At 40.9% G+C, this 576,716-nt stretch overlaps 3 protein-coding genes and 3 pseudogenes across 8 annotated transcripts in view; 2 read left to right on the forward strand and 4 right to left on the reverse strand.

Moving 5' to 3' along the window:
• The first annotated feature begins 7,864 nt into the window (after positions 1-7,864).
• Positions 7,865-476,501, forward strand: ZC3H12B (zinc finger CCCH-type containing 12B). Of its 3 annotated transcripts, XM_070066354.1 has the most exons (9): positions 7,939-8,361; positions 70,433-70,497; positions 256,705-256,771; positions 439,582-439,722; positions 458,936-459,696; positions 466,819-466,958; positions 468,560-468,794; positions 469,461-469,567; positions 470,733-476,501. In XM_070066354.1, exons 5-9 carry the CDS (start codon positions 459,092-459,094, stop codon positions 472,151-472,153), a joined length of 2,508 nt encoding a protein of 835 aa, XP_069922455.1. In that variant the 5' UTR covers positions 7,939-8,361; positions 70,433-70,497; positions 256,705-256,771; positions 439,582-439,722; positions 458,936-459,091; the 3' UTR covers positions 472,154-476,501. The 3 variants fall into 3 exon arrangements, with proteins under 3 accessions (XP_008270940.1, XP_069922455.1, XP_051683702.1); XM_051827742.2 differs by lacking the exon at positions 256,705-256,771; XM_008272718.4 differs by lacking the exons at positions 256,705-256,771; positions 439,582-439,722 and having other exon boundaries at positions 7,865-8,361.
• On the reverse strand, positions 8,221-47,724 carry LOC108178687 (GTP-binding protein 4-like; annotated as a pseudogene).
• On the reverse strand, positions 47,771-48,408 carry LOC138843064 (GTP-binding protein 4 pseudogene; annotated as a pseudogene).
• Positions 476,502-480,731: 4,230 nt separating the features above from the next.
• On the reverse strand, positions 480,732-500,671 carry LAS1L (LAS1 like ribosome biogenesis factor). Of its 4 annotated transcripts, XR_011385315.1 has the most exons (14): positions 500,214-500,553; positions 499,375-499,500; positions 498,332-498,401; positions 497,466-497,547; positions 496,169-496,441; positions 495,879-495,925; positions 494,913-495,022; positions 493,045-493,130; positions 492,190-492,396; positions 491,717-491,864; positions 488,974-489,089; positions 486,470-487,014; positions 482,999-483,149; positions 480,732-481,075 (listed from the first exon to the last, which is right to left on the reverse strand). XR_011385315.1 is itself a non-coding variant. In XM_070066355.1 (13 exons), exons 1-13 carry the CDS (start codon positions 500,402-500,404, stop codon positions 480,958-480,960), a joined length of 2,154 nt encoding a protein of 717 aa, XP_069922456.1. In that variant the 5' UTR covers positions 500,405-500,553; the 3' UTR covers positions 480,732-480,957. The 4 variants fall into 4 exon arrangements, 3 of the variants coding, with proteins under 3 accessions (XP_069922456.1, XP_051683707.1, XP_069922457.1); XM_070066355.1 differs by lacking the exon at positions 488,974-489,089; XM_051827747.2 differs by lacking the exons at positions 488,974-489,089; positions 499,375-499,500; positions 500,214-500,553 and adding an exon at positions 500,621-500,671.
• An 11,197-nt stretch (positions 500,672-511,868) lies between these two features.
• LOC100359167 (zinc finger and BTB domain-containing protein 18-like) lies at positions 511,869-513,782 on the reverse strand (annotated as a pseudogene).
• Positions 513,783-574,072: 60,290 nt separating this feature from the next.
• Positions 574,073-576,716, forward strand: part of LOC100338015 (voltage-gated potassium channel KCNC3) — a 4,480-nt gene continuing 1,836 nt past the window's right edge. The window contains exons 1-4 of the mRNA XM_002720058.5: positions 574,073-574,607; positions 574,889-575,040; positions 575,680-576,213; positions 576,370-576,716. The exon at positions 576,370-576,716 is cut by the window's right edge and continues 1,836 nt beyond it. Of these exons, the coding sequence (XP_002720104.2) occupies positions 574,460-574,607; positions 574,889-575,040; positions 575,680-576,213; positions 576,370-576,716 (1,181 nt within the window). The 5' untranslated portion in view covers positions 574,073-574,459. The remainder of the gene's footprint in view (positions 574,608-574,888; positions 575,041-575,679; positions 576,214-576,369) is intronic.

The following is a 576,716-nucleotide window of genomic DNA, read 5'->3' on the forward strand; positions in this document are numbered from 1 at the left end:
TCTAAGCTTAGTTTGTTCTCTTATCCTGTTTAGTGACAATGGCCCTATTCAATCTCTCCCAAATCAGTTATAGCTCCCCCAACATCATACACATTTTGTCCAAAAATAGGGTTAAAGAAAGGAGAGATGCAATACAATTTTTGGAGTAAGGGGATGGGAGGTGCTTTGTAATGGCTTATGTTTCAAGATATCAATAAAAATTGCCTTACCAGTCTCATCAGAAATCTTGGCATAGATGACCTGCCTCATTCCAGTTCTCTTAGAGTACACTGAACTTCTGTGTTCCTCCAAAGGAGTGCTCCAACCTTTGCATGCTGTTGTAATTTTTGGGCCTTTGCCGTTTGCTGAATAAGTGGTTGTGATGTGGGCTAGGCAGGAATTCAGTGAGGGACAAGGAGTTTAGGACTGCCAGTACCCAAACCATGAGCATTGTCCAGATACCATCACCTCTCTTGACAATTTTACATGGCTGAAGATTCGGTACACTCGGTCCTTACCATGCAGCTAAACTTCATTTATAATCATGCACCAGATGCCATGATACCTTCTTGAAGATCATGACATGTGCTTTGGTCCCTTTTCCTTTGAATATTTCATTGCTCTTGCCCATTTCCTCAGATCCTTGCTGAGTCACCAATTGTTTTGGAAAAACCTGGTGTATGAGAACTGTCAGAATGCGCTGTGAGACCAAAGAAAGGGAACAATCCAAGATTACATAGTGGGTAATTTATCTGGGGGGACATACAGATAGAAGCATCATCTTAGGTGGCTGGAAGACAATGGATCCCCATATCAGGAAGTAGAAGAGAAAAGATTTTATAGCCTAGGGTGGCCTATGGTTAATCAGAATGTTCCTGGAATTTTTCAAGAAATATTAATCTTCATAAGAGACAGTCCAGTTGTCAGATGGGAACATCAGATAAAACTGATAGGATATCTTAACTTTGTTTACCTTAGCACAGGGCTTGGGATGACCTTTAAGGTTACCTATAAGGCAAGATGGCAGCTAATATCTAAAATGGCAAAATTCATGTAAAGTTGAATACCTGCAGCACCAATTAACTGTTCCAAGAGGGAGATGAAATGCTTTTATATCCCTCCTTCATTTTTCTTTACTTTTTGTGGGCAGACATATGGATGACATGCAATCATAATTTCCTTTCAGATACAGAAAGAATATATTTCTCCCTTAATCTACTGATATCTACCTATGTGCTATAATCGACTAGAATTCTCAAATGAAGGATCTTTAAGCACAGGATATATAGATTCATTTAGTCAGCAGAGATTTACTGTAAACCTATTATGTGTAAAGTACTATTCTAAGCATTAGAGATATAGCAAAGCAGGAAAGAACACCTGTCCTCATGAAGCTTCCTTTCTAAAGACATAACTTATTCTTTCATGCTGCATAGCTGCAGTCTATTTGTCAGGAAAATGTGCAGAAGTCTTGGCTTAACTAATAAAATGGTCAAAATCTAGTCAGCTTTATGATAAGGAAAATTATGTGATGATCCTAGGATCTCCCTTTAGGGAGTTTTCTTTTTCTTTCTTTCTTTCTTTCTTTTTTTTTTTTTTGACTAAATTTCAGTCAGGTTCCTCCTAGCCCACTTCTCAACTAGGCTCTGAGATTGGGCTCTGCCCTTGACTTACTTAGTCCAGTTTTAGCAAGAAGCCTGCTGAGTCAGCTTAATGAAAATTCCTTCAGTTAAGTGTCTTATCATCCTGCATATCTGATCAGATTTCTCATCCCCACCCTCAATATCTTATCACATTGGTCTGCTTTAGCAAGAATCCTCCTAGCCTTGATGTTTCCTCTTAATAATTTTCCATCCACTGACTCCCACTCTGCTTCTTAATGGAGTCAGAGTTGAGCCTGGTCTCTCTCCTACTGCAAAACTCCATTGTAGTAGACCCTCTTGAGTAAAGTCTTCTGTATCATCTTTAACTAGTATTAAGAAAAATTTTTCTTTAACATCATATTTAGTCATCAGATACAGCCCTTTTTCAAACTCTTTGGCAATAGTATAAAAGTCGTTTCATAATTTGTCCCATCTACTTTTCTATACTCAATTCCATTACATCCTTATGCTGCCCAGTTCCTAAATACAGATACAAATTGTATAAGTCAAACTATTCTACTTTAACTGAACATAACATTCACTCACATTTTCCAGGTTTATTTATTTATTTAATTTTATTTAAGGTATACAAGTTTCATGCACTTCATATATACATATTTAGGAACATAGTGATACTTCTCATCCTAACCTCCCTCCAGTCCACACTGTAACCCTTCTGCCCTCTCCCTCTCTTATTCCCATTCTTACTTTTTACAAAGATCTATTTTCAGTTTACTTTACACCGAATAAGATTAAACTTTCACTAAGTAAATAGTATGAAGAAAAAACATCGTTCCTCAATAGTAGCAACAAGGGCTGTAAACAATCATCAAATCTCAAAATGGCTATCTCACTCCAATACATTTACATTTTAGGTACTCTATTAGTTACCCCAGATCAAGGAAAACATATGGTATCTTTTTGGGGGGACTGACTTATTTCACCAAGTGTAATGATTTCCAGCTGCTTCCATTTTGTTGCAAAAGGCAACGTACTTTTTTCCTTTGCATGCAATATTTTTTAAACAAGATTTATTAATTTATTTGAAAGACAAAGTTACAGTGAGAGAGGGGAGAGATCTTTTATCTGCTGATTCACTCTCCAAATGCCTACAACAACTGGGGCTGGGCCAGGCCACCTCCAGAAGCTTCCTCTGGGTCTTCTACATGGGTGCAGGGACCTGTGCACTTGGGCCATCTTCCACTGCTTTCCCAGGCAGGGAGATAAATCGGAAGTGGGGCAACTGGTACTTAAACCGGCGCCCAGGTAGGAAGCCGGCATCCTGCATGTGATGTTCTTTTTTTTTTTTAAGATTTTATTTATTTATTTGAGAGGAAGAGTTACAGACAATGAGAGGGAGAGAGAGAGAGAGAGGTCTTCCTTCCGTTGGTTCACTCCCCAGGTGGCCGCAACAGCCGGAGCTGCGCTGATCCGAAGCCAGGAGCCAGGTGCTTCTTCCCAGTCTTCCACGCCGGTACAGGAGCCCAAGGACTTGGGCCATCTTCTGCTTCTTTCCCAGGCCATAGCAGAGAGCTGGATTGGGAAAGGGGCAGCCGGGACTAGAACTGGCGCCCATATGGGATGCCGGCGCCACAGACACAGGATTAACCTACTGTGCCACAGTGCTGGGCCCCTGCATGTAATATTCTTTTTTTTTCCATTTCTTTAAACTTTTATTTAATGAATATAAATTTCCAAAGTACAGTTTATGGATTACAATGCCCCCCCCCATAACTTCCCTCCCACCCGCAACCCTCCCCTCTGCCGCTCCCTCTCCCCTTGCATTCACATCAAGATTCGTTTTCAATTCTCTTTATATACAGAAGATCAATTTAGTATATATTAAGTAAAGATGTCAACAGTTTGCACACACATAGAAACACAAAGTGAAAAATACTGTTTGAGTACTAGTTATAGCATTAAATCACAATGTACAGCACATTAAGGACAGAGATCCTACATGAGGAGTAAGGGCACAGTGACTCGTGTTGTTGACTTAACAAATTGACACTCTTGTTTATGGTGTCAGTAATCACCCTAGGCTCTTGTCATGAGTTGCCAAGGCTATGGAATCCTTTTGAGTTCACTGACTCTGATCATATTTAGACAAGGTCGTAGTCAAAGTGGAAGTTCTCTCCTCCCTTCAGAGAAAGGTACCTCCTTCTTTGATGACCTGTTCTTTCTACTAGGATCTCACTCGCAGAGATCTTTCATTTAGGTTTTTTTTTATTTTATTTATTTATTTATTTATTTATTTATTTTTTTGCCAGAGTGTCTTGGCTTTCCATGCCTGAAATACTCTCATGGGCTTTTCAGCTGGATCCGCATGCCTTAAGGGCTGATTCTGAGGCCAGAGTGCTGTTTAGGACATCTGCCATTCTATGAGTCTGCTGTGTATCCCGCTTCCCATGTTGGATCGTTCTCTCCTTTTTTTTTTATTCTATCCGTTAGTATTTTCAGACACTAGTCTTGTTTATGTGATCCCTTTGACTCTTAGTCCTATCATGATCAGTTGTGAACAGCAATTGATCACTTTGGCTAGTGAGATAGCATTGGTACATGCCACCTTGATGGGATTGAATTGGAATCCCCTGGTATATTTCTAACTCTACCATTTGGGGCAATTCCGATTGAGCATGTCCCAAATTGTTCATCTCTTCCCTCTCTTATTCCCACTCTTACATTTAACAGGGATCACTTTTCAGTTAAATTTAAACACCTAAGAATAACTGTGTATTAATTACAGAGTTCAACCAATAGTATTAAGTAGAAAAACAAAAAAAATACTAAAAGGGATAAAGTATTAAGTTGTTCATCAACAGTCAGGGCAAGGGCTGATCAGGTCACCATTTCTCATAGTGTCCATTTCACTTCAACAAGTTTCCTTTTTGGTGCTCAGTTAGTTATCCCTTCTGGTAAACTCCTATTCATATGTCAAACCCAGAGCAATGCCACCTGTTCTATAACCTTGGGATTGCCTCTCAATCTACTAGGCATATTCAGTGTACCAGCACAGAATTCTGTTTTTGAAGGGCTCATTCACTTATAATCACAAAGGTTAATCCTGAGCTTATTGTTCCTTGGGGGATACTAGGTTTTATCCTTTTTCCATCTTTTGGAATGCAGATAAAACTCTCCATGGATTAGAAAGTCCTAGTCTCCAGATTTACACTGTGCATGTTTCCAAGGTCATGAGTCAAATTCTCTTTGAAATGTAAACACATACTTTAAAAACTTGATGTAAGTGCCTATTTCAAGGTGTAACTCTTTGTTTTTCAGGAAGACTTAAAGTGTTTTTCAGAAAGTAAGTTTTCTTATTCTTTTAGAAAAAGACAAATAAACAAATAGCTACCTCAATTCCCAAGTGAACTTTGTATAGGCTTTAGAATGTAAAACACATGAAATTTTATCCTGAATTTGTAGGCTCCTGAGAGATACCTCAATGCACGTACTCTGTTGTGCTTACCCAATAATAAATCAGCTTCCTTTCTTGTTTTCTTTCTATAATTATGTGAATAGGTCTCTTTGTAGGGATTTTTACTTTGCCAACATAGTAGAGGCAGATTCATTGTTGAGGGCAAAGTAGTTCAGATCTTATGGTGAAACCCTAGGAAAAATGTGGAAGGAGTTAAAATACAGGAGTGACACAGTTCTGTATGGAGAAAGGAACATAGGAGAATTAAAGACATCTAGCAGCAGTTTACATATGTATACCTCTATTTCACTGTAAAGGTAATAAATACATACTACAGAATGCCAGGGGTTCAACAAGTGAACAGAGAGTACAGGTTGTATGTGACTACAGGTTCCACAAGATAGAAAATTCAGTCAAAAGCTGTCAAAAATATATTCACTGGAAAAGGCTGAACACTACTGAGTTTTCTTTTGAACCTGAAAGGCATGTGTGCACCAAAAGAAAGGAAAGGTATGAGCTACATGAGAACTCCATCCAGGGTCATAGTCACAGTTGTAATAATTTATTCCCTATGTTATGGTGTTCCTCACTGATTACAGTTTTTGGTTATTTGTATCTGAAACTTCTATTTAATTAAGCCTAGAGTGATTCACTCTCTCTGACCTTTCCAATGTTTCTCCTTGTTCAATATTTTCTGGCTGGCTGATGCTTGTAAAGTTTCATTTTAGTCTTGTAGCCCATTTGATCTCTCCATTGTTTCATTAGCATTGCTTCTAGATCTTCTCAGGATTCTAGAAAGAACTTCTTATTTTATACTTCCTAAAACGTTTAAATATTTTATTAAATGAGCATCCAGCTTGGCACATTTTGCAAATATGTTTATGTATTGTATTAAGTTCAAAATTTGTGACATTTTATTATTACACATTACAGAAACTGCAAACCTAATTTCAAAAATGTCAAGTAAATAAGCCTCCAGAAAATAACACAAAAATTTTATATAGTTACTGCCTACATGTCAATTATCAGTGTCAACATTTTAAAATTAAGTTGTGTAGTCTGGGGACGATTACTGGATACTCACCATTCATTAACTGGAATGCTCACATAGATTTCTTACCCAGCACTTTACAGATTTAGATGTTTCTTAGAAACTGCAAGGAATAGTCTGTAGCTGGGTGTTTAACAGGGAAGTAGAAGGAGCCAGGGCTAGAAAAATGGAGGTAAGATCTTAGAAGACATTGAATGTTAAACTAGGGAGTTTGTGCTTTTTTCTTTATTACAGGCAATGAAGATCTGCTGAAAAAAATCTCTAATTTTTAATGAATGCTTACTTTGTTTTTTTTTTTAACTTTTATTTAATGAATATAAATTTCCAAAGTACAGTTTATGGATTACAATGGCTTCCCCCCCATAACTTCCCTCCCACCTGCAACCCTCCCATCTCCTGCTCCCTCTCCCCTTCCATTCACATCAAGATTCGTTTTCAATTCTCTTTATATACAGAAGATCAGTTTAGCATATATTAAGTAAAGATGTCAACAGTTTGCACACACATAGAAACACAAAGTGAAAAATACTGTTTGAGTACTAGTTATAGCATTAAATCACAATGTACAGCACATTAAGGACAGAGATCCTACATGAGGAGTAAGGGCACAGTGACTCGTGTTGTTGACTTAACAAATTGACACTCTTGTTTATGGTGTCAGTAATCACCCTAGGCTCTTGTCATGAGTTGCCAAGGCTATGGAATCCTTTTGAGTTCACTGACTCTGATCATATTTAGACAAGGTCGTAGTCAAAGTGGAAGTTCTCGCCTCCCATCTTTCTTTGATGACCTGTTCTTTCCACTGGGATCTCACTCACGGAGATCTTTCATTCTTTCATTTAGTGTTTGTTTTTTTTTTTTTTTTTTTTTTTTTTTTGCCAGAGTGTCTTGGCTTTCCATGCCTGAAATTCTCTCATAGGCTTTTCAGCTGGATCCGCATGCCTTAAGGGCTGATTCTGAGGCCAGAGTGCTGTTTAGGACATCTGCCAATGAATGCTTACTTTGTGACAGAGTAAGTTTTATGTATATATATATATATATATATACATACCTATATATATATATATATATCAAGTACTTTACATGCACTTTCTTATTTAATCCCCATAACATAGGCACTATAATTTTCTTTGTTTTACAGCTGAGGAAAACAATTCAGAGGGGCTAAGCATTCTAGCTCAAGGAAACATAGCTACTTGGTGGTAGGGAAGAAATTCAAACATGGCTCTGATGCCAAAGTCCATTTTCTAAATCAGAGCCATGTGTGTTTTACAAAAATCACTCTGGTAGAAGTATGAGAATGGATTTCAGGAAGATTAAGTTTAAAGGCAGTGAGACCTGAGAGGATGCTGTTTCAGTGATCAAGAACGGTTAAGTCCATTAAGGGGGCTGTCCCTTAATCATTGGAGTTATGCAGTGGCATGGTCAGAGAAGTTATTTTGAAAATTCCTTTGGCAGATCTTGTGAAGGATGAATTGGAGGAGGTAAGACAGAGAAGTAACTAGGGACTTACGGGAACTGTCAATGTCAATCACCGGGGTGCCTGTTGAGGGGCTGGGAGAAGGTCATATCCCAAGTCCCTGGGGCCTCTTTAAGATTGCAGAACATCTTAGACCTCTCTCTCAACCCACCTTTACCTTGACGTCGCTCCATCTAGGCCCTAGAAAGCGGGTTTTTTTGCGCACTTTCCAAGGTCCAGGACCCTCTGTTCTGAGCTCAGACAGCGGCGCCAGCGGCGGCGGCGATTGCCGGCGGGGGTGGGGCGCATGCGCGCGGTTGCTAGGCAACGGCGGTCAGGGCGCCGCGGCGGTAACGGCGCCTGGGCTGTGTGTGTAGGCAGCGGCGCCAGAGGAGGAGGAGCACGAGGATGCAGCTGCGACCGCGGCCCCAAGAGGGAGCCGCCGCTGCTCCGTGGCCGCGGGGGCTGAGGGACAGGAATCAGGCCTGGGGGTCGCTTTGCTGAGGGGGTCGGGGGCGGCGATCCCGCCAGAGGCTCCGGCCTAGTATCTTAGGAGGGTCCGGGCCGCTGGGCGAGGGCCTGCCCACCGTTGCCTCATCTTGTCCATCCACGTCCATGGTGGTGAAGTTGGCGGCGCCACGGAACACAAGGCACCAGTCTGTGTCCCAGCTCCTCACTGGCTCCAGCTCTTGGAGTCCTGCGCCGCCGCCTCCTCTCGCCCGCCGAGCCCACTCCCGGCGGCGGGCGGGGGAGGGGCTCCCCCCAACAGGGGCTGCGTGGAGCGGAGAGACGACGGGATCCTAGGAGAGTAGGGGTGAGTAGTGGCACCGCACTCGCTCGGTGCTGGAGCGCCTTTTCGGCCTCCGGCCCCGGGAGGCGAGCGAAGCATTGCTTTCTTCTGCAGAAGCTTCTGACGCCGTACCTACATCTGTTCAGCGCTCTCTATTCCCTTCGAGATAGTTTTCCTTTACAGAGTCACACCACTTTCTGGTTTCAACCCGGGCGTCCAGGAGCATGGGGTCAGTGTTTAAGGCCTGGCTTTGCTTCTTAGATGTCATAGGTGCCGGTAATTCTTCGTATAGTCACGGAGCTTGCTCCCCAATTCAGAGACAGGCTCCCAATGCCGTACTCGCCCTTTTCCCCTAGCTGTGGCTCTCGCTCTTGAGAGGCTCACGCTGCTCTCAGGCTTCTCTTGAGCCCATTCTTCGGGCTGCTGTCGCGCCTTGCATCAAGGCTTGAACAGATAGCTGGAGTGGCCCCTTACTTTTCAGTGTTCTTACTAGTTGTGTGATGAGAGTTTCTGAACGCCTGGTGCTTGGATTCTGACTCCTGATGAGTAAGAGTTAGGAAGGTAGTACTTGCATGATAATAATAATATGATCTAATAATTAAAAAAAAAACACATACTGCACTTGACTTCCAAACTGCCATCAAACTTGAAGAGAAGTAGTCGTCAAGGAGTGGCTGACTGATAAGAGGGAAAGCATGTTTAACGAACTAACTACTCTTCATCGAGAATGGCATACTTGTTTTTCTTACAAATATGATGATGGAACCTAAAATGCCCCTAATAAAAGTTGGGATCTATCTGTTCTGCCTGAAGTACCTGCAGTTGAATTTAGTTGTTTCCCATAAACATTGACATGAGGCAGTTGAAAGGATGTTGTAGACAAGGTGATTTGATGAGGATCTAAAATTGTGTCATGCTTTTTGAAAAATAGCAGTATTATCTTTGAGGAGTGAGGTTGTTTCTTAAAAGCAATGGTTGATACAAATTGTTGTTCACAGTTGACCCCTTTCATAAGTGGACTGAATTTAAATTAAATAGTAATTTTGATTGTAAGGTACTTTTGTGAACAGACAATAAAAGATAGGTTCCTTTTCTTTGGCTCTCTTCCCTCTCGACTGGGTTTTAAGCCATTTCAGGTTTCTTTGAGTAGCAGTGAAAAAGAAATGCAGTAATGGAAAGGCTAAATTTAGTTTTTGGTAAACCCTTTTAAGCTAAGTTTGTAAAAAAGAATGTAGATGTCATTTGTAATTAGATAACTTTATCTACTGAATCTGCCAAGACTGCCAACTCCCTGATAGTTTTGGTTAACATGCTTTGCCTTGGCATCTTTCTTGTTATTTGAGGTCCTCTTGGTTGTGATTTAAAGCACAATATAATTCTGGTACCACTGCAAAATAATCTTGTACTGAAGTGTGTATTTTTTGTTTGTGCACTGGCAAACTGACATACTTCTAATTGCTAGATTGCAAAGTTAAAAATGTTTTCATTTTGGAATATCTCGTGATGAATTCAAGCCTGAATTATTTGAAATAATGAGTACCTGCTGTGTACCTTTACATACTTTCAGGACTGGCCAATTACTTGCATCAAATTTAGAGTTCTACTGTAATGAGTATGGTTTTGAAGGTGCTGCATGCTCAAGAGCATCTCATAACCATATTATGAGATAATATTGATAACTCATTTTGCAAGTGCTATCAAGGTACTTGACCAGTGAACATTGGAATGAGTTTTTTTTAAGTGGCTTTCAACAAGCTTTTATTTTATAGCTTCTATGGAGTGTCCACTTACTGTACAGGGTATTGTGGAGGATAGAAAAGAAACAGGTCCCAGGAATTAAATTGGTTACCCACTGGGGACACAGAATACATATATGAGACATCATGGTCAACAATTGGAACAGAGTAGTACATAATAAATACTAAAGAATTAAGAGTAAAGAGAGATCAGTGGAGACTGGGGTTTGTCTGGGAAGGCCTTATGGAGAAAATCAGATTTGATTTGTTTCTTAATTGAAGTATAGGTTTTGTTGGCAGGGGGAGGAGTTCACCATAGTATGAGCTAAAGTACTCACTTTTCTAATCTAAAAGTGGAGGAGACTGTCAGTGGCAATGAGATCATTTGCAGTGGGCATAATTTTCTATGATGAATTACATGCTATATTAATAAATGGTAAATAATATTTAATCTTTTACTTTATTTGCTCTTTTAAGAACGTATTTTAACATACGTTATAATCAAAGAAATATAAATAATTTTAGAACTGTACATGCCAGACTTAAATGAATCATCCTATTTCATGGGGCAAGTGAGAATATTTTATAAGCAGATATAGATACAGACTTAATTTTACATTTTTATAACCTGTACTTTTTTACTGTTTACCAAAATACAGCTATAATCTTTGCACAAGACTGGTGGTATTAGTACAACCTTAGATTATTAATATGCTCCAAATACTGTTTCTTGCTAAGGTAAATTAGGAACATTTTTATATAAAGAAAGTTAATTATGGTTCATTAAAATATATGGTCACTTAGTTTTTAATATTACAATTTAGTATTTTTATTTCTTATTGTTTTCTGAAAGAAAATGGAGGGAATATTAGCAGAGTCCTACAAATTTGTGTCTGTCAAAGTTCGGATGCTATTAATAATGGATTTATTAGCAATTGACAGCTAACGTCAATGTTTAAAGTACAGTTATAAACCTCTCTAAAACTTCTTCTAGGGCATTTCTAACAACTTTCGTTTTTAAGGATTTAGTTATTTATTCGAAAGGCAGAATTTCAGAGAGGCAGAGAGAGAGAGAAAGAGATCTTCCATCCACTGTTTCACTCCCCAAAAGGCCACAATGGCTGAAACGGAGCTGGTCCAAAGCCAGGAGCCAGGAGATTCTTCCGGGAGGCAGAGGCAGAGAGAGAAAGAAAGAGAGATTTTCCATTCACTGTTTCACTCCCCAGATGGCCACAATGGCTGAAACAGAGCTGGTCCAAAGCCTGGAGCCAGGAGCTTCTTCTGGGTCTCCCACGTGGGTGCAGGGGCCCGAGCACTTGGGACATCTTCTACTGCTTTCCAAGGCGCATTAGCAGGAAGCTGGATTGAAAGTAGAACAGCTAGGACTTAAACCAGTGCCCATATGGAATGCCGGCACTGCAGGTGGCAGTTTTACCAGCTATGCCACAGTGTGCTCTAACAACTTTCTAATGTTTTGAGAATTGGTTACAAGAGTAATGGCCTCTTGAGTTTTAGGAAACCATTGTAAGTTGATGTTTATATTACAGAAATATAACAACAAAACATATTGTAATCATAGGTGGTCCCTGTCATGATTTTTCAGCTTCATAACAGTAGGAAAGTGATTTACATTCAGTTGAAACTATATTTTTATTATTTTAAACATTTAATCTCAAATAGTTTTAAATTTATAAAACAAAAATTGTAAGGTAGCAATACAAAGAGTTTCCATATACTCCTCACCCTCATTTTTCTTGTTAACATCTCGTAACATGTCATGATTAATGAATGATGACTAATTTCTACTTTTTAAAATCCAAAAACCTTTTTTCCCCTCTCATCCCTCCCAGCCTCTAGTAATCAACATTCTGTGGTCAGATGGATTTTTTTTTTAAATTTTATTTCACACATATAAGGGAGAACATGCAGTATTTGTTTTTTTGGTGTCTGGTTTTTTGATCTTTTCCTGGACTAGTAACATGTACTTACTTCTAGTGATGCTGGGCAGCATAATGAGATGCAGCTCTCACTCAGCCATGTGATCAAGGGAGAAAACAACTGGTACTGTACAGTGTGTTGTGTTGTTAAACTATGATATTTGGTAGGTTAGATGTATTAAGTGCATTTTCAAGTTATGGTGGGTTTATACAAATGTAATCCTACTGTAAGTCAAGGAGTATATCTATTACATCGAGAGATGTCTCCCAACAGAAATTCACATATTAGAATACCAAGTACAGAGGTTTATTCTAAGGAAAGGTATACCCAAATTGAAATTTTTGAAGCATCTTCACACCATATTGGTATCTTTTTCATTTGGTATCTTTTGCTGGCACAGAGATGGGACTTGAGCAGAGGTTAATAGTTTCTAAGCTTAACAAATATAATTATTATTTTGAATGTCTTCTGCTTAGAATGTCAGCTATTAGTTAAATAAGTAAAATTTTAGATAACAGGATCACCCACACAGACACAGGAAAGAAATATGTGATTATTGTTTGAAATTACTCAGTTAACAGAAAAATATATTTAGAAGGCATTTGGGTAAATTTCCTTTGCTAAGCAAGTGTTGTGAATTTCTCATCATAGTTGCTTATGCTGGTATCAAAGGGAAGATCTTCAGAAAGAGAACTGGTGAATTTTAATGATGGAAAAATTGCTGAGTAAATGAAAATTACCTTATATGCTAAGTTCTAAGTACTATTATGATTTAAGGCAGGTACATTTATGAGTAAATTACTTAACTTGTCTTGGCAGCATGTGCAATAGGGTAAGGAGTGCTCAATTTCTGTTACGTTAAGAGGGGTCACTCAGTATTTTTACCTAATTCCTTAATCTGGAGGCAGAACAGCATTACACTGATTACCAATGAGGTATCTGTGAGCTCTGATTTTCCTTAAATATTTTAGTCACCCTATTTTAATATATGATTTTATTATGTCAGTGGGCCAAAAATTTTTCTGCCTGAGCTCATCTCTAGATTTTTTCCTGATGGAAGCTTATGGAAAAAAAAAAAAAAAAACTTTTACCCAACAATTCTTTGTGGAACAAATTGTCCTGGCACATAACCATTTTCACTAAGTAAAAGATACTTGTAGCAAATTCACTATAGGAAGAGAAGTAGAAAGTAGAATTCCTTCTTCAAGGGATGAAGATGGCACCTACAATCAAAATAAAAGAGAGCTTTATATACAAGTTGTGAACTAACATTCACAGAAACTGTCTCACAGAGTTATTATTCTCTTAATATCGTATCTTAGGATGATGAACTCTCCTTGGGCTTATTGGCATCCAAAAGTTCCCATATAGTCTGATTTATTCTTATTTTCCTGGTGACAAGTGTATAAGATTAATATTTTGGCTGGTGCTGTGGTGCAGCAGCTTAAACTGCCACCTGTGACACTGACAACTCATATCGGAGCTCCAGCTCCCTGCTAATGTGCCTGAGAAAGGAGCAGAAGATGGCTCAATTGCTTGGCCCTTTCCACCGATGTGGGAGACCAGGATGGATTTCCTTGCTGCTGATTTCAGTCTGGCCGGGCACCAGTTGGTGCAGCCATTTGAAGAGTGAACCAGCACTTAGAAGTGCTTGCTTGCTCTCTCTCTCTCTCTCTTTCTCTCTCTCATTGTGCCTTTCAAATAAATATTTTTTAAAAAGAAGACTAATTTGGTCACTGATAGTATTCTGTAATGGAAGTTATTTGTAACAATTTTTAAAATGCAATAAATAGTAAGTGAAACCTGAAATTACATTTTGTGATTTTTAAAAATTTATTTTTTATATATATTTTTAATTTTACATTTATTTTATATATTTGGAAGGCAGAGACAGAGGTTAGGGATATTGAGAAATCAGTATCTTCCATCTGATTGTTCCAGGGGACTGGAACTCACTCCAGGTCTCCCACGTGGGTGGCATGGACTCAAATACTTGAGTCATAATCTGCTGCCTTCCAGAGTGCACATTAGCAGGAAGCTGGAATTAGAAGTGGAGATGGGATTTGAATTCAGTCCACTAACATGGGATGCAGGCATCCCAAGTGGCAGCTTAACCTATTTTAATGAGAACAATGGATGTTTTCTAACAATCTTCATTTAAGATCATTATATAGTAAATATTGGTATTTCTGTAACCTTTCGTAGACATGTAGCTGTATGCAGGTAGCTCCTCATTAGGGTCACTTTCTGTACCTTACTTCCACTTTTCCTAACTACTGTGGATATAAGTTCTCACTGTCACTCCTGAGCTACTTCTGCACCCCCTTAATGAACTTTGTAAGAAACATTTATTTTTTAAATCTATTTAGGAAAGATTTTCTGTGATAGTCTGGAAGGCTGGACCATTACCCAATGCATTTGAAACTAAATAATTTGACTGGAACTAGCACCAAGGAGAATAATTACCCAGGTTCTTTTATAATACTGGCTCTAACTTAAGTAATTTTTGAATCATTAGATTCTTACTTCAAAAATAATTTATTTTACTTATTGTAGTATGTACAAAGTTGGGTATTTACTGCTTCTGGAATTAAAGTAGGGGTCCTTTCATCCTGATTGGTTCAGAGTTCATCATTATATTTTTACCTTTTTACCCTTATATAAGTGTACTTAGGGTCTTTTTCACTTTAGAATAAAAAGGAACATCTTCTCTGTCTTATTCTTTTTTATTGCTGCTACTTTTCCTTTTCTCATATGTCTTTTAACAGAAATTCAGAGAATTCCTTTTACAATTTGTGATATTTCTTAACTACCCAGAACTACTTTTTGCTTTCAAATTGATTACTAGTTAACAAATGAAGTGTGACATAGGTAATAAGCTTGATTGTACAAGATATATATAAGCTATATGTAATAATACATGTAATAGTTCTTGCTAAATTAAATCTCTAAATGTGCACATAGATCCTTATATTCTGTTTCTCTTCCTATATGCTTTCAAGGTTTTCATTATTAGCTGGGTTGTTTTTGCTCATCACCAATAGATATAATTTTCATAGAAAATATTTTATTGGTCCATAGAAACAGAAAAAGTAAGGATATATGAAAATGAGTTTCATGGCCGGCACCGCGGCTCACTAGGCTAATCCTCCGCCTAGCGGCGCCGGCACACCGGGTTCTAGTCCCGGTCGGGGCGCCGGATTCTGTCCCGGTTGCCCCTCTTCCAGGCCAGCTCTCTGCTGTGGCCAGGGAGTGCAGTGGAGGATGGCCGAAGTGCTTGGGCCCTGCACCCCATGGGAGACCAGGAAAAGCACCTGGCTCCTGGCTCCTGGCTCCTGCCATCGGATCAGCACGGTGCGCCGGCTGCAGCGCACCAGCCGCGGCGGCCATTGGAGGGTGAACCAACGGCAAAGGAAGACCTTTTTCTCTGTTTCTCTCTCTCACTGTCCACTCTGCCTGTCAAAAAAAAAAAAAAAAAAAAAAGAAAGAAAATGAGTTTCATGTTTCAAATTATTCTTTATTTGCAATAGTTTGAGGAGAATAATTCCTAGATTGTTGAAGTTTTGAATTTTGAATTTTGGAATTGTTTTATGAATTGTACTTTTTGTGGCTTCCTTGTACCTATACTAACAAGAACTAGATTAACAAATATTTCCTTTAGGAATCTTGCCTTAATAAAGAGGTGAGAATGATTTGTAGTTAATCTATCAGTGTATTACTTGTAAAAAGTTATTTTAAAGTACTTAAAGGTACTTTTCAGTAGTTTTAAAATCTTCTCTAGTTTATTAATTAATCAATTTAGCAACTTCTTTAAGCAAAGATCATCTTCAAGTCAGTTTAATCACACACACACCCACACATACATTTTTAAGATTAATTTATTTATTTGAAAGGCAGAGTTATACATACACACACACATACACACACAGAGAGATGCTTCATCCACTGGTTTACTCCCCAAATGGCTTCTGCCAGGAGTGGGCCAGGCTGAAAGCCAGGAGCCAGGAGCTTTTTCAGGGATTCCCAGGAGGGTGCAGGGGCTCAAGCACTTGGGCCATCCTCCACTGCTTTTCCAGGTGCATTAGCAGGGAGCTGGATTGAAAGTGGAGCAGCCAGGACACAAACTGTCACCCATATGCTTTACCAATTATGGCCACAGTGCCGGCCCCATCCCTTTCTTTTAAAAAACAAGTTTTATTTTAGAAAGAGAGAAAGAGAACTCCGTTCTGCTGGCTCATTCCTCAAATGCTCAAAATAGCCAGGGCTGGGCTGGGCCGGGCCAAAGCTGAGGGCTAGGATTTCAATCCAGGGCTCCCAAATGGGTAGTGGAAACCCAATTACTTTAGCCATCACTGCTGCCTCTAAGGTCTGCATTAACAAGAATCTGGAGTCAAAGCTGAGTATCGAACCCAGGCATGAGAAGTGGGCGTCTAACTGGTGTCTTCACTGATAGAACAGATTTCTACCTCCATAGCCCATTTGTGACTTACCACAAATTCTGAATCATTGGGGTCCAAATTACAGTACAACAAAACTTTATTAATTCAGGCCTCATATATTAAGAGTTTGTGAAAGCCTGGAGATATATATATATATATATATATATATATATATATATATGCTAAAACTGGTTTGTTTCTCTTTTTTTGCTGAGTACCAACCTCATGCTTGTGATTGTAATGTATAGGAGAAGCACTCAGAGTCCTACACAAAGGTTACAAGGTATTGGAGCTTCTTTGCTGAGTATCAGAATACTCATACTGAACTCAGTAAGTACCAAGAGGCATAAAGGTTAGTTACATCTAGTTTTCCAGTATTTAAAAATATCTTTTATGTAGTCTCTTACTAGCTAGGACATTATTTTGAACATCAGTTAATTCAGATCAGGTATCTCTTATCTGAAGTGCTTAAGACCAGAAGTGTTTCAGATTTTGCAGTGTTTTAAATTTTGAGATATTTGCATAGACTTTACTGGTTGGTCATCCCTAATCTGAAAATCTGAAATTTGAAATGTTTTAAGTTTTTAAAAATTAAATTTTTTTGAAAGACAGGGAGACAGAAATAAAGCTGGTTCAGTGCCCAAATGACTGCTACAGCAAGGGCTGGGTTAGGCAGAAGCCTGGAGCTCAGAACTCAATCTGTGTGTCCCATGTGGGTAGCAGGAACTGAACTACTTGAGCCATTACCTGCTGCCTCCCAGAGTATACATTAGCAGGAAGTTGGATCAGAAGGAGAGGAGCCAGGACTTACCCAGGGACTCCTATATATAATGCAGGCATCCCAAGGGGCATCACAACCTCTTTGCCAGTTGCCTGCCCCCTCCAGAAATTTTTGAGCATCAACATGACACTTAAAAACTTCGAATTTCAGAGCATTTTGGATCTTGGATTTTCAAATTAGGTATGATCAACCTGTAGTGTAAGTAGTGTTGAAGCAATAGTAATGGTAAACTGATCACAGATGTCTTAAAAAGTGCAGTGGCAGGCCGACGCCGTGGCTCACTTGGCTAATCCTCCGCCTGCGGCGCCAGAATCCCATATGGGCGCCGGGTTCTAGTCCCGGTTGCTCCTCTTCCATTCCAGCTCTCTGCTGTGGCCCGGGAAGGCAGTGGAGGATGGCCCAAGTGCACTCGCATGGAAGACTAGGAGGAGGCGCCTGGCTCCTGGCTTCAGATCGGCGCAGTGCGCTGGCCGTAGCGGCCATTTGGGGGGTGAACCAATGGAAGGAAGACCTTTCTCTCTGTCTCTCCCTCTCGCCGTCTGTAACTCTACCTGTCAAATAAATAAATAAAAAAATCTTTAAAAAAAAGTGCAGTGGCAATATAATTTGCATGTAAATTCTATGCACTTACAAATTCTTTATTCTTCAGAGTAAGTAAAATGTGCAGTTAAAGTTACAACCAGGGATGGGCTTTTGGCACAGCACTTTGGATGCCTGCATTCCCATATTAGAGTGCTGGGCTTGAGTCCTAGACCTGCTCCTGAAGCCAGCTTCTTGCTAATGCATACCTGGAATTCCTGGCTGAATCAGCCCTAGCTGCATCTGGGGAGTGACTCCAATTCAATCCCATCAAGGTGGCATGTACCAATGCCATCTCACTATTCCAAGTGATCAATTTCAGTTCACAATTGATCATAATGAAAGGACTAAGAGTCAAAGGGAGCACATAAACAAGTCTAGTACCTGTTAACACTAACCGATAGAATAAATAAAGGGGAGAGTGATCCAACATGGGAAGTGAGATACTCAGCAGACTCATAGAATGGCAGATGTCCTAAATAGCACTCTGGCCTCAGAATCAGCCCTAAAGGCATTCGGTTCTGGCTGAAAAGCTCATGAGAGTATTTCAGGCATGGAAAGCCAAGACACTGGCATAAGATCTCTGTGAGTGAGATCCCAGTGGAAAGAACAGGTCTTCAAAGAAGGAGGTACCTTTCTCTGAAGGGAGGAGAGAACCTCCACTTTGACTATGACCTTGTCTAAACAAGATAAGAGTCGGAGAACTCAGAGGGCTTCCATAGCCTTGGAAACTCATGACTGGAGCATAGGGAGATTACTGATGCCATAGACAGGAGTGTCAATTGGTAAAGTCAACAACAGGAGTCACTGTGCACTTACTCCTCATGTAGGATCTCTGTCCTTAATGTGCTGTGCATTGAGATTTAATGCTATAACGAGTACTCAAACAGTATATTTCACTTTGTGTTTCTATGGGGGTGCAAACTGTTGAAATCTTTACTTAATGCATACTAAACTGATCTTCTGTAAAAAAAAAAAAAGAAATTATCAATTCCCAACTTGACTCTCACTGGGATTAAACATGACAATAGGTCTGATCTGATTTCATCATCATTAAAAAAATCATCTATTAAAAAAAAGGAAAAGGGAGCTTTAGCTTTCTGTCTGTCACTGTCTCTCTGCCTCTCAAATACATTAAATAAATAAATTAAAAAATAAGCTTAAGCAGTTTTAATGATGTTGCGGCAGCTCTGGAAGTACCAGAACTTCAGGACCTTCTTCTTCCTGTCTGAGATAATAATCATGTAATCATGCATACTGATACTTATTTGTTCTATTTAAATTATTATTCAATAAACTCTAAAAGAAATGGGAGGTGGATAGTGAGGACTGTTGGGATACTAGTAATGGTTTGCCCTTAATTTAGGTGTTGGTTATGAGTGTGATCAGATGTCAAACTCATTTACCTGTACACTTATGTGCATTTCCTGATATGTATACTGTATTTCAATAAACTGTTTAAAAGAACAGCATTTCTGATACCCTGGGATGAAATTCTTCTGACAAGAAACTGTAACTTCCAGTGTGGTTAAGTTTTAGAAGCTAACTAGAACAAAGCACAGCTACACCTAAAAACAGAGCTGCTATAGGTTTGTTATTTACTATAGGTGCTCTTTTAAGAGTGTGGAAGAAGCTAGGTTGGTTGGTTGGTTTGTTTCTTGCCTTTTACAGTATTGATAATTTTCTGTATAATTCATTGGTATTTACTTACAAATCACAATGTTTGTTGAGTCAACCAAAATAAAAATTTAGCTCATTGGATTTTTTCAACTAATTAGAATTCTCGCCATCTCCCATTCCTTTTGTCATTCCTGTGATGTGTGATAAAACTTTGTTGTTTGTCTATTTATGAATGAGGAGAGGCTCAGTGTTCATGTAACACTTTTCTCATGGCTAAACACTGAATACAGAGTAGGAATTAGTGAAATCTATGTAATTCTTTGTAGTCTGCAGAAAAGGAGAGTACACTCAGAAAAAAAATTAAGATGATTTGATTTTGGAAGGTAAATTTGTAATTGTATTTGAATATGAATATTTCTAATCTACATAGACCTGGATATTTAGCTAAATAAAGGCCATGGAATATATATTGGTTAATGAATTTTCAATTAACTAAGGATTAATCCAAGTATGTAATGAAATTAGGGAAGGAATACTTTGCATAAGATGTCCAGAGCTTTAAGTTGTTTGTAATTTCTTTATTGAACACCAGCCCAACTGTATATGTCTCAATTAAAGATTTTTGATCACAAATAGTAAAGATGTACTTATAATCAGCTTACAGGAAAATGTAATTTGTGTGAGGAATATGAGAGATTTTTATAGAATCCAAGGGCAGAAAGTGAAGCTTAGGCACAAATGGGACCTGAAGATGGATGAAAAGCTGTCATTAGCTAAGGGAACTTTACTCCCCCTTTCTCTTCTACCTCCTTGGGGCCATAGATTCTTTTGTTTATTTGTGTTTCTTTCATTTTATCTACTTCATTCTTCTCACTCCTTCAGCATGTAGCCTACTTTGCTCACTGAAGAGTTCCTAAGTTTACATAAATTCTGGTATTCAGAAGATATTTATTCGTCTCTCTGAATCCCGATTCTTCAACCTAGTTTGGACCAGATATACAGCCAGGATCTGTTTATCTATGGCTGAAGGGCCAATATCATGTTGTATAAATACGGATTTTAGGTCCCATCTTCAAGTTAGGGGATATACATTTCCATAGAAGGGAAGATTAGAGGTTGACCAGAATCTCAATTGATGTATACCATGGAGTATAAACTGTAGTGCGTGGAATACACTATGTAAAGACTATGTATAAAATATGTTTCTAAAAAAGAAATGGAGCACTTTTACTGTATGCTTACCTTCAGTCATAGGACAAGAATAACTGTCAGAGATTGTATTATCTACCCTTCTCATTTTAAAGAGTAGGAAACTGATTCCCAGAGGCAATTAAAAAAATCTTTTCCAAGATCACACAAGGTAGTAAAAAAAAGCTATGACTAGAATAGAAATCTTGAGGTTTCTAGTTTCTTCTAGATATTAGCACCCAGAGTAACCAGAATATATGATAAAAGAAGCCTTATAAAATATACAGATAATTTATTTATTTATTTATTTTAACAGGCAGAGTGGACAGTGAGAGACAGAGACAGAGAGAGAAAGCTCTTCCTTTGCCGTTGGTTCACCCTCCAATGGCCGCCGCGGCCGGCGCACCACGCTGATCCGATGGCAGGAGCCAGGTACTTATCCTGGTCTCCCATGGGGTGCAGGGCCCAAGCACTTGGGCCATCCTCCATTGCACTCCCTGGCCACAGCAGAGAGCTGGCCTGGAAGAGGGGCAACCGGGACAGAATCTGGCGCCCCGACCGGGACTAGAACCCAGTGTGCAGGCGCTGCAAGGCGGAGGATTAGCCTAGTGAGCTGTGGCGCCGGCCTGATAATTTTTGATGTATATTTTTTTCTAAGCAAAATAAATAGAAAAAAACAAAAAAATTAAGATGAAGCAGAATATAGCAGACATTCTTGTGTAATTTTTTAAAAGATAAAATTGTAAATATATTAAAAAAAACCATTATGCTTAGTGAAATACTCTAATCCCAAAAGAACAAATATCATATGTTTTCTCTGATGTGTGGCAATTAATATGAAATAAAATAATGTATAGGGATGAAACAGACATCTTATGATTTGATTAGGTTTTTTTTTTTTTTTTAGCCCTTGTTTATATACCTATGGAACTATGGTCTTCCTACTTTTTACTTGTTGAATATTATGGTTCGTGGTGCATTAAGCCTGTGATTATGGAGTGGATTTAAATCGTGTTTTTGCAAAAATTGAAGAAAAAACAAAGAAAGGAAAGAGAGGGATTTAGGGAGGGTGGGAGAAAAGGAGAGAGAGAAGTATCATTATCTTCTTAGAATTATGCCTATGAAATACATGAAATCTGGGGCTGGTGCTGTGGTGAGGCAGGTTAAGCCGCCATCTGCAGTGCTGGCATCCCCTAAGGGTGCTGGTTCCAGTCCCAGCTGTTCTTTCCATCTGCCTCCCTGCTAATGTGCCTGGAAAAACCTCAGAAGATGACCCAGGTTCTTGGGCCCCTGCACCCACATGGGAGACCCAGAAGAATTTCCTAGCTCCTGGCTTGGCTTCTGTCTTCCACCTGACCCAGCCCCAGCCTTTGCAGCCATTTGGGGAGTGAACCAGTGGATGGAAGATTCTCTCTCTCTCTCTCTCTCTCTCTCTCTCTCTCTCTGTGTGTGTCTCCCTCCTTCTCTCTCTCTCTCTGTAACTCTGCCTTTTAAGTAAATACATTTCTTAAAAAAAATAAAAAGAGGAGGCTGGCACTGTGGCGTAGCAAGTGAAGCTGCCACCTGTAGTGCCGGCATCTCATGGGCACCGGTTTGAGTCCCTGCTACTCCACTTCTGATCTAGCTCCCTGTTATGGTCTGGGAAAGCAGTAGAAGATGGCCCGAGTCCTTGGGCCCCTGCACCCACGTGGGAGACCTGGAGGAAGCTCCTGGCTCCTGGCTTCAGATTGGCACAGCTCAAGCCATTGAGGCCCACTGGGGAGTGAACCAGCAGATAGAAGAACCCCCCCCCCCCCATACACACACCTTTCCTCTCTCTGTGTAACTCTGACTTTCAAATAAATTAAAAAAAAATTAAAAAAAAAGAAAAAAGAAATACATGAAATCTGTTCTATTAATAAAAGTTTTTTAAAAGAAAAAAATTGTAAAATGTATATAAAAACAATGAGTGATTCCAAAGAATAGATAAATATTTGGACTATATAGTATAATGTTGCTAGGCTTAAAGAAGCAGTGATGTAAATATTATATCTTGGCTACTGGGAAACCTAAATTATAAACTAAATTGATTTTTCCCCTTTTGACCTATGTGTTCGTTCATTCAACATTTATTTATTGTCTACTACATAGCCATCCCTATTTTAGGCACCAGGGATACAGTGGTGATGAGACTAAAGTTCCTGTACTCATAGGGGATGACACAGGTAGTAAATGACCAATATATAATATATAATGTCATATAGTGATAAGGACTTTGCTATTGTAAATCAAGATAAGACAATTAGGAACAATAGATGGTACCATTTTTGATACAGTGATCAAGAAAAGTGTCTCTGATGAGATGCTACTGAGCAGAGAGCTGAAAGAAACGGGAGTGTGACATGTGAATATCTGGAGGAAGAGTGTTACAGAAGAGATAATAGGATGTTCAAAGGCCCTGAGTTGGAAACTTGTTTGGTATGTTCAAGAATAGCAAGGAGGGCATATGTGTCTAGAACACTGAGAGTTAGATAGTGGTAGAAATCAAGGTCAGAGATATATTTAGACATCAAATAATGTAGGCCTTTATAGAAAAAAAAATGGAGTTTTGGATTTTACTCTGCATTGAGAAAGCACTGGGAGGTTAAGAGTGACGTGATTTGATTTATATATAAAGAGAATATTCTGGGACTCTAAGAAAAAGTCAGGAGAAGAAGCAGGGAGATCAGTTAGGAGGGTGTTATAGTAGTCCAGATGAGAGCACATGGTTGGACTAGGGTAGTAGTAGTCATGGGAAAAGCCAAAAGTGGTCAGATTCTGAATGTATACACACAGACATCTGTGTAGATGTATACATATACATATACATAATTTCTATTTTTGAAATAAATTCATAGTAAATAACAATAAATGTTCAGGGATATCCTTTTCACACTTCCTCCAGTGTTGTTTTATAACAATAGTACAGTAGAAAAGAAACAGAAAACTGATGGTGATCTTACTCAAATTTCCCACTTTCATAAGCATTGTATGTGTGTGTAGCTCTGAAATTTTTGCATGTGTAACTGCATGTAATAATCATCACATCAAAATATTTAATTTTCCCATCACAAGGCTCTCTCATTCTAAGTCTTTATTAAACCACATCCACCTTCTTTACCTTCTTCCCAAACCCTTGACCTCCAATCAGTTTAATCACTGTAATTATGTTATTTCATGAATATTATGTAATGCTCCTCTTTCTCCCTAGTAATTTTCTTTGCTATGAGGTCGAGTTTAACTGATAGTAGTGTACCTACTGGTGCTTTTAAAGAAATTTATGTTTCAAGGTGAGTGTTTGGCATAGTAGTCCAGATGCCACTTGGGATGCCTGCATCCAATATCAGATTCCCTGGGGTTGAGTCCTTACTGGCTCCACTTCCTATTCAAGCTTCCTGCTTTATAATATGCATAATTAGAGGCTGCAGGTGATGGCTCAAGTAATTGTGTCCTTACCACCCATGTGAGAGACTTGGCCTAGTCCTGGTTGTTGTAGGCATTTTAGGAGTAGACCAGTGGGTGGATGACGTCTCTGTCTCTCTGCCTTTTAAATCAAATCAAGTCAATAAAATACAATAAAATAAATTTATATTTCAATGGCACATCTTTTTTTTCCATTCATCTACTTTCAACCTACCCAGGTTGTTAATATTAATTTCTTGTGGATAGCGTATTGTTGGGCCATATTTAAAAAAGATTTATTTATTTATTTGAATGAGTTACAGAGATAGAGGGAGAGACACGGAGAGAGATCTTCCATTCATTGGTTCACTCTCCAGATGGCTGCAACAGCCAGAGCTGGGCCAGACTGAAGCCAGGAGCCTCGTCCAGGTCTCCCACATGGGTTCAAGCCATCTTCCGTTGTGGTCTCAGGTGCATTAGCAGGGAGCTGGATTGAAAGTGGAGCAGCTGGGGCGAGAACTGGTGCTCATATGGGATGCTGGTGTTACAGGCAGCAGCTTTACTTGCTGCACTGCATCTCCAGCCCTGGTAATCATAGGAGTGCAGATGCCTCTTGAACAGATTGATTTCATTTCCCTTGGATATATACCCAGAAGTGGGATTGCTTGATCATATGGGAGTTCTATTTTTAGTTTTTGAGAAACCTCCATACTGTTTTCCACAATGACTACACTAATATACATTCCTAGCAATTGTATACAAGGGTTCCCTTTTTCCACATGCTTGCCAATTCCTGTTATCTTTTGTCTGTTTGATAATAGATTATAATCTCATTATGCTTTTTATTTACCTTTCCCTGATGATTAGTGATGTTGAGCATTTTTTCATGTACCTGTTGGACATTTATATGTATTCCTTTAAGAAATGTCTATTTAGCTATGTTGCCCATTTTTAAATTTGATATTTTTAATGTTTTGCTATTGAGCTGTTGGTTTCTCTATATTAACCCTTTGTCTAGCTATATTGCCCATTTTTAAATTTGATATTTTTAATGTTTTGCTATTGAGCTGTTGGTTTCTCTATATTAACCCTTTGTCAGAAGTTAGCTTGCAAATATTTTCTCTCATTCTGTAATTGCCTCTTTACTCTGTTGATTGTTTCCTATGCTGTACAAAAGCTCTTTATTTTGATAAACTTCCCTTTATCTATTTTTGCTTTTGTTTCCTGTGCTTTGTGGGTGTGATACAGAAAATTATTGCCCATCCAGTGTCCTGAAATATTTTTTTATGTTTTCATCTACATTTTTTAAAAAGATTTATTTGTTTATTTGAAAATCAGAGTTACACAGATAGAGAAGGAGAGGCAGAGAGAGAAAGAGAGGTCTTCCATCTGCTGGTTCACTCTCCAGTTAGTCACAATGGCCAGAGCTGCACCAATCTGAAGGCAGGAGCCAAGAGCTTCTTCTGGGTCTCCCACGTGGGTGCAGGGGCCCAAGGACTTGGGCCATCTTCTGCTGCTTTCCCAGGCCATAGCAGAGAGCTGGATCTGAATAGAGCAGCTGGGACTTGAACCACTGCCCAGATGGGATGCCAGCACTGCAGGCGATGGCTTTACCCACCATGCCACAGCACCACCCCCCACCGTGTTTTCATCTAATAGTCTCAAAGTTTCAGGTCTCACATTTAGGGCTTTAATCCATTTTGAGCTGATTTTTGTAAATGAGACATAGAATTCTAGTTTCATTGCTCTGTATATGGAGATCCAAATTTCCCACCACTATTTGATAAAAAGACTGTATTTGTTCAAATGCATGCCCTTAGCATCTACAGTTGGCTGTAGATATGTGGTTTTACTTCTAGGGTCTCTTTCTTTGGTCTGTGAATCTGTTTTTGTGCCAATACCATGCTGCTTTAATTACTGTAGCCTTGTGATGTCTTAAAGTCAGTGTAATGCTTCCTTACTTGTTCTTTTTTCCTGAAGGTCACTTTGGCTAACTGGAGTAATTTGTACTTCTATATAAATTTTAGTAGTTTTTTTCCTGGTTCTGTGAAAAATATCGTTGGGATTTTGATAGGGATTGTATTGGATCTATAAGTTGCTTTGGGTAGTTATGCACATGTTAATTATATTGATTTTTAATCCATAAACATGAGATGTTTTTCCATATCATATTGTCATATTCAATATCTTTCATCAGTGATTTACAATTTTCATTGTAGAGATCTTTCATTTCTTCAGTTAAATTTATTTTTTGTAGCTATTGGAAATGAAATTGCTTTTTGGATTTCTTTTTCAGCTGATTTCACTACTGGTGTATAATAACAGTACTGCTTTTGGTACATTGCCTTTGTATCCTATAATTTTTTTGAATTTGTTTATTAGTTCTGATGCCCTCTTGGTAGAGTCCTTGGGGTTTTCTTATTTTTAAGATTTATTTGTCTATCTGAAGCCAGGAGCCAGGAGCCTCTTCTAGGTCTCCCATGCAGGTGCGACCGTCTTCTACTGCTTTACCAGAGCATAGGAGAGAGCTGGATTGGAAGTAGAGCAGCTGGGACTTGAACCGGTGCCCATATGGAATGCTGGCACTGCAGGCAGTGGCTTTACCCGCTACACCATGGCAATGACCCCGGAGCTTTCTATATATAAGATCATGACATCTGAAAAATTTTTCCCTAAAGAAACCATTTATTTAATGAGTACAAATTTCATAAGTACAACTTTAAGAATATAGTGATTCTTCCCATCTGAAAATTGTGGCAGATTGACTTCTTCCTTTCCAACTTGGATACTCTTTATTTCTCTTATGTAATTGCTTTACACTTGATTTTAGCCAAAAGGCCGAGAAGTGATGTGTAATTGCTTTAGCTAGGGCCTCCAGTATTATGTTGACTAAAAGTGAAAGTGACCACCCTTTGCCTTGTTTCAGATTTTAAAAGAAAAATCGTTTATTTTTTTCTCAACCAATATGATGTTAGTTGGTTCCTTGTTATATATGACCTTTTTTATGTGGAAGTGTACCTAATTTGGCCAGAGTTTTATCATGAAACAAAGTTAAAGTTTATCAGATTCTTTTTCTGTATCTGCTGAGATGATCACATTAGTTTTGTCCTTTCTGTTGATGTGATGTATCATATTTATCTATGTTGAGCCATCCCTGCATCCCTGGGATGAATCCGGTTTGATCCTGGTGAATGATCTTTTTAATGTGCTGTTGGATCCTACTTGCTAGTGTTTTTTTTTTTTTTTTGAGGATTATTGCACTGATGTTCATCAAGGATATTGGCCTGTAGCTTTCTTTTTTGTTATTGTAGTATCCTTGTCGGGATTTGGTATCAAGGTAATGCTGGCCTCATAGAATGATTTGGGAAGAACTACTACTCTCACATTTTTGAAATAATTTAAGGAGGATTTATATTAATACCAAAGCTTCTTTAAAAGTTTGATAGAATTTAGCAGTGAAGACATCAGATACTGGGCTTTTCTTTGATGGGAGAGTTTTTATTACTGACTCAGTCTCACTATTTGAAATGAATTACATTTCTTTATGATTCATTCTGAGTAAGGTGTATGTGTCAAAAAGTTTATCCATTTCTACTAGGTTAACAAATTTGCTTCCATATAGTTGGTTTTTTTAAAAAGATTTTTATGTATTTATTTGACAGGTAGAGTTACAGACAGTGAGAGAGAGACAGAAAGGTCTTCCTTCCGTTGGTTCACTCCCCAAATGCCCACCACGGCCGGCCTTGTGCCGATCCGAAGCCAGGAGCCAGGTGCTTCCTCCTGGTCTCCCGTGCGGGTGCAGGGGCCCAAGCACTTGGGCCATCCTCCACTGCCCTCCCGGGCCACAGCAGAGAGCTGGACTGGAAGAGGAGCAACCAGGACTAGAACCTGGCGCCCATATGGGATGCTGGCGCCGCAGGCAGAGGATTAACCAAGTGAACCATGGCACCGGCCCCTCCATATAGTTGCTTTTAATAAACTCTGACAACCCTGTGTATTCTTGTAGTGTAAGTTGTAATGTTTCTATTTCCATCTGATTTTCTGTATATGAAGCTTCTCTTTTTTGCTTGCATAATCAGCTAATGGTTTATCAGTTTTGCTTATCTTTTTAAAGAATGAGCTTCTTGTTTCACTAAGTTTTTGTACTGTTTAAGTTTCTGTGTCATTTGTGCTCTGAGTATTATTGTTTCTTTCCTTTTACCATTTTTGGATTGGATTTGTCCTTTTTCTGGTTCCTTGAGATGCAGTGCTAAATTGCTTGAGATCTTTCTGTTTATTTATTTATTATTATTATTCGGGCCTTAATTGCTATAAACTTCTTTTTAGCACTGCTTTTGCTGTCTTGCATAGGATTTGTTTTGTTTTTAATATAAAGATAACAGATTTCATGTATTTTCTTAGGTACAGTTCTAAGAAGATAATTATGCTTCCCTCCTCCCTCTCTCCTCCGATACCCCTCCTTCCCTCCTCTCTTTTCTTTTTAAAGACATAATTTTAATTCACTTTATAATCCCAGGCTTAAATGTGCCCATTGTCATTCATATCAAGACATTTTTAACTTCCTCCTTGATTTCTTCCTTGATCTGTTGGTTCTTCAGAAATAAGTTTAATTTCCATGCATGTGTAATTGTTTCCATTTTTCTCATTGATTTCTAGTTTTATTGCATTGTGGTTAGAAAAGAAACTCAATATGATTTCTATTATTTTAAATTTGTTGAGTCTTGTTTTAGGGCCTAGTAAATGCTCTATCATGAAAAATGTTCCATGTAGTGTTGAGAAGAATATATATATTCTACATTTGTTGGATAGGAAGTTCTGTAGTTATCTGTTAGGTCCAGTTAATCTAAGGTACTATTGAATTCTGCTATTTCCCTGTTGATTTTATTTCTAGAATAGATGAACAGTTCGTTTCTGAAAGAGTTGTGTTAAAGTCCCATACTATTGTTTTGGAGTCTTATCTCTCCTTTTATGTTTACTTAATATTTGCCTTACATATTTATGTGTTCCAACATTGGGTGCATATATATTTAAAAGTATTATTTCTTCTTGCTGGGTTGAACCCTTTGTCATTATATCATGACCATCCTGGGATATTTTTACTGCTTTAGATTTAAAATCTATTTTATTGTAGAGCTGGCATTGTGCCACAGTGGGTTAGGCTGCCACTTGTGGCACCAACATTCCATATGGGAATGTCTATTCCAGTCCTGGTTCCCTGCTTCTGATCCAACTTCTTGGTACTGTGTCTTGGAAGGTAGCGGAAGATGGCTCAAGTACAAGTACTCCGCCCATCTGGGAGATCAGAATAGTGTTCCTGACTCCTGGCTTCCTCCTGGCCCAACTCTGGCTGTTGAAGAAATTTGGGGGTGAACCAGCAGATAAAAGATCTCTCCCTCTGTCTCTTCTCCCTGACATTCTGCCTTTCAAATAAATAAATAAATATTTTAAAATATTTCTATCTGATATAATTATGGCTACTCCTGCTTTCTTTTGGGTTCCATTTGCATGTGATATCTTGTTTAAACCTTTCATTTTTCAGTCTAAATGTATCCTTGGAGGTGAAGTGGTTTCTTTTCTTTAAATATTTATTTATTTGAAATTCTGAGTTTCACAGAGAGAGACAGACAGACAGACAGAGAGAGAAAGAAAGAGAGAAAGGTCTTCCATCTACTGGTTCACTCCCCAATTGGCTGCAAAGGCTCAAGGTGTGCCGATCTGAAGGCAGGAGCCAAGAGCTTATTCTGGGTCTCCCACGCGGGTGTAGGAGCCCAAGGTCTTGGGCCATCTTCTACTGATTTCCCAGGCCACAGCAGAGAGCTGGATCAGAAGAGCAGCCGGGACTCAAACCGGTGCCCATCTGGGATGCCGGCACTGCAGGCAGTGGCTTTACACCATAGTGCCACAGCGCCGGCCCTGTGAAATGGTTTCTTGTAAGCAAAATGTATTTGGGTACTGTTTTTAATCCATTTGGTCACTCTAGGGCTTTTTCTTCTTTTTTATTTTTCATATTTTCTTTTTTTAAATTTTAATTAGTTTTTAACAGATTCAATCTGCTTTGTAGATACAATTCTAAGAACATAATGATATTCCCTTCCTCCCACCCTATTTCCTTCTCCCTTTTTTTCTTTTTTTGAGATAACATTTTAAATTTGTATTACAGTAAAAAGGCTTAATTCTTCACCAAATAAAAGTTTAACAAGTAAAAAGCAAAAAGACCCTAGTTTAGTGGGAACACAGACAAGGACCATAATAATAGTTGAATGGAAAAATGACCATTTAACTCATACACAGTAAATTTTAAAGTAATCAAAGATCATGAAAACTATGGTAGTATAACATTCTTAACCATTGGTTTCACAAAGTTAAAAACATTTTACAGAACTATATTTGCAGCAATATTGATACACACAAACATTTCTTTCTGTTTTCTTTCTTTTTATTTGTTTTTTTGAATTTTAACTTACCCATGTAAGGGAGAACATGCAATATTTGTCTTTCTGGGTCCAGACATCAACATGATGTCTTCCAGTTGCATTCATTTTGCTGCAAGTGATATAATTTTGTTCTTTTTTATATAGCTGAATAATATTCCATTGTGTATATACCCCACATTTTCTTTATCCATTCATTCATCTTCTGATGGACACCTTGGTTGGTTCCAAATATTGGCTATTGTGAACATTGCTGCCATGAACATGGTGGTGCAGCTATCTCTTTGATACATCGTATTTAAGTGTTTTGGGTATATGCCCAGTAGTGGGATTGCTGAATCATATGGCACTTCTATTTCTGGTTTTTTTAAGAAATCTGCACACTGTTTTCCACAGTGGCTGCACTAATTTACATTCCCACCAACAGTGTACAAAGTGTTCCCCTTTGACCACATCCTCACCAGCATTTATTACTCTGTGTTTTGGATTTTAGCCATTCTGACAGGGGTGAGGTGATATCTCACTGTGGTTTTGATTTTCATTTCCCTGATGGCTAGTGATGTTGAGTATTTTTTCATATATTTGTTGGCCATTTGTGTGTCTTCTTTTGAGAACTGTCTGTTGAAGCCCTTTGCCCATTTCTCAACTTGATTGATGGTTTTATGTTGTTGTTGAGTTTTTTAAGTTGTTAATATTTTTATTTATTTGAAAGATAACGTTACAGAGAGAGAGAGAGAGAGAGAGAGAGAGAGAGACGGAGAGACAGAGGGAGAGATCTTTCATCTGCTGGTTCATTTGCCAAGTGACCACAATGGCCAGGACTGGGCCAGGCTGAAGCCAGGAGCCTGAATGCCATCTTGATCTCCCACGTGGTTGGCAGGGGACAAAGTATATGGGCCATCTTCAGCTGCTTTCCTAGGTACATTAGCAGGGAGCTGGATTGAAAGTGGAGCATCTGGGACTCTAACCAGTGCTCTTACAGGATGCCAGCATTGCAGGGTGGCTTAACCTAATGTGTCACAACACCAGCCCCAACTCTGTCTTTTAATGTGAGAATTTAGTCCATTGACATTAAGGTAATTATTGATAGGTCAGATTTTCCTATTGCCATTTTGATACTTGTTTTGCGTTTTGTTTTATCTGTCCCCAAATTACAATCTTCATTTGTGGTTAAGTGATTTACTCTAGTGGTATATTCTGATTTCTTGCTAATTATTTTTGGAAACTCTGTATTTGTGCTTTGTTTTGTGGCTACCTTGAGGCTTAAAAAAGAAACTTCTTTTGGTTATAACAAGCTATATGTAAGTGATAATTTAAAATTGGTTATAAAAATAGGAAAAGAGGGGGCGGAGCCAAGATGGCGGAATAGTGAGGGCGCGCACCGATAGTCCGGGAAAATTTAGTTTAATAAAAGGGGAGTTACGGTAGCCTCAGAAAAAAAGAACCAGGAAAATATTGCAGACAAAACTCTTCTGGATCCAGTGGGCGTGAATCGGAGGACCTACTGGGAGAACAAGGTCGCCCACCGCGCGCGAAAGCCGAGCCGCAGGACTGAGCCGCGGGACTGAGCCGTGGAAACCGAGCCGCGGGACTGAGCTGCGCAAGCTGCAGGGTCTGCGCGCAAGTGCTCGAAGGGGAGTGCAACAGCGGGGAGACTTGGGACGTCCAGGGCTCCGAGTCCACACATCGGCGCTGGAAGGGGAGCAGACCTGCGTGGAGAGCGTGGGAGCCCACAGTTCGGGACACCAGCGGCAGACTCAACACACCAGCGCTGGAACGCGAGGTGAGCCGAACCTCAATAACCCGAGACACCGGCAGGCAAGCGGAGAGAGGAGACTAGAGGGAACGACCCCCGGGGCGGGGGGGACTTCACCAAGCTAACTGGAAGAGAGAGAGAGGGAAAAAAAAAAAGGTGACTGGTACGGACACGGGTTTCTCTCTCTCCGCTCACCTCTCAAGGGCGAGCAAGACAAAGAGCAGGCGCCATCTTGGACATACGTCATAAGCAGAGCGACCTCAGGTCTGCACCGGCCCTGAGCCTAGCAGTAAAACCTGACTCTGGGTGGGGCGAATTAACAGGAGATTAGGACCTAGTAAATTTATGGTGCTACTGAACTGAGACTGTGAAAAAAGAGACGGTGGGGGAGAGAACTCACGGAATTCACGTGAGCACTCTCCAGAGACGCTACAATTCCGTAACTTTGGCAACCCAGTGGGAGACTGAAGGAGAATTTGAGCCCACTCTAAGGGCCGAACAGATTCCCTGTGTGGTCCTTGGGAAAGAGCTTCTGATCTCTGGCTCCTGTGGGTATATCATTTGCCTGCTAACTACCTCCAACTTCGTTCAGCTGTGCAGAATAACTTCCCTTTTGAATCAAAAAAAAAAGAGAGAGAGAGAGAGAGAGAGAGGTTTACCACGCCTAACCTGGGAGTGTCACCTTTGGCACACCAAACAGAGCTCTCAGGCCACACCCATCTCAAGCCCTAAGGCTCCATCAAAAACAGATAGTCCACTTAATCTAGAGTCATAGTATAACAAGAAAAAGCACCACAGTGAAGAAATCAAATATCTCCAATATGACAAATAACAAACGCAAAAACCAAGGTAATAAAAACAAGGAAGTCACCATGAAGCCCTCAAATGAAAAAGACACCCCAATTCAAGATTATGAGGATGATGACATAGAAGAAATGCAAGAAGCAGATCTCAAAAAATTGATAAGAACATTAAGAAGTTCTCAAAAACAAATTCTTGAACTACAGAAATCCTTAATGGACAAGATAGAAAATCTCTCTCGTGAAAATGAAATATTAAGGAGGAATCAAAATGAAACGAAACAACTAGTACAACAGGAAACTGGGATAGTGACTGAAGTGAAGAATTCAATAGATCAAATGAAAAACACAATAGAGAGCCTTACAAACAGAATGGGAGAAGCAGAAGAGAGAATATCGGACTTAGAAGACAGAGAACAGGAAAGGATACAGTCAGACCAAAGAAAAGACGAGGAAATTAGAAATCTAAAACATATTGTCGGGAATCTTCAGGATACTATTAAAAAACCCAACATTCGGGTTCTAGGAGTTCCTGAAGGCATGGAGAGGGAGAAAGGATTAGAAGGCCTTTTTAGTGAGATATTAGCAGAAAATTTCCCAGGTTTGGAGAAGGACAGAGAAATCCTAGTACAGGAAGCTCACAGAACCCCTAATAAACACGACCAAAAGAGACCCTCACCACGACACGTTGTAATTAAACTCTCCACAGTGAAACATAAAGAAAAGATCCTAAAATGTGCAAGAGAGAAACGTCAGATTACTCTCAGAGGATCTCCAATCAGACTCACAGCTGACTTCTCATCAGAAACTCTACAAGCTAGGAGGGAATGGCGAGATATAGCCCAGGTACTAAGAGAGAACAACTGCCAGCCCAGAATATTATATCCTGCAAAGCTATCATTTGTGAATGAAGGTGAAATAAAGACTTTTCATAACAAACAGAAATTGAAAGAATTTGTTGCCACTCGTCCAGCCCTGCAAAAGATGCTTAAAGATGTGTTACACACAGAAACAAAGAAACACGGTCATCAATATGAAAGAAGGTAAAGGAAGGAAACCAAGGAAGGAAAGCTCACAGCAAAAGATCACAGGGAATTCAAAGCATATATTAGAACTTATCTTTGGCAAATGGCAGGGCAAAGTTACCACTTATCATTAGTCACATTGAACGTGAATGGCCTGAACTGTCCAGTTAAAAGACACCGTTTGGCTGATTGGGTTAAAAAACAAAACCCATCTATTTGCTGCTTACAAGAAACACATCTTTCCAACAAAGATCCATACAGACTGAAAGTGAAAGGCTGGAAAAAGATATACCATGCCAACAGAAATGAAAAAAGAGCAGGCGTAGCCATCTTAATATCAGACACCATAAACTTTACCACAAAAACCGTTAAGAGAGACAAAGAGGGACACTACATAATGATTAAGGGATCAATTCAACAGGAAGATATAACAATTATCAATGTATATGCACCTAACTACAGGGCACCAGTTTATCTAAAAGATTTGTTAATGGACTTAAAGGGAGACTTAGACCCCAATACAATAGTACTGGGGGACTTCAATACTCCACTCTCAGAAATAGACAGATCAATAGGACAGAAGATCAACAAGGATACAGTAGATTTAAACGACACTATAGCCCAAATGGATCTAACAGATATATACAGAACTTTCAATCCTACAGCTAAAGATTTTACATTCTTCTCAGCAGTACATGGAACCTTCTCTAGGATTGACCACATACTAGGCCATAAAGCAAGTCTCAGCAAATTCAAAAGAATTAGAATCATACCATGCAGCTTCTCAGACCATAAAGGAATGAAGTTGGAAATGAACAACTCAGGAATCCCTAGAGCATACGCAAACACATGGAGATTGAACAACATGCTCCTGAATGAACAATGGGTCATAGAAGAAATCAAAAGAGAAATCAAAAACTTTCTGGAAGTAAATGAGGATAACAGCACAACATACCAAAACTTATGGGACGCAGCAAAAGCAGTGTTAAGAGGAAAGTTTATATCAATAGGTGCCTACATCAAGAAATTGGAAAGGCACCAAATAGATGAGCTTTCTATTCACCTCAAGGATCTAGAAAACCTACAGCAAACCAGACCCAAATCTAGTAGGAGAAGAGAAATAATTAAAATCAGAGAAGAAATCAACAGGATTGAATCAAGAAAAACATTACAAAAAATCAGCCAAACGAGGAGCTGGTTTTTTGAAAAAATAAACAAAATTGACACCCCATTGGCCCAACTAACTAAAAAAAGAAGAGAAAAGACCCAAATCAATAAAATCAGAGATGAAAAAGGAAATGTAACAACAGACACCACAGAAATAAAAAGAATCATCAGAAATTACTACAAGGACTTGTATGTCAGCAAACAGGGAAACCTATCAGAAATGGATAGATTCCTGGACACATGCAACCTACCTAAATTGAACCAGGAAGACATCGAAAACCTAAACAGACCCATAACTGAGACAGAAATTGAAACAGTAATAAAGGCCCTCCCAACAAAGAAAAGCCCAGGACCAGAGGGATTCACTGCTGAATTCTACCAGACATTTAAAGAAGAACTAACTCCAATTCTTCTCAAACTATTCAGAACAATTGAAGAAGAGGGAATCCTCCCAAATTCTTTCTATGAAGCCAGCATCACCTTAATTCCTAAGCCGGGAAAAGATGCAGCACTGAAAGAGAATTACAGACCAATATCCCTGATGAACATAGATGCAAAAATCCTCAATAAAATTCTCGCCAATAGAATGCAACAACACATCAGAAAGATCATCCACCCAGACCAAGTGGGATTTATCCCTGGTATGCAGGGATGGTTTAATGTGCGCAAGACAATCAATGTGATACACCACATTAACAGACTGCAGAAGAAAAACCATATGATTCTCTCAATAGATGCCGAGAAAGCATTTGATAAAATACAACACCCGTTCATGATGAAAACTCTAAGCAAACTGGGTTTGGAAGGAACATTCCTCAATACAATCAAAGCAATCTATGAAAAACCCACAGCCAACATCCTATTGAATGGGGAAAAGTTGGAAGCATTTCCACTGAGATCTGGGACCAGACAGGGATGTCCACTCTCACCACTGCTATTCAATATAGTTCTGGAGGTTCTAGCCAGAGCTATTAGGCAAGAAAAAGAAATTAAAGGGATACAAATTGGGAAGGAAGAACTCAAACTATCCCTCTTTGCAGATGACATGATTCTTTATTTAGGGGACCCAAAGAACTCTACCAAGAGACTATTGGAACTCATAGAAGATTTTGGCAAAGTAGCAGGGTATAAAATCAATGCACAAAAATCAACAGCCTTTGTATACACAGACAATGCCATGGCTGAGGAAGAACTTCTAAGATCAATCCCATTCACAATAGCTACAAAAACAATCAAATACCTTGGAATAAACTTAACCAAGGACGTTAAAGATCTCTACGATGAAAATTACAAAACCTTAAAGAAAGAAATAGAAGAGGATACCAAGAAATGGAAAAATCTTCCATGCTCATGGATTGGAAGAATCAATATCATCAAAATGTCCATTCTCCCAAAAGCAATTTATAGATTCAATGCAATACCAATCAAGATACCGAAGACCTTCTTCTCAGATCTGGAAAAATTGGTGCTGAAATTTATATGGAGGCACAAGAGACCTCGAATAGCTAAAGCAATCTTGTACAACAAAAACAAAGCCGGAGGCATCACAATACCAGATTTCAGGACATACTACAGGGCAGTTGTAATCAAAACAGCATGGTACTGGTACAGAAACAGATGGATAGACCAATGGAACAGAATTGAAATACCAGAAATCAACCCAAACATCTACAGCCAACTTATATTTGATCAAGGATCTAAAACTAATTCCTTGAGCAAGGACAGTCTATTCAATAAATGGTGCTGGGAAAATTGGATTTCCACGTGCAGAATCATGAAGCAAGACCCCTACCTTACACCTTACACAAAAATCCACTCAACATGGATTAAAGACCTAAATCTACGACCTGACACCATCAAGTTACTAGAGAACATTGGAGAAACCCTTCAAGATATTGGCACAGGCAAAGAGTTTCTGGAAAAGACCCGGGAGGCACAGGCAGTCAAAGCCAAAATTAACTATTGGGATTGCATCAAATTGAGAAGTTTCTGTACTGCAAAAGAAACAGTCAGGAGAGTGAAGAGACAACCGTCAGAATGGGAAAAAATATTTGCAAACTATGCAACAGATAAAGGGTTAATAACCAGAATCTACAAAGAGATCAAGAAACTCCACAAAAACAAAACCAACAACCCAATTAAGAGATGGGCCAAGGACCTCAATAGACATTTTTCAAAAGAGGAAATCCAAATGGCCAACAGGCACATGAAAAAATGTTCAAGGTCATTAGCAATCAGAGAAATGCAAATCAAAACCACAATGAGGTTCCACCTCACCCCGGTTAGAATGGCTCACATTCAGAAATCTACCAACAACAGATGCTGGCGAGGATGTGGGGAAAAAGGGACACTAACCCACTGTTGGTGGGAATGCAAACTGGTCAAGCCACTATGGAAGTCAGTCTGGAGATTCCTCAGAAACCTGAAGATAACCCTACCGTTCGACCCAGCCATCCCACTCCTTGGAATTTACCCAAAGGAATTTAAATTGGCAAACAAAAAAGCGGTCTGCACCCTAATGTTTATTGCAGCTCAATTCACAATAGCTAAGACCTGGAACCAACCTAAATGCCCATCAACGGTAGACTGGATAAAGAAATTATGGGATATGTACTCTTTAGAATACTATACCGCAGTAAGAAACAACGAAATCCAGTCATTTGCAACAAAATGGAGGAATCTGGAACACATCATGCTGAGTGAAATAAGCCAGTCCCAAAGGGACAAATACCATATGTTCTCCCTGATCGGTGACAACTGACTGAACACCAAAAAGGAAACCTGTTGAAGTGGAATGGACACTATGGGAAACGGTGACTTGATCAGCATAGCCCTGACTGTTAATGAACAACTTAATACATTATCCCTCTTAGTAGTTTTTTTGTCTGTTCTACTTAATATGACTGGTTTAATTCTGTAATTAATACACAGTTATTCTTAAGTGTTGAAATTTAACTGAAATGTGATCCCTGTTAAACATAAGAGTAGGAATAAGAGAGGGAAGAGATATATAATTTGGGACATGCTCAAGCTGACTTGCCCCAAATGGTAGAGTTAGAAACATACCAGGGGACTCCAATTTAATCCCATCAAGGTGGCATGTACCAATGCCATCTCACTAGTCCAAGTGATCAATTTCAGTTCGCAGTTGATCATAATGAAAGGACTAAGAGTCAAAGGGAGCACATAAGCAAGTCTAGTACCTGCTAACACTAACCGATAGAATAAATAAAGGGGAGAGTGATCCAACATGGGAAGTGAGATACTCAGCAGACTCATAGAATGGCAGATGCCCTAAATAGCACTCTGGCCTCAGAATCAGCCCTAAAGGCATTCAGATCTGGCTGAAAAGCCCATGAGAGTATTTCAGGCATGGAAAGCCAAGACACTCTGGCAAAAGATCTCTGTGAGTGAGATCTCAGTGGAAAGAACAGGTCTTCAAAGAAGGAGGTACCTTTCTCTGAAGGGAGGAGAGAACCTTCACTTTGACTATGACCTTGTCTAAACAAGATAAGAGTCGGAGAACTCAAGGGGCTTCCATAGCCCTGGAAACTCATGACTGGAGCATAGGGAGATTACTGATGCCATAGACAGGAGTGTCAATTGGTAAAGTCAACAACAGGAGTCACTGTGCACTTACTCCTCATGTAGGATCTCTGTCCTTAATGTGCTGTGCATTGAGATTTAATGCTATAACGAGTACTCAAATAATATATTTCACTCTGTGTTTCTATGGGGGTGCAAACTGTTGAAATCTTTACTTAATGCATACTAAACTGATCCTCTGTAAAAAAAAAAAAAAGAAAAGAAAAGAAAAGAAACTATCAACTCCCAACTTGACTCTCACTGGGATTAAACATGACAATAGGTCTGATCTGATTTCATCATCATTAAAAAAAATCATCTATTATTTTTCACTTTATGTTTCTGTGTGGGAGCAAACTGTTGAAATCCTTACTTAATGTATACTAAGCTGATCTTCTGTATATTAAGATAATCGAAAATGAATCTTGATGTGAATGGAAGGGGAGAGGGAGTGGGAAAGGGGAGGGTTGTGGGTGGGAGGGACGGTATGGGGGGGAAGCCATAGTAATCCATTATTCGTACTTTGGAAACGTATATTCATTAAATAAAAGTTAAAAAAAAAAAAAAAAAAAATAGGAAAAGAGACAAACAAAAACCAGAGAGACAAGAAATCCTAATAAATTTGCCTATATTTGTGCTCCATATTCATGTTTTTACTTTTTAAAATATTTATTTATTTATTTGAAAAGCAGAGAGAGAGAGAGAGAGAGAGACACTGACCAACTGACCAACCAACTGGTCAGCCCTGACATGGTCTGGGCCAGGCTGAAGCCAGGAGCCAGGAACACATTTCCAGTCTCCCACAGGGAGTACTTGGACCATCTTCTACTGGTTTCCCAGGCACATTAGCAGGGAACTGGATTGGAAGCAGAGCAGCTGGTACTCAAGCTGGCACTCTGATATGGAATGCCAGCATTGTAAGCCATGGTTTAACCTACTACACCATAACACTGGTTCAGCATATTTTTTTGAAAGATTTCTTTATTTATTTGAAAGTCAGACCTACAGAAAGAGAGGGACAGAAAGACACAGAAAGATCTTCAATCTGCTGGTTCACTTCCCAGATGGCTGCAACAGCCAGGGCAGGATCAGGCCAAAGCTAGGAGCCTGGAGCTTCATCCAGGTCTTCCACATGAGTGGTGGAGGCCCAAACACTTGGACCCTCTTCTGTTGCTTTTCCCAGGCTGTTAACATGGATATGGATCTGAAGTAGAGTTGCCAGGATATGAACTGGTGCCATATATGTGATGCCAGCAGTTGCAGGCAGCAGCTTTACCTGCTATGCCACAACAATGGGACCCTGCCCCAGCATTTTGATTTTCTGATATTACATTGTACCTCTTCCATATTGCCTGTCTCTTTATATGGTACTGTAGTAATTACATGTTTTTAGCCTTCACAGTAAAGATTTAAATGATTTATTTACCATGTTTACAATATTAGAACATTCTGAATTCATTGGTATAGTAGCTCTTACCTGGTGAGTTTTCAACCTCATATTTTCTTCTTACTTGTTAGGATTTCTTTCTTTCAGTTTGAAAAACTCCTTTTAACATTTCTTACAACACAGGTCTGATGGTGTTTAATTTTCTCAGCTTTTGTTGATCTGGGAATGTCTCTACCTCTCCATCATATCTGAAGGATAACTTTGCTAAATATAGCACCTTGGCTGGCAATTTTTTTTTCAGTAGTGAAAGTCTCATGCCATTCCCTCCTGGTCTGCAAGGTTTCTATTGAGAAATCTGAGGTCAGGTGAATTGGGACCTCTTTATGTGCTATTTACTCCTTTTCTCTTACAGCTTTGAGAATCCTCTCATTATCTTTAAACTTGGGGAGCTTGTTTGTAAATGTTTTGGGGCAGACTTGATTGGATTGAATATGCCTAGTCACCTTTGGCTTTTGTGTACCTGTGTAGTTGGATTTTTATCTAGATTTGGAAAGTTTTCTGTTTGAATTTGGTCTCTACTCCTTTGGCACAATCCAGTCCTTATTGAATCCCAATAACTTTGAATATTTGCCTTTTTTAAATGCCATCTCATGTTTCCTTTGCGCTTTTTTAAACTTTTATTTAATGAATATAAATTTCCAAAGTACAGCTTATGGATTACATTGCCTCCCCCCCCATAACTTCCCGCCCACCCGCAACCCTTCCCTTTCCCGCTCCCTCTCCCCTTCCCTTCACATCAAGATTAATTTTCAATTCTCTTTATATACAGAAGATCAGTTTAGCATATATTAAGTAAAGATGTCAACAGTTTGCACACACATAGAAACACAAAGTGAAAAATACTGTTTGAGTACTAGTTATGGCATTAAATCACAATGTACAGCACATTAAGGACAGAGATCCTACATGAGGAGTAAGTGCACAGTGACTCGTGTTGTTGACTTAACAAATTGACACTCTTGTTTATGGCCTCAGTAATCACCCTAGGCTCTTGTCATGAGTTGCCAAGGCCCTTTGTGCTTTTTTAAAAATTTGTCTTGATGCCCTTATTCTTTTCTCTCCATTTGTGTATTTTCAAATAGTGTTTGAGCTCACTGATTCTTTCTTTGACTTATTATGCTATTGATGATTTCTATTGTTTGTAATTTCACGTATATTTTTCAGTTTAAGGATTTCTTCTTGATTTAGTTTAATTACTTATCAAATTTATCTGTTAGAATATTGAATCATTTCTCTGTGTTCTTTTGAATTTCATTAATCTTCCTTAAAACAACTCTTTTGACATCTTCATCAGAGTATCTGGAAATATCAGTTACTGTGTAGTTGGTTTCTGGCACCATATTTTGCTCTTTAGGAGAGGGCGTGTTTGCCTGGAAGTTCCTGATGCTTGTTGGAGTTTGACATCATCTGTGCACTGAGGGATCAATTTTAGTAATTTTGTTTCATTTATTGCTGTCCTTCTAGAAATTATAAGTAGTCTTTTCTGTTGCTGAAATGGTCCTACTTCCCAATGATGTACCTATCAACCACTGGTGATGCTTGCTAGAGTGTAAGACTGCTGAACCAGGACCACGAAACTCTCCTGGCACTGAAAAGTTCAGAGGTTGTGTCTGTGGGAACCGGACTGGGGACATGGGCTATTGGAATATTCTCAGTGCTGGGTTTTATCAGTCTGGCACAAAGTACAAAACAGTCCTTTGATTCCTTGCTATCTGCCCTAGGTTGTAGGAGGCATGAAAGAGGCAGTTCCTCAGCTGCTCAGCCAGTCTCTGATGGTTCACACTTGAGTTGCACAATCACAATCACCAGATCCTGTGCAATCATGTTGAATCATCCATGTATACCAAGGATATATCCCATGTGGTCTGGGTGAATGATTTTCTGATGTGTTGTTGTATTCTATTAGCTAGTATTTTGTTGAGGACTTTTGCCATCTATGTTCATCAGAGATATTGGTCTATAGTTCTCTTTCTTTTTGTATCATTTTCTGGTTTTTAAATTAAGATGTGCTGGCCTCAAGGAGTTTGGGAAGATTCCCTCCCTTTCAGTTGTTGTGAATAGTTTATTAATTTTGGGTTTAGTTTTTCTTTAAAAGTGTGATAGAATTCAGCATTGAAACCATCCAGTCCTGGAATTTTCTTTGTTGCGAGGTTCTTTATTACTAACTCAATCTCCATCTTGGTTATTGTTTATTTTTAAAGTATATATAACATGATGTCATGAGGTACATATATGTAGTTCATGACAGTAGCTAAACATGAACTAAATTAACATATACACAATATCAAATTGCTAGCCATTTTTTCCATCTCTGCCAAGAGCAGTTATAACCTACTCATTTAACAGAAATCCTAAATACATTACACTGTTATTAAACTATAGTCATTGCATTAGTCAGCTCTTTGTTATTTTGACTAAAATACCAGACCAGAGTTTCTTAGGAAGGACAAGTTTATTTGGGCTTGTATTTTGGGGGTTTACAGTGCAATACTGGACAGCTCCATTAGTCTTGTATCTGTTGGAGGCTGGCAATGGTGGAATAATCACATGGTGAATCAGGAAGCAAAGAGAGAAAGGAGGATAAACCCAGGTTAAATGTCCAACTTTCTCATGAGAACCACCTTTTGATAGCAAGCCTCCAGTGACCTAAAGATCGACTCTTCACCCTTAGTCCATCAGCATTTTTTGAAAGATTTATTTATTTATTTGAAAGGCAGAATTACAGAGAGGCAGAGGCAGAGGGAGAGCGAGAGTAAGAGCGAGAGCAAGAATGAGAGTGAGAGAAAGTCTACCATCCACTAGTTCACTCCCCAAATGGTGGTAACAGCCAGAGCTGGACCGATCAGAAGCCAGGAGCCAGAAGCTTCTTCCAGGTCTCCCATGTGGATGCAGGGGCCCAAGCCCTTGGGCCATCTTCCACTGCTTTCCCAGGCCATATCAGGGAGCTGGATCCAGGATTTGAACCGGCACCCATATGGGATGCTGGCACTGCAGGTGGTGGCTTTACCTACTATGCCACAGCGCTAGCACCCCCATCAGCTGTTAACATAAGACTTCACAGTTTAAACATCAGCATGAGTTTGGGATGCCATATCCTGTTCAATGCGAAACAGTCCTAATGTAAGATCTAATGTGCAATACTTGTTTCTGATTTTGTTATTTGGAAGGCAGAGTGAGAGAGAAAATGGAGGCAGGCAGAGAGAGAGAGAGAGAGAGAGAGAGAGAGAAAGGATCTTGCATCCATTAGTTCATTCCCCACATGGTCACAACACCTGGGTCTGGACCAGGCTGAAGGCAAGAACCAGGAACTCCATCCAGGTCTCCCAAGTGGGTGTCAGGGGTCCAAGTATCTTTGCCGTCTTCCGCTTTCCCAGGTGCATTAGCAGGGAGCTATGTTGCCAGCAGAGCAGTGCAGCCAGGACTTGAACTGACACTCCAGTATGGGATGCCAGCATCACAGGTGGCTACTTAACCATTTTAATAATGGTCACCTTAGGAAATATGATGTGGCAATTCATTGTGGTTTTGATTTGCTTTTCTCTGATAATGTCAGAATATTTTTCATCTACTTTTTGCCCATTTGTATGTCTTCTTTAGAAAAATGTCTAACCATATCTTTTGCCCATTATTGTAATAAAGTTATATTTTTTGCTATTGAATTGTATGGATCCCTTATATATTTTGGATATTAAGTTCTTATCAGATGCATAGGTTTGCAAATATTTCCTCTCATTCTGGAGGTTGCCTTTTTTAAAAAAAAGATTTATTTATTTATTTGAAAGTCAGAGTTACACAGAGAGAGAAGGAAAGGCAGAGAGAGATAAAGAGGTCTTCCATCTGCTGGTGGAGCTGCACCAATCTGAAGCCAGGAGCCTCTTCTGGGTCTCCCACGCGGGTGCAGGGGCCCAAGGGCTTAGACCATCCTCCACTGCCTTCCCAGCCATAGCAGAGAGCTGGATTGGAAGTGGAGCAGCCGGGACTTGAACCAGCACCCATATGGGATGCCTGCACTGCAGGCATGGCTTTATCCACTATGCCACAGCGTTGGCCCCATGGAGGTTGCCTTTTAACTTCTATTGCTGGGTTTCCTTTCCTGTGGAGAAGAATTCACTTTGACTTAATACCATTTATATCTTTTTTTGCTTTTGTTGCCTGTACTTTTGGTGTCATATCCAAAAAAATCATTGTCAAAACCCATGTTATGAAGTTTTCCCCTATGTTTTCTCAGAGGAGTTTTATAGTTTCAGGTCTTAGATTGAAATATTTGATCCATTTTGAGTTTATTTTTCTGTATGGTATGACATAAGGGGCCAATTTCTTTCTTTTGTATGAATGTAGTTTTCCTAGTAGCAAGTAATGATAAGACTGTCCTTTTGTAATGTTTAAATCCTTGTCAGGGATCATTGGACTGCATATGTATGCACTTATTTATGAGCTTGGTCCCCCCACAATTGGCCCATCAGTGCACCTTTATGATAGCTTTAATTACTGTAACTTTGTAATATGTTTCAAAATCAGGGAGAGTAAGTTCTCCAGGTTTTTTTTCCAAATATTGTTTTGGCTGTTGAATGTCTTTTGTGGATCCATATGAATTTTATAAATGTTATTTACATTTTTTATAAAAATGTTATTGGGATTTTGATGAGGATTGTGTCAAATCTGTAGATCATGTTGGATAGTGAAGACTTTTTTCTTAAAAACAGATATTTATTTGAAAGGCAGATTTGTAGAGAGAGAGAGGGATAGAGGTGAGAGGGGAGAAGGGAGAGGAAGAAGGAGAGGGAAAGGGAAAAAGGGAAAGGGAAGGTAGGAGAAGAGAGAAGGAGAGAGGAAGAGAAGAGAAAAGGAGGGAGGTGGAGAGATCTTCCATCCAATGGTTCACTCCTGGAAGCCAGAAGCCCGGAACTCTATTTGAGTTTCCCACATGGGTGTCAGGGGCCCAAGCTCTTGGGTCATCTTCTGTTGCTTTTTCAGGCATATTATCAGGGAACTGGATTCGAAGTCCTGGAGCAGCCAGGACTCGAACTGGCACCCATATGGGATTGCAGGAGGCGGTTTAACTGGCTCTCATAACATGGACCCTGATAGTGAGGACATTTTAATATCATTAAGTCTTCCAATCCATTAATACAGGATGCATTTAAATTTATTTGTGTCTTCTTTAATTTCTTTCATTAGGAATTGAACCCAGATAATGCAAATAAGGGACAGGTGTGTCTTAGCTGCTTGTCTAAAAACTCACTCCCTATTCTTCAATTTGTTAATGTGGCATATCACATTAATTGATTTTTTTCTTACTGTCTTCTGGAGTTTATTTTGGATAAAGGGATTGAAGGAAGATTACAATGAAACATTGTGCAAAAATATTAGAGAATGATTTAAAGGTGTATTTTAAGCACTGAGGTCTGACACATGTAAGCATGTTTGCTCCCAAGCTTGCAGGGTAGGACTGGTAACCTTCTGACTACATCTACAAGTAGTGATGCTTTCTTTACAAAATAGGGCTATTCATATATGATGAATTAAAATTCCTTCTTGCAGAAGAAAAAGATAGGATTTTCTCCATCAAAAACAGAACAGTGATACTAATAAATCTTTTCAATTCTGTAAATCTGAAGTAATCAATGCCTTATTGAATGCAGAAACCTTGTCTATTCAAAATATTTGATTATGCAATGACAAAAATAGGGGTTAACCACAGTGTTTAGTGAAGCAACAAATGCTTTAATTACTTTCATTTTCATTTTTAGGTTGTAGATCATGATTTCAGTTTTATGAAAATGTACCATACCAAACCAAGAAATGAACAGCAGTATAGCCAACCATGGCAAGTGAAAAACATATCTCCTGTGCTTCTTATCAGCTTTTCCTTTTTCCAGAGATGAGGTGCTTAGGTTTCATATAACAGAAATGTCTATCTGCCTCCCCTTTCATCCTCAAACAGGTTCATCTTATTCTGAAAATTATACACCATAATCTTTCTTCACTATCTTGGTATCCCAAAGTCCGGAAACATCATGTGGAAATTTTGAGAGAAACTCTGATTCTGGGCTACGGAGGGAGTGAAACAGAGTTTTTCTTACTTACCTTTCCTCTGAGATCTTGTTGCTTGGATTGTGTAGTGACTGTTGTCTTCATCATTCATGGCAACACCTAGACTGCATCTCACACTCCAGAACTGTCCATGTATTCTTCTGAGCAGTTCAAGACATCCTGGATCAGGGCTGATGTGGCACAGGGGGTTAATCTGTGGCTCACAACGCTGGAATCTCATATCAGATTGCTCATATCAGAGTCCCAGTTGCTCTACTTCCAATCCAGATCCCTGCTAATGGACCTGAAAAGCCAGTGGGATTATGGCTCAACAACTTGGGGCCCTGCTACCTATATGAGAGACCAGAGTGGTGATCCAGGTTCCTGACTCCAGCCTGGCCCAGCCCTGGTTGTTGTGGCCATTTGGAGAGTGAACCAGCAGATAGAAGATCTCCCTCTCTCTCCCATTCCCTCCCTCCATCCCTCTCCCTTTCCTTCTGTCTGTCACTCTGCCTATTAGATATGTAGATAGATAGATAGATACTTTTAAAAATATATCCTGGGTCTCTGTATTCTTTGGGTTGCAGACTTTTCAAGTTATTTTTTCTAGCTATTGGATTTTTACCAGTTCCTCATATTCACGTTTAAATTCATACTTGTCAGGAACTGTTTTTTTAAGATTTGTTTTATTTATTTAAAATTGAGAGTTACAGAGAGAGGGATGGAGGGGGAGGGGAGAGAGAGAGAGAGAGAGAGAGAGAGAGAGAATATAATTGGCTATATTATAGCCTCCCATATCTCTGTAATTTTATATTTTTCAGACAAAGTCATTAAATACCAGTACTTCTGAAGGTCTAAAATATGACCACCTCCCAATTCTATATCAAGCTCTCACTCCCTTTTCTTCTTGGGATTTCCATTTTCCATTCTCTTTCTGCATGTCACCACTCCTTTGGAGATGAAAGGGGGCCTTTCCTTATCTCTCTTGTTTGGGAAAGCTAAGTATAATCTGTTCAGCATATCATTTACTTTATTTCCCTTATTTTCGGTTTCCACTTGCTGAGCCAGAAGCTATTGCAAGCCTCTGTTCTAACTTTGATAATTCCTTCCTCAAGCACAGTACTGTTTTCTGTTATAGGGAATCCTTCAGCCTGCAAAGTTTGAAACATTTTCTGATCATATTCAGAAAATTCAGTTAGTCTCTTCACATCACATTTGTTTGCTACAACTATAAGAGGCTTGTTGATAAAGAGAGGTATATCCTAGAAGAGTTTGATCTGCTCTTTTAACACATATCTGCATTGCTCAGACAAACCCATTGCATACAAAAAAGTGCAGAGGTGACCCAGGGTTATAATGGCTTGCATTCTGGTGGTGTTCAAATCTTCCAAAGGGTGACAGGATTTTTAAATTTCTGTAGTGTCTACTACCTGCCAAGGTAAATACTAAATATTTATAATACCTAGAGTATCTATTATCTATAACCTGTCAAAATAGGTACTTATAATCAGCTCAAGTGTAAAACACAGAGTAGGTTATAAATGCATAGGTCTGGAATCCACATCTGCTCTCACCACCTTATTGATGAATCTGGGTTTCCAGGCATTTGGGCACCCACATAACAGCAGAGTTCTCATATATGTGTCAACTGTTGTTAAATGAGATAAATACTGATTCACTTGTTCAAAATATTCCAAACCCTTCTGCTATGTCTTGATAATAGTGCACATTCACCTGAGGGCAGTATGCTTCAACCACTTAAAGCTATAAGAGAGACTCACCATATTTCATAAGCTACACATAATCTTTAGCAAAATTGTCAGTTAAATTTTGGACAATATTTATTTGTCTAAGGAATCAGCTTGTAATGATCCTTGTCAGGGAGATATTCACAAAACCAGTAAAATGGATCAATATCATCCAATTTGAAGAAATCCACTAGAATCTATCATGGTAATACTGTTAAATAAATTTGACTTTTATGTTGTTAAAATATCTCCTGATGAATTTGGTAATGTATACAAATAACTGTTGGAATGTTTTGTTGAGTCTTTCTTAACGTTAGTTCAAAAAAGTCTTTGGCAGATGGCACCCATGGTAAACTTCTTGAAGTTGTAGTGCACCATGTTCATGGTGGAGTGCCACATTAATGTGTTCATTTTTTTTGTATCCTGGCCTTCCATAGAAAAACCTTTCATGGTGTATAATCCATTTAACGAGCTATTGAATTTGGTTTCCTAGCATTTTTTTGAGGATTTTTGCCTCTGTTCACAGTTATTGGTTATTTTTCTTTCTTTTTTTTTTTTTTTTTGGTGGGGGTGATATCTTTGTACCGCTTTCTTATTAGGGTAATAGTGTCTTTGTAAAATGAGTTCAGAAGTGTGTATTCCCCTTCAATATTTTTGGACAATTTTAAAGAAAGATTTATTTATTGATTTGAAAGGCAGAGTTACTGAGAGGCAGGAAGAGACAGATAGAGATCTTCCATCTGCTTGTTCGTTCCTCAAATGGCCACGGCAGCCAGGGCTGGGCCATGCAGAAGCTGGGACCCTGGATCTCCATCTGGGTCTCCCATGTGAGTGGCAGGAGCCCAGTCACTTGAGCCATCTTCTGCTACTTTCTCAAGTGCATTAATAGGGAGCTGGATTGGATGTGGAGCAGCTGGGACTCAAACTGATGCCCATATATGGTATGTCAGTGCCACAGGCAGTGGTTTAACCCATTGCACCACAATGCTAGCCTCAATTTTTTAGAAGATTTTGGGAAAGACTGGCATTAACACTTTAAATTTTAGTGGGATTCACTGGTGAAATTATTCAGTCCTGGCTATGTTTTGTTGGTGTCGCTCCCCCTCTTCGTGGAGGAACGACACAGGACCCTGCGCTGTTCTTTCGTCTGCTCGGCCCTCCCCGGGTTTGCTGCTGGTTCTTCCCGGGTTGGCTGCTGTCCCTTCCACCTCCGTGGAAGGGCAGTTCCCCCTGGCCACATTCCCCACTTCCGCAGGGGAGCGGCACTCCGCTGGCCGGCTCTCTGGGGGCTGCACAGGTGTTCCCTTAGATGTTCCCCTTAGATGTTCCTGGTGCAGGCCATCTCTCTCCTCCTTTATAGTCCTCCTCTGCCAATCCTAACTCGGCTGCCCACACGCCGAGTACGCTGCTCTCCTCCAATCAGGAGCAAGTCCTACAGTTTATTAGCTGAACTGGAGGCAGCTGTGTAGAAGCTGTTTACTTCTCTCCCAGCGCCATATTGTGGGAGAGCAGATGCATAGAATAAGTCTTAATTCCAGTAACTCAGTCCAGTCCGGGCTGCTCCCCACAAATCCCCCTTTCTTTTTATTTTTGGCGTTGATAAGCGCCTGTCTTCGGTGTCCCGCGGCACACACTCTGCTCTACTTGCTAGAGTTGCCACAGGTTCTTACAAGTCCTATCAATCAGGCAAACCGAATCTGGGTCCTCTCTTCGCCATGTTGTGAGGAGGTTTTTAGGCGCTGATGCGTGCCTGTGTTCGGTGACCTGCGGCTCACACTCTGGTCGAGCCGCCTGCTGGCGCTTACCGCCTTAATCAGGCAGACCGAATCCAAGCCTCCTAATTGCTGTATTGTGGGGAGGCCTTACTGATGTTAATTCGTGCCTGTCTTCGGTGACCTGCGGCGCATAAGTTGCTAGCCGCCGCAGGTGCTCATCGCCTCACTAATCGGGCAGACCGAATCTAAGCTTTCTCATTGCCATGTTGAGGGGAGGCCTTTCTATTTCTCTATTTCTCTATCTCCGGGCATTCCTATTTCTCCCATTTTACTTCTGTCTGCCAACATTCCCATTTCTCTCATTTTACTTCTAAACTTCTGTTTCTCTTATCCCTGCGGCTTTCCTGCGCCCGCCCCGAGGCTGCTTCTTGGCGGCTTTCCGGCTCTGAGCCGCTTCAGCCCGCGCCTCTCTCATCTGCGCGGCTTCTCGGCTCTGCGCGGCTCGGCTTTGCGCGCACACTCCGCGGTCTCGCACTAGCCCTTTCGCGTCTGAACCACGGCCTCGCGCCAGCCCCGCATTCCCTATCTATTCACGCCCCGTGCTCTCTCTGCACGCGGCGGCTTCCGCGAGTCACACAGCGTAGCTTGCGTCTCCACCGCTAGCATTCAATCCAAGTTCCCCGGGCTAGCCTGGCGAATTCAACCCAGCTTACGTCTCCGCCCCACGGTTTGGCTTCCCGTCCTTTGCTCCCCGGGCTAATCAGACGGATCCCAACCAGGCTTACGTTTCCGCTTCTGGTTTTAACTTTTCGCCCCCTATTCCCGGGCTAACTTGAGAATCCCAAAGTGGCTTTCGTCTCCGCCTTGGCCTGCCCCCCGCGGCTTCAATTTCCCTAACATTTTTCTCTACCCGGTATGTTTCCCCAAGCTTTCCTCCAACAATACTCCTCCCTCATTTCTCCTGGCCTCTCCCCACAGTCCGCATCCGAGTCTGTTTGTTCTAGCTTTCACTTTCACTTTCGACCTTAGAGATTTCTCCCAGCTTCCCCCCGTAGTCCGTATCTGAGTCTATGCCTAGGCTTTCAATAGCTTCTTCCGGCACCTTTTTCGTCCGGCTTTTCCCTAGGCTGTTTGCTAGTCTCTCTCTCTCCGGTATTTTCCACTTCTTCCCGTTTCTTCCCTCCTAAGTTTCATATCTGTCCTAGGTTTCCTATCCGAGTCACGGCACCATTATGTCGCTCCCCCTCTTCATGGAGGAACGACACTAAACCCTGCCTAGGCTTCATATCCGAGTCACGGCACCATTATGTCGCTCCCCCTCTTCGTGGAGGAACGACACAGGACCCTGCGCTGTTCTTTCATCTGCTCGGCCCTCCCCGGGTTTGCTGCTGGTTCTTCCCGGGTTGGCTGCTGTCCCTTCCACCTCCGTGGAAGGGCAGTTCCCCCTGCCACATTCCTCACTTCCGCGGGGGAGCGGCACACCGCTGGCCGGCTCTCTCGGGGGCTGCACAGGTGTTCCCTCAGATGTTCCCCTTAGATGTTCCTGGTGCATGCTGTCTCTCTCCTCCTTTATAGTCCTCCTCTGCCAATCCTAACTTGGCTGCCCACACGCCGAGTACGCTGCTCTCCTCCAATCAGGAGCAAGTCCTACAGTTTATTAGCTGAACTGGAGGCAGCTGTGTAGAAGCTGTTTACTTCTCTCCCAGCGCCATATTGTGGGAGAGCAGATGCATAGAATAAGTCTTAATTCCAGTAACTCAGTCCAGTCCGGGCTGCTCCCCACAGTTGGGAGTATTTTGATTACTCATTCAATATCCTTACTAGTCATAGGTATATTCAGATTTTTTTATATCCTTATGATTCAGTCTTGATAGGTTGAGTCTTTCTAAGAATTTTTCGATTTCTTTTAGATTATTCATTTGTTGACATATGATTGTTTTAGTTTCTTATAATCCCGTTAATTTCTGTGACATCAGTTGTAATGTCCCTTTTTACATTTCTGATTTTATTTGCTCCTTTTTCTTAGTCTAGATGAAGGTTTGTCAATTTAGTTTATCTTTTCAAGAAGACAACTTTTGTTTAGCTTTTCTATTGTTTTTCTGGTATCTATTTCATTTATTTCTATGGTGACATTTGCTATTTCCTTCCTTCTAATAGATTTGGATTTATTTTTTTCTTCTATTTCTAGTTCCTTGAGATATAAAGTTAGGTTATTAAGTAAGATGTTTATCTTTTGATTTAGGTATGTATCTCTATGAACTTCTCTCAGTATTACTTTTGCTGCTACATACTGTAATTTTGATATGGGTATTTTTGTTTTCATCTGTTGCAAGATACATTTCTCTTTGTGATTTCTTATTGCATTTATTAGTTGATTAAAGTTTATTGTTTAATCTATATGTTTGACATTTCCAATTTTCCTTCAGCTGTTGACTTAGAGTATAATTCTTCTGTGGTTTGAAAAGATACTTGGCACAATTTTGGTCTTCTTGAATTTGTTAAGGAAGATTGGTATTATTGTGTTAAATTTTGGTAGAATTCACCAGTGAAGTCACCCAGGTTGGAGACTTTTAAATATTGATTCAATATCCTTAATAGTCATAGATATGTTCAGATTTTAGTATATTTATATAAACATAAACAAAATATATGGCATATTTATTTATATCTTGTTTTGTGAACTAATGTGATTTATTCTGGAGAATGTTACATGTGTATTTGAGAAAAATGTGTATTCTACTCTTGGATGTGGTGTTCTATTAATATGAGAGTACTCCAGAAAGTCTCTATGCCTTTCAAATATAATGATGATAAGAATTAAAATTTTTAAAAATAGCTTATTTTGGTTCAGAAATTTCTGTAATCCATGAGTATGAGAAGTTCATGAGTGATTTTTTAAATTAAAATCAACTTGCTTCTTTATTCTGTTCTTCCACTAATCTTTTTGTGATTCAGTCTGTAGTGTTGAGTCCTCCATTTCCGTTTTGATATTTCTATGTGATTTATCGATCCCTATTTGAAAGTGGGATTCTGAAATATCCTACTATTATTTAATACTATTTCTCCTTTCAGTTCTGTCAGTTGTTATTTCACGTATTTGTGTACTCTACTGTTTGTTGCATATGATGTTACTTGAAAAAGTGTACAGGGGTCAGCATGGTGGGTAAAGCTGCCGCCTGCAATGCAAGCATCCATATGGGTGCTAGTTCCTGACTCAGTGGCTCAACTTCATTTATTTTATTTTATTTTATTTTATTTTATTTATTTATTTAATAGAGTTACAGAGAGAGAGGGAGGGGAGGGAAGGAGGAAAGAAGAGAGCGAGAGCGAGCGAGCAAGTGACAGAGAGAAGCTTCCATCCGCTGGTTCAGTCCTCAGATGACTCCAATGGCCAGTGCTGAGCCAGGACGAAGCCAGGAGCCAGCAGCTTCTTCCAAGTCTCCCATGTAGGGGAATGGGCCCAAGCATTTGGACCATCTTCTGCTGCATTCCCAGGCATATAAGCAGGGAGCTGGACTGGAAATGGAACAGCTAGGACTTGAATCAACCACCATAGAGGATGCCAGCCCTGCAGACTGGGGCTTAACCTGCTGCTGCAGCACTGACCCCTGTTCCAGTTCTGATCCAGCTCCCTGCTAATGGCCTGGGAAAAGCAGCAGAAGATAGTCCAAATGCTTGGGCCCCTGAATCCATGTGGGAGAGCTGGAGGGAGCTTCTGGTTCCTGGCTTTGGCCTGGCTCAGCCCTGGCCATTGCAACCATCTGGGGAGTGAACCAGTGAATGGAAGAGCTCCCCCCCATAACTTTCCTCTATGACTTTCAAATAAATAAATATTTTTATTAATTTATTAAAAAATTTTTAAAAAAATTTTTTTAACTTTTATTTAATGAATATAAATTTCCAAAGTACGATTTATGGATTACAATGGCTTCCCCCCCATACCGTCCCTCCCACCCACAACCCTCCCCTTTCCCACTCCCTCTCCCCTTCCATTCACATCAAGATTCATTTTCGATTCTCTTAATATACAGAAGATCAGCTTAGTATACATTAAGTAAGGATTTCAACAGTTTGCTCCCACACAGAAACATAAAGTGAAAAATAATAGATGATTTTTTTAAATGATGATGAAATCAGATCAGACCTATTGTCATGTTTAATCCCAGTGAGAGTCAAGTTGGGAGTTGATAATTTCTTTTTTTTTTTTTAACAGAGGATCAGTTTAGTATACATTAAGTAAAGATTTCAACAGTTTGCACCCCATAGAAACACAAAGTGAAATATATTGTTTGAGTACTCGTTATAGCATTAAATCTCAATGCACAGCACATTAAGGACAGAGATCCTACATGAGGAGTAAGTGCACAGTGACTCCTGTTGTTGACTTTACCAATTGACACTCCTGTTTATGGCATCAGTAATCTCCCCATGCTCCAGTCATGAGTTTCCAAGGCTATGGAAGCCCTCTGAGTTCTCCGACTCTTATCTTGTTTAGACAAGGTCATAGTCAAAGTGGAGGTTCTCTCCTCCCTTCAGAGAAAGGTACCTCCTTCTTTGAAGACCTGTTCTTTCCACTGGGATCTCACTCACAGAGATCTTTTGCCAGAGTGTCTTGGCTTTCCATGCCTGAAATACTCTCATGGGCTTTTCAGCCAGATCCAAATGCCTTTAGGGCTGATTCTGAGGCCAGAGCGCTATTTAGGACATCTGCCATTCTATGAGTCTGCTGAGTGTCCCACTTCCCATGTTGGATCACTCTCCCCTTTATTTATTCTATCGGTTAGTGTTAGCAGGTACTAGACTTGTTTATGTGCTCCCTTTGACTCTTAGTCCTTTCATTATGATCAATTGTGAACTGAAATTGATCACTTGGAATAGTGAGATGGCATTGGTACATGCCACCTTGATGGGATTGAATTGGAATCCCCTGGTATGTTTCTAACTCTACCATTTGGGGCAAGTCAGCTTGAGCATGTCCCAAATTATACATCTCTTCCCTCTCTTATTCCCACTCTTATGTTTAACAGGGATCACATTTCAGTTAATTTTCAACACTTAAGAATAACTGTGTATTAATTACAGAATTAAACCAGTCATATTAAGTAGAACAGACAAAAAAACTACTAAGAGGGATAATGTATTAAGTTGTTCATTAACAGTCAGGGCTATGCTGATCAAGTCACCGTTTCCCATAGTGTCCGTTTCACTTCAGGAGGTTTCCTTTTTGGTGTTCAGTCAGTTGTCACCGATCAGGGAGAACATATGGTATTTGTCCCTTTGGGACTGGCTTATTTCACTCAGCATGATGTGTTCCAGATTCCTCCATTTTGTTGCAAATGACTGGATTTCGTTGTTTCTTACTGCGGTATAGTATTCTAAAGAGTACATATCCCATAATTTCTTTATCCAGTCTACCGTTGATGGGCATTTAGGTTGGTTCCAGGTCTTAGCTATTGTGAATTGAGCTGCAATAAACATTAGGCTGCAGACCGCTTTTTTGTTTGCCAATTTAAATTCCTTTGGGTAAATTCTAAGGAGTGGGTAAAATAATATCATGTATTTTGTATACAGATTTAGGGATATAATGATACTTCCCACTCTAACCTCACTCCTACCCATGTTCCCACCCTTCTTTCTCCTTCCTCTCCTAGTCCCTCTCTTAATTTTTACAGTGATCTACTTTCAGTTTACTATACACTCGTAAGATTAACCCTACTCTAAGAGTTCAACAAATAATAAAAAAAAACCACTATTTTTCAATGGTAGAGACAAGGGTTGTAATCAATAAATGAATCTCAAAATGTCAATTTCACTCCTACACTTTACATTTTTTGGTTTTCTATTACCTATCACAGATCAAAGAAAACATATGATGTTTGTCTTTTGGTGACTGGCTTATTTCACTAAGTATGGTTTCCAGTGGCATTCATTCTGTTGCAAAGGACAGGATTTAATTCTTTTTTTTTATGACAGAGTGGTATTCAAGAGTGCGTATATGACACAATTTCTTTATCCAGTCATCAGTTGGTGGACATCTGGGTTAATTCCATATCTTAGCTATTGTGAATTGAGCTCCAATATACATGGGGTACAGGTCATTCTTTCATTTGATTTCATTTCTTTTTAAAAATATTTATTTATTTATGTGATAGAGTTACACAGAGAGAGAGAAGGAGAGGCAGAGAGAGAGAGAGGAGGGTGTCCTCCATCCTCTGGTTCACTCCCCAATTGGCTGTGGCTGAGCTGATCTGAAGCCAGGAACCAGGAGCTTCTTCTGGGTCTCCCAAGTGGTTACAGGGGCCCAAGGACTTGGACCATCTTCCACTGCTTTCCCAGGCCATAGCAGAGAGCTGGATTGGAAGTGGAGCAGCTGGGACTTGAACCAGTACCCATATGGGATGCCAGCACTGCAGGCAGCGCCTTTATTTGGTATGCCATAGCGCCGGCAGTGATTTCCTTTTTTTTTTTTTTTTGAGATTTTTAAATTTATTTTTATTTTTTATTTAGTAAATATAAATTTCCAAAGTACAGTTTATGGATTACATTGCTATCCCCCCCCCAATAAATTACCTCACACTTGCACCCCTCCCATCTCCTGCTCCCTCTCCCATTCCATTCACATCAACATTCATTTTCAATTCTCTTTATATACAGAAGATCAATTTAGTATATATTAAGTAAAGATTTCAACAGTTTGCACCCACACAGAAACACAAAGTGTAAAAATTCTGTTAAAGTACTAGTTATAGCATTACTTCACATTGGACAACAGATTAAGGACAGATCCCACATGAGAAGTAAGTACAAAGTGGCTCCTGTTGTTGACTTAACAATTTGACACTCTTGTTTATGGCGTCAGTAATCCCCCTAGGCTCTTGTCATGAGTTGCCAAGGCTATGGAAGCCTTTTAGGTTCGCACCATTTATTGAATAGACTGTCCTTACTCCAGGGATTGGTTTTGGATCCTTGGTCAAATATAAGTAGGCTGTAGATGTTTGGATTGATTTCTGGTGTTTCAATTCTGTTCCATTGGTCTATCCATCTGTTTCTGTACCAGTACCATGCTGTTTTGATTACAACTGCCCTGTAGTATGTCCTGAAATCTGGTATTGTGATGCCTCTGGCTTTGTTTTTGTTGTACAAGATTGCTTTAGCTATTCGAGGTCTCCTGTGTCTCCATATGAATTTCAGCATCATTTTTTCCAGATCTCAGAAGAATGTCTTCGGTATCTTGATTGGTATTGCATTGAATCTGTAAAGTGCTTTTGGGAGAATGGACATTTTGATGATATTGATTCTTCCAATCCATGAGCATGGAAGATTTTTCCATTTTTTGGTATCCTCTTCTATTTCTTTCTTTAAGGTTTTGTAATTTTCATCGTAAAGATCTTTAACGTCCTTGGATAAGTTGATTCCAAGGTATTTGATTGTTTTTGTAGCTATTGTGAATGGGCCTGTGTATACAAAGCCTGTTGATTTTTGTGCGTTGATTTTACATCCTGCTACTTTGCCAAACTCTTCTATGAGTTCCAATAGTCTCTTAGTAGAGTTCTTTGGGTCCCCTAAGTAAAGAATCATATCATCTGCAAAGAGGGATAGTTTGAGTTCTTCCTTCCCAATTTGTATCCCTTTAATTTCTTTTTCTAGCCTAATGGCTCTGGCTAGAACTTCCAGAACTATATTGAATAGCAGTGGTGAGAGTGGGCATCCCTGTCTGGTACCAGATCTCAGTGGAAATGGTTCCAACTTTTCCCCATTCTTTTTTTTTTTTTTTTTTTTTAAAGGCAGAGTGGACTGTGAGAGAGAGAGACAGAGAGAAAGGTCTTCCTTTCGCCGCTGGTTCACCCTCTAATGGCTGCCACAGGCTGCGCGCTGTGGCCAGCGCACCGCGCTGATCCGATGGCAGGAGCCAGGTCCTTCTCCTGGTCTCCCATGGGGTGCAGGGCCCAAGTACTTGGGCCATCCTCCACTGCACTCCCGGGCCACAGCAGAGAGTTGGCCTGGAAGAGGGGCAACCGGGACAGAATCCGGCACCCCGACCGGGACTAGAACCTGGTGTGGCGGCATCGCAAGGCGGAGGATTAGCCTAGAGAGCCGCGGCGCTGGCCACTTTTCCCCATTTAATAGGATGTTGGCCGTGGGTTTTTCATAAATTGCTTTGATTGTATTGAGGAATGTTCCTTCCATACCCAACTTGCTTGGATATTTCATCATGAAATGGTGTTGTATTTTATCAAATGCTTTCTCTGCGTCTATTGAGATAATCATATGGTTTTTCTTCTGCAGTCTGTTAATGTGGTGAATCACATTGATTGTTTTGCGAACATTGAACGATCCCTGCATACCAGGGTTAAATCCCACTTGGTCTGGGTGGATGATCTTTCTGATGTGTTGTTGCATTCTATTGGCCAGAATTTTATTGAGAATTTTTGCATCTATATTCATCAGAGATATTGGTCTGTATTTCTCTTTCAATGCTGCATGTTTTTCCGGCTTAGGAATTAAGGTGATGCTGGCTGCATAGAAAGAATTTGGGAGGATTTCCTCTCTTTCGATTGTTCTGAATAGTTTGAGAAGAATTGGAGTCAGTTCTTCTTTAAATGTCTGGTAGAATTCAGCAGTGAATCCATCTGGTCCTGGGCTTTTCTTTGTTGGGAGGGCCTTTATTACTGATTCAATTTCTGTCTCAGTTATGGGTCTGTTTAGGTTTTCTGTGTCTTCCTGGTTCAATTTAGGTAGGTTGCATGTGTCTAGTTATCTATCCTATTCTGAAAGGTTTCCCTGTTTGCTGGCATACAAGTCCTTGTAGTAATTTCTGATAATTCTTTTTATTTCTGTGGTGTCTGTTGTTACATTTCCTTTTTTCATCTCTGATTTTATTTATTTGGGTCTTTTCTTTTTTTAGTTAGTTGGGACAGTGGTATGTCAATTTTGTTTATTTTTTCAAAAAACCAGCTCCTCGTTTGGCTGATTTTTATAATTTTTTTTGGATTCAATCCTGTTGATTTCTTCTCTGATTTTAATTATTTCTCTTCTCCTACTAGATTTGGGTCTGGTTTGCTGCAGATTTTCTAGATCCTTGAGACAAATTGAAAGCTCATCTATTTGATGTCTTTCCAATTTCTTGATGTAGGCACCTATTGATATAAACTTTCCTCTTAACACTGCTTTTGCTGTATCCCAAAAGTTTTGGTATGTTGTGCTGTTATCCTCAATTTATTTTTCCTTTCAAACTTTTATTTAATGAATATAAATTTCCAGAGTACAGCTTATGGATTACAATGGCTTCCCCCTCATAACGTCCCTCCTACCCGCAACCCTCCCCTTTCCCACTCCCTCTCCCCTTCCATTCACATCAAGATTCATTTTCAATTCTCTTTATATACAGAAGATCAGTTTAGCATACATTAAGTAAAGATTTCAACAGTTTGCTGCCACACAGAAATATAAAGTGAAAAATACTGTTTGAGTACCAGTTATAGCATTAAATCACAATGTACAGCACACTAAGGACAAAGATCCTACATGAGGAGTAAGTGCACAGTGACTCCTGTTGTTGACTTTAACAAATTGACACTCTTGTTTATGCCCCCATTAATCACCCAAGGCTCTTGTCATGAGCTGCCAAGGCTATGGAAGCCCCCTGAATTCACCGACTCTGATCATATTTAGACAAGGCCATGGTCAAAGTGGAAGTTCTCGCTCCCTTCAGAGAAAGGTACCTCCTTCTTTGATGACCCATTCTTTCCAGTGGGATCTCACTCGCAGAGATCTTTCATTTAGTTTTTGTTTTTTCCAGAGTGTCTTGGCTTTCCATACCTGAAATAGTCTCATGGGCATTTCAGCCAGATCCGCATGCCTTAAGGGCTGATTCTGAGGCCAGGGTGCTGTTTAGGACATCTGCCATTTTATGGGTCTGCTGTGTATCTCACTTCCCATGTTGGATCATTCTCTCCCTTTTTTATTCTATCAGCTAATATTTGCAGACACTATTCTTGTTTATGTGATCCCTTTGGTTCTTAGTCCTATCATTATGATCAATTGTGAGCTGAAATTGATCACTGGGACTAGTGAGATGGCATTGGTGCATGCCACCTTGATGGGATTGAATTGGAATCCCCTGGTATGTTTCTAACTCTACCGTTTGAGGTAAGTCAGCTTGAGCATGTCCTGAATTGCACATCTCTTCCCTCTCTTATTCCCACTCTTACGTTTAACAGCGATCATTTTTCAGTTAAGTTTCAGAACTTAAGAAGAATTGTGTATTGATTACAGTATTCAACCAAAAGTATTAAGTAGAACAAACAAAAAAAATACTAAGAGGGATAACATATCAAGTTGCTCATCAACAGTCAGGGTGAGGGCTGATCAAGTCACCGTTTCTCATATTGTTCATTTCACTTTAACAGGTTTCCTTTTTGGTGCTCAGTTAGTTGTCACCTATCAAGGAGAACAAGTGGTATTTGTCCCTTTGGGATTGGCTTATTACACTCAGCATAATGTTTTCCAAATTCGTAAGAGGGATCACTTTTCAGTTAAAATTTAAACACCTAAGAATAATTGTGTGTTAATTACAGAGTTCAACCAATGGTACTAGAACAAAAAAATACTAAAATGGATAAAATATTACATTTGATTTTTCTTTCAATTTCTTCTGTGTTCTCCCAGGAGCATGTTGTTCAGTCTCCATGTGCTTGCATATGTTCTCGGTATTCCTGAGCTGCTAACTTCCAACTTCATTCCACTGTGGTCTGAGAAGATGCATGATATGATTTCGATTGTTTTGTAAATCTACTTTCTCCTTGTTGATCTTCTGTCCTGTTGATCTGTCTATTTCTGAGAGTGGGGTATTGAAGACCCCCAGTAGTATTGTATTGGGGTCTAAGTCTCCCTTTAAGTCCCTTAAGAAATCTTTTAAATAAACTGGTGCCTTGTGATTAGGTGCATATTCATTGATAATCGTTATATCTTCCTGTTGAATTGATCCCTTAATCGTTATATAGTGCCCCTCTTTATCTCTCCGAACAGTTTTTCTGGTAAAGTTTATGTTGTCCGCTATTAAGATGGCTACACCCGCTCTTTTTTCATTTCTTTTGGCTGGGTTTATCTTTTTCCAGCTTTTCACTTTCAGTCTGTATGGATCTTTATTGGAAAGATGTGTTTCTTGTAAGCAGCAAAAAGATGAGTTTTGTTCCTTAAGCCAATCAGCCAATCTGTGTCTTTTAACTAGACAGTTCAGGCCATTAACATTCAATGTGACTTGATAAGTAGTAACTTTGCCCTGCCATTTGCCAAAGATATTTTCTAATATATGTTTTGAACTTCCTGTGATATTTTGCTGTGATGTTTCCTTCATTTACCTTCTTTCATATTGATGACCGTGTTTCTGTGTTTCTGTGTGCAGCACATCTTTAAGCATCTTTTACAGGGCTGTATGAGTGGTGACAAATTCTTTCAATTTCTGTTTGCTGTGAAAGGTCTTTATTTTACCTTCATTCACAAATGATAGCTTTGCAGGATATAATATTCTGGGCTGGCAGTTTTTCTCTCTTAGTACCTGGGCTATATCTCGCCATTCCCTCCTAGCTTGTAGGGTTTCTGATGAGAAGTCAGCTGTGAGTCTGATTGGAGATCCTCTGAGAGTAATCTGTTTTTCTCTTGCACATTTTAGGATCTTTTCTTTATGTTTCACTGTGGTGAGTTTAATTACAATATGTCATGTTGAGGATCTCTTTTGGTCATGTGCATTAGGGGTTCTATGAGCTTCCTGTACTTGGATGTCTCTGTTCTGCTCTAAACCTGGGAAATTTTCTGCTAATATCTCACTAAAAAGGCCTTCTAATCCTTTCTCCCTCTCCATGCCTTCAAGAACTCCTAGAACTGGAATATTGGGTTTTTTAATAGTATCCTGAAGATTCCCGACAATATGTTTTAGCTTTCTAATTTTCTCTTCTTTTCTTTGGTTTGAGTGTATCCTTTCCTGTGCTCTGTCTTCTAAGTCCGATATTCTCTCTTCTGCTTCACCCATTCTGTTTTTAAGGCTCTCTAATGTGTTTGTCATTTAATCTATTGAATTCTTCACTTCATTATGATTTCTCATCACTATCACAGTTTCATGTTCTACTAGTTGTTTCATTTCATTTTGATTCCTCCTTAATATTTCATTTTCGTGAGAGAGATTTTCAATCCTGTGCAGTTAGGATTTCTGAAGTTCAAGAATTTGTTTTTGAGAACTTCTTAATGTTCTTATCAATTTTTTGAGATCTGCTTCTTGCATTTCTTCTATCTCATCCTCTTCATAATCTTGAATTGGGGTGTCTTTTTCATTTGAGGGCATCATAGTGTCTTCCTTGTTCTTGTTACCTCTGTTTCTGCGTTTGTTTGACATTGTGGAGATGTTCTTTGTTTTCTTCTCTGTGGTGCTCTTTCTTGTTATACTATGACTCTAGATTAAGAGGACTGTCTGCTTTTGATGGATCCTTAGAGGCTGTGATGGGTGAGGCCAGAGAGCTCTGTTTGGTTCTTCAGGGTTAAGGGTGTGCCAAAGGTGACTCACTCTGATTGTTCTCTTGCTCTCTCTCTCTCTCTCTCTCTCTCTCTCTTTTTTTGACTCAGTTGGGAAGTACTTCTGCACAGCTGAGTGGAACTGAGGGTAGTTGATGTATGAAATCTGGCCCCTGTGGGTGTTCGTCTGCTCTACCCCTGGGACCACACAAAGAGTTTATGCAGCCCTCAGTGTGGTCTCAAATTTCTCTGCAGTCTCTCACCGGGTTGCCAAGGTTACCGAGTTTGTTTACTCGGTGAATTCTCTAGCTCCCCCTCAGATTTTCACAGTCTCAGTTCGTTATCTCCACACTTTTACTAGGTCCTATCCTCCTGTTATTTCTCCCTACCAGATTCAGGTTTTTCTGCTTGGCTAATGGCGGGCGCCGCTTCACATACGTAAAATGGCGCCTGCTCGTTTTCTTTCTTTTTTTTTCAATCTATACATGTTCAAGTTTTATTACAAAGTATGATGGGCAGAAAATACGGTACTTCTTAAACAGGAGGCTGAAACAGAATGATAGGGTGAAAGTTAGGTCTACTGCACTTCGGAAACAAGAAACAAAGTCATAGAAACTGTAACACTCCACGTTCAGGTGCCTTTGAAGCAGCTTTCAATGGAGATTTCCATCGTGGTTTCACAGCACAGTGTTAAAATGTATTACAAGCCCTGTGTACAGTCCTGAAATAATGTTTATATAAGGAAAATGACTACAGTTCAGTTCTGCAAAGAGACACTTCCTCTCCACCTGACCACGGGATGCCACAAAGCCTATAGCATAGAGGGAAAGTTTCAATATACCACAAGAAAGTTCATCCAGACACACTAGGCTAAAGGGCACAGAAATGAACTGGTTAGAGGTTAACATTTCAGAGAGCAGGAAATCTCCATTTTCTACATAGAGCTTTAGACAATCATGCTACAAATTCAGAGTCAGGAGGAGGAAGTCACTGACAGAGGGGTCATAAAATGCACAGCAATCAAAGTGGATGATTCACACTCGACTAAAGCGAGTCACAGCCTCAGCTCAACAATCCCCATAACACACTGTGTGCCACAATCAACCCAAGGTGAGGACATTCATTTGAAATCACAGATATCCCAAGTTCATGTTCACCGGGTTGTCCCAAAGGAGGGGGAGGTGCTTGTAAGTTCTCCAGCTCTTACACAGACTGTCAACACCTTTCTTCGTGAGTTCAAACTCTCTTTCACTTACTTGTTTCTGGTCTAATCTATTAGTCCAAGCCTTTTTGCGAAGGCATCTTTGTGTTTCCATATTTTAAAAACAACATCCAGAAAGTACCTGGAGAGGATCTAGTCCATATCTGACTTTGACCATCAGCAGCAATGACAACTGTGTGAGGAGGAGAGGGGCAGGCAAGGCTCTGCAACATGAGAACCTCAGCTGCCCGGCGGGGGCAGAGAGGACCACCGTCAGAGAGCCTGGGCCAGGGTTCGCTGGGCTTTTGCTCAGCTCAGCTCTTTTCCTGCCCAGCCTAAGTGCCAAGCATGACCCTCTTTCCTCGTCCTGGACTGTAGACAGCAAGGAGAGAAGTGAATTTTCAGGCTTCTTCTACTTCAGTGGCCTGTCCTACCTAAGAGAGCTGAAGGAGGCACAGTCCCGTGCTTCCCTCCTATGCCTGGTAAACCCGCGCTCCTGCACGTCCTTGCTGTCCAGGAACTCAGGGCCAGACCTGCAACAAGAAAGGGCTATGGTGGAGAGGAGAGAGAAGAGGGAGAAAGCCTGCATGCCTGTTTACAACTTCCGCTTCTTGCTGCTCTAAACAGCAACCAAGAGTCACAGTCCAGAACAGTCACAGGGCTTCCACGGCGCACAGACTGGGACCACCAAACATCACCTCTGGCTGCTCTGCTGTTGAGAGGAGAGCCCTCTGACCCGCTCGGTCATCCTGTCAGCGCAGTTCACCAGCATCAGATACCTGATTTACGGCCCAGGAAGGCCAACTTGGGCGAGGGCGTGGTCTCATTCCACACCCAGCTCAGACCCTCACTGCCCTTGCAAGTTGCCTGTCTGATCACACACACACCATCGACTTTCTCCAGGGTCTTAAATCTTCTAAAACTTCAGCCACAATGATCACCAAAATCTTGCCGGATTTCATTTTTTTTTCCTTTCCTGTTTCTTCCTGGATCTTAGCCAATTCTCTGAGAGCTGATTCTGGGTCTGCAAAGAAAATTCTCACCGAGTTACCACGTGCCTCTGCTCTTCAAGTCCTCACCTTGCAGGCTGGTTCTTCCCTGGGGAGGGTTCTGACTCCCCTGGATATAAACATGCAAGTCCTGGCCGGGCGTGGACCCACTCCCCAGCCCTCTGGTGGCAGAGACCTGAGGCCTGCTCTTTCCAGCAGCTTCCCCTTCCTCAGAGCAGGTGGGAGGGCACAGGTAGCTGCGGAGAGCTAGACACAGGGCCACGGCGAGCTGTGCCGGCGCTCAGAGCTGCCTGCTTCCTAGTGAGGCCCCGGGGCTGAGAACAGGTCCTCAGCCTCCCACCGGGCCAGCTGCCTGTCAATCTGAGGAGCTGAACAAATGAAGCGGAGCCTTGCTTCCGAAACCACCACAGATCTGTGCTTCCCAGAGGACCCAGAGGCTTTCCAAATCCCGAGAACCTGCTCGTTTTCTTGCTCAGCTTTGTAAGGTGAATGGAGAGAGAGGCTAGTGTCCGTGCCAGTTCCCCTTATCGCCGGCACCAATTTCATTTCATTTTGGGTAAATTCCCAGGTGTGGGATTGCTGGGTCATATGGTAGATCTATTTTCCCCTTTCTGAGGTATCTCCATACTGTCTTTCACAATGTTGTTATTAGTTTATATTCCCACCAACAGTGGAGTTGGGTAACTTTTCCCCCACATCCTCACCAACATTTATTGATTGATTCGTTGATTTCTGTATGAGAGCCATTCTGACTGGGATAAGGTGAAACCTCATTGTGGTTTTGATTTTCATTTCCCTCATGGCTAGTGATCTGAGCATTTTTTCATGTATCTGTTGCCCATTTGGATTTCTTCTTTTGAAAACTACATTTTCAAATGCTTTGCCTATTTCTTAACTGGATTTTTTTTGTTTTGTTGTTATTGAGTTTCTTCAGCCCTTTATAGATTCTGGGTATAAATCCTTAATCAGTTGCATAATTTGCGAATATTTTCTCTCATTCTGACAGTTGCCTCTTATCTTTGTTAAGTATTTCCTTTGCAGTGCAGAAGCATCTCAGCTTGATGTAATCCCATTTGTCTATTTTGAGTATTATCGCCTGTGCTTCTGGGGTCTTTTTAAAGATGTCTTTGCCTATGCCAGTGTCTCGCAGTTTCCTCAAAGTTCTCTTGTAGTAATTTGATGATATCAAATCGTAGATTTGGGTCCTCTATCAATTTAGAGTTGATTTTTGTATAAGATGTAAGGTAGGATGTCTTGTTTCAGACTTCTTCATGCGGAGATCCAATTTTCCCAACACCATTTGTCGAAGAGACTGCCCTTTCTCCAGGGATTGATGTTAACACCTTTGTCAAAGATTAGTTAGTTGTAGATGTGTGGATTGATTGCTGGAGTTTATGTTGTGTTCCGTTGTCTACTTGTCTATTTTTGTGCAGTAAAGGCTGCTTTGATTATAACTGCCCTGTAGTATGTCTTGAAATCTGGTGTTGTGATGCTTCTGGCTTTGTTTTGTTGTTTAAAATTGTTTTAGCTATTCAAGGTCTGTTGTGTTTGCATATGAATTTTTAACATCGTTTTTTCTAGATCTGAGAAGAATGCCATTGGTAAATTGGTTGGGATCACATTGAATCCGTAAATTGTTTTTGATAGTATGGACATTTTGATGATATTAATTCTTCCAATCCACCAACATAGAAGATTATTCCATTTTTGGTGTCTTCTGTTTCTTTCTTTAATATTTTTAAATTTTCATTGTAAAGTTCTTTTCATCTCCTTGGTTAAATTTATTTCAATGTATCTAATTATTTTGTAGCTATTATGAATAGGATTGATTTTACAAGTTCTTTTTCAGCCATGGCACTGTATGTATCTACAAAGGCTGTTGATTTTTGTGTGATAATTTTATATTCTGCCACTTTACCAAACTCTTTTATGAGTTTCAATAGTCTCTTGGTGGAGTCTTTTGGTTCCCCTATATATAATATCATGTCTTCTGCAAATAGGAATAGTTTGACATCCTCCTTCCCAATTTGTATCCCTTTGATTCATTTTTCTTGCCTAATGGCTCTGTCTAAAACTTCCAGGACTATATTGAATAGCAATGGAGAAAGTAGGCATCCTTTTCTGGTTCCAGATCTTAGTGAAAATGCTTCCAACTTTTCCACATTCAATACTATACTGGCTGTGAGTTTGTCATAAATTACCTTGATTGCGTTCAAGAATGTTCCTTCTATACTCAATCTGCTTAATGTTTTTATCATGAAAGGATGCTGTATTTTATCAGATGCTTTCTCTGCATCTCTTGAGATAACCATATGGTTTTTGTTCTTCAGTTTGTTAATGTGATGTATCACATTGATTGGTTTGTGAATGTTGAACCATCCCTGAATATCAGGAATACATCCCACTTGTTCTGGGTAAATGATCTTTCTGATGTGTTGTTGGATTCAATTAGCTAATATTTTGTTGAGGATTTTTTTTTTGACAGGCAGAGTTAGACTGTGTGAGAGAGAGAGAGAGAAGAGAGAGAGAGAGAGAGCAAGGTCTTCCTTCCGTTGGTTCACCCCCAATGGCCGCTACAGCCGGTGCGCTGCGCTGATCCGAAGCCAGGAGCCAGGTGCTTCCTCCTGGTCTCCCACGCGGGTGCAGGGCCCAAGCACTTGGGCCATCCTCCACTGCCTTCCCAGTCCACAGCAGAGAGCAGGACTGGAAGAGGAGCAAACGGGACAGAATCCGGTGCCCCAACTGGGACTAGAACCCAGGGTGCCTGCACCACAAGCGGAAGATTAGCCAAGTGAGCCGCGGCACCAGCATTGTTGAGCATTATTTTTGCATCTATGTTCATCAGTGATTTTGGTTTATAGTTCTTTTTTTTTTCTGGTTTGGAAATAAGATGATGCTGGCCTCATAAAAGGAGTTTGGGAGGATTCCCTCCCTTTCAGTTGTTTTGAATTTCTTGGGAAAATTGAAATTAGTTGTTTAAAATTGTGGTAGAATTCAGCATTGAAGTCATCCATGCCTGTGCTTTCCTTTGTTAGGATGATCTTTATTACTGATTGAATCTCTGTCTTGCTTATTGGTCTGTTTAGATATTCCATGTTTTCATTACTCAATTTTGGTAGAGTGTATGTATCCCAGTATCTATCTGTTTCTTATGGATTATCAGATTTGCTGGTATATTTCTGTTTGTAGTAATTCCTGATGATGCTTTTTATTTGTGTCCTATCAGTTATTGCATTTCCTTTTCCATCACTGATTTTATTAATTTGGGTCTTCTCCCTCTTTTGTTGATTAATTGGGGCAATGGTGTATCTACTTTTTTATTTTTTAAGATTTTTTTTATTTGAAAGGCAGAGTTACAAAGAGGCAGATGCAGAGAGAGAGCGAGAGAGAGTGAGAGAGAGAAACAGAGGTCTTCCTTCCAGTGGTTCACTCTCCACGCGGCCACAATAGTTGGAGCTGCACCGATCTGAAGCCAGGAGCCAGGCACTTCTTCCTTGTCTCCCATGTGGGTTCAGGGGCCCAAGGACTTGGGCCATCTTTCACTACTTTCCTAGACCATAGCAAATTGCTGTTTCAGAAGTCGAGAAGCAGGAACTCAAACTGTGTCCATATGTGATGCTGGCACTGCAGGCAGCGGCTTTATCCACTATACTGCAGCACTGGTCCCTTATTAATTTTTTCAAGTATTCATTTCACTGATCATGTGTATGTTTTTGTTTTAATTTTGTGTATTTTTTCTCTAATTTTAATTATTTCTTTCCTTCTACAAATTTTGGGTTTCATTTTTTGTTTTTTATAGATCCTTGGGATGTATTGATAGTTCATTTATTTGGTGCCTTTCCAATTTGTTAATGTAGGCACCAATTACTATAAACGTTCCAATAACACTGTTTTTGCTGTATCCTGTACGTTTTCATATGTTGTATTTACATCTTCATTCATTTCCAGGATTTTTTAAAATTCCTTTTTGATTTCTTCTATGACATACTGTTCATTCAGTCATATGTTGTTCAGTCTGCATATGTTTGCACATTTTCTAGAGGTTCTTGAATTGTTGATTTCCACCTTCGTTCCACTGTGGTCTGAAAAGATGCATTGTATGATTTCAGTTTTTTTTTTTTAATTTGATGAGACTTGCTTTATGTTCTAGCATATGGGCTATCCTAGGGGAAGTTCCATGTAATGATGAAAAGAATCTGTATTCTGCCAACTGTGGGATGAAAGGTTTTGTAGTTATGAGATAAGTCCATTTGGTCCATCATGTAGATTAGCTTTGATTTTTTTTTGTTGAATTTCTGTCTAGTTGATCTGTCCATTGATGTAAGTAGGGTGAAGACCCCATTACTATTGTATTGGAATCTGTCTCCATTTAGATCCACTAATATTTGTTTAAATTGCCAGGGGTGCTGGCGTTGTTTGCATATACATTTTTATTGTCATATCTTCCTGTTGAATTTATCCCTTAATCAGTATATAATACCCTTCTTTGTCTATTTTAATACTTTTGTGTTAAAGTATACTTTCTCTGATATTAGGATGGCTACACCTGCTCATTTTTGCTTTCTGTTATGGAATATCTTTTCCCATGCTTTTACTTTCAGTCTGCTTGCATGTTTGTTGGTGTGGTGTGTTTTGTGTAGACAGCAAATAGATTATCTTGTTTTTTAATACATTCACCCAGTCTTTATCTTTTAATTAAATAATTAATGGTTTTACATTTAAGGTTACTGTTGATAAGTAACAAATTGGCCCTTCCAATTTTTTCATAAATATTCTTATTGTTTGCTTGGGTTTCCTTTGTGATTTTACTGGTAGATTTTCTGCCTTCATATTCTTTCATAATGATGACTATCTTTCTGTGTGTAGCACATCCTTAAGCTGCGCCGATCTGAAGCCAGGAGCCAGGAGCTTCTTCCAGGTCTCCCACGTGGGTGCAGGGGCCCAAGGACTTGGGCCATCCTCTACTGTTTCCCAGGCCATAGCAGAGAGCTGGATAGGAAGTGGAGCAGCCAGGACTCAAAAGAGCATGCGTAAGGGATGCCGGCACTGCAGGTGGCTACTTTACCCACTAAGTCACAGCACCTGCCCCTAGGATTCTTAATTACTTTAAAACCATGATGATTACCACTGTTCTAGATCTTTACTGTCTTTATGTAGGTAAAGAACTTGAGCAATTAGCCTGGTAGAGATTCCTAGAGGCTCTCAGAACTTCCCTATGAATGTTTTTCTCTGGACTTGTGTTTATAAGTTGTTGAAAGTATTTGCTACTGTGTTTTCTTACAGGAGTTCCAGAATATTTTTCTTCCTCTTATATGTGTCTGCTGTAATGCAGTTCTCTGGAGCTACTGTGGGCTGCCTATCTCCCTTTAGTTCGTTCTTTCCCCTAAGCTTCTGTAGTATTCTGGGTCGCATCAGGGCTTTGAATCTGGCAACAGAGAAACTGATATTTTGGGCAGCCCTTTAAAAAGCTAGATAAGACATTCACTCTGCTTTTCTCATCACCTGTCCTTCCCCTGAGGGAGAGGACAATGAGCTGTATTTACATTTGTCAACTTTGTAACATGTACTGTGGAGCAGAAGCAAAGTCACCACATATCTTTTGGTGTTAGTTGGCCTCCAGACATATAGATATGCTGGGTCCTCTCAGCCTTCTGAGACAGATGAGAAAGAAACCAGTTCCTCAGGCAGCCAATGTAAAGCTCATCATGTTGGACATAGTACTCAATTTTTGTCTTCCCCAGGTAGAAGCTGAGAGTTGGCAATTTTTGCTCTCTTATAACATGCTGAGCTGGGGGAAAAGACTATGTTGACTGAGTGTGTTCTAATACTAATCTTTGCCTTATTCTCAGTAGCCCCCAACCTAGCCCTCTTTTCCACCTAGATTCAAGCAAGACAGAAGCCAATTCCTAAGCCTTCCCCACCAAAAGTTTGCATATTGGATATATATTTCAGTCTTCTTTTTCTCTCCCTAGGAGGAAGCCAAGAAGTTAGAGTTTTCTCCTGATCATGCTGTGCTGAGCTGGGCAGAGAGACCATGGTAAGTACCATGAATTTTCCTGCTGGTGCCAGTGTGGCTGATTTTGTGTCTGCTTGGGATGCAGATGCCTCTTTTCTAGTTTCTGGATTTCTCTTGAAGGAAAAGGGCTATGAATTGTCAAATTAATGTCTCCATTGGAGAAAGAAGATCTCAGGCTTTCTGTTCTGCAATTGTGTTGACATCAGTCTCCCTTTTACTAGTTTTTTGTTCCCTCTGTTTCTGCTTGCTTTTTTTCAGATCCACATTCTTTCTCATTTTGTTCTGGAACTCTGATGGTTCAGACAGAAGTCAGAACTTTTGTTATTGTTATGCAGATCCCTTGAATTCTGTTATTTTTACTGTTTTCAAGCTAATTTCTCTTACTTCGGATTGAGTATATTCCATTGTTCTGTCTTCAATTTCATGCACTCTTTTTTAAAACTTTTATTTAATGAATATAAATTTCCAAAGTACAGCTTTTGGAAGACAGTGGCTTTTTCCCCCTATAACTTCCCTCCCACCCACAAACCTCCCATCTCCTGCTCCCTCTCCCATTCCATTCACATTAAGAATCATTTTCATTTAACTTTATATACAGAAGATCAATTTAGTATATATTAAGTAAAGATTTCAACAGTTTGCTGCCACACAGAAACACAAAGTATAAAGTACTGTTTGGGTACTAGTTATAGCATTAATTCACATTGTACAACACATTAAGGACAGAGACACTACATGAGGAGTAAGTGCATAGTGACTCCTGTTGTTGATTTAACAATTGACACTCTTGTTTATGGCGTCAGTAATCTCCCTAGGCTCTTGTCATGAGCTGCCAAGGCTATGGAAGCCTCTTGAGTTCGCCAACTCCGATGTGATTTAGACAAGGTTGTAGTCAAAGTGGAAGTTCTCTCCTCCCTTCATAGAAAGGTACCTCCTTCTTTGATGGCCCATTCTTTCTGCTAGGATCTCACTCACAGAGATCTTTCATTTAGGTCATTCATTTTTTTTCCCAGAGTGTCTTGGCTTTCCATGCCTGAAATACTCTCATGGGCTCTTCAGCCAGATCTGAATGCCTTAAGGGCTGATTCTGAGGCCAGAGTGCTGTTTAGGACATCTTCCATTCTATGAGTCTGCTGTGTATCCTGCTTCCCATGTTGGATTATTCTCTCCTTTTTAATTCTATCAGTATTAGCAAACACTAAGTCTTGTTTATGTGATTCCATTGACTCTTAATCCTATCATCATGATCAGTGCTGAACTGAAACTGATAACTTTGGCTAGTGAGATGGCATTGGTACTTGCCACCTTGATGGGATTGATTTGGAATCCCCCTGGCACATTTCTAACTCTACCATTTGGGGCAAGTCTGATTCAGCATGTGCTGAACTGTACATCTCCTCCCTCTCTTATTCCCACTCTTATATTTAACAGGGATCACTTTTCAGTTAAATTTAAATACCTAAGAATAATTGTGTGTTAATGAAAGAGTTCAACCAAATATATTAAGTAGAACAAAAAAATACTAAAAGGGATAAAGTATTAAGTTGTTCCTCGACTGTCAGGACAAGGGCTGATCAAGTCACGGTTTCTCATGGTGTCCATTTAACTACAACAGGTTTCCCCTTTTGTGCTCAGTTAGTTGTCACCGATCAGGGAGAACATATCATATTTGTCCCTTTGGGACTGGCTTATTTCACTCAGCATGATGTTTTCTAGATTCCTCCATCTTGTTGCAAATGAACGGATTTCATTGTTTTTTTTTTTTTAACTACTGTATATTATTCTATAGGGTACATATCCCATAATTTCTTTATCTAGGCTACTGCTGATGGGCATTTAGTCATGCACTCTGTTTTTTTCTCATCTGTAGCAATTTATAAAATTATGGCTATTGTATTTTTTCAGTTCTGTAATTTCCATGTGGTTCTTTTCTTTTCTCGTTTGTTTTTAACTTTTATTTAATGAATATAAATTTCCAAAGTACAGCTTATGGATTACAATGGTTTCACCACCCTACAACTTCTGTCCAACCTGCAACCCTCGCCTTTCCCTCTCCCTCCCCCCTTCCCTTCACATCAAGATTCATTTTCAATTCTCTTTATATACAGAAGATCAGTTTAGCATATATTAAGTAAAGATTTCAACAGTTTGCACCCACATAGAAACACAAAGTGAAAAATACTGTTTGAGTACTAGTTATAGCATTAAATCACAATGTACAGCACATTAAGGACAGAGATCCTACATGAGGAGTAAGTGCACAGTGACTCGTGTTGTTGACTTAACAAATTGACACTCTTGTTTATGGCCTCAGTAATCACCCTAGGCTCTTGTCATGAGCTACCAAGGCTATGGAAGCCTTTTGAGTTCATCAAATCTGATCATATTTAGACAAGGTTGTAGTCAAAGTGGAAGTTCTCTCCTCCCTTCAGAGAAAGGTACCCCCTTCTTTGATGACCTGTTCTTTCTACTGGGATCTCACTCGCGGAGATCTTTCATGTAGGTGGTTGGTTTTTTTTTTTTTTTTTTTTTTTGCTGGAGTGTTTTGGCTTTCCATGCCTGAAATACTCTCATGGGCTTTTCAGCCAGATCTGAATGCCTTAAGGGCTGATTCTGAGGCCAGAATGCTGTTTAGGACATCTGCCATTCTATGGGTTTGATGTGTATCACGCTTCCCATGTTGGATCATTCTCTCCCTTTTTATTCTATCAGCTAGTATTTGCAGACACTATTCTTGTTTATGTGATCCCTTTGGCTCTTAGTCCTATCATTATGATCAATTATGAACAGAAATTGATCACTTGGAGTAGTGAGATGGCATTGGTGCATGCCACCTTGAAGGGATTGAATTGGAATCCCCTGGTATGTTTCTAACTCTACCGTTTGAGGTAAGTCAGCTTGAGCATGTCTCGAATTGCACATCTCTTCCCTCTCTTTTTTTTTTTTTGACAGGCAGAGTGGACAGTGAGAGAGAGAGACAGAGAGAGAAAGGTCTTCCTTTTGCCGTTGGTTCACCCTCCAATGGCCGCCGCTGCAGCCGGTGCACCGTGCTGATCCGATGGCAGGAGCCAGGAGCCAGGTGCTTTTCCTGGTCTCCCATGGGGTGCAGGGCCCAAGCACCTGGGCCATCCTCCACTGCACTCCCTGGCCATAGCAGAGAGCTGGCCTGGAAGAGGCGCAACCGGGACAGAATCCGGCACCCCGACCGGGACTAGAACCCGGTGTGCTGGCGCCGCAAGGTGGAGGATTAGCCTATTGAGCTACGGCGCCGGCCAACCTCTTCCCTCTCTTAACTCCCACTCTTATATTTAACTGTGATCACTTTTCAGTTAAATTTCAACACTTGAGAATAACTGTGCATTGATTACAGTATTCAACCAAAAGTATTAAGTAGAACAACTAAACAAAAAAAAAATACTAAGAGGGATAACGTATTAAGTTGTTCATCAACAGTCAGGGCTGATCAAGTCACTGTTTCTCATAGTGTTCATTTCACTTTAACAGGTTTTCTTTTTGGTGCTCAGTTAGTTGTCACCCATCAGGGAGAACATATGGTATTTGTCCCTTTGGGACTGGCTTATTTCACTCAGCATAATGCTTTCCAGATTCCTAACAGGGATCACTTTTCAGTTAAAATTTAAACACCTAAGAATAATTGTGTGTTAATTACAGAGTTCAACCAATAGTACTAGAACAAAAGTACTGAAATGGATAAAGTATTAAATTGTACATCAACAGTCAGGACAAGAGCTGATCAAGTCACTCTTTCTCATAGTGTCCATTTCACTTCAACAGGTTTCCCCTTTGGTGCTCAGTTAGTTGTTGCCGATCAGCGAGAACATATGATATTTGTCCCTTTGGGACTGGCTTAATTCTTTTTTTTTATCTTTTATTTAATGAATATAAATTTCCAAAGTACGACTCATGGGTTACAATGGCTTCCCCCCCCATACCGTCCCTCCCACCCACAACCCTCCCCTTTCCCACTCCCTCTCCCCTTCCATTCACATCAAGATTCATTTTTGATTATCTTAATATACAGAAGATCAGCTTAGTATGCCTTAAGTAAGGATTTCAACAGTTTGCTCCCACACAGAAACATAAAGTGAAAAATAATAGATGATTTTTTTTTAATGATGATGAAATCAGATCAGACCTATTGTCATGTTTAATCCCAGTGAGAGTCAAGTTGGGAATTGATAATTTCTTTTTGCTTTTCTTTTTTTTTTTTTTTTTACAGAAGATCAGTTTAGTGTACATTAAGTAAAGATTTCAATCGTTTGCACCCCCATAGAAACACAAAGTGAAATATACTGTTTGAGTACTCATTATAGCATTAAGCCTCAGTGTACAGCACATTAAGGACAGAGATCCTACATGAGGAGTAAGTGCACAGTGACTCCTGTTGTTGACTTTACAAATTGACACTCCTGTTTATGGCATCAGTAATCTCCCTATGCACCAGTCATGAGTTTCCAAGGCTATGGAAGCCCCTTGAGTTCTCCGACTCTTATCTTGTTTAGACACAGTCATAGTCAAAGTGGAGGTTCTCTCCTCCCTTCAGAGAAAGGCACCTCCCTCTTTGAAGACCTGTTCTTTCCACTAGGATCTCACTCACAGAGATCTTTTTGCGAGAGTGTCTTGGCTTTCCATGCCTGAAATACTCTCATGGGCTTTTCAGCCAGATGGGACTGGCTTAATTCACTCAGCATGATGTTTTCCAGATTCCTCCATCTTGTTGCAAATGACCTGGTTTAATTGTTTTTGACTGCTGTATACTATTCTATAGAGTTCATATCACATAATTTCTTTATCCAGTCTACTGTTGATGGGCATTTGGGTTGATTGCAGGTCTTAGCTATTGTGAATTGAGCTGCAATAAACATTAATGTGCAGACAGCTTTTTTGTTTGCCAATTTAAATTCCTTTGGGCAAATTCCAAGGAGTGGGATGGCTGGGTTGAATGGTAGGGTTATATTCAGGTTTCTGAGGAATCTCCAGACTGACTTCCATAGTGGCTTTACCAGTTTGCATTCCCACCAACAGTGGGTTAGTGTCCCTTTTTCCCCCACATCCTCTCCAGCATCTATTGTTGGTAGATTTCTGAATGTGAGCCATTCAAACCGGGGTTAGGTGAAACCTCATTGTGGTTTTGATTTGCATTTCCCTGATTGCTAGTGATCTTGAACATTTTTTTATGTGTCTGTTGGCCCTTTGGATTTCCTCTTTTGAAAAATGTCTATTGAGGTCCTTGGCCCATCTCTTAAGTGGGTTGTTTGTTTTGTTGTTGTGGAGTTTCTTGATTTCTTTGTAGATTCTGGTTATCAACCCTTTATCTGTTGCACATTTTGCAAATATTTTTTCCCATTCTGTCAGTTGTCTCTTCCCTTTCCTGACTGTTTCTTTTGCAGTACAGAAACTTCTCAATTTGATGCAATCCCAAATGTTAATTTTGGTTTCGACAGCCTGTGCTTCTGGGGTATTTTCCAAGAAGTCTTTGCTAGTACCTATATCTTGCAGTGTTTTTCCAATGCTCTCTACTAAATTGATGGTGTCGGGTCATAGATTTAAGCCTTTAATCCATGTTGAGTGAATTTTTGTGTAAGGTGAAAGGTAGGGGTCTTGCTTCATGATTCTGCCCATGGAAATCCAATTTTCCCAGCACCATTTATTGAATAGACTGTCCTTACTCCAGGGATTGGTTTTGGATCCTTGGTCAAATATAAGTAGGCTGTAGATGTTTGGATTGATTTCTGGTGTTTCAATTCTGTTCCATTGTTCTATCCATCTGCTTCTGTACCAGTACCATGCTGTTTTGATTACAACTGCCCTGTAGTATGTCCTGAAATCTGGTATTGTGATGCTTCTGGCTTTGTTTTTGTTGTACAAGATTGCTTTTGCTATTCGAGGTCTCCTGTGTCTCCATATGAATTTCAGCATCATTTTTTCCAGATCTCAGAAGAATGTCTTCGGTATCTTAATTGGTATTGCATTGAATCTGTAAAGTGCTTTTGGGAGAATGGACATTTTGATGATATTGATTCTTCCAATCCATGAGCATGGAAGATTTTTCCATTTTTTGGTATCCTCTTCTATTTCTTTCTTTAAGGTTTTGTAATTTTCATCGTAAAGATCTTTAACGTCCTTGGTTAAGTTGATTCCAAGGTATTTCATTGTTTTTGTGGCTATTGTGAATGGGATTGATCTTAGAAGTTCTTCCTCAGCCATGGCATTGTCTGTGTATACAAAGGCTGTTGATTTTTGTGCATCTTTGCAGGCCTGGACTAGTGGTGACAAATTATTTCAATTTCTGTTTGTTGTGAAAGGTCTTTATTTCACCTTCATTCACAGATGAGAGCTTAGCAGGATATAATATTCTGGGCTGGCAGTTTTTCTCTCTTTGTACCTGGGCTATATTTCACCATTCCCTCCTAGCTTGTAGGGTTTCTGATGAGAAGTCAGCTGTGAGTCTGATTGGAGATCCTCTGAGAGTAATCTGACGTTTTTCTCTTGCACATTTCAGAATCTTTCTGTTTCACTGCGGTGAGTTTAATTACAACGTGTCGTGGTGAGGATCTCTTTTGGTCATGTTTATTAGGGGTTCTATGAGCTTCCTGTACTAGGATGTCTCTGTTCTGCTCTAAACCTGGGAAATTTTCTGCTAATATCTCACTAAAAAGGCCTTCTAATTCTTTCTCCCTCTCCATGCCTTCAGGAACTCCTAGAACTCGAATGTTGGGTTTTTTAATAGTATCCTGTAGATTCCCCACAATATTCTTTAGATTTCTAATTTCCTCTTCTTTTCTTTGGTCTGACTGTATCCTTTCCTGTGCTCTGTCTTCTAAGTCTGATACTCTCTCTTCTGCTTCACCCATTTTGTTTTTAAGGCTCTCTAATGTGTTTGTCATTTGATCTATTGAATTCTTCACTTCATTATTATTTCTCGTCACTATCACAGTTTCCTGTTGTACTAGTTGTTTCGTTTCATTTTGATTCCTCCTTAATATTTCATTTTCACAAGAGAGATTTTCTATCTTGTCCATTAAGGATTTCTGTAGTTCAAGAATTTGTTTTTGAGAACTTCTTAATGTTCTTATCAATTTTTTGAGATCTGCTTCTTGCATTTCTTCTATCTCATCATTTTCATAATCTTGAATTGGGGTGTCTATTTCATTTGGGGGCGTCATAGTGTCTTCCTTGTTCTTGTTACCTCGGCTTTTGCGTTTGTTTGTCATATTGGAGATGTTCTTTGTTTTTTTCTCATTATACCGTGACTCTAGATTAAGAGGACTGTCTGGTTTTGATGGATCCTTAGAGGCTGTGATGGGTGTGGCCAGAGAGCTCTGGTTCTGCAGGGTTAAGGGTGTGCCAAAGGTGATTCACCCTGATTGTTCTCTTGCTTGCTCTTGCTCTCTCTCTCTCTTTTTTTTTTTTTTTTTGACTCAGTTGGGAAGTAATTACACACAGCTGAGTGGAATTGAGAGTAGTTGATGTATGAAATCTGGCCCCTGTGGGTATTCGTTTGCTTACCAGAGTCAGGTTTTTCTGCTTGGCTAATGAGAGACACCCGCTTTACATATGCAAAATGGCTCACACTGCTTTACTTATGTAAAATGGTGCCTGCCCTTTGTCTTGCTTGTCTGTAAGGTGAGTGGAGAGAGAGGCTAAATGTCAGTGCTGTTTCCCCTTATTTATTCGATTTTTTCTCTCCTCCAGCCAGCCTGGTGAACTTTCCCCAATGGGGTTTCAGGCCTGTTTCTCTGCAGGCTTTTTCTGCCTTTCCCCTCCAATGTCTCAGGTTACCGAGAGGTTTTTAGCTCAGCTCCCCTTCCAGCACTGGCGCGCAGACTCTGTGGCTCCGGCGGGTCTGGCAGGTCCGTTGGGTCCGGCTGCTCCGGCGTGTCTGACGGGTCTGTAGGCCCTGGCGGCTCCCGCGGCTCAGCTTTTCCATGTGGTTCTTTTTAAAAATAACATTTATTTCCTTAGATTTTCCAAAGTTTTCAGAGAATTTTTAATTGCCTGTTAAAGCATTTTTTTTATGACAGTGGCTTTAATCTTGATATTAGAGCCATTTAATTGTCTCTTCTCTTTCATTCGTGGTTTTCCTCATTCTTGGAATGAGGTATGATTTTCTATTGCATCTTGTACATTTTGGTTACTATTTTAGAATTCCTTTGATTCTATTTAAATCTACTGTTTTCAACAATCATCCCTTTTAGGTTTAGAATATGAACCCACTTTTGTGGTTCTTAGATTCATTGATAATTTAGTTTTCAGATCCATTTCAATACTATTTAGATCTTTTTATTCTTCTGACACTGCTGTAGCTCTTGCTCATTCCCTATTGGCATCACCTGCTGAGTTACAAAGTAGTTTCCTGGACCACCTGCTATCTTGCGGGATGTGGGTCAGAAGCCATCAGCACTGGGTCTTCTTATACCACTGGATGGAGGACTAGTAGGTCGTCGGGTCCTGGCTGTGAAATGGAAATTGTGTAGGTCCAGCACTTTGCTATTTCCAGTGCAGGTGCACCAACCTGAAAGGACCATAGCTGTTGAGCCAAGATTGGGTTGGCTTTCTGGAGCGTCACTGTTGCTCCCTTGCGCTGCCAGTGTCTTGATTGTGGATCTAAAATTAGGATAGCACACTGAAGTTGTGAATCTATTTTTGTGGGTAGATAAGCCCACGTGCTGGTGTCTTGTTTGTGGAGTAGAAGTTTTCTAGGGACTTTGCATCTATTTGTTGGGGCAAAGCAATTTATTAGTTGCCTTGGTTATAGAAGAGGTTTTGGGGTTCTTAAGAATGTCTCTGTTGGGCTTTAATTTTTCAAGTATATAGGAAAGAGAAAGCAGGTTTTACTTTTTTGCTTTTGTTTGGGTCTGCTGGTGATTCTGAATTGTAGCCTCCACAGTGCCCAGTCTAAAATATTTAGAGATGAAAAGAAAACTCAGGAAACTCATAGCTTTGTTGTTCCTTAAATCTTGAGTTCCCTAACATATCCATCTTCATTCTGTATTTCAGGTTTACTTTATTTTGTGTTTTAAATTATTTCCAGAGTATTTAATTATGTTTAGAGTGGAGGAATCAAGAAAAATAGATATATATCATTTTGTTATGGTGATTCTGGATATATATTGAAAGGTCAAACTAATAAGATTTGCTGATGACTGCATTTTTGGTGTGAGAGAAAGAAATTGAAGGGTTGTTTCAAAGATTTTTGTTTGAGCAAGAAAGTGCTTAGTGGCACTCTCTATCACAAGGGAGACATTAGGGGAGAACCAAGTTTGATAGGACTGGGACTATAAATCAAGCATTATGTTGTTTATGTGTTAGGTTTGAGATATTTGAATGAAGATGGCTAGTACACATTTATTTGCAAATTCGGATTTCAGGGATTTAGTATAAATTTGGGGGCCATAAGGTTATAGGTGATATTTATAACTATGAAACTCAAGAAAATTATTTGAGAATGTATGTAGATAGAAAAGAAGTCAGCTAAAAGGCCAATCTTCTAAAGCACATTCCAATTTTTAGAGTTACAGAAGTGAGGAATATAATAAAAGAGACTGAGGGAGCTAGCATTGTGGCATAGTAGGTTAAGCCTCCACCTGTGGCTCCAGCTACCCAGTGGTTACTGGTTCGAGTCCTGGCTGCCCCTGTTCCAGTTCATCTCTCTGCTTATGAACTTGGAAGAAAGAAATTATCAATTCCCAACTTGACTCTCACTGGGATTAAACATGACAATAGGTCTGATCTGATTTCATCATCATTTAAAAAAAATCATCTATTATTTTTCACTTTATGTTTCTGTGTGGGAGCAAACTGTTGAAATCCTTACTTAAGGTATACTAAGCTGATCTTCTGTATATTAAGATAATCGAAAATGAATCTTGATGTGAATGGAAGGGGAGAGGGAGTGGGAAAGGGGAGGGTTGTGGGTGGGAGGGACGGTATGGGGGGGAAGCCATTGTAACACATGAGTCGTACTTTGGAAATTTATATTCATTAAATAAAAGATTAAAAAAAAAAAAAAGAAAGCAGGGGAAGATGGTCCAGGTACTTGGGCTCATGCACCCACTTGGGAGACCAAGAAGAATCTCCTGGATTCTGCCTTTGGTTCAGTCCAGCTCTGGTCATTGCAGCCATTTGAGGACTGAATCAGTGGATGGAAGACATTTCTTCTGTCTCTCCTCTCTCTTGTCTGTAACTCTGCCTCTCAAATAAATAAATAAATCTTAAAAAAATAAAGAGACTGAGAATCTGCAGCAAGTAAGGCAGGGGAAAATAAAAACAGTTTATTGGGGCCAGCGTTGTGGCATAGTGTGTTGAGCTGCCACCTGCAATGCTTGCATCCCATGTGAGCACTGGTTCCAGTCCTGGCTCCTCCACTTCTGGTTCAGCTCCCTACTAATGCACCTAGGAAGGCAATGGAGGATGGCCCAAGTCCTTGGGTGCCTGTACCACGTGGGAGGCCCAAATGAAGCTCCTGGCTCCTGGCTTCCGGCTCTGGACTGGCCCAAACCAAGCCATCGTGGCCATTTCGGTGTGTGTGTGGTGGGGTGTGAAACAACGAATGGAAGGTCTCTCTGTCTCCCCGCCGTTGGTTCACCCCTCAATAGCTGCTGTGGCTGGTGTGCAGTGGCCGGTGCACCGCGCTGATCCGAAGCCAGGAGCCAGGTGCTTCTCCTGGTCTCCCATGCGGGTGCAGGGCCCAAGGACTTGGGCCATCCTCCATTTCACTCCCAGGGCATAACAGAGAGCTGGACAGGAAGAGGAGCGACTGGGACAGAATCCGGTGCCCCAACCGGGACTAGAACCCAGTGTGCCGGCACCGCAGGTGGAGAATTAGCCTATTGAGCCGCGGTGCCGGCCTAAAATTTTTTTTAAGATTTATTTGTTTTACTTGAAAGTCACAGTTACACAGAGAGAGGAGGAGGAGGGGGAGAGGGAGAGAGAAAGAGAGAGAGAGAGAGAGAGAGAGAGAGAGAGAGAGAAGTCTTCCATCTGCTGGTTCACTCCCCAGATGGCCTCAATGGCTGGAGCTGCACCAATTCAAAGCCAGGAGCCAGGAGCTTCTTCCAGGTCTCCCATGTGGATGCAGGGGCCCAAGGACTTGGGCCATCCTCTACTGCTTTCCCAGGGCATAGCAGAGAGCTGTATTGGAAGTGGAGCAGCTGGGTCTCAAACTGTTGCCCATATGGGATGCCAGCACCACAGGTGGCAGCTTCACCCACTACGGCACAGCGCCAGCACCGAGTTTTTAAATTTTTTTTTAATGGGAGATAGTACAGTATGTTTGTATGCTGATGGGAATAATTATCTAGTAAAGAGGAAGAATATTTAACATGTAAGAGCAAGAAGAATGAGATCTAGTGTGTAAATGAAGGAGTTCATCTTCGGAGCAGGAGTGATATCCACTGTAACGTGTGGGGAGACAGAAAAGATCAGTATAGGTAGGATAGGGTATTTTGAGATAATGAGGAAGTTCTCTTTTGGTAGTTTTTGTTTTCTGTAAAACTGGAAGCAAGGTCACCTGTTGCCGTTGATTTTTCAAAAATGTTGTAGTGGATTCATTTCTGAGAGGAGGAGCGTGGTGGGGGCAAGAGGCGCAGAGTCACCACAGACCCCTGGAGTCGGATGAAAGCGGGCTTGAGGCAAGCAAGCCACAGACTCGTTTATTTCAGTTAGTACAATAGTTTATATAGCCAAGAACAGCCAAGAACAGCCGATCCGGTCAAGGGGCGGTCTATGCCCCAACCAATCACAGCCTGTTGCCAGGCAGTTTCCCAAGCCATCCAATCACAGCCTGTTGCCAGGCAGGCTCCATTGCCAGGTGGGTTTCAAAGCCATTCCTGAGTAACTGACGCTCGCTTGCCAGCGGCCATCTTGGCATGGCCTTCTCATTCCACCACAGTCACCAACAGAAGGTAAGAAAGTGGATAAGGTTTTAAAGATTTGAAGATTTTGTGAGAGAGGAGATGTGAAATAGCAATTTCAAGAAGTGGGAAAATGAACCAACTAGTGAAATAGAGTAGGACTGTTGGGCAACATTGATTACCCACTTTAGGCTTATGATTATAAGTTTAAAGTGAAACCAAATCGCTCTGTTTTTGTGAGATTTTATTTTCATTAGAAAACATTTTTAAAACTTTTTAAAATTTATTTTGTTTATTTGAAATACGTAAAGATAAGAGGGGGAGAGAGATACAGAGAGAGAGAGAGAGAGAGAGAGAGGGAAAGAGATAAATTTTCCCATCTGTTGGTTTACTACCCAAATACCCATAGCAGTTGGGGCTGAGTTAGGATGAAACCAGGAGTAAGGAACTCAATTCTGGCCTCCCACGTGGGTGGCAATAACTCAAGTACTTAAGCCATCACCTGCTGCCTCTCAGGGTACTCTTTAGCCAGAAGCTGGAGTTGTGATCAGAGCTGGGACTTGAATCCAGGTATTCTCATATAGGATGTGGGTATCCCAAGCAGTTTCTTAACCACTGTATCAAATGCCCACCTGTCATTCTTAAAAATTTTAGTCACAAATTTAGGGAGCAGTTGGATGTATAGTACAAAGAACTTTTAAAACTATCATTTGAAAGTAAGTTGCTAACCCAGTGCACTATCAATACTGAATACTTCAATGTATATTTCCTATAAACAACAGCATTCTCCTATATGACTACAAAGCATCTAGCAAAATAAAAAAAAGTGATACAACACTCTAATTCTTAGATCCTATTCATATTCCACCAATTATCTCAATATTGTTCTTTATGGAAAAAAAGATTGTTTCAGATAATGTGTTACATTTATCTATCATATCTTTTTAAAAATATTTATTTACTTATTTGAGAGGCAAAGTTATATATATATAGAGAGAGACAGAGAGAGAGAGGTCTTCCATTTGCTGGTTCACTCCCCAAATGGCCACAATGGCAGGAGCTGGGGCTATCTGAAGCCAGGAGCCAGAAGCTTCTTCCAGTCTCCAGTATGGGTGCAGGGTCCCAAGCATTTGGGCCATCTTCCCCTGCTTTCGCAGGCCATTACCAGGGAGCTGGATCAGAAGTAGAGCAGCTGGGACTTGAACCTGCATCCATATGAAATGCTGGCACTGCAGGCAGAGGATTAACCTACTATGCCACGACTCTGGCCCCTATCATATCTCTTTAGCTTCCTTCACTCTGAAACACCTCCCTTCGCTTTCCTTAACTTTTATGACCTTGGCACTTATGAATATTACACACACAGTTATTTACACCTATATTTATTTCTATATCTATAAATATTAGAAACCATGAATTCTCAATCCAGTCCAATATCAAAGAATTGATTCCCATTTTGTTCCTTTTTGTGTAACGGTAAGAAATCTGTCTTCCATTGTCTTTGATGTATATACTTATTTGAGAAATCTCCTGGTAACCAATTTCCCATTTCTTCCATATCCCCATAGAATTATTCCTAATCTTGTTCAGGAAGGAATGTACTGTCTGTTCCAGGGTACCCTCCTCACCTGGATGCCATCATAACTGCTATGGCCTGAATGTTAAATGAAACCTAATTACCAATGTTAGCTTGTTAGGGAATGAGATCTTTGAGAAGTGGTTATGTGGGTGAAGCCATCAGGCATTATACTGATACCAATATGAAAGAAACTAAAGGAAGTTTCTTTGCCCCTTTTGCCTTGTTCAATTATAGGTAAAAGGGCATATGATCCAGGAAGTGGGCCATTAGTAGATACCAAATCTGTTGGTGTCTTAATCTTGGATTTGTCAGCTTTTAGAACTGTGAGAAATAAATTTATGTTGTGTATAAGCTACCCAGTTTATGGTATTTTGTTATACTGTCCTGAACAGATAAGACCCATACCCTGACTTGTTTTGACACTCCATGTCAGGTTGTCCCTTCCACAAAGATACTATCCTAACCTTGCTTGGACTCTGACACCCAGTGTACTGCCCTTCTGCATGGACACCCACTTTAGTTTGCTTAGACTCTAACACCCCATGCCAGAACCCTCCTCCCTATCAGTGGATATCTCTTTTATACTTCGACTATGATGCTGTGGCCACCCCCATGAGAATACTTTCCTCTACACACCCAGTCTGTTTGCTCTAAGGCTCCTCTCCGAGTCTATTGGATTCCCTGTTTATCTGTGCTTTGGTCCTTATTCCCTATAATATGAGCCTTTCTTCTATCATGGATGCCTTCCTCATCTGCCTTGGGCTCTGACACACACAAGAAGGCCCTCTTCTCTATGTTGAGGCACTGAATCTTTATGCCAAGCCACTATAGTTAATACCTCTACTGTGGACACTTTACCTGCTTTTGCTTATTCCACCTAATGACTTTATCTGAGATAGGAGAAGGGTTAATTGATTTAGGTTGGGGTGTCGATTTGCTAAGGAAAAATGAAAAATGGAGAAAATGGTAAAGGAGTTGAGGACATATACAGGGGATGATTATGATTCTGGACAGTGGAATCTAAGTTGCATAAAGACATGAGATGACATAGGGGCACAAGGAAGAATCAAAAGTGGTGAACAGATTGGACATGCAATCAAATATTTTCAGAAGTGGTCATATTCTAGAGAGTCAGTAAAGATAAGGGTGATGGTCAGAAAGTATTATGTGTGAAAATGAGTTTGGTGGTTTATAATATTATAGATAAAGATCTGGAATCTGACTGTGGGACTGTGTAGCTGAAATAAGGCAAAGAAAAAGATCACTGTAGTTCATAAGTCAGTCAGGGTTCTGAAGGGACAGGTGTTTGACACAGCACTAAGATTCCCCTTGGGATGCCTGCCTCCCATATTGGAATGCTTGGATTTAAGTCCTGGTTCTGCTTTGGTTAGAGCATCCTGCTAATGTGTACCCAGTGGAGCAACATATGATGCCTATAGTAACTGGGTTCCTGCCATCCATGTGGGAGACCTGGATTGATTTCCTGGTTTCTGGCTTAATCCTGGCCTAGCCCAATTGTGGATATCTTTGAAATGAACCTGTGGGTTGGGGATTTTTCTCTTTTTATCTGTTTCTCTCTGCCTCTGAAATAAACTTTTTAAAAATCAGGGAACAAAGAATATAGAAAACTACAGAAGTACTTGAGAAAGAACAAATAAATGCTACTCTTAGCTAAAAGTATTTATACTGTAAGTTGAAAACCATTGGTGACATCATGAAATATATTTTATGAATTATGATCAACAATGTTTTAAAAAGATGAATTTATTTAATTATTTGAAAGGCAGAGTGACAAAGGGAGAGATATATCTTCCATCCACTGGTTCACTCCTCATGCCCACAACAGCCATGCTTGGCCAGGCCAACACCAGGAAAAAGCTAGGAGCCAAGAAGTCCACATGTTACCATGTGGATGGTAGAACCCCAAGTACCTGGGCCATCATCTTCTGAGTCCCTGGTGTACTAGTAGGAATTAGGACCTGAAACATAGTAGCCAGGACTTGAACCAGCACTCTGATATGGAATGTTGGAGTCCCAAGTGGAGGCTTGACTAGCTATGCCACAATACCTTCCCCTGATCAGCAATTTTTAAAAGATGAAATGGACAAGGTGAAAATATTAGCATGAATTACACATAATAATGATAAGTATTTTTTGTGAAACACTATTTCACTTAGTAATGATATAAAGTATATTTGTAGCCGGCGCCATGGCTCACTAGGCTAATCCTCTGCCTGCGGCACTGGCACTCCAGGTTCTCGTCCCTGCTGGGGCGCCAGATTCTGTCCCGGTTGCTCTTCTTCCAGTCCAGCTCTCTGCTGTGGCCTGGGAGGGCCGTGGAGGATGGCCCAAGTGCTTGGGCCCTGCACTCGCATGGGAGACCAGGAGGAAGCACTTGGCTCCTGGCTTTGGATCGGTGCAGCGTGCCAGCCACAGTGGCCATTTGGGGGGTGAACCAACAGAAGGAAGACCTTTCCCTCTGTCTTTCTCTCTAACTCTGCCTGTAAAAGAAAAAAAAAGTATATTTGCTATTGTGGATCATGGTTAAAAATGTTTGGAGACCATTGTCTTAATGTAATCTCCAGCTGCCAGATATATTGTTAGCATAGTGATGGTGGTAAGGTTTGGGATTCATGTATGGAACGTTCCTAGACAGCTGGATAAAATTAACATTTATAAAATATTTCAGTGTTATTACTGAATCTTATAATGTCTCTTTGGAAATCATGTATGATAATGATTCTCAAGAAGAAGATAAGGTAGAGTGAATCCAAGATGGTGGAATAGGGAGTGAGCTCACTGATAGTCCAGGAAAAGATAGTTTAATAAAAGTGGAGATAGTGAAGTCTCAGGGAAGAGTTAGGGAAAAAACTGCAGAGGGAACTCTTCCAGAATTAGAGGGACATAGTGGATCTATGTGGAGGACACGGGCGCCCACGGCTTGGGAGCCCAGCTACCGAGAATCTTCTCCCCTGCACCAGCGCTGGAAAGGGAGGTGAGGCGAAACTGCAGTAGCCCGAGACACTGGCAGAAAAGCAGCAGGAAGAGCCTAGAGGAAACAAGGCTTGAAGCCCCGAGGGGGAAAGTACACCAGCCTAACTAGAGGAGAGAAAAACAAAAGAGACAGTATAGACACAATTCTCTCTCTCCACACACCTTACAAAGGTGTGTGAGACAATAGAGCAGGCGCCATTTTGGACATATGTAACAGCTGAGCCAGCTCGGGGCTGCACCCACCCTCAGCCAAACAGAAAAACTTGACTCTGGTTGGGAGAAATAACAGGAGACTAAGACCTAGTGAATGTGTGGAGCTTATGAACAGGACTGTGAAAAAAAATTGAGGGTGTGCGGGAGAACTCACAGTGTGGTTGAGATGTGAGTAGTCTCGGGTGAGACGCCACAAACTCGGTAGCCTTGGCTATGTGGTGAGAATCATTGCAGGGGAATCTGAGCTTACACTGAGGACTGAACAGAGCCTTTGTGTGGTCCTTGGGACAGAGCATATGAACATTTTTTTTTTTTAGTCTATATTTTTTTTGCTGTCTTTTTTTTTATCTTTTATTTAATGAATATAAATTTCCAAAGTACGACTCATGGGTTACAATGGCTTCCCCCCCCATACCGTCCCTCCCACCCACAACCCTCCCCTTTCCCACTCCCTCTCCCCTTCCATTCACATCAAGATTCATTTTCGATTATCTTAATATAGAGAAGATCAGCTTAGTATACCTTAAGTAAGGATTTCAACAGTTTGCTCCCACACAGAAACATAAAGTGAAAAATAATAGATGATTTTTTTTTAAATGATGATGAGATCAGATCAGACCTATTGTCATGTTTAATCCCAGTGAGAGTCAAGTTGAGAATTGATAATTTCTTTTTTTTTTTCTTACAGAAGATCAGTTTAGTGTACATTAAGTAAAGATTTCAATCGTTTGCACCCCATAGAAACACAAAGTGAAATATACTGTTTGAGTACTCGTTATAGCATTAAGCCTCAGTGTATAGCACATTAAGGACAGAGATCCTACATGAGGAGTAAGTGCACAGTGACTCCTGTTGTTGACTTTACAAATTGACACTCCTGTTTATGGCATCAGTAATCTCCCTATGCACCAGTCATGAGTTTCCAAGGCTATGGAAGCCCCTTGAGTTCTCTGACTCTTATCTTGTTTAGACACAGTCATAGTCAAAGTGGAGGTTCTCTCCTCCCTTCAGAGAAAGGCACCTCCCTCTTTGAAGACCTGTTCTTTCCACTGGGATCTCACTCACAGAGATCTTTTTGCCAGAGTGTCTTGGCTTTCCATGCCTGAAATACTCTCATGGGCTTTTCAGCCAGATCCGAGTGCCTTTAGGGCTGATTCTGAGGCCAGAGTGCTATTTAGGACATCCGCCATTCTATGAGTCTGCTGAGTATCTCACTTCCCATGTTGGATCACTCTCCCCTTTATTTATTCTATCGGTTAGTGTTAGCAGATACTAGACTTGTTTATGAGAGCAGATGAACATTATACCCACTGGGACTAGCACTCAGGCACTGATTGCCAGCAAGGAGAAGAGCTCAGCTGAGTGGAATTACTTCTCTTCTGGATAAAAAAAAAAAAGAGGGAGAGAAGATTTACCATACCAAACCTGGGTGTGTCAAAGGTGACACACCCTTAACCCTGAAGAACTGAATAGAACTCTCTGGACACACCCACCACAAGCCTCTAGAGATTCACCAAAAGCAGACAGTCCACTTAATCTAGAGTCATAGTATAATGAGAAAAGCTACCACAGTAAAAAAAAAAAAAAAAAAGGAAGAAGAAGAAACCAAAGACTATCTCCACAATGCCAAACAACAAATGCAGAAACCGAGGAAACAAGAACAAGGAAGACATCATGATGCTCCCAAATGAACATGACACTCCAATACAAGATTATGAAGATGATGAGATAGAAGAAAGGCAAGATACGGAATTCAAAAAATTTATGATAAGAACATTTAGAAGTTATCAAAAACAAATGCTTGAACTACAGAAATCCATACAGGATGGGACAGAAAATCACTCTTGTGAAAGTGAAATCTTAAGGAGGAATAAAAATGAAATGAGGAATTTATCATAACATGAAATTGAGATATTGAGAGAAATCAAAATGAAATGAAGCATTCAATAGAACAAATGACAAACGAATTTGAGAGCCTTAAAAACAGAATCAATGAGATAGAAGAGAGAATATCAGACTTAGAAGACAGAGCACAGGAAATTATACAGTCAATCCAAAGAAAAGAAGAGGAAATTAGAAATCTAAAAAATATTGTTCGGAATCTACAGGATACTATTAAAAAACGCAACATTCGGGTTCTAGGACTTCCTGAAGGCATGGAGAGAGAGAAAGGATTAGAAGGCCTATTTAGTGAGATACTAGCAGAAAACTTCCCGGATTTGGAGAAGGAAAGAGACATCCAAGTATAGGTAGCACATAGAACCCCCAATAAAAATGAAAAAAGAGATCCTCACCACAACACGTTGTAATCAAACTCACCACAGTGAAACATAAAAAAAGATTCTGAAATGTGCAAGAGAAAAACGTCAGATTAGTCTCAGAGGATCTCCAATTAGACTCACAGCGGACTTCTCATCAGAAACCCTACAAGCTAGAAGTAAATGGCAAGATATAGCCCAAGTACTAAGAGAAAAATACTGCCATCCCAGAATATTATACCCTGCAAAGCTATCATTTGTGAATGAAGGTGAAATAAAGACCTTTCACAGCAAACAGAAATTGAAAGAATTTGTCTCCACTCATCCAGCCCTGCAAAAGATGCTTAAAGATGTGTTACACAGAGAAGCAAAGAAACATGGCCATCAATATGAAAGAAGGTAAAGGAAGCAAATCTCTCAGTAAAAGATCACGGGAAGTTCAAAGCATGTATTAGAAAAATCTTTCGGAAAATGGCAGGGCAATGAAGAACCCCCTCATCATAGAAGAGTTTGGCAAAGTAGCAGGATATAAAATCAGTGCACAAAAGTCAACATCCTTTGTATACACAGGCAATTCCTCAGCTGAAAAGAACTACTAAGATGAATCCCATTCACAATAGCTACAAAAACAATCAAATACCTTGGAATAAACTTAATCAAGAACTCTAAGAAGAGAATTACAAAATCTTAAAGCTGAAATAGAAGAAGACACCAAAAAATGGAAAAATCTTCCATGCTCATGGATTGGAAGAATCACTATCATCAAAATGTCCATTCTCCCAAAGGCAATTTATAGATTCAATGCAATACCAATCAAAATTCCAAGGCATTCTTCTGAGATATAGAAAAAATGATGCTGAAGTTCATATGGAGGCACTGGATACCTCGAATAGCTAAAGCAATCTTGTACAACAAAAACAAAGCCGAGGCATCACAATACCAGATTTCAGGTCATACTACGAGGCAGTTGTAATCAAATCAGAATGGTACTGGTACAGAAACAGATGGATAGACCAATGGAACAGAAGAGAAACACCAGAAATGAATCCAAACACCTACAGCCAACTTATATTTGATCAAGGACTTAAAACCAACTCCTGGAGCAAGGACAGTCTATTCAATACATGGTGCTGGGAAAACTGGATTTCCACATGCAGAAGCATGAAGCAAGACCCTTACTTTTCACCTTACACAAAAATCCACTCAACATGGATTAAAGATCTAAATCTATGACCCAACACCATGAAATTATTAGAGAGCATTGGAAAAACCTGCAAGATATAGGCACAGGCAAAGACTTCTTGGAAAAGACCCCAGAGGCACAGTCAGTCAAAGCCAAAATTAACAATTGGGATTACATCAAATTGAGAAGTTTCTGTACGGCAAAAGAGACAGTCAGGAAAATGAAGAGGCAACCGACAGAATGGGAAAAAATATTTGCAAACTATGCAACAGATAAAGGATTAATAACCAGAATCTACAAAGAGATCAAGAAACTCCACAACAACTAAACAAACAACCCACTTAAGATACGGGCCAAGGACCTCAATAGACATTTTTCAAAAGAGGAAATCCAAATGGCCAATAGACACATGAAAAAATGTTCAGGATCACTAGCCATCAGGGAAATGCAAATCAAAACCACAATGAGGTTTCACCTCACCCCGGTGAGAATGGCTTACATACAGTAATCTACCAACAACAGATGCAGGAGAGGATGTGGGGAAAAAGGGACACTAACCCACTATTGGTGGGAATGCAAACCGGTCAAGCCACTATGGAAGTCAGTCTGGAGATTCCTCAGAAACCTGAATATAACCCTACCATTCAACCCAGGCATCCCACTCCTTGGAATTCACCCAAAGAAAATTAAATTGGCAAGTAAAAGAGCCGTCTGCACCTTAATGTTTATTGCAGCTTAATTAACAATAGCTAAGACCTGGAACCAACCAAATGCCCATCAACAGTAGACTGGATAAAGAAATTATGTGATATGTACTCTATAGAATACTATAGAGCAGTGGCCGGCGCCACGGCTCAATAGGCTAATCCTCCGCCTTGCAGCGCCGGCACACTGGGTTCTAGTCCCGGTTGGGGCACCGGATTCTGTCCCGACTGCCCGTCTTCCAGGCCATCTCTCTGCTGTGGCCAGGGAGTGCAGTGGAGGATGGCCCAGGTGCTTGGGCCCTGCACCCCATGGGAGACCAGGAGAAGCACCTGGCTCCTGCCTTCGGATCAGCGCGGTGTGCCGGCTGTCACGCGCCGGCTGCGGCGGCCATTGGAGAGTAACCAACGGCAAAGGAAGACCTTTCTCTCTGTCTCTCTCCCACTGTCCACTCTGCCTGTCAAAAAAAAAAAAAAAAGAATATAGCAGTAAAAACTTGAAATCTGGTCATTTGCAACAAAATTGAGGAATCTGAAAAACATCATGCTGAGTGAAATAAGCCAGTCCCAAATGGCCAAATATCATATGTTTTCCCAGATCATTGACAACTAACTGAGCTTGTAAAAGGAAACCTGTTGAAGTGAAATGGACACTATGAGAAACCATGACTTTATCAGCCCTTGTCCTACTGTTGAGGAACAGCTTACTATTTTATTCTTTTTAATATTTTTTTTCTATTTATTACCATTGGTTGGACTCTTTAATTAACACAGAATTATTCTTAGGTGTTTAAATTTAATTGAAAAGTGATCCCTGTTAAATATAAGTGTGTGAATAGGAGAGGGAGATGTAGTTTGGCACGTGCTCACCCTGGACTTACCCCTAATAGTAGAGCTAGAAACATGCCAGGAGATTCCAATTCAATCCCATCAAGGTGTCATGTACCAATGCCATCTCACTAGTCCCAGTGATCAATTTCTGTTCACAATTGATCATAATGATAGGACTAAGAACCAAAGGGATCACACAAACAAGACTAGTGTCTGCTAATACTGATAGAACTAAAAGAGAATGATCCAACATGGTTAGCAGGGTACACAGCAGACTTATAGAATGACAGATGTCCTAAAGAGTACTCTGGCCTCAGAATTAGCCCTTAAGGCATTCAGATCTGGCTAAAGAGCCCATGAGAGTATTTTAGGCATGGAAAGCCAAGACAGTCTGGAAAAAAAATGACCTAAATGAAAGATTTCTGTGAGTGAGATCCCAGCGGAAAGAACTGACCATATAAAAGGAGGTACCATATAAAAAGGAGGTACCTTTTTCTGAAGGGAGGAGAAATCTTCCACTTTGACTATGACCTTGTCTAAATAAGATCGGAGTTGGCAAACTCAAGAGGCTTCCATAGCCTTGGCAGCTCATGACTAGAGCCTCGGGTGATTACTGATGTCATAAATAAGAGTGTCAATTGTTAAATCAACAACAGGATTCACTGTGCACTTACTCCTCATGTAGGACCTCTGTCCTTCATGTGTTGTACTATGTGAATTAATGGTATAACTAGTACCCAAACAGTACTTTAGACTTTGTGTTTCTGTGTGGGTGCAAACTGTTGTAATCTGTACCTAGTATATACTAAATTGATCTTCTGTATAGAAAGATAATCGAGAATGAATCTTGATGAAAAATGGGATGGGAGAGGGAGTAGGAGATGGGATGGTTGTGGGTGGTAGGATGGTTATTGGGGGGGAAAAGCCGCTATAATCCAAAAATTGTACTTTTGAAATTTATGTTTATTAAATAGAAGTTTAAAATAAAAGAAGAACATAAGACTGTCCTTGAAGTCATTGTGGAAGAGTTCCCTTAGGGGGCTTTTGTAAACTGCGCATGCTGCTTTTCCACTATGATTGTAGTTATGAGTTCTTCTTAGAGTGCTCTCAGTAATTTGTAGTTCTCAGTTCTCCATCTGGATTGCAAAAAATGTGAAGACTTGTTTGTTTAAGTTTCTGCTTAATCATTTCCATTGATAGGAAAGTCATAGTTTCACAAAGCAGATTTGGTATGACCTAATGAATTTCAAATGCTGTGGTTTACAGTACTCAGTATTGGTCTTGCTTTCTATGACAATATAGGCTAAGTCTAATTCCTCTTATACCTAAATCATACTTTAATACTTTAATAATTTAAGCTTAGTTTTTCTCACATCCTGAATGATTCTTCCATTCCCTGGTACCTTATAAAGGCAATATAGTGTAGTGGCTAAACTGTGGTTTCCAGATCCAGATTACTTGGGTTTGAATCTGACCTTGCAGTTTACTAGCATATGATAGTCTGAGCAAGTTAAGTAGTTCTACACATGGAAAATGTGGGCAATTAATACATATTATCTACCTCATAGAGTTGTTTAAAGGATTAAATAAATTAATGCATGTAGTGTATTTAGAACAGAGCCTGGCATATTTACAATGGATATTAACTATTTTTTATGGAACAGACATTTCAGTTATTTCATCATTCTAGTTATTTTCCTCTGTATAGGCAGCAGGTTTTCATTGTTTCTTTTAAGACTGGGGAAATAAATTTTAATATTTCAAGTGTTATCCGTCTAGGCTTATTGTTCTTCATCATTTTGAACCTTCTACTTTTTTCATCTATACAGTAGGGTTTTTTTTTTGTATCCAAGTAACAGTGATGATCACATTGATTCTATTAACTAATCTTATTTTTGAATAAGCTACTGTTGAGCCAGGTTTGTTCCCTACCTTAAATTAAAAAAAATGACTTAGTGAACATAGATGCAGACTTTACAGTAATATCTTGTGATAGGCTCAGTAAGGCTCCCAACATCATCCAGTGCTGATGCATAGAAAATGTAAATGTTTCCTTATGTAGCAAAAAGTACCATGCAAGTTTGATTCTTTTTTTTTTCTTTTATTTTTATTTATTTATTTTTTTGACAGGCAAAGTGGACAGTGAGAGAGAGAGACAGAGAGGAAGGTCTTCCTTTGCCATTGGTTCACTCTCCCAATGGCCGCCTTGGCCGGCGCACCGCACTGATCCGAAGGCAGGAGCCAGGTACTTATCCTGGCCTCCCATGGGGTGCAGGGCCCAAGCACTTGGGCCATCCTCCACTGCCCTCCCTGGCCACAGCAGAGAGCTGGCCTGGAAGAGGGGCAACCGGGACAGAATCCGGCGCCCAGACCAGGACTAGAACCCAGTGTGCCGGCACTGCAAGGCAGAGTATTAGCCTAGTGAGCCATGGCGACGGCCGCAAGTTTGATTCAATTAAAGATTCTGAGATGGAGAGATTATGCTAGGTTGTCTCTGTGAGTCATAATGGCATCGAAAGTGTCTTTATATAAGGGAAGTAGAAGTAGAAGTGACCAGAGAAGAAACAAGCAATGGGATAACTGAAACATGGTGTTACATTGATGGCTGTTAAGATTGAAGAACTGGCCTGAAGCAGTCTGGCTGGGCTCTGGCCTTGCTGATGCATTGATTTTTGCCAAGTGAAATTGTTTTTTTTATTTATATTTTATTTTATTTAATGAACATAAATTTCCAAAGTACAGCTGATGGATTACAATAGCTTACCCCCCCATAACTTCCCTCCCACCCACAACACTCCCCTCTCCCACTCCCTCTCCCCTTCCATTCACATCAAGATTAATTTTCAATTATCTTTATATACAGAAGATCAATTTAGCATATATTAAGTAAAGATTTCAACAGTTTGCACTCACACAGAAACACAAAGTGTAGAATACTATTTTAGTTCTAGTTATAGCATTAATTAAACACCTAAGAGTAATTGTGTATTAATTACAGAGTTCAACCAATAGTTTTACATAGAACATAAAAATACTAAAAGGGTAAAGTATTAAATTCTTTTTTTTTTCTTTTTCTTTTTTTTTGTTTGTTATATAGTTATTTTTTTATTTAATAAATGTGAATTTACAAAGTGCAACTTTTGTATTGTGGCTTCCCCCCACCCCAACCTTCCTCCCTCCTGTGGCCTTCCCCCTCTCCTACTCCTTCTCCCATCCTGCCCTTCATTGAGTTTCATTTTCAATTACCTTCATATACTGAAGATCAACTTAGTATATACTGAGCAAGGATTTCAACAGGCTGCACTCACACAACCGCACAAGGTATAGGGTATTGTTCGACTGGTAGTGTTTTTTAAGTTTCATAGTAGAACACATTAAGGACAGAGATCCTACGTGGGGAGCATATACCCAGTGACTCCCATTGTTGATTTAACAATTGGCACTCTTATGACATCAGCAATCACCCGAGACTCTTCCTATGAGCTGTCTAGGCTATGGAAGCCCCTTGAGTTCACCGACTCTGAACTTGTTTAGTCAAGGCTGTATCACAGTGGAGGTTCCTTCCTCCATTCAGAGAAAAGCGCCAAGTGAAATTGTTCAATTTTTTAAAACATTCATTTATTTATTTGAAAGGCAATGAGAGAGAGAGAGAAAGAGAGAGAGAGATCTTTTATCTGCTGGCTCACTCTCCAAATGGCCACAATGGTTGCAGCTGGGCTGATCCGAAGCCAGAAGCCAGGACCTTCTTCCAGGTCTCCCATGTGGGTGCATGGGATCAATTACTTGAGCCATCTTCTGCTGATTTCCCAGGCACATTAACAGGCAGCTGGATTAGAAGTAGAGCAGCTGGGACTAGAACCAGTGCCCATATGGGATGCTGGCACCACAAGCTTTACATGCTGCGCCATAGTGCCGGCCCTGGTTTTTAATTTCTAATCTCTACAATAGTTAAAGAATATAATCTTTTGTTGTTCTAAGCTACCAAGCTTGTGGTAATTTATTTCAGCAACCATAAGAAATTAATATATACTGGTGATGTTTCTTGTAATTGCCCATTATTCTAGCATGTTAAATCATTTTACTTTTTTAAATAAAAGTTTCATCTTTTTCCGTGTTGAATACTATGTAACAGATATGCAGGATAATGTCACTATGAGTATCTCTACTCATCTTGATAACACTTTATATAAATACTACTTATCCCTTTTTATAGCTAACAGGCTTAATGTAAATGATGTAAGATCATACAGTGAGCATCTGAACATTATTACAGTAATGCATTGCTTTATGGTGGGATATGTTTTTAGCAATGTATTGTTATATAATATTTTCATTGTGTGAACTATGCAAACCTAGATGGTATAGTCAAGTACTTGACATAGCCTCTTGTAATATTTTTATTTATTTATTTGAGAGGTAGAGTTACAGACAGTGAGAGGGAGAGACAGAGAGAAAGGTCTTCTGTCTGTTAATTCACTCCCCAGGTGGCCACAACGGCTGGAGCTGTGCTGATCCGAAGCCAGGAGCCAGCTGCTTCTTCCTGGTCTCCCACGCGGGTGCAGGGGCCCAAGCACTTGGGCCATCTTCTACTGCTTTTCAAGGCCACAGCAGAGAACTGGATTGGAAGAGGGGCAGCCGGGACTAGAACTGGTGCCCATATGGGATGCCAGCACCCTAGGTGGAGGATTAACCTACTGCACCACGGCGCTGGCCCCGACATGGCCTTTTGATGTAATCATGAGACAGGTACTAGATGTATGAGCTTACTGCTAGTATGACGTGGCATACTGTTTTACCATAATCTTTTTTTCCGTAAGTAGAAGTAGTACACTCTAAAATAACAATAAAATAAAGTAAAAATAAAACAAAATAACAATACAAAGTATATTATAGCAATACATAAAACAGTAACATAATCATAGTAATTATTATTAAGTATTACTTGCTGATCATAATTGTATTGCTATACCTTTATACCACTGGCAGCACAGTAAGTTTGTTTATGCCACTATCATCACAAATATGTGAGTAATGCACTGTCCTATGACCTTATGACAATTCTCATGTCATTAGACAATAGGAGTTATTCAGCTCCATTATAATCTTATGGGACCAGCTCTGTGTATGCAGTGCATCATTGAGCCAAATGTCATATGCAGTACATTACTGTATAGGTTTGTTGTGGATGTGTAGAGATAGGAAGTATGTGGGAACTCTTTATACTGTCTTCTCAATTCTTCTCTGAATGTAAAACTGTTCTAAAAATAAACTTTATTAATTTAAAAATAGAGAAGGGGAAATCAAAGAAAAATTAAGCAGGTTTGTCCAACTGCAAAGTCTGTGGAGGAAGAAATGTTTGACTGCAAGTCTGTATGATTATGAAACCCATTATTCTTTGCATTATATCAATGGTTGTCAGAGTATGACCCATGGACCCCTATGAACCATGAGAAACTTTGAGGGGGTCCATGAAGTCAAACTTATTTTTACCATAATGCTTGGTAAGATTTTATTTTTGAATTTTTTTTTTTGACAGGCAGAGTGGACAGTGAGAGAGAGAGACAGAGAGAAAGGTCTTCCTTTGCCGTTGGTTCACCCTCCAATGGCCGCCGCGGCCGGCGTGCTGCGGCCGGTGCACCGCGCTGATCCGATGGCAGGAGCCAGGAGCCAGGTGCTTTTCCTGGTCTCCCATGGGGTGCAGGGCCCAAGCACCTGGGCCATCCTCCACTGCACTCCCTGGCCACAGCAGAGGGCTGGCCTGGAAGAGGGGAAACCGGGACAGAATCCGGCGCCCCAACCGGGACTAGAACCCGGTGTGCCGGCGCCGCTAGGCGGAGGATTAGCCTAGTGAGCCGCGGCGCCGGCCTGATTCTAATTCTTTTGAATTTGCTGAGACTTGCTTTATGGCCTAGTATGTGGTCAATCCTAGAGAAGGTTCCATGTACTGCTGAGAAGAATTTAAATGCTTTGTGTGTAGGATGAAAAGTTCTGTAGATATCTGTTAGATCCATTTGTACAATAGTGTCATTAAAATCTCCTGTCTCCTTGTTGATCTTCTGTCCTGTTGATCTGTCTATTTCTGAGAGTAGAGTATTGAAGTCCCCCAGTACTATTGTATTGGGGTCTAAGTCTCCCTTTAAGTCTCTTAACAAATCTTTTGGATAAACTGGTGCCCTGTAGTTAGGTGCATATACATTGATAATTGTTATATCTTCCTGTTCAATTGAAATTAATCATTATATAGTGAGTGCCCCTCTTTGTCTCTCTTAACAGTTTTTGTGTTTTTTTTTTTTATTTTTGAATTTTAAAAAAAGATTTATTTATTTGAAAGGCAAAGTTACAGAGATAGACACACACACACTCATACACACAGAAAGAGAGAGAGAGAGCAAACGAGATTGAGATTTTTTTCCATTTGCTGACTCACTCCCCAAATGAGTACAATGGCCAGGGCTGGGCCAGGCTGAATCCAGTAGCCAGGAACTCCATCTGGGTCTCCCAGGTGGGTTGCAGGGGCCCAAGTGCCTTGACCATATTTTGCCACTTTCTCAGGTGCATTAGCTGGGAGTTGGATAGGAAGTGGAGCACTGGAACTTGAACCAGTGCCCATATGGGATACTGGCATGGAAGGCAGCAGCTTAACCTCCCGTGCTACAATGTTGGTCCCATGGAATTTCTTCCTTCCTCCCTTCCTTCCACTCTCCTCCCTCCCTCCCTCATTCCCTCCCTCCTTCCCTCTCTCCCTCCCTCCCTCCCTCCCTCCCTCCTACACTCCCTTCCTCCTTGAGATAATTGGTGATACTAAATTAAGTGATTTTATGCCATATGATGAATTGGTTCAACATCTGGAAGATTTGCGTAACTCAATGAATCTATACAAATGATCAAACATGATGCTACAGAATTATGCATGGATAAATAGATGAATTCAGTGTGAAATACAGGGACTTCTAGTTTCTGGGTTGGCATGTAAGGAACTTAGAAGTTGTAATTCCATTCTAAAAACAGGTAAAAATCTAAACAAACTGAAAATCAACAACCTTATTAAATCTGTCACCGAAGCAAGGTCCTGGAGCAAACTGCTGGCTCCAAAGGAGGAACTGTACCCGGTTTTTATAATTAAGGTCAGAGAACAATCCCCTTGTGGTCTGTCAGTGGGAGGAGAAATAACCTTTCTGAAATTTGTCAGAGCATTCTGTTTTTAACAGTGCCTGTCCTCAGGAGAAACCATTTTAGCAGAGTCTAACCTGATGGACTTTCATCAAAGTTTAGTCAACCAAACTGAAGGGAAGTACCCAAGTCCAGCTGGTTCTAGCCATCCTGTCACAACTAAGAGAAGGATAAAACTGATCTGCACTTGTAAAGTCACAGTACAAGAGCACTTATTCATTAAAAGACTGAAATCTAATCACAGGAATACAGAACGCTTCCCCGAACATCATGATGTGGTAAGCCACATTACCAAAGGACTGTTGACTGAAGTTTCTTTTATCCAGTACATCATAATCGTCTTTCAAGAGAAAGTAAGACATACTAAACGTAAAAAAAATTGGTTTTAAAAGAGCAGGTGCTGAATCTGTGGCACAGCAGGTAAAGTTGCCCCCTGCAGCACCAGCATCCCATTCAGGAGGCAACTCAAGTCCAAGCTGCTCTATTTCCAATCCAGCTCCCTGCTCATGTGCCTGGGAAAGCAGCAGAGGATGTCCAAAATGCTTGGGCCCCTGCACTCATGTGTGAGACCCGGACGAAGCTCCTGGCTCCTGGCTCCTGGCTCCTGAATTCAGCCTGGCCCAATCCTGGCTGTTGCTTCCATTTGGGAAGTGAATCAGCGTATGGAAAACCTCTCTCTGTCTCTCCCTCTCTCTCTCTCTCTAACTCTGAATTTCAAATTAATAAATAAATCTTTAAAAAAGAAAATAGAGCAAACATTAGGACCATAGTCAGATATGGCAGGAATTGGTATTCAGTAAAAAAATAAAAATAATAAAAAAATAAAATAATAAACTGCTACTCGACAGTCAAGACAAGGGCTGTACAAGTCATTGCTTCTCATAGTGTCAATTTCACTTCTACAGGTTTCCTTTTAGGTACTCTGTTAGTTATCATAGATCAGGGAGAACATACAGAATTTGTCCCTTTTGGACTGGCTTATTTCATTAAGTATGATGTTTTTCAGTTTCATCCATTTTGTTGCAAATGACTGGATTTCAGGTTTTTTTAACCACTGTGTAGTATTCCATGGTGTACATATCCCATAATTTCTTTATCCAGTCTTCAGTTGATGGGCATTTGGGTTGATTCCGTGTTTTTGCTATTGTGAATTGAGCTGTGATAAACATGGAGAGAGACAGATTGAAAGTAAAGGCATGAAGAAAAATGTATCATGTTATCACCAAAAGAAAGCAAGATTTGCTATTTTAGTTTTAGATAGAACAAAGTTAAGAGCCAAGAAAATTACCAGAGATAAATTATGGGAATTAAATAGTGATAAAGGAATCAATTTTCCAAGAATATTTAACAACCCATAATGTGTGTGAGCCTAACGATGGAGAATCACAATACACAAGGCAAAGTGTAAGTCAGATCAACAAGTTTTAATGTAATAAAAAACCGTTAAAATGGTTTTAGATTCCACATTGCAACTACCTTAAAGAAACTATTACTTGTTGAATTTTCATGTAACACAAAGAATATCCACAATTGAAAAGTCTATGAATATCATCTATCTTTTTCCAATTATGTATCCGTGTGAGACTGGAATTTCTTCATAAATTGCAACCAAAATCATATTTTGCAACAGAACTGAATGCAAAAACAAATATGATAATCCAGATCTTATTAAGCCTGACATTGAAGATATTTGCAAGTATAAAACAGTGCCATTTCTCTTACTAATTTTTTTGTTTTGTAAAAGCAATTATCTTTATCAAAATATTATTTATATTGACATGTAACAGTTCCATTATTCAAAATATATTAACAGTGGCCAAGACTGAGCCAGGCTGAAATTGGGAAATTATCAGTTCTTACATGGTTACTATTGATAGACTCTATACAAGCAAAAGTTCTCTGGGGACCTGTAAAATTTTCAAAAGGATGAAGGTTTTGAGACCCCTCCCCCCAAAAAAAAGATTGAGAGTGATTGTCTTATACTATATTGCCTTATGCATCCTACTGGACATTCAGATCAGATTTTATGAGCATGATTTCTTTTTTTTTTTAAAGATTTATTTATTTATTTGAAAGTCAGAATTAAAAAGCAAGAGGAAGAGAGAGAGAGAGAGACAGACAGATCGTCCATCTGCTGGTTCACTCTCCAGATGGCCACAATGGCCAGGGCAAAGCCAGGCTGAAGCTGGGAGCTAGGAGTTTTATCTGAGTGTCCTGGGTAGATGGCAGGGGCCCAAGCACTTGGACCATCTCCTATGCTTTTCTCAGGTGCCATTAGCAGGGAGCTGGATTAGAAGTGGAGCAGCTGGAACACAAACTGGCACCCACATGAAATTCCTGGGTCACAGTTGGCGACTTTATCCTGTTTGTCACAATGTCAGCCCTGGTAAGCATAATTTCTAACAGAGGGGAAAAGGCCAAGATAAGCTCTTATGTTGTATTCCTGCTTTCCCCAAATTGATATGAATTTGTTAATCCTATTCTTTCTTTGTATTCTGCCAGTTGTAAATCTATCCAACTGCTGTATCTTGGGGGTATCATAAGAAAGATTTCAAGGATTTAACTGAATTTGCTCTTTCAGGCTAATTAACCAAAAGTGTTTGACATTGCTAATTTAATTAGAATCATTTTGGGTACTGCTAAACATAATTTCCTTTCTAGGTTATTCATGAGCCACCTATGCAGTGATTCATTCTAGAATTTTTCTGGGCTTTCATATTACTTTCACCATTCTATAGTTTGTATAGTCTTTTGGTTTTTCCCTTCTTTCTTCTCAGAAAACCAGAAAACCTTATATTCAGTGTTTGGGCATCTCTCCCATTTTCAAACTTGCGGCAATTTTTTGTGTCCCAGTTGATAATGTATCTGGTTCTGGAAATTTTTATCATTTTAGAATGGCTAGATGTTCTATTACTCTCTCCTTACTTATCATAATGTACTTCAGTTCTTTCATAACCATGTTTGTTCTTTCCTTGCTTGTTTGATGATCACACTTTGAACAGAAAATGAAGCAAAATAGAAGTTGAGTAAATCTGCTTTCTTGTCTGATAATATACCATATGCTGAAAAGGGTGAACCCATTGTTCACCCATGCTTTTGTATTCTGATCCTACCTTTAACAAGTCATTTGTATTGCTATTTGAAATTTGTGTGTACGTGGAGTCTTCATTCTTCACAAAATGGAAAATGAATATTATAAAAATCCACACAGGGATTACAAATTTTTTTGCACCAGAATAAACTAATCTTGTAATTTCATTTTCCAGACTTTTTGAAGTTCTGTATTATTCTTTCTTTTGTTGTTGTAATTCATGTTTCACTCTGAGCTTAGCCTTTCTAATACAATTATTAGAGTTGTTGTGCTATGATTTTTACATTTTCATCCTTTTCCAGATGTTTCCTTTTCTATCTTTATATTTGTATTTATTTATTTGAGGAGACAGAGATATACACACAGGGATATCTATCTATTTCTATTACACACAGGGACTCTGTCTGTCTGTCTGTCTCTCTCTCTCGTGCTTTCATCCTCAAATGCTTGCAGTGACCGGGATGGGGCTGAGCTGAAGCTGGGAGCCAAAAACTTAATCTGGGTTTCTTGTCAGAAGCTCATTTATTTAAGGTGTAATTGCTACCTCCCAGAATTTACATTAGCAGGAAGCTGGAGTCAGGAGTTGGAGCTAGGTAATGAATCAAAATACTCTGATATGGTTCATGGGTATCCTAACTACTAGGCTAAACATCCACCCCTTTTTCATTTTTATATTATAAATACATATTATATATTTATTAAATATAATAAATAATATCTAATATATTAAATATAATATATTTATAATAATATATTTTATATTATATATATTTCTTTTTTTTAATTTGAGAGGCAGAGACAGACAGAAAGATAGAACATCCACTGGTTAATTCCCCAAGTGTCTGCAACATCTGGGGTTGGACCAGAACCAAAGCCTGGAGCCAAAAATTCAAATTGCCCAAGGGGGTGGCAGAGTACAAGTTACTTGAGATATCACCTGCTGCTTCCCAGGATCTGCATTAGTTGGAAACTAGAATTGGGAGCTAGATCTGGGAATTCAACCAAGGCACTCCAGTGTAGGACATGGGCATCTTAACAGTGTCTTAACAGCTAGGCCAAATGCTTGCCCTATTATATATTTTCATTTTAGAGTGACTGCTTTAAGAAGCTACTAAAGTACCCTTTGATGAGTCAGTAGCTTGTTTAAGCATACTTTTCATTATATCAGTATTCTTTTAAATTACTTTGTCAAAAATTTGCTTTCTAAGAAATGCCTGTCTTTTTAAATTTGCTTTTGGAACTTGCATTTATTTCATTCATTAAGTTCCCATTATGCATGAGGTAGAAAATTCAAACTTTTTAAACTGTGACTCAGTGAGAAATTAATTTTACAATCATGGTCTAGCACACACACACACACACACACACACAACTAAACCAGAAGTTTTGTAAAACAGTATATATCAATTGTGCCAGTCAAATTTCAATTAAGAGACAGAAATAACAAGGCAATTTGAAAAGGGAATGTTAGTTAAAGAATGATAGGTCTAAGAGTCAAAGAGATCATGTAAACAAGACTAGTGTCTGCTAAACTATCTGATAGAATTAAGAAGGAGAGAATGATCCAGCATGGGAAGTGGGATACACAGCAGACTCATAGAATGACAGATGCCCTAAACAGCACTCTGGCCTCAGAATTAGCCCTTAAGGCATTCAGATCTGGCTGAAGAGCCCATGAGAGTATTTTAGGCATGGAAAGCCAAGACACTCTGGCAAAAAATAAAAAAACACCTAAATGAAGGATCTCTGTAAGTGAAATCCCAGTGGAAAGAACGAGCCATCAAAGAAGGAGGTTCCTTTCTCTGAAGGGAGGAGAGAACTTCCACTTTGACTATGACCTCGTTTAAATAAGATCAGAGTCGGTGAACTCAAAAGGCTTCCATAGCCTTGGCAGCTCAGGACAAGAGCCTAGGGTGATTACTGATGCCATAAACAAGAGTGTCAATTGTTAAGTCAACAACAGGAGTCACTGTGCACTTACTCCTCATGTAGGATCTCTGTCCTTAATGTGTTGTCCAATGTGAATTAATGCTATAACTAGTACTCAATCAGTATTTTACACTTTGTGTTTCTGTGTGGGTGCAAACTGTTGAAATCTTTACTTAATATATACTAAATTGATCTTCTGTATATAAAGATAATTGAAAATGAATCTTGATGCAAATGGAATGAGAGAGGGAGTGGGAGATGGGAGGGTTGCGGGTGGGAGGGAAGTTATGGGGTGAAAAAGCCACTGTAATCTATAAGCTGTACATTGGAAATTTATATTTATTAAATAAACGTTAAAAAATAAATCCAGCGGGAATCTAAATGTCAGCAATGGTGAGTCGGCAAAATTGCTGTGAGTCCTGGGCTATCCACACATCGGAATCTCATGTAACAATTAGAAATGACGACGTCACTGCACATCGCTATTTTTAAAGAAATATTTCCCGACATATTGCTAAGTAAGAAAGGTCACTTAACAGTATACACTGTATAACTCAATTTTAATAAAAAGCATATATTCATGCATAAAATTATGGGTAGGCTAAAGCACAGCATGTTAATGATGTTATGTCTAGGCAGGGGGATTAGAAATATATATATTTTATTTAAAAAAGAATTATTAAGTATAAAAAGATATTGGAATGGTGGATGATTAACTAGTAAGGGATAAAGGAAGTCTAAAGAATACAGAAATAACAGATATAAAGAGCAGCTACTTTCCTTAGAGCTGAGATAGAGCACATAGAGAAAGAACAAATCCATATGACCCTCTCTTCACCTGCCCCAAGACTGAGATCCAGACTTTGTTGGAAAGGCATGGTTGTTACTCATTAGGTGGTTGTGAATTTAGCCAAGATGCCACATTGGAGTGACTCTCAGGGAATTTGAAGAAACCATTCTGTGGAGTGTCAGGGGAAGTGACTTATAAGTAGATGTCATGCATTGGAACTCATTGTAAAGCTGCCTGAAGTGACTAGAGGAAGCTATAAATGTCAGCATTATGGGCTGGGATTTAGGCACAGCAGTTAAGCCGCTACCTGCGATACTGTTATCCCATATCAGAATGCTGATTCAGGTCCTGGATGACCACTTCTGATCCAGCTCCCTGCTAAAGGCACCCTGGGAAAGCAGTGGAAGATGACTTAAGTATTTGGGCACCTACTATCCACGTGGAAGACCTGGATGGAATTGTTGGCTCCTGGCTTTGGCTTGGCCTAGTTCTGGATACTGCAACCATTTGGGAGGTGAACCAGTACATAGAAGATATTCATAATCTCTCTCTCCCACCCCCATCACTCTGCCTTTCAAATAAAATAAATCTTTACAAAAATGTTAGCAATACTTACTGGGAAACTACTTGGGTTGTATATTAGCTTTTTATTTATTATTTTAACTAAAATACCTTAGAGGAGCTAACTTGTGAAAGAAGAGGTTTTACTTAAGTTCAGGATTTTGGCAGTTCACACTCCAAGATGTAGCAGCCCCCCATTAGTCTGGTATCTGATCAGGGTGGTTGGTGGGGAAACTGGTAAGGGATCACATCGTGAACCAGAAATCAAAGAGAGAATGGCTGTGTCTAACTTGGCTTATGTACTAACTGTCTCACAAGAACTATCTTTCAAAGCCATGCCCAAAATGATCCACAGACTTCCTACCTCCAAAGTACCATAATTGGATCAAACACTTTGATGCATGAGCCTTTGGGGGGCATCCAAACTATTATCCAAGCCATAATCAGGGGGCAGAGGATGACAGGGAAGCCTTTTATGGGAAGGAGTCACACTGGTGGCATACCACATCAGAGGAGATGCCAAGAAGAAAGTTCTCATAGGGAGATGATGCATGCTACCGGTCACCACACACTAGGGAGCTCACCAAGAAGGGTCCTTAGAGTTGAAGGCAACAGATCGATAATTGGTACTTTTACTATGTGTAAAATTCTTTGCTACTCATTATTTCATTTTTAAAAAATTCTGGTTGTGACCCACTAGATTGATTCCATTTCATTGTTTGTGACCTTTTTAGAAAATAGTAAGGTAAAAGATATAAAGATATAAGCTATGATTCTTGATTTTGAGTAGCATAAAACCCAATTGAGGTAAGATGATTTTTTCATAAAGAAATTAAATGCAAGATATTACAGACTGAGGGCTGCACTAATGCTATGATACATCTCATAGGTATTCAGTAATCACTAATATCTAACAGATAGAATTAGATAAGGATATATGTTAATAAACTAGATGTTGTTATATTAATAAACTGGATAGGTAGAGGGCTGTGTGGTGATCTTTGGCCTTGGACTTAAGGTAAATCTATAATGGATTGCCATTTGCAGAATTGTAAATATGGAAATGACCTGGTCAAATTTTCATTTTATTTGTTTTAATTTGCCCTTTATATTGCTCTCATGGTAGTTTAAAATATGATCTGAAGAGGACAACACAAAAGGAAAGGAGACTATGTAGAGGCTATTATATACTTCTTATAAGAGATGAAGCCTGGAATTCTGGCATGTTTTGCTGTGCTCCTGTACTGGACTCAGATTGTTGTTTATTTTCCTGGCTGGAGTTCAAGGTTAGAGGTAGACATGTCTAGTCCTGGAAAGCAAGGTGGCAAATGTAAGCATCGGCCAAGTGCTGCTCTTCCCACACAGGCCTGCATTTCTTGGTGGGTGGAGTGCACAGACTGCTGCCCAAAAGTAACTAAGCACAGGATGATGAAGTACCTAACAGCGGAGATCCTGGAGCTGGCTGGCAACATTGTGATCACAAGATGTGGATAATCCCTCACCATGTGCAGATCACCATCACAAAGTTGAGGAGCTGAACAAGCTTCTGGGATGTGGGGAGCAACCCGGACTAGACTAAGTTACTGGAATTAAGACTTATTCTATGCATCTGCTCTCCCACAATATGGCGCTGAGAAGGGAGAAACAGCTTCTACGGAGCTGCCTCCAGTTCAACCAATAAACTGTAGGACCTGCTCCTGATTGGAGGAGAGCAGCGTACTCGGCTTGTGGGTAGCAGATTTGGGATTGGTGGAAGAGGACTATAAAGGAGGAGAGAGACAACATGCACGGAGGAACATCTAAGGGGAACATCTATCTGAAGGAACACCTGAGCAGCCCCCGAGAGAGCCGGCCGGCGGTGTGCCGCTCCCCCGCGGAAGTGGGGAATGTGGCAGGGGGAACCGCCCTTCCACAGAGGTGGAAGGGTCGGTAGCCAACCCGGGAAGAACCAGCAGCAAACCCGGGGAGGGCCGAGCAGACAAAAGAACAGCGCAGGGTCCTGTGTCGTTCCTCCACGAAGAGGGGGAGCGACACTGGGGAAAGTGACCATCACTCATGGCAGCATTCTTCCCAGCATCCAGGCTCATACTGCTGACTAAGAAGACAGAGTCAGAAAGCAAAGAGCAAGTGACCCTGCAATGCCACCTGTCAGCTTTCTTCCCTGCAAAGCCACTTTACATGGCTTTCCTTGACTATGCTGGGTGTCATGGAGTGCTGGTGTCATCCAGCGGGGAGACAGGTGGCCAGGGGCCCACCGCAGTCTGGAGTCAGTAAAGTTGGTGGAAATTGTGGGAAAAAAATGAAACAAATGAAAGGCTGAAATAGTTTAGGTAATAGGGATGACAACGAAGAAGATGAAACTAAGGATAATAAGAATAAAACCATTGGGTCTTGGTTCTTGATTTATATGTATTAAGAGGATAGGAAAGAAAGTTAAAACTCCATTTGGGTTTTTGTTTTTTGACAGGCAGAGTTAGACAGTGAGAGAGAGAGAGAGACAGAGAGAAAGGTCTTCCTTTCCATTGGTTCACCACCCAAATGGCCGCTGTGGCCGGCATGCTGCACTGATCTGAAGCCAGGAGCCAGATGCTTGCTCCTGGTCTCCCATGCAGGTGCAGGGCCCAGGCACTTGGGCCATTCTCCACTGCCTTCCCGGGCCACAGCAGAGAGAGCTGGCCTAGAAGCAGAGCAACCGGGACAGAATCCAGTGCCCCAACAGGAACTAGAACCTGGTGTGCCGGCGCCGCAGGCGGAGGATTAGCCAAGTGAGCCACAGCACCAGCCCCACATTTGGGTTTGTAAGTGACTGGCTGGATTATGGGCAACAAACTTATTAAGACCAAGTTATAGTCCATACAGCAGATTCATAGAATTACAATCACTTTCAGTAGCATCCCGATCTCAGAATCAGCCCTTAAGACACTCTGGCCAGGCTGGAAAGCTCAGGGCGAGCATATTAGGCATGAAAAGACAAGTAACTCCGGCAAAAGACATCCTACATAAAGGACTCCTGTGAGTGAGATCCCAGTGGAAAGAAGGGGCCACCAAAGAAAGATGTACTTTTCTCTGAAGGGAGGAGAGGATTTCCACTTCGTTATGGCCTTGTTGAGCTAGAGCATCTAAAAGGCTTCCATAGCAAGGCAGATCATTCCCAGAGCTGTGGGCTATTACTGATGCCATACATAAGAGTGTTATTTGTTAAATAAACAACAAGAGTCATGTGCACTAACTCCCCACGCAGGACCTCTGTCCCCAAAGAGTTGTACCATAAAACTCAATAGTAAAACTTGTTCTCACGAATTGCTTCCTTTTATTATATTGAAAGGAGGATATTAGTATGTCTCATAAGTTATAGTTAAGCCTAAGGGCCCACAAAAGATGCATCACCCTTTCGGTTCTTCTTTAAAGACAATTGAGTTTCTAAATGGAAAGAAGGAGGAGGAAGGAAGGGAAAAGAGGAAGGAGGAGAGAAAAAAGAAGCAAAAAAGAAAAAAATGTGAAATCACCTTTGAGAAGCAGTAACATAGATCAGCCCTTGTGTAGACTGTTGAGGAACACTTCTCAGTTTTTTTACTCCATTTTTCCTTTTTTTTTCTTTATATTTCTCTTTCTCAGATAAAACAGGAGAGAGAGAGCAAGAAGGGGGAGAGAATGGGTGGCAGGGCGGGTACAGTGGGAAGAATTTCTATGTACATAATGTATTTATAAGACACATACCAATTAAAAATTAATTAATTAAAAAAGACCAAGCTATACAGGAAGATGATAGATTCTCCTTGGTGAATGGTGCTAATTATAAGTTGAACTACTATTTATTGAATACTTACCATGCAGCAAGCATTGTCCTAAGCAATTTAACATGTATTAATTTAATACTAACAACTCTATGAGGTGGGTACAATTATTCCCATTTTCAGATAAGATTATATAACTTTGCTAAGGTCACAAAGATAGCAGTGGTTGAAGTTGACAGTCTCATTCTAGAGCCTGCAGTTTGCTTATGGAAGACCTTCAAGTGCAGATAGGTACTGATTCTCAGAATGTAGGCTGATATTCGAGGTTTAGACATGAATAACATTAGTAAATTAGTTGATTTTTTTAAAAAGAGTGAATTAGATTAGAGAGTGCAAAAAGCTAGGAGGTGGCCAATTAAGGAAGGACCTTTAAAGTTAAGTTTGAATGTTAGAACATTGGTTCTTTTTTTAATTTTTTTATTTGATAGGTAGAGTTATAGACAGTGAGAGAGAGAGAGACAGAGAGAAAGTCCTTCCTTCTGTTGGTTCCCTCCCCAAATGGCCACTACAGCCAGCGCTGCACCGATCTGAAGCCAGGAGCCAGGTGCTTCCTCCTGGTCTCCCATGCAGATGCAGGGCCCAAGCACTTGAGCCATCCTTCACTGCCCTCCCGGGCCACAGCAGAGAGTTGGAATGGAAGAGGAGCAACCGGGACTAGAACCTGGCACCCATATGGGATGCTGGCACCACAGGCGGAGGATTAGCCAAGTGAGCCACGGTGCCGGCCCCTAGAACATTGGTTCTTTAAAAAATATTTATTTTATTTATTTGAAGGGCAGAGAGAGGAGAGAGAGAGAGAGAGAGAGAGACTGTACTTCCATCTGCTGGTTCACTCTATAAATAGCTGCAACAGCCAGGGCTGAGACAGGCCAAAACCAGGATCCTGGAAGTCCCACGTGGGTGTCAGGGGCTCAAATTTTAGGTTATCCTTATTTCTTTTCCCAGGTGCATTAGCAGGGAGCTGGATTCAAAGTGGGGCAGCCAGGACTTGAAGTAGCATTTCATATGGGATGTGGGCATTGCATTTAGGGACTTGATCTGCTGTACCACAACTTCAGCACCTCCACAAAATTTTGAAGTTCCCAAGTACATATAAACCAAACACACACACACATATGTATATGTGTATTTGTGTGTATATAATGACAGTTTACTGATGTCATCATTTTGCCAATTCTAGTGAAGTGTATAAATCTTACTAACTTGTATGTTACTTAACCCTCCTACATTTATAGTTTTCTTAAATATTTCCTCTACATACATTTAGAAGCATATCAAACTTAAAATTTTTGCTTAAACTGTCAAAAATAATTCACCTGTATTTTTGTTTACTGTGTTCTTTTTTTAAAAATATTTATTTTATTTATTTGAAAGAGTTACAGATAGAGGCAGAGAGAGAGAGAGAGAGAGAGGTCTTCTATCTGCTGGTTCACTCCCCATATGGGCAGAATGTGGTAGAACTGTGCCAATCCAAAGCCAGGATCCAGGATCTTCTTCCTGGTCTCCCACTTGGCTGCAGGGGCCCATGGACCTGAGTCATCTTCTACTGCTATCCCAGGCCATAGCAGAGAGCTGGATCGGAAGAGGAGCAGCTGGGTCTTGAACCAGCATCCATATGGGATGCCGGCTCTGTGGCTCAGTGGGTTAAAGCCCTGGCCGGCCCCATACTGTGTTCTTTTTTCCTTCCTTAAATATTTCCTCCTTTTAATATTTCCTTTCTATTTAGATAAATGTATTTAGCCATCAAGCTTCCCTATAAGTAAGGTGCCCTTTTTCTTTGGTTGCTTTCAGGACCTTTACCTTTTACTTAATTTTCACAATTAGTAAGTATCTTATCATTGATTTACTTGGGACTTTTTTATTTGGCTTTCCCACTGATTCTTGAATCTGTACGTTTATATCTCTGGGATATAAATAGTGTGAGATAGGAGTGTAATTTCATTCTTCTTCATGTAAGTATCTGTTTTTTCCCCTACATTATTTATTGAAGCTTCTGCCCTCTCTCCATTGTGTGCTCTTGGTACCTTTGACAAAAATCAGTTGCTCATAAGTGTGGGGTTTTGTTTCTGAAATCTCTATTTTGACCCCTTAACTTATATGTCTTTTTTAATTTTTTAAAATATATATCTGAAAAGCGGAATTACAGAGAGAGAAGAAGTGTCCATACTGAAGCCAAGAGTCTGGAATTCCATCTGGGTCTCCCATGGGGTGGCAGGGTCCCAGGCATTTGAGCCATCTGCTGCTGCCCTCCAGGCATATTAGCAGGGAGCTGGATTGGAAATGGAGCAGCTGGGATTTGAACCGGCACTCAGATAGGATGCCAGTGTTGTAGACGGCAGTTAACCTATTGTGCCACTTGCCGTTTTGCTTACTATACTTTTGCAGATTTTCTAGAAGATTTTATTTTATTTATTGGACAGGCAGAGTGACAGAGAAAGGTAGACAGACGAAGAGCTCTGCCATCCTCTTGTTTACTGCCCAAATGGCTGCAATGGCCGAGGATGGGTCAGACCAATTCCAGGAGCCCAAAATTCCATCTGGGTTACCTATGTGGGTGACAGGAGCCTTAATACTTGGGCCACCTTCTGCTGCTTTCCCAGGTACATTATTAGGGAAATGTATTGGAAGTGGAACAGCAGGGACTCAAAGTGGCATTCTGAAATGCCTATCGGTATTGAAAGTGGTGGCTTAACCCACTGTACCACAATGCTGACCCCATATTTTGCAGTTTTGGAAGCCAGATAGTGTGATGCCTCCAACTTTGATCTTTTTGCTCAAGACTGCTTTGGATATTCAAGGCCTTTTGTTTTTCCATATGAATTTTACAACATGATGTATCTTTTCATGTATTTGCAATTATTATATATATATATATATATGATTATGTCTTCTGCAAATAGGGGCAATTTAACTATTCAACTCTTTTCTTTCAAATTTGAATGCTTTTTATTTCTTTCTCTTGCATAATTGCTATGATTAGAACTTTTAATACTATGCTAAACAGAAGTTAAAATAGTTCACATCTTGTCTTGCTTTTGATCTTAGATAAAAAACTTTCAACTTTTCACTGTTGAGTATGATATTAGATATGGGTTTGTCATACTTGGCCTTTATTTTGTTGAGGTACATTCTTTCCACACATAATTTGTTTAGAGCTATTATTATGAGAGGATGTTGAATTTGTGAAGTATATTTTCTGCATTTATTAAGATGAGCACATGGGTTTTTTTTTCCTTCATTCTGGTAATGTAGCACATCACATTTATAGATTTATAGAGTCTGTTGAGTTTGGTTTGCCATTTTTGCTGAAGTTTATTGTATCTGTGTTCATCAGGGATATTAACCTGTAATTTATTTTTATTTTGTTGGCTTATTCTTGATTTGGTATCAGTTAATACTAACCTCATAAAATGAATTTGGAAATATTACTTTTTCTTCAGTTTTTGAAATAATTTGTGAAGGATTGGTTTTAATTCTTTAGATATTTAGTATCTAAATATAAAACCACCAGTTTGTATTTTCTCTTTTTTGATGATTCAGTCTTACTGGGTTTTGTGTGTCTATGTATTTATCCATGTCTCCTAAGGTATCCAGTTTTGGTGCATATTTGTTCATAGCATTTTTTTGTGATGTTTTGTTTTTCTGTTGTGAAGGTTGAGCATTCCTAATCCCCAAATCTGAAATTCAAAATTTTCCAAAATCCAACACTTCTTGAGCGCTAATATGGTACCACAAGTGGAAATTTATACATCTGACCTCCTGTGGTGGGTCACAGTCACAGTGCAAGCCCACTGAACATATTGTATAAAATTACCTTCAGGCTATGTGTATGGAGTATATATGAAAGATAAATGAGTTTTGTATTGAATCTTGGGTTCTATCTCCAGTATATCATCATGTATATGCAAATATTATCAAATTCGAGCAAATGAAAAATCTGAAATAAATCTAGTCCTGAATATTTTCTTAGTCTGACTAAAGATCTATCCATTTAATTTTTTTAAAATCCTAACTTTTAATTCCATTTAACTTTCTGTTTTCTGATTTTTCATTTATTTCCGCTCTGATCTTTATTATTTCTTTCCTTTTACTAAATTTAGACTTCTTTTTTTTTCTACTTCCTTGATATATAATTATTGAAATGTTTAGGTGAAATATTTCTTTTTTGATTTAGGCATTTATTGCTATAAATTTTCTTACTAGCACTGCTTTTGTTGTATCCTATATGTTTTGATACATTTGTATATCCAGTTTCATTTGCCTAAATATTTTTTATTTTCCTTTTAATTTCTTCTTTGACCTATTGATTGCTTAGTAGAATTTTGTTTAATTTCCATGTTTTTGTGAATTTTCCAAGTTTTCTGTGTTATTAAATTTTAATTTTATATGTATTGTAGTCAGAAGTGATATGTGACATGATCTATTCATTTTAAGAAGTAGGGTCTTAAAAATATGCATGTTAAAAATGGTGAAGATGGTAAAATTTCATATTGTGTGCTTTTTACTACAATATAAAAAAAGTGGGGTCTTTTTTCAGTCTTTGTAAATTATCTTTTTTTCTGTGAAAGCTATTCATCAGTCAGCTTGTCTAGAGATTTGCAGGATTTCTGGCATAATCTGCTTGTAGACTTGCAGTTGGAGTCCTTAATCAGGCTGATCTGGTTCCTGTGTCAGCAGTTGGCCATGCCTGGTGCTTGAGTCCTTAGATCTAGGCCTAGAACCTATATCCACTTGGATGGACTCATTGATAGCATTTGTGGGCTTGAGCCTAGATCCTAGACCTGTGAGTATGGGCCTGGAGCCTGTGTACTCAGGGGCTAGCTTGAAGCCTGGGTCTACAGTGGCTGATCTAGTACTAGAACAGACATGGAGCCTTAGTCTACAAGGGCTGGACATGTGTTGAGATGGGCTAGGTGCCTGGGTCTATTGGGATAGGCCTACAGATTGAGTCCCTGGCGGTTAGCCTGGCTCTAGCATTGGCCTACAGCCTGAGTCCATGGGGTAAGTCTTGAGACCTGACTAGCCTGGAGCTTCAGTCAGCGAGAGCAGGCCTGGACACTAGGTCCTTTGGAGCCTGAGCCATTGGGATCAGTTTGGTAGTTGCTTAATACTAGGACAGTTATGGAATCTGACCCTGGGAGCCAGTCTGGAGCTTGGGTGCTAGACTGCAGCCTGGGTCTGTGGGGACTGGTCTGGATCCTGGTTCCACTGGGCCCAACCTAGAAGATGGGTTATGTGGGGACTGGCATGGAGGCTGAGTCTTCAAGAACTGGCCTGGTTCCTGGGTCCACAAGGCCTAGCCTGGAACTAGGATCCATGTGAGTAATTCTGGAACCTGGGTTTGTGGGGACTGTCCTAGCACTTGAGTCTACTTGGATGGACCTCTGACCTTAGGTCTACTGGAGTGTGGGACTGTATAAGACAGCCTGGAGAATGGGGTCACAGGCACTGGTGTGGCACTTGGGAAGTTTGGAGCCTGTATCTGGGGGTACCAGCCTAGTATGTAGGGCTAACAGTGATGATTAGATGCTCCACTGTGGGCCTGAAACCTGGGGCTATGTGAGCTGACTTGGCTCTGAATTGGTCTAATTGCTGGCATGGACCTAGAACCAGTGTCTGTAGGGGTTGGCCTGGAGGTGAGGTTTGCAGGTGCTGCTCTGGTGACTAGGGCTTTGAGAGCCAGTCTGCTTCTGGAGTGAGCCTGAAGTCTGAGGCTATGGGGGTGAACACATTTGTGGATGAGTTCTAGATCCCGAGGCCTAGAGCCTGAATCTGTGTGGGGCTGACCTGGTGGTGAGTGAGCCCGGAAACCAATCTATGAGACAGGTCTGAAGCCTGTGCTGCAGGATCTTACCTGGCGCAAAGGTAAGCTTGGAGGCTCAGGATAAAGGTGCCAATCAGGAATCTGAGGTCGTAGGGACAAGCCCAGCACTGAGGTTTGTTGGGGAAGGCCCAATTTTGGGATCTGAAGCAAAGTTTGGTGCTCATTTACCTTTCCTTCCCCTACCCAGAGGATGTCTCCAAGCTGTGCTGCCTGGGATTTAGGGATTTAGGAAAGGATGCCATGGGTAATATAAAAAACCATCCTTTCTTCTTTCCGATGCATCTTTTTTTTCTGTGTTACACCTAGGTTCTGTAGTATCTCACCTAATTTTCTTAGTTCCTATATTATAGATATTTTCCTGTGTAGCTAGTTGTCCAAATTGAAATTGGAGGATGAACACAGGAAAGTTCTATTCTACCATCTTGCTGACATCTGGGCCAACATCAGTGATCTGTTTCTTCCTCTTTTATTTTTTAAAGATTTATTTATTTGAAAGAGTTGAAGAGAGAGAGAGAGGAGAAATAATTGGGGGGGGCAGAGATCTTCCATCCACTGGTTCACTCCCCAACTGGCCAAAATGGCCAGAGGTGCACCGATCAGAAGCCAGGAGCCTCCTCCGAGTCTCCCACGTGGGTTCAGAGGCCCAAGGACTTGGGCCATCCTCCACTGCTTTCCCAGGTCATAGCAGAGAGCTGGATCAGAAGTGGAGCAGCCAGGACTTGAACTGGTGTCAATATGGGATGTCAGCACTGCAGATGGCGGTTTTACCCACTATGCCACAGCGCTGGCCCCTCTTCTTCTTTCTTAAAATGTGTGTTTATTTGAAAAAGAGAGAGAGAGAGAGACATAGACAGACAGAGAAAGGTATCTTCCATCTACTGGTTAACTCCCCAAGTACCTGCAAAAGCTAGGGTAGGCAAGATGGAATCCAGGAGCCAGAAAGTCCATCTGATTCTTCCAAATGGGTAGTAGGGACCCACCTACTTGAACCACTATCTGCTGCCTGTTAGGGTGTGCACTATCAGTAAGCTGGTTTGGAAGTGGAGAGGGATAGAACCCATGCGATATGATACAGGATGTGGGCATCCTAAGAGGTGGGACTTAACCCACTGTGCTACAACTTCAGCCATTCTCTTTCTTCTTGCTGTCTCCACCTGTGCACATGTGTGTGTGTGTGTGTGTGTGTGTGTGTGTTGTTCTGTTACCACTACTCCATACTCAAGAATTAGCAGGTCAACCAGAAATTTTGTTTTCATTTAAAATGTGCTTTTTTTTTCTATTTTTGGTGAGGGTTTGTGAAAGATGATATCAAGCTCCATTATGCTCTTCTTTGACATTCTCTATCCCTGTCCTGGAACTTCCATGTTTGTGAAGTCTCAATAGCATGAAGCTTGAGAGAGGGATTCCCACATGCCCTTTGGTTATGTAAGAATGCAGCTGCTCTCCTGAGCACCAGCCTGGTCTCTGCTTATAATAAATTTGAGCTTGAGTTACCTGACTTTTCTGTGCTAAAGTTTATCAGTTACCAAAAAAAATATATCTTAATGACATTTGTCTGGCTCTTGAAGTTGTTATAAGGATATGACATATTTGATAGTTAACATTCCTAGAGGGTACAAGCACTTTAGAAAGTATAAAAGATTGTGACATAAGCATCTCTTGTAACTGCTCCTGTTTAATTCTACTTGTAAAAACTGTTAGTTTTTAAGAATAATGCCAGTTACAAAGTGTATCATATATTTTCCAAGTAAAAGTTAATACAAAACCAATAAACTGAATTCCTTAAGCAGTTGAGTTCATTGAAAACTATTACCATTGACAGCTTAAATGTCTGTAAGTATGTACTTTGTTTATCCCCAATGTCATGTTTTATTTTTATTTTGCCCCACTACAACTAATCAGTTGAGCAGTCATATCTTTTTTTAAGGCTTTCAATATAATCCATTGATTCAAATGTTTTTTTCCTTTTTAACTGTTTATTTTATTTATTTAAAGGACAGTTGGAGAGGGAGGGGGAGGGGGAAGGAGAGGGAGAGGGGGAGGGGGAAGGAGAGGGGGAGGGGGAAGGAGAGGGGGAGGGGGAGGGAGAATGGGAGGAGAGGGAGAGGGAGAGGAGAGGGAGAGGGAGATCTTCCATCTACTGGTTTACTTCCTAAATGGCCGCAATGGCCAGGGCTGGTTCAGGCCGCAACCAGAAGCCATGAGCTTCATCTGGGTCTCCCATGTGGGTGTAGGGGTGCAAGGATTTGGGCCATCTTCTGTTGTTTTCCCAGGTGATTTAGCAGGGAGCTGGATCAGAAGTGGAATAGTTGGGACTTGAACTGGTGCCCATGTAGGATGCAGGTGTTGCAGGTGGTGGCTTAACCCCTTATGCCACAATGCCGGCCTTAATAGTCCTTTAAACAATCCCCCTGATTGTTACTGTTATACTATATGTCTCATTACTTCTTCTTTGGATCATGGCTACTGTGCATTTAGGTGATAAGAATCTTCTAGAATGGAACCAGTGCTGTGGCATAGTTTAAGTTGCCACCTGCCATGCTAGCATCCCATGTGGGTGATGGTACAAGTCCCAGCTGCTCCACTTCTGATCCAGCTCCATTATAATTACCTGGGAAAAGCAGTGGACGATGGCCCAACTGTTTGGACCCCTGCACCCACAAGGGAGACCGAGAAGAAGCTCTTGGCTCTTAGCTTCGGATTGGCCTAGCTCCAGCCAATATGGCCATCTGGGGAGTGAACCAGTGGATGGAGAATCTCTGACTCTCCCTCTCTCTCTCTTTCTCTGTAACTCTGCCTTTAAAATACATAAATAAATTTTATGTATTAAAAAGAATCTCCTAGAAGATTTAATTATGTCATAATATGAACATTACTCATTTAGGGCTACATATTCTTTCAGTACTTATGTCAAATGAAACCACTCCTCTGTACTTTACATTTGCTGAGACAGTGAGTAAATATTTTACTTTTGTTGAATGTAATTAGTAACTATAGAATAACATAGACCTTTCTAGGACCAAAAGCCATTTGTTTCACTTTCCTTGCTTCCACTTTGTTGTTTGCAGATGAAATTTTCCCTGCTAACTTTTTCTAATGAAACTTGTCACTACATATTCTGGCTTTTGGAGTTTTAATCATCATACATCTGGCTGCAGAGCAGTCATGTAATATCCATTATACTCCCTTTCCTACCCGCTTCCAAAGATAAACACATCATCTCTTTTTTAAAATAATATTTTAATTGGCACTGGCACTGTGATGTAGAAGGTTAAACCTCCGCCTGAAGTGCTGGAGTCCCATATGGGCACTGTTTTGAGTCCCTGCTGCTCCACTTTCCATCCAGCTCCCTGCTAATATGCCTGGGAAATCAGCAGAACATGGTCCAAGTCCTTGGGTCCCTGGACCCACATGGGAGACCTGGAAGAAGCTACTGGTTACTGGCTTCAGATCCGCCCAGCTTCGGCCGTTACAGCCATTTGGGGAATGATCTCTCTCTCTCTCTCTCTTTCTCCTTCTTTGTATTTTTGCCTTTCAAATAAATAAATAAATAAATTTTAAAAAGAGATTTTAATTGACATAATAATTATGAATACTTATGGGATATAATTAGGTGTTTTTGTCTGTGTATGCATTATAGGAAGGTTCAATCAAGCTAATTAACATTCTCACCATAATCCGTTTTTAAAAAATATTTATTTATTTGAAAGAGTTTCACAGAGAGAGAAGGAGAGGCAGAGAGAGAGAGAGAGAGAGAGAGAGAGGTCTTCCATCCACTGGTTCACTCCCTAACTGGTCACAATGGCCAGAGGTGTGCCAATCTGAAGCCAGGAGCTTCTTCTGGGTTTCCCACCTGGAAGCAGGGGCCCAAGGACTTGAGTCATCTTCTACTGCTTTCCCAGGCCACAGCAGAGAGCTGTATTGGAAGTGGAGTAGCTGGGACTCGAACCAGCACCCATATGGGATTCTAGCACTGCAGGAGGTGGCTTTACCTGCTACGCCACAGCGCTGGCCCCCTGTAATCCATTTTTGTTATGTGATTTTGTTCCTATCCCTCTGGAGAACTGAGAATTGAACAATAATATTTATGATGTGTCAGACACAATAGTAGCTCTTGGAATGACTATTACAGTGCTTGGGTAGGTCACAGTCTACTCAATGATATTACAAATATAACAGAATATAGTAAAATTCCAATAGTCATTTTCCTTGTTCTTCAGTTCTGGCCTCCATTTTGATGTGGTAACTAAAAACTCAGCTAGGTTTTTGCTTTCTTCAGAACTACCTAAGTGGCTGTTTCTGAAACAAAGCTTCCTAGCCTGTGTATCTCAGGTACATATGGAGAAGAATAATACCCAAGCCTCAACTGGGTATTTTCCTCTAACTCTTAAGATTCTCTGAGATGGGCTGATACCCATTCTTGAGTCCTCTCTCCAGCATTGCTACCTTCTGAATGTTTCCTCACATAAGAAAAAATGACCCACTTTACTGAATATTTGTTTTTTCTTTTACCAGTTTGAGGATTTTTCCAGCACATTAAAACCCACATAGTCTACTATTATAATTTAAATAGTGAATATTATAAATATTACATGTAAAATTGTTATTTAAATGAATAATAAAATTTCATATAATTTGTATATCTGCTTTAAGAAATTTATGGTATAAATAAAGACAGAATATTTCTTTTTACCTCTGATATTTAACAGATAGTTAACTGTATCCTAGTAACCTGACAGGGGGGAAATATTCAAGGGAAGCTTCTGTTGAAGGTTCCCACAAAAAATGGAAGATTAATATTCTAAAACTAAATGTAACCAGTATCAAATTAGTTTTTTTTAAAAAATGTATTAAATGAGAGCTTTTTTTTGACAGATAGAGATAGACAGTGAGAGAGAGAGAAACAGAGAGAAAGGTCTTCCTTCCGTTGGTACACACCCCAAAATGGCCGCTACAGCCGGCGCTATGCCGATCCAAAGCCAGGAGCCAGGTATTTCCTCCTGGTCTCCCATGCGGGTGCAGGGCCCAAGCACTTGGGCCATCCTTCACTGCCTTCCCAGGCCACAGCAGAGAGCTGGAATGGAAGAGGAGCAACCGGGACTAGAACCCGGCGCCCATATGGGATGCTGGCACCGCAGGTGGAGGATTAGCCAAGTGAGCCACAGCGCTGGCCCCGAGAGATGTTTTATATAATCACTATATGAAGAACATATTAGTCTTAATTGTTTGCACTTGATTTGCTGAGATTTTGATGTTTAATTTTTAAGAACCTAATAAATTATTCATATTTCATAAGTAATAACGTTAATATTTATCTACGGAGATATAAAATATCTAAAGTATTTAATCGGATAGCATCAAGCCTATATTTCCCATAAACATAGGTGGAAAGCTATCACTTGCAAGAATTGCCATACATTGACTGTATCTATTGCTATAATTTTAATTCCTTGTTCCTCCATTACTTTTGAATACTTATTTATTTGAAAGGTAGAGTGACGGAAAGAGGGAGAGAGTGTGTTATCTTCCCATCCATTGGTTCATTCCTCAGATGGCCACAACAGCTGGGGCTAGGTCAGGATGAAGAGGCAGGTGCTAGAAACTCCATCTGGGTCTCCCACATGGGTGGCAGGAACCCAAGGACTTGGGCCAAAATCTGCTGCTTCCCAAGCAAATTAGTAGGAACTGGATTGGAACTGGAACCTGCTCTCTGTTACGAGATGTGGTCATCTCAAATGGTGGCTTAACCTGCTGCACCAAAACTCATGTTCTTTCTTCTTATTCTGTTCTTTTAAGATTTATTTATTTATTTGAAAGTCAGGGTTACACATAGAGAGGAGAGGCAGAGAGGTCCTCCATCCACTGGTTCACTCCCCAGTTGGCTGCAACAGCCGGAGCTGTGCTGATTCAAAGCCAGGAGCCAGGAGCCTCCTCCGGGTCTCCTGCATGGGTGTAGGGGCCCTAGGACTTGAGCCATCTTCTACTGCTTTTCCCAGGCCATAGCAGAGAGCTGGATTGGAAGTGGAGCAGCTGGGTCTCGAACCTGCACCCATATGGGATGCCAGCGCTTCAGGCCAGGCATTAACCCACTGCACCACTGCACTGGCCCCTACCATGTTCTTTCTTTACACACACACACACACACACACACACACACATGGCTGGCTTGTTTGAAAGGCAAAATGGCAGTAAAGAAGAGATCTTCCATCTGATGGTTCATTCCCCAGATGGCTGTAGTAGCCATGGCTGGGCCAGGCCAAAGCCAGGATCCAGGGGCTGTATCCCAGTCTCCCATTTGGGTAACAAGGGCTTAAGTACTAGGGCCATCTTCTACTGCCTTCCCAAGTGTGTTAGCAGGAAGCTTGTGGCAGCTTAATCCACTGTGTCACAATGCTGTCCTCCTTTAGGAACCTTGAGTCAGAACTCCTAAATTACTCAACTCATAAATAAGGAACAGTTATTCCTTTCTATAACAGAGATACTTAGATTAATATCTATAAAAATGAAACAGGGTGGAGGCAAGATGGTGGAATAGGAAGGGAGCACACTGATAGTCCGGGGAGAGAGAGTTTAATAAAAGTGGAGATACTGCAGGTTCAAGGAAGAGTAGGGGAGGAAACAGCAGAAGAAACTCTGCCGGAACGCGTGATTCACGGCGGACCTGCGTGGAGAGCATGGGAGCCCACAGTTCGGGACACCAGCGGCAGACTCAACACACCAGCACTGGAACGCGAGGTGAGCCGAACCTCAATAGCCCGAGACACCAGCAGGCAAGCGGAGAGAGGAGACTAGAGGGAACGACCCCCGGGGGGGGGAAGTTCACAAGGCTAACTGGAAGAGAGAGAGAGAGAAAAAAAAAAGGGTGACTAGTACGGACACGGGTTTCTCTCTCTCCGCTCACCTCTCAAGGGCGAGCAAGACAAAGAGCAGGCGCCATCTTGGACATACGTCATAAGCAGAGCGACCTCAGGTCTGCACCAGCCCTGAGCCTAGCAGAAAAACCTGACTCTGGGCGGGGCGAATTAACAGGAGATTAGGACCTAGTAAATTTGTGGTGCTACTGAACTGAGACTGTGAAAAAAGAGACGGTGGGGGAGAGAACTCACGGAATTCACGTGAGCACTCTCCAGAGACGCTACAATTCCGTAACTTTGGCAACCCAGTGGGAGGCTGAAGGAGAATTTGAGCCCACTCTGAGGGCCGAAGAGATTCCCTGTTTGGTCCTTGGGAAAGAGCTTCCGATCTCTGGCTCCTGTGGGTATATCATTTGCCTGCTAACTACCTCCAACTTTCTGAAGTTTTTTAAAAAAGGGTGGATAAATTTGTCCCATCAGTCTCCACCACTAAACTGTGAGAGAAAAAAGAGTGACAAGAGAGGTTCACAGTTCTCAGTGAACCACCACCATCCCACCTAGTCCTTCTCAGATAAGGTAGAAGGTGAGGGAAAAGATTCAGTAACAATTTCCATTCAACCACAAGTACCACAAACTAATACTAAAATCCCTTATTTTCTCTTTAGTCCTCCTTTTTAGATTTTTTTCACCACCGACATAGATCATCCAGTAATTTTCTCATATTTGATTTCAGGGTAAGTGGGAAGTAATATACTAATTTAAGAAAAAAGTATGGAGAAAATAAAATGCCTTTTACTGTGTAGGGATATTTGAAATGCTTGTATGCATATAAATATATATTTTATTTGAATGTTAAATTTATCCTGCTTTGTTAAAAGCTAGCTATTAATATTTACCATAAAGAGATTCCAGGTTACTTTTTTGGGGTCATGAGAGAAAGGAGTATCTTTCTCCTCAAAAGTAGCCCTGTGTGAATACATGTATACTTGTATTATATTTATAGAGTGTTATAACACAGCATTAGAAAAGTTTCTAAAAAGTACGAGCAAGAGTCCCCTTACAAAATTTTCTATGTATATAAAAATATCAATCATACTGTTTGTTCTCAGGCTCCTTATGGTGAGGAGTGAGAGTGAGAGAAACAAGAAATAAAGAACACACAGGGAATGAAGTTCTTCAAACTAGGTTTTGTGCTGATTTTATCAAAGTAGCAAATATTTGTTGTGAAAATGTTCATAAAATATAATGAAGAAAATCAATAATTTCACCTCACTCCCAAGATAACCACAGTTAACATTTTGATAAATTTTATTCCTTCTTCCAATATTGATCAATGTTAACTGAGATTATGTTGATGAACAATTTTACTCTCTGTTTTTCACTTAGTGTTCTAAAAATTTTAGTTGAAAATGTCCTTTATGTCATTAAAATTATTTATAAACATTTGTTTTCTACTAAAACAGAAATGAAGAGTTTTATTTGCTGTACTTTCCACTCTTCCTTTGGAAATTATCCCTTGGGTGATTAGGTCCTCTGGGGCTGACTCATTCAAATATGACAAAAAAATACAGAACAAAGGGTGTTATAGACCTGGAAGGGCAGAGAAGGCATTACAACCCTGGAGAAAAAACAAGATACCAGAAATTCATTACCTAATATTTCATATCCTCATGCGTGCCTTAGTATGACTACTTTGACAGTGATCTGCATTTGGCTTTCAAAGAAAAACAGGGAAAAATTACCTTGTGATGAGATTATAAAGTGTGACAACACAGTTTTGGTATCAGAAGTAGCAAGGCACAACTCTAGGACAGGGGCCAATGCTGTGGTGCAGTGGGTTAATGCCCTGGCTTGAAGCATCGGCATCCCATATGGGTGCCGGTTCGAGACCCAGCTGTTCTACTTCCGATCCAGCACTCTGCTGTGGCCTGTGAAAGCAGTAGAAGATGACTCAAGTCCTTGGGCCCCTGCACCCGTGTGGGAGACCCAGAAGAAGCTCCTGGCTCCTGGCTTCAGATTGGCACAGCTCCAGCCATTGTGGCCAATTAGGGAGTGAACCATTGGATGGAAAATGTCTCTCTCTCTGCCTCTCCTTCTCTCTCTGTGTAACTCTGACTTTCAAATAAATAAATATATCTTAAAAAAAACTCTAGGACAGAAGAGTTTCCTCATGATAATGTAAATACAAAATATCAGTGTATTTTATTAGTGTAAAGAGAACAGATTTCATGTATTTCTTGGGTACAATTCTAAAAAGATAACCATCTTCCCTTCCTCCCTCTCTCCCTCACTCCCTTGCTCCCTCAATCCTCTCCCTCCTTCCTTTCTTTTTTCCTTTAATTTTTTGCAATAACTTAATTTCAATTTACTGTATAATCACAGGCTTAATGCACCACTAACCATAGTAGTCAACAAATAAAAAGTAAAAAGACCACAGTTCCACAGGAGTATAAACAAGGGCTAAAAAGAATAATCAAATCACAATATGTCCATTTAATTCCTATAATTATTTTGTATTCTATATTAACAACTACATATCAAAGAAAACATAAGATATTTATGTTTTTGGAACTGGTTAACTTCACTAAGCATATTGGTTTCCAGTTGCATCCAATTTGTTGAAAAAGACAATATTTTATTCATTTTTGGTGTCATTTAACTTTAATTTTGTTTTTTTTTAAACTTTTATTTAGTAAATATAAATTTCCAAAGTACAATTTATGGATTACAATGGCTTCCCCCCCCGCCATAATTTCCCTCCACTTGCACCCCTCCCATCTCCTGCTCCCTCTCCCATTCCATTCACATCAAGATTCATTTTCAATTATTTTTATATACAGAAGATCAATTTAGTATATATTAAGTAAAGATTTCATCAGTTTGCACCCACACAGAAACACAAAGTGAAAAATACTGTTAAAGTACTAGTTATAGCATTACTTCACATTGGACAACACATTAAGGACAGATCCCACATGAGAAGTAAGTACACAGTGACTCCTGTTGTTGACTTAACAATTCGACACTCTTGTTTATGGCATCAGTAATCCCCCTAGGCTCTTGTCATGAGTTGCCAAGGCTATGGAAGCCTTTTGGGTTCGCCAACTTTGATCTTATTCCGACAGGGTCATAGTCAAAGTGGAAGTTCTCTCCTCCCTTCAGAGAAAGGTACCTCCTTCTTTGATGGCCCCGTTCTTTCCACTGGGATCTCACTTGCAGAGATCTTTCATTTAGGTCTTCTTTTTTTTTTTTTTTTTCAGAGTGTCTTGGTTTTCCATGCCTAAAACACTCTCATGGGCATTTCAGCCATATCCAAATGCCTTAAGGGCTGATTCTGAGGCCACAGTGCTATTTAGGACATCTGCCATTCTATGAGTTTGCTGTGTATCCTGCTTCCCATGTTGGATCATTCTCTCCCTTTTTGATTCTATCAGTTAGTATTAGCAGACACTAGTCTTGTTTGTGTGATCCCTTTGACTCTTAGACCTATCAGTGTGATCAATTGTGAACTGGAATTGATCACTTGGACTAGTGAGATGGCATTGGTACATGCCACCTTGATGGGATTCTATTGGAATACCCTGGCACATTTATAACTCTACAATTTGGGGAAACCCAATTGAGCACATTCTACATTGTACATCTCCTCCCTCTCTTATTCCCACTCTTATATTTAAGAGAGATCACTTTTTAGTAATATTTAAACACCTAAAATAATTGTGTGTTAATTAAGGAGTTCAACCAATGGTATTAAGTAGAACAAAAAAAATACTAAAATGATAAAGTATTACATTGTACATCAACAGTCAGGACAAGGGCTGATCAAGTCACTGTTTCTCATAGTGTCCCTTTCACTTCAACAGGTTTCCTTTCCCTTTGGTGCTCAGTTAGTTGTCACTAGTCAGGGAGAACATACGAAATTTGTCCCTTTGGGACTGGCTTAATTCACTCAGCATGATGTTTTCCAGATTCCTCCATCTTGTTGCAAATGACCGGATTTCATTGTTTTTGACTGCTGTATAGTATTCTATAGAGTACATATCACATAATTTCTTTATCCAGTCTACTGTTGATGGGCATTTGGGTTGGTTCCAGGTCTTAGCTATTGTGAATTGAGCTGCAATAAACATTAATGTGCGGACAGCTCTTTTATTTGCCAATTTCATTTCCTTTGGGTAAATTCCAAGGAGTGGGATGGCTGCGTTGTATGGTAGGGTTATATTCAGGTTTCTGAGGAATCTCCAGACTGACTTCCATAGTGGCTTTACCAGTTTGCATTCCCACCAACAGTGGGTTAGTGTCCCTTTTCCCCCACATCCTCTCCTGCATCTATTGTTGGTAGATTTCTGAATGTGAGCCATTCTAACCGGGGTGAGGTGAAACCTCATTGTGGTTTTGATTTGCATTTCCCTGATTGCTAGTGATCTTGAACATTTTTTTCATGTGTCTGTTGGCCCTTTGGATTTCCTCTTTTGAAAAATGTCTATTGAGGTCCTTGGCCCATCTCTTAAGTGGGTTGTTGGTTTTGTTTTTGTGGAGTTTCTTGATCTCTTTGTAGATTCTGGTTATCAACCCTTTATCAGTTGCATAGTTTGCAAATATTTTTTCCCATTCTGTTGGTTGCCTCTTCACGTTCCTGACTGTTTCTTTTGCAGTACAGAAACTTCTCAATTTGATGCAATCCCAAATGTTAATTTTGGCTTTGACTGCCAGTGCCTCCAGGTTCTTTTCTAAGAAGTCTTTGCCAGTACCTATATCTTGCAGGTTTCTCCAGTGTTCTCTACTAAATTGATGGTGTCGGGTCATAGATTTAAGTCTTTAATCCATGTTGAGTGAATTGTTGTGTAAGGTGAAAGGTAGGGGTCTTGCTTCATGATTCTGCACGTGGAAATCCAATTTTCCCAGCACCCTTTATTGAATAGACTGTCCTTACTCTAGGGATTGGTTTTGGATCCTTGGTCAAATATAAGTTGGCTGTAGATGTTTGGATTGATGTCTGGTGTTCCTATTCTGTTCCATTGTTCTATCCATCTGTTTCTGTATCAGTACCAAACTGTTTTGATTACAACTGCCCTGTAGTATGTCCTGAAATCTGGTATTGTGATGCCTCTGGCTTTGTTTTTGTTGTACAAGATTGTTTTAGCTATTCGAGTTCTCCTGCATCTCCATATGAATTTCAGCATCATTTTTTCCAGATCTGAGAAGAAGGTCTTCGGTATCTTGATTGGTATTGCATGGAATCTATAAATTGCTTTTGGGAGAATGGACCTTTTGATGATGTTGATTCTTCCAATTCATGAGCATGGAAGATTTTCCCATTTTTTGGTATCCTCTTCTATTTCTTTCTTTAAGGTTTTGTAATTCTCATTGTAGAGATCTTTAACATCCTTGCTTAAGTTGATTCCAAGGTATTTGATTGTTTTTGTAGCTATTGTGAATGGGATTGATCTTAGAAGTTCTTTCTCAGCCGTGGCATTGCCTGTGTATACAAAGGCTGTTGATTTTTGTGCATTGATTTTATATCCTGCTACTTTGCCAAACTCTTCTATGAGTTCTAATAGTCTATTAGTAGAGTTCTTTGGGTCCCCTAAGTAAAGAATCATATCATCTGCAAAGAGGGATAGTTTGAGTTCTTCCTTCCCAATTTATATCCCTTTAATTTCTTTTTCTTGCCTAATAGCTCTGGCTAAGACTTCCAGAACTATATTGAATAGCAGTGGTGAGAGAGGGCATCCAGTCTGGTACCAGATCTCAGTGGAAATGCTTCCAACTTTTCCTCATTCAATAGGATTCTGGCCATGGGTTTTTCTTTTTTTTTCTTTTTTTTTTTTTTTTGACAGGCAGAGTGGACAGTGAGAGAGAGAGACAGAGAGAGAAAGGTCTTCCTTTTGCCATTGGTTCACTCTCCAATGGCCGCCGCTGCAGCCGGCGCACCGCACTGATCCGATGGCAGGAGCCAGGAGCCAGGAGCCAGGTGCTTTTTCCTGGTCTCCCATGGGGTGCAGGGCCCAAGCACCTGGGCCATCCTCCACTGCACTCCCTGGCCATAGCAGAGAGCTGGCCTGGAAGAGGGGCAACCGGGACAGAATCCGGCGCCCCAACCGGGACTAGAACCCGGTGTGCCGGCGCCGCAAGGTGGAGGATTAGCCTATTGAGCCACGGCGCCGGCTTTTTTTTTTTTTTTTTTTTTTTGACAGGCAGAGTGGACAGTGAGAGAGAGAGACAGAGAGAGAAAGGTCCATGGGTTTTTCATAGATTGCTTTGATTATATTGAGGAATGTTCCCTCCATACCCAGTTTGCTTTGAGTTTTCATCATGAAAGGGTGTTGAATTTTATCAAATGCTTTCTCAGCGTCTATTGAGGTAATCATATGGTTTTTCTTCTGCAATCTGTTAATGTGGTGTATCACATTGATTGTTTTGCGCACATGAAACCATCCCTGCATGCCAGGGATAAATCCCACTTGGTCTGGGTGGATGATCTTTCTGATGTGTTGTTGCATTCTATTGGCCAGAATTTTCTTGAGGATTTTTGCATTTATGTTCATCAGGGATATTGGCCTGTAATTCTCTTTCAATGCTGCATCTTTTTCCGGCTTAGGAATTAAGGTGATGCTGGCTTCATAGAAAGAATTTGGGAGGATTTCCTCTGTTTTGATTGTTCTAAATAGTTTGAGAAGAATTGGAGTTAGTTCTTCTTTAAATGTCTGGTAGAATTCAGCAGTGAATCCATCTGGTCCTGGGCTTTTCTTTGTTGGGAGGGCCTTTATTACTCTTTCAATTTCTGTCTCAGTTATGGGTCTGTTTAGGTTTTCTGTGTCTTCCTGGTTCAATTTAGGTAGGTTGCATGTGTCCAGGAATCTATCCTTTTCTGATAGGTTTCCCTGTTTGCTGGCATACAAGTCCTTGTAGTAATTTCTGATGATTCTTTTTATTTCTGTGGTGTCTGTTGTTACATTTCCTTTTTCATCTCTGATTTTATTGATTTGGGTCTTTTCTCTTCTTTTTTTAGTTAGTTGGTCCAGTGGGGTGTCAATTTTGTTCATTTTTTTTCAAAAAACTAGCTCCTTGTTTTTTTGATTTTTATAATGTTTTTTTTGAATTCAATCCTGTTGATTTCTTCTCTGATTTTAATTATTTCTCTTCTCCTACTAGATTTGGGTCTGGTTTGTTGCAGATTTTCTAGATCCTTGAGATGAATTGAAAGTTCATTTATTTGGTGCCTTTCCAATTTCTTGATGTAGGCACCTATTGATATAAACTTTCCTCTTAACACTGCTTTTGCTGTATCCCATAAGTTTTGGTATGTTGTGCTGTTATCCTCATTTACTTCCAGAAAGTTTTTGATTTCTTTTTTGATTTATTCTGTGACCCACTGTTCATTCAGGAGCATGCTGTTCAGTCTCCATGTGTTTGCGTATGCTCTAGGGATTCCTGAGTTGCTAATTTCCATCTTCATTCCACTGTGGTCTGAGAAGATGCATGATATGATTTTGATTCTTTTGAATTTGCTGAGACTTGCTTTATGGCCTAGTATGTGGTCAATCCTAGAGCAGGTTCCATGTACTGCTGAGAAGAATGTGTATTCTTTAAGTGTAGGATGATTAAGTGTAGGATGAAAAGTTCTGTAGATATCTGTTAGATCCATTTGGGCTGTAGTGTCATTTAAATCTACTGTCTCCTTGTTTATCTTCTGTCCTGTTGATCTATTTCTGGGAGTGGAGTATTGAAGGAGAATTTTATTCTTTTTTATGGCTGAAACTTAAGTTTATTATCACATACTGTTTCTATGGCCCATATAGGGATTCGTTAAGATTCTCTTTCTCTCATACACACATACTACCATAACTTAGTATAGGGGTTTGTTTTGGCCTCACCCAAGAAGGAAACCTTTGCTTCATTTATTATAGTCTGAAAATTCACAGTGGGTTTTTAGTTCTTTCTAGCATGAGCTCATACACTATAATTTAAAGTAAAAGCACAGAAGCATCTTCTTAAAAACTAACTTGTTGACACTTACTTTGGTCTCTTCATACCATACCACGGGTGCCTTCTTCCTTCTCCTCAAAAATATCATAGCTTAGTACTGCAAGCTTCCCGGAGGGAGAAAACCCACAAAAGTATACTGGAGAAATTCCCATTCATTATTGACAGTAAATTCCTCATTCCCATTAAATACGCTCAGGGACAAAAGATTTCTCCTTAGGAACTGGCATTGTGGTACAGCAGGCTAATCCGTCACTTGTGATGCTGACATCCCGTATCTGAGTGCAGGTTTGAGTCCCAGCAGCTCAGCTTCTGATCTAGTTCCATGTTTATGTACCTAAGAAGGCAGCAACAGAAGATGGCCCAAGTACTTGGGTCCCTTCCACTTACGTGGTAGACCAGAATAGGGTTTTTGGCTCCTGACTTCATCCTGGCCCAGATCTGGATGTTGCTGCCATTTGGGGAGTGAACCAGCAAATGGAAGATCTCTCACTCTCACTCTTGCTCTCTCATTTGTTCTCGCTCTCTGACTCCAAAATAAATAAAATATTTTACAAAATATTTCTCCTTAACCTCCTATTAGAAACTTAAATTTTGTGGACCATACAGTAAGTCAGGTCGCCAACACTGTAATGGGAATGTCAGCAAAATATAATTGGGTTGAGTAGGGAACTATCTCAGGTAGGAAGAACTAGCGAATTTGTCAATCAAATCATAGTATGAATCATTTAATGTTCTTCAGATTGAAGGCCTTCAATTTTATCTCTGTCTCACCCAGTTGCCATCCAGAATACTTTGGCCACCTTTTCTGTATGTCATTTTCCTTGCATGTGGGAAGCATCATAGCTTTATCTTTTATTCCCTTTAACTTTATATAAAGATTTTATTTATTTATTTATTTATTTGAGAGGTAGAGTTACAGACAGTGAGAGGGAGAGACAGAGAGAAAGTTCTTCCATCTGCTGGTTCACTCCCCAAATGGCTGGAACGGCTGGAGCTGAGCTGATTCAAAGCCAGGAGCCAGGAGCTTCTTCCCGGTCTCCCATGTGGGTGCAGGGGCCCAAGGACCTGGGCCATCTTCTACAGCTTTCCAAGGTCACAGTGAGAGCTGGATTGGAAGAAGAGCAGTCGGGACTAGAACCAGCGCCCATATGGGTTACCAGCACCACAGGCAGAGGATTAACCTACTGTGCCATAGCGTTGGCCCCCTGTTCCTTTTAACTTTTAAAATAGTCTTTCAAAATACTCTAAGTCTCCTTTTCCAGGAGTAAGACTGGCTAATTCTTGAACATCCATATCTAAAATTGAATCCACAAGGCTATCAACTTGTGTGTCAATTGTATCACATGCATTGTCTTGATGATCTAACAGGGATGCAGTCCTGTCTACTGTTCTGGGTAACAGGTGTCTGCTGATTCAATGCTACAATTTATTCCCGTCAATGAGTTAAGAAGGCTAAAGTTTTCATTCCTATCTTTCTTCATCACTACATTGGATCTCACACTGATTTTCAAGGCCTGTTGAGTTTCTGTTTTTTTTTTTGTTTGTTTGTTTGTTTGTTTGTTTGTTTTGACAGGCAGAGTTAGATAGTGAGAGAGAGAGACAGAAAGGTCTTCCTTTGGTTGGTTCACCCCCTAAATGGCCACTAAGACCGGTGCACTGCGCCGATCCGAAGCCAGGAGCCAGGTGCTTCCTCCTGGTCTCCCATGTGGGTGCAGGGCCCAAGCACTTGGACCATCCTCCACTGCCTTCTTGGGCCATAGTAGAGAGCTGGACCAGAAGAGGAGCAACTGGGACAGAATCCGGCGCCCCAACTGGGACTAGAACCCGGGGTGCCGGCACTGCAGGCAGAGAATTAGCCTAGTGAGCCGCGGCGCCGGCATGAGTTTCACTGCTGTAGATTCTGAGAGGTCATCCTCCTGCAGCAACTTCTCTAGACTAAGTTATACCAATTCAAAACCATTTTTGATGCACCATTCTTTAACATTTTGTCAGTTTACATTATTTTCAGACGTTCTATCATAGACTGAGATATGGCTGTGCAGTAGAAACCACAAGGATACACTATAAAGATATGATTTGGGGGGCCACCGCTATGGCATTGTGAGTTAAGCTGTGGCCTGTAGTGCCAGCATCCCATATGGGTGCCTATTTGAGCCCTGGCTGCTCCACTTCTATTCATTTACCTGCGACAGCAGCAGAAGGTAGCTCAAGTTCTTGGGCCCCTGCACCTATGTGCGAGACCTGGAAGAAGCTCCTGGCCCCTGACTTCAGCCTGGCCGAGCCATAGCTATTGCAGCCATTTGGGGAGTGAACCAACTGATGGAAAATATATCTCTAAGAGTCAAAGGGAGCACATAAACAAGTCTAGTATCTGCTAACACTAACCGATAGAATAAATAAAGGGGAGAGTGATCCAACATGGGAAGTGAGATACTCAGCAGACTCATAGAATGGCGGATGTCCTAAATAGCACTCTGGCCTCAGAATCAGCCCTAAAGGCACTCGGATCTGGCTGAAAAGCCCATGAGAGTATTTCAGGCATGGAAAGCCAAGTCACTCTGGCAAAAAGATCTCTGTGAGTGAGATCCCAGTGGAAAGAACAGGTCTTCAAAGAGGGAGGTGCCTTTCTCTGAAGGGAGGAGAGAACCTCCACTTTGACTATGACCTTGTCTAAACAAGATAAGAGTCGGAGAACTCAAGGGGCTTCCATAGCCTTGGAAACTCATGACTGGTGCATAGGGAGATTACTGATGCCATAAACAGGAGTGTCAATTTGTAAAGTCAACAACAGGAGTCACTGTGCACTTACTCCTCATGTAGGATCTCTGTCCTTAATGTGCTGTACACTGAGGCTTAATGCTATAACGAGTACTCAAACAGTATATTTCACTTTGTGTTTCTATGGGGGTGCAAACTGTTGAAATCTTTACTTAATGTACACTAAACTGATCTTCTGTTAAAAAAAAAAAAAAAAAAGAAACTATCAATTCCCAACTTGACTCTCACTGGGATTAAACATGACAATAGGTCTGATCTGATTTCATCATCATTTAAAAAAAAATCATCTATTATTTTTCACTTTATGTTTCTGTGTGGGAACAAACTGTTGAAATCCTTACTTAAGGTATAATAAGCTGATCTTCTGTATACTAAGATAATCGAAAATGAATCTTGATGTGAATGGAAGGGGAGAGGGAGTGGGAAAGGGGAGGGTGGTGGGTAGGAGGGATGGTATGGGGGGGAAAGCCATTGTAACCCATGAGACGTACTTTGGAAATTTATATTCATTAAATAAAAGATAAAAAAAAATAAGTCATTAAAAAAAAATATATCTCTCTTTGTCTCGCCTTCTCTCTCTAACTCTACCTTTCAAATAAATAAATAAATAAATCTTTAAAAATATATATGATTTTTGTGTGCTGTCAGAGTAAACCACAAGTGCTTGGACTGACTGCAATCCTGCCTGATGAGAAATTTGTTTGGAGTCATACATACATTGGTATCTCCTAGATAGTATTTACATCAGTGGTGCAGGGGTAAAATTCTCACAGCATCATTGAAAGTCATTTCCACAATGAGTTTTTCTATTCTAAGGATGTGTTGGGCCATCCAGTCTACTATAAAGGTGCGGGAGCAGATGGTGAAAATTTCACAGGGGACTATCACAACCATAGCTGAGCCCTATAGACATTTTAATGACAACATAATAACCAATTTAATGTCTATACTCTGATTTACTTAATAATTTTCCTGTTCTTAGCCATCTGAGCCATTTTTGTTTTGCTATTATACATAAAGCTGTGGTAAACAATTTTGACATTAATCTTTAAATTTTAGATATTTGAAGAGTAGATTCCAAGGAGTAGGTTTATGTTTTGGTATCTGTCATTGAATTGCTTTCTAAAAATACTATATGAGTTTACCAACAAAAGTATGACTAACGACGCAATATTTTAAAATGCTTATTAGTCACTTACATTCCCTCTTTTTTAAAATATTTATTTGAAAGTCAGAGTTATGCAGAGAGAGAAAAAGAGGCATAGAGAGAGAGAGGTCTTCCATCCATTGGCTCACTCCCCAATTGGCCGCAATGGCTGGAGCTGCACCGTCTGAAGCCAAGAGCCAGGAGCTTCTTCCAGGTCTCCCACGTAGATGCAGGGGCCCAAGGACTTGGGCCATCTTCTACTGCTTTTCTAGGCCACAGCAGAAAGCTGAATGGGAAGTGGAGCAGCTGGAACTCGAACTGGTGCCCATATGGGATGCTTGTAACGAAGACACTGACTTTATCTCCTACGCCATAGCGCCGCCACCCTCTGACATTCTTTTTTTTAAAAAACTTTTATTTAATGAATATAAATTTCCAAAGTACATTTATGGATTACAATGGCTTCCCCCACATACCGTCCCTCCCACCCGCAACCCTCCCCTTTCCCACTCCCTCTCCCCTTCCATTCACATCAAGATTCATTTTCGATTCTCTTAATATACAGAAGATCAGTTTAGTATACATTAAGTAAAGATTTCAACAGTTTGCTCCCACACAGAAACATAAAGTGAAAAATAGATGATTTTTTAAATGATGGTGAAATCAGATCAGACCTATTGTCATGTTTAATCCCAGTGAGAGTCAAGTTGGGAATTGATAATTTCTGTCTTTTTTTTTTTTTACAGAAGATCAGTTTAGTATACATTAAGTAAAGATTTCAACAGTTTGCACCCCCATAGAAACACAAAGTGAAATGTACTGTTTGAGTACTCGTTATAGCATTAAATCTCAATGTACAGCACATTAAGGACAGAGAACCTACATGAGGAGTAAGTGCACAGTGACTCCTGTTGTTGACTTAACAAATTGACACTCTTGTTTATGGCCTCAGTAATCAACCTAGGCTCTTGTCATGAGCTGCCAAGGCTATGGAAGCCCCCTGAGTTCACTGACTGATCATATTTAGACAAGGCCATGGTAAAAGTGGAAGTTCTCTCCTCCTTCTTTGATGACCCATTCTTTCCACTGGGATCTCACTCGTGGAGATCTTTCATTTAGGTTTTTTTTTTTTCCCCAGAGTGTCTTGGCTTTCCATGCCTGTAATACTCTCATGGCATTTCAGCCGGATCCCCATGCTTAAGGCCTGATTCTGAGGCCAGAGTGCTGTTTAGGACATCTGCCATTCGATGGGTCTGCTGTGTATCTCACTTCCCATGTTGGATCATTCTCTCCCTTTTTTATTCTATCAGCTAGTATTTGCAGACACTATTCTTGTTTATGTGATCCCTTTGGTTCTTAGTCCTATCATTACGATCAATTGTGAACAGAAATTGATCACTTGGACTAGTGAGATGGCATTGGTACATGCCACCTTGATGGGATTGACTTGGAATCCCCTGGTATTTTTCTGACTCTACCGTTTGAGGTAAGTCAGCTTGAGCATGTCCCGAATTGCACATCTCTTCCCTCTCTTATTCCCACTCTTATATTTATCAGCGATCATTTTTCAGTTAAGTTTCAGCACTTAAGAACAATTGTGTATTGATTACAGTATTCAACCAAAAGTATTAAGTAGAACAAACAAAAAAAATAAAAAGAGGGATAACATATTAAGCTGTTCATCAACAGTCAGGGTGAGGGCTGATCAAGTCACCATTTCTCATAGTGTTCATTTCACTTTAACATGTTTCCTTTTTGGTGCTCAGTTAGTTGTCACCTATCAAGGAGAATAAGTGGTATTTGTCCCTTTGGGATTGGCTTATTTCACTCAACATAATGTTTTCCAGATTCCTAACAGGGATCACTTTTCAGTTAAAATTTAAACACCTAAGAATAATTGTGTGTTAATTACAGAGTTCAACCAATGGTACTAGAACAAAAAAAAATACTAAAATGGATGAAGTATTTCATTGTACATCAACGGTCAGGACAAGAGCTGATCAAGTCACTGTTTCTCATAGTGTCCATTTCACTTCAACAAGTTTCCCCTTTGGTGCTCAGTTAGTTGTCGCCGATCAGCGAGAACATATGATATTTGTCCCTTTGGGACTGGCTTAATTCACTCAGCATGATGTTTTCCAAATTCCTCCATCTTGTTCCAAATGACCGGGTTTCATTGTTTTTGACTGCTGTATAGTATTCTATAGAGTACATGTCCCATAATTTCTTTATCCAGTCTACTGTTGATGGGCATTTGGGTTGGTTCCAGGTCTTAGCTATTGTGAATTGAGCTGCAATAAGCATTAAGGTGCAGACAGCTTGTTTGTTTGCCAATTTCATTTCCTTTGGGCAAATTCCAAGGAGTGGGATGGCTGCGTTGAATGGTAGGGTTATATTCAGGTTTCTGAGGAATCTCCAGACTGACTTCCATAGTGGCTTTACCAGTTTGCATTCCCACCAACAGTGGGTTAGTGTCCCTTTTCCCCCACATCCTCTCCTGCATCTGTTGTTGGTAGATTTCTGAATGTGAGCCATTCTAACCGGGGTGAAGTGGAACCTCATTGTGGTTTTGATTTGCATTTCCCTGATTGCTAGTGATCTTGAACATTTTTTTATGTGTCTGTTGGCCCTTTGGATTTCCTCTTTTGAAAAATGTCTATTGAGGTCCTTGACCCATCTCTTAAGTGGGTTGTTGGTTTTGATCTTGTGGAATTTCTTGATTTCTTTGTAGATTCTGGTTATCAACCCTTTATCAGTTGCATAGTTTGCAAATATATTTTCCCATTCTGTCGGTTGCCTCTTCACTTTCCTGACTGTTTCTTTTGCAGTACAGAAACTTCTCAATTTGATGCAATCCCAAATGTTAATTTTGGCTTTGACTGCCTGTGCTTCTGGGGTGTTTTCCAAGAAGTCATTGCCGGTACCTATATCTTGAAGGGTTTCTCCAATGCTCTCTAATAATTTGATGGTGTCGGGTCATAGATTTAAGTCTTTAATCCATGTTGAGTGAATTTTTGTGTAAGGTGAAAGGTAGGGGTCTTGCTTCATGATTCTGCACGTGGAAATCCAGTTTTCCCAGCACCATTTATTGAATAGACTGTCCTTGCTCCAGGGATTGGTTTTGGATCCTTGGTCAAATATAAGTTGGCTGTAGATGTTTGAATTGATTTCTGGTGTTTCAATTCTGTTCCATTGTTCTATCCATTTGTTTCTGTACCAGTACCAAACTGTTTTGATTACAACTGCCCTGTAGTATGTCCTGAAATCTGGTATTGTGATGCCTCTGGCTTTGTTTTTGTTGTACAAGATTGCTTTAGCTATTCGAGGTCTCCTGCATCTCCATATGAATTTCAGCATCATTTTTTCCAGATCTGAGAAGAAGGTCTTCGGTATCTTGATTGGTATTGCATTGAATCTATAAATTGCTTTTGGGAGAATGGACCTTTTGATGATGTTGATTCTTCCAATCCATGAGCATGGAAGATTTTCCCATTTTTTGGTATCCTCTTCTATTTCTTTCTTTAAGGTTTTGTAATTCTCATTGTAGAGATCTTTAACATCCTTGCTTAAGTTGATTCCAAGGTATTTGATTGTTTTTGTAGCTATTGTGAATGGGATTGATCTTAGAAGTTCTTTCTCAGCCGTGGCATTGCCTGTGTATACAAAGGCTGTTGATTTTTGTGCATTGATTTTATATCCTGCTACTTTGCCAAACTCTTCTGTGAGTTCTAATAGTCTATTAGTAGAGTTCTTTGGGTCCCCTAAGTAAAGAATCATATCATCTGCAAAGAGGGATAGTTTGAGTTCTTCCTTCCCAATTTGTATCCCTTTAATTTCTTTTTCTTGCCTAATAGCTCTGGCTAAAACTTGCAGAACTCTATTGAGTAGCAGTGGTGAGAGTGGGCATCCTTGTCTGGTACCAGATCTCAGTGGAAATGCTTCCAACTTTTCCCCATTCAATAGGATGTTGGCTGTGGGTTTTTCATAGATTGCTTTGATTGTATTGAGGAATGTTCCTTCCAAACCCAGTTTGCTTAGAGTTTGCATCATGAATGGGTGTTGTATTTTATCAAATGCTTTCTCAGCGTCTATTGAGATAATCATATGGTTTTTCTTCTGCAGTCTGTTAATGTGGTGTATCACATTGATTGTTTTGCGCACATTAAACCATCCCTGCATACCAGGGGTGAATCCCACTTGGTCTGGGTGGATGATCTTTCTGATGTGTTGTTGCATTCTATTGGCCAGAATTTTCTTGAGGATTTTTGCATTTATGTTCATCAGGGATATTGGCCTGTAATTCTCTTTCAATGCTGCATCTTTTTCCGGCTTAGGAATTAAGGTGATGCTGGCTTCATAGAAAGAATTTGGGAGGATTTCCTCTGTTTTGATTGTTCTAAATAGTTTGAGAAGAATTGGAGTTAGTTCTTCTTTAAATGTCTGGTAGAATTCAGCAGTGAATCCATCTGGTCCTGGGCTTTTCTTTGTTGGGAGGGCCTTTATTACTCTTTCAATTTCTGTCTCAGTTATGGGTCTGTTTAGGTTTTCGATGTCTTCCTGGTTCAATTTAGGTAGGTTGCATGTGTCCAGGAATCTATCCTTTTCTGATAGGTTTCCCTGTTTGCTGGCATACAAGTCCTTGTAGTAATTTCTGATGATTCTTTTTATTTCTGTGGTGTCTGTTGTTACATTTCCTTTTTCATCTCTGATTTTATTGATTTGGGTCTTTTCTCTTCTTTTTTTAGTTAGTTGGGCCAGTGGGGTGTCAATTTTGTTTATTTTTTCAAAAAACCAGCTCCTCGTTTGTAATGTGTTTTTTTTTTTTTTTTTTGGATTCAGTCCTGTTGATTTCTTCTCTGATTTTAATTATTTCTCTTCTCCTACTAGATTTGGGTCTGGTTTGCTGTAGGTTTTCTAGATCCTTGAGATGAATTGAAAGCTCATCTATTTGGTGCCTTTCCAATTTCTTGATGTAGGCACCTATTGATATAAACTTTCCTCTTAACACTGCTTTTGCTGCTTCCCATAAGTTTTGGTCTGTTGTGCTGTTATCCTCATTTACTTCCAGAAAATTTTTGATTTCTCTTTTGATTTCTTCTATGACCCGTTGTTCATTCAGGAGCATGTTGTTCAATCTCCCTGTGTTTGCGTATGCTCTAGGGATTCCTGAGTTGCTAATTTCCAACTTCATTCCTTTATGGTCTGAGAAGCTGCATGGTATGATTCTAATTCTTTTGAATTTGCTGAGACTTGCTTAATGGCCTAGTATGTGGTCAATCCTAGAGAAGGTTCCATGTACTGCTGAGAAGAATGTAAAATCTTTAGCTGTAGGATTGAAAGTTCTGTATATATCTGTTAGATCCATTTGGGCTATAGTGTCTTTTAAATCTACTGTATCCTTGTTGATCTTCTGTCCTGTTGATCTGTCTATTTCTGAGAGTGGAGTATTGAAGTCCCCCAGTACTATTGTATTGGGGTCTAAGCCTCCCTTTATGTCCCTTAAAAAATCTTTTAGATAAACCAGTGCCCTGTAGTTAGGTGCATATACATTGATAATTGTTATATCTTCCTGTTGAATTGATCCCTTAATCATTATATAGTGTCCCTCTTTGTCTCTCTTAACAGTTTTTGTGGTAAAGTTTATGTTGTCCGATATTAAGATGGCTAAGCTGCTCTTTTTTCATTTCTTTTGGCTGGGTATATCTTTTTCCAGCCTTTCACTTTCAGTCTATATGGATCTTTGTTGAAAAGATGTGTTTCTTGTAAGCAGCAAATAGATGGGTTTTGTTCCTTATCCCAATCAGCCAATCTGTTTCTTTTCACTGGACAGTTCAGGCCATTAACGTTCAAAGTGACTAGTGATAAGTGGCAGCTTTGCCCTGCCATTTGCCAAAGATAAGTTCTAATATATGCTTTGAATTCCCTGTGATCTTTTGCTGTGAGGTTTCCTTCCTTTACCTTCTTTCATATTGATGACCGTATTTCTGTGTTTCTGTGTGTAACACATCTTTAAGCATCTGTTGCAGGGCTGGACGAGTCGCAACAAATTCTTTCAATTTCTGTTTGCTATGAAAAGTCTTTATTTCACCTTCATTCACAAATGATAGCTTTGCAGGATATAATATTCTGGGCTGGCAGTTGTTCTCTCTTAGTACCTGGGCTATATCTTGCCATTCCCTCCTAGCTTGTAGGGTTTCTGATGAGAAGTCAGCTGTGAGTCTGATTGGAGATCCTCTGAGAGTAATCTGACGTTTCTCTCTTGCACATTTTAGGATCTTTTCTTTATGTTTCACCTTGGAGAGTTTTATTACAGTGTGTCGTGGTGAGGATCTGTTTTGGTCGTGTTTATTAGGGGTTCTGTGAGCTTCCTGTACTAGGATGTCTCTGTCCTTCTCCAAACCTGGGAAATTTTCTGCTAATATCTCACTAAAAAGGCCTTCTAATCCTTTCTCCCTCTCCATGCCTTCAGGAAATCCTAGAACTCGAATGTTGGTTTTTTTTAATAGTATCCTAAAGATTCCCGACAATATTTTTTAGATTTCTAATTTCCTCTTCTTTTCTTTGGTCTGACTGTATTCTTTCCTGTGCTCTGTCTTCTAAGTCCGATATTCTCTCTTCTGCTTCACCCATTCTGTTTGTAAGGCTCTCTATTGTGTTTTGCATTTGATCTATTGAATTCTTCACTTCATTATGATTTCTCGTCACTATCACAGTTTCCTGTTGTACTAGTTGTTTCATTTCATTTTGATTCCTCCTTAATATTTCATTTTCACGAGAGAGATTTTCTATCTTGTCCATTAAGGATTTCTGTAGTTCAAGAATTTGTTTTTGAGAACTTCTTAATGTTCTTACCAATTTTTTGAGATCTACTTCTTGCATTTCTTCTAACTCATCATCTTCATAATCTTGAATTGGGGTGTCTTTTTCATTTGGGGCATCATAGTGACTTCCTTGTTTTTATTACCTTGGTTTTTGCGTTTGTTAATTTGGCATATTGGAGATATTTGGTTTCTTCACTGTGGTGCTTTTTCTTGTTATACTATGACTCTAGATTAAGTGGACTGTCTGTTTTTGATGGAGCCTTAGAGGCTTGAGATGGGTGTGGCCTGAGAGCTCTGTTTGGTGTGCTAAAGGTGACACTCCCAGGTTAGGCGTGGTAGATCTCTCTCTCTCTCTCTCTCTCTTTCTTTTTTTTGATTCAAAAGGGAAGTAATTCCGCATAGCTGAACGAAGTTGGAGGCAGTTAGCAGGCAAATGATATACCCACAGGAGCCAGAGATCGGAAGCTCTTTCCCAAGGACCACACAGGGAATCTGTTCTGCCCTCAGAGTGGGCTCAGATTCTCCTTCAATCTCCCACTGGGTTGCCAAAGTTACGGATTTGTAGCGTCTCTGGAGAGTGCTCACGTGAATTCCGTGAGTTCTCTCCCCCACCGTCTCTTTTTTCACAGTCTCAGTTCAGTAGCACCACAGATTTACTAGGCCCTAATCTCCTGTTAATTCGCCCTGCCCAGAGTCAGGTTTTTCTGCTAGGCTCAGGGCCAGTGCAGACCTGAGGTCGCTCTGCTTATGACGTATGTCCAAGATGGCGCCTGCTCTTTGTCTTGCTCGCCCTTGAGAGGTGAGCGGAGAGAGAGAAACCGGTGTCCATATCGGTCACTTTTTTTTTCTCTTTCTCTCTCTCTTCTAGTTAGCCTGGTGAACTTTTCCCCCCGGGGTCATTCCCTCTAGTCTCCTCTTTCCACTTGCCTGGTGGTGTCTCGGGGTATTGAGGTTCGGCTCACCTCACGTTCCAGCACTGGTGTGTTGAGTCTGCCGCTGGTGTCCCGAAATGTGGGCTCCCACACTCTCCCCACAGGTCCACTGTGAATCACTCGTGCCAGAAGAGTTTCTTCTGCTGTGTCTTCCCCTACTCTTCCTTGAACCTGCAGTATCTCCACTTTTATTAAACTGTCTCTCCCCAGACTATCAGTGTGCTCCCTTCCTATTCCGCCATCTTGCCTCTCAAAATAAAATCCACCCTCTGACATTCTTAGTGAAAACAGTGTCAGTGTAAAAATGGCAGTGGAAGCCAAACTAAGTGGTTTGAAACAAAATGATAATTGAAAAAGTTAATGTAAAGGTACTTCACAAAGTTCATTTAAAACGTGTACTGTGGGAAAAATTGCATGACTTTCAATTATATTTTTTACACCAACATAAACATCTTAACTTTACAAGAACTGTTTGAAGTACTCCTTTTAAAAAAATTTGATTTACTTATTTGAGAAGTAGAGTTACAGACAGTGAGAGGGACAGACAGAGAGACAAGTCTTCCATCCACTGGTTCATTCCCCAAATGGCTGCAACAGCTGGAGCTGTGCCGATCTGAAGCCAGTATCCAGGAAATTCTTCCTGGTATCCCACGTGGATGCAGGGTCCTAAGTGCCTGGGCTGTCTTCTACTGCTTTACCAGGACATAGCAGAGAGCTAGATCAAAAGAGGAGCAGTGAGACTAGAACCAGCACCCAATGGGATGCAGGTGCTGCAGGCGGTGGATTAAGCCACTGTGCCTGCCCTATGTACTGTTATACAGTGAAGGTAGATCACTGTTGCAGTAGAAGGGAAGTGGAATAATTGCAAAAAGAGGTAGAGGTAATAGTAACAATGGGAAACTTTGTTCTTTTTGTTTTTAATTTACAGTTAATACTTGTACACACGTATGTAGTACAGTACACTTTGTTTTTTTTTCTTTTTTTTTATCTTTTATTTAATGAATATAAATTTCCAAAGTACGACTCATGGGTTACAATGGCTTTCCCCCCCATACCATCCCTCCCACCCACAACCCTCCCCTTTCCCACTCCCTCTCCCCTTCCATTCACATCAAGATTCATTTTCGATTATCTTAATATACAGATCAGCTTAGTATACCTTAAGTAAGGATTTCAACAGTTTGCTCCCACACAGAAACATAAAGTGAAAAATAATAGATGATTTTTTTTAAATGATGATGAAATCAGATCAGACCTATTGTCATGTTTAATCCCAGTGAGAGTCAAGTTGGGAATTGATAGTTTCTTTTTTTTTTTTTTTACAGAAGATCAGTTTAGTGTACATTAAGTAAAGATTTCAATCGTTTGCACCCCCATAGAAACACAAAGTGAAATATACTGTTTGAGTACTCATTATAGCATTAAGCCTCAGTGTACACATTAAGGACAGAGATCCTACATGAGGAGTAAGTGCACAGTGACTCCTGTTGTTGACTTTACCAATTGACACTCCTGTTTATGGCATCAGTAATCTCCCTATGCTACAGTCATGAGTTTCCAAGGCTATGGAAGCCCCTTGAGTTCTCCGACTCTTATCTTGTTTAGACACAGTCATAGTCAAAGTGGAGGTTCTCTCCTCCCTTCAGAGAAAGGCACCTCCCTCTTTGAAGACCTGTTCTTTGCACTGGGATCTCACTCACAGAGATCTTTTTGCCAGAGTGTCTTGGCTTTCCATGCCTGAAATACTCTCATGGGCTTTTCAGCCAGATCCGAGTGCCTTTAGGGCTGATTCTGAGGCCAGAGTAGTACAGTACACTTTGATACCATATACATTGTATAATGATCAAATCATGGTAATAGAATATCACGTTGAATATTTGTTTCATTGTAGTCAAATATTCAAATCTTCTCTTCTAGCTATTTTGAAATATACATTGTTGTTTACAGTTGTCACCCTATTGTGCAATAGCTACCAGGTATTGGTCCTGTAGTTTTGTACCTACTGACAAATCTCTGCATTCCTCACACTTGCTCATCCTCCGCACCCCCAGATTCTGGCAACCACTATTCTACGATCAACTTCAGTGAGATCTCTCCCGCTCTCTCCATAACTCTGCCTTTCAAATAAATAAAATAATTATGTTTATTTGAAAGACAGAGCATCAGAGAGGAGTGTTTGTGTGTGTGTGTGTGTGTGAAGAGAGAGAGAGAGAGAGTGAACAATCTCACTTTTTTAATATGAAACTTTTATTTAATAAATATAAATTTCAAAAGTACAACTTTTGGATTATAGTGGCTTTCCCCCCATACCCACCCTCCCACCTGCGAACTATCCCCTTTTCTACTCCCTCTCCCATCCCACTCTTCATTAAGATTCATTTTTAATTATTTTTAATTTATATATAGAAGATGAACTCTATACTGAGTAAAGATTTCAACACTTTGCACTCACACAGACACACAAAGTATAAAGTACTGTTTGAAAATTAGTTTTACCATTAATTCTCATAGTACAACACACTAAGGACAGAAGTCCTACATGGGGAGCAGGTGCACAGTGACTCTTGTTGTTGATTTAACAATTGACACTCTTATTTATGATGTCAGTAATCACCCAAGGAGAGCAATCTTTTATCTGCTGATTCACTCCCCAACCAAATGGCAGCAACAGTCAAGCTGGGAAAGGCCACAGCCAGGAGCTGGGAACTACATCCAGGCCTCCAACATGGATGGCAGGCACTCAAGTACATGGCCCATCATCCACTGCCTTTCCAGGGATATTATCAGGAAGCTGAATCTGAAGAAGCAGCAGGGACTTGAACTGGCACTCTGGTATGAAATGCTGGCTTCACAAGCTACAGCTTAACATAACATGCCAGTATGCCGACCCCAAGCAATAGTCTTCTTGCATAAGATTGCTTTGAGTATTTGGAACCATTTGTCATTCCATATAGCTTTTAGGATTGATTTTTCCTATTCTGTGAAGAATGCTATTTATATTTTGGTAGGAATTGCATTTAATCCATAACTCCACTTTGCATAGTATGGACATATTAACAATATTAATTCTTCCAGTTGATTAACAGAATATTTTTACATTTTTTGCGTTTCAATTTCTTTCATCAATATTTTGTAGTTTTCATTTTATAGATCTTTCACTTTTGTTAAATTTATTCCTATTTTATTTTTTGTAGCTTTTATAATTGAGGTTGCTTTCTTGATTTCTTTTTCAAAAAATTTGCTAATGGTGCATAGAGAGGCTACCAGTTTTTGTATGTTTTTTATTTATCCTGCAATGTTACTGAGTTCTTCTCTTAATTCTAACAGTTTTTGGTGGAGTCTTTGGTGTTTACTATATATATTTAGGATAAGTCATCTATAAAAAGAGACAATATGAATGCTTCCTTTCCAATTTAGATGCCTTATTTCTCTTACTTGTCTAATCACTGTTGCTAGGAATTCCAGTACATTTTGAATAAAAGTGTAAAATTGGCCATCCTTGTCTTGTGCTGGATCTTAATAGGAAACTTTCAGCGTTTGTCCTTTCATTTTTTAAAATTTATTTTATTTTATTATTATTTTTTATTTTTTGACAGGCAGAGTGGACAGTGAGAGAGAGACAGAGAGAAAGGTCTTCCTTTGCCGTTGGTTCACCCTCCAATGGACCCCGCGGCCGGTGTGCTGCAGCCGGCGCACCGCGCTGATCCGATGGCAGGAGCCGTTACTTTTTCTGGTCTCCCATGGGGTGCAGGGCCCAAGCACTTGGGCCATCCTCCACTGCACTCCCTGGCCACAGCAGAGAGCTGGCCTGGAAGGGGGGCAACCGGGACAGAATCCGGCGCCCCAACCAAGACTAGAACCCGGTGTGTCGGCGCTGCAAGGCAGAGGATTAGCCTAGTGAGCCGCGGCACTGGCCCGTTTGTCCTTTCAGTATGAAGTTAACTGTGGATCTATCATATATGGCCATTATTTTTTTTAAACTTTTATTTAATGAATATAAATTTCCAAATTACAGCTTATGGATTACAATGGCTTCCCCCCCATAACGTCCCTCCCACCCAAAACCCTCCCCTTTCCCACTCCCTCTCCCCTTCCATTCACATCAAGATTCATTTTCGATTCTCTTTATATACAGAAGATCAGTTTAGCATACATTGAGTAAAGATTTCAACAGTTTGCTCCCACACAGAAACATAAAGTGAAAAATACTGTTAGAGTACTAGTTATAGCATTAAATCTCAATGTACAGCACACTAAGGACAAAGATCCTACATGAGGAGTAAGTGCACAGTGACTCCTGTTGTTGACTTAACAAATTGACACTCTTGTTTATAGCCCCAGTAATCACCCTAGGCTCTTGTCATGAGCTGCCACTGCTATAGAAGCCCCCTGAGTTCACTGACTCTGATCATATTTAGACAAGGCCATGGCCAAAGTGGAAGTTCTCTCTTCCCTTCAGAGAAAGGTACCTCCTTCTTTGATGACCCATTCTTTCCACTGGGATCTCACTCGTGGAGATCTTTCATTTAGGTTTTTTTTTTCCCCAGAGTGTCTTGGTTTTCCATGCCTGAAATACTCTCATGGGCTTTTCAGCTGGATCTGCATGCCTTAAAGGCTGATTCTGAGGCCAGGGTGCTGTTTAGGACATCTGCCATTCGATGGGTCTGCTGTGTATCTCACTTCCCATGTTGGATCATTCTCTCCCTTTTTTATTCTATCAGCTAGTATTTGCAGACACTATTCTTGTTTATGTGATCCCTTTGGTTCTTAGTCCTATCATTACGATCAATTGTGAACAGAAATTGATCACTGGGACTAGTGAGATGGCATTGGTACATGCCACTTTGATGGGATTGACTTGGAATCCCCTGGTATGTTTCTGACTCTACCGTTTGAGGTAAGTCAGCTTGAGCATGTCCCGAATTGCACATCTCTTCCCTCTCTTATTCCCACTCTTATATTTAACAGCGATCACTTTTCAGTTATTATGTGTGATAAATTTGGCCTTTTACCCATTTTTAGATGTAGGCATGTATCTAAAATGTTGGCATTTTTTATCATGATATTTAATTTTATCAAATGATTATTCTGTGTCTAGTTGAGGTGATCATCTTTGCCCTTTATTCTCTTGATGTGGTGTGTTTGTTGATTTGTGTATGTTGAGTCATCCTTTCATCACTGAGATGAATCTCACTTGATTATGGTGAATATTTTTTTCTGATGTGTTGTTGGATTCAGCTTGCTAGTATTTTTGAGAAATTTTGCATCATTATATTCATCAAAGATACTGGCTCATAGCTTTTTTTTTTGTTGTGTGCTTGTTTGGTTTTGGTATCATTATAATGCCAGCCTTGTAAAATGAGTTTGGAAATATTCCATCTTCAATTTTAATAATAAATTGGAAAGAATTAGCATTAATTCTTTAAATGGTTGATAGAAATCAGCAATGAAGTCATCTGAGCCTGAGTTTTTCTTTGATGGAAGAATTTTCATTACTAATCTGTTCTCTTATTATTGGTCTCTTCAGTTTTTCTTTTTTTCATTATCCAATCTTTTTGTTGTTGTTGTTGGAAAGGCAGAGCTAGACAGTGAGAGAGAGAGAGACAGAGAGAAAGATCTTCCTTTTCCATTGGTTCACCCCCCAAATGGCCACTACGGCCGGCGTGCTGTGCCGATCCGAAGCCAGGAGCCAGGTGCCTCCTCCTGGTCTCCTATGTGGGCGCAGGGCCCAGGCACTTGGGCCATCTTCCACTGCCCTCCCGGGCCACAGCAGAGAGCTGGACTGGAAGAGGAGCAACCGGGACAGAATCTGGCGCCCTAACCGGGACTAGAGCCCCGGGTGCCGGCGCCGCAGGTGGAGGATCAGCCAAGTGAGCCGCAGCGATGGCCTCATGATCCAATCTTGATAAGCTGTATGGGTTCAGGAATTTATACATTTCTTCTAAGTTTTCTCCTTTTTTGGTTTATTGTTCACAGCAATTATGTGTGTAGAAATTTATAAATTTGTTCTTTATTTTTCATTTTTTGACATGATAGTCTGTAATGACTGTATTTCTGTGGTTTTGTCAGTTATAATATCTCCTTGTTTATCTCTGACTTTATTTGAATCTTCTTTTTTTCTTAGTCAAGCTAAGAATTTGTTGTTTCCTTGATCTTTTTGAGTTTTTTTTGTCTATATTTCATTTGTTCATGCTCTATTATTTATTTTTCACTAATTTTGGCTTTGATTAGTTCTTGTATTGCAACTTCTTAATGTTAGGTTGTTTATTTAAGATCTTTCCACTTTTTTCGTATCTGAGTTAATTGTGATAAAATTCTCTTTTAGTACTATTTTTGTTGTATCCCATAAGTTGTAATATGTTGTATATGCATTATTATTTTATCTCAGTAGTTTAAAAAATTCCCTTCTGTTTTAAAAGATCTACTTGTTGATTTATTTGAAAGGCAGAGAGAGGGAGAGAGAGAGAAAGGCAAAGCGAGACAGAGACAGAGAAAGAGAGAGAGAGAGATCTTCCATCTGCTGATCCACACCCCGAATATCTACAACAGCCAGGGCTTGGCTCGAGTGAAGCCAGAAGGTAAGAACTCCTCTTTGGGTGGCAGGAACCCAAGTAATTTAGCTATCATCCTTCTCGGATGCATTAGCAGGAAGCTGGATTGGAAACAGAGGTAGCTGGGACTTGAACTGGCACTCAGATATGGGATATGGGAATCCCAAACAGCAGCTTAACCTGCTATACCACAGCACCCTGTGCTAAAATTTCCTTCTTAATTTCTCAAGTAATCCATTGGTTAATTAGTTGTTTAGGAGCAGGTTGTTTAATTTTCATGTATATGTATAGTTTCCAAAATCATTCTTGTTGATTTTCAGTTTTGTTGTATCGCAGGTGGTAAAGATAGTCAGTAGTTCAATTTTTAAAAACTTGTGGAGAACTTATTTTGTGGTCTACTGTATGATCTATCAAGAAGACTGTTCCATATGCTGTCTAGAAGAATGTCTCCTGTGGCTGTTCGATGCAGTATTCTCTTGGTTTCTGTTAAGTCCCATTGATCTAGTGAGCAGTTTACTTGTTCTGTTTCTTTGCTGATTTTCTGTCTGATCTGTCCATTGCTGAAAGTAATTTGTTAGAGTCCCTTGCTATCATTGTATTGGAATCTGTCTCTTTAGAACTATTAATATGTGCTTTATATAAGGGTAAATTGAAATGCATGCTATGAAAAAATGGTGCATGAATTTCAAAAATTTTTGCATCAAAATAAACTTACCTTTTTTTTTAACTTTTATTTAATGAATATAAATTTCCAAAGTACGACTTATGGATTACAATGGCTTCCCCCCCATATCGTCTCTCTCACCCGCATCCCTCCCCTTTCCCACTCCCTCTCCCCTTCCATTCACATCAAGATTCATTTTCGATTCTCTTTATATTCAGAAGATCAGTTTAGCATACATTAAGTAAAGATTTCAACAGTTTGCTCCCACACAAACATAAAGTGAAAAATAATAGATGATTTTTTAAATGATGATGAAATCAGATCAGACCTATTGTCATGTTTAATCCCAGTGAGAGTCAAGTTGGGAATTGATAATTTCTTCTTCTTCTTTTTTTTTTTTTTTTTTTTTTACAGAAGATCAGTTTAGTATACATTAAGTAAAGATTTCAACAGTTTGCACCCCCATAGAAACACAAAGTGAAATATACTGTTTGAGTACTCATTATAGCATTAAGTCTCAATGCACAGCACATTAAGGACGGAGATCCTACATGAGGAGTAAGTGCACAGTGACTCCTGTTGTTGACTTTACCAATTGACACTCCTGTTTATGGCATCAGTAATCTCCCTATGCACCAGTCATGAGTTTCCAAGGCTATGGAAGCCCTCTGAGTTCTCCGACTCTTATCTTGTTTTAGACAAGGTCATAGTCAAAGTGGAGGTTCTCTCCTCCCTTCAGAGAAAGGTACCTCCTTCTTTGAAGACCTGTTCTTTTCACAGGGATCTCACTCGTGGAGATCTTTCATTTAGGTGTTGTGGTTTTTTTTTTTTTTTTTTTTTTTTTTTTTTTGCCAGAGTGTCTTGGCTTTCCATGCCTGAAATACTCTCATGGGCTTTTCAGCCAGATCGGGATGCCTTTAGGGCTGATTCTGAGGCCCGAGTGCTATAAACTTGCCTTTTAACTCCATTTTTCACAGACCTTTGAAGTATCCACATATATTTAGGTGCTCTGAGATTAAGTACAATTGTTGTATCCTTTTATTAACCGATATAATTATATAATCACCTCTCTTATCTCTTCTAACAGATTTATATTTAAGACTTTAAATAATATGTTTTATCAGACATAAGTATAGCTACTCTTTCTTTGTTTTGAGTTCTGTTTACATGGGATAGTTTTTCCTTTCTTCATTTCCAATGTTTGCATGTCCTTAGAGGAGAAATGAGTTTTTTTGTAAGCAGCATATAGTAGAGTCTTTTTTAAAAAAATTCATTCAAGGTGCCAGCATTGTGGTGCAACAAGTTAAACCACTAACTGCGAAGCCCTCATCCCATCTGAGTACTTGTTTAGTCTTGGCTGCTCCACTTCCAATCCAGCTCCCTACTAATGTGTCTGGGAAAGCAGCAGAACATTGCCCAAGTGCTTGGGCCCTTGCCATCCACATTGGAGACCTGGATGGAGTTCCAGGCCCTTGGCTTCAGCCTGGCCCAGTCCTGCTGTTGTGACTATTTTGGGGAGTGAACCAGTGGATAGAAGATCTTTCTCTCTCTTTCTTGCTAACTCTGTGTTCCAAATAAATAAACAATTCTAAAATAAAAACCCTTAATTCAGGCCGACACCGCAGCTCAATAGGCTAATCCTCCACCTGCGGCACCGGTACCCCAGGTTCTAGTCCCGGTCAGGGTGCCGTTTTCTGTCCTGGTTGCTCCTCTTCCAGGCCAGCTCTCTGCTGTGGCCAGGGAGTGCAGTGGAGGATGGCCCAAGTGCTTGGGCCCTGCACCCGTATGGGAGACCAGGAGAAGTACCTGGCTCCTGCCTTCGGATCAGCGCGGTGTGCCGGCCGCGGCAGCCATTGGAGGGTGAACCAACGGCAAAGGAAGACCTTTCTCTCTCTCACTGTCCACTCTGCCTGTCAAAAAAAAAAAAAAACCCTTAATTCAGTCATTCTATGTCTTTTAATTGGAGACCTTAATTCATTTACATTTAAGGTAATTACCATTAGGTAAGGTCTTTTCTGCTGCCATTCTGTTAGCTGTTTAATTGTTTTCTAGTTTTTTTTTTCTTTCTGATCTTTCTCATAGTCTTCTTTTATAGTTAAGTGATTATAGTGTGATTTGAGTCTTTGATTTTTATTTTTGGTATGTCTACTACAGATTTTTGCTTTATATTTACCAGGAATCTTTTTTTTTTTTTATTTTATTTTTTTTTTTATCTTTTATTTAATGAATATAAATTTCCAAAGTACGACTCATGGGTTACAATGGCTTCCCCCCCCATACCGTCCCTCCCACCAACAACCCTCCCCTTTCCCACTCCCTCTCCCCTTCCATTCACATCAAGATTCATTTTCGATTATCTTAATATACAGAAGATCAGCTTAGTATACCTTAAATAAGTATTTCAACAGTTTGCTCCCACACAGAAACATAAAGTGAAAAATAATAGATGATTTTTTTAAAATGATGATGAAATCAGATCAGACCTATTGTCATGTTTAATCCCAGTGAGAGTCAAGTTGGGAATTGAAAATTTCTTTCTTTTTTTTTTTTTTTTTTTTTTTTTTTTTTACAGAAGATCAGTTTAGTGTACATTAAGTAAAGATTTCAGTCGTTTGCACCCCCATAGAAACACAAAGTGAAATATACTGTTTGAGTACTCGTTATAGCATTAAGCCTCAGTGTACAGCACGTTAAGGACCGAGATCCTACATGAGGAGTAAGTGCACAGTGACTCCTGTTGTTGACTTTACCAATTGACACTCCTGGAATCTTACACACACACACACACACACACACACACACACAAAACCTTGCCATTATAACAAGGCATCACTTTAAGCTGTCTCTCTTTCTCTCTTTCTCTCTCTCTCTCTCTCTCTCTCTCTCACTGCCTGGGGTTGGAGGAGAGATGGTAGAGGCAGTATCTTGGCTGTCCAAGCTGAAACTAGGCTAGATAGTACCTGAAGCTAATGGCTGCCAGTACCTCTGCAGTCCCAGTATAGAACCCAGGCCCATGTTGCAACCAGCAGTGGTGAGGGATCAGAACACTAGTATTTCCTTTTTGGGTCACAGATTTCTGCTTTTCTCTGGAGAATGTCCAGCAGTACCATCTATAGACACTGGCTTGGGGTCAGGGTACTAGGTTCTGAGTCAAAGGCCTGTATTATTTTCCTCACCCTCCACTAAGTATCTCTCCATGCTGTGCTACTTGGAGTTTGGGGAATAGCAAAGTGGACAGTGTGACTGTATTACACTTTTCAATAGATCTTTTCTTATTATACTAGAACTAAGTACTGTGATCTCTGACCTGATTTTCTTAGCTCTTGTGAAGGTACATTCCTTAGTGTATATTTCAAATTAATGTTTCTGTAGGGAGACAATTGCTAGAGGGTCTTATTCTCCTATTTTTCTTTGCCTTTCTTCACTTTTTTTCTTTTAAAATGGGGAAGACGCAAATATATTGTAGACTGAAAGAGTGCAGTTGAGAGAAAAAAAATGAGATACTGGAAGAAACAAATCATTGATAGAAAACAATTTTATGAGTGTGGAATTAAGATAATGTTTGCAGAAGCTAACCTTATTGAACACTTATACCTCCCTGATGGGAATGAAGGTGGTAAAAATGGATGCGTCTTCATAGTTACAGGCAACATTGCTTTTTCTATGTCTCTCCAAATAGAATACAGAGACAACGCTGGTGCATACTGTGACTTTTAAACAATATGTATATAGAGAGAAGAGACACTGGAAAGGGGATAAAAGAATGAATTTGGATTTTGACATTATTTTTCAGGTATTACTGAGATAACAAAGAGGAGTTAAGTGTTATGGTTTGGAAAGGGTTTGAGTATGTCTCCCAAAAGTTTGTGTTTTAGAAGGTTGGTCCCTTGTGTGGCAATATTGAGAGGTGGTGAAATCGTTAAGAGGTGGAACCTAGTGGGATATGATTGGGTCAGTGGGGGCTTTCCTTCACAAGGGATTAATGTAGTTTTTGTGGTTAGTTCTCATGTGAGTGGGTTGTTATAAAATGAATAAAACTGGCTCCTGAATCTCTCTTGTCTCCTGTCTTTCTGTATTAATATTCTCTCCCTCTTGGGTATACTCTTGCCTTGATGCTATCTGCCATGTTGTGATGTCCCCAGAAAGCCCTCACCAGAAGTTGAACAGATGGGACTGCCTAATTTTGGACTTTATACCTCCCAAACTGTGAACTAAATAAGCCTCTTTTCTTTATAAAATGCTCAGTTTCAGATATTTTGGTACAACAACAGAAAACTAATATAATGAACTATAGATACCATCCTAATCCATTTTGTATACTGTAGCTATTTAAAAATACAGTTCTGATTATATTACTCCCCCAGTAAAAACCCTACTATAGCAAGGGATAAAACTGAAGCTCAGAACATATCCTACAGAACCATCTATGAACTTCTCTTTACCAACATCTATAGCCTTGCCTCTGTTCCCATTCTTTCCCTTTCAGACTATGAATTGACTGCTCTGTATTCCTTTCAGTTCCAACTATTTTCCTAATCCTCATGCATCCCTCAATTCTCTGCTTCCATGTCATTTCCTTCCATCTAACCTAGTCCCTTGATTGTAACCTCTCAGTTGCTCCTTTACATTCACCTCAAAGTACTTTCCACAAATGTATAATTTTACATTTATAGGTATGATTATCTGATTGTCTGCCTCTAAAACTGGACTATAAGCTTTAAAAGGTAAGGACAATATCTGTGTTTTTTTGGCCTCTATATCTAGTGTCTGCTAATACTAAATGATTGAACAAAAAAGGGAAAGAACGATTCAACATGGGAAGCAGGATACACAGCAAACTCATAGAATGGCAGATGTCCTAAAAAGCACTCTGGCCTCAGAATCAGCCCTTAAGGCATTCGGATATTGCTGAAGAGCCCATGAGAGTATTTCAGGCATGGAAGGCCAAGACACTCTGGAAAAAAAAGAAGACCTAAATGAAAGATCTCTGCGAGTGAGATCCCAGTGGAAAGAACGGGGCCATCAAAGAAGGAGGTACCTTTCTCTGAAGGGAGGAGAGAACTTCCACTTTGACTATGACCCTGTCTTAATAAGATTGAAGTCAGCGAACTCAAAAGGCTTCCATAGCCTTGGCAACTCATGACAAGAGCCTAGGGGAATTACTGACGCCATAAACAAGAGTGTCAAATTGTTAAGTCAACAACAGGAGTCACTGTGTACTTACTTCTCATGTGGGATCTGTCCTTAATGTGTTGTCCAATGTGAAGTAATGCTATAACTAGTACTTTAACAGTATTTTTCACTTTGTGTTTCTGTGTGTGTGCAAACTGATGAAATCTTTACTTAATATATACTAAATTGATCTTCTGTATGTAAAGATAATTGAACATGAATCTTGATGTGAAGGGAATGGGAGAGGGAGCGGGAGATAGGAGGGGTGCGAGTGGGAGGGAAATTATGAGGGGGGGAAGCCATTGTAATCCATAAACTGTACTTTGGAAATTTATATTTACTAAATAAAAGTTAAAAAAAAATCTCTGACATTTAGAACTGTGCTCGATAAATAATGTACTTTTCAATAAATATGTATTGATTGAATGAATGAACCCAAACTTCTTGACTATGAACTCAAGCTGCTTTTTGCAGCTTATAAGATGGTGCCTTTTTGATGTAAAGAGAAGGGTAAGATTTAGTTTTTACTTCCAGGGCATTGCAGAGTTCCCTGGTTAAGTTCCACATAGCAATAAAAAATTTGAGGGGAAAGGAGAGTGAGAAGAGAGGATCTGAACATTATGTACAGTTTAGAATTGTTTAAGTAGGTTTGAGTTTAAATATGCTTGAGCGACAGTATGAATGACATATAAAAATGTCCTTCCTTTTGTTTTTTTTCTTTAATTTTTTGCAAAAACGTGCTTTAAAACCACTGTATAACCGCATGCTTAATTTACCACTAACCATAATATTCAAAAAGTAAAATGAAGGAAGACCACAAGTCCACAGGAATATAAACAAGGGCTAAAACAATGATTATATCACAAGACGTCAGTTTCATTCCTATACTTTTTTTGTATTCTATATTAACTGCCACATATCAGAGAAAACATATATTTATGTTTTGGGGACTGGCTTATTTCACTAAGCATAATGCTCTCCAGTTGCATCTATTGTGTTGCAAAAGATGGGATTTCATTCTTTTTTATGGCTGAATAGTATCCCATGGTGTGTATATACTACATATTCTTTATCCAGTCATCCATTGATGGACATTTGGGTTAATTCTATATCTTAGCTATTGTGCATTGAGCTGCAATACACATGGGGGTACAGATGACTCTTTCATATGCATTTCATTATACATTTACTATAGTCACATTTTCCTGTTGAATTGATTCCTTAATCATCACATAATGCCTTTCTTTGTCTCTTTTAACATTTTTTATGGTACAGCTTATTGTGTCTCATATTATCATGGCTACTACTCATTTTTTCTTTCCCTTATCATGAAATATCTCTTTCCATCCTTTCAATTTCAGTTTTTGTGTATCTGTTTTTGATATTTTTTTTTGTAGGCAGCAAATAGATGGGTCTTGTTTCTTTTTAATCCATGCAGCCAGTCTGCATCTTTTAATTGGAGAATTTAGGCTATTTCCATTCAAGGTTATTATTGATAAATATCAAATTTGTCCTGCCACTTTTCCATAAATGTTACTATTATTTGCTTTGAACTTGAACTTTTACTGAGAGATTTTCTGCCTTCACAAAGTCCTTTTGTAGTGATGACTATCTTTCTCTTTCCATATGTAGCAGATCCTTAAAGTATCATTTGTAAGGCTGGATGATTGGGGATAAGTTCTTTAAATTTCTGTTTGTCATGGAAGGTCTTTATTTCACCTTCATTTATAATTGAGAGCTTTGCTGGGTACAGTATTCTGGGTTGACAGTTTTTTTTTTCTTTTACAACTTGGACTTTGTCTCTCCATTCTCTCATAGCCTGTAAGGTTTCTGATAAGAAATGTGCGGTTAGGCCGGCGCCGCAGCTCAATAGGCTAATCCTCCACCTAGCAGCGCCGGCACACCGGGTTCTAGTCCCAGTCGGGGTGCAGGATTCTTTCCCAGTTTCCCCTCTTCCAGGCCAGCTCTCTGCTGTGGCCCGGGAAGGCAGTGGAGGATGGCCCAAGTGCTTGGGCCCTGCACCCCATGGGAGACCAGGAGAAGCACCTGGCTCCTGCCTTTGGATCAGCACGGTGTACCGGCCGCAGCGCGCCAGCCGTGGCGGCCATTGGAGGGTGAACCAACGGCAAAAGGAAGACCTTTCTTTCTGTCTCTCTCATTATCCACTCTGCCTGTCAAAAAAAAAAAAAAGAGAAATGTTCTGTTAGTCTAATTGGAGATCCTCGAAAGTAATCTGGCATTTTTGTTGTATATTTTAGAATCTCTTCTTTATGTTTTACTGTTGAAAGCTTGACTATAATGTGTCGTCATAATGTTCTTTTCTGATCATGTTCTATGTGCTTCCTGTACTTGGGTGTCCCTATCTTTATCCAAATGAAGGAATTTTTTCTGCTATTACTTCACTGAATAGGCCTTCTAATCCATTCTCTCTTTCCACACCTTCAGGAACTCCTAAGACACATATGTTAGGTGGTTTTATACTATCCTATATATCTTTTTTAAAGATTTATTTATTTATTTGAAAGGCAGAGTTACAGAGAGGCAGAGAGAGAGAGAAAGGGGTGGGGATGGGTAGGGGGAGGGAGGCAGGTCTTCTCCCTGCTGGTTTACACCCCAAATGATCACAGTGCCTGGAGCTGGGCCATTCTGAACCCAGGAGCCTAGAGCTTCTTCTGGGTCTCCCATGTGAGTGCAGGGGCCCAAGGATTTGGGCCATTTTCTACTGCTTTCCCAGGCCGTAGCAGAGAGCTGGATCAGAAGTGGAGCAGCTGGGACTCGAACTGGTGCCCACGTGGGATGCCAGTACTCCAGGCAGTGGCTTTACCTGCTATGCCTCAGTGCCAGTCCCTCTCCCATAAGTCTTGAACACAATTTTCAGTTTTTGTAATTTCTTTTTTTGGTCTATTCCCAAGGATTTGTCTTTTGTCTCAGATATTCTTTCTTCTGCCTCACCAAGTCTATTCTTAAGCTTTCCAGTGTTTTTTGACATATTTAATTAATCTTTTCTAATATTTAGTTTGATTTCTCTTCAAAATCTCTATCTCCTGGCTAAATTTTTCATCCATTTCGTGTATGGATTTCTTTATCTCATGTATTAGCTTCTCTGTTTTTTAGTAATTGTATGATCATTCTTTTGAATTCCTTTGCAGGCATTTAATCAGTCTCTTTGTCTTCACATTCTAATGCTGAATTGTTGTTATGTTTCTTTTGGGAGTCACAATGTCTTTCCTTGTTCATGTCTATTGTATTTCTATGTTTATGTTTAGGCTTTTGTGGAACCACTTGTTGGTTTTGTCCCCTGATGGTTTTTATCTTTGAAATATGCCTCTGTGGCTTAGTGGGGTATCTGCTCCTTTAGTGTATATCCAGAGGTATGTGCTTGCTTCAAGAAGGTGGTGTCTCCTCCAGCCCTCAGCTGTCCCTGCTCACTGCTACATGTTTGTATTGTCCACATTGCTCCATGGCATCTCTCTTCTGTCTGTAGAATTTCCACTGCAAACTTCTCTCCAACTCTCTCCTGGGAATGCAGTTACTCTGCTTTTCTTCTGTTATTGTCCTGTGGTCAAAATCAGTGCATCTTTTCCCTGTTTAGCCATCTTGGATCTCATTAACTTGTGTATTCTGTTGTACCATTATTTTGTTTTTTTCTTTGTTTTTATTCCTGAATATCTTCAAGTAGGAAGCTTGTAAATTGGCATTCTCATTGGTGGGCATGCTGTTGGACAGTGTGAGATAGTTAGAAGATAGCTGTGTTAGTTAGAAGATAGCTTTTGTTCGGTGTATAACAGCTTCAGGGCTCACAGGTCAGTACTCTAGATGACTGAAAAATTATACTTTCAAATTCTAACCTATAAAGGCTTTCAGAGATTATCTTTTTATTTTCTCATGTATGAAAACAGAAAGATTCTAACATGCTATCATGGGAAAAGATATACATTTCTAATGTAAATTACTAAAAAGAAAATAATATCCATGAAAGAAAAAAAATGATTTGGACGGAGTTCAGTAGTTAAGTCTATGGTGTTATGATTTTTAGAATGGTTTTATTTTTGAATAGGTAAATTGGAGGTTTGGGGAGAGAGGAGGCTTAGATTGAACTAGAATTATATGCTTTAGTTTCTATTCCTTTTTCCATGTCTGTCCTTTCTCAAAATCATAGTAATAGCAATGATTAGTATTTTTATAAACTAATCATTATTATTTACAGAGAAAATTACATTTCCATTCTTCCTAGGATTTAGCTTTAAAGTAGGTGTAAAAGACATAGCACAAATTCATATGAACAAGCTCTAGATGTTGTTTTTCCTGGCTTGTCAATAAAGTGAGACTTAAGATGGGCAGGCAACCTGTAATTATGATAAGTCAGCCTTGCCTATTGAGAGATATTTTCCTGGATATAAAAAGAGCTCAGTTTCTAAACAGAAGACATATTGTTGATATTAATAAAATTAGCTTTAAAACACTGCACATATTTTTTAAAATAATCCTTTCTATTCTTTATTTCACAGTTGTGTTTCATGGGATTGCTGTTATATTTGAATTTGAGGAATTGCAAGCAGTTATATGCTATTTTTTTTACTCCATTGATCTGTAGCTTCTGTGTATAGCTTTTGGAAATGTGAAAAAGCAGGTTTTTAAAGCCACTTCAGTATTTCACAGTTGTTCCTAACTACTATTTTTCAAACCTTAAAATGACAGTAGTCCATTATCTGTCTGGCCTTAAAATGAATTGTTCCAGGTGATTATTATTCTAAGAACTGAAGCTTTCTACTCTGTGGGAGAAAATTATTATAACAATTTTTGATAGATAAGTATGTAATTTTAGACTTTTAAAGTAGGAAATACCAAATATATTTGACATTGTTGGTTCATCAGAATTATCATGATTAGCATGTATTATATGTCTTTTTTTATTTCTGTCTTCTTTCATAGCTGTAGCTTGATATTTTCCTCTTCTCAATTTGTAGTTTTTTTTATTCAATCTAGTACTTCCTAGGAATAGGTAACCAAAATATTTAAGAGTTATGTGTTAATAAAAGTAGGCCTGAATGAGAGTCAAATGGCTCCTTTGTATTGATGATGATGACAATAGTAATAGTAAAATTATAATAGCTTTAATTTCCTGAATATCAGATTGTTTTTAGTATGGCTTCACCATTAGTGCATAAGGATTCCTGTTTTCTTAAGTCACTCCAATACTTGTCACTATCTACCTTTTTTAATATTAGCCTATCTGGTAACTGTGAAGTGATAACTCCTTGTTTTAGAATATATTTCTCATATTTCTAATGAGGTTTAGCAGGTTTTCTTATGCCTTTAGTTTTTGTGATTACTTCTTTTGTGAAATACCTGTTCATATTTTCCATTAATTCTATTGGATTTTCTTATCTTTTGCTGATCACAGGCATTCATTCAATTAATTTTATCTAGATTATAGTTTCTAATAGTTTTCATAAAAGTTTAATTAATTACAATAATGTCCAAAGTTTTCACTGTTGTACCATACTACCTGATTTTGTTACAAAGCTGGGACTTTAGGATAGCCTGCTCAGAGATTTCATTAGAAATCTTCTCTCTTTTTATTTTTGCATACAGTTTCCTGAAATATGACCTCCTGATTGGTAAAATGTATATTTTTATTTTTGCCTATTTTGAAATTGCTAATAACATGCTTTAATAACAGACATATTTGAAAATATTTTTGAAACTTGACGAAGTTGTTCTAAAATTGTATTTGGAAGAATAAATAGGATTAGCTAAGAACATTCTTTTTTTTAAAGAATTATTTTATTTATTTGAAAGAGAGAGGTACAGAGAGAGGTAGAGCCAGAGAGAGAGAGAGGTCTTCCATTCCGCTGGTTCACTCCCCAAATGACTACAATGGCCAGAGCTGAGCTGATCCAAAGCCAGGAGCCAGGAACCTCCTCTGGGTCTCCCACATGGGTGCAGGGGTCCAAGGACTTGGGCCATTCTCCACTGCTTTCCCAGGCCATAGCAGAGAGCTGGATTGGAAGTGGAGCAGCCGGGACTCAAACCGGTACCCATATGGTATGCCAGCTCTGCAGGCCCGGGCTTTAAACTACTGCACCACAGCGCCAGCCCCTAAGAATATTCTTAAAAGAATGTTAGGGGCTGGTGCTGTGGGTTACTGAGTAGAGATGCTACCTGCAGTGCCAGCTTCTCATATGGACACCAGTTTGAGTCCCAGATGCTCCACTTCCGATCCAGCTCTCTGTAGTGGCCTGGGAAAGCAGTGGAAGATGCTCCAAGCACTTAGGCCCCTGCACTTGCATGGAGACATGAAGAAGCTCCTGGCTCCCAGCGTTGGATCACCCCAGCTCAAGACGTTGCAGCCATTTGAGGAGTGAACCAACAGATGGAAGATCTCTCTCTCTCTCTCTCTCTGCCACTGTGTAACTCTGCCTTTCAAATAAATAAGTAAATAAATCCTTTTAAAAAGAGAGAAGGTTAATGAAAGGATCTTCCTTTATCAGATATTAAAATGGATTTTAAAGATAGAATACTCAAAGAATATAGTCTTGGAATAAGAACTGAAAGGCTGCTCAGTGGATAGGATATTTAGCCCAGACAGAAGTCATAGTATGTTAAGTCACTAAATACTTATTCAGTGCTAACTATTGCCAACACTATTTAAGGCACTAGGGATGCAACAGTGAGCAAAACCCCTGCTCTCATGGAAACTACATTCTAGTAGCAGTAAGAGCAGTTAATATATACTCATTTAGTAACAATCCAGAATAGAATTCTGTATTATAACACAATTCTGAACTGGGCTGATCCAAATTATGGTCCTCATCTCACACATTAGAACTCGAGACTTCTTCATATATTTTACTTTGTGTCCTTTGAACTGTATTTCCTCATTTCTTCTCTACCCCTTTCCACCTTTAGTAGTCACATTGTATTCTCTGCCTCTCTATACCTTTTTTTCTTTCAAACTCAATATATAAAAGATCATATCAGCCAGGGATGCCCACTGCTTTTTTTTAAACTTTTATTTAGCAAATATAAATTTCCAAAGTACAGTTTATGGATTACAATGGCTTCTCCCCCATAACTTCCCTCCCATTCACACCCCTCCCATCTCCCGCTCCCTCTCCCATTCCCTTCACATCAAGATTCATTTTCAATTATCTGTATATACAGAAGATCAATTTAGTATATATTAAGTAAAGATTTCATCAGTTTGCACCCACACAGAAACACAAAGTGTAAAATACTGTTTTTTTTTTTTGACAAGCAGAGTGGACAGTGAGTGAGAGAGACAGAGAGAAAGGTCTTCCTTGTGCCGTTGGTTCACCTTCCAATGGCCGCCGCGGCTGGCACGCTGCAGCCGGCGCACTGCGCTGATCCGATGGCAGGAGCCAGGTACTTTTCCTGGTCTCCCATGGGGTGCAGGGCCCAAGGACTTGGGCCATCCTCCACTGCACTCCTGGGCCATAGCAGAGAGCTGGCCTGGAAGGGAGGCAACTGGGACAGAATCCGGCAGCCCGACCGGGATTAGAACCCGGTGTGCCGGTGCCGCAAGGTGGAGGATTAGCCTAGTGAGCCACGGCGCCGGCCTAAAATACTGTTTCAGTACTAGTTATAGCATTACTTCACATTGGACAACACATTAAGGACAGATCCCACATGAGGAATAAGTACACAGTGACTCCTGTTGTTGACTTAACAATTTGACACTCTTGTTTATGGCGTCAGTAATCTCCCTAGGCTCTACTTACAAGTTGCCAAGGCTATGGAAGCCTTTTGAGTTCGCCAACTTCAGTCTTATTCAGATGGGGTCATAGTCAAAGTGGAAGTTCTCTCCTCCCTTCAGAGAAAGGTACCTCCTTCTCGGTGGAGTTAGAAATGTACCAGGGGATTCCAATACAATCCTATCAAGGTTGCATGTTCCAATGCCATCTCACTAGTCCAAGTGATAAATTTCAGTTCACAATAGATCACACTGCTAGGTCTAAGAGTCAAAGGGATCACACAAACAAAACTAGTGTCTGCTAATACTAATTGATAGAATCAAAAAGGGAGAGAATGATCTAACATGGGAAGCGGGATACACAGCAAACTCATAGAATGGCAGATGTCCTAAATAGCACTCTGGCCTCAGAATCAGCCCTTAAGGCATTTGGATCTGACTGAAGAGCCCATGAGAGTATTTTAGGATGCCCACTTCTATTCCACATAGTACTGAAACTCCTCCCAAAATTCCTCAAAAATTGTTAGAATTAATAACTGAATTCAGTAAAGTTGCATTATACAAAGTCAAAAAACAAAATCAGTAACATTTATTTATGCAAATAACAACCTCGCTGAAAAAAGTCAAGAATATTCCATTTACAATTGCATAAAAAAAATACTTAGCAGGGCTGACGTTGTGGCGTAGCTGGTTAAGCCACTTCCTGTGATGTCAGAATCCCATTTAGGCACTGATTTGAGTCCTAGCTGCTCCATTTCCAATTCACCACCCTGGTAATGTGTCTGACAAAGCAGCAGAAGATGACCCAAGTGTTTGGGCCACTGCCACCTACTCCTGGCTCCTGGCTCTGGCTTGCTTCAGCCCTGGCTGTTGTGCACATATGGGGAGTGAACCAGAGGATGGAAGATCTCTCTCTCAGTTTCTCTTTTTCTCTCTCTGTAACTTTGCCTTTCAAAGAAACAATAAAATACTTAGGAAAAGGTTTAATGAAGTACTATAAAACAATGATGAAAGAAATTGAAGAAGATCCAAATAAATTGAAAGATATTTTGTGTTCATGGATCTGGATAATTAATATTGTGAATATATCTATAGTTCCCAAAACAACATGCTGATTTAATTCAATCCTTATCAAAATTCCAATAGCATTCTTCATAGAAATAGAAAAATGCAATTCTTAAATTGTATTAAACCACAAAAAATTTTGAATAGCCAAAGTAATACTGAGAAGGTAAAAGTTGGAGATATCAACTTCCTTTTTAAAAATAATATTACAAAACTATAGTAATCAAAGCAGAATGATACTGGTATAAAAACAGACGCACAGGCAAATGACTCAGAGTTGAGAGCCCAGAAATAAATGAAAACACATAGTCAATTAATTTTTGACAAAAACATCAACAGAACATGACACCATACTCTTGAATGTTCTTTGCTGTTAACAAATGTTAGGATAACTGTTGCATAGCTAACAAATCTTTGTCCAACCCAAGGTCACAACAATTTACATAAGTTTTAAAGTTTTAGTATTTATGTTTAAATCAATGGCACATTTTGTTTCAATTTTTGTAACCAATGTGGATCCAAGTTCTGTTTTTTGTATGTGAACATCAAATTGTTTCAACATCATTTGTTGAAATTGTTGTCATTTATGACATTGTGTTGACATATTAAAAGTCATTTATATAAGTATGGATTTCCTGTAGGTTCTCGATTCTGTTCATTTTATTTATTTTTGATAATTTACATTTTGGTTTTTAGGTGAATGTATAATCCTGCAATGAACATTTGTGTTCATGTTTTTGTATAAACACCTTTCAAGTCTTTCAGAATTATATCTAGGATTGGAATTGCTGAGTCATATGACAACTTTGTTTAATCTCTGAGTTATTGCCAAACTGTTTCCCATGGTAACTGTGGTGTTTTACATTCTCATTAGCAATGAATGAGATTTCTAATTTATCCGCATCCTTTCCAACACTTTTTCTCCTTTAAAATTATAACTATTCTAGCTTATATGAAACAGCAATTCATATTTTTTAAAAAATTGAACTTATATTCATATAAAAAATCTAACCACTGTAAAGTGAACAATTTGGTTGCATATAATACATTCGCCATGTGGTGTAAGCACCGCCTCTATCTAGTTTTAAAAGTTTTCCAAAAGTAAACTTTATACCAGTTAAGCATTTTCTTCTCATTCCGTGCCTCCCCAAGAACCTGCAACGCAACAGTCTGCATTTTGTCTCTATCAGTTTACCTATTCTGAACATTTCATCTAAGTAGATTCATGTACTGTCTGATATTTCATGTCAAGCTTATTTAATTTAGCATAATTTTTTAAAGGTTCATCCACATTGTAGCATGTGGCAATATTTCACTCCCTTTATGGATGAATAATATTGGATTATATTGTATACATAGTGTTTATTCATCTACTAATGAACATTTTAGCTATTATTAATACTGCTGCTAAGAACATACACATAAATGTATTTGCTTGAGTATCAATTTTTACTTCTTTTGTGGATATACTTAATGAAATTGCTAGGAGATATGATAATGACAATGGAAATATTGTGCTTATTAACTATTTGCATATATATAGAGAGAAGGAGAGAGAGAGAAAGAAATGTCTATTTTAATCTTTTGCTCAGCTTTTACTTGGGTTATTTATCATTATTGTTGAATTGTAAGAGTCCTTTATAATTTTGGATACTAGATTTTTTCCCAGATAAACATGATTGGAAAATGCTTTCTCCTATTCTCTGGATTGCTACTCACTTTTTAAAAAAGATGTGTTTCACTTATTTCAAAGGCAAAGTTATAGGGAGGGGAAAGGAGGAAAGATTTTCCATATACTTGTTCACTCCCCAAAATGTCTGCAATGACTGTTGCTGGGCTAGGCCTAAGCCAAGAGACTGGCATTCCATCTAGGTCTCCCACATGGTTTCAGAAGCCCAACCACTTGGGCCATCTTGTACTGTTTTCCCAGGCACATTATCTGGGCACTGGATTGGAAGTGGAACATCCGGTACTTGAACTGGTGCCCATATGGGATGCCATTGTTGTAGATGGCAGCTTAACCACTATGCCATGACACCAGCCCCTCCATTCACTTTCTTAATAATTGTCTTAGATGTACAAATGTTTTTAAATTACTTATTTTTTATTATTTGGTTTATTAGAGAGAGAGAGAGAGAGTTAAAGATCTCCCATTCACTGGTTCAATCCCCAAATGCCCACAACAGCCAGGGCTGGGCCAGACCAATGCCAGGAGTCAGGAACTCAGTCTGGATCTCCCATAAATGTGACAGGGACCAAGCTGCTTGAGCATCACCTGCTGCCTCCCAGGGTACACAATATTTGAAAGCTGGAATTGGAAGCAGAGCTAAAACTTGAGCACAGGTACTCCAATATTGGATGTAGGCAATCCAAGTGCTCCTTTAACTGCAATGCCAGATACCTGCCCCATTTAAAAATCTTCATGAAATAAAAAAAATTTTATTGCTTGTGCTTTTTGATGTCTTATCTAAAGATCTGTTTTCTAATCCAGGGTCAGATTTTTCACAGTGTTTACTTCTAAGAGTTTTATAGTATTTAATCTTCTTATATTTGGGCCTTTATTCCTGAATTAATTTTTGTATATGATATGAGGTTAGGTGTCCAATATATTCTTTTGCTTGCGATTATCAAGCTTTCAGTTACATTGTTAAAAGACTATTATTTCCCCCATTGAGTTGTCTTAGCACTCTTGTTTAAAATCAGTTGTATATAGATCTATGGATTTATATCTAATATCTGAATTCTATTCTGTTTGCATTCATATTCTTATGCTATTACCACACTTTATTGATTAATGTAGCTTTGTAGTTGGTTTTGAAATTGGAAAGTGTTTTTATTTTAAGTCTCTTGCAACTCTCTAAGAGTTTTATGATTACATTTTTCATTTATGTAGAACAGTAGTTGGAATTCTGATAAGGGTTGTGTTGAACATTGTCGCTCCCCCTCTTCGTGGAGGAACGACACTAGACCCTGCCTAGGCTTCCTATCAGAGTCACGGCACCATTATGTCGCTCCCCGTCTTCGTGGAGGAACGACACAGGACCCTGTGCTGTTCTTTTGTCTGCTTGGCCCTCCCCGGGTTTGCTGCTGGTTCTTCCCGGGTTGGCTACCGTCCCTCCACCTCCGTGGAGGGGCGGGCCCCCTGCCACTTTCCCCACTTCCGCAGGGGAGCGGCACACCGCCGGCTGGCTCTCTCGGGGGCTGCTCAGATGTTCCTCAGGTGTTCCCCTTAGATGTTCCTGGTGCATGTTGTCTCTCTCCTCCTTTATAGTCCTCTTCCACCAATCCCTGCTCTCCTCCAATCAGCTCCTGCAGCTCAGTCAATCAAATTGGCGAGAGGCAGCTGTGTAGAAGCTGTTTATTCCCTTCTCAGCACCATATTGTGGGAGAGCAGATGCATAGAATAAGTCTTAATTCGAGTAACTTAGTCTAGTCCGAGTTGCTCCCCACAAACATGTATTGTGATTTTACAGTTTGAAGTCTTTTTTTTTTTTTTTTTTTTTTTTTTAAAAAAAGAAAAAAATTTATTTAGTTTTTAAAGTTCATTTAGTTTTTAAAAATTTTTATTTAATTTTTAATTTATTTTATTAAAATTTTATTTAGTTTTTTTTTTTTTAATTTTTTATTTATTTTTTATTTTTTTTTAACTTTTATATAATGAATATAAATTTCCAAAGTACGATTTATGGATTACAATGGCTTCCCCCCCATACCGTCCCTCCCACCCACAACCCTCCCCTTTCCCACTCCCTCTCCCCTTCCATTCACATCAAGATTCATTTTCGATTATCTTAATATACAGAAGATCAGCTTAGTATACATTAAGTAAGGCTTTCAACAGTTTGCTCCCACACAGAAACATAAAGTGAAAAATAATAGTTTGAAGTCTTATAATCCATGTCCATGGTATATCTCACCATTTATATTGTCTTTAATTTATTTCAATAATTTTTGTATTGTTCAATGTACAAATTTGTACATCTTTGATTAAATTTATTCCTACATACTTTTTTGTTCTTGATCTCATAAATTGAATTTTTTTATTAATTTCATTTTGAATTGTCTGTTTCAGATGTATAGAAATCACACTTACTTTGTTTATTGATCTTGTTGACTTTTTAAAAAATATTTATTTATTTATTTAAGAGTTACAGAGAGAGGGAGAGACAGAGAGAGAAAGAGATATTCTGTCTGCTGTTCACTTCTCAAGTGGCTACAATGGCCAGGGATGAGCCAGGCTGAAACCGGGAGCCAGGAGCTTCATTCAGGTCTCCCATGTGGATGGCAGGGGCTCAAGCTCTTGGGCCATCATCTGCTTTTTTTTTTTTAACTTTTATTTAATGAATATAAATTTCCAAAGTACAGAATATGGATTACAATGGCTTCCCTTCCATAACGTCCCTCCCACCCACAACCCTCCCCTTATCCACTCCCTCTCCCCTTCCATTCACATCAAGATTCATTTTCGATTCTCTATATACAGAAGATCAGTTTAGCATACATTAAGTAACGATTTCAACAGTTTTCTCCCACACAGAAACATAAAGTGAAAAATACTGTTAGAGTACTAGTTATAGCATTAAATCTCAATGTACAGCACACTAAGGACAAAGATCCTACATGAGGAGTAAGTGCACAGTGACTCCTGTTGTTGATTTAACAAATTGACACTCTTGTTTATGGCCTCAGCAATCACCCTAGGCTCTTGTCATGAGTTGCCAAGGCTATGGAAGCCCCCTGAGTTCACTGACTCTGATCATATTTAGACAAGGCCATGGTCAAAGTGGAAGTTCTCTCCTCCCTTCAGAGAAAGGTACCTCCTTCTTTGATGACCCATTCTTTCCACTGGGATCTCACTCGTGGAGATCTTTCATTTAGGTTTTTTTTTCCCCCAGAGTGTCTTGGCTTTCCATGCCTGAAATACTCTCATGGGCTTTTCAGCTGGATCCACATGCCTTAAGGGCTGATTCTGAGGCCAGAGTGCTGTTAGGACATCTGCCATTCGATGGGTCTGCTGTGTATCTCACTTCCCATGTTGGATCATTCTCTCCCTTTTTGATTCTATCAGCTAGTATTTGCAGACACTATTCTTGTTTATGTGATCCCTTTGGTTCTTAGTCCTATTACAATCAATTGCGAACAGAAATTGATCACTGGGACTAGTGAGATGTCATTGGTACATGCCACCTTGATGGGATTGAATTCGAATCCCCTGGTATGTTTCTAACTCTCTTGGGCCATCATCTGCTTTTTTAAAAATTTATTCAAGGTATACAAATTTCATGTATTTCTTATATATAGATGCAATAACATAGTGATACTTCCCACCCTACCTTCCCTCCCACCCATGTTCCCACCCTTCTTCCTCTTCCCTGTCCTATTCTCATTCTTAATTTTTACAAAGATATATTTTCAGTTAACTTTATACTCATAAGATTGACGCTACACTAAGTAAAGAGTTCAACAAATAGTATGAAGAAAAAAATACTGTTACTCAACAGTCAAGACAAGGGCTGTTCAAACTCATTTCATCTCAAAGTGTCAATTTCACTCGTATAGATTACTCATATAGAGTACCTTTTAGGTACTCTATTAGTTACTACAGATCAGGGAAAATATATGGTATTTGTCTTTCTGGGACTGGCTTATTTCACTAAGTATAATGGTTTCCAGGTGCATCCATTTTATTGCAAATGATGGAATTTCAAAATTTTTTTACAGCTGTGTAGTATTCCATCACCTGCTGCTCTTTTCAATGCCATTAGCAGGTAGCTGGATCAGAAGTGGAGCAGCTGGAACATGAACCAGCGTGCATACAGGATAGCAGTGTCACAGATGGTGGCTTAACCTGCTGTGCTACAATGCCAGCCCTGACACTTTATTCTTTAGTGTTTTGCATATATATATATATATATATATTTGAAATATAATTGCTTTTATTTATTCCTTTCCAATGTTGATACCTTTTTAAGATACTCATTTGTTTATTATTTGAAAGGCAGAGCAGGACATGGGAGAGACAAGAGAGATCTTCCATCAGCTGGTTAACTCCCCAAATACAACAGCCTGTATTGGGCCATGCCAAACCAGACATTACAAACCCCATGCTGGTCTCCCATATGGGTGGCAGTGGCACTTGGGTAATCTTCCGTTGCCTTCACAAGCATATTAACAGGACGCTGGATTGGAAGCAGAGCAAGACAGCACTCCAATGGGTACTCTGATATGGGATTCCTGCATCACAAGCCAGTGGATTAACCCACTGTGTCTCAATGCAAACTCCATCTTGATAACTTTTATTTGTCCTAATTATCTAGGACTCCCTGTACAATGTACATCCCCCCAGGAAAGCAGCCTTATACTAATATTTGAATAAAAGTGACAAGCTAAAGATCAGAAAATCTAGGAGGTAATTTAAGAATGTGTCTTTGAGGCCGGCGCCGCGGCTCACTAGGCTAATCCTCCGCCTAGCGGCGCCGGCACACCGGGTTCTAGTCCCGGTCGGGGCGCCGGATTCTGTCCCGGTTGCCCCTCTTCCAGGCCAGCCCTCTGCTGTGGCCAGGGAGTGCAGTGGAGGATGGCCCAGGTGCTTGGGCCCTGCACCCCATGGGAGACCAGGAAAAGCACCTGGCTCCTGGCTCCTGCCATCGGATCAGCGCGGTGCGCCGGCCGCAGCGCGCCGGCCGCGGCGGCCATTGGAGGGTGAACCAACGGCAAAGGAAGACCTTTCTCTCTGTCTCTCTCTCTCACTGTCCACTCTGCCTGTCAAAAAAAAAAAAAAAAAAAAAAGAATGTGTCTTTGAATATCTCCCAGGATATTGATATCTGCTTTATTTGTCTAAATTTATACAAACTTTTACATCTACTTTGATATATGAACTATGATTTAATAAATTCATTTTTAACTGACTAAAATTATATATATATACTTATAGTGTGTGTACATGTTGTTTTGAAATATGTATACAATGTAAAATGGCTAAATTGAGCTAATACATTACCTGATATACTATTTTGTGGTAAGAACACATAAAAGTTTTTTCTCAATAATTCTCATGAAAATGACATATTATTAACTATAATCACCATGTTGTACAATAGATCTCTTGAACTTATTCTCATTGAAATTGTTTTTTTTTTCAAGATTTATTTATTTATTTGAAAGTGAGAGTTACAGAGAGAGAGGGAGCAAGAGAGAGAGAAAGGGGTCTTCCATCTGCTGGTTCACTCCCCCAGATGACCACAATGGCCAGGAACCAGGAACTTCATCCGGGACTCCCACATGAATGACAGGGAACCAAGTATTTGGACCATCATCTTCTGCTTTTCCAGGCCAGCAGCAGGGAGCTGCTGTTGATTTTGAAATTAGAAGAAAGAGACCATGAGCCATTTTTCAGGTAATACAGAAATACTCTGACTTTCACACATAGTTTTTAACTACTTAGCTGTAGCATTCTGCATAATTCTTCTATTAGTCATAAATGCAAAATAATGATAGCCAGGCAATTCCTTTGACCTTGTTTGCAGTTGTTCCTCAGACATTTCATATGCACTGGCTAGGGTATGCTCCTCTATTGTTTTTCCAAATATCCTTAATTGAAAATTTGAGCAATTATGCTGTCACCTGATGCTACCAATTATTTATGCTACACGCACCACTAGGGATGAGATACTTCTTACTACTTAGGCAATGAGTGATCTATTCCCTAAGTCAAATATTACTGCCTGTTTTTTCCGACCGCTTATGACACCTTTGGGAAGCAGACACAAGAAGAATTTACAAGTGCCAAAGATTTATTGGGAGTGATGCCTGTTGAATATTAAGCTCCTCATAGGCAGAAACAGATATGAGAAGCCTTCAGACTATAATACAGACTGCAGTGTGGCAGTTCTGAAGGGAAAATGGGGAAGGAAGAAGAGTTATATGAGAAGAACCTAAGATTGTGGTACTCTCAGAAAATTTCTGCCCAGTAGGGAGCTTCAGTGCAAAAATATACCTCAGAGTACTTCTTCATTGGGAAGAAAATGGACAGAAGCTGTGACTATACTGGGGCCACATGAGAAGAGCATAGCATCAGTAGAAACACTGTGGATGATCTCCAAAGCACTGCAGCTCAGAGTTGTCGGTTAACTGTACTTCCTGTGGCAAGTTCTGTCTTAGAATGGAATCTGAGTTGCCTGCCTTCATGACTGCCAAAATTGATGAAATAATTTTTAGAATTGTAGTAAATTCCCTGTAGCAACTCAGTTCCACAGCATATAAGTTCAACAAAGTTATAACATGGTCTTTGGAAAAGTATAAAGTATACCTTGTTCAGGGCTGTCCTTTTAGCACAGGGATTAAGCTGATGCTTACAGTGCTGGCATCACATATTGGAGTGCTGATGCCAGTCCCAGCTGCTTCACTTTCAATCCAGCTCCCTGCTAATGCACCTGCGAAGCAACAAAAGATGGCCTAAGTTTTTGGGCACCTAGCAGCCACATAGGAGACATGGATGGAATTCCTTTCTCCTGGCTTGTACCTGGCCTAGCCGCAGCCATTGCAGCCATTTGGGGAGTGAACTAGCAAAGGAAAGATTCACTAATTCATTCTCTCTCTCTCTCTCTCTCTCTCTCTCTCTCATCTTTGAAATAAATAACAGTCTTTTTTTAAAAAAATAAAGTATACCTTGTTAGAGTTAGGAAACCTAAGACCTGCTGTGGACTTTTAGAATTTTTTATGGTGTTGTAGCCATCTAGGGAGTGAACCAGCAGATGAAAGATTCCCTCCCTCCCTCCCTCCCTCCTTCTCTCTCTCTCCCTCTCTCTGTCTCTCTCTAACTCTGACTTTCAAAATAAATAAATAAATCTTCTAAAATTAATATTTAATTGATAAATAATTACTTTTATTTAGAGAGTAAGCATTATTTAATGTCTGTACAGTATGGACTGACTAAATCAAGTTAATTAGCCTATCCATTACCTCACTGACTTATCTATGGTGAGGCACTTGTAATTTATCTTATTTTGAATCATACATTATTGACCATAATCACTGTTTGGTACAGATTTCTTGAACTTATTTTTCTTGTCTAGCTAAAACTTTGTTTCCTGTGATCACACTCTGTATTCCCTCTTTTCCAGCTCTCCAGCCTCTGGTAACCCTCAATCTATTCTATATGAATTCAGCTTTTTTAGAGTCTTAAGTATGAACTCATGCAGTACTTGTCTTTCTGTATCTGGCTTCTTTGACTTAGCATAATGTCTTCAAGGTTCATCTATGTCATCACAAATGATGGAATTTCCTTCCTTTTTAAGGCTAAATAGTATTCCATTTGTGTATATAGTACCACATTTTCTTCATCCATTCATCTATTGATGTCATTTAGGTTGATTCCATATCTTAGTTATTTTGAATACGGTAGTATTAAACACAGGAACACACTTATTTTACATCCTTTGGATATATACCCAGGAGGATTATTGGATCATATTATAATTCTGTTTTTATTTTTTGAGGATCCTCCATACTGTTTTTCATAATGTTTGCACTAATTTACTTTCCCACCAACAATGTCCAAGTTCCCCTTTTCCCACACCCTTACTAATACTTCCATCTTTTATATGAAAGCCACTCTAATACTTGTTAGATGATATTTCATTCTGGTTTTGATTTTTACTTGCCTAAAGATTAGTAATGCTGAACATTCTTTCATGTACCTGCTGCCCATTTGTATGCCAGCTTTTGAGAAATGTCTATTTAGGTTCTTTGCCCATTTTTAATAGCGTTATGTGTTTTCTTGTTATTGAGTTGTTTGGGTTCCTTACATATTTTGGATATACTCCCTTATCAGACAATATGGTTTGTATATATTCTCTCCCATTCTGAGGGTTATCTCTTCACTCTGTTAATTATTTCCTTTGCTGTTCCATGTAGCTCCATTTTATTACTTCTGCTTTCAAGGTCATGTCCAAAAAATCATACCCAAGAGCAATGTAGTGAAGATATTATGCTATGTTTTCTTCTAGTAGTTTTATACTTTCAGGTTTTATATTTAATTGTTTAATCCATTTTTGTTTGTATTTGTATATGATATAAGATAAAGATCCAATTTAATTCTTTTGTATCCAGAGAGCCAATCTTCCCAGCACCATTTATTGAAGAGATTCCTCAATTTTGTTAAATATTAGTTCACTGTATACACTTGTATTTATTTCTGGGTTTCTTATCCTGTTGGGAGTTTACACTTTTAACAAAGAGGTCTTATGATTATTGTGTACATTGAAGCTTGAAAATAAGTGTTCCAGGGCTGGCATTGTGGTGTTGAAGGTAAGCTGCTTCTTGCAATGCTGGCATCTCACATAGTAGCGCCAGTGTCTTCTATGCTTCCAATCCAGCTCCCTACTAATGCATCTGGGAAAGCAGCAGAAGATGACCTCATTACTAGGAACCTGCCACTCATGTGGGAGATCCAGATGGTGTTTTTGGCTCCTAGGTTCAGCCTGGCCCAGCCCCAGCCATTTTGACCATTTGGAGAGTGAACCAACACATGAAGGATCTCTGTCTCTTCCTCTCTGTGACTGTGCTTTTCAAATAAATGAAGTTGAGAAAAAAAGAAAATCACTGCTCTACACATTTAGACTATTGCAGATAACATAAAAATAGCTATAGTTGTTTTCATATTTTTATAACCCACATTTACATATTTTACCTTGAAAAAGTAAAGCACAATTATCCTTTGTGTTTTAGAAGGGTTACGTCATCTTATAATTTTATTTTATCTTGAGCACTTACCTTAAGTAACACATCTTCAATTTATTAGTGGAAATGGATAGGAAAACAGAGCTTTTTTTTTTTAAATCAGAAATTCACTTTGTAGGTAATGTTTTATTAACAGCTTTTCTATAAATTGAGTATTTTATAAGCAAATGGAATAAAGCCCTTAAGCTGGCAACTACTATTCTAAATAGGAGCACAATCTAAATTGACTGATAGAGCAAGGAGAATATTTTTCCATAACCACTTTTTGTTTAAACTGTTGTTCCAAAGAATCCAAATCATTGTCAAAACCTTTTAACTTTTTTGTCCATCTAAAATAGTCAATTTTTGGGTTAGTCATCTATGAAATCTATCTGATTTTCCCAATTGTTTTTGAAGATTTTATTCCACTCTGGAGTTTAGTCATGGAAAGAAATTTCATTCACTTAATAGATATCTTTTGAGTACTTACTATGACCAAGCTGTTATGCTAGGCACTGAAAATTATAAAATGATGAGTATAGCTCGTGTCTTCCAACTTGTAGGTTACTTTTTGGGGGGCAGGTAAGTGGACATTAAATAGAAAAATATAAGCAAAAACAGTGATAGTGTCAGCAATCATACTGAACCTAAATGTCTTCACAGTTAACTTCCCTAGTAAGATGCATCTGTAGCAAAAGAATTTGTTTAGATTCGAGAAGCATTAGGGAATGGGCATTAAAGAATTTAGCAAAGAAGTGTGAGTTCTTGCATTTGTATTCTATATGTTATACAAGCAGTTTCACCTGGGCTTACACTTGCTCATACATGGATTATGAGAAATGTGGAAAAATACGAATCTGTACAATATTTAAACTGTTCCAAAATACATATTAAATATTTTTCAAGTACAGTTGCAGTACGGCATAATAAAATAATATGGAAATAAATTGTTTCATTTTTTTTCATTTGGAATTATGGAATTTTTTTTTAACTTTTATTTAATGAATATAAATTTCCAAAGTACGACTTATGGATTACAATGGCTTCCCCCCCATACCGTCCCTCCCACCCACAACCCTCCCCTTTCCCACTCCCTCTCCCCTTCCATTCACATCAAGATTCATTTTCGATTCTCTTAAAATACAGAAGATCAGCTTAGTATACATTAAGTAAGGATTTCAACAGTTTGCTCCCACACAGAAACATAAAGTGAAAAATAATAGATAATTTTTTTAAATGATGATGAAATCAGATCAGACCTATTGTCATGTTTAATCCCAGTGAGAGTCAAGTTGGGAATTGATAATTTCTTTTTTTTTTTTTTTTACAGAAGATCAGTTTAGTATGCATTAAGTAAAGATTTCAACAGTTAGCACCCCCATAGAAACACAAAGTGAAATATATTGTTTGAGTACTCGTTATAGCATTAAATCTCAATGCACAGCACATTAAGGACAGAGATCCTACATGAGGAGTAAGTGCACAGTGACTCCTGTTGTTGACTTTACCAATTGACACTCCTGTCTATGGCATCAGTAATCTCCCTATGCTCCAGTCATGAGTTTCCAAGGCTATGGAAGCCCTCTGAGTTCTCCGACTCTTATCTTGTTTAGACAAGGTCATAGTCAAAGTGGAAGTTCTCTCCTCCCTTCAGAGAAAGGTACCTCCTTCTTTGAAGACCTGTTCTTTCCACTGGGATCTCAATCACAGAGATCTTTTGCCAGAGTGTCTTGGCTTTCCATGCCTGAAATACTCTCATGGGCTTTTCAGCCAGATCTGAATGCCTTTAGGGCTGATTCTGAGGCCAGAGTGCTATTTAGGACATCTGCCATTCTATTGAGTATCTCACTTCCCATGTTGGATCACTCTCCCCTTTATTTATTCCATCGGTTAGTGTTAGCAGGTACTAGACTTGTTTATGTGCTCCCTTTGACTCTTAGTCCTTTCATTATGATCAATTGTGAACTGAAATTGATCACTTGGAATAGTGAGATGGCATTGGTACATGCCACCTTGATGGGATTGAATTGGAATCCCCTGGTATGTTTCTAACTCTACCATTTGGGGCAAGTCAGCTTGAGCATGTCCCAAATTATACATCTCTTCCCTCTCTTATTCCCACGCTTATGTTTAACAGGGATCACATTTCAGTTAATTTTCAACACTTAAGAATAACTGTGTATTAATTACAGAATTAAACCAGTCATATTAAGTAGAACAGACAAAAAAACTACTAAGAGGGATAATGTATTAAGTTGTTCATTAACAGTCAGGGCTATGCTGATCAAGTCACCGTTTCCCATAGTGTCCATTTCACTTCAACAGGTTTCCTTTTTGGTGTTCAGTCAGTTGTCACCGATCAGGGAGAACATATGGTATTTGTCCCTTTGGGACTGGCTTATTTCACTCAGCATGATGTGTTCCAGATTCCTCCATTTTGTTGCAAATGACTGGATTTCGTTGTTTCTTACTGCGGTATAGTATTCTGAAGAGTATATATCCCATAATTTCTTTATCCAGTCTACCGTTGATGGGCATTTAGGTTGGTTCCAGGTCTTAGCTATTGTGAATTGAGCTGCAATAGACATTAAGGTGCAGAGCGCTTTTTTGTTTGCCAATTTAAATTCCTTTGGGTAAATTCCAAGGAGTGGGATGGCTGGGTCGAACGGTAGGGATATCTTCAGGTTTCTGAGGAATCTCCAGACTGACTTCCATAGTGGCTTAACCAGTTTGCATTCCCACCAGCAGTGGGTTAGTGTCCCTTTTTCCCCACATCCTCTCCAGCATCTGTTGTTGGTAGATTTCTGCATGTGAGCCATTCTAACCGGGGTGAGGTGAAACCTCATTGTGGTTTTGATTTGCATTTCCCTGATTGCTAATGACCTTGAACATTTTTTCATGTGTCTGTTGGCCATTTGGATTTCCTCTTTTGAAAAATGTCTATTGAGGTCCTTGGCCCATCTCTTAAGTGGGTTGTTGGTTTTGTTTTTGTGGAGTTTCTTGATCTCTTTGTAGATTGTGGTTATTAACCTTTTATCTGTTGCATAGTTTGCAAATATTTTTTTCCCATTCGGTCGGTTGTCTCTTCCCTCTCCTGACTGTTTCTTTTGCAGTACAGAAACTTGGCTGTGGGTTTTTCATAGATTGCTTTGATTGTATTGAGGAATGTTCCTTCCAAACCCAGTTTGCTTAGAGTTTGCATCATGAATGGGTGTTGTATTTTATCAAATGCTTTCTCGGCATCTATTGAGATAATCATATGGTTTTTCTTCTGCAGTCTGTTAATGTGGTGTATCACATTGATTGTCTTGCGCACATTAAACCATCCCTGCATACCAGGGGTGAATCCCACTTGGTCTGGATGGATGATCTTTCTGATGTGTTGTTGCATTCTATTGGCGAGAATTTTATTGAGGATTTTTGCATCTATGTTCATCAGGGATATTGGTCTGTAATTCTCTTTCAGTGCTGCATCTTTTTCCGGCTTAGGAATTAAGGTGATGCTGGCTTCATAGAAAGAATTTGGGAGGATTCCCTCTTCTTCGATTGTTCTGTATAGTTTGAGAAGAATTGGAGTTAGTTCTTCTTTAAATGTCTGGTAGAATTCAGCAGTGAGTCCATCTGGTCCTGGGCTTTTCTTTGTTGGGAGGGCCTTTACTACTGTTTCAATTTCTGTCTCAGTTATGGGTCTGTTTAGGTTTTCGATGTCTTCCTGGTTCAACTTAGGTAGGTTGCATGTGTCCAGGAATCTATCCATTTCTGATAGGTTTCCCTGTTTGCTGGCATACAAGTCCTTGTAGTAATTTCTGATGATTCTTTTTATTTCTGTGGTGTCTGTTGTTACAGTTCCTTTTTCATCTCTAATTTTATTGATTTGGGTCTTTTCTTTTTTTAGTTAGTTGGGCCAATGGGGTGTCAATTTTGTTTATTTTTTCCAAAAACCAGCTCCTTGTTTGGCTGATTTTTTGTAATGTTTTTCTTGATTCAATCCTGTTGATTTCTTCTCTGATTTTAATTATTTCTCTTCTCCTACTAGATTTGGGTCTGGTTTTCTGTAGGTTTTCTAGATCCTTGAGGTGAATTGAAAGCTCATCTAGTTGGTGCCTTTCCAATTTCTTGATGTAGGCACCTATTGATATAAACTTTTCTCTTAACACTGCTTTTGCTGCTTCCCATAAGTTTTGGTATGTTGTGCTGTTATCCTCATTTACTTCCAGAAAGTTTTTGATTTCTCTTTTGATTTCTTCTATGACCCATTGTTCATTCAGGAGCATGTTGTTCAATCTCCCTGTGTTTGGGTATGCTCTAGGGATTCCTGAGTTGCTAATTTCCAACTTCATTCCTTTATGGTCTGAGAAGCTGCATGGTATGATTCTAATTCTTTTGAATTTGCTGAGACTTGCTTAATGGCCTAGTATGTGGTCAATCCTAGAGAAGGTTCCATGTACTGCTGAGAAGAATGTAAAATCTTTAGCTGTAGGATTGAAAGTTCTGTATATATCTGTTAGATCCATTTGGGCTATAGTGTCTTTTAAATCTACTGTATCCTTGTTGATCTTCTGTCCTGTTGATCTGTCTATTTCTGAGAGTGGAGTATTGAAGTCCCCCAGTACTATTGTATTGGGGTCTAAGTCTCCCTTTAAGTCTGTTAACAAATCTTTTAGATAAACTGGTGCCCTGTAGTTAGGTGCATATACATTGATAATTGTTATATCTTCTTGTTGTATTGATCCCTTAATCATTATGTAGTGCCCCTCTTTGTCTCTCTGAACAGTTTTTGTGGTAAAGTTTATGTTGTCCGATATTAAGATGGCTACGCCCGCTCTTTTATCATTTCTGTTGGCATGGTATATCTTTTTCCAGCCTTTCACTTTCAGTCTGTATGGATCTTTGTTGGAATGATGTGTTTCTTGTAAGCAGCAAATAGATGGGTTTTGTTCCTTAACCCAATCAGCCAATATGTGTCTTTTAACTGGACAGTTCAGGCCATTCACGTTCAATGTGACTAATGATAAGTGGTAACTTTGCCCTGCCATTTGCCAAAGATAAGTTCTAATATATGCTTTGAATTCCCTGTGATCTTTTGCTGTGAGGTTTCCTTCCTTGGTTTCCTTCCTTTACCTTCTTTCATATTGATGACCGTGTTTCTGTGTTTCTGTGTGTAACACATCTTTAAGCATCTTTTGCAGGGCTGGACGAGTGGCAACAAATTCTTTCAATTTCTGTTTGCTATGAAAAGTCTTTATTTCACCTTCATTCACAAATGATAGCTTTGCAGGATATAATATTCTGGGCTGGCAGTTGTTCTCTCTTAGTACCTGGGCTATATCTCGCCATTCCCTCCTAGCTTGTAGGGTTTCTGATGAGAAGTCAGCTGTGAGTCTGATTGGAGATCCTCTGAGAGTAATCTGACGTTTCTCTCTTGCACATTTTAGGATCTTTTCTTTATGTTTCACTGTGGAGAGTTTTATTACAACGTGTCGTGGTGAGGATCTCTTTTGGTCGTGTTTATTAGGGGTTCTGTGAGCTTCCTGTACTAGGATTTCTCTGTCCTTCTCCAAACCGGGGAAATTTTCTGCTAATATCTCACTAAAAAGGCCTTCTAATCCTTTCTCCCTCTCCATGCCTTCAGGAACTCCTAGAACCCGAATGTTGGGTTTTTTAATAGTATCCTGAAGATTCCCGACAATATGTTTTAGATTTCTAATTTCCTCTTCTTTTCTTTGGTCTGACTGTATCCTTTCCTGTGCTCTGTCTTCTAAGTCCAATATTCTCTCTTCTGCTTCACGCATTCTGTTTGTAAGGCTCTCTATTGTGTTTTTCATTTGATCTATTGAATTCTTCACTTCAGTCACTATCACAGTTTCCTGTTGTACTAGTTGTTTCGTTTCATTTTGATTCCTCCTTAATATTTCATTTTCACGAGAGAGATTTTCTATCTTGTCAATTAAGGATTTCTGTAGTTCAAGAATTTGTTTTTGAGAACTTCTTAATGTTCTTATCAATTTTTTGAGATCTGCTTCTTGCATTTCTTCTATGTCATCATCTTCATAATCTTGAATTGTGGTGTCTTTTTCATTTGAGGACGTCATGGTGACTTCCTTGTTTTTATTGTCTCGGTTTTTGCGTTTGTTATTTGGCATATTGGAGATATTTGGTTTCTTCACTGTGGTGCTTTTTCTTGTTATACTATGACTCTAGATTAAGTGGACTATCTGTTTTTGATGGAGCCTTAGGGCTTGAGATGGGTGTGGCCTAAGAGCTCTGTTTGGTGTGCCAAAGGTGACACTCCCAGGTTAGGCGTGGTAAATCTCTCTCTCTCTCTCTTTCTTTTTTTTGATTCAAAAGGGAAGTAATTCCGCACAGCTGAACAAAGTTGGAGGTAGTTAGCAGGCAAATGATATACCCACAGGAGCCAGAGATCAGAAGCTCTTTCCCAAGGACCACACAGGGAATCTGTCCTGCCCTCAGAGTGGGCTCAGATTCTCCTTCAGTCTCCCACCGGGTTGCCAAAGTTACGGATTTGTAGCGTCTCTGGAGAGTGCTCACGTGAATTCCGTGAGTTCTCTCCCCCACCGTCTCTTTTTTCACAGTCTCAGTTCAGTAGCACCACAGATTTACTAGGCCCTAATCTCCTGTTAATTCGCCCCGCCCAGAGTCAGGTTTTTCTGCTAGGCTCAGGGCCAGTGCAGACCTGAGGTCGCTCTGCTTATGACGTATGTCCAAGATGGTGCCTGCTCTTTGTCTTGCTCGCCCTTGAGAGGTGAGCGGAGAGAGAGAAACCCGTGTCCGTACCAGTCACCTTTTTTTTTTTTCTCTCTCTCTCTCTCTTCCAATTAGCCTGGTGAACTCCCCCCCCCCCCGTGGGTCGTTCCCTCTAGTCTCCTCTGTCCGCTTGCCTGCTGGTGTCTCGGGCTATTGAGGTTCGGCTCACCTCGCATTCCAGCGCTGGTGTGTTGAGTCTGCCGCTGGTGTCCCGAACTGTGGGCTCCCATGCTCTCCACGCAGGTCCGCCGTGAATCACGCATTCCGGCAGAGTTTCTTCTGCTGTTTCCTCCCCTACTCTTCCTTGAACCTGCAGTATCTCCACTTTTATTAAACTCTCTCTCCCCGGACTATCAGTGTGCTCCCTTCCTATTCCACCATCTTGCCTCCACCCTGTTTCATTTTTATAGATATTAATCTAAGTATCTCTGTTATAGAAAGGAATAACTGTTCCTTATTTATGAGTTGAGTAATTTAGGAGTTCTGACTCAAGGTTCCTAAATTTTTTTAAAGATGTATTTATTTATCTGAAAGGCAGAGAGAGAGAGAGAACTCAACAAAAACAAAACAAACAACCCAGTTAAGAAATGGGCAAAGGACTTAAACAGACATTTCTCAAAAGAGGAAATCCAAATGGTCAACAGGTAAATGAAAAAATGCTCAGGATCACTAGCCTTCAGGGAAATGCAATTCAAATGCACAATGAGATATCACCTCACCCCGGTTAGAATAGCTTTCATACAGAAATTAACAAACAGCAAATGCTGGCGAGGATGTGGGGGAAAAGGTACCCTAACAGTTTGGTGGGAATGCAAACTGTTAAAACCACTATGGAAGACAGTTTGGAGATACCTCAGAAATCATAATATAGTCCTACCATATGACCCAGCTATCCCACTGCTCGAAATTTACAAAAGGGAAATTAAATCAGCAAATAAAAGAGCTATCTGCATCCCCATGTTTATTGCAACTCAATTCACAATAGCTACGGCATGAAGTCAACCTAAATGCCTGTCGATGGAAGACTGGATAAAGAAATTATGGGATATGTACTCTATGGAATACTACACGGTGATAAAAAAAATTGAAATCCGGGCATTTGCAACAAAATGGATGAATCTGGAAAACATCATACTTAGTGAAATAAGCCAGTCCCAAAGGGACAAATACCATATGTTCTCCCTGATCTGTGATAACTAACAGAGCACCTTAAAGGAAACCTGTAGAAGTGAAATTGACACTATGAGAAGCAGTGACTCGAATAGCCCTTGTCTTGACTGTTCAGTAACAGTTTATTATTTTATTATTTTTATTTCTTTTACTTAATACCATTGGTTGAACTATTTACTTAACAAAGAATTAATCATACGTGTATAAAGTCAATTGAAAATAGATCCCAGTCAAAAATAAGAGTGGGAATAAGAGAGGGAGGAGCTGTACAATTATGCACACATTCCCATGGACTTACCACTAAGGGTAAAGCTAAAAACTTGCCATGGGACTCTAAATCCCATTAAGCTGTGTGGTAATAATGTCGTCTTATGTGTTAAAGTGATCATATTAAGTGTTTAATTAATCATATAGATAGGATTAAGTTTTAAAGGACTAACATAAATAAGACCAAGTGTCTGGTAATAACAATAGATAGAATTAAAAAAGAGAGAATGTTCCAACTTGGGAAGCAGAACACAGAAGACTCAAAGAATGACAAAAGCCCTAAACAGCACTCTGACCTCATAGTCAACCCTTAAGGCACTCTGGACTGGCTGATAAGCCCATGAGAGCATTTCAGGCATACAAAGCCAAGAGACAGTGGCAAAAAAAGAGTCCTATGTGAAGGATCTCTGTGAGTGAGACCCCAGTGGAAATAAGGGATCATCAAAGAAGGATGTATTTTTCTCTGAAGGGAGGAGAGAACTTCCACTTTGCTTATGACCCTGTCTAAATACTGACGGAGTTTGTGGACTCAAAGGATTCCATAGTCTTGACAGCTCATGGCAAGAGCCTCGGGTGGTCACTGACGTCATAAATAAGAGTGTTGTTAAATTAACAACAGAAGTCACTGTGTATTTACTCCCCATGTATGACCTCTGTCCTAAATGAGTTGTACTGTGAGAATTGATGGCAAAACTTGTTCTCAAACAGTACTTTACACATTGTGTGTGTGGGGGAGTGTAAATTGTTGAAATCTTCACTTCGTATAGAGTTGGTCTTCTGTATATATAGTTAATTAAAAACGAATCTTAATGACAAATGAGATGGGAGAGGGAGTAGGAAATGAGAGGGGAGTGGGGGTGGGAGGGCGGGTACAGGGAGAAGAACTGCTATATTCCTAAAGTTGTACCTATGAAATTTTCATTAATTAAATAAAAGCTTGAGAGAGAGAGAGAGAGAGAGAGAGAGAGAGAGAGAGAGGTCTTTCATCCACTGGTTCACTCCCCAGATAGCTTCAGTGACTGGGGGCAGGCCAGGCCAGAGCCAGAGCCTGGAGCCAGGAGCTTCTTCCAGGTCTCTTAAGTGGGTCCAAGGGCTCAAGCACTTGGGCTGTCTTCTACTGCTTTCCCAAACCATAGCAGAGAGCAGGATTGGAAATGGAACAGCTGGAACTCAAATTTGTGTTCATATTGGATGCCAGCACTACAGGGTGCAGCTTTACCTACTATGCCACAGTGCTGACCCCGACAGACATGTATTTCTAATAAAGCTACAATGATTAAACTTCATGCTTCTTTTTAGTAAACAGCATTGGTTGCATTGAGTTTACTCTGGTGTCCTGTTTCTCATTACTCTGACTTTGTTCTTTGTTCTTCAAAATTCATTCTCTCTCTCTCTCTCTCTCTCTCTCTCTCCTGAAAACTTTATTCAGGTCTCCCAAGTGGGTGACAGGGAACCCAACTGTTTGAGGCATCACCTGCCGCCTGCCAGAGTACACATTAGCAGGAAGTAGGAATTTGGAATGGAGCTGAGACTCAAATCCTAGCACTCTGATATGGAATGTAGGCATTTCAAGTGGTATCTTAACTGCTGTGCCAAACACCCACATAATCATACATATTTATGGGCTAGAATGTGACATTCCACTGCATACCTACCATGTGTAATAATCAGATCAGGTAATTGTCATATTTAACCCCTGAAACATTTATCATTCTTTGTGTTGGGAACATTCAGAATCCTATGTACTCGCTCTTTTGAAATATATAATTAATCATTGTCAGCCATAGTTAACATACTAAGCTATACAGCATTAGATAGTATCCTTCCTACAACTGCACACCTGTATTTTGTAGCTGTATTTGTATGTATCATTCACTTCATTGATTAAACTTATTACCAGGTATTTTATTTTTTGATAGCTATTTGAATGGATTTGCTTTTTAAATGTCTGTCAGTTCATTTTGGTATATAAAATTGCTTACTGAATTAACCTAACACATTTTGGTGGAGTCTTTATGTCTTTCTATGTATAAAATCATATTGTTGGGGCTGGCACTGTGGTGTAGCCGGTAAAGCCACTGCCTACAGTGCCGGCATCCCATATGGGCGAGTCCCGGCTGCTCCTCTTCCGATCCAGCTCTCTGCTATGGCCTGGGAAAACAGTAGAAGATGGCCCAAGTCCTTGGGCCCCTGCACCCGCATGGGAGACCTAGAAGAGGCTCCTGGCTGCTTGCTTCAGATTGGCACAGACCTGGCCATTGCAGCCATCTGGAGAGTTATATTTAACAGTACATCCTTCAGTTGCCCATGATTTGTATATAGCATATTAATCACATTATTCTAAATGCCTTAGTCAGGTTAATTTCATTTTCCCGTTCCATTTATACTTAGAAGGAGGGACCATTCTTTTTTAAGTTTTGTATTTTAAAAAATGTTTAGCTTTTAACAAATTCATTATAGTTCATAGATACAATTCTAAGAATATAGTGATATTTCCTTCTCCCTTCTCTCTCCCATTCTTTCTTATTTTAGTTTTTGAGATAACATATTTTAAATTTACATAACATAAAAAGGCTTAATGTTTCACCGAATAAGAAGTTTAACAAGTAATATACAGAGAGACCCTAGTTTAGTGGGAATATAGACAACAGCTATAAACAATAATTGAATGGGGAACAATCATTTCACCCATATACAGTAAGTTTTTTTTTTTATTTTTTTGACAGGCAGAGTGGACAGTGAGAGAAAGAGACAGAGAGAAAGGTCTTTCTTTGCCGTTGGTTCACCCTCCAATGGCCGCCGCAGCCGGCGCGCTGCGGCCAGCGCACCGCACTGATCCGATGGCAGGAGCCAGGAGCCAGGAGCCAGGTGCTTTTCCTGGTCTCCCATGGGGTGCAGGGCCCAAGCACCTGGGCCATCCTCCACTGCACTCCCGGGCCACAGCAGAGAGCTGGCCTGGAAGAGGGGTAACCGGGACAGAATCCGGCGCCCCAACCGGGACTAGAACCCGGTGTGCTGGCGACGCAAGGCGGAGGATTAGCCTAGTGAGCCGCAGCGCCGGCCTCATATACAGTAAGTTTTAAAGTAATCACAGGTCATTAAAACTATAGTAGTATAATGTTCTTTTTTTTTTTTTTTTGGACAGGCAGAGCTAGACAGTGAAAGAGAGAGACAGAGAGAAAGGTCTCCCTTTTTCTGTTGGTTCACCCCTCAAACGGTCGCCACGGCCGGCGCACTGTGCCGATCCGAAGCCAGGAGCCAGGTGCCTCCTCCTGGTCTCCCACGCGGGCGCAGGGCCCAAGTACTTGGGCCATTCTCCACTGCCTTCCTGGGCCACAGCAGACAGCTGGATTAGAAGAGGAGCAACCGGGACAGGATCTGGTGCCCCAACCGGGACTAGAACATGGGGGTGCCGGCAGCGCAGGCGGAGGATCAGCCAAGTGAGCTGCGCCGTTGGCCAGTAGTATAATGTTCTTAACCATTGGTCTGACAATGGTAAAAAACAAAGTTTGAAAAAAACTCTATTTGTAGCAGTACTAATACACACAAGCATATCTTTCTCTTTTTTTCACTTTATTGTTTTCCTTCTCTTTTTTTAGTTTTAGTTCCCACATAAAAGGAAGAACACGTGGTATTTATCTTTCTGTGTCTGGCCTATTTCACTCAACATGATATCTTACAACTGTATCTATTTTGATGCAAATAGTAGAATTTTTCTCTTTTATAGATGAATAATATTCCATTGTGTACATATGCCACATTTTCTTCCATCAGCGTCATAATTTCAGTTCATAAATTTAGGTTTTTGATCCATCTTGAGTTGATTTTTGTATCTGATGAGAGGTATGGATCTAATTTCATTCTTCTTCATATACACATAAAATTTTGTCGAGGAGATTATCCTTATTCCATTATATGGTCTGAGCACTTTTATCAAAAATAAGTTGGCTGTATATATGTGGATTAATTTCTGGGCTCTATTTCATTGATCTATGTAATGGTTTTTATGCCAGTCCCATGCTGTTTTAGTTACTATAGCTTTGTAGTATGCTTTGAAGTCAGGTATTGTGATGGCTCCAGCTTGATTTTTCTTGCTCAGGATTGCCTTGGCTATTCTGATTCTTTTGTGATCCCATATGAATTTTAGTATTATTTTTCTAATTCTTTAAAGAATATCATTGGTATTTTAATAGGGATTGCATTGAATCAGTAGATTGCTATAAGTAGTATAGATATTTTAATAATACTGATTCTTCCAATGCATGAGCAAGGAATATCTTTTTGTTTGTTTTTTTGTGTCCTTGATGATTTATTTCATCAATGTTTGATAATTTGCATGGTAGAGATCTTTCACTTTTTTACTTAAATTTATTCTTATATATTTGATTGCTTTGTGGCTACTGTGAATGGGATTTCTTTTTTGATTTCTCTTTTAGTGAGTTCATCATTAGCATATAAAAAGCTACTGTTTTTTGTATGTTTTGTAACATACAATTGAATTGGTTTATTAATTCTAACAGCTTTTTGGTACAGTGTTTAGGTTTTCCCATGTACACCATCATGTCATTTGCAAACATGAGTAATTTGACTTCCTCTGCCTGTCTGTAACTCTTTCAAATAAATAAATAAATATTTCTTAAAAGGATATGAAGCTATATATTATGGCCCTGAAGCTTTACGGCAGTGTGACTGATGAGAAGAAGCTGACATAATCTCTTTCAACAGGGCTCACAAACAGTATTTCTCTCACTTGTTTTCCAGAAGAGCAAGACTTCAGGTTCCAGATTGTGAAAGGTCTGGTGATCATGTATAGATAGATTATGAAAAGTTTCCTTTATCTGGTGAAAACTTGCCTTTGTATAATGCCTTCAAATCCTCTGCCTCGATTAGCTAATCTTCAACTGGCTCATGAATTCTTTCTTGAGGGAAAGTCAAGAATCTGGGTACTGGGCAGTAAGTATTTGCTGCCCAGGACCATCTCTTTTGGTGAGCCAGCCAAGAGATAGCACAATATCTGTCTATAAGTTATCCCACACCTATGATGTCCCTGAGTGTTACCCTTGCCTCGTCCCTGGCACCCAAAGCGAGAGATTGTGGGGTTCCAGTGAGTTGAGGAAAAAAGAAAAGGAAAAGCTAGTAGTATTTGGCTTGGAATCTACTCTGTTGTCTTCTAGCTGGCTTAGCAGGAAAGATGGCTACCAGAATCCAGATTCTTGACTTTGTCTCAAGAAAGAATTCATGGAGCCAGCACTCTGGCTTAGAGGGTAAAGCCTAATATTGGCATCCCAAATGGGTGTTGGTTCGAATCCCAGCTGTTTCACTTCCAATCCAACTCTCTGCTATGGCCTGGGAATGCAGTGGAAGATGGCCCAAGTCTTTGGGTCCCTGCATCCACATGGGGGACCCAGAAGAAGCTTCTGGCTCCTGGTTTCGGATCAGCACAGCTCCAGCCATTGCAGAAATTTGGGGAGTGAACCAGCAGATGAAAGATCTGTCTCTCTCTCTCTCTCTGCCTCTCCCTCTCTGAAACTATGCCATTCAAATAAATAAATTTTTAAAAAAAAAAAGAATTTGTAAGTGAGTTGGAGAATAGTGAATAGCAATCAACAAGCATTTTATTGAGAAAGTTAAGTATACACTCCAGAGTTTAGGCTCACTTGGAGGGGGGTGGCCCTGGTTTTGAACTGATTTTAACATCATATGAATGTGGGGGGAGGTACTGTGGCTCAGCAAGTTAAGCCATCTCTGGGGTTGCCTACATCCTGTAGGAAGAGTGCCTGGTTTGAGCCCAGCAGCTCTCGGCATCTGATCCAGCTTCCTGCAAATGTGCCTGCGAGGCAGCAGATGATGGCTCAAGTACTTGGGTTCCTCCCACCCATGTGAGAGACCCAGAGTGAATTCCTGGCTCTTGGCTTTGTCCTGGCCTACTCTTGGCTGTTGTGAGCATTTAGGGAGTCAGACTCAGTCTACCTTGCAAATAAATATGTCTTTTAAAAAACATATATGGGGGGCCACCACTGTGGCGCAGTGGGTTAATGCCCCAACCTGTAGCACCGGCATCCCATATGGGCGCCGGTTCGAGTCCCGGCTGCTCCACTTCCAATCCAGCTCTCTGCTAATGTGCCTGAGAAAGCAGCAGAGGATGGCCCAAGTCTTTGGGCCCCTGCACCCACATAGGAGACCCAGGAGAAGCTCCTTGCTCCTGGCTTCACATTGGCTCAATTCCAGCCATTGCAGCCATTTGGGGGGTGAACCGTATATGTAATTGTGTATATATACGCACTGTTAGCTTCTGAGAAGGAATATATGTCAATGGCGAAAACTAAAAAGTACTTTCTAGCCTTATTGATATCTAATAGACAAATAATAGTTGAATATATTCAGGGTGTACAATATGATGCCATCAAACTCATATACATTAACAAATGATTACCAAAGTTGTGGCCAGTGCTGTGGCATAGTAGGCTAAGCCTCTGACTGTGGCACCAGCATCCCATATAGGTATTGCTCCTCTTCCTATCCCACTCTCTATTATGGCCTGGGAAAGTAGTAGAAGATGACGCAAGTGCTTGGGCCCCTGCACCTATGTCAAGATCTGGAGGAAGTTCCGGGCTCCTGACTTCAGATCATCCCAGCTCTGGCCATTGCGGCCATTTGGGGAGCAAACCAGCAGATTGAAGACCCTTCTCTCTGTTTCTCCCTCTCTGTCTGTAACTCTTCCTCTCAAATCAGTAAATAAGATATTTTAAAAAAGAAATGGTTGCCAAAATTAAGCTGTCACATCACATAGTTAACATTTTGTCAATGGTGAGACATTTGATCTCTATTAGCAAATTTCAAGTATACAATACAGTATTAACTAATGTCATCATGCTGTTCAGTAGATCTCCAGAACTTATTCAGTCTTACAAGTGGAAGTTTTTACACTTTCACCAATATCTTTCCATTTGCCCCATCCTCAGCCCACAGTAACCATAATTCTACACTCTGTTTCTGTAATTTCAGCTTTTTTAGTTCCAAATGTAAGTGATACCATGCTGAATTTATACATTTTTTAGCTTATTTCTCTAGGCATAACATACTTTGGGTTAATCTATGTTTGTCACACATAGCAGAATTTCTTTCTTGTTCAAGGATAACTAGTATTCCATTTGTGTGTGTGTGTGTGTGTGTGTGTGTGTGTGTGTATTCTTTATCTGGTCATTCATCAGTGGACACTTAGCTTGTTTCCATATCTTGACTATTGTAATACTGCTGTGATCATGAGAGTGTAGATATATCTTTGAGACAGTGGTTCTGTTTCCTTTGGATAACTACCCAGAAGTGGTTTTGCTGGATTATATGGTAGATCCATTTTTAATTTTCTGAGAAAACTTCATATATGGCTTCCATAATTACTTTACATTCCCACAAGCATCTTTGAGGGTTTCATATTTGCCACATCCCTTTCAACATTTGGTATCACTAGTCTTTTTTATAAAACTCACACTAACAGATGTAAGCTGATATCTCATTGCCCTTTGACTTGCATGTCTCTGATTATTAGCAATAGTGAGCATCTCTTCAAACATCTGTTGTCCGTTTTATGTCATGTTTGGGAAAATGTCTATGCAAATACTTTACCCATTCTTAGGTTGAGTCACTTGACTTTTGTTGTTACTGACTTTTGTGAGTTCCCGTCGGATATAAATCATTTATTAGATATGTTTTTTGCAAAATTTTCTACCATTATCTGGGTTGACTTTTCATTTTATTTACTGTTCCCTTTGCTGTGCATAGTTTTTAGTGAGATTACCCCACTTTTCTATTTTTCTTTTGTTGTCTGTATGTTTAGTGTCCTATCCAAAACAAACAAACAAAACATTGCCAAGACCAGTGTCAGAAACCTGAATTCTGAGAGTTTTATTGTTTCAAGCATTCCCTTTAAATCCTTAATTGATTTTGAATTATATTTTGTATATGGTATAAGGGCCCAATTTCATTCCTTTTTAAAAAATTTAAGTGAAAGGCAGAGTTACAGAGAGGTAGGGAGAAAAAGTGAGATATTCCATCCACTGATTCACTCCCCAAATGGCTACAATGGCCGGGGCTGGACCACCTGAACCCAAGAGCCAGGAGCTTCATCTAGGGCTCCCACGTGGATGCAGTAGTCAAGCACTTGGGCTATCCTCTGCTGCTTTGCCAGGCACATTAGCAGGGAACTGGATCAGAAGTGGATCAGAAGTGGAGCAGCTGGGACTTGAACTGGTGCCCATATGGGAGGCTGGCATCACAGCCATCCCCCCAGTTTCATTCTTTTGCTTATAAGATATACAGTTTTCTCAGCATCATTTATTGAAAAACCTATCCTTCCCCTATTATTTAATTCACAACACCTTTGTTGAAGATTGATTGGCCCTAAACATTTGAGTTTATTTGCTGGCCCTCTACTCTTTTCTGTTGATATCTATGTCTATTTTATGCAAATACCATACTGTTTTGATTACTATAGTTTTGTAATATAAGACAAAATCAGGAACTTTGGTGGTACCACCTTTATTCTTCATGATTAAGATTGCTTTAGCTATGTAAGTCTGTTGTGGTTCCATACTAATTTTAGGATTTTTTTGTTTATCTTTGGAAAATGCCATGAGAATATTGATAGGGATTGCACTAGATCTGTAATCACTTTCTATAGCATTGATGTTTTAACAATACTCATATTAATTGTTCAAAGCCATGGAATATTTTTTCCATTTATTTATGTCTTTTATTTCTTTCATAAATATTTTATTTTTTGGATACAGATCTTTCACTTCCTTGGTTATATTAATTCCTAAAAATTTTATTCCTATTCCTATTTATTTCATTATAAATGGAATTTTTACTAATCACCTTTTTCTCACTATAGAAAATGCCTGCAAAAAGCTACTTTTGAGGAAGAAAGGTTTTTTTTTATATTTACCATGCTTATGTATTTTATTTTATTTTAACTTTTATTTAATAAATAAAAATTTCCAAATACAACTTTTGCATTACAGTGGCTTTTTCCCCCCTATAACTTCCCTCCCACCCACAACCCTCCCATCTCCCATTCCCTCTCCCATTGCATTCACATCAGGATTCATTTTCAATTATATTTATATACAGAAGATCAATTTAGTATATATTGAGTAAAGATTTCAACAGTTTGCACCCACACAGAAACACAAAGTGTAAAATACTGATTGAGTACTAGTTACAACATTATTTCACATTGGACAACACATGAAGGACAGAGATCCTACATGGGGAGTAAGTGCACAATGATACTGTTGTTGACTTAACAATTGACACTCTTGTTTATGGCATCAGTGATCACCCTAGGTTCTTGTCATGAGCTGCCAAGGCTATGGAAGCCTTTTGAGTTCACCAACTCCGATCTTATTTAAACAAGGTCATAGTCAAAATGGAAGTTCTCTCCTCCCTGCAGAGAAAGGTACCTCCTTCTTTGATGGCTCGTTCTTTCCACTGGGATCTCACAGAAATCTTTCATTTAGGTTTTTTTTTTTAATTTTTTGTCAGAGTGTCTTGGCCTTCCATGCCTGAAATACTCTCATGGGCTCTTCAGCCAGATCTGAATGCCTTAAGGGCTAATTCTGAGGCCAGAGTGCTGTTTAGGACATCTGCCATTCTATGAGTCTGCTGTGTACCCCAGAGGAAGAAAGTTTATTTTTCAGAATTTATTTAATTTTTATAAGACTTTTTTTTATTTATTTGAAAGACAGTTACAGAGAGAGGTAGAGCCAGAGAGAAAGATGCCTTCCATCCACTGGTTCACTCCCCAAATGACCACAATAGCCAGAGCTGACCTGATCTGAAGTCAGGAGACAGGAGCTCCTTCCAGGTCTTCTACGCAGGTGCAGGGGCCCAAGAACTTGGGCCATCTTCTACTGCTATGCCGGGCCATGGCAGAGAGCTGGATAGTAAGTGGAAGAAGTGGAGCAGCCAGGACTTGAATGGGTGCCCATATGGGATGCCGGCTCTTCAGGCCAGGGCATTAACCTGCTGCGTCTGAGTGCCGGCCCCCTACACTGGGTGTGATAGAAGGGGAAGAGAAGGCATCTTTGTGTTGTATGATATTAGGTGTGGAGTTTTCATATGCCATTTATTATGTTAAAATAACTTCCCTCTATATTTAGTTTGCTGAGGATTTTTTCATCACAAAATATGTTGAGTTTTGTCAAATACATTTTTGGTATCTGTTGAGATGAAGATATATTTTTACCCTCTATTTTGTTAATGTGCCATATCCCATTTACTGATTTGTATATTTTGAACCATTGTGGCATTCCAGGGTGAATTCCACTTAATTGTGTTTTTCCATTTACTTGGTTCTTAAAATTGCCTCTAATGTATGTGTTTAGTGTGATAAATTTTCCTCTAAGGACTGCTTTAGTTCTGTCCTACAAAATCTGATAAGTTGAATTTTGACATTCATTATATTTTCTTTTTTTTTCTTTGACATTTCCTCTTTTTCTCATAGATTATTGAGAAGTGTATTGTTTAGCTTTCTTTTGGTTGAAGATTTTCCTGTTCTTTTCCTTATATTGATATATGGTTTGATTCCATTATGGTTAGAGAACACAGTGTATATTTTCAGTTGTTTTATGTTAATAGAGATGTTTTATTTCCCCAGATATAGTCTATATTGGTAAATATTTCATGGATGCTTGAAAATAAATTTGCATTCTGGTGATTATTTATAATGTGTTGTAAACTCCACTGTTGGTGGAGTTTAATTCTTCTTTGTTTTTGCTGGTTTTCTATGTAGTAGCTCGATCAGTTGCCTAGAATAATGCTATATGGTGGAATTAATTATTTGATGGAATTAACTATTTCTTCTTTCAGCTCTATCTGTTTTTTGTTACATGCATATATTGGCAAATATACTTACACAGTTAGAGATTCTCTGTCTTCCTGGTGGATTGATCCTTTTATGTAATGTGATACTTCTGTAATTTCCCTCTTTGTCCTTCATAATATTCTTACGTTGAAATCTATGTAATCTGGTACTACTGCCTTTAAACAATATTTGTGCTATTAAACAACATTGTATGGTATATCTTTTTCCATCCTTTTACCTTCAACTAGCTGAGTCATTATTATTGAAATCAGTTTCTTAAGTTAGCATATAGTGCAACATACTTTTAAGAAAAATTTATTTATTTTCATTTTATTTGAAAGGGAGAGAAAGGGAAAGGGAGGGAGGGAGGAAGAGGGAGAGAGAGAAGAGAAGAGGAGGGGAGGGGAGGGGAAAGGAGGGGAAGGGAGGGAAGAGAAGGGAAAGAGAGAGGAGGGGAGAAGAGAAGAGAGGAGAGGCATCTTCCATTCACCGGTTCACTTCCCAAATGCCTGTGACATCTGCAGCTGGATCAGGACAAAGCCAAGAGCCAGGAATTCAACCTACATCTCCCATGTGGGAGACAGAGACCCAAGAACTTGGTATATCATTTGCTGCCTTCCAAGGTGCATATTAGCAGGAAGCTGGCAATGGAAAAGAATCTGGAATTCAAACCAAGGCACTATGACATGGGATGCAGGCATCATTAAGTGGCATTTTCAACACTGTGTATAATGCCCACCCCATCATAATTTTATCACCATCTCCTTCCAATACCATGTCAAGTATAAATATGATTTAAGGAATTCATGAAAAGGAGTAGTCTATTATATTTACTGTAATAATTACCCATTTATTAGTCACTCTTTCTGAAGTTCCACATCTTCTCTTCTCATTTTCTTTATGTTAGAAAGCTTCTATTAGTCATCCTTTAAGAATAGGTCTTCTGTGTTACAGATTACTATTTTTCCCTTCATCTGAGAATGTCTTTATTTTTTTTTCTTAACAATAATTGTACATATTTATGGGCTACATTGTCACATTTCAATACATGTGTGGAGCGTATACTGATAAGATCTGAGTAATTAACATTTCCCCTTCTTTGACATTACTATAACCTAGAATATATGAAGAAACAATTCTCAAATAATTTTTGCTGCATTTTTAAATGATGGCCAACAGTTCTTTTCTTTCAGCACTTTAAAAATACTGTGCCACTTGCTTCTGACCTCCATGATTTCAGATCAGAAATCCACTGTTGTTCAAATCACTGTTCTATGAATAATGTATCATTATCCTCTGACTGCTTTGAAGAATTTTTCTTTGTCTTGGCTCTCAGAAGCATTTTTTAACTGGCACATAAAAATTGTACATATTTGTGGGCTACTATGTAGTGCATACATGTGTAGCTGCATAATCTTCAATCAGGGTAAAAATATCTGTCTCTTCAAACATTTAACATTTCTTTATGGTGAAAACATTCAAATTCTTTCTTATAGTTGAAAGAAGAAATATGTAGTACTTTATCATTATCTAGAATCACCTTACTTTGCAATTTTTTTCAGTTGTATTTTTCAGTTCTATAACTTCTGCTTTTTAAAAAATATATTCTATTTCTTTGCTAATACTTCCACTTTTTATGTATTTTAAGAATATTGTGTTGACTTGTTGACATGTTTTTATTTTGATCTCTTTAAAATCCTTGTTGTATAATGCCAAAATCTGATTTGTTTTGATGTTTGTGTCTGTTGACTGTGTTTTCTCATGCAATTTGTGATTTTCCTGATTCTTGGTAATATGAGTTATTTTGTTTATTATTTCAGGAGATGTTGGATCCTATTTAAATATTTTTTATTATCAGAAATCACCTTGTTTATGTTTATTGTATACTTCCTGTCCTGCTTCTATGAACTTTGAGTACATTGACTACTTGTTTCCAGACATATTGTTACTCTGGTTTTGTTCAACTGGTACCAACTGGTGCTGTCCATAGGTACAAAAATGTATAAAATGCTAGGTAGTGGGAGACAGCAGGCCTATGAAATTGGAAAACTTTCTCAGAGACACTCAAGGCAAACTAGACTCCCATTTGATCTTTCCTGGTACTACCCATGTGAGTGGAGTGTATTTTCACGGGTACCCAGTACCATTTGGTTGGGTATGGGAACTGTCAAGCACATGGGTGGAGAATCCCTCATACAGTGGCCAGTGTGACCCAGGCTCATTTTCTCTCACCCTTCTACTTGGCAGTGAAAGGTGGCTCAGTTCCAGCATCTCACAGCCAGGCAGCTCACAAAGATTAAGTTGAAGGCCCTATGACACCCGGCAGACTGGGGAGTAGGCCCAGGGACAATCTCTCCATCCTGCAGGCATCTTCCAGTCCTCATTAAGAGGCAGTGAGAGTCAAATGGAGGCACCTCTGTCCCTGTGGTCAGCACCAGCGGGGATTCAACATGAGACCCACAGGACCTGTTGTCACAGACAGCAGCCTGGATCAACCATTCTTTACCTTGCTCACTTCAAACATTATGACATAAATAGGTGGAAAGTGAAAAAAAAAAATGGAAGCTGTCATATGATGTACCTCCAAAAGTTCTTTAAAAATGCATATTATGAAAAAACTATGCATGCAATTCAAAATATTTTGTACCAAAGTAGTTTACCTTTTGATACTATATTTCCATTAACTTTAAAAAGTATCCTTTTACCTTGCTAGTCTTAATTTTTTAAAAAGTACAAGTGGGTCATCTAATATTGATGAGGCAGAGTTTAGAGTAATAGAAATCACTGGGTGGTAGTAAATTATTTTAGTGTGTCTGTTTCAGTGTTCTAATTTAAAGGCTTATAAAAGTTCAAATGGTGACTATCAAGTGAAAAATGTTACAATCCGTGGGGAACTCTGTCATATATTGGTCATTATTGTTTGAATTGAAATAGTTGATTTTTTGTTACTTCAGCTCAGTAATACTAAGCCAAAAATTACTGAATGGTAGTGACTTTTTCTTAAATAATTCTGTTAAATCTTCAGAATAATGCGTTGGGTCTGTAATGTGTTGAGTCTAATATCATATGACCTTCAAAAATTCTGTTAAAATAAATAAAAGTTCCATCACATGATTTTTAAATTTCCGAGTTTCTAATTAAATTCATTAAAATTTTGATTTCAAATGAAATTTGACTTTAATGATATCTTTAAGACACTGATAGTTTGAGTCTGCCTTTCAGAGGTTCTTTTGTAATTCCATATTATGCAGTAGAAACACTAGGATGATGTAATTGTTTTACTTGATTAAAATAAATACTACTATAATGAAAGAATGAGAAAAAATTTTCCAGTGAAAAGTTGAAGTTCATTCTAGTTATTCAGACCTTATTAGTGGTAATTTAAAATAACGTTTATAACGGTTCTTTTAGCATTTCAAAAAGTTTCAAAGATAGAAGCAGGTATTTCTTCTTTCACATATTGTAATGAAGGTGTTGTGTGTTTTAATTTAAAAAATCTCTGTCATGGTTGCCTTATAAATAAAATTTTGATGTCCTTTTGATCTGGTTCAAAATTGCATTATGAGAAACTCTTAATTTGTACATGATGAATCCTGGGATATTGTTTTATAATAACCAACTCAATAGATTGATTTTTAAGACAGAACATAAATCTGTTGATTTATAGTGAAAACTACAACTACTATGGAAACCAATTATTTCAATATAATGGTTATTTCCCCCCTTCTAAGAAAATGTATATGGCAAGCCAGATTACTATCAATGGCTCATTGTGCTTGAATGATTGCAAGGAAGTGCTTCCAAACCCTAAGTGTGTAACAGAAAAATCTGGCAAGGTTTTTTTTTTTTTTCAAGTGTTATTTATTTACTTGAAAGCCAGAGTTAGAGAGAGGCAGAGGCAGAGAGAGAGAGAGAAATGTCTTCTATCCGCTGGTTCATTCCCCAGATGGCCACAGTGACTGCAGCTGCTCTGATCCAGAGCTAGGAACTTCTTCTGGGTCCCCCATGCAAATTTAGGGGCCCAAGGACTTGAGTCATTTTCTATTGGTTTCCTAGGAGAAAGCAGAGAGCTGGATCGGAAGTGGAGCAGCTGGGACTCGAACTGGCGCCCATGTGGAATGCTTGCACTGCAGGCGGTGGCTTTACCTGGTACTCCACAGCACTGGCACTCAGAAGTTTTTTAAAAGTCAGATTCTTGGGTTACATCACATAATTAGTAGATTAGAAATTCTTAGTGATAAAGTCTAGGAATATATTTTCAGAAGGTTTGTCAGGTGATTCAGATGCAGCCTGTTTGCCAAGCAGCCTTTGGGAAAGAAGCACTGAACTAGACTGTCTTGATGGTTAGTTTCATAAATTTAAGTTGGCTTTGTGTACTTGTGTTTCTCATAAAGATATTCCTGATAGACACATGTAAACTTAAATTTTGAATAATTTGAGATGTCTTCCAACATTTTGGTGACTTTGGTTTCCTTTCTTACTAGACTCCATTCATAACATTTGATTTCTAGCATTTTCTTTTGAAATTCTTAATAAAGCATACTCTTTCTATTTGGGAAATTTGCAGAAGTATATGTAAACATTGTAATGTAATAAGTATTAAAATAGTAAAGTGTAATGTGATAAGAACTACAATACAGCCTTGTATGAGATGTGGAGAAAAAGGGAACCTCATGTACTTATGGTGGGAATGTAAACTAGTAAATCCATTATAGAACACAACATGGAGAATCTTAAAAATATTAAATATAGAATTACCATATGATCCAAAAATTCCACTACAAGGTATACATATCCACAGCAAATGAAATCAGTGTGTTAGAGAGATTAATCTACACTCCCCTGTTCATGGCAGCATTATGCCCAATAGTCAAAATGTGCAATAACCTGTGTCTCTTAATGGATAAATGAGCAAAGAGAATTATATATATGCATACATCATGGATGAACCTGGAAGACATTATGCTAAGTGAAATAACCAAGGCACATAAAGTTAGATGCTGGCATTGTGGTAGAGCGGGTAAAGAGGCCACTTGAGACACCCAGCATCACATATGGGTGCAAGTTCGTGTCCTAGTTGCTCCACTTCTGTCCCAGCTCTCTGCTAATGGCCTGGGAAAAGCAGCGGAAGATGGCCCAAGCTTTTGGGCCCCTGCTACCATGTTGGGGATTCAGATGAAGCTGAGGCACCCAGCTTTGGCCTTGGCCAGCCCTGGGTATTGTGGCCATAGGAAGATTGAACCAGAGGATAGAAGATCTCTCTGTGTCTGCCCTCCCCCCTCCCCATAACCCTAACTTCCAAATAAATAAATACATTTTAAAAAGAAATAGAACTTATAGAAGGAGAGAGTAGAATAGTGGTTAGAAGGGATGGAGACAGAGGGAGGAATGAGGAGGTAATGGTCAAAGGGTACAAAGTTTTAGTTAGGAGAAGTTCTAAAGTTCTGTTCTACAGTGTGGTAGCTATAGTTAATAATAATGTATTGTATACTTTAAAATTTCTAACACTGTGGATTTTAAATATTTTCACCACAAAAAATATGTGAGGTGATGTGTATGTTAGTTTTATTTAATAATTTTAAAATGTATGCATATTTAATGCATCACAATGTACACCATAAAATACACATTTTTGTTGTTTAAATATTAGTAAAAGTGAAAATAAATGAATAAATAAATAAATATAAAACCATATACAGAGTGCCATGAAAAAGGAGGCAGGAATGATTAACTCTGCCGTGGAAAATAAAGAAATAACTTTCATAAGAGAAAGTACTAACATTGAGGTATAATTAATGAGTAGGGAATAATTCACTTGTTAGTAAAGAGCATTTACAAAGAAACGTGAATACTGTGTAATACTGTGTGTTCTAAGTTATTGAAGAAAGATGGAAAATGGACATGGAAACATATTGAAACAGGGAAGTGCTTTCTGTACTTAGCTGTACAGTCTTCATTTTTCCCTTCAGTAATAAGCAGAAACTCTTAAGAAGGAAATAGTCTAAACACGTTTTGTAATAAAACATTTTAAAAATTGAAACATATTACTCATACAATTCATCTTTGCCAAATGTTCACTTATGTGTTCGCAGTATGTCACTAAGTTTTATAACAATAAACACTATCTAATGCAGAACATTTCCACAACTCTAAAAAGAAACCCCATTTCTACTAGCAGTTCCAAATCTTTCCTCTCCCTGACTAATCTACATTCAGTTTCTATGTTTTTCCTATTCTGAATGTTTCATATAAATGGAATATGTAGCCTTTTGTACTTGGCTAATTTCATTTAGCTTGTTTCCAAGGATCATATACTTTGTTGCATATAAGAGTACTTCTTTCCTTTTCATTACTTAAGCGTCCATTGTGTGTGTGTGTGTGTATACATATATATATACATATATATATATAAGCATGGTATATATATATACGTATTTTTATTTATTCATTCATCTATTGAATAATATTTGGATCATTTCCAGATTTTACTGTTATTAATAGTGTTGCTGTGAATTGCACGTTCATGAACATATTTTGTGAGAGCATGTTTTCAGTTCTCGCAAGTATATACATGATAGTATAATTTCTGGGTTATATGGTAAACCTGTGTTTTATAGTTTATGGAGTTATCAAACATTTTCACAGTTATTTTACCATTTCTGTAACTACCTGCAGTGCACAAAGTTCCAGTTTGTTCCATTTCCTCAATAAAACTTTGAGTCTTTTCATGTGCCTTTTGTGCTGTTGTAATTTCTTTGAATAAATGTCATTGAAACCCTTTGCCTAATTAATTATGGTAATGTGTGTTAATTGATGAGTTGTAAGAGTTCTTTGTAATTCTGAAGAATAGAAAATTTATTAAAATTTCATTTCATAATAGTTTTTCTAATTTGAAAAGGAAAAAACATGAGGTAGCAATACAGAGTTCTCATATATGCCTTGCCCCCATCTCCCTTATTCACACCTCATATTTGTATCTTTGTCACAATTAATAAACCACACCCAGCTTGCCTTATTTCTTAAATCTGAATTCCTTTTGTCCTTCCCACACCTCCCAGACTCTAGCTATCAAATTTTGTGTTAATTGTTGAGTTTTCTAATTTTAGCACTCACATAAAATATGACATTTGCCTTTCTGTGTCTGGCTTATTTCAGTCAATGTAATATCATCTAGTTTCATCCATTTTGCTGCAAATGTCAGACTTTCACTCTTTTTTTATTTTTATTTTAAAGATTTAATTATTGAAAAGTAGGGTTACAGAGAGGGTGAGGCAGAGAGAGAGAGAGAGAGAAAGAGAGAGAGAGAGAGAATCTTCTATCCACTGGTTCAATACCCAAATGTCTGCAATGGCTGAAGATGGGCTAATCCGAAGCCAGGAGTAGGAGCTTTTTCCTTGTCTCCCACATGGGTGCAGGAGCCCAAGGACTTGGGCTATCTTCCACTGCTTTTCTAGGTGCATTAGCAGGGAGCTAGATCAGAAGTGGAGCAGCCGGGACTTGAACTGGCACCCATATAGGATGCCTGGCTGCAGGCAGTAGCCTAACCCACTATACCACAGTACCAGCCTCTTTCACTCATTTTTTGTAGCTGAATAGTATTCCATTATGTATATATATATACCACATTTTGTTTATCCATTCATCTGATGACGAACACCCTGATTGAGTCCATATTTTGGCTATTGTGAACAGTGCTACTATAAACATGATGGGGCAGGTTGATACAAGTTTATCTTTTCTGGGTATATACTCAGAAGGGGATTGCTGGGTCATATGACAGTTCTGTTTCTAGCCTTTGAAGAAATCTTCGTACTGTTTGCACAATGGATGGCTGTACTAATTTGCATTCCCAGCAACAATGTATAAGAGTTCCTGGGGCCAGTGCTATGGCATAGTGGGTAAAGCCACTGCTTGTGATGCTTGCATTGCATATGGGTGCCTGTTAGTTTGCTGGCTTCCGATCCATACCCCTGCTAATGCTCTTGGGGAAAGCAGCAGAAGGTAGCCCACTTTCTTGGGCCGCTGCCACCCACGTGGGAGACCTGGATGAAGCCCCTGGCTCTTTGGCTTTGGTCTTTTGCGGCCACTTGGGGAGTGAACCAGCAGATGAAAAACTCCTGTCTCTGTCTCTCGTTCTCTCTAACTGTGACTTTCAAATAAATAAATAAATCTTTTTAAAAAAGAGTCCCCCTTCTCCACTTCTTCATGAGCATTTGTTTCTCTTTCTTTTGGATAATAGATATTCTGACAGGGTGGAGTGATATCTCATTGTGGTTTTGATTTTCATTTTTCCCTGATGGCTAGTGATACTGAGCATTTTTTCATGTATTTCTTGGCCATTTATATTTCTTCTCTTGAGAGCTATCTATTCAGATCCTTTACCCATTTCTTAACTGGATTGGTTGGTTTTTGTTTGTTTAGTTTTTTAAAATTGCAGATATATTCCGGATTTTATTATCTTTGCCAGATATGTAGCTTGAAATATTTTCTTCCCATTTTGTTGAATGTCTCTTCACTCTATTGATATTCCCCTTGCTGTGCAGAAGTTCTGAGTTTGACTTAATCCTAGTTGTCTAATTTTGCTTTTGTTGCTTCAGCTTTTAGGGGGGTCTTATCTAAGAAGTTACTACCTACACCAATGTCTTGAAGTGTTCCCCCTTTGTTTTCTTCTGGTAGTTCCATAGTTTCCTGTATTACATTTAGGCATTTGATCCATATGGAGTTGATTTTTGTATATGGTGACAGAGAGGGCTGTAATTTGATTTTTCTACTTATATATGTCCAGTTTGTCTAGCACCATTTATTGAAGAGATTGTCTTTTCTCCACTGTATGTTCTTGGCACTAGATACTAGAAAATTTCTAGGTAAATGATTGGATAATATTTTTCTCATAATCTGGATTGGCTTTTACTTTCTTGATATTACCCTTAGGAGAAAAAAAGATTAAAACAGAATAAGATTCACAACATGATGCAGCTGATGTAAGTTTAAAAACCACTGTGTGTGTATGTATATATATTTCACACTATATATTTTAAAGATATACATATTGAAAAACAAATATACAATAAAAGTTCAACTTGAAAGATACTAAAATTTTTTGTATATGAGGGGAAAGATATTAGAGGGGAGCTGAATGAAAAAATGAAATTGAGTTCTGGAAGAACAATGTAAGGAGTGTGCCATGAGTTGAGAAATTAATCACCGCATTTAGCTGAAGTTTAAAAAAATTAATAGAGTTGTAGTGTGGTCTAAGCAAGTCTGAGAATTCTATTTTTATGGGTGGTTTTGATGTTTTATAAAGTAGATATCAATAAAACTATTAGCAGAAAAGAGAAATATTGAAGGAGAAATTAAAATATTTCCAGATTTAGAGAGAGCAAGAAAGAGAATTTGTTGCTGATATAACTTCCCTCTGAGAAATAGTGAAGAAATTCCTTCATCATGAAATAAAAGAATCCTAGAAAAAAGTTTTAAATGCATATAAATTAAAAGCCCAGGTAGGGGCCAGACTTATGGTACAGTAATGCTGGCATCCCATATGAGCTCTGATTTGAGTTCTAGCTGCTCTACTTCTAATCCAACTCTCTGTTAATGCACCTGGGAAAGCAGAGGAAGATGACTTGAGTACTTGGGCCCCTAGGACAAAAATGAACTTATCTTTAATTCAATTTTCCAAACACTTTTTGAAGTACCCTTGTATGTGCCATGATTTGTTTATTGATTCGCCCACTGATGAACATTTTTATTGCTTCAAGTTTTTGTCTTAAAAAAGCTACTCAAAACATTCCTGTGGAAGTGTTTTATAAGCATAAGCTTTCATTAATCTTGAATAAACACCTTGGAGTAAAATAACCTCATTATGTAGTGCTATGATTTGTATATAATTATATAACTTATAATTTCCCTTAAGGTCTCATGTATTGAAATTTAATCCCTAGAGTGAGTTACTGTGTGGGTGGAAACACAATCTGACCACAATGTTTAGAGCATAAGGTCTTTGGAAATGATTAGAATTAGGTAAGATCATTATGCTTGAGTTATCATGATTGAATCCTGGTGACTTTTATAAGAAGAGGAAGAGAGACCAGAGGAGACATATTCATGCACAGACTCACTGTCTTTCCCCATGTGATGCCATGTGTCTACATGGAATGCTTCCAGAAAGAAGGCTGTCATCATATACAGCTGTTCAGTAATGGAATTCCAAAACGGTGAGCCAAAATAAACCATTTTTTATTAAAACTTACCCTGATTTTTGTATTGTGTTACTGTTTTTAGAAACAGACTGATATACATGTTAAATACATGTTTAACTTGTAAAAAATGTCAAACTTATCTCCAAAGTGATTGTGACATTTTACATTTCAAATAGTAAGTTGTGAGTGTTCCAGGTCACTTACATCTTTATTAAGTATGGTCAGACATACTACCCAGTGCAATAGGTGTGCATCGTAGTATCTTATTGTGGTATTAATTTTCTTGTATCTAATAGGTAGTGATGCTAACCTTCTTTTCTTTTGCTTCTTCAACACATATTACCTCTTTCTGGTGATGCTTCCATTCAAGAATCTTACCCTTTTTAATTTATGTATTTTCTTTTTTAAATTTATTTTTTACTTTAAAAAGTTTTGATGTACATGTTTTAATTTGTGTATTTTTTATGGAGTCCTTTACATTATTTCACTAGATATGTACATTGGAAACCAGTCAAAGCATACAACAAGCCTTTCCACTTCCTTACTGTTTAAAACCTACAAGTCCTTCTCTTCCACCACTTTATAGTATATATTACAGTTAACTAGCCTCAGTCCCACTGTGCTGTGCAACATTAGAATCTGTTGGTTCTATCTGAATGTGTTTGGTATCCATTATTCAAATTCCCTCTACACTGGTACCACCACATTTCTTTCTCTATTTTTGAAATATTTATTTATTTATTTATTTATTTGAAAGTCAGAGTTACACAGAGAGAGGGTTATGCAGAGAGAGAGAGAGAGAGAGAGAGAGAGAGAGAGAGTCAGAGTCTTCCATCTGCTGGTTTGCTCCCCAGATGGCTGCAACAGCCACAGCTGTGCCTATCCAAAGCCAGGAGCCAGAGCATCTTCCTCGTCTCCCACGTGGGTGCAGAGGCCCAAGGTCTTGGGCCATCTTCTACTGCTTTCCCAGGCCATAGCAGAGAGCTGGATGGGAAGCAGAGCTGCGGAACTCGAACCGGCGCCTATATGGAATGCCAGCACTGCAGGAAGCAGCTTTACCCACTACACCACAGTACCAACCCCTTCATTTTCTTTAAGATCAGAATAGTTTCTGGTTTCTCCCTTGGTTTCTTTTCCCCAGGAACCCAGGAACTCCAGTGTAGGGCACAGGCATCTTAATGGGTACCTTAGCTGCCAGTCTAAACACGTACCAGACAATAAATTCCAAACCACACAAAATATGTTTTTGGTAACACTGTAATTAAAAATCAATAACAGAGATATGTCTGGAATATCCTCAAGTTTCTTTAGAAATTAAGTAACACATTTATGAAAGACCTCTCTCTCTCTCTGTGTGTGTGTGTCTCCTGTCTCTGTGTAACTCTGACTCTCAAATAAATAAATAAATCTTTTTAAAAAAGAAAAAATAATTTATTAATACATTAGATTCTCAAGGTCACAGCAAATGCATGATAATCAGTCCAACAAAATTTTCGTCACTTGTGTTAATGTAATTTTTTATTTATATAGGTTGAACAGATTTCATGTTTCATATATACAGATTTAGGAGCATAATGATATTTGATGTAAAATCAAATATTGATATAAAACCTCATTGTCACTGGCTAATTTTACTAAGTATAATAGTTTCCAATTGCACCCATTTTTTTTTCTTTGCAAAGACAGGATTTCATTTTTTACAGCTGAGTAGTACTCCATAGTTTATATATACTATAATTTCTTTGTCCAGTCAACAGTTGATGGACCTCTGGATGACTAGTCCCAAAAGAAAGTTACCATATGTTTTCCCTGATCCAAGGTATAACTAATAGAGTACCTAAAATGTAATTTATTGGAATGAAATGGACATTTTGAGATTTGATAATTATTTATAGCCCTGTCTCATCTGTTGAGGAACAGTGGTTTTTTTTCTTTATTTTATTTGTTGAATTCTTTTACTTAATATAGTGTTAACTTTATGATCATGAAGTAAACTGAAAATAGATGTTTGTAAAAAATTAAGCATGGGAATGGGAGAGGGAGGAGGAAGAAGTGGTGGAGTGTGGGCAGGAGGGAGTGTAGGGTGGGAAGTGTCACTATGTTCCTAAGTCTGCATATATGAAATACATGAAACTTGTATAAGTTAAATAAAATTTAAAAAATAAAAAAGAAACCAAACCTCATTGTGGTTTTGATTTTCATTTCCCTGATGGCTACTGATCCTGAGCATTTTGTCATGTGTCTGTTGGCCAATTGATTTTCATCCTTTGAATAATGCCTGTGCAAGTCCGTTGCCTACTTTTTAACTGGCTTGTATATTTTGTTGTTGAGTTTCTTTTTTAAAAAGATTTATTTATTTATTTGAAAGGCAGAGAGAGAGAGAGAGAGAGAGAGAGAGAGAATCTTCTATCTGCTGGTTCATTCCCCAAATGGCTGCAACAGCTGGAGCTAGGCTGATCAGAAGCCTGGAACCAGAGGCTTCTTCTGGGTCTCCCATGTGGGTGCAGGGGCCCATGTACTTGAACCATTTTCTGCTGCTTCCCAGGTGCATTAGCAGGAAGCTGGATTAGAATTGGAGCAGCCAGGACTTGAACCAGTGTCCATATGGGATGCTGGTGCCACAGGCTTTACCCATTATGCCATAGTGCCAGCCCCATGTTGTTGAGTTTCTTTAAGCTTTTTATAGACCCTGCATATTAATCCTTTATCAGTTGCATAGTTTGCAAATATTCTCTTCCTTTCTGTAGGCTGCCTCTTCACTCTGTTGATTGCTTCCTTTGCTGTACAGAAGCTTCTTAGCTTGATGTAATCCCATTTTCCTGTTTTTGCTCTTATTGACTGTGCTTCTGGAGTCTTCTCCTAAAAGTCTTTGCCTATTCCAATGTCTTGCAGAATTTCTCCAGTGTTCTCCTCTAGTAATTTGGTGGTGTCAAGTCATAGATTTAGATCATTGATCCCTTTTGAGTTGATTTTTTAATAAATTATAAGGTAGGGATCGTGTTTCATACTTCTGCATGCATAGATACAATTATCCAAGCACCATTTGTTGAAGAGACTGCCTTTCTCAGAGATTGATTTTGGTTCATTTTTCAAAGATTAGTTGATTATAGATGTGTGGATTGATTTCTAGGATTTCTGACCTGTTCCATCGGTTCACATGTCTGTTTCTGTGCCAGTATCAAGCTGTACTGTGATGCCTCTGGGTTTGATTTTGTTGTTTAAGATTTTTTTAAACAATGTTGTGAAAGATCTCTATGATGAAATCACAAAGCATTAAAGAAAGAAATAGGGGATATCAAAAATGGAAAAATCTTCCATGTTAATGAGTTGGAAGAATTAATATCATCAAAATGTCCATACTACTGACAGCAATTTACAGATTCAATGCAATCCCAAACAAAATACCAATGACATTCTCTCAGATCTAGAATTAAAATGGTGCTTAAATTCATATGGAATCACAAGAGACCCTGAATAGCTAAAACAATGTTAAATAACAGTAACAAAGCCAGAGCATCATAATACCAGACTTCAAGACATACTATAGGGCAGTTATAAGCAAAACAGCCTGGCACTGGCACAAAAGTAGATGTGTAGACCAGTGGAACCCTAATCTACTCTTGGTGGGAATATAAAGTAGGACAACCATTAAAACAGTATGGAGATTCCTCAAAGATCTGAAAACAGATCTACCATATGACCCAGCCATCCCACTCCTGAGAATTTACACAAATGAAATGAAATTGGTGTATGGAAGAGTTATTTGTATTCCCATGTTGATTGTAACTCAGTTCACAATAGCTAAGCTATGGAATCAACCCAAATGCCCATCGGCTGAAGACTAGAAAAAGAAAGTATGGTATATATGCTTTAGAATACTACTCAGCTGTAAAAAAGAATGAAATCCTGTCTTTGCAACAAAATAGATGTAACTGAAAACCATTATGCTTAGTGAAATAAGGCAGTCTCAAAAACACAAAAATCAAATTTTTTTCTGATAAAATGTATAGGAATGAAATGGAAATTTTTGATATATGATTGTTGTTTTTAACCCTTGTTTATACTCCTGTGGAACTGCAGTCTTCCTACTTTTTATTTATCGAATATTATGATTAGTGGTGAATTAAGTCTGTGAATATAAAGTGCATTAAAATCATATCTTTGCAACAACTGATGAAGAGAGGGGAGGTAGGGAGGGAGATGGGGATAATATGGGTGTGAGGTAAGTGTGGTTGTCTTCTTGAAGCTTTTACCTATGGAATGAATGAAGTCTGTTCTCTTTATTTTAATAAAAAATTTTAAATAATCATTTACACTTCAAAAGTGCAATGAAGTGGGATTCCGTCCTTCTTAAAAATCTTTTTAGAGCTACATAAAAACTTGTATTTTTATAATAGTTGATAAAAAATAATCTCCTGGGGTTGTACAATAAGGGAGACAGGGACCACTGATAAGACATGGTATATGATAATAGTCTGATGTGGCTTCTTTCTCTGCTTCATCAGAGGCTAGATGCTCCTCTTTTCAGTTTCTCCATTTTCTGCAGGAAACCTTTAGTTTTTTGGTGAGCCACCTTGGCCTGTTTTCCCTTTTGCATATATATATATATATATATATATGTGTGTGTGTGTGTGTGTATCAATGACCTATCCTTCTCTGCTGCATTTGTGCCTTCAATTCTACTTTTGCAGGGGCAGGTTTAGCCAACATCCTCACTAATCTCCTCTTGAACTCTTCCTTCACTGCATCTTTGGCCAAGCTGACCTTCCTCTTAGGCATCTTGGCAGTGAGGAAGATGTATGCTGGGTGCCTGTGAGCCACCAAGAGCCTTTGTGAAGCTCTCCTGCTTGGCTACTGCCCAAGAATGTGTATTTCACTGTTGAGTGAAATGTTTCATAAATGTCAAGTATGTCAATTTGGTTTATTAGATTGTGCAAGTATTCTCGATTCTTACTGATAGTAACTCTATCTGTTTCAACCATTAATTATTGAGTATAGGATACTGAAAGCTCAAAATCAAATTGCGATCTTACCTATTTTTCTTTGCTGTTCTGTGAGTTATTACTTAATCTGTTTTCAAGCTTTCTTATTAGGTGTACACACTTTTAAGATTGTTATGACCTCTTTGTGAGTAGACTACGTTTTTTTTTTTACGAAAAGCCTTTTTTATCCCTTGCTTTTATCCCTTGCAAAAATTTTCCTCTTAAATCTACTTTGTCTAATACTGATATTAGGATTGATACTAATACTAATCTTAGGATTAGAATCATTATTGCTATTTTCCATTCCTTAATTTTTATATGACGTCTGTGCTTATATTTAATCTGCATTTCTTCTTTTTCTTTTCTTTTTTTTAAACTTTTATTTAATAAATATAAATTTCCAAAGTACAACTTATGAATTACAGCGGCTTTTCCCCCCATAACCTCCTTCCCACCTGCAACCATCCCATCTCCCACTCCCTCTCCCATCCCATTCTTTATTAAGATTCATTTTCAATTGTCTTTATATACAGAAGATCAACTTAGTATATACTAAGTAAAGATTTCAACAGACTGAACCCACACAGACACACAAAGTATAGAGTACAGTTTGAGTAGTAGTTTTACCATTAACTCGCATAGTAAAACACTAAGAGGTCCTACATGGGAGCAGGTGCACAGTGACTCCTGTTGTTGATTTAACAATTCACACTCTTAATTATGACATCAGTAATCACCCGAGGCTCTTGTCATGAGCTGCCAAGGCTATGGAAGCCTCCTAAGTTTACCAATTCCAATCTTATTTAGACAAGGCCATAGTCAAAGTGGAAGTTCTTTCCTCCCGTCAGAGAAAGGTACCTCCTTCTTTGATGGCCCATTCTTTCCAGTGGGATCTCACTCACAGAGATCTTTCATTTCGGTCAATTTTTTTTTTTTGCCACAGTGTCTTGGCTTTCCATGCCTGAAATACTCTCATGGACTTTTTAGCCAGATCTGAATGCTTTAAAGGCTGATTCTGAGGCCAGAGTGCTGTTTAGGACATCTGCCATTCTATTAGACTGCTGTGTATCCTGCTTCCCATATAGGATCTTTCTCTCCTTTTTAATTCTATCAATTATTATTTGCAGACACTGGTCTTATTTATGTAATCCCTTTGACACTTAATCCTATCTTTTTCATCAGTTATGAACTGAAACTGATCACTTTGGCTAGTGAGATGGCATTGGTACATGCCACTTTGATGGGATTGAATTGGAATCACCTGGCACGTTTCTAGCTCTACCATTTGGGGAAAGACCAAGTGAGCATGTGCTGAACTGTACATCTCCTCCCTCTGTTATTCCCCCTCTTATATTTAACGGGGATCACTTTTCAGTTAATTTTAAACGATTAAGAATAATTGTGTGTTAATTAAAGAGTTCAACCAATGGTATTAAGTAGAAAAAAAATACTAAAAGGGATAAAGTATTAAGTTATTCCTCGACAGTCAGGACATGAGCTGATCAAGACATTGTTTATCATAGTGTCCCTTTCACTTCAAGAAGTTTCCTTTTAGGTGCTAAGTTAGTTGTCACTGATCAGGGAGAACATATGATATTTGTCCCTTTGGGACTGGCTTACTTCATTCAGCATGATGTCTTCCTGATTCCTACATTTTATTGCAAATGACTGGATTTCATTTTTTTTACTACTGTATAGATTCTATAGAGTATATATCCCATAATTTCATTATCCAGTCTTCTGTTGATAGGCATTTAGGTTGATTCCATGTCTTAGCTATTGTGAATTGAACTTCAATAAACATTAATGTGCAGACAGCTCTTTTATTTGCCAATTTAATTTCGTTTGAATAAATTCTAAGGAGTGGGATGGCTGGGTTGTATGATAGGGCTATATTCAGGTTTCTGAGGAATCTCCAGACTGACCTCCATAGTGGCTTTACCAGATTGCATTCCCGCCAACAGTGGGTTAGTGTCCCTTTTTCCCCACATCCTCTCCAGCATCTGTTGTTGGTAGATTTCTGTATGTGAGCCATTCTAACTGGGGTGATGTAAAACCTCATTGTGATTTTGATTTGCATTTCCCTGATTGCTAGTGATCCTGAACATTTTTACATGTGTCTGTTGGCCATTTGGATTTCCTCTTTTGAAAAATGTCTATTGAGGTCCTTGGCCCATCTCTTAAGTGAGTTGTTTGTTTTGTTGTTGTGGAGTTTCTTGATCTCTTTGTAGATTCTGGTTATTAATCCTTTATCGGTTGCATAGTTTGCAGTTATTTTTTTCCAATTCTGTTGGTTGCCTCATCACTTTCCTGACTGTTGCTTTTGCAGTACAGAAACTTCTCAATTTGATGCAATCCCAATAGTTGATTTTGGCTTTGACTGCCGGTGCTTCTGGGATCTTTCCAAGAAGTCTTTGCCTGTGCCTATATCTTGTTGGGTTTCTCTGATGTTCTCTAATAATTTGGTATTGTCGGGTAGTAGATTTAGATCTTTAATCCATGTTGAGTGGATTTTTGTGTAAGGTGAAAAGTAAGGGTCTTGCTTCATGCTTCTGCATGTGGAAATCCAGTTTTCCCAGCACCATGTATTGAATAGACTGTCCTTGCTCCAGGAGTTGGTTTTAAGTCCTTGATCAAATATAAGTTGGCTGTAGGTGTTTGGGTTGGTTTCTGGTGTTTCTATTCTGTTCCATTGGTCTATCTATCTGTTTCTGTACCAGTACCTTGCTGCTTTGATAATAAGTGCCCTGTAGTATGTCCTGAAATCTGGTGTTGTGATGCCTCCAGCTTTGTTTTTGTTGTACAAGATTGCTTTAGCTATTCGAGGTCTCCTGCATCTCCATATGAATTTCAGCATCATTTTTTTCTAGATCTGAGAAGAATGTCTTTGGTATCTTGATTGGTATTGCATTGAATCTATAAATTGCTTTTGGGAGAATGGACATTTTGATGATGTTGATTCTTCCAATCCATGAGCATGGAAGATTTTCCCATTTTTTGGAGGGTTGTGGGTGGGAGGGACTTTATTGGGGGGAAGCAATTGTAATCCATAAGCTGTAATTTGGAAATTTATATTCATTAAATAAAAGTTAAAAAAAAAAGAAACTGAAAAAAAATAGGATGCTGCCGTTTGTTTGCATAAACTGCTATGATTAAATTGAGGAATATTCCTTGTATACCCAATTTGCTTGGAGATTTCATCATGAAACGGTGTTGTATTTTATCAAATGCTTTCTCTGCATCTATTGAGATAATCATATTTTTTTCTGCAGTTTGTTAATGTAGTGTATCACATTGATTGATTTGCGAACATTGAACCATCCCTGCGTACCAGGGATAAATTCCACTTGGTCTGGGTGGATGATCTTTCTGATGTGTTGTTGCATTCTGTTGGCCAGAATTTTATTGAGGATTTTTGCACCTATGTTCATCAGGGAAATTGGTCTGTAATTCTCTTTCTCTGCTGCATCTTTTTCAAGTTTATGAATTAAGGTGATGCTGGCTTCATAGAAAGATAGTTTGAGAAGAATTGAAGTTAGTTCTTCTTTAAATGTCTGGTAGAATTCAGGAGTGAATCCATAACTTTGTCATTGTGCAAATCTGAGACACCTCCCCATTTTTCCACCCTCTATATAATGTTAAACAATTCTGCTTTGATGAGTTTAACAACTTAAATACTTCATATAAATGGAATCATATAGTTATTTTTTGTGACTGCTTGTTTAATTAGCATAGTGTCTTCAAGATCCATCATATTATAATTTATAACATGATTTCATTGCTTTTTATGACTGAATAATTTCCCATTGTTTATAAATACCATATCTGTTTATCCATCCATATATAAATAGGCCTTTGATTTACCTCCACCTCTTGGCTATTATGAGAAGTATAACATGAACATAGGTGGGCAAATATTTCTTCTTTCATCTGTTTTAGAAATGTACTTAAGCATGGGATTGATGGATCATGTGGTAGATCTGTTTTTAATTTTCTCAGTAACTTCCATATTGTTTTCCACAGCAACTGCATCATTCCACATTCTCAGTAACAGTGCAATACTACAAAAGGGTTCTGGGGCTGGCGCTGTGGTGTAGCGGATAGATAAAGCCTCCACCTGCAATGCCAGCACCCCACATGGGCGCTGGTTTGAGTCCTGGCTGCTCCACTTCCTATCCAGCTCTCTGCTGTGGCCTGGGAAAGCAGTAGAATATGGCCCAAGTCTTTGGGCTCCTGCACCCACGTAGGAGACCCGGAAGAAGCTCCTGGCTCCTGGCTCCTGGCTTCAGATTGGCCCAGCCCCAGCCATTGTGGCCATCTGGGGAGTATACCAGGAGATGGAAGACCTCTCTCGCTGTCTGCCTCTGCCTCTCTGTAACGCTGCCTTTCAAATAAATAAATAAATAAATATTTTTTTAAAAAGTTTAATTTCTCCACATCCACGCCAACACTTGGTGAGTTGTTTTTTAGCAGTGACTGTCCTCATGAGTGTGAAATGATTTTGATTTGCTTTATTGTGATTATTAACAATGGTCAGCATATTTTCATATGCTTGTTTTCCATTTATATTATCACCTTTGTAGAAATGTCAACTCAAGACTTTTGCTCATTTTTAGTTATTTAATGTTTTGTTATTGTGTTGTGTTTTAGTTTTTTATATATTCTGAATATTAGCCCTGTATCAGACATGGGATATACAGATATTTTCTTCTATTTATTAGTTTGTCTTTTCAACCTTTTGATTGTGTACTTTGATACAAAAAAGGTTTTATGATTAATATAGTCCAATTTGTCTACTTTTGCTTTTGGTCGCTTTGTAGTGTAATATCCAAGAATCCATTTCCAAGTTCAATATCATATAGCTTCTATTCTATGTTTTCTTCTAGGAGTATTACACTTTTAGGTCCTTTGTTTTTGTCTTTAATAAATTTTATTGGGCTGGCACCGCGGCTCAATAGGCTAATCCTCCACCTAGCAGCGCCGGCACACCGGGTTCTAGTCCTGGTCGGGGCGCCGGACTCTGTCCCGGTTGCCCCACTTCCAGGCCAGCTCTCTGCTGTGGCCCGGGAGTGCAGTGGAGGGTGGCTCAAGAGCTTGGGCCCTGCACCCCATGGGAGACCAGGATAAGTACCTGGCTCCTGCCATCGGATCAGCGCGGTGCGCCGGCCGCAGCGCTCCGGCCGCGGCGGCCATTGGAGGGTGAACCAACGGCAAAGGAAGACCTTTCTCTCTCTCTCTCTCTCTCTCACTGTCCACTCTGCCTGTCAAAAAAAAAAGAAAGAAAGAAAAAAAGAAATTTTATTGAATTTAATGTATAAGAGCTCAATTTTGTTCTTTTTTCATGCATATATTATTTCCCTCACAAAATTTACCCCAAAAAATTTGTCCTTTCCCCATTGAGTGGTTTATTTCCAAGTTTGCTTTTCTGTTCCACCGACCTATTTTTATTGTTTCTATGCCGGTGACACACTATTTTGATTACTATAGCTTTTGATATATATGTATATCATATATATATGTATTTTTTTTAAAGATTTGCTTACTCATTTGAAAGGCAGGTTTACAAAGAGAGAGAGACACACAGAAAATAGGGTTTTCCACCCACTTATTCATTCCCCATATGGCCACAATGGCCGGAGCTGGGGCTGTCTGAAGCCAGGAGCCAGGAGCTTCTTCTGGGTCTCCATGTGGATACAGGGGCCCCATATCTGGGCTAACTTCTGCTGCTTTCCCAGGCACAATAACAGGGAACTGAATCAGAAGTGGAGCAGCTGGGTTTTGAACTAGCAGCCATAGGGAATGCTGGCATTGCAGGCGGCGGCTTTACCTGCTACACCACAGTGCTGCCCCTCTTCTAGTCTTTTTTTTTTAATAAACATACACTCTATTAACATTATCTATAAACCCTGTACTGTGCAATTGAACCCCAGAACTTCCCATTCCTACTTCGTTATAAATCAGTGTTTGTTAATCAACCCATCCCCATATATCCCCCTCTTCTTCCCTGTCAAGCCTCACTTTTATACTTTTTAAAAAAGATTTATTTATTTACTTCAATTCAGAGTTACAGAGAGGCAAAGGCAGAGAGAGAGAGAGAGAGAGGAAGAATGAGAGAGAGAGAGAGAGAGAGAGGTCTTCCATCCAATGGTTCACTGCCCAAATGGCTGCAGTTGTTGGATCTGAGCTAATCTGAAGCCAGGAGCAAGGAACTTCTTCCAGCTCTCCCACCCAGATGCAGGGGCCCAAGCACTTCACCTGTCTTCTGCTGCTTTCCTGGGCCATAACAGAGAGCAGGATGGGAAGTGAAGCAGCCGGGACTTGAACTGGCGCCCATATGGGATGCCAGCACTGCAGGCAGCGGCTTTACCCATTGTACCACAGTGCCAGCCCATGACTTTTATAATTTTAAGGTTTTTTTTTAATTTATTTGTATGTATCTCATAAATACAACATTAGGGACATAATAATTACTCCCACTACACTCGCCCTTGCACCCACTATCCCACCTCTCTTTCTCTTAAATCTCCTGTTTAGTCTGAGAAAGAAAGAGAAAAAAAAAACTTTAAGTTTTATGAGATCACCTTTTTCTTGGACTCCACATATAAGTGAGATCATGTGATACTTGTATTTCTGTTCTGGCTTATTTAACTTAATGAAACGAATTCCATTGCCATCCGTGTTTTGCAAATGATATTTCACCCTTTTACATCTGAGTAGTATTCCATTGTGTATATGCATCACATTTTCCTTGTTGATTCATCAATGGATGGAGACTTAGGTTGTGTATAATTCTTGGCTATTGTTAATAGGACCGTAGTAAATGTGGGAGTGCAGATGCTTTTTTGACATTTATTTTATTTCTCTAGTATATGTGTCCAGTAGTGGGATTGCTAACTCATATGGTAGTTCTGTTTTTAGTTTTTTTGAGGAATCTCCATACTGTTTTCCACAGTGGCTGTAATAATTTACCTTCCCACCAACAGTGTACAACGGTTCCTTTTTCTACACATCCTAGGCAACACTTGTTGTCTTTTGACTTTTTCACAATAGGGAATCTAACTGGAGTGAGATAGTATCTCATTATAGGTTTTATTCACATTTCCATGAAGAGTAGTGATGTTGAGCAGATTTTCATGTACCTGTGGGTCATTTGTGTGTCTTCATTTGTGATTTTTTTGCTATTTTTATATATCCTGGATATTAACCCCTTGTCAGATGTATAGCTTGCAAATACTTTCTCTGGTGGTCATCTTTTCACTTTGCTGATTGTTTGCTTTGATGTGCAGAATTTCTTTAGTTTAATGAAATGCCATTTGTCTATTTTTGCTTTGGTTTTCTGTGATTTGGGGGTCCGATTTAAAAAAAAAAAAGTTGCCAATTCCAATATCCTGAATCGATTCCCCTAAGTTTTCTTCCTGTAGTTTCAGTTTCAGGTCTTGCATTTAACTGTTTAATCCATTGTGAGTTGACTTTTGTATATAGTAAGAAACAAGGGTCTAGCTTTGTTTTTCTGCATGTGGGTATTCAGTTTTTCCAATACCATTTTTTTTAACTTTTATTTAATGAATATAAATTTCCAAATTACAGCTTATGGATTACAATGGCTTCCCCCCCATAACGTCCCTCCCACCCGCAACCCTCCCCTTTCCCATTCCCTCTCCCCTTCGATTCACATGAGGATTCATTTTCGATTCTCTTTATATACAGAAGATCAGTTTAGCATACATTAAGTAAAGATTTCAACAGCTTGCTCCCACACAAAAACATAAAGTGAAAAATAATAGATGATTTTTTAAATGATGATGAAATCAGATCAGACCTATTGTCATGTTTAATCCCAGTGAGAGTCAAGTTGGGAGTTGATAATTTTTTTTTTACAGAGGATCAGTTTAGTATACATTAAGTAAAGATTTCAACAGTTTGCACCCACATAGAAACACAAAGTGAAATATATTGTTTGAGTACTCGTTATAGCATTAAATCTCAATGCACAAGGTCATAGTCAAAGTGGAGGTTCTCTCCTCCCTTCAGAGAAAGGCACCTCCCTCTTTGAAGACCTGTTCTTTCCACTGGGATCTCACTCACAGAGATCTTTTTGCCAGAGTGTCTTGGCTTTCCATGCCTGAAATACTCTCATGGGCTTTTCAGCCAGATCCGAGTGCCTTTAGGGCTGATTCTGAGGCCAGAGTGCTGTTTAGGACATCCGCCATTCTATGAGTCTGCTGAGTATCTCACTTCCCATGTTGGATCACTCTCCCCTTTATTTATTCTATCGGTTAGTGTTAGCAGATACTAGACTTGTTTATGTGCTCCCTTTGACTCTTAGTCCTTTCATTATGATCAATTGTGAACTGAAATTGATCACTTGGAATAGTGAGATGGCATTGGCACATGCCACCTTGATGGGATTGAATTGGAATCCCCTAGTATGTTTCCAACTCTACTAATTGGGGCAAGTCAGCCCGAGCATGCCCCAAATTATACATCTCTTCCCTCTCTTATTCCCACTTTTATGTTTAACAGGGATCACATTTCAGTTAATTTTTAACACTTAAGAATAACTATGTGATAATTACAGAATTAAACCAGTCATATTAAGTAGAACAGACAAAAAAATACTATGAGGGATAATGTATTAAGTTGTTCATTAACAGTCAGGGCTATGCTGATCAAGTCACCGTTTCTCATAGTGTCGATTTCACTTCAACAGGTTTCCTTTTTGGTGTTCAGTCAGTTGTCACCGATCAGGGAGAACATATGGTATTTGTCCCTTTGGGACTGGCTTATTTCACTCAGCATGATGTGTTCCAGATTCCTCCATCTTGTTGCAAATGACTGGATTTCGTTGTTTCTTACTGCGGTATAGTATTCTAAAGAGTACATATCCCATAATTTCTTTATCCAGTCTACCGTTGATGGGCATTTAGGTTGGTTCCAGGTCTTAGCTATTGTGAATTGAGCTGCAATAAACATTAGGGTGCAGAGCGCTTTTTTGTTTGCCAATTTAAATTCCTTTGGGTAAATTCCAAGGAGTGGGATGGCTGGGTCGAACGGTAGGGATATCTTCAGGTTTCTGAGGAATCTCTAGACTGACTTCCATAGTGGCTTGACCAGTTTGCATTCCCACCAGCAGTGGGTTAGTGTCCCTTTTTCCCCACATCCTCTCCAGCATCTGTTGTTGGTAGATTTCTGCATGTGAGCCATTCTAACCGGGGTGAGGTGAAACCTCATTGTGGTTTTGATTTGCATTTCCCTGATTGCTAATGACCTTGAACATTTTTTCATGTGTCTGTTGGCCATTTGGATTTCCTCTTTTGAAAAATGTCTATTGAGGTCCTTGGCCCATCTCTTAAGTGGGTTGTTGGTTTTGTTTTTGTGGAGTTTCTTGATCTCTTTGTAGATTGTGGTTATTAACCCTTTATCTGTTGCATAGTTTGCAAATATTTTTTCCCATTCTGTCGGTTGTCTCTTCCCTCTCCTGACTGTTTCTTTTGCAGTACAGAAACTTCTCAATTTGATGCAATCCCAATAGTTGATTTTGGCTTTGACTGTCTGTGCCTCCCGGGTCTTTTCCAGAAATTCTTTGCCTGTGCCAATATCTTGAAGGGTTTCTCCAATGTTCTCTAGTAACTTGATGGTGTCAGGTCATAGATTTAGGTCTTTAATCCATGTTGAGTGCATTTTTGTGTAAGGTGTAAGGTAGGGGTCTTGCTTCATGATTCTGCACGTGGAAATCCAATTTTCCCAGCACCATGTATTGAATAGACTGTCCTTGCTCCAGGAATTAGTTTTAGATCCTTGATCAAATATAAGTTGGTGTAGATGTTTGGGTTGATTTCTGGTGTTTCAATTCTGTTCCATTGGTCTATCCATCTGTTTCTGTACCAGTACCATGCTGTTTTGATTACAACTGCCCTGTAGTATGTCCTTAAATCTGGTATTGTGATGCCTCCGGCTTTGTTTTTGTTGTACAAGATTGCTTTAGCTATTCGAGGTCTCTTGTGCCTCCATATAAATTTCAGCACCATTTTTTCCAGATCTGAGAAGAAGGTCTTCGGTATCTTGATTGGTATTGCATTGAATGTATAAATCGCTTTTGGGAGAGTGGACATTTTGATGATATTGATTCTTCCAATCCATGAGCATGGAAGATTTTTCCATTTCTTGGTATCCTCTTCTATTTCTTTCTTTAAGGTTTTGTAATTCTCATTGTAGAGATCTTTAACGTCCTTGCTTAAGTTTATTCCAAGGTATTTGATTGTTTTTGTAGCTATTGTGAATGGGATTGATCTTAGAAGTTCTTCCTCAGCCATGGCATTGTCTGTATATACAAAGGCTGTTGATTTTTGTGCATTGATTTTATACCCTGCTACTTTGCCAAAATCTTCTATGAGTTCCAATAGTCTCTTAGTAGAGTTCTTTGGGTCCCCTAAATAAAGAATCATGTCATCTGCAAAGAGGGATAGTTTGAGTTCTTCCTTCCCAATTTGTATCCCTTTAATTTATTTTTCTTGCCTAATAGCTCTGGCTAGAACCTCCAGAACTATATTGAATAGCAGTGGTGAGAGTGGACATCCCTGTCTGGTACCAGATCTCAGTGGAAATGCTTCCAACTTTTCCCCATTCAATAGGATGTTGGCCGTGGGTTTTTCATAGATTGCTTTGATTGTATTGAGGAATGTTCCTTCCAAACCCAGTTTGCTTAGAGTTTTCATCATGAATGGGTGTTGTATTTTATCAAATGCTTTCTCGGCATCTATTGAGATAATCATATGGTTTTTCTTCTGCAGTCTGTTAATGTGGTGTATCACATTGATTGTCTTGCGCACATTAAACCATCCCTGCATACCAGGGATAAATCCCACTTGGTCTAGGTGTATGATCTTTCTGATGTGTTGTTGCATTCTATTGGCGAGAATTTTATTGAGGATTTTTGCATCTATGTTCATCAGGAATATTGGTCTGTAATTCTCTTTCAGTGCTGCATCTTTTTCCGGCTTAGGAATTAAGGTGATGCTGGCTTCATAGAAAGAATTTGGGAGGATTCCCTCTTTTTCGATTGTTCTGTATAGTTTGAGAAGAATTGGAGTTAGTTCTTCTTTAAATGTCTGGTAGAATTCAGCAGTGAGTCCATCTGGTCCTGGGCTTTTCTTTGTTGGGAGGGCCTTTATTACTGTTTCAATTTCTTTCTCAGTTATGGGTCTGTTTAGGTTTTCTATGTCTTCCTGGTTCAACTTAGGTAGGTTGCATGTGTCCAGGAATCTATCCATTTCTGATAGGTTTCCCTGTTTGCTGGCATACAGGTCCTTGTAGTAATTTCTGATGATTCTTTTTATTTCTGTGGTGTCTGTTGTTACATTTCCTTTTTCATCTCTGATTTTATTGATTTGGGTCTTTTCTCTTCTTTTTTTAGTTAGTTGGGCCAATGGGGTGTCAATTTTGTTTATTTTTTCAAAAAACCAGCTCCTCGTTTGGCTGATTTTTTGTAATGTTTTTCTTGATTCAATCCTGTTGATTTCTTCTCTGATTTTAATTATTTCTCTTCTCCTACTAGGTTTGGGTCTGGTTTTCTGTAGATTTTCTAGATCCTTGAGGTGAATTGAAAGCTCATCTATTTGGTGCCTTTCCAATTTCTTGATGTAGGCACCTATTGATATAAACTTTCCTCTTAACACTGCTTTTGCTGCATCCCATAAGTTTTGGTATGTTGTGCTGTTATCCTCATTTACTTCCAGAAAGTTTTTGATTTCTCTTTTGATTTCTTCTATGACCCATTGTTCATTCAGGAGCATGTTGTTCAATCTCCCTGTGTTTGGGTATGCTCTAGGGATTCCTGAGTTGCTAATTTCCAACTTCATTCCTTTATGGTCTGAGAAGCTGCATGGTATGATTCTAATTCTTTTGAATTTGCTGAGACTTGCTTTATGGCCTAGTATGTGGTCAATCCTAGAGAAGGTTCCATGTACTGCTGAGAAGAATGTAAAATCTTTAGCTGTAGGATTGAAAGTTCTGTATATATCTGTTAGATCCATTTGGGCTATAGTGTCTTTTAAATCTACTGTATCCTTGTTGATCTTCTGTCCTGTTGATCTGTCTATTTCTGAGAGTGGAGTATTGAAGTCCCCCAGTACTATTGTATTGGGGTCTAAGTCTCCCTTTAAGTCCGTTAATAAATCTTTTAGATAAACTGGTGCCCTGTAGTTAGGTGCATATACATTGATAATTGTTATATCTTCCTGTTGAATTGATCCCTTAATCATTATGTAGTGCCCCTCTTTGTCTCTCTGAACAGTTTTTGTGGTAAAGTTTATGTTGTCCGATATTAAGATGGCTACGCCCGCTGTTTTATCATTTCTGTTGGCATGGTATATCTTTTTCCAGCCTTTCACTTTCAGTCTGTATGGATCTTTATTGGAAAGATGTGTTTCTTGTAAGCAGCAAATAGAAGGGTTTTGTTCCTTAACCCAACCAGCCAATATGTGTCTTTTAACTGGACAGTTCAGGCCATTCACGTTCAATGTGACTAATGATAAGTGGTAACTTTGCCCTGCCATTTGCCAAAGATAAGTTCTAATATATGCTTTGAATTCCCTGTGATCTTTTTCAAAAGAGGAAATCCAAATGGCTAACAGACACATGAAAAAATGCTCAGGATCACTAGCCATCAGGGAAATACAAATCAAAACCACACTGGGGCTTCACCTCACCCCAGTTAGAATGTCTTTCCTACAGAAATCAACAAACAACAAATGCTAGTGAGGATGTGGTGAAAAGGTACCCTAATCCACTGTTGGTGGGAATGTAAACTGGTATAGCCAATATGGAAGACAGTATGGAGATTTCTCATAAATTTGAATATAGATCTGCCATATGACCCAGCTATCCCACTCCTGGGAATTTACCCAAGGGAACGGAAATCAGCATATGGAAAATTTATCTGCACCTCCATGTTTATTGCAGCTCAATTAACAATAGCTAAGCCATGCAATAAACCCAAATGCCCATCAACTGAAGACTGGATAAAGAAATTATGGGATATATACACTATGGAATTGTACACAGCAGTAAAAAATGAAATCTGGAAATTTACATCAAAATGCATGAATCTGGAAAGCATCATAGTTAGTGAAATATGCCAGTCCCTAAGGGACTAATACCACATGTTCTCCCTGACCTGTGATAACTAATAGAGCACCTAGAATGCAATCTGTATAAGTGAAATCGACACTTTGAGAAGCAATGACTTGAACAGCCCCTGTCTTGACTATAGAAGAACAGTTTTGTTCTTTTAATACTATTTGTTGAACTGTTTAATTAACAGAGTTAAACATGTGTGTATAAAGTCAATTGAAAATAGATCTCAGTAAAAAAAAAATAAGAGTGGGAATTAGAGAGGGAAGAGGAAGAGGGATGGGGAGTATGTGTGAGAGGGTGGGCACAGTGGGAAGAATTACCATGTTCCTAAAGTTGTAATTATGAAGTATTTAAAGCTTGTAACTGTAAAGCTATATAGTTCTGCATACATTCCTATGAACTTACTTCTGTGGGTACAGTTTAAAAGCTTGCCATGGGACTCAAAATCCCCTTAAACTGGGTGGTAAAAATTCTATTTTAAGTGTTAAAGTGATCATATGGAGAGGATTAAGTGTCTGGTAATAACAAGAGAATTAAAAGAGTGAATGCTCCAACATGGGAAACTGTCTACACAGCAGACTTATAGAATGACAATCACTTTAAATAGCACTCTGACTTCAGAATCAGCCCTTAAGGCATTCTGGTCTGACTGAAAAGCCCAGCAGAGCATTTCAGGCACGGAAAGCCAAGACACTGAGGCTAAAAATGAAGGATCTCAGTGGGTGAGACCCCAGTGGAAAAAATTTGTCATCAAAGAAGGAGATACTTTTCTCTGAAGAGAGGAGAGATCTTCCACTTTGCTGATGGCCTTGTCTAAATACTGACAGAGTTTGTTGATTCAAAAGGTTTCCATAGCCTGGGCATTTCATGTCAAGAGCCTCGGGTGATCACTAACATCATAAAGAGTGTTAATTGTTAAATAAACAACAGGAGTCACTGTGCACTAATTTCCCATGTAGACTCTCTGTCCTCAAAGAGTTGTATTATAACTGTGTCTAAGTGCTCTGAAAAGATGTATCATTCTTGGGTGCTTTGTTAAAGTTAATTACGTTTCTATTAAAAATAAAATTAATTTCAAGGTGAAATGACTTGAACAGCCCTTGTCTCAACTGTTAAGGAACACTTTTGTTTTGCCTTTTTTTTTTTACCGTACAAGTTCTTGAAACCTTTATTTAGTATAGGGTTGGTTTTCTGTTAATAAAGCTAATCAAAAATGGATCTTAATGCAGAATGGGACTGGGAATGGAAAAGAGAGGAGGCAGAGGGGTGGGGGAATGGGTGAGAGGGCAGGTATTGTGGGAAGAATCACTATATTCCTAAAATTGTGCTTATGAAATGCATGAAGTCTGTTTTTCTTAAAATAGAGGTTTCTTTGGAGGTAAAATAAATAAAAATAATTAAATAAAATTACTATTTTGGAAAAAAAAAAGTTAAGTTGTGGGCCAGTGCTGTTGCACCAGCCTCCCAAATGAGCTATGGTGTGTGTCCTGGCTTCTCCTCTTCCAATCCAAATCTCTGCTGATGGCCAGGGAAAACTGGAAGATGGCCCATGTGCTTGGGCCCCTGCACCCAAAGTAGGAGACCCTGATAAAGCTCCTGACTCCTGGCTTCAGATCAGCTCAGCTCTGCCCATTGTGGCCATTTGGGGCAGTGAACCAGCAGATGGAAGCCCTTTCTCTCTGTCTCTCCCTCTCTCTGTCTGTAAATTTTGCCTCTCAATAAATAAATAAAATCTTTAAAAAATTTTTAAAATGTTTCTGGGAAAAAATTTAAAAGAATTATTTTTTAAAAGAATAAGTTTAGTTTCTATGTATTTATTTAGTTTACAAAGTTTTTCTTTTTATTGATTTCTAGTTTTATTGCATTGTAGTTATAAAAGATAGCTGATATAATTTGTTTCATAAAATTTACTATTTTTATTTATTTAAAAGTCAGAATCTCACACACAAACACAAATACACACACACACACACACGGTGGGAGTGGGAACAGAGATGGGCCAGAGCCAGGAACTCCATGTGCATTTCCTACATAGTTGGCAGGGACCCAAGCACTTGACCCATCATTTGCTGTCCCCAGGCTGTATGTCAGTAGGAAACTGGATCAGAAGTAAAGACAGAACTTCATTAGAGGCACTCTGATATGGGGTATGGGCATCCCCAATTACAGCCCAATCCACTGCACCACAACACCTGCCCCCTATTTTTTTAAATATTATATATTGGGCTGGTGCAGTGGCATAGAAGGTTAAGCCTCTGCCTGCAGTGCCTACATCCCATATGGGTACCAATTCAAGTCCCGGCTGCCCCACTTCTGATCCAGCTCCCTGCTGATGGCCTGGGGAAGCAGCAGAGGATGACCCAGATCCTTGGGCCCCTGCACCCACATGGGAAAACTAGAAGAAGCTCCTGACTCCTGGCTTCAGCCTGACCCAGCCCCGGATATTGTAACCATTGGGGAATGAATCAGCAGATGGAAGATTCTCTCCCCCCTCCCTTCCTTTCAAATAAATAAATAAACCTTTAAAAAATAAATAAAGTGTTATGTATTCATTTTTATTTATTCGGAAGTGAAAGGAACAGATAGACAAAGAGATCTTGTATCTACTGATTAACTCCCCAAATGTGTGCAGCAGCAGGACTGGGCCACACTCAAACCTGCAGCTCATAACTCAATCTGGGCCTCTTAAGTGAGTTGCTTTCTAGGGTGCACATCAGCTTGAATCTGGAGGAAGAAGTTGAGCTGAGTTGAAAACTCAGGTATTCCAATATGGAATCCCAACTACTTCACCAAATGCACTCTCCTGAATATAGCTGAGAATTGTTTGGGACCTTCCATATGATCTGTCCTGGAGAAAATTCCATGAAGGTTTGAGAGGAATGTGTATGCTGTAGCCATTGGAAGAAATGTTCTATAGATGTCTGTTGGGGCCAGTTGATCCAGGGGACAATTTATCTGCTGTTTCCTTGTTTAATTTTTTTGTCTGAATCATCTGTCCATTTCTGAGAGTCCCCTGCTATTAAATTGCTTTCAACTCTATTTATTCTTTTAGGTCCACTAATATTTGTTCTATATATTTGGGTGCTCTGATATTGGGTACATATATATTTAAAATTGTTATTTTCTCTTGCTGAATTGAACCTTTTATCATCATAAAGTGACCTTCCTTGTCTCTGTTTTCTGCCCTTGACTTAAAATATTTTTGATCTGACTGAAGTATGATTATGTTTTTTAACTAGAAAAATTTTATCGATTTACTTTAATGTAATTATTGGTAGGGAATTCTTACTGCCACTATTTTGATACTTGTATTCTAATTTTATTGTAGTTCTTTTTCTTTCTTTATCTCTCTGCTACAAGTTTTATTAGTAGTTAGATGATTTTTCTATAGTAGTGTATTTCAATTCCTTGCTTGTTATTTTTTTGTATGACTATGATAGTTTTTTTTTTTACAGATTCATTCACCTATTTGAAAGGCAGAATTAAAGAGGCAGAGAGAGAGAGAGAGAGGTCTTTTATCTACCAGTTCACTCCCCAAATGGCCACAATGGCTGGACCTGGGATAATCCAAAGCCAGGAGCTTGGAGTTTCTTCTGGCTCTTCCACACAGGTGTAAGGGCACAAGGACTTTGGGCCACAGCAGAGAGCTGAATTGGAAGTGGAACAGCTGGGACTTAAACTGACACCCATAAGGAATGGCAGCACTGCAGACAGCGGCTTTACCCACTATGCCACAGCCACAGTGCTGGCCCCCCGTGATAGATTTTTACTTTATGGTTACCACTAGGCTTACAAAGTATTCTTTAGCTAATTACAAGCTATTATGATTATAAAGAAAGAGAAACAAGCAACATAGGGATAAGAAATATTATTAAATACTCTTCACCATGTGAAAAATGCTTTGGATTTTTGATGTTCAATTTTATTTCTGTATTGTCTTTCTCTTAATATTTTAATGTAGTTATTGGATTTTTAGTTTTCACACTGAAGATATGAATAGTTTATATATCATGTTTGAGAACATCCTGAATTTGCAGTTATTATTACCAATGAGTTTTCTTTTTATTAAAGATTCATTAACTTATTTATTTATTTGAAAGGCAGAGAGACAAAGGGACACACACACAAATGCACACACAGAGAGAGAGAGAGAGAGAGAGAGAGAGAGAAACAGAGAGAGATTGAGCCTCTATCTACTGGCTCACTTTCCACCGTGGCAGGCTGGACCAGGTCAAAGCCAGGAGTCCAGAACTACATCCAGGTCTCCCACGTGGCCGGCATGACCCTAGTTCTTGGCCATTTGCTGCCGCTTTCCTAGGTATATTAGCAGGTAGCAGGATTGGAAGTAGAGCGGCCAAATTCAAACCAGCTCTCTGATATGGGATACCAGTATAACAAGTGGCATGTTAACCTTCTGTACTACAACATTGGCACTACCAATAAGTTTTCTACCTTCTGGAATTTTCTTAATTATTAGCTTTTCATTGTTTCAGTTTGAAGAACTCCCTTTAGCATTTCTTGTAAGGCAAATCTGGTAGTGATAATTTCTCTCAGCTTTTGTTTGGGAATTCTCTCTCCTTCCTATCTGAAGAATAGCTTTGCTGGATGCCGTATTTTTGGCTAGTAATTTTTATCCCTTTGGTGCTGTGAATGTCTTATTTTACTATTTTCTGAAATGTTAAGTTTCTGCTGAGAAGTCTACTCTCAGGCCAATTAGGACCTCCTTGAGAATCCTCTATGTATCTTTAGTCTTGGAGAATTTCAATTGAATATGTCTTAGGAGAGTTTTAATTGGGTAGAATCTAACTTGTGATGTTTGGCCTTCCTATTCCTGGAGAGTTGGATCTTTCTCTAGATTTTTGAGTTTTTCAATTATTATTTTTTGAATATGCTTTCTACCACTTTGGCATTCCCAAGTACCTCTTGGATCCTATTACCTTCAATATTTGGTCATTCTCTGTTTTCCCGAAGTCCTATAACCTTCTGGGGCTGGCGCTGTGGCATAGTAGATAAAGCTGCCACCTGCAGTGCCAGCATCCTATAGGGGCACCAGTTCGAGTCCCAGCTGCTCCATTTCCAGTCCAGCTCTCTGTTATAGCTTTGGAAAGCAGTAGATGATGGCCCAAGTCCTTGGGCACCTGCACCCATGTTAGAGACCCAGAAGAAACTCCTGTCTCCTGGCTTCATATCGGTGCAGATCTGGCCGTTGTGGCCAATTGGAAAGTGAACCAGTAAATGGAAGACCTCTATCTGTCTCTCTCTCTCTGCCTCTTCTTTTCTTTCTGTGTAATTCTGACTTTCAAATAAACAAATAAATCTTTTGAAAAAGTCCTATAAGTTTTCTTCATTCCTCTTGATTTATTATTTCCTTTTTACTAATATATTGTCTTTTTTATCTTTTATTTAGTAAATATAAATTTTCAAAGTACAGTCAATGAATTACAATGGCTCCCCCCCATAATTTCCCTCCCACTCACACCCCTCCCATCTCCCACTCCCTCTCCCATTCCATTCACATCAAGATTCATTTTCAATTATCTTTATATACAGAAGATCAATTCAGTATATATTAAGTAACGATTTCATCAGTTTGCACCCACACAGAAACACAAAGTGTAAAATACTGTTTCAGTACTAGTTATAGCATTACTTCACATTGGACAACACACTAAGGACAGATCCCACATGAGAAGTAAGTACACAGTGACTCCTGTTGTTGACTTAACAATTTGACACTCTTGTTTATGGCGTCAGTAATCTCCCTAGGCTCTAGTCATGAGTTGCCAAGGCTATGGAAGCCTTTTGAGTTCGCCGACTTCGATCTTATTCCGACAGGGTCATAGTCAAAGTGGAAGTTCTCTCCTCCCTTCAGAGAAAGGTACCTCCTTCTTTGATGGCCCCGTTCTTTCCACTGGGATCTCACTCACAGAGATCTTCCTTTTACGTCATCTTTTTTTTTTTTCGCCAGGGTGTCTTGGATTTCCCTGCCTAAAATACTCTCATGGGCTCTTCAGCCATATCCGAATGCCTTAAGGGCTGATTCTGAGGCCAGAGTGCTATTTAGGACATCTGCCATTCTATGAGTTTACTGTGTATCCCGCTTCCCATGATGGATCGTTCTCTCTCTTTTTGATTCTATCAGCTAGTATTAGTAGACACTAGTCTTGTTTGTGTGATCCCTTTGACTCTTAGACCTATCAGTGTGATCAATTGTGAACTGAAATTGATCACTTGGACTAGTGAGATGGCATTGGTACATGCCACCTTGATGGGATTGTATTGGGATCCCCTGGCATGATTCTAACTCCACCATTTGGGACAAGTCCGATTGAGCATGTCGCAAATTGTACATCTCCTCCCTCTCTTATTCCCACTCTTATATTTAATAGGGATAATTTTTCAGTTAAAATTTAAACACCTAATAATAATTGTGTGTTAATCACTGAGTTCAACCAATAGTACTAGAACAAAACAAAGAGAAAATACTAACATTGATAAATTATCACATTGTACATCAACAGTCAGTGCAAGAGCTGATCAAGTCACTGTTTCTCATAGTGTCAATTGCACTTCAACAGGTTAACCCTTTGCTGCTGAGTTAGTTGTTGCCAGTCAGGGAGAACATATGATATTTATCATTTTGGGACTGGCTTAATTCACTCAGCATAATGTTTTCCAGATTCCTCCATCTTGTTGCAAATGACCGGATTTCGTTGTTTTTGACTACTGTATAGAATTCTGTCGATTACATGTCCCATAATTTCTTTATCCAGTCTACTGTTGATGGGCATTTGGGTTGGTTCCAGGTCTTAGCTATTGTGAATTGAGCTGCAATAAACATTAAGGTGCAGACAGCTTGTTTGTTTTCCAATTTCATTTCCTTTGGGTAAATTCCAAGGAGTGGGATGGCTGGGTTGAATGGTAGGGTTATATTCAGGTTTCTGAGGAATCTCCATACTGACTTCCATAGTGGCTTGACCAGTTTGCATTCCCACCAGCAGTGGGTTAGTGTCCCTTTTTCCCCACATCCTCTCCAGCATCTGTTGTTGGTAGATTTCTGAATGTGAGCCATTCTAACCGGGGTGAGGTGAAACCTCATTGTGGTTTTGATTTGCATTTCCCTGATGGCTAGTGATCTTGAACATTTTTTCATGTGTCTGTTGGCCATTTGGATTTCCTCTTTTGAAAAATGTCTATTGAGGTCCTTGGCCCATCTCTTAAGTGAGTTGTTTGTTTTGATGTTGTGGAGTTTCTTGATTTCTTTGTAGATTCTGGTTATCAACCCTTTATCTGTTGCATAGTTTCCAAATATTTTTTCCCATTCTGTCAGTTGTCTCTTCACTCTCCTGACTGTTTTTTTTTTTTGAAGTACAGAAACCTCTCAAATTGATGCAATCACAAATGTTAATTTTGGCTTTGACTGCCTGTGCTTCTGGGGTATTTTCCAAGAAGTCTTTGCCAGTACCTATATCTTGCAGAGTTTCTCCAATGCTCTCTAGTAATTTTATGGTGTTGGGTCGTAGATTTAAGTCTTTAATCCATGTTGAGTGAATGTTTGTGTATGGTGAAAGGTAGAGGTCTTGCTTCATGATTCTGCACGTGGAAATCCAATTTTCCCAGCACCATTTGTTGAATAGACTGTCCTTACTCCAGGAGTTGGTTTTGGATCCTTGATCAAATATGAGTTGGCTGTAGATGTTTCGATTGATTTCTGGTGTTTCTCTTCTGTTCCATTGGTCTATCAATCTGTTTCTGTACCAGTACCATGCTGTATTGATAATAAGTGCCCTGTAGTATGTCCTGAAATCTGGTATTGTAATGCCTCTGGCGTTGTTTTTGTTGTACAAGATTGCTTTAGCTATTCGAGGTCTCCTGTGCCTCCATATGAATTTCAGCATCATTTTTTCCAGGCCTGAGTAGAATGTCTTTGGTATTTTGATTGGTATTGCATTGAATCTGTAAATTGCTTTTGGGAGAATGGACATTTTGATGATGTTGATTCTTCCAATCCATGAGCATGGAAGATTTTTCCAATTTTTGGTATCCTCTTCTATTTCTTTCTTTAAGGTTTTGTAATTTTCATCGTAGAGATCCTTAACGTCCTTGGTTAAGTTTATTCCAAGGTATTTGATTGTTTTTGTAGCTATTGTGAATGGGATTGATCTTAGAAGTTCTTCCTCAGCCATGGCATTGTCTGTATATACAAAGGCTGTTGATTTTTGTGCATTGATTTTATACCCTGCTACTTTGCCAAAATCTTCTATGAGTTCCAATAGTCTCTTAGTAGAGTTCTTTGGGTCCCCTAAATAAAGAAACATATCATCTGCAAAGAGGGATAGTTTGAGTTCTTCCTTCCCAATTTGTATCCCTTTAATTTATTTTTCTTGCCTAATAGCTCTGGCTAGAACCTCCAGAACTATATTGAATAGCAGTGGTGAGAGTGGACATCCCTGTCTAGTACCAGTCTCAGTGGAAATGCTTCCAGCTTTTCCCCGTTCAATAGGATGTTGACCGTGGGTTTTTCATAAATTGCTTTGATTGTATTGAGGAATGTTCCTTCCATACCCAGTTTGCTTAGAGTTTTCATCATGAAAGGGTGTTGCATTTTATCAAATGCTTTCTCGGCATCTATTGAGATAATCATATGTTTTGTTCTTCTGCAGTCTGTTAATGTGGTGTATCACGTTAATTGTTCTGTGCACATTGAACCATCCCTGCGTACCTGGGATTAAATCCCACTTGGTCTGGTGTATGATCTTTCTGATGTGTTGTTGCATTCTATTGGCCAGAATTTTATTGAGGATTTTTGCATCTATGTTCATCAGGGATATTGGTCTGTATTTCTCTTTCAATGCTGCATCTTTCTCCGGCTTAGGAATTAAGGTGATCCTGGCTTCATAAAAAGAATTTGGAAGGATTCCATCTTTTTCGATTGTTCTGAATATCTTGAGAAGAATTGGAGTTAGTTCTTCTTTAAATGTCTGGTAGAATTCAGCACTGAATCCATCTGGTCCTGGGCTTTTCTTTGTTGGGAGGGCCTTAATTACTGTTTCAATTTCTGTCTCAGTTATGGGTCTGTTTAGGTTTTCGATGTCTTCCTGGTTCAATTTAGGTAGGTTGCATGTGTCCAGGAATCTATCCATTTCTGATAGGTTTCCCTGTGTCTAGCATACAAGTCCTTGTAGTAATTTCTGATGATTCTTTTTATTTCTGTGGTGTCTGTTGTTACATTTTCTTTTTCATCTCTGATTTTATTGATTTGGGTCTTTTCTCTTCTTTTTTTAGTTAGTTGGGCCAATGGGGTGTCAATTTTGTTTATTTTTTCAAAAAAACCAGCTCCTCGTTTGGCTGATTTTTGTAATGGTTGTTTTTTTTTTTTTTTTTTTTTGATTCAATCCTGTTGATTTCTTCCGTGATTTTACTTATTTCTCTTCTCCTACTAGATTGGGGTCTGGTTTGCTGCAGATTTTCTAGATCCTTGAGGTGAATTGAAAGCTCATCTATTTGGTGCCTTTCCAATTTCTTGATGTAGGCACCTATTGATATAAACTTTCCTCTTAACACTGCTTTGCTGCATCCCAAAAGTTTTGGTATGTTGTGCTGTTATCCTCATTTACTTCCAGAAAATTTTTGATTTCTCTTTTAATTTCTTCTATGACCCATTGTTCATTCAGGAGCATGTTATTCAATCTCCATGTGTTTGCGTATGCTCTAGGGATTCCTGAGTTGCTAATTTCCAACTTCATTCCTTTATGGTCTGAGAAGCTGCATGGTATGATTCTAATTCTTTTGTTTTGTTTTTTTTTTTTTGTTTTTTTTTTGTTTGTTTTTTGACAGGCAGAGTGGACAGTGAGAGAGAGAGACAGAGAGAAAGGTCTTCCTTTGCCGTTGGTTCACCCTCCAATGGCCGCCGCGGCCGGCGTGCTGCGGCCGGTGCACCGCGCTGATCCGATGGCAGGAGCCAGGAGCCAGGTGCTTTTCCTGGTCTCCCATGGGGTGCAGGGCCCAAGCACCTGGGCCATCCTCCACTGCACTCCCTGGCCACAGCAGAGGGCTGGCCTGGAAGAGGGGAAACCGGGACAGAATCCGGCGCCCCAACCGGGACTAGAACCCGGTGTGCCGGCGCCGCTATGCAGAGGATTAGCCTAGTGAGCCGCGGCGCCGGCCTGATTCTAATTCTTTTGAATTTGCTGAGACTTGCTTTATGGCCTAGTATGTGGTCAATCCTAGAGAAGGTTCCATGTACTGCTGAGAAGAATTTAAATGCTTTGTGTGTAGGATGAAAAGTTCTGTAGATATCTGTTAGATCCATTTGTACAATAGTGTCATTAAAATCTCCTGTCTCCTTGTTGATCTTCTGTCCTGTTGATCTGTCTATTTCTGAGAGTAGAGTATTGAAGTCCCCCAGTACTATTGTATTGGGGTCTAAGTCTCCCTTTAAGTCTCTTAACAAATCTTTTAGATAAACTGGTGCCCTGTAGTTAGGTGCATATACATTGATAATTGTTATATCTTCCTGTTCAATTGAAATTAATCATTATATAGTGAGTGCCCCTCTTTGTCTCTCTTAACAGTTTTTGTGTTAAAGTTTATTTTGTCTGATATTAAAATGGCTATGCCCATTTTTTTTTTCATTTCTGTTGCCATGGTATATCTTTTTCCAGCCTTTCACTTTCAGTCTGTATGCATCTTTATTGGAAAGATGTGTTTCTTGTAAGCAGCAAATAGATGGGTTTTTTTCCTTAACCCAGTCAGCCAATCGGTGTCTTTTAACTGGACAGTTCAGGCCATTCACGTTCAATGTGACTAATGATAAGTAGTAACTTTGCCCTGCCATTTGCCAAAGATATTTTCTGATATATGTTTTGAACTTCCTGTGATATTTTGCTGTGACGTTTCCTTCGTTTACCTTCTTTCATATTGATGACCGTGTTTCTGTGTTTCTGTGTGCAACACATCTTTAAGCATCTTTTGCAGGGCTGGACGAGTGGTGACAGATTCTTTCAATTTCTGTTTGTTGTGAAAGGTCTTTATTTCACCTTCATTCACAAATGATAGCTTTGCAGGATATAATATTCTGGACTGGCAGTTTTTCTCTCTTAGTACCTGGGCTATGTCTCGCCATTCCCTCCTAGCCTGTAGGGTTTCTGATGAGAAGTCTGCTGTGAGTCTAATTGGAGATCCTCTGAGAGTAATCTGACGTTTCTCTCTTTCACATTTTAGGATCTTTACTTTATGTTTCCCTGTGGTGAGTTTAATTACAATGTGTCGTGGTGAGGATCTCTTTTGGTCGTGTTTATTAGGGGTTCTATGAGTTTCCTGTACTAGGATGTCTCTGTCCTTCTCCAAACCTGGGGAATTTTCTGCTAATATCTCACTAAAAAGGCCTTCTAATCCTTTCTCCCTCTCCATGCTTTTAGGAACTCCTAAAACCCGAATGTTGGTTTTTTTAATAGCATCCTGTAGATTCCCAACAATATGTTTTAGATTTCTAATTTTCTCTTCTTTTCTTTGGTCTGACTGTATTCTTTCCTGTGCTCTGTCTTCTAAGTCCGATATTCTCTCTTCTGCTTCACCCATTCTGTTTGTAAGGCTCTCTATTGTGTTTTGCATTTGATCTATTGAATTCTTCACTTCATTATGATTTCTCGTCACTATCACAGTTTCCTGTTGTACTAGTTGTTTCATTTCATTTTGATTCCTCCTTAATATTTCATTTTCACGAGAGAGATTTTCTATCCTGTCCATTAAGGATTTCTGTAGTTCGAGAATTTGTTTTTGAGAACTTCTTAATGTTCTTATCAATTTTTTGAGATCTGCTTCATGCATCTCTTCTATCTCATCATCTTCATAATCTTGAATTGGGGTGTCTTTTTCATTTGGGGGCATCATAGTGTCTTCCTTGTTCTTAATTACCTCAGTTTTTGTGTTTGTTGTTTGTCATATTGGAGATATTCTTTGTTTTCTTCACTGTGGTGTTTTTTCTTGTTATACTATGACTCTAGATTAAGTGGACTGTTTTCGATGGAGCCTTAGAGGCTTGAGATGGGTGTGGCCTGATAGCTCTGTTTGGTTTCTCAGGGTTAAGGGTGTGCTAAAAGTGACACTCCCAGGTTAGGCATGTTAAATCAATCAATTTCTTTCTTTCTTTCTCTCTCTCTTTCTTTCTCTCTCTCTTTCTTTCTTTCTCTCTCTTTCTCTCTGTATTTCTCTTTTTCTTTCTCTCTCTCTCTTTCTCTCTTTCTTTCTTTCTCTCCTTCTTTCTTTCTTTCTTTCTCTTTCTTTCTCTCTCTCTTTCTTTCCTTCCTTCCTTCCTTCCTTCCTTGCTTCTTTCCTTCTTCCCTTCTTTCCTTCTTTCGATTCAAAAGGGAAGTAATTCCGCAAAGCTGAATGGAATTGGAGGTAGTTAGCAGACAAATGATATACCCACAGGAGCCAGAGATCGGAAGCTCTTTCCCAAGGACCACACATGGAATCTGTCCTGCCCTCAGTGTGGGCTCAAATTCTCCTGCAATCTCCCACTGGGTTGCCAAGGTTACCAAATTGTAGCATCTCTGGAGAGTACTCACGTGAATTCCGCAAGTTTTCTCCCCCACTGTCTCTTTTTTCACAGTCTCAGTTCAGTAGCACCACACATTCACTAGGTCCTAATCTCCTGTTAATTCACACCCCCCCAGAGTTAGGTTTTTCTGCTAGGCTCAGGACTGGTGCAGATCTGAGGTCGCCCTGCTTATGACGTATGTCCAAGATGGCGCCTGCTCTTTGTCTTGCTCACCTTTGAGAGGTGAGCGGAGAGAGAGAAACTCGTGTCCGTATAGGTCACTTTTTTTCTCTCTCTCTCTTTTCTAGTTAGCCTGGTGAACTTTTCCCCACGGGGTCATTCCCTCTAGTCTCCTCTTTCCGTTTGCCTGCCAGTGTCTCGGGCTATTGAGGTTCGGCTCACCTCGCGTTCCAGCGCTGGTGTGTTGAGTCTGCCGCTGGTGTCCCGAACTATGGGCTCCCACGCTCTCCACGCAGGTCCACTGTGAATCACTAGTTCTGGAAGAGTTTCCTCTGCTGTTTCTTCCCCTACTCTTCGTTGAACTTACAGTATCTCCACTTCTAGTAAACTGTCTCTCCCCGGACTATCAGTGTGCTCCCTTCCTATTCCGCCATCTTGCCGCTCTCTCCAATCATCTTTATTTTCTTTTTTTTTTTTTGACAGTCAGAGTGGACAGTGAGAGAGAGACAAAGAGAAAGGTCTTCCTTTACCTTTGGTTCACCCTCCAATGGCCACTGTGGCTGGCACGCTGAGGCTGGCGCACCGCGCTGATCTGAAGCCAGGAGCCAGGTGCTTCCTCCTGGTCTCCCATGCGGGTGCACGGCCCAAGCACTTGGGCCATCTTCCACTGCACTCCTGGGCCACAGCAGAGAGCTGGCCTGGAAGAGGGGCAACCAGGACAGAATCCGGCACCCCGACCAGGACTAGAACCTGGTGTGCAGGCGCTGCAGGTGGAGGATTAGCCTATTGAGCCACAGTGCTGGCCTTTGCTAATATATTTTCAAATAACCTGTCTTTGAGCTCATTTATTCTTTCTTCTGTTCGATCTATTTCACTATTGATATTCTTATGTTTTTTTTTAATTTAATGTGTACATTTTAGTTTTCTGCTTTATTTTGCTTAATTACTTCTGTTTCTCTATCAGTTCTCTGTTAGAACATTAAATTATTTATTTGTGTCCTGAAAGTTAGTTAAGCAGCTATTTTTGAAATCTTCATCTGAGAATTGAAACTTTCAATTCCTAGATGGTTGCTTTTTGGTACCTTAGTTTTTTCTGTAATTTTGAGGTCATTCTTCCCTGGGAGTTCTTAATACTTGATTGTGCACAGTGTCCTCTGCACATTGAAGGATTAGTTTTCATAATCTTGCTTAGTTTGTAGCTGTTTTTCTGGAAATTTTAAGCAGTCTATTTCTTTCTCTTTGGCTGTGGACACTGCTGTATTGGCACTAAATCAAGATTTGTCCTAGGTCTGATGTTGATGATTTTTCATTTCAATCCTATAATCCTCCTGAGCTCAGATTTTTACTCAAATAATAATATTAATGATAATATAATAATAATATAATGATATACTGATATAATAATATATTAGTATACTGCTCATCATAATTTACTAAAGAAGTGTCTAAAATAGGGTAGTCCCTTTCCACATCCTCTTACTGGGGCTAATGTTCAGACTAGTCCTGAGTCCATCAATGCTGTGATGCTAGATCCCAGGTGGAGCCCATATCTTGTCTGTGCTCAGATGAACACTGCCACATGCTGCTCCTAGCAGCCACTGGTCATCCTGGCTAAGGCATAAGATTGATTAACTTCAGCCATAAAATTCCATTTGGTACCAAATCAAGTTCAGTGCATCTGTCTGTAGGCACTGGACAGAAATTGTTAGGATCTGCTCAGTGTTGTTTTATCAGCCTATTAGTCCGGCACTGAGCCTTTCTGTCTGCCCAAGGTTGTAGAAAGGGTGATGGAAGCATCCCTCATCCATCCAGCCAGGCACAACACACTCAGACCTGGATCTGATAGTTATTAGTCCCTGTGCAATCCTGGAATGAATGTCAGGCCCATGTGATGCTGATGTTGATAAAGCCAAGAAAGTCCATCATGCCACAGTGCAATCTCCACCTGATACTGGGGTAAGTCCAAAGAGTCCATTCATTGGCGCTTCCATAGGGTTGGGAACTGTTAGCATCTTCCCAGTGTTGAGATTTACAATCAAGAACAAAGACTCAATACACAGTCCTGTGGCTTCTTGCTGTCTGCCCAAGGCTGGAAGATGGTGATAACAGCAGCCTTGGCCTCTGAAACATGCCAGGCTGGCTCACGCCTGAGTCTCACAGTAATTGGCCCCCAGAAAGTGCTGCAGTATGAGCCAGACCTACCTGAAGTCAGTGCTGACAAACACCAGAATGAGTCCATTCCACCAAGGTGTAGGGCTTACCTCAGGACCAGGCAAGTTCAGAGTCTTATTCTGGGAGCACTGACCTGAAAATAAAGCCTTTGGGCTCTATGAGATGATGCTGGATCTCATAGTAGCAGGCCAAGATCTGGGCTCCAAAACAAGGTTCTATCCTGCATTTCCTGCCATATTCCACAGGTATCTCTCTCCTTTATCAGCTACTAGGACCTAGGGTATGAGTGGTGCAGGCAACTCTTTAATCCTGATTTCTTCAGTGTGTGTTTTCTTAATTTTATACTAAAATGAGGCACTGAGGTCTCTCAAGGAAGCCTGCAGGAAACTACAGGCTTCTGTAGCTCTTGTGAAGGTGACTTCATATGTGAGTAGCTGTTGAAATTGGTGTATCTGTGAGGAGATGGTGAAAGAGTGTCATACTCAGCTGCCATCTTGCTTCCTCATTCTGTAGTAATGGGGGAAGGGGAGAGAAATAGATTTCATGTAGTTCATAGGTGCTATTCTAAAAATATAATTCCCTCCCTCTCTTCCCCTTTCTTTCTTTTTTAGTTCTTGCAATAACATATTTTAAATTTACTTTACAGTCAAATGATTAATGTTCCACTAAATAAAGAGTTCAACAAATAAAAAGTAGAAAGACGATTGCTTAAGGTGGCAGGGAGGGAAAGTGAGAAGAAAATTTATGGGCTTAAAATTGTATATATGAAATACATGAAATCAGTTCTCTTTAGATAAATAAATAATAAAGAATGAAAGACCACTGTTCATCAGGAATATAGACAAGGACTGTAAACAATAATTAAATCCCAAGATGTCACATTAATTTTTTATTCTGGCTTATTTTACTAAGCATAATGATCTCCACTTGTGTCTATTTTGTTGCAAAAAGTCAGAATTTCATTCTTTTTATGGCTAAGTAGCACTTTGTTATGTATATATACCACATTTTCTTTATTCAGTCATCAGTTGATGGACATGTAGGTTGGTTTCATATCTTAGCTATTATGAATCGAGCTGCACTATACATGGAGGAACAGATAACTCTTTCAAATGCTGATTTCATTTCCATTGGGTATATTCCCAGGAGCATGATAGCTAGTTCATAAGGTAGATCTATTTTTAATATTATGAGGAGTCTCCATACTATCTTCCATTAAGGCTGTAACCAGTTTTTCCTACCAACAGTGTATTAGGGTACCTTTTTCTCTATATCCTCACCAGTATTTCTTATTTGGGGGTGATAACCATTTTTTTTTGACAGGCAGAGTGGACAGAGAGAGACAGAGAGAAAGGTCTTCCTTTGCCATTGGTTCACCCTCCAATGGCCGCCACGGCCGGCGCACCACGCTGATCTGATGGCAGGAGCCAGGTACTTATCCTGGTCTTCCATGGGGTGCAGGGCCCAAGCACTTGGGCCATCCTCCACTGCACTCCCTGGCCACAGAAGAGAGCTGGCCTGGAAGAGGGGCAACCGGGACAGAATCTGGTGGCCTGACCGGGACTAGAACCCGGTGTGCCGGCGCTGCAAGGCAGAGGATTAGCCTAGTGAGCTGCGCCGCCGGCCGGGTGATAACCGTTCTAATAGGGGTAAGATGATACCTCATTGTGATTTTTATTTGCATTTATTTCCTTCTTTGAAAAAAATGGCTGTTCATATCCTTAGCCCATTTTTTAAAAAGATTTATTTATTTATTTGAAAGTCAGAGTTACACAGAGAGAAGAGAGGCAGAGAGAGGGAGAGAGAAAGGTCTTCCATCCGATGGTTGACTCCCCAGAGTCTGGTTGACAGCCAGAGCTGTGCCGATCAGAAGCCAGGAGCCAAGATCTTCCTCCAGGTCTCCCACTTGGCTGCAGGGGCCCAAGGACTTGGGCCATCCTCCACTGCTTTCCCAGGCCATAGCAGAGCGTTAGATTGGAAGTGGAGCAGCCGGGACTCAAACCGGTGCCCATATGGGATGCTGGCGCCACAGGCAGAGGATTAACCTACTGCGCCACGACACCGGCTCCTTTAGCCCATTTCTTAATGAGATCATTTGTTTTGTTGTTGTTGAGTTACTTGAACTCCTTACATATTCTGGATACTAATCCTTTATCAGATGCATAGTTTGCAAATAGTTTCTCCCATTCTGTTGGTTTCCTGCTCACATTGTTGAATGTTTCCTTCACTGTAATCCCATTGCACTATTTTTCTTTCTTTCTTTCTTTTTGCCTGTGCTTCTGAGGTCTTATCTAAGAAGTCATTGCCTATGGCAATGTCTCGCAGCATTTCCACTCTGTTTTCCTGTAGTAATTTTCTAGGTTTCAGGTCATAGGTTTAGATCCTTTATCCACTTTGAGTTAATTTTTGTATAGGGTATAAGGTAGGGGTCTTGTTGTATACTTGTGCATGTGGAGATCCAATTTTCACAATAGATTTTTGTTGAAGAAACTGCTCATTCACCAGGGAATGATTTTAGCTTATTTGTCAATGATCCACTGGTTGTAAATGAGTGTGTTAATTTCTGGGGTTTCTATTTTGTTCCATTGCTACACATGTCTATTTTTGTGTCAATACCAGGCTGTTTTGATTATAACAACCCTATAGTAAGTCTTGAAATTTGATATTGTGATGCCTCCAGCTTTGTTTTTATTGTTTAAGATTGCTTGGCTATATGGGGTCCCTTGTGTTCCCATATGAATTTTTGAATCATTTTTTCTAAATCTGAGAAGAATGTATTTGATTGGAATCATATTGAATCTGAAAATTGCTTTGGGCAGTACAGACATTTTTATGATATTAATTCTTTCAATCCACAAACATGGAAGGCTTTTCTTTCTTTGTGCGTGTCTTCTATTTCTTTCCTGTTGTAAGCTATGAAATCAAGAAATGAGACATTCAAATTTGTTCTCTTTGTTTCATTTTTCTGGTCTACTCTGGATCCCTTGAGAGTCCATATGAAATTCAGTAACTTTTCTGTTTTATGAAAAAAAAATCTCCATTATCACCTTCTATTCAGTTGTGACAGCTAACTGTATCTCCAGATTCTTTCAATAATCTTCCTCTGGGAATTACTCCTCAGTGTGAACCCTGGAATATATAGGGATACTTCAAAAAGCTCATGGAGAAGTGAAACCAAAAGATAAGTTTCTTTGAGTGCAGACAATTTTGAAATCCATGTATGGGTTTTTTATAGTATGAATTTTTCCTTTTTTTATTTTTTTTAAAGATTTATTTATGTATTTGAAAGTCAGAGTTACACAGAGAAGGAGAGGCAGAGAAAGATCTTCCATCCACTGGTTCACTCTCCAGATGGCAGCAATGGCCAGAGCTGCACAGATCTGAAGCCAGGAGCTTCTTCCGGGTCTCTCACGTGGATGCAGGGGCCCAAGGACTTGGGCCATCTTCTACTGCTTTCCCAGGCCATAGCAGAGAGCTGGATCAGAAGAGGAGCAGCCGGGACTGGAACCGGCACCCATATAGGATGCCTGCACTGCAGGCGGCAGCTTTACCTGCTACGCCACACCGGCGGCCCCGAAACTCTCTTTGTGATATATTATGTTTTTTTTTTTAACTTTTATTTAATGAATATAAATTTCCAAAGTACGACTTATGGATTACAATGGCTTCCCCCCCATACCGTCCCTCCCACCCACAACCCTCCCCTTTCCCACTCCCTCCCCCCTTCCATTCACATCAAGATTCATTTTCGATTATCTTAATATACAGAAGATCACCATGGACTTTTTGGAGTACCCTTATATCCAGTAAATAGCTGTATATACCAGAGTGTACATTGATGGAGTAGTAATGATTTGGGATTCATTGATATGTATTTGGAAACTATGGATAAAGATGTAATCATACAAAGTGTGCATTGAAACAAAAAGGGACAGAAGCCTCTCAAACACAGGCATTTGCTGCTTTTCCAACAACTGTGTTCTCAGTTACTCTAATTTCATTGATCAATCTCCAGCTCTAAAATGATTGGAATGGGAGACACAGTGGTATATGATAATTCTCTTCATTGTCCCCTACCCAACATTTGCTTATGATACTTTCTTTCCCCAGGAACACTAATGACCTTTTATCTTCTCTATCTTTTCATATATTCCTTTGAAAATTTTCCTTAAAACCTATCTATACCTCATCCACTCCAATAATTCCTTCTCTTTAGGCCTTTTGTTGATGATCAAGTGGTGAACACTGTTTTGTACTGAATGAAATAGTGTTCTTAGACTGTTAATAAATCTCAGTAAGTAATGATTTGTGTAGTGAGTGGTCTGCATTGCACATGTAAGGTACTTCTGTCTCTCCATGTTAGTCTTTTTTTCTGTTGCTGTAATGAAATACCTGAGGTTGGACACTGCATAAATAAAAGAGGTTTATCTAGTGCATAGTTTGGCTTAAAGTCCAAGTTTGGGCAGCTACATTTGTGGGAACTATGTTGAAGGCTCCCTTGCCTGCATCACCATGTGGCAGAGAAGTGAGAACACAAGAAACCATGTTCATACGAGACCAAGTGCATGGAATGACCCACTTTATAACAACCCCCCAACCAGGAATATAGAAATATTTCCAACCCTAACTTCACTACCACCCATGCTCCCACCCTTCTTCCTCTTCCCTCTCCTATTCCCACTCTTAATTTTTACAAAGTTCTATTTTCATTTTACTTTATACTGATAAGATTATCCCTACACTAAGTAAAGAGTTCAACAAATAGGATGAAGAAAAAAACTCTGTTCTTCAACAGTTGAGACAAGGGCTGTAAAAAAATCATTGAACCTCAAAATGTTAATTTCATGTCAATACAATACCTTTTAGGTACTCTGTTACTACAGATCAGGGAAAACATATGGTATTTGTCTTTTGGTGATTCCATGTGAGTTTTAACATAATTTTTGTAGATGTGAAAAGAATGTCATTGATATTTTGATTGTAATCACACTGAATCTTTAAATAGCTTTCAGTAGTATGGATATTTTGATGATACTAATTCTTTCAATCCATGAACATGGAAGATTTTTTCCATTTTTTATGTCTTGTATTTCTTTCTTTAAAGTTTGGTAATTTTCATCATAGAGATCTTTGACCTCCTTGGTTAAAATTATTCCAAGGTATTTAATTTTTTGTAGCCATTGTGAATGGTATTGATCTTAGAAGTTCTTTATAAGCCACGGCATTGTCTGTGTACACAAAGGCTATTGATTTTTGTGTTCTAGTTTTATATCCTGCCACTTTACCAAACTCTTTTATGAGGTCCAGTAGTCTCTTTGTGAAGTCTTTTGGTTCCCCAACATATAGAATCATGTCATCTGCAATAGGGGTGGTTTGTCTTTCTCCTTTCCAATTTGTATCCCTTTGATTTTTTCTCTTGCCTAATGACTCTGGCTAAAGCTTCCAGGACTATATTGAATAGCAATGGTGAGAGTATCCTTTTCTGGTTCGAGATCCTAGTGGGAATGCTTCCAACTTTTCCCCATTCAATAAAGTGCTGGTTGTGGGTTTGTCATAAATTGCTTTGATTGTGTTAAGGAATGTTTCTTCTATACCCAATTTGCTTAAGGTTTTCATCATGAAAAGATGTAGTTTTTTATCAAATGCTTTCTCTGCATCTATATAATAATTATATGATTTTTATTCAGTTTGTTAATGTGATATATTATATTTATTGATTTGTGAATGTTGAACCATCTCTGTATACCAGGAATAAATCCTTCTTCGTCCAGGTGAATGATCTTTCTGATGTGTTGCTGGATTCGATTAGCTAGTATTTTGTTGAAAATTTTTGCATCTTCAAATCTGGGATATTGGTCTGTAGTTCTCTTTCTCTGTTGTGTGTTTTTCTGTTTTAGGAATTAAAATGATTCTGGTTTCATAGAAGGAGTTTTAGAGGGTTACCTCCCTTTCAGTTGTTTTGAATAGATTGAGAATAATTAGAATTAGTTCTTCTTTAAATGTTTGGTAGAATTCAGCAGTGAAGCCATGCAGTCCAGGGCTTTTCTTTGTTGGGAGTGCCTTTATTACTGATTCAATCTCCATGTTGGTTATTGATCTGTTTTGCTTTTCTGTGTCTTAATGAGTCAATTTTTGTAGAATGTATGTTTCCAAGAATCTGTCCATTTCTTCTCGATTTTCCAGTTTATTGGCATACAGCTCTAAGTAGTAATTCCTGATGATTCTTTTTATTTCTGTGGAACTGTTATTACAATTTCTTTTTTGTCTCTGAATATTTTGATCCGGGTCTTCTGCCTCATTTTTATTTTGGTTACTTTGGCCAATGGTGTATTGATTTTATTTATTTTTTCAGAAATTCACTCTTCATTTATTGATCTTTTGTATTTGTTTTGTTTCAATTTTGTTTATTCTCTAGTTTTAATTATTCCTTTCCTCCTCCTAATTTTGGGTTTGGTTTGTTGTTTTTCTAGGTCCTTGCAATGCCTTGAAAGCTTATTTATTTGGTGTCTGTACAAATTCTTGATGTAGGCACCAATTGCTATAAACTTCCCTGTTAAAACTGCTTTTGCTGTATCCCATGTTTTGATATGTTGTATTGTTGTCTTCATTTTTTTCCAGAATTTTTTTTCTCTTTTGATTTTTTCTATGACCCTACTATTCATTCAGTAGCATGTTGTTCAGTCTCCATGTGTTTGTTTCTGTTCTATAGATTCTTGAATTGTTAATTTACAGCTTCATTCCATTGTAGTCAGAAAAGATGAATGGTATGATTTTGATTTTTTTTAATGGGCTGAGACTTGCTTTCTTATCTAGCATATGGCCTATCCTAGAGAAAATTCCAAGCACTGATGAATAGAATCTGTATTCTACAACTGTTGGATTAAAGGTTCTGTAGATGTCCGGTCCATCTGGTCCATTGTGTGGATTAGCTCTGCTGTTTCTTTGTTGATTTTCTGTCTAGTTTATCTCTCCATTGATGAAAGTGGGGTGTCGAAGTCCGCTATTACTATTGTACTGGAGTCTGTGTCTCCCTTTAGACCAATTAACATTTGTTTTAAACAGCCAGGCACCTTGGCATTGGGTGCATATACATTTATCATGATCATATATTCCTGTTGAAGTGATCCCTTAACTATTACATAATGCTCTTCTTTATCTCTTTTAACAATTTTTGTGTTAATGTCTAATTTACAGATATAAGAATGACTATACTTGCTCATTTTGCTTTTTGTTATCATGGAATATCTTTTTTCCATCCTTGCCCTTTCAGTCTGCATGTATCTTAATATCAAATTCTTTCTTGTAATTTTTTTGTTACGGCTAATATGTATTTTTCTCCTTTGGCTGAATCATGATATGAAAGCAGAGCTTATCTTAATGAATTTTTGAATCCTCCATAGCAATTCTCGCAATTATCTACATGCAGCAGGTTCTAAATTGAATAATACACTACTTTAGTGTTGGCCAATAACTCCATTCATATGATTTATCCCATAATATTTTTTCAAGATTAGCTTTTTTATTGGAAAGATAAAACGTGAGAGGAGAGAGAGAGAGACAGAGAGACAGAGAGAGAATAAGAATCTTCCATCTGCTGGTTCACACTGCAAATAGTTGTATTGGCTACAGTTAGGCCAGGCCAAAGCCAGGACCCCAGAGCTTCATCCAGGTCTCCCATATGGAGTTAAGGGCCCACATACTTGAGCCGTCTTGGCTGCTTTCCCAGGGGAATTAGCAAGGAACTAGATTATAAGTGGAGTAGTCAGAACAAGAACTAGTACCCATATGGGTTGCTGGTGTCACAGGCAGTGGCTTTACCCACTGTACCATAATGCCGACCAGACTTCCTTGGTGAACATTATGCTCTAAATAGCCAAATGAAATTAATCATAGCCATCATAACTACATGTAGTTATTTTCCTTAGGAACCTATAGATTTCGTTGCCTAACCAGCATCATCTCCTTTATAGAACTGTGTGTTTTAAAATGGCTTTCATAGAGCTCACCTCACTTTCTGTTCTGCACAAAGTTGATATTTCATCAAAATAACTTATCACAATGCTCCATTCACTCAGACACGGTGATTTATTTAGTGGTAAGCATGTTATCCAGGCTGGACTAAGAACAAGCAGGGGAAACCTGTTGAAGTGAAATGGACACTATGAGAAACAGTGACTTGATCAGCTCTTGCACTGACTGTTGATGTACAATGTAATACTTTATCCATGTTAGTATTTTCTCTTTTTTTTGTTCTAGTACTATTGGTTGAACTCAGTGATTAACACACAATTATTATTAGGTGTTTAAATTTTAACTGAAAAATTATCCCTATTAAATATAAGAGTGGGAATAAGAGAGGGAGGAGATGTACAATTTGCGACATGCTCAATCGGACTTGTCCCAAATGGTGGAGTTAGAATCATGCCAGGGGATCCCAATACAATCCCATCAAGGTGGCATGTACCAATGCCATCTCACTAGTCCAAGTGATCAATTTCAGTTCACAATTGATCACACTGATAGGTCTAAGAGTCAAAGGGATCACACAAACAAGTCTAGTGTCTGCAAATACTAGCTGACAGAATCAAAAAGGGAGAGAACGATCCATCATGGGAAGCGGGATACACAGTAAACTCATAGAATGGCAGATGTCCTAAATAGCACTCTGGCCTCAAAATCAGCCCTTAAGGCATTCGGATATGGCTGAAGAGCCCATGAGAGTATTTTAGGCATGGAAATCCAAGACACCCTGGGGAAAAAAAAAAAAAAAAAGAAGACCTAAATGGAAGATCTCTGTGAGTGAGATCCCAGTGGAAAGAACGGGGCCATCAAAGAAGGAGGTACCTTTCTCTGAAGGGAGGAGAGAACTTCCACTTTGACTATGACTCTGTAGGAATAAGATTGAAGTCGGCGAACTCAAAAGGCTTCCATAGCCTTGGCAACTCATGACTAGAGCCTAGGGAGATTACTGATGCCATAAACAAGAGTGTCAAATTGTTAAGTCAACAACAGGAGTCACTGTGTACTTACTTCTCATGTGGGATCTGTCCTTAGTGTGTTGTCCAATGTGAAGTAATGCTATAACTAGTACTGAAACAGTATTTTACACTTTGTGTTTCTGTGTGGGTGCAAACTGATGAAATCGTTACTTAATATATACTGAATTGATCTTCTGTATATAAAGATAATTGAAAATGAATCGGCCGGCGCTGTGGCTCACTAAGCTAATCCTCCACCTTGTGGCGCCGGCACACAGGGTTCTAGTCCCGGTTGGGGCGCCACATTCTGTCCCAGTTGCCCCTCTTCCAGGCCAGCTCTCTGCTGTGGCCAGGGAGTGCAGTGGAGGATGGCGCAAGTGCTTGGGCCCTGCACCCCATGGGAGACCAGGAAAAGCACCTGGCTCCTGCCATCGGATCAGTGCGGTGTGCCAGCCGCAGTGCGCCGGCCGCAGTGGCCATTGGAGGGTGAACCAACGGCAAAGGAAGACCTTTCTTTCTGTCTCTCTCACTGTCCACTCTGCCTGTCAAAAAAAAAAAAAAAAGAAAGAAAGAAAATGAATCTTGATGTGAATGGAATAGGAGAGTGAGTGGGAGATGGGAGGGGTGTGAGTGGGAGGGAAATTATGGGGGGGGGCATTGTAATCCATTAACTGTACTTTGAAAATTTATATTTACTAAGTAAAAAATTTTAAAAAAGAAATATAAAAAAACAAGCATGTATTAGGAACAGAGAATATGAAAAAAAAAATTAAACTGTGCTGTAAGTAAACACTGTGTAAATCTACTGCTTAACCCCAAATGCCTTGAAATATATAAAGAATTATTCACAATGAATTGAGACTAAAATGGCAGACCATTATATGGATAGAAAGTGTGCTGTGTATAAGAATCTACATTCGGCTGGTGCTGCAGCTCACTAGGCTAATCCTCTGCCTTGCGGCGCTGGCACACCGGGTTCTAGTCCCGGTCGGGGCGCCGGATTCTGTCCTGGTTGCCCCTCTTCCAGGCCAGCTCTCTGCTGTGGCCAGGAAGTGCAGTGGAGGATGGCCCAAGTGCTTGGGCCCTGCACCCCATGGGAGACCAGGATAAGTACCTGGCTCCTGCCATCAGATCAGCGTGGTGTGCCGGCCGCGGCGGCCATTGGAGGGTGAACCAACGGCAAAGGAAGACCTTTCTCTCTCTCTCTCTCTCTCACTGTCCACTCTGCCTGTCAAAAAAAAAAAAGAATCTACATTAGATTAACTTTTGCCCTTGTAGCTTTTGCCTGTGGTAGAGTTAAATAAGATTGTCATAAAATGCAGCAAAAATATATGATGATATTTGTTACTTTTATAAATAGAAATTGTTCACAGCCATTTTACTGGGAAATGTTGAGCTCACAGATGATCCAAGGAGAGCTTTATTTTTTTTTTTTTATTTTTGACAGGCAGAGTGGACAGTGAGAGAGAGAGAGACAGAGAGAAAGGTCTTCCTTTTGCCGTTGGTTCACCCTCCAATGGCCGCCGCTGCAGCCGGCGCACCGCGCTGATCCGATGGCAGGAGCCAGGAGCCAGGTGCTTTTCCTGGTCTCCCATGGGGTGCAGGGCCCAAGCACCTGGGCCATCCTCCACTGCACTCCCTGGCCATAGCAGAGAGCTGGCCTGGAAGAGGGGCAACCGGGACAGAATCCGGCACCCCGACCGGGACTAGAACCCAGTGTGCCGGCGCCGCAAGGTGGAGGATTAGCCTATTGAGCCACGGCGCCGGCTCGAGGAGAGCTTTATTTTTAGGCTCAGGAAAACATTAGATAGATTCCTAGTAACCTTATTATATATGTTTAAAACAATTAAAGTTTTGTTTATGTCTATTATCAATATGTATTATATTGTTGGAGAAAATAGCCTTAATTGAAGAGTATGAGATTTAAAAGAAAAATGAGACTTGTAGAAGGAAGTTAAAATGACAGATTACTCTGTTTGGTCTCCAACACCTACTAAATAATACTAAAATTCCCTTTCCCCAGTGTTATGGGTGCTTCATAAACTGACCCCAAACTACATTTCTAATCTTCTCTTTATTATTATTTTTGTCTACATTTACCCTCCAGTACCCAAGAGAGACATTGTGCTATGCCCTCCTCCTCATCTCAAATATCTGTATTTATTTATTTAAATTTATTTGTAAGGTGAGAGAGGGAGGGGGAGAGGAAAAAAATCATGCTCCCTTATCCACTGGTTCACTTCCCCGAATGCCTGCAATGGCTGTGGTTGTACCCAAAGCCAGGGAACAGGTACACAGTCCAGGTCTTCCACATGGGTGGCAGGAACCATTCCGTTGAGCTATCACTGCTGTCTCCTGGGATTGGAATTAGCAGGAAGCTGGAGGCAGAACTCGAATCTGGGAATCTAACTCAAGTACTCTTATATGAGATGTGAGCTTCTTAATTCCTAGACTAAATTCCTCCTCCAACTCTGTTTTTATTATCTTTCTTTTAGTATGATGAGTGCTTATGCCTCCCATTCACCATGCCTGCATGAAATTTCCTCTGCGGTTAACATACTGCAGTAGTGTGATACATTTGTAATATTTGGTGAACCGATATGTAAGTATTATTAATTAACGTCTTTGGGAGGTTGGTGTTGTGGTGCAGCAGGTTAAGCCACTGACTACAATTCCATCATCCCATATGGGCATCAATTCAAGTCCCGGTGGCTACACTTCTGATCCAGCTCCCTGCTAATGCATCTGGGAAAGCAGTGGATGATGGCCCAAGTTACTGGGCCCCTATACCCATGTGGGAGACCCAAACACAACTATCTTTGGCTTGACCCAACCCCAGCCATTGAGCCACGTGGGGAGTGAACCAGCAGATGGAGGAATTCATCCTCTCTCTCTCTCCCGACTTTCATATAAATAAATAAAACGTTAAAAAAAAAAACTCCATAGATTGAAGCTGGCACTGTGGCATGTCAGGTTAAGCCACCATCTGTAGTGCCAATATCCCATATGGGTGCAGGTTCAAGTCTCAGCAGATCCACTTTTGATCCATCTCCCTGCTAAATCTCTTGGTAAAGCAGCAGAAGATGGCCCAAGTCCTTGAGTCCCTACACCAACATGGGAGACCGAGAAGAACCTCCTGGCTTCTGGCTCTTGCCTTCAGCTTGCCCCAGCCCCAGCTGTTGCAGCCATTTGGGAAGTGAACCAGCAGATGGAAGATTTCCTCTCTCTTTGTCTCATCTTGTCTCATCTTCTCTCTCCCTCTCTCTCTCTAACTCTTTCAAATAAACAAATAAGTCTTTTTTAAAAAGCCCATAGATTGGCGCTGGCACTGTGGCATAGCGGGTTAAAGCCCTGGCCTGAAATGCTGGCATCCCATATGGGCACCAGTTCTAGTCCCGGCTGCTCCTTTTCAAATCCAGCTCTCTGCTATGGCCTGGGATAGCAGTAGAAGAATGCCCAAGTCCTTGGGTCCCTGCACCCACATGGGAGACCAGGAAGAAGCTCCTGGCTCCTGGCTTTGGATTGGTGCAGCTCTGGCCGTTGCAGCCATCTGGGAAGTGAATCAGTGGATGGAAGGCCTCTCTCTATGTCTCTACCTCTCTCTATGTCTCTACCTTTCTCTGTAACTCTGTATTTCAAATAAACAAAATAAATCTTTTAAAAAGTCCATAGATTGCACTAGGGCACATGTGCTTTATATTCTGTTGTTTTTGACAAGTATGTAATGCTATTATAGCATCATGTAAACTTACTTCACTGCACTAAAGTTTCCCGGTGCTCCACCCTTTCATCACCCTCTCCCACAGAGCCCCTGGTAAATTTTGCTTTTACTGTTTCTATAGTTCTGCCTTTTCCAAAATATATAGTTGAAATTATATAGCCTTTTCAGATTCGTTGGCTTCTTTCATGTACCAATATACATTTAAGATTCTTGGTGTCATTTTTTGGCTTAATATTTCATTTCATTCTATTTCCAAATAATATTTCACAGTATGGATGCAGCACATTTGTTTACCCATTCACCTACTGAAGCGTGTTTTGTGGGTCCAGTGTTGCAGTGCAGCAGTTTATTCTGCCACCTGCAATGCTAGGATCCCATATCGGCACCAGTTTTAGTTCTGGCTGCTCCACTTCCCTTCCAACTCCCTGCTAATGCACCTGGGAAAGCAGCAGAATATGCCCCAAGTGTTTGATCTCCTGCTGTCCACATCGGAGACCTGAATGGAGTTCCAGGCTATTGGTTTCAGCTGGCCCAGCCCTGGTCATTGCAGTCATTTAGGGACTGAATAAGCAGATAGAAGAGTTCTCTCTCTGTCTCTCCCTCTGTATCTGTAACTATGCCTTTCAAATAAACGAAGAAATCTTTTTTTAAAAATAAGACTTAAGTGCAAGATAAATGTAAGTTTAAAAGTAATGAAAATAAATTATATTTTACTTATTTCCAAATTTTGGCAATTATGAATAAAACTGCTAGAAACAGTTATGTAGGAGTTTGTGGGAAAACTTAAGTTTCAGCTTAATTGGATAAATCATTTGACAAATGATTTAATGCAATTTCTTATTTCAGTTGACAATTACAATTATAAAGGCTTACGGCATAAAACATGGTGTTTTAATGTATGTATACGGTGTGGAATAGTTAAATCAAGCTTGTTAACATTTGTATTATTTCACATACATACTTTTATTCTGGAACACTTAAAATCTAGTTTCCTGATAAATTTCAAGTACACATATATTGCTTGGGGCATTTGGAGTGTTTATGGTTGCTATGAATTTTAGGGATTTTTTTCTATTTATGTCAGAATTTTCTTTGAAATTTTGATAAAGATTGCATTGAATCTGTAGGTAATGGGTAGTCTGGGCATTTTAATAATATTGATTCTTCCATTCCATGAACATGGTATGCTTTTCCTTTTAGTTCTATCTTCTTCAATTTATTTATCCACATTTTATAGCTTCCATTTAGAGTTCTTTTACCTCCTTTGTTAAATTTATTCTTAAGTATTTTATATTTTGTGGTTATTGTAAGAGAATATTCTCTTTATACCTTTTTTCAGTAGTTTGTTAATGTATAGAAACACTATTGATATTTTGGAGATTTTGGTATGTCTTGAAATCTGGTATTGTGATGTCTCTGGCTTTGTTTTTTTTGTATAAGATCGCTTTACCTATTCATTTTCTCTTGTGTTCCCATATGAATGTTATCATCATTTTTGTCTAGACCTGAGAAGAATGTCTGGTATTTTGATTAGGATCACATTGATTCTGTAAACTGCTTTCAGTAGTATGGATATTTTGATGATACTAATTCTTCCAATCCACAAACATGGAAAATTTTTCAATTTTTTATGTCTTCTTGTGTTTCTTTCTTTAATGTTTTGTAATTTTCATCATAGAGATCTTTGACCTCCTTGGAAAAATTATTCCAAGATATTTAATTTTTTTGTAGCTATTGTGAATGGGGTTGATCTTAGAAGTTCTTTATAAGCCATGGCATTGTCTGTGTACACAAAGGCTACTGATTTTTGTGTTCTAGTTTTATATCCTGCCACTTTAGCAAGCTCTTTTATGAGTTCCAATAGTCTCTCAGTGTAGCCTTTTGGTTCCTCTGTATATAGAATTACGTCATCTACAAATAGGGGTAGATTGACTACTTTCTGCTTTCTAATTTGTATCCCTTTGATTTCTTTTTCTTGCCTAATGGCTCTGGCTAAAACTTCCAAGCATATATTAAATAGCAATGGCAAGAGTGACCATTCTTGTCTGGTTCCAGATCTTAGTGGGAATGCTTCCAACTTTTCCCCATTCAATAAAATGCTGGCTATGGGTTTGTCATAAATCACTTTTGTTGTGTTGAGGAATTTTCCTTCTATACTCAATTTGCTTAAGGTTTTCATCATGAAAGGATGTAGTATTATATCAAATGCTTTCTCTACATCTATTGAAATAACCATATGTTGTTCAGTTTGTTAAAGTTATGTATCCCATTTATAGATTTGTGAATGTTGAATCATCCCTGCATACCAGGGATAAATCTGGGTGAATGATCCTTCTGATGTGTTGTTGGATTTGATTAGTATTTTTTGAGGACTTTTGTATCTATTTTTATCAGGAATAGTGGTCTATAGTTCTCTTTCTTTTTTTAATTTTTAAATATTTATTTATTTATTTGAAAGTCAGGGTTACACAGAGAGAGGAGAGGCAGACAGAGAGAGGGAGAGAGGTCTTCCATCTGATGGTTCACTCTCCAATTGGCCTCAACAGCCGGAGCTGCGCCGATCCAAAGCCAGGAGCCAAAAGCTTCTTCCCAGTCTCCCACGTGGGTGCAGGGGCCCAAGCACTTGGGCCATCTTCTACTGCTTTCCCAGGCCACAGCAGAGAGCTGGGTTGGAAGTGGAGCAGCCAGGTCTTGAACTAGTGCCCATATGGGTTGCCAGCACTTCAGGCCAGGGCGTTAACCTGCTGCGCCACAGTGCCTGGCCCCTATAACTCTCTTTCTTTGTTCTATTCTTTCTGATTTAGGAATTAAGCTGATGCTGGCTTCACAGAAAGAGTTTGGGAGGGCTCCCTCCTTTTCAATTATTATGAGTAGCTTGAAAAGAATTGATATTAGTTCTTTTTAAATCTTATTTATTATATACAGTGGTATCTTCCAACCTACCCTCCCTATGCTCCCACGCTTCTTCCTCCTCCCTCTCCTATTCCCATTCTTAATTTTTACAAAGATCTATTTTCATTTTACCTTATTCTCTTAAGATTAAGCCTAAAGGAATTAGTTCTTCTTTAAATGTCTGGTAGGAATCAACAGTGAGGCTTTACAGTTCTGGGCTTTGTTTAATTGGAAGATCTTTATTAATGATTCAATATCCATCTTGGTTATTGGTCTGTTCTGATTTTCTATATCTTCATGAGTGAATTTTATTATATTATATATCTCCAGGAATCTATCCTTTTCTTCTAGAGTTTCCAATTTGTTTGTGTACAGCTCTAAGTAGTAACTCCTGATGATTCTTTTTGTTTCTATTACATCTATTGGTACATTTCCCTTTTTTTGTCACTGATTTTATTGATCTATGTCTTCTGGGCCAATGATGTATCAGTTTTGTTTATTTTTTTCAAAAAGCCACCTCTGGTCTTCTGTATTTTTATTTCAATTTAGTTTATTTCTTCTCTAATTTTATTTATTTATTTCCTCCTACTAATTTTGGGTTTGGGTTTGGTATGTGTTGTTTTTCTAGGTCATTGAGATGCATTGATAGCTCATTTATTTGGTGCCTCTCCAATTTCTTGATGTGGGCACCGATTGCTTTAAACTTCCCTCTTAACATTGTTTTCCTGTATCCCATAAGTTTTGATATATTGTATAGTCATCTTAATTCATTTCCAGAAACTTACTTCTCTGTTCATTTCTTGTATGACCCACTGTTCATTCAGGAGCATGTTATTCACTCTCCATGTCTTTGCATTTGTTCTAGAGATTCTTGAGTTGTTAACTTCCAGCTTCATTCATTATGGTCAGAAAAGATGCATGGTATGATTTGTTTCTTTGATTTTTGTTGAGACTTGCTTTAAGGCCTAGAATGTGGTCTATCCTACGGTAAGTTCCATGCACTGAGGAAAAGAATGTATATTCTGCAACGGTTGGATAAAAGGTTCAGTCAGTATCAGTTAGGTCTATTTGACCCATTGTCTAGATTAACTCTGTTGTTTCTTTGTTGATTTTCTGCCTAGTTGATCTGTCTATTGTTGAAAATGGGTTGTTGAAAAAAAAATAAAATGGATTATTGAAATCCTCCATTAGTGTTGTATTGGAATTTGTGTTTCCCTTTAAATCCACTAGCATTTGTTTTAAATAGCCACGTGCCTTGGCATTGGGTGCATATACATTTGTTATAGTCACATTTTCCTATTAAATTGATCCCTTAATCATTACATAGTGTCCTTCTTTGTCTCTTTTAATTTTTTTTATTATTTACTTGAGAGGTAGAGTTAGAGACAGACGGAGGGAGAGGGAGAGAACCATGTCTTCTATCTGTTCATTCTTTCCGCAAATGGGTGCAAAGCCTGGAGCTGATTTGTTCCGGAACTTCTGATTTGTCAGAAGTTCTCCCAGATCTCCCGTGCAGATGCAGGGGGGCCGAACCACTTGGGCAATCTTCCACTGTTTTCTCAGGCCGTTAGCAGAGAGGTGGAATGGAAGTGGAGCAGATGGGACACACACCAGTGCCCATATGGGATGCTGGTGCTGCAGGCAGAAGCTTAGCCTACTATTACACCACACCAGCCTCAACAGTTTTTGTTTTAACGTGTATTTTGTCTGATATTAGGGTGGCCATCCATGCTTTCTGTTAGTATGGGATATCTTTTTCCTTTCTTGCACTTTCAGTTTGCGTGTGTCTATCTTGGTGAAGTGTCTCTCTTATAAGCAACAAATAGATGGGCCTTGTTTTTTAATCCATTCACCCAGCCTGTATCTTTTTTTATTTATTTTTTTGACAGGCAGAGTGGACAGTGAGAGAGAGAGACAGAGAGAAAGGTCTTCCTTTGCCGTTGGTTCACCCTCCAATGGCCGCCGCGGCCAGCGCACCGCGCTGATCCAATGGCAGGAGCCAGGTGCTTCTCCTGGTCTCCCATGGGGTGCAGGGCCCAACCACTTGGGCCATCCTCCACTGCACTCCCTGGGCACAGCAGAGAGCTGGCCTGGAAGAGGGGCAACCGGGACAGAATCCAGCGCCCTGACAGGGACTAGAACCCAGTGTGCCGGCGCCGCAAGGTGGAGGATTAGCCTAGTGAGCCGCGGCGCCGGCCAAGCCTGTATCTTTTAATTGAAGAGTTTAGGCCTTTTACATTCATGGTTACTATTGATAAATAATGACTTGGCTCTCATTTTTTCATAAATATTCTTATTGTTTACTTTGGATTTCATTTTTTACTTTTACCAGGAGATTTTCTGCCTTCACCTTCTTTCATAGTGATGACCATGTTTTTGTATTCCTTAAGCATCTTTTGTAAGGTTAGATGAGTTATGACAAATTCTTTCACTTTCTGTTTGTTTTAGAATGTCTTTATTTCAACTTAATCATAAATGAGAGCTTTGCATGATACAGTATTCTGGATTGAAGGATTTTTTTCTCTTAAGACTTGAACTGTGTCTGTCCATTCTCTCTTAGCCTGTAGAATTTCTGATGAGAAGTTAGCTGTGAGTCTAATTGGAGATCCTCTGATTGTAATCTAGCATTTCTCTTTACACATTTTACAATCTTTTCTTTATTTTTACTGTTGAAAGTTTGACTATAATGTGTCATGGTGGTGATCTTTTCTGGTCATGTCTACAAGGAGTTCTATGTGCCTAGTGTGCTTGGACGTCCCTTTCTTTCTTCAGATTAGGAATTTTGGGTAATTATTTCACTGAATAGGTCTTTTAAGCCATTCTCTCTTTCATGAACTTCTAAGAACCATTTACTCGATCATTTGATAGTATTCCATGAGTCTCCAGCACTGTTTTAAATTTTTCTAATTTCTTCTCTTTTTTTTTTTTTTGGTCTTACTGAATGAAAAATTTCCAAAGATTTTTCTCCTAACTCAGATATTGTTTTCTTCTGTTCACCAAATCTGTTGTTAATGCTTTGCACTGTATTTTTATTTGACATACTGAATTTTTCATTTTTCATATTTCATTTTGATCTCTCTTCAAAATCTCAATTTTTTTGGAAAAATGTTTCTTTCATGTCATACATTGATTCCTTTAATTTGTGTATTTGCTTTTCATTGTTTCTGACTTAGCCTATGATTAATCTTTTGAATGCCATTTCAGGCATTTCATCAATTTCTTCATTTTCATACTCTAATGTTGAAGTGTTGTTGTGTTCCTTTGGCGGGGGGGCATGTTGTCTTCCTTAAATTTCTGCATTTATTTTTTGGAACTTATGGAGATCCTTGTTGGTATTTTCCTCTGATGGCTTTTATCTTTTAACTGTGCCTCTGTGGCTTAGTGAAGTGTCTGCTCTTTCAGTGAATACCCAGAAGCATTGCTGGGTGTGGCCCCAGGGCTGTGGCTGGTACTCCAGGGTGGGGTGAGTATACAGGTTGACACACAAGTTGGGCATTGTAGATCTCCCCTTTTTAATAGAATGGAGGGTATGATCACCTCTGTTGGTGTAATCACACTCTCACTTCCTCTCTTCAAAGGTGATCAATGCCTATGTATTAACAGCCCATAGTGGGTGCAGTACTCATGCACTCTACCACATGAACTGCACAAAAGATCTGTGCGGTCCTCAGTGTGAGTATGGATCCCACTGTAATTACCCACACCAGGCAATCAGGGAACTCTTGAGCATGTGGAGCCAGTTATTGTGATTGCCAAGAGACCAAGCTACACCTAGCACCATCTCATGCAGTCACAGTGTCAGCACACAAGGCTTCCACAGTCAGGCGGTTCAAAGGATTCCCTCCACTCCACTAGCCTGTCACATCCACAGAGAGGCAGAATTTCCAAGGCCAGTTGCCTGTGAGTATTCCGCCTAGGCAGTTTGGGCCATGGAGCCTATGATATGTTCAGAGACTGGGTGTCCTCACAGTCCTACCTGGTTGCCCATCCTCCTGTCAATCCTCTCAACCAGACCTAAAATCAGTTTGGAACACAGATTTTTACCTCTGATAAAATCCCTGGATCACATGCATGCACAAGAGCTGCTGGCCACAACCACTACTTGTTTCACAATGGTGCTCTCTCTCCATTGGTTGCAGTGGGCACTGATTTCAGAATGGCTCCTTCTCCCCACCCATTGCTGAGTGCATGCCCCCATTCTGCTGCTGCTTCTGCTGTCAAGATGGTGTCTTCTCTCTGCCAGCTGCTGAGCATGCACACAAGAGCTGCCACAGCTGTTACTTATGTCCAAAATGGCACCTGCCCTCTCTCAGCCAGTTACCCGGCACGATTGTTGGGGAGGGATGAAGAGAGAGAAACATCCCCCTTTTGGCACCCTGTCCCCCTCAGGGCTCCAGACCGTACTCAATAACAGTATAGACTGACAGGCTTTCTCTCTGGCTATATCACCAGTGGTACAGGCTGCTGCAATCTGATCTCACCTTGCTTGCCAAAGCTGGTGTTTTCTCTGGCTGCAGGCTGCTGGGGTCTTGTGTTGTTTCCGTACTTGTTGCTGCATTTCTGCACCTTCCTCATAGATTCATGGCATACTGCTTCCTTCTGTAGAATCTCCACTGCAGTTTTCTAATTCTCCCTTGAGAATATACTTTCTCTAACTTTTTTTTTCTATTTCCCCTTAGCCTAGAGCAGTACACCTTTTCCCTATTCCACCACCCTGAAATCCCCAGTATACTGATTAAACTCATTTGGGCTAAACGTTGGTTCAAGTAATTTTCTCATTGGTTTTTGTCTAGATGATTTATGAAGGGTAGATATACTAATATGTGTTTTGCATATTTAGATGTTCCTATGGTGAATGCATATAAATTTACAGTTGTTATGTCCTCTTGATGATCTCTTTGTCATTGCTATGATCTCATTGTTAAATGCCCTGCAGAGGCTCATGTGTTAACGGCTTTTTCCTCAGGGGGCATCATTGAGAGTTATTGGAACTTTTAGAGGGTCCTAGAGAGAGATCCTTATGTCATTGAGGTTGTACCCTTGGAAGATAGTTTTCAAAAGACAGCTGTTATAAAAGATTGAGTTTGGGCCCAATCACTTTCTCTGCTTTTTGGCTCACTATATGATCTTTAATCTGTACATGCGCTGCCATCTACCAGTTGCCATGGGCTCCTCATGAGAGATAAAGTCCACACAAGACTGTTTGGATGGCACACCTCCAAACCTGTGAGTAAAATAAACCTCTTTTCTTTATGAAGTTAGGCTACCTCAGATATTTTGTTATATTAATGAAAAGCTAACTAATATAGTCATTGCATAATATGAAGTTAGGCTACCTCAGATATTTTGTTATATTAATGAAAAGCTAACTAATATAGTCATTGCACAATAACCTTTTTTTCTGATGACAGTTTTTTATTAAAAGTCTATTTTGCTCCAAATACATCTAACCATCTCTATCTTTCATTAATATTTACATGGAAAATTTTAATCCTTTTACTTTCTTTTTTTTCTTTTACTTTCAATCTATTTGTGTCCTTAGAGCTAAACTCATTCTCTCGTAGGCAGTATTTTTTTAAAAAAATTTAATTTACTTAAAAGAATTACAGAGAGAGAGAGAGGGAGACAGAGAGAGAGAGAGAGGGATCTTGTATCCTCTGGTTCACTCCCCATAGGACCACAACAATGAGGGCTGGTCCAGGCCAAGGCCAGGAAGCAGGTTCTTCCAGGTTTCCCATGTGGATGGCAGGGGTCCAGACATTTAGGCTATCCTCTACTGCCTTTCCCAGGTAATTAACAGGGAGCTGGATCAGAAATGAAGCAGTTGGGACACAAACCAATGCCTGCTATGCCACAACACTGGCCCCAACATATTTTCTTATTTTGTTTTTTATATATTCAGTCTTTGTCTTTTGAATGGATAATTTCATTCATTGACATTTGATGTTATTATCAATAGTGGACTTACTAGTACTGTTTTGTTAATTGTTTTCTGGCTGTTTATCATTCCTTTTTGCCTTTCTTCCACTCTTGCTGTCTTCCTTTACAAGTTAATTATTTTGTAGTGATATGCTTTGATTCAATTTCTTTATCTTCTATGTATCCACTAATTTTTTTCTTTATGGTTATCATGAGGATTACATAAAACATAGCAATAATACTATATTATAGGCAAATAACAAAAAACTAAAATCACCATGTAAAAACTATGCCTTTACTTCTCCTTTACCCTCATTTTGTTATTCATGTCTCAGTTTACATTTTTTCTTTGGTGTATCCATTTACAAGTTGTTCTTACTATAATTATTTTTATATTTTCATCTTTTAAATTATAGACTTAAAGCTTATATGTATATATATATTACTGTTATAATAATATTGTTCTGGATTTGACTATGTAGTTGCCTTATTTTATATTTATATTTATATTATATTTATTTATATTTTATATTGTCACATGTTTTCATGTTACTGATTAGCATCCTTTTGTTTGACTTGAGAAAATCTTTTTAACATTTCTTGTAACATTTCTAGTGCTGATAATGTCCCTGAGATGTTCTTATGGAAAAGTTTTTAACTCATTTACAGCAACTTTTTCATATTGTATTCTTGTTATTTTTTCTTTTAGCTCTTTGAAAATATCATCCCAGTCTCTCCTGATCTGCAAAGTGTGTACTAAGAAATCTACTGAGAGCCTTATGAGCCTTCCCTTGCATGTACAAATCACTTTTCTCTTGTTACTTTGAAAATTCTCTTTGCCCTCTAATGTAAATAATTTCATTATACTGTTTGTTTATCTCACCTTCTTTAGGTTCATCTTGCTTGGAAATCTTTGAGCTTCATGAATATGAATGTCCATATCCCCAAATTTGTTTCAGTCATTATTACTTTAAATAAGGCTCCTCTCCCTTTCGCTTATTTCTCTTTCTGAAACTACTATAATATATAGTTGGTTCATGTAATGCTGTTTTATAAGTCTTACAGGATTCCTTCATTCTTTTTTTTTGTATTTCTTCTTCTGATTGAATAATTTAAAATATCTCATCTTACTCATGTATTTTTCTTTTCCTTGACTGAGTTTGATATAAAAGCCCTCTATTGCATTTTTGTATCATTGATTATATGTTTTGCCTCCAAAATTCTCATTTTGTTCTTTTTTGTGATTTCTATCTCTTTTTCATGTATTTTTTTCTGGACTCATTGAGTTATCTGTTTTCTTGTAGCTAGCTGAGCTTATTTAATTATTTTAAATTTTTCGTTGGGAAATTCATAGCTCTCCATTTCTTTGAGGTCAGAAAAATTATTGTGTTCCATGGGTAGTATCATATTTCCTTGATTTGATTTTTCATGTTCCTTGATCTTGTGTTGCAGTTTTTACATTTGAAGAACGTAAAATCACCTCCTCTACTCTTTAATGACTGGCTTCAGAAAAAATAAATCTTTACTAGTCATCCTGGCTAGAGATTCTATTGGGCTCCCAGACCTTTTCAATGGATGCAATCACTAGAATCCTCTTTTTCCCTCTCGAGAGAAGGCGTGTCTTAGACTTTTCTTCTTTTTCTTGATTTTACAAAGTTATGCTGAATTCTCACATCTGGTTTTCAGGAAGTGCCTTGAAGTGCTCAAGGTTAAGCATTTTTCCCTATCTAGTATGTTCAAACTGGCTATCCATGTGTGTGCATGCATGGTCTACAAAGATTCAATGCACCATCCTTGTGAGCACACATCAGGCACTAGCTATCACACAAGATGGTGTGTAGGCACTAGGCTTGTGTTGAGTTCTATGCCCTTGTTGCAGGAAGCAACTTCTCCATGCTCCTAGCTGCACACAGATTGTTCAGCTATGCTGAAACCATGAGTACTCTGGATGGGGCAATACATGGGATATGTCATGCATCTGGGCATGCTGGGCAGTCAGGATGGTCTCACTCCCTTATGGGAAAAACTTGGCTTAGGAGGTACCTCTTTACAATAAACCAATGCTGCCTTGAGGGAGGAGTGACGTGAGTAAACTGAAACTGTTATTATTATCTCCCTCAATGTGTCTATTCTCAGATATTTTTGCTACATCAAAGTGCTGAGACCCCTCTGCTCTACTCCTGGGACTTCGCAAAGGTACTCTAATCCATAGACAGCCATCAAGCTAGTCTGCCATATTGTTGTTGTTCAGCAAATATGACTAAATTATTCCCACCCCTCGCTAAGTCATAATTTCCATACAGACTAAAATTCAAGTTCCTTAGCATGATCCACTGTTCAATGCATATCTAGGTACTTATATTATCTGGAATTCACTATTCAGCTTCAAGCCACAGTGTTTTTGCAAACACTGTCTCCTTTATGGAAATTCACTCATATCCTTCCCTAACCTGCTTACATACCTGCATGAATGTTTACACATCATTCAAGATCTGCAAAACACATTTTTCGTTGTGAGAAAGTTGGGGCCCCCAGTGAGCCTCCTCATTCAAGTATGCCTTGTACCTGTCTTTAAAGAAAATTTAGAATTTGGGGATGAAAAAGGATGAACTTCAGATAAATGTTGAATCAAGTGCCATGGAAATGATTTAATGCAACACTGTACTAAGATTTAAGAAATTAATGCTTTTTATGGCTCTGCCAAAGAATATATGAATATATTTCATTGAGGAGCTTAGCTTCTTTGTGACACAATTTTCTTGTCTACAGAATAATGAGGTTGAATTAGTTGCCCATGAAAATTTCTTGTATTTCTATCATCGCTGATGATGTGATTTTTGTTAACAGAGAAGTTAGCTTAATTTGAATCTGGATAACTACAGATATCCGCATGGGTGTCCCTCTAGTGTTTATTTGAATACTTGTCAGCACAAGAATGTGAGGAAACTGCAAGATCAGGGAGAAAACACCCAAAGGGATAGAAAAAGTGAAATCTGGGATTTACACTGTTCATGGAAGAGTTCCTACTCCTGCTGGCTATAGTGAAGTTATAAGACATTGTATAGAATAATCAAAAAAGAATTTCCTCAGTTATGAAAAAGATTAATTACAGCCCAAATTCTACTCTGCTGCTTTCTAGGAAAGTTAAAATAAAACATAAAAGTATATGTGTTTCAAAACAATATCAAAGCATTCCTGAATAAAAATCTGGAATATTTATAATTATACAATGAAATGGAAAGTAATTATACAATGAAATGAAATGAAAAAGTGTAATGAAAAATGTGAAAATCACGATATATAGCACTCAATAAAATTTTTAAACATTTTAAAAGGTTGAAAAATGAAGAGAAATGAAGAAGTTCCATAATGAAGAGAAAAATTCATTAAAACTTATAAAGAAATTAGGAAAATTATATAATTACTATATAAGAATATTAGAACAATTATAACTATTACATATGTTTCAAAATTATTGAACATATTGAATATGGTGGGTAATGACTTTAAAGAAATAAATGACTGAAATTATTCTTCTAGAGATGAAAACTAAAATGTCTTGGATGAACAATAAACTGAGTGAAATTAATAACAGATTAAACATTGCAGTATAAAATATTAGTGGACTTGAGAGTATAGCAACATAAACTATCCCAAATGAAACAAAACAGTAAGAAGATTGATTAAAAAAAAAAAAACAAATAATCTACGATATGTGAGAAAACCTTGGAGTCTGAAATATTAGAAATTAGAGAGTGATACTGGTGAAACTAAAAAAAAAAATTTTTTTGAATGAACAATGGCCAAAAGTTTTACACATTAGCTAGAAACCATACAGCCATAGATGCAAAAATTTTAGTAACTCTTAAATGCAAGATATGTGGAAAACATTAGATTAAAGCACAAAATAAAAAAAAATTACTTGAATCTAGTGATAGAAACTGTTAAAAGCTGGAAAATATAAAAGACAAAAAATAATAATAGTACTCATAAAAATCAAAGTAATCTAGGGAAAAAATGCTGACAAACATATTTGGAAATGAATAATAGGCAGAAATTAGAATAATTTGGAGAATTGGCCTAGACAAAACTTAGAATGCCATAAGTGGAACAATAGGGGCAATTCTGATTGAGAATTCAGAAAGTGAAGTGACTAAGGAACTAGTTTCATGTGGAAATGAGGATCCTATTGGAAATTGGAGTAAAGGCCACTCTTGTAACACAGTTGCAAACAAAATTGAATGTAGTGTGTTTATGCCTTGAGACTTTATGGAAGGCCACGTGTAAGCAATTACCAAGGATATTTTCGTGGAATAAATTTCTAAACAGCAAAGAATTGATGCTATGGCTGGGTGATGTTGGCCAATTTTAGTGTGATTTTCAATGAGACTGGGGAGCAAAAGGAAACAGAATGGGCAGATTTGGAACAAGGAACAAGCATGTAAAGGTGCAGGCCAGCAACTACTTGCTGATGAGATTAGCACAGATAAAAATAAACCAAGTCGTTGCACAAAGATGATGGTTAAGAGGCCCAGCAGGCATCTCAGAAATCTTCAAGTCCATCCATCTCATTGTAGTCCTAGAAGCCTAGAAGGTCAAACTTGTTTCAGCGGATAGGCTAAGGGCATTCTCCCCAAGGTTTACTGTACAGGTCTGCCTCAAGATTCAATCCCCTGCTTTATGGTAATGTGCTTTGTGGCCACTAGAGGCATGGTTCAAGAGAGCCTAGGTACAGATTGTGATACTGCTCCAAAGGAAGCAGCAGGCAGACATTAGCATCCACATCATGGTGATTCTCTAGGCATACAGAAGGCAAAAATATGGAGTCAAGGTGGTTTAGACCAACATTTCCATAAAAGCCTGAGAAGCTAGGATGTAGCCTGCCACAGGGGCAAAACCATTGAATATATTCTCCTCAGGAATGCATAATAGAGCATGGAAGTTGGACAGCTGATCTTGAGATCCCAGAAAAGTACAACAACCAGCAGCATGCATCCTGAGAAAACTACAAATATCAGCATGCAAATCCATGAGTTGCATCTTCCCAAAACAGTGTGAACAGGATGCTGACTTGAAGCTTTAAAATTTATTGTCTGCCCTCCTAGGTTTCAGTCTTGCTTTGCGCAAATTATTCTTTCTACTTCTCCATTTCTCTCTTTTGGAATAGGAATGTCCCTTACTTGTATCTTGGAAGTAGATGATTTGATTTTGATTTTACAGGCTCACAGCTAAAAGAAGTTTGCCTTGAGTCTCAGATGAAACTTGATGCTTGATTCAGACGTTGGGACTATGAGATTGGATGACTCTATTTTGCATTGTGAGGACAATAACTTTGGGGTCTAAGGATGAAATACCATGGTTTGGATATAGTTTGAGAGATGAAGTCTGTGGGGGAGGTAATTAGGTCATATGGAACATAACCCCTAGGAAGAGATTAATGTTTTCTTGCAGGGCCACAGTTAATTCCCATGCTAGTGGTTGTTACGAAAATAACAAACCTTGCCCCGGAAACTTTTTGGCTTCCTGTCTTGCTGTGTGATAATTTTCACATATGCTCTCTTCATTGTGATTCCATCCTCGATGAGGCCCTCATCAGAGATGAAATAGATGCTTGGCCTTTCAGCCTCCAAATGTGTGAGCCAAAAAATCACTTTCCTTTTTTTAAGGTTTTATTTATTTATTTGAGACGTAGAGTTACAGACAGAGGGAGAGACAGAGAGAAAGGTCTTCCATTCACTGGTTCACTCCCCAAATGGCCACAATGGCGAGAGCTAAGCCGATCCAAAGCCAGGAGCCTGGAGCTTTTTCCGGGTCTCCCATGCGGGTGCAGGGACCCATTGGGCCATCCTCTATTGCTTTCCCAGGTCACAAGAAACAACTTTTCTAGTACCTAGTCTCTGATATTTTGTTATAGCAACAGTAAATGGACTAACACACTGTATCACTGTAATGAATCTTAGCCATTTGTTCAGTTACATGCCCAATCCAGTGAATAGTTTTGAATACAAAACTATTGATGTGGTCTTGGGGATCCTGACACAATGATTAATATATTGGAGCTGGCATTATTGAAAGAAGAAAAGCTTAGAGAAAAGAATATTGCCATGGATAAATAATATCAATTCATCAGGATACAAATTGTATTAATCTAAAAACAATGTTTCAAAAGACATGAGCAAAGAATGATATCAGTAAAATGAATAAATCCGAAATTATAATCAGATATTTTAACAATCCTCTCTCAAATATTGCTAGAATGAGTAGAAAAAAGTTAGTCAGGAAGCCAGTGCTGTGGTGCAGTATATTAATCCTCCGCCTGCAATGCCAGCATCCCAGATGGGTGCTGGTTCTAGTCCCAGCTGCCCTCTTCTGATCCAACTCTCTGCTATGGTCTGGGAAAGCAGTGGAAGATGGCCCAAGGGCTCAGGCCCCTGCACTCACATGGAAGACCTGGAAGAAGCTCCTGGCTCCTGGCTTTTGAACGGTTCAGCTTCAACCGTTGCGGCCCTTTGGGGAGTGAACCAGCAGATGAAAGACTCTCTCTCTCTCTCTCTCTCTCTCTCTCTCTCTCTCTGCCTCTGCTCTCTGTAACTCTGCCTCTCAAATACATAAAAAAATAAAAATCTTAAAAAACATTAGGATACAGAAACCGAACTCTTCTCACCCAACTTAACCTAATTGACTTTATGAATGTTATTGTTTCCAAAAGCAGCAGAAAATACACTTTTTTTTTTCAAGAATACATGAATTATATAATAGGATAGAACATACTTATGGCCGTACTATAAGCCTCACCCTAAAGAGACTCTAAATTGTTTTATTACTTTTTTATTTAGTTTTACATTTTATTTATATAGAGGGGAACACATTTCATGTCTTTCATATATATAGTTTTTTTTTTTTTTGGACAGGCAGAGTGGACAGCGAGAGAGAGAGACAGAGAGAAATATTTTCCTTTCCCATTGGTTCACCCTCCAATGGCCGCCGCAGCCAGCGCACCGCACTGATCCAATGGCAGGAGCCAGGTGCTTCTCCTGGTCTCCCATGGGGTGCAGGGCCCAAGTACTTGGGCCATCCTCCACTGCACTCCCTGACCACAGCAGAGAGCTGGCCTGGAAGAGGAGCAACCGGGACAGAATCCGGCGCCCCGACCGGGACTAGAACCTGGTGTGCCAGTGCTGCTAGGTGGAGGATTAGCCCAGTGAGCTGCGGTGCCGGCCTTCATATATATAGTTTTAAGAGCATTATGATACTTCCCACCATACCCTCCCTCACTCCTACCCTCCCTCTTACTTCTTTTTAGTCTTCTTTTAATTTTTATGACATACTTTCAATTTACAATCACAAGCTTAACTCTCCACTAAATAAAGAACTCTACCAGTATACAGAGTGTGTTCTCTGTTAACAATGTAGCTAAATTAGAAAACAGTAAGTCTACAAATATTTGGGGACTAAATAGCCCACTTCTAAATAACTCATTGGTCAAAATATCAAAAGAGAAATATGCAGGTATTTTAATTGAATGGGAATAAAAGTACCACATATCAAAATTCATGCAGTGCTTCTAAAGCAATACTTAGGAGCTATATGCTTAATATAGAAACAACAGAAAGGTCTCAAACCAGGAAAATATGAGTACATGAATTACCAATGTGAGGAAATGGAGAGGTAATAAAATTACAGTATACCTGTATACAAATGCAGTAAAAGATAATAATAGAACATTATGAATTACTTTATACCAATAATTTTTACAACTTTATTTAGACAGCTCATATTTTTAAAGGATTTGTCTATCAGTAATAACTAAAGGAAAAAATAGACAACAGGATTATCCCAGTATATAGTATATACATTGAATTTTTATTTTAAAAACTTTCCACAAAGAAAATTTCAAACATGAATGGCTATACTGGTTTATTCCAGTACAATTAAAGAAGAAATAATAATTTTTTTACTGATGTTGATGATGGTTTTATTGTAGACCCTTTTATTCTTTTTTTTAACTTTTATTTAATTAATATAAATTTCCAAAGTACAGCTTATGGATTACAATGGCTTCCCCCACATAACGTCCCTCCCACCTGCAACCCTCCCCTTTCCCACTCCCTCTCCCCTTCCATTTACATCTAGATTCATTTTCGATTCTCTTTATATACAGAAGATCAGTTTAGCATACATTGAGTAAAGATTTCAACAGTTTGCTCCCACACAGAAACATAAAGTGAAAAATACTGTGTGAGTACTAGTTATAGCATTAAATCTCAATGTACAGCACACTAAGGACAAAAATCCTACATGAGGAGTAAGTGCACAGTGACTCCTGTTGTTGACTTAACAAATTGACACTTTTGTTTATGGCATCGGTAATCACCCTAGGCTCTTGTCATGAGCTGCCAAGGCTATGGAAGCCCCCTGAGTTCACTGACTCTGATAATTTTTAGACAAGGCCATGGTCAAAGTGGAAGTTCTCTCCTCCCTTCAGAGAAAGGTACCTCCTTCTTTGATGACCCGTTCTTTCCACTGGGATCTCACTCGCAGAGATCTTTCATTTAGGTTTTTTTTTTCCCCCCAGAGTGTCTTGGCTTTCCATGCCTGAAATACTCTCATGGGCTTTTCAGCCGGATCCGCATGCCTTAAGGGCTGATTCTGAGGCCAGAGTGCTGTTTAGGACATCTGCCATTCTATGGGTCTGCTGTGTATCTCACTTCCCGTGTTGGATGGTTCTCTCCCTTTTTTATTCTACCAGCTAGTATTTGCAGACACTATTCTTGTTTATGTGATCCCTTTGGTTCTTAGTCCTATCATTATGATCAATTGTGAACAGAAATTGACCACTGGGACTAGTGAGATGGCATTGGTACATGCCACCTTGATGGGATTGAATTGGAATCCCCTGGTATGTTTCTAACTCTACCGTTTGAGGTAAGTCAGCTTGAGCATGTCCCGAATTGCACATCTCTTCCCTCTCTTATTCCCACTCTTATATTTAACAGCGATCACTTTTCAGTTAAGTTTCAGCACTTAAGAAGAATTGTGTATTGATTACAGTATTCAACCAAAAGTATTAAGTAGAACAAACAAAAAAATACTAAGAGGGATAACATATTAAGTTGCTCTCAACAGTCAGGGTGAGGGCTGATCAAGTCACCGTTTCTCATAGTGTTCATTTCACTTTAACAGGTTTCCTTTTTAGTGCTCAGTTAGTTGTCACCTATCAGGGAGAACAAGTGGTATTTGTCCCTTTGGGATTGGCTTATTTCACTCAGCATAATGTTTTCCAAATTCCTAACAGGGATCACTTTTCAGTTAAGATTTAAACACCTAAGAATAATTGTGTGTTAATTACAGAGTTCAACCAATGGTACTAGAACAAAAAAATACTAAAATGGATAAAGTATTACATTGTACATCAACCGTCAGGACAAGAGCTGATCAAGTCACTGTTTTTCATAGTGAAGAAATAATAATTTAATAATAATTAATTAATTAGTAAAAGAATATGAAAAGTCAAGTATCCATCCCAAATACATTCTGTGAGGCCATGATGACTGATGCTAAACTGAAAGAAATTGTAATGAAGGAAAACTGGGCTGGTGCTATGGTGTAGTAAGTTAAGCCTCTGCCTTGGGCACTGCATCCCATATGGACACCAGTTCGTGTCCTGGCTGCACCTCTTCAGATCCAGCTCTCTTTTTATGGTCTGGGAAAACAGTGGAAGATAGCCCAAGTGGTTGGGCACCTGCACCCGCATTGGAGACCTGGAAGAAGCTCCTGGCTCCTAGCTTCCCATTGGCGCAGCTCTGGCTGTTGTGGCCATCAGGGGAGTAAACCAGCGGATGGAAGGCCTTTCTCTCTGTATCTCTGTCTGTAATTCTTCCAGTCAGATAAATAACTAAGTATTTTTTAAAAAAGGAAGGAAAACTACAGATGAATATCGTTTATAAATATAGATGCAAAAATCCCTATAAAAACATGATCAAGAGATGCAGAAAAAATTTAATAAAATTCAACACCCATTCATGAATAAACTGGGTATGGGGAAACATACATGCATTCAATATCATTAAATGGAGAAAAGCTGAAAGCATTTCCTCTAAGATCTGGAACTAGATGAGAAAGTTTTAGCCATAGCAGTTAAACAAAGGAAAGAAATAAAGGCATACAAATAGGAAAGGAAGAAGTTAAACGACCTAATTTTCAGACAGCATGATTCTATATAGAGAGAAATTGAAAGAGTACATCAAAAGATTGTTACAACTGATAAATTCAGTAAAGTAAATCAATGCCAGGAAGTTTTATATACCGATAATGAACTCACTAACAAAGAAAATGATATGACTTTTGTTCACAATAGCTACAAAAATATAAAATAACTTTAAGTTTAACCAAGTATTTGAAAGGATTTTACAATGAAACAATGAAAATTACAAAACACTTTAGAAAAATTTCAACAGGACACAAAAATGGAGACTTCTCATGTTCTTGAATTGGAAGAAATAATGTTATTAAAATGTCTATATTACACCACACAGATTCAATGCAATATCCATCAATGTCTGTGCCATTATTCATAGAACTAGGAAAAAAATCCCAGTAGTCATATGAAAACACCAAAGACTCTGAATAGCCAAAGCAATACTAAACAAAAATAACAAAGCTGGCGGCATCACAATATGATATTTTAACACATACTACAGAGCTATTGTAGCCAAAACAGCATGATACTGTCATAAAAACAGACACATAGACCAGTGGAGATCTCAGAAATGAATTCACCCACCTACAGCCAACTTATCTTTGACAAAGGAGCTTAAAACACACACTGGATAAAAGGACAATCTGGTTAATAAATGTTCCTGGAAAAATTTTATCCATATGCAGAGGATTGAAACCTGATTTCTACCTCCCACTTTATTCAAAAATCAACTCAAAATGGGTCAAAGACCTAAATGTAAGAACTGAAACTATGAAAGTGGTAGAAGAAAACAGTAAAAACACTTCAATACATTGGCAGAGCCAATGATTTTTTTTAGCTAAGATCCCAAAAGCACAGACAAAAAAAAAAAGTTAAATGAGGTTATATCAAATTCAGGTTCTTCTGCATAACAAAAGAAACAGTAGAATGAAGGGGATTGACAGAATGGGAGAAAATACTTTCAAATCATCTGACAAAACGTTAATATCTGAAATATATAAGGAACTCAAAAACCTCAACAGCAAAATAGCAACCAACAGAGTTAAGAAATGGGCAAAGAATTTGGATAGACATATCCCAAAATAAGAAATACAATGGGCTAACAAATACATGAAAAAAAGCTCAATATCACTACCCATCAGGGAAATACAAATCAAAACCAAATAAGATATTTTTCTCCAGTTAGAATGGCTATCATCAAAAGACAAAAAAAATGCTGACAAGGATGTGTAAAAAAGGGAACCCTTATACATTGTTGATAAGAATGTAGACTAATACAATCATATGGATAGCACTATGGAAATTCCTCAAAAAAATTTAAAACACTGATCTGTAATATAACCCAGCTATCTCATTTTTTGGTGTTTAAAATCCAAAGGAAATGAAATTAACATATCAAAAGTGATACTTGAACTCCCATGTTCATTGACTATCCGGAATAGTCAAGATATGTAGTTAGGGCCAGCGTTGTGGCACAATGGGTTTAAGATACCACCTGTGCCAGCATCCCATATGAGACTGTCAGTTCAAATTCCAGCTACTCTGCTTCTGATCCAGCTCCCTGCTAATGCACCTCTGAAGGCAGCAGAAGATGGCCCAAATATTTGGACCACTGCCAGCCATTTGGGAGACCCAGATGAACTTCCAAGTTCCTGGCTTTGGCCATTTAGGAAATTATCCAATGGATGGATATGAGATTCTTTCTCTCTCTCTCTCTTTCTCTCTCTCTCTCCCTCCCTCCCTCCCTCCCTCTCCCTCTCCCTCTCTCTCTCCCCCTCTCTCTCTCCCTCCATCTCTCTCTCTCTGTGTATCTGCCTTTCAAATAAGCAAAATAAATATTTAAAAGCTAAAAAATAACAAATAAAATAGAATAAATGTAGATATCAGTGAATGAATGGATCAAGAAAATGTGGTATATATACACAATGCAATGTTACTTAGTCACAAAAAAGAATGAAGTCTTAACATTTGTGGCAAAATGAATGGAACTAGAGATTATTCTGTTAAGAGAAGTAAACTAGATATAGGACAGATACCTAATGCTCTCTCTCATATGTGGAAGTTAAATAATATAAAAATATAAATCATATAAATTTAAAAAACTGAAAATATTCATGTTTGATCTGAATTTACATTACTAGAATCTGAGAAGCAAGAGGGAGGGGGTGAAGGGGTGATTCAATAATGGGTACCAAATACAGTATGGTGAATATAATGGGTTCTAGTGTTCTGCAGCACAATGCAGTGACTTTAGTACACAACAGTGTATTACAGTCTGTTTAAAAAACTGAACTAGATGAACTGGTAGGCTCCAAATATGAAGAAAGATAAGGAAATAGAAAGACTGGTTGCACCTGGAATGGTTGGTTTAAACAACGTATATTTATTGAAATGTTGTATTATACCCCTTAAAATGTACAAGTATTAATGTTAATCCAAAATTTAAAAATAGAAATCCCTAACACAAAATGTGGGCAAATTTAATAAAACATTTATGCAAAGGGTAAAACATCATGTCTTGGGAGCCAGCACTGTGACATAGCAGGTAAAGCCACCGCCTATGGTGCCGGCATCCCTTATGGGTGCTGGTTCGAGTCCCAGATGCTCCACTTCCAATCCAGCTCTCCGTTGTGGCCTGGGAAAGTAGTAGAAGATGGCCCAAGACCTTGGGCCCTGCACCCATGTGGAAGACCTGGAAGAAACTCTTGGCTTCTGGCTTTGGATTGACCCAGCTCCAGCCGTTGCAGCCATTTGGGGAGTGAATCAGCAGGTGGAAGACACCTCTCTCTCTCTCTCTCTCTCTGCCTCTGTAACTTTGCCTCTGTAATTCTGCCTTTCAAATAAATAAGTAAATCTTTTTAAAAAATCATGACTAACAGATTATTTCCAAGACTTGGCATTTTAAAATAGTGTAATTTACTATATTAACTTGAAAAACAAAATTCATAACTATTTCAATATGTGCATGAAAAGCTTACCAAAATTCAGTATCCATTCTTACAATCTTCCAGAAAACTAAATGTCAGGAAATGTCATCAACCTGATAAGGGCTTTACTTGTAAAACCTACAGCTAACATTACAGTTATTGGTGAAGGATTGCATGTTTTTCCCCACAAAATTCAACAAATAAAGCAAGGATCCTGCTTTCACTTCTTTTGTTCAGTATTGTGCTAAGGTTCTATCAATATTGTAATGGAAATTAAACAAAAGATATCCAGATGAGAAATTAATAATATATAGTCTTTATTTTCAGATTATATATTCATATATAGAGAAATTTATGGAACCTCAAAAATACTAGAACTCAAATGCTAACTACCTAGGATAATCAGAACTATGTCTTGAATTTGGAGGATTCATACTACCTCTGTCAAGGCATATTATTGCTACAGTACCAACAGTACAAAAATCAGGACAGCTTGGCATCAGTATCAAGATAACAAAATGTAAGGGCAGGCATTGTGGCACTGCAGGGCAAGCTGCCTAATGGCATGTCCACATCCCATATCAGAGTGCTAGTTCAAGTCATAGCTACTCCACTTCCCATTAAGCTCTCCAATGCACCTGGGAAGCAGCAGATGGTGGCTCAAATACTTGAGTTCCTGCCACCCACATGGGAGACCTGATGGCAGTTCCTTGCTCATGGCTTCAGGCGGGACCAATCCTGGCTATTGTGGCCATTTGGAGAGTGAAAAAGGCAAATGGAAGATTCTCTCTCTCTCTCTCTCTCTCTCTCTCTCTTTCTCTTTCTCTTTCTCTTTCTCTCTCTCTTCTTCCATCCCTCTCTCCTTTTAACTTCCTCTTACTCCCTTTCTCTCTGCCTTTCAAATAAAGAAATAATCTTTTTTTAAATAGCAAAATATGACAATGGAAAAGATTAGGGACTTCAGAAATGGAATGTCAAATATGTTTGACAATTTTCAAGGCAGTTCTGTGTAGAAAGGGTAAAGATTTCTTATTTAAAGATTAATTTATTTGAAATGATGAGTTAGAGAAAGGGAGAGAGCAGGAGAGAGAGAAAGATCTTCCATCTGCTGATTGACTCCCCAAATGGATGCAACTTCTGGGGCTGGGCCATGCCAAAGCCAAGTGCTGGAACTCCAACTAGGTCTCCAAGTAGGTGGGAGGGCCCCAAGGACTTGGGTCATCTTCCACTGCTTTCCCAGGCACATTAGCAGAGAGCTGAATCAGAAGTGAAGCAGTTAGGACTTGAAACTGTGCTTACGTGGGGTGTTGGTATCACAGGTAATGACTCAACCTGCTATGCCACAGTGATGGACCCAGGATAAAGTTTTGAACCAATGGTCTAGGAAAATAGATATCCATATACAAAATGTGAACTTCAATCCATACTTAAAACAATATACAAAAGTACCCAAAATCAATCACAGAGTTACATTTAAGACTTACACTTAAAACTGTAAAATTTCTATAATGAAAAAGAAAAAATTTGTCACTGTTTTATGAATATATTTCTTAGATATGACATCAAAAACACTATCCATAACCTGTTGCTGCTAAATTGAACATCATAAAAGTTCATAACTACTGTGGTTTTAAAGATATTATTAGAAGAATGAAATGACAAGAGAAAGGGAGAGGGAATATTTAGAATTCATATATGTGATAAAGGATTTGTATTCTATTGAATACAACTATCAAAACTCTATTTTTTAAAAATCAAATAAGATGGACAAAATTATTGAAACATATCCTTCATCAGTGAAGAAATTTGGTCTTATTAGGCATCAGAGACACACAATGATAGGTTGAGTATCCCTTACCCTAAATTCATGGAAATAGAAGCATTTAATATTTCAAAATTTGATTGTAGAATAATTTCTCAGACATTATAGTTGAGCATCCCTAATCCAAAAACTAAAATACTCCTAATTACAGAAGTTTTTGAGTGCCATGTCATTGCTCAAAAAATTCAGATTTTGAATTTTAGATTTTTGAAGTAGGGATGCTCAGTCTTTACTGTTCCTAAATCTGTATATGTGAAGTACATAAAAATCTTTACCTTAAATAAAAAAAAACCTGCAGTTTGCTATCATCAGGCACCTATTAAAATCTATATTAAAAACATATACCAACTATTGGCAAGGATTTGAGCAACTAGAATTCATACAGCACTGATAGGAATGTCAAATGATACATTTACTTTGTATAACAGTTTGGCACATTCTCAAAAAGTTTGACCCTGATGTTTCACTCCTAGATAAATAAACAAGAGCACATAAAGCTTAAGTACATAGGGAGCTTTGTCTACAAATGTTAACAACGTTTATTTGAAGGCCGGCGCCGCGGCTCACTAGGCTAATCCTCCGCCTAGCGGCGCCGGCACACCGGGTTCTAGTCCCGGTCGGGGCGCCAGATTCTGTCCCGGTTGCCCCTCTTCCAGGCCAGCCCTCTGCTGTGGCCAGGGAGTGCAGTGGAGGATGGCCCAGGTGCTTGGGCCCTGCACCCCATGGGAGACCAGGATAAGTACCTGGCTCCTGCCATCGGATCAGCGCGGTGCGCCGGCCGCAGCGCGCCGGCCGCGGCGGCCATTGGAGGGTGAACCAACGGCAAAGGAAGACCTTTCTCTCTGTCTCTCTCTCTCACTGTCCACTCTGCCTGTCAAAAAAAAAAAAAAAAGTTTATTTGATATAGTCAAAATCTGAAAAACAACCCAAATTCTTAATAGTAGGTGGATGGATAAACATATTTTATCTACCTCTACTATATAATACTAAACAGTGAAAAGAAATAACATGTTCTCAAAAAAATTCATGTCAGTAGGGAGTCTTTTCAACAAATTGTTCTGGGTCAACATTATCTCCACAAAGAATTTAAAATGCCTTTCTGCATACCATATATGAAAATCAACTCAAATGGATAATAAACATAAATTCAAGAGCTAAAACTATACATTTGTTAGATGAAATCATAGTAACAAACTTTTATTATCCTAAATTGGGCAGTGATTTACTGGATGTGACACCAAGTGCCTATGCAAAAAAGAAACACATAGATAAATTGAGCTATATAAAAATTAAAGCTTTTCTGCTGCAAATGATACCATCAGGAAAGTAAAAGTATGACCCATAAAATGGGAGAATGTATTTTCAAATATATATGGTAAGAGTCTGGTATTCAGTAGAACTTTTAGCACTCAACAACAGGAAAACAAATAGCCCTATGAAATAATGGAAAAATAATTTGAGTAAGAAAAATGATTTGAAATTTCTTTAGGAAATTCCCCAAAGAATATATTCAAATAGATGACCAACAAGCATATAGAAAGATGATAAACATCATTAGTCGTTGGGAAAATCAAAATCAATGAGATACCACTTCATGCCTACTAGAATGACTATAATCCGGAAAAAAATACAAGCATTGGAAAGAATTTGGAGAAAAGTGGAATTCTTCTGCATTGCTGGCATGAATGTAAAATCATTCAGCAGTTGTGAAAAATAAGTTGACAGTTGCTCAAAAGACTTAACTTAGAATTACTATAACACCTATCTTCAAAATTATGTACACAGGAATGTTGAAAACAGGTATTCAAGCAAAAATTTATACATTAATGTTCATAGCAGCTCTACTCCTAATAGATAAAAAATGGAAACAACCCAAATGTCCATCAACTGATGAGTAGTTAAATAAAATGTTTAAAAATAGAAAGGAATCCAGTACTGATATATTTTACAATATAGAGGAACCTTGAAAACATTATGCTGAGTGAATGAAGTTATTCATTGCGCCATCATTGTGGCCTAGCAGGTAAAGCTACCACCTGTGATGCACACATCCCATATGGGTGCTGATTGGAGTCCCGGTTGCCCCACATCCAATCCAGCTCCCTGCTAATGGTGTAGGAAAGGCAACAAAAGATGGCCCAAGTGCTTGGGTCCCTGCCACCCACGTGGGAGACTCAGAAGAAGTTCCTGGCTCCTGGCTTCAGCCTGGCTTAGCTCCAGCTGGTGTGGCCATTTGGGAAGTGAACCAGCAGATTAGAGACATCTCTCTCTCCCTCTCCCTTCATCTACCTCTCTCTCTCTCTCTCTCTCTCTGTCTCCCTCTCTCTCCCTCTCTTCCTCTCTCCATTTCTTCTTCTCTTCCCCTCTCTTTCTCCCTCCCCCTTCTCCCTCTCTCTCTAACTCTTTCAAATAAATAAAAAAATCTTAAAAAAGAAAGAAGTGATGCAAAAGGACCACAAATCATGTGATTACATTTTTAAAAAATCCAAAATAGGCAAATCTAAGGATGCAGAAAATAATTAATGGTTGCTTAGGATGGGATAGGTGCAATGATGTAAGAATGGCTAGTGACTTTTTTTTTTTTTTTGGACAGGCAGAGTGGACAGTGAGACAGAGACAGAGAGAAAGGTCTTCCTTTCGCCGCTGGTTCACCCTCTAATGGCCGCCACGGCCTGCGCGCTGTGGCCAGCACACCGCACTGATCCAATGGCAGGAGCCAGGTACTTATCCTGGTCTCCCACGGGGTGCAGGGCCCAAGCACTTGGGCCATCCTCCACTGCACTCCCTGGCCACAGCAGAGGGCTGGCCTGGAAGAGGGGCAACCGGGACAGAATCCGGCACCCTGACCGGGACTAGAACCCGGTGTGCTGGCGCCGCTAGGTGGAAGATTAGCCTAGTCAGCCGCGACGCCGGCCCGGTTAGTGACTCTTAATATGTATTAGATTGTTTTTAGTGAAGATAATAGTGTTCTAGTCTTAGATTTGAGGTGGGAGTTTGGCACAGCGATTAAAAGGATGCCTGGGATGCCTGCATCCCATATCTGAGTCCCTGGGTTCAAGTCCCAGCTCCACTTCTGATTCCAGCTTCCTACTAATGAACACCCTGAGAAGCAACAGATGATGGCTCTAGTACTTGCGTCCCTGCTACTTACATGGGAGAACCAAAATGAGTTCCAGGCTCTTCACTTTGGCCTGGCCCAGCCCTGCCTATTTCAGACATTAGGAAAGTGAACCAGCAGATGGAACCAATTCTCTCTCTCTCTCTCTCTCGAATGATTTTATATAAAAATGAATGAACTACTAATACCTAAGAGTATAACAATTTAGATAAATCTCTATGTAATAATGCTAACTGAAAGAAGACAGACAAAAATGTGGACATAGTATATGATTCCCTTTTTATAAAATATTTTAAAATTTAGACTATTCAGAAGTGACTGAAAACAGATCAGTTGCTTCCTGAGGACAGAGGTAGTGAAAAGGATAAATTATAAAGCACTATAATGAAACCTTCTTGGGATAATTAATATGTGAATTATCTTGTTTTTGGTTAGTTTCATGGATGCATATATGTTTTATGAAATCACATTTTAATCCAGTATCAAAAATAAACAGACACCCTTAGCATGTACTAATTCAGAGACTATATGTTTGAGAACTACTAGGAAAAAATACGGAACAGTAAACTCAATTCAAATATGATATGAATAGTAATAAACTAAAGTTTTTTTAACTTTTGTTTAATAAATATAAATTTACAAAGTACAGCTTATGGATTACAATGGCTTTTCCCCCCCATAACTTCCCTCCCACCCGATACCCTCCCCTGTCCTGCTCCTTCTCCCCTTCCATTCACATCAAGATTCATTTTCAATTCTCTTTATATACAGAAGATCAATTTAGTATATATTAAGTAAAGCTTTCAACAGTTTGCACTCACATAGAAACACAAAGTGAAAAATACTGTTTGAGTACTAGTTATAGCATTAAATCACAATGTACAGCACATTAAGGACAGAGATCCTACATGAGGAGTAAGTGCACAGTGACTCCTGTTGTTGACTTAACAAATTGACACACTTGTTTATGGTGTCAGTAACCACCCTAGGCTCTTGTCATGAGTTGCCAAGGCTATGGAAGCCTTTTGAGTTCACTGACTATGATCTTAGTTAGACAGGGTCATAGTCAAAGTGGAAGTTCTCTCCTCCCTTCAGAGAAAGGTACCTCCTTCTTTGAAGACCTGTTCTTTCCACTGGGATCTCACTCACAGAAATCTTTCATTGAGGTTTTTGGGTTTGTTGTTGTTGTTGTTGTTGTTGTTGTTGTTTTTGCCAGAGTGTCTTGGCTTTCCATGCCTGAAATATTCACATGGGCTTTTCAGCCAGATCCGTGTGATTTAAGGGCTGATTCTGAGGCCAGAGTGCTGTTTAGGACATCTGCCATTCTATGAGTCTGCTGTTGTACCCCGCTTCCTATGTTGCATCGTTTTCTCCCTTTTTTTATTCTATCGGTTAGTATTTTCAGACACTAGTCTTCTAGTCTTGTTTATGTGATCCGTTTGACTCTTAGTCCTATCATTCTGATCAATTCTGAACAGCAATTGATCACTTGGACTAGTGAGATGGCATTGGTTTATGCCACCTTGATGGGATTGTATTGGAATCCTCTGGCACGTTTCTAACTCTACCATTTGGGGCAAATCAGCTTGAGCATGTCCCAAATTGTACATCTCTTCCCTCGTTTATTCCCACTCTTATATTTAACAGGGGTCACTTTTCAGTTAAGTTTCAACACTTAAGAATAACTGTGTATTAATTACAGGATTCAACCAAAAGTATTAAGTAGAACACACAAAAAAATACTAAAAAGGATAAAGTATTACGTTGTTCATCAACAGTCAGGGCAAGGGCTGATCAGGTCACCGTTTCTCATAGTGTCCATTTCACTTCAGCAGGTTTCCTTTTTGTTGCTCGGTTAGTTGTCACATATCAGGGAGAACATAAAATATTTGTCCCTTTGGGACTGGCTTATTTCACCCAGCGTGATGTTTTCCAGATTCCTCCATTTTGTTGCAAATGACTGGATTTCATAGCTTTTTAAGGCCTGTATAGTATTCTATAGAGTACATATCCCATAATTTCTTTATCCAGTCTTCTGTTGATAGGCCTTTACGTTGATTCCAGATCTTACCTATTGTGAGTTGAGCTTCAATAAACATTAAGGTGTAGACAGCTTTTTTGTTTACCAATTTAATTACATTTGGGTAAATTCCAAGGAATGGGATGGCTGGGTTGTATGGTAGGGTTATATTCAGGTTTCTGAGCAATCTCCCGAATGACTTCTTTAGTGGCTTTACCAGTTTGCATTCCCACCAACAGTGGGTTAGTGTCCCTTTATCCCCACATCCTCACCAGCATCTATTGTTGGTAGATTTCTGAATGTGAGCCATTCTAACTGGGGTGAGGTGAAACCTCATTGTGGTTTTGATTTGCATTTCCCTGATGGCTAGTGATCTTGAACATTTTTTCATGTGTCTGTTGGCCATTTGGATTTCCTCTTTTGAAAAAATGTCTATTGAGGTCCTTGGCCCATCTCTTAAGTGAGTTGTTTGTTTTGTTGTGGAGTTTCTTGATCTCTTTGTAGATTCTGGTTATTTATCCTTTATCTGTAGCACAGTTTGCAAATCTTTTTTCCTATTCTGTCGGATGCCTCTTCACTTTCCTGACTGTTTCTTTTGCAGTACAGAAAGTTTTCAATTGCATGCAATCCCAAATGTTAATTTTGGCTTTGACTGTCTGTGCTTCTGGGATCTTTTCCAAGAAGTCTTTGCCCGTACCTATATCTTGCAGGGTTTCTCCAATGTTCTCTAAAAATTGATGGTGTCAGGTCATAGATTTAGGTCTTTAATCCATGTTGAGTGGGTTTTTGTGCAATGTGTAAGGTAGGACTCTTGCTTCATACTTCTGCACGTGGATATCCAATTTTCCCAGCACCATTTATTGAATAGACTGTCCTTACTCCAGGGATTGGTTTTAGATCCTTGATCAAATATATGTAGGCTGTAGATGTTTGTATTGATTTCTGGTGATTCTATTCTGTTCCATTGGTCTATCCATCTGTTTCTGTACCAGTACCTTGCTGTTTTGATTACAGCTGCCCTGTAGTATGTCCTGAAATCTGGTATTGTGATGCCTCCGGCTTTGTTTCTGTTGTACAAGATTGCTTTAGCTATTCGAGGTCTCCTGTGTCTCCATATGAATTTCAGTCATTTTTTCCAGGTCTGAGACGAATGTCTTTGGTATCTTGATTGGTATTGCATTCAATCTATAAATTGCTTTTGGGAGAATGGACCTTTTGATGATGTTGATTCTTCCAATCCATGAGCATGGAAGATTTTCCCATTTTTTGGTATCCTATTTCTTTCTTTAAGGTTTTGTAATTCTCATTGTAGAGATCTTTAACATCCTTGGTTAAGTTGATTCTAAGGTATTTGATTGTTTTTGTGGCTATTGTGAATGGGATTGATCTTAGCAGTTCTTTCTCAATTGTGGCATTGCCTGTGTATACAAAGGCTGTTGATTTTTGTGCATTGATTTTATATCCTGCTACTTTGCCAAACTCTTCTATGAGTTCCAATAGTCTCTTAGTAGAGTTCTTTGGATCCCCTAAATAAAGAATCATATCATCTGCAAAGAGGGATAGTTTGAGTTCTTCCTTCCCAGTTTGTATCCCTTTAATTTCTTTTTCTTGCCTAATGGCTCTGGCTAAGACTTCCAGAACTATATTGAATAGCAGTGGTGAGAGTGGGCATCCCTGTCTGGTACCAGTCTCAGTGGAAATGCTTCCAACTTTTCCCCATTCAATAGGATGCTGGCTGTGGGTTTTTCATAAATTGCTTTGATTGTATTGAGGAATGTTCCTTCCGTACCGAGTTTGCTTAGAGTTTTCATCATGAAAAGTTGTTGAATTCTATCGAATGCTTTCTCTGCATCTATTGAGATAATCATGGTTTTTTTTTGTAGTTGTCTAATGTAGTGTATCACATTGATTGTTTTGCGAACATTGAACCATCCCTGCATACCAGGGATAAATCCCACTTGGTCTGGGTGGATGATCTTTCTGATGTGTTGTTGTATTCTATTGGTGAAAATTTTATTGTGGGTTTTTGCATCTATGTTCATCAGGGATATTGGTCTGTAATTTTCTTTCAATGCTGCATCTTTCTCTGGCTTAGCGATTAAGGTGATGCTGGCTTCATAAAGAATTTGGGAGGATTCCATCTTTTTCGATTGTTCTGAGTATCTTGAGAAGAATTGGAGTTAGTTCTTCTTTAAATGTCTGGTGGAATTCAGCAGTGAATCCATCTGGTCCTGGGCTTTTCTTTGTTGGGAGGGCCTTTATTACTGTTTCAATTTCTCTCTCAGTTATGGGTCTATTTAGGTTTTCTGTGTCTTCCTGGTTCAATTTAGGTAGGTTGCATGTGTCCAGGAATCTATCCATTTCTGATAGATTTCCCTGTTTGCTGGCATACAACCCTTTTTAGTAATTTCTGATGATTCTTTTTATTTCTGTGGTGTCTGTTGTTACATTTCCTTTTTCATCTCTGAGGAAATAGGATGGTCTATGGAAGAATCAGAAGTGAAATTAGAGAATTCTAGATTGTATACTTTTCAGTGTCCCTGCAAAAGAGGAAACAACTCCAATGACAATTTAAAATTATGCACTTTTAATTTATCACAATTACTTACTAACTACATGTGAAATTTTAGGATAAGAATTCCAAATATTCCTCTCATATGTGAAAGTTAAAAAATGGTTGATCTGAACTTAGAATAGTGATTACTGAAAGCTGGGGATGATGGGAAGAGAATGGATAGAGGGATCAAATAACAGGTACCAAAACACAATCAGACAATTTCTACTGTTCCAAGACACATTGGGGTGACTATAATTTATAACAACATATAATATATACTGGATAAAGAGCCAAAGGAGAGGAACACTTCAAATGTGGGGAAACAACAAAAAAAATGAAAGGCTAGTTGCCTGGTTTAGTTTGTTTATTCTATGTATATATATTGAAGTATTGCACTGTAACTCATCAAAATGCACACATATTACATGTGATTCAAGAATTTTAAATAAAAATGTCTTTAAAAGAACTCATTCTCTTTGATTGGATAAAGAAATTATGGGACTTGTATTCTATGGAAAACTATACACGGCAAAAAATAAAATGAAATCTGGATTTGCAACAGAATGGATAATTCTGGAAGACATCATAGCTTAGTGAAATAAGCCAGTCCCAAAGGGGCAAATATCATATGTTCTCCCTGATCTGTGATAACTAACAGAGCACCTAAAAGGAAACTTGTAGAAGTGAAATTGACACTATGAGAAGCAGTGACTTGAATAGCCCTTGTCTTGACTGTCAAGGAACAATTTTTTTTTTCTTTCTTAATACCATTGGTTGAACTCTTAACATAGAATTAATCATATGTGTATAAAATCAATTGAAAATAGATCCCAGACAAAAATAAGAGTGGGAATAAGAGAGGGAGGAGCTATACAGTTATGCACACATACCTAAGGCGTACTTCTAAGCATAAAGCTAAAAACTTGCCATGGGACTCCAAAACCCATTAAACTGAGTGGTAATAATGCCATCTTAAGTGTTAAAGTGATCATATTAAGTGTGTAATTGATCATATAGATAGGATTAAGTGTTGAAGGGATCATATAAATAAGATCAAGTGTCTGGTAATAACAATAGATAGAATTAAAAAGGAGAGAATGTTCCAACATGGGAAGCAGTCCACACAGCAGTCTCATTTCATGACAAATGCCCTAAACAACACTCTGACCTCAGAATCAGCCCTTAAGGCATTTTGGACTGACTGAAAAGCCCAGGAGAGCATTTCAGGCCTGGAAAGCCAAGACATTGTGGCAAAAAAATGCCTACATGAAGGATCTCTGTGAATGAGACCCCAGTGGAAATAAGGGGCCATCAAAGAAGGATGTACTTTTCTCTAAAGGGAGGAGAGAACATTGCTTATGTCCTTCTCGAAATACTGATGGAGTTTGTGGGCTTAAAAGGCTTCCATAGCCTTGGCAGCTCATGTCAAGAGCCTCAGATAATCATAGATGTCATACATAAGACTGTTAAATTAACAACAGGAGTCACTGTGCACTTACTCCCCATGCAGGACCTCTGTCCTTAATGACTTGTACTATGAGAATTAACTGTAAAACTTGTTCTCAAACAGTTTTTTATATTTTGTGGGGGGGGGGGCAAATTGTTGAAATCTTTACTTAGTATAGAGTTGGTATTCTATATATAAAGTTAATTAAAAATAAATCTTAATGGAGAATGGGACTGGGAATGGGAGAGGGAGGAGAAGGTGGGATGGGAGTGGGGGTAGGAGGACAGGTACGGGGGTGGGTGGGAGAACCACTATATTCCTAAAGTTACACTTATGAAGTTTGTAATCATTAAATAAAAAGTTTCTTTAGAAACAAAAAAAGAACTCGTTCTCTTGACTTTCTACTTAGAATATAATGATTTCTGTCATTTTTAAAGTTTCTTAGGGCAGACATATGGGCCACTGATATCCAAAAAAGAGCCCATAAATAAACACTGAACTACATGATCAGATGATTTTTAACAAGGATGCAAATCAGTAAGGAAAGGACATATTTCAATAAATGGTGCTGAGAAAACTACATATCACATGCAATACAGTGAAGTTGGACCCTTACCTAACACCATTTGCAAAATTAACTCAAAATAGACCAAAGACCTAAACATAATACTTAAAACTATAAAGCTCTTAGAAGAAAATGTAGCTTTAAGACATTGGATTTGAAAATGATTTGTTGGGGGCTGGTGCCATGGTTCACTTGGCTAATCCTCCACCTGTGGCGCCGGCACCCCAGGTTCTAGTCCCGGTTGGGGTGCTGGTTCTGTCCCAGTTGCTCCTCTTCCAGTCCAGCTCTCTGCTGTGGCCCGAGAAGGCAGTGGAGGATGGCCCAAGTGCTTGTGCCCTGCACCCACATGGGAGACCAGGAGGAGGCACCTGGCTCCTGGCTTTGGATCGGTGCAGCACGCGGGCCGTGGTGACCGTTTGGGGGGTGAACCGATAGAAAAAGGAAGACCTTTCTCTCTGTCTCTCTCTCTCACTGTCTAACTCTGCCTGTCCAAAAAAAAAAAAAAAGATTTGTTGGATACAACACTGAAAGCACAGATAACAAAAGTAAAAGTAAACAAATTGAACTTCATCAAAATATTAACAATTTGTGTATCAAAAGATGCTATCAACAGAGTGAAAAAGGTAATGCACAGAATAGGAGAAAATATTTGCAAGACACATATCAGATAAGGAATTAATATCCAGAATGTATATAGAATTCCCACAATTCAGTAGCAAAAGAAAAAAAAAACAAAAAATGGGCAAAGGACCTAGACACTTCTTCAAAGAAGATATACAAATAAATAATAAGCACATGAAAAGATGCTCAACATCTTTAATTACAAGTCAAAATCACAATGAAATGTCAATTTACGTCTATGAGGATGGCTATTATTAAAAAAAAAACTAAAAGTAACAAGTGTTAATGAGGATGTGGAGAAATTGAAACCCTTGTGCATTACTGATGGGAATGTAAAGTGGTGTAACAATTGTGGGAAATATAATGGTGGTTTCCCAAAAAATTAAAAGATAGAATTACTATATAATTCAACAATTACCCTCCTAGGTATATACTCAAAAGAATTAAAAGCACGAACTGAAGTAGTATTCATAGCAGCATTTTTGACACAAGCCAAAAGATGGGAGCAATCAAAGTATCCATTGATGAGTAAATGGATAAAGAAAATGTGATATACTTATAAGGGAGTATTGTTCGGCCTTAAAAAGGAATGAGATCCTCACCCATGTTGTAATATGGGTGGACACTGAAGACATTATGCTAAATGAAATAAACCAGATACAAAAAGACAAACATATTATTCCACTGATAAAAATGTGCGTACTGTAGTCAAATTCATACAGATAGAGTGATCAGTGGTTTATCAGGGTCTGGGGGGAGGAAAAGGGACAGTTATTTTTTCATGGTACAGTGATTCAGTATGGGATGATGAAAAAGTTCTGAAATTGGAGAGTGGTGGTTGTTGTACAACATTGCAGTTATACTTAATGCCTCTGAACTATATCCTTGAAATTGTCAAAATGTTCAGTTTTAATAATTTTTAATTTTTTAAAAATTTATATAACATTTAGAGAGCACAGTATGACATTTCAATACATGTATACAATATGTAATGATTATATCAGTATAATTGGCATATATATCACCTCAGATTTCAAAATGTTCAATTTTTATGTATCTTTTAACACAAATAAAATACTTTAGTATCAGTGTCAGCGCATAATGTAACTTTTAATATAACAGAGAGGTGTTTCATATACCTAAATAGGATTAATTTGTTTAATGTTTCACATACCGATATTGAAAAAAAATAACTGCTTTTAACCTGAGTTTGCAAATAACTTGTTTGATATTTCTAGATTTTCATCTTTCTGTGAGGTAAACTTTATTGACATTTTTTTTACAAATACAGGTATTTTTACACTTGCTCTCTTCTGAATCATGTTTTTTTCTCCTGCCATTTAGTCGTGACTCTCCTGAAAAGAGGCATTTAGGGACGAAGGCCTGAGTGCTATTCAGTGGGTATCAAAAGCATCAACTCTTTTTTTAAAAAAGATTTATTTTATTTATTTGAAAGACAGAGTTACAGAGAGAGGTAGAGACAGAGAGAAAGAGGTCTTCCATCCGTTGGTTCACTCCCCAGATGGCCGTAATGGCCGGAGCTGTGTCAGTCCAAAGCCAGGAGCCAGGAGCTTCTTCTGGGTCTCTCGTGAGGATGCAGGGGCCCAAGGACTTGGGCCATCTTCTACTGCTTTTCCAGGCCATGGCAGAGAGCTGGATCAGAAGTGGAGCAGCTGGAACTAGAACCGGCGCCCATATGGGATGCCGGGGCTTCAGGCCAGGGCTTTTAACCCACTGTGCTACAGTGCCGGCTCCAAAAGCATCAACTCTTAAAGCTATAAGGTACAACTTTCTTTATTTAAATTATTATAATAATTGAACCAAACCAAAATACAAATTTGTAGCATGAACTTGTGTTTGAAAATTGAGTTCAGATTTGCACATCAGTAGAAAAAGTTGCTTCATTTTCTTGATTATGAAATATAAAAAGTTTGTGGGTACAAATTGGGATAGTTTCAGGAATTATTCAGTGGAGTATCCTGAATTTGGGGTTTTCCTTCACTATAGATACATATGTTAAAAGAATGCTGTCTTCATCTTTTTGTCACCTAATGAATAGACTCTACTAGAATTGTAATTTTGTCATATTTTTTATTTTCCTAGCATTTTCTTATTTATATTATCTAATTTGATTTAAACCTTACAGCTGTCTAAAGAAGGTGGGACAATTTTCAACCTCTTTTTGGTAACTGAGACTTGAACCTTATGATCATGAATTGTTAGAGATTTAAGATCTCTGAGTCTGGCCTTTTTCTTTTGTAAATAAGGAAGCTGAGACCCAAAGAAGTGATACAGCTGAAAAAAATCATTACTTTGATAATATAGGTATTCATCTTGAGCTCAGGCCAAAATAGAGGTCTTCTAAATCTTAATCTAGCATGTTTGTTTGAAGCGACTTAGATGCTGTCTATCAGTAGTAGTAATGGATTTAAAATTATGTGTGCATTATTAATTTCCTAAACACTTCTCCTCAATTAGATCAAATATATAGGGATATATATATATATATATAGTTTTAAACTGCCATTACACATAAATATTTATTCAGCTAACATTTACTGAATACATAATATGTGTCACAATGATAAAAAAAATGCCAAGGATAACAGATAAGATACGGATAACAGATAAGATACTGCCCCAGTTTCAATTTGTACTCCACATCTACAGTTTAGTGGGGAGGTAGACACACAAATAACTACAGTGTTCTATAATAGTTTTCTGTTGCTGCATTAAGAAATTTAGTGACTTAAAAAAACACAGTTTTATTATATGGACAGTTTCCATTATGAGGAATCTGGGCATGGCTTAGCTGGGTCCTCTGCTCAGGGTTTCACAAGTCTGCAGTAAAGTATCCACAGGCACTGGGGGTCTCCTTTAGCCTCAGAATCCTCTTCCAAGCCAATGTAGTTATTGACAGAATTCATTTCTTTGCAGCTGTAGGGCTCATGGTGGCTTCCCTCTTTAATACCAGTAGGAAAGAGAATCTCTGATCCTTTAAAGTCTCTGACTTCTAGATTATATTTTAAAGAATGCTGATTAGGTCAGGTCAGGTTCACCAAGATTCTCTTTTAATTAACTCACAGTCAACTAATTGGGGACTTTAATTATATTTGAAAACAATTCTTTGACCTTTTCGATATTATGTAATATAATGATGGTGATATACATCTTATTCATTGGACCTGCCTGTACTCAAAAGAAGGGAGTTATAATGGGCATGAACATCAAGGAGTGCAGAGATCTAGGAGCCAAATTAGAATTCTGCCTACCACAGTTGCAATGAAATCATAGGTTAGAACTAGACTTAAAAGAGTTGGTGTTGGCTCTGGCCAAGATGGCGGAATAGGGAGGGAGCACACTGATGGTCCAGGAAGGGAAGGTTCAAAGAGGGGTGAGAATTTGTAGTTTCGGGGAAAGGGAAACTCTTCCAAAACGGGGGAGACAGGGTGGACCTGCGAGGAGGACACGGATGCCTGAGGAGCAGGACACCAGCAGGAGTGTGTACGCAACAGCGCTGGAAGCGCTGAGACAGGGCGCTCGCCCAGCACCGCTGTAGCAGCCGCCGCCACCCTTCCCCCAACCCACCCTGGGACGGTTACTGAGACATGCACGACTGAGTGGGGGAGGAAATAGAAAACGGAACAGAGTGAGTAGCACCTGCGGAAAGAGTGAGCGATTCAGGGGGACAAATTGAGGGACTAAACAAGCGAGGATCCCTCCCCCAAGTCGGAGCTGCAGGAGGCGGGAAGCAGCCATCTTGTTTGTTTACATTCGGGCTTAAAGGAGAACTGCCTCTGCCTCCGCACTAACCTTTGGAGGCAGAGCCCAAAGGTGGAGTGGAGCGACACAACACTCCTTGCGCAGGGGCGGGCAGCGAGGGAGGGCAACTCAAAGCCCTGACACCAGTCTACTCAAGTTACCAGAAAAAAAAATTGAATAGCGCCCGCGGGAAGAGGGCAGGATCCAGGGGGACAAACTGAGGGATCAATAACGCCAGGATCCTTATGACCACCCAACCCACAATCAGAGCTGCAGCGGGCAGAGTGCAGCCATCTTGTTTGTTTACATTTGGGCTTAAAGGAGGCTGGCCTCTGCTCCAAAGGTGTAAGCAGCAGGGGTGGAGTCCAAAGGTGGTCTGGAGCTACTTGACACTCCTCATGCAGGAGGTGCAGTGAGAGAGAACGGCTGACCAACGAACCCCAGGCACAGACATGTAAGGGCGAACATAGGAACAAGGAAACTGGCCCCCCAAGGGGCAGAGATTGGCACCTCAAAGCCCTGACACCAGCCCACTCAAGTTACAAAAAATAAATAAATAAGTAAAAAATAAATAAACTCTAGAAGGCAGAGCAGCCTGCTTATACTGGATATTGGTACAGACACACAGCAGCCCATACCAGAGGGAAATCAACCTGAAAAACTATCCAGACGGAATGCCAAAAAAAAAAAAAAAAACAACAAAAAACCCACAATAAGAATATAGAAGAACATATAAACTCACCAATGGAGCAGGCTAAACCAACCATAACAGAGGCTGAAGAAGAAGAAGAATTTGAAACTATGCCAGAAAAAGAATTCAGAAAATTAATAATCAGAATACTTAGAAATAATGAGAAACAGTGTCGAGAGCTGAACGAAAAACAAGCCCAAGGATTAAAGATCCTAAAGAGAAGCCAAAATGAAATACTGGAAATGAAAAACTCAATTGACCAAATAAAAAACACCGTGAAATCCCTCAGAAATCGAACAGATGAAATAGAAGACCGAATATCAGAATTCGAAGACAAACTTCCAGAAATAATACAGTCAGTTCAAACGCAGGAAGAAGAAATTAAAAAATATGGTCAGAGACCTACCAGATTTAATCAAACGGTGTAATGTTCGGATATAGGAGTCCCTGAGGGGGTGGAAAGAGAGAATGGATTGGAAGGTGTTTTCAATGAAATAATATCAGAAAACTTCAAACAAAGGCAGCTGGATAACAACAGGCAAATTCAACAGATAGCCAGGACTCCGAACAGGGCAGACCAGAAGAGAAATTCACCACGACACATTGTGGCAACACTGTTCAGTGACACACAAAGAACAAATCCTAAAATGTGCCAGAGAAAAAGGACAAATCACATTCAGGGGTAAGTTAATCAGACTCACCCCAGACTTCTCATCGCAAACACTACAGGCAAGGAGACAATGGAATGATATATTTCAAGTTTTAAAAGACAAACAATGCCAACCTAGAATACTATACCCTGCAAAGCTATCATTTATGAATGAAGGAGAAATAAAGATCTTCCAAGACAAACAGAAATTGGAAGAATTTGTATCCACGCGTCCAACCCTACAACACTTGCTCAAAGACGAGCTACACACAGAAATACAAAAACAAGAACTTCACTACAAAAAGAAGCGAATCTAGAGTAACCTACAAACAAAGTTCAAAATACATAAACAGCTCGTTTAGGAAACATGAATGGGAAAAGACAGTAATCACACTGAATGTGAATGGTCTTAATTCTACTACCAAAAGACATAGACTAGCTGATTGGATCAAGAAAGAGAATCCATCTGTATGTTGCCTTCAGGAGACACACCTTATCAGCAAAGATGCACACAGACTGGAAGTGAAAGGATGGAAAAAGATACTCCAAGCTAACAGAAATCAAAAAAGAGCTGGTGTGGCCATCCTGATATCAGACAAAATAGACTTTAACATAAAAAAAAAACATTAAAAGAGACAGAGAAGGGCACTGTATAATGATTAAAGGATCTATCCAACAGGAAGACATTACTATTATAAATGTATACGCACCTAATTACAGGGCGCCTGGCTACCTGAAAGAATTACTAAAGGATTTAAAGGGAGATATAGATTCAAATACAATAGTAACAGGGGACTTCAACACCCCACTCTCACCAATGGACAGATCAACCAGTCAGAAATTCAACAAGGAAACAACAGAGTTAATTGACACTATAGACCAAATAGACCTAATAGATATCTTCAGAACATTCCACCCCACAGCCAAAGAGTTCACGTATTTCTCCCCAGCACATGGAACGTTCTATAGGATTGACCATATGCTAGGCCATAAAGGGAGCCTCAACAAATTCAAAAAAATTGAAACTATACCATGCAGCTTCTCAGACCATAGCGCAGTGAAACTCGAAATCAACAACCCAAGAATCTCTACACCATATGCAAATATATGGAGAACGGACAACATGATCCTAAACGAACAGTGGGTCATTGAAGAAATTAAAAGAGAAATCAAAAGATTTCTAGAAACAAATGAAAATGATAACACAACCTATCAAAACCTGTGGGACACCGCAAAAGCAGTGCTAAGAGGAAAGTTTATAGCAATTGGTGCCTACATCAAGAAGCTGGAAAGGAACCAAACAAATGAACTCTCCATGCACCTCAAGGATTTACAAAAACAGCAGCAAATCAAGCCCAAATCCAGAAGGAGGAAAGAAATACTAAAGATCAGAGAAGAAATAAACAGAATTGAAACCAAAAAAAAAAAAAAAAAAAAAAAAAAAAACAATACAAAAGATCAACAAAACCAGGAGCTGGTTCTTTGAAAAAATAAACAAAATCGACACACCATTGGCCCAACTAATCAAAAAAAGGAGAGAGAAGACCCAAATCTGTAAAATCAAAGATAGTAATGGAAATGTAATAACAGACACAACAGAAATAAAAAGAATCATCAGAAACCACTACAAAGAGATGTATGCTAACAAATTGGGGAACCTGGAAGAAATGGATAGATCCCTGGACACATACAACCTTCCTAAACTGAACCATGAAGATATAGAAAATCTAAACAGACCCATAACCATGGAAGAAATTGAATCAGTAATAAACACACTACCGAAAAAGAAGAGCCAAGGACTGGATGGCTTCACCACCGAATTTTACCAGACATTTAGAGAACAACTAACCCCCGTTCTCAAGTTATTCAAAACAACTGGAAGGGAGGGAATCCTCCCAAATTCTTTCTACGAAGCCAATATCACCTTAATTCCTAAGCCCGGAAAAGACACAACAGAGAAAGAAAACTACAGACCTATCTCCCTGATGAACATAGATGCAAAAATACTCAACAAAATTCTGGCAAACCGAATCCAAGGCACATCAGAAAGATCATTCACCCAGACCAAGTGGGATTTATCCCTGGTATGCAGGGATGGTTCAATATTCGAAAGTCAATCAATGTAATACAGCACATTAATAAATTGAGAAACAAAAATCATATGATTATCTCACTAGATGCAGAGAAAGCATTCGACAAAATACAACACCCTTTCATGATGAAAACCCTAAGCAAATTGGGGTTAGAAGGAACATTCCTCAACACAATTAAGGCAGTCTATGATAAAACAATGACCAGCATCATATTGAATGGGGAAAAGTTGGAGGCATTTCCATTGAAAACTGGCACCAGACAGGGATGCCCACTCTCACCACTGCTATTCAGTATAGTCCTAGAAGTGTTAGCCAGGGCCATCAGGCAAAACAAAAAAAAGAAATTAAAGGGATACAAATGGGAAAGGAGGAAGTTAAACTATCCCTATTTGTAGATGACATGATACTATATATAGGGGACCCGATAAACTCCTATAAGAGACTATTTGAACTCATAGAAGAGTTTGGTAAAGTAGCAGGATACAAGGTCAACGCTCAGAAATCAACAGCCTTTGTATACACAGATAATGCCAGGGCCAAGAAAGAACTTCTAAGATCAATTCCATTCACGATAGCCACAAAAACAATAAAGTACCTTGGAATAAATTTAACCAAGGATGTCAAAGACCTCTATGATGAAAATTACAAAACACTAAAGAAAGAAATAGAAGACGACACCAAAAAATGGAAAAACCTGCCATGCTCATGGATTGGAAGAATCAATATTATCAAAATGTCCATTCTCCCAAAAGCAATTTACAAGTTCAATGCAATACCAATCAAAATACCAAAGTCATTCTTCAAAGACCTAGAAAAAACGATGCTGAAATTCATATGGAGAAACAGGAGACCGAGAATAGCTAAAGCAATCCTTTACAATAAAAGCAAGGCCGGAGCCATCACAATTCCAGACTTCAAGACATACTACAGGGCAGTTATAATCAAAACAGCCTAGTACTGGTACAAAAACAGATGGATAGACCAATGGAACAGAATAGAAACACCAGAGATCAATCCAAACATCTATAACCAACTCATATTCGACAAAGGACCTAAAACCAACCCCTGGAACAAAGACAGCCTCTTCAACAAATGGTGCTGGGAAAACTGGATGTCCACATGTCGCAGTATGAAGCAAGACCCCTACCTTACACCTTATACAAAAATCCACTCAACATGGATCAAAGAACTAGAGATGTGCCACGACACCATGAAACTAATTGAGAGCCTAGGGGAAACCCTTCAAGACATTGGAACAGGCGAAGAATTCCTGGAGAAGACCCCAGAGGCACGAGTAATCAAAGATAAAATAAAGAAATGGGATTACCTCAAATTGAAGAGTTTCTTTACAGCAAAGGAAACAGTCAGGAAAGTGAAGAGGCAACCAACAGAATGGGAGACGTTATTGCAAACTACACAACAGATAAAGGATTAACAACTAGAATCTATAAAATGATCAAAAAACACCACAAAATCAAAACAACCCAATAAAAAATGGGCCAAGGACCTTGACAGACATTTTTTAAAAGAGGAAATCCAAATGGCCAACAGACACATGAAAAAATGCTCAGGATCCCTAGCCATCAGGGAAATGCAGATGAAAACCACAATGAGATTCCACCTCACTCCGGTTAGATTGGCTTACATACAGAAATCAACCAACAACAGATGCTGGCGAGGATGTGGGGAAAAAGGGACACTAATCCACTGTTGGTGGGAATGCAAACTGCTAAAGCCACTATGGAAGATAGTTTGGAGAATCCTCAGAAACCTGAATATAGCACTACCACAGGACCCAGCCATCCCACTCCTTGGAATTTACCCAAATGGAATTAAAGGGGAGAAAAAAAGAGCCATTTGCACCTCAATATTTGTTGCAGCTCAATTCACAATAGCTAAGACATGGAATCAACCTAAATGTCCATCAACGGATGACTGGATAAAGAAACTATGGGATATGTACTTTATGGAACACTATATAGCAGTAAAAAACAATGAAATCCGGGCATTTACAACAAAATGGAGGAAGCTGGAAAACATCATGCTGAGTGAAATAAGCCAGTCCAAAAGGGACAAATATCATATGTTCTCCCTGATCGATGGCAACTAAACGAGCATCTAAAATGATACCCATTGAAGTGAAATGGACACTATGAGAGACAATGACATGATCAGCCCTTGTCTAGACTGTTGAGGAACAACTTATTCCTTTTAGTATTTTTGTTGTTGTTGTTGTTGTTGCTCTGTTTGTTCTACATAAGACCACTGGTTGAACTCTGTAATCAATGCACAATCATTCTTAGGCGTTCAAAATTAACAGAAAAGTGATCTCTGTTAAACATAGGAGTGGGAATAAGAGAGGGAGGAGATATATAGGTTGGCACATGCTCACTCGGACTTACCTCCAAAGGTGGAACTAGAATTGTGCCAGGGGATTTCAACTCAGTCTTACCAAGGAGGCAGGTACCAATGCCAGGGCACTTGGTAAGGTGATAAGTATAAATACACAACCGATCAAAAAGATAGGGTATGTGTCGATGAGATTTCACAAATAAGACCAGTGTAAGAAAATAATGAAGGACAGAATTAAAAGGGAGAGAATGATCCTGCGGGGGAAACAGGACACATAGCAGACTCATAGAATGGCAGCACTCCTGCCTCAGAATCAACCCTTGGGACATTCAGATCTGGCTAAAAGGTCCATAAGAGTCTCACAGGCATGGAAAGCCATGACACGGTGGCAAAAAAAAAAATTCTAAATGAAAGATCCTGGTGAACAAGACCCCAGCAGAAGGAACAGGCCATCAAGGAGGGAGGCGCCTTTCTCTGAAGGGAGGAAGGAACCTCCACTGTGATACGGCCTTGACTAAACAAGTTCAGAGTCGGTGAACTCAAGGGGCTTCCATAGCCTAGACAGCTCATAGCAAGAGTCTCGGGTGATTGCTGACGTCATAAATAAGAGTGCCAATTGTTAATTCAACAACGGGAGTCACTGGGTACAGGCTCCCCACGTAGGATCTCTGTCCTTAATGTGTTTTACTATGAAACTTAAAAAACACTACTAGTCAAACAATACCCTATACCTTGTGCAGTTGTGTGAGTGCAGCCTGTTGAAATCCTTGCTTAGTATATAGTAAGTTGATCTTCAGTATATGAAGGTAATTGAAAATGAAACTTCATGAAGGGCGGGATGGGAGAGGGAGTGAGAGAGGGGGAAGGCCACGGGAGGGAGGGAGGTTGGGTGGGGGGAAGCCACAACAATACAAAAGTTGCACTTTGTAAATTCACATGTATTAAATAAAAAATAACTATATAACAAAAAAAAAAGAAAAAGAAAAAAATAACAACCCTTTTAGTACTTTTTATGTTCTAATTAAAACTATTGGTTGAACTCTGTAATTAATACACAATTACTCTTAGGTGTTTAATTAATGCTATAACTAGTACTAAAATAGCATTTTACACTTTGTGTTTCTGTGTGGGTGCAAACTGTTGAAATCTTTACTTAATATATGCTAAATTTATCTTCTGTATATAAAGATAATTGAAAATGAATCTTGATGTGAATGGAAGGGGAGAGGGAGTGGGAGAGGGGAGTGTTGTGGGTGGGAGGGAAGTTATGGGAGGGGGAAGCTATTGTAATCCATAAGCTGTACTTTGGAAATTTATGTTCATTTAATAAAATAAAATATAAAAAAAAGAGTTGGTGTTGTGGTACAGAAAGTTAAGCTACCATTTGTGACAATGGCATCTCATATCTGAGCACCAGTTTGAGTCCTGGCTCCTCCTCTTCCAATCCAGCTCCGTGCTAATGTGCCTAGGAAAGCAGTGGCAGATGGCCCGGGGTCTCCACATGGGAGACCTAGATGGAGTTCCAGGCTGCTGGCTTTGACCTGGTACAGCCCCGGCCATTGCAGCCATTTGGAAAGTGAACTAGCAGACTGAAGATGGAAAATTTCTCTTTCTCTCTCAGAGTCTCTCCTTCTTTCTCCCCATTTTAAAGCTGCCTTTCAAATAAATAAATCTTTTAAAAATAGACTTTAAACCAGGTAAAAAATATTTATCTAACATAGCTTTACTTTTGAGTGATAGTTTTACTTTTGAGTCTTAAGTGTATCAATGAAATGGAGCAATTATGTTTAAATTTTATTACAAAGGAATGCAGAAATATACTCTTCCAAAAATTCAGGCATTGAGGATAAATTCTAGTCAGATTCCCAGAAGAAACTTCCTTCAATACTTCAGTGAAGATCCTTTCAGACCTTTACTCATGTGTATTTATATATGCATGTGTATCTAAAAACATAATTTTTATGCATTAATATACTAATAGTATCGCACCATGTATATTGTTTTACATTTTATCATTTTGTACGTTTTTTCTTTTCTTTTTTCAATGCCAGCACAGATCATTTTACCCGTTTCTAAACAACTACTAATTCTTTCGTAACATGGATAATACTATATTTTCCCACTTCCCATTGTGAAGATTTACTTTGTAGTTTTTCACAGTTTGACAGTTCTGAGATAATTCTTATATGGAGCTGCTTTTGCATATGTTTAGGTACTAGAAAGAAGTGAAATTTTTGGGTCATGAATTTATGTTTTTCCTATTCTGTACAAAGTTAACCAATATTCCTCTCCACCCCTTTTTATGTTTTTTGACTATGGACTTTTTAATACACCAGATGAACACACTTTGATATCATTAATAATTCTTGTCAATTCATATTCTATCCCTCATTTTCTACATGTCTTTGCATCTGTCTTATCTTCTTCATCCCGTGTCATATTCACCTTTCTCATCTCCCTTTTGAGTATACATACCCATATATTGTAGTTGTGTTCCCCTGTCCTTTATATATTTGTTTATGCAGCTATAAACAATATAGAATATTCTTATTTTGCTATTTAAAATTATAATCTTGTATTACACTTACTCTTTTGCACTGAACAATTTTGGTTTTATTGGGGCATAAATACATACATTGAAGTTTACCCTTTTAGGTGTACGGTTTTATGAATCATGAAAAACATGCACAATTGTTCAACAACCATAATTGTAATGTGAAATTGTTATATCACCTTAAAAACTTTCTTCATGCTACTTTGTATGTCACCCCCTCATCTCCATCCCTAAGCAACCACTGATCTGTCCTCCAAGGCTACAGTATGAGGGAACTTCCAAAAGATTGTAGAGAATGAAATTAAAGATAACTTTACTTTGATGTAAAAATATTTTTGCAATCCAGGATTTTTTGATGCAATATGAATTTTATGCAAACTTTTTGAAGATACCCATATTGCCTTTTCCAGAATGTAGTATAAATGGGAGAATACAGAATATAGCCTTTGAACCTGGCTTCTTTCACTTTTGCATCATGCTTTTGAAATGTATTTGTGTTGTTACTGTATTAGTAGTATATTGTTTTTTATAGATGAGTTTTATTTCATTATATGGGTGTATCACAATCTAAGTTATGAACATTTGATTTAGATTTTGATCATTTTAGGTAAATCTGCTCTGAACTTTCATGTACAGGTTGTTTGTGAGATATACTATTCTATTTCTTTTGGGTAAATATTGGTTTCTAGGATTAGAATTGCTGGGTTGGACAGTAAATTTATGTGGAACTTTATTTTTATTTTTAGTATCTTTTTTTAAGGTTGATTGATTTATTTTAAAGGCAGAGTTCCAGAGAGAGGGAAAGACAGAGACAGAGAAAGAAAGAGCTTCCATCTGCTGATTCACCCTCACAGTGTCCGTTAGCAGCTATGGCTGAGCCATGCCAAAGCCAAGACCCTGGAGCTCCATCCAGATCTACCATGCAAGTGAAGGGACCCAAGGACTTGGACCATCTTCTGCTTCTTTCCCAGATATATTAATTGGGAGTTGATTTAGAAGTGGAAGAGCTGGAACTCAAACTGGCGCCCAGATGGGATGCTGGCATCACAGGCTAAAATTGGCATCTTGAGATTTGATTGTTGTTTATAGCCCTTGTCTAGTCCTACAGAACAGTGATCTTTCTACTTTTTATTTATTTAACCCTTTATTTAGCAGAGGATTAACCCTGTGGTTTTAAAGTAACTTAAAAATCTGTTATCACAAAAATCAAAAAAAAAAAAAAAACAAAGAAAAGGAGGAGTAAGAGAGGGAAGGAAGTACCATTATATTCTTAGAACTGTACCTATGAGCTGCATGAAATCTGTTCTCTTTATATTTATTTTAAAAATGAAAAAAAAAAACTTCTAAATCTTTTTTCAATGTAGCTAAACCATTTTACATTCTCAACCACCATGTATGAAAGTTCTAGCTATTCCACATCTTTGTCGAAATTTGATTTCTTTTTTTCTTTTAGCCATTATAATAGTGAATTTAGTGAAATTTCATTGTGTGTTTGATTTACAAATACAAGTAATGTTGAACATCTCATCATATGCTTATTTTTCTATTTTTATATTTCCCTTGATAAGGATCTATTTAAACATTTTGCCATTTTGTTTTCTTATTACTGAGTTTTGCCATCTTTATAGAGGCTAGGTACAAATCATCCGTCAGATATGTGTTTTGTAAATATGTTCTCTACTTTGTGATTTTTCATTTTCATAATAGTATTTGCAAAAGACTTTTTACTAGACTTTAATTTTTAGTGAAGTTTTATAGGGTTACATAAAAATTGTGCAAAAATACCGAGTTGTCATATGCACCAACTCTGCCTCCCCTACTACACACGTTTTTTTCCTATTATTAATATCCTGAATTATTGTGGTTCATTTGTAATAATTGGTTTACCAACATTGATATATTACTATTATCTCTAAAGTTCCTACTTTAAAAATGGTAGGATACCTTCTTGTGTTATATGATTCTCTTTTTTTAATATTTATTTATCAGGGCCAGCACTGTGGTACACTGGGTTAAGCTGCTGCCTGCTGCACCAGCATCCCATATGGGTGCCAGTTCAAGTCCCAGCTGCTCCACTACCTATCCAGCTCCCTGCTAAACATGCCTGGGAAAGCAGTGGAAGATGGCCTGGGTGCTTGTGCCCCTGCCACCAATATGGAAGACCTGGGAGAAGCTCCTGGCTCTTGGCTTCAATCTGGCCCAGCTCCAGCCATTGCAGTCATTTGGGGAGTGAACCAGCAGATGGAAGACTGTGTGTGTGTGTGTGTGATGGTGTGTATCTCTCTCCCTCTGTGTGTGTGAGTCTGAGTGTATATGTCTCCCTCTCTGTGTGTATAATATTTAAAAGGCAGAGTTACAGAGAAAGAGGAAGACACACAGAGTTTTTCCATCCTCTGGTTCACTCCTCTCAAATGGCTACAATGGCCAGGTCTGGACCAAACCAAACCAGGAGCTTCCTCCAGGACTCCCATGTTGGTGCAGGAGCCCAAGTACTTTGGCCATCTTCCACTGCTTTCCCAGGTGCATTAGCAGGGAGATAGATCAGAAGTGGAGCAGCTGGGACTTGAATTGACACCCATATGGGATGCTGGCATTGCAAGCAGCAACTTAACTCATTATTCCAGCTGAAACACCAGTCCTGTGTTATACAATTCTATGTGCTGACAAACGCATAATAATGTCATCTACCCACTGATAATCATACAGACTGGATTCACTGTCCTAAAAATCCTTGTGCCATCTACTCATCCTTAACCCCTTCTCTTGAACACTAGGCATACCCCCATGTTTTTCTATCTCCATAATACTGCTTTTTTTAGAGAGTCATATAATTGGAATCATAGAAAATGTAGCCTTTTCAGACTGGTTTCTGTTACTAAGAAAATATGTTTTAGTTTCCTCCACATTTTTTTCTCTACCACTTCTTTTTATTGCTGAATAATATTCCATTTATGGATCTCTCAAAGGTGGTTTATACATACACCTGTAGAAGGACCATCTTGGTTGCTTCCAAGTTTTATCAATTATGGATGTATTTTATAAAAATAATGGTGTGCACATTTTGTGTGGACATAATCTTCAATTTATATGGGTAAATACCTAGAAATATGATTGCTGGACCACATAATATGCTCATGTTTGATTTTGAAAGAAATTACCAGACTGTCTTCTAAAGTGACCGTACCACTTTGCATTCCAGCCAGCAATAAATGTGGTTCCCAGTGCTCCACGTTTTTCTTAAAATAATTGATTGATTTGAAAGTCACAGTGACACAGAGAGAGGAATAGACAGAATGAGAGATATCTTTCATCCACTGTTCACTCCCTAAACTGCCACAATGACCAGGGCTGGACCAGGCCAAAGCTAGGAGCCTGCAATTCCATCCCAGCCTCCCATATGGGCAACAAGAACACAAGTACATGGGCCATTATCCGCTGCCTTCCAGATGCATTAGCAGGAAGTTGGATCAGAAGCACAAAGTAGCTGGCACTTGAACCAGGGGTGCAGGAATCCTAAAAGACAGCTTAACCCACTACACTCAATGCCTGTCTCATGCTCCATATTGTTGTCTGCATTTGATCTTGTCCATGTTTTGAATTTTAGGCATTCTGATAAGTGTATATTTTAATTTGTGGTTTCCTAATGACATATAATATCTTTAATATGCTTAGTTGATATCTGTTTTCCTGATAAGTTTTCTGTTCAGATTTTTTTGAGATTTTATAAATAGGTTGGCTTTTAATTCATTAGTTTTAAGAGCTCTTTGTATATATTGAATGCCATCCTTTATCAAATACATGATTTGCAAAGATTTTCCCCAGTTTGCAACTAATCTTTTATTTCCTTAAACAGTATCTATCACAGAGTACAGGTTTTTTTTATTTTATTGAAGTCAAACTCACTAGTTTTTTTTTTTTTTCATTTATGAATGATATTTGGTGTTATGTCTAAAAAGTCATCATCAAGTCTATGGTCACATAGATTTTTTGTTTACTATGTGTCACCAAGAAAACATATATTTTTAGATTTTGAGTCTAAATACACTTTAAGTTAATTTTGTGAAGGATGTAAGATCTGTGCCTTGAATCATTTTTGCATACAGATGACCATATATTCCAGCATAATTTGGTAAACAAGCAGTCCTTTCTCTGTTGAATTACCTTTACTCCTTTGTCAATGAATAGTTGACCATATTTGTGTGGATCTATTTTGGAACTTCCTAATGTATTCCATTGATCTCGATGTCTGTTATTTAACCAGTGCCATACTGTCTTGATCATTGTAGCTATTGAGTAAGTCTTGATGTTAGGTAGTATCAGTAAGCCAAGTTTATTGTTTAGTATTTTGTTGGTAGTCTATCTTTTTTCCTTTTTAATATAAATTTTAGAGTCAGTATGTCAATCAACTGATGCATCAGTCATTGAAAGGATAAATAAAATGTAGGCTACCCACCCAGTGGACTATCAATCAACCCTAAAAAGGAATTTAGTACTCATGTGCTACAGCATTGATTAACCTTGAAAACCGTATGTTAATGGAAGAGTTCCATAAGCAAAAAGTCACAGATAGCATGATTGTATTTTTATGAAAATTTCAAATTGGGCCAATTCTTAGAGACAAAAAAGGTTTGGTTATTTCTAAGTACTATCAAGATGCAGGAACAAAAAGTGACTGTTTAATAGACATAGGGTTACTGCTTGATTAATAAACTGTTGTATAATTATATGGTGGAAGTGTTGTGCAGTGTTTTGAATATATTGAAAGCCACTGAACTGTATACTTTAAAATAGTTAAAATGGTGAATTCCAAGTTGTATGAAATTTATCTCCATTAAAATGTGTTTTTTATGTAAGATTGATATTTTTGCATGGATTAGGAGGGTTTTGGAAAAAGCCAAGTATAATTTTTTATTATTTTATGTTGGCAAAGATGTGGAGAAAAGGCAGCTCTCATACATTGTTGGTAATCTACAAATATAAATACCAATATGATCCAGCAGTCTCACTACTAGGTATATATCAAAAGGCAATAAATATGGCAAAGAGACATCTACTAAGATACGGAATAGATCTATGAATCCATCGAAAGATGAGTGACTAAAGAAGCAGTGATATGTACACAAAATGGAATATTATTAAAATGTAAAAAAGGAGGAAATTGTGTCATTTGAACTGACATGGATAGAACTGAAGGACATTATGTTAAGTGAAATAAGTCAGGCACAGGAAGAAAAATACTGCATATTCTCTTTTATAATGTGGAAGTTTACAAGCTGATGTCAAAGAAGTAGAGAATAGTGATTACCAGAGACTAGGAAGCATGAGGGGAAGGAGAGATGGTGGTTAGTGAGTACAGGAGTGCAGTTGGATAAAAGGAATAACTTTTAATGTTCTGTAGCACAGTAGGATGACTAAGGCTGACAACAATTCATTGAATATTTCAAAACAGCTAGCAAAGAGGATTTTTAATGTTTGTAACAGAAATAGGTGATAAATGTCTGGGGTTATATGACACACTGACCTGATAATTACAAATTGTATACATATGTTTAAATGTCACACTGTACCCAATGATATGTACAATTACTATTTGTCAATTAAAACTAAAAATAACAAAATCTTATTTTTCATAAAATTAAGTCTCATTTGAATATACTTTATATGTATGAATTTATTTATATTTATATGTATGAATTTATTATTGCAAATTAAAACTTAGTCATGAAACTAATTAATGAAACCGTACGTATCCACATTTTATCACAAGTAAATAAAAATTCAGGCAAATAAAAAGATGATATACTTTTATTCTTTTTTTAATTTTTTATTTATTTGAGAGGTAGAGTTACAGACAGTGAGAGGGAAAGACAGAGAGAAAGGTCTTCCATCCACTGGTTCAATCCCCAGTGGCCGCAACAGCCGGAGCTGCGCCAATCAGAAGCCAAGAACCCAGTGTTCTTCCCTGTCTCCCACGTGGGTGCAGGGGCCCAAGGACTTGGGCCATCTTCCTCTGCTTTCCCAAGTCACAGCAGAGAGCTGGATTGGAAGAGGAGCAACCAGGACTAGAACCGGTGCCCATATGGGATGCGGGCACCACAGGGAGAGGATAAACCCACTGTGCCACGGTGCTGGCCCCTACTTTTTATTCTTGTCCCACATGTCACACCCATATTTATAGCAATGAATTGAATTTTTAAATTTCAATTCAAAATAGTTTTGTTTATAGTTTTCAATTGGAGATTTCTTTATTTAATGAAACTGTGTTTGCCATTTAAAGTGTGTTAGTGGCTTTTGAGTTTAAGGGATCAGATGAGCAATGATTATAGTAAGTAAAACAAAACAAATTTAAATATATTATATTGATAGTTTAACATCACAGGGGATTCCAATTCAATCCCATCAAGGTGGCATGTACCAATGCCATCTCACTAGTCCCAGTGACCAATTTCTGTTCACAGTTGATCATAATGATAGGACTAAGAACCAAAGGGATCGCATAAACAAGAATAGTGTCTGCAAATACTGGCTGGTAGAATAAAAAAGGGAGAGAACCATCCAACACGGGAAGTGAGATACACAGCAGACCCATAGAATGGCAGATGTCCTAAACAGCACTCTGGCCTCAGAATCAGCCCTTAAGGCATGCGGATCCAGCTGAAAAGCCCATGAGAGTATTTCAGGCATGGAAAGCCAAGACACTCTGGAAAAAAAAAAAAACTAAATGAAAGATCTCCACGAGTGAGATCCCAGTGGAAAGAACAGGTCATCAAAGAAGGAGGTACCTTTCTCTGAAGGGAGGAGAGAACTTCCACTTTGACCATGGCCTTGTCTAAAAATTATCAGAGTCAGTGAACTCAGGGGGCTTCCATAGCCTTGGCAGCTCATGACAAGAGCCTAGGGTGATTACTGAGGCCATAAACAAGAGTGTCAATTTGTTAAGTCAACAACAGGAGTCACTGTGCACTTACTCCTCATGTAGGATCTTTGTCCTTAGTGTGCTGTACATTGCAATTTAATGCTATAACTAGTACTCAAACAGTATTTTTCACTTTATGTTTCTGTGTGGGAGCAAACTGTTGAAATCTTTACTTAATGTATGCTAAACTGATCTTCTGTATATAAAGAGAAACGAAAATGAATCTTGATGTGAATGGAAGGGGAGAGGGAGTGGGAAAGGGGAGGGTTGCAGGTGGGAGGGACGTTATGGGGGGGGGAGCCATTGTACTCCATAAGCTGTACTTTGGAAATTTATATTCATTAAATAAAAGTTTAAAAAAAAAAGAAATAAGCCAGACCCAAAAGGAAAAAAAAAAATAGAAACAATTTTTGCCCATAAATAAGGTCATAACTTATTATGTTATATGTATTTCTATTTAAATATCATCTACATGTATTTCAGTAGTAATACAAGGATACTGTAGGGGTACTTAAAAAGTTTATGGAAAATTGAAATAAAAGATGTTTATTTTGGTACAAAAATATTGAAATCCTTTTGCCTACTATAAATTTTCATTAGCTTTTTGAAGAACTTGCCTACAGCATCTGATAGAATAGCAAAGCAATTTTTGTTTAGAAACTGTTCCTTTATCTGAAACAGCCACTGTGGAAAACATTATGGAGATTTCTTTAAAAACTAGAAATAGACTTGTTATATGATGCAACAATCTCACAGCTGGGTATATACCCAGTAGACATGAACATGTTGAATAAAAGAGATACCTGCACCACCATTTTTATAGCAGCACTGTTCATGATAGCTAGAAGTTGGAATCAACCAAAATTCCATCATCAGATGAATAGATAAAAAAATGTGGTATGTATACACAACAGAATATTGTCAAGCTGTAAAAAAAAATGAAATTCTACCATTTACATCAAAATGGATGCAACTGGAGGACATCATGTTGAGGGAAGAAAACCAGGCACAGAAAGACAAATTCCATGTGTTCTCCCTTATATGTGGGAGCTAAAATTAAAAAAAGAAAGAAATGCCTGTGTGTATCAGTATTGCTGCAAATATAGTTTTTTAATACTTTGTTTTATACCTTTGTCAAACCAATAGTTTAAAATGATGTACTCTTATAATTTTAATAACCTGTGATTACTTTGAAATTTACTGTATATGTGTGAAATGGTCATTTTTCCATTGAATTATTATTTATAGCCATTGTCTGTGTTCCCACTATACTACCATCTTTTTGCTTGTTACCTGTTAAACTTCTTATTCAGTGAAACATTAAGCCTTTTTACTGTAATGTAAATGTAAAATATATTACTTCAAAAACTAAAAAAAAAGGAAGGAAGTGGAGGAGGGAGTGAGGGAAGGAGAGAGTGTTTTTAGGTTCTTAGAATTGTATTTACAAACTATATTGAATCTGTTAAACACTACTACACTATAGGCCGGCGCCGCGGCTCAATAGGCTAATCCTTCACCTAGCGGCACCGGCACACCGGGTTCTAGTCCCGGTCGGGGCGCCAGATTCTGTCCCGGTTGCCCCTCTTCCAGGCCAGCTCTCTGCTGTGGCCAGGGAGTGCAGTGGAGGATGGTCCAAGTCCTTGGGCCCTGCACCCCATGGGAGACCAGGATAAGTACCTGGCTCCTGCCATTGGATCAGCGCGGTGCACCAGCCGCAGCGCGCCGGCCGTGGCGGCCATTGGAGGGTGAACCAACAGCGAAGGAAGACCTTTCTCTCTGTCTCTCTCTCTCACTGTCCACTCTGCCTGTCAAAAAATAAAAATAAAATAAAATAAAACTAAACACTACTACACTATGGAATAATACACAGTAGTAAAAAATGAAGTCCATTCATTTACAACAAAATGGGTGAATCTGGAAAACAGCATATTTACTGAAGTAAGCCAGTCCCAAAGAGACAAATACCACATGTTCTCCCTGATCGGTGACAACTAACTGAGCACCTAAAAGGCAATCTGTAGAAGTGAAATTGACACTTTGAGAAGCAATGACTTGAACATCCATTGTCTTGACTGTTGAGGAATACTTTATTTTTTATACTATTTGTTGAACTCTTTTAATTTACATAGAGTTAAATATACGTATATAAAGTCAATTGAAAATAGATCTCAGTAAAAAATAAGAGTGGGAATAAGAGAGGGAGGAAGAAGTGAGTTTAGGAGTATGGGTGGGAGGGTGGGCACGGTGGAAGAATCACCCTGTTCCTAAAGGTGTAATTATGAAGTATATGAAGTTTATAACTATAAAGCTGTATAGTCTGCATACATTCCTACAAACTTTTAAGGGTACAGTTTAAAAACTTGCCATGGGACCCCAAATCCCCTTAAGCTGGGTGGTAAAAATACCATCTTAAGTGTTAAAGGGATCATATGCATAGGATTAAGGATCTGTTAATAACAGATAGAATTAAAAAGGAGTGAATGCAGTCCACACAGCAGACTCAGGATGACAGTCACTTTAAATAGCATTCTGACCTCAGAATCAGCTCTTAAGGCATTCTGCTCTGGCTGAAAAGCACAAGAGAACATTTCAGGTATGGAAAGCCAAGACACTGAGGCAAAAAAATGTCCTATGTGAAGGATCTTGGTGGGTGAGACCCCAGTGGAAAGAAGTGGTAATTAAAGAAGGAGGTACTTTTCTCTGAAGAGAAGAGAGAACTTCCACTCTGCTTATGGCCTTGTCTAAATACTGACGGAGTTTGTGGATTCAAAAGGCTTCCATAGCCTAGGCAGCTCATGTCAAGAGCTTCGAGTAATCACTGACATACATAAGAGTGTTAATTGTTAAATTAACAACAAGAGTCACTGTGCACTAACTTCCCAAGAAGGACTTCTATCCTCAAAGAGTTGTATTACAATTATGTCTAAGTGCTCCCAAAATATGTATCATTCTTGGGAGCTTCATTAAAGTTATTTAAGTTTCTAAAAAAATGTGAACAGCCCTTGTCTCAACTGTTGAGGGACAGTTTTGTTTTGTTTTGTTGTTTTGGGGTTTTTTTACCATGCAAATTGTTGAACTCTACTTAGTATAGAGTTGGTGTTCCGTATATAAAGTTAATCAAAATGTATCTTAGTGGAGAATGGACTGGGAATGAGAGAGGGAAGAGGTGGGAGGGCAGGAGAGTGGGTGGGAGAGTGATTGGAAGGGTGGGTATGATGGGAAGAATCACTGTATTCCTAAAATTGTACTTGTGAAATTCATGAAGTCTGTATTCCTTAAATAAAACTTTTCTATGGGGGGAAAATTTTTAAAAAAAGAACTACTTAAATTTTTTAAAAGGAAAAATTATATACATAGAAAATGGAAACAGATTTTTAAGTTAATCACAGTTATTTAATTTTTATAAATGGATTTTTAGCAGTGAACTCTTAAGAAGAAGGGAAAATTAAAATGTATTTATTGGAAATCAGCCATTAAACAAAATTGACTTTGTGCTAGAGCATCAAATTCCATAGCGGTGAATGATGTTTTGATTATTGAAACTGTGTATTTCTCTCTGAGATAAGCCTATCAATAGCCACCTAGTGTGATTTTCCCCATACATGTCAGTCAGTATCTTGCTTAGCAGGTTACTCAGGTTATGTAAGCTTCCACTCTCAAGGTTTCAGGGCTCCATTTTATTGTTAGCCTGGTACCTTGGAGAGTACTTAGGGAGAGTCTCAAATTCTTTTTATCTCCAAAATGTTTAAAATTTTTGAACAGCTCAGGGTACTGCAGGCAACCAGATAAATGCATGCCCTAACACTGAAGCATAATGTGAAAAACTGCCTCAACAGGAGCTCATTATATATTTCCACAGAGAATCCCAATATATGACACATGCTGATGCATACAAATTTCACTACAGTAGTTGCTGGGGAGCAAACTGAGATCACCAGTTTCATTTCCTTTAGAAAGTATTTTTATTTGAAACCTAAATCAAGGGTTTCAGAATAATTTCCTCACCCTTTCCTCTCACTAAATTCATCATTCCTTCATCTACTTCATCCCTCTTACACTGACCCTACACCAGAGGTAAAAGACATGACTAATGTCCAGGGAACGAATCAGAATTTCAAATCCTGGTTCCAATTTCTACTTTGTTTTTTGTATTTTCTTATTTAGTCTATTTTACAATTTGTCAACAGCTAAAAATACAGCTGTAAATATATTCTAATTAAAAAAAAAACAAGCATTGTTAATTAGAGAATATTGATCATGATGAAAATATATATTTCTTCTATGGGGTAACTTCTCACATATTTCTCATGAAAGTAATTCATATGAAAATCACTGCTATATGGATAAAAAATAAAAATAAGAAAAATAAGACTATTAAAACTTTGGGTGACTTCACAGATGAATATAGTCAGAGGTAAAAGTGCTTGATGCAGTGCCAATTACAGTTTGTGCTATAGAAATTATAATAATTCTGTTTATATCCATAAGACACTGTAGTAAAGAGCCAGCTTGATTTCATAGAAAATAAGGTACCAGGTAATGACTGCATATAGAAGTATATTTTATGACATTTGTTTTATTGGAGGCATATAGAAAATAAAGATCATTAGGAAAATACTTTTGTGCCTAATTTTAATTAATTAGAAAGAAAACACAAACATTTCAAAACTGGTCATGAGTCTAACTTTGCAGGATATTATCTAGAATATCAAGGAAACGGAAGGACATAATGAAGTGGTGCCAAATGGTCCTTTATTTCTGATTATTCTTTCTCTTTTTCCATTCCATTGAACAAAGCTCTGTGTTTTTATTCATTTATTCAGCATCCATGTACTTAGTTTTTACCCCATGCATAGTGTTAATGATTAGCAATGCACAAATAATAAGATCGAAGGTAATTTTCCAACATTCTTTAGTTTTTCCTCCCTCTCTTAGCAATATCTTTTATTCCATGGCTTAATAACTTTCTGTATGTGACACACATTCATGAGCTCTGACCATTCACCTATGTTTTAGACTTGTATGAGAGCTCTTCAAAAAATTCCTGGAAATGTGTATTTAAAAAAAAAGGGAAAAAAAAACCCTTCAGCTTAAGCATTGTGCATAACAATTAATCCTCCACCTGCAACACTGGCATGCCATATGGGCACCAGTTGGAGTCCCAGCTGCTACACTTCCCATCCAGCTCCCAGCTATAGTGCCTGCGAAAGCAGCGGAAGATGGCCCAATTCCTTAGGCCCCTACACCCACATGGGAGACCTGGATGAAGCTCCTGGCTCCTGGCTTCAGTCTGGCCCTGTCTCAGCCATTGCAGCCATTTGAGAAGTGAACCAATGGATAGAAGATCTCTCTCTCTCTCTCTCTCTCTCTCTCTCTCTCTCCTTCTCTCTCTCTCTCTGTGTGTGTGTGTGTGTGTGTGTGTGTCTTTCCCTCTCTCTCTCTTTCTCTGTAACTCTTCCTTTCTAATAAAAAATAAAATTTAAAAACATCATGAGTTTTAAAAATTTCTGTACCAAAATAAACTTAAACTTTCATTCCATTTTCCATAAGGCTTTTGCAATACTCTTGCAGGTTGTTCTGTAAGTACATTTATACATTGTTGTGCAGCCATCACCACTATTCATTTCCAGACTTTTTCATTAACTCATACTGAAACTCTGCATGATGAAAAGGTAGCTCCCCTCTCTAGACCCTAGTAACCACCATTCTGCTAACTCTTTGAATTTGACTACTCTATATACCTATACAATAGTTGTTTTATATCTGGCTTGATTCAATTAGCTTAATAACACTTCTTGGTTCTTCTGTGTTGCACCATGTTCCAGGATTCCATTCCTTCTTAAGGTTGAACAATATTCCATTATATGTATATATCACATTTTCTTTATGCAGTCACCTAACAAGGATCACTTTGATTACATCTGCCTTTTGACTAGTGTGATTTTTTAATTTCTATTATTTTTTGCCATGAACATTGATGTAAAAGTACCTGCTTCAGGCCGACGCTGCGGCTCAATAGACTAATCCTCCACCTGTGGCGCCAGCACACCGGTTCTGGTCCCGGTTGGGGCGCCAGATTCTGTCCCAGTTGCTCCTCTTCCATTCCATCTCTCTGCTGTGGCCTGGGAGTGCAGTGGAGGATGGCCCAAGTCCTTGGGCCCTGCACCTGCATGGGAGACCAGGAGAGGCACCTGGCTCCTGGCTTTGGATCAGCGCGGTGCGCCGGCCACAGCACACTGGCTGCAGTGGCCATTGGAGGGTGAACCAATGGAAAAAGGAAAACCTTTCTCTCTGTCTCTCTCTCACTATCCACTCTGCCTGTCAAAAAAATATGTACCTGCTTCAGTTGCATCACATAGTAATTCTATCTTTGATTTTTGGGGAAACCATCATTTTACATTCCCAACAGTAATGCACAAGTTTTCGAACTGCTTACTCAACACTTGTTATTCTCATCTTTTTTATTTTACTTTTTTAAAGACTTACTTTATTTACTTGAAAGGTAGAGTTACAGGGAGACAGTCAGACAGATAGTGTGTATCCACCTTCTTGTTCACTTCCCAAGTGGCTGCAACTGCCAAGGCTGGGCCAGGACGAAGCCAAGAGCCTGGAACTCCATCCGGGTCTTCCACTTGGATGCAGGGGCCCAAATACTTGGGCTATCCTCTGCTGCTTTCCCGGCAGCATTAGCAGGGAACTGGATTGGAACTGGAAGAGCTGGAACACAAACCAGCTTTCATAAATGCAGATTTTACCCACTATGCCACAATGCTGGTCCCTAATTTGTAAACTTTAGGAAAAAAAATGTCTATTCAGCTCTAATTACTAATTAGTTGTGGGAATCATATATATGTTCTATATATTAATTCTTTATTAGTTATATGGTTTGCAAATATTTTCTGCAGTCATATGGGTTACCTTTTCCCTCTGTTGATGGTATAATTTGATACACTTCTTAACAGTATTGTTTTACAATCTACAAACACAAGATGTATTTCTATTTATCTTCCCTAATTTTTTCAACAATCTTTTAGAGTTTTCAGTGTACAAATCTGAAACCTCTTCAATCAAGATTTTTCCTAAGTACTTGTAACATTTGATATTTTGTAAATGGAATTGCTTTCTCAATATCCTTTTAAATTTTGTATTTCTGTTATATAAAAACAGAAATGAATCTTTTCTTAAATTATTTTATTTTAAACCTTTTTTAATTACTCCAAAGGGTAATGTGGTACAACAGGTTCAGCAGCCACTTGGGATGTCTACATCCCAATTCAGAGTGCTAGTTCAAGTCCCAACTTCTCTTCCCATTCAGCTTCCTGCTAATGTACCAAGGAAGGCAGCTGCCATCCCTGTGAGGGAATGAAGTGGAATTCTTGGCTCCTGGCTTTGGCCTAGACCAGCCCCACCTTATGTGGCCATTTGAGTAGTCTGTGGCTCTCTCTTTGTCACTCTGCCTTTCAAATTTATCTTTAACAAGTTATTTTGATGGGGGCCAGCACTATGGCATAGTAAGCTAAGCACCTGCCTACTGCGCTGGAATCCCATATGGGTACTGGTTTGTGTCCTGGCTACTCCTCTTCCATTCCAGCTCTCTGCTAATGTGCATGGGAAAGCAATGGAAGATGGCCCAAGAGCTTGGGCCACTGCACCCACGTGGGAGACCCAGAAGAAACCCCTGGCTACTGGCTTGAGATCAGCTCAGTTCTTGCTGTTGCAGCCATTTGAGTTGTGAACCAGCAGATGGAAGAACTTTTGTTCTGTATCTTCCTCTCTCTCTAACTCTACCTCTTAAATAAAATAAAATATTTTTAAAAGTTATTTTATTAACATATAATACCTGTACATTTTAATGGAGTACAATGCAGTATTTCAACACATGCACATAGAGTAAACTAAACAAACCAAGCAGTTAGGCTTTCTATTTTCTTTTTCTAAAATTTTATTTGTTATACAGTTTTCATGTATTTCATATATACAGACTTAGGAACATAGTGACACTTCCCCTCCTACCTTCCCTCCTGCCCATACTCTATCCCTTCTTCTTCTTCCCTCTCACATTCCCACTCTTAATTGTTACAAAGATCTATTTTCAGTTTACTTAATGATCATATAGTTAACCCTACACTTAGTAAAAGAGTTGAACAAATAATATGAAAAAAGAAAAACAAACAACAACAACAGCAAAAAACTGTTCCTCAATTGAAGAGACAAGGGCTATAAATAATCATCGAATCTTGAAATGTCTATTTCTCTCTAATACATTATATTTCAGGTACTCTTTTAGTTACCTTGGATCAGGGAAAACATGATATCTGTCTTTTGGGGACTGATATATTTCACTGAGTATGATGGTTTCCAGTTGTGTCCATCTTGTTGCAAAACACAGGATTTCATTTTTTTTACAGCTGAGTACTACTCCATAGTGTTAGTGTATATATATGTGTATATATATAGATAGATACATACATTCATACATACATATATATATGATAATTTATCCAGTCAACAATTGATAGACATCTGGGTTGATTCCGGATTTTAACTATTGTGAACTGAGCTGCAATGAACATGGGGGTACAGATAACTCTTTCATATGCTGATTTCTTTTGGTTTGGGTAAATTCCCTGGAGTGGGTTGGCTGGATCATATGGTAGGTCTATATTCAGATTTCTGAGGTATCTCCATACTATATCCACAGTGGCTTCACCAGTTTGTTTATTTATTTGAAAGGCAGAGTTACAGAGAGGGAAAGGGACAGGGACAAGGAGAGGGAGAGGGGAGGGAGGGAAGAGAGAGGGGTAGGTCTTCCATCCACTGGTTCACTCCCAAGATGGTCACAACCACTGGAGCTGCACCTATCCAAAGCCAGGAGCCAGGAGCTTTATCCGGATCTCCCACACAGGTGCATGGACCCAAGGACTGGGCCATCTTCCACTGCTTTCCCAGGCCATAGCAGAGAGCTGGATCAGATGTGGAGCAGCCAGGACTTGAACTGAAGCCTGTAGGGTATGCTAGCACTGCAGGTGAGGACTTTACCAGCTACACCACAGCGTTAGACCAATGGGTCTTGTTTTTTAATCCATTCAGCCAGTCTGTATCTTTTAACTGGAGAGTTGAGGCCATTTATATTCAAGATGGCTATTGATAACTAACACCTTGGCCCTGCCATTTTTCCATTAATATTCCTATTTTATTTGGATTTCTTTTGTACTTTTATAAAGGTTTTTTTCCCCATCATATTTTTGCATGATGGCTATCTTTCTGTGTTTCTGTGTGTAGCACATCCTTAAGCATCGTTTGTAAGGCAGGATGAGTGGCGACATATTCTTTCAATTTCTGCTTGTTATGGAAAGTCTTCACTTCACCTTCATGCATAAATGAGAGCATTTCAGGGTACAGTATTCTGGGTTGACAGTTTTTCTTCTCTTAAGACTCGGAATATATCTTGCCATTCTCTCTCTAGCCAATAGGGTTTTTGATGAGAAGTCAGCTGTAAATCTTATTGAAGACCCCTTGAAAGTAATCTGGCATTTCTCTCATGCAAATTTTATAATATTTTATTTATATTTTACTGTGGAAAGCCTGACTACAATGTGTCGTGGTGAAGATCTTTCCTAGTCATGTCTATTAGGAGTTCTATGTATCTCCTCTACTTGGGTGTCCCTTTCTTTCTCCAAATTGGGGAAGTTTTCTGTAATTATTTCACTAAATATGTCTTCTAGTCCATTCTCTCTTTCTATACCTTCAGGAACTCCTAAGACCCATGTGGTGTAATATTTGATAGTATCCCATAAATCTCCAGCACTGTTTTTAAGTTTTCTATTTTCTTCTTTTTTTGGGGTGGGGGGGTGGCGGTCTGGCTGCAAGATTTCCAAAGATTTGTCATCTAGTTTAAATATTCTTTGTTCTGCTTCAGCAAGTCTGCTGTTAAGGCTTTCCACCACATTTCTTATTTGATCTATTAAATTTTTCATTTATAATATTTCATTTTGATTTCTCTTCAAAATCTCAATTTCATGGGAAAAATTTTCATTCATGAAATTTTCATTTATTTTAGTTTGTGGATTGCTTCTAGATGCTTTTGAGTAATCCTATGATTAGTTTTTTGAATTCTGTTTCCAGCATTTCCTCAGTCTCTTTATCTTCACAATCTAATATTGAAATGTTGTTGTGTTCCTTTGCGGGGGTCATGGTGTCTCCCTTATTCTTATTTCTTGTATTTCTGTGATTATTTTCAGGTATTTGTGGAGTTGATGTTGTTTTTTCTCTGATGGGGTTTACGTTTATGTTATGCCTCTGTAGCTTAATGGAATGTTTGCATTCAGTGAATATGAAGTGGTGTGTGGGCGGGTGTGGCCAGGGAGCTCTGGTCAGTGCTTGGGTGTGGGGCGAGTATCCAGGGGCGAGACAAATATGCCCTTTCTACTTCCACTGGGTCTGTGGGCAATCACTAACAACCATTATCCTCCAGAGCTCCAGTCCAGATTCACACCATGATCTCCCTCTGGCTTATCACCACAGGTTGCTGCAATCTGGTCTCACCTCTGTCTCCAGGTTGCTGCCCACTCCGTCTCTAGATAGCTGCAGTTTAACTTGTGATTGTGTTCTTGCTGCATATCTGTACCTTGCATATAGGTCCACGGCATTCCTCTTCCTCTTATAGGATTTCCAGTGTGGTTTTCAATACAATTCTACCCTGGGATTGCACATCCTACTTTTTTTTTTTTTTAACTGTTCATCCCTAGACTAGCGCAGTTTCTCATTCCCTAATCCACCATCTTGGAATCCTTGCTTTACCTTTTCTTATCTTTTTATTTTGCTTGAGATCCTACCAGCTCCTCTTCCAGTTCTATATGAATTACTATTATGTTAAGTATAGGTGCTCCACTGTGCTTTGGAATGCTAGGACATGTTACTTCTATCTGACTATGTTTTGGTATATGCTATCCAGCCTCCCACTCTTCTTCTTCCCCCTACCCTTCTTAACCTCCAGTAATTACTATTATAAACTTAGATTGACTTTTTAAAACGTTGCACATATAAAAGATAAACTGTGATGATGATCTTTCTTATCTTTTGTGGGGTTTTTTTTGGTAAAGATTTATTTATTTATTTGAAGGAGGCAGAGTTACAAAGAGAGAAAGACAAAGAACAATAACAGGAAAGAGAGATTTTCCATCTACTGATTCATTCCCCAAATGGCCACAACAGCTGGGACTGGGCCAGTCCAAAGCCAGGAGCCAGGAGCTTCTTCCCTGTCTCTCATGTGGGTGCAAGAGCCCAAGTACTTGAGCCATCTTCTGCTGCTTTTCCTGGGGCATTAGCAGGGAACTGGATTGGAAGTGAAGCAACCAGGACTCTAACTAGTTCCTATTTGGGATACTGGCAATGCAGATGGTGGCTTAACCCAGTGCACCACAATGCCAGCCCTGGTATTCATCTTTCTGTGTCTGATTTATTTCACTAAATGTAGTGATCTCTAGTTTGATCCAGTTTATAGCAAATATCATGATATTGTTCTTTCTATATGTGAAGAGTGTTCCATTGTGTATATATGTCACATTTTCATTATCTCTTCATCTCTTGTTATACAACTAGGTCACTTCCATGTCTTCATTATTATGAGTAATGCTGCAGTGAACATGGGAGTGCAAGTACCTCTTTGACATGCTGGTTTCATTTCCTAAGGCTATAAACCCAGAAGTGATATAGCTGTATCATATGATAGACTTATTTTTAGTTTTCTGAAGAATCTCCATAATGTTTTCCATAATGGCTGTACCAACCTACATTCCCATCAAAGTATATAAAGTTTTCCCTTTTCTCCATATCCTCACCAACATTTGTTATTTTTATCTTTTTTGATAATATCCATTCTAACTGGAGTAACATGGTACCTCATTGTGGGTTTTTTGTTGTTACAGTTGTTATTATTTTTAAGAAACCTTTTATTTAATCATTGTTTATTGTGATTTGCATTTCCCTGATGGTTAGTGATGTAGAACATTTTTTCATATATTTATTGGCCATTTGTATTTAAGCTTGTGTGAATTTTCTCCTACAATTCTTGATTTCTCAAATGTATTGTTTGGTTCTTTTTTGTTTTTAAGTTCCGTAAATATTCTGAATAACAATTTTTTCAAGTGAATACTTTACAAATATTTTCTCCTGTCAGTTGTCTCTTCATTCTATTTATTTATTTATTTATTTACTTATTCATGTATTTATTTATTGCTTTACAGAAAATTCTTAGTTTGGTATTATACTTTTTTTTTTACTTTTTTGCCTATTTTTCTGTGGTCTTATAAAAAATTAATCACTGTGCCATTGTCTTCAAATATTTCCCTATGTTTTCTTCTGGTTCTTATAGGTGTTACCTTTACGTCTTTCATCCATTTTTTTTTATTCTCGTGTAGAAAAGGAAAGGGATAAAGTTTCAGTCTGCTGTATGTAGGTATATATATTTTCATAGCAGCATTTATTAAAGAGATTGTCCTTTTTCCAGTATATGTTTTTAGCTCCTTTGTCAAAAACAACTTGACTGTGGATACATAGATTCATTTCTGGGATCTCTGTTCTGTTCCATTGGTCTATGTGTTTGTTTTTATGCCAGTACCATGCTGTTTTGGTTACAGTAGCTTTGCAGTATGCTCCAAAGCCTCCAGTTTTGTTCTTTTGTATAAGATTACTTTGGCTATTTAGAGTCTTTCATGTTTTTATATGAACATTTAGGAATATTTTTTCTAATTTTGTAAGGGACATCATAGATGCTTTCATGAGGATTGCATTGAATTTATAAATTGCTTTGTGTAATATGGACTTGTTTCAAAATTTTATTTAAGTTATACAAGTTTCATGTATTTCATATATACAGATTTAGGAACATAGTGACATTTCCCACCCTACTCTTCTTCCTTCCCATACTCCAACCTTTCTTCCTTCTCCCTCTCCCCTTCCCACTCTTAATTTTTGCAAAGATCCACTTTCAGTTTGCTTAATGATCATAAAGTTAACCCTACACTAACTGGAAGAGTTCAACAAATAGTATGAAGAAAAAACCACTGTTCCTCAACAGAAGAGACGAGGACTATAAACAATTATCAAATTTCAAAATGTCCATTTCAGTCCAATACATCAAATTTTACTATATCCCATAGGTTTTGATATGTTGTGTTTCCATTTTCATTAGTTTCAAGGAATGTTTTGGTTTCCCTTTTGATTCCCTCTATGATCCATTATTTGTTCAGGAGCATTTTTTAGCCCACAAGTATTTGTACGGTTTCTAGAGTTTCTTTTGTTGTTGATTTTTAGTTTTATTCCATTATGTTCAGAAAACAATAGATGGTATGATTTTTATTTTTAAAAATTTTTTTTACTTATTTTGTGTCCTAATATATGATCTACCCTAGAGAGTGTTCCATGTGCTGATAAGAAGACTGTGTGCTCTGCAGCTGAGCTGTTGGATGGGATTTTCTGTTAATGTCTGCTGGGTACATTTGATATATAGTGTGGTTTAACTCTGAGGTTTCTTGATTTTGTTTTTTGTCTGAGTAATATGTTTATTGATAAAAGTGTGGTATTGAAGTCATTTGCTCTCATTTTATAGAAACTTAACTCTCCCTTTAGATTTTTTAAAAGATGTATTTATTTATATAAAAGAGTTACAGAGAGAGAGGAAGAGACAGAGAGAACTTCCATCCACTTGTTCACTCCCCAAATTGCTGCATCAGCTTGGGGCTGGGCCAGGCCAAAGCCAGGAGCTGGAGCTTCATTCAGATACAGAGAATAAAAGGAGAGATCAGGGGACTCTGGCATAATGGCACATCAGAGCCGCAAATGTCTCTGGCTCTTCATTTTTTATTGAACTACAATAGTTTAATCATTAACATCATTGAAGTACAGTTACAATAGCATGGAAACTCAAATAGTTTGAAACTCCTTAAATCTATGAGAACAAAGCAAGGTATAAACAAAACTGTTTATCTTCTTTACACCATGATCTCAGAGCTGCTAGAGCTTACTCATTAACTATTAGTAATAAACATTAATAAGAGAAAAACTTAATAAATAGCATGAAGCTCTTTAGCATGATCAGTAGCAGAACTAGGAACAGGATCAAACAAGAAACAAGATAACCATAATCAATGTATTCTGTCATGCATCTGAGGTGGATAGCACCATGTTGTCAGATGAACAACAGGCGACTGATTCCATTTATGTCATCTATTGGGAATAAGGAAAATCAGGTGCCATTGCACCAGATTTAGCACCTCCATTATTCCGTGTCTGACAGGGAAAAGGTCAAGCCCAGGGCAACCCAGCACCATCTAGATGCTTGAGAATTATTCCTGTTTTAGAATCTATACTTCTACACTAAGCTATATAATAGTAACTAAACCCCAACACACCAGCCCCATCCCTTTACATCTTATAATTTTTGTTTTAAAAAATTGTATACACCAGCATTCGGTATATAAATTTTTTTATTTTATTTTATTTTTAAAGATTTATTTATTTATTTGAAAGTCAAAGTTACAGAAAGAGAGGGAGGAAGGGAGGAAACAAGTGAGAGAGACAGGAGAGGAGAGGAGAGGAGAGGAGAGGAGAGGAGAGGAGAGGAGAGGAGAGGAGAGGAGAGGAGAGAGGAGACTGGTATTTTCCATCCACTGCTTCACTCCCCACATGGCCACAATGGACAGGGCTAGGCCAGGCCAAAGCCAAGAGACAGGAGCCTCTTCCAGGTCTGTCACATTGGTAGCAGGGACCCAAACACTTGTGCCAATTTCCTCTGCTTCATCAGGCCATTAGCAGGGAGCTGGATCAGAAGTGGAGCGGCCAGGACTTGAACTGGTGCCCATATGGGATGCTGATGTCTCATGTGGCAACTTAACCTGCTACACCACAATGTCAGCAACACAATTTTTTCAATTATTGTATCTTCTTGTTTTGTCTATCCCCTGTGCATTATATAATGACCTTTTGTCTCTTTTTATAATTTTTGTCTCTATGTCTATTTTGTGTAATATAACTATTCCTGGTCATTTTGGGTTCCATTTGCATAAAACATCATTTTTCCTACTTTCACATTTAGTATATGTGTCTTTATTGGGGAATGAGTTTTTGTAGGCAACATTTTATTATGTCTTCTTTTAGTAACCATGCATTTTTTATGTTTTAATCAGGGAATTTTGTTCATTTACATTCAAGATTATTATTGACACATAATTATTAGACCTGTCATTATTTTAAAACTTTCTCCTGATTGTCTTGAATAACAAATTGTTTTTGTATTGAGCTTTATACTTTCACAGATTTTTATGATTATTATCTTTCTTTTGCTTCTAAACATAGGATTCCTTTTAGCAGGATTTGTAGTACTGGTCTGCTGATGATGAATTTATCCATTAGATTGTACTTGTGTTGGATGGTATTTTTCCTTCACTTATGAAAGACAATTTCACTTGATAAAGTATTCTTGGTTGGCCCAAAACTGATTTTTCAATGACTATTTTGTATCTTTCAACTTTACTGAATTCAGTTTTTAGCTAACTATAAGTAGTTCTGTCTTGATTCTTTTGGGAATTCTACATTTTAAAATAATGTTGTCAAAACATATTAAATCTTTCTTCCAATTTGATTGTCCTTTTTTTGCCTAATTTCTCTGGCTAGGATTCCAATACAATGTTGAGCAGAAATGGAAAAAAAAAAAAAACAGGCATCATAGTCCTACGCTAGAAAAAAAGTTTATAGTCTTTTACCAATAAGTATCATGTTAGCTGTGGGTTTTGATAGATATCCTTTATAATGGCAAACAAAATCCTTTCTATTCATAGTTTTTAAGTGTTTTCATCCTTTAAGATTTCTGGATTTTTGTCAAATGCCTTTTCTGCATCAATTGAGATGTATTTTTCCTTCATTCTCTTGGAGTGTCTTATTACATTGATTTTTTGTGTGTTGAACTCTGGAAATCATGGGTTAAATCCCACTTGTACATCGTGTATAACACTTTTAGTATGTTACTATCTTTAGTTTGCTAGTGTACTGTTGAACAATTTTATACCTATATTCTCAGGGTATATTTTTCTGTAGTCTCCTCTTCTTGTGATGTGTGTATGTTTCATATCTTGGAAATGCTTATCTCATAAAATGAGTTAAGAATTGCTCCTTCTTCTGTTTTTAGAAGAAATTGCAAAAGACTGGTGTTAATTTTAAATGTTTGGTAGATTTCAATATAAACTCATAATGTCCTGGGCTTTCCTTTGTTAGATTTTAATGAGAATTCATATTTCTTCTTGATTCACTTAGGTAGTTTATGTATTTCTTAGAAATTATTTTTATTTTCATTTATTTATTTGACAGGAAGAGTTACAGACAGTGAGAGAGAGAGGCAGAGAGAAAGGTCTTCCTTCCATTGGTTCACTCCCCAAGTGGCCGCAACGGCTGGAGCTGCATCAATCCAAAGCCAGGAGCCAGGTACTTACTCCCTGTCTCCCATGCGGGTGAGGGGCCCAAGCACTTGGGCCATCTTCCGCTGCTTTCCCAGGCCACAGCAGAGAGCTAGACAGGAAGAGGAGCAACCAGGACTAGAACCAGCGCCCATATGGGATGCCGGCGCCGCAGGTGGAGGATTAACCTGTTGTGCTACGGCGCCAGCACCATATTTCTTAGAAATTTTAAAAATGTCACCTAGGTTATCAAATTAGTTGTCATTCCCCAATACAATAGTACTGCGGGACTTCAATACCCCACTCTCAGAAATAGATCAACAGGACAGAAGATCAACAAGGAGACAGTAGATTTAAACGACACTATAGCCCAAATGGATCTAACAGATTTATACAGAACTTTCAATCCTACAGCTAAAGATTTTACATTCTTCTCAGCAGTACATGGAACCTTCTCTAGGATTGACCACATACTAGGCCATAAAGCAAGTCTCAGCAAATTCAAAAGAATTAGAATCATACCATGCAGCTTCTCAGACCATAAAGGAATGAAGTTGGAAATTAGCAACTCAGGAATCCCTAAAGCATATGCAAACACATGGAGATTGAACAACATGCTCCTGAATGAACAACGGGTCATAGAATAAATTAAAAGAGAAATCAAAAATTTTCTGGAAGTAAATGAGGATAACAGCACAACATACCAAAACTTATGGGATACAGCAAAAGCAGTGTTAAGAGGAAAGTTTATATTAATAGGTGCCTACATCAAGCAATTGGAAAGGCACCAAATAGATGAGCTTTCAATTCACCTCAAGGATCTAGAAAATCTGCAGCAAACCAGACCCCAATCTAGTAGGAGAAGAGAAATAATTAAAATCAGAGAAGAAATCAACAGGATTGAATCAAGAAAAACATTACAAAAAATCAGCCAAACGAGGAGCTGGTTTTTTGAAAAATAAACAAAATTGACACCCCATTGGCCCAACTAACTAAAAAAAGAAGAGAAAAGACCCAAATCAACAAAATCAGAGATGAAAAAGGAAACGTAACAACAGACACCACAGAAATAAAAAGAATCATCAGAAATTACTACAAGGACCTGTATGCCAGCAAACAGGGAAACCTATCAGAAATGGATAGATTCCTGGACACATGCAACCTACCTAAATTGAACCAGGAAGACATAGAAAACCCAAACAGACCCATAACTGAGACAGAAATTGATACAGTAATAAAGGCCCTCCCAACAAAGGAAAGCCCAGGACCAGATGGATTCACTACTGAATTCTACCAGACATTTAAAGAAGAACTAACTCCAATTCTTCTCAAACTATTCAGAACAATCGCAAAAGAGGGACTCCTCCCAAATTCTTTATGAAGCCAGCATCACCTTAATCGCTAAGCCAGAGAAAGATGCAGCATTGAAAGAAAATTACAGAACAATATCCCTGAAGAACATAGATGTAAAAATCCTCAAGAAAATTCTGGCCAATAGAATGCAACACACATCAGAAAGATCATCCATCCAGACCAAGTGGGATTTATCCCTGGTATGCAGGGATGGTTCAACATTCGCAAATCACTGTGATACACCACATTAACAGACTGCAGAAGAAAAACCATATGATTATCTCAATAGATGCAGAGAAAGCATTTGATAAAATACAACACCCTTTCATGATGAAAACTCTAAGCAAACTGGGTATGGAAGGAACATTCCTCAATACAATCAAAGCAATCTATGAAAAACCCACAGCCAACATCCTATTGAATGGGGAAAAGTTGGAAGCATTTCCACTGAAATCTGGTACCAGACAGGGATGTCCACTCTCACCACTGCTATTCAATAGAGTTCTGCAAGTTTTAGCCAGAACTATTAGGCAAGAAAAAGAAATTAAAGGGATACAAACTGGTAAGGAAGAACTCAAACTATCCCTCTTTGCAGATGATATGTTTCTTTATTTAGGGGACCCAAAGAACTCTACTAAGAGACTATTGGAACTCATAGAAGAGTTTGGCAAAGTAGCAGGGTATAAAATCAATGCACAAAAATCAACAGCCTTTGTATACACAGGCAATGCCACGGCTGAGGAAGAACTTCTAAGATCAATCCCATTCACAATAGCTACAAAAAACAATCAAATACCTTGGAATAAACTTAACCAAGGACGTTAAGGATCTCTACGATGAAAATTACAAAACCTTAAAGAAAGAAATAGAAGAGGATACCAAGAAATGGGAAAATCTTCCATGCTCATGGATTGGAAGAATCAACATCATCAAAAGGTCCATTCTCCCAAAAGCAATTTACAGATTCAATGCAATACCAATCAAGATGCTGAAGACCTTCTTCTCAGATCTGGAAAAAACGATGCTGAAATTCATATGGAGACACAGGAGACCTCGAATAGCTAAAGCAATCTTGTACAACAAAAACAAAGCTGGAGGCATCACAATACCAGATTTCAGGACAAACTACAGGGCAGTTGTTATCAAAACAGCATGGTACTGGTACAGAAACAGATGGATAGACCAATGGAACAGAATTGAAACACCAGAAGTCAATCCAAACATCTACAGCCAACTCGTATTTGATCAAGGATCTAAAACCAATCCCTGGAGTAAGGACAGTCTATTCAATAAATGGTGCTGGGAAAATTGGATTTCCACATGCAGAATCATGAAGCAAGACCCCTACCTTTCACCTTACACAAAAATTCACTCAACATGGATTAAAGACTTAAATCTATGACCCGACACCATCAATTTAGTAGAGAACACTGGAGAAACCTGCAAGATATAGGTACTGGCAAAGACTTCTTGGAAAATACCCCAGAAGCACAGGCAGTCAAAACCAAAATTAACATTTGGGATTGTATCAAATTGAGAAGTTTCTGTACTGCAAAAGAAACAGTCAGGAAAGGGAAGAGGCAACTGACAGAATGGGAAAAATTATTTGCAAATTATGCAACAGATAAAGGGTTGATAACCAGAATCTACAAAGAAATCAAGAAACTCCACAACATCAAAACAAACAACTCACTTAAGAGATGGGCCAAGGACCTCAATAGACATTTTTCAAAAGAGGAAATCCAAATGGCCAACAGACACATGAAAAAATGTTCAAGATCACTAGCCATCAGGGAAATGCAAATCAAAACCACAATGAGGTTTCACCTCACCCCGGTTAGAATGGCTCACATGCAGAAATCTACCAACAACAGATGCTGGCGAGGATGTGGGGAAAAAGGGACACTAACCCACTGTTGGTGGGAATGCAAACTGGTTAAGCCACTATGGAAGGCAGTCTGGAGATTCCTCAGAAACCTGAATATAACCCTACCATTCAACCCAGCCATCCCACTCCTTGGAATTTACCCAAAGGAAATGAAATTGGAAAACAAACAAGCTGTCTGCACCTTAATGTTTATTGCAGCTCAATTCACAATAGCTAAGACCTGGAACCAACCCAAATGCCCATCAACAGTAGACTGGATAAAGAAATTATGGGACATGTACTCTATAGAATACTATACAGCAGTCAAAAACAATGAAACCCGGTCATTTGGAACAAGATGGAGGAATTTGGAAAACATCATGCTGAGTGAATTAAGCCAGTCCCAAAGGGGCAAATATGATATGTTCTCCCTGATCGGCAACAACTAACTGAGCAGCAAAGGGGAAACCTGCTGAAGTGAAATGGACACTATGAGAAACAGTGACTTGATCAGCTCTTGTCCTGACTGTTGATGTACAATGTAATACTTTATCCATTTTAGTATTTTCTTTTTGTTTTGTTCTAGTACTATTGGTTGAACTCTGTGATTAACACACAATTATTCTTAGGTGTTTAAATTTTAACTGAAAACTGATCCCCGTTAAATATAAGAGTGGGAATAAGAGAGGGAGGAGATGTACAATTTGTGACATGCTCAATCGGACTTGCCCCAAATGGTGGAGTTAGAATCATGCCAGGGGATCCCAATACAATCCCATCAAGGTGGCATGTACCAATGCCATCTCACTAGTCCAAGTGATCAATTTCAGTTCACAGTTGACCACATTGATAGGTGAAAGAGTCAAAGGGATCACACAAACAAGTCTAGCGTCTGCATATACTAGCTGATAGAATAAAAAAGGGAGAGAACAATCCTTCATGGGAAGCGGGATATACAGTAGACTCATAGAATGGCAGATGTCCTAAATAGCACTCTGGTCTCAGAAACAGCTCTTAAGGCATTCGGATATGGCTGAAGAGCCCATGAGAGTTTAGGCATGGAAAGCAAGACACCCTGGGGAAAAAAAACAGAAGACCTAAATGGAAGATCTCTGTGAGTGAGATCCCAGTGGAAAGAACAGGGCCATCAAAGAAGGAGGTACCTTATCTGAAGGGAGGAGAGAACTTCCACTTTGACTATGACCTTGTCAGAATAAGATCGAAGTCAGCGAACTCAAAAGGCTTCCATAGCCTTGGCAACTCATGACTAAAGCCTAGGGAGATTACTGACGCCATAAACAAGAGTGTCAAATTGTTACGTCAACAACAGGAGTCACTGTGTACTTACTTCTCATGTGGGATCTGTCCTTAGTGTGTTGTCCAATGTGAAGTAATGCTATAACTAGTACTGAAACAGTATTTTACACTTTGTGTTTCTGTGTGGGTGCAAACTGATGAAATCTTTACTTCATATATACTGAATTGATCTTCTGTATATAAAGATAATTGAAAATGAATCTTGATGTGAATAGAATGGGAGAGGGAGCAGGAGATGGGAGGGTTGTGAGTGGGAGCGAAATTATGGGGTGGAAGCCATTGTAATCCATTAACTGTACTTTTTTTTTGACAGGCAGAGTAGACAGTGACAGAGAGAGACAGAGAGAAAGGTCTTCCTTTGCCGTTGGTTCACCCTCCAATGGCCACCGCGGCCGGTGCGCTGCAGCCGGCGCACCGCGCTGATCCGGTGGCAGGAGCCAGGAGCCAGGTGCTTTTCCTGGTCTCCCATGGGTGCAGGGCCCAAGCACCTGGGCCATCCTCCACTACACTCCCTGACCACAGCAGAGAGCTGGCCTGGAAGAGGGGCAATCAGGACAGAATCCGGCACCCCAACCGGGACTAGAACCCTGTGTGTCGGCGCCGCTAGGCGGAGGATTAGTCTAGTGAGCCACAGCGCCGTCCCCATTAACTGTACTTTTAAAATTTATATTTACTAAATAAAAAATTTTAAAAAAGCAGGAGATTTACCGCTCCCAGCCTAGGTGTCACTTTAACACTCCCTTCATCCTGGAGCACTGAACAGAGCTCCCTGGTCACAACTACCACACGCAACTAGGTATTCCCTGAAAGCAGACATGCCACTGATCCACACATAGTCCAAAGATTAAAGCACCACAGTGATAAAAAAGAAGAAAGCAATGAGTATCTCTACAAATGCCAAATTATAAATGCACCAATCCAAGAAACAAGAATAAAGAACACAAGATGATGCCTCCAAAAGAATACAACACTTCAATAGCAGACTGTGAAGAAGAGTTTGAAGAAATGCAAGAAATGGGATTCAAAAAATGCTCATAAGATTACACAGAAGTAATCACAAGCAAATGCACGAACTAATGAAATCTGTATATGAAATGAAATAAAATTTCTCCCACAAAATTGAGATCTTAAACAGAAAGCAAAATGAAATCTTGGAGATGAAGAATTGAACAGAACAAATAAAAATGCAGTGGAAAGCCTTAACAGAATCAGTGAAGCAGAAGAAAGAAAATCCCACTTAGAAGAGAAATTGCAGGAAATTATACAGTCAGAAAAAAAAAAAAAACAAGAAGAGAAAATCAGAAAACCAAAAAAAAAAAAAAACCCACTATTAGGAATCTACAGGATACTATCAAACAACCCAACATAGAGGTTCTAGGAGTTCCTGAAGGAATGGAAAGAGAAAAAGGATTAGAAGGGTCTTTTTAGTGAAATAATAACAGAAAACTTCCCTAATTTGGAGAAAAAAAAAGGAGCCCAAGTACAGGAAGCTCATAGAACTCCTAATAGACATGACCAGAAAAGACTGTCACCATGATCACCATGAGACATTTTAATGAAACTCTTCACAGTAAAACATAAAAAATTCTAAAATGTACATGAGAGAAAAACCAGATTACTTTCAGAGGATCTACAATTAGACTCACAGCAGACTTCTCATCAGAAACTGTGTAGGCTAGGAGAGAATGGCAAGATATATTTCAAATCTTAAGGGAAAAAAAAAAACTGTACCGCACAAAGTTCCCATTTATCAATGAAGGTGAAATAAAGACCTTCCATAACAAACAGAAATTGAAAGAATTTGTCACCATCCATCCAGATTTGCAAAGGATGCTTAAGGATGTGCTGCACACAGAAACACAAAAAAAATGGTCATCACTATGAAATAAGTAAAGGAAGAATATCTCTCAGTAAAAGTACAAAAGTAAAAAATAGGAATATTTATGGAAAAGTGGCAGGGCAAAGTCATTACTTATCAATAGTTACTTTGAATGTAAATGGCCTCAAATCTCCAGTTAAAAGACACTGACCAGTTAAATGGTTTAAAAAACCCAAGACATGGATCAACACAAATGTCTGTCAACTGAAGACTGGATAAAAAAATTATGGTATATATACACTATGGAATATTACACAGTGGCAACGAACAATGAAATCCTGTCATTTACAACAAAATGGACGAATCTGGAAAACTGCATATTTACTGAAATAAGCCAGTCCCAAAGAGACAAATACCACATGTTCTCCCTGACCTGTGGTAACTAATAGAGCACCTAAAAGGCAAACTTTAGAAGTGAAATTGACACTCTAAGAAACAATGACTTGAACAGCCATTGTCTTGATTGTAGAGGAATAGTTTTTTTTTAAATACTATTTGTTGAACTGTTTAATTAACATAGAATTAAACATATGTGTATAAAGTCAATTGAAAATAGATCTCAGTAAAAAAATAAGAGTGGGAATAAGAGAGGGAGGAGGAAGAAGGGTTGGAGTATGGGTGGGAGGTTGTACACAATGGGAAGTGTTACCATGTTCCTAAAGTTGTAATTATGAAGTATATGAAGTTTGTAACTGTAAAGCTGTATAGTTCTGCATACATTTTTACAGATTTACTTCTAAGGAGACAGTTTAAAAACTTGCCATGGAACCCCAAATCCCCTTAAGCTGGGTGATAAAAATACCATCTTAAGTGGTAAAGTGATCATATTGATAGGATTAAGGGTCTGCTAATAGTAACAGCATTAAAAAGGAGTGAATGCTCCAACATGGGAGGCAGTCCACACAGCAGACTCATAGAATGACAATCGCTTTAAGTAGCACTCTGACTTCACTATCAGCCCTTAAGGCATTCTGCTGTGGCTGAAAAGCCAAGGAGAGCATTTCAGGCATGGAAAGCCAAGACACTGAGTCATAAAATGTCCTACATGAAGGATCTTGGTGAGTGAGACCCCAGTGGAAAGAAGAGGTCATCAAAGAAGGAGATACTTTTCTCTGAAGGGAGGAGAGAACTTTTACTCTGCTTATGGCCTTGTCTAAATACTGACGGAGTTTGTGGATTCAAAAGGCTTCCATAGCCTAGGCAGCTCATGTTAACAGCCTCAAGTGATCACTGACATCATACATAAGAGTGTTAATTGTTAAATTAACAACAAGAGTCAGTGTGCCCTAACTCCCTAAGCAGGACCTCTATCCTCAAAGAGTTGTATTACAATTATGTCTAAATGCTCCCAAAAGATGTATCATTCTTGGGAGCTTCATTAAAGTTAATTAAGTCTCTAAAAAAGAGAAGTGAAATTAACTTCATGGTGCAATGACTTTGAACAGCCCTTGTCTCAATTGTTGTTGTTTTATTCATTTTTAGTTGTTTATTTTTTTACTGTGCAAATTGTTGAACTCTTTACTTATAGAGTTGGTCTTCTGTGTATAAAGTTAATAAAAATGGGTCTTAGTGGAGAATGGGACTGGGAATGGGAGGGGGGGGAGAGATCGGGGGACAGGTATGGTGGGAAGAATCACTGTATTTCTAAAGTTGTACTTATGAAATACATGAAGTCTGTATTCCTTAAATAAAGGGTTTCTTTGGGGGGAAAATAAATAAGAAATAAAATGATATAAAAATCTCTTTAGGTGACAAAAAAGCCTCATATAACGTTGATACAGAGAAGCAACTCTGCCTGTAGACAACAGTTTAGGCTCTTAAACAGCTTGCCTGTGAATATACTTAGTGTCCTACAAATTTCTGTTTGATTTACCTAACCACATCACTGCAGTTTATGGAATCTAGATTACATGTCTTAATGTGTTCACCCTTGGGAATCAAAGAAGACAGGAACACATGGGAATACTGATCTGCAACTAAAGGACACATATTTAGGAATGTGTCATCTACAACATGGAAAACAAAACTATTATTATTAAAGTCAATGATTTTTCAATGAATAATTGAGCCAATAATCTCTGTAAACCTAAATGAAATGCTTAACTTGATAACATGAAGAAATTATTTTTTTATTTTCTATGAAAGATTTATTTTATTTATTTGAAAAACAGAGTTACAGAGAGAGGTAGAGCCAGAGAAAAGGAGAAGTTTTCCATTTGCTGGTTCACTCCCCAGATGGCCGCAATCCATTGGCTGTGCCTATCCAAAGCTAGGAGCCAGGAGCCTTCTCCAGGTCTCCCACGTGGGTGCAAGGGGCCCAAGGACTTGGCCCATCTTCTGCTGCTTCCCCAGGCCATAGCAGAGAGTTGTATCAGAAGAGGAGCAGCCGTGACTAGAATCGGCACCCATATGGGATGCTGGCACTTCAGGCCAGAACTTTAACCCACTGCGCCACAGTGCCAGCCCCTTGAAGAAATTCTTGAAAACAGTACTTTAAAGTGGCCTGATAGTAAACTAAGACATACAGATGTGAAAATAATAATAAAGTATAAAAGAAATTTCTAAGAAAGTACAGATTAAAGTACTGCATATCTCAGTGTTAAAAATTATTTCTATTTTATTTCTGCTAATTAAAGAAGGCTCCCCACAATATACTTCTTAAATTAAAATTTTGAAAGAAATCAATTATGAAGATGTCAAGGAAGAATGAACACTGAACAATTTGTTGATAACAAGTAGAGTGAAAGAGAAAATAGAAAGTTGCATTAAAGGTAAAAAGCTTGCATACTTTATGATGAGGAGACAATGGCACACGTTATCAACCAATAATGTTTCTAACTTAAATCATAATGAAATGGACAGGTGAAAGATAAGGTTTTTCAAAACAGAAATGACATAGTTAAAATGGTTTTGAGGTGACAATAGAGAAAATGGTAGAACACGGGCATAAAAAAGAGACACAAAACCAGTCACTTCCTAATTTCACATATAAGGAACAATAAAAAGGAGGGTAAATCAAATATAGCAGAAGAAATAAAATACTAAATATTAGAACCAAGATAAAGAAAATAGAGGCAAAAATAAAAGAATCTATGGAATTAAAATTTTACTCCTACACACATGCTTTCTTGACCTCTCTCTTTCTCCCTCTCTCTTGATCTCTCTCTCTCTCTCTCTTGACCATTCTCTCTTCTTCTTCGTCCTCTCCCTCTGACTTTTAGGATTTTCCCCCATCAATAAACCCTTTCATTAAAAAATTTACTCCTACATATCATAAATAAAAGTGAATAACCTGTAGCTAGCTTAACAAGGAACAGAAAGAGTATGAACTAAAAACAGAAAGGAAGGTAGGGACATTATACTAACTAGACAAGATAAATAAGAACAAGAGTATCAACAAATAAATGACAACTAATTTTTTTAACATTTAATTAATGAATATAAATTTCCAAAGTACAACTTATGGATTACCATGGCTCCCCCCCCATAACTTCCCTCCCACCTGCAACCCTCCCCTTTCCTTCTCCCTCCCCCCTTCCATTCACATCAAGATTCATTTTCAATTCTCTTTATATACAGAAGATCAGTTTAGCATATATTAAGTAAAGATTTCAACAGTTTGCACTCACATAGAAACACAAAGTGAAAAATACTGTTTGAGTACTAGTTATAGCATTAAATCACAATGTACAGCACATTAACGGCAGAGATCCTACATGAGGAGTAAGTGCACAGTGACTCCTGTTGTTGACTTAACAAATTGACACTCTTGTTTATGGCATCAGTAATCACCCTAGGCTCTTGTCATGAGTTGCCAAGGCTATGGAAGCCTTTTGAGTTCACCAACTCTGATCATATTTAGACAAGGTTGTAGTCAAAGTGGAAGTTCTCTCCTCCCTTCAGAGAAAGGTACCTCCTTCTTTGAAGACCTGTTCTTTCCACTGGGATCTCACTCGCAGAGATCTTTCATGTAGGGTGGTTTGTTTTTTTTTTTTTTTTTTTTTTTTTTTTTTTTTGCCAGAGTGTTTTGGCATTCCATGCCTGTAATACTCTCATGGCCTTTTCAGCCAGATCCGCGTGCCTTAAGGGCTGATTCTGAGGCCAGGGTGCTGTTTAGGACATCTGCCATTTTATAGGTCTGCTGTGTATCTCGCTTCCCATGTTGGATCGTTATCTCCCTTTTTTATTCTATCAGTTAGTATTTGCAGACACTATTCTTGTTTATGTGCTCCCTTTGGATCTTAGTCCTATCATTATGATCAACTGTGAACAGAAATTGATCACCGGGACTAGTGAGATGGCATTGTTACATGCCACCTTGATGAGATTGAATTAGAATCCCCTGGTATGTTTCTTTTTTTTTCTTTTTTTTTAACTTTTATTTAATGAAAATAAATTTCCAAAGTACGATTTATGGATTACAATGGCTTCCCCCACATACCGTCCCTCCCACCCACTACCCTCCCCTTTCCCACTCCCTCTCCCCTTCCATTCACATCAAGATTCATTTTCGATTATCTTAATATACAGAAGATCAGCTTAGTATACATTAAGTAAGGATTTCAACAGTTTGCTCTCACACAGAAACATAAAGTGAATAATAATAGATGATTTTTTTAAGTGATGATGAAATCAGCTCAGACCTATTGTCATGTTTAATCCCAGTGAGAGTCAAGTTGGGAGTTGATAATTTCTTTTTTTTTTTTTTACAGAGGATCAGTTTAGTATACATTAAGTAAAGATTTCAACAGTTTGCACCCCCATGAAAACACAAAGTGAAATATATTGTTTGAGTACTCATTATAGCATTAAATCTCAATACACAGCACATTAAGGACAGAGATCCTACATGAGGAGTAAGTGCACAGTGACTCCTGTTGTTGACTTTACCAATTGACACTCCTGTCTATGGCATCAGTAGTCTCCCTATGCTCCGGTCATGAGTTTCCAAGGCTATGGAAGCCCTCTGAGTTCTCCGATTCTTATCTTGTTTAGACAAGGTCATAGTCAAAGTGGAGGTTCTCTCCTCCCTTCAGAGAAAGGTACCTCCTTCTTTGAAGACCTGTTCTTTCCACTGGGATCTCACTCGCAGAGATCTTTTGCCAGAGTGTCTTGGCTTTCCATGCCTGAAATACTCTCATGGGCGTTTCAGCCAGATCCGAATGCCTTTAGGGCTGATTCTGAGGCCAGAGTGCTATTTAGAACATCTGCCATTCTATGAGTCTGCTGAGTATCTCACTTCCCATGTTGGATCACTCTCCCCTTTATTTATTCCATCGGTTAGTGTTAGCAGGTACTAGACTTGTTTATGTGCTCCCTTTGACTCTTAGTCCTTTCATTATGATCAATTGTGAACTGAAATTGATCACTTGGAATAGTGAGATGGCATTGGCACATGCCACCTTGATGGGATTGAATTGGAATCCCCTGGTATGTTTCTAACTCTACCATTTGGGGCAAGTCAGCTTGAGCATGTCCCAAATTATGCATCTCTTCCCTCTCTTATTCCCACGCTTATGTTTAACAGGGATCACATTTCAGTTAATTTTCAACGCTTAAGAATAACTGTGTATTAATTACAGAATTAAACCAGTCATATTAAGTAGAACAGACAAAAAAACTACTAAGAGGGATAATGTATTAAGTTGTTCATTAACAGTCAGGGCTATGCTGATCAAGTCACCGTTTTCCATAGTGTCCGTTTCACTTCAGGAGGTTTCCTTTTTGGTGTTCAGTCAGTTGTCACCGATCAGGGAGAACATATGGTATTTGTCCCTTTGGGACTGGCTTATTTCACTCAGCATGATGTGTTCCAGATTCCTCCATTTTGTTGCAAATGACTGGATTTCGTTGTTTCTTACTGCGGTATAGTATTCTAAAGAGTACATATCCCATAATTTCTTTTTTTTTTATCTTTTATTTAATGAATATAAATTTCCAAAGTACGTCTCATGGGTTACAATGGCTTTCCCCCCCATACCGTCCCTCCCACCCACCACCCTCCCCTTTCCCACTCCCTCTCCCCTTCCATTCACATCAAGATTCATTTTCGATTATCTTAGTATACAGAAGATCAGCTTAGTATACCTTAAGTAAGGATTTCAACAGGTTGTTCCCACACAGAAACATAAAGTGAAAAATAATAGATGATTTTTTTTTAAATGATGATGAAATCAGATCAGACCTATTGTCATGTTTAATCCCAGTGAGAGTCAAGTTGGGAATTGATAGTTTCTTTTCTTTTTTTTTTTTTTTAACAGAAGATCAGTTTAGTGTACATTAAGTAAAGATTTCAACAGTTTGCACCCCCATAGAAACACAAAGTGAAATATACTGTTTGAGTACTCATTATAGCATTAAGCCTCAGTGTACAGCACATTAAGGACAGAGATCCTACATGAGGAGTAAGTGCACAGTGACTCCTGTTGTTGACTTTACAAATTGACACTCCTGTTTATGGTATCAGTAATCTCCCTATGCACCAGTCATGAGTTTCCAAGGCTATGGAAGCCCCTTGAGTTCTCCGACTCTTATCTTGTTTAGACAAGGTCATAGTCAAAGTGGAGGTTCTCTCCTCCCTTCAGAGAAAGGCACCTCCCTCTTTGAAGACCTGTTCTTTCCACTGGGATCTCACTCACAGAGATCTTTTTGCCAGAGTGTCTTGGCTTTCCATGCCTGAAATACTCTCATGGGCTTTTCAGCCAGATCCGAGTGCCTTTAGGGCTGATTCTGAGGCCAGAGTGCTATTTAGGACATCTGCCATTCTATGAGTCTGCTGAGTATCTCACTTCCCATGTTGGATCACTCTCCCCTTTATTTATTCTATCGGTTAGTGTTAGCAGATACTAGACTTGTTTATGTGCTCCCTTTGACTCTTAGTCCTTTCATTATGATCAATTGTGAACTGAAATTGATCACTTGGAATAGTGAGATGGCATTGGCACATGCCACCTTGATGGGATTGAATTGGAATCCCCTAGTATGTTTCCAACTCTACCAATTGGGGCAAGTCAGCCCGAGCATGCCCCAAATTATACATCTCTTCCCTCTCTTATTCCCACTTTTATGTTTAACAGGGATCACATTTCAGTTAATTTTCAACACTTAAGAATAACTGTGTGATAATTACAGAATTAAACCAGTCATATTAAGTAGAACAGACAAAAAAAAAATACTATGAGGGATAATGTATTAAGTTGTCCATTAGCAGTCAGGGCTATGCTGATCAAGTCACCATTTCTCATAGTGTCCGTTTCACTTCAGGAGGTTTCCTTTTTGGTGTTCAGTCAGTTGTCACCGATCAGGGAGAACATATGGTATTTGTCCCTTTGGGACTGGCTTATTTCACTCAGCATGATGTGTTCCAGATTCCTCCATTTTGTTGCAAATGACTGGATTTCGTTGTTTCTTACTGCGGTATAGTATTCTAAAGAGTACATATCCCATAATTTCTTTATCCAGTCTACCGTTGATGGGCATTTAGGTTGGTTCCAGGTCTTAGCTATTGTGAATTGAGCTGCAATAAACATTAAGGTGCAGACCGCTTTTTTCTTTGCCAATTTAAATTCCTTTGGGTAGATTCAAGGAGTGGGATGGCTGGGTCGAACGGTAGGGTTATTTTCAGGTTTCTGAGGAATCTCCAGACTGCCTTCCATAGTGGCTTGACCAGTTTGCATTCCCACCAACAGTGGGTTAGTGTCCCTTTTTCCCCACATCCTCGCCAGCATCTGTTGTTGGTAGATTTCTGAATGTGAGCGATTCTAACCGGGGTGAGGTGAAACCTCATTGTGCTTTTGATTTGCATTTCCCTGATTACTAATGACCTTGAACATTTTTTCATGTGCCTGTTGGCCATTTGGATTTCCTCTTTTGAAAAATGTCTATTGAGGTCCTTGGCCCATCTCTTAATTGGGTTGTTGGTTTTGTTTTTGTGGAGTTTCTTGATCTCTTTGTAGATTCTGGTTATTAACCCTTTATCTGTTGCATAGTTTGCAAATATTTTTTCCCATTCTGTCGGTTGTCTCTTCACTTTCCTGACTGTTTCTTTTGAAGTACAGAAACTTCTCAATTTGATGCAATCCCAATAGTTGATTTTGGCTTTGACTGCCTGTGCCTCCCGGGTCTTTTCCAGAAACTCTTTGCCTGTGCCAATATCTTGAAGGGTTTCTCCAATGTTCTCTAGTAACTTGATGGTGTCAGGTCGTAGATTTAGGTCTTTAATCCATGTTAAGTGGATTTTTGTGTAAGGCGTAAGGTAGGGGTCTTGCTTCATGCTTCTGCACGTGGAAATCCAGTTTTCCCAGCACCATTTATTGAATAGACTGTCCTTGCTCCAGGAATTGGTTTTAGATCCTTGATCAAATATAAGTTGGCTGTAGATGTTTGGGTTGATTTCTGGTGTTTCAATTCTGTTCCATTGGTCTATCCATCTGTTTCTGTACCAGTACCATGCTGTTTTGATTACAACTGCTCTGTAGTATGTCCTGAAATCTGGTATTGTGATGCCTCCGGCTTTGTTTTTGTTGTACAAGATTGCTTTAGCTATTCGAGGTCTCTTGTGCCTCCATATAAATTTCAGCACGAATTTTTCCAGATCTGAGAAGAAGGTCTTCAGTATCTTGATTGGTATTGCATTGAATTTATAAATTGCTTTTGGGAGAATGGACATTTTGATGATATTGATTCTTCCAATCCATGAGCATGGAAGATTTTCCCATTTCTTGGTATCATCTTCTATTTCTTTCTTTAAGGTTTTGTAATTTTCATCGTAGAGATCTTTAACATCCTTGCTTAAGTTGATTCCAAGGTATTTGATTGTTTTTGTAGCTATTGTGAATGGGATTGATCTTAGAAGTTCTTCCTCAGCCGTGGCATTGCCTGTGTATACAAAGGCTGTTGATTTTTGTGCATTGATTTTATACCCTGCTACTTTGCCAAAATCTTCTATGAGTTCCAATAGTCTCTTAGTAGAGTTCTTTGGGTCCCCTAAATAAAGAATCATATCATCTGCAAAGAGGGATAGTTTGAGTTCTTCCTTCCCAATTTGTATCCCTTTAATTTCTTTTTCTTGCCTAATAGCTCTGGCTAGAACCTCCAGAACTATATTGAATAGCAGTGGTGAGAGTGGACATCCCTGTCTGGTACCAGATTTCAGTGGAAATGCTTCCAACTTTTCCCCATTCAATAGGATGTTGGCTGTGGGTTTTTCATAGATTGCTTTGATTGTATTGAGGAATGTTTCTTCCAAACCCAGTTTACTTAGAGTTTTCATCATGAACGGGTGTTGTATTTTATCAAATGCTTTCTCGGCATCTATTGAGATAATCATATGGTTTTTCTTCTGCAGTCTGTTAATATGGTGTATCACACTGATTGTCTTGCGCACATTAAACCATCCCTGCATACCAGGGTTAAACCCCACTTGGTCTGGGTGGATGATCATTCTGAAGTGTTGTTGCATTCTATTGGCGAGAATTTTATTGAGGATTTTTGCATCTATGTTCATCAGGGATATTGGTCTGTAACTCTCTTTCAGTGCTGCATCTTTTTCCGGCATAGGAATTAAGGTGATGCTGGCTTCATAGAAAGAATTTGGGAGGATTCCCTATTCTTCGATTGTTCTGAATAGTTTGAGAAGAATTGGAGTTAGTTCTTCTTTAAATGTCTGGTAGAATTCAGCAGTGAATCCATCTGGTCCTGGGCTTTTCTTTGTTGGGAGGGCCTTTATTACTGTTTCAATTTCTGTCTCAGTTATGGGTCTGTTTAGGTTTTCTATGTCTTCCTGGTTCAATTTAGGTAGGTTGCATGTGTCCAGGAATCTATCCATTTCTGATAGGTTTCCCTGTTTGCTGGCATACAGGTCCTTGTAGTAATTTCTGATGATTCTTTTTATTTCTGTGGTGTCTGTTGTTACGTTTCCTTTTTCATCTCTGATTTTATTGATTTGGGTCTTTTCTCTTCTTTTTTTAGTTAGTTGGGCCAATGGGGTGTCAATTTTGTTTATTTTTTCCAAAAACCAGCTCCTCGTTTGGCTGATTTTTTGTAATGTTTTTCTTGATTCAATCCTGTTGATTTCTTCTCTGATTTTAATTATTTCTCTTCTACTAGATTGGGGTCTGGTTTGCTGTAGGTTTTCTAGATCCTTGAGGTGAATTGAAAGCTCATCTATTTGGTGCCTTTCCAATTGCTTGATGTAGGCACCTATTAATATAAACTTTCCTCTTAACACTGCTTTTGCTGCTTCCCATAAGTTTTGGTATGTTGTGCTGTTATCCTCATTTACTTCCAGAAAGTTTTTGATTTCTCTTTTGATTTCTTCTATGACCCATTGTTCATTCAGGAGCATGTTGTTCAATCTCCATGTGTTTGCATATGCTCTAGGGATTCCTGAGTTGCTAATTTCCAACTTCATTCCTTTATGGTCTGAGAAGCTGCATGGTATGATTCTAATTCTTTTGAATTTGCTGAGACTTGCTTTATGGCCTAGTATGTGGTCAATCCTAGAGAAGGTTCCATGTACTGCTGAGAAGAATGTAAAATCTTTAGCTGTAGGATTGAAAGTTCTGTATAAATCTGTTAGATCCATTTGGGCTATAGTGTCGTTTAAATCTACTGTATCCTTGTTGATCTTCTGTCCTATTGATCTGTCTATTTCTGAGAGTGGAGTATTGAAGTCCCCCAGTACTATTGTATTGGGGTCTAAGTCTCCCTTTAAGTCCGTTAAGAATCTTTTAGATAAACCGGTGCCCTGTAGTTAGGTGCATATACATTGATAATTGTTATATCTTCCTGTTGAATTGATCCCTTAATCATTATGTAGTGTCCCTCTTTGTCTCTCTTAACGGTTTTTGTGGTAAAGTTTATGTTGTCTGATATTAAGATGGCTACGCCCGCTCTTTTATCATTTCTGTTGGCATGGTATATCTTTTTCCAGCCTTTCACTTTCAGTCTGTATGGGTCTTTGTTGGAAAGATGAGTTTCTTGTAAGCAGCAAATAGATGGGTTTTGTTCCTTAACCCAATCAGCCAATCAGTGTCTTTTAACTGGACAGTTCAGGCCATTCACGTTCAATGTGACTAATGATAAGTGGTAACTTTGCCCTGCCATTTGCCAAAGATAAGTTCTAATATATGCTTTGAATTCCCTGTGATCTTTTGCTGTGACCTTTCCTTCCTTGGTTTCCTTCCTTTACCTTCTTTCATATTGATGACCGTGTTTCTTTGTTTCTGTGTGTAACACATCTTTAAGCATCTTTTGCAGGGCTGGACGAGTCACAATAAATTCTTTCAATTTCTGTTTGCTATGAAAAGTCTTTATTTCACCTTCATTCACAAATGATAGCTTTGCAGGATATAATATTCTGGGCTGGCAGTTTTTCTCTCTTAGTACCTGGGCTATATCTCGCCATTCCCTCCTGGCTTGTAGAGTTTCTGATGAGAAGTCAGCTGTGAGTCTGATTGGAGATCCTCTGAGAGTAATCTGACGTTTCTCTCTTGCACATTTTAGGATCTTTTCTTTATGTTTCACTGTGGAGAGTTTAATTACAACGTGTCGTGGTGAGGGTCTCTTTTGGTCGTGTTTATTAGGGTTTCTGTGAGCTTCCTGTAGTAGGTTTCTCTGTCCTTCTCCAAACCTGGGAAATTTTCTGCTAATATCTCACTAAAAAGGCCTTCTAATCCTTTCTCCCTCTCCATGCCTTCAGGAACTCCTAGAACCCGAATGTTGGTTTTTTTAATAGTATCCTGAAGATTCCCGACAATATGTTTTAGATTCCTAATTTCCTCTTCTTTTCTTTCGTCTGACTGTATCCTTTCCTGTTCTCTGTCTTCTAAGTCCGATATTCTCTCTTGTGCTTCACCCATTCTGTTTGTAAGGCTCTCTATTGTGTTTTTCATTTGATCTCTTGAATTCTTCACTTCAGTCACTATCACAGTTTCCTGTTGTACTAGTTGTTTCGTTTCATTTTGATTCCTCCTTAATATTTCATTTTCACGAGAGAGATTTTCTATCTTGTCCATTAAGGATTTCTGTAGTTCAAGAATTTGTTTTTGAGAACTTCTTAATGTTCTCATCAATTTTTTGAGATCTGCTTCTTGAATTTCTTCTATATCATCATCCTCATAATCTTGAATTGGGGTGTCTTTTTCATTTGAGAGCTTCATGGTGACTTCCTTGTTTTTATTACCTTGGTTTTTGCGTTTGTTATTTGGCATATTGGAGATATATGGTTTCTTCACTGTGGTGCTTTTTCTTGTTATACTATGACTCTAGATTAAGTGGACTATCTGTTTTGATGGAGCCTTAGAGGCTTGAGATGGGTGTGGCCTGAGAGCTCTGTTTGGTGTGCCAAAGGTGACACTCCCAGGTTAGGCATGGTAAACCTCTCTCTTTCTCTCTCTTTCTTTTTTTTTTTTATTCAAAAGGGAAGTTATTCTGCACAGCTGAACGAAGTTGGAGGTAGTTAGCAGGCAAATGATATACCCACAGGAGCCAGAGATCAGAAGCTCTTTCCCAAGGACCACACAGGGAATCTGTTCGGCCCTTAGAGTGGGCTCAAATTCTCCTACAGTCTCCCACTGAGTTGCCAAAGTTACGGAATTGTAGCGTCTCTGGAGAGTGCTCACGTGAATTCCGTGAGTTCTCTCCCCCACCGTCTCTTTTTTCACAGTCTCAGTTCAGTAGCACCACAAATTTACTAGGTCCTAATCTCCTGTTAATTTGCCCTGCCCAGAGTCAGGTTTTTCTGCTAGGCTCAGGGCCGGTGCAGACCTGAGGTCGCTCTGCTTATGACGTATGTCCAAGATGGTGCCTGCTCTTTGTCTTGCTCGCCCTTGAGAGGTGAGCGGAGAGAGAGAAACCCGTGTCCGTACCAGTCACCTCTCTCTCTTCCAGTTAGCCTGGTGAAGTTCCCCCCCTCCCCGGGGGTCGTTCCCTCTAGTCTCCTCTCTCCGCTTGCCTGCCGGTGTCTCGGGCTCACCTCGCGTTCCAGCGGCTCGGTCCCGCGGCTCGGCTTGCGCAGCTCGGTCCCGCGGCTCGGCTTCCGCGCAGTGGGCGACCTTGTTCTCCCAGTAGGTCCTCCGATTCACAACCACTCAATCCAGAAGGGTTTCCTCTGCAATATTTTCCTGGTTCTTTTTTCTGAGGCTACCGTAACTCCCCTTTTATTAAACTAAATTTTCCCGGACTATCGGTGCGCGCCCTCACTATTCCGCCATCTTGGCTCCGCCCCCTCCTCTGGTATGTTTCTAACTCTACCATTTGAGGTAAGCCAGCTTGGGATGTCCCGAGTTGCACATCTCTTCCCTCTCTTATTCCCACTCTTACATTTAACAGTGATCACTTTTCAGTTAAGCTTCAACACTTGAGAATAACTGTGTATTGATTACAGTATTCAACCAAAATTATTAAGTAGAACAAATAAAAAAATACTAAGAGGGATAACGTATTAAGTTGTTCATCAACAGTCAGGGCAAGGGCTGATCAAGTCACCGTTTCTCATAGTGTTCATTTCACTTTAACAGGTTTCCTTTTTGGTGCTCAGTTAGTTGAAACCAATCAGGGAGAACATATGGTATTTTTCCCTTTGGGACTGGTTTATTTCACTCAGCATAATGCTTTCCAGATTCCTAACAGGGATCAATTTTCAGTTAAAATTTAAACACCTAAGAATAATTGTGTGTTAATTACAGAGTTCAACCAATAGTACTAGAACAAAAAAATACTAAAATCAATAAAGTATTACATTGTACATCAACAGTCAGGACAAGAGCTGATCAGGTTACTGTTTCTCATAGTGTCCATTTCACTTCAACAAGTTTCCCTTTTGGTGCTCAGTTAGTTGTCGCCAATCAGGGAGAACATATCATATTTGCCCCTTTGGGACTGGCTTAATTCACTCAGCATGATGTTTTCCAAATTCCTCCATCTTGTTCCAAATGACCGGGTTTCATTGTTTTTGACTGCTGTATAGTATTCTATAGAGTACATGTCCCATAATTTCTTTATCCAGTCTACTGTTGATGGGCATTTGGGTTGGTTCCAGGTCTTAGCTATTGTGAATTGAGCTGCAATAAACATTAAGGTGCAGACAGCTTGTTTGTTTTCCAATTTCATTTCCTTTGGGTAAATTCCAAGGAGTGGGATGGCTGGGTTGAATGGTAGGGTTATATTCAGGTTTCTGAGGAATCTCCAGACTGATTTCCATAGTGGCTTGACCAGTTTGCATTCCCACCAACAGTGGGTTAGTGTCCCTTTTTCCCCACATCCTCTCCAGCATCTGTTGTTGGTAGATTTCTGAATGTGAGCCATTCTAACCGGGGTGAGGTGAAACCTCATTGTGGTTTTGATTTGCATTTCCCTGATGGCTAGTGATCTTGAACATTTTTTCATGTGTCTGTTGGCCATTTGGATTTCCTCTTTTGAAAAATGTCTATTGAGGTCCTTGGCCCATCTCTTAAGTGAGTTGTTTGTTTTGATGTTGTGGAGTTTCTTGATTTCTTTGTAGATTCTGGTTATTAACCCTTTATCTGTTGCATAGTTTGCAAATATTTTTTCCCATTCTGTCGGTTGTCTCTTCACTTTCCTGACTGTTTCTTTTGCAGTACAGAAACTTCTCAATTTGATGCAATCCCAAATGTTAATTTTGGTTTTGACTGCCTGTGCTTCTGGGGTATTTTCCAAGAAGTCTTTGCCAGTACCTATATCTTGCAGAGTTTCTCCAATGCGCTCTACTAAATTGATGGTGTCGGGTCATAGATTTAAGTCTTTAATCCATGTTGAGTGAATTTTTGTGTAAGGTGAAAGGTAGGGGTCTTGCTTCATGATTCTGCACGTGGAAATCCAATTTTCCCAGCACCATTTATTGAATAGACTGTCCTTACTCCAGGGATTGGTTTTAGATCCTTGATCAAATACGAGTTGGCTGTAGATGTTTGGATTGACTTCTGGTGTTTCAATTCTGTTCCATTGGTCTATCCATCTGTTTCTGTACCAGTACCATGCTGTTTTGATAACAACTGCCCTGTAGTTTGTCCTGAAATCTGGTATTGTGATGCCTCCGGCTTTGTTTTTGTTGTACAAGATTGCTTTAGCTATTCGAGGTCTCCTGTGTCTCCATATGAATTTCAGCATCGTTTTTTCCAGATCTGAGAAGAAGGTCTTCAGCATCTTGATTGGTATTGCATTGAATCTGTAAATTGCTTTTGGGAGAATGGACCTTTTGATGATATTGATTCTTCCAATCCATGAGCATGGAAGATTTTCCCATTTCTTGGTATCCTCTTCTATTTCTTTCTTTAAGGTTTTGTAATTTTCATCGTAGAGATCCTTAACGTCCTTGGTTAAGTTTATTCCAAGGTATTTGATTGTTTTTTGTAGCTATTGTGAATGGGATTGATCTTAGAAGTTCTTCCTCAGCCGTGGCATTGCCTGTGTATACAAAGGCTGTTGATTTTTGTGCATTGATTTTATACCCTGCTACTTTGCCAAACTCTTCTATGAGTTCCAATAGTCTCTTAGTAGAGTTCTTTGGGTCCCCTAAATAAAGAAACATATCATCTGCAAAGAGGGATAGTTTGACTTCTTCCTTCCCAATTTGTATCCCTTTAATTTCTTTTTCTTGCCTAAGAGCTCTGGCTAAAACTTGCAGAACTATATTGAATAGCAGTGGTGACAGTGGGCATCCCTGCTTTTTATTTTAATCAGAGGGGAGGGGAGGTTTTTCTTCTGTTGGCATAGACTCATCTCATTTCCTCTCCTCAATGGAGACCTCCTCACTCAAAGTGACACCCAAGTTGGGTGTGGTAAATCTGTCTTTTTTTTTTTAATCAGAGGTGAGTTTTTTCTTCTGTTGGTGTAGACTCATCTCATTTCTTCTCCTCAAACTAGACCATGCCAGTCCCAGTGGGTATAATATTTGTCTGCACTTCCACAAGGACTACACAATGGATGTGTAGTCCCTGATGTAATCAGATTCCCCAGCAATGTCCCTCACCAGGGAACCAGAGAGCCCTGAGCTTGTAGAGCCTCCCACAGTGACTGCCTACTCCACCATCTTAATCCAATTTCTCAACATTATGTTTTAAAATTTATATATGTTGACATAGGTAAATTTAGATTGTTCATCTGTCCTTCACATGTTCCATATTTTATTTAACCACTCTCTTACAAATTGACATTTTTTCCAACTCTGCCATTATAAACAGTGCTACAGTGATAATGTTTGTATTCAAACATGTGTGAAATACTCCCTGAGGCATGTAGCCAGTAATGGAGTTTCTCGGTTATGAAATATGTCTATTTGTTTTCACAAAAGGCTATTATAATAGTTTCCAACATGAAAATGCTCCATCAGGTGCTACATGACAGCACCCATTTCTTCTGCCTTCATTGGTATTTATATTTCCTGATTAACATTTTTGGCAATCTAGTTGGAATACAATTTTATTAAAACTTTTAAGTTGTATTTCTCTGATTAATAATGGCATTGGATATTTACTCATTTTTTATTTGCCTTTGGGATCTTCCTTTTATGTAACTTGTCTAATCATATTATTTATTCTTTTTGTACTGGTTGGCCAGCCTTTCTCTTTCTAGTTTACAAGAATCGAACAGTGGTTTACTTCTTTAATTTGGTAGTATTTGTTTTCTGTTTTTCGGGGACCTCATTTGTTCTGGTCCACTGGTAAGTTCCTTTATTGTGTTTTAATGTAGCGATGGATAGATGGATCATATAAATAATTTCTACCTTGAAAAGATTATAATTTAATGTAAAACATCTGGTTGAGCACCCGTAAGATACATTAAATTTTTGAAGAAAATATAGTTGAACAATTACATATTGAGGAAATAAAAATAAAGAAGTTGGTATTAAAATAATTTATAGTGTCAAAATATTTGAAAGAGTGGTTAAACTGCTGCTTTGGATGTCCCATATCAAAATGCCATGGTTTGAGTCCCAGCTCCGCTTTCCATTCCAGCTACTTGCTAATGCATACCCTTGGAGACAGCAGATGGTGACTTAAGTGCTTTGGTCCCTTCCACCACATGATTGACCCAGATTGAGATCTCAGCTTCTGGCTTTGGCCCGGTTAGCCCTGGCTATTGCAGGCATTTGGGGGAATGTACCAACAGTAGATGGGAGATTTCTCTCTTTCTCACCCCTTTCAAGCAAAGTAAATACTTTTTTTAGAAAATAATATATAGGGAAGGCAAGCTTCAACACATGAACATTTTAATTTCAATTCTGTTACCTATTTTGCTGTATCTTGTAAATTTGGACAAGTCCGCTAATCTTTGTGACTCTCAAAGCTCTTCTGTAAAGTGTGCTTATTAATATCTGCTTAATAAGAATTCTATATTAAATGAGTTAATATATATAATGCCCCTACCACTATAACTGATAGATAATAGGCATCTTAAAATTCTTGCTTGGAGCTGGCACTGTGGAGTAGGCACAAGCATCCCATGTGGGTGCCAGTTCAAGTCCCAGATGCTCAACTTCCTACCCAACTCTCTGCTACCATGGCTGGGAAAGAAGTGGTTGGGCCCTTGCAGCCACATGGGAGACCTGGAAGAAGGTCTTGGCTCCTGGTTTTAGACCCACTCAGCCCAGCTCTGGCTGTTGCAGTCATTTAGGTAGTGAACCAGCCAATGGAAGATTTCTCTCTCTGCCTTTCCCTCTCTACCTGTAACTCTGCCTTATTTGAAATAAATAAATGTTTTAAAAATAAAATTAAAAAATAAAATGTTTCCTTACTTTATCCTTGTATTATAATGATGCCTTCTATTTGTGTTGCCCTTAACAGTTTAAAAGCTATTTCTTTTGTGAGCACAAACTCCATCAGTATTTGGACAAGGCCATAAGCATAGTGGAAGTTCTCTCCTCCCTTCAGAGAAAAGTTCATCCTTTTTTGATGACCCCTTATTTCCACTGGGGTCTCACTCACAGAGATCCTTCATGTAGGGTATTTTTGCCACAGTATCTTGGCTTTACATGCCTGAAATGCTCTCATGGACTTCCATAGCCTTGGCAGTTCATGGCAAGAGCCTCGGGTGATCACTGGCGTCATAAATAAGAGTGTTAATTGTTAAATTATCAACAAAAGTCACTGTGCACTTACTCCCCATGCAGGACCTCTGTCCTTAATGAGTTGTACTATGAGAATTAACTGCAAAAATTGTTCTCAAACAGTACTTTATATATATTGTATGTGTGTTTGTGGGTGCAAACTGTTGAAATCATTGCTTAATATAGAGTTGGTCTTCTGTATGCAGAGTTAAGTTAAAAATGAATCTTAAGGAAGAATGGGGATGGGAGAGGGAGTAGGAAGTGGGATGGGAGTGGGGGTGGTAGCTTGGTTATGGGGGGAAGAATCACTATATTCCTAAAGTTGTACCTATGAAATTTGCTTTCATTAAACAAAAAGCTTTTTCTCATTTAAATTTATGTGATCCTGGGGGCCAGCACTGTGGCTTAGTGAATCAAGAAGAAATACAAAATCTCATTAAAATCAAACAAAGAAAATCCCACCACAATATGAGTTCATATTGAAATCTACCAGGGGCCGCCACCTGCAGGGCCAGTATCCATATGGGTGCCAGTGCGAGTCCCCGATGCTCCACTTTGAACCAGCTCTCTGCTATGGCCTGGGAAAGCTGTAAAAGATGGCCCAAGTCCTTGGGCCCCTGCACCCATGTAGGAGACCTGGAAAAAGCTCCAGGCTCCTGGCTTTGGATCAGCACAACTCCGGCCAATGTGGCCATCTGGGGAGTGAACCAGCAGATGGAAGACTTTTCTCTCTCTCTGCCTCTCTGTAGCTCTGCCTTTCAAATAAATAAATAAATCTTTAATAAAAAAGAAATCTACCAAACATTTAAAGAATTAATACCAATATTTTGCAGTTTCTTCCAAAAACAGAAGAAGGAACAGTCTAGATAAGCGCTTTGCTCAGGTGGTAATGGACTTGGGCATATCATGGAGAGCAAGAGTGAATTTTATCTCTGTACCTCATTATCAAATTAAAAAAATTAGTTACTAAAATTGATCTGGTGACTCTGGTTTTCCAACCCTAAAAGAAATTAAGTATAAAGGAATTAAAAATATCTTTTCCATTAAGTCCAGGCTGCTCCACTTCAGAACCAGGTCCTTGCTAATGGCCTGGGAAAACATGAGAAGATGGACCAAGTCCTTGGGTCCCTGCACCCAGGTGGGAGAACCAGAAGAAGCCCCAGGCTCCTGGCTTCAGATTGGCCCAGCTCCAGCTGTTGCAGCCATTTGGAGAGTGAAGCAGAACCAGTGGATGGAAGACCTTTCTCTCTCTCTCTCTCTCTCTCTCTCTCTCTCTGCCTCTGTAACTCTGCCTTTCAAATACATATGTCTTTAAAACATTTATACGATCCTTTGAAGTCATCTAGATGCCAAGATTTGGTTGTAACTTGGCTTTATAAAGTAGCTATGTGCCTAATAAATTAAATTTAAACTAATTTATGCCTTTTCTTTACAATTTTTGAGAACTCTTTTTTTCAATTTTGGTTTGCCTATAGTTGGCAGTATCCTTTTGGTTGTTTATCTCTGTTTCTCTACCATCTCTTGTCAAGTAGATAATTATTTATAAAGCACACAAATTCAGTGAAAGTAATTACAATTATCAAAAACTTTTGATGAATCCTGTTAAGACAGAAAAATTATTGTTTCTCCTTCTACAATTGTTATCCTAAATGAAGGCATATCTCTGGTGAGAAAGGATTTAATCCTTTTCTTTTATAGCCAAACTTGTGATCATTTGAAATTAATAAACCATTTATAACTGTATAATCAATAAATACCTAATTGAGTGATTGAATAAAGTTTCTCACAGATGATTGAATTTAAGGCAGTTTTAAATGTATCATTTAAAAAAAACATTTATTTATTTGAAAGGCAGAGTTACAGAGAGAGAGGGAGAGGGCAAGATAGAAAGAGAGGTCTTCCATCAGCTGATTTACTCCCAAAATGGCTGCAATGGCCAGGGCTGGGCCAGGCTGAAGCCAGGAGCTTCTTCCAAATTGCCACATTGGTGCGAGGGCCCAAGCACTTGGGTCATTCTTTGCTGCCTTCCCAGGCACACTAGCAAGGAATTCAGTCGGAAGCAGAGCAGCCTGGACTCGAACCAGAGCCCTTATGGGATTCTGGCATCACAGGCTTTACCCAATACACCAAAACACTGGCCACAAATGTATCATTTGTTTAGGGTTGAAGGTAAGCTTTTTTGTTTCTTAAAATGTTTACCTGGTATACTTCCAGTACTGTCTTATAGTATGGGTTTTTTTTTAAGATTTCTAGTTTTAAAAAATGTTTACTTTTTAACAGATTCAATGTAGTTCACAGACACAATTCTAAGATTACAATGATATTCCCTTCCTTCCTGCCTCCCCTAACCTTTCCTCCCTCTCCTTTTCTTTCTATTCTTTTTCTTTAGTTTTTGAGATAACATATTTTACATTTACATTACAGTAAAAATGCTTAATGTTTCACAGAATAAGAAGTTTAACAAGTAAAAAGCAAAAAGACCATAGTTCAATGAGAACATACACAATGGTTATAAACAATAATTGAATGGAAAAATGACCATTTCATCCATATATAGTAAAATTTAAAATATCACAGATCATTAAAACTACAGTAGTATAATATTCTTTACCATTGGTTTGACAAAGATATAAAACAAATTTTTATAAAACTGTATTTGCAGCAATAGTGATACACAGGCATTTCTTTCTGTTTTTGCTTTTTTTTTTCAATTTTAGCTCCCACATATAAGGAAGAACATATAGAATTTGTCTTTCTGTGCTTATTTCACTCAACATGATGTCCTCCAGTCACATCCATTTTGATGCAAATAGTACAATTTCATTATTTTTATAGCTGAATGATATGCCATTGTGTGTGTGCATATATATATATATGTATACATGTATATATATACACATATATATGTATATATATACACACACATACATATATACATATATATACATATATACTTATATATATGTATATATATATACACACACACACACACAATAGTATACTATTTTAATTACAGTCTGTATAGCACTTTGCCCAGGTGGTAATGACCTTGGGCATATCATGGAGAAAAAAAGAGTGAATTACTTTGTCTCTGTACTTCATTGTCAAATTAAGAAAAAGAATCAGTTACTGAAATTGATCTGGTGACTCTAGTTTTCCACTCCTAAAAGAAATTAAGTATAAGGAAGTTAAAAAGAATCTTTTCAACAGGTCTTCAAAGAAGGAGGTACCTTTCTCTGAAGGCAGGAAAGAACCTCCACTTTGACTATGACCTTGTCTAAACAAGATAAGAGTCGGAGAACTCAAAAGGCTTCCATAGCCTTGGAAACTCATGACTGGAGCATAGGGAGATTACTGATGCCATAGACAGGAGTGTCAATTGGTAAAGTAAACAACAGGAGTCACTGTGCACTTACTCCTCATGTAGGATCTCTGTCCTTAATGTGCTGTGCATTGAGATTTAATGCTATAACGAGTACTCAAACAGTATATTTCGCTTTGTGTTTCTATGGGGGTGCAAACTGTTGAAATCTTTACTTAATGCATACTAAACTGATCTTCTGTAAAAAAAAAAAAAAAAAAAAAGAAAGAAATTATCAATTCCCAACTAGACTCTCGCTGGGATTAAACATGACAGTTGGTCTGATCTGATTTCATCATCATTTAAAAAATCATCTATTATTTTTCACTTTATGTTTCTGTGTGGGAGCAAACTGTTGAAATCCTTACTTAAGGTATACTAAGCTGATCTTCTGTATATTAAGAGAATCGAAAATGAATCTTGATGTGAATGGAAGGGGAGAGGGAGTGGGAAAGGGGAGGGTTGTGGGTGGGAGGGACGGTATGGGGGGGAAGCCATTGTAATCCATAAATCGTACTTTGGAAATTTATATTCATTAAATAAAAGTTAAAAAAAAAAAGAATCTTTTCCATTATGTTAAATCTAGGTTCCCGGTAAGTATGCTTTAAATCTTTCCTTGGCTGATCTTTGAGTCAGTGCCACATCTCTTGGCTTACCTGAATTTTGAAGTGAGGATTTCTCTTCCCCAATGCCTTGATTTCACCTTGGACCTCTCTGTTTCCCTTCCATACTCATCTCTTGCAAATATCCCAACTATCATTCAAAAAAGTGCTAACTGACTCCTTTTTAAAAAAAAGATTTATTTATTTGTTTGAAATTCAGAGAGAGAGAGAGAGAGAGAGAGAGAGAGAGAGAGAGATCTTTCATCTACTCCTTCACTCTCCAAGTGGCCACAACAGTCATTGCTGAACCAGGCTGAAGCCAGGAGCCAGGAACTCCATCTGGTTCTCCCACATGGGTGCAGGGGCTCAAGCACTTGGGCTATCTTCTACTACTTTTCCAGGCTTTTAGCAGGGAGCTGGATCAGAAGTGCAGCAGCTGGGACACAAATCGTTGCCCATATGAGAAGCTGGCATGGCCAACGGCAGCTTTACCCGCTATGCCATTATGCCAGTCCCTAGTTGGCCTCTTTTTAAAAGAAATGCTAGCCCTTTCCTATATTATTAAAGTTTTAAATACTGGATACCTTATTTTATTTTCATCTTAATCTGAACCTTAAAATTCCATAGAGTAATTATATTGCTGATATCCACTTCAGTTAAATCCTTGAATGTCTTTTTATTTGGTGACTGTTTATACCCTTACTTATATTCCTGCTGGACTATGGTCTTTTTGCTTTTTATTTGTTGAACTCTTTATTTAGTAGAGTATTAAGCCTTTGACTATAAAGTAAATTCAAAATATGTTATCTCAAAAATTAAAAAGAGAAAAGAGAAACATTAGTGTAAACCGACAACACTGATATGTAATTTATGCAATTCAGTTTCTGGTTTGTACCACCTAGTAAAATGAAGGAAAGTGATGGGTTACATCTCTCTTCCCACATTTCTAGCATTCTGCAGGAATAATAATACGGGTCAAAAGTATACTTCAGTAGAGGACCTGGCCCTCTGGATGTTCTCACTTATACAAGTATCTTTTTATATGGCTAAGAGTTATCTGATTACATGTGTGTGGTTTTAGAATGTTTTGGATTACTTACTATCAAATATGAATATATGTGTTTGTCAATATCATTTCCACACAATCAATTATTACACATTCCACCTGGAGCTGACTGAATCACAGACCTAGGGAAGGTTTCTCCAGCAAGGGTGATCCAAAACTTTGCAAAGTCCTTCTTTAAAAGATGGGATAATCTGAAATACCAACCATTTATACTTTCCTTCTTTTTTAGATGTTTCCTTTGGATATTTTTGTGTTTTAGTGTACACCTTATATGTTACTAAATTCCCCTTCAACAAAGTTAAATAAAATAGTAATGATTAAATTTTACTTAGAATTAATTCCAAATGCATGAATAAATACATCTCTCTTATCATTCTCTACATCTGTATAATACCAATAAAGACATTGTAGAATAAAGTCTGTAATCATTAGTGTCTAGAATAAACACTTGTCTGCTTTTGTGAAGGATGATGATTGAATTAACGAAACAGTAAGACAGGCTTAAATTTTCACAAATGAAGAACCTCCTAAGAATATCAGGCAGCTCAACTACACATAATCAATCATAAGCTGAAAGAAACTTTATGTTGCATTATTTATATTCATTTCTTGAGTTTTATGAAACATCAAACTTTCTTGTGCTGTTGAGTATTAATCTAGGTAATTTGATATTAGCATGTTTTAAAAGATTTATTTATTTGAAAGTCACAGTTACAGAGAGAGGAAGAGACACAGAGAAAATCTTCAGTCTGCTAGTTCACTCCCTAGATGGCCACAATGACTGGGTCTGGGCCAGGCTGAAGCCAGGAGCCAGGAATTTATCTGGGTCTCCCACATGGGTTGCATGGGCCCAAATACTTGAGCCATCCTCTGCTGCTTTTCCCAGGCCATTAGCAGGGAGCTGGATCGGAAGTGATGCAGCTATGACATGAACTGGCGCTCATATGGAATGCCAGCATTACAGGCAGTATGCCACAATGCTGGTCCCTTAATATTAGCATTTTAAAACAAATTTTTTTAAATGCCACCAGCATTGAATAGTATTTCCTCTTCTGTAATTCATTGCAGCCAAGAATTGAAACATGTCGGATTTTGTGAAGGTTTGAGGTTGAGACATGTGGGTGCATCAAAAATTTCATAAAAGTAGAATAATAAAACCTTGGGGAAAGGCTGCTTAGGATGCTGACATCCCATATTGGAGTGCCTGGGTTCTAGTTCTGGCTCCACTTCCAATTACAGCTTCATTCATTATTGTACTCTGGGAGGCAGTTAAGTGATGGCTCATATAGTTGGGTCTTCACCACCTACATGGGAGCCACGAATTGAGCTCTGGGCTCCTGGTTTCAGCTTGGCCCCATCCCGGCTGTTGCAGGTATCTGTAGAGTGAATCAGCACATGGAAAATCTCTCTCTGGGGGCCAGCATTGTGGTAGAATGGGGTAAGCTATGGCCTGCAATACTCACATCCCATATGGGCGCCTGTTCAAGTCCTGCTGCTCCACGTCCTTTTTTTTAAGATTTATTTTATTTATTTGAAAGACAGAGTTACAGGGAGAGGTAGAGACAGAGAGAGAGGTCTTCCATCCACTGAATCACTCCCCCAGATGGCCACAACGGCCGGAGCTGTGCTGATCCGAAGCCAGGAGCCAGGAGCTTCTTACAGGTCTCCCACACAGGTGCAGGGCCCCGAGGATTTGGGCCATCTTCCACTGCTATCCTAGGCCATAGCAGAGAGCTGGATCGGAAGAAGAGCAGCCGGGACTAGAACCGACGCCCACATGGGATTCCGGCGCTTCAGGCCAGTGCTTTAACCCACTGCGCCACAGTGCCAGCCCTGCTGCTCCTCTTCTGATCCAGCTCCCTGCTGATGCACCTAGGAAAGCAGCAGAATATGGCCCAAATCCTTGGGCACCTGCGCCCACATGGGAGACCTAGATGTAGCTCCTGGCTCCTGGCTTTGACCTCACCCAGTCCCAGCCATTGCCGCCATTTGGGGAGTGAATCAGAAGGTGAAAGATCTCTCTATCTCTTCCTCTGTCTCTGTGTAACTAAATCCTTTTTAAAAAGAAAATCTCTCTCCCTTTCAAATAAATTAATATAAATAATTTCTTAAATGATAAGTTTATTTTGGTGCAAAAAAATTTTGAGCTCCACACTTACGAGAGGTCTTCAAAAAATTCATAAAAATATCATGAGAAAGCTATTATGGAGTTAAAATTTTATGCACCAAAATAAGCATATTTTAATTCCATTTCCATGAACTTTTTTTTTAACTTTTATTTAATGAATATAAATTTCCAAAGTACAGCTTATGGATTACAATGGCTTCCCCCCCATAACGTCCCTCCCACCTGCAACCCTCCCCTTTCCCACTCCCTCTCCCCTTCCATTCACATCAAGATTCATTTTCGATTCTCTTTATATACAGAAGATCAGTTTAGCATACATTAAGTAAAGATTTCAACAGTTTGCTCCCACACAAACATAAAGTGAAAAATAATAGATGATTTTTTAAATGATGATGAAATCAGATCAGACCAACTGTCATGTTTAATCCCAGCGAGAGTCAAGTTGGGAATTGCTAATGAACTTTTTTAAGATTTTATTTATTCATTTGAGAGGTAGAGTCACAGACAGTGAGAGGGAGAAACAGAGAGAGGGGTCTTCCATCCGATGGTTCACTCCCCAAATGGCCGCAACAGCCGGAGCTGCATCCATCCAAAGCCAGGAGCCAGGAGCTTCTTCCCAGTCTCCCACGTGGGTGCAGGGGCCCAAGCACTTGGGCCATCTTCTACTGCTATCCCAGGCCATAGCAGAGAGCTGGATCGGAAGTGGAGCAGCCGGGACTGGAACCAGCGCCCATATGGGGTGCTGGCACTTCAGGCAGAGGATTAACCTACTGCACCACGGCGCTGGCCCCTTCCATGAACTTTTTGAATTACCCTAATATTTTTGAGACTTTTGGTCTATTTTTCATGCAGTTAGGTTGTATTAAATTTACTGTAATGAATTTATGTAAATTTACAAAAATAATACCCAGGAACTGTTATGTGTATTATAGATTAATCCTCACAATAACTTTATGATATAAGCACTGTTTTAATACTCTTTTTACAGATGAGGAAACCAAATCACAAAAATCTTAGGGAAATTTCTAGAGGTCAAATAGCAAACAAGTGGTAGACTGCATAGTGAATTCAGGCAGCCTGCTTTGAGAATCATCACTTGTAAGTCTGTCCATTTAGCCTCCCAGTTTAATACCATGATTGTTTTAATTGGCCTTTGACATAGGTCAGGTGTTAATCTTTGTTACATTTTTCTCATTATTATGTATAAATGTTTGTCAGTAACTCAAAACGCCTTATAGTATTAGGTGTATGTGTTTTGGAAAAGACCTTGGGAAAGTATTGTGTGTACATATCAATATATAAATTATATTAATTTCCGTGGTGATTTTCCTGAAAATAAAAAAGTGCAGTATAAGTAATCAGTTTCTTTAACTACACTTTCTTTGCTTTACTCTTTTTTATCTTATATATTTTTGGATTATATAAGAAGTAGATATATGTGTAGCACACTAATAAATTATGAAGTTACATTTTTGAAATACTGAACTAATGAAATATTTATGGTAGTAAACTTATCCCCTCACATAAAAAAATTATTTAATGTCTTTTTTGATGGATGCCAGTATTACGTAGTATGCAGAACATGAACTTTATTTTTTTACCCTAGAAACTTTTTATTTAAGGTATAAAAACTTCATGCATTTCATATATACAAATTTAGGAACATAGTGATTCTTCCTGCCCTACCCTCCCTCCTGCCCACACTCCCACCCTTCTTCCTCTCTCCTGTTTCCATTCAGTTTTTACAAAGATCTGTTTTCAATTAACTTTATACTCTTAAGATTACCTCTACACTAAGTAAAAACAGATCAACAAATAACATGGGGGAAAAAAGGCTAGAAATGAGTTTTAAACTCAGAGACTGGGATGAACTCACAACTGTATCACTTATTAACTGTTTGATGTTGGAGAAGTTAGAAAATTACCTGAATTTCAGACTTATCATCTATAGAGTTAATAAAATTCTGTGTACCTTAAGTAAATTTTATTAAGCAGAACAGTATTATATAATAAACATTCAGTGAACATTAATTCTTTTTCCTCCTACTTTTCATCACTTTTCTTTATTAAAATAAGCCAGTCACAGAAAGACAAATACCATATGGTCTCTCTGATCTGTGGTAACTAATAGAGTACTTAAAATGTAATCTATAGGAGCGAAACTGATACGTTGAGATGTGATGATTTTGAACAGCCCTTGCCTTGACTGTCGAGGAATAATGTTTTTCTTGTTTGGTTGGTTGGTTTTGTTCTTTTCTTATTTTTTTTTCTTCATACTAATTAATGAACTCTCTACTTAGTGTATGGTTAATCTTATGGGTGTAAAAATTAACTGAAAATTGATCTCTGTAAAAAACAAGAATGGAAAAGGAAGAGGGAGGAGGAAGAAAGGCGGGAGTATGGATGGGAGGGAGGTGGAGGGGAAGAAGCATGTTCCCAAATCTGTATATATTAAGTTCATGAAGTTGTATTCCTTAAACAAAATTAAAAATATTATTTCAAATGCTTAAAATAGAAGATATAAAATAAAATTCATTAACTAGAACTGGAAAATTAGAACCAAGAAAATCAAACAAGGTCAGTAAATTAACCATAAAATTATGTAATTTCAAAGCAGGGATTTTGAGTTTTTTAGCAGCCAAGGATCTTATTACATAGGGAATATCTGATATTGTTTTCTATTTGACACCTTATTCCGATCATAAGCAAGGTAGTCTGTCGCTCCCCCTCTTCATGGAGGAACGACACTAAACCCTGCCTAGGCTTCATATCCGAGTCACGGCACCATTATGTCGCTCCCCGTCTTCGTGGAGGAACGACACAGGACCCTGCGCTGTTCTTTCGTCTGCTCGGCCCTCCCTGGGTTTGCTGCTGGTTCTTCCCGGGTTGGCTACCGTCCCTTCCACCTCCGTGGAAGGGCGGTTCCCCCTAGCCACTTTCCCCACTTCCGCGGGGGAGTGGCACACCGCCGGCCGGCTCTCTCGGGGGCTGCACAGGTGTTCCTTCAGATAGATGTTCCCCTTAGATGTTCCTCGTGTATGTTGTCTCTCTCCTCCTTTATAGTCCTCTTCCACCAATCCCAACTCTGCTACCCACACGCCGAGTACGCTGCTCTCCTCCAATCAGGAGCAGGTCCTGCTGTTTATTGGTTGAACTGGAGGCAGCTGTGTAGAAGCTGCTTCTCCCTTCTCAGCGCCATATTGTGGGAGAGCAGATGCATAGAATAAGTCTTAATTCCAGTAACAGTCTAGTCCGGGTTGTTCCCCACAGTAGTCAATAATGTTCTTAACCTTTTCATAGCCCTTACAATTTATATAGCTAATAATTTCATATAATTAGTTCTGTGAGTAGTCCTCCATAATTTTATAGCAGCATAATGTGAACGTATACATTCCAATGATGATTCCTTAATCCTTTGAATGAATTAGTATTAAGCACCTTTGTAAACTTTGAGTCATGTCTCTTAAACTAAGGCAATTCTTCCTAAAGTGTAGTATATATCCATACCACTACTGGCACCCAAGAGTATTTGAAGTATTACCTAGATGGATATTTTAAATTTTAATATTTATTAGGAAAAATTATTTTCCTATCTAATCAAACCCAGAATTTCATGAACGAAATTAAGACTAAGCAGAGTTTAAGTGTAGGCTTAAGTAAAAAGCTTTAAGAAAAAGTTAAGTAAGAGTCAATTTAAAGAATAATATATTAAAATACAGGTAGTACCCAGGTATTATTATAAAGGTAGTAAGTATCCAGATATGTCAAAACTGATAAAGGTGGTTTGAAATAAGTGAAAAGTAGGAATCATTTATCTAAAGTGAACAGTGCACAAAGATACAAATATTTAGCATGTATTTTTGGTTTGATTCCTTAAATGTAACTTATTATAGCCCACATTTTTGTTTTCTAAGTTTTCGAATAGTTCATGTAGCCTTCGTGGTTGTACAGCATTCATTTCCACTAGAACCCTTTTTCATAGAGGTTCCTTTTTATAGGCGTTCTGAAGTCACATTAATTCAATGGTTGGAAGTAGGCTTACTTGAAAGGAAGGGTCATCTAATTATCTTTTTATCAAATAGAACCTATATAATCAATTTAGGATTCTTTTTAAAAAAGATTAATTTATTTATTTGAAAGGCAAAGAGAGAGAGAGAGAGAATCTTCCATCCACTGCTTCCCTCCTCAGATGGCTGCAACAGCCAGAGCTGCGCCGATCCAAAGCCAGGAGCCAGGAGCTTCTTCCAGGTCTCCCACATGGGTGCAGGGGCCCAAGCACTTGGGCCATCTTCTACTGCTTTCCCAGGCCATAGCAGAGAGCTGGATAGGAAGTGGAGCAGCCAGGACTCAAAAGAGCATGCATAAGGGATGCCGGTACTGCAGGTGGCTACTTTACCCACTAAGTCACAGCACCCGCCCCTAGGATTCTTAATTACTTTAAAACCCAGGGTTCAAGGGACTGTCTTAGTTTTCTGGATCATTCATTTGAAATCCTCAATTTCATGTAGTTAGCTCCCATATATAGATCTTAACTGAGCCTAATTTATGGTAATAAGCTGAGGGAAAAATTACTCTCAGCAGTGATCATCTGAAAGCAATATGATATTCTCTTCTGAGGAATCATCCATACTGCCCAGCAAATAGATTCTGACTTTAATGAGTATTTTCTGAACCATCAATGGTAGAAATTTAATCATTTTGGTAAATTTGAGTGATGTTGGGATAACTTGCTAGATGTTTTAATAGCAGTGGAGATAAAACAATTTATTACTCTCTTCCTGCTATAAAACCAAATTTCTGCTACTACTATGATAAAACATAAAAGCTCAGTTTTTTTACATCATTTTGTCTAATCTTCATACTAACATTTGTTATCTTTTGAAAGTTGAAAACATAGGCCCCAAGAAGTTTCATGATTTTTCTATGCTCACAAGGCTAGTTAAGTAAGGTTATTTTCTCTTTCATTGAGGAGTCTATTTATTAGTTTTCATACATTGTTATTTTCATTCAATTTTCATTCAATCAGAAAGTATATATTAAATAGCTTCTATGTGCTGGATTCTCTCCCTCCCTCTCTCCCCAACATCTGTCTATATGCTGTGGTTGGCATATTATTTGCCTCCCAAACTCATGCAGACATTTAAACCCCAAATGAAAAGTTAATGGCACTAAGATGATTGATACTTACTTCAGTTATTGTGTTTAGGAGATGAATGTAGTAGGAGTTCCTTGGATCATTTTGTGCATGCTCTCAGAAAGTAATTCAAATGAGAGAATCTGATATAAAGCCCAAATGGAACCCAGTCTCTCCCCCCCACCCCCATTCTTGCTCACCATGTGATCCTTCTTTAGCAAGCATTCCACCATTACCATCTACCCTCATCAGAGACCAAACTAGGAGCACTGCCCAAACTTGAACTGTGAACTTTTGGAACCGTGAGACAAAATAAGCCTCTTTTCTTCATAAGTATTTTCTTCAAATATTTTGCTGTAGCAACAAAAAAAATCTAATACTTTATCACATATATAATATTAGGGATATGATTAATATATGATCTATATATTTGATGAGCTATTACATATGGGTTAGGAGTACCATTTCTGAAGTAATGTAAACCCATGTTCAGGTCCTAACATTTACAAACTGTGTGACTTTAGGCAAGTTTTTTTAATTTCACTTAGCTTTTGTTCTACCATCTCCAAAATGGGGAAACATATTCTTTTTCCTAAGAGTTTGGGAAGGGCCTAAAAATAAATAAAATAATATATGTAAGATTCTTTTGTGTAATGTTTGTCAGATAATAATCACTCAATAAATACTATTATTATTAGCTATAATTAAGTACCTCACAGACTAACAGAGGCAACAGAATCATATATAATTATAATACATAGTGTTAGGGCTGTGACAGAGATATTTTTAAAAATTATTATAATTACAAAAGAGATATGGTTAAGTATACCTAGTAAAAATAGTGAATGCCGGCCGGCGCTGTGGCTCACTAGGCTAATCCTCCGCCTAGTGGCGCCGGCACACCGGGTTCTAGTCCCGGTCGGGGCGCCGGATTCTGTCCCGGTTGCCCCTCTTCCAGGCCAGCTCTCTGCTGTGGTCAGGGAGTGCAGTGGAGGATGGCCCAGGTGCTTGGGCCCTGCACCCCATGGGAGACCAGGAAAAGCACCTGGCTCCTGGCTCCTGCCATCGGATCAGCGCGGTGCGCCGGCCGCAGCGCGCTGGCCGCGGCGGCCATTGGAGGGTGAACCAACGGCAAAGGAAGACCTTTCTCTCTGTCTCTCTCTCTCACTGTTCACTCTGCCTGTCAAAAAAAAAAATAGTGAATGCCTCCATAGAGAAAATACATGTTATCTGAGATTTTTATCTTGCTATATTTTTAATTTTGTATTATAATTCGCCCATATCTCATTCTAACACAAGAAGGAAAATGGGAAACCAAAGAGAGAAAAAGAGTATATTTTAAATATTGAATAGGATTTCAATCCAGCTCTCTATTATGGCCTGGGGATAGCAGTAGAAGATGGCCCAAGTCCTTGGGCTTCTGCACCCACATGGGAGACCCGGAGGAAGCCCCTGGCTGCTGGCTTCAGATTGGTGCAGCTTCGGCCGCTGCAGCCATTTGGGGAGTGAACCAACAGAAGGAAGATCTTTCTCTCTGTCTCTCCCTCTCACTGTTACTCTACCTCTCAAATAAATAAATAAAATCTTTAAAAAATATTGAATAAGATTTATTGAACATCTTGCAATTTATTAGATATGCTTATATTCACTGTTACACTTGGTCCTACCAAATATTTAGTGATGAAGACAGGAATTATCATGATTTTCACTTTACAGATGAAGAAAGTGTAGCCCAGAAATGCAACTTGCTGGAGGTCATACAGGCTTAAGTAATAAAAGCAAGGCTTGTGCCCTAATTCTCTGAATTAATATTCCTGTGTACTTGCCACTGTAGTATATTTTGGCTGATAGTAGTAGTTGTGATGAGTCTGGGAGCATCTGATGTGTACAAACAATGTCCTTTCTCATTTATTTTAGTCAAGGGGGCCAAAAAAAATAGACTCATAGAATGCACAAAGTTGACATGAGACTACTTGGCCTATGGGTGGGAAGCTGAGACTTGCTTCCAGTCACAAAGCCAGGACTAGAATTCAAGACAGCATACTCACTCTCCTATACTACAAGATCAGTCTTAGGTATATAAAGAGAATTGAAAATGAATCTTAGCCGGCGCCGTGGCTCACTAGGCTAATCCTCCGCCTTGTGGCACCGGCACACCGGGTTCTAGTCCCAGTCGGGGCGCCGGATTCTGTCCCGGTTGTCCCTCTTCCAGGCCAGCTCTCTGCTGTGGCCAGGGAGTGCAGTGGAGGATGGCCCAAGCGCTTGGGCCCTGCACCCCATGGGAGACCAGGAGAAGCACCTGCCTCCTGCCTTCGGATCAGCGCGGTGCGCCGGCTGCAGCACACCAGCCGCGACAGCCATTGGAGGGTGAATCAATGGCAAAGGAAGACCTTTCTCTCTGTCTCTCTCTCTCACTGTCCACTCTGCCTGTCAAAAAAAAAAAAGAATAAAAAAAAAGAAAAAGAAAATTAATCTTGATGTAAATGGAAGGGGAGAGAGAGCGAGAAAGGGGAGGGTTGCAGGTGGGAGGGAAGTTATGGGGGGGGGGAAAGCCGTTGTAATCCATAAGCTGTACTTTGGAAATTTATATTCATTAAATAAAAGTTTAAAAAAATCTTCCCTAGGCATAATAATTACATCACTAACATATCTAGTATAATAAGTATTTTATATACATATGTACATTTTAACCTCTGAGGCAGATAATATTGTCCACTTTCCTTTATAGAGAAAACTGATACTCAGAGATGTTAGTTAATTTGCATAAGAATTAAAGTTAGTAAACAAGAAATCAAGATTTGTACCTAGGCAGCTTGACTCCAAATTCAGAGATCCATCAGGTAACAAACATCTCATACAGTGAGTCTAAGGAAATAGGGAGTTATAGGGAATTACATGATATGGCACACCAAAGGTATTGAAATTCAGTTTTTACAATCAGTGAACTGGTCAAACAAGATTAATCAGTGGACCATATCCAGCCTACTGGCAGTCAGTTGGCAACCCTCTCAAGTCTGGGAATTTTAGTGAAAATTTGATGTTTGAATTGTGGTAAATGTCACTACCATTAAATGTGCCATCTCTTTAAGCATAAGAAAAGCTAGTAGACATTTCAGATTGTATGAAAACAGATACATAAACCATTTATAATGTTGCCTATTTCCTAAATACTATAGCTACATTCTATAAAATCCTACCACAGTGTTTCCTACTCTTCTAAATTCTTCATCAATTTAAATTATTTCTATGTCAAAGGTATTACACAAATCCATCAACTGCTATTGCTGTTATTGTTGCTATTTTATTTAAAAAAAAAAAGAGTGAAAAATACAGTTTCCTTCTGCTTCTGGCCTTGATAAAGAAACTGGAAATGAACTTGCCTTTTTCCCATAAATAACAATAAAATGGAGGTGGAGGGGATAATGAGGAGGACTTATTTTCAGATGTTGGACAGCAGACATCACAGGACCATTATTCTTGAGAGAATGGAAATTAATCAGGTGAGCCCAGTGTTCACTCCCCAACTTTCTGAATAGAAGCATTTTCTAGGACTGTGATACAATAAGAGGTAACACAACTAGAGCACAATGATCTCTCTTAGTTGAGAAACCAGAGATCAGGGTTTGAGGAAAGGTTAAAATGCTTAGAATTTGTGGAGCAGAGGACTAGAGTGTACACACTATAAAGTAGAAAGAAGCCCAGAGAATTGATTAAGCCTGAGCTTCTGAATGAATACAAAACTAACCGTGTATAGAGTGAAATTCAAAATTGCCAGGTAAAGAAAACTACCAGGAGTTATAATCTGTTTCTCTGAACTCACACAGAGTTGCAAGGAATTTAAATTCTAGCTATAGATAAGAACAGAAATAAACCAAATAGAAGAAAATCCATAGGAAAAAAATCAATAAAATTATGAGTTGATTCTTTGGAATAATAAATAAAATTGACAAGCACTTACATAGGACTAAGAAAAAAGAAGACTCAAAAAATCAGAAATAAAAGTGGAGACATTACAATAGATTCCTCAGAAATAAAAAGAAAATCATAAGGGACTATTATGATCAATCATATACTAACAAGTTGGATAACCTACAGGATATGGATAAATTCCTGGAAAATATAGCCTATCAACATTGAATTAGAAAAAACTAAAAAGTTTGAATAGAATAGTAACAAGTAATGAGACTAAATAAGTAACTTAAAATTGTTTTACAAAGAAAAGTCCAGGACCAGATTGTTTCATAGCTGAATGCATTCAAAGAAGAAATATTACCAAGGCCAGCGCCTCGGCTCACTAGGCTAATCCTCCACCTTGCAGCGCCGGCACACCGGGTTCTAGTCCTGGTCGGGGCGCCGGATTCTGTCCCAGTTGCCCCTCTTCCAGCTCTCTGCTGTGGTGGCCCGGGAGTGCAGTGGAGGATGGCCCAAGTGCTTGGGCCCTGCACCCCATGGGAGACCAGGAGAAGCACCTGGCTCCTGCCATCAGATCAGCGCGGTGCGCCAGCCGCAGCGGCCATTGGAGGGTGAACCAATGGCAAAGGAAGACCTTTCTCTCTGTCTCTCTCTCTCTCACTGTCCAAAAAAAAGTATTACCAATAGTTCTTTAACTCTTTCAAGAAATAGAGGTACAGAGAATAATTCCAAAAACATCTGGTGAGGCCAGCATCACCTTGATATCCAAGCCAGAAAAAGACATCACAAGAAAATGACAGACTAATATCTCTGGTGAACATTGTTGCAAAAATCCTCAATGAAAGATTTATAAGCTGAACTAAATAACACATAAACAAAATCATATACCTTGACTGAGCAGAATTTTTCCCTGACATGCAAATCAATCACTGCGACACATTACATTAACAGAATGAAAAATAAAGGTCATGCAAGCATTGATGTAGAAAGCATCTGACAAAGTTCAGCATCCTTTCATGATACAAACTTTAACAGTTTTAGAAATAGAAGGAAAGTTACACAACATAATAAAGATTATTTAAGAAAAATACACAATTAACTTCACAAAGCATGATGAAAAACTGAAATCTTTTTCACTATGATCAGGTGGAAGGCAGGAACACATACTCTCAACACTTTTACTCAACTCTGTACTAAAAGTACTAATAAGAGCAAAAAGATAAGAAAAAAAGAAATAAAAGGTATACAAAATTGCAAAGGAAAAGATAAAACTATATCTGCTTCCAGATGGCATGATACTTTATATGGAAAACCCCAAATCCTGTAAGAACTAATAAATGAATTCAGTCAACTTGCGGAATGCAAAACCAACATACAAATATCAGTAGCATGTCCATAAACAAAAAGAAATTGGAAAATAGCTCTATTTGTAAAAGCATAAAAATGTTGAAGAATAAAATTAATAGAATAGTTAAACATTTTATATACTAAAAACTATAAAACATTAATGAAAGAAATTGAAGAAGATACAAATAAATGGAAAGATATCCAATGTTTGTGGACTGGAAGAATATATGTTGTTAAAATGCCCATACTTCCAAAAGCAATATACATATTTTACACAATTGCTACCAAAATTCCAATAGCATTCTTTATAGAAATAGAAAACTCCTAAAATTTTTATGAAACCACAGTAAAACCTCAGTCAAACTAATACTGAGATAGAAAAACAAAACGAAGTTAGCGGCTTCACACTTCCTTATTTAGAATTACAGTGCAAAGCTATGATAAAACAGAATGGTACTATCATAAAAACATAAACATACTCATAGACCAAGAGAACCAAATAACATAGAAACAAATCAAAGCATATACACCCAGCTAATTTTTAATAAGGAAAATAAGATGAGCACACAATAGATAAAGGACAGTCTTTCCAATAAGTGGTACTGGGAAAACTGGATTTCCACATGCAAAATAATGAAACGCTACCCATCTTTCACCATACATAAAAATCTCAAAATGGATAAAAAACCTAAATGTAAAACTTATACCCATAAAACTTCTAAAAGAGAAGGGCCGATGTTGTGACCTAGCAGGTAAAGCCGCTGCCTGCAACACTGGCATCACATGTGGGCACCAGTTCCAGTTCCACTTCCAGTCCAGCTCCCTCGTAATGTGCCTTGAAAGCAATGGAAAATGGCTAAAGTCCTTGGGCCCCTGCATCCACATAGGAGAACAGGAAGAGGCTCCTGACTCCTGACTTTGATCTTGCCCAGCCCTAGCCATCGCAGTCATATTGCAGTCATTTGTGGAGTAAAGCAGAAGATGGAAGTTATTTCTCCCTCCCTCCCTCCCTCCCTCCCTCCCTCCCTCTCTGTCTCTGTCTCTGTCTCTCTCTCTCTCTCTCTCTCTCTCTTTCTCTGTGTGTGTGTGTGTGTGTCTCCCTCTCTGTCTCTGTCATTCTGCCTGTCAAATATTAGAAAATGGAAAACATTTTAGGAAATTGGGATGGGCATGGGTTTTCTGGCTCAGAATCTCAAAACCAGGCACTAATCAAACTAAAGAACTTTTGCACAGCAAAGGAAACAATCAGTGGATTGAAGAAACAACATACAGAATGGGAGAAAATACTTGGAAGTTATACATCTCACAAAGGGTTAATATCCAGAATATATAAAGAATTCAAACAACTAAAAAAATCATTAAAAGGTGAGCACAGGGGCCAGTGCTGTGGCATAGCCCATATGGGTGCCAGTTCAAGTCCCAGCTGCTCCACTTCAAAAGCAGTAGAAGATGGCCCTAGTGCTTGGGCCCCTGCACCCTTGTGGGAGACCTGGAAGAAACTCCTGGCTCCTGGCTTCGGACTGGCACAGCTCCAGCCATTACAGCCATCTGGGGAATGAATCAATCTCTCTCTCTCTCTCTCTCTCTCTTTCTCTCTGCTTCTGCCTCTCTGTAACCCTGGCTTTCAAATAAAATAAATTTATCTTTTAAAAAAAATGAGCACAGGTACATGAAAAAAATGCTTATTGTCACTAATCATCAGAGAAATCTAAATCAAAAACACAATGAGATATTACCTCACTGTGGTAAGATTGGCTATTATGAAAAATATGTTAACATGTTGGCAATAATGTGGAGAAAAGGAAACACTTACACATGATTACTGAGAATGTAAATTAGTACAACCATTGTGCAAAACAGTATAGTACAAAGGATCCTCAAAAAAAAAAAAGAACTAAAAAGAGAACTCCTTTATGACTCAGCAATCCCACTTCTCTGTATATAACCAAGGGAAATGAAATCCATCTGTCCAAGAGGTATCTACACTCCTGAGTTTACTGCACCAAAATTCACAATAGCCAGAAAATGGAAACAAGTGTCCATCAGCTGATGATTGGGAAAAGAAAATGTAGTACATATACAAAATGGAGCAGTAATTATGAGAAAGTGTGAAATCTTGTCGTTTGCAAAAACATGATAGGAACTGGTAAAGAAATGGGCAAATTATATGAAATATATTTTTTCAAAAAAGAAATACAAATAGCAACAGACATATGAAAAAGTGCTTAGGATCACTAGCCATCAGGGAAATGTAAATAAAAACCATGATGAGGTTTTCAGCTTACTCCTGTTAAAATGACTGTTACCCAAAAGTCAAAAAATAATTAATGCTGGTGAGGTTGTGGAGCAAAAGGAACCCTAATACACTTTTGGTGGGAATGCAAATCGGTACAACCGTTATGGAAAATAGTATGGAGATTCCTCAAAAAATTAAAAACGGATCTACCATATGACCCACTTCTTCGGGAATATATCCCGGGAAAATAAGGTCAGTATATGAAAGAGATACCTGCACTCCCATGTTTATAACAGCCCAATTCACTATAACACAGACATGGAATCGAAAAATATATAACTCCATTTTATGAATTATTTTACATAAATGTCAATACATGTAGAAACAAAGACTAGAATAGTGATTGCAGAAGATGAGTTCCAGGGGAAAATAATGAATTATTATTCAATGATTATAAGCTTTTACTTAAGAAAGATGATTATGTTCTAGAGATTAGAACTACATCATTGTGCCTATAGTTTAAAATACAGTATTGTATATTTAGAATCTGTTAAAGGGTAGATTTCATGATAAATTTCCTTACCACCACAGTTTTAAAATCCAGCTATAGAAAGTTAATATTAACTTTCAAAAACCTAGAGTATCTATATTAATTGCTGACAGAGAAGACTTCAGATGAAGAAAAATTATATTGAATAATGATAAAATTGGTAAATTCTCCAAGGATGCATAACAGTTCTAAATAAATATGTATCTAAAAATAGAATGTCAACAGTTACAAGGAATAACTGCCAGTGTTGTACAGCACAGCAAGTGACTATAGTACATAATTTATAATATATTTTATGAAAACTAGAAGAGCAATTTATAAGCTTCCAATACAATGAATCGTTAAATGTTTAAGGAGATGAAAAATGCCAAATTAGCCAGTTTTGACCACTAAACATTGTATACATAATTGAATTTTCACAGTGCACCCCAGAAATATTTATAATTGTTATATGTCAAGCAAAAAATACATTTTAAAATAGCATGTCAAAATATGAGGCAAAATCTGGTAGAAATGCAAGGAGAAATAGATGAATCCACGATTATTGTTGAACACTTCAACATTCTATTAGAAATTATCAGATCTATCATGCAGAAAAAAATAAACAACATAGTGATACTCAACAGCAACATCAATCATAGCTAACATTTATAAATTATTTATTCCAGCCACATCAGAATACACGTTCTTTTCAAGTTAACATGGAACATTCACCAGGAATGACCATATTCTGGACCTAAATGCACTTGAAAAATATAGGAGAACAGAAATTATACAATTTTTTCTGAGAATACAATTGAGGTTTACCAGAGATTAATAATATAAAGAACTAGAACATCCCAAAATACCTGGAAATTAAACAATATCTTTGGGGCAGGTATTTGACCTAGCATTTCAGATATCCAAATCCCCATATCCACATGCCGGTTTTTGAGTTCCAGTTCCATTCAAGATACCACAAATGCACATCCTTGGAGCCAGCAGTAGTGGCTCAAATACTTGGATCCTGCCACCCGCATTACAAACTTGGATTGAGTTCCCAGATCCTGGCTTCAGCCTGACCCAGTACTGGCCATTGTGGACATTCGGCAGAGCTGGGTGGGGATGGCAAACCAGCAGATGGGAATGCTCTATCAGATAAATTTTTTAATTTTATTTTTTATTTTACAGGCAGAGTTATAGACAGTGAGAGAGAGAGAGACAGAGAGAAAGGTCTTCCTTCCATTGGTTCACTCCCCAAATGGTCGCTACGGCCGGCATTGTGCTGATCCGAAGCTTGGAGCTAGGTGCTTCCTCCTGGTCTCCCATGCAGGTTCAGGGACCCAAGCATTGGACAATCATCCACTGTCTTCCCAGGCCATAGCAGAGAGCTGGACTGGAAGAGGAGTAACCGGGACTAGAACCCAGTGCCCATATGGGATGCCTGTGCCGCAGGTGGAGGATTAACCAAGTAAGCCACAGCGCCGGCCCCTCAGATAAATTTCTTAAATCCTGCTAAATAACTCATGGATCAAAAAAGAGCTCGAGAAATTTAAAAACACTTTGAGCTAAATGAAAAGGAAAATATGAATTATCAAAACTTGTGGGAATGGTGCCAGTGCTGTGGCATAACAGGTAAACCTGCTGCCTACACCCCATATGGGCATCACTTCGAGACCCAGCTGCTCCACTTCCGATCCAGCTCTCTGCTGTGGCCTGGGAAAGCAGCAGATGGCCCAAGTCCTTTGGCCCCTGCACCAGCATGGGAAGACCCGGAGGAAACTCTTGACTCCTGGCTTCAGATTGCCATAGCTCTGGCCATTGCAGCCAATTAGGGAGTGAACCAGAAGATGGAAGTCCTTTCTCTCTCTCTTTCTCTCTCTGCCTCTCCTTTTCTCTCTGTGTAACTCTTCCAAATAAACAAATAAATCTTTAAAAAAAAAAAAAAACGTTTGACAAGTAGTAAAAGCTATACTTGGAGGGAAATTTATATCACTGAATATATGTATTATGCAGAAGTAAATGAATGAAAATGAAAATACTGTTTATCAAAATTTGTATATTGTACAGCAGACTCATAGAATGGCAGATGTCCTAAACAGCACTCTGGCCTCAGAATCAGCCCTTAAGGCATTCGGATCCGGCTGAAAAGCCCATGAGAGTATTTCAGGCATGGAAAGCCAAGACATTCTGGCAAAAAAAAAAAAATGACCTTAATGAAAGATCTCTGCAAGTGAGATCCCAGTGGAAATAACAGCTCATCAAAGAAGGAGGTACCTTTCTCTGAAGGGAAGAGAGAACTTCCACTTTGACTATGACTTTGTCTAAATATGATCAGAGTCAGCGAACTCAAAAGGCCTCCATAGCCTTGGCAATTCATGACAAGAGCCTAGGGTGATTACTGACACCATAAACAAGAGTGTCAATTTGTTAAGTCAACAACAGGAGTCACTGTGCACTTACTCCTCATGTAGGATCTCTGTCAATGTGCTGTACATTGTGATTTAATGCTATAACTAGTACTCAAACAGTATTTTTCACTTTATGTTTCTATGTGGGTGCAAACTGTTGAAAGCTTTACTTAATATATGCTAAATTGATCTTCTGAATGAATCTTGCCGGCGCCACAGCTCACTAGGCTAATACTCCACCTTGTGGCGCCGGCACACCGGGTTCTAGTCCTGGTCGGGGCGCCGGATTCTGTCCCGGTTGCCCCTCTTCCAGGCCAGCTCTCTGCTGTGGCCAGGGAGTGCAGTGGAGGATGGCCTAAGTCCTTGGGCCCTGCACCCCATGGGAGACCAGGATAAGTACCTGGCTCCTGCCATCAGATCAGCGCGGTGCGCCGGCCGCAGCGCTGATCATGGCGGCCATTGGAGGGTGAACCAACGGCAAAGGAAGACCTTTCTCTCTGTCTCTCTCACTGTCCACTCTGCCTGTCAAAAAAAAAAAAAAAAGAAAGAAAGAAAATGAATCTTGATGTGAATGGAAGGGGAGAGGGAGCGGGAAAGGGGAGGGTTTTGGGTGAGAGGGAAGCTATGGGGGGGGGGGGGAAGCCATTGTAATCCATAAGCTGTACTTTGGAAATTTATATTCATTAAATAAAAGTTAAAAAAATTGTGTATTGTAGAAAATACTATACCTGGAAGAAAATTCATAACATTGAATTTATGTATTAAACATAAATAAATTATGTTAAGTCAAGGATCTGAACTTCCATGTTAGAAAACTAGGAAAAGACAAATCCAAATCATAATGTAAGGTAGTTTGGAGATTTCTCAAAAGTTTCAAATAAACTTACATATAACCCAGTATAGCAAAAGGAGAAGAAATCATCTTCTCTTAGATATATCTCCACTTCCATGTTCATTGCAGCATTATTCAGAATAGTCAGGATGTGGAAACAACCTAAGTGTCCATTGACAGATGACCAGAAAAACAAAGATCTGGTTCTTTCATAAGCATAGATATCAATTAAATACTAATCAAGGAGAATATGAGAGGATAATTAGGAGCAGGATAACAAAACATGTTCCAGAAGAAGGACTGAATAGCAAAGAACAATCAGAAAGCAGCGTTTAAAAAATTTTACATCAAAATATACTCAGTATATTTAATCAAATAACCGAACTTGAGTAAGGTAAGACAAATAGGCATAATGTGCCCACAAATTGGCACCATTTTACTAAATGCTGTTAATAAAAGCTTTAGAATGCTTTAGTCATAATAATCTAAAGGTATGAAGTTTCTACTCCTTTAATAAGTTTCTCAGGAAAAAAAAGAACAAAAGGAGGGAAAAAGAAAAATAATAGTCTAGTTTCAGAGATGTTTGCTTCTAAAATTATAGATTACAGAAAGTAAGTACTTTTTTAGCTTTTCTCAAATTTTTTGTTTCAGTTCTAAGTCTCTTTGTAACAGCTTGATTTTTAGGCTTTTCATATATGTATACAGTATATTTCTTACTCTGACATTGTAAACTTCTTCAACTGAAGGTAATTTCTGAATATGTTCTTTCTTCTTTGCATGATGGTGTATGAGAATTCCAGGGTTCAGTATAACTCAGTGTAAGAAAATGTGTGCAGTGAACACTTTTAAAAAAGATCTGGTTCTTTGAAAAGATAAACAAGATTTACAGACCTTTCTACAGTAGAGAAAAAAGAGAAAATTAAATACATAAAATCAAAGATGAAAACAGACATTGCAACTGACACCACAGAAATACCGAGTTTTTGTTAGAAATTACCACAAAAGTTATATGATAAATTTGATGGTGAATTAGAAATGGACAAATTCCTGGATAATATACCTTAGCAATGAATCATGAAGAAATGGGACACCTAAACAAACCAATAATGAGTAGTAAGATTTAATCAATAATTCAATAATTAAAATTCTCCCATAAAAGAAAATTCTAGGACCAGGTGGCTTTCCTGATGAATTTCATCAAACATTTAAAGAATAATCAGTAGTCATCCTTAAGTAATTACAAAAATAGAATACGAGTGATTCCCTGGCATTTCATTCTATGTGACCAGCATTACCTTGATACCAAAAAGAAAAGACAGGGCATTGCCTTCATACTGAAATCAGACAAGAACACAACAGAAAAAAGGCCAGTATCTTTGATGAACATAGATGTAAGAATTATCAGCAAAGTAATAGTAAATCTAATCCAACAACATATTGAAAAGATTATACATGATGATCAAGTGGATATGATGATCAAGTGGGATTCATTCCAAGAATGCAAAGATAGTTCAATATACACTAAATGATCAATAAAATGATCAATGAGATAATCAACAAGAGAATGATCATCTCAATACCTGCAGAAAAAGCATTTGATAAAATTCAGTATCTCTTCATGATAAAAAGTGTGAAAAATTATAGAATGAAAATACCTCAACATAATAAGGCCACACCTTATTATGTTAACATCATACTGAATATTAAATTTGCATAGTACTGAATGAGGAAAAAATGAAGAAAGACTTTCTAATCTGGACCAAAATAAGTATGCTCACTTTTACCACTTTTATTCAACATAGCAGTGGAAGTCCTAGCCAAAGTAATTATGCAAGAGAAAGAAATAAAGGGAATCTAGGCCAGCGCCGCAGCTCCATAGGCTAATCCTCCGCCTTGCGGCGCCGGCACACTGGGTTCTAGTCCTGGTCGGGGCGCCGGATTCTGTCCCAGTTGCCCCTCTTCCAGGCCAGCTCTCTGCTGTGGCCAGGGAGTGCAGTGGAGGATGGCCCAAGTGCTTGGGCCCTGCACCCCATGGGAGACCAGGAGACCACCGCCGGCCGCAGTGGCCATTGGAGGGTGAACCAGTGGCAAAGGAAGACCTTTCTCTCTGTCTCTCTCTCTCACTCTCCACTCTGCCTGTCAAAAAATTAAAAAAAGAAATAAAGGGAATCTAACCAAAAACAAGGAAGACAAATTGCCCCTCTTCAAAGATGACATTATTTTATATATAGAAAATTCCAAGGATTCACCAAAAGCCATTAGAACTGCTAAACTCAGGAAAATTGCACAATATAATGTCAAGATAAAGAATTCATAACATTGTTATATATCAGTAGTTAATCTGAAAAGTAATCCTATTTCCAATAGCTACCAAAATTTAAATATTAAGGAATCAGCTTAATGAAAGAAGTTAACGATCTCTATAATAAAACTATAAATTATTGATTAAAGACATTTAAGAGGGGGGCTAGCACTGTGGCATAGTAAGCTAAGCCTTCCACCTGAGATGCCAACATCTCATGTGGGTGCCAGTGCTAGGCCCAGCTGCTCCACTTCCAATCCAGCTCTCTGCTATGGCCTGGGAAAGCAGTAGAAGATGGCCCTAGTGCTTGGGCCCTGAAACCTAGAAGAAGCTCCTGGCTCCTGGCTTCAGATTGGCCCAGCTCCAGCCATTGTGCCCTTTTGGGGAGTAAACCAGCAGATGGAAGACCTTTCTCTCTGTTGCCCCCTCTCTCTGTAACTCTACCTCTCACATAAATAAATAAAATCTCTTTTAAAAAAAGGAATTGAAGAGGACACAAATGAAGAAACTTCCCATGTTCATGAACTGGAAAAAGCAATATCATTAAATTTTCATGCTACCCAAAGCAAGTTACATATTCAATACTATCTCTATCAAAAAAGCAATGACTTTTTTTCACAAAACTAGAAAAAAAAACCTACAGCTAAAATTTGTGTGGAACCACAACAGACCTCAAATATCCAAAGCAATCTTGAGTAAAAACAACAAAACAAGAGGCATTTGTTTAAAGATAGACCCTACCTTTCTTTAAATATATTACGTAGCTGTAATAAATAAAACTGCATGGTAGTGGCATAAAAACTGATCCAGAGACCAGTGAAATAGAATAGAAACCCTAGAAGTAAACTCATACATCTTCAGCCAGCTTGTCTTTGACAAACTTGCTAAGAAAATGAGTTAGTAAAAGGACAGTCTTTTCAATAAATAGTCCTGGGAAAACTGGATATCCAACTACAGAAAAATAAAACGACCCCTGTCACATGTACAAAACTCAACTCAAATGGATTAAACACCTAAATGTAAGACCTGAAACTTTGAATCTACTCAAGGAAAACTTAGAAGAAACAATTCAGGACATTGGAATAAGCAAAAGTCTTTTGAATCAGACCTCCAAATTGCAGGAAACAAAAGCAAAAATAGACAAATGGGATTTCATCAAACTAAAGAACTTATGCACAGCAAATAAAACCACAATGAAGAGACAACCTACAAAATGAGAGAAAATATATTCAAGCTATACACTTGACAGGGAGTTAATATCCAGAATATATAAAGAATTCAACTCAAAATAATTTCTCATTTAAAAGTAAACAGTGTCGCTCCCCCTCTTCGTGGAGGAACGACACTAAACCCTGCCTAGGTTTCCTATCCGAGTCACGGCACCATTATGTCGCTCCCCCTCTTCGTGGAGGAACGACACTAAACCCTGCCTAGGCTTCATATCCGAGTCACGGCACCATTATGTCACTCCCCCTCTTCGCGGAGGAACGACACAGGACCCTGCGTTGTTCTTTCGTCTGCTCGGCCCTCCCCGGGTTTGCTGCTGGTTCTTCCCGGGTTGGCTACCGTCCCTTCCACCTCCGTGGAAGGGCGGTTCCCCCTAGCCACTTTCCCCACTTCCGCGGGGGAGCGGCACACCACCGGCCGGCTCTCTCGGGGGCTGCTCAGGTGTTCCTTAGATAGATGTTCCTGGTGCATGTTGTCTCTCTCCTCCTTTATAGTCCTTTTCCACCAATCCCAACTCTGCTACCCACACGCCGAGTACGCTGCTCTCCTCCAATCAGGAGCAGGTCCTGCTGTTTATTGGTTGAACTGGAGGCAGCTGTGTAGAAGCTGTTTCCTCCTCTCCCAGCGCCATATTGTGGGAGAGCAGATGCATAGAATAAGTCTTAATTCCAGTAACTTAGTCTAGTCCGAGTTGCTCCCAGTTGCTCCCCACAAACAGTAAACCTAAACAAGCATTTCTCAAAAGAGGATATACAAATGGTTCCCAGAGGTGAATGAAAATATGCTCAATATCACTAATCCTCATGGAAATGCAAATCAAAATCACAATACCATATCATCTCACTGCAGTTAGATCACCTGTTATCAAAAAGTCAAAAGGCAAAAAGTGCTGGTGAGGATATGGATAAAAAGGAACACTTACGCACTATTGGTATGAATGTAAAATAGCACAGCCATTGTAGAAAACAGTACGGAGCTTCCTCAAAAACCTAAAAATAAAAATACTGTATGGTCCAGCAATCCCATTGTTGGGTCTGTATCATAGAGAAATGAAATCACTCTATTGAAAAAAAAAAAAAAACAGCACTCCCACATTTATTGAAGGACTATTCACCATAACCAAGAAATGGAAACAACCTAAGTCTCCACAGATGAACTGAAAAGAAAATGTGGTACATACATACAGTGAAATACTGCTCAGCCATAAAAAGTATAAAATCTCATTTGCCACAACATGGATGGAAATTGAGTTAATTATGTTAAATTGACTAAGCCCAGCACAGAAAGGCAAGTATCACCTGATCTCATCATATATGGAGTGTAAGAAACACGTGATTTCATAGAAGTGAAAGGTGTAGTAGTCAAGCTGGGTCAGGAAGGAGTGGAAGAAAGTTGGGGGAATACTGATTAGCGTATACTAATTTGTAGCTAGATGGGAATACAAAGTTCTGCTATCGTATTGCACAGTAGGGTAACTATAGTAAATGCAAATGTCTTGTATACTTCTATTTTAAAAAATTTTTAGAAAATGTAATTTTGGACATTTTCACCATAAATAAATGTTAAATCTTAGAGTAGATGGATCTATTTATCATAATTGTCCATTTCACTATGTATATGTATTATGTGGCAAGTGAGTGAATGCCTGCAGATAAAGTATAGGAAGGGGCAGAAGATATGGACCGCAATGAAGCACGAGGAAATTGTTGAGGATTAGTAGATATCTTCATTTTTTTTTTTGACAGGCAGAGTGGACAGAGAGAGAGAGAGAGAAAGGTCTTCCTTTACCGTTGGTTCACCCTCCAATGGCTGCTGCAGCCGGTGCACTGCGCTGATCCAAAGCCAGGAGCCAGGTGCTTCTCCTGGTCTCCCATGTAGGTGCAGGGCCCAAGGACTTGGGCCATCCTCCACTGCACTCCCGGACCACAACAGAGAGCTGGCCTGGAAGAGGGGCAACCGGGACAGAATCCAGTGCCCCGACTGGGACTAGAACCCGGTGTGCCGGCGCCACAGGCGGAGGATTAGCCTAGTGAGCCATGGTGCCGGCCTCTTCATTTTTCTTGATTGCCATGATAGCACCGTGGGTGTACCTATATGTTAGAAGTTATCAAATCAAAGAGTTTAAAAATGTTTATTGTATTTCCTTTTATCTCAGTAAAGATGCTAAAATATATTTAACAATTTTTAAAATAACACAGTAAAATCCAAATTTTGAAAAATTTAGCACAATATCTACCGTTCAACTGTTCAATCTACTGTTCTACCAGGCCTAAAGTGCAGAAATACGTGACTGCAAATCAGAAGGGAAATAAGTCAATGAAAAATACTCTCAAATGCCTGAAACTGTAGAATTCTCAAAGACCTTAAAGCAGCTATTATAAATATGTTCAAGGATATAAAGAGAGCAATCTTCCATCCGCTGATTCACTACTCAAAAGGCCATGTTGGCCCCAGGTGGTCCAAGTCAAAGCCAAGGACCAGGAGCCTTATCCAGGTCTCCCATGTGGGTGCAGGGGCCAAGCACTTGGGCCATCCTCTGCCGATTTCCCACGCACATTAGCAGGAAGCTGGATCAAAAGCAGAGCATCTGAGGCTCAAACCAGCGCCCAAATGGGATGCTGTCACTGCAGACAAGGCTTTACCCACTAAGCCACAGCACTAGCCTATATATATTAAGATTTTTTGAGTAGACTGCAGTTTTGTCTTGGGAAATAGTTCTAAAACCTCATTTACAAACAAATACATATAAATGGTGGGAACATAAAAAAAGAATAGTTCATCCTACTTAGTAGAGTGTTTTTTTTTTTTACCTAGAAACCTTTTATTTAAGGTATACAAACTTCATGCATGTCATATATACAAATTTAGGACCATAGTGATTCTTCCTGCCCTACCCTCCCTCCTGCCCACACTCCCATCCTTCTTCCTCCTCCCTCTCCTATTCCCATTCCTACATTTTTTACAAAGATCTATTTTCAGTTAACCCTATACTAAATACTATACAAGTGTCTTTCTTTTAAGTCTAATAGTCACCAGGAGTGATGGCATTTTTTGTCTGAAGTGTAGGATGCTTTTGCTTATATTCTTTGTATGTGTCAATTTAATCAATAATTTCAACCACTTCCCATATGTGTTTGTCACTCTGTTACTACTCTTACTATTTTATTCAGTTGTACTACAAGGAACACCAGGAACATTTTATCTTGCTATGTGCATCTTATTTTAATTTCTAATTAGTCTCTCATTTTATTGTGTTCAAATGTAAATAAAATACATATCCCTCAAGAAAAAAGGATACAAAGAAATGCATGAACTTTTTGCACAGATAAGTGAGCTGTGTAAGAGGTCCCTAGGAACTGGTACTGTAGCATAGCAGGCTTAGACACCACTTGTGACACTAGCATCCCATGTTTAAGTCTGAACTGTTCCACTTCCAATCCAGATCCATGGTAATGCACCTGGAGAAGCAGTGGAAGACAGCCCAAGTGCATATCCCCTGCCGCCCAGGTGGGAGATCCGGATGAAGCCCGAGGCTCCTGGCTTCAGCCTGACCCACACCCAGCAGTTGCAACCATTTGGAGAGTGAATCAATAGATGGGAGATTCTCTCTCTCTCTCACTCTCACTCTCACTCTCACTCTCACTGTCAAATAAATAAAATAGGGGCTGGCACTGTGGTATAGTAGACTAAACCTCTGCCTGCAGTGTCGGCTATCATGTGGGCACTGGTTCTAGTGCCAGCTCTTCCTCTCCCAATCCAGCTCTCTGCTATGGCCTGGGAAAGCAGTAGAAGATGGCCCAAGTGTTTGGGCCCCTGCACCCACGTGGGAGACCCAGAAGAAGCTCCTAGCTCCTGGCTTCAGACTGGCCTAGCTCCAGCTGCTGCAGCCATTTGGGGAGTGAATCAGTGGATGAAAGACCTCTCTCTGTTTCTCTCTCTTTCTGTAACTCCACATTTCAAATAAATAATAAATAAAAAATCTTAAAAATAAATAAATAAATAAAATATTTTTTTAAATTCCTAATAGTGGAAGTGAGAAATACAAGATCAAAAAAAAAAAGATTCTTGAGGTGTTCTTCAGCCAATTAGATAACGAAGAATAAATGATTAGTAGCACAAAAATAAATGATTGGGCCAGCGCCGCGGCTCACTAGGCTAATCCTCCGCCTTGCGGCGCCGGCACACCAGGTTCTAGTCCCGGTAGGGGCGCTGGATTCTGTCCCGGTTGCCCCTCTTCCAGGCCAGCTCTCTGCTGTGCAGTGGAGGATGGCCCAAGTCCTTGGGCCCTACACCCCATGGGAGACCAGGATAGGTACCTGGCCTTCGGATCAGCGTGGTGCACTGGCCGCAGCGCACCAGCTGCAGCGGCCATTGGAGGGTGAACCAGTGGCAAAGGAAGACCTTACTCTCTGTCTCTCTCTCTCACTGTCCACTCTGCCTGTCAAAAAATAAAAAAAAAAAGATCATTGTAGGGTTCAGCGCTGTGGCGTAGCAGGTTAAGACCCTAGCCTGAAGTGTTCGCATCCCATATGGGTGTTGGTTCGAGACCCAGCTGCTGCACTTCCGATCCAGCTCTCTGCTGTGGCCTAGGAAAGCAGTATAGAAGATGGCCCAGGGCCTTTGGCCCCTGCACTCGTGTGGGAGACCCAGAAAAAGCTCCTGGCTCCTGGCTTCGGATCGGCTCAGCTCCAGCTGTTACGGCCAACTGGGGGAGTGAACCAGCAGATGGAAGACTCTCTCTGCTTCTCTTTCTCTCTCTCTCTAACTCTGACTTTCAAGTAAACAAATAAATCTTTTAAAAAAGGATCATTGTAAATATAGCAACAGGAACTATTCATAATTAACCACAAAAGAAAATAACCCTAGAAAAATGTGCAGACCTCTTAGCTAACTGTAAGACAATATTAAGTGTATCCATATGGGAATTTGCAATCCTGGACAGCATACTGAAATTTTTTTAATAAATTATTGTTCACAAATCTTAGAAGCTCAACAAACCTGTAGTAGAATAAATTTAAATCTACATACTGAAACATACCACAATCAAATTGTTGGAACCATTGATAAAGAGAAGTATTTTAAAAATAACTGTGGGCTAGTGCTGTGGTGTACCATGTTAAACCACCACTTGTGATACTGTCATTCCATATTGGAGTGCCAGTTAAGTCCCAGCTGTTTGGTTTCCACTCCAGCTTCATACTAACATGCTTGGAAAGCATAGGATCATGGCCAATATTTGAGCCCTTGAGACCTGTGTGAGAGACCAGGATGATTTTCCTGGCTCTTGGCTTCAGTCTGACCCAACCCTGGCCACCTGGCCATTATGGTCCCTCCCTCTTCTGAACTCCTTCTTTCCTTCCTTCCTCCCTTAGCTCCCTCTCTCCCTTTCAAATAAATAAATCTTTTTGTAAAAAAGAAGTTATTAAAAAGATGGAATACTTCAAGAATATCATCCTTAAATTCTTATTTTCTGGTAAACAAATTCTCAAATGGCAAATCTGAATCTGAAGTAAATACATCTTTAGTAAAACAAAAAAAAACTGAAAATTTCTCAATAGAGGATTTGTACCACAAGATATGTTAAAGAAATTCTTCAGCTGGAACAAAAGTAGTACATGGGAACTATGATTTATATAAAATAATGAAGAGCACCAGAAATGGTAATTTTGTGAGGAAATAGAAAAGTCTTTATGTTTTAGTTTATTTCCTTAAAAAATAACAGAGTTCTACTACTGGATAACTATGGAGCAAACCTACTACATCCTGCCTCTCCCAAGAATTACAACTAAACCTCTCCTCAAAATAAAAAAGGAGCTATCTAAAGCTCGTCAGCATAACTAAGAGCTGGGATATTGGGCACTGAAGTGAAACTTGAAAAGCAAGTTCTAGGGCAGTGAGTTTCTTGGTTTCTGTGGGGAGCAGCTCGGACTAGACTAAGTTACTGGAATTAAGACTTATTCTATGCATCTGCTCTCCTCTGTGGGGAGCAGCTCGGACTAGACTGTTACTGGAATTAAGACTTATTCTATGCATCTGCTCTCCTACAATATGGCGCTGGGAGAGGAGAAAACAGCTTCTACCCAGCTGCCTCCAGTTCAACCAATAAACTGTAGGACTTGCTCCTGATTGGAGGAGAGCAGCATACTCAGCGTGTGGGCAGCCGAGTTAGGATTGGCGGAGGAGGACTATAAAGGAGGAGAGAGACAACATGCACCAGGAACATCTATGGGGAACATCTAGCTGAAGGAACACCCGTGCAGCCCCCGAGAGAGCCGGCCGGCGGTGCGCCGCTCCCCTGCGGAAGTGGGGAATGTGGCCAGGGGGAACTGCCCTTCCACGGAGGTGGAAGGGATAGTAGCCAACCCGGGAAGAACCAGCAGCAAACCCGGGGAGGGCCGAGCAGACGAAAGAACAGCGCAGGGTCCTGTGTTGCTCCTCCACGAAGAGGGGGAGCGACATAATGGTGCCGTGACTCGGATATGAAGCCTAGGCAGGGCTTAGTGTCGTTCCTCCACGAAGAGGGGGAGCGACATAATGGTGCCGTGACTCGGATAGGAAACCTAGCTCGGATAGGAAACGTGACTCGGATAGGAAACCTAGCTCGGATAGGAAACTTAGGACGGATATGAAACTTAGGAGGGAAGAAACAGGAAGAACTAGGGAAAATATCGGAGAGAGAAACTAGCAAACAGCCTAGGGAAAAGCCGGACGAAAAAGGAGCCGGAAGAAGCTATTGAAAGCCTAGGCATAGACTCGAAACAGCCTAGGGAAAAGCCGGACGAAAAAGGAGCCGGAAGAAGCTATTGAAAGCCTAGGCATAGACTCGGATACGGACTACGGGGGGAAGCTGGGAGGAATCTCTAAGGTTGAAAGCGAAAGTGAAAGCTAGAACAAACAGACTCGGATACGGACTGTGGGGAGAGGCCAGGAGAAATGAGAGGAATATTGTTGGAAGAAAGCTTGGGGAAACATACCGGGTAGAGAAAAGTGTTAGGGAAATTGAAGCCGCGGGGGGCAGGCCGAGGCGGAGATATAAGCCACCTTGGAATTCTTCAAGTCACCCCGGGGAGCAAGAGGCGAAGATCTGGAACCAGAGACGTGGGCCGCCAGGTTGGAATTTGCCAGGTTAGTCCGGGGAACTTGGACTGAATGCCGGTGGTGGCAGAAACATTCGCGGAAGCCGCCGCGTGCAGAGAGAGCACGGGGCATTGGCGCGAGGCCGTGGTGCGGGCGCGAAGTGTGTGGAGACCGCGGAGCGTGCGCGCAGAGCCGGGAACCCGCCGGCGGGGCGAGGCGCCGGGAAGCTGCGCAGAGGCGTGAAGCTGCCGCGGGGCGAGCTGCCGAGAAGCAGCCTCGGGGCGGAGCCCGCCGGCGGGGCGAGGCGCCGGGAAGCCGCGCGGAGCCGTGAAGCTGCCGGCAGGGCGAGGCACCGGGAAGCTGCGGGGATAAGAGAAACAGAAGTTTTAGAAGTAAAGTGAGAGAAATAGGAATGCTGGAAGATAGAAGTAAAATGGGAGAAATAGGAATGCCCGGAGATAGAGAAATAGAGAAAAATAAGGCCTCCCCTCAACATGGCAATGAGAAAGCTTGGATTCGGTCTGCCTGATTAAGTGAGGCGATGAGCACCTGGGCGGCTAGCAGCTTATGCGCCGCAGGTCACCGAAGACAGGCACGAATTAACATCAGTAAGGCTTCCCCACAATGCAACAATTAGGAGGCTTGGATTCGGTCTGCCTGATTAAGGCGGTAAGCGCCAGCAAGCAGCTCGACCAGAGTATGAGCTGCAGGTCACCGAAGATAGGCACGAACCAACACTAATAAGTCTCCCCCACAATACGGCAATGAGAAGGCTTGGATTCGGTTTGCCTGATAGGGCTTGTAAGCCCCTGCAGGCTCGACCAGAGCATGCGCTGCAGGGCACCGAACACAGGCACGCATCAGCGCCTAAAAACCTCCTCACAACATGGCGAAGAGAGGACCCGGATTCGGTTTGCCTCATTGATAGGACTTGTAAGAACCTGTGGCAACTCTAGCAAGTAGAGCAGAGTGTGTGCTGCGGGACACCGAAGACAGGCGCGTATCAACGCCAAAAAATAAAAAGAAAGGGGGATCTGTGGGGAGCAGCTCGGACTAGACTAAGTTACTGGAATTAAGACTTATTCTATGCATCTGCTCTCCTCTGTGGGGAGCAGCTCGGACTAGACTGTTACTGGAATTAAGACTTATTCTATGCATCTGCTCTCCTACAATATGGCGCTGGGAGAGGAGAAAACAGCTTCTACCCAGCTGCCTCCAGTTCAACCAATAAACTGTAGGACTTGCTCCTGATTGGAGGAGAGCAGCGTACTCGGCGTGTGGGCAGCCGAGTTAGGATTGGCGGAGGAGGACTATAAAGGAGGAGAGAGACAACATGCACCAGGAACATCTATGGGGAACATCTAGCTGAAGGAACACCCGTGCAGCCCCCGAGAGAGCCGGCCGGCGGTGCGCCGCTCCCCTGCGGAAGTGGGGAATGTGGCCAGGGGGAACTGCCCTTCCACGGAGGTGGAAGGGATAGTAGCCAACCCGGGAAGAACCAGCAGCAAACCCGGGGAGGGCCGAGCAGACGAAAGAACAGCGCAGGGTCCTGTGTCGTTCCTCCACGAAGACGGGGAGCGACAGTTTCTCCTATGTTCCATCTCCCAAATTTGGCCTTAAATCTTTCTTAGTCCTCTCATGGTGTTATAACAAAATATCATAAACTGGGAAGCTTTTAAACAACAGAAACTTACTTCTGGGGCTGGAAAGTCCAAACTCAAGGTACCATGAGATTGAGTATCTGGTGCAGCTAGTTATCTGATTAGAAATGGTACTTTCTCTGTGTCCTTAGATGATGGAGTAGAAGTGCAGCTCTCTATCATTTGTAAAGGCACTAATCCCACCCATGAAGGGTCTGCCCTTCCAATCTAATTATCACCCAAATATCCTACCTCCCAAAACTGTCACATTGGTCTTTAAGTTGTCAACATACGAATCTGGGGTGGACACAAACATTCAAATCATAGCATTATTTTTCTATTGTTTCTCTCACTGCTTCATTGTGATGATTATACTATTTCCATAGTACTGAGGGCAACATTAAGAGAGTTCCATATTCCTAACCAGAAAAAATGAGAAAATTCCTCCTGAAATCCAGATAATTTAGGGAAAATTCTAGAGAAGAGGGAGCAGAAAAGGACCCATGAAATTTGTGCATTAACCATACAACCCCAGTGTCATATCTTAGTTCTGGATGCACAGAATACAGTATCCTTTAATATCCAAAGAGAATTTATTCTTGTATCCTGCACTGATACCAAAATCCAGAGATGCACAAGTCTATTATATAACATGGCATAGTACTTGTATGTAACCTCTTCACATCTTTCCATGTATTTTTTCCTCCTCAGAGTTATCTGTCCTCATGAAGCTCAGTACAGGTCTGAAAAATGGTCCTTATCACAATTCCTGTGTAATTTGAAATTGCTCTGATTACTTATCATATCTAAGACAATATAACTGTTATCAATGCAGTATAGATGCAAATCATCATTCTGTATTGTTTAAGAAACTATGACAAGGAAATACAATCTGTACATATTCAGTACAGGCACAATCCCTTAATTATTACGTAATTCCTTTCTTTGTCTCTTTTACTAGTTTTTGTGTTAAAGTCTTTTTTCTCTTCTATTAGGATGGCTACATTTGCTTGTTTTTGCCTTCCATTAGCATGGAATATCTTTTTTTATCCTTTCACTTTCAGTCTGTGTATATCTTTGTTGGTAAGGTGTTTCTTGTGGGCAGCAAATAGATAGCTCTTTTTTTAAATCCATTCAGCCAGTCTGTATCTTTTAATTGGAGAATGTAGGCCATTTACATTCAAGATTACTATTGATAAGTAATGACTTGGCTCTGCCATTTTTCCATAAATATTCCTATTTTCTGATTTGAATCTCCTTTGCACTTTAACTGGGATATTTTCTTCCTTCATGTTCTTTCATAATGATGACTATATTTCTGTATTTCTGTGTATAGAACATGCTTAAGCATCATTTGTAAGGCTGGAAGAGTGGTGACTAATTCTTTCAATTTCTGTTTGTTATGGATGATCTTTATTTCCCATTTATTCATAAATGAGAGCTTTTCAGGGTACAGGATTCTAATGACAGGGTTTTTTTTTTTCTTTTAAGACTTGGACTACTCCACTTTTATTTTGTTTGTTTTCTTTCTCTTTATATTAATTGCTGAACTCCTTTACTTAGAGTAGGATTAACTGTGTGATTACTAAGTATACTGATAATAGATCATTGTAAAAATTAATAATGGGAATCCAAGAAGGAGAGAGGAAGGGTTAGAATGTAGGCATCAGGGAGGGGAAGTCCTACTATGTTCCTAAATCTGTATATATGAAATATATGAAACTTCTATAACTGAAACATTTTCTTTAAAAAATGGCACCTTGTCCTCACCAGTTGCTGGGTGCCTTTGTTGGGAGACATGGTCAAACAATCAGGTTTTTCTTTCACTGGATTAGACATTTGCCCTGTCCCCCTGTTAGGGCTCCAGGCTGGATTCAATGACAGTGTGGCCACAAGGCTCTTTGTCAGGCATGGGCTGCCACAATCTGTCTCTTCTTGCTCTCCAAAGATGGAGTTCCCTCCAGTTCCTGGCTTCAGGGGTCTTGTGTGGTTTCTCTGCTTGTTACTGCACATCTGCACTTTCTATGCTGCTACACTGGCTCCATCTTCTTTCTGTAGAATTTCCACTGCAAACTTCTCTGCAACTCTCCCCCTTGGAATGCAAATCAATAGCATTCTTAAACACCAACAGTGTTCTCTCTCAGAACCTACTTCTAAGATCAGATAATTGTTTACAGCCCATGTCTTGACTGTTGAGAAACAGTATTTGTTTTTTCTTTATACTGTTTTTGAACTCTTTACTTAGTGTAGGGTTAATGTTATGAGGAAACAGTAAACTGAAAATATATCTTTGTAAAAATTAAGAGTGGGAATAGTAGAGAGAAGAGGAAGGATGGGAGCATGGGCAGGAGGGAGGGTAGAGTGGAAAATATCACTATCTTCCTAAATCTGTATATATCAAATACATGAAGTTTGTATACCTTAAATAAAATTTTTTAAAAAGATCAGTACTGGGGCCGGCGCCGTGGTTCACTTGGCTAATCCACCTGTGGCACTGGCATCGCATATGGGCACCGGGTTCTAGTCCCAGTTGCTCCTCTTCCAGTCCAGCTCTCTGCTGTGGCCCGAGAAGGCAGTGGAGGATGGCCCAAGTGCTTGGGCCCCTGCACCCACATGGGAGACCAGGAGGAAGCACCTGGCTCCTGGTTTCAGATTGGCATAGCTCCAGCCGTGGCAGCAATTTGGGGGGTGAACCAACAGAAGCAAAACCTTTCTCTCTGTCTCTCTCTCTCTCACTGTCTAACTCTATCTGTCAAATAAAAAAATCAGTACTATTCACAATAGTTACAAAAATTCAATGAATACCTTGGGATAAATTTAACCAAGGATGTAAAAAAATGAGCAACAAAAATTATAGGCCGGCACCACGGCTCAATAGACAAATCCTCCGCCTTGCAGCGCCGGCACACCGGGTTCTAGTCCCAGTCGGGGCGCCGGATTCTGTCCCGGTTGCCCCTCTTCCAGGCCAGCTCTCTGCTGTGGCCCGGGAGTGCAGCGGAGGATGGCCCAAGTGCTTGGGCCCTGCACCCGCATGGGAGACCAGGAGAGGCACCTGGCTTCTGGCTTCGGATCAGCATGGTGCGCTGTCTGCGGTGGCCATCGGAGGGTGAACCAATGGCAAAGGAAGACCTTTCTCTCTGTCTCTGTCTCTCACTGTCCACTCTGCCTGTCAAAAAAGAAAAAAGAAAATTACAAAACATTATTGAAAGAAATAGAAAATAAAAGAAGATACAAAGAATATCATGAAACATTATTGAAAGAAATAGAAGAAGACACAAAGAAATGGAAAAAGCTTCCACATTCATGGATTGGATGAATTAATATCACCAAGATGTCCATACTATCCAAAGCAATTTACAGATTCAGTGTGATCCCAATCAAAATACCAAAGACATTCTCCACAGATCTAGAAAAACTCAATCCTAAATTTCAGATGGAAGCACAAAAGACCCCAATTAGCCAAAAACAATCTTAATAAAAACAAAGCCAGAGGCATCACAATACCAGACTTCAAGACACACTACAGGGCAGTTATAATCAAAACAACCTGAAACTGTCACAAAAATAGACTTCTAATGCAATGGAACAGAATTGAAACCCCAGAAATCAATCCACGCATCTACAACCAATTAATCTTTGAAGAATGAACTAAAATCTATCCTTGGAAAAAGGACAATCTCTTCAACAAATGGTGCTTGGAAAATAAGATCTCTGCATGCAGAAGGATGAAACAAGACCTGTACCTTACACCTTATATAAAAATCAATTCAAGATGGACCAAGGATCTAAATCTTCTATGAGCTACCATCAAATTACTAGAGGATGCTGAGAAAACTCTACAAGACGTTGGCATAGAAAGCCTTCTTGGAAAAGATCCCAGAAGCACAGGCATTAAAAGCAGAAATATACAAATGGGAGTACATCAAGCTAAGAAGCTTCTGCACAGCAGAGGAACAATCAACAAATTGAGGAGTCAACCAGCAGAATTGGAGAAAATATTTGCAAACTATGCATCCAATGAAGCATTAATATCCAGAATGTAAGGAGCTTAAGAAACTCAACAACAACAAAACAACCCAGTTAAGAAATGGGCAAAGGGTATGAACATACATTTTTCAAAGGATGAAATACAAATGGCCAACAGACACATGAAAAATGCTCAAGATTAGTAATCATTAAGGAAATGCAAACGAAAGTCACAATTAGGTATCACCTCACCCCAGTCAAAATGGCAATCACCTCAAAATCAAAAAATAAGATGCTGGCAAGTATGTGGAGAAAAAGGTACCCTAATACACTGTTGGTGGGAATGTCAACTGGTAGAACCATTAAGAAAGACAGTATGGAGATACCTCAGATATCTGAATATAGATCTGTCATATGGCCCAGCTATTCCACTCCTGGGAATATAGCCAAAGGAAATAAAAATAGTATATGAAAGGTGTACTTGCACTGCCATGTTTATTAGCAGCTCAATTCACAATTCTAAGATATGGAACCAAACTAGATACCCATTAACTGATGACCGGATAAAGAAAATTTGGTATATATTTACATGATGGAATATTACTCAGCCATAAAAGAGAATGAAATCCTGACGTTCACAACAAAATGCATGCAACTGGAGATCATTATGTTAAGTGTAATAAGCTAGACCCAAAAAGAAAAATATCATGTTTTCTCTTATTCGTGAGAGTTAATATATATAAATCTACCATGGTTTCAATGATCTGTGATTGTTTTGAAATTTACTGTATGGCCGGTGCTGCGGCTCACTAGGCTAATCCTCTGCCTAGCAGCGCCGGCACACCGGGTTCTAGTCCCGGTCGGGGCACCAGATTCTGTCCCGGTTGCCCCTCTTCCAGGCCAGCTCTCTGCTGTGGCCAGGGAGTGCAGTGGAGGATGGCCCAAGTGCTTGGGCCTTGCACCCCATGGGAGACCAGGATAAGTACCTGGCTCCTACCATCGGATCAGCGTGGTGCACTGGCTGCAGCACGCCGGCCATGGCGGCCATTGGAGAGTGAACCAACAGCAAAAGGAAGACCTTTCTCTCTGTCTCTCTCTCTCTCACTGTCCACTCTGCCTGTCAAAAAAAAATAAAAAATAAAAAATAAATTTACTGTATGTCAGTGATATGGACATCTTTTCATTTGATTATTGTTTATGGCCCTTGCCTATATTCTTTTTTTTTATTTGACAGATAGAGTTAGACAGTGAGAGAGAGAGACAGAGAAAGGTCTTCCTTCCATTGGATCATCCCCCAAATGGCCACCACAGCCAGAGCTACACTTATCCAAAGCCAGGAGCCAGGTGCTTCCTCCCGGTCTCCCATGCAGGTGCAGGGGCCCAAGCACTTGGGCCATCCTCCGCTGCCTTCTCTGGCCACAATAGAGCTGGACTGGAAGAGGAGCAACTGGGACTAGAACCCAGCGCCCATATAGGATGCCAGCGCTGCAGGTGGAGGATTAACCAAGTGAGCCATGGCGCCAGCCCCACCTATATTCTTGATGAAATATGATCTTTTGAGTTTTTACTTGATGAAATCTTTTTAGTGAGCATTAATCCTTTGACTATAATGTAAATTTTAAAATGTTAACTCAAAAATTAATAAAGGAAGGAAGGAAGAAGAGGAGGGCAGGAGAGAGAGGGAAGTATCATTATATTCTTAGAATTGCATTTATGAACTACACTGAATCTGTTCCCTTTATATTAGTATCATATTAACATGAGAATTGAGGAGAATTGTGTTGCAGTAATTATCATGCATTTGCTGTGACCTGGATAATCTAATGTATTCATAAATTCCTTAAAAAACAACTCAAAGACTTAAACGTAAGGCCTAAAACTGTTAAATTGGTTGAATAAAACATAGGAGAGATGTTTGTTTCTATTAAGTATTAAATATTAAAATAATATATTATAGCAGTAAATATACTAAACTTGATCGTACCTTTCAGAATATTAAAACTTCATAGTTCGGGTTATATGATTTTACCAAAGACCACTCCTGACAATTGGTCATTCCACAACATTGGTCAGATATTGGAGCATTGTAGATCTTGGATTTTTGTATTAGGGATACACAACCTCTATAACTAATTTTTCAATACTTAATTTAAAATTTTTAAAATGACGTTTATTATTATGGTGTTGGTAGAATGTGTGCTTCTCCAGCACAGAAGTTATTCTAAAGTTGGAGGAACAGACAAAAGGATCATTTTAGAATTGTATTGGAAATCATAACTTCAGCAATCTAGAAATGTAATAAGTGCCTCATGGGGGCGGAGCCAAGATGGCGGAATAGTGAGGGCGCGCACCGATAGTCCGGGAAAATTTAGTTTAATAAAAGGGGAGTTACGGTAGCCGCAGAAAAAAGAACCAAAAAAAATTGCAGGGGAAACCCTTCTGGATGGAGCAGCCGTGAATCAGAGGACCTACTGGGAGAACAAGGTCGCCCACCGTGCGGAAGCCAAGTCGCGGGACCGAGCCGCAGAAGCCCCAGGGTCTGCGCGCCAGTGCTCCAAGGGGAGTGCATGCCACACAGACAACAGCGGGGAGACTTGGGACGCTCAGGGCTCCGAGTCCACACATCGGCGCTGGAAGGGGAGGTGAGCTCAATAACCCGAGACATTGGTGGGGAAACGGGGGTCAGAATCTAGAGGGGGGCCGGAAAGTGCAGCAAACTCACTACCGGAAAGAAGGAAAAAAAAAAAAGCTTCGGGGTTTCTCTTCCCCCTAACCTTGCAAAGGTTACAAGGCTGCAAGGCTTGAAGAATTCCCAAGAGACAAAGAGCAGGCCTCCTCTCTGGATTTACATATCAATGGGGGAGAGCTAAGGAACTGAGTCACTACAATTCAGTAGCCTAGGCAACCCAGTGGGAGTCCAGAGGAGCCAAAGACTGGAAGCTAAATACCATCAATTCTGCACAGCCCTGCCCTGCGGTGTTACTTACCCCCTGAATAAATAAAATACATAAATAAATAAAAAGAGAGAGATTTACCACGCATAACCTGAGGGTGTCACCTTTGCACACCCTTAACCAGGAAGAACCAGGCAGAGCTCTCAGGCCGCACCCATCTCAAGCCTCCAAGGCTCCTCCAACAGCAGGCAGTCCACTTAACACGGACACAGTATAAAAAAAAAAAAAAGAAAAAAAAAACGCACAGTGACGCAAGAAGAATTAACTATGCCGAGTAACAAACACAGAAATAGAGGGAGCAAGATCAACGATGACACTATGATGCCTCCAAATAAGCAAAACACCCCAAGCCAAGAGTATGAAGATGATGAGATAGAAGAAATGCAAGATACGGATTTCAAAAAATTTATGATAAGAACATTTAGAAGTTTTCAAAAGCAAATCCTTGAACTACAGAAATCCTTAATGGACAAGATTGAAAATCTCTCTCGTGAAAATGAAATTTTAAGGAAGAGTCAAAATGAAACTCAGAAACTAGTAGAACAGGAAAGTGTAATAGTGAAGAGAAATCAAAATGAAATGAAGAGCTCAATAGATCAAATGACAAACACATTAGAAAGCCTTAAAAATAGAATGGGTGAAGCAGAAGAGAGAATATCGGACTTAGAAGATAGAGCACAGGAAAACATACAGTCAAACCAAAGAAAAGAAGAGGAAATTAGAAATCTAAAAAATATTGTTGGGAATCTACAGGATACTATTAAAAAAACCAACATTCGAGTTCTAGGAGTTCCTGAAGGCATGGAGAGAGAGAAAGGATTGGAAGGCCTTTTTAGTGAGATACTAGCAGAGAACTTTCCAGGTTTGGAGAAGGACAGAGATATCCTAGTACAGGAAGCTCATAGAACCCCCAATAAACATGACCAAAAGAGATCCTCACCACGACACGTGGTAATTAAACTTACCACAGTGAAACATAAAGAAAAGATCCTAAAATGTGCAAGAGAGAAACGTCAGATTACTCTCAGAGGATCTCCAATCAGACTCACAGCTGACTTCTCATCAGAAACCCTACAAGCTAGGAGGGAATGGCGAGACATAGCACAGGTGCTAAGAGAGAAAAATTGCCAGCCCAGAATATTATATCCTGCCAAGCTCTCATTTGTGAATGAAGGTGAAATAAAGACCTTTCATAGCAAACAGAAATTGAAAGACTTTGTGGCCACTCGTCCAGCCCTGCAAAAGATACTTAAAGATGTGCTACACTCAGAAACACAGAAACACGGCCATCAATATGAAAGAAGGGAAAGGAAGAACACCTACCAGTAAAAGAGCATGGGAAGCTCAAAGCATATACTAGAAAATATTTCCGGGAAAATGGCAGGGCAAAGTCACTACGTATCAATAGTCACATTGAACATTAATGGTCTGAATTCTTCAGTTAAAAGACACCGTTTGGCTGACTGGCTCACAGAACACAACCCAACTATTTGTTGCCTACAAGAAACACATCTCTCTAACAAAGAGGCATGCAGACTGAAAGTGAAAGGTTGGAAAAAGATATTCCATGCCAACAGAAACCAAAAAAAAGCAGGTGTAGCCATATTAATATCAGACAAAATAAACTTTAATACAAAAACTGTTAAGAGAGACAAAGAGGGACACTATATAATGATTAAGGGTTCAATTCAACAGGAAGATGTAACTATTATAAATGTATATGCACCTAATTACAGGGCACCGGTCTATTTAAAAGATATGTTAAGGGACTTAAAGGGAGATTTAGATTCCAATACAATAGTACTGGGGGACTTCAATACTCCACTCTCAGAAATAGACAGATCATCCAGACAGAAGATCAACAAGGAAACAGCAGATTTAATTGACACTATTGCCCAAATGGATCTAACAGATATCTACAGAACTTTCAACCCTACATCTACAGACTTCACATTCTTCTCAGCAGCGCATGGAACCTTCTCTAGGATTGATCACATACTAGGCCATAAAGCAAGTCTCAGCAAATTTAAAAGAATTAGAATCATACCATGCAGCTTCTCAGACCACAGCGGGATGAAGCTGGAAATTAGCAACTCAGGAAACCCCAGAAAGTATGCAAACACATGGAGACTGAACAACATGCTCCTGAATGAACACTGGGTCATTCAAGAAATCAAAAGAGAAATCAAAAACTTTCTGGAAGTAAATGAAGACAACAACACAAAATATCAAAACTTATGGGATACAGCAAAAGCAGTATTGAGAGGCAAATTTATAGCAATAGGTGCCTATATCAAGAAATTGGAAAGGTACCAAATAAATGAGCTTTCAGCGCACCTCAAGGACCTAGAAAAACTGCAGCAAACCAAACCCAAATCTAGTAGGAGAAGAGAAATAATTAAAACCAGAGAAGAAATTAACAGGATTGAATCCAAAAAAAAATTACAAAAAATCAGCAAAGCGAGAATCTGGTTTTTTGAAAAAATAAACAAAATTGACACCCCATTGGCCCAACTAACTAAAAAAAGAAGAGAAAAGACCCAAATCAATAAAATCAGAGATGAAAAAGGAAACGTAACAACAGACACCACAGAAATAAAAAGAATCATCAGAAATTACTACAAGGACCTGTATGCCAGCAAACAGGAAAACCTATCAGAAATGGATAGATTCCTGGACACATGCAACCTACCTAAATTGAACCAGGAAGACATAGAAAACCTAAATAGACCCATAACTGAAACAGAAATTGAAACAGTAATAAAGGCCCTCCCAACAAAGAAAAGCCCAGGACCAGATGGATTCACTACTGAATTCTACCAGACATTTAAAGAAGAACTAATCCCATTTCTTCTCAAACTATTCAGAACAATCGAAAAAGAGGGAATCCTCCCAAATTCTTTCTATGAAGCCAGCATCACCTTAATCCCTAAGCCAGAGAAAGATGCAGCACTGAAAGAAAATTACAGACCAATATCCCTGATGAACATAGATGCAAAAATCCTCAATAAAATTCTGGCCAATAGAATACAACAACACATCAGGAAAATCATCCACCCAGACCAAGTGGGATTCATCCCTGGTATGCAGGGATGGTTCAACATTCGCAAATCAATCAATGTGATTCACCACATTAACAGACTGCAGAAGAAAAACCATATGGTTATCTCAATAGATGCAGAGAAAGCATTTGATAAAATTCAACACCCTTTCATGATGAAAACTCTAAGCAAATTGGGTATAGAAGGAACATTCCTCAATATAATCAAAGCAATTTATAAAAAACCCACAGCCAGCATCCTATTGAATGGGGAAAAGCTGGAAGCATTTCCACTGAAATCTGGCACCAGGCAGGGATGCCCACTCTCACCACTGCTATTTAACATAGTTCTGGAAGTTTTAGCCAGAGCCATCAGACAAGAAAAAGAAATCAAAGGAATACAAATCAAGAAGGAAGAAGTCAAACTATCCCTCTTTGCAGACGATATGATTCTGTACTTAGAGGATCCAAAGAACTCTACTAAGAGACTATTGGAACTCATAGAGGAGTTTGGCAAAGTGGCAGGATATAAAATCAATGCACAAAAATCAACAGCCTTTGTATACACAAGCAATGCCATGACTGAGAAAGAACTGCTAAGATCAATCCCATTCACAATAGCTACAAAAACAATCAAATACCTTGGAATAAACTTAACCAAGGACGTTAAAGATCTCTACGATGAAAATTACAAAACCTTAAAGAAAGAAATAGAAGAGGATACCAAAAAATGGAAAAATCTTCCATGCTCATGGATTGGAAGAATCAACATCATCAAAATGTCCATTCTCCCAAAAGCAATTTATAGATTCAATGCAATCCCAATCAAGATACCAAAGACATTCTTCGCAGATCTAGAAAAAAATGATGCTGAAATTCATATGGAGGCACAAGAGACCTCGAATAGCTAAAGCAATCTTGTACAACAAAAACAAAGCTGGAGGCATCACAATACCAGACTTCAGGACATACTACAGGGCAGTTGTAATCAAAACAGCATGGTACTGGTACGGAAACAGATGGATAGACCAATGGAACAGAATAGAAACACCAGAAATCAATCCAAACATCTACAGCCAACTTATATTTGATCAAGGATCTAAAACCAATTCCTGGAGCAAGGACAGTCTATTCAATAAATGGTGCTGGGAAAACTGGATTTCCACATGCAGAAGCATGAAGCAAGACCCCTACCTTACACCTTACACAAAAATCCACTCAACGTGGATTAAAGACCTAAATCTACGTCCTGACACCATTAAGTTATTAGAGAACATTGGAGAAACCCTTCAAGATATTGGCACAGGCAAGGAATTTCTGGAAAAGACCCGGGAGGCACAGGCAGTCAAAGCCAAAATCAACTATTGGGATTGCATCAAATTGAGAAGTTTCTGTACTGCAAAAGAAACAGTCAGGAGAGGGAAGAGACAACCGACAGAATGGGAAAAAATATTTGCAAACTATGCAACAGATAAAGGGTTAATAACCAGAATCTACAAAGAGATCAAGAAACTCCACAAAAACAAAACCAACAACCCACTTAAGAGATGGGCCAAGGACCTCAATAGACATTTTTCAAAAGAGGAAATCCAAATGGCCAACAGGCACATGAAAAAATGTTCAAGGTCACTAGCAATCAGGGAAATGCAAATCAAAAGCACAATGAGGTTTCACCTCACCCCGTTTAGAATGGCTCACATACAGAAATCTACCAACAACAGATGCTGGCGAGGATGTGGGGAAAAAGGGACACTAACCCACTGTTGGTGGGAATGCAAACTGGTCAAGCCACTATGGAAATCAGTCTGGAGATCCCTCAGAAACCTGAATATAACCCTACCGTTCGACCCAGCCATCCCACTCCTTGGAATTTACCCAAAGGAGTTTAAATTGATAAACAAAAAAGAGGTCTGCACCCTAATGTTTACTGCAGCACAATTCACAATAGCCAAGACCTGGAACCAACCTAAATGCCCATCAATGGTAGACTGGATAAAGAAATTATGGGATATGTATTCGTTAGAATACTATACCGCAGTAAGAAACAACGAAATCCAGTCATTTGCAACAAAATGGAGGAATCTGGAACACATCATGCTGAGTGAAGTAAGCCAGTCCCAAAGGGACAAATACCATATGTTCTCCCTGATCGGTGACAACTGACTGAACACCAAAAAGGAAACCTCCTGAAGTGAAATGGACACTATGAGAAATGGTGACTTGATCAGCATAGCCCTGACTGCTAATGGACAACTTAATACATTATCCCTCATAGTATTTTTTTGTCTGTTCTACTTAATATGACTGGTTTAATTCTGTAATTATCACACAGTTATTCTTAAGTGTTGAAAATTAACTGAAATGTGATCCCTGTTAAACATAAGAGTGGGAATAAGAGAGGGAAGAGATGTATAATTTGGGGCATGCTCGGGCTGACTTGCCCCAATTGGTAGAGTTGGAAACATACCAGGGGATTCCAATTCAATCCCATCAAGGTGGCATGTACCAATGCCATCTCACTATTCCAAGTGATCAATTTCAGTTCACAATTGATCATAATGAAAGGACTAAGAGTCAAAGGGAGCACATAAACAAGTCTAGTATCTGCTAACACTAACCGATAGAATAAATAAAGGGGAGAGTGATCCAACATGGGAAGTGAGATACTCAGCAGACTCATAGAATGGCGGATGTCCTAAATAGCACTCTGGCCTCAGAATCAGCCCTAAAGGCATGCGGATCTGGCTGAAAAGCCCATGAGAGTATTTCAGGCATGGAAAGCCAAGACACTCTGGCAAAAAGATCTCTGTGAGTGAGATCCCAGTGGAAAGAACAGGTCTTCAAAGAGGGAGGTGCCTTTCTCTGAAGGGAGGAGAGAACCTCCACTTTGACTATGACCGTGTCTAAACAAGATAAGAGTCGGAGAACTCAAGGGGCTTCCATAGCCTTGGAAACTCATGACTGGTGCATAGGGAGATTACTGATGCCATAAACAGGAGTGTCAATTTGTAAAGTCAACAACAGGAGTCACTGTGCACTTACTCCTCATGTAGGATCTCTGTCCTTAATGTGCTGTACACTGAGGCTTAATGCTATAACGAGTAATCAAACAGTATATTTCACTTTGTGTTTCTATGGGGGTGCAAACGATTGAAATCTTTACTTAATGTACACTAAACTGATCTTCTGTAAAAAAAAAAAAAGAAATTATCAATTCCCAACTTGACTCTCACTGGGATTAAACATGACAATAGGTCTGATCTGATTTCATCATCATTTAAAAAAAATCATCTATTATTTTTCACTTTATGTTTCTGTGTGGGAGCAAACTGTTGAAATCCTTACTTAAGGTATACTAAGCTGATCTTCTGTATATTAAGAGAATCGAAAATGAATCTTGATGTGAATGGAAGGGGAGAGGGAGTGGGAAAGGGGAGGGTTGTGGGTGGGAGGGACGGTATGGGGGGAGAAGCCATTGTAACCCATGAGTCGTACTTTGGAAATTTATATTCATTAAATAAAAGATAAAAAAAATGTAATAAGTGCCTCATGGGTACATAAAAGTATTCTAGCACTTTGCCACCAGGTCACTTTTTCCCTTTTCACAGCAATCCTTAGTATTTACAAGATATCAGCTGGGATTCAAAAATGCTTTGACAACTGTATGATCATCTTTGTATTTGTATAAAAAATGAAAAAAAATCAAATTTAAATGAAATTATACATGTGATCAACCTCTGTCAACATTTAGCTACAAAGGCTACCCAGTTTTGGCCAAATCCATACTGTCAGAGAATGCAGCTAGTGGGCTGACAATAGAGACACCAGTGTTATGACCTTGACGAAAACATGGTCCTCTACTGAATGGGACTTCAGCTTTCACAAAATTAATGTGATTTTTAAAGACATGTAAAATTCTTCTCTCATTACTAGTTGTCAACATGTTTAATTCCTTTGAATTTATCTTATTTTAGGTAAAAAATATTAGAACAATTTATATTATGATAGTGAAGACACTAAACTTAGATGTATCCCTAAGGATTATTAAAATGTCATCGCATTGGTTACAAAATTTTTTTATTTTTTTTTTATTTATTTATTTTTTATTTATTTTTTTTTGACAGGCAGAGTGGACAGTGAGAGAGAGAGAGGCAGAGAGAAAGGTCTTCCTTTGCCGTTGGTTCACCCTCCAATGGCCGCCGCGGCCAGCGCGCTGCGGCCGGCGCACCGCGCTGATCCGATGGCAGGAGCCAGGAGCCAGGTGCTTTTCCTGGTCTCCCATGGGGTGCAGGGCCCAAGCACCTGGGCCATCCTCCACTGCACTCCCTGGCCACAGCAGAGAGCTGGCCTGGAAGAGGGGCAACCGGGACAGAATCCGGCGCCCCGACCGGGACTAGAACCCGGTGTGCCGGCGCCGCTAGGCGGAGGATTAGCCTAGTGAGCCGCGGCGCCGGCCAATCGCATTGGTTACAATATTTTTTTATTTTTAATTAAATAAACTTTAGAAACCCACCCTTTCCACATTAAACAGAAATTTTAAGTTACCCATTGTACAAATTTCATTTCTTCAGTCTCTCCCAACAATTCTAAGTAAAAACCACATTTATGACTTAAAGATTTTTTATCAACATTTGTACAATCTTTCCATTTGTAGTTTTCCTTTGTGGAGGTCTGTGGTTAAAAGCACATTTGTTGGCTGGCACCGTGGCTCAATAGGCTAATCCTCCGCCTTGTGGCACCGGCACACCGGGTTCTAGTCCCAGTCAGGGCACCAGATTCTGTCCCGGTTGTTCCTCTTTCAGTCCAGCTCTCTGCCACCAGATTCTGTCCCAGTTGCTCCTCTTCCAGTCCAGCTCTCTGCTATGACCCAGGAGTGCAGTGGAGGATGGCCCAAGTCCTTGGGCCCTGCACCCGCATGGGAGACCAGGAGAAGCACCTGGCTCTTGGCTTCGGATCAGCATGGTGTGCTGGCCACAGCACGCTAGCCGCAGCAGCCATTGAGGGGGTGAACCAACGGCAAAGGAAGACCTTTCTCTCTGTCTCTCTCTCTCACTGTCCACTCTGCCTGTTAAAAAAACAAGCACATTTGTCTGACCTTCCTGGATCCATTTCCATTTTTACTTTCCATATTTCCTGGGAGTCAAAGGACTTTTAGCCTGAAACACCAAAATTTAACTCAAAAGCTTAATACCAATTTTGTGAAGAGCTTTTTTCTCTATTCCCCACCCTTGATTTTAATATCATCTTAGCTTCTCAATAAAAAGACATGCTTTATTTCCATTGTAAAGATTATTTGCTCTCCAGTGTCAGCAATATATTCAATTTGGAATTTTTTCCATGCTCTCTTATTCAGCCCCACTGGCTACTAGTGGTATCTGTTCAGGCATAATTGGTTGGAACTGAAGAGCAACAGGCTAGCTTGAAAATGAAGCTAGCCCATTTATGGATCTTTAGTTCAAACAAGCCTGTTTTCTAACTCAGTGCCCTCAAAAGACTTTTCTTTTCACCTATGTTAAACAGTTAAAAAATTCTTAACATATTCCCTAATATTTATTTACTTATATTTGTAAATAATATTGTACGTTTATACACATACATACTTTATATATTTACAAATACATGTGTGTTTATTTATGTTACATGCATGCACTACTATACTAGTATATTATAAACGTTATAAAACATGCAAAATAGGGCCGGCGCCGGGCTCACTAGGCTAATCCTCCACCTTGCAGTGCCGGCACACCGGGTTCTAGTCCCGGTCAGGGCGCCGGATTCTGTTCCGGTTGCCCCTCTTCCAGGCCAGCTCTCTGCTATGGCCCGGGAGTGCAGTGGAAGATGGCCCAAGTCCTTGGGCACTGCACCTGCATGGGAGACCAGAAGAAGCACCTGGCTCCTGGCTTTGGATCAGCGCGATACACTGGCCGTAGTGCGCCGGCCGCAGCAGCCATTGGAGAGTGAACCAACGGCAAAAAGGAAGACCTTTCTCTCTGTCTCTCTCTCTCTCTCTCTCTCTCACTGTCCACTCTGCCTGTCAAAAAAAAACATGCAAAATAGATCTGTTCAAATGATAAAATAAAATATACAAAAAGTGTTCCATTATAAATATTCTTGTATGGCAGTGGGTTGTCTTTTACATCCTGCTTTGGAAATACTTTTTTAATCAACAACTAGACAGCATAAGAATTGTTCTCTGGAAAAAAAAATGACCTAAATGAAAGGTCTCTGTGAGTGAGATCCCAGCGGAAAGAACGGGCCATCAAAGAAGGAGGTACCTTTCTCTGAATGGAGGAGAGAACTTCCACTTTGACTATGGCCTTGTCTAAGTAAGATCGGAGTTGGTGAACTCAAGAGGCTTCCATAGCCTTGGCATCTCATGACAAGAGCCTCAGGTGATTACTGACATCATAAATAAGATTGTCAATTGTTAAATTAACAACAGGGCCGGCGCCACGGCTCAGTAGGCTAATCCTCCGCCTTGCGGCGCCGGCACACCGGGTTCTAGTCCCGGTCGGGGTGCCGGATTCTGTCCCGGTTGCCCCTCTTCCAGGCCAGCTCTCTGCTGTGGCCCGGGAGTGCAGCGGAGGATGGCCCAAGTGCTTGGGCCCTGCACCCGCAAGGGAGACCAGGAGAGGCACCTGGCTTCTGGCTTCGGATCAGCATGGTGCGCTGGCCGCGGCAGCCATTGGAGGGTGAACCAATGGCAAAGGAAGACCTTTCTCTCTGTCTCTCTCTCTCACTGTCCACTCTGCCTGTCAAAGAAAAAAAAAAATCAACAACAGGAGTTCTGTGCACCTACTCCCCATGTCGGATCTCTGTCCTTAATGTGTTGTACTGTGCGAATTAACAGTAAAACTACTACTCAAACGGTACTCTATACTCTGTGTGTCTATGTGGGTACAGTCTGTTGAAATCTTTACTTAGTATATACTTAGTTGATCTTCTGTATATAAAAATAATTCAGAATGAATCTTGATGAAGAATGGGATGGGAGAGGGAGTGGGAGATGGGATGGTTGCAGGTGGGAGGAAGGCTATGGGGGGAAAAGCAGCTATAATCCAAAAGTTGTACTTTGGAAATTTATATTTATTAAATAAAAGTTATAAAAAAGAATTGTTCTCCCTTGATGAATACAGTATTCATTTTTTTTGGTATTAAAGGAGTTATTTCTGTCCCCTAGTAATAATTAGGGCCAAGCCTTTTTATTTGTAATTTTTGTTATTAAAACCTAACCTATTGAGAATTTTAGTGTATTTATAGCTCTTTTAATTTTTTTTCTGTTTTTACGTGCTGTTTTATCATTGCAACAAAGAATATGTGGAAATAAGCACTGTGCACTAATGCAAATCTAGATTTGTGTCATTATCCTTGGTCTAAAAATGTTAAACTGCCTTTTTTGCACAGAAATTGAAGTAGAATTCATACATCAATATTTTCTGTTTGATATTTCCAAGTATATAATACTTGTGGAACATTAATTGGTAAATATATAGTAGAATATCTTTGTTGAAAAGTTAATCAGTTATTCCCTACTTGAGAGAATGTATGAGTATTTATTGCAAGTGAAGCAACTTATCAGGTTTAGAATCTGCATTTCAAATATGCCTTCATGTCATCCTGAAGAACACTAGCCAACAAAAAGCCGTTTATGTGTTTTAAAAGCAATGTTTTACAATCACAATTTCTTCAAGATTTAAGTATAAGGGAAATTGTTTTATTATTTCATAAACCATTTTTGTTTCAAGTGTTTCCATTTTGTAAAATAGATAGTCTCTTCCTGAAATATAGTCTTATGAATATCAACTCTTATTTATGATTCTGCATGCTGCTTAGCTTCAAAACAATAGTACAAATCCTATATAGTTAGAAATAAAATGTTCATATGGAGATTTTTATATGAATATCCACAGCAACTTTATTTGTTTAACTAAAAATAATCCAAAGGTTCATCAACAAATGAGTGAATAAACAACTTATACTGCATGCAGTCTAAGAGGGATAAGAAAAAGCATACTAGGTATCAGAAGACTTGTATTCCAGTTCTAGAGTTTCATAACTTAGAATAAGTCACATTACATTTTCAGGTCTCAATTCCCCCATTTAGGTAATAGAAAATGTTAACCTTGTTTATTTCATATATTGGTTCTAAAACTCAAATTAGGTAAATGTATGAACCTGATTGGTAATTTAGTCATTTGGTAAACTAAATCGTTCTTATAATTTTTTTCTTGTTGAATCTATGAATATAGATTTTCTGAACTTCTAATTTTTTTCCTAATGTTTTCTCATATAAAAAAGGCTATACCCTTATAGTTCCTTCTTTAAATCCTAAGCTAATATTTGATATGTTTTGACACTCTTAGGAGGTCTATTTGTATTTGATTATTTACTTCTTGTGAAACACAGGATGCTAGTAGGAGAGGTGGCAAGAATGTTTTCATGACTGATTGACTTTTTTAGCACATTCATATTTATGCTCAGCTCTGAATACTTTTTATTGGCTTCTAGCATCTAATAAAGGACTTGGGGTGCTAAAATATCCCATCCATTTGTTACTCTTGCATGGCCAAATTCATATAAGTCCTTCCAAATTGGAGTGTTTCGTTATTGTTAGAAAACAAGATCACTACTAATCATTACTATCACTACCAATAGCTAGACTCCAAAGGTGTGTAGGTACTAAATAAAGAAATGGTGAGAATATAAGGTGCTTATATCACTAATGCTTAGAATGGATTAATAATTTTATTGAGTAAGTTGAGGCTCCAGTAGCCACTTTTTTTTTCTTCGGCAAATGTCAGTATCAATGACTCATTTCAACGTGCACAAAATATGCAGATGCAAGACTAATATAGGGACTGGGCCTAGCAGACCTCATCCTCCCAAGCGATGTGAGGCTGATGTCTACCCTTCTGCTCCATTCCTAGTTCAGAGTCCATCCCCTACATTTAGTAGTGACAGAGGGCGGCTCAGATGGTTGCCATAGAAACCATACAGAAGTGGGAGAGTGGGAAAGGAGCAGACCAGTAGGAGACTAAAATGACTACTCCTTTGCAGTCAGATTGTGTGCAGTAATCCTGAAACACAGTAGGCCCACACTTTGCTCCTAAACCATAGTTTAATGCTCTAACTTCTAAATGGGAAACATGTTTTGAAGCAGTAAAATTTTAAAGTGACAGTTGATTATTAGTGTAATAATTTAGCATTTTAAAATTTTCAAAAACATGACTTATTCATTTCATTGGAGCAAACTTAAGGATAAGTAGAATGTTTAAAAGCTATTTTTATCAAAGTGTTCTTTATGTTTCTCTTGGTGAACTGTACATATGACTTTTTAATTAATTGAATTATAAACAAACTGGTAGATAGAAAAGTATCCTCAGGGTGGAAATCTGATACATTCCAAGTGGTTAGGAATTAATGTTTATTCAAAATTATAGTCTTTTAAGATTTATGATCTTCTCTTGTTTTGCCTAAAAGGTCAACAAGTGGAAATGGTCATACCTAATCTGTAAATTGTCCAGAGCATCTATTTTTAATATATTCTGCTGCTAAATGAAGTCCAGATAGTTCTCCCTAAATTTGCCATTCATCCATATTTTTCTTTTTTAAGTGGTTTTATTTGTAATATACTTAAATACAATTTATAATTATAAGTATAAAGACAATTCAGCTATTATTCTTTTAGACTGAGGCATATTCACAGTCACAAGATAAGTCTTCTTAGACCTGTATAATATTATCAATCTCAATATATATAAGAGACTAAAAGTGTGCTACACCTCACATCAACACCTTTATCAAAAAGAACCCTCAACCTTTCATATTTAAATCTCTCCCCCCCCCACACTACAGTGCTGAACTCTAAATGGGTAATATGTGTTTCAGAGGCCTAATTGTTGTACTCTTACTATCAGTGTGCATTCTGTTCATGGGACTCTATTGGAATCTCCTCTTTCCAAAGCTAGGGACTCTTTTTGACATTTCTGCCTCAGCAACAGAGGATAAAAGCCATGTTGTGATGGATAAGCCACACACATGTAAGAAATATAAATACAGACTACAGGCCTCCTAAGAAGAATTAAGCTTGCTGAGGATCTAGTCCAGACATTAGAAATATTTCAGGTGTTAAGAGGTGGATACTTTGATGGGGGGGTGTGTGTGTGAGTATCTGTGTGTGTGCACGTGTTTGTGTGTAAGAGGGAGAGACAACAACAGAGACAGAGCTAGAAAGAGTAAACTATAGTGAAAAGGTGATCTGCATAGTATGAGAAGCTGAGGCTTTTCTTTAATAGCAAAGTTAAGCTTTTTTTCCAGAAAGGTCAAGCTGTCAAAGCAGTGGTGAAAATCTGAAAAAACACAGATAATAAGGTTATTTCTAGGATGAAAAGATGTAGGCTTTTGAAGTCAACAGGAAATCAGTCTAGGAGGGTATGAGAAGAAACTATCATTTATTTAATTTTACTGATCAAGTAATTTTATTGATCAAGTACTGATCAAGTTACCCCTTGTAATCTTGATAGCAATGCTGTCACGTAGATATTATCTTTTTATTTATTTATTTATTTATTTGACACGCAGAGTGGACAGTAAGAGAGAAAGAGACAGAGAGAAAGGTCTTCCTTTTGCTGTTGGTTCACCCTCCAATGGCCGGCGCAGCCGGCGCGCTGCGACCAGTGCATCGCGCTGATCTGAAGCCAGGAGCCAGGTGCTTCTCCTGGTCTCCCATGGGGTGCAGGGCCCAATCACTTGGGCCATCCTCCGCTGCACTCCCGGGCCACAGCAGAGAGCTGTCCTGGAAGAGGGGCAACCGGGACAGAATCCGGCACCCCGACCGGGACTAGAACCTGGTGTGCTGGCGCCGCAAGGCGGAGGAATAGCCTACTGAGCCACGGCGCCGTCCCATAGATATTGTCATTTCTGTTTTACACATGGGAAAAATCTGGAACATGTTATTTAATATAGCTGTTAAATTTAGGATTACATTTTGAATGCAGGTCTCTCTCTCTCTCTCTCTCTCTCTCTCTCTCTCTGTCTTCTAACACTGTGCTTAGAAAAAATGAAATACCTAAGAGAAAACTATAACTATTACCATTTCAAATTGTGCCTATACTTCATTTTAGTTTCTGAGGAAAAGTTTTTGACATGGTATATTCAGAAAATACTTCACCAATCCCAGTATAAACATAACAGGGGATTCCAATTCAATCCCATCAGGGTGGCATGTACCAATGCCATCTCACTATTCCAAGTGATCAATTTCAGTTCACAATTGATCATAATGAAAGGACTAAGAGTCAAAGGGAGCACATAAACAAGTCTAGTACCTGCTAACACTAACCGATGGAATAAATAAAGGGGAGAGTGATCCAACATGGGAAGTGGGATACTCAGCAGACTCATAGAATGGCGGATGTCCTAAATAGCACTCTGGCCTCAGAATCAGCCCTAAAGGCATTCCAATCTGGCTGAAAAGCCCATGAGAGTATTTCAGGCATGGAAAGCCAAGACACTCTGGCAAAAGATCTCTGTGAGTGAGATCCCAGTGGAAAGAACAGGTCTTCAAAGAAGGAGGTACCTTTCTCTGAAGGGAGGAGAGAACCTCCACTTTGACTATGACCTTGTCTAAACAAGATAAGAATCGGAGAACTCAGAGGGCTTCCATAGCCTTGGAAACTCATGACTGGAGCATAGGGAGATTACTGATGCCATAGACAGGAGTGTCAATTGGTAAAGTCAACAACAGGAGTCACTGTGCACTTACTCCTCATGTAGGATCTCTGTCCTTAATGTGCTGTGTATTGAGATTTAATGCTATAACGAGTACTCAAACAATATATTTCACTTTGTGTTTCTATGGGGGTGCAAACTGTTGAAATCTTTACTTAATGTATACTAAACTGATCCTCTGTAAAAAAAAAAAAAAAAAAAGAAAGAAATTCTCAACTCCCAACTTGACTCTCACTGGGATTAAACATGACAATAGGTCTGATCTGATCTCATCATCATTTAAAAAAAATCATCTATTATTTTTCACTTTATGTTTCTGTGTGGGAGCAAACTGTTGAAATCCGTACTTAATGTATACTAAGCTGATCTTCTGTATATTAAGATAATTGAAAATGAATCTTGATGTGAATGGAAGGGGAGAGGGAGTGGGAAAGGGGAGGGTAGTGGGTGGGAGGGACGGTATGTGGGGGAAGCCACTGTAATCCATAAATCGTACTTTGGAAATTTATATTCATTAAATAAAAGTTAAAAAAAATAAAAAAAGAAAAGCACTAGAGAAAGAAACAAAACATTCTTAGCAATAAAGCATCTGATTTTCTGAATTTATTCCTTTTTCTGCATTCTTTCATATATTACATAAATGGAAACAAAATTTTCCAGAGTAGGTACATCCTTTTAAGTGTAAAAATGAGGCCTTCCATTTTACGATCAGTTTAACTTAGCTAAAACAGCAATGCAAAGTTAATTCTGACTAATTCTGGGCTTGTGTCACAAACTTATAGATACTTTATCAGTCTAAGGAATTGAAACTGCTTTTGGTTATATAGTTTAGAAATATTGGGGCAGACATTGGCACAGCAATTAAGCCACCTTTTGGAACACCCACGTTCCATATCAGAGTGATACAGTTCAAATCCCATCTCCTTGGCTACAGATTCAGTTTCTTGCTAATGCACACCCTGGGAGGCAATAGATGATGACTCAAATACTTGCATCCCTACCACCCACATGGACCTGGATTGAGTCTGAGGCTCCTGGCTTCATCCTAGCCCAACGCTGGCTGTTGCAAGCATTTGGGAAGTGAACCAGTGGTTGGAATATTTCTCTCTGTCTGTCCCTCTGTCTCTCTCTCTCCTCTCTCTCTCTGCCTACCAAATAAATGAAAATTTTTTTTTTCAAAAAAAGAAATGTTTAGGTAGCTTCAAAGAAAGATTGATGTATAAGTCTATTTTTTGCTAAGTTGCATCTGTTAGAGTTTCTTCAATATGGCATTAACTTTTAATCACATCTTTACTAATATTTTTCAGAATTGTCAAGTATGCCAAAGTTTTAGGCAACTGTGATATAATGGCAACATCCCTTGATCTGATTTGAAGTCAGAGATTTGAAGTCAGAGAATCTAAGCTGAGATCTTAGCTCTGAATCCTACTTACTGACTGTGCAAGTTGGACAACTAACTTACTCTCTCTCAGCCCTAGTTTTCTCATCTGTAGTGAGAATAATCCTAACTTCCTATAGTTATTGTGAAAATAACTTGAAATAATAAATATGAACATATTCTGTAGGTAATAAAATTCTGTTTTAATGCAAAGAGAAGTGAAATATAATGATCACTAAGGGAATATTTACCATGCACTAGTCACTGTGCAACTTATTTTCTTCCTGTTGTTGCCAGCATGACCAAGGGCTGCATATCTCTAGCAAAGAGTAGCATGCCCTCTTGCCTTGGGTATTATTTCCCGACTCTTCTACCTGTTGCTCCAGGAGTTCTGCACGGCTAACATCATACTGGCAAGAAGGTAAAAATATATGGGAGAACCTCCTTCTAGGTCATTCTCTTCAAGTACAGAGATCTCTTATCCAGGAAAAGCCCACTTAACAATTAATACCTCCATTCAAGGCAATGAAAGCAGTATTGGAGATAGACAGTAGTTTTACAACAAAGTCCAACATAATCATCAAAGTGAAGCATTGTGATAAAATAGGAAAGGCACCAAGCTAGAAGCAAGGGAATCGAAGATCCAACCCTAATTTCACTACTGAACAACTGTACAACCTAAAGAATTTCCTTTTTCCCTTTTGAACTCAAGGTCCACCCCTATACAATAATATTATCTCCAAGGTCTACTTGAACACCGATAGTCTGTTTTGATGGTAATAAAAATTCAGGGCCAGCATTGTGGCGTAGCGAGTAAAGCAGCAACCTACCGGGCTGGCGCCATGGCTCATTTGGTTAATCCTCTGCCTGTGGTGCCGGCATCCCATATGGGCACCGGGTTCTAGTCCCGGTTGCTCCTCTTCCATTCTAGCTCTCTTCTGTGGCCCGGGAGGGCAGTGGAGGATGGCCCAAGTGCTTGGGTCCCTGCACCCACATGGGAGACCAGAAAGAAGCACCTGGCTCCTGGCTTTGGATTGGTGCAGCCCCGACCATAGCGGCCATTTGGGGAGTGAACAAACAGAAGGAAAACCTTTCTCTCTGTCTCTCTCTCTCTCACTGTCTATAACTCTACCTGTCAAAATATTAAAAAAAAAAAAAAGCAGCAACCTGCAATGCTTGCATCCCATATGGGTGGCAGTTCAAGTCCCGACTGCTCCACTAACAATCCAGCTCCCTGCTAATGTGCCTAATAAAGCAGCAGAAAATGAACCAAGTGCGTGAACCCCTACACCCGCCTAGGAGACCCAGAAGAAGCTCCTGGTTCCTGGCTTCAGTCTGGCCCAGCCCAGTCCTTAGCAGCCATTTGAGGAGTGAACCAGGAGATGGAAGATGGATATTCCCCCCCTACCTTCCTGCCGCCCCGTCTCTCCCTCTCTCTCTGTAACTCAGCCTTTCAAATAAATAAACCTTTAAATATAATAATAATCAAATTGTAAAGGTTTTAACATGCCATTTTATACCTCAAAAGGAAAAAGAAAAACATGCACAGATTATTTCTGTGTTATAGATTACAATAAATGTTCCCTTATATTAATAGCTTTATGGCCGGCGCCATGGCTCAATAGGCTAATCCTCCGCCTGCGGCACCAGCACACCGGGTTCTAGTTCCGGTCGGGGCGCCAGATTCTGTCCCTGTTGCTCCTCTTCCAGGCCAGCTCTCTGCTGTGGCCCGGGAGTGCAGTGGAGGATGGCCCAAGTGCTTGGGCCCTGCACCCGCATGGGAGACCAGGAGAAGCACCTGGCTCCTGGCTTTGGATCAGTGCGGTGCGCCGGCCACAGCTGCCATTGGGGAGTGAACCAACAGAAAAAGGAAGACCTTTCTCTCTGTCTCTCCCTCTCACTGTCCACTCTGCCTGTCAAAAAAAAAATAGCTTTATTGGGGTAAAATTAATATAAATAATCCTTTACATTTTCAAAGTACCTTTAAGATCTTTTGAGTCTCTTAATATCATTTTACCATTTATTCTCACATAATAAATTGAGAACTGAGGTTCAAGAAGGTTAAAAAGTTTACACAACATCACATAGCTAATGGAGACAGAAACACCATTCTGTTCTATCTCCAAGCCCAATATTTTTTCCACTGTATCAAGCTGCTTTGACTATTTAGTCACACTTAAAATAAGTAGACTACATCTTGAAAATTAATTTAAAAGGGAGGAGTCACTGCTTTTGTATATGTTCAAAGTAAAAATAGGGCCGGCGCCGCGGCTCACTAGGCTAATCCTCCGCCTAGCGGCGCCGGCACACCAGGTTCTAGTCCCGGTCGGGGCGCCGGATTCTGTCCCGGTTGCCCCTCTTCCAGGCCAGCCCTCTGCTGTGGCCCGGGAGTGCAGTGGAGGATGGCCCAGGTGCTTGGGCCCTGCACCCCATGGGAGACCAGGAAAAGCACCTGGCTCCTGGCTCCTGCCATCGGATCAGCGCGGTGCGCCGGCCACATCGCGCTGGCCGCGGCGGCCATTGGAGGGTGAACCAACGGCAAAAGGAAGACCTTTCTCTCTGTCTCTCTCTCTCTCACTGTCCACTCTGCCTGTCAAAAAATAAAAAAAAATAAAATAAAATAAAATAAAATAAAAAAAAAAAACAAAGTAAAAATAAGGATAGTTTTTATATGGCTTAAAAATATTCTTCATTTTTGAGACTGACGCTAAATACCATGTGCAAACAAATGCACAAATAAAATATACAAGAGTACTTCAAAAAAGTTTATGGAAAATATAATTAAAATAAGTTTATTTGGGGCCAGCTCTGTGGCACAGCAGGTTAAAGCCCCAGCCTGCAGTACTGTCATCCCATATGAATGCCAGTTCGAATTCTGGCTGCTCTATGTCTAGTCCAGCTCCCTGCTAATGTGCCTGGAAAAGCAACGGAAGATAGCCAAAGTCCTTGGGCCCCTGCATCCACGTGGGAGATGTGGAAGAAGCTTCTAGCTCCTGGCTTTGGATCTGCCTAGCTCCAGCTATTGCAGCCATATGGGGAGTGAACCAGAGGATGGAAGACCTCTCTCTCTATCTCTGTCTCTACCTCTCTCTGAAATTCTGTCTTTCAAACAAAGAAAATAAATCTTTAAAAAATAAGTTTATCTTGGTGCAAACATTTTTTAACCATGCAGTTTTTACATAATGCATATTTTCCACAGACTTTTTGAAGCCCCCCCATAAATACATGTGTCAGATTCCTAGGGATTATGAAATAGTATTTTGTAAATAGTATTTTGTATTGAAGAATGTGTTTATTTAAAGGTAATAAGTAGGGGCTAGGGTTGTTGTGCAGTAGGTTAAGCTGCTATTCCTTGCTCATGCTGCTGAGAGGCAGCAGGTGATGGCCTAAGTATGTAGGCCCCTGTCACCCACATGGAAAACCCAGATGGAGTTCCAGGCTCCTGGCTTCTGCCTGGCCCAGCCTCAGCCAATGTGCCCATTTGGGGAATGAAGCACCAGATGGAAGATCTCTTTCTCTACGTTTCCCTCTCTGACACAGTGCCTTTCAAATAAAAAAATCTTTTTTAAAAGGAAAGAAAATAAATAAATATAATATTTAGAGCTATAAACCCTCAGTCATACAAGAGAAAGTGAAAGAATAGGGGCTGGCGCTGTGGTATAGTGAGCTAAGCTTGTGGCCCATCATCCCATGTGTGCGCCAGTTCGTGTCCCACCAGCTCCTCTTCTGACCCAGCTCTCTGCTATGTCCTGGAAAGGCAGCAGAAGATGGCCCAAGTGCTTGGGCCCCTGCACCCGCGTGGGAGACCTGGAAGAAGATACTGGCTTCTGGCTTCAGATTGGCCCAGCTCCAGCTGTTGTGGCCATGTGGGGAGTGAACCAGTACATGAAAGACCTCTCTCTCTGTCTCTCCCTCTCTCTGTCTATAACTCTACCTCTCGAATAAATATATAAAATCTTTTAAAAAAGAAAAAAAGAAAAAAGAATAGGGGCCAGTGCTGTGGTGTAGTGGGTAAAGTTGCCGTCTGCAGTTCCGGCATCTCATATGGGTGCCAGTTCAAGTCCCAGCTGCTCCACTTCTGATCCAGCTCTCTGCTATGTCCTGGGAAAGCCCAAGTCCTTGGGCCCCTGCACCCATGTGGGAAACCCAGAAGAAGCTCCTGGCTCCTGGCTTGGGATCAGTGCAGCTCAGACCATTGCAGCCAATTGGAGAGTGAACCAGAGGATGGAAGACTTCTGTCTCTCTCTCTGACTCTCTTTCTCTCTCTGTCTATAACTCTACTTCTCAAATAAATAAATAAAATCTTTAAAAAATGGAAGAATAAAGGATGGGATATCAATTATACAAGGATCATCTGTCACATTTGCTGTGTTAGTATAGACATTTTGGCAATTGCTGTACTCTTTTACTTTTTCTTCCACATATTTTTTCCTTTTCCTCCCAACCAAAAATAATTGCAGGCTTTAGGGAGTTTGAAGTGAATTATCTCTGTCAATGAGCATACTAACTGCTAGTTACTGGTGTCATAGCAACAATGAAAAGCCACCAATGGAGATTTTGCCTCTAAAATTGTTAATAATTATTTCAAAAAAAGGTGTAGTTCCTGGGGATCCTGTGCATTAAAATCAAAGAAATTTCATTTCTCTGTTTGACAAATAAATGGTTTGTGAAGGTGGAACTCATTAACTTGCTTATTAGCATGTTAAAGTTTAATCAAATCCAGAAACAAATGTTAGGAGATTTGAATATATTGGATTCAAAGACTCTAGATGATGAGCCTGTATGGAGATTCTTAGTATTCTACAAATGTGCCCTAAGCCTTTCCAGTCCATGGAAAAGTAGGTACCAGGGCCAGCATTGTGGCACCGCAGGTTAAGCCACTGTTTATGATACTTGCATCCCATATCGGAGTGATGATTCAAGTCCCCGCCACTCTGCATCAAATCCAGCTTCCTGCTAATGCTCCTGGGAAGGCAGCAGAAGATGACCCAAGTAATTGAGCCCCTGCAACCCTTATGGGAGACCAGGAGGGAGTTCCTGGCTCCTATATTTGCCCTGCACAGAACTAACTGTTGGAACCATTGGAAAACAAAGCAGTGGATGGAAGATCTCTCTCTCTCTCTCTCTCTCTCTCTCTCTCTCTCTCTCTCTGTCTCTCCCTCCCTCTCTGCCACTATATCTTTTTTAAAATTTATTTATGCGGCCGGCGCTGTGGAGTACTGGGTGAAGCCACTGCTTGTAGTGCCAGCATCCCATATGGGCGCCAGTTCAAGTCCCAGCTGCTTCAGTTCCAATCCAGGTCTCTGCAATGGCCTGTGAAAGCAATCAAAGATGACCCAAATCCTTGGGCCCCTGCACCCATGTGGGAGACCCAGAAGAAGCTCCTGGCTCCTGGCTTCAGATTGGCACAGCTCCAGCCATTGCAGCCATCTCGGGAGTGAACCAGCAGATGGAAGACCTCTCTCTCTCTCTCTCTCTCTCAACTCTGTCTTTCAAATAAATAAATAAATAAATCTTTAAAAAGGATTTATTGATTTATTTGAAAGGCAGAGATACAGAGAGAGAAAGAGAGAGATAGAGAGATCTTCCATCCTCTGGTTTACTTCCCAAATGACCACAACAGCCAGAGCTGGGCCAGGCCAGAACCAGGAGCCAGGAACTTCTTCCAGGTTCCACGTTGGTTGCAGGGGCCCGAGTACTCAGACCATCTTCCACTGCTTTCCCAGGCACATTATCAGACAGCTGGATGGGAAGTGGAGCAGCCAGGACTTGAACCAGCGCCCATATGGGACACCAACATTAAAGGTGGAGGTTTAATCTTCTATGCCACAATACCCACTCTATCTTTCAAATGAATAAAAAATTTTTTAAATCGTTTTTCTAAAAGCAGTACATGTCAAATACTGTGAATCCAATTCTTAGAGGAAATCATGTTTTTTTATCTAATATGCCAATCTCTGCATGTGCAGTTGCAGTTTAATCCATTTGCATTTAAGATAATTACTAATAAGGAAGGACTTCTGCGATTTTACTGTTTGTTTTCTGTATATCTTGTGTATTTTTGTCCCTCACTCATTCCATTACTGCTTTCTTTTGTGTTTAGTTGCTTTTTGTAGTATGCCATTTTGATCTGATTCACATTTCCTGTTTTGTATTTTTCAAAAGTTATTTTTGCTGAGAAGTCTGCTGCTAGGCATATTGGAACTGCCTTATATGTGATTTGCTTCTTTTGTTACCTTCAGTATCCACTTTATCTTTGATCATTGACAGCTTGGTTATAATATGTCATGAGGTAGTCTTATTTGAATTGAATATGATTTGAGATCTTTTACCTTCTTATATCTAGTTATTTATAACTTTCTCCAAATTTAGAAAATTTTCTTCAGTTATTTCTTTAAACTATCATTTTGATCTTTCTCTACTTCCTCTTGAATGCTAATGTTTCATACATTAGCTTTTTTGATGCTGCCCCATAAAGTCTATGAGTCTTCTTAACTTTTTTAATTCCCTTTTTGCTTCTGACTATATATTTCAAAATAACCTGTCTTTGAGTTAACATTCTTCTGTATGGTGAGTTCTGCTGCTGATTCTTGCTTTTTTATTTTGTTCATTTTATTATTCAACTCTAGGATTTGTTTCACTTATTTATTATTTCAATCTTTCTGTTAAATTTCTCTGATTTTTTTGAAATTCATTAAGCTTCCTTAAAACAGTTGTTTTCATATCTTACAACTTTATCTCTTTAGGTTCAGTCTCTGACACCTTGTTTTGTCCATTTGTCCTAACCCATTTCCTTGATTGTTCATGATCCTTGTGGTCACATGTCAATGTCTGCATGTTAAAAAATATTTTCCCAACTTTTGCAGTCTTGTTTCATCTGAGAATATCCTTCAGCAATAGCCTGTCCAGAAATGCTAGAAGTTCTTCTGTAATCCCTAATCCTGTCCACTGCAGCCATTGCAGTGCTAGGAAGCACTCAGGACTTCCATAGCACATATACTATAGCACACTAGTCTAAATTCCCTTAGTCATCAAGACTGTATCATGCCAGGCTGGAATCCCAGTCTCCAGGCACTGAAATCTACCTGTTGCATAGCTACTTGGGTATTATGATCCCAAGGCCGTTGTAGTGGGTTAATAGTGATACAGACCAAAATTCAAGTCCACCTCATTGTGGCTGCAATTGCCATCTGGCACCAGGATAGGTTTATAGACAGTCCATGGATAGTCTTTAGTCAGGGGCCATAGGGGTCTGTCCAGTTCTGCATTTTACCATAGTTGGCCTGATATGTGGGTTCCAAAGTTCTATATTTATTCCCCTCTCTTTCCCCAAAGTAGACTATATTTCCCTCTGCACTGTGCTTCCAAGATTGAAAGAGGCATGATACAGGTAATATAAAACTGTCTTTCCTTCCCTCTTCAATTAATCTTTTCTTATTATTGTGCCAAATCAAATACTTTTAAATCTTACCAGGTTTCCTTAGTTCTAGTGTGGGTATTTTCATGTGTGCATAGTTGGTCAAATTGATGTTTCTGCAAGGGGACAATCACTGGAAAGTCTAATTTTACCATCTTGCTCCATCTCCTATCTATTATTAGGTATTTTCCTACTGTTTTCCATGGGGATTGCAACTAACATCCTAAATTTCTTCTGTTTTTATGATCTATTTGAAAGACACACAGACATATAGAGATGTCCCATTTGCTGGTTCACACCCCGAATGCCCGAATGCCCACAATACCCAGGGCTAGGCCAGACCAAAGCCAGGATCTTAATCCAGATGACCCATCTACTTAAGCCATCACCACCACCTCCCAGGGTACACATAAGCAGGAAGCTGAAAGGAAAACTGGAATTCAAATCTAGGCACTCTGACATGGGATGTGGATATATGCTTAACTGCTGTGCCAGACACTCCATCATCCTAAGTTTCTAATGATCTAGTTTAGATTGATACCACATTAGCTTAAACGGGATATAAAAACTCTTCTCCTATAGAGGTTTACTTCCGCTTTCTATAGTTGACACAAATTTTGGTTTTATGCACTGTATCCAATAACTTAGGTTTATAATTATTTTATGTATTTTTATTTTTAATTATGTAGGAAATGTGGAGTTACAAACTGAAATGAAATAATGCTGACTTTTGTGTTAACCTACATGGTTGCATTTACTAGATTTCACAATTCCTTTATATGGCTTCAAGTTGCAATCATTTAAACCTGACAAACTCATCTTTCTTATAGGGAAGCCATTGATAGCAAGTGCTTTCAGATTTTCTTTTATTTGGAATGTCTTAATTTCACCTTCAATTTAAAAGATCAATTTGCAGGATATAGAATTCTTTGTTGCAAGTTTTCTTTTTCCTTCTCCACCTTAAATATTTTCTCACTGTCTTCTGGTTTCCATGGTCTGTTTTTTAAAGATTTATTTATTCATTCATTCATTCAAAAGGCATAATGACAAAAAAAGAGGGAGAGAGGACAGAGACAGAGAGAGAGAGAGAGAATCTTCCATCCATTGGTTCACTCTCCCAAATGCCCACAACATACAGGACTAGCTGAGACTGAAGCAGGAACCAGGAATTCCATCCAGGTCTCCCATGTGGGTGGCAAGAACCCAAGTACTTACGCCATAATCTGTTGCCTGCCAGGCACATTAGCAGGGAGCTGGATTGGAAGCAGAGTACCCAGGATTCAAACCGGCATTCCAATATGGAATGCTGGAGATACAAGCAGAAACTCAACCTGTTGTGCCACAAGGCCACCCCTGGCTTCCTGTTTCTGATGAGAAATCAACTATTAATCTTGCTGAGACCCTCTTGTGTGTGACACGTTGCATCTCCACTGTTGTTTCCAAGATTCTCTTTTGTCTATCAACAGGTTGTTTCTAATGAGTTTTATTGTAGTCCTCTTTCCATCTATCCTTGGGATTTGTTTGGCTTCTTGGATATGTAAATTAATGGCTTTCAACTAATTATAGAAATTTTAGGCCATTAAATGTGCAAATATTCTTTCTGCCATTTCCATTTTTTCTCTCCTTGCTATACCTTTACTATCTGTATCTTGGTCTACTTTGTAGCATTCCACAGTTCTCTTAGGCTCTGTTCCATTTTATTATTATTTTTCCTTCTGTTCTTCAGAATTTAACCTTGCAATTTTCCTGTTTTCAAGTTCTCTGATTCTTTCTCTTACTTACTCAGATGTGCCCTTAAGCCTATCTGGTAAAGTATTCCTTTCCATTTTTGTATTTTTCAGCTCCTGAATTTCTGTTTCTTTGAGGGGTGGGTGATTTCTATGTATTGATGTTCTTTTTTTCTGTATAATTTTATAGTTTCCCACACATTTCACACTTGATTTCTTTTATTCCATGAGCATATCTCACCCAGTTGTTTTATCTTTGTTTATGTCTATGTCTGAGCTTTGGTAGAGATGGTTTTCGTCAGTTTTTTCCCAGTGACTGTACCTGTTTATGTGTATGCTGTGTGATTTTTTAAAGCTTTATTTATTTATTTGAAAGTCAGAGTTACAAAGAAAGAGGAGAGGCAGAGAGACAGAGAGAGAGAGAGAGAAAGGTCTTCCATCCGCTGGTTCACTCCCTGGTTGGCCTCAACGGCCAGAGCTGTGCCGCTCTGAAGCCAGGAGCCAGGAGCTTCTTCCGGGTCTCCCACGTCGGTGCAGGGGCCCAAGGACTTGGGCCATCTTCTACTGCTTTCCCAGGCCATAGCAGAGAGCCGGATCAGAAATTGAGCGGCCGGGTCTTGAACCAGCACCCATATGGGATGCCTGCACTTCAGGCCAGGGCTTTAACCCACTGTGCCACAGCACTGCTCCCATCAGCCCATTCTATGCTTATTGAATCTAAATTTGACTGATTATTTACAACCCTGCATTACCCTTTACTTCTTCCTTACATTGAGTCCAGAGATCAATCAGAGATGAAAGTGTTGGGATATCTAAAATCTTGTTCAGAGCAAACATCCTGCCCTGAGCATACATGTTGCTATTCCAATTCTTCATTATACAAAGGTGCTTTGAGATATCTGAATCTCCCAAATAAATTCTCTCCTTTGCTTTTCTTACAATACTTTAGACAGTCTATTGTAGGAGGGCAGCTCAAAAAGTTTGTGGGAAACTTTTTTTTAGAATATTTATTTTATTTATTTGAAAGGGAGAGCTATAGAGAGGGAGAGCAAGAGACAGAAACTGAGACCTTCCATTCTCTGGTTCACTAACCAGATGGCCACATTGCCAGGGCCTTGCCAGGCCCACATCAGGAGCCAGGAGCTTCTTCCAGGTGTCCCATGTGGATTCAGAGGCCCAAGGAATTGGGCCATCCTCCACTGCTTTCCCAGGTCCATATGGAATGCTAGCAATGCAGGCAGCGGCTGAACCTGCTATGCCATAATACCAGCCCCAATAAAACATTTTTGAAATTCATGCATATAAAAGGTCTTCAAAAAGTTCAATGAAAAAGGAATTATAGGGGCCAGCGCTATGGTGTAGTATGCTAAGCCTCTGACTGCAGGGCCAACATCCCATATGGGCAGCAGTTTGAGTCCCAGCTGCTCCACTTCCTATCCAGCTCTCTGCTATGGCCTGGGAAAGCAGTGAAAGATGGCCCAACTCCTTGGGCCCCTGCACCCACCTAGGAGACCCGGAAGAAGAAGCTCCTTATTCCTGGCTTCAAATACGCTCAGCTCTGGCTGTTATGGCCATTTGGGAAGTGAACCAACAGACAGAAGACCTTCTGTCTCTCCCTCTCTCTGTAATTCTGCCTCTGAAATAAGTAAATATTTTTTTAAATATGTTATAAAACACTATGCCTGGGTTTATAAATTTTTGGCACTGGAGTAAATTTATCGCTTAACTCCATTTTCAATGGACTTTTTTGAAGTTTCTCCATGCATAGGACATGGCTACCAAACTAATGCAGACATTTAAATTTTAAACCCCAGCATCTTATGTTGATAGTGCTAGGTGGATAGAAACTGGTATTTAGGAGATTGCAGGGTCTTAGTCCACCCGTAGGAGGATGGACTGGGTCCGGGGAAAGGTAAGTGCGCTGCTCACCTGTTTCCCAGCCTCACGAACCTGGAGACATCTGCCGCAGCAGGGAGCCAAGTCAAGCAAGGACTCGTTTACTTCGTGGGTAACAGAGCCTTTTAAAGCACAAAACTGCAGAGTCATTGGGGCCGGGCATAAGGACCAACCAATCACTTAAAAGATCATTTTACAGGGAGATTCTTATAGGACTAGCCGTATGTCTATACACTCGTCATCAGTTGTCATCACTTTCCCTAATGTTGCGCAGCCAATCAGCTTTAGTGACAAACAACTTTGAGTTCCACCCATCTTACTTCCTCTGGGCGCCATCTTCTTTGCCCCTCTCGCAGGGCCCTCTGGAGAGGAGGCCGCTGGCATCATCGCTGGCAGCCTGGTCTCTCTCCATCTGGTTCCCAATGGTCCTCTTGCTGGGGGGCCGTGGTGGCCACGGGAGCTGCTCCAGGATCCACTCCCCCTCCTTGCGCGACAGCAGTTTGCTCATGGCCGGCCCTGGGCACAGCAGCAGCATGGCGGTAAGCTGTACACATGCTCCAGCTCATAGTCCCACTCCTCCAGCGCCTGCAGGTTGTAGATGAAGTCCTCCTGCAGGTGCTGCAGCCAACCCTGCGCCTCCTGGAGCCAGGCGCGCTTCATGCTGACCCCTCCTTGGCACCACCGGGGGCCCTTGTCGCCCGCACCGCCCGGTCTGGGGACTGGAGCCCCTACCGCCGCGCCCCCCGCGGGGCCACTGTCCTCCATGGCGGCGGCCGGGGCCACGGCCACGTGCGCACGCGCTGGGTTCCCCGCGCTGCCATCCCCGGGACACCCGCTGGCTGGCTCCGGGCCCTGGCTCGGATTAGTTCGCGGGCTCCACTCTGCCGCGGCTCAAGCAGGGGCGCCCGGGGGCAGCTGCGGGTGCGGAGCCCCCGGGCCTGGCCTGGACGCACCATGGCTGTGCTCGTACCCCTCAGGAGATGGCCTTAGTGAGAAGCCATTAGATGGGTCCCTGGGAGGTATATCTCATGAGAAAGTTGGCAATGAAAGCCTTAGTCAGGCTCAGCCTCTCTGTTTCCCGGCTGACCTTGTGACCGTTACTCCACAAGTGTTCTGCCGTTGCCATCCTCTGCCCTCACCACAAGGCTGAACTAATGGAGCCTGCCCAATCTTAGACCTTGAACCTCCAAAACCACAAGCCAAAATAAAATTACATCCCTCATAAGTAACTTCTCTCAGGTATTTGTTACAGTGACAAAAAGCTAACTAATATGGAAAATTGGTAGTGAAGAGTGAGATTGTTATGATAAACTATATCTGAAGATATGGAGTAGCCTTTGGAATTGATTTCTTGTAAAAGGTTGCAAGAGCAAGCCTAAAATGATGTAAGCAGAGCATTCTGGGAAATTCTGATGAAGGTTTGCTGAAGGTCAAGCTCAGAGATAGTTGACTCATTTGGCAGAGATTTCAAGCATCACAGCAATCAGGCTGCAGTGTGGGTGTTATTGGCTGCTGTTAGCAATTTTTACAGTGAGAATTAGGAGCAAAAAAGAGCAGAGCAGGGGCCAGCGCTGTAGCATAGTGGATAAAGCCACCACCTTCAGTGCCGGCATCCCATATGGGCACTGTTTCTAGTCCCAGCTGCTCCACTTCTGATCCAGCTCTCTGCTATGGCCTGGGAAAGCAGTAGAAGATGGCCTAAGTCCTTGGGCCCCTGCACCCATGTGGGAGACCTGGAAGAAGCTCCTGGCTCCTGGCTTCAGATCAGCCCAGCTCCAGCCGTTGGAACCATTTGGGGAGTGAACCAGCAGATGGAAGACCTTTCTCTCTCTCTGCCTCTGCCTCTCTAACTCTGCCTTTCAAATAAATAAATAATTTTTTAAAAGGAGCAGAGCAGAAAGATTTTAAAAATTCACAGCCTAATGAGAGAATAAGCCATGGAAAAGTATGTTTCAGATAGGAGTACACAGTGGAAACACCTTCTGCTAAACAGAGTAGTGCACATAAGAGAGCCCTGTGCTAGTTTTGGGAGAAAAACCCCAAAGGCACTTCTTTGAAGTTCTCCCTCTCATTATTGGCCCAGAGACCTTTAAAGATGTATTTATTTATTTGAAATTCAGAGTTACACAAAGAGAGGAGAAGCAGAGAGAGAGAGAGAGAGGTCTTTCATCCACTGGTTCACTCCCCAGTTGGCCGCAACGGCAGAAGCTGCACCGATCCGAAGCCAGGAGCCTCTTCTGGGTCTCCCACACAGGTTCATGGGCCCAAGCACTTGGGCCATCTTCTACTGCTTTCCCAGGCCTTAGCAGAGAGCTGGATCAGAAGTGGAGCAGCCGAGACATAAAACTGCGCCCATATGGGATGCCAGCACTGCAGGCAGCAGCTTTACCCTCTACACCACAGTGCCAGCCCCAATAATTGATTTTTGAAACTCCAGAGCATTTTCAGCAAGCTTACACAAGACTTCCCCAAGAATTTATTTCCTTGTAGTTGCCCAACAAAGCACTACAGGGCTGCAGTCATGGTTCAAGTGGGACCAGAAGTGTCTCATATTAGCAGCAGATAAGTGGCATAAGTGTCCACTGGTTTTGCAGTTGTTTAGAACATAGAAGTTCTGGGGTCATGAAGGCTTCTGCTGAGATTGCAAAGGAAAGCCTATGAGGCCAGGCAGAGTTGCACCATAAGGTTGAGCCCCAGATTGGGTGATGCCTAGTGAAGTTATGAGACAGAAGGGGCAGTGAAGACCACTGGGGAAAGCTACAATCAGCATGGCATATAAACCTTGGAGAGCCATAGATATCAGTGTGCATCCTCAGAGAGCAACCACGTGGGCAGAGACCAACCCAACAGAGCTTTGGAGGTATGGAAACCTCCTCCACTTAGAGTTCAAAGGAAGTCTTAAACAAGCTGGGAGCCCAAGCAGAAACCCATTGCAGGGGTGGAACCCCTGCAGAGAGCTCCCCCCCCCCCACCATCTTATGGTAATACCAAGCAGAAATGTAGGCTCAAAAGTACTAAAGAGTTGCTAGCATGGCAATGCCTAAGCAGCTGCAGGAATGAGACTAACTTATGAGAACTGAAGCAAAGCTAAAGGGATGGAGTTGCCCCTGCTACAGTGTGCCTAGGATAATGTTTGCTCTGATGGATTTGATCTTTTTGTTGTCTGAGCAATCCTTTTTTTTTTTTTTTTTTTTTGGAATGGAAGTGTAGACTCTGTGCCTGTCCTGCCATTGTGTCTTAGAAGTATGCAGCTTGCTGCTTGTCTGATTTTACAGCTGCTCACAGCTGGAGTTTGCCTTGAATCTCACATAAGACTTTGACTTTGACTTTTTGAGCAATGCTGAAACATTAAGACTGGGAGATGGACTCATTTTATGTTGACTATGAGAAGGGCAGGAATTTTGGGAAAACGGGTAGAATGCTATGGTTTGAATGGTATATGACTCCATAATTCATGAAGATGTTTAATGTTTAAGCCCTTGAATCTTGTGTTGATGGCAGTGGAAAGGTACAAATTTAGTCCAATTGTGGTGTGTAGGAAGCAAGCCTAATGGGAGATCCTCTTAGTAGGGAGACACCGTGAGAAGGTTTCTTATAAAAGCCTGAAACAGGCCTACGCTCTCTCTCTGCTTCCTGGCTCACCTTGACATCCTTCTTCCACATACTCTCTAGCATTGCCATTCTCTGCCCTCACCATATATCTGAACCAGTCGGGCTGCTTGATCTTTCACTGTGGACCTCCCTAAAAATCAACAGCCAAAGTAAACCTTACTTCCTAAATAGCTTTTCTCAGGTATTTGTCACAGTAACCAAAAGGTAACTGACATACCCAGCATGTCTCAACTGTAATCTTTTGGCCCAGAACTCAGAAGCTTTTTCAGCTACCTTATAAGGTTTTAAAGCAATGACTGCCACTTTTCTACACCAAGTGAGTTCCAAGTTAAGCAAAACAAATACAAGTACCTTGCATAAGACCTATAGGTAGTCCCCAAAGAGGTGAGAAAACAATAATTTACAGATGAGGTCTGCTCTGCTCCCTCCAGAACCAGAAACCAAGGTCCTACACTGGAAATAGGGCCTTCCATCTTCAAGACCACTGCTGAGAATTGGTAGGGGTGGGGAAGAGAGAATACAAATGCTACAAGATTTTCTTACCATTTAGGTTGACTTTTTTTATTCTATATTTGCTTGGTTGCTGTCAATACTTGCTTGTTTTGTGAGTTCCAACAAAGTTGTTTCTGACAGCTTATACTTGTTTTTCAATGCTTCTGTGGAAGAATAAGTATTTAGAGCTGCTTGTTCTGACATTTTACTGACATGACTCCCACATATATAGTAAATATAATTTCTTAATTACCAGATAAAAAATGGTGGTTGGATTCCCAGGTCAGCCACCACTCTTTCCTGACCACCAAGAGCTAGTTAACCTACTGATGCAACTGAATAGATTGAGACAACTCTGAGGGAAAAAAATGCATCTGGTATGTTTTCTTACTTGAAATGCCTTGCACGATGTCTGTAATAAAACACAAGTTCAAAATATAATTTGAATAAATAAGTACACTATAACATCTAACCATTGGTAATAACGGTAATTACACAGAAACATATGAAATGCCAGAAACACAGAATTGTATTAATACTCAAAATGTATGTCCTTATACCTCTGTATACTTTTCAGAGTACTTTCCTATTTATTTTCCTCTTAGAGTTCCATAACCATTCTAAGAATGATAGACGTTATCCTTCCCATTTTATAAGTCAAATAGGTTAAATGCTATCTTCTAAGTCATTCAAGTGTAGATTGTAATGTTAGGAATTATATCTAGCTTGGCTGTGCACAAATTTTTCATTTTTCCAAGTTTCCTTTCAGGCTCACTATGGAAGAAAACCATCCTTCTCAGTTACCCATCATAAAAGAAGTATGCGCATTGTCCTTTTGAAAATTTTGAAGACTATCAACTGTCAAAAACTATAGGAAATAAGGAGTAAAAGAATTCCTACTCTATTTTTTACATATTTAATTATTTATTTGAGAGGCAGAGTTAGAGAGAGAGAGAGAAAGGTCTTCCATCTGCTGGTTCACTCCTTAGGTGGCTGCAATGGCCGGAACTAGGCCAATCCAAAGCCAGGAGCCAGGAGCTTCCTCCAGGTCTCCCACGTGGGTGCAGGGCCCCAAGAACTTGGGCTATCTTCTTCTGCTTTCCCAGGCTATAGCAGAGAGCTGGATCAGAAGTGGAGCAGCCAGGACTCGAACCAGTGCCCATATGGGATGCTGGCACTGCAAGCGGCAGCTTAACCACTACACCACTGTGCTGGCCCCAAGTTCCTACTCTTTTTTTTGACAGGCAGAGTGGACAGTGAGAGAGAGAGAGAGACAGAGAGAAAGATCTTCCTTTTCCATTGGTTCACCCCCCAATGGCCACTGCGGCAGGCGCACCACGCTGATCCAAAGGCAGAAGCCAGGTGCTTCACCTGGTCTCCCATGTGGGTGCAGGGCCCAAGGACTTGGGCCATCCTCCGCTGCACTCCCGGGCCACAGCAGAGAGCTGGACTGGAAGAGGAACAATCAGGACAGAATCCAGCACCCCGAACTGGACTAGAACCCCGTGTGCCAGCACCGCAGACATAGGATTAGCCTGTTGAGCCGCAGCGTCAGCCCCAAGTTCCTACTCTTAAAACATCATATTTGCATACTTCTCTGAGAAAAACAGAATATGTGCATACTTGCAAATAATGGGAATCAAATTTTTTGAAGGGATAAAGTGAACATTATCTACATTTCAGAGGATCAGCCAGTCTCAGTAATTGAGTCACTTATCATAGCAAGAGAGGCTATGAAATTGATTTGGAGATTAACCCAGGAACCAGGGAAATAAGTGTGTGGGGGAGGAGAAATAGCCACAAGGACCTTAGAGCTTGCTTTCTTCTTGTCCCTGACTGCCTCTCCTGTGCCCAATAGCCCTGATGTAGTGGCACTGAAGAATTGGGGACTGAGGCAAGAATGGTTGGGTATAGGAAGAGATAGGAGTGGCTCTAAGCATCAGTGAAATACACAGAGGAAAAGGAGGAAGAAAGGGCATATTGTAATTGTTGCTTAAAGGAGCTTTAGGGGAGTTCTGTATACATATCAAGATTCTCTGTCTAAGCTTCTTTTGTACTTACAAAGAAAGAGAGATGGTCTAGCGATTTGGAGTCAGGTAGGCTTATGTTAAAATTTGGGCCCTGTTACCAGTTAGCTAGCTGTGTGGATTCAGCAATTTCATTCATTTCTCTGAACCTTAAATGGTTATCATCTATGAAGCGATGATAATAAAAGGGGGCTTCAAAAAGCTTAGGAGAAATGGAATTAAAAGATGATGCAAGTTGCCCTTGAATTTTTTGAAGCCCCCTCATATGTGTTTCAAAGTATTAATGTGAGTATTGCAATGAAAAAAATGAACCTACTTTTAGAATGTTAGATACTATTTTTACCATCTTTGGGTGGCTTGAATTCCAGGTTCAGAGAATCTTCATTTATTGTTTATTATTTGTAAATAATGGGGTAGTTTTCAAAATGAATTTGTCAAACAACTAAAGCTTTAGTGTTTGAAAATTGACATTTTTTTTTCCACCGGAGTAAGGAAAGGGTTTATTGGGGGAACACCCTACAGACCGGCATGAAGGGGCGGCGAAGGAAAAAGAGAGAAAGAGAGTATAAGAGAGAAACAGAGAGGAGAGGAGCTAGCAAGGAGAGAAGATAGAGCAGAGAAGAGGAGAGAGGAGAGCAGAGCCAAGAGCCCAGAGGAGGAGACTAGAGAGAGGAACCGAGAGAGAGCAGGAGAGAAGGGGCCAAGAGAAAGGAGCCAAGAGCCAAGAGACCAGAGGAGGCTAGAGGAGAGGAACCGAAAGAGAGCAGGAGAGAAGGGCCAAGAGAGAGCACCTGTTCAGGAACAGGCCCTTTTAAAACTTTGCCTGAGGGCGGGCAGGGAAGCAGGAGCAGCGAATCCCATTAGGATGGGGGTGGAGCCTGGCTCAGGTAGCTGGGCCATTCGGCCACCTGGCTACAACTGCGCCAGTTTCCTAACATTCCCCCCTTTTGTTTTTTATAAAGCAGGGTTTGTATGGGATTACATTAGTCCCAAAAGTCCAAGAGGGGTAGAGGGATGATGATCTGTCTTTAGAGCTACTTCCTGCTGACATGGGGCGATGAGGTACTCTTTGCTGGCCTGGGGCGATGTCTCAAGCTGCTGTCTCCTGGGTGGGGAGCCGAGTATATCCCTGTAGCAGCATTTGGTTGACTGCCTGGTTGCTGAAGGCCTTCGTTTGTTCCATTATCACCTGCTGTAAACACTTAGACACTGTAGTATAGAAGGGTGAGGATAGTAACCAATGATTCTAAGAGTAGCATTAACCAGGTAATAAGAGGATTTTATAGAGAGGAAATGGAGGGGTCTCTGGACCCTTGTGGGGACAGTTTGATGGATATAGCTTAAGCTGATTCCAGCCAAGACTGGGAGAAAGGCCACTAACTTTTGCAGGTAGTGGGGTTTGTTGAGAAATTTTGACACACAGGTTGGGAGTAGAGCCATTGATGGTAGAGTAGAGGTTATGATTACAAAGGAATGAGGCTCAAGTGGGCTAGATACAGAGGAAGAGTTGTTATTAGAGAAGCTAAGAAAGGTGCTATCTGAGCTACAATTAAGTTTTTTGATTGAGAGGCAAATAGAACCTGACCGAAGGGGCTTGATAATAATCAGGTGGGCTTTGAGGCCTTGTAAATTATGGGGCCCAGACTTATCTATCTCTTCATAGGGTACATCCTACAGGAGGTGTGAACCTCCTTGGGGAAGGCACCCTGTTGACTTCCATTACCTATCTGGCCTGGGAGGAGAGCTGGCCAGGTAAAGCCAAGTGGCAACTCCAACAGGAAATATACAGCTCTGCTTACAATGTTACTGACCCTACTTGGCCATTTCCTCAGTTGCAGTGGTCACTTTGAAAGCTGGGCCGAGTGAAGGGCTTTTCAGCTTAGAGCCAATAAGATCTGTGGCTCTGAGCGGGGCGTCCTTCGACTCCAGGGCAGGTCCATTTCCAGTGATCCAACTCTTGGCTGGCAGAGCTGCCAGGGCTCTTCACAAGCTGACCTCTGCTGAAGCCCAGGCTTTCCACACTGAAAGCTACTGCAGTAGACTGGCCTGTTGGGTCTCCTTGAGGGCAGATCACTGTACAGAACTACATTTAATAGGCTGCCACCCATTGCTTCTGATGCCTAGCTTTCTTTTCCTCCTGGTTTTGTTTAAGCAGACCAGAGGATGCAAGTCAAGGGGGTGCTCAAGTCTCATCTCTAATCTTCAGTGGCCTAAACTAGAAGTCTGTAGTCAAAGGCATGTTCTGTAGTAGTTTATGTTGAGGCAGACAATGCCCATGAGGAAAGCTATATTCTTACTTTAAAACTTTCTTTCCCTTTGTTTTGAAAGGGAGGTCTTTTCTGTTTACTGTTTACCTCGGTGATGGCGAAGTAAATCTAGCTAAGAAATTATAATTTAAGCTCTTATTTTGGCTATGCTATTACAGAAATGTGTTAGCCATCTCTTTTATAAGATCTAAAATCAAATTTTGCATCTTGGAGATTCCTTCATAATAGAATTAGTTTCCTACCTCAAAGAGAACAGAGAAATGAAAGAACAAGTTGGGCTTAGACTAGAGAAATAGGGGTGCCAGTCCCAGATTGCTTACTGACAATAGCAATATCACATGAAAACTTAGAAAGCAATTTTAACCATTAGATAACAACTTAAGAAAACATTTACCAGAAGGCCCAATGCCTTCCATAAATATTAATACATATATTTGGAAACATCTCTTAAATATCTAACATGATGCAGCTTGTTTAACCAGCAAATTTAAGCACAAGTATATAAAATGTTTCTAGTTTTTTCTACCAACACACTTAAAACATCTGATACAGAGATTCAGGTTACATGAATTAAAATATATCTTTGATCAATTTTAGCTGTTTAAATTTATGGACAATCTTTTCTATAAGCCAATTAAAATTCTTAATAAATTTTCCCATGTAGACATACAATATATATAATAGACCAATACAGCAGTTTTAATAGTTTTTTTTTTTTTTGACAGGCAGAGTGGACAGTGAGAGGGAGAGACAGAGAGAAAGGTCTTCCTTTGCCTTTGGTTCACCCTCCAATGGCCACTGTGGCTGGTGCGCTGCAGCCGGCGCACTGCGCTGATCTGATGGCAGGAGCCAGGTACTTATCCTGGTCTCCCATGGGGTGCAGGGCCCAAGTACTTGGGCCATCCTCCACTGCACTCCCTGGCCACAGCAGAGAGCTGGCCTGGAAGAGGGGCAACCGGGACAGAATCCGGCGCCCCGACCGGGACTAGAACCCGGTGTGCTGGCGCCGCAAGGCGGAGGATTAGCCTAGTGAGCTGCGGCAAAGGCCAATAGTTTTTTTTTTTTTTTAATCTAACTCCTGTTTGTAAATTACCAATTGATTTGAATTACTTTTTGTTTTAGTAACCTTAGTTAACTATACTTTTTCTAAGTTGGTACCTTTAATATATTATTGGCTTCATCTGGTTACAGAGTCATCCCAAAGTACTGAATACAATACGTGGCTGGAAAAATTCCATCAGAACCTATAGGAGGACAGCTAAACACAGAACCAACAATGCTTTAGTTTTATGAGCAAATCTGATATATAAAACTGTAGATAACAAGATTTTAAGTGGCCACATTTAAAATTATAAACTCATTAACCAACGAGAGGCATTTGCTTACTTCACAGTATTTTTGAAAGCACCTGAGGATTTTTTTAAAAAACTTTTTTTTAATGAATATAAATTTCCAAAGTACAGCTTATGGATTACAATGGCTTCCCCCACATAACGTCCCTCCCACCTGCAACCCTCCCCTTTCCCACTCCCTCTCCCCTTCCATTCACTTCAAGATTCATTTTCATTTCTCTTTATATACAGAAGATCAGTTTAGCATACATTGAGTAAAGATTTCAACAGTTTGCTCCCACACAGAAACATAAAGTGAAAAATACTGTTTGAGTACTAGTTATAGCATTAAATCTCAATGTACACCTACCGTTCGACCCAGCCATCCCACTCCTTGGAATTTACCCAAAGGAGTTTAAATTGGCAAACAAAAAAGCGGTCTGCACCCTAATGTTTATCGCAGCACAATTCACAATAGCCAAGACCTGGAACCAACGTAAATGCCCATCAACGGTAGACTGGATAAAGAAATTATGGGATATGTATTCTTTAGAATACTATACCGCAGTAAGAAACAACGAAATCCAGTCATTTGCAACAAAATGGAGGAATCTGGAACACATCATGCTGAGTGAAGTAAGCCAGTCCCAAAGGGACAAATACCATATGTTCTCCCTGATCGGTGGCAACTGACTGAACACCAAAAAGGAAACCTCCTGAAGTGAAATGGACACTATGAGAAATGGTGACTTGATCAGCATAGCCCTGCTAATGAACAACTTAATACATTATCCCTCATAGTAATTTTTTTTGTCTGTTCTACTTAATATGACTGGTTTAATTCTGTAATTATCACACAGTTATTCTTAAGTGTTGAAAATTAACTGAAATGTGATCCCTGTTAAACATAAGAGTGGGAATAAGAGAGGGAAGAGATGTATAATTTGGGACATGCTCAAGCTGACTTGCCCCAAATGGTAGAGGTAGAAACATACCAGGGGATTCCAATTCAATCCCATCAAGGTGGCATGTGCCAATGCCATCTCACTAGTCCCGGTGATCAATTTCTGTTCACAGTTGATCATAATGAAAGCACTAAGAGTCAAAGGGAGCACATAAACAAGTCTAGTACCTGCTAACACTAACCGATAGAATAAATAAAGGGGAGAGTGATCCAACATGGGAAGTGAGATACTCAGCAGACTCATAGAATGGCAGATGTCCTAAATAGCACTCTGGCCTCAGAATCAGTCCTAAAGGCATGCGGATCTGGCTGAAAAGCCCATGAGAGTATTTCAGGCATGGAAAGCCAAGACACTCTGGCAAAAAGATCTCTGTGAGTGAGATCCCAGTGGAAAGAACAGGTCTTCAAAGAAGGAGGTACCTTTCTCTGAAGGGAGGAGAGAACCTCCACTTTGACTATGACCTTGTCTAAACAAGATAAGAGTTGGAGAACTCAGAGGGCTTCCATAGCCTTGGAAACTCATGACTGGAGCATAGGGAGATTACTGATGCCATAGACAGGAATGTCAATTGGTAAAGTCAACAACAGGAGTCACTGTGCACTTACTCCTCATGTACGATCTCTGTCCTTAATGTGCTGTGTATTGAGATTTAATGCTATAACGAGTACTCAAACAATATATTTCACTTTGTGTTTCTATGGGGGTGCAAACTGTTGAAATCTTTACTTAATGCATACTAAACTGATCCTCTGTAAAAAACAAAAAGAAAGAAATTATCAATTCCCAACTAGACTCTCACTGGGATTAAACATGACAATAGGTCTGATCTGATTGCATCATCATTTAAAAAAATCATCTATTAATTTTCACTTTATGTTTCTGTGTGGGAGCAAACTGTTGAAATCCTTACTTAATGTATACTAAGCTGATCTTCTGTATATTAAGAAAATCGAAAATGAATCTTGATGTGAATGGAAGGGGAGAGGGAGTGGGAAAGGGGAGAGTTGTGGGTGGGAGGGACGGTATGGGGGGGAAGCCATTGTAATCCATAAGTCGTACTTTGGAAATTTATATTCATTAAATAAAAGTTAAAAAAAAATCTCAATGTACAGCACACTAAGGACAAACTTCCTACATGAGGAGTAAGTGCACAGTGACTCCTGTTGTTGACTTAAGAAATTGACACTCTTGTTTATGGCATCAGTAATCAACCTAGGCTCTTGTCATGAGCTGCCAAGTCTATGGAAGCCCCCTGAGTTCACTGACTCTGGTCATATTTAGACAAGGCCATGGTCAAAGTGGAAGTTCTCTCCTCCCTTCAGAGAAAGGTACCTCCTTCTTTGATGACCCGTTCTTTTCACTGGAATCTCACTCGCGGAGATCTTTCATTTAGGTTTTTTTTTTTTTCCCCCAGAGTGTTTTGGCTTTCCATGCCTGAAATACTCTCATGGGCTTTTCAGCCAGATCCACATGCCTTAAGGGCTGATTCTGAGGCCAGAGTGCTATTTAGGACTTCTGCCATTCGATGGGTCTGCTGTGTATCTCACTTCCCATGTTGGATCATTCTCTCCCTTTTTTATTCTATCAGCTAGTATTTGCAGACACTATTCTTGTTTATGTGATCCCTTTGGTTCTTAGTCCTATCATTATGATCAATTGTGAACTGAAATTGATCACTGGGACTAGTGAGATGGCATTGGTACATGCCACCTTGATGGGATTGAATTGGAATCCCCTGGCATGTTTCTAACTCTACCGTTTGAGGTAAGTCAGCTTGAGCATGTCCCGAATTGCACATCTCTTCCCTCTCTTATTCCCACTCTTATATTTAACTGTGATCACTTTTCAGTTAAGTTTCAGCACTTAAGAAGAATTGTGTATTGATAACAGTATTCAACCAAAAGTATTAAGTAGAACAAACAAAAAAAATACTAAGAGGGATAACATATCAAGTTGCTCATCAACAGTCAGGGTGAGGGCTGATCAAGTCACCGTTTCTCATAGTGTTCATTTCACTTTAACATGTTTCCTTTTTGGTGCTCAGTTAGTTGTCACTTGTTCTCCTTGATAGGTGACAACTAACTCAGCACCTGTAGGATTTTACAAAGCATTTAACCCTTTAGGCCTCTGGGGCTTTTTCATTAAGATAACTATTGTGTCTTGTAACACAAGATTAGACTTTTTAATTTTTAGACCTTTGTAGCAATAGTATTTTATACTATAGACTTAATATTTAGCACCACTTCACATCTTGACAGTACTTCTAATATAATCCAAATAGCCTGATTAGTCGGTGTCTCTACAAGATGAGAGACAGAGGTCCTTCGATTTTTTCAGTTGGGCCTGAACTGGAAAAACCGAAGTCCAAAATTTGCTGGAAATTTCAGAGTCCAAATTCTTTGAAACTTTGATTTTTGATTTTTTGAATGCCTGTCAAGAATGTCAAGAAGGCTCAAAATTCAAAATAACTGGTTGAAATAAGATTCCTTAACATCATGACACAATATAGACTAAATTTCATCATTGTTACAAGGTAATTATTTAAATGTTTGAAAATAAGCACATATTTAAATAACCCATAGCTCTTAAATAAAAATTTCGCTGTTTTTAAACAATTAGAATTTAACAGACATCAAGAGAACATAACAGATTAATTTATTGCTTTAACAGAGGATTAGATTCTAATTTTATGTCAGAGGAATAGATTAGTATACTTCTGATGTTTTCCATCTGCCAATGTCCTTGATTTACATTTTGAGATAACCAATTAAAAATTTTCAGAGTAAGATTAAGGTAACACATCAAAATTCATCCTGAGTTACTTTAAACAGTGTTGAACTATGAAAATTGACTCTTAATGGAAAGTGTCTCTTATGAAAAGTGCATGGATTTCAAAAAATTTTGCACCAAAAGAAACATATCTCCTAATTCATTTTCCATAACTTCTAAAGCCCCCTTGTATTTCTAAAACATATTGTACAATTATATTCCTACTTAAACAGTAACATGAACAGAATTTAACTTCCTCTTGATAACTTGGAATCATTAATGAAAATCCATTATTATACATTACTATCATATAAGATGTAGTAATAGCTTTCAAAGACTGAGACTGGCATCAATCAAAAAGGGGTAGGATTGGACAGATAAGGTTTATAGCCTCAGAAAAATATGTTCTTTTTTCTTTTGCTATAGTTTCTGAGTTTTTCTTTCCTTTTCAACCTAATGTTGCTTTCACCACTATCTGTACATCTGCCTCTGGCTGCTTCCTTTCAAATTGTCCCTGTTAATATAGACCGGGAAATCCAGACAACTTAACTTTAATAAAATGACATCTATATCTAATGCAATGGTTTTCCTATGTGTGTGAGGGGGTCCTCTGGACACCAGCATAAGTATCACCAAGAAATCTGTTAGAAATGCATAATTCTCAGACTGCACTTCAGACTTACTGAATCAGAGAACTCTAGGGTAGAGTCCAACAATCAGTTTTAACAGGACTTGCAAATGATACTGATGTATAGTCAATTTTGAGATTCACTGTCCTGCTGTACTTATTAATAATACCCACTCCCAGTCCTCACTCTGAGAGGTATGATTTAGTTGGCATGGACTATGACCCATGCATCTTAGTTTTTGAATCAGTACCCCAGATTATTCTGATGAAAAGTAGTCACAAAGCATACTTGGAGAAATTTCTCAAGCCTACACAAATGCTTCTTAAACATACCTTCAAGATTTTTTTTTAAAATGCATGTTGTGATTTAATGTGTCTGAAGTTCAGTGGTCGAAGACCTTATATGCTAGGTTTTACGATTTTATGGTTCAAAGAAGGAGAGAAGGTGTCTAGTTAAAGTAGAGAAGACTTGGCCAGCGCCGCGGCTCACTAGGCTAATCCTCCGCCTTGTGGTGCTGGCACACTGGGTTCTAGTCCCGGTTGGGGCGCCGGATTCTGTCCCGGTTGCCCCTCTTCCAGGCCAGCTCTCTGCTGTGGCCAGGGAGTGCAGTGGAGGATGGCCCAAGTGCTTGGGCCCTGCACCCCATGGGAGGCCAGGATAAGTACCTGGCTCCTGCCTTTGGATCAGCGCGGTGCGCCGGCCGCGGTGGCCATTGGAGGGTGAACCAACGGCAAAGGAAGACCTTTCTCTCTGCCTCTCTCTCTCTCACTGTCCACTCTGCCTGTCAAAAAAAAAAGTAGAGAAGACTTTCTGACTTTATCTTAGGGGGGACACAATGGGGGGTAAAGAGAGAGTGGGGGTTGAGCCTTTTCAGAGGGCAGGCAGGAGATTTGAAACCAGGCTTCATTCTGTTTGAGCAGTAGGCAGAGTCCTTTCTTAAGCTGCTTGTTGGGGGAGGTGCAGAGCACCACGTGGGCCCTCATAAGGTCGGGATGGGGAGTGGGTAGGGGGCTGCAGAAAGGCTCTTACAGTGTGCTGTCTTTAGAGTCTAGCAAGGCTTTCCTGAGCAATAAACATTACACCAGCCTTTACATTATCTACCTGCGCCCAGTTTCATCAGGCCTGGGCATTCAGACCCAGTGTTCTAACGTTATAAAGTAGGTGTTTTATAGGTGCTTTTATTTTCTTTTATTTTTGAATGTTTTTATCTTAGAATTTTTTCTATGAATAAAATAGTATGTCTTTCTTGATTTTGCAAAAGATGGTATTTTCTCCAAAATCAAATACGTTCAAGATTTGTATTTTTAAATTTTAAAAATTGAATTAATATTAATCATAAAGCATGAGTTAGTTGTCATTAAGTACGTTCTGGAGCTGTCCTGTGAATAAAATTTATAATCTAAGCTTTTTTCCGTAAATGAAGCCATTTTTCCTCTGAGTGAGCATGAAGAATGAACACTTAACTTTGCCCTAGACCCCAGAACCAGGTCTGTGTCAATGAAACTCAGCACCAATGTAGCCCCCGTGGCTCCTGGGCCAGCCCCTGTTGACTCAGGCTCTAGGCCTGCCCAGTGCTCTAGACTGACCCCAGTGCTAGACTGGCCTCTATGGCCCCAAGCTCCAGGTAAACACATACAAACCCAGCTTCCAGGAATGCCCTATTGCCAGGCTAGCAATTGTGGCTCCAGACTCTAGGCCAGGCCCTGTGGCCCCAATTTTCATGTTCACTCCACTGCAGGCCAGCCCCTGTTAATTCAATATCCGGGTCTTTCCCAAGCCCCAGACCAGACCAGCATTTTCAAGCTCTAGGATAGCCTCCTTGGCACCAGAATTCAGGCCCACTTCAGCGACAGGCTGGTCCCAGAATCCAGGCCAGTACCCACAAGCATACTTCTAAGCATACTCCAGTGCCAGACCATACCTGAAGACCTCAGCTCCAGGCTAATCCCCACAGCCCCATGTTCCAATGGACAAAGACTCCAGGCTATCCCCAGTAGTTGCAGAACCCAGGTTCCTTTCAAAAAACTCAGCCTCCAAATTAGTCCTTGTGGCCAGCATCCATGGACATAGTCTCCAGGAAAGCACCTGCAGCTCTCAGCTTCGGATCAACCTACACTGACCCAGGCCCTAGACCAGTATCCATGGGCCCAGGTTTCAGACTTGCCAATAAACTCAGTCTCTAGGCTTCCCCCAAGCTTCAGGCTAGTCTCTGAAACCTAAAAGTTCGGTGGACTCAGGATCAAGGCCCACTCCAGCTGTCCCAGAGTTCAAACTTCAAGTGCCTGGCCAGACCTCATAGACCATCCCACCTTAGGGCCGTGCCTGCCCCCTACTAGACTCAGGATATAAATTGATTTCCCTGGATCCAGGACAGTGCCAGGCCAGCCCCCACGGACTTAGACTCAAGGCCCACCCCCATAACCAGCTTAGCCCCCATGGGCCCAAACTCAAACCTGACCCCCACAGGCCCAGGATTCAGCTCCACACCCTTGTAGCCTGTTGATAGGTCCACCCCAGTGGATCCCAGACAAGACCAATCACCATGTACCCAAGATCCAAGTTCACCCAAGAAAACCCAAGCTCAACAGACCCATCCACAGACCTTACCAGGGAGCCTACCCAGATTTTCTGGATAGTTTGACTGAGGAAGGCTTTGTCTGCAAAGCCAATAAAAATTGTTATAGGCATCTACTTCAGATGCACAGACACCAACACATAGCCCCAAGGATAATGAATACCACAGGGAACATGCTGCCACCAAAGAACAGAATGAAGCACAAGTAAACAACTTTCCAGAAATAGGTATCTATTAACTGCCTGACAATTCAAAATTATCTTTCAGAAACTCAGCAAGCTGCAAGACAACACATGTAGACAGCTAGATGAAACCAGGAGAATAATACATGACCAAAATTAGATGCTCAACAAAGAAATAGAAAGCATAAAAAGAACCAAACAAAAATTCTGGGGAACTCCAGATGGTGACTCAAATTGTATCTACTGTGCCAAATGTGGTTTCATTGCTGAAGCAAATCAATACAGCCTCTAGTATCTGATAGGTAACTATTGATCAGGCAAATCACTTTTTATACAGCCTTTCAATAAGGCCCACCATTTTACTTTCACCTGGAAAATGCCAGCAATATACCCTCACTGTCCTACCTCTGGCATATACCAAATCTCCAGGCCCAGCTCATAATTTTGTTCACAAGGATATTGATATAAGGTATCATGCTTTGGGTAGATGTTGTGGGTGCAGTGGTTAGAACACCTGCATGCTATATCAGATTGCCTGGTTTCAAGTCCTGTCTCTGCTCCAGATCCAGCTTCCTAGTAATGCACACCCCAAGAGGTATCAGGTGATGGCTCAAGTGCTTGGGTTCCTGCCGCCCATATGTGGAGTTCCAGACTCCTGACTTCACCCTGGCCCAGCCCTGGCTATTATGGGCATTTAGAGAATGAACCAGCAGTTGGAGGATCTGTGTGTGTGCATGTGTGTGCATGTGTATGCACGTGTGTGCCCTTATCTGTATCAGTCTGCCTTTAAAGTAAATAAAAATTGAAAAAAAATTAAAATTATCATATTGGTCCATTATATTGATGACATTATGTTGATTGGACCAACTGAACAAAAAGTGTCCAGTACAATAGACTTACTGATAAGGCCTTTGGTATGCCAGATGGTAGGAAATAAATCCAAGCAAAAATGCAAAGGCCTCCTGCCTCAGTGAAATTTCTAGGAGTCCGAGGCTGTTCAGTGTATCAAAATATCCCTTCTAAGTTAAAGGATAAGTTGCTAAATCTGGTCTGCCTTACAACCAAGAAGTGCAGTGCATAGTGGTCCTCTTTAGATTTGGGAGACAACATACTGCTGTTACTTTGACCCACTTAGTGAGACCCCAAAATGCTGCTTATTTTGTGTTGTGCCTAGAGCAGGAGACAGCTCTGCAACAGCATCAGGCCTCTGAAAGCTGCTCTGCCACATGGGCCAGCAGATCCATTGGCGCTTGATATGTCAGTGACAAACAATGATGTTGTTTGGAGCCTTTGGCGGGTCCCTAGGAGTAAAACACAGTATAGGCATTTACAATTCAGGGATAAGACCCTGCTGTCTCATCTGTAGATAACTACTCTCTATGATAAACTGCTCTTGGTTGGCTACCAGGCCTTAGAAACTGAATACTTAATCCTGGGCCAATCATGTTGCCATGTGAGCTTAGTTGCCCAACATGAACTGGATGTTATCTGACACAAAGCCACAAAGTTGGATGTACCTGGCCGTATTCCATCACATAATGAAAGAAGTATATGCATTATTGGGCATAAAGATCCTGAAGACACAAGTTGTATGAAGAAGTAACCCAAATGTCTATGGTTCCTACTCCTGCTACATTACCTTCTCTCTCCCAGGCTGCAGCTGTGACCCATGGGTAGTATCCTATGATCAACTGGAGGAAAAAGAGAGGACTTAGGCCTGGTTTACACATTGTTCTATATAATTCTGTGATTCTGTATGTTAGAAGTGGATAGATGGAGCAATATAGTCCTTCTCAGGGACAACAATGGTGAGGGGAAATCCTGCCATTTGGCATAAATTTGAGTATTGTACCTGGTTGTTCAATTTGCCTGGAAAGAGAAATTGCTAGATGTATGATAATGTATTCGTTCATGTGCCATAGCAATGATTTCATTGAATAATCAGGGACTTGGAAGGGACATACTTCAGAAATTAATAACGTGTAAATGTGGCAAAGAGGTAAATGGATAGACATCTCTAAATGGGAAATAAATGCGAAGATACTCACATTGTGTCCCATAAAACAGTTCATCAAGTGGGTAAGATGATTCATAGTGTGGATACTAGTCAGCCTTTTTTTTTTTTTTTTTTTTTTGGACAGGCAGAGTGGACAGTGAGAGAGAGAGACAGAGAGAAAGGTCTTCCTTTGCCGTTGGTTCACCCTCCAATGGCCGCCGCGGCCAGCTGATCCTATGGCAGGAGCCAGGAGCCAGGTGCTTTTCCTGGTCTCCCATGGGGTGCAGGGCCCAAGCACCTGGGCCATCCTCCACTGCACTCCCTGGCCACAGCAGAGAGCTGGCCTGGAAGAGGGGCAACCGGGACAGAATCCGGCGCCCCAACCGGGACTAGAACCCGGTGTGCCGGCGCCACTAGGCGGAGGATTAGCCTAGTGAGCCGCGGCGCCGGCCTCTAGTCAGCCTCTTCTAAGCCACTCTTGTTATTGCCCAGTGTGTTCATGACCAAAATGGCCATGATAGCAGGTGGTGTTAATGTATGGGCTTAACAACATGTCTTTCCACTCCCCAAGGCTGACCTATGTACAGCCACCTCTGAGTACCCAATCTGCCAGCAGCAAAGACAAAGTATGAATACCTGAGATAGCATCATTTCCTGGAGCTACCGGTAAGCCAGGTTGATTACATTGAACAACTTCTATCATGTAAGGGGCAATAATTTGTACTTATTAGATTAGACACTATGTAACCAGATTTGTCTTTCTGCTTGCAATGCTTCTGCCAAAGCTATCATCTGTGCACTTAGATAATGTCTTATCTGCCATCATGGTACTCTGCATAGCATTAATACTGATCAATACTGATCAAGGAACTCCCTTCACAGCAAGTAAGTGAGGTAGTGGCCCCATACTCACGAAATATCATGGATCTCACCATGTTTCCCACCGTCCTGAAGCAAATAGGTCATAGAATACTGGAATGGCCATTTGAGGACTCAGTTACAATGAGTGGCAATACTTTCAAAGGTACAGAACTACATATGCTCAGAATCAGCAGCCAGTGTTTCTCCCATGATCATGATTCAGGGGCCAGGTTTCAAGGAGTAGAAAGAGGAGTGGAACCACTCACTATTACCTTTAGTGATCCATAGGAAACTTTATTCCTGTAGTCATGGCCTTACTCTCTGCTTCCTAGAGTGAAATGTTTCCATTAGGGGACATAATGATGATTATATTGGACTAAAAATTAAAATTGCCATTCAGTCACTTTGAACTCCTTATGTCTCCAAGTCAACAAGCAAGGAAGAGAGTATTGTACTGTCTGGGGTGATTTATATGGACTAGTATGCGAAAATCAGGTTGCTGTTCACTCTATAATGAAGATAAGGATAAGGGTGTCTAGAATACATGATATCTCTTAGGGTATCTCTTATTATCATCATGCTCTGTGATTAAAATCAGTAAAAATGATAAAAATCCAATCTATGCAGGACTGCTAATGGGTCATAATCTTCAGGAATGGGCATGGTATTTTGGGGAACTCCATTAGGTAATGAACCATGACAGTCTGATGAAGGTAAAGGGAATACAGAATGGGTAGCTGAATAAGATAGTTGCAAATACCACCTATGACATGACCAGATATAGAAATAAGGACTGTAATTGTTTTGAGTATTCCTTCATATGTTGTTATGAATATATTTGTGTTTGTGTGTATATTTATAAATTTGAGTAATAAATGTATTATTTGCTGTATATAAACAGCTGTCTTTGTTTTATCTGTTAATCCCTTATCATATAACAGAAGACTTATTATTGACTTATCATAATAATAAAGCATTGAATAATTTACACCGTATTTTCTTGGGTAAGTTTACATCATAGCATTTGAGTTATAGGATACTAAAGAGAAGAATAAACATTATTCAAAGACTTTACCTCTTCTTCTATAGAAGGGGTTAGTTCATTTTTGATTGTGTGCAGGATAATTGTTAGGTGGAATTATGACCTTTTTGTTCTCTATATTTTCAGATTACATGTGGTTTAAGGAGATATGCATGGTTATCAAGTATAGACTTCTGGCGCGGCTCAGTTAGCTAATCCTCAGCCTATGGCTCCAGCACCCTGGGTTCTAGTCCCGGTCAGGGCGCCGGATTCTGTCCCGGTTGCTCCTCTTCCAGTCCAGCTCTCTGCTATGGCCCGGGAAGGCAGTGGAGGATGGCCCAAGTGCTTGGGCCCTGCACCCGCATGGGAGACCAGGAGGAAGCACCTGGCTCCTGGCTTCGGATCGGCGCAGCACACTGGCCGTAGCGGCCATTTGCGGGATGAACCAACGGAAGGAAGACCTTTCTCTCTGTCTCTCTCTCTCTCACTGTCTAACTCTGCCTGTCAAAAAAAAAAAAAGAAGTGTAGACTTCTGATCATAAATTTTATGAGTCAACTTGAATAGGTAATAGGATGCTTACATATTTGGTTAAACATTTTTCCTTAGTATGTCTGTGAGAGTGTTTCTACGTTAGATTAGCATTTAAATCTATAGACCAAGTAAAGCAGATTCTCTTCCCCAATGTGGGCAGGTATCACGCAATTCATTGAACTGGAACTGATCAGGTTCGGGCTATTCTCTTCCTTCATAATGTATTTGCACAGTTGTATTTGCCTAGCCATTTCAAAGAAAATGTGCTGAGTCTCAAGGAATTTTTTTTTTGCTGACTACAGTACGCTTTAATATTTGGATTCTGGAGCTAGATAAGGGGCTTGGGGTCAGGGAGGTGACTCTGATAGGGATCATCAAGAACCCCAGAGCATATTTTCTGCCTTCTACTGCTGCAATTGCCTCATGGACGCTACTGTTATGGACCATAGAAGACATGGAAAAACCTGAAAGGTCAAGCACAGGGGAGGATGGAAAGAAAGAAGCAGCAAGCATCAGGTTAGAAGCGGCAAGGTCATGTGGTATTTATCTTCTGGGTCTGGCTTCATTTCATTTAACATGATTCCAGTTCCATGCATTTTGCTTCAAATTTTCTTTTTTGTGGCTGAACAATAGTCATTGGAGCTGTGCCAATCCGAAGCCAGGAGCCAGGAGCTTCTTCCAGGTCTCCCACGAGGCTGCAGGGGCCCAAGGACTTGGGCCATCTTCTGCTGCTTTCCCAGGCCATAGCAGAGCTCTGGATCAAAAGTTGAGCAGCAGGGTCTTGAACCAGTGCCCATATGGGATGCCGGCACTGCAGGGGGCAGCTTTACCTGCTAAGCCACAGTGCCAGCCCCTAAAGTATTTTCTAGAAAGAAGTGGCAAGGTCAGGAGAGGGAATAAGATTTGAAAATCTTTCCCCAAGTATCAAGTTTCCTAGTTCACTTTATGCTTCCGAAATTAATGTTTGCATTGTTAGTAAGATGCAAGACTCTTAGTTTCAAGGTTTTGAGTGCGCTTTAATTTGGGTACATCAGTTGAAGTCCAGTAGTAGAGAGAGAAGATGTTTGAGCCAGATAACCGTGTGAGATAGTTTTCCTCTTTGTTGGAGATTTGAATTGCAGTTTCCTCATCTATGAATGGAAACAAGAGCATACTGTTCAGACTCCCTTCCAGGCTTACTGTGGCGATTACACGAGTTAATATATAGGTGAGAGATTTTGTGAATTCAGAGTCATGCATTGCTCTTAATGATCATATTCAAGTAGAAATGGCACAAGGCTAGGCATCTAAATACCTGAATTCTTAGCACTTACAAATAATATGAAACCAATTGTTGGTACAGACTACTAACTGGAAGAGTTATATTCTGTTTTTTTAAGTTTTATTCTGTGTTGTAAGGTGCACTCAATTTTGTTGTTAAAACATAAAAAAAGATGGTGCAAGAGTCCTACTAGACACTTCAGAATGGGCTAAAGATCCGTAAGGAACTAATAACTTTTAAAAGTATGACCTAAGATTGAAGATCGACTTCCAGGACAGCAGCATGAGAAGCTCCAATGACCTGATCCCCAGTGAAACTGGTGAAACTTTTTTAAAACAACTATTGACACCTCTGTAAATGGTCCTAGGAGAAAGCAGCAAGTTGAGAAACTTCTATTCATAAAAATTCATTAGGAAAGTGAGAGTCTGTAACATTTGAGCCCAGAATGACCCCTTCTGTCCCCTCCCAGCTCAGCAAGACAGGAACTCCACTCTGGACTGCTGTAATCAAGAAATCTAGTCACAGGCAGGGATGGCGCTGTGGCATAGCAGGTAAAGCCACCACCTGCAGTGCCAGCATCCCATATGGGCACCAGCTGCTCCACTTCCGATCCAGCTCTCTGCTATGGCCTGGGAAAGCAGTAGAAGATGGTCCAAGTCCTTGGGACCCTGCACCCACACAGGAGACCTGGAAGAAGCTCCTGGCTCCTGGCTTCGGATCAGTGCAGCTCTGGCTGTTGCGGACATCTGGGGAGTGATCCAGCGGATGGAAGACCTCTCTCTCTCTCCCTCTCACTGCCTGTGCCTCTCTATAACTCTGCCTTTCAAATAAAATGAATAAATCATGAAAAAAAGAATACTAAGCACCCTGTCCCACAGCTTCCTGAGGAATTTCTTCCTGGAAGGAGCATTTTTTTCCATCGTTCTCCCAGCTAAGTCTTGGGCAAGTGCAATAGAGAACTGGGGAGACCTGGATAGAATTCCAGGGTCCACCTGCCTTTAGCCTGGCCCAGCCCTGGCTGTTACAAGCACTTGGAGAGTGAACCAGCAAATGAAAGATATTCATTCTCATTTTCTCGCTCTCGCTCTCGCTCTCGCTCTCGCTCTCGCTCTCGCTCTCGCTCTTGCTCTCACTCTCCCCTCGCCTCGGGTATGGGTTTTTCTATCTTGTTTTGCCTTTCAGGTAATCCTTCTTTGAAAACACCGAATCTCCTTCATCAGAAATATCAGAGGCTTCACATTGTGAGAGTGAAGAACAGACTTCACTAACTAACCAAATTAAAAAAAAAAACTCTCAGGGGTAATGGATAAACAGTATCCAGAATCACTACAATGTATTAACTGAAATGTACATTCAGTTCAACCAAAATAATTAGGAAACTTGCAATGTGACAGGAAAGTATGACCCAGATACCATTTTTTTAAAAGACGGATAGCTGATCAACTTGACAGCTTGGGGTTCTAAAGTCATACATTCTTGGCAGCCCTTATCCACTGCAAAAATCACACTACAACCTCCAAACACTTAACAGCTTAAACCATTGAGACACACACAGATCCTTCTGATATTGATCATAGCTGAAGAATTCATACAGAGATTACACCTTGTTGCCCATTCATAACCAAAGCTGAGGTACCTTGCTCAACCAACAACTGATGACTCATCTTTTTTTTATTTTTTTTAGATTCCCGCTGGCTTTTTTTTTTTAACTTTTCTTTAATAAATATAAGTTTCCAAAGCACAGCTTATGGATTACAATGGCTTTCCCCCCCCCCATAACTTCCCTCCCACCCGCAACCCTCCCATCTCCCACTCCCTCTCCCATCTGATGACTCATCTTTAGGAAAAAGTCTTTCCCTAACAAAACTACTCTGTAAAATCAGAGAAGCTATTGTTACACTAGGTGCACAAACATCAAGAAAGGAACACAAGACACATGAAAAAGCAACAACACATGACAATGTCAAAGAAACATAATAAATCTGCAGCATCAACCCTTCCTCCCCTCAAAGGAAACTGACAGAATGCCTTAAAATGAATTCAAAAGAATGAGTCTAAGGAATCTCAGTGATTAGGAAAATAATTCATGATATAAGTTTGAAATTCAAATAAATACAGATCATAAGCTATATCAATACTAATGTCAAATATAAATGTGTTAAATATATAAAAGAGATACTTGCACTCTCACATTTATTATGGTATTATTCAAAATATCAAAGGTATAGAATCAACCGAGATATACTTTGACAGATGGATAAAGAAAATATGAGATATAACACAATGTAATATTATTCAGCTGTAAAAATAATGAAGTTCTTTCACTTGAGGAAATGCAGATTGGAATTGGAGGACATTATAATGAAATAAACCATGCACTGAAAGACAAATACCACATTTTCTTGCTCATATGTAAGAACTAGAAAAACTTATTTCATAAAAGTAGAGAATAGATAATGGACACTAGAAGTTGGAAAGGGTGGAGGGAAAAAATAGGGGAAGACTGCATAATGAGTACAGTCTGATAAAATATAGTCGTATAGAAGGAATACATTCTAATATCCTCCAGCACAGAATGACTATAACTTATAAGAACTTATTATATATTTTAGAAAGAACTAGAGAGGTGTTTAAAGATTCACAACGCATTGAAACAATAAATGTTTAAGGAGATGGGAATGCTTTATTACCTTATTTGATCACTGCACATTGTATACATGTGTAAGATTATTACACTGTGAATAATTAATATATGCAAATATAAATTAAATAGAATGTGTATGTGAACTAAACAAAACAATCAACAGTCAGAAATGGTCACATCAGATTTTTTTTCCAATGATCTATTTGATTAAACACACTTTAGATTCAAAAACACATATATTTTGAAAGTATGAGTATGGAACCAGATACTTCATGCAAAGAACACCAGAAGGAAACTAGAATGGTGCTACTGTATTAAGACAAAATAGACTTTTTTTTTTGGACATGCAGAGTGGACAGTGAGAGACAGAGACAGAGAGAAAGGTCTTCCTTTGCCATTGGTTCACCCCACAATGGCCGCCGCGGCCGGCGCACTGCGGCCGGCACACCGAGCTGATCCGAAGCCAGGAGCCAGGTACCTCTCCTGGTCTCCCATGCAGGTGCAGGGCCCAAACACTTGGGCCACCCTCCACTGCCTTCCCGGGCCACAGCAGAGAGCTGGACTGGAAGAGGAGCAACTGGGACAGAATCCGGCGCCCCGACCGGGACTAGAACCCGGTGTGCTGGCGCTGCAGGCGGAGGATTAGCCTATTGAGCCGTGGGGCCAGCCAAAATAGACTTTTTTAAAATATTACTAGAGGTAAGCAAGGACGTTTACTGACAAACAAGTCAATTCCTTAAGAAAATATAACCAGTGTAGGGGCCAGTGCTGTGGTGCAGTGGGTTAACGCCCTGGCCTGATATGCACCAGCATCCCATATGGGCACCGGTTCGAGACCTGGCTGCTCCACTTCCAATCCAGCTCTCTGCTATGGCCTGGGAAAGCAGTAGAAGATGGCCCAAGTCCTTGGGCCCCTGTACCCACGTGGGAGACCCGGAAGAAGCTCCTGGCTCCTGGCTTCGGATCGGCACAGCTCCAGCCATTGCGGCCAATTGGGGAGTGAACCAGCAGATGGAAGACCTCTCTCTCGCTCTGCATAATTCTGCCTTTCAAATAAATAAATAAATCTTTTAAAAAAAGAAAATATAACCAGTGTAAACATATATGAGCCTATCAATAAATCACCAATATGTATGAAGTAAAAACATATGGATATGAAAAAAGAAATAGAAAATTCTACCCTACTACAGTAAGAATAGAACTAGACAAGAAAATTGTTAAGAAGATAGAAGATTTGGACAATAGCATAAACCACCCAGACAGATATATAAGCTTTCTACTCAACAATACAATACACTTCTCATGTGCATATGGAACATTCTTCAGAATAGACCATATGCTGGGCCATAAACCAAATTTCAATAAATTTTATTTTACTAAAGATTTATTTATTTATTTGAAAATCGGGGCTACAGAGAGAGAGAAGGAGAGAGAAAGAGATCTTTCATCCACTGGTTCACTCCCCAAATGACCACAACAGCCAGAGCTGGGCCGGACCAAAGCCAGGAGCCAGGAGCTTCTTCAAGGTCTCCACACCCAAGCACTTAGGCCACCTTCCACTGCTTTCCCGGGCACGTTAGCAGGGAGCTGAATCAAAAGTGGAGCAGCCAAGACTCAAACTGGCACCCGTATTAGGATGCCAGCATTGCAGATGGCGGCTTAACCCATTGCACCACAACACTGGTCCCTCAATAAATTTTATATAATTCAAGTAATACTGCAGGAAGTATTTGGTTCAGTGGTTAAGATACCACTTGGGACACCTGCATGCCTTATTGGAGTGCCTAAATTTGAGTCTTGGCTCTGCTTCCATTCCAGCTTCCTGGAGGCAGCAGGAAATGCCTCAGATGGTCAAGTCTCTGACACCCACGTGGGAGACCTGGATTGAATTCCTGGCTCCTGGCTTTTGCCTGGCTCTGCCCTGGCTGTTATGGGCATCTAGAGAGTGAAGCAGCAGATGTAAGTTCTCACCTTCTGTCTGTCAGTGCTTTGATTTTCAAATGCAATGAAAGTGATAAAAATTTTGAAAATAATAATACAAGATATGTTCTCTGATCAGAATACAATGAAATTAGAAACCAATAGCAAGAAAAAAGTGGACTCAACTATTACATGGAGATTTAAGAATACATTCTTTAAAAAATGGGCCAAATAAGAAATAAAAAGGGAAATCAGAAAATACCTTGAGATGAATTAAAATGAAAACATATCATAACAAATCTATGAGATTTGGGTAAAAGAGTACTTAGTGAAGATTTTGTGGCTGTAGTATCTATATTAAGAAAAAGGAAAGCTCTCAAATCAACTACCTAACCTTGTACGTTATGGAAGCTTTACTTATGGTTTGTTTTAGGAATCTTATAATTTCAGGTTTTAGATGGAAATCTTTAATCCATCTTGAATTAATTATTGTATAATATAATTTTACTATTTTACATGGGCATATTCAGTCTTCCAAACACCATCCTTTTTACTGTGCTTTTTTTTTTTTTTTTTGGACAGGTAAAGTTATAGACAGTGAGAGAGAGAGAGACAGAAAGAAAGGTCTTCCTTACATTGGTTCACTCCCCAAATGGCTGCTACAGCCGGCGCTATGCCGATCTGAAGCCAGGAGCCTGGTGCTTCTTCCTGGTCTCCCACGCAGGTGCAGGGGCCCGACCACTTGGGCCATTCTCCACTGCCCTCCCAGGCCACAGCAGAGAGCTGGACTGGAAGAGGAGCAACCAGAACTAGAAAACAGCGCCCATATGGGATGCCGGCGCCACAGGTGGAGGATTAACCAAGTGAGCCATGGCGCCGGCCCCTTTACTGTGCATTCTTGGCATCCTTGTCAAAGATCACTTGACCATATATGTGTGAATTTATGTCTAATTTCCCTATTATATTCCATCGATTTGTATGTATACCAATACCATATTGTTTTGATCACTGTAGCTTTTGGAAGAATTTGAAAGAAGGAATTGTGATGCCTTTTAGCTTTTTTTCTTTTTCTCAAAATAGCCTTGGCTATTTGGGGTCTTTTATGATGTCATGTGAGTTTTAGAAATGCTTTTCCTATTTCCATAAAGTATGTCATCGGGATTTTGATAGAGATTGCATTGACACTGTACATCTTTTGAGTAGTATGGACATTTTAACAATATTGATTCTTCTAATTCATATACATGGAATGCCTTTCCATTTATTTGTATCTGCTTTAATTACTTTTATCAGTGTTTTATTTTTAATGTATAAATCTGTCATCTCTTTAAATTTACTCCTACTCAAGTTTTTCTTTTTGGTGCTATTATAAATGAGATTATTTTCTGAATTTCCTTTTCAGACAATTCAGTGTCATTTTATAATGGAACTAAATTTTGTGAGTTGATTTTTTTATCCTAAAACTTTATTGAAATATTTTTAGTACCTAAATATTTTGTGGTGTTTTTACAGTTACATATCAGTTATAGCAATACAGTTACATGTAAGATCATGTCATCTGCAAACAGCGATCATTTTACTTCTTTTGCAATTTGGATGATTTTTATATCATTTTCTTGCTTAATTGCTCTCACTAAGACTTCCAGTGCTATGTTGCATAGAAGTGGTGAGAGCAGGTGTCCTTGCCTTCATTCATATCTTAGAAGAAAATTCTTCCAACTTTTAAAATTAAGTGTGATGTTAGCCTAGGCTTTTCATATATGACCTTTATTGTGTTAAGATAAGTTTTTGTTTCCCAAATTTGTTGACACTTTTTATCATGTAAGTGTGTTTCATTTCATCAAATGACATTCCTACATCTACTGAGATAGTCATATGGTATGTTATCCTTCATTTTGTTAATGTGATGTGTCACATTGACTGATTTGTATATGTTGTACAATTCTTTCATTCTAGAGGTAAATCCTATTTGGACATGATATATGCTCCTTTTAATATGCCAATTTATTAAATTTGGTGATAGTATGTTGATGGTTTTTGCACCTATGTCCACTAGGAACATTGACCTTTGCATTTCATTATTTTTTTTTTTGTAGTGACACACAGTTATGGGCTGAATAGTGGTGTCATCCCAAAGTTCATATGTTGAAATCTTAACCTCCAATGTGATGGTATTAGGAGGTGGAACTTTGAGGAAGTAATTGATTTTGAGAGTAAAATCCTCATATATGAGATTTGTGCCCTTATAAGGAAAAAACACAAAGGAAGTGATTTTTCTTCTGACCATGTGAAAGTATAATGACAAGATGGCCATCTTCAATCCAGAAAGAGTGCTTTTACCAGATACTGTGTCTACTTGCACCTTAATCTTGGACTTTGCCTGCAGAAATGTGAGAAATAAATTTTTGTTGCTTAAGCCACCAAGTCCATGGTATTCTAGCCTGAACTGACTAAGATATATGCTTTGATTGCTTTCTTTGATGCATCTTTTGTTTGTATTTTCTTGTAGTTACCAGGGCAAATACATAAAATGTCTTATAACAATATATTTTAAACGGATTATTTTTAAAGATTTGTTTATTTATTTGAAGGGCAGAATTACAGAGGGAGAGGGAGCGGAGAGAGAGAGAGAGAGAATGAATCTTCCATCCACTGGTTCAATCTCCAAATGGCCACAATAGCTAGGACTGGGCCAAATCAAAACAAGGAGCTAGAACTCCATCCAGGTCTCCCATGTGGGTGACAAAGGCCCAAGCACTCAGACCAATCTTCTGCTGCTTTACCAGGCACATTAATAGGAAGCCAGATCAGAGGTGGAACAGCCAGGACTTGGACTGGGGCTCATAGGGGATGTTGGTGTTGCAGGCAGCAGCATAACCCACCGCACCACAGCACTGGCCCTTTAAACTGATTATTGCTGTATTTCTATTGCATACAATATGTCTACTCTTTACACCAACTACTTTATTGTATCCGTGTCACAATTTGCATTCTTTAAATATTTCGTGTCCTTGAATATACTTTTTATAGGTATAGTTATTTTTATTATTTTATCTTCGAAAAGCATATGCCTAAATTAAACGTATGTTCTCTATCATTACAATATTATAGGATTCAATATTTGTCTATATATTTACCTTGGCAGCTTTACAATTTTTATACGCATTTGTCTTGCTATCTAGTGTCCTTTCATTTCAAATTGAAATACTACCTTTAGAAATTCTTGTAAGTCAAATCTAGTGATGATGAACCCTCAGCTTTTGTTTTTCTGGGAAGGCCTTTATTTCTCCTTCATTTTTAAGCACAGTTTTGATGGAAATAGATATCTTGGTGGATGGAGGGGGGTGTTTCAGTACTTTGAAAACGTCATTTTAAACTTGCCAGTCAATAACGGTTGAAAAACAAACTGATAATTTTATGAGTTGTGTTAGTCAGGATTCTCCAGAAACCGAATCAATAGGATAAACACATAGATATAGAAAAGGGGAATTTATTATGAAAATTGTCTCATGTGATTATGCAGGCTCAGAAGTCCCATAATACTGCATCTGCATCTGTGGCGCAGTGGGTAGACACCTCCTGCAGTGCCGGCATCCCATATGGGCTCCAGTTCGAGCCCCGGCTGCTCTACTTCCGATCCAGCTCTTTACTATGGCCTGCACCCATGTGGGAGAGCTGGAAGAAGCTCCTGGCTCCTGGCTTCGGATTGGCGCAGCTCCGGCCGTTGCGGCCATCTGGGGAGTGAAACAGCGGATGGACGACCTCTGTGTGTGTGTGTGTGTGTGTGTGTGTATAACTGTGATTTTCAAGTAAAATAAATAAATATTTTAAAAAATTTAAAATTTTAAAAAGTAGCATTTGGGTCTTGGGAGTGGAAGTCTCATGAACGGATTATTGCTTTTCTCATGTGAAATCTCAGTCTCCTGGTGCCAGAGTGGTTACATAAGAGTTGTTATAAAGCGGAGGTTTCTATCATATTCTCTCTTTTTGCTTGCTCTTCTGCTCTCTGAGTTGAAACAGCATAAGGTTTTCACCTAATGTGCCTGCCTAATCATGAACTTCCAAGCTTCCAGAACCAAGAGCCAAAATAAATCTCTTTTTCTTTATGAATTACCCAATATCTGGTACTATATTAGAGCAAAAAATGGACTAAGAGTACAGCAGTAGTCTCCATGCAGCTCTGTCTGCTGAGGTCAGCATCAATGAAAGGTCCCCAGTGGTGAAGATTGTTGGGGTTTTCCTGCTCTCTCTTTTTAAAAAGATTTCTTTTACTGGGGCCAGTGCTGTGGCGTAGTGGGTAAAGCCACCGCCTGCAGTGCCTGCATCCCATATGGGTGCTGGTTCAAGACCAGGCTGTTTCACTTCCAATCCAGCTCTCTGCTATGGCCTGGGAAAGCAGTAGAGGATGGCCCAGGTCCTTGGGCCCCTGCACCCATGTGGGAGACCCGGAAGAAGCTCCAGGCTCCTGGCTTCGGATGGGTGCAGCTCCGGCTGTTGCAGCCAATTGGGGAGTAAACCAGTGGATGGAAGACCTCTCTCTCTCTCTCTCTCTCTCTCTCTCTTTCTCTCTCTGTAACTCTGACTTTCAAATAAATAAATAAGTCTTTAAAAATATTTCTTTTATTAATTTCAAAGGCAGAGTGACAGGAAGGGAAGGAGGGAGGGAGGGAGGGAGAGAGAGAGAGAGAGAGAGAGATCTTCCATCTGCTGGTTCATTCCCCAAATGGTTGCAATGGCTGGAGCTGGGCCGATCTGAAGCCAGGAGCCAGGAGCTTCTTCCAGGTCTCACACATGGGTAACAGGGGCCCAATTTGTTAGGATGTCTTCTGCTGCCTTCCCAGGTACATTAGCAGGGAGCTAGACAGGAAGTAGAACGGATTGGAATCTGATATGGGATCCAGCTTCACCAGCGGCAGCTTAACCTGTTGCACCACAATGCCAACTTCCTCTTGCTCTCTCTCTGCCCCTCAGGTGTAAGTCATGGATGAGGGGATCCTTCTTGGCACTGGATCTGGTATGTGAACATGCTCGTGGTCATGGTGGCTCTGGTGTCTGATCTTTGAGCAAATGCAGAGTGGCTACAGGCCTATAAGCCAGGATCTAGAATTCAGTCATGCACAGAGTGACCGTAGCTCTAGAACCTGGAGTGAAGGTGTACTTACTGCAGTGGTGATGCCAGTGTTCAGTGTACAGGCATTCTCACTTGGGCATTGGCACTCTTGACCAAGGTATAGGTGCTCAAAGAATAGATATGGATTCTGGATCTGGAGTGTGTGTGCTAAGCAATTGTAACTCCAGGTGGTACCAGTGTATGGGGTGTATACACACATGGAAGTGGCCATGGAACCAGGGTCCAGGGATCAGGCACACACAGAGTGATGATGTGCTATGGTGGTGTGCAAGTTGTGGGTACTATTGGAGCAACTGCTCTTAACAATAGCTGACATCTTAACAATCCAATTTTATGTATTAATACTAACTTAGGCCAGCGCCACAGCTCACTAGGCTAATCCTCCGCCTAGCAGCGCCGGCACACCGGGTTCTAGTCCCGGTCGGGGCACCGGATTCTGTCCTGGTTGCCCCTCTTCCAGGCCAGCTCTCTGCTGTGGCCCGGGAGTGCAGTAGAGGATGGCCCAAGTGCTTGGGCCCTGCACCCCATGGGAGACCAGGATAAGCACCTGACTCCTGCCTTCGGATCAGCGCGGTGCGCTGGCCGCAGCGCGCCGGCCGTGGCAGTCATTGGAGGGTGAACCAACGGCAAAGGAAGACCTTTCTCTCTGTCTCTCTCTCTCACTGTCCACTCTGCCTGTCAAAAAAGAAATACTAACTTAATCACGGTAGTGTATAAAAACTTTGTTCTAATATAGATCTGATCCCTCCCCCTCCTTTGTACTATTTTCTCATACAAATTACATCTTTATACATTGTAAACTAATCAGCCCCGTTTTATAATAATTACTTTATGCAATTTGCCTTCAAATCAGATAAAAAAGTTACATACCAAAGATACATGTGCACTAGAATCTTTATTACCTATTTAGTTGCCTTTACCAGTGCACCTTCTTACTTCACATGGATTCAAGATATTTTTAGTGTCCTTTTCTTGAACCTGAAGAATTCCTTTTAGTATTTCTTTTAGGGTATATTTCTTAGTGATAAGTTCTCTCAGTTATTTACCTGGGGATTTTTTCAATTTCTCCTCATTTTTAATAATTTATTTTTATTATTTATTTGAAAGGTGGAGCGAAAGACAGAGGACAGATATCTCCCATCTGCTGATTCACTCCCCAAAAGCCTACAACAGCCAGGACGGGGCCAGGCTGACACCAGGAGCCCCAGACTCAATCTGGGTTCTTCACATGGGAGGGCAGGGATTCAACTACTTTGCTGCATCCCAGGGTATACATTAACAGAAAACTGGAATTGGGAGAAGAGCTGAGACTCAAACCTAGGCACTCTGATATGAGATGCAGGCATCACAAGCAGCATCTTAATTGGTACACAAAGCACTCATCCTTTTCTCATTTTTAAAGGGTAGTTTTACTAGATTTAAAATTCTTGGTTGAAAACTGTTTTTCCCCCTTAATGCTTTTAATTTGTCTTTCCACTGCCTTCTGGCTCCAGGATTTCTGAATAGAATTCTTATAGTCTTACTAAAAGTGTTCACTGGATGTGATGAGCCATTTCTTTCTTGCTAATACTGAAGTTTTGTTTTGTTTTCTTTTTAAACATTTTTTTTTAATTTATTTGACAGTGAGAGAGACAGAGAAAGGTCTTCCTTCCGTTAGTTCACTCCCCAAATGGCCGCTACGGCCAGCGCTACGCCGATCCGAAGCCAGGTCTCCCATGCGGGTGCAGGGCCCAAGCACTTGGGCCATCCTCCACTGCCCTCCCAGGCCACAGCAGAGAGCTGGACTGGAAGAGGAGCAACCGGAACTAGAACCTGGCGCCCATATGGGATGCCGGCGCCGCAGGTGGAGGATTAACCAAATGAGCCACGGCGCCGGCCCAAAGTTTCGTTTTGTTTTCTTTGACTTAGTATGTACATGATGGGTCTAAACATGTATCCTTTTGAGTTTCTCTGACTTTGATTTTATTAATCTTGAATGTGTAAATTGTTTTTCATCGAATTTTGGAAGTTTTTAGCTATTATTTACTCACAACACTTCTGTTCCTTTCTCTTTCTCCTCTTCTTATGAGATCCCTGTCGTGTGTGTTTTGATTCATTTGATAGCATACCATAGTTCTCTTGGGCTCTAATCATTCTCTCATTCTTTTCTATTTCTGCCCCTTACACTGGATAATCTCAGTTATCATCTTCTAGTTTGCTGTTTCTTCAGCTAGCTGAAGTCTGCTGTTGAGAACTCCAGTGAACTTTTCATTTGTTATCTTTTTCAATTCTAGGATTTCCATTAATATTCTCTGCTTTCCTTTTGTTTTTTGTTATGTTTTCTTATAATTTTCTAGCATATTTTAAATAACTGATTTAAAATATTTTTCAAGTAGGTCTGACATCTGGATTTGCTCAGGAACAGTTTCTATTGACTTTTTTTTTCCCTCTGCATGGGCCATGCTTTCTTGTTTCTTTCCTGTTTCATAATTTTTTGTTGAACCTGGACATTTTAAATAATAAAATGTGGCAACTCTGAAAATCAAATTCCCTGCTCTCCTGAGTGTTTATTTTTTGTTTGTTTCTGTTTGCTTATAGTTATTTTTGTTTGTTTTTTCTTTTAAAGAATTTATTCATTTATTTGAAAGGCAGAGTTACAGAGAGGCAGAGGCAGAGAGAGAGAGAGGTCGTCCATCTGCTTGTCCAACCCTCAATTGGCCGCAATGGCCAGAGCAGTGTGGATCCGAAGCCAAGAGCCAGGAGCTTCTTCTGGGTCTCCCATTCAGGTGCAGAGGCCCAAGGACTTGGACAATCTTCTACTGCTTTCCCAGGCTACAGCAGAGAGCTGGATTGGAAGAAGGGCAGCCAGGACTAGAACCGGCGCCCATATGGGATGCCGGCACTACAGGCCACAGCTTTACTCTCTACGCCACAGCGCCAGCCCCTGTTTGTTTTTTAGTAAACTAGTTGCTGTGTGTGGCCACTGAAGTCTCTGCTTGGAATAGCTTAGTTTTTAGCTATTGGTTCAGCTTAAACTTTCTTTGTTTTATCCAATAAGTCTGTCTCCCTTTGCCTTATGAAAAAGCATTTGACAACTTTGCCTTAGGCTTCACTTCCTGACTGCATATAGCCTTAGGGTCATCCATAGGCCAGAGATTTGGGACTTTTCAGACTTTCCCTGAACCCATACACAGTCCTGCATAAGTTACATGTCCTTCTAGATTCTCAGGAAAATATGATATCTTTTCAAATCCTCTTATGGGCATCTCATTCCCAGATTTTCCATTTGAGTTTTATAGTCAACTTCTTGTTTGCTGCAGCTCTTATTATCACCTTAGGCTGATGTGATTTTAAACAATTGCTTCTAATTGCCTTTGTCAAATATCCATGAGGAAAAGGCTGTTCATCATGAGTGATCTGTAAGCCACATCAAATAAAGACAAGTCAGGTTTTCCAAGGAACTATCAGACAGGTCAGATGACAGTAACTCTATGAAGGATGGGACGTTTAGGGAGTTCTAAACTTGTTCTGTCCCCTCTGTTGATTCCAGACTGCTAGTCCTTCATGGCTGCTGTGATTGTGAAACCACTGACTCCCAACATCACTATGAATCTGGTGGTAGATGATAATAGAGCAAATTGAAATACCAATTTTCCATCCTTATCAAGTTCAGTCAATTTTTAAAGGTTTATTTTATTTATTTGAAAAGCAGGGTAACAGAGAAAGAGGAGAGACAGAGAAAGAGATCTTCCATTCACAGGTTCATTCCCCAAATGCCCACAACAGCTGGGATTGGGCCAGGCCTACGCCAGGAGCCAGGAGCTGCTTCTGGGTCTCCCACTTGGGTGCAGGGATCCAAGGACTTGGGCCATCTTTCTGCTGCTTTCTGAGGTGCATTAGCAAGGAGCTGGATTGGAAGTGGAGCATCCAGGACTCAACCCAGTGCTCATACGGGTACTGGAATCAGGGTGGCAGCTTAACTTGCTGAGCCACAATACCATCCTCTATTTGTTGTTGTTGTTGTTGTTGTTGTTGTTGTTTTAAAAGCATTCCTGGGGCCAACGCTGTGGTGCAGCAAGTTAAAGTCCTGGCCTGCAGCATAGGCATCACATATGGGCACCAGTTCAAGTCCTGGCTGCTGCACTTCCTATCCAGCTCTCTGCTATGGCCTGGGAAAGCAGTGGAAGACAGCCCAAGTCTTTGGGTCCCTGCACCTATGTGGGAGACCTGGAAGAGTCTCCTGGGTCCTGCCTTTGGCCTGGCCCAGTCCCAGTTATTGTGATGTTTTGGAGAGTGAAGCAGTGAATGGAAGACTCTCTCTCTCTCTCTCCCTCCCTCCCTGTCTCTCTCTCTCCCCCTCTGTCTGTAACTCTGTCTTTCAAATAAATAAATCTTTAAAAAAATAAATAAATAAATTCCTTGTAATGTTGCAATCCTTTGGTCAATTACCAGCGTTCTGGAAAAGTTGATTTTCACAATTTGGCCATGTTCTCATTGCCGTTAATGATAAGCAAATTTCTGGAGATGTTTTCTGCCATTCCCACTTACATCATTCATGACTAGCATTTCATTATGTAATTGTCTAAATATTTTATAGCATAAAATCAATTAGATAAACTATTGGAGAATTATTACTATACATTATTTTCTTTTTTCTTTTTTTTTTTTACAGGCAGAGTGGAGTGGACAGTGAGAGAGAGAGAGACAGAGAGAAAGAGAAAGGTCTTCCTTTTTGCCGTTGGTTCACCCTCCAATGGCCGGCGCGCTGCGACCGGCGCACCGCGCTGATCCAAAGGCAGGAGCCAGGAGCCAGGTGCTTCTCCTGGTCTCCCATGGGGTGCAGGGCCCAAGCACTTGGGCCATCCTCCACTGCACTCCCGGGCCACAGCAGAGAGCTGGCCTGGAAGAGGGGCAACCAGGACAGAATCCGGCGCCCCGACCGGGACTAGAACCCGGTGTGCCGGCGCCGCTAGGTGGAGGATTAGCCTAGTGAGCCGCGGCGCTGGCTCTATACATGATTTTCACCATCTTTAATTTCTGTGGAAAAAAAAATGCTTTCCAAACAAGCTATCATTGACAGATTTTTAGTGAAATCCTTCCTGGATAATAAATTCCTCACAACAAAATCATTTTAACGCAGTTCATCAGTTCAGGTAAAAGCTGGGGCTATGCGTAATTGATCTAAAGTCAAGTGGTTTGTATAATTTTGATCAGCTGAATTTAGCTGCAGGCTTCTGTGGGCATGCTGGAGGCGACAGCAGTAAAAGGATAAAGGATTTAATAAAATATTTATTAAAACCTATCACATACATAATGGTATGCTAGGTGTTGGGATCAGGGAAAACAGTGATACACGCCTGTTCTCGCTATTCATGGAGCTCGCAGTCTTGTGCAATGGACCTGTAACAAATGGAAGGAGAGACGTGGGAGTAGAGGCAGAGAATCCTGAGAACATTACTCAGTAATCTTAAACCCAGCGTCATCTCTCATGCCTTTGTGCCTTTACACATGCTATTCCCTCTGCCTTGCATATCATCCCCTGTCTCCCCCCTTTCCCTGATGAACCCTTAAAGCAAGTTTAAATTTCATGTCTCTTTCCTCAGTCATCAGAATTACTTATACCCTCCTTGACATCTCGCTAGCACGTAGAAACAACTTATGAGAGCCCATTACATTGTTCTGTAAATATTTGCTTATGTGTTTATCTCCTCCTACTAGTACGTGAGCAGATCACAGGGACTGTGTCTTATTTGTTTTAGAACACTGGCAGCAGTGCTGACAACATAGTATGCAGGAAGACACTGAAAAATTAGAACTTCCAAGTTCCAAATCAGGGTACCGATTTTATAACATGAAAAAGGCAGCTTTTAGATTTCCCCCTAGTGGCAGTGTCATAAGAGAGGAACGCCGTGTTCCAACAGTATAGTTGATGGTGAAGTCTAGGGCCGTGAACACAGCTAAATGGGCAACTGGTAAAACGTTTTGGCAGTTTCCATGTTTCACATTTAATCCTCAGAAATCCTATGAAATAAGCACCCTCATCATTCCTATTTTACATGGCTCAGAGAGAGCATAATTTACCCAAGATCACACAATTAGCCTTGGTAGAGTTTGGACTAGAACTTGTCTCTTGGCTCTCATTCAACTACTGTAGTTACTGCTTGTTGTTAAGTGGTTCATTCTACTCTCTACTATGGCCAACAGTAGCATCATCTAAATTTAAACAATTTTATACTTCTAACATGCATACTTTTATTTGGTCCTCACACTGGTCCTCTCAGGAGACAGAAAAGAAAATTGTCATTGTCCAGGTGAAGAAACTGAGACTTGGAGTTGACATGACTTGCATAAAGTCGCACAGTTCTAGAAAGTGGAAGAGGGACAATTTGAACCCAGATCTCCTGACTCTAACTCCAGATACAGAAGGCTTCTCACTATGCTTAGATTGCTTTGGCTGTTCCTGCATGGGACCTTCCAGGATCAACAGCACTCAAGGCTCATGGGCCAGCCAGGAGAATGTCCTTGTCATAACATGGTTGACATATTATTTAATATAATATACATTGCATTAGTACCAGTCCTTGCTCCAAAAGCCTCTGAAATATCTTTAAACTGTGCTTCTTACTAACTTTAGTGGCCACACAAGTACAGCCGCTGGTGAGATAGAACAGAGCAGCTGTTGAAAAGAGCAAGACATAACTATTTGAGGAGGGAAGTGAAAACAAATAATGTGTTGGTTGACATAGGGAGAATTAAGACTTACAGAGTCTACTAACCTCTCTGACCCTTCTGTTTTTCCCATTCTCTCCTACTCTCATTTACCTCCCAGTATATCTCAAATTTCATCTTGGAGATTTGGGGAGCTAACCAGACTTAAAATGATGACATCATGGCTGTAAGATTGTGGCTACCTCTCAGAATTTCCCTGATTATCATGTCCTTTCCCACTTTAATCTTATTATATGAGTATGAAGACAGGAAATAGGATGTACTTTATTCCACTCATTTTGCAAGGCAATTGGGTTGGAGAGAAACAGGGAAGATCTGTGTTATAAACTGAATGGGATGCTCAGGATATGTTTATTGTTATAAAAGTCACATGAATAATGCTATTTTTTCAAATTTAATGTAAATATAGGATACCACAGCTACATTTCCCTACAACTTTTGACCAAAGGAGTCGTAGAGTGGGGGTAGGTAACACAGATGGAAAAAGAGAGGGAGGAGAAGAGGGAAAGGGAGGGGGAGAGAGAGAGAGAGAGAGGAGAAACTTCACCAATGAATCACAGAAGTGGATGTGTTCTCTGGGGGAGCCACTTTCATAATAGCTTGCCAGCCATCGCTTGTGGCCAGAGAACACATATTCACTGTACAATTACTCTAGCAGAGACCATCTCCTATAGCATATGAATGCAGCTTCCCGGCCCGAGTTTCAACTGATCTTTCTCCAGACCTTCTTTATATACAGAGAAGAAAATAGTAAGTATGTCCTTCTGAAGTGTGGAGAGCAGGAAATGTTTTGGTGGGGGAGATTGAATTCAATGTAAGTTAAGGTGACATGTATCATTGTGATTGTGATCATAATTAGTTTGCGCAACAGAGTGGGTGTGTGGCAGTGTATTTTAAATGTACTGTGGACAAAGGTACTCCCTAATAGGATAAGTGGCAGTGGAAGGTAGTAGGAACATGAGCTCTAGTTCAAAACCTGGAGAAATCAAATCATTGTATGTTTTGTTTGAAATCCTCAAAGAATGAATAGGTAATGAAGGCCAACAGACTGTTGCTTTCCTCTGAACATTTTATCTAAAACTTCAATATTCAATATATGAGTTGGGGGAAAGAACTAAGTTTGATCCTGCAAAGCTTTTGGGTCTCCTTTGAAAGGAAATCCTAAGTTTTGAATAAGTTTAGTTGTTCTTTGCTCTGGCCATGACAGTTTTTGCTGTGACATGTGTAATATTGAGAATGCATTGAAGATAAAAGAAAATGCCAGTTTTGTTTGGAAGATGATGTAAAAGCATAAGGGCTAACGAGAGTGTATTCCTTGCTGGAGGGAAATCCCATCTTTACACACACACAGTATGCTATTTCTTAGATAGATTTCTTTGCCGAGTGTTACTACCTCTAAACCATCATTCAAGAGCACACAAACAGGTGGGTGTAGCTAGCAGCTGCAGAAGCAGTGAAGCAAATCTTTATCTCCTTTATGATATAATTGCTGCGTGTGATTGATTTACTAAGGATGAAAATGAGAAGATTTGAACATTGGGTTTTCTCAGAATGCCTTTATGGTGAACCTTTTTTTCATTTTGAGAATCAGTAACATTTTCAAACCTCTTCGTCTCCCTCCCAAGCATGTAAGAACGCCTTCACTTTATATTTCTCCCTGGAGTTTGTGTAACTTCTTTAACTGATGTGCTTGACACAGGGAATTGGAGGTGGGCTATGTAAGTCATAACAGCTCAAATGTGGGTTGTGTCGGTGATGACGTGGCTCTATTGATTGAGAGGATGTATGTGAAAGCACTCAGACAACTCTAAGATGCAATGCAAATGTAAATTATTTTTCATATTTTATTACTGTTGGAGTTTCAGAATAACTCTTATTCTGTCATTTTTTAAAGTAAAACGTGATGGTTTGAGGCAATACAGATTTGGATTTGTTCTCTTAAAAGCTAATGCTAAAAACAATGATCTAGTTCAGTCAGGAAAAAAAATCAAGAAAAAAGCTTAGCATTCCTATGATGACTGAATTACAATCAATTCTTAATTATCTTCCATCAAAAATCCCACACAGCAGAGACTTTTTAATATGTTTAATTTTTTTTTTTTTGAGGAAACCTTTTATGGAAGAATTGCTAGAAGGGAGAAGGAAGGGCAGCTGTCTAAATAGATGTCCCTATGTGCATTCCCAGGGCCTGCACTGTGGTGGAGCTGATAAAGCCACTGCTGAAGTGCCGGCATCCCCTATGGGCACCGGTTCTAGTCCCAGCTGCTCTACTTCCGATCCAGCTCTCTCCTATGGCCTGGGAAAGCAGTACAAGATGGCTCAAGCCCTGCACCTGCGTGGGAGACCTGGAGAAAGCTCCTGGCTCCTGGCTTCAGATTGGCGCAGCTCCGGCCATTGTGGCCATCTGGCGAATGAACCAACGGATGATGGAAGACCTCTCCCTCTGTCTCTCTCTCACGCTGCCTCTCTTTAACTCTACTTTCAAATAAATAAATAAATCTTTAAAAAATATATGCATTCTCAGAACACAGGAATCAAGTGGGTTAGCCATCCACAGATAATTGAGAATTCTGCTCTTGGCTTGGCTACTGCTGGGTATCTTTTTCCAAAATGACTATTGAGCTTTTTATTTTTTAACATTTCCAGTGGTTTTGGTTTAGTAGACATGCCCAGATGTTTCTTTCTCCATATAGGATTGTCACTTGGTAGATTTTGGAAGAGACAAAGTGGAGTTTATAATAGAACCTAAAGACTGATCTTGGAAAATTGCTATGTGTAAATGCAAAATGAGTGAACTGTGTTTCATACTAAAAGGATTCGTGGGAGAGAAAAAAATAGAAGACTTTGGTCTTTCCTTCTTGGTGGAAATACCCTGAGGTTGCTTTTGGCAGATTTTGCCTGCATGCTTCTTTGCTCTTTGAAATTTAAATACAAATTTGCAATCATGTGCTTAATCATATTCTTAAGCAGGTTACAGGCAAGCTCTGGACCTATGACTTGTGGCTATATAGTGACAAAGCTCTTAGTTTCATAAAACAAATTGCATCATAATTTCATCTAACTAAGGTAATTTTCCAAAGTATGCCAGTCTTTAATGCATCCACTGGTGATTGTTTTTCAATTCAATAGCAATGAAAGATAAAACCTCTTTTCAACACTTGTCATACTTAGTAGCTAGAACATCATCTTTGAAAAATTTCTCCCCACTCACCTTCCTTTTTGGGCAAAAGTGACTACTTTCCTTTAGGCATCCTCAATGCTTTCATTTATCACTCCCCACAAGTAGTAGTAGGTATGAGGTGTTGACTAAGGCACTATATCATATTAATCTTCATATATTTATAATTTTTAAAACTCTTTCATGCCCAGCAAATAGTCATTCTTTCCCCTAAGGCTCAATTGGTAACTGCCTCTACCTGTAAACGCTTAATCAGTTAGCCATGGCTTATGATTATGAATCACATAGTTATTTGATTATTGTCACTGTCCATTTCCTGCCACTATAATTTAAAGCTCCTTAATATCAGAATCCTTTCTGTTTTTATATCTCCATATTGCCGGGCACATAGTTGACACTAAATAAATGTTTTTTTTTTGAATGAATGAATGAGTCAGGAAGTGATTTCAAATCCTTCTTGAATCCTTTCCTTACCTCTTTACCCACCACCCATATCTCCCACCCCATTGACAGGATTGAACATTTCCTCTGCTGCATGTTAGTGGAAATTTGCATGTAACTTGATTGACCACCCATACAGCCAGGTTTCCCTGGGATATCCCCAGTTGATACTGTAATTTTGGCATAATTACCAGTAAACATTCCTTTGATGTTCAAAAGTATTATAGCTTGAAATCTAGTTGCAATGCTTACCCTCTAAAGAATTGTGTTCCAGAACTTCCTAGAGCCACTTATAGTCCACTTTTTTACTCGTTTGTGGATTCTTTGAGGAAAGGCTTGGTCCTGTGTTTTCTTCCTTGCACTGAGGCTTAGCATCATGTCTGGCATTCATTCACCATTCTTTTGAGTGAAAAGACATCCCTGCTATCTTGGCTCAAGAAATTTGCATTCTAAAATAAAACAAAACCAACACACACAAAAAACAAGATACCTACAAACTTGCACAGGCTTCAGAACATACAACCAACATCTTAAAATTTCCCTGCTTGAGTCTGATGTTGTGGTATGGTGGGTTAAGCCACCACCTGCAATACCAGCATCCCATAAGAGCACCAATTTTGTTTTTTTTTCTTTTTTTCCTTATTTTTGACAGGCAGAGTTAGACAGTGAGAGAGAGAGAGAGAGAGAGAGAGAGAGAGAGAGACAGAGAGAAAGGTCTTCCTTTTTCCATTGGTTCACCCCCCAAATGGCTGCGCTGCGCCAATCCAAAGCCAGGAGCCGGGTGCTTCCTCCTGGTCTCCCATTCAGGTGCAGGGCCCAAGCAGCTGGGCCATCCTCCACTGCCTTCCCTGGGCCACAGCAGAGACCTGGACTGGAAGAGGAGCAACTGGGACAGAATCCGGCGCCCCGAACTCGGGGTGCCGGAGCCGCAGGAGGAGGATTAGCCAAGTGAGCCACGGCGCCAGCCAAGAGCACCAATTTGAATCCCAGCATCTTCACTTCCCATCCAGCTCCCTGCTAATGCACCTGGAAGGCAGCAGATGATGGCCCAAGTGCTTGGGCCCCTGCCTCTTGCCCTCCTCTGGAGGACACAGGTGGAGTTCTTGACTCCTGAATTTGGTCTGGCACAGCCCTGGCTGTTGTGGCCATTTGGAGGGTAAACCAGCAGATGGAAATCTCTTTCCCTATCTCTCTATGTAGGCAGAAAGAGAAAGCGAGAGAGAGAGAGATGGGAGGGGGAGAGAGAGAGAGAGAGAGAAATGAGAATCATCCATCCACTGATTCACTCCCCAAATGGCCATCTTGGTCTTCCACATGGGTGGCAGGGGTCCACCTAGGCTATCTGCTGCTATTTCCCAGGCACGTTAGCAGGGAACTGGATAGGAATCAGCAGCTAGGACTTGAACTACTGCAGCTATGTGGGATGCCAGCATTGCAGACAGCAGCCTTAACCTGTTATGTGACAATGCTAACCCGTCAAATAAATCTTTTTTAAAAAACTGCCTGCTTAGAGCTTTGAAATGTAAATCTAAGTTTATTTCTGTTAAGTTATTCATTTGTCTTTCTTTCACTTTAGGCTACTGAGTAGGAAATTTTCACAAAACTCAGGAATAATTACAATGACAGTTTCCTATATTTGTGTGGCTTTCCATGATATTATATTTGCTATTGTAGGGCTACATAAACATGATGAAAGTGTTCATGTTTCCAGCTCTGTGGTACAGTGGGATTAAGCTGCTGCCTGCAGCACCATCATTTCATGTGGGCACAGGTTCAAGTCCCAGCTGTACCACTTCTGATCCAGCTCCCTGCTAATGCCCTGGGAAAGCAACAGAAGGTTCCCCAAGTGCTTTGGCCTCTGGCAACCTATGTGGCAGACACTGATGGAACCCCTGGCTCCTGTCTTTGGTTCTGGCTATTATGGCCATTTGGGGAGTGAACCAATGGATGGAAGATCTATATTCCCAACCTCCATGTAACTCTTTCAAATAATAAATAAATAACTGTTTTTTGAAAAAGAAAAAGATTACCAGCGCCGCGGCTCACTATGCTAATCCTCTGCCTTGAGGCGCCGGCACACCGGGTTCTAGTCCCGGTCGGGGTGCCGGATTCTGTCCTGGTTGCCCCTCTTCCAGGCCAGCTCTCTGCTGTGGCCAGGGAGTGCAGAGGAGGATGGCCCAAGTACTTGGGCCCTGCACCCCATGGGAGACCAGGATAAGTACCTGGCTCCTGCCATCGGATCAGCGTGGTGCGCCGGCCGCGGCAGCCATTGGAGGGTGAACCAATGGCAAAGGAAGACCTTTCTCTCTCTCTCTCTCACTGTCCACTCTGCCTGTCAAAAAAAAAGAAAGAAAGAAAAAAGATTTATGAAATGCATGAAGTTTGTATTCTTTAAAATAAAAGGTTTCTGGGAAAAAATAACACTGCAAAGAAAGAAAGAGAGAAAGGAAGTAAATTGTCCCAAATTCTCTCCGATGATTAGTATTCTCTTTAACACAGCCTGATTTTTTATGTATTTTCTATGATGCATTTCTATTATTTTCTTCTTTTGTTTACTCATTAAAATAAATCAGACATTTCAGATACACTTAGGAGTGTGCAGACACCCCCTTCCATATCTGGGACACACCTCTCACTTACCCTTACAGCCTACTTCACTTGTCTCAAAGCAGTTTTTATGGTTTTCTGTTTTCTAGTCTCCCTAGTAAATGAAGATCCTGACTTTTCTTAAGATTTATTTTATTTATTTGAAATATAGAGTTACAGAGAGAGAGAGAGCGAGAGAGAGAGGTCTTCCATCCACTGGTTCACTCCCCCAAATGACCACAGTAGCCAGAGCAGCACTGATCTGAAGCCAGGAGCCAGGAATTTTTTCCGGGTCTCCCACACAGGTGCAGGGGCCCAAGGACTTGGGCCATCTTCTACTGCTTTCCCAGGCCATAGCAGAGAGCTGGATCAGAAGTGGAGCATCCAGGACTCACACCGGTGTCCATATAGGATGCCTGTGCTGCAGGCCAGGGCTTTAACCCACGGTGCCATAGTGCCAGCCCCTCCTGATATCTTTAAAAAAGTAGTGCTGGAGAGTCGTAGTGGATTTAAGCCTCAGTAAGAAGGATCTGGTACATGATGTGGAAACACTTCCCTAGCAGAATGAAAGAAAAAGAGTCCTTTCCAGAATAGACACACACACACGTATTCCTGCACCCTTTTGAAATGCAGGTTCTCTTTTGAAGCTGTGGTCATAAGCAGATAACTTTATTCCTTTTTTAACATTTTATTTATTTATTTATTTATTTGAGAGGTAGAGTTACAGAGAGAAAGACAGAGAGAAAGGTCTTCCATCTGCTGTTTCACTCCCCAAATGGTTGCAATGGCTGGAGCTAGGCCTATCTGAAGCCAGGAGCCAGGAGCTTTCCCCGGGTCTCCCAGGTGGGTACAGGGGCACAAACACTGGGGCCATCTTCCTCTGCTTTCCCAGGCCATAAGCAGAGAACTAGTGCCCATATGGGATGCTGGTGCCACAGGCAGAGGTTTAACCTACTATGTCACAGCACCAGTCCCATAAGCAGACAACTTTAGCTGAGGTGTTTTTTTTTTTGGGGGGGGGGGGTACCACTACTGAAATTTATTTGTCTAAAATTATTAGAATTAGACTTTCTATATTTTGAATGTAAAATGAGTCAATCATGGTGAGAAGGAAAATCAAAAAGACTTTTAGAGAGAAACCTCTATATTCTAAAATGCTTTTCCAGAACTTGCCTAAACATGGTTGTGGTATGTGTGTTTACTTGTAGGGACTGGTGACATCTGAAAAGAACAAACCAAACAGACAAACTCCTGCACCACTGCTATCAAAACATTTTACCACAGAAGAATGCCACTCCATGTGGATCCCAAGCAGGCTAAAAAGAAAAAGAACTGATTAGACCTCAGACTGCCCACTGAACGGGATGACGGCCACAGCTGCAGTGGAGACACCAAAAATGGAGAAGAGCGCCTCCAAGGAAGAGAAGCAGCAGCCTAAACAGGACAGCACAGAGCAGGGCAATGCAGATTCTGAAGAGTGGGTGAGCTCTGAGAGTGACCTCGAACAGATGAGCCTTAAGGGCAGCAACAACAACAGCTGCCAACCCAGAGATGGGCAATTGAAGAGAAAGGAGATGCCCTCCAAGCCACACCGCCAACTCTGCCGATCACCCTGCCTGGATCGCCCAAGCTTCTCCCAGAGTAGCATTTTACAGGATGGCAAGCTCGACTTGGAGAAAGACTACCAAGCCAAGATGGATTTTGCTCTAAAGCTGGGCTATGCAGAGGAACAGATTCAATCAGTGTTGCACAAGCTGGGCCCAGAATCACTTATTAATGATGTATTGGCAGAGCTTGTCAGACTTGGCAACAAAGGTGATTCAGAAGGGCAGGTCAACCTGACTCTGTTAGTGCCTCGTGGGCCCAGCTCCAGAGAAATTGCAAGCCCTGAATTATCTCTTGAAGATGAAATAGACAGCAGTGATAATTTGAGGCCAATTGTCATTGATGGAAGCAATGTGGCAATGAGGTAAGCCTGCTATATTTTTCTCTTTTGTGAAACTGGCCTGAGCTCATAGAACTTGTATGTATGCACGTATGCATGTATGTATGTATGTATGTATTTTCAAAGCACTACAGGTGACCATGGGTCGTTGCCTGTGGCCTGTGTTCTTGGAGGTGGGTAGACAGAGGCTGATATGATCCTGCCCTTGCCTTTCCTCTCTCTTTTGAAATCACTGCCATGATTTCAAAAGGGGTCATGCAGGCAATTTAGGCATTTGTGATCCTTCAGGGGAGACATAACTATTCAGCTTTGTTCCTCTTGGGATCTGCTATCCCGATCCTGAAAGTGCTGCCCTCATAATCACTCGGAGACTTACTGAGGAACTCTCAGTAACTTCTGATTGTTATCCTACCAAGTTCGGATCCCTTCATCTGGCTTTAAAGCTCTTTGTGACCTGGCCTTTCCTTCTCCCCCTTTGATCTCATTTCTAACACCTGTTGTATTTGCAATTTGCATCAGGCTATTTAATGGTTTCCATGTAAATTATGCTAATTTCTACTCCCCCTCCCCTGTGTTCATGTTATTTCCCTCCTCTTTATGTTCATAGTCTTCAAGATGCATCATCTCAACTAAAAAAAAAAGGGGGGGAGAAAGAAGGGAGGGAGGCAGAGAGGGAAGGAGCGAGAAAGGGAATATCATTATGTCCTCTGAATTATATCTACAAACCACGTTGAATCTGATAAAAACTAATTAAAACTTAAAATTAAATTATTTTAAAAAAGATGCACCATCTCAGGGTGGGCATTTGGTGCAATGATTAAGAGGCCACTTGGGGCACCCACATCCCATATCAGAGTGCCTGTGTTCAAGTCCTGGCTCTACTTCCAATTCCAGTGGATGAAAAGATCTCTCTGTATCTGTTTCTGTCTCTCTGTGTTTCAAATAAAAATGACAAAAAATAACTTAAAAGGAAACAATGCTACTAGAATGGAATGATCAGGTTCATTTTTTTTTTTTCATGTGAAGAGACTCAGGTTCAGAGAGATAAGTAACTACCTAGGGTCACATAGTTAATAAATGGCAAAGCTTGGATTAAAGCTTGAATCTGACTCCAAAACTCTTCTGACACTATCATACAATATTATGGGACTATTAATGTTATTAAACATGTTTAGTATCATTGCTAGTAACAAAGAATACATATACAGATTTCCTTTTTCCAATATTTTAAATCATGACAGCATCACCATAAAGTGTGTCAGTCAGGCTACACAGCTTCCCTTTTTTAGTGAGGGAAAACCAGAGGCATTGTAACAAGCAAATCAAATGAACTGCACACAATACTACAGAATCAGAATGATTCAATGGACCAGTAAAGCAGAAAATAGAGGTTAATGTTGTGGCACAGCGGGTTAAGCTGCACCTTGTAACCTGCGCTGCCAGCATCCTGGTTGCTCCACTTCCAATCCAGTTCCCAGCTAAAACACCTGGAGGAAGCAGTGGAAGATGACCCAAGTGCTTGGGTCCCTGCTCTTGGCTTCAACCTGACCCAGCCTCAACTGTTGTGGCCATTTGTGGAGTGAAGCAGAAGATGGAAGATCTCTCTCTCTCTCTCTCTCTCTCTCTCAAAATAAATCTTTAAAAAAAGTAGAGAGCGAATGATTTCCCTGTTCAAAGGGTCAAAAGTATCTCTGCTTTAAGCATAACCTAGAGTGATGCTTTTTATTTATTTATTTATTTGAAAGGCAGAATGACAGAGAGAGAGGAAGAAACGGGGAGAGACAGAAAGAGAGATCTTCCATCTGCTGGTTCACTCCCCAAATGGCCACAGAAGCCAGGATTAGGCCAAGCTAAAGCATGGAGAATCCGGAACCCCATCTGAGTCTCCCATGTGGGTGGCAGGGTCCCAAGCATTCCAACCGTCTTAGCACGGAGCTGGATTGGAAGTGGAGTAGCTAGGACTCAAACCGGCACTCATGGAATGCTGGTGTCGTGGTCAGTAGCTTAACCTGCTGTGCCGCAAATGTCTGTCCCCACTAAAGTGATTCTTGAGGGGAAGGGATACTTGATCTGACCAACTCAGTCTCTCCTCAAACTAGACCACCCAGAACATCCTAGATCAGACATGTTTCCAAAGCCTACCTTTCTTTAAGGATTTTGTGTTTCGGAGTCAAGGATGAGAGGAGCCAGACTTCCTTGGGAACTTTGACTTGATGGTGATACCAGATCTTCCTTGAGGCCAGTGTTGTGGAACAGCAGGTTAAGCTGCCACCTGAAATGCCAGCATCCCATGTGAGTGCCAATTCAAGTCCCAGCTGCCTCGCCTCCATTCCAGCTCCCTGCTAATGCACCTGGGAAGGTAGCAGAAGATGGCCCAAGTGCTTGAGACCCTGCTACCCATGTGGGAGACCCAGATGTCTCCTGGCTTTGGCCTGGCTGAGACCTGGCCATTGTGGTCATTTGTGGAGTGAACCAGTAGATTAATTGATATTCTCTCTCTCTCTCTCTTTCCTTTTTCTCTGTCGCTCCTCTGTAACTCTGCCTTTCAAATAATTATTTTTAAAAAAGATCTTCCTTTTCCTTGGATTTCTGTTCAAGGATGGCTAATTTTGAAGGATACTTTATAGTTCTTTTACTTTTAAAAAAACAGCGAGGAGCTTAATTACTAGGTAATTAGTTTCAACATATCTAGTCTGTGTCAGCAGCAGTCTTACTGATAGGAAGATGAAATTTTGTCTCCTGAATGACAGGAGATTTGCTAAATTAAAGGTACCTTACATGATTTACATAAAATTAAAATACTAAAGTAAATCTTTACAAAAATAAGCAAAAAACTCAACACTCAATCTTATCTTTAGAGCCTATTAAAATGGTGCATAGGGACCACATGCTGTTTTAAAAATCGTTGTGTGTGTCTCTATTAGCGTCTTGTTCTTATCTAAGTAAGTTCCTTATGAGTCCCATTTATTCTGTAATCACATTTTACATGTCCAAAGTGCAGTGTTATAGTCTGCATACGAACTTGTTACTGCTGTTAATGTAAACTCAGTTTGTTTTCCCCATTAGTTAGTTATCACTTTATCATGCAATTAACATTTCTTAAACTACATTTTAACATCTGCTATTCATCAGCCTATTGGATGAGCCTGTGTTTAAATTATGATACTCTGTTTGCCATTGAAGGCATTAACATTTGCAGTAGTGGGATACCTATGATTCACATATTGTGACTATTCTATGATACATGCTAAAGGATACATTCATTCTGTGATCTGTCTCCCTTGGGAGGGAAAAACTCCATTACAGAGGAACACAGGCTTTGAAATGTAAATGCCACTATATTCTATGTTATGTCTGGGAGAAGCCCAAACGTTTGAATCCTACTTTAAAAAAAAAAAAACACAATTGCAGAGGGAGAAGCCAGTGACTCATTTGCTATTCGGAATTCAGCTTGGGAACCTGGATCATGACATGTTTTTAATCCAGTTTACAGGACACAGTGAGCTATAGTATCACTGAGATACTCTGTGACCTGCAGGTCCTAGGATTGTTAACCTTTTCAAGATTGTAAAAGCACATTTTATGTATTTGGCAAAAACAGGTCATTTTGCAAACATTACTTTATTTGTTCTTAAAAATGTATTCATTATTTAAATATTTATTGGGCACTAAACTTAGCATACTGGGTCTTTGTATAGGTCTTTATTGCCACCTTGATAAATACATTAAAAAGTCTTATAATTCTTACTGGATAGTTCATGCTGTGCTTCCTGGACTGCTCTAAAGACAAAATTTTAATATGGTTTTATTAGAATGCTATGGGTTTTTTGTTTGTTTGTTTGTTTTGACAGGCAGAGTGGACAGTGAGAGAGAGAGACAGAGAAAAAGGTCTTCCTTTGCCGTTGGTTCACCCTCCAATGGCTGCTGCGGCCGGCGCACTGCGGCCGGCGCACCGCACTGATCCAATGGCAGGAGCCAGGTACTTATCCTGGTCTCCCATGGGGTGCAGGGCCCAAGCACTTGGGCCATCCTCCACTGCACTCCCTGGCCACAGCAGAGAGCTGGCCTGGAAGAGGGGCAACCAGGACAGAATCCGGCACCCCGACTGGGACTAGAACCCGGTGTGCCGGCGCCGCAAGGCAGAGGATTAGCCTAGTGAGCCGTGACACCGGCCCTGTTGTTTTTTTAAAACAATTATCAGTGCATTTAGAAACTGATATCAAAATACAAATGCATCAAAATACAAACTGTCTGTGGGTAGTAGTGAAAGAGTTGGATCTTGAGGAGTTTTTCTTTGTTGTTTTTGTTTTCTACATTTTATACAATATGAATATATTCAATAACCATATACATTTGTTATTATGAAAATATTTTAAACAAAGAATTTGATAGTATACAGTACAAAGTTGGAGTATCTGTCAGCAAATCTAACTCTTGTATTTCTTTCTAGACTTAAACTGTTTGAGAGAAGATGACACTTTACAGCATTGTGAAGCCAAATGAAATCCCCCTTCTAATGGCAGTTCTGATGACTTTCCCAAGTTCCATTATTCTTTATATTTATCAGCACTGTAGTAGTGGGAAAAATCACAACTGGATGTCTTCCCTACCCGACTATTTCATGCTGGCTTCATCCAGTAGTAGCCCTTTGAATACTGTGGGCTTGCCCAATTGCTTCATGGCTCAATTTTTTTTTCTTAGAAGCAATCAATGGTAGCTATCTTTAATGCTATCCTGGAATGTATTGGCAGTGAAATATACTTTTCCTGATATTTTCTATAGAGTAGTATAATTGCTTTATGGTATACTGGGGACTTTTTAAAAATATGTTTATTTATTTGAAAGGCAGAGTGACAGAGAGTCTCTCTGTGTCTCTCTCTCTTTCTCTGTCACTCTGCCTTTCAAATAAATAAATGAATCTTCACAACATGAATTCTGTTTGACTTTTTAACTTTCCAGGTGTTTGTTCCTTGTATAAGTAATAGTGACAGAATTTCCTCTTTTTACATCATGTTTTGATGATAAAAGGAACACTAGGTTTTTATAGGAAATTTTGAAATCAAAGGAAGAAAATAAGGTGACTGATAACCCTGCCACATAGAATAGCAAATTTTATTAATATATTTATTTATTTCTAACATTTTTTCAATGCTTTCTTCTACAAAATTAGGATTACTATATTTATATAGATACCATACACACGTTTCTATATCCTTTCTTTTCTCTTTGATAACTATATTGTGAGCATTTCCCACACCTTAAAATTTTCAATACTATGATTTTTGTTAGTGTATTATATTTAATTAAATGTATACACATGATAAGCATTTTCAGTCAGCGTTTTTATGTGTCTTTTCTGCTGTCAATGCTATTTTCAGAGCTTGATGCATGCACTTGAGACTCATCTCCAGATAATCCCCTACATAAACTATCTAAAAATCTAATAGCAACTCATCTTTTTTCATCAGTTTTGAATATATGAATCTTTAAAAAAGAAGGTGGTAGTACAAACAGAGAAAATGGAACTAGTGATAGGAGAGAGCCACCAGGGCGTGCTACTGGGTGGGAGTTGTTAACCATCTGTGCCCTTGAGAGAAGTCTGTAATAATGATAACAATTTTTGTGACAATTAGATGAAAGAGAATTTAAGGGCCAGGCATTGTGGCACAGAGAGTTAAGCTGCCCCTTAGGACTCCCACATCTGATATCAAAGTGCCTGGTTTGAGTCCCACCTCTGCTTCAGATTCAGCTTCCTGTTACTGGGCCGCTAGGAGACATCAGATGATGGCTCAAGTGCTTGGGTCCCTGCCACCTGCCCCTGTGGGAGACCCAGATGGAGTTTCTGGCTCCTGGCTTGAGCCAGATACTTAGAGAGTAAACCAGCAAATGAAAAATATCCTCTCTCTCTCCTCTCCTTTCAAATAAATGAATAAACTGAAAAGTTGTTTTGATATGCTCTTTCTTTTAAAGATTTATTTATTTGAAAGGCAGAGTTACAGAGAGGCAGAGGCAGAAAGAGAAAGAGAGACAGAGAGAGAGGTCTTCCATCTGCTGGTTCACTCCCCAGATGGCTGCAATGGTAGGAGCTGTGCTGGTCCAAGCCAGGAGCCAGGAGCTTCTTCCAGGTCTCCCACATGGGTCCAGGGGCCCAAGGACTCGGGCCATCTTCTACTGCTTTCCCAGGCCACAGCACAGAGCTGGATCAGAAGAGGAGCAGCCAGGACTCAAACCGGCACCCATATGGGATGCCAGCCCTGCAGGCGGTGGCTTTACCCACTATGCCACAGCCTAGTGAGCATTTTTTAAGATGCTCTTCTTAAAAAATACATACTTTGGGGCATTTGCCGTGGCGCAGTAGGTTAATCCTCTATCTGCGGTGCCGGCATCCCATATGGGCGCTAGTTCGAGTCCTGGCTGCTCCTCTTCCGATCCAGCTCTCTGCTATGGCCTGGGAAAGCAGTAAAGATGGCCCAAGTGCTTGGGCCCCTGCACCTACGTGGGAGAGCAGGGAAGAAGCTCCTGGCTCCTGGATTAGGATCGGCGTAGCTCCAGCCGTTGCAGCCATTTGGGGAGTGAACCAACAGAAGACCTTTGTCTCTTCCTCTCACTGTCTGTAACTCTACCTCTCAAGTAAATAAATAAAAAATAAAATCTTTTAAAAAAATGCACACTTTGGAGGCTTGCATGGTGGCATAGTTGATAAAGTAGCCGCCTGCAGTGCCAGCATCCCATATGGGTGCTAGTTCTAGTCCCAGCTGCTCCTCTTCCGATCCAGCTTTCTGCTTTGGCCTGGGAAAGCAGTAGAAGATGGTCCAAGTCCTTGGGCCCCTGCACCCACATGGGAGACCTGGAAGAAGCTCCAGGCTCCTGGCTTCGGATCAGTGTAGCTCTGGCTTTTGCAGCCATCTAGGGAATGAAAAACAGGATGGAAGAACTTTGTCTCTCTCTGCCTCTGCCTCTCTGTAACTCTGCCTTTCAAATAAATAAATAAATAAATAAATCTTTGAAAAAATGCATACTTTGGCATCATTTAAAAGGAAATTGCTTGTTGTGAACCTCTTAATACTAAGAAAAAGCCTGTTTGGGGAGCACTTTTTGGTTATCAATTGTCAGTCCTTTCTCCTCTTATTTTCTACCTTCCTAAAGCCATGGAAATAAAGAAGAATTCTCCTGCCGAGGAATACAACTTGCTGTGGACTGGTTTCTAGATAAAGGCCATAAAGATATTACTGTATTTGTGCCCGCGTGGAGAAAGGAGCAGTCCCGCCCTGATGCACCAATTACAGGTACTGTTGCAAATCCAACATTTCTTCTCATCTATAGGCAAAGCCAGCAAACTGATTGAGGGAGGGGTTGATGGTACCAACTTAGCTAAATATTTTTGTCTAAATTGTTAAGTGTATGTAAAATATTTTTAGTAAGTTTATGCTTGATAAAGTGACCCAAAGAAAACCATCATCGTTTTGTGGTATATGGCAGTTAAGTAGAGACAGCATCAGTTCAGCCAAGGATAAAGTACATAATTGAAAAGGAGTGCTTTTCTACTTGGCCATAGATTCAGACTAAAGGGGGATAAATCTGTCTATGAACATGGACGAATTTTTCAAGGGACTGTGGAAACCATGGTAGACAACCCATCTCATTCTGCACCAAATGATTGTGGGATTTGCAAGTAGGGAGTGGAATAGAGAGAAAAGTCCCATGTGACTTATCCGTGGGGGACTGATGATATTTTTAAGGTCCCATGGAATGTTTTAATTTGATTTTCTTGTCATATCAGAAGGAGAGATGAATATGATAATAGTGAGTTCACAATGATGTATCTAGATGGATTATATTTGGATTTATATTAAGGCCATTGTAACTTGGAAATTTTTTTTAACTTTTAAGATTTATTTATTTATTTGAAAGTCAGAGTTAGAGAGAGAGGGAAGAACAGAGAAAGAGATCTTCCCTCTGCTGGTTCACTCCCCAGATGGCCAGGAGCTTCATCTGGGTCTCCGACATGGTCAGCAGGGCCAGGAGCTTCATCTGGATCTCCTACATGGTTGGCATAACATGGAAATTTTAATATCTCTTTGTGAAAGAAGTGGCCCGTGAAGGCCAAGAATGTCTTAAAAAGTCATCAAAAGTCAGTATGTGGTAGGGTCCTAGTGGGAGTAGGACTGCTACATTCACTTACAACAGTATATGAAACATATACTCTTTACAGTATTTAGGGACTTATAGGCCCCAGTCCTCTGAGTATCAGCTCTTACCTGATGTGCCTAATGGGAAAACTCCAGTGAATGACTATCTGGGCTGTGTGTAGAGCTGACTGACATCTGCTGAACAGGCTCCCAAGGCTCAGTCTGAGAGTGAATCCTGGCCCTTCTCAAGCGCAGCCAGCAATTCTCTCTCCTTGGCAATTAGAAGGCCAAAGAAAGGGCGTCAACACAAGAGCTACAGCTTGATGTTTCACCTTCATTTGGGCCTTCCTTCAGGCAGAAGGCAAAAATGTAAGTCCCTAGGAGTGATGCTTCACTCTCCTCCTACCAGCACACCAGCCCGTTCTCTTCAACAGCCGGAAAGCTGAGGCTTTGGCCAAAAGGCAAAATAAGTATCCAGAATGCTGGGCCATCAGCGTCACTTTTCACTCTTCGTGGTAACTTTGAAAATTCAGGGGTCATTGAGTCCAGTTCCTTCATTTTACTGAAAATAAATCCAAAGGGGAAGGTGACTTACCTAAGGTCATGATCCAATTTGGTGTTGTAGCTGGGAATGGAACCCACTTTCTAAGTGAAAATATTTTAATTTAGTATAAACTTTGTATTTTGTAATATGGGGATAAAACTGTTAATTTCCAAAGAGGATTTCTACTCTGTGGTATATAATCATATTTCAACAGATCAAGATATTCTACGTAAGCTGGAAAAGGAAAAGATTCTTGTCTTCACACCATCGCGAAGGGTCCAAGGCAGGAGAGTTGTCTGCTATGATGACCGGTTCATAGTCAAACTGGCTTTTGATTCTGATGGCATCATTGTATCCAACGATAACTACCGAGACCTTCAAGTTGAAAAGCCGGAATGGAAGAAGTTCATTGAGGAGCGGTTGCTGATGTATTCTTTTGTGAATGACAAGTGCGTTTCTTTCCAGTAGGCTCTGAATAATAGCCCTCTATCCAAGTTACCAGTAGGAATAGATTTCATTTCATTTCAATAAAAATTTACTGAACACTTACTGTGTACCATGCATTATGCTGGTTGCCATGGAGATAAAAGGCTGAATGAGAAACAGGACTGACTTTGAAAGGGCTGAAAGTGCAGTTAAGAAAGAGAAAGAAACCACTGCAATGTGTTGTGATAAGCGCTACGGTTAAAGTTTTTTATTAATTGCTCTGTCTACAGGAGGTTTTAGAAAAAGACCTCCCAGAGGAGATGACATTTCAGATGAAGCTCACAGAGCAAAGAGGGCTGCTGGGCATGACAGAGGAAGGGGACAACATGAATAAAGCTATGAAGGTGTGAATGTGAGTGGCGTGCTGGGGGGAACAAGCAGGCACACTGGTACTGCTGGAACACACTCACATGGAAGAATGATGCACAGGGAAAAGAATTCTTCCTGTGTGACCAAGCGGTAACAAAAGGAAGAGCTGCTGGCTTAACAGAAAAAGGCAGACTTGAGCCAGGAGGGGCCATTAGAAAGCTGTGACAATACAGGCCAGAGCTAATGAAAATCAGAACTCCTGCTTAGGGGATAGTGGCAACAGAAGGGAAGACATTCACCCCTTGCTTGCTTGCTTTCAGATTTATGCCTCCAGATGATCCTTTAGGACGCCATGGCCCAAGCCTTGAAAATTTCCTAAGAAAGAGACCTGTCGTTCCTGAGCATAAGAAGCAACCATGTCCTTATGGTGAGTACCTATGTGCAGAACTGAGTTCTGTACTAGGGGAAACATAAGGACTCTGTGGATACTTTTCTCTCCCAGGTTTACCTTTCAGATGGGAATCCTGGTCCATCCACTTTCTGTGAGTTACAGTTTTGTGTCTTTATGTACTCTCAGTAGGTATTTAAAGAAAAAATCCTAGAAACTGCATGAGGAAGAGGTATCTAGAATTGAAGGGAAGATCAGCTGTTACTTGCTAAAATAACATACAAGCTCTAGCTGCCTGAGTCCTGAGCAATGTTGTCGAAACCTATGGGGCCTACGGAAATAGAAAGAGCAATGCCAAACTGGGTTTGACCCCAAGAATGTGTCTGTCAGGCAGCTGACTTCCACCTTCTGTCAACTAATAATACCCTTTCCTTCTGATCTGTGGTTTGCCACTTTGCCTCCAAACTTCCCTTTCATTTTTTTTTTTATTTTTTAAAGATACCTTCTTCTAGAGTGTTTTTGTGTCCTTACCCAAGTCCCTCTGATACAAAGTTTGTGAGCCTACAGTGCATCATGGGCTTGGTCTGAGGCTAGTTTGGATGTTGGCTCTTTTTTTGGACAATCACTTTTATGGGGCATTTGGTTTTTGTCCTCGATGAACATTTGAATCAGAATCTTTTCATGTTATCTCATTGAATCTTTACAATTACCCTGTAATATAGGCGTGCTTATGAACCCTGTTTACAGAAGAAGAAAATGAGGCTTGGAACATAGAGTCACTGACCAAGGTCACGAGGCTAGTAAGGGACATAGCTGGAATGGAAACCCAGGTTTGCCTGGCCTCCAAACCTGTGCTCATTTGCACTGCACCACGCTGCCTTCTGTTGCTCTCCACCACCTTAGCGTGCAGGCTATGCTGAGGCAAAGCTGTACATCACTGGACAATCCAGGCTGTTCAACTGCTCAGCTCTTAGCTTTGACACTGCAATTTCCTCTCCAGCTTTCCACCTCTACCCCTCTCCCCTTGCAGTGTGTGATGCCTCCTTGGTGTTGTCTGTCTCTCACCTTTGTGGAAAGTTAATATTCTGCCTCAGCCCCAAACAGTAATAACTCTAACCTGAGTGACCAGGTTGCTTTGACAGTTTCTGGCACAGAGGGTTGCGCAACTATGAGAAAGTCTTACTCCAAGGCATTATTTTTTCAGGCAAAAAATGCACCTACGGCCACAAGTGCAAATACTACCACCCGGAGCGGGCCAACCAACCGCAGCGTTCGGTGGCTGATGAGCTCCGCATCAGTGCCAAACTGTCCACAGTGAAAACCATGAGCGAAGGCACCCTGGCCAAGTGTGGCACAGGGATGTCTAGTGCCAAAGGTGAGATAACCTCAGAGGTCAAACGGGTGGCCCCCAAGCGCCAATCCGATCCCAGCATCCGGTCCGTGGCCGTGGAGCCTGAGGAATGGCTGTCCATTGCCCGTAAGCCTGAGGCCAGCTCTGTCCCCTCGCTTGTGACTGCCCTAAGTGTCCCCACAATCCCACCCCCCAAAAGCCATGCAGTGGGTGCACTCAACACTCGTTCGGCCAGCAGCCCAGTGCCAGGATCCTCCCATTTCCCACACCAGAAGGCCTCGTTGGAGCACATGGCCAGCATGCAGTATCCCCCGATTCTCGTTACCAACAGCCATGGGACCCCTATTAGCTATGCTGAGCAATACCCAAAGTTTGAGTCCATGGGGGACCATGGCTACTATTCGATGTTAGGCGACTTCTCCAAGTTAAACATCAACAGCCTGCATAATCGAGAGTACTACATGGCTGAAGCAGACCGGGGGGTGTATGCCCGGAATCCCAACCTCTGTCCTGATAGCCGCATGAGCCATACCAGGAACGACAACTATTCTTCCTACAACAACCTGTACTTGGCTGTAGCTGATGCCCATTCTGAAGGCAGTTTGAAGTTGCACCGCTCGGCATCTCAGAACCGTCTTCAGCCTTTTCCTCATGGTTACCATGAAGCCTTAACGCGAGTGCAGAGCTACGGCCCAGAGGATTCTAAGCAGGCCCCTCACAAGCAGTCAGTCTCCCACTTAGCTCTGCATGCCCAACACCCAGCAACTGGGGCACGCTCCAGCTGTCCTGGAGACTACTCCATGCCTCCCAATATCCATCCCGGGGCAACTCCCCAGCCAGGCCGTGCCCTGGTGATGACACGGATGGACAGCATTTCTGACTCCCGCCTCTATGAGAGCAACCCCATGAGGCAAAGACGACCTCCTCTGTGCCGGGAACAGCACGCCAGCTGGGACCCACTGCCCTGTGCAGCCGACTCCTATGCCTACCACTCCTATCCCTTGAGTAACAGCCTCATGCAACCATGTTACGAGCCAGTCATGGTACGGAGTGTGCCCGAAAAGATGGAGCAGCTTTGGAGGAATCCTTGGGTGGGAATGTGCAATGATTCTAGGGAGCATATGATCCCAGAGCACCAGTATCAGACCTATAAGAACCTCTGCAATATTTTCCCTTCCAACATTGTTCTTGCAGTGATGGAGAAGAATCCCCACACAGCAGATGCCCAGCAACTGGCAGCCTTGATTGTTGCTAAGCTTAGGGCTGCACGTTGACGTGACACAGGACCACTGCAGTCCTTTCTAGAGATAGGAATATTAATACTTCAAATACACTAATACTATGATTATAGTAACTAATCATTTGTGTTGCGCTTTTAATAAGTTACAGAGTGTTTACATCATTTAAGCGCATAACAACCCTGTGAGGTAGGTCTTACCAACATCCTATTTTATAGAGCAGGGAGCTGAAGCTCAGTGAGATTGACTTGCCAAAGTCACACTGCTAGCAAATGACTTCAGTCAAGACACACACCCAAGTCCTCTGACAACAAGTCCCATGCCCTTTGTGCACTGCATGGCGCAGGTAATGGAGGACAAAACCCAGGGAGAAGAGGCCTAAATGTGAGAAATCCCGAGGGATTCCATTACCAGCATTTTCTTAGTCACACATTCTATATTGCAAAGTGTGAATGATATATCCAAGTTAGAGAGCAAAAACATCAGGATCAGAGTATATGTTGAATTAACCTTTTAGGTTTTCTTAATAGGATTTTTTGAAGCTATTTAAAATCAAATACTTCCTTTTGCATGGATATTTGATCATTCAATATCTTTATTAAACAAGATATAGGGTCACATTGAGGCTTCTAGAGCTATATCTGAAACCTATTAGCAATTATATTGCATGTATGAATGTATATATTTGAGATGTGTGCATACCTCTGTATCAACTTTTATAGTGATAATGAGAAGGTAGGCTCTAAGCAGTCCTTAGTCTATAGCTGTATAGGTCATGAATCTGACTTGATGATTTTATGTTACATTTCATAGTTTCAACTAGTTTTGAAAGTGGAAAGTACATGCCAACATTAGAACATTGCTTTCTTAGGCGCCAGAGCAAACCAGATCTGTTTCCTTTGTACTTTTCACTGGCCAGCCAACATTTACTAATAGTTCCTAGCTTCCAAGTCTCTTCACCTCAGCAAATTAGGGGTCAGGTTGCAGCCTTCTGCAGAGGAGCTGATGGATAAGCTCAAGTTCCGATCATAGGATACGTGTATGCTACACAAGCACAGAAGAGTTTGACCAGGACCAAAGGATTTACTCCCAGAGGCCACTCACCGTATCCCAGGAGAGATGGCCAAACTCATGTGGCATTAAATGGCGAATACTAAAGCTTCACTCAAGGAGGGACTAATGGATGCTTTTTGGACTTCTGACCTATGCAGTATTCAACACCACAGGATGAAAATGTAATGGAGGACAGTGCATAGCCATGTAATCCACTATTCTCCTGCTGTCCACCCTTTGGGCAATAAGGTCAATCATTGGTGGAGCAGAATTTCTTTAGGGAAAAAAAAAAAAAACCAGGGATTTTTCTAGATAGGAAAAAAAAGCAGCTTCCAGAAGGGGATGCTGCATCTTTGCTCATAGCTGGCTCAGTTATGCACTTCAAATCCACGCAAAGAGGGTGCACTTGCTAATAAGGTAATTAATTCTTAGATTTGCTACTAAAGAGGAAAGGCCTTGGATTGAGAGGCACCATTTGCGCAACTTGTATCTTGCTCAGGGTGGGAAACTTTGTAGCTAAGTGCCTCTAGAAGAGGTATTTCTTGTTTATTTTTTTTAAAGCTGCACTAAATGAACCCCCTTTTTGAATCCATTGTATATTTCAACATTTTGAACCATGACCAGCTCACTATTTCCTGAGCTGGAACTTGCTAACTTCTATGGTTGTTTTTTTCATGAAAGTTGAGAAGGCCTGGCCTTGGCCTTTTGTTTCTTCATGAGAAGGTGTGACACTGCCTATTAAATGTTTCTTACTGTGAAACACTCCGAATGTGAGGCTGTAGTCAGGGTTGTTTCTGGTGGTTTGATAATGGCTTGCATGCTGCTTTCTGTCTGTCCAAGTCAATCAATTCTGCATCTCAACCAAATGTTACTCTTCAGTTAATCACAGCTTCCCATTAATCTCTTACCTTCTAATCGTCCCATTTCTCAGCACATTACTGAAAGTGTTAAAAGTATTTTCTACCAGGTAGGTCCACAGAGTGACAGTTGCCCCTGCAGTGCTTGCTATTTCACACAAACACTATTTCCTACCTTTAACTTCTTGAACCTTCTCAATCTGCCCTGTGTCTAAATCAGCTTGACAATCTCAGATGACTCTGATGCCTTTGTGCCAGTTAGTTCATCTGCCTACCAAAATCATCAGTGGCACTGCATTATTCGCTATTTGCACAATTTACACAGAAGCACAAGATTTATCATGTTAGCTGCAATCCATCTCGAACATGTTCATATTTAGTACTCAGAACAGTTTGTAAGTTTCTCCCAATATAGGAAATATTTTTAAGGCAGCATATGTATTTCTTATTTCCTAAAAACAATTGTCATTCTTCTCCTCTCATACAATGTGTATAAACCAAAGCGGCTAGGAGCAATGCTTCAAATAACCAGAAATGACCTTTTGTTGATACAAATTGTATCTCTTTTTTCCTGATTGTATAGAAACAAATGTACAAAACTCATCAACTAGGATTAGTACTGAATTTTCACTCCGATGTTTGTGGCACTGTGTGTCACATGGAAGTAGCCCAGAGGTTGTGAAGGAGCTTTTATTTCCAAAGGGCAGTCGTAGTTTATAGATAGACAATTTTTCAAGGCCTCTTTATTACTAGGTGCACAGCTATTGTGTGTACAGTTTCAGGCATTATATTGCATACGTTCTCTTTAGGCTATTAAATTTAATATGTCCTTGCGGAAGGGATTTTGTGTAAAAAGTTATCTGTGTTAGTGAATCATCTGCAAGAATCTATAAATGGAGCTGCACGACTATGAATGCATAAACCCAGCTTGGTTCTTAGTTATTAAAGAAACATTTTCTTTATATTGAAGTCTGCATACTTTTTGACTTTTCCATTGTCTGTAGTTATAAAACAGCAATTAATAAAGAAGCACTGGGACACACACACCCCCTTTGGTTCCCTTGGGAATAAAACCAAGTTTCCCTCATGGGGCTAAGCGTGTATCTTTCAGGATACTTACCTCCAAGCACTCAGCAGGGGTCACTGCACAGTGTTTTGTGTGGTTTTCAAGAAGTGGTATATTTTGCAAGAGGTGCTTTGTAATTTTAATTCTTTCACTGATTTTCTGACCTCATAGCAGTCTGTGCCTATTCAGGCCTTAGAGTTTGTAGATTTTTGTGAATTCTCTTTTTTTTTTCTTTTTGCTGTTTGTGATTTTCTCATTTTGTTTTCATTTTGACCTAAAGGAGATGTGTGACCCTGGGATGGCATGGTTAATCCAGGGCACTATTTCTATAAGACAGCTCCAAGGAATAGGAGCCTTTTCAAGGGTAACATTGAGACATTGTACTCTCTCTTAAGGTGCCAGGTAGAGAAGGGAGAATGACAGATGCCTCATGGAAATGGCCTCCAAAACTTGTCCTATTCTAAGAAATGAAACACATAGCATGGTATTTTTTTCTTTCTCTCTCTCCCTCTCCTAGTTTCAAATACTTCGCTAAAATTCCTTTTTATTTTTCTATTTTGGAAGAAATTATCTTTATACAGTAACTCCAACATTGATATCCATTAACCTGTGGCACTGAGTTTTCTTCTAAACATAGAAGAGTTCGCTTTGAGAGGCGCTCAGTTACTATTCTATCTATGCTGTAAGTATGGGACTTTGTATACAACGCCCTTTTTGAGGGCCAACGATTTCAATACACTTTGTTTTACTCTGTGAACCGGGTCTGGATCTGCACAGGGGAAGTAACGCCGAGCTGTCCAAAGAGCCCTGCTCAGGTCTCTTCCTAACCCTACTCTTCCTTCCCCTCCTCAGATCTGACACTGGGGAGTGCATAGTCTCAAGTGAAACGGCACTACACTTAGTTCTCATTGGAAACCAAACCAGTGTATTTCTGGAACCTGCTTGTCTAAAGTAGTCAATGCCTTTCTGAAGACTCAGCATAGTTAGTATCTATTGTATTGTAGTTAACTATATACCTAGGCAGATTGACTATTTTTAGTCCTGGTTTGTGTATCATTGAGCTATAATAGTTTGCTTTATTCATTTGTGAGATTAAACAATAATGTTTAATGGTTGTAAACTTTTATAAAACCTCTTTGGGTTTTTTGTTTGACCCAAACATAATGTAAGTCTCAATGACAAAATACACGAAGCCAACCAGAAGTGAGTAAAAATATATCTCTTCCCCAGTTTTGTCTGCCTCTATAATGCACGTGCAATGTTTTGTAATATGTTCTCACTAGCATGAATCTGCTATGACTACTTCAAGAGATTTTAGTTTCACCTATAATTGTGATGGAAATGCTGTATCACTGACAACAATGAACTGTATCCACACTTATTTACTGCATAAACTGTTTGTCTACTAAGCACTAATGGCTCTTTCTTTACAAACATCAAAAACAGAAGCCATATACCACACACACACACACACACACACACACACACACAGAGTCTAATCCTGAGATACTGTATTTCTGTCCTTGTGACTTGCAACTTGAATTAAGCTCATAAGGCAAAGGATTCCCCCCAAAGGAGTTCACCTGAATTTTACCACAGTAAGCAGATGCCCTGTAATCTGCGAAGACTAACATAGCTCCAAGTGCTATTCAGACTGGTGTTTCCCACAAAGCAAGGCTGGGCATCCACTGGTGGGGTAGAACCAAGTAGAAGGCTCAAGGCCCAGGCTTGTTTCTGTACATAGCCTTTAAGGATTTTCCCCAAAGTCTCAAGAGAGCCAAAAGGGGCCTTGCACCCTACACTTCCCACTTGCAGAGTGCTCAGCTGCATCAGCTCCTTTAGGAGATAGGGAAGCAACTGAGGCTCCAAGAGTACCAAGAGATTTGACCAAGGACAAACAGAATTAAGAGGCAAAAGGACTGGAAGCACTGGCCTCCTGACTCCCAGGTGGGCAAGCCCTTTACTACAGTGTCAGACCTCTCTGGAGCCTCCTACTCCACCCCTCACCCTACCCCAAGCTAGTCTCATTCTAAAGGCCACAGTTGCTACAGCAGAGCTCAGCCCTAGGAGCTTTTGCAAAGGACTATTCATGAGCTAAGAATTCTGGTTTTCTAAGATTTACTTATTTATTTTGAAAGTCAGTTAGAGAGAGAGAGAGAATCTTCCATCCACTGATTCACTCCCTAGATGGCTTCAACAGCCAGCATTGTGTCAGGCTGAAGTCAGCAGCTTCTTCTGGGTCTCCCGTGTGGGTGGCAGGGGCCTAAATACTTGGGCCATCATCGGTTGCTTTCCCAGGCCATGAGCAGGGAGCTTGAGTGGAAGTGGAGCAGCCAGGACTTGAACTCATACCCATGGGGGCTGCTGGCATCACAGGTGCTGGCTTCACCCACTATGCCACCTGCTGCACCACAGCACTGACCCCAGAATTCTGTTTTGCTTTGTTTCCTTTTACCACCCTCCACGGGACTGAAGATACTCATCTCCCCTCACCCTTTTCCTGTCTTTTATTCCTGCTGCCTCCTGTCACATTCCTAGGGAATACATACATCAAGTTCTTACTAAGAACCAAATAGGGGACTGGCCTATAAGTGGCCTAGGGAGAAAGAAGAGGAACAAATAGTTCCTATCTTGGGGCACTTGCACTCTGATAAGGGAATGAAACACAGAGAATAAATTAATACCCTGACTTCCTTGGAGGGCAGTGGCAGTGTGAAGAGAAAGAGAATGGTAAGAATGATTCAAATTCCAGGAAGAGACAAGTGGAAAATCAACAACTCTCACCATATTCCTCTCCAGCTCAGCTCTCTGGCCTCATGGCCTATGAAGTCACATCACCATCTTTCAAATAAATATCCTGGACCCTGTACTGATTACTGCAACCATGCTCTTTCTCTACCCCTCTGGACTTTGGCTTTCCTTTTATGGATGCCTTGTTCTGACTAGCAAAGCCTTACTTTTGAAGATAGTTTTCATGTCACCTCTGACAAACTGTTCTATGTCCTGGTCCAGGTATTGTTAGTCCCTCCCCACAGTGAGCCTTAATACTTCTTTAGCACTTGGTGTTTTGTCCTAATTAAGTTAGCAGTCTCCACCCCAAAACAATTAGTTCAGGGCAGGGCCGCAGGAACCATACCCTTTGTCACTGATGAATTATCCATCAGACGGGATCTCTCAATCACCATTGTTGAACAATAATATAATCAAACATTTCCCTTGACACTCATCTCTGTGTCCCAGTTAAATATTTACAGTTCAAAGACTTTTACTAATCAGTCTCTGATCTTTCTAATCAGAAGGAAAAGGTTCAAGGGCACTAGGCCAAGGTTGCTTCCTGGCACTCCACACCACCCTACATACACCACCACCATCTGAAGCCCTTTCAACCTGGTCTCTCAACTGCCAGGTTTCAGGACTAAAGCTAACAATGCCCTTGGCTCTTACTCTCTCTGGACCTGGACCAGAAGTGAGCTCAGATCGCCTTCTCATTTTTCACCTTTGAGGGCCAGGGGAAAGCACTGTCCAGAATTATACAGACAACTGAGTTCTGAATTCAAGACTCATCAACCCTAGCATGAGTTCACACCACTCATACATATTAAGTGTGAATCACTTTAGAAAGCACATCTATTATCTGTTTTGGTCCTTTCGAGAAGCCTGTGAAGCAAATATTATTCCTCTTTGTACAGAGGAAACTGTGACATGACTTGCCCAAGGCTGCTTCTGTTTAAAGTGGTGGAGCTTGTTTGGAGCCCAGGTCTTTTGGTGGCTTTTCCTCTGTTGTCAGTGAGTCTCAAACTTTAGTCTGTATCACAATCACCTTAAGGACTAGTTAAACCAGAGACTGCTGCCTGTCTACAAGGTTTGATTCCTAGGGTCAGGAGTGAGGTTCAGTAATTTGCATTTCTAACAAGTACAAGGTGAGGCTGACATGAAAAAACACTTGGCTCTGTGGTCTGGGGCACATCTCTCCCCTTTTCAAGCGCCACACTGTCTCAATGCCTACAAAGAGGGGGCTAGACCAGAACAACGCTTGCCAAATGCTTTTTAGCATCAAAAATCCATCTTATGTAGGATCCCAAGACAGACAATAAAGTCAAGGTTGCTCTGGTGAAGTGGAGGACAGAGCTTTTGGCACCCATCTCCCCACAGAGCAGGCACGGGACTACCTCCCAGAATACACATTTGCAAATGCCCTCACCATATATGGCCTAGGTGCTCTCTGAGAGCTATTCTGACATTCCAGGATGCTAACTTAGAGCATTTGCCACTGTGAGGAGACAGGGAGCAGTTGTAGAGAAACTGTGTTTGAAGACTGTTTTGCACATGTCCACTGCATGGGTCCAAACAGGAAAGGAAACCCTGACCATGTTGGATTCATGGGCCCCTTTGATGATCTGATAGAATCTGTGCATCAGCTCCCTAGAAAAATTTATGTAAGTTTATCTCCACAAAGATATTTAATATATCCCTTCAGGGGTTATAGATTCCCTACTCAAGTTACAACCTTAACTGAGAGGCCGGCATTGTGCAGCAGGTTAAGTGGCTGCTTGAGACAATGACATCCCATATGGATGCTGGTTCAAATCCCAGCTGCCCCACTTCTGTTTCAGCTCCTTGCTAATGCACCTGGGGAAAGTAGTGGATGATGGTGCCAATACTTGGGCCCCTATCGACCACATGAAAGAACCTGACAGAGTTCTGGGTTCCTGGTTTCAGTCTTGCCCAGCCCTGGTCATTGTAGCCGTTCGGGGAGTGAACCAGTGAATGGAAAGGTATATCTTTCTCTCTCCCTATAACTCTGCCTTTCAAATAAATAGATTTTTTTTAAAAAAAGGAATGTAATACAAGTATCACCTAGGTAAGTCATTTCAAAACCAAAAACCTTAACTGAGCTCTCCCACAGCATCAGACTCAACATTTCTTCATACAGCCATTTACAGAAGCCCCTTAAGGGATTAGCAGGGGCATCAAGTTATCACTTGGTGACTTGGTCCTTCCTCACCAGGCTCAAGGTCCTGAGGGGTGAGAACGTGGTCTCTTCATCCTGTCTCTTGGCAGCTCAGGGCTGACACAAGGCAAGCACTCTTTAGTGAGGTATCTAAGGGGACTGACCATACAGAATGGGCTCTAGGTCAGTCCTTAAAACATTTCTCTGGCTCCAATGCCTACCACAGAGAAGTCCAGTCTACCTTTTCTGAATCAAAAGAGTGGAGAAGTGACAAAGAAAGGATTCTCTGGCTTTCACTGTTTGGTGCCCAATGAGGGCAGGCAAGGGGATGAACAGGAAGTCTGCTGGGTAACAACAGGAAAACCTGAGTTTTCCCACTGTCCAGAGGCTGTGAGCCAGCCCCCTTCGCACCCCACCAGTGCTGACCTAGCTCTGTGGTCAGTAATGCATCTCCCCTATAGCCTGATTCTTCCAAGTGAGCTGGCCCCATACTACAGCTGAAGGGAGCAGAAATGGTTTGAGTCAGGCAGAAGATATGGAATCTAGTTGTAGGATCAGGGCAAGGGGCCTCAGGATCCAGTTCCTGCTCAAAACCCTATTATGATCCCATCCTCTCTGGATCTTCCACAGGAAAGGGAAAACTACATTGATATGCCCCAGCACATACTCCCTCATCTCACAAACATATCAAAACAACAGTTGCCTGTTTATTGTTTTCTAAAACAAAACAAAACGAAACAAAAAAAAAAAAACAAAAAACTCAAACCATACTCAAAATCCCACTGGAAAGTTGAGTTGTTGTTACTGAACCGAGCTCTCACTCAGGTTGTCTCACGGAGCACAGGGTGCAGTGGACGGGGGAGTGGGCTGTTGTCCTGGCAGAGCTGGATGATCACTTGCACCAGGACAGGCATCAGAAGAGTTGCACACCAGTTTTGATCCTGTGCATCTGTGCCTGGTTCCAGTAAAGGCGCTCGCACTTGCCACTGCTGCAGTTGCTACTGCCGACATCACAGTTCATGTTCAAGATGCTGCAGAGAAAGTGAGGGGTCAGTGAGGGAAGGAAGCAGCTTTAGGCTTGGGGGAGGGGCCAAAAGTGCTTGACTGGGGTGTGTGTACGTGCGTGCATGCATGTGTCTCTGTGGGAAGGGTGGGGCCTGAGGCCCATCCTCCTTCCTGGCTTTATAATGAAAAGACTGGAGCAAATCTGAGAAACAATTTCAAGTGGGACCCAGGGTTGGCTCTGCCCTCCCCCCTTACTTGAGGTAGGGGAAAGGGAAGGAAGAGTGGAATTTCTGAATGAAGCTTTATGCAGAGCCCCAGTGCACAAACCAGACTAAAGCAGAGCTGCTAGGGTTGAGGTAAGGGAAGGGGCCCTTCCCCAACCCACCACCAGGAAGATATTGAAAGTGGCTCCCTCAACAAGGCCTCCTCTCAGGAACTTGGGGGCCCAGACGACTCTGGGCTGGGTCCTTCCCACACCCAGCAGATGGTTAAGAGGCCCAAGGCCAGGCTTGGGCAGTAGGGCTAGGCCCAACTCCCCTCCCATAACTGTAAGATTGTGCTAGGGAAACAACTACTGACTGCCCTCCTTCTCCCTGGCTCAGAACACTCTTGCTTCCCCTACTTCCTGCAGATCCAACATCCTTCCACCTGGATGAGGGTGACAGCTGAGAGCAAAGCCATCATCTTTTCCTTCAGGCAGATCCAGGGTTACGCTACTGCAGTAGAAAAAACCCTTAGATGATCTAGTCCTATACCCTCCAACCAGCCGCCATCTTATCAACAAGGCAACTGAGGCCCAAAGATGAGAAAGGACTTGCCCAGGGCCACATATTCAAGTCAGGGCTGGAGCTGAGACAAAGAGCAAGGGTGGGTGTGCCTTGCTCCAGCGGAGAAGTCTCCCTTACTACAGGGGTTCTGGAAGCTGAGCTGAATCAGCTTCTTTCCTGATTTAACAGCTCCACCTGCCTATACTTCACCCTTGATACCCTGGTGCTCATCGAGCCAGCCTTACCCAGGGCCAGGTTAGTTAGGGCTGAAGGGAGAGGGGATGTCTTTCTCAGACAAGTGAACCTTACTCCCAACTATAGACTACCTGGCTTCCGCAGCTGCCTCCTCTCTTCTTCAAGAGGCCTGCTGCCCCCTGGCTTTGAGTAGAGTCCATGACATAGCTTTTGACCTGGCCTTCTGGGGTCCCTGGGTTCTTGAGCCCTCTCCCAAAATGCCAGATGAAGAGGGGCTCATCTCCCAGGGAGCAGGCACACAGGGGCCCACAGAGGTCTCTGGTACTCAAGGATTTTCCTCATCACAATGGCCCAGCATTCTGGAACATACAGGCCCTCTGGATGAGCTTTTCTGTTACCAGCATAGCCCCTCTGAGGGTTGCTTATTACTGGCCCCCTGATGCCCAAGGGCTCCTAGGCCCATGGTCCAAAGGCAAATTTTGGGGGAGAGCATGGAGTCCTGCGTAGGCCTTGCTACCACGATGCACGGATAGTGCAGGGAGGCTTACTGATTACCTTGTGCACCTTTAGACAAATCCCTTCCCCTTTCTGGGCCTCAGTTTCCTTGTCCACAAGAACATGAAATAGATGGATTATAGCATCTTGTTCTTGAGCTTTTGGGAGTGGTGGACCTGTAGAGAATATTGAAAGCTACGGATCTGTCTCCTCCCAAAACACACACATGCACATGTACACATGTTCACTTAGACTAACTGAATGCAATCTGAGAGTAGTACCAAGCCAGCTGTGTGTGACTACTTTACTGACTCCCCACTCTAGGGCAGGGTATCCTGGGCAAGGGCCCAGCCAGTGACTAGAGTTTATACTTCACTGATTTAAGCCGGCAGGGACAGCCACTGCCCCTACCCACCCCACTTGGCCTCCACCTCTCCCCTCTACAGGTGGCAGAGAAATGGGGTGAGAAATCCTGCTCCCATGGGCACTCACCCACTCTTGCACTTCGGGGGTTCCACCCGCTGCTCTAGCACAGGCTGCTCCAAGAGATACATGGTGTCATATTTATCCAGCAGCAGCTCAGCCGGGTCTTCAGTCTGACCTGGCACTCGGCCTATAGGGAATTTTTCCCATCGTACATCCTCTGTGGAACAGAGACAGGTGGCAGGAGTGGACTGATGAACTGAGGCTCTGGTGCACAGGCCCACCCACCCAGCCCACTGTGAGGTCACTCAGCACAGGCCATCTGCATATCCCCAGTCTCACTCCTCTCTCACTTCCCATCACAGCCCACTGCACCATGCAGAGTCCCCCACCACACCTCTATCTCTCACACACAGGCATATACACAACTATAGACATTTTTGTTCCTCTGCTTTCCCCCCATTTTCCCAGGCATGTCCCCATAGACACAGACAACATCTTTAGACCTGGCTGCATCATGGCCTTGAACTCACTCTCATCCCTATTTCCCTGCCTGTGGGAGAAACACACACACACCACAGAGGGTCTGCCTATCCCAGAATTCCCACAGCAGCTCCCTTCCAAACCCACTGCTACCTATCTGTATGACTTAGATTTCCTCCACACCTACGTGCTAGCCCCCTGACGTACTGCAATGCCACATTCTTTCTTAGAAGCGGCTTTGCCTGAAGTGATATACATACACACCCACACCCTCACCCACCTCTGGGTGGACTCTCTCAGAAGTAATATACACCCCTTGCCCCCAGATGCACAAAGAACATCCCTCCTCTAGGGAAAGGCTGTCTCCACTACACAGCCTGCCCCTCATTGCCACCCAAGTATACACACAGAAGCTCACATACCAAGCCCTCATTCAGTGAATGTCCCCGGTTTCATACCTCGCCCTGCCTCTCACACCTCTCATTCAGACACACAAACCAGAAATTCCATCCCTACCTCCACACACGTGTACACGCACACACAGATGGAGCAATGGCAAGGGGGGAGGGAACGACTTAATGCTCTAGCCCTTACACATTCATAACCCAAAACCCTGCCCTCCACACACATTCCACTTTAGGTGGACCATGTCATTTAGCATCTCCGTCTTCTCACTTATACACCCTTCAAACAGTACCATATTCATTCCTCCCTCTCCATGCTTACACAGATGAATGCAGTGTTTCTGAAAAAAAAAAAGCCTTCACTAGTGAGCTCCATGTAGATTTTGTTCCTGGCCACCTGCTTCTCCTTGGTTCAGTGTTCTCCCTATAATAATGCTCCTGGCATTCTGTAAGGTATCAACTCTGGACTGGCTCTTTAAAATATATTTTTTCATTTTATTTATTTGAAAGGCATGGGAGGAGAGAAGGAGAGAAGGGGAGAGAGAGAGCGAGCGAGCAACCAGTATAGAGATCCCCATCTATTAGTTCACTCCCCAAATGCCTGCAATATCCAGGGCTGGGCCTGACTAAATCAAGCAACCCAGAACTCTATCTGGATCTCGCACATGGGTGGCAGGGACCTAGCTATTGGAGCCATCACCTGCTGGAACTGGAAGACTTGAGCCCATGCACTTGGATATCAGACGTGTGCATCTCAAGCAGCATCAACAAACTGCACCAAACTCTTACCCATGGACTAGCATTTTCTTTAAATTACTTATTTATTTGAGAGACAGAACAATAGAGACATCTCATCTGCCAGTTCAATCCCTAAATGCCTGCAATGGCTGGGACTGGGCCAAGTCCAGAGCGAGGAGCTGGGAAATAAATCAGGGTTTATATGGGTGGGACATGATTATTAGAGTTATTACTGCTGCCTCCCAGGGTCTGCATTAACAGAAAGCTGGAGTCAGGAGCTGGATCCTAGTATTGAACCCAGGTACTCCAACATGGGATGCAGGCATCTTAATCACCAGGCTAAAAGCCTATCCCTGGACCAGCTTTTTATATAACCCAGAGGTGCCCCTCAAGAAGGGCTGTGCATCTGGCTGCCCACTCCCTACCCCTAGCTCTTACAGGTTATACCTATCTTGATGCCCAGAATCATGCACAAGGGTCATTCCCCTCATGGGTTCTGTTTGTCACTGACCTGACCATCTTCCACATTGCTAACATCCCCTACCCTCCGTCACTGTCCTTACCTCTAAACTGACACTCTTGTATATGGACCCTCAGTGACAGCACAAATACACAGGCCACCTCTGGGATGGCTGTCTCACTGTCTGTTCCCAAGCCCTTCCACAGGTCCCTACCTCTCATTATTGCTACTTCTTTTTTTCACACAAATACCTCTTGGCCCTTGTGGGTCTTGGTGACACTGCCTCCTCTTCCAAAAAATATACACGACCATGTATGCATGTATACACAGCTGTACTACTGTACATTTAGCAAAGATTTCACGATGACTTCTCCTTTCACTATCCCACCCCCCACACACACACAATTCTGCTTGTGCCAATGTGCCTTTCACTAGTTTTAAAAACTCAAAAACACAGCCCTCCTTGCCTTAAGGTATTTGTCAACATGCCATTATTTGTCCAGCAGGTGCAAGTAACCCCACCCTCCCACCCACCCACACAGGGACACAAATGTACTCTCCCACCCCTAGTACTCAGGGCCTTAATGCCCTAGCCCCTCCACACCTGCCTCTACACAATGACACAGACCATACCTTTCCCCATAGGCTTATTCCCTGCCTCCCCACTCATTTTCTCACTCCTCATTGTGCTCCCCAAACACCACACCCAGGCCCCACCGTTTTCTCTCCCTACTTCTCTCATACTCTAGCACATAGGCCGTGCTCCTGCCTCTACTGTGTGCATACACACACATAGGCTCCCACACACATCACTGTTCTGTTACTCCTTCTGGGTCTCTGCTCACTAACCTGTGAGGGCACTCAAAAGACCACTCAGAAAAGCAGCTTGCCACTCTCACATCACCAACTGTCCCTGCATTCCTCCCTACTCTACTTTGATAGCCCTCCTGTGTGCTTCACCTAAATTGTACTAGTCCTTTTCTTCTCTTCAGATCTCACTTCCAGTTTCTCTGACTTAATTCCCTGGGTTTGTTCTTTCTAATACACACAGCAAAATCCTGTCTTACCACCAGCCAGCCTCTCTGTGTAATCCACTCATATATACATAAAAAGCTCTCTCACTGTCCATGAATGACATGTGCAGAATCATCCACATACACACCCTCCCTCCTCCGGCCTTCTCTTGCCTATGCGTCACTGCCCAGTGCCCACACCCACATACTTTCTCTACATGAAGCAGCCAGCAGCCTGATGGTGGTTCCCGGAGCTCACAGGCTCCATCCTAAAGGAGAGGGAAGCCACGTGTCATCCATGTATCAGGCTGCCTCCCAAGCTTGCCTCACCTCCACTATGCCCTGCTACTTTCCATCTCTTCCCTAGGATGAAAGGAAACCTCCAGAGCCAGCCAGAGGGAAGAAATTGGTGTAGGATGGAAGTGGCTATCAGGCGTCTTACCTGAGCTAACTTGCCATGAAGAGCCTTGCAAAGCTCCTCTTTTGTGGGCCATGAAATTGGCAAACTCGAAACCGGGAGATTCCTGCAATATAGTGTAAGGTGCCACTTCCATTCCTTCCTCCTCCTCTTCGTCCTCCTCCTCTTCGTCATCTTCATCATCTTCATCACTTTCACCCTCCTCTGCTTCCTCCTCCTGGTCATTTTCCCCTTCTTCTTCCTCTTCCTCCATTTCTTCTTCTTTCTCTTCCCCCTCTTCTACCTGGTCTTGCAAGCCTTTGTCCTCCTCCTTCTCTTCCTCTTTGACATCAGTAAGGCTGTCCTTCTCCTCCTGCTGCTGGGCCTTTCCTTCAGCCCCACAGTTGGAGCCAGCTGGTTTGAGGATGGACTGCAGGCTATCCAGGGTGTACGGAGACTTCCCAATGGGGGAGGGCTCAAAGCCCTCCAGCTCCAGGCTATCTTCTCCGTTCTGGGTATAAATGGAACAGAGGCGCAGCAGCTTCTCCTGTTCCCCTTGTGGTAGGACCTGCCCCATGGCTTTGAAGACGCTGAGCAAAGGGAGGGATGGGGTAGGTAAAGATTCAAAATCTCAAGTCATTTCATACCCTAATACTCCAGAGGGTGTGGACTTGGTGTCTAAGCTTCTAGACATGCCTTTGAAAGGCAGTGCAGCAGAGCAGAAAATACAGAAAACAGGACCACTGGACCCTGAACAAGCTCTGGTTCCTCTCTGTACCTTATTTCCACGCTCAGTAAAATGAGGACAATAATGGTACCTATCTTAATAGGGTTGTTGGGAGGAGTAAATAAGAAAGCTGACATTGAATGCCTGGCACAGTGCCTGGCACATAGTGGGCATGCAATAAATGATAGCTCTTAATCTGCACTGAAATGCTACATAAATATGCAAACTAGCCAGTAGGTCTACAGGGCTGGAGATGAGAATGGCAGACCCCTCTCTCCGCTGGCCTAGTGGAGCAATCTGTCCAGTGCTCCAAGGATACACCTGGAAGTGGGCTGGGCTCCTTCTGCACGGAACACAAAGTGCCATCCCTGTGCGGGAACAGCTACAGCCCAGCCTGGAATGGAGGAAAAGAAAATAAAAAAAGCAGCCGTTGACAAGACAAAGCAGGATGTGGGAGAGAGGCCAGATGAGCACTGTGGACCTACCGTGGGCACCATGGGAGCCGGGGGAGGCAGAGAGCACAGAGGGCAGGTGAGAGCAAGGGAGGGCTTCGTGCAGGACCAGAGACAAGAGTGAGCACACCGTGCTGGGTGCGGTGAGCAGCCTGGCTGGAGGGCAAGGCCTGTGCTGAGGAGCTGTGGGAGGAAGACAAGGCTGGGAAGGACGTGTATGGGGGGGGCGGTGCAGGGGCGGGGGTCACCTGCCAACTCTGAGCACAGGTGAAGGCTGCTTCTGAAGATCACCATGGTGACTGTGTGGAGGACGCCACGTGGAGGACAGCCTGGGCGGGCAGCCTGGAGGCAGGGAGCCTACCCTGTAGCCACAGTTCAGGCCAGACTCGGTGAGGGCTGGCCTAGGGTACCAACAGTGGAGATGGAAGGGAGAGAAGCTGTGAGGGACAGACAGACAGACAGAGGGCAGGGCTTGTGACGCTGGCAGGGCTCTGGCAGAGGAGAGTTAAAGATGAGGACACGGAGCACACACAAGACGGGGCTCACAGCAAAACCACCGACACACACAGAGCCGCTGGGAAGGAGAACTCATGGAGGGGGAAGGGGACGAGCACCCCTCACAGGGCCACGCACAGAACCTGGCACCAACAGGCGCCCAGGTCCTGCCGGGCGTGTGGCTGGGAGTTTCCTTCTGGGTGTGTTGAGACTGAACTGTGGGCAGTTCCCAGGGGGAACGTCTGCTCCATGGGCTGTTTGCTGTCCAGACGCATGTCGACTGGTCACATACATTAGCACAAGCAAGGCCGGGGGCTAGTGGGACCGCCACTGAGAGACCGGGGGACCCTTCTCTGTGGGGCTAATTTCATATTCCAGGAGGACACTGGCTCAAACCAAGCTGATATTGGCTGGCTGGAGGAAGCGCTTGAAAAGCTTCCAGCTTTATTAGAGGAAAAGCCAGAGAGAAACTCTGGCCTCTCACTGCGATCCATTAGTGTAATGAATAATAAATATCCCCATGCATCTGATACTGGCAAGACTCCTTATCACTGATGTTTATTATTACCCACCAGCTATCTCGAGCTGCCTAGTCTGACTGCTAAGGTGCAGGGCTGACAGGAGTTCTGAAATGCACCTCCTTCCTTTTATGAGCCTAATGACAGACACTTTCTGCAATGGTACAATCTAGTGGGACATTACAGAAGAGCATGGGACTAAAGACAGGCTATCTAGAATCTGGCCCTAGCTCTGCCTGACTTGCCACATAACACCTGGGCAAATTCTCCCTGATTCCCAGTCTGTGCAATGGGGAGATGAACACTAAATTTACTGATTATCTGGGGAAGATAGGATCTGTGCACAAGGAATCGTACCCAAGTGAGCCGCTGTTACTGCTGGCATATGTCGCATCCCTCTGGTCTGCTTGGGTTGGGAGAAGATCTCTGTGGTCCAGACTTCTCCAAGACCAGCAGCTTCCATTCTGCAGGCACTTAGGATTGGAAAGTACCTTGAAGGTCACCTATCCAAGCCTCTCCATGCTGCTCTTTTCAGTCCCCCCACCCCCATTGCATACACATGCCATGTTCCTTCTGGACTTTGAAACTTCCTTTTCGTTTTTCCTCTGCTTGAATTGCTCAAAGGCCTCCCCTGACACTCCTCCAGGCCCTGTGGTTCTCCTCCCACTCTCCCACCCAACCGTGTAACTTCTAGTCTCCAGCACATACATCTGGCAATGTGGCTGTTTGGTTCAATCCCATCTACTGGAGGTCTTGCCTTGACTGTCTACAAGACCTCATTTTTATCTTATGAACACATTATTTTGCCATAACGGTTCAAGAAATACTTCTGGACTCAATAGGGGGACCAGCGGACTAAGAGTCTTGGCATCCAGATTCCCACTTCAGTCATTCCCCAGGCACTGGGTCAGTTCCCAGCTGGCAATGAGAAAGCAGAGGACAGTTCAGTTCAATTACGTTTACTGGTGCCTGGACTTGTGTGATAAGGCTGGGGCACAGATAGTTAACACAGAGCCCTTTCCCTTGAAAAGCTCAGTCAGAAAAAGTGAAGGAGACACTAGGGGAAGTAGACAGGGCAACACAAAATCTCAGATTTGGGAAGTATTTAAGAGTGAACAGGACAGGGTAGATGGTGCCACCACCAAGTAAGCTAAGGAACAGAGGAAGATCACTTTAGAATCAGGGCAGGGAGTAAGCTGACCAATTCTCTTTTGGTCCCAGTAAGTTGTCTGTGGGTCATCCAAGGGGAGATGTTCGATGTGCATAGCAGGCTGAATCTTGGGGGAAGGGCATGGGCTAGATAAAGAAATTTGGGCCTCAGCACTTTGTAGGAACTCGTAATCAACACAGGCACTTCTAGGAGGGAGTAGTAAATAGCATCAATGCAGAAGACAGAGACACTGTCAAGGGCCACTGGATTTGGTAATCTGGAGGTCAGCTCTTGGGGTTAATGCCAAATTATAGCAGATTGGGGAGTTAAGAGAGTAGTATGGAAACTGAGACCATTGAGCATAGACTACTCTCTTGAAATGTTTTGACTGGAGAGGAAAGAGTGACAAGTTGGAGGTAACCCAACAGAGGAATTTGGGGGTGAAAGGAAATTTTGCTTGTATTGTTATTGTTTTAAGATGAGAAAAACTCGGGGATATTCATAGGTTGAAGAACAAGAGCCGGTAGAGCAAGGGAGAGGCTGAGGGAGGCCCCAGTGATGGTGGCAGAGGTGGCTCCAGAGCACAGGTGAAGGAGCAGGCTTTGAGGCAGGGCAAGGCCACCTCTTCCTGAGACAGGCAAGAAGGTTCAGTGCAGCCACAGATCAGTTCACAGGAGTGAACTGGATCTCAGGTCGAGGGGGCCCTGCTGGATGCCTCCATGTGCTCGAGGAAGCTAGGGTAAAATGGGAGAGGGGGAAGGGTTTGAGGTGAGTGGTAAGGGTTTAGAATAGTCAAGAAATGAGAGAAAAAGTGGTCAGAAAAACAAGTCAAAGTTCAGACAAGCAGAAATGAGGCCTACCTAGCCCAAGATTAAAACTCATATACCTCTGCAGTGGCAGCAATCCGCAGGGCTATGTATAGGCTTTCTCCAGCAGAGCTCAGCTACCCAGATTGAGGAGCAGGGAAGCAGAATGGGGAGAAACAATCCCAGCTTGGGTTTTGCAAGTCAGATGCAGCCAAAGGATGGGCAGAGCTGAGGATGCTGATGATGAGTGGCTGAAAGGAGCAACCACAGATACGACTGAGGGGAAGCAAGGTCGAGGGAGGCAGGAAATAGAAAGATACAGGTCTGGATGCAGACAAAGAGCAGATGTCATGAGATGCAAGGTGAAAACTAGAAAGACGAGAGGTGGTGGTCGCCGAGTGGGATGCTGCGAGGTCAGCTTTCAGAGGTGGGACACCTCCAATGAGGGCAATGGGCTGCTGAGTGTAGTGGACAATGGAAGTCACTGGTGAGCAGCAGATGGGTCACCCAAATGAAACAGGTATTGCTCCAGAAAGCAGGAAGAGAATCAGATGCTAAAGGCTTCTATGAGTATGAGGGAAGTGGCTTGGGGTCAGGAAATGATAGAGAAAAGGCAAAGGAGACAACTACAAGTATTTACACAAAGCAGTGCAATATTCAGTTTGACCACAGAACCACAATGGGTTGGGTAAAAGGGATTTGGAGGAGGTTGGGCCAGAATCAGAAAGATCTTTGAATGTCAGGCTCAGAAGCCTGTACTTCAACAGGAAGGCAGCAGAGGGCCAGTGAAGGTTGCTGAGCCACTCTCAGAGGTACACTTTAGGCATGCACTGGGCATGCAGTCAGAAGACCTGGGTTTAATAAAAACAGCAGCTACCATTTATTGTGCACTTAACTCTGTGCAGGCCACTGTGCTAAGCATTCTCATGCTGGACTCAGCCCAGCCAGGTCTTAAGTTGTATGTTCTTTGGGAAGAACACCTTACCCACCCCCCTCCCCAGACTCAGTTTTCCCATCTATCAAGGGGAGCAACTCTGGGTTAGATGTCCTCAAAAGGGCCTTCCAACTTGGCCATTGTAGGGCTGTGTGGCCCTGAGGCTCACGGGGCCTCACTATCTTACCAAATGGAGTTCAAGAGACTTACAGCTGAAGGAGCTGGCAGCTAGCCCAGCAAGGTGAGCCTAAGCAAGACTCAACCACCCGGGGCCAGTCAAGATTGGCAGAGCAGTTGAACAGTCTCCAGTTCTTTCTTGATTCCCATTGGCTCGCGGAAAATTGGCGAGCATCCCGTCCTGAGAGAAGAAAAGACTTGAGGAGGAGGAACCATTGAGCACCCTCCCCCCACCCCGCCAACCTTTTGCCTTGGAAGGTTTGGCTATATCCCTCCCCTTCCTCCTAGACCACCCACCCTATTGCTCCGAACTACTCAAAGCTTTCAAGGCACTTTGCCCTAGAGCAGTTTACTTGGCTCTGGGAAGAGAAAGGAAGAGGGAAATTTGTCTACTGTTGCCCACGGGAGGTGTCTGCCTAGTACTTCTCAGCAGAGAGCTAAGGACAGTGGCAGATGCTGCTGCCTGGGCTGCCTTAGGCCCTCAGATTAGGGCTACTCTGCCTTACCCAGCTTGGTGTTGGCCACAATCAGTTCAACAGTCCATCTGAGGATGTAGGTGGGCCGGATCCCACTGTTGCCCAAGGCTGGCAGCTCAGAGAACAACCTGTCCAGCAGTGCCTGCGTGAAGGTCTGGGAGTGCATGCCCCTGAGCAGAGGCTGCCAGAACTGACAGAACGGCCTTGGCACCAGGATGTCATTCAAGTCCACATTTTCTGATTTATGAGGGACAACCGTTGATGGGGGACAAAGGGGAACACGAGAGCAAGGGCAAGGCAGAAACAGAGTGCAGACATGCACACGCGAACCCCACCACCACCAGTGGAGTTGCCACCACAGAACAGGAAGAGAGAAGAGAGAAGAGAGCAGAGCAGCAGAGAGAGAGAAACCAGTTAGTATCTAGCAAACAACAACTGATTCAAAATAAAGAACAAAAGAAAAAAGAGCTCTGGTTCTAGCTTCAACTTTGTCAACAACTCACTCTGACTTTCGCTCAGTACTTTCCCCCTTCTGGACCTCAGTCTGACCATCTATAACATTAGGATTTTGGACTAGATGACCTCACAAGGCCCTTCCAGTGCTGCTGTTCTAGCTTCCTAGTTAGTGGCTAAACCACAATTGACATGGCACAATAATGGCATTAATACTCCCCAGACCTGACCCCAGCCCACTGAAGCCCCACAACTGCATTATCAGTGTGGCTACCTGTTCTGCTCACACAGGAGAGCTGAGGGGCTTCCACAAGCCATGGGATGGTGGGAAACAGCCCTAGTCCCACAGTCCAGGGCCCCCTAACCCACCTCTGGTGTTCCCACCCAGAAAACAGAGAACCCTAAGGCTACAATGAGGGCCCAGGACCTTACCTTCATACTCAATTTGCAAAGCTGCCAATTGTTCAAATGTGGGGATGAGGAAGCCATCATCTAAAAAAGCATCCAGCACAGCCTCCCTGGAACAAGAGGACACCAATTTATCAAACCAAAGCTAGCAGAAGACCTTCTTCTAACTACCCCCACCACCTCCAAGGCAGCTAATGCCTCTGGCTCAAATATCCTAAACAGCATGGGGGGAGGGGCAGTGGGGAGGAAGGGACAAGGAGGTAAGAATGGGGAGGGAGGCAGGCAACAGTTGGATCTTAGGCTTCAGCCTCCTGGAGCAGGGGTGGAGGCAGAGGCCTGTGAACAAGTATTTATGAAGAACATGCTGATCTAAAGCCCATAATGAAGATAGTAATAGCTGAACAAGCCTCAAAACACCGATAGAGAAAAGTCTCAGGCCTGAGATCATAAGGTCTCAAGTCTTCTAGACTTGACCTCAGTTCCTATGCAGTCTTTGTTTTGCTCTTAACCATTCCACCCCTCCCCTTCTCCCTGGATGCACTCTTTTAGATCCTAGAGGTAGAAACCTCAGGGACTCATTTGCTCTGATCAAATATGACCCACACGCCTTATTACCAGGAACTCCTAGAACTTCGAACAGTTAGAGGAGTTGAAGGAATGAGCTATAGTGGCAACCTCTCATCCCTCTCTACCTTAAACCTAAACCAGCAACAGCAAGCTGACTCCTCCAGAGCTACTGGTTCCCCAGGAAGCACCTCTAGCTGACCTGCTCTAGGGGAAAAAGAGCTCCCAAGGTATCCCAGTGCCTGGAGGGCTGACATCCAGCAGAGCAGGCTTGAGGAGGAAATAGCTGTCCTTCCATCTATCTCCTTGAATAAGTACTCAGAAAGAACAGTCCTTGCAGCCAGCCTGCTCAGCAATGCTGGGCAAACACTATAGGACAGAGTCACAGGATAGTGTTCCCAAGCTGCCAACGGAGTCGCTGCCCACTTTCTACTGAAGGGTGGAGCCAAGAGGTCTGGGCTAGGCAGACATTGTTCAAATACCTTTGAATCTAGTCCTATCCTAAGGATGAAAAGAAGACTCTGGGGCAATGCCAGCCTACACTGTAGGCTTCTACCCAGGCCCACTGTGCCACCTATACCACATACCTACACACTCTGCTGCATCCCAGATGCCTTTCAGGCTCTCCATAGCTGGGAGGGTTTTTTTTTTTTTTTAAACATTGTTTTCTTATTTTTGCCCTGCAGAGGTTTTTAATGGAAAGCTCTCCCAAATCCTTGGTAGCTGTATTCAGTTAGAAAGTCCATATGAGTTAGGGAGGACAGAAAAATGGAGATACTCTTTCTCTGCTTTGAATTGAACTGAGCACTATTTTTGCAAAAAAAAAAAAAAAAAAAGTGGCTCACAGCACTGAGAAGGGCCTCCTCTGACTCCTCTCCACACCCCCCACACCCTGTTACATATCCTGTAACAGCAGTTTGCAAGAATGCACTAGCAGTGCTCACCATTTAACTTTTACCTCAAACTTGGACAAGACCTAGTCAAAGTGGTAAGGATCAAGGGCTTTTCCTAGTTTTCCAGAGCTTTACATCTTACTGATGAAGTCTGTGTATCCTATGAAGAGGAGGAAAAAGGGTAGCTGGGGTTGTCAGCTTACTGTCAGAGGGGAAAAAAGGTAGCTGGGGTTGGATGACAGTGGACGTTCCTGACTCTGACCATTCTGACAAACTCCCACTAGGTAGCTGGCTAGGCTGGGGAGCAGAGGATCATGCAGGGTCATAGGGTGGGGGATAAGGTTTATCCTCGGGATTTCCTACAGCAGAGCTTGACAGATTAGGATATGAGACAGATTTCAGTGAGGCCGCTAGCCTGGTTACCTAGTTACATACCTGTTCTCCCATGTAATGCCCTTGAGCTCTGCCATGATGCTTTCCACACGTGGGGACAGGTTATTCCATGCCTTAATGGCCTGAGGTAAATGCCTAAATTTCTCCAACACCTGCCAGCAAAGAGGGTTCCATCAGAAAGTTGGTTCGGCCAAGCAACCCACCCCCACCCCTCCAGCATCCCTTCCCATTGGACCTCAGCACTGACCTTTAGGGGGACAGAGCAGGGCATGCTAGGATGGGCCCACAACTCCCCTACTGGCCCTGTAACTTAGATTAAACTGCCTCAAATACCAGATTTTCTCCTCCTCCTTCACTCGCTCCCATCCCCCACCTAATTCCCTGTGGCTCCCAATTACCAGATACTCATACTGAAATGTCCAGTGGGGGCATTTGGTTGCAGATAGGCAGAGACCCTTGAGCCAAAGGGTGAGGGGAGGCAAATGGATTATGGATGAAAGAGAATCAGGAGACGCAGGTATAATTGCAGTTCTACTGTTAATTATATATATATAGGGTGTATTCCTTTACTCATTCGTGGCTTCTGTTTCTTCACCTGAAAAAAGGGAGGACTGTGCTAAATGGTTTCTGAGCTACCTCCCTTCCTATTAAAACAGCACCCCTTTGAGGGATCTCATCTAGAAAGCCCTTGGGCCCCATCTGTTGGTCAGCTGAGGAATTGCAGGGCTGTACAACTACCCGGTCCCAGTTGTTCCCTACCACCCAGCAGGGCAAATTATACACAAACTTCATCATCTGCTCCCTTCCATCCAGTGTTAGGATCAGCCAGATTGACTCAACTCTTCTTGTCACCTTCTTAGTTCCCCCTCTCTCTTTCCAACAAGTTCCCTCATGCTTTGACACTTTTCTTTCAAATTCCTTCTTAAGACTTCTTTCTCAGATAGCTGGCAAGAGGGAAAAAATGGCTGGAGCAGATGAGAGCACTCCAAGTCGAGGGCACTTTCTTACCTTAAACTGCTCCTCTTCATATGATACCAGCAGATCTCGGGCTCTTTCTAAAAACAGAATGGGGAGACAGATAGGGCAGCCAGCCTAGCTCCCTATTCCTGCTGGGATCCTGAGGCCCTCTCATCTCATTTCTTTGGAAACTAGCCAGGTAGATGGTTTGTGATAGTAATTTTTTAAGCTAGGACTCACCACACCCCAGAAAAAAATACTGAGCCAAAAAAATAACCAATGCTACCCCCTAAGCCTGAGCCCCACCTCTACCCACAGGGATACCTACGATGGACACCTACCATACAGCTCTTTTTGTTTCAGAACCTTTTTCAAATGAGACTCCACTTCTTGGCTGACTTTGTCTTCTATGTCAGCCCCGACATCCAATTCTGCACCTTTTCCATCGGTCTGAGGCTCTGGTTGCTGTTCTGTGATATTATCAACAACTACATTCTTATCTTGATCTTCATCTGTCTCTTCCTTGTCCTCTAACTCCCAGCTGTCTCTCAGGCTGTTTTCCATTTGGCGGCACCAGTAGGTCTTCTGGAGCCAATCCAAGACAAAGTAGCAGCCTAGAGGAAGGGAATAACCAAAGGCACTGCCATAGACCCAGCCACAGATAAAAGCAGTTAGCAGGTCCCAGCCCTTATTATAAGCTCCCAGCCTTATATTGTGAGCATTATGGAAAAACCCCAGGAAAGAGGATTGGCTCCAAGGCTCAAATCTCAAATATCCAGAAGAAGCCTCTCTTACTCTGTGTTATCTCTCTGTGCTTGGCTTTATCCTACTCACCAGCACCTTTCCTAGAAAAAAAACCTCTCCTAGCATTTAAGATGAGATGCCAAAACCAGCAAGGGGCCAGTAAGTAGAACAGACTAGTTTTCACTCTTGGTCTCTGCCAAGTCTTTTCCCTTTTCTACATCTGTTTTACCATCACAAAGGGCTAGGCTATCGAAGGGGTTCTTAATTGATACGAACAGAGAACTCCTGGGTTCATGACACTGTCATTGATGGCTCATGCCACTCAACTCTCCCACCACTAGGGTGAGGTGAGTGAGGCTAACGAGGCTACCACCTCAGGAGCAAGTTTTAAGGATAGGCTAAACTTTGTAATCAAAGTATCCAAACTTTGAGTGAAAACTAGTCTGTTCTACTTACTGGCCCCTTGCTGGTTTTGGCATCTCATCTTAAATGCTAGGAGAGGTTTTTTTCTAGGAAAGGTACTGGTGAGTAGGATAAAGCCAAGCACATCGAGATAACACAGAGTAAGAGAGGCTTCTTCTGGATATTTGAGGACCCAACAGTGCCCTGCTAAGTCACACTGGAGCTTGAAACAAAAGAAGTCAGTAGTACTAACCCTGTTTTTATTTAAAATTTTGATTTTGTTAATTACAGATTTTTTTCACATTAAAATGTTATCTTGACAGCTGAGCTTTTGATGCCCCCTTAAATTTTATGCTCAAGGCAAGCACCTCACTTGTCTTACCCTGGTCCCCACCATGACCCCAGGTCTACCTCCCTTTCCCTCTACCTCAAGTGCCACCCAGCACAGGCCCCAGGGCTTAACTGTAACAGGTATATCCCCTAGGTACTCACCTCTACGGCAGTCATTTATATGGGGCATTTTCTTGTGGGTCAACTCATGGCGAAGTTCAACAATCCAGTCTGGAATGTTCACCTAATTGTGGGGGAGGATGTAAGTATAGAAATTTGAAAAATATTAAACCTAGAATGGACCCAGAAATGAATTAGCCAGACCATCCTCCTCCATCTTACAGAGAAACTGAGGTCCTCAGAGAAGATTTCAGTCTTACTGGCAGAGCCAAGATTAAAAACCAGGTCTCCTGATTCTTTTGTACTACACCAGAGGGGTAGTCTTGAAAATCAGAAAAGGTACTCACTTCCCCCAACCATCAACTACACTCCAACAGAAAAATTCTTATGAATGACCATTAACAATCACCTTCTCCAGCCTCCCTTTTCCCCATCCCCTCTCCCTGGGTACCCTACACCTCCCTTTCTTCCTCTCATAGCTCCTCCAGGAAGCTTCTCTGATGACTGAGAACATGACTGTCCTCTGGGCCTCTACACATTTCATGTTGTCACTCAGGGCAGGAATGTCTGGTATTTTCATGCTGCTAGGCTGAGCTGTCTCTTCCCTCAGATTGTCAGCTCTCCAGGGGGAGGGGCTGTGATTGCTACCTCTTTTCTGTCCCCTCCCCCACAGTGGCCATTCCCAGCAAGCTAAGCAGGCAAAGCCCACTGAGATACCAGTCATGAGCAAGGGAGCAATTCTGCCTCTTTCAAGTTGGAAGGTGAGGTTCTGGGGTTCTTGCTGGGCTTGGCTGGTAGTACTGAGATGAGCTAGTCTGAATGTCTGCCCACATGATTACCCCATGTCCCATTTGGTGAGCCCGCCTGGAGAGAGAGAGAACTGAGCAAGACCATTTTATCATACGCACCTCTTGAGCCAGGTACTTGAGGGGAACCTTGGCAAACTTTGTCTTCCTCTCTGAGATAAGATTCACAAACCTGGGGTTGGGGGAGAAATAAGTGGCACAGCCCGAGGAATCATTTTATTCAAAACACCTGGCTGAGTTACTGACCCTTTACATTTCCACCACCTTGCCACTAACTGGCCTGTCCTAATGATTAGTATCAGAACAGGAACGGCTCCATCCTTTCCAACCTTCACTGAGAGTCTGCCCTGTAGGTACTGAAGCCACACAGGTAAAAAGACATTACTCAGGCCTTGAAGAGTTCAGTCTAGGATAACAAATTGTAACACAATATATTATGCTAGAACAAAACACTGCATCAAGTGACATGGGGAGCAGTCAAATGATGGAGAAGAGAACAAGGGAGGACCCCCAAGGCAGAGAAGGGGAACAGTGTGAGATGAGAAAAGGCTTTGGCAGATGACAAAGCTCAGAGGCAACTTTTTTCCCAATTTGCATGAGACAGCTAGAACCATCATGAGTAGTTCTGTGAGTCAGGAACTCCCAGCCCATGTCTCCACTGCCACAACTCAGCAGCCCTCAGTGTTCAGGGAGAAATGAAGGGAAAATGGGTGATGCTAGGTATAGACAGGGGGAGGGTTGAAAAATCCACAATACATTCACAGCCAAGGCCAACTGAACCATTCAGGAAAATTCCTCCAGGTGAGGAGTTAAAGGGGAAGAAAAAAAATATCAGACTGTCAAAGCTGGAAGAGGCTGAGAGAAATCACGTGGGTTTGAACACCACCACCATCCCCATACACATTCCAAGAAAAATGGAAGAGAGCAAACTTTCAGGAAAAGGAAATAAAAAGAAGAAAAGTGTTGACAGGGGCTACCAAAAGCTGTCAAGTCAAGCAATTGCAGGATGACCCACACTGAGGACACAAAGAGCTTGTGGCTTCAGGTAGCACCAGGAACCAAACTTTGCTTATCACATGCTTACCCCCCCACCCCCAAGCAGGCCACAAAGCCAACCCCACCCCTCAACCTCATGCAGGTCTTACCTGACCAATGCCATGCCATAGAGCAGTCTAAGTTCATCATTGCCCAAGCCACCAGTTGCATCCAAGAGCTTACAGCGTATCAGGTCAGCTGTAGAAGCCACTGCCAGGGGGAGTTCATTGCCTAACCTAAAGGGCCACAGGCCAGCACTATCATAAAGGCCCCTTACACTGGTCCACCCTCCACCTCAGAATCTTGATTGCTGTAGGCTATTCCCATGATAGATTGGCTCAAGAGCACAGGAATGAAATCACCAGAAGGTGAGTAGAAACAGGGGAACGTCTGTGGGACTCGACTCTACACAGGGCATGGGGGGGTGGCCAGGGTAAAAGAAGACCACCGAACTGTCCATCAAGAGTTGCGTGGACACACCCCTTTCATTCACCCGGGAAATCCTCACCCCTTTCAGCTAAAGAAGCCCTTTATCCCTTACTAGCCTGCCCCCCAACTAAATCTTAGCAACCTGAGGCACCCCACTTAAACGTGGTTTTGTAGGCAAGACTCCCTCCACATCTTCCGTAATACCAACAGGGCGCTAAGCTACTCCGTAAACCCGGGATCAGGCCCCACTGCCCGCCCCCCGGCACCCTGTAAAAGGGGAAGGTCACTTTTTGGCGGGAAAGGTTCAACCTCACAATTGAGAGGACCAGGGAGGCACAGCCCTTTACTTTCCATCACAAATGGCATTAATGCCCAGGGCTCGGCGACTTTCCCTGGGGCACTTGGGGGCGGGGGCGGGGCCACAGGCAATTTCGGGGGAGACTGGAAAATAGGGCCTCAGAGGAACTCCACAAAGGAGTCGTAGAGCGTGGAGTAACAGGACTGAGCCCCCCTCCCTTACCTGCTCCTCCACACGGTGATGCGGTTCAGGGCGTACCGCTGCAACTTAGGGTCATCACAAAACAGATAAACTGTCACTTGGTCCCACTCGGCCTTGTTGAGCCAGGCAACCACGACGCTGCGTGCCCACAGTGGCGACAACCCTTCCTTTTTGACGCACTTTCCGTACCACGCACTGCACACGCGATCCATGCCACGGGGACCCAGACCTGGCCCGGCCCCAGATTCCCAAAAACACTGGGCCCCACGCCAGCCCTGTGTCGCGGCACTCCACAGTCTTCCCCTCAACGTGCTACCTTCACTCCAAACCGCCGCCGCGCCAACAGCCAATGGGAGAGAGTGACCCCAACGAAAGCCCGCCTCTCTACGTTAAGGTGGCTAATCGGAACGTGAGAATTGGAAGCTGACCTTATTACGTAAGGATTTACGTCCTCGCCGGCAGGCCGGAAATGTTCTCTTCACAAAGCAGCCCTACCAGCCGCAAGGGTTCAGTCTCAAGGTTCCGCAAGTCTCCTGGTTGCCAACGGATTTCTGTCCCCGGAGTTTCTAGGGCCCGGTTTCAAGGTTCCGCAAATTTCCCGTTGGCCAACGGATTTCTGTTCCCGAACAGAAGGGGTGTGTCTAGACCGAAGGAAACATTATGAAGCGCCCCTTAGCGGGCGAAAGAGGACTCGTCGTCCGGCCGTACTTCATGGAAATATGCTTTAAGTTTATTTTTGTAATCACGAGTCCGGTAAAACGAGTCCAGCTATCCCGGTAAAACACCACGTACACTAGCACGACTACGGAGCGAACATATCTAGGGGTTGGCGGTTGGCCGGCGGTTAAGACTCCGCTTGGAAGGGCTACATCGTATATCGCAGTGCCTGGGTTCTAGCCCCGCGAGTTCCAACTTCCAGCTATAATGCTGCGTCCTGAGAGGCGGCATATTATGGTTTAAGTATCTGAGTCCCAGCCACCCTCGTGGGAGACACGAATGGAGTTCCTGGCTCCTGGCTTCCATCGGGTAGAGCCCCGGCTGTTCGGTGCATTTAGCAAGTAAACCAGCAGATGGACGATCTCTCTGTTTCTCTTTGAAAAAAATAAAAATTTGTAAAAAATCTAGAATAGCTAAAGTTGGCCTGAAAAATCTGCCGTCTTGGCAAATACCAATCGGTACCAGCCTGTTAAGCGGCGATATGAGGTATGAATGGGATAAGAGTTCTTGAGAATATACATGTCTGCATTCTTAATTTTGCCATTAACTATGTGTTCTTGGACAAGAGTCTGCCCCTCTCTGAGTATCAGTTTCTTCATCTGAAGGATTTAGATTGGTCGCTAGGTTTTCTTCCATCACTGAAAATTGTACGATTTTACTCTACCAGAATTTCACTGTTAGTTTCAACATCCACAAAGGTGTACTTGTTTCTTTCTGAATAATTCCCTGAGAGTTTGGAGTTCTGGGGGAAAGCAATATTATGGAACTTCTTCTGGTTTTACAGGCTGACGAAAATGGATTTAGGATTGCCCTAATCCTTCCCGCAAAAATTATTTTCTGATTTAACACTTGAGACAGACCTGCTGATAACAATCTTAACAGTATTGCTGTGAGTGGTTTTTGTTTCTTTTTTAATCTTTACTGCAACAAATCCCAATTTATCCTCTATATGTACTTCTTTCTCCAGCCACGTTCTCCTAAGATATAGTCTGCCTATTGTTCTTAGAAGCTTCCATGTCCATAATGTTAGCTCTACCTACAACACTCCTTTCTTCCCACTGCTCATCTTTAAAATTCTGGATCTTCTGTCAAATCTAGTTTCCCCAAGCAGGGTAAATCTGGCCCTTCTCTGAATCCACACAACACTTTTTACATCCCTGTATTGGAGGAAAAGAGACAAAGAAACTCTTACTGAACATCTACTATCAGCCAAGACTTACCCTAAGTGCTTGACAACATTAAACTTTATCTGAACCCTGGGCTCCAGAAAAGCATCTACAGTTAGGAAATCTTTCTTTCTTTCTTTCTTTCTTTCTTTCTTTCTTTCTTTCTTTCTTTCTTTCATTTGAGAGGTATAGTTACAGAGAGTGAGAGAGAGAGACAGAAAGAAAGGTCTTCCCTCCGTTGGTTCACCCCTCAAATGGCCACTACGGCCGGCACTGTGCCGATCCGAAGCCAGGAGCCAGGTGCTTCTTCCTGGTCTCCCATGTGGGTGCAGGGACCCAAGCACTTGGGCCATCCTCCACTGCCTTCCCGGGCCACAGCAGAGAGCTGGACTGGAAGCAGAGCAACCGGGACTAGAGCCAAGTGCCCATATGGGATGCTGGTACCACAGGCAGAGGATTAACCAAGTGAACCATGGCAATGGCTCTGGAAATCTTAATTGCAAAGGACCACACTGTCCTGGCAAGTACCCCAAGATAAAACCCTTCCACAAGGTGACTCCCATAAAGACTCATGGATGACTCCATTCTTTACCTGCTTCTAAAAAACCCTAAGTTTCTATTCTTCTCTTTGAGTGTTCTCCCTATGACAATAGCCTGAATAAAATGGTTTCCTTGATTGCCTGGTGCATTTGCTTTTCTATTAAGTTGGCTTTGTTTTCATTAGTTCACAGATAAAAATGAAGTTCCACCAAGAAAGGAGGGAAACGTGATTCGTTTATAGCTCTTTGTAGCTCTGAAGCCTAGCATTACTCCACAACCCTCAGACACAGGGTTATGATCTACCTGTTTACAAGACTGCTTCAGAAATGAAAGCTTCAAGAGCCGGAGCCCCAGTTACCTTTAATCCTTGTTTGCTGAATTAATTCCTGAGTGAACTACATCAATTCCCAGTAAGGTAGTGTTGCAGTGTTTCTCAAACTTTCTTTCCAATAGAAAAAAAAAAAGCCTCTTTTAGGTAAATAGGAAAGCAAAACAAAATCAAAACTATATTGAAAATTGAAGTGTTGGTCCAAAGGACAGTGGCCTGTCCAAAAGACTGCGCCCTCTGAGGAACTGCAGGCCTGTGAAGGACGGAGAGGGAATTTATGTCCCTTCCAGAACCTCCGGCCTTCCAAAGCCCTAAAGTGGCAGAACTTCCTCAAAGACACAGATAACCCACTTGAGAACAAATGCACCTCAGAACCAGGTACTGGGAGGTTATAACCAGAAAACACATCTCAAATTAACTGCTCTGGTATGAATGTTTGGCTAGCAGTTAATACACTAGATTAGGATTCCCTCATCCCATTTCTGAGCGCCTGGGTCTGAGTCCCAGCTCTGCCCATTCCAGCTCCCTGCTAATGCACACCCTGCAAAGCAACAGGTAATGGTCCAAGTGGTAGGGTCCCTGCTACCCATGTAGGAGACTTGCACTGGGTTCCAAGGTCCTGGCCTCTGCCTGACCCAGTCCTTATTTTTTAAAAGAGATTTATTTATTTATTTGAAAGGCAGAGTTACAGAGGTAGCAATAGAGAGAGAGAGAGAGAGAGAGATCTTCCATCCGCTGGCTCACTCCCCAGATGGCTGCAATGACCAGAACTGTGCCAATCAGAAGCCAAGAGCCAGAAGCTTCTTCTGGGCCTCCCATGCAGGTACAGGGGCCCAAGGACTTGGACCATCTTCTACTGCTTTCCCAGGGACTTGAACTGGCACCCATATGGGATGCCAGCACTGCAGGCGAAGGCCCTACCCACTACACAACAGTGCCAGCCCCATCCCAGTCCTTGCCATTGTGGCATTTGAAGAATAAGCCAGCAGGTGGAAGTATTCTCTTCTCTCTGGAGTGTGTGTGTGTGTGTGTGTGTGTGTATCTGTTTCTGCCTGTGGGGGATAAAAACAGCAATAAAAAATTTTTAACTGCCTAATTAGATCATAGACTCCTTTCTAGAATCATACTATTCATCTAATGAGGGGGGGCCCCAGAAGTCATCTTATCCAGTCCCCTGCCTAAGTACATTGTATATCAATGAAATGGGAACCTATGCCTTCTTGGCATAGCTTTAGATGCTAGTAATTATTTTTCTTTTTGTGATAAGTAGAGTTAGCCAGTGAGAGAGAGAGAGAGACAGAGAGAAAGGTCTTCCGTTGGTTCACCCCCTAAATGGCTGCTAAGGCCAGCGCGCTGCGCCAATCCGAAGCCAGAAGCCAGGCGCTTCCTCCCGGTCTCCCACGCGGGCGCAAGAGCCCAAGCACCCGGGCCATCCTCCACTGCCCTCCCGGGCCACAGCAGAGAGCTGGACTGGAAGAGGAGCAACTGGGACAGAATCCGGCACCCCAACCGGGACCAGAACTCGGGGTACTGGTGCCACAGGCAGAGGATTAGCCAAGTGAGCTGCGGAGCCGGCCAATGCTAGTAATTATTACAGTAGGGAGTTGTTGGTGTGTAGCCTCCATCTTTCATGCAGCAGTAGCCACATGGCTTCTTTCAGCTCTCTCCTGAAATGGCAAACAGCATCATACATTAAAAGGTCCCATTCAACCACTTAATCTGCATAAGGAGCACCTATACTCCAGTACTCAGATTATGTGTTCTTTTCTAACAAAGCTGGAAGCTTTTTCTCCTAGCATGAAGTGTGTAAGCTAGAAATAATATTTTAGGGATCTATCAGCATCTTTTTAAGGCCCAACTTTTAAAACATTTGTGGATTCAGGGTCCAGCATTGTGGTATAATGGGTTAATCTGCCGCCTGCAACACTGGCATCCAATATGGGCACTGGTTTGAGTCCTGGCTGCCCTGCCTTCGATCCTGCTTCCTACTGGTGTGCCTCAGAAATCAGTAGAAGATGGTTCAGGTCTTTGGGATCCTGCACACACATGTGAGACCCGGATGAAGCTCTTGGCCCCTGGCTTGGCCCAGCCCAGCCCTGGCTGTTGCAGCCGTTTGGGGAGTAAACCAGCAGATGGGGGATCTCTTCTCTCTCTCTCTCTCTCTCTCTCTCTCTCTCAACTCTTTCAAGAAAATAAATACATCTTTTAAAAAAATGTGGATTCAAACTCATTGTAAGAAATGTATCTGACTTCATGCCTCGTTTAACTCACACACATAAACAAAGTCCCACAAAACAATACTTAACCATTACTAAATGCAGTTCAACTTGGTTTACTTCATTTCAGTTCTTGAAAAATGTTGAACATCACTGTCATATAAGGGGGTCATAAACATGTACCAGCCACCAGTGCCTGAAAATCAAAAACTATCCTCATATTCAGCCTGGCCACCAGAGGATAGCACTAAAACAATACCTTACTGTTCACATTAATAGGATTCTGTTATTCTGTCCTGATTAGCATAACTTTATTTTGGGGGGACCCCAGTGCCCATGCAAATACTATCATTGTTCATTACAGAAATATCTCAACAACACTTCAATGGAAAGCATCAACAGAGGGTTTGAAATTTCCCAGTGTTCTTTGAATTCCTAACCTTAAAATCCTTGTCTTGCTGTTTTCAACAATCCTGAACAACTGTATCACAATCCTTATTTACCTCTAATTAAGTCCCTACATTAAAAGACCCATCTGAAACCAAATATTCAATTCTCTAATTTACACCTTACCTTCCCCCCTCTCTGAAACACTAGGAAGCTTTACAGAGATGGTGCTCTCCTTTACCCCCAGTAAGCGAGAAATTCAGCTTTGATCAACAGCCTGTGTTACTGATGTCTAAGGAGCCAGCTTTTGATATATCAGAGGGTGCAGGGTTTGTTAGGGGGAAACTTACAAGCAAGCAGAGAAGTAGCAGGGTGCACACAGGCTCTGAAACTCTCCTTGTTCCATAGCATAGGCCAGTCACAGATGTTCTACAAGAATTAAGGTCGAAGTCCCCTCAAAGAGGGACCTGCCTGGATGGCAGGCAGACTGTGCCACTATGAGCACTCCAAGAGAACACAAGAGAGCTTCGCCTCCAGGATACCTAATTTCTCTAAGTAACAAAAAATGTAACAATGATCTCCCACGGTCAGGAACAATGTTAGGGACTGTGCATTCCAGGGCCAAGGTCTGAATGTGAGGGCCCTAGGAACAGCTTTGCCTGCCAGGAACAAGTTGACATCAGTCAAAGACATTATCTTTCCACAGCTGCTTTAGTTTGGTGCAGCCAACTAAACTCCTGAAAAGGGGAAACAAATGAGCCTCCAGAGCCATCAAGATTTTTTTCTTATCAGTTGTCCAAGAAGTGATTCCACAAATGACTATTGATTGCGACCTGAGGTTAAAACAAAACAAAACAAAACACTGTTCTCACTCCTGCAATACTAAGTTCATTATATTTATTGTGACCATGGTTTCATATATCCACATGTGTTAAAATTCATCAAATTTTACACTTTGTTTTTTTTTCTCTGTATAGCTGTGCAGTAAAATTCATTTAAAATTATTTAGGAAATTTTAAAGACAGACAAAAGAAGTTTTAACAATTACCAAAACATGACCAATCTTGTTGCATCTATACTTTTCATTTTCACCAGGCCCCTGATGAATTTTTCAATTTTAGTGAGTTAGAATTTTCCTAAAATATGCTGCATATATTTAAAATGTAAAATTTGATGAATTTTAACATATGTGGACTCAGGGGCCTGGTGAAAATGAAAAGTATAGATGCAACAAGATTGGTCATGTTTTGGTAATTGTTAAAACTCCTTTTGTCTGTCTTTAAAATTTCCTAAATAATTTTAAGTGAATTTTACTGCACAGCTATACAGAGAAAATAAAAACCAAACACCTGGGGCTGACATTTGATAAAGTGGAGCAGTTAAGATGCCTCTTGGAACACCTGCATTCCATATCTGAGTGCCAGATTCGAGTACCAGCTCTTCTGATTCCAGCTTACTGCTAATGCATATCCTGGGAGGCAGCAGGTTAGTAGCCTAAGTACTTGGGTCCCTACCACCCGCATGAGAGACTCAGATTGAGTTCCAGTTTCCTGACTTCAGTCTGGCCAAGCCCAGAGTATTGCAGGGATTTGGAGAGTGAACCAGAGTATGGAAGCTCTCTCTGTGTCCGCCTCTGCCTGCTTTTCAAGTTTTAAAAAATTAAATAAAAAATTTTTTAAAAAACCTGTTCTCCATACCTGCATAGTTATCACAAGGAGAGTAGAGAATGAAAGTAGCTCCAAAGCTCCAACAGACACAAGTTTCTTTAGAGCCCTCTGTTACTTTAGTGAAAAAAAATATTTTAAAAAAATATTTATTTATTTATTTATTTGAGAGGTAGAGCTACAGAGAGGCAGAGAGAGAGGTCTTTCATCCACTGGTTCACTCCCCAGATGGCCACAACAGCCAAAGCTGCGCTGATCTGAAGCCAGGAGCCAGGAGCTTCTTCCAGGTGTCCCACGTGGGTGCAGGGGCCCAAGGACTTGGGCCATCTTCTACTGCTTTCTCAGGCCACAGCAGAGAGCTGGATTGGAAGTGGAGCAGCCGGGACTTGAACCAGTGTCTATATGGGATTCTGGCACTGCAGGTGGTGGCTTTACCTGCTTCGCCACAGTTCCGGCCCTGAAAGAATTTCTTATTCTGAGAGCTAAGTGGTTTTCATGCCTTGAATACTTCATTGAAGAATACAAATTGGGGCCTGTGTTGTGGCGTAACCAGTTAAGATTTTGTCTGCAAATGTCGGCATCCTATATGGATGCCACTTCAAGTCCTGGCTACACTCCTTTTTTTTTTTAACTTTTATTTAATAAATATAAATTTCCAAAGTACAGCTTTTGGATTATAGTGGCTTTTTCCCCCTATAACCTCGCTCCCACCTGCAACCATCCCAGTTCCTGCACCCTCTCCCATCCCATTCACATGAATATTCATTTTCAATTATCTTTATATACAGAAGATCAATTTAGTAAATACTAAGTAAAGATTTCAACAGTTTGCACCCACACAGAAACAAAAAGTGTAAAGTACTGTTTGAGTACTAGTTATACCGTTAATTCACATAGTACAACACATTAAGGACAGAGATCCTACATGGGGAGTAAGTGCACAGTGACTCCTGTTGTTGACTTAACAAATTGACACTCTTGTTTATGGCATCAGTAATCTCCCTAGGCTCTTGTCATGAGTTGCCAAGGCTATGGAAGCCTTTTGAGTTCACCGACTCTGATCTTATTTAGACAAGGTCATAGTCAAAGTGGAAGTTCTCTGCTCCCTTCAGAGAAAGGTACCTTCTTCTTTGAGGGCCCGTCCTTTCCGCTGGGATCTCACTGACAGATCTTTCATGGGCTTTTTAGCCAGATCCGAATGCCATAAGGGCTGATTCTGAGGCCAGAGCTGGCTGCTAATGCGCCTGGGAAAGGAGCAGAAGGTGGCCCAAGTGCCTGGGCCTCTGCACCTGCACGGGGGACCCAGAGGAATCTACTGGCTCCTGGCTTCGGATCGGCACACCTCCTGCCATTGCAGCCATTTGGGGAGTGAACCACCAGATGGAAGATCTCTCTCTCTCTCTCTGTCTCTTCCTCTCTCTCTCTCTGTAACTCTGCCTTTCAAACAAATAAATAAATCTTTTAAAAAAATAAAAAGAACAAAGGAAGAATGTGAAACTAGGAAATGAAAAAAGCAATCACAATGACAACAAGAGAATCCAAAATAAAAGTCTGTGTTCTTACCAACATTGATTGCCTTCTCTAAATTAATAAAAATTATTTAAACAAGCTGGCGCCACGGCTCACTAGGCTAATCCTCCACCTAGCGGCGCCAGCACACCGGGTTCCAGTCCCGGTCGGGGCGCCGGATTCTGTCCCGGTTGCCCCTCTTCCAGGCCAGCTCTCTGCTGTGGCCAGGAGTGCAGTGGAGGATGGCCCAAGTGCTTGGGCCCTGCACCCCATGGGAGACCAGGAGAAGCACCTGGCTCCTGCCTTCGGATCAGCACAGTGCGCCAGCTGGAGCGTGCCAGCCGTGGCGGCCATTGGAGGGTGAACCAACGGCAAAGGAAGACCTTTCTCTCTGCCTCTCTCTCTCTCACTATCCACTCTGCCTGTCAAAAAAAATTATTTAAACATAAATTGTATTTTACAAATCCTAGAAACTGTTCAAGTAACTAAAGGTAATGTTCCAATGCCATTTTGACTGTTTGTTTGCTGTAAATGCCATTACAGGCAAATTAATACACATTTGACCAAATATTTCCCAAACAGTCCAGGAACACATTAGTGTTTTCCATTCAGTATCTTAAGCACAAAAATAGGCTATGTTTACAGTAGTTAAGGCCATCACATTTTAAACAAAAGCAATGTTTAAAAAATGAAAAACAGCATGCTACTCATACCTTACTTGTAAGTGCAAGAGTAAAAAAACAAACACTGTGCAAAATGCTTCTGCCCTGTGTGCTACAAACACACACTGGGCTGCAGCCTCTGCTGTTGTGATACACATAGTCTAATCCTTTACCCTGTGTAAGTCAAGGCAGCCCAGTTCATTCCACCTGGAGGTCTTTTCAGTGCATAGAACTTTTTTTTCAAGAGTTGGGGGGGGGGGGGTTGGGAGGGAAGGAACAAGGGAAAAAAAGAAAAAAAGAGACAATGACCTATTGTCAATTTGTACAGTAGTTATTTTTTTTTACAGGCAGAGTGGATAGTGAGAGAGAGAGAGGCAGAGAGAAAGGTCTTCTTTTGCCATTGGTTCACCCTCCAATGGCTGCCACAGCCGGCGTGCTGCGGCTGGCGCACTGCGCTGATCCGATGGCAGGAGCCAGGTGCTTCTCCTGGTCTCCCATGGGGTGCAGGGCCCAAGCACTTGGGCCATCCTCCACTGCACTCCTGGCCACAGCAGAGAGCTGGCCTGGAAGAGGGGCAACCGGGACAGAATCCGGCGCCCCGACCGGGACTAGAACCCAGTGTGCTGGCGCCGCTAGGTGGAGGATTAGCCTATTGAGCCGCAGCACCGGCCTGTACAGTAGTTATTCTAAAACTACTCAACCCAGTAAATGTGTACACCTGCACTCTCTGAGCTGGCATGGGTTTTACGCAATTAGAAGTTTGTTATAAATGCACAGTACACATGCAAATCTTGAAGCCATTTGTAAACATTTATGTTTTCTTTGTTATGAAATGAAGTTATCAATTTCCAACCTAAGTTTTTATTCACCTTAACAGCTTCAACTTAAAGGAAGTGGGATAGTCAATTTAAATTATATAAAATAAAAATAAGAACAGTGCATTTACATTCTTCATAACACCATTTTTTTTCCAAGTGGTGCTATTTTTCTGAGGAAACTAAATAATTTTAAACTTGCTTATTAAAGTTACACAATGCAAACAAAGACAAAAATACAGTGAAACTCAAGCATTTCTGTAGCATTAATATTTACTTTTCAAGCCTCAACTAAGAGCATTAGCACAACCATCAAGTTCTATCACACCCCCAGTCCATATAATCAATTACAGTATATAAGAACAGTAATTCTGGGGCCAGTGCCGTGGCTCACTTGGCTAATCCTCCGCCTGTGGTGCCGGCATCCCATATGGTTGCCGGGTTCTAGTCCCGGTTGCTCCTCTTCCAGTCCAGCTCTCTGCTGTGGACCGGGAGTGCAGTGGAGGATGGCCCAAGTGCTTGGGCCCTGCACCCGCATGGGAGACCAGGAGGAAGTACCTGGCTCCTGGCTTTGGATCGGCTCAGCGCCGGCCGTAGCGGCTATTTGAGGGGTGAACCAATGGAAGGAAGACCTTTCTCTCTGTCTCTCTCTCTCTCTCTCTCTCTCTCACTGTCTATAACTCTGTCAAATAATAACAAAAAAAGAACAGTAATTCTTAAACACTCAGTTCATCACTGCTGAAGCTGCGATAACCTCATCATCTCCATCAAACCTTCACAAAGACAGTGTGTCTCAGTTTTCCCAGTGTACTTTCAGAATTTCTTTCACAGGGAACTGTCAGAAAATCAGAAGTTGCCACAGAAAGTTTAAAGTTAACTGCTTGTTTAAAAAAAGGGCCAGCGCTGTGGCATCATGATAAAGCCACTGCCTGGGGTGCCGGCATCTCATATGGGTGCTGGTTCGGGTCCCAGCTGCTCCACTTCCGATCTGGCTCTCTGCTATGATCTGGGAAAGCAGTGGAAGATGGCCCAAGTGCTTGGGCCTCTGCACCCACGTGGGAGACCTGGAAGAAGCTCCTGGCTCCTGGCTTTGGATCAGCCCAGCTCTAGCCATTGTGGCCATTTGGGGAGTGAATGAGCAAATGGAAGACCTTGTTCTCTGTCTCTTCCTCTCTCTGTCTGTAACTCTACCTTTCAAATAAATTTTTAAAAAATCTTAAAATAAAATAGATAATCCAAGGGCTGGTGTTGTGGTGCAGTGGGTAAAGCCACCGCCTGCAACACCAGCATCCCATATGGGCACTGGTTCTATTACCGGCTGCATCATCTTCAATCCAATGTCCATGACTGTAGGCAAACTCAGTGCTTTTTTTTTTCAAAGATTTTATTAATTTATTTGAGAGAGAGAGTTATAGACAGAGAGAGGGAGTAACAGAGTGAAAGGTCTTCCATCTGCTGGTTAACTCCCCAAATGACCACAACGACTGGAGCTGGGCTGATCCAAAGCCAGGAGCCAGGAGTTTCTTCCAGGTCTCCCACATGGGTGCAGGGCCCAAGCGCTTGGGCCATCTTCTACTGCTTTCCCAGGCCACAGCAGAGAGCTGGATCAGAGGAGTAGCAGCCAGGACTTGAACTGGCATCCATATTGGATGCTGGCATTGCAGGCGGAGGATTAACCTACTACTCCCAGCCCCAGCGCTTTGCTTTTAATGGACGAAGAGTTCATCATCTCACAGGGGAACTTGTGAATGTGTCTAGACAGGTCTCTCAACTGCACAAATCTATGCTCACAACACTTACAGGCGTGCACCGTGGTGTGGCGGCTCAGGTGTCCAAGTGCTGGAAGCTCTTGCATATGTAGGGCTTCTCCCCACACTGAGTCCTCTTGTGGCATTTGAGGGTGTACATGCAGGAGAAAGTCTTCCCACATGGCGAGCACATGTGTATATTGGCATCAGTGGCAGGCTTGCTGCGGATATCTTAGTCCTGCTCATGGAAGTGGGTGCTCAGGTGGATCAACAGGATGTGGGGACTGGGAAAGACTTTGTAACAAAGAGAGCCCAAGAAGATCTGGCCCCCGGAGCTCAGGATGTTTGAGACATAGGGGAGCATACTGCTTTCCATACCCCCTTCCACCTGTACTCGCTAGTTCTCTGGGGTCATTATTTCATGGTCGCTGGCTTTGTCCTCCCGATCCAGCTTCCGCAGGACCGAGTCTTTCCTCAGGGGAGCCAGATGGGTCGGCTCATACTGTACCCTGTTATTAGTGCTCACACTTTCTTTCATAGTGCTATGTTCCATGTCATAATCGTTAGTGCCAACATCACTCTCATCACAGGAAGCTTCTTTCTCTGCCTTCACCTGCACCAGGTTGCTTCTCAGTGCGTCCTGTGAAGGGAAATAGGAACTGTTCAGATTTTCAACTCCTGAAAGGTTGGACTTGACAGACAGGCCCAGCATACAGTCAACATCTGTCGAATCCCTCACGGAGGTGACAGATCTCTGGGACAAGTCTCTGACGAGCTGCAGGGCTGGCTTCTGTTTTTCCAGCTGCTATGGTATGTGGCTATGCCTCTCCGCCAGCCTGGGGGATGTCTGCTGAGTCTGAGGGCAATCGCATCTGCGTGTTTCCAGGCTCGGCTGCCAAGTTCCTTTTGCCGGGCAGGATGTTCAATTTTTCATCTTCCCCTTTCTCTTCATCACTGGGCACATTGCTTGCCGAATGGCTGCTGCCATCAGAGGGAGTCTCCACTTTGCCAAACCAACTTGAAGCATTTTCCTCCTTTTCGGTGCTGTCTGCCTCCGTGGTGTCTTTCTCTTTCAGCTGCTTTTTGCAGACTTTGACAATGTCATCCACGTGGAGGTAACTGGCAGCTGCAAGCACATCTTCAGTGGGCAAGTCTTTGAACAGAAGTTAACAGCCCTGTAATCCACTGTTAAAGAACAGGGTTTTTTTCCCCCATATTATTTGTTGAACTCTTTACTTAGTATAGAGTTAATCTTATATGTGTAAAGTTAGTTCGAAGTGGGTCTTAGTAAAAAATAAGAATGGGAATAGGAGAGGGGGGAGGAAGAAGGGTGAGAATGTGGGTGGGAGGTGGGTAGGGTGGGAAGAATCACTGTGCTCCTAAATTTGTATATATGAAATGCATGAAGTCTGTATACCTTAAGTAAAAGGTTTCTGGGGAAAAATAAATAAAAATTAAAACAAGAAAGTGGGGGCTGTAACAGTGTTGCTGTTCAGAGGAACAGTGCATCTTTTGTCCAGCTGGTCCTTGTAAACGTGGTAGAAATACATGCTGCATGAACAGCTGGGCGTGCTTGGAACTGGGCATCTCCCACCAGAATAGTGCTGTCACAAAGAAAACCCTGGTGCCTCTTGCTGGCTCAGACACTGCAGCCAATGTCTACTGTGGTCTGGAAACTGCATACTGTCTTCATAACCATTTGTCAAAGCTGATCCTGTGGTTGTGCACGCCACCAGCATACCCTGGCCTCCTGGGTCCTTCCAGTGCTTGCTGATGCCGCCGTGGCTGTGATTCACGTGGCGGTGGAGTTTCCACGTCTTCCACAGTCTAGATGGCATGTTGGCTGCTGAGAGGAAAGAGCATTAACTATATACATTTGACTACATAAATATTGGGGGCATTTTGGGTTTTTTAAAATAAGATTTATTTATTATTTATTTGAAATGCAGAGTTACAGAGAGGCACAAGCAGAGAGAGAGAGAGAGAGAGAGAGAGAGAGAGAGAGGTCTTTCATCCCCTGGTTCACTACCCAAATGGCCGCAATGGCTAGAGCTGGGTAGATCCAAAGCCAGGAACCATAGCTTCTTCTGAGTCTCTTCTGGGACTTCTGGGACTTGGGCCATCCTCTACTTCCTTCCCATAGCATAACAGAGAGCTGGGAAAAAAGTGAAGCAGCTGGAAGTTGAACTGGAACTCATATGGGATGCCTGCGCTGCAGGCCAGGGCTTTAACCCGCTGTGCTACAGTGCCAGACCCTATTGGGGACATTTTGAACAGTCTTTTTGTTGGAACCCTCTTTTCCATCATTCCCATAATCCATGTTGATATGCAATAATATAGCTGTCCACGCACATAACCAAATATTCCTATGCGTGGTTGCTTATATTTTTTTTCCAAAAATGGGGTCATATCATACAGACTTTCATATATGTTACATTCAATAATATCTCATTGGAAAGCTTTCAAGTCATCTTGGCAGTGCTCTAATTCTTTCCTTTAATGCTTGCATAATATTCCCCAGGGATAATGCACTGTAATGTATTCAACCATTCCCATTATTGAGTACTTGCTTTGTTACCAATGTTTTTGCCACAAAGAATCAAGATACAATAATATCCTTGTTCAGATGCTCTGGAGAGATAGTATTGCACTACATAACACTGCTATACCTGGTGGCTCTGCTAGGAAGGTTAAACAGACTCTTCAAAAAAAATAAAAAAAGTCCTCCTCCAGTTCAAATCCCTGCTGCTCCACTTCCGATCCAGCTCTCTGCTGTGGCCTGGGAAAGCAGTAGAGGATGGCCCAAGTGCTTGGGCCCCTGCACCCGCATGGGAGACTTGGAAGAAGCTCCTGGCTCCTACCTTCGAATCAGCACAGCTCCAGCCTTTGCGGCCAGTTGGGAAGTGAACCAGCGGATGGAAGACCTCTCTCTCTTTCTCTGCCTCTCCTTCTCTCTCTGTGTAACTCTGACTTGAAAATAAATAAATAAATCTTTTTTTTAAGAAAAGCCCTGCTTTGTACTGTTTTCTGAGTTCATGGTGTAAATACTCTTGCCATGGCTTATTCGAGCTACCAGGGTGAAATCACTGAATGCAGAGCTGAGCAGAGATGCTCCAGCCTGTAGGAGTCAGCAGCAGAACAACAATTTGAGGGCTTGGAAGACATGTGCTATTTTGTTCTTGGTCTTTATTTGTTAATTTATTCTGGTGGTGGAAAGAGGAACAGCATTTTGCTGGCAAGTCTGCACTGCACGACTTCACACAGCACTGTTCACATCTATGTGAAGGTCACTACTTCCTGTTTCCTCTCAAATGATACCAGTTTACCTCCTTGAAAGGCTAACCTAAGTGTCAGGGAAGAAATTCTCAAATGTTAGCATGCATCAGAATCGCAATGTGATGCTTGTTAAAACCCAGATTGCTGAACCTTCTCTTCAGCGCCCTTGATTTTGAAGGCCTGGGTTGGGGCCCAATATTTTGCATTTCTAGGAAGTTCCCAAGTCATGGTTATGTGTTTGACCTATAGATCATCCCTCAAGAACCACTGGTATAGTGTAAACTAGATGTTTTATCTGTGCGCAGGAAATACATGGCTAGAACATTTGATAAGACAGCTTACTAGCTTAGGGAAGGGGAGCTCAAGGTACGGTGGCATCCCAAACTCAGATGCCTATCAAGGCCTGGTAGGTAACACAAGTATGAATGGTGGCTAGCTCTGATTTAAAACATGTTATATTTGGTATTAATTACTATGTTTTGGAGTTTAGGAGCACCCCCTCACCAACTTCATCCAGGTTCTAAACTTAAAGGAAGGGACAAAAGCCTTGGAGGAGTGGGAATTAAGCAATGAGGCTGGAGAGAGGGGATTAAGACAAGAAGGGTGTCTGCAGCTCAGGACCACAAGGAAAGAGATGTCAAAAGGGGGAAAGGAAGGACCTATAAATCCCTTCCCTTGTAATACTTATCCAATCCCTCAGGATCCTCAAATTCCAAGGCATTTGGGAGAGCCTGCTGGGTTTTAAGGGCACGTAGGTAGGAGAAAGTTGGGTTGGCCCACGTCCAGCGCTTACTTCATCAACATAATATGGAATGGCCTATTTGGCAGGGAAGACCCAGATTCCAGAGAATGCAGTACCGTGAGTTCTGCAATAGGTGGCAGTACATGCAAGTTCCCATCTCTCTTCCCCCCTCAAGACTGTGAGGCAGACCATTTTTCCGACTTCTTTTTCTCCATCTGTAAAATGAGAGCTTTGGGCTAGATTACATGCACAGGGAACCTCTATAAGATCTTCAGTGCTTTGGAATTAAGGTCTCAAGACATTCTATGGATGGCAGAAACTGGAAGGATGGACTCTCTGGTCCTCTATGCCAAGTGTGTGTGTGCGGCAGGAGGGGAGGAGTAGACAGGAGTGGCCTAGTACAGAGTTAAAATGGCTTGAGAAACTGGAAGTCTGACTTTTTTTCATTTTATCTGACTTTCGGAGGTTCCATCTTTTTCTCTCTAATATTTAATCATGCCAGAAATACAGATAAGCTAAATGGGGTGACAAACATTAATGAGGAATATTACAACATTATGAGGACAGAACTGGATCCAGAGTCAACCAGCTTGCATTTGAACCCTATCTTGGAGGTTGGCATTTGGTGCAGAGGTTAAGACAACGTCACTTGGGATGCCCTCACTCCATATCAGAGTGCCTGGCTTTGAATCTTGGCTTTGCTTCCAACACAGATTCCTGCTAATGCCCACCCTGGGAAGGTGCTCAAGTCCTTGGGCATCTGCCACCCACACGGGACACCAGAATAGAGTTCCAGGCTCCTGACTTCTGCCTGGCCCAGCCCTGACCATTGTGGCCATTTGAGGAGTGAAGCAAGAGATGGAAGATTCTCTCTCTCTCTCTCTCTCTCTCTCTCTCTCTCCATCTTGACCACTTTCCAGCCCTTTGACCTTACACTAGTTCCACCTCTTCCAGGCTTAGAGTCTTCAGTTGTAACATCTATTGGGTTAATACTAACCACTACACCAGGGTCTCTCAACCTCTTCATATTGATAGTTTTTTTTCCCATATAATTCATTACTGGAGTTGTTCTTTGTGTTGTAGAATCTTCAGTAGAATCCTTGGCCCTTATCCACTGATGTCAGTTGTAGCAACTTCCCCGACACCTACCCCCAGTTTGTGACAGCAAAAAATTTCTCCAGACATTAACAGATATCCCCCAGGGCAAAGAACACCCCTGGTTGAGAACCACTACCCTAGACCACAGAGTGAGGGACAGGAAAAAATATCAAAATTGCTTTGCTTTGTTGGACCCATATGTCTTTATTGTCTAAATATTCAGCATTTTATTAGATAAATGCAGAAGCAGATTGGTTTCTGAGTCAAACACACGAGGGCATGAGATGGCTGGATTATGCCTTCATTTGGAGATTTGAGAAGAGATGGCTGAAAATAGTGACCAACTATCCCAGTTTGCCAGGTATGAGGGGATTTCTCATGGTGTGAGATTTTAGTGCTAAAACTAGGAAAGTCCTAGGCAAGTCAAAATATCACTCTAATCAAAAAAAGGCATCAGGGGCCAGTGCTGCGGCATAGTGGGTAAAGCCACAGCCTGCAGTGCTGGCATCCCATATGGGCACCAGTTCAGGTCCTGGCTGCTCCATTTCTGATCCAGCTCTCTGCTATGGCCTGGGAAGGCAATGGAAGATGGCCCAAGTCCTTGGGCCCCTGCACCCACATGACAGATCCAGAAGAAGCTCCTGGCTCCTGGATTTGGATTAGCTCAGCTCCAGACATTGTGGCCAGTTGGAGAGTGAACCAGTGGATGGAAGACCTCCCCCCATCCCCAGCCGCCTCTGCATCTCTGTAGCTCTACCTTTCAAATAAATAAATCTTAAACAAAAAAAGGTATCACCAGTGTATATTGCTTGACAAGCATTATGTTGGACATTTTATACCTATTTTTAAATCCTGGCAATAAGACTGTGACAAAAGTAATACCCTGGGGCTGGCACTGTGGCATAGTGGGTAAAGCTGCTGCCTGCAGTGCTGGCATTCCATATGAGCGCCAGTTCGAGTTCTGGCTGCTCCACTTCTGATCCAGCTCTCTGCTATGGCCTGGGAAAGCAGTGGGAGATGGCCCAAGTCCTTGGGCCCCTACACCCATGTGGGAGACCTGGAAGAAGCTCCTGGCTCCTGACTTTGGCCTGGCCCATCCCAGTCATTGCAGCCATTTGGGGAGTGAACCAGTGGATGGAGGACCTCTCTCTTTCTCTCTGCCTCTGCTTCTCTGTAACTCTACTTTTCAAATAAATAAATACATACTTTAAAAAATACTGCCCTTATTTTCTTGGAGAAGCAACTAAGACTCAGTGCAGTAGGGTAGTCTGACCATAATCAGAGGCATCTGGGCAAGTCCACTCTAAGGAGATAGGATGGTTTCAGGTCTTCCAAAAACTCAGTGGGTTGGCCAAGACTTCCTTTCATCCCAACCTGAGATCTTCCTTTGCCTGTGTCCTTAGCCCAAGACATAGAGGAGGCCTCTCAGAATGCAGTCAGTGACTTGCTGGTGATAGTATGAATGCACAATTCTGAGCATATCATGCCCTAAACCTTCAACATGCAGTAAGGTGGAGTGGGCCTCCTTGAAGTGTCAGCAAAATTATCTACAAAGGTTAAGAGGTGGTCATAAGGCAAGGGGAAGCCCAAGAAAGATGCAGCTCTGCAAAACTGTCTTAATTCCTTCCCGTCCATTACCCCTTAAGTAAGAGGAAAATGGGTGGGAGAGGTGACTGGGATGTCTCAGAGCAAGAAAGAGACACAAATCCCCCATGATCTGAAGCTTACATTTTCTCAGCATACCAGCAGATTTCAGGAGTCTTCAACATCTCACCCCAGTCCTTACTCATCTCACCCCAGTCCTTACCAAAAAGGAATGTTTTGCCCCTAAAAAGCTTGGTCCAAATGCCTGGCATCATAAGCGAAGTTGCCTTTCCCATGATGAGGAACATTGTTTTGGGAAATCTGGGGTTTTCTCTGCCAACTAGGAAAAATGTACTATCTTTACTTCTGCTCTCCTCTTTGCATGCATTTTAGTGTCTTAAACAGCTATCCTTGCTCTAGCCTTAACAACTTGAAAACAAACTTGAATTTGCTCCTAGTGCCAACAGTGGAACCTGAGCTGTTCATTTCTTTCCCATGAGTATCTTTGATCAAAAGCCAGGATTTGTTAATGTTGTTGTTTGCCTAACAGGAACTACCCACTCTTGTTTACCTGTTCTCTAAGTCCAAGGCTGCTGGAGAACAATGCTCTTTGATGTCCTTCCTCCCACTCCTACTCCCTGGTATTGGGTCAGCTGGAGAGACAGAGAGACTTCAGAAGGGGTTGTAAGGAGGCACACTCACAGGGATCCATTCTTATGCTTCAACTGCTAATGCAAACTGTCCAAGACATGTGTATTGTTGGAGCTGGAAGGATCTTTAGAAGAGTAGTAGGTTTAGCTCTCAGCTGAGAAAAAAAGGAAAAGCAGTGATGGCCAGAAAGGGCAAAGGTCTAGCCCAGGATTGTTCAGAGTTGGGGATTGAGACTGGCACTAGAACCCATGGACTGCCAGAATCTAAATTGTTATGCAAGCGACTTATTATTTTCTGCTGCAGAGGAGGGGATTGAAAGTTCTAGCCAGGAGTCTGGCTACTTGATACCTCGAGCTGATCCTCTGCTCCTTGGAAAGATCAGTGTTCCCACTCAAGTGTCCAACCCAGTCAGACAGCCTTGGAGTGGGGAGGGAGGAGGCTGGAGACATCCTCAGAGGGATTGGTGACAGTTGTTTCCATGGGTCGTGCCACCAAGTGTGATCCTGGATGTAACTCACTTGCCTAGTTTGGCATAATTAAGTTTAAAAATTGACTTTTCAGGGTCAGCATTATGGTGCAGTAGGTTAAGCTGCGACCTGTGATACAGCATCCCATATTGGAACACCAGTTCAAGTCCTGGTTGCTCAGCTTCCAATCCAGCTCCCTGATGATGTTCCTGGGAAAGTAGCAAAAGATGGCACAGTGCTTGAGCCCCTGCCACCCACATGGGAGCCCTGGCCATTATGGCCATCTGGGCAGTGAACCAGTGGATGGAAGATCTCTCTCTCTCTCTCTCGCTGTCTCTCTCTTTCTGTAACTCTGACTTTCAAATAAATAAATAAATCTTTAAAAAGAAAGAAAGGAGCACTAAGCTGCTACCTGCAATGCCAGCATCCTATGTGGGAGTGCTAGTTGGAGTCCCAACTGCACTGCTTCCAATCCAGCTCCCTGCTAATATGACTGGGAAAGTAGTGGAATATGGCCTAAGTACTTGAGTCCCTGCCACTCTTGTGGGAGATAAGGATGGAATTCAGGGTTTCTGGCTTTGGCCTGGCCCAGCCCTGACTGTTGCCATCATTTGGAGAGTGCAACAGTGGATGGAAGATCTCTCTTTCTTTCTCTCTCTCTCTTTCTCTGTCATTCCACCTTTCAAATAAATGAAACAATTGTTTTATAAAAGATTCTTTTCCAAAAAGATAAAATCGTGATTCCCTCACAGATATAAAATGAACATAAAAAAAAACCTGACTTTTCTCCACTTAAGTTGTTTTTACTTCTATAAATCTTTCTTAAACTACTGCCACAAGCCAACAAGATTCAGCATGTGTTAAGACTAAGGGTTCAAGCAGCTTCTCTACTTTGTCTGTTTGTTTCCTGGACATATGGATTGTGATTTTAGGCACATACTGACAATATGTTGTCTTTTGTGAAATATTTTTGTTAGTTTACATGAAAGAATGAAATAGCAAGCAGGAACTTCAGAGATTCATCGATGAGGATTCAAGCCCCAGTTTGAACTTAGGGAATACCCCCAAACTGCAAACTGGTTGGAGGAATTGCTATAAAAGCCCCCTTCCTGGGTCTTCTTGCCGGACCAGCAGGAAGCCAATCACTGACACCAGAGTGGTGGAAGAGAATAGGAGTTTACTTCCAACTTGCAGAACAAGAAGTCAGTCAGCTATCACTCAGTTCCTGAACTCTTAGTGGGATTAAGCACAGTGCATTTTACAGATTAAAAATCAGTGCCTCTGGCTGGTCCACGGTGTGAGTAGCTTTCTTTTGATTGGTCAGTGATGGGGGCCAGTGCATTTCTTTTAGACTGGCAGAGGTGAGCTCAGGTCTACCTAGAGTTTTTAGGTAAATTAGGTGTTACTTTGTTCAATGCCAAAGTCACAAAATAGATGCTAGCATTGAGATGTTAACTATGAGGACAATCTGAGGCCTTGTGATTCAGGGTCTTGGCTTGCTTCTTCCTTATGTCACTACTTAAATTTGATGAGTTAATCTTTAGAGAGGAGCAGAAAGTTGAGGGAGAACTATTGGGGTCTGATAAAGTCTACATAAAAAGGCATTGTCATAGGGGCTCAGCTTCAAACTAGCTGGAGTAGCCTGGATGAGTTAATCTTTCTGAGCTGGATTTCTCTAATTGTAAAATAGTGTCATGATACCACTTCAGGGAGGATTATATGAGGTATTGTGGGAAAAGTGCTTGGCATTTATGTGTCTAGCACATGCACTGAATTTGTGCTCAGTGAATACAGCCTATTAGCAGCATTGTAATATTCTTGCGGTATTCCACCAAGAGCACTGAGACCTCTCTGTGTGCTGCTGCCACGGTCCTGGGAAGCAGTATACTATCCCTGTAAGCCTTGTCGCAGGTCTCCAACCCCTTCCCCTTCTGTTCTCCAAAATCTATGGTGCAACACCTGCCTTGTCCACGTTCCATATGAGCTGTTCCACTTCCAATCCAGCTGCCTGTAAATACACTGGGAAAGCAGCGGAAGATGGCCCAAGTGCTTGGGCTACTGCCACCCATGTGGAACTCAGATGAAGCTCTTGGTTCCTTGGCCCAGCCCTAGCTGATGCCGTCATTTGGGGAGTGAACCAGCAGATGAAAGATTCTCTCTCTCTCTCTCTCTCTGTAACTTTGCCTTTCAAATAAACAAATAAATCTTTTTAAAAAAGCAAAAACTATTACCCTTGCTTCCTGCTAGCCTGGGAACTTTGCTAATGTCACAAATCTATCTTTACCTCTGCCTTTTCGCATTGTTTTCTAACTATTTGTTTAAACATCACAGTGTCTATTTAACTAGATTTTAAGTCAGATCAGACTGTCTTAATACTTTCTGATCCCCCAAGAACCACATTATACCTAGGGCATACTAGGTGTTCAAGGAGTATTTGAATAAATTAACAAATGAGGATACCCCCAAATGCTAAAGAATTTGCACTCAGGTTCTTTCTGATTGTAAAAGGGTGTGTGTGTGTGTGTGTGTGTGTGTACATCACCATCTGCTTGTCCAAGACTGCAAACTTGGGAGTCCCAGATGTTTCAGATAAGAGGCTTGGTTCCTAAGTTTTTTGTTTTTGTTTTTGTTTTTTTTGACAGGCAGAATTAGACAGTGAGAGAGAGAGAGAGAGAGACAGAGAGAAAAGTCTTCTTTTTTCCGTTGGTTCACCCCCAAAATGGCTGCCACGGCCGGCGCGCTGCGGCTGGCGCACTGCACTGATCCGAAGCCAGGAGCCAGGAGCCAGGTGCTTCTCCTGGTCTCCCATGCAGGTGCAGGGCCCAAGCACTTGGGCCATCCTCCACTGCCTTCCTGGGCCACAGCAGAGAGCTGGACTGGAAGAGAAGCAACCGGGACACAACTGGCGCCCCAACTGGGACTAGAACCCCGGGGGTGCTGGCGCCGCAGGTGGAGGATTAGCCAAGTGAGCCGTGGTAACTGGCCCAGTTATTTTAAGAAGTCTAACTCCCACGCCCAGGATTCATATAATTTGAATTTGTTTTTCATTCCTTTTGTGTTCACTCAGAGTTCCATCTTTATTCTAGCACTTAATGTTAACCATGATCAATGTTAGAGTAAAGTCAGTTCTGTATTTCAATTACCACTTCAGAATGGCTACTCCTGGAGGGGTTGGAGCTGGCTTTGAAATATGACAGGTGTGGATTTCTTATGGGAATATGTATCTCAATTTTTGTATCCAAGTTCCTTCCCTCACAGAGATACACATTCAAAACAGGGGCATAAATACAATGCACAAGTGGATGCAGGGTTTATTTAAAAGCAAGTCAAGACACATTCACACATGAATGTGGGCAACCCCACACAGAGAGATGCCCATCATGAGTGTACCAGAGTGTTGCCTATGAGGACAGGGTATGGGAGGAGGCCAGAGAAGGACCAACAAAAGCCAGAAGTAAAAAAGCAAATAAAAAAAGAGCAAAATGTGTAACAATTCATTTACTAGGTAGGGGATGGTACCTTACTTGAATACACAAATAGGGTGGACTTTGAGCAAGGTTTTTTGTGTGTGTGGCCTTCTGGAATTTTCATGGAACCTCCACATGGAACTTAACTTCCAAGTTGCCATAATGGCCTCTCTTCCTTCCAGGTTCCAAATCAGACACGGGTGCATCATGGAAAAGATGACATACTAGATTGACGGGTAAGCGGTGGAGTTACAATGCAGGGCTTGAAGCAGAAATTGTGAGAAAAATCTTCCTGCTCACCTATTCCTACCTAATCTTCCTGCTTATTTCACACATGTCAGATTGAAACTGTTCTGTCACTCATTTACTGGCTATATGACCTTCAACAAGTGACTTAACCTCTTAATACCAGTTTGCTATTTGCAAAATGATGAGATAATATCTCCCTTGTAGGGTTGTCACAATGATTAAATAAGATAATGCATGCAAAATGCCTAGCATAGTGCTAAGTAAATAGATATTCAACCAATTTTAGTTTATCATTTGACAAAAATAGCAACTATATTACAGGAAAAAATGTAGAAAAAAACCAAAAATTCCTAGTTGCACTATCTTAACATAATATCTGGCTTTGGTATCTTCAGGGTCCCTGTCCTATCTATCTCTATTGTCCCCTCAGTGGCTAGCTCAGTGTCTGGCACATAGTGTGTTCTATTCCAATTTCTTTGAAAGGCAATTTAAATCAATGGCAAACATATGGAGAGACAGTTTACCAAACGGTCCATGTCCACTGTCACATTGGTTGCCCAGAACAACTGTTTAAAGCTACTAGATTAAGTATTGTAATCCCTCCCATTTCAGTGAGGAAGAAGCTGAGACTTAACAGAGGTACAATTGATTCACGTGAGTCTACAAGGCAGTAAGTTAATGACAGAACAGGGCCTCTGGCCCAGGATTCTAAACTCCAAAGCCTGAGCTTTTGCCACTATCAGTCATTCCCTGGGCACAGTTGTCCCTGAAAAGCCTATTGCTATCACTGCTCTGAGGAGTGTAGTGTTCCCATAGAATCTGCTCAGCTTTGCCCTTTCTTTGCTCTTGGTGTGAGGTTAGATGGGCTAATAGGCCATTAGGTCAGGTACCTGTAGGAATGAGAAAAAGGGCAGGGTCCCTTTAAGAGTGGACAAAGTGCTTGCCTCCACTCAGAGGCTACCTGTAATAGCACTTAGCTTTTCACCGTTAGAATAGGTTAGTCTGAGTTTACCAATTCCCACCCCTCTGATGGATTTTTAGTTTTACCTGGAGGGCAGGCTAGACAGGATTACAAATTCCAGCTCTCTGGTGAGTTTTATCTTTGCCTCTGGTTATTATCCCAGCTCTCAGGTTGTTGCTCCAGGCTTGTTATTGTTATTCTGCAAGAACAACTCCCTAGTTGTCATTCTAACTCTCTGATTGGTTGTTAGCTGTTATTCTGTTCCTGCCCTGATTGGTTAAATTTAGACAGCCACTTTTTGCATAAAAGGAGTCAGTACCCATGGTTCAGGAGTCAGTACCCATGGTTCCTAGGGGCAAGTCCTCCCTTGGAGCCCCCTCCTAAGTGCTGCAGCAGAGGTTTTTCACTACAATAAATCTTGCTTTGTTCACTATGCCTATCCACATGGAAATTCTTCGATGTGAGACAAGGACTGTAACATTGGCCCCTGAGACTTGTGTTAGGGAGTAGGGATAAGCTGAGACAGGAAGGGCCTGGTGTCCATAGGGACAGAGGGAGAAAAGATGCACCCAGAGGACATTAAAACACTTCCAGTGGGGATGAAGGGAGGGTAATGCAGTTTAGGGAAGGTCAAACTGGTCCTGGGCCAACAATCACTGGAAGAAACTGTGCTCCCCCTGAAGTCCCTGTCTGGACAGTTAGGGAAGAGGTTGTAGGCCAATTCAAGTTATCTCCATCTCCTGCACCTGGGGCAGGCCTATGTTCCTGAGACAATCCTATTTCTGCTCTGCCCCAGTCTTTTTGTCAACTAGTTTGGTATTTCAACTCATACTCTGAACTAAAAGCCTTTTTAACTGTTCCCAGTGAGCTAAACTAAGGCTTAAAGTAAATTCACCCACCCATACATCAGCCCCAGAGTTGCAGGAAAAACATGAGTCCCAGTTGCTGTCCTGGGGTCAATGATGATTTATGAGACCAGACACAATGGTGAGAGTAGAATAAATGAAGTCTTATTTAAGTAAGAAAAAGAGTAGCTCCCAGTATGATTGGAGGAACTGGTAGAGAGACCATGCCGGCGCCGCGGCTCACTAGGCTAATCCTCCACCTTGCGGCACCGGCACACCGGGTTCTAGTCCCCGTCTGGGCGCCGGATTCTGTCCCGGTTGCCCCTCTTCCAGGCCAGCTCTCTGCTATGGCCCGGGAGTGCAGTGGAGGATGGCCCAAGTCCTTGGGCCCTGCACCCGTATGGGAGACCAGAAGAAGCACCTGGCTCCTGGCTTCGGACCAGCGCGATGCGCCGGCCGTAGCGTGCTGGCCGCGGCAGCCACTGGAGGGTGAACCAATGGCAAAAAGGAAGACCTTTCTCTCTGTCTCTCTCTCTCACTGTCCACTCTGCCTGTCAAAAAAAAAAAAAAGAAAAGAAAGAGAGACCAAGCCATTGAAGTCTTGCAGTCTAAGGGTAATTGTATGTCCTTAACACATTATCTCCAAGGAACAAAGGTGAACAAAGGTAGTGGTTACATATTAGTTACTGTGAAGGCCGGGGGCAGTATTAATGGAGCCCTTTCTAGCTTGTTTTTATGTAAACCTAGAGCTTCTGATGGAAACCAGAGATCTTGTCATGGTTAACAAGTATTTGTTCCAAGGGGCTTCCACCCTGTTGCTGGCAGGGAGCTGTGGGATGGCATTAGTCTGGCCTGCTTTTAGTCCCAAGCTCACTCACCAGTTTCCATTTGCATATTCCACTGTGGGAATTCTGCAGGAAAACTGGTGAGATGGGTCTGGGTTGGTGTCCTGGAGTTGAGGAAAATTTATGAGACCATATACAATGGTGAGAAGAGAAGTGAAGTTTTATTTGAGTAGGAAACAGAAAAGCTCCCAGCAAAGGGAGGTGCTGCTGAAGAGACAAATCTGCAGAGGTCTTGCAGCCTAGGGATATTTTTATATTTTTAACATGGCATCTGCAAAGAGCAAATGTAGTGGTTATACATTAGCTATTATGAAAGCAGGGACAGTTTTTAATGGAATTTCTTCTAACTTGTTTGTGTCAAAACCTAAATCTTATTGTCTGTTGCCAAATACTGCTACAACTGAACTTTCATCCTGTTTTGCTCAGTGTGTACGTGCTGGCAAGGAGCTATGGGATGGAGTTAGTTTGGCCTGCTTCTAGTCCCAGGCTCCCTCAGGAAGCTGCCCACACACTCTTGTAAGGCACTCCCCTAGCCTGCCTTGCTCACCAAGATCCAAGTGCATAGCTTTTTATCTAAGATTGATGAAATGTCCCTGGAGATGCTCATAGTGAAAACCAGGCTGGCAGAACTCCAGCAGGAGTCCCCAGATGTGGACCTAGCTCTATGGGAGTGTGGTTGGAAAAGCGCAGTGTGTTGAAGCAGGGGCGTGGGACTGGGATGGATATGCAAGGCCAGACACATCTGCTTCTGGCCTACAGGGAGTGCTTGCCTCCCTGGGCCTCAAATATCATCTGGGTTTAAAGAAAAGGATTCTCAGAATGCTCAAATTGGCCTTATCCCACCTCAGACCCAGAAACTTGTTCAGAGTTGGTTAAAGTCAGAGCTGGGATATGAATGCAAAGCCTGCAAAAATGGCTAGATGCTGCCTAGTACAGAACAGGAACTCATGTTCATCTCTGTTCTTCTTCCTAACTTAAAACAAAACAAAACAAAACATTTGTTTATTTGAATGGCAGGGTTGGGGGGGGGGGGTGGAGAGAGATCTTCTATTTGCTGGTTCATTCCTCAAATGGCCATAACAGCCAGGGCTGGGCCAGGTGGAAGCCAGGAGCCAACAGTTTCATCTGGGTCACCCACGTGGGTGGCAGTGGACCAAGCACTTGGGAAACCGATCTGCTTATCAATATTTCCCATATCAATAAGGGTGTGGGCTCTTGCCACGAATTCAGAGAGTTCTGAACATTGGCTCAAATAGACCAGGTAGCATGGTAAGATTTTTAAGCTTTTTATTCAGTGAGAGAAATGCATAGGAGAGTGAGGGCTCTATCTAAGGGAGAAAGGGAAGTCCGGAAATTAAGTTGGGGCCATACTGAGCAGAGAGTAGGCCAGGAGCCACATGCAGCGAGCATTTGGTTATGAGCAGCCACAAGCAGCTTAGCACAGGTAGGAAGTGAAGGGAAGACAGAGAGCCTGGGAGCCCGAAGGCCATGCACCCCAAAGGCGCAGGGCAACAAGGGGATCCAGCAGGGCAGTGAGGCAGAATGAGGGAAGAGCCCACCTTGCTCCAGGCCTTTTATCCACTTCCAAAGGGGTGCGGTTAATTAATCTGATAGGCAGCTGGGCCTACAGGTGTGGTCAGGTAGGGGAATGAGATTTCACAGGGGCGGTGAAGGCATGGCCTTCCAGCTAACAAATCTAATCAATTTTATTCTATCTCTCTAATCATTTGGGCCATCTTCCGCTGCTTTCCCAGTGCATTAGCAGGGAGCTGGATCAGAAGTGGAACAGCTCATATGGGGTGTGGACAAGGCAGGTGGAGGATTAACCCGCTGTACCATGGTGCCAACCCCCTCCTTCTGATTTTGTGACCAGGGTTCTCTTTATGGTGACCAATTTGCCCTGGTTTGCCGAGGATCTTCCCGGGTTTAGCACTACAAGTTCTGAATCCCAGGGAATCCCTCTGAGTCCTGGGCAAAGCGGAGCAGATTGCTGCCCTAGTTGTCTTAATCGCCCCCATTGTTTTCCTTGCCCCAACCAGATTTACTTTGGGAACTTCAAACTTGCAGACAGTGTTGGATTTATTTCTTGAGAAAACAGAATCTGAAATTTGTTTTCTGTTTCTTTGTTTTTCACCTGAGACTGACATGTTTTACCAGCATTTTGTTTTTGAATTTATAAAAATCACCTTGTGAATTTTAAAAGCTTTGACAGGCATTATCTGGTTTAATCTTCCCTCCAGCCCTGAGAAAGATGACCATCAGCCTATCTTTCAGATAAGATATCTGGACTCAGACAAATTGGCTTGCTTCCTGAAGGTCATATAGTATGTCCATAGTGCAAGGTCAAAGGTGGTCAAGCAAACCCAGGGCATCTAACACTAGGCTCAGTGTGTTTCCTGTGATACTCCCCAGTGTCTCAAAATTTCTAGAATCTGTAACTGTATTCTTTCCCATCTTTGGGACTTCTTCCTTAGGACCAAGGCCAGAATTGTCTAGTATCATCAAACAGAGTGTTGCCTGCCCATAGGGAGTCTTTGTGTATGGTAACAGGGGGAGGAATTTGGGGAGGGCTGAAGTCCTGGTGATTCTGGGAATTTGTTTGCAGAGTGTCTCGATCTGCAAGTCTCCTGGAGCCTTGAGATATCTCTCTGTCTACTGGCAATCCCCTAACCCTGACCACCACCAACTCTAGCTCATTTCTCAGGTTCTGGTTAGAGTTCTGGCCTCTTTCTAGGCTAAGCCTTTACTACTTTGTGCTAAGAGATTGTCCTGAGGATATCAGACAATGTCTACTTTGTGTAGGAACATCCCAGTAGCCTCTTGGAGATGTGTCACCAACACGTGTACCAGGGGATGTGAGTGCACTGGGGCAGGATTAAATAATGCCAGACTCTTGTAGCTCTCTAGAACATGGCACCCACAATGCATTTTCCACTGGTGGTTTTTGGGCTTGAGGGTTGGGAAAGAATATCTGGGAGGGTGTACAGGACACAAGGTTGGCTGTCAAGAGAACAGGGATGGACCCTAGCTCTGCCCCCAACTTGTGACATGTCTTTGGGCAAAGGCCCTGCATCTTTCTTGGGCTCAGTTTTCTCCTCTGTATGGTACAAGGACTGTTCCACATGATCCCCAAAGTTTCGATCAGAATCAAAATCCTATCATCATTCTCATCTCTGATTTAATCATTCTGTGACTCTGTCCCTTCAGAAATGAATATGCTTATTAGGTGTACTGATAATAACTATCATTTATTGGACACTGGACATTCAACAATCTAACCCCAGATGATCTGGATTGAAATCCAATTTGGCCACACACAAGTATGTGATCTTGAGTAAATTATTCAATTTCTCTGTGCTCAATTTCCCTTATTTGAAACATGCAAATAGGACATTAGATATTATGATGTGGACTACAATTCATCCCTCATAACATCCCTATGAGCTAGGGACTATAATTAAAATCATTTTACAAATGAAGAAATGAGCTCCAAAGTAGCTAGATCACTTTCATAGAAACACACAGCTAGTAAATGTTGGTGGTGGGTTTCAAACCCACAGGGTCTGATTCTAGAGCCTACTCTCTTAACTTCTGTGATATGCATTTGGAAGCCACTGGGAAAGGCAGTGGGTCACTGGCAGGTCCAGGAGCCCATGACAAGGTGATTGGGTCCAGGGTCAGGGAAGGAGGAAGAACTTCTGTCTGAGGGAAGGTTTCCTGAGGAATCAGTCCTGGGCCCACTTGGGACCTGGGAGAGAAGGGAGCAGGCCTAAGGAAACCTGGAGGATTCATGAGGGTTTACTCCTTGTTGATTGTAGTATAGAAGGGCCCCAGGCAAATGGTTTCTTCAGTCCCAGCAACACAGTTTGACCAAAGCTTCTTTCTTTCCTCTCTTTCCCACTTGATCCAACTAGGTTACAGAGCTGGAAGAGCCTCCCCTAGTCAAGTCCCTCAGCCTTGTGACCCAGCCTCCTGCTGGGGTTTGTACAGCTCAGCCATGCCTCAGCTCCACCTGTCTCCTTCGGATGATAATAATAATAAACTCCAAAATATATAAGCAGATGATTATCTTCATACAATAATACTGGTTTAATTTTTTAGGAAGCACTTTCTCAAACCCCCTTTTTTATCCTCATACCTACTTTGTGCAGAGAGACTTTGCTCCTATTTTATTTTTTATTTGTTTTTCCCCAGATATCTTTTATTTAAGGAATAACAACTTCATCCATTTCATAAGTACGACTTTAGGAACACAGTGATTCTTCCCTCCTACCCTTCTTCCTACCCCCCTCTCCTATTCTCATTCTTATTTTTTACTAAGATCTATTTTCAATTAACTTTATACACATAAGATTAACTCTACACTAAATAAAGAGTTCAACAAATATTATGATTAAAAAAACTGTTTCTCAATAGTAGAGACAAGGGCTATTCAAAGTCATCACATCTCAAAGTGTCAATTTCACCTCTATAGATTACCTTTTAATTGCTCTATTAGTTACCAAAGATCAGGGAGAACATATGGTATTTGTCCTTTTGGGACTGGTTTATTTCACTAAGTATGATGTTTTCCAGTTACATCCACTCTGTTGCAAACCACAGGATTTTATTTTATTTTTTTTTACTACTGTGTAGAATTCCATGGTATACACATCCCATAATTTGTTTATCCAGTCTTCAGTTGATGGACATTTGGGTTAATTCCATTTCTTAGCTATTGTGAATTGAGCTGCAATAAACATGGGGGTACAGATAACACTTTCATATGCTGATTTCATTTCCCTTGGGTAAATTCCCATGAGTGGGATGGCTGGGTCATATGGTAGGTCTATATTCAAATTCCTTAGGTATCTCCATACTGTCTTCCATAGTGGCTTTACCAGTTTACATTCCCACCAACAGTGGATTGGGGTACCTTTTTCCCTACATCCTTGCCAGCAGTTGTTTGTTGATTTCTGCATGAGAGCCATTCTAATGGGGGTGAAGTGAAACCTCATTGTGGTTTTGATTTGCATTTCCCTGATGGTTAGTGATCCTGAGCATTTTTTCATGTGTCTGTTGGCCATTTGGATTTCCTCTTTTGAAAAATGCCTGCTTAAGTCCTTTGTCCATTTCTTAACTGCGTTGTTCGTTTTGTTGTTGTTGAATTTCTTGAGCTCTTTATAGATTCTGGATATTACTCCTTTATCAGTTGCATAATTTGCAAATAATTTCTCCATTTTGTCGATTGCCTCTTCATTTTGCTGAGTGTTTCTTTTGCAGTGCAAAAGCTTCTCAATTTGATGTAATCCCATTTGTCAATTTTGGCTTTGATTGCCTGTTCCTCTGGGATCTTCCAAGAACTCTTTGCCTATGCCAATGTCTTGCAATGTTCACTAATAGTTTGATGATATTCAGTCATAGATTTAGGTCTTTGATCCATTTTGAGTGGATTTTGTGTAAGGAGTAAGGTAGGGGTCTTGTTTCATACTTCTGCATGTGAAAATCCAGTTTTCCCAGCACCATTTGTTGAAGAGACTGTCCTTGCTCCAGGGATTGATTTAGCTCCTTTGTCAAAGATAAGTTGGTTGTAGATACATGGGTTGATTTCTGGAGTTTTTATTTTGTTCCATTGGTCTATATGTCAGGTTTTGTACCATTACCAGGCTGTTTTGATTATAACTGCCTTGTAGTACGTCTTGAAATCTGGCATCATAATGCCTCCAGCTTTATTTTAGTTGTATAAGATGCTTTAGCTATTTGGGGTCTCCTGTGTTTTCATATGAATTGCAGCATCACTTTTTCTATATCTGAAGAGAATGTTCTGGGTATTTTTATTGGTATTGCATTGAATCTAAGTTGCTTTCAGTAGTATGGACATTTTGATGTATTGATTCTTCCAATACAGGAAACATGGAAGATTTTTCAATTTTTTCATGTTTTCTTCTCTTTCTTTCTTTAATGTTTTGTAATTCTCATAATAGAGATCTTTGATGTCCTTGGTTAAATTTTTTCCAAGATATTTTATCTTTTTTATAGCTATTGTGAATGGGGTTGATCTCAGAAGTACATTCTGTACCATGGTATTGTCTGTGTATACAAAGGCTATTGATTTTTGTGTGTTGATTTTATATCCTGCCACTTTGCCAAACTCTGAGTTCCAATAATCTCTTAGTGGAGTCTTTTGGATCCTCTATATATAGAATTATGTCATCTGTGGGTAGTGCTGTGGTGTAGCAGGCAAAGCTGCTGCCTAGGAGTCCAACATCCCATAGGGACACCAGTTTGAGTCCTAGTTGCTCCACTTCTGATCCAGCTCTCTAAGATGGCCCAAGTGCTTGGGTCCCTGCACCCACGTGGGAGACCTGGAAGAAGCTCCTGGATCTTGGATTTTATTTATTTATTTGACAGGTACAGTTACAGAGAGAGAGAGAGAGAGAGAGAGAGAGAGAAAGGTCTTCCTTCTGTTGGTTCACTCCCCAGATGGCCGCAATGGCCAGAGCTATGCCAATCAGAAGCCAGGAGCTTCTTCCTGATCTCCCACATGGGTGCAGGGGCCCAAGGACTTGGGCCATCCTCCACTGCCTTCCCAGGCCACAACGGAGAGCTGGACTGGAAGAGGAGCAACCAGGACTAGAAGCCGGTGCCCATATGGGATGCCGGCACTGCAAGCAGAGGATTAACCTAGTGTGCCACCATGCCAGCCTGGGATCTTGGCTTTAGACAGGCACAGCTCTGGCCATTGTGGCCAGTTGGGGAGTGAACAAGCAGATGGAAGACTCCCATCCTTCCCTCTCTGTAACTCTGCCTTTCAAACAAATAAATAAAACCTTAGAAGTAAAAAAAAGGTGACCTCTTAGGGAAAGGAATATAAAGCTGCAGAACTTGACCTCCTTCATTTGAGGTTATTGATCGTCCAAGGGTTCATAAAAACTGAATTCTCAGTTATTCCTCATACTTGTGCCCTAAATTTTCTTTTGGTGTGAGCTCTGCTGACTTCCCTGGACAGGTTTATGGGTAAGGTGAGGGAAGGTATTAAAGAGCTCTCTTGCATTTCAGGCATTGAAACCCAAGACACTGTGGCAAAAAATGTCCTACGTGAAGGACCTCAGTGGGTGAGACCCCAGTGGAAAAAGTGGTCATCAAAGAAGGAGATACTTTTCTCTGAAGGGAGAAGAGAACTTCTGCTCTGCTAATGGCCTTGTCTAAATACTGATGGAGTTTGTGGATTCAAAAGGTTTCCATAGCCTAGGCAGCTCATGTCAAGACCTCAGGTGATCACTGCTGTCATGCAAAAGAGTGTTAATTGTTAAATTAACAACAGGAGTCACTGTGCATTAACTTCCCATGCAGGACCTCTGTCCTCAAAGAGTTCTATTATAATTATGTCTAAGTGCTTGCAAAAGATGTATCATGCTTGAAGGGTGCTTCTTTAAAGTTTATTAAGTTTCTAAAAAAAAAATGAAATGAAATTAGCTTCAAGATCCAAAGACTTTGAACAGCCCTTGTCTCAACTGTTGAGGAGCAGTTTTTTGTTGCTATTTTTCGTGCAAATTGTTGAACCCTGTATTTAGTATAGAGTTGGTCTTCTGTGTATAAAGTTAATTGAAAATAGATCTGGGGCCGGTGCTATGGCGCAGCGGGTTAACACCCTGGCCTGAAGTGCTGGCATCCCATATGGGCACCGGTTCGAAATGTGGCTGCTCCACTTCTGATCCAGCTCTCTGCTGTGGCCTGGGAAAGCAGTAGAAGATGGCCCAAGTCCTCGGGCCCTTCCACCCACATGGGAGACCTGGAAGAAACTCCTGGCTCCTAGCTTGAGATAGGCACAGCTCTGGCCATTGCAGCCAATTGGGGAGTGAACCATCAGATGGAAGATTCTCTCTCTCTCTCTCTCTCTCTCTGTCTCTCTCTCTCTCTGCCTCTCCTCTCCCTGTGCAACTCTGACTTTCAAATAAATAAATAAGTAAATAAATAAATAAAAAGAAAATGAATCTTAGTGGAGAATGGGACTGGGAATGGAGGAGAGAGGAGGAGGAGGGATGGGAGAGTGGGTGGGAGGGCAAGTATGGTGGGAAGAATCACTATATTCCTAAAGTTGAACTTATGAAATGCATGAAGTCTGTATTCCTTAAATAAAAGGTTTCTTTGGGAAAAATAAATAAAAGCAAAAAATAAAAAATAAAGAGCTCTCTTGCCATCTAGTACACCAGCTGAGATTGCCATGAGCCCACAAGTGGATGTTATTCCCTTCACTAAGGCCTGTCCCCTCAGAGCCCCAAGGACCTTTTGGGCTAGCTGCTCTACTACTCTGCTTTGATCACATGACAACATGTCTCCAGGACAATTTCTCAGCACTAGCTGATCATCTTGTCTTGCCTCTCGCATTATATTTTTCTTCCAGAATAGCCACTAAGTAACTAGTTCCTTCTTCTTTTTCCCTCCACCACCCTGATCCTTCTCCATTCCTGTGGGTTGTAGGAGACTAAAGTCTAGAAAGCCTAGATTCTGACTTGCCTCTGCCCCAGGACTCAGTTTTCTTTCCTGTTTAATGGGCGCTTACCCCCAATGCAGAATGACTGAACCAGATAATTCTCTTGCTCTCTTTTTTTTATTGGAAAGGGAGAAAGAGAGAGATAAAGATCTTCCATCTGATGATTCACTCCCTAATTGCCCACAACAGCCAGGGCTGGGCCAGGATAGAACCAGGAGCCAGGAATTCCATCCTGTTATCCCACATGGGTGGCAGGGGCCCAAGCACTTGATAGGGTGATAGGGATCCAAGTACTCACCTGCTGCTCTCCAGGGTATACGTTAGGAAGCTGGAACCTGAAGCAGAGCCAGAGGTCAAAGCCAGGCACTTTGATTTGGGAAGCCAGCATCCCAAAGGGGTTTCTTAACTGCTGCACCAAATGCCTGCCTGTTCTTTACTGCGGCCTTGGTTAAACCATATAGGCCTCTGTATCTCCGGCTTAGTAGATTTCACAGTCCCATGCTAGGAGTATAATACTGGAAGCTTAAATGGTAATTCATTGTAAGAAACCCATTCAACAAACATTTATTGAAATTGATCACATGCCAAATGATACACAGGGATGAATGAGACACAATCTCTGCTCTCAGGGAACTCAAACAGTAGTAGGAAGTTACACAAACAGGGAATTTCACTGCAGTGTGATTAAATGGCGTGACCATGGGAAATCTAGGAGGCCGAGGAAGCACCAAGAAGGAGGGGAAAGCTGATTAAAAAGTTTTCTCAGAGGAAATGTCATTTGAATTAGACCTGGAAGAAAGAAGGAGCACAAGTTGGCTTAGTGGTTAAAGGAGGACAAGGGACAATCAAGGTTGAGAGAAAAGCTGGCATCAAGGTTGGGCCTGTGTCCCTGAGAAACATGAAGTGGCTGGTTCTGGCTGGAGCCTGAGGCCTGGTGGCTGGGGATGAAACTGATCAGATAATTCTAGGCTAGAGTGGTATGAATTTGGTATTCTCTAAAGGGAAAACCATTGCAAATTTTTAAACAAAAGTTGTTACATGATCAAGTATCAGTTTCCAAAAGGGAAGCTGGACTTAACAGAGAGAGGAGAAAAGAATAGATTAGGAGGTGATGGTTGGACAAGTTCAATGTCAGTAAGGACATTATCCTCCAGAGGGAGATGTTGAAAAGATTGGAAAGGAATTCAGACAGCAAAATGACCAAAGTGCTAGTTTTGTATCTCTGCTGTAGCGGAAGTACCACAAGCCTAGTAACTCAAAACAAGGAATTTATTCTCTTTGATTTCTGGAAGTCAATTCCAAAACCCAGGTGAGATGCCATGTGATAAACCAAACTGCCTGAGGCCACACAATTAGCAAGTGGCAGACTTGTACTGACCTGCGGTAGTCTGATTCCCCAAGAGGAAGCCATATCACCAGTGACCCCCAACACTGGTGGGGCAGTGTGGAAAAGACTCATGCTTCTCAGGATTAATCCCTCTGTGATCTAAGACCCCACCATCCATTCTCTAGTTCTTTTGAGGAGATAAGGCAGGGAAAAGGGGAAATCTTGACCCTTACAACAGAAGGTTGGATAGTGGAGCTATCTTTCTCCATCCTCCTACTTTCATCTGGGTCCAGATTCCGCTCTGCTGGACAGATGTACATTTCTTCTGTATTGAAAGAGTCCTGGACATGGAAACTTTACTGTCTCTCTGACACTTGTTCCAAGGTCTAATGCCAGACAAAAATTCCTCCTTTGGATTTGATCCCTCATTCCAGATGTCTATTAGTCTTGCTTACCTAATATGTAAAACAGGGATAATTGCAGTGTATAATATTTTGTAGATCTATTGTGAAGACTTAATGTCCCTTAAAACATCTCAGGTGTAGGCAGATAAATGGGGACACATTAATTCACTCAATCATTCCACAAGTATTTGTCAAGTACCCTGTAAGTGACAGGCACCCTGCTTGGCCCAGGGGACACACAGCACAGAAGACGTAGACAAATCTGAGGTAGAATGTTGTAGGGACTCTTCTGTGGTAAGCTCTACTTAAAACATTTTGTTTTAGGGGCAAGTGTTTGGGACATGCATGTTCCATATTGGAGTGCCTGGTTAGAGTCCCAGTTCTGCTTTTGACTCTAGCTTCCTGCTAGTGCATACACTGGGAGGCAATTAGATATGGCTCAAGTACTTGAATCCATAACACCCAGGTAAGAGACCCAGATTGAGTTCCTGGCTTCTGGCTTTGGTCTGGCCCATCCCTGGCTGTTGCAGCCATTTGGGGAGTAAACCAAAGGATGGAAGATCTCTCTCTTTCTCTCACACTCTCTCTCATTCTTTCTCTCTCAAATAAAAATGAAAATTAGTAAAAAATTTAAAATAATTAGTACTAACTATTTTTTAAATCTTATTTTAAGGCCGGCGCCGCGGCTCACTAGGCTAATCCTCCGCCTTGCGGCGCCGGCACACCGGGTTCTAGTCCCGGTTGGGGCGCCGGATTCTGTCCCGGTTGCCCCTCTTCCAGGCCAGCCCTCTGCTGTGGCCAGGGAGTGCAGTGGAGGATGGCCCAGGTGCTTGGGCCCTGCACCCCATGGGAGACCAGGAAAAGCACCTGGCTCCTGGCTCCTGCCATCGGATCAGCGCGGTCCGCCGGCCGCAGTGCGCTGGCCGCGGCGGCCATTGGAGAGTGAACCAACGGCAAAAGGAAGACCTTTCTCTCTGTCTCTCTCTCTCTCTCTCACTGTCCACTCTGCCTGTCAAAAAAAAATCTTATTTTAGCTTCAAGATTCACAAAAATATCCTACATTAAAATTTATCAGGAGGAGGGATCAGCGCAGTGGTGTAGCGGGTGGAGCTGCCACCTGCAGTGCCAGCATCCCATATGGACACCAGTTTGGGTCCTGGCTGCTCCACTTCCAATCCAGCTTTCTGGTATGTTCTGGAAAAGCAGTAGAAGATGGCCCAGGTACTTGGGCCCCTGAGCTCTTGTGGGAGACCAGGAAGAAGCTCCAGGCTCCTGGCTTCAGATCAACCCAGCTCCAGCCATTGTGACCATTTGGGGAATAGCCAATGGATGGAAGACTCTCTCTCTCTCTCTCTCTCTCTCTCCCTCTCTCCCTCTCTCCCTCTCTCCCTCTCTCCCTCTCTCCCTCTCTCTCCCTCTCTCTCTGTCTCTCTCTCCCTCTCTCCCTCTCTGTCTCTGCCTCTGCCTCTCTGTAACTCTGCCTTTCAAAGAATGAATAAATCTTTAAAAAATTATCAGGAAGAAAAATTTGTTTTTCAGGAAGATGCACCAGGTTTATTTAAACCCTATCTAGCCCAAGATTTGGGCTACTCTTAATTGATTAATTACTATGGGCCAGGAACATTTAAAAAAAAATTTTTAAAAATCCACTCCTGAGCCAAGACACTGTGGCAAAAAAAATACTCTACATGAAAGAGCTCTGTGAGTGAGATCCCAGTGTAAAGAAGGGGCCATCAAAGAAGGAGGTACCTTTCTTTGAAGGGAAGAGAGAACTTCCACTTTGATTATGGCCTTGTTGGAGTTTGTGGACCCAAAAGGCCTCCATAGCCTTGCAGCCCACACCAAGAGCCTCGGGTGATTCCTGACGTCATAAATAAGAGTGTCAATTGTTAAACTGACAACAGGAATCACTGTGCACTTACTTGCCATGTAGGATCTCTGTCCTTAATGAGTGTTACTATGAGAATTAACAATAAAGCTTGTCTTCAAACAGTACTTTATACTTTGTGTGTCTGTGTGGTTGCAAACTGTTGAAATCTTTACTTAGTATAGAGTTGTTCTGCTGTATATAAAGATAATTTAAAATGAATCTTAATGAAGAATGGGATGGGAGAGGGAGTAGGAGGTGGGACGAGAGTGGGGATGCAAGGGCGGGTATGGGGGGGAAGAACCACTATATTCCAAAAGCTATACCTATGAAATTTATATTTATTAAATAAAAACTTTCTAAAAAATAAAAAATTCATTCCTGACTTTGTTTTTTCAAATGTCTATTTATTCTTTTTTTTAAAAAAAGATTTATTTATTTATCTATTTATTTGAAAGGCAGAGTTACAGAGAGACAGAGAGAGAGAATGGGGGGGAGAGAAAGGGAGAGAGGGAGGAAGGGAGAGAGAGAGAGAGAGGGAGAGAGAGAGAGAGGGAGGGGGAAAGAGAGGGAGAGAGAGGGAGGGGGAAGAGAGAGAGGGAGGGGGAGAGAGAGAGGAAATCTTCCATCTACTGGTTCACTCCCCAAATGGCCACAATGGCCAGGGTTGAAGCAGGCCAAAGCCAGAAGCCTGGAATTTTTTTTTTTTTTTGACAGGCAGAGTTAGTGTGTGAGAGAGAGAGACAGAGAGAAAGATCTTCCTTCCGTTGGTTCACCCCCAAAATGGCCACTATGGCTGGCACGCTGGAGCCAGGAGCCAGGTGCTTCCTCCTGGTCTCCCATGAGGGTGCAGGGCCCAAGCACTTGGGCCATCCTCCACTGCCTTCCTGGGCCACAGCAGAGAGTTGGACTGGAAGAGGAGCAACCGGGTCAGAACTGGCACCCCAACCGGACTAGAACCCGGAGTGCCGGTGCCACAGGTAGAGGATTAGTCAAGTGAGCTGGCCAGGAGCCTGGAATTTATCTGGGTCTCCCCTGTGGGTGGTGGCATCCTAAGAATTTGAGCCATCTCCCACACATTAGCAGGAAGTTGGATTGGAAGTAGAACAGCCAGGATGAACCGGTGCTTATATGGGATGCCATTATCACAGGCAGCGGCTTAACCTACTGTGCCACAATGCTGGCCCCTATTTATTTTATAGTTATTTATTTTAAAAGGTGAGTGATAGAGACATAAAGACACACACACACACACACACAGAGAGAGAGAGAGAGAGAGAGAGAGAGAGAGAGAGAGAGAGAATCTTCCATCTGGTGATTCATTCCCCAAATGCTTGCAACATACAGGGCTAGGTCAGATCAAAACCAGGAGCCCAGCCGGTGCAGAGGCTCAATAGGCTAATCCTCTGCCTTGCAGCGCCAGCACACCGGGTTCTAGTCCCAGTCGGGGCGCTGGATTCTGTCCCGGTTGCCCCTCTTCCAGGCCAGCTCTCTGCTGTGGCCCGGGAGTGCAGTGGAGGATGGCCCAAGTACTTGGGTCCTGCACCCCATGGGAGACCAGGATAAGTACCTGGCTCCTGCCATCGGATCAGCGCGGTGCACTGGCCGCAGCACGCTGGCCACGGCGGTCATTGGAGGGTGAACCAACGGCAAAGGAAGACCTTTCTCTCTGTCTCTCTCTCTCACTGTCCATCTGCCTGTAAACAAACAAACAAACAAAAAAAGAAAACCAGGAGCCCAGGACTCCACCTGGTCCCACATGGTGGCAGGAACTCAGTACTTGAACTACTACTTGCTGCCTCCCAAGTGCATTACCTGGAAACTGGATCAGAAACGAAGATGGAGGTGGGACTGGGTCCCAGGCACTCAGGTATGTGATGCAGGTACCCTAACTGGCATCTTAACATGCTGCAACACAACACCCTCTTCATCTTGAATGTTGAATGCATGTTAACTTATTTAAACTTCACATCACTCTTTTGCGTACTGTCAGTTCCTTTTAACAGGTGGATGAAGGGAGTAAAGACTCTGATAGGTCAAATCAGTTGCCTAAAGTCTTTCAACCAGCAAGTTGTAGAGCTAGGACTTGAACCCAAACACCATATATTTACCACTCCTTTTGCTTACCTTTAAGACTGAGGCTTAGAGCCAGCGTTGTGGTGCAGTCAGTTAAGCTGCTGACTGTGACAGCAGCACCCCATAAGGGCACCAGTTGAGTCCCAGATTTTCTGCTTCCAATCCAGCTTCCTGCTAATGTGCCTGAGAAAGCAGTGGAGGATGGCCCAAATGCTTGGTCCCCTGCCATCCATGTGGGAGATCTGGATTAAGCTCCAAGCAACTGGCACAGCCCCAGCTGTTACAGTCATTTGGAGAGTGAACCATTGGAAAGAAGATCTCTCTCTCTGTAACTCTGCCTTTCAAATAAATAAAATATAATTTAAAAAAAGACTGAGGTTCCATAAGACCTAGTTTAATTAGTTTAATGGAAATGTGACTAGGAAACTCTGATGTCTTTCCTGAGGGTGAAATGCGTGGAAGAGGAAATGGACAGTATCCAAGGGGATGCTTCAGTCTCATGCTCAAGTACAAGCTTGATGAGCCTGTGTGGTACTTATCTATGTGTCCATGGCAGGGTGAGATGAAAGGGATAGGGAGAGTGTATGGTTCTGGCATTCTAGAAAAAGATAGAGGGAAACATAAAGCTTTAGTTTAGCACTTGATGGGGACTTTTCTTTTGTTAAAAAATTATTGATTTTTATTTGTAAGGTACACACACACACACAGAGAGAGAGAGAGAGAGAGAGAGAGATCTTCCATCAGCTACTTCACTTCCCAAATGCCTGCAACAATCTGTGCTGGGCTAGGCCAAAGTCAGTAGCAAGAACACAAGAGCCACCTACGTGGTTGGCAGAGATCCAACTACTGGAGCTATGGTCTACTACCTTCCGAGCTGTGTATTAACAGAAGGCTGGAATCTACAGCAAAGAAGGGCTCAAACCCAGGCACTCTGATATGGGATGAGTGCATCCCAAGTGGTGCCTTAACTGCTGGGCCAAATTCTTGCACTTGATGGAGACTTTTCATTCAAGACTGAGGTGGAAAGACCCAATTAATTATCAGATTCCCTACATGGTAGAAGATGAGTGGTAGGATAAGAGTGAAGGATACCAATAATAAATGTACAGGATAAATGTAAAGATATATTTGTATCATCAGTGGTAAAGTATGTAAGAGTGCTGAATATGTAAGCAGGTTATATATATTTATATGAGTACTATTTTAATTTTAAAATTTTACTTATTTGAGAGGAAGAGAGAGAGAAAGAGAGAAGAGAGAGAGAGAGAGAGAGAGAGAGAAAGTACCCATGTGCTACTTACTCTCCAAATGAGTAGCAGCTGGGACTGAGCCAGGCCAAAGCCCAGAATGGGAAGCTGGGAACTCTCCAGGTCTCCCATGTGAGTGGCAGGAACCCAGTCACTTGAGCCATCACTGCTGCCTCCCAGGGTCTGCATTAGCAGGAGCTGGAGTCAGGAGCTGAAGCTGATTATTAAACTCAGGTACTCTGATGTGAGACATGGGTATCTTAACTGGCATCTTAGATGCGAGGCCAAATGACTGCCCTTATGTGAGTATTAAAACATGTGTATAAATATTGTCTCTACAGTGTGTGAATGGATACATTCCTATACATATACTGTATGTTGAGTGAGGTCACATAATATATGGGTTAATGGCTGTCACAAGTCCTTTGTTGATTCATAGGGGTTAAAAAGAAAGGAATAAAAAAGTATTAGGTGTGTACATATGTGTGTGTGCTACTTTATATAAATAACCAAGCTTTATAACTTTATAGAACTTTACCTGTTACAAAGGCCCTCAATATCCATTATCTTATAACGTCCTAATGAAATATGTAGAGCAAATTTATTGTTTCCATTTTCTAGATAAGGGAAGAGAAGCTAAAGAAACTTATCATTATTTTCCCAAGGTCATACTGTAAGTGACAAAGCAGGGCCTGAGAAACAAGTTTATAGATTTCTATCCCATGTTCTCTCTTTTGCTTCTCTGCTAGAAGCACTGGAGTGATTCTGTCGACATGTGGATATGTATCTGATGACACTATACTGGGAACTCTTGGAAAACAAATTATGAAAGGCTTGATTTCCAAAATTCTTTTTTTTAAGGGTGCAATGACTTTTTGTTTTTTAAAGATTTCATTTATTTATTTGAGAGGCAGAGTTACAGACAATGAGAAGGAGAGACAAAGAGAAAGGTCTTCTTTCCATTGGTTTACTCTCCAGGTGGCCACAATAGCCAGAACTCTGCCGATCTGAAGCCAGGAGCCAGGAGCTTCCTCTTGGTCTCCCATGCAGGTGCAGGGGCCAAGAACTTGGGCCATCTTCTACTGCTTTCCCAGGCCACAGCAGAGAGCAGGATTGGAAGAGGAGCAGCTGGAACTAGAACTGGCGCCCATATGGGATGCTAGCACTGCAGGCCGAGAATTAACCCACTGTGCCACAGCACCATCCCCCAGAATTCCATTTTTAAGATTTATTTTTATTTCTTTGAAAGGCAGAGTTGCAGGAAGAGAGAGAGAATCTTCCATCCACTGGTTCATTCCCCGAATGGCTGCAATGGCCAGGGCTGGGCTGATCTGAAGCCAGGAGCCAGGAGCTTCTTCGTTTCCCATGTAGGTGGCATGGGTTCAAGCATTTGGGCCATCTTCCACTGCTTTCCCAGACACAATAGTAGGGAACTGCATCAGAAGTGGAGCACCCGGGACTCAAACTGGCACCCGTATGAGATGCTGGCACAGCAGGCATCAGCTTTATCTGCTATGCCACAATGCCAGCCCCTCCGGAACTTTTTCTTAAAATATTTATTTATTTATTTGTTTGAAGACCAGAGTCACAGAGAGGGAGGAAGGGCGAGAGAGAGAGAGAAAGAGATGGTCTGGCGCTGTGGTGTAGTAGGCTAAGACTTTGCCTGTGGTGCTGGCTTCCTACATGGGCATCAGTTCCTGTCCTGGCTGCTCCTCTTCTGATCCATCTCTTTGCCTGTGGCCTGTTCAAGTAGTGGAAGACGGCCCAAGTCCTTGGGCCCCTGCACCCATGTGGGAGACACAGAAGAATCTCCTGGCTCTTGGCTTCTGATGAGCTCAGCTCTGGCCGTTGCGGCCATCTGGGGAGTGAAAGAGCAGATGGAAAACCTCTCTCTCTCTCTCTCTCTCTCTCTAACTCTGCCCCTCAAATAAATAAATAAATAAATAAATCTTTAAAAAGGAGAGAGAGAGAGAAAGATCCATCTTGCGTCTGTTGGTTTACTCCCCAAATGGCCACAATGGCCAGGGCAGGAATAAACCACAGTCAGAAGGGTGGCAGGGGCCCCAGCTCTTAGACCATCTTTCACTGTCTTTCCAGATGCATAAACAGGAAGCTTGATTGGAAGCTGAATAGCCAGCATGAGAACCAGCACTCCCATATGCAATGTGGGCATCCCAAGCAAGAGCTTCAGTCCCTGTGCCTCAATGTCCATCTGAGTTTCTAGAATTTTTACAGAAGGAAACTCCAGAGTAGAAAGCCAGTGTATATGGAAAATAAGACAGGAAATAAGATATGGACAATAATGGAGAGTAGGCAAGAAGGAAAAAAGGCAGAAAGAAAAGTTGAATGGTATGAAAAATAAAGAGAAAAATAAAGGGATATAAAGAAAAACTACATATTGATACATGAGTTGATTAAACAAAAGAAAGATCTTGGAGACATGAATACTTTCCTGTCTCTAAGAGCTGTTTTGAGGATCAAGTGAGACAAGAAAGGTGAGGGATAGAGATTTGGTAGTTATTTATTTATTTATTTATTTTTGCAGATTTCTTTTTTAAAAAAGATTTATTTATTTATTTATATGAGAGTCAGTTACACAGAGAGAAGAGAGGCAGAGAGAAGGATCTTTCATCCGCTGGTTCACTCCCCAGTTGGCTGCAACCACTGGAACTGAGCTGATCCGAAGCCAAGAGTCAGGAGCTTCTTCTGGATCTCCAACATGGATGCAGGGCCCCGAGGTCTTGGGCCATCTTCTACTGCTTTCCCAGGCAATAGCAGAGAGCTGGATTGGAAGTGGAGCAGCTGGGACTCCAACCAGTGCCCATATGGGATGCCAGCACTGTAGGTGGTGGTTTTAACTGCTATGCCACAGCTCTGGCCCTTGCAAATTTCTTAATCTAGATGATTGGAAGATCTTAGAGGTCCTTAATGCTACACTAGGAAATTAAATTTCATTGAGTTATTTTGAAAATTATATATATATATTTAATTGCCAAAGAAACATATGCCCGTTGAAACAAAAGTCAAACAATAGATGGATAACCATGGCAAATGGTTTTTGAGATGCAGTCTTTTAGACTATTTTCTTTGTATGCTCAAATACCCATTTTTGTAAATGAGAAAATGTCTATGTATGTGAACAAAGGAAATGGGTGTGAAAACCTGATAGTTTGTAATGAGGTTGGATGTGAGTATGTGGAATATATATGAATGGAGGGAGGTTGTATTGTCTGAACACATTTGTGTCAGAGTGTGGGAAATATGACTGAAGGGCAGGATGTGTCTACAGGAAATTTTATGTGCTCTGGGGACATCTAGATGTGAGTGAGAGTTGCTATGGTTTGAATGTCATTTGACTGTTACTCCCAGAAGTTTATGTACAAGAAGCTTGATCCTCTGTATGATCATGTTAAATATGGTGAAACCTTTAAGAGGTGGGACCCAGTGCATGGTAATTAGGTTATTGGAGGCATCACTCTTTGAAGCGACCTGAGTTAGTTCCCATGAGCATGGGTGGATATTTTTTTAAGATTAATTTTATTTATTTGACAGAGTTACAGAGAGAGGTAGCCACACACACACACACACACACACACACAGAGAGAATCTTTCATCCACTGGTTCACTCCTCGAATAGCAGCAACAACCAACCAGAGCTGAGTCTACCTAAAGCCAGGATCCAGGAGCATCTCCCCAAGTCTGCCACTTGGGTGCAGGCGACCAAGCTCTTGCACCATCTTCTACTGCATTCCTGGGCCAGAGCTGAGAGCTGGATGGGAAGTGGAACAGCCGGGACTCAAACCGACACCCGTATGGGATGCTGGTGCTGCAGGCCAGGGCTTTAACTTGCTGCACCACAGTGCTGGCCCCAGGTTTTTATAAAAGGATTTAGTCTGACCCCCAAATCCTCTCTGGCTTTCCGTGTGATCTCTTGCTGCATATACTTTGATCATTACAATGCCATTTGCCATGACCATCTGACCAGAGACCTAACCAATAGAGTCGCCTGATCTTGGACTTCTAACCTCTGACACTGTGAGTTAAATAAACCTCTTTTCTTTATAAGTATCCAACCACAGTTATTTTGTTACAGCAATAGAAAATGGACAAAGACAGCATGTATATCATAGTATGAAGTGAACGGGTATATTATATGGAGGTGAGAGCATGTGTTGATTCATGTGAATAGTGAATTAATGAGGAGTTACTTGGGCAACACTTTAATTCCTGTCATTCAGTGAAGGCTTTCCATTGAATTGCTTCCAGCATGAGTCTTAGGGATGTTAGAGTTGTAGGATTAGGAAGCCTAATTCTCCCTATTAGGCCCTGTGCTGAGAGACAGCCTCATTTAGCTCCACACACATTCAAGTTCTGTGCACAAAGCTCTGCTCTTGGATCCTTCCCAGCCCATAAGAATAATCTCCAAGCAGTCATATCACTTGGCATTGTCTAAAATTCTTTCCTTCATTGGATTCTCTTAAAATCTTACCCTTGTTTACTGAATACACAGAGAAAACAGGAGGTGCTCAGAGCACGGGTCTTGGAGGCAAATAAACCTGACATTAATTCTGAGTTCTGCTATTTCTTTTCTGTGTTAGTTTGTTAAGGTTGCCATAACAAAATGCCGTAGACAGAATGACTTAAAACAACAGAAATTTATTTCTTCACAGTTCTGGTGTCCACAGAGTTGATTTCTTGGGAGCTCTTTCTCTTCGGCTGCCTTCTCACCATGTCCTCTCTGTGATCTTTCCTCTGTGTGAGTGTATCCTAGGTGTGTCTATTTCTCTCTCTCTCTCTCTCAATCTCTTTTTATAAAAAGGACAGGAATCAGACTGGATTAGGGCCTGCCCTAATAGACTCACCTTAAATTAATCACTTTTTCTTAACTTTTATTTAATGAATATAAATTTCCAAAGTACAGCTTATGGATTACAATGGCTTCTACCACCCCATAACTTCCCTCCCACCTGCAACCCTCCCCTTTCCCGCTCTCCCCTTCCATTCACATCAAGATTTGTTTTCAATTCTCTTTATATACAGAATATCAGTTTAGTATATATTAAGTAAAGATTTCAACAGTTTGCACCCACATAGAAACACAAAGTGAAAAATACTGTTTGAGTACCAGTTATAGCATTAAATCACAATGTACAGCACATTAAGGACAGAGATCCTACATGAGGAGTAAGTGCACAGTGACTCCTGTTGTTGACTTAACAAATTGACACTCTTGTTTATGGCATCAGTAATCACCCTAGGCTCTTGTCATGAGTTGCCAAGGCTATGGAAGCCTTTTGAGTTCACCGACTCTGATCTTACTTAGACAAGGTCATAGTCAAAGTGGAAGTTCTCTCCTCCCTTCAGAGAAAGGTACCTCCTTCTTTGATGACCTGTTCTTTCCACTGGGACCTCACTTGCAGAGATCTTTCATTTAGGTCATTTTTTTTTTTTTTTGCTAGAGTGTCTTGGCTTTCCATGCCTGAAATACTATCATGGGCTTTTCAGCCGTATCCAAATGCCTTAAGGGCTGATTCTGAGACCAGAGTGCTGTTTAGGACATCCGCCATTCTATGAGCCTGCTGTAATCCCTTTTTTTTTTATTTTTACACAAAGAAAAGATTTATTTATTTCTTTGAAAGGTGGAGCCACAGAGAGACAGAGGCAGAGGCAGAGAAAGAGGTCTTCCATCCACTGATTCACTCCCCAAATGACCATAATGGCCAGAGCTGTGCTGACCCAAAGCCAGGAGCCAGGAGCCTCTTCTGAGCTTCCCACGTGGGTGCAGGGGCCCAAGAACTTGGGCCATCTTGTACTGCTTTCCCAGGCCTAGCAGAGAGCTGGATTGGAATTGGAGCAGCCGGGACTTGAACTGGCTCCTGTATGGGATGTCAGCACTGCAGGCGGTGGCTTTACCCACTACACCACAACACCAGCCCCCTTAATCACCTCTTTAAATGCCCTGTTTACAAATACAGTCGCATTTTGAAGTACTGGTGGTTAGAGCATCAATTTAATAATGGAGAGGCATAGTTACACCCAAACAGTAGCTGTGTACCTCAATCAAGTCACTTCACCTCTCTGAATTTCTGTTTTCCCCCAGGATAAAAGGAGATATTCAATGGTGATATTTTTTTTTTTTTGACAGGCAGAGTGGACAGTGAGAGAGAGAGAGAGAGAGAAAGGTCTTCCTTTGCCGTTGGTTCACTCTCCAATGGCCGCCGTGGCCGGCGCGCTGCAGCCGGCGCACCGCGCTGATCTGATGGCAGGAGCCAGGTACTTATCCTGGTCTCCCATGGGGTGCAGGGCCCAAGCACTTGGGCCATCCTCCACTGCATTCCCTGGCCACAGCAGAGAGCTGGCCTGGAAGAGGGGCAACCGGGACAGAATCCAGCGCCCCGACCGGGACTAGAACCCAGTGTGCCAGCGCCGCAAAGCAGAGGATTAGCCTAGTGAGCCACGGCGCCGGCCTCAATGGTGATATTTAATGCCTCTGGCCAGCTTTGTGGTGCAGCAAGTTAAGCCATCACTTGTGACCCTGGCATCCCATATCAGAGTGCTGATTTGAGTCTCAGCTATTTGTTTCCAATCCAGCTTTCTGCTAACGTGCCTGGAAGAGCAGTATATGGAAATACTTGGGTCCCTTCCACCCACTTGGGAGACCTGGATGAAGTTCGTAAAGTTTGTGGCTCCCGGCTTCAGTCTGCCTTAGCCCTGGCTGTTGTAGCCATTTAGGGGAAAAAACCAGTGGATAGAAAATGGATCTCTCTCTCTTCTCCCCCCGCCCCCTTCCTTCTCTATTTCTCTGCCACTCTGCTTTTCACATAAATGAATAAATAAATAAACAAATCTTAAAAAAAAAAGTATTTAGGGGTTGGCACTGTAGTGTAGAGGGTAAAGCAGCTGGCTACAGTGCCGGCATCCGTATGAGTGCTGGTTCCAATCCCGGCTGCTCCACTTCTTATCCAGCTCTCTGCTGTGGCCTGGGAAAGCAGTAGAAGATGGCCCAAGTCCTTGGGCCCTGCATCTGTGTGGGAGACCCAGAAGAAGCTTCTGGCTCCTGGCTTCAGATCACCCCAGCTCCAACCATTGCAACCATTCAGGGAGTGAACTGGCAGATGGAAGATATCTCTCTTTCTGCCTCTCTGTATCTCTGCCTTTCAAATAATCAAATACATCTTTTTGGTTTTTTTTAGATTTCATTTGTATTTATTTGAGAGGTGGAGCTGCAGAGAGAGAGAGACAGACAGAAAGAACGTCTTTCATCTGCTGGTTCACTCCCAAAATGGCCACAACTGCCAGAGCCTTCTCTGGGTCTCTCACATGGGTGCAGTGGCCCAAGGACTTGGGCCATCATCCACTGCTTTTCCAGGCCGTAGCAGAGAGCTGGATCAGAAGTGGAGCAGCCAGGACTCGAGCCGGTGCCCACATGGGATGCCGACACTGCAGGCGGAGGCTTAGCCTACTGCACCACAGTGCCGGCCCCAAATAAATGAATTGTAAATAAATAAATAACACCTGGCAGGGAAATAAGTAAATAAATAACAAAATAATAAAACATGATAAAATAATAAAATAACATAATAAAATAACAAAATAGTAAAAAAAATAAATAACACCTGAACAGCCACAAGCTTTGGTGGTCCTAGTACTAGGGCAAAGTCTTGGAAGCCTGGGCTAGGCGAGGCATTAATCCTCTGGTTACTGGATTGTATGAGGAGATTGAAGGGAGGGGAGGTTCTGTGGAGGGGTCAAGCTGGTGGTGGTGGAAGTGAAGGGTGATACCAATCAGTACAGAAGTTTTTCAGTATTTTTGCAGCCTGTGTAACTCTACTTGTGCATAGCACTCGAATATTATTCCCAGTGAAGGTAATGCCTACCTCATTAATGTAATTTCCACACACACATATGCAAACACTAAGGAAATCACACCAAACCCAGTTGTAGAGTTTTGAAAAAAATTTTTATAGCTATTAAGATTTTATTAATGTTATGTAAATCATACCAAAAATTCTACAATGATTGGAATTATAAATACTATGATCACTAATATTCTGACTTGTATTATTTAACTTGTTATAAACATTTCTTGACTTTAAAACAATATAGAATGCTTCCTAAAGATAAGTAATCAGCACACGTTTTCTTTTTCCCCCAGAAACCTTTTATTTAAGGAATATAAACTTCATGAATTTCATAAATACAACTTTAGGAACATAGTGATTCTTCCCACCCTCCCACCCACACACCTGCCCTTCTTCCTCCTCCCTCTCTTATTCCCATTCTTATTTTTTTTAATAAGATCGATTTTCAATTAACTTTATACACATAGATTATACTAAGAGTTCAACAAATGGTATGAAAAAAAAACTGTTTCTCAACAGTTGAGACAAGGGCTGTTCAAAGTCCTCCTATCTCAAAGTGTCAATGTCACTTCTATGCATTACCTTTTAGGTACTCTGTTAGTTACCACAGATTAGGGAGAACATATGATATTTTCCTTTTTGGGACTGGCTTATTTCACTAAGTATGATGTTTTCTAGTTTCATCCATTTTGTTGCAAATGATAGGATTTCATTTTTTTAACCTCTGTGTAGTATTCCATGGTATACATACCCCATAATTTCTTTATCTAGTCTTTAGTTGGTGGACATTTAGATTGATTTCATATCTTAGCTGTTGAACTGCAGAGTTGAACATTTTGTCACGTGGGTCAGCCAGTTAAGCTGACACCTGCATCCCATATCAGAGTGCTGGTTTGAGTTCCGGCTGTTCTGCTTCCAATTCAGCTTCCTGTTAATACACCTGGGAGGCAGTAAATGATAGCCCAAGTACTTGGGTCCCTGCCACTCATGTGGGAGACCAGAATAGAGTTCTTGGCTCCTGGCTTCAGCCTGGCCCAGCCATAGGTATTTAGGGAGTGAACAGACAGATCTCTGGTCTCTTTCTGTGTGTGTGTGTGTGTGTGTGTGTGTGTCTGTCTGTCTGTCTCTCTAACTCTGCCCTTTCAAATAAAAATAAAAGCAGAAACAAAATCTTTTCCACCATAAGGCTGAAGAGCTCTTCTCTCTTCTCTCATACAACTGTGGAGTTCAAAGATAGGATACCTGGTGGCTGTTTGGAGCATGCTTTCTGGAGAACTCAAGGAAGACACCCATCTATATACCCTGGAAGGATTGCATGATGTTTACCCCATCATGGTGCAGCAGAAGGCTAAACTAATGGTCTGGGTTTAGCTACCTTTTCATCAGTTCCTTGCCTTTTGTGGACTTCACTCTTCCTCTGTCCTGTGAGAGATTGGACTATCCAATGTTTCACAATGTTCTGGGAGAACATTTTCTGGGAAACAGGAAGGAACTTGAACAGCAGTTGTTAATTTAGAGGAGCCAGAGCTGGAGCTGTGGCATAGCAGGTAAAGTCACTGCCTGCAGTGCCAGCATCCCATATGGGCACCGGTTCCAGTTTCAGATGCTCTACTTCTGATCCAGCTCCCTGGATCTGCTATAGCCTAGGAAAACAGTGGAGGATGGTCTAAGTCCTTGGGCCCCTGCACCCATGTGGGAGACCCGGAAGAAGCTCCTGGCTTCAGATTGGCCCAACTCTATCCCTTGCAGCCATTTGAGGAGTGAACCAGTGGCTGGAAGACCTCTCTCTCTCTCTCTCTTCCACTGCTTCTGTAACTTTGCCTTTCAAATAAATAAATAAATAAATAAATCTTTTTTATAAAAAATGTTAGAGGAGCTTCTCCTCTCCGTCACAGGAGACTCTTGACCATGGGATCTCTTGTACCCCTTTTCCCTTTCTTTCCCAGAGGTAATAGATGGGCCATCTTTGTGAAAGGAAGCCAGAGCAGTCTTTCTCCTGTCACTTGACAAAAGGCAATGGCTCAATAGCCCCTTACCTCCTGACCCCTTTCCCAGCCACCCCATCTCTGATGAGGCAGTGAGGCAGAGGGGTTAGGTGAAAGCCTTTCTCTGAGAGTATATCATTAATGAGAACTCAGGCCAAAATAAGTAATGAGATTTCAAGGGAGGCAGCTGACCCCCACCCTTAGAGAGTTTAGCAGGACTAGTTGGAAGGGGAAGTCAGTTTCACTATGTTAGTATGACTGGGGCTGTCTAGCAGAGCTTTCCTGGAAAGCTGAGGCCACACAGAGAGAGAAAAGAGTTTGATTACAGTGGCAGCCAGTCAGAGTTGGCTTTTCATGTGGGGCAGGAGATCCCAGGAAATTCCAGAATTTTTTTTTTAATAAATGGCTCCCAGATTGTGAAGGTAGTGGTTATGAGCAGTGCTTGCTGGGATAAGGGTTTAGAGAGGCTTGGGTGATCCAGTCTCATTTCCTGTCTTTGGTGGAACCATGGAATCTCATCTAGACTCCCTTAGACTCTACTGGGGTCATTTTCTCTGTCTTCCCTCGAGTAGCTAAAGAAGCCTGATACTACAGAAAGAGCAGTGGACTTGGAACCAGAAGGTCTGGGCTGTAGCTCTAACTCTGCCACTGACTTGTTGTGTGACTTGGTAAAGTTTCTTCCTTTCTGTGGCATCTGTAGCGTGAGAGAGGTGATTCCTTGGTCTATTATAGCCTCTCAGTGCTCTATTATCCCGAGTCTCTGAGTCAATGTGGGTGAGCAATAGTCTAGCCACTGGCATGTAGCCTTTGCTCTGCAGCCTTGCCTCTTAGGATTGGGACCAGCAAACCCGAAGGAAGTCATTCCTCCCTTCACCTTTGCCTCTCAAGGGACGGCTCACTAACCCCCATTCCTCCCAGACTTCAGCTACTCCTGCTTCCCCACACACAACCAATGTTTCTGTGTGTCCCAGGCTTTTAGGGAACACCTCATCTCACACCTGCTGAGGGGCTTCATGACACTCTTGCTTGATAATCTTTTGCGCAGCTTGATCTTCTGCAGGTGCATGGCTGTTGAGATGCTAGGCACCATCTCTGGGGTATTTGGGGGCCTCCTGGAGGTGAGCTATCCGCTTCAGAGTCCTCCTCTCAACCAAAGATAGAGTCATGCAGGGCCAGGAGTCCAGTAGCACCTCTGTGTATTTGTGTCACCTTGGGTGAGAGTACAGAGAAACAGCACCTCCTTGCCTTTGAGGTTGCATCCATAAAGGGTACTAGGTGCAGTGCTCTGCCTCCAGTTCCTCTTAAGTTAAACTGGTTTCTACTGGCAAGAAAACCTCCTGTTTGGGTTTGACCAGTTTACACTCAGACTTAGACTTTAACCCTGTTCACCTCCCAGTGACATTGGTAAAATCCATCACTGAAACACTGGCATTACTGTCAGTATTTACAAATAGTAGAGCATTTAAATAATACAAACAGCCAGACAGCCAAGTTCATTCCAGAGGGGGTACCCAGTGCTAACAGTGTCTTTATTCCTTCCACGGAATGTTAATGTTCATACAGAACAATATTTTGTTCTGCTTTTTTTACACAGTTGGACTTAAAGTGAACACTACCTTGCTGTGTTCACTCAACTGTATATGGACAGTTTCCCATATCAGTGCAAACATATTTAGCTTATTGTCTCTAACAGAGGAGATGAGTCTATGCCTTAATTTAATTGACCACTTCCTAAAAGATGATCATTAAAGGCCTTCCTCTCCCCCATTCTTTTGTTGCTAGAAATAACGCTAGTTATTTCTTATATGCATGCAGATGTGATGCATCTGCAGACAAAATTCCTAGGAATTTTACTGAGTCAAAGATTCACACATTTTGCATTTTTGATAGCTATTAACAAATTCTCCTCTCGTGAGATTGCTCAATAGTCTTTTTTTAAAGATTTATTTATTTATTTGAAAGGCAGAGTTACGGAGTGGCAGAGGCAGAGAGAGAGAGAGAGGTCTTCTATCTGCTAGTTCACTCCCCAAATGGCCACAACGGCCAGAGCTGGGCCAATCTGAAGCCAGTGGCCAGGAGCTTCTTCTGATATCCCACCCTGGGTGCAGGGGCCCAAGGACTCAGGCCATCCTCCACTGCTTTCCAAGGCCATAGCAGAGAGCTAGATAGAAAGTAGAGCAGCTGGGACTTGAACTGGCACCCATATGGGATGCCGGCACTGCAGGCAGCGGCTTTACCCGATACGCCACAGCGCTGGCCCCAGAGATTGCTCAATAGATAGTCTTATTGGCTTTGTAAAACACTGTTTCTCCACATCATCACTTAAACTGTATGACCAAACTTAATTATCTGGTAGGTGAAAAGTGATGTCTCATTTTAGTTTGAATTTTTTTTTTTCACTACGAGTGAAGATGAACATATTTATCAATCAATCTTTATTTTTTCCTTGTGGACTCCTTGTTTACATTCTTTGCCTATTTTTTTAAGATTTATTTTATTGATTTGAAAGACAGAGTTACAGAGAGAGGTAGAGACAGAGAGGGGGGTCTTCCATCCGCTGGTTCACTCCCCAGATGGCCACAATGGCTGGAACTGCACCGATCCAAAGCCAGGAGCCAGGAGCTTCCTCCAGGTCCCCAACACAGGTGCAGGGGCCCAAGGACTTGGGCCGTCTTCTACTGCTTTTCCAGGCCATAGCAGAGAGCTGGATCGGAAGTAGAGCAGCCAGGACCCGAACCGGTGCCCTTATGGGATGCCAGCACTGCAGGCTGCGGCTTTACCCACTATGCCACAGCACTGGCCCCTGATGCCTATTTTTGTATTTGAAAGTTATAGTTTATGTGTTTTTATTTATTTGAGAGAGAGAGAGAAAGAGAGAGAGAGAGATTGAATCTTCCACCTGCTGGTTTACTCTCTCAATGCCCACAACAGCCAAAGCCGGGAGCGGGGGTTCAACTCAAGTCTTCCACATGACTGGAAGTGATCCAAGTACTTGAGCTGTCACTCGCTGTCTCCCAGGGTATACATTGGCAGGAAATTAGCATTGGAAGTGAAGCTAGGGCTCAAACACAGGCATTCCAACTGTATCTTAAGGACAGCACTAGAGCCCGCCCCTCCTATTTTGTATTGTTACTCATCTTAACCTTATTGATTTATATGATCTCTTTGTTACGGAGGGAAATGGTCTTTCCTTTATCTGTTTTCTGTATTCTGAATATATGTTTCTAGTTCGTTGTTTGTGGTTTGACTTTATATCACATATATTTTTGTGATGTGGAAGTTTTAAAATATTATGGAGTAAAAAGCATGATTGTTTTCTTTCATGAATTTTGGATTTTGCATCATGCTTAAAGTTGCTTTACTCAGAGGTTACGCAAGTTTTTCCTGATTTTCTTTTTGTATCATTTAATGTGTTATTTCAGAAAAGTTTTAAATTTACAAAAAAAAGGTAAGATAGTCTCTTTTGTAACATTTAAATCTTAGATCCATCTGGAGTTCTCCTTACTTTATGTTTAACTTTCCAAGCTTAGCACCCCTAAATTTGTTTATTTTCCTCAGCCAATGCTTTTCAAATATTTCCACAAAAGGACATCTCAGAGGAGAGGAAAGTGTCCTTGAGCCCCTGGGGATCTGGGGGCGGGGGGTGGGGTGGGGTGTAGACTTGGCGCCAGCTACAGGCTCAACATTTTTTTGAAGCCTCACGTTTTATCTTAAATAGTCATGCCAGTTTTTGCATTATACTCTGCGCTATATTTATGTTTCTGTTAGTATAAAAATAGCAGTTTAAATTATGTACACGTTGAGTGAAAGTAATGCTCCAAAGAGATGGTATGTGCCATGTTTAGTCTGTGACTTCACTGCTTTGCCCTAGCCTCTTATGTACACATCAGCCCTGCTGTGTTCTCAGCGGGTGGTGAGAAAGGTGACAAGGGGGCTCCTGACCACACTTTGGAAGAGCTGTGGGTCTGCAGTCAAGGTATGTGGCCATTAGGAGAGTATATATCAGTCAATGATGCTTTTATTAGTTTCCTAGAGCTGCCATTACAGACACCACACACTAGGCAGCTTAAAGCAAGAGAAATGTATTCCTTCACAGTTCTGGAGGCCAGAAATCTGAAATCAGGGTATTGATGCTTTCTTGGGACCGAGAAGGAGAATCGGCTCCATGCTCTTCTCCTAGCTTCTAGTAGTTGTTGGCAATCCTTGGTGTTCCTTGGTTTGGTTTCTGGTGGCGTAACTCCAACTTCTGCCTCTGTCTTCACATGGTGTTCTCTCTCTATGTCTGTGTCTCCCTTTTCCTCTTATAAGGGCAGCAGTCATATTGGATTAAGGTCCTAGCCCACTCTGTTATGACCTTATGTTAACCTAACCAATTATATCGGTAACAACCCTATTTCCAAGTAAGGTCACATTCTGAAGTTCTGGGAAGGACTTGAATGAGGGAAGTGTAGGGCACTATCCAATCCAGAATAGTGCCTTTGTGACAAAAGATTTTGGTTCAAAGAACAGGATAACTCCGGGATATGCCTACCATATCTTTCTGTCCACTCATTATACTTTCTTGTCAAAACCCCTTTTTAAAATTTTATTTTAAACTTTTTGTTGTAAAATATTTTAAATTTATGCAACTGTATTGAGAATAGGGTAATGGAACCCCATGTACCCATCAGCTTGCTTTAACAATTCTTGACTAGTAGTTTCATTCACAGCTTTCTCCCAATCAGTTATCCTAGATATCATATCATTTCATCCATAACTTCTTCAGCATGTATTTCTAAAAGATAAGGGCTGCTTACAACTCTATCTACCTACCTCTCTTGCCTTTGTCATGCATTAAATTATTTGTTATTATTATCAAATAGTATATCAGGGTTTACATTTCCCACACATATAACACCAGTTTATGTAGACAGTTTAATGATTTGCTGTTTTAATTAGCAATAGTAAGTTTTGAGGAATCTATGAGGAATTTGTAGAGAAGGTTGCAAGCCCTAGTTACTTCCTCATAAATCCAAATGCCTCAGTCATCACTGAAGCATAAGGATTCTTTCAACCCCTGCCTGAAATCCTGCCTTTGAGTCACAGTGGTGACTTAATTAATTTTTTTTACTTTCTTAGCTGGATTTTCTAGGGGATGAAGTCTCCTAATTCCTTTTTCATTTATTTGAGATATGGAAATAGACATATAGAAATTGACAGAGACACAAGCCAGAGAGAGAGAGAGAGAGAGAGAGCAAGCAAGAGAGAATCTTATATCTGTTAATTCATTCCCCAAATGACTGCAGCAGCTGGAACTGGGCTAGAGCTGAACCCAGGTATTCCATATGGATGGCAGGAACCCAATTACTTGAACCATCACTACTGTCCCCTACGGTCTGTATTAGTAGGAAGCTGGAGTCAGGAATTAGCACTGGGTATCGAACTCAGGTATTCTGATGTAGGACACAAACATCCTAACTGTTATGGCCATTTGGGGCATGACCTAGCAGATGGGGGCGTTCTCTCTCTCTCTCAAATAAACAAAACAAAGCCAAAAAACACTAACCCAAAATTTTCTGGTAAATCTTTGCTGTCCAAAAAAAGAAAAAAAAATCCAGGGGCCAGCGCTGCGGCGTAGTGTGATAAGCTGCCACCTGCAGTGCCGGCATCCCATATAGGCACCAGTTCATGTCCTGGCTGCCCCACTTCCAATCCAGCTCCCTGATAATGCACCTGGGAAAGCAGCAGAAAATGGCCCAAAGACTTGCATCCATGTAGGAGACCCATAAGAAGCTCCTGGCTCCTTCTTCAGACTGGCCCAACACCAGCCCTTGTATCCATTTAGGGAATGAACCAGCAAATGGAAGATCTCTCTATCTCTTTGTTTCTCTCTTCTTCTCTCTTTGTGTAACTCTGCCTTTCAAATAAATAAATCTTTTTTTTAAATGCAGTTCAGCATTGTGTTCAAGGCCCTTTACAATCAAGCCTCAGGGTAGCATTGTGGTGCAACAAGTTAAGCTACCACCTACGACACAGGCATCCTATATTGTAGCACCGGTTTGAGTTACAGCTGCTCTGCTTCCTTTCCAGATCCCTACTAATGTGCCTGAGAAAGCAGCAGAAGATGGCCCAAGTACATGAGCCCCTCACACCCAACCATGTGGCAGACCCAGATGGAGTTCCAGGCTTGTGACTTCAGCCTGACCCAGCCCTGGCTGTTGTGGCTGTTGGAGGACTGAGCCAGTGGATGGAATATCTCTTTGTCTCTGTTTCTCTGTCTCTCTGTCTCTCTCTCCCTCTCTCTCTCTCTCTCTCCTTCTCTGTTACTCTGCCTTTCAAACAAATAAAATCAGTCTACAAAAATAAAATCAAGGGGCCAGTATCATGGTGCAGTGGTTTAAGCCATCTGGGACATCGGCATCCCATATGGACGTCAGTTCAACTCCCGGCTGCTTCACTTCCTATCCAGCTCCCTGCTATGGCCTGGGAAAGCAGCAGAGGATGGCCCAAGTCCTTGGGCCCCTGCACCCACGTGGGAGACCCAGATGGAGTTTTAGGCTCTTAGCTTCAGCCTGGCCCAGCCGTGGCCATTGTGACCATTGCAGAAGTAAGCTAGCAAATGGAAGACCTCTCTCTTTGTGTGTGTCTTTCTGTCTCTCTCTGTAACTCCGCTTTTCCAAATAAATAAAATAGATCTTTAAATAAATAAATAAATAAAATCCAGCCTCTATCAGTCTTTTAAACCTTAGCGTCTACTTCCTGTCTCTCTATATCCCCTCACGTTTCAGTTCATGGAACTCCTTTCTTTATTCTGGCAATGAGCCACCATGCCCTTTCATTCTTCTGGGCCTGTTTTTGTACATGGCATTTCCTCCAGTAAGACTTACCCTTATCCTCTTTGCCTGAAAAACTACTTTCAGTTCAAGACCCAGTTTAAATGTTCCCTTGTGTCTGAGACTTGATTAGCAGCCCTGTTTTTTTTTTCTTCTTCTTCTTCTTTTAAGATTTATTTATTTGGGGGGCTGGTGCTGTGGCTCACTTGGTTAATCCTGTGCCTGCAGTGCCGGCATCCCATATGGGCGCCAGGTTCTAGTCCCGGTTGCTCCTCTTCCAGTGTAGCTCTCTGCTGTGGTCCGGGAAGGCATTGGAGGATGGCCCAAGTGCTTGGGCTCCTGCACCCACATGGGAGACCAGGAGGAAGCACCTGGCTCCTGGCTTCAGATCAGTGCAGCGTCAGCCATAGCGGCCATTTGGGGGGTGAACCAAAGGAAGGAAGGCCTTTCTCTCTGTCTCTCTCTATCACTAACTCTATCTGTCAAATAAAAATATTTATTTATTTGAAAGACAGGGGTTATAGAGAGAAGAAGAGAAAGATCTTCCATGCACTGGTTCACTCCCCAAATGGCTGCCATATCCAGAGCTGGGCCAAATGGAACTCAGGAACCTGGAGCTCCATCCAGGTCCCCTACATTGGTGGCAGGGGTCCAAGCATGTGGACCATCTTCTGCTGATGTCCCAGCTTCAGTATTCTGGAGCTGGATCAGAAGTGGAGCAACTGGGACTTGAACTAGTGCTCCATTATGAGACGCTGGCATTGCAGGCCAAGCTTAACCTACTCTGCCTCAATGTCAATCCTAGGACTGGGTCTTTATCTTCTCTATGTTTCTGATGCCAGACACAGTGTCTGGCTATGAGTATGGACTCTGTAAATGTTTATGAAATGGATGAATGAGGGGCTGGTACTGTAGCATAACAGCTAACGCCACTGCCTGCGACACTGACATCTCATGTGGGCACTGGTTCAAGACCCAGCTGCTCTACTTCTGATATAGCTCTTTGTGAATGCACCTGGAAAAGCAGTAGAAGATGGTTCAAGTGCTTGGGCCCCTGCACCACATGGGAAACCTGGATGAAGCTCCTGGCTCCTGACTTCAGTCTGGCCCAACCCTAGCCTTTGCAGCCATTTGGGGAGTGAACCAGTGGATGGAAGATCTGTGTGTGTGTGTGTGTGTGTGTGTGTCTTTCTCTTTAACACTTTCAAATAAATAAATAAATTTTTAAAAAAGGATGAAAGAGAAAATGGATGAGTGTTATAACCTGTGCGTGTTCCCACCTAGGTGTTCACTGAAATTGGCCTACACCTACTGGAGGATGCTACTGGCTCCTTAGTGACTATAGGTAGAACTATGAAAGATGGTGGGTGCCAATTCCTAGGTCTGCTCCTACTGCTGGAGAAAATGGAGACAAAGTCATGCCTGAAAGAGATCCAGGAGGCCCAAAATTGTTATCTGGAAGCTTTGACTATGAATTTCTTCCAGTGCTCCTCTCCCCAAGCTAAGGGGCTTGGGCAACAAGAATTAACTCTTAGGGGTGACATTTGGTGGAGAAGAAAGGACAGTCATTTTAGCTCTAACAAAAGCCAGGGAGTATCTGGTGGAAGGAAGACCTTGCATTTGGGCCAACTCCTCCTAAACCAGTTAGACATTCCCTTATCTGCACCCCTAAGATCTTCACAGGTATTATTTCTGCATTCTGTATGATAACCTGAAGAGTTAGAACAGGGTAGACAGCAACTACTTTTCCTATGTAGAAAAAGGACAAGAGAGGTTAGATAGTGTCGGGACACCACCTACATACTATCTCTCCTGCATTCCAATGCAGGAGGCCTTCTCTCCACCAGCTCGGTGGACTGTGTCGTCATTTATGACCATCTGTTTCTTTCAGGCCATGAACACCATGTATGAGATGCTCTTTGATGCAGGGTACCAAAAAGCCATGAAGGCTGCACATGCCTACCACATCTTTTCTCCAGTCACCTAGAACCTTTGCATCTTTGAGCTCAACATGGTGGATAGTTGCTTCCCTGTGAAGACTTCATTTATTTCCCAGAATCATGTGCCTATTCTGACAGGTAGGCTGAGAGATACAATGGCCAACTAACTGGTCAATGGGCACCACAGGCAAGCTGAAGAGTAGAGGAGGAGAGATTTCTTAAATCAAAATTAAGTTCCAGAGAGGGACAATGTGGCAGAGTTTGACTAAAATCCAAATCTTGGGGAGTAAGCCAGTGAATGGAAGACTTCTCTTTGTCTCTCCCTCTTTCTTTCTGTAACTCCCCAAATGGCCTCAACAAACAAGGCAGAGCCAGGCCGAAGGTAGGGGCCAGGAGCTTCTTCCAGATCTCCCATGTGGGTTTAGGAACCCAAGCACTTGGGTCATCCTCTGCTGCTTTCTCAGGTGCATTAGGAGGGAGCTGGATCAGAAGTGGAGCAGCCAGGACAAGAACTGGCACTCATATGGGATGCCAGTGTCGCAGGCAGAGTCAACGTGCTACACCATAACTCCGCCATCCCATAAACAAATCTTAAAGAAGGGGGGCGCCATAGCGTAATGGTTAAAGCTGTCACCTATAGTGCCAGCATCCCAAATGGGTGCTGATTCGAGACCCAGCTGCTCCACTTCCAATACATCTCTCTGCTGTGGCCTGGGAAAGCAGTAGAAGATGGCCCAAGTCTTTGTGCCCTTCTACCCACGTGGGAGATCTGGAGGAAGCTCCTGGCTCCTGGCTAAGGATCAGCTCAACTCTGGTCATTGCAGCCATTTGGGGAGTGAACTAGTGGATGGAAGACCTCTCTCTCTCTCTCTCTCTCTCTCTCTCTCTCTCTGCCTCTCTGTAGATTTATTTATTAAATAAATTTATTAAATAAATTTATTTATTAAATAAATAAATCTTTTAAAAAAAAAGAAAAAAGGGGGCTGGTGCTGTGGTGCAGTAGGTTAATCCACCGCCTGCAGCGGCGGCATCCCATATGGGTGCCGATTCTAGTCCTGGCTGCTCCTCTTCCAATCCAGGTCTCTGCTGTGGCTTGAGAAAGCAGTGGAAGATGGCTCAAGTCCTTCGGCCCCTGCACCCATGTGGGAGACCCAGAAGAAGCCCCTGGCTCCTCGCTTTGGATTGGCGCAGTTCTGGCCATTGCAGCCATTTGGGGTATGAACCAGCGGACAGAAGACCTTTCTCTCTGCCTCCCTCTCACTGTCTGTGACTCTACCTCTCAAATAAATAAAATTTTTAAAAAATGAGTTCATCTGGTGTAAAAAATATTTGAAATCCATGCATAGTTTTTTCATTACATGCATTTTCCATGAACTTTTTGGAGACCCCTTGAATATCTTCCTTTAGGTATAATTTACTTTCATGCAGTATTTTGCTCTCTCTCTCTCTCTCTCTCTTTTCCCACACACACACTCCCACCTCTGCCTTTCAAATGAACAAATAAAAATTTTTAGAAATGGACTGCAAAAGAAGAAAGATCTCTTTCTTATGAAAAATGCAATATAATGCATTAATACTTGCACATCTTTACATTGAGTACATGTGAAAGAAGTACTAGGTGCATGTAGGTAACACAGATGGTGAAAGTATGTATGAATGAGTGTGGTTGTTATGTCTTTGTGGGTGTATAGAGGTATGTGGTGTGTGTGTGTGTGTGTGTGTACGCAAAGAAGGCATGTGTGATAGCTTGTGAGTATCATTATGTCCAAAAGGTATCAGTGAATGTTGTGAGTATGGTTGGATGTATATGCATAGGTTTAGTTGTGTGTGTATGTGTATATTGTATGAGAGTTTGAGAGTTTGTATGTCCATAGATGTATAATTGTGGATATTTGATTGTGTGTGTCTCACACACACACATGCACACATACACATTCATCCAGCCAAGGAAGTGAGTGTTTCTGACCAAGGAAGGAGCAGGTTGAATGTGTTCGGTGGTAAATTTGAGCGACCCAGTGTGTGTGCATGCGAGAGGAGCAGTGGCGAATCGCTTAGGGCTGTTCTTACAGACTTGAGGACAGAGGTTGAGTGCTATGGGCAGTGTAGCAGGGAACTAGGACAGAGGTTCAGAAGGCTCCTGGATGCACAGCCCTCAGCCTCAATGGGAGCCAGGCTGTTATTGTGCAAGAACTGTTGCTATGTTTGGAAACTTAATGGGTAGTCTACAGCAGAACAAAGGAACATCATTTTCCTCCATGAACAGGTTTATCACAGGCTTGTTCCACTGGTTTTTCTTCCACCTCATAGACAAGAATAAAAAGGTGGTGAAGGTGAGCTCACAGCCCTCAACTAATTCTCCTTAGGCTTCCATCTCCTGGTCACCTTCTCTTCCTTCTAGTCCTCTGGTATCTATTGGCACAAACTTTAAGTTAGCGTCTAGAGTCACTGGGTATCACGCTCCCTGTGGTGACCTGAGGCCTTTTCTCCAAGCAAGGAGGCCTAGATAGAGCCCAACTCAGCCCCCACCCCACCACGGCTCAGCTTCTTAGGTACATTTCTAGGTGAAAATCTAAGTTGATTGAGACTCACCCAACTGCCATGTTGCCTCTCTTGTCCAGGACTCAAAGGTCTCTTGTCCCATCTTAACCTTTCTTCTTTTTCTCACTTTTTACAATTAACCCCAGGCCAGAGGCTTAACTTTAGTCTATTCTTCCAGAGAATGGGAGAGGAGGCCAGTGTACATTCAGTGGGAGAGGAATTATTGGTGGAGTCTCATAGCTTGGAGCCAGCACAGCTGGGCAGCATTGCCCGCCCCCCTCCTTGCTCCACAGACTGCCAAACTTACCTTCTTCTGCTGTGATAATTTCCTCCAGTTGTTCGAGCTACAGAAGCTCTTTTGCTGGATAACTTGGATAGGGGCCTGTCGGCTATGAAAGTGTCTGGAAGTACTTTGTAAGGATGGACTTAATGGTTGAGACTAGACAAAGTTTTGGGGTTCTAGATTCTGTTATGCCTCTCTGAGAACACAGGGTCCATGCCAGGGACCTGTGGCATGGCATCTGAGACCCTGGATTGGCCCAAAGGTAACTGAGCTTAAGCCCCGGATTGAAACCCATGTTTGTTCCCTTCAAGGAGAACACGTTCTGTGAAGCGGATGTCATCCTTTCCCAGGCCATCAGCTATATCCATTGCAAGCAGCTGATTTATGCAGAGCTTCAGACAGCCCTGTGTGTCCGTACACAGACCTGAGGGCATCTTCCTTCATATAATTTCCACCTTTAAGATTCTGATTCCTACAACCCTCTTTCCCCTATTCTTTGGGTTGGGTCTGAGTCCTGATGGTCTTATTCTCTTTAGCATTTACCCTACGAATGAACATACTGGGACTGGCACTGTGGTGCAGTTAGGTTAATCCTCCACCTGTGCCACCCTGTGGCACCAGCATCCCATATGGGCGCCTGTTCTATACCTGGCTGCTCCACTTTTGATCCAGCTCTCTGCTATGGCCTGAGAGCAGTGGAGGATGGCCCTAGTCCTTGGGCCCCTGCACCTGAGTGGGAGACTGGGAAGAAGCTCCTGGCTTCAAATCGGCGCAGCTCCAGCTGTTGTGGCCATCTGGGGAATGAACCAGTGGATGGAAGACCTCTCTTTGTCTCTACCTCTCACTGTCTATAACTCTAACTCCCAAATAAATAAGTAAATAAATGAAATCCTTTTTAAAAAAAGAATGAAAATACAGGGACAGAACACTGGCTTGGGAGTTTAGAAAACTTAGGTTTGTTCCATTTTTTTTTTCCTTCTCAATTCTGCCACCTCAGGCAAATCTCTTTACCACTTTTACCTTGGTTTACTTCAGCTGTAAAATGTATTTATTCTAACTTGGCCTTCCCATCTCCCAGAACAGTTGGAAGAGGAGTTGTTGAAGGTTTCATATATGCAAGACTACATGCACAATCAGCTAGATGACATGTAGGCCTGATTTTCAAGAAAAATTAGAGTGTAGCATCAGATCCCTGAACAATGTGCTTAAATAGAGGATATACTTAAGCCGGTGCCGCGGCTCACTAGGCTAATCCTCCGCCTAGCAGCGCAGGCACACCGAATTCTAGTCCCGGTCGGGGTGCCGGATTCTGTCCCGGTTGCCCCTCTTCCAGGCCAGCTCTCTGCTATGGCCCGGGAGTGCAGTGGAGGATGGCTCAAGTCCTTGGGCCCTGCACCCGCATGGGAGACCAGGAGAAGCACCTGGCTCCTGGCTTCAGGTCAGCGCGGTGTGCCAGCCACGGCGGCCATTGGAGGGTGAACCAACGGCAAAGGAAGACCTTTCTCTCTGTTTCTCTCTCTCACTGTCCACTCTGCCTGTCAAAAAAAAAATAGAGAATATACTTGCACAACAATATGCAAATGACTGCTCTGGTCTTGAGCTGACAGCACACTTGATTTTTGAAATATTCCATGCAGTCCTGTCCATAGCACATTGCCTCTTTAGAGAAATCCCTGGTTCTAACCCCAAATCCCTTCTCAAATTGTTACTGCATTCTTTTGGGGCTTTGAGGCTGGCTCTGGTTGCTTAAGCAGCATCTGGGAACCTCTGGCTTGGAGGCAAAGGGCTAGTTAACCAAGATCCTCCCTTAACCCTTTCCTTCTCGGGTTTTTGTTCCTTTCAAGACATACTGTTGACTTGTTGTCCTGTGCTGTTTCTGGGGTTCTGGATGAAAAAGGTGTGGCCTTTCTGTTTTAAGGTAAGGCCTGAACAGTAAGTGATCTGGATTGTTGAGATGGAGACACGAGAACAAAGGATAGGGTCTTCACTTCTTTTTTTCAAGGCCCAGACTTATGGTTTTGCATCTTAAAGCTGCCTAGTCCAGCATCTTCTGATATGCTACAGGGATACTAGGGACCCTTTATTCTCAAACTATCCCCTACTAGCCTAACAGGATGCTGAAAATCCACCCTTGGGACCTATTCCTTTGTGTTAAGGATTTATTGTTACAGAAGGCCCCTCGTAGCCTTTTTCTCTCATCTTCACCAAAGTCAGAGCTGACTTGGTAGAGTAAGTCCTGTTTAGGTGTCTTTACCTCCAAGGCAGTGGTGGTGGAAAGGAGAGAGGAACAGTGACCTGGATGCTCCCTGATATCCCTGATACAGCTGTTTGAGTCTACTTGACTAATGCATACTTTAGCAGGGCTGTGGTCACTAGATGTCTTCTTGGTGGAGTGTTTTTGTGGAAGTTGGGAAAGGGTCTTCCTATTTTGGCCTTCTATTCACTGAAGAAGCAGACCTTATCCATCTATATGTCCTGGTGCCATCCCCTAATTAGACTAGATTCTATCCCCAAGTGGGAAGAAGCGGTTATGGGACAATGGACTCCTTTAAGTGTTCAGCCCCAAATTTTTTTTAGCTTCCTCTGCACAATCATCTTCCATTCCTTTTCTGTTTAACTTGTTTTGTACCACTGCTGTTACTCATCTCCTCCAACAGCTGTCCCCATCATTCTTCCATTATTCAGCTTCCTATTATTCCCTGGCCACAAGTATCTAAAATGAAATTTCAAAAATGCGTTCAATTACATTTGTTGTTCAAAAGGAGGTTTTCAAACTCCTAGGGGAGAAGCAGCAAGGTGGAGAGGATGCAGATGTTGTAGAGCAATTTATTTTTCTCAGGGTCTTCTGAACTTGGCTGAGATTCCAGTGAGAATTCAAGAATCAGGCTAGCCAACTTTAGTTGAGAAAGACACTCTTCCTTTCTTTTCCCTTCCCTTCCCTCTTCTTGCTCCTTAAAAGAAAAATAGCTTGCTTTATGTTTCTTTAAATTCTACCAAGGCCGCTTCAGCAGATTGTTCCTTCTAAAAAGGGCGCAGTGCAAGGAACAAGAAGACTGCTTTCTTCACCATGGGAATGGCTCTCGTCTCCCTTTCAAAAGAAGGAAAGGAAATCACTGCCATTCCTACTGCTGCCTTGGGTCTCCCCAAGGAAGGAGTTATGGGACAATGAGTTATGGGACCAGTGAGTAGGTAGGCTGGATGAGATGAAGCCCCTGCCAGCAGACAGGCAGCAGTGTAAAAGGGACTTAGTCCTTGATTAGGCACCCAGGGCTCTTCATATTTCCATGGAAGGGAGATAGGGAGGGAGAAGAGGGAGGAAGAGGAGAGAGGGAAAAGAGAGATGGCTCCAAACTATTTCCCACAGGGTACTGTTTTTGGTTCGAGGGAGGGGGCAGGCCTGGCAAGAGCAGGATGGGCAAAGGGAACAGCTATGGGGCCATGGCATGGCATAGGCACAGGACTGCCTCTTGCCTCCATGCTGAGCATCTAGGTGAGTGAGAACACCAGAAAATCAAGCCAGGCCCAGACTTAGTGTCTGTATGAAGCAAAAACTAAGGAGTGGAAAATGAAAAACTTTAGTTGCAGGAACTGTTTATTTGGCCAGCTTCATGCCAAGAAGCTTGACTGATTATTTTCCACTGAATCAATCAGGTGAATCAAATTGACTGAAACTGACCAAACAGTCTGTGTAGTTTTAATGTCATGTAGACAATGACTCTTCCCTGGCCCCAGTTGTCCTACTAATAGTAGCCTTGTGTATTATGGCCATTACTTACATAATAACAACACTGACACAATTGTAGCTAACTTTTATGGTTCTGGACACCACCCTTCTACCCTCCAACTCCAGAGCTTCTACCCATAGCTAGAAGGCTGCTGGGCTCCTTCTTTTCTTATTTGTCCTTGACATTCTTTTTTTTAATATTTTTTTGACAGGCAGAATGGACAGTGAGAGAGAGAGAGAGACAGAGAGAAAGGTCTTCCTTTGTCGTTGGCTCACCCTCCAATGGCCGCTGTGGCTGGCGCATTGTGCTAATCCGAAGCCAAGAGCCAGGTGCTTCTCCTGGTCTCTCATGCGGGTGCAGGGCCCAAGGACATTGGGCCATCCTCCACTGCACTCCCTGGCCACAGCAGAGAGCTGGCCTGGAAGAGGGGCAACCGGGACAGAATCCGGTTCCCCGACTGGGACTAGAACCCGGTGTGCCGGCACCGCAGGAGGAAGATTAGCCTAGTGAGCCGCGGTGCCGACCTGTCCTTGACATTCTGACAAAGCATAAGAAGCTTATCCACAAAGTAGCAACTGCTAATCTGAATGGTCTGCACAAAATGACCCAAATGGAGTAAGGTCCCCCAGATTGGGATCAGACCTCAAGACTGCTATCTTCTGCAGATGGCAGACTCCTAATCCCAGGCTGGCTAGATAGCCAAGTCTTCTAGGTTCCATGGAATTACTAACATTTCCCAATTCCCTCCCACCCCAGCCCCACCCTATGCCCCCCTCACCCTGGGCCAGATGCTTTGCCAGAATAAAAGCCTATTTTCAATACTTCTTGACTTATTATTTCTTCCCTGTGTTCAGATGGTTTTGGTCCCTCCCCACTTGAAGTCTTGATTTACTACATCATAAGACAATATCTTATGCAAGTCAGATAAAACCATGTAAGAATCCCCAACTTGGAAAATAATAAACACCCTAACGTCAAGGAAGTACCAGCTCTTCTCTACACTTAGCCTATACTGGGTTCCTAGTTCAAAAGTCAAAGCTTGGAGCCGGCGCTGGGGCACAGTAGGAAAATTCTCTGCCTGCTGTGCCGGCATCCCATATGGGCACTGGTTTGAGTCCTGGCTGTTCCACTTCTGATCCAGCTCTCTGCTATGGCCCAGGAAAGCAGTAGAAGATGGCCCAAGTCCTTGGGCCCTTGCACCCACGTGGGAGACCCAGAAGAAGCTCCTTGCTCCTGGATTCAGCTCCCTTCGTTGCAGCCATTTGGGGAGTGAATTAGCAGAGGAAAGACCTTTCTTTCTGTTTCTCTCTCTCACTGTCTGTAACTCTACCTCTCAAATAAATACAGAAAATCTTTTTAAAAAAGTCAAAGCCTGGTTGAGATCATGGTGACTTCCGGGTTGCTGTGGGGAAGTACTGCTACTCAGTCACTGGAAATGGGTATTATGAAATAAAAAGAGGTGAGACTTGAGTATCAAAATGTGATTTTGACTATAATGATCTGAGATCCCTCCAGCATTGAGATTTTTAAGTCTAAGTAGCCTTATTTTCTTCATCTACAAAATGGAGGCAACTCTCCATGTCCCATCAACCTAATAGAACTTTGGGGTGGTAGTTACATGACCATATAAATGATAACCTGTCAAGATCAGATTGTCCCCTGTGTTCTAACTGAGTGTTAGATGTTGAAAGGCAGTTGACATGTTGTATATGGAACACTCTATAGATATAAAGGGTTTAGTAACAAGTGTTAAAATCATCCCAGCTCCAGAACTAACACCCCTATGAGGTAGGGGGCCAACTCCAGGGGATAGTGGCATCATGTGCTCTGGGCCTGAGGAGTGGAGTACATGGAAGAGGCACTTGTGAACTGAGTCTTTGGCATGGGGGACAGTGTCTTGCTTTATTTCTAGGAGTTCCAAGCCAACCAGGAAATTGATTTTCAAGATCATTTCATTTAAACATCATTTGGCTGCATAAATTCCTTCCCAGGCCACAAAATATGCTTCGGCACCCTGCCTAAGCCCTTTTCACATCCCAGTGCACTCCATTTTCCACCTCTTTATCATCCTTTCCTCCCTTTACCCAGTTTTCTAAGCACCCCTCCAACCTCAGGCTGCCAGAAACCAGCTCACCCAGGGCCCCATCTTTTGAATAGATTCATGGAACTCGCCACCCAGATGGAGAGGTATGAAGAAAGATTCATTTACCCTAGGACTCTTGCCTGATTTGTTGTTGGGCCTCTGCCTGATTTTCAGTCATCTGCCCCCAATTTCATTCCGGAACTCGGCTAGGGCCAGGCCTCATTTTCCTGGCGACCCAACTCCTCCCTTTACTTTCCTTCCATCCAGGCATCCAGCCATAGGCCAACCTGGGGTCAAGGATGACAGCTCACTAGACGAGCCAAGCAGGTGGCCCTGGCCTAGTTTCAACCCTAGGGAGCTTCTTGTTTTCTCCTAAACTTCCAAGAATCTCCATTCCCAGATGAGGCATGCTGTCAGATCTTGGCAGATGACATGAAACCTGTCCCCCTTTCCCTCTGCTGCCTGAGCCTAAACCTCCATTTCCTCTAACCCATAATGCAGAAAATTCCTACATTAGGAGCTGGAACAGGAAGGCTTGAGGGGTCAACTAGAGTGCAATTCTATCTGCAAAGAAGGAAAGGCTCAGCTTCTGAACCTCCAAACTAGCTGTTTAAAACTCCTATTGAAACAATCTGGAAGTGTCTACCTCCTCTCAGGGCTTGAGCCCTGGGTTTTTGGGTCTCCATGTTCTAGAGACAGAAGTCTGTGTCAGGTTGTGAAGCCAGTTCTCAGCAGACCAGATGTGGCAAAGAGATAGTGAAGTAGCCAGCCCAGCACCACAGGCCGAAGGAGCAGCTTTCAGAGCTGGGTCTTACAGTGAAAGTTTGAGTCCCTTCTTCCCAGCCCCTTTAGGAAGCCTGCTATCTGACTCCAAGCTGCCTGCAGCCCCCACTCCCCACCCTTCCTGGCAAAGACACTGGACAACATGGTGGGGTCCTGTTTCCTCCCTATAGAAGCTGCAGTTATGTAGATATCCTGTGCGTTACTCCTGGAAGGTGACCTGCCTGTCCCCTCACCCTACAGGGAGAGCAGGGTATGGTTGGGAATTCCACTTTCGAGGAACAAGACCCTTAGGTGAAGCTAAGCCTCTCAGCCACTGTGTGGCACCATTCACCCACTTTTCTGCGCATGGCTAATGGGAGGTGGCTGCATGCAAAATCAAGTTTAAAAGCCTGAAAACTTTTCAAGGATCTAGTTCTGACTAGGTTGTTGACATGATGAGAGTGCTTGGACAAATCCCTTGCTGTGTGAAATGGGAGGCAGCTGGGGCCCCTGAAGTCCCTTCCAGCTTCGTAACCCTGCAGTGATGTAATTTTGGGCCTCCAGGCCACACAGAGGGCAAGGTTCAAGGCATGTATATGGAGCTAAAGGTGAAGAGGCAGAGGTTTAGGGAAGCAGGAGTGCTGTGCAACACATGCACCAGGATTTCTCCTGAGCCTTCCATGATGCCAAGGAAAAGATGATGGAGTCATTCATTTGCTGAGTAAACACCGACTGACCATGAATTTGGTGCTTGGTGTGATGAACTGTGGTGACCATGAATTTGATGTAAGAGTAGAGTGAATGGTAAGTAGGACACAAATAAACCACAAGGGTATTTACTACTCACTGGGGAAGTAGATGAGTAAGCAAACAATAGGCACACAAAGGAGAATGGAGTCTATGTTAAATATAACTACAAACTGCTAGGGGTCAGGAAGGAAAGAGGGATAAATTCTCACTAGGTACTAAGGAAGCTCTCATAGACAGGAATCAAGGTAGCTGGGCTTTGAAAGATGACCAGATAAGGGCTAGTACTATGGCGTAGTAGGTTAAGCATCCACCTGAGGTGCTGGCATTCCATATGGGCGCTGGTTCGAGTCCCAGCTGCTTTATTTCTAATCCAGCTCCTTGCTAATGACCTGGGAAAGCAGTAGAAGATGGCTCAAGTGCTTGGGCCCCTGCACTTGCATGAGAGACATGGAAGAAGCTCCTGGCTCCTGGCTTCGGATTGTCCCAGCTCCCGCCTTTGCGGCCATTTGGGGAGTGAACCAGTGGATGGAAGACATCTCTCTCTCTCTCTCTCTCTCTCTGTCTCTCTCATTATCTCTGCCTTTCTATAACTCTTTCAAAATAAATTTTAAAAAATCTTTTTAAAAAAGACAAGATATTTTAATTACAAAGAAAATTCTAGTGATTGTCCAGAAATACTGGTTTCTACACCATTCTAAATAAAAATTTTCAATGGTTAAAAAAAAAAGGCAAATGACCAGATGTATACATGGCTAGAGTGGGAGGAAGAGGGGTTGGGAGACAAGTAGGGCAGGAGGCAGAAGCAAAAGCAGGCACTGGGAAAAGACAGGAGGATGGCTGTATTTATACTTTTGGGGGGAGTAATAGGGAGTAGTCTGAGGTGGCAAGAAGAATGGCGTTGGAGTGGGAGAAGAATTTGAAAAAATGGATTGGGGCCATATTCTGGGTTTATGGACTTTCTTAAAGATTTATTTATTTATTTGAAAGTCAGAGTTACAGAGAAAGAGAGGGAGAGAGACAGAGAGAGAGACAGAGAGAGAGAAAGACAGACAGAGAGAGAGAGAGAGAGAGAGAGATCTTCCATCCACTGGTTTCCACCCCCCACCCCACAATGGCTATAATTACCAGGCTGGGCCAGACTGAAGCCAGGAGCCTGGAGCTCGAACTGGTTCTCCCATGTGGGTAGCAGGGACCCAAGCACTTGGACCTTCTTCCGCCGCTTTTCTCTAGTGCATTGTCTGGGAGCTGGATGGGATGTGGGGCAGCTGGGATACAAACCAATACCCATAAGGGACGCTGGCGTTGTAGGCAGTGGCTCTACTTGCTATGCCACAGCGCGGACTCCTACAAACCTCTTTTTTCACGCTCAGTTCTATGAAGAATGTAAGGGACAGATTCTCAAAGCTGTAGACAGTTCCAGTTTTCCAACATGCACAAGATGGAGTGATAGTGGGGCAGGCAGGCCTGACTGGAAGCCTGGTAGATCAAAGGAGGGGGAGTCTACAAGAGGGGAGCCTGGGAAGGCACCCTCAGCAAAGATGATCTTTCTGCAATGGCTATTCCACTCTCCTATTCCCTCCAGAGAACTAGATGGTAGAAGATTTAAAGACCTTACCTGGGGCCAGCACTGTGGTGTAGCAGGTTAAGCCACCAGCCATCCAGCTGCTCCACTTCTGATCCAGCTCCCTGCTAATTCGCCTGGGAAATCAAAAGAAAGTCTAAGTCCTTGGGCTTCTTCACCCACAAGGGAGACCTGGAAGAAGCTCCTGGTCCAGCTCTGGCTGTTGTGGCCATCTGGGGAGTGAACCAGCTGATGGATGATCCATCTATTCCCTTCTATTTCTCAGTATCTCTGCCTTTCAAATAAAGAAATAAATCTTTTTCTTAAGATTTATTCATTATTTGAAGATCAGAGTTACACAGAACGAGAGAAGGAGAGGGAGAGGGAGAGGGAGAGGGAGAGGGAGAGGGAGAGGGAGAGATTTCTTCCATCTGCCAGTTCACTCCCTAAATGGCCACAATGGCTGGAGCTGCACTGATCCGAAGCCAGGAGCCAGGAGCCAGGAGCTTCTTCTGGGTCTCCCACATGGGTGCAGGGACCCAAGGACTTGGGTCATCTACTGCTTTCCCAGGCCATAGCAGAGAGCTGGAATTAGAGCTAGAGCAGCTGGGACTCGAACCAGCGCCTATATGGGATGCTGGTTGGCAGCTGGTATATTCCCCAGAACATTTGGACATGTTCTCTTACAGGACAAAGGGAAACTAAAGTTTCAGGTAGAATTAAGGCCACCAATCAGATAGCCCTAAAATAATAGGATTATCTATCCAGGCCCAATGCCATCACAAAAGTCCTTAGAAGTGAGAGTGGGACAGGGGAGGAGATCAGAGGATGAAGTATGAGAAGGACTCAGCTGGCTTTGAAGATGGAGGAAAGGGACCACATGCTAAAGGACGCAAGCAGCCTCTTGAAGCTGCAAAAGACAAGGAAACAAATTCTCCCCTAGAGTCTCCAGTAAGGAATGGAGCCCTGCCCACACTCGGATTTTAGTTCAGTGAGACCTGTTTTGGATTTCTGATTTATGTTGTTTTAAGCCACTAAGTATGGGATAACCTGTTACAGTGGCAACAGACACATATGTTAATACTGTTCAAGTGAGAAAAGTGCTCCAGGAACAAAAACCCCAAAGAAGGTTGTGAGAATGCACAAGACAGGACTCTGGCATGGGTGTGCGCTGGGGGGGGGGGTAATGAAGGCTCCCTCAGGAGGTGACATTAGAGATGTATATGGATGAAAAAATATTTGGACGAGATAGAACAGTGTTCTGGAGAGAGAGAGAGACTGTATGCAAACCTCGGATCAGCAGGTTTAGGAAATCAAGAAGCAAAGTGGCTAGAGCGGATGAGGGGCAAGACATGTGAGAAGGGGATGGGGCGAGGGGAAGTGGGGAAGTTGCTGCCTCTGTGCTCCCCACTGGAAAGCTCCCAAATGGCCAAGTTATTGTCTGCCCCTCCTAGCTGAGTTAAGGATCAGACTGCACAGAGCTGAGCCCAGCCACAGTTCAACTCAGACGCCCGTGCAGCGCTTTGTGTTTGTCACTACTGCCCTCTGCCCTCATTCTAGCCCTGAAGTCCACTGAGAGGACCGCCCTCTTCCACCAGCTCCACAGCAACGCAGTGACCCTGAGGGGAGAGCAGCCAGGAGCCTGCTTACACGTTTTGCAACTCTCAGTCCAGCTCAACCCTGTTTCTGAGGGATGGACTGAAAAAGACAAGTTGCGGAGAGTATTGGAGTATACTAGGAATGTTCATTCCTCAGAAATTTCTGGACTGGTGGTCAAACAGAAGAATGGAGGCTGGGCCATGGGATGGGGTTAAAGATTACCCTGAAATTTAGAATCATCTGGGTGCTCCAACGGCAAACTCTCCTCAGTAGCACAACTAGGAGAATGGCCTACTCTTCAGGGAGGGCGTCCTGGAGGCAGGGGTGAGGCATGAGAACAGGGGGAGTGTATATGGCTTGTCTCAAAGCAGCTGGGCTCTCTGCCAGGTCTGACACAGGCCACAGGCAAGCAGGCTTTTCGCTCGTTCCCCTGCCTCTCCCCTTCTCCTGTCCCTACCCCCATTCTTGGCACCAGGGCCTATGGAGAAAAGGGAAGAAAAATGAGTGGGCAGAAATAGCTAGCTGCAGCCAGGAGCACATCTGGCTTCCCGCTCCTCCAACGCCCCTTACTCTTTTGCAGGCTTCTGATAGGAGGACTGTACTGGAACCGGGGGAGGGTGGGGAGTTAGAGCAGGCCTGGGTGGGGGTAGGGTGGGGGCGGGGAATAAGTTGTTCCAAATATTAACTGGTTTTGTGAGGTGGCCTCTGGGCTGGAGCCTGACCACCTAACTTCCTGTTTTTCCTCCAGCTGCCTCCTCCCCTCCCTCTACTCAGGGCGGGAACTGAGGGGGGTGGGGAGGAGGGAGCAGCAAAGTTGGCCAGGGTCGCTTTTCTGATTCCAAGCAGGCTGGGGGCCAGGACGGCCTCCTTGAACAGGGGGGGTTGGGGGTGGGGCACATATAGCTCTGGATCCCGCTGTTGCCTCTCCACACTTGCTCTTCGGGCCACAGCAGGAACGAGAGGCTCCTGGAAAACTTCCAGCTTCTCGCCAGCTCTTCCATGAGCACACCCTGGGCCTGGGGCCTGAGATCTCTCCATGCAGGAGCAGCCACGAACTCCAGAGGCGGCGGCAACGCCAGCCACACCAGCCACACCACCAGCGCCACCACCCCCGGCCCCGCCGCCCAACCAACTGCCTCCAGTCCCTTCACTGCCAGTTTTTGTGGACCATGCAAAACAGCCAAGTAAGTGAGCAGGGGCTGGTGTGGGTAGAGGGAGCTTCCTGGGCTGCAAGTGCTTGCCTGTGCCCTTTTGTACCATCAGCGACAAATGTGGGAGGCCCAGGCAGGCTGCCTGTCAGAGGATAGGGGTCACTGAAATGCTGATCTGAGTAGGTGTTTTGACCCTCCTTGGTTTGCCTGTCTGTGCTTCTCCTGCTCTCTCTCTCTCTCTCTCTCTCCCTCCCTCTCTCTCTCTCTCTCTCTCCTCCCCTCCCCCTCCCCCGTTCTTATCTCTCTTTTCCCAGGCAAGGAACTCATTAAGCCCAAAGCAATTTTCGGGCGCCCAGTAGAGAGATCCACAGAGGCTGTTCCTGCTGATGCTGCTGGTGGCGCTGCTGCTGAGGAGTGCCCGGGACCAGGTGCCAGGGGAGTCGGAGTCAAAAACCACCGCTGTCAGGTCTGCCGACCCCCCAGCCAGTTTCTCAAGTCAGGCACCTCCTACTCCCTGTGGAGGCCTAGGGATCTCTAAAGCACTCCAGCTTCCACGGTCACCCCCTCCCCATCTTCACCCCCTACCCCCAGCTCTTCACCTCCCTTGGTGACTCCTATTTTTGCTCGCTTCCCCACCCCACCCCACCCCACCCCAAGTTTTCAAAGTGATGTCACAGGATTAAGAGATATCTCCGTCCCTATCTTGGCCATTTAGTCTGCGGTTGCCTGTCTGTGACTGCCCCTGCTGTATACCGTGGCACATTTTTGTTTTTCTCTCCGAGCCACCAGAAAGACATCTCCTAAAAGCCCCCTGAAAGACATCTGTTTCCAGGCTAGGCTGGTTTTTCTCCTGGAACTGCTGGGCCCAGGAGAGACTGGCCAATCACTGTGACCACACCTGAGAGCTTGCTGTCCTCCTGATTCCTGAAGACCCAGAAGGAAGAGGCGCCCCCAGCACCCCCGCCTGGGGTAGTCTCCCTTGGGTGCCTGGGCTGCCACATCACTACTGTGGCCCCTAGTCCCCTCCCTGCCCTGGCTAAGCCTTGGAAGGAAGAGAAAGGCAGGACGACTCCATCCTAACCCCTGTCATCCCTCCTCTTGCCAGCGGATCCGAGCCAGCCGAGAAGCAGGCTCACGGTTTACCATGGAGGGCTCGGACGATAAACTGATCCTGAATGTGGGGGGCATGCGCCACGAGACCTACGTCAGCACCGTGCGGGCCTTTCCAGGCACCCGCCTCTACAAGCTGACCGAGCCACCACCGCCTGGCAGTCCAGCTGCTCAGGGCCCACCGGTCCGGGAGTTTTTCTTTGACCGAAATCCTGAGCTCTTTGGCTATGTGCTGGGCTATTACCGTACTCGGCAGCTGCACTGTCCTGCCGACGTTTGTCGGGATGTCCTAGAGGAGGAGTTGGCTTACTGGGGCCTGGCGGAAGCGCCGCTGGCACCTTGCTGCTGGCTCAAGCTGAGTGGCAGGGAGATCCGTACCCAGGACTTCCTCTCCTGGGAGGCCTGTGAGAATGCCCACGTGGACGAACGCCTTCTGCTGAACCCCGTCGAAAGCCAGGGGCTGCGGAATTCTTGGAAGCCATGGCTCTGGGTGCTTCTTGATCAACCCCGGTCTTCCCTGGGGGCCAAGGTAACTCATTAATCGTGTATGGCATGGTGATTGGGGCCGGAATCTACAGACCTCCAGGGTGTTTTGAAGGGATCACTCCAAAAGGGAGGCAAAGAAGGGTGGGAGTGGGGATGGCTGGTATATGAGGTGACTTCTGACATGCCGCTCTTCCCACAGTGCCTTTCCCTGATCTCCACACTCTTCACCGTGTGTGCCCTGGTCATCTTCTTCCAAGAGACAGAGGTCCAGCTGGATTACTTCTCTGCCAACTTCACTCCCATGGGACATGGGGTAGGGGCTAGGGAAAACCACCAGCAGCCGCAGTCACAGCCACAGCCGAACCATGGTCTTGTGTTCCACCGTGCCCCCCATCTGCTCTACCTGGAGCTGCTCTGTGCCCTTTGGTTTGGAACTGAGCTCTTTGCTCGGGCCATTTCCTGCCCTGATAAGGTGCGCTTCCTATGCAGCCCTCTGAATCTGGCTGACATTTTCTGTTTGTTCCCTGTGCTAGTGGAATTGGTGTT

This window comes from Oryctolagus cuniculus, chromosome X (genome assembly GCF_964237555.1).
Source record: "Oryctolagus cuniculus chromosome X, mOryCun1.1, whole genome shotgun sequence".
NCBI lineage: Eukaryota > Metazoa > Chordata > Mammalia > Lagomorpha > Leporidae > Oryctolagus > Oryctolagus cuniculus.

Excerpts from the sequence above, each read along its gene's own strand:
- ZC3H12B (XM_008272718.4), top strand. The coding sequence starts at position 459,092 with ATGACGGCCACAGCTGCAGTGGAGACACCAAAAATGGAGAAGAGCGCC. Across the intron at positions 459,697-466,818 it reads GGAAGCAATGTGGCAATGAG|CCATGGAAATAAAGAAGAAT; the intron begins GTAAGCCTGCTA and ends ACCTTCCTAAAG. Across the intron at positions 466,959-468,559 it reads CCCTGATGCACCAATTACAG|ATCAAGATATTCTACGTAAG; the intron begins GTACTGTTGCAA and ends ATATTTCAACAG.
- LAS1L (XM_070066355.1), bottom strand. The coding sequence starts at position 500,404 with ATGGATCGCGTGTGCAGTGCGTGGTACGGAAAGTGCGTCAAAAAGGAA. Across the intron at positions 496,442-497,465 it reads TATAAATGACTGCCGTAGAG|GCTGCTACTTTGTCTTGGAT; the intron begins GTGAGTACCTAG and ends CCCTTCCTCTAG. Across the intron at positions 481,076-482,998 it reads CCCCCGAAGTGCAAGAGTGG|CATCTTGAACATGAACTGTG; the intron begins GTGAGTGCCCAT and ends CTTTCTCTGCAG.